The sequence below is a fragment of the Dromiciops gliroides genome, chromosome 1 (assembly GCF_019393635.1).
Source record: "Dromiciops gliroides isolate mDroGli1 chromosome 1, mDroGli1.pri, whole genome shotgun sequence".
Classification (NCBI taxonomy): domain Eukaryota; kingdom Metazoa; phylum Chordata; class Mammalia; order Microbiotheria; family Microbiotheriidae; genus Dromiciops; species Dromiciops gliroides.
In genome coordinates, this window is record NC_057861.1 from 688,251,571 (window position 1) to 688,795,732 (window position 544,162).

General features: G+C 38.7%; 1 protein-coding gene across 1 annotated transcript; it reads right to left on the reverse strand.

Moving 5' to 3' along the window:
- Nucleotides 1-76,330: 76,330 nt before the first annotated feature.
- On the reverse strand, nt 76,331-442,908 carry COBL (cordon-bleu WH2 repeat protein). Its single transcript, XM_043972590.1, has 18 exons — nt 442,693-442,908; nt 441,940-441,989; nt 441,664-441,839; nt 327,269-327,475; nt 306,560-306,770; nt 305,021-305,249; nt 299,757-299,801; nt 294,444-294,535; nt 291,579-291,653; nt 234,246-234,479; nt 189,794-189,935; nt 184,902-185,072; nt 139,345-139,660; nt 117,215-117,309; nt 111,378-113,290; nt 109,920-110,039; nt 98,677-98,940; nt 76,331-77,778 (listed from the first exon to the last, which is right to left on the reverse strand). Exons 2-18 carry the CDS (start codon nt 441,946-441,948, stop codon nt 77,761-77,763), a joined length of 4,317 nt encoding a protein of 1,438 aa, XP_043828525.1. The 5' UTR covers nt 441,949-441,989; nt 442,693-442,908; the 3' UTR covers nt 76,331-77,760.
- Between the last annotated feature and the right edge of the window lie 101,254 nt (nt 442,909-544,162).

Below are 544,162 nucleotides of genomic sequence, written 5' to 3' on the forward strand. Positions count from 1 at the left end.
GCATCATGACAATCCTCCAGTATTGATCATTAAGAAAGCTTTGACTCAATTTTGCACTCATGATTTATTCATGTACTAAAACTCAAGTAGAGTAAGAATGCTGGAGTATTTGATGTCCACATGGAAAACTGTTCCCTATTTAAAACACACCAACTTAACAACAACAAACCAACACAATAACATTAAGAATAATATAAAATGTGGATTTTTTCAGGGAGATAGTTTAAACCTATTATTATTCTGACCAGCATGAAATCCATTTTCACTTTTCTTAAATAGAACTGTGTGGCTTCCAAATAAAAGGAAGGATTTGAGCCAAAACATTTTATTGGCATGTACATGACTGACATCAAGATATGTGGCTTAACAGGAAAATACAACAAGCAGCTTCTTCATTTTGTGGAATTTTTTCCAATAATGTCAAAATATCATTTAAACTTGAGAAAATATGCCAAGGAAAGATAGAGCCTGAGGGCTTCTGAGTATGAATCTGGAGGTCAAATGGAAACAATGGACAAAGGCAATACTTATAAATACCTTGGTCTCTTCTTCAAGATACAAAGAACATAGAGTTATCAAGGAAAAACCTGTGTGGCTAAATAGATTTACTGGCCTCACAGAACCAAAGCTGAAAGGGAATGCAACATTTAACACAATGAAAACCTGCGAAACACTAGATGGGAATTTCAAAAAGCCCTTCTTGTATGTGCATGAATTCAACTGGACAACCAATTAATACCAAAACAGAGCCATTTTTAGACCTATGCAATACTAGTTTTAACATATGTTTTTATAAAAAGTAAAATAGATGTCAGCATCTCTAGAACATATCCAACTCCACCCCCTCATAAGATATTAATGAAATGTAGGGCCTATCACACCAAGGTTACTATAGAAAGATTAACCCTTCCTCATCAAAAATGGAGAGAAAATCATTGGATAATAATAACAACAATAATAGCATTTATGTAGTGCTTTAGGGTTTGCAAAGCACTTTACAAATATTAATTTTACCCTCACAATAACCTTGGGTATCTCCATTTTGCAAATGAGGAAAGTAAGACAAAGTTTAAATGACTTGCCCAGAGTCATACAACTAGTAAATATCTGAGGCCAGCTTTGAACTCAGTTCTTCCTTACTTCAGATCCAATGCTCTATCAACAACACCATCTTGCTGTCTCTGAAACATTTTTAGAACACATGATAAAAAGTTACAAACCTACAGAAATACTTCTGAAACAAAGGGACCCCACCATCCAGAGCAACAATAAAGTTTGACAATAGGTAGGGGAGACTGGGTTCACTGGATATAACTGAAAGTACCTTTGGACGGAGCCTATAAAATGACTAAGATCCAAGAATGGAATTAAAAGGCCTTCCATGGGCAACAGCCCCCCAAAATGTTGAACTAACAAAATATTGGGGGAAAGTGTTGAATAATTGGGTTGTTTTGATTTATTTACAGATAGAGAATAATTTATGATAGCAACTCAGAACCCAGTCTTTGTACCCAGAAATTACAGAAAGGCTATCCTGAAGGAGGCTAGACTTAGTGAGTAATGCACTTTATACAAAGAAGCAGTAGAATTTGGGCAACAAATCATCACTGCAGTTTGGGAAAATTTAGCATTTAGTACCAAGAAAAACATGATCAAGTGGCCAAGATTATACAGCAGAAAGTAATAGCTAACAAATCTCCATATTACAAATGTTGATTACAAAATAGCCTTTAGAATTCAATAGATAGGGATAGAGAGAAAAAAATTTGGAACTCAAAATGTTACAAAAATGAATGTTGAAAACTATCTTTATGTGTAAATAAAGGTCTGGTAATATGGGGGAGGGGAAAGAATGTTGAAAACCATCTTCACATTTAATTGGAAAAAATAAAATAAAATACTATTAAAAAAAAGAATTAGATAAATTGTACTGTATCCAGATCCCATTATCACAGACAAAACTGTTGCATATAATCACTTAGATACAACAGAAAAATATCAAAAGGCTTTAATCAATGCCATCATAGAAATATTTAGAATTTCTAAATTATATGTAATGTAAAGCTTTCATAATATAGGGACCTACTAGAAGAAATAAAAACCATATGAGAATAAGATGAAGTATCATCTCCATTGTGCTGTCTGCTACTGGAGATAGACTAGAGATATTTTCATTGAATCTCCAGAAAAAAATACCTTCTATTCAAATACAAAAAGCAGCCATTTTATTCTCATGCAATATAGTTCACAGAACATTAAACATGAAAGAATGATAGTAATATAATTGTCTCAATGCTATTTCTATCTGATTTTCATCAGAAGAGATGAGAAAATTGAGATAATCTTTATCATCATCAAAATAATTACAAAAAGCAGCCATTCCATTCACCGGCACAATAATCTGCTATACATTAAACATAAATGAACAGTGATAGCTAGAGACCTGTCCTGGGAGCATTTTTACCTGAACATCATTGAATATAAATCGAGAACTAAAGCAACAACAACAATAATAGCGATCACAACTATTCCTATTTATATTATGCTTTAAGGTTTGCAAAGCACTTTACATAAATTATTTCATGTGATCCTCACAACAACCCTGAGAGTAAACGCTATTATCATCGCCATTTTATAGATGAGGACACTGAGGCTGAGCAAGGTTAAGTGCTTTGCCCAGGGATCTGTAGGTAGTAAGTACCTGAGGCAGAATTTGAACTCGGATCTTCTTGCTTCCAAGTCCAGCACTTTATTCAGTAAGGATATTTGGAACAGCTAGGTGGCACTGTAGATAGAGGGCCAGACCTGGAGTTAGGAAGACTTAAATTCAAATCCAGTCTCAGAAACTTATTAGCTGTGTGACCTTAATTTTCTTTGCTTCAGTTTCTCATCTGTAAAATGAACTGGAGAAGAAGATAGCAAAACACTTTAACATCTTTGCTGGAAAACCCAGATAAGATCACAAAGAGTTTGATACAAATGAAACAACTGAACAACAATAACAATAAATATAGACTTTTTGGAAGAATTGATTGGGACAATAGACAAAATATTACTCTAGGAGGGATAAAAAATAATCCTTATCTCATACAAATGGATTGTTTGCTACCCTAGTTCTTCTCTTGGGAATTTTATTTTAAAAGTTATTAACTTAAAATAGAAATCAATAGTAGCCTGATGAGCTAGACCCTACATTATTTAACAGAATAAGTCCTGCTGACATATGTAGATGTATATGCATGCATGTGTGATACATATACAGATATAGACACATGCATGTGTGTATGTACACATATGTGTATATACACACTCACACACGAACATAATATAAATTAAAAAGCAGGCTATACTAGTGGAATGTAAGTTTTGGTACTTTTATCATGCTAACAACAGAACAGTCTGCTTTCTGAGCACCAGCTTAGCTAAGTAGGGAATGAGTCATGGCTGGTAAACTAGGCACTTGGTGATGAATTCCTTGACCATGTAAATCCATGAAGTAGAAAGAAACTCCACAAAGTCCATTCCCTGTGGAGTTGTGCCTGTAAGTGACCACAAATTTAGCAGAACAATGTCCAGCAGTGATCACAAGACCAGTTAGGTACTGCCTGCAGAGATCAGTGGGGAGTAGTCCCAGCCAGAGCAGTGCAATGGATGGAATTATTAGATGATATCAGCAGCAATGTGGTAGCAGAGACATGAGTTGCCCTTCCATAGCTAGGCACTAGCCATGTGTTTTCTATATGCATGCTTCTCTACTCCTGTGTCCTGGCTATAATATGAGTTCTTCACATGTGCCCCCTATTTATGTTCTCTAGCTATATTTGTTATTCCTACAGATGATGTTCCCATCTGTGGGAAAATTTATTGGGGGAATGCCCTCAGATTTATGGGGCAAATGTTTTATGGCTACTTTTCATTCTATACTATTTTATTAAATACCTTTGCATTGATCTAATTGTGCCGTTTGGCTGCCAAGTAAAAGCAAACACATTGGAGTGTGTGTGTGATATACATATAGATATATGTACCCATATATTTGAATATAAAATATATGTACATGTGTATATTCTTATATGTATACATAATTATCATAATTTAAGATCAAATAGTTCATTTATAAGGCACTAAGAAGCTATGAAAGAGAATGATAGTGTTTGTAGGTAGACTAGAAAGCTTTCATTCAGATGGCTTCAGTGGTTCCTTACAGTTGATTCAAATTTACTTAGTTTTGGCAGAGCCAAAGTAGTGTGAACTAAGAAGTCTGTACTTCCCAGATTGTTAACATGGAGTCTAAAGCATGCCTTGCTCATTTAAAGTATGGAACTTGCTCATTTGTCACATTCAAATAGCTACAAATGCATTCCTGAGCCATTTCTTAGGCTGATGGAAAACATTTGGATGGAACATTTATCTCTGAGCTGTTAAGAAAGTCAAAACAGCTGAAACAAATTTTTCATTGATCATTCTTAAGAAAGAAACAGTATTACATAATTAAAGACCATCTTGGGTCATCTTAAAATGTTCAAAATATAGAGTTGGACACTCTTAAAAGGAAAAGGGGATTTGGAAGTTAACTTCAACGAATGAGAAGAGATGAGAAACTAAATTCTGATAAAATGAATGAATATAAGGTCTGAGAAAAGAACACTGGGCTATTTGGGTCAGGTAAACATTTTTGTAACTTCTGACTTTTTTTTTTTTTACCTCTTCTGGTTGGGACTTATTGTTTTCCATTCTGGGCTTCAATTTCACCCTAATCCTTATGAGTCTATAATGTTATTCTTAATCATTATATAGAATTCACTCTAAGGTGATCCAAAGTGGTATTCGCTATTATGGAAAGAATAGTGGACTGTGAGACACATGCCCTGGGTTTGAACTGGGCTCTGCCACTTACTTTACTGTGTCACCTGCAAGTCACTTCACTTTCCTTAGCCTCAGTATCCCCACTTGTAAAATGTGAATAAAAATATTTCCATCACCTTTCTCTTAGGCATATCACGAGGATCAACTGAGAAAATGGATATTTTTGTTGTAGTAAAGAGCTTTGTTAACCTTTAAAGGCTATATCAACACCAGTTATTTTGGAAACATTCTTAGAATATCTTTTGGAAGAACATTATATTTTACACACAGACAATATATTTTCCATTGATGCCACAGATTTTGTGCTGACTCATCTATATCTTTGCATGTTTCTTATTAAATTTCATGGACATAAGTTAAAACAATAGAAAGACCAAATGCTAATTCATTATATTTAACACACTTGCCCATTCATAAGATTTTTCAGCCCATGGCTTTAGGCAAATGCATTTTAGCTAAACTAGCTGCATAGTTTTTGTTTGTTTGCTTTGTTTTGTTTTGCAGGGAAATGAGGGTTAAGTGACTTGCCCAGGGTCACACAACAAGCTGCATATGTGTATTTAAATTCCAGGCCAGTGGATGACTGATGACATCCAGACAAGATCTCTAAAGTTCTGTCTTTTTTGGGAAGGATTCTAATAGCTGGAGAACATTTAAAGGAGGGCAAGCAGAATGGCAAAAAGACCCAATTTTATACCATATGAGGATCAGTTGAGAAAATTAAAGATGTTTAACTTGGAGAAGAGAAGACTTAGGGAGAGGGGTATGATATCCATCTTCAAGTTTTTGAAAGACTGACACCAGAAGAGGCATTAGATTGTTGTGCTTGGTTCCAGAAAGACAAAACAAAACAAACAAACCAACAAAAAGAAATGGGAACAGCAGTAGATAGATGGATGTTGCAGAGAGGAAGATTTCAATTTTTTTAATATCAGAAAAAAATTCTTGATCCTTAAGATCTGGAGAAGAGATGACTCAGAGAGAACATGATAGCTATCTTCAAATATTTCTATGTTTGTGGTATAGAGTTCTGCTTAGCCCCAGAGGGAAGAATTAGAAATGATAGGTACAAGTTCAAAGAAGCAGATTTTAGCTGGTTGTAAGAACAAGCTTTCTAACACATTTAAACCTATTCAAAAGTGGAATGGGTATCCTTGGCATGTAGTGGTTTCCCCATCAACAGAAATCTTTTTTTTTCTTTTTTTTTTTCTTTTTTTTTTTTTTAGGCAGGGCAATGAGGGTTAAGTGACTTGCCCAGGGTCACACAGCTAGTAAGTGTGAAGTGTCTGAATTCAGATTTGAACTCAGGTCCTCCTGAATCCAGGGCTGGTGATTTATCCACTGCACCAACTAGCTGTTCCCAGTCAACAGAAATCTTAAAGCAAAGACCAAATGACTGAAGATTGGGTATATTCTAGAGGAAATCATGTATAAGTTATGGATTGAACTAGATGGCCACTGACATCCTCTCCAAACTCAGAAGTTTGGGGACTCCCCTCGAAAATTTTATACTGCCATAAAAAGAATATGATTTAAATTAATTTAATTAATAATATTTAAAATTTTAAAATATTATTTCACTTGTAACATTGCCATTCCAGTAACTCTCCAAGGTATTTCCCATATAGGACATATCCCTTCCTTGTTTATCCCTTTTGCCCTAGGCTTACCTAGTAACAGCCTAGGTTGATTTACATAATCCTACTCAGTTGCTCCAGATAGCTTCTTTGGGATTTAAGAGAGAAATCTGGGCAAATCTGAAGAGCTTTCTTACCTCCTGTGGGGACCAATTTTTAATTGGGGAGTGCTAGCTAAGCGGCTCGCTGCAATATTGGGGCAAGGAAGGAGACCAGCAGCCTCCTTCAAAACAGAACAAGATTTATTTTAACAAGAATGAACTTAAAAAACAAACAAACAAAAAAACACAAACAGGATCAGTAGGATCAAGGGAAAGGAAATAAAATGGGGAAAGAGAAATTATAATACCTGAAAAAATACCACCGCCTAGGAATCAGCTGAAAATGCGCAGCAGAACTCCTGTCCAGCTTCCACCCAGAATGCCCAGTTCTCCTCACCCAAACCTAGAAACACCCCACACAGCCCCAGCCAATGGGATGGCCGCTTTGATAGTCACATGACTGCCCTCACTAGGCTTCCAATCATTATAATTTTGCCAGGCCCATGTAGGCGTCAGCGAGTGGTGATGACGTGAGGTGCCAGAGCCCTGGCAACGGCTACAACCAGTGGGTGGAGCTTCGTGCGGTTTGCGAAGCCCCAGGCCAGTGCGTGCAGAGGTGTAAAAACCTCAAATAACAATTAATTCTTTACACTCCTAAACTAATAAGCATTGCTCACTTAATTGGGGAATTCTTTTTCTGGGTATCTAAGGGAGAAATTCAGTCAGTCAACAAGCATGTAATAATAATAGTAATAATAATAATAAACAGCAGCGACGGTGGTGGCGGCGACGACAACGACGATGATGATGATGATGATGGTAAGGTGCATCCTACATGCAGTCAGCTTATTTTAACACCTGTGATACAAATAAAGGCAAAATGGTCCCTGCCCTCAAGGACCTGACAATCTACTTGGGAAGATAACATGCAAACAACTATATATACATGAGGTAAGGTAAATTGTAGGTAATCTCAGAGGAAAGGCACTGGAGGTGGGAGTGGGGAGGTGGGAAGCCTCTTGCAGAACTTAGGAGTTAGGCTGAGTCTTGAAGAAGGTCAGGGAAGCCAGAAGGCTGAGATGAATCAGGAGAGTATTCCAGGCATGGGAGACAATCAGTGAAAAGGCATAGAGAAGGAGACGGAGTGTCATCTATGAGGATTAGCAGGAAGGCCATGCGTGTCCCCATATAGCAGAGCATGAGGAAGGGGGCAAAGTCGAGAAACACAACAAATTTTGTAATCGCCATATTTGAATCTGTTGTTATTGACCAGGACCTCTCTTGGGAACAAGAAGTCTCAAGATTCCTGCTCCCTGGACAAGAGTTTATAAGGCCAAGACTGTCAAGGATAGGTCTCAGGTAGAGAAGATTAACCTCATATAGAGGAAGTACTTAGTCTGGAGGTGCCAACTACGATGAAGGAAGAACTACTCTTGCTATTAGACAGGGAACACTTGGGAAACATCTATATCTGCAGTTGGTAGGGACAGTACTCTGATGACAAGCAAAAGCCTGGAGAATGATGGCCATTATTATACTTGAAAGAAGAAGATTCTGGGAGGTAAACATAGGGAAAGTCTGTTTGGGGCATGGAAAATGACCTGTGAGAAGGCACAGAGAGGGGTGTATTTGGAATGAGACTGGGAAATGAACTAATGTTCTAGATTGGCTGGAATACAGAGTATGTGATGGAAAGCGGAGTGACATCTACAGCTAGATTGATGGGTTAGAGCCAGACTGTTGAGAATATTCTTAAGTGTCAGGCTATTTTCTCTTATAATATCTTATAATGTAATAATCCCAAGGGAGCTGAAGAAGCTCTCTGAGCAACAGAGTGCATTAAGAGGCAAACCTGTGCATTAGGAACATCATTTTGGCAGTTCTGTGAAGGAAAAAAAAGTGGAGAGACTAGAGACAGGGAGACCAGTTAATATCAGAGATGATTAAGCAAAAAAAAAAAGAAAGAAAGAAAGAAAGAAGGAAAGAAAGAAAGGAAGAAAGAAAGAAAGAAAGAAAGAGAAAGAAAGGAAGGAAGAAAAAAGCCAACTTCCTTGTATTAAACTCTTTAGCACTTAAAGAAAGAAAATGAATAGTTCCTTGGCTGGAATACAGCTCTGTCCCAGTAATCATTCCCTTTTGCCCCTCAACTACAAGAGTTCAAAACACAAACTCTCCTTGCCAGCCCTCGCCCACAGTCCACAAGATTCAACTTATTCCTGAACTGTACTTTTAGTGAGAAAAATCTCACTTCATGGGAATTCAAAACACTTTTAACCTTATTTGAATTTTCTAGCCAAAGTGTGATTTTATCCCCAAAATAACCCCAATTATCCACCCATCCTTCTACCACTCTAGCTGTCTGTTCAATGGCAGTTCACTGGACTAAGGTCAAGGACATTTTGCTACTTTCCTTGAAAAGGGGATGAAAAAGATGTGACCAACTTGTATCTGTCCAGTCTAGTTTACAAGGTCATGGCATTGTTCATTTTCCTTTTTCCTTTTTTTAATTTTTTTTTTTTTTTGGTGAGGCAATGAGGGTTAAGTGACTTGCCCAGGGTCACACAGCTAGTAAGTGTCAAGTATCTGAGGCCGGATTTGAACTCAGGTCCTCCTGAATCCAGGGCCGGTGCTCTATCCACTGTGCCACCTAGCTGCCCCCGTGTCATTGCTACAATTCTCTCCCTCCTGGCACATATCTGTGAAGCTTATCTGTGTCAATTCACTTCACTTCACTTTGATTCAATATAATTCAATTCCATTCAATTCAAGGAGTGCTTATTAAGTTCCTATTCTGTGAATAACACTGTGCTAGGAGTTAAGGCTCTTTCCCTCCTCACTCCCCACCCCCCCACCCCCATTATATAAGCTGTTAAAAGACAGGCACTGTATTTCAGTGTGTCCTTGTGTCCCAACATCCATCACAGTGTATCACACATAGTAGGCTCTTTTTTTTTGTTTTTGTTTTTGTTTTTTTTTGTGGGGCAATGGGGGTTAAGTGACTTGCCCAGGGTCACACAGCTAGTAAGTGTCAAGTGTCTGAGGCCGGATTTGAACTCAGGTACTCCTGAATCCAGGGCCGGTGGTTTATCCACTGAGCCACCTAGCCGCCCCCTACATAGTAGGCTCTTAATAAGTGGGTTTTTGGGGGGGATAAAAATGGCCTGATTTTCATCATAACCCCATGAGGTAGATAATATTGGTTTATCTCCAGTTTATAAATGAGAAAACTAAGGCCCAGGAATTAATAAAGAAGATCCATGCATTATTATTATTATTATTATTATTATTATTATTATTATTATTATTATTATTATTTTAAATAGCTTTGAAATCCTGGCTGTTGAAAGACTTACAAGGAAAAAACTAAGCAGTATCCTGGCTTTGAACCTGGCCTGAATTAAAAATTTTGTCTGCCTCCTGTGGCCATATAAAACAGATTTAAAATCAAAGCTAAAATATATTTTCAGAGGATAGCAATTTATTCTTAAAATTAGAAGGGTTAGCCATAAATACTAAACATGTCAATAGGATAGCTTAGCTCAATAGCTCATGGTCAAATGGCACTTTATAGTTTACTTGTATGGGAGTTAGCTTTGCCTCTTCCACTCAGGAAGCCTTAGAATTTGATTTTGAAATCAGGTTTTGCTCTCATGCCAAGGAATTTAGCAACAAAGTGTGTATTATTGAATTCCTCACAGCTCTGTGAAGTTCAGAGAGCAAGCATGATCTTGTACATTTTATATGTAGCGCCTCCTTGGGCCTCACTCCTTGGTACATGCTCAGTTGCCAATCCAGGAAATCACATGGAAGCTTGAAGAAGACTTGCTTCTAGATACGCATAATGAAAGTCCCTCCCTCCACTGCAGAGCAGACACAGATATCCTTTGCTTCCCATCAACCACAATGACTCAGTGGTTTGTACCTCGTGGTGAAGAGTCTTCATTGGTCAAGGATTCAGAACTGTGTTTGCATACAGAAGTATCTATGTGCCCCAATTCTGAGGGTGAGGAGGTGCAAAATACTCTTGGCCCCACACATTCCTTACATTTGTGGCTTAGGATCTTGGCCCTTCACATGTGAGCCCACTCTCCCCAGGGAACAATGGGAGAATGTTGCCATCCATCAATCTGGTTTTGGGGGATGTTTTGTAACTATTGTTCTGGTTATAGCTTCTTAGTATGATACCCCTTTGTAAAAAAAAAAAGAGTAATTAATGCCAACTGGTTGATTGAAAATGGGGGGAAACACATGGAGTGGGAGCTTGTGAGTGATTATATTAGAAACCACAACCCCTGAGGGTTATTTTTTAAATTCTGAGGATGAGAGTAGTAAGCCACTCTTTGGAGACCCAATCTGCCATTCTGAACAGGGTTGAAGAGTGAACCTAGGGCACCAAGAGCCAGTGTGTTATTAGAGTCATTCTTCCGCATTCTGTGACCAGGTCTCTATCTTTTATCCCATGTAACCTCATAGAGATAATAGGGAAATTAATATGCTAATGAGAGCAAAACTCAAACTCACTGAATTTTAGTTCTTGTCTAACTGTGCTGTTAACTGTTTGATATCACAGAGGAAGGAGGAGGATATTGTCAGTCAATAAACATTTATTAAACACTTGTGTCAGACACTGTGCTAAGTTCTAGGGATACTAATATGCAAAAGCTCATCCCTGCCCTCAAAGAGCTTACAGTCTTATGGAGGGGGACAGCACACAAAAGGAAGATGAAAAGGGATGGGGGGGAAAGTACTGTGAGATTTAAAATTGGATATTAGATCATAAATCTCCCCTCTTTAACCTTTCCCTTAATTTATCTCCCAGACTAGTAAATGGAAGAAGCTTCTGGTTTTCTAGTTAGAGCTTTTATTGTGTGGTAGTTACCAGGTGATGTTGATTAGAGGGATAGGAAAGTAGAAATACAAAACAAATAGTCTTAAGTCTAAGCTTAGTCTATATTCCGTATAAAACTCACCAAAAGCCCAAGGCCACCTTTGGGAGAGAGAGAGAGAGAGAGAGAGAGAGAGAGAGAGAGAGACCGAGTCAAGCGCGTGCTGCTGCTCACCGAGAGCCGGGCCGAGTCGAACTCCAGTCAGCGTCTGTCTGTGCAGCTCTGCCAGGGGACCAGCAGAGCAGGAAAAAGATCCCACTTCCGTTTTCTCCTTGCCTTTTAATCTCCCACCCCGGAAGTCGAGTGCTCAGCAGGCAGTCTGGCGTGCATAGCAGGCGGACTGTCGTGTGTAGCTCATGCCGTTGGTCTCCTCCCTGAAAGGGTGGTCCTTAAAAAAACTGACGTCTCTCCATTATCGATAACTGACTGTTAAAACTTTTTACCACAGTACCCAGTGCTAGGGGTGAGGCATAATGGAGAAATCCAAAATAGCACAGCCCAGCAGGAAATGCCCAAGAGATAGTTGTCTTGGGTACCCTCCTTAAGTGCAGGTTCTGGGAGAAGTTCTCTGTTTGGCCCTCTAACCAGAAAGGCTCAAGGCAAGGGGCACTGATGATGTGTGAATACTGAGGCTGATGTACTTGCAGGATGATGAGATTTCTGGGAACATGATGGAGAAATCCAAGAGTACAGCTGGGTAGGAAGTGAAGAAAATTGTAAAGATTAAGCATTAGACTTTTAAAAATTTTTATTTTTAATTTGTTGAATAAAACAAGCACTCCCATAACATAGTGCAATAAAAAGATGATTGTACATGAAACTGCAAATACACTATGCACACCTTGCTGTTCCTTTCAAATATAGAACAAAATTATCATGTAAATTTCTTTTTTTCCCTTCCCCACCCCCACCCTAGAGATGGCTACCATGACATCTACAAATTTGGAGGAAGAGTTGTCCCTTAGAAAAAAGATTGAACTTTTTCTGTTTGTCCCAGGTGGGCTAAAAGATACCCAAAGAAGTATGGTCCTATAAGCCCCCGGTGTGTTCAGGGCTACAAAAAGGGAGTACGTCTAGAGAATTGGAGTCTCTAGGTCAGTAGGCAAAGCTCCTATGGAAGTGCAGCCCATAAGGATCTCACAGTAAGACAGGTAGTCCTGGGCTGCTTAAAATGAAAAAGGAAAAAGAAATGGTTATTAAGAAAGAACAGGGGATCATGGTCAGTCTTTGTGTCAGATTCTCCTGTTCTTAAGAACCCTCTTGATCTTGCTTCAACAGCAAGATCTTCCTGGGACAAGTGGCCCACAGGTAGAATTCTTTGCCAGGACAATTTTAGATAGTATTAGTAAACAGAATGACAGCTAACTTCTTGGCTGGCTGGGCAAAGGGGTGGTTAATACATGTCTGTTGAATTTTTTTTTAAAGTGACAGTCCTGCTTTGAAAAGGTTGATTCCAAAGCCACTGTGATTCTGTGGAGGAGACTAGCTAGAGAGCTGTTCTAGAGATGTTCTATATGGAGGCAGTGTAGTGTAGTAGAAAGAACACCATACTTGGTGTCAGAGGACCTGGGGTATAATGTTGGCTCTGTTCCCTACCACCTGTGTGACTTTCAGCAAGTCACTTGACCTCACTGGTCCTTGGCTTTCTCATTTATAAAGTGACAGGACTGGGCTAAGTTCCCTTCCAACTTGAAACCTCTCATGCTGCATTCCCCCTTCCTTGCCCTGGAAGGCCTGATTAACACACACATCATTCAGGGTGTAGTGGGGTCCCTCAGCAGCTGCAGTTGCTCTCTCCCTAGAAGTGAGGAGCCAATGCCTATAGACAGACACATCCTCTGGAATGGAGCCAGGCATAGATCCCAGGGCATACATGAAAACAAAGTCATCCTGCCTCCCAACACACCCTCCCCCTTGGCTCAAAGGAAAAATAGCTCCTAGCATCTGGCTTTTTTTCCTGGGCTTTCTGACAGGAAAGAAAAGCCAGAGGCGATTTGATTTGTTTTTGGAAGAAAGCATATTTGTGTAGTTCTTATTACCTTAGCCCTGAGCACCAAGCAGCATCCAGCTGACAACGTGCCTGTGAGAGCCTTTCTTCTTGGATTTTACTTTGCTGGGGGCAGGTGCCCTACATTTTACCAACAGGGATTGTTAGGCAGAGGGAAGTCAAAGATCACCCTCAGTACAATCTTACTTCTTTCCACAGGTGGAGTGCTCCAGAGCTCACTTACTTTGCACCAAAAGGGCTTTTCTTGCACTTATATTGGAAAATAGTTGCTTACCGTGATGGCTTACTTTGTACTCTTGAGGGAAATGATGCTACAGAAAGGCCCAGCATGGGACTCTTTCACCTTTCCTGGTGTCATTGACTGGGCCAGGAGAATCAGATCTAGTATAGAAAGTTTTTTATTTGGAGAGAGAGGACCTGGGTTCAAATGCCGATGCAACTGTATGATGGTGAGCAAGTTCTTAAATCTCTCTGGGCTTCAGTTTCCTTACCTGTAAAATGAGGGATTTGAACTAGAACATCTATAAGATATTTTTTAGAGCCAAATCCTATGATTTTTTTTTATTGAATTTTTTTTGATTGCAACCACCATCCAGGCTGCTTATTTTCCCAGTCACAACATGATATCTCTGCCACTCTTCTAGTCCAGAGGGGTAGATGATGATGGATCTAGAACTGAAAGGGACCTCAGAGGACAGTCCCCTCATTTTCTACATAAGGAAACCTAAGCCCCCAAGAGTCAAAGGATTTGTCCAAGGTCATGTAGGTAGTTAATAGTGGAGTCAGGACTTGAACCCAAGTTCCCTGATGCCAAGTATAGTACTCTTTCTGCTATACCAAGGGTCACTCTCTGTATCTCATGGTTTTAGAATGGGAGATCAGTTTGAATCCCACTTCTGCCACTAATAGCTGCATGATAAGATCTGGAAAAGACCTAGAAGAAAATCATTTAGTCCTAGAGCCATAACTAGGGCGGGGCAACTGAGGCTTTTTACCAGTGTGCTAAATTTGATGCCAAATTTGGAGGGTGCAGATGGCACTTATAGTCAGTCATCCAGCAATGTAGAAGCTAGAGTTTAGCACCTAGTTAACAAGAATAATTACTTAAAATAGCAATATTCAAATGGTGGGCGGGGAATAGCTGTTTTCACCCTGTACTCCTTTGATCTTCATGCAAAATGATCTCATGTTTGTGTCCCAGGGTCTTTTCCTCTCTCTATATTTATCAACTGGGGCAAACTTCCTGTCATATGCTCAGGGTATAAAAATTCCTGGGTTTGACTTTGTCTAGGCCAACCTGACCCTCCTTTTATAGGTGAGGAAACCAAGTTTCCAAGAGTAAAAATGACTTGCTTAGTCATTCCCCAATTGAGAAATGGTACACAGATATGAACAGGCAGTTTCCAGATGAAGACATTAAAGCTATTTATAGTCATATGAAAAAAAGTTCTAAATCACTGTTAATCAGAGAAATGCAAATTAAAACAACCCTGAGGTACCACTTCATATCTATCAGATTGGCTAATATAATAAAAAAGGAATATGACAAATGTTGGAGAAGATGTAAGAAAATTGGAACACTAATAGATTGTTGGTAGAGTTGTGAACTGATCCAATCATTCTAGAGAACAATTTGGAACTATGCCCAAAGGGCTATAAAACTGTGCATTACCCTTTGATCTAGCAATACCACTACTAGATCAATACCCCAAAGAGATCATAAAAAGGGAAGAGGATGCACATGTACAACAATATTTATAGTACTTTTTTGTGGTGGCAAAGAATTGGAAATTGAGGGAATGTCCATCAATTGGGGAATGGCTGAACAAGTTGTGGTATATGAATGTAGTGGAATACTATTGTGCTATAAGAAATAGTGAGCAGGCAGATTTCAGAAAAACCTGGAAAGACTTACATGATCTGATGCTAAGTGAAGTGAGCAGAACCAGGAGAACATTGTATACAGTAACTGTATGATGACCACCTGTGATAGATTTAGCTTATCTCAGCAATACAATGATTCCAGGTCAATTCCAAGAGACTCATGATGGAAAATGCTCTCCACATCCAGAAAAAGAATTATGAAGATTGAATACAGATTGAAGCATGCTGTTTTAATTTTATTTGTTGTTGTTTTTTCTTTCTTGTGGTTTTTCCCTTTTGTTCTGATTCTTCTTTTACAACATCTAATATGGAAATATGTATAGCATGATTGTACGTATATAACCTATATCAGATTGTTTGACATTTTGGGGAGGGGGAAGGAAGGAAGGGAGGGAGAAGAATTTGGAACTCAAAATCATATCAAAATGAATGTTGAAAACAATCTTTACATGTAATTGAAAAAAAATACTATCAAAATGGGGGGAGGGGAATGACTGGCTTAAGGACATACAGCTAATAAGTATCAAATCAGGAATTCAAACCCAGTGCTCTTACTAGTATAGCACCAACAATTGACATATGAATAATATTTTATGGTTTGCAGGATACTTTATGTGTATCTCATTTGAGCTTCATAATAACCCTGTGAGGTTGACAGATTCTCCTTCCCCATTTCTGCTTACCCTGCCCCTCCCCTTTAATAGACCTGTAATTTATCCATAATGGGAATTCCCAGGCAAAAAAACAAACAAACAAAAAAAACTTTTTACCAAAGCAGATCAGCAACTGTTATGAAAGTTAGAGTTGTAGAAAATTGACTTCCACATTGAAAAGTAGTGACTTGCCCAGGGTCACATAGCCAGGGCTGGAACCCAAGTCTTCCTGACTTCAAAATTGACTCCTCAGTCACTTGGATATACTGCCTTTCAAGTTAAGCACCACAGATATTATTTCATGCTTTGGCCAGATGAAGCTCAGAGAGGTCCCCACAGACGAACAGTAAGTGTCAGAGGTGGGTTTTGGGCTCCGCTCTTCCTGATTTGCAAGTCCAGTGTTTTATCCACTACTCCAGGTTGCCCTTTTCCCTTTGGACAAGTCACTTAATTATTCTGATATTCCTTATCTATAGAAATGGGGATAAAAAACACTTAAAATTCCCACCTTATGGCATTGCTGTGAAGAAACAGCTTTGGAAACTCTTAAATAGTTATTCCATCCCCTTATTCCAAGGGCCTACCTCCAATCACGGACCTTTTATACTTCCAGCACTAGCAAAGGGTTGGTAATATCTGAAGCAGCAAGGGGGGAGAGGACAAGGTTGCTGTGTATCTTCTTTCAATCTTCAATTCATGTTTGCTCATGACCTCATAGCTAGCAAGTTTTGGGGGTTGGAGACAAACAGAGATCTCGCCTAATTCCAAGTCTAATGCTCTTTCTACTTGGCCACCCTGCTTATCTCTCTGGGGTTTGGTATGTATAGAGAACAGTAGAAAGGCACTGTGGGCAGATGGAAGTACCCAGCTCTGGGATGGAGGTGCTGAAAGAGGAGGGGGAGGGAGCCAAGGCCCTGCTCCAGAATGTTGTCCAGAACTGGACCTGCTTGGATAGGCAGATCATGTCTATGAAAGCAGGGAAACAACGCTTTTCTGCCCTTTCCCTCAGTGAGCGCACTGAGAGGCAGCTCTAGGGAATGGTCTGCCTGTCTTCACTTCAGAGACAGCCAGCGGTGGCCTGGCTGATTGCTAGTGTCACAGACTCAGAGCTGTCACGGAGCTGCAGTCCTTTGCTCAAAGCTTGGTCATCATTTTTGGAATTCCTATGAGCCAAGAAGCATTTGGACTGAGGAAAACAAAAACAAAAATAATGTTGGTAAAAACTGTGACCCATTGGGCCAAATGCTTTCCTAGCAGGTTTATGGAGAAGTGAAATAATAAACTAAGCCTGACAGGAGAGGGAGGTCATCAATTGAAAGAAAACCATAGCCACTTTTATGTTCCTTTGATAGTGATATATCCGGAACAATGAGCAAGGCAAGAAATGTATTACTTAATTCTATACTCTGAAAGTATACAATCCAGGTCAAGCAGTGGGAAGATCTTTGGCACTGGAGTTAGTGGGCCTGGGTTTAAATGTGGCCTCTAATGTTTATATTTGTGTGATTCTGGGCAAATCACTTGTTGTTTCCCCCAGCTGAGGTTTCTTTGTTTGATGAGGGGGTTGGACTAGATAACCCCTGAGGTCTGTTTCAATTCTAGCTCAATTTAGATTAGGGCTTCTTAATCTTTTTGTGTATATCATGGACCCTTTTGCCAGACTGATGAAGCCTATAGGCCTCTTTTTTGAGCATTTTAAATGCATAAGATAAAGTACAAAGGATTACAAAGGAAACCAATTATATTGAAATTAGAATTATAATTCAATTATATTGAAATATATTTATATATGTAACTATACACACACAGGTTAAGAACCTATCTGAACCAAATTTATTATCATAGATGAAGTGTTACCATTGGTAACCTCATCTCTCCCATGCCTCCACTGCCCAATCCTGAAAGATTTAACCACCTTCAGCAGTTGGTCCCTCAGGATCTGAGTCCTGCCTCTGAGGCACTCACAGAGTTACTCTATCAATTGAAGGCTGTGGTGAATTGATATAAGGACAAGGGGCAGGAATTATGAGTAAGGGCCCAAGGGGCAACAGCACTTTGCTATACCAACAACAGAAAAAAAATGAACCAAATGGTGTTGGCTGCCAGGAATCAGAATCCCACTGTGGGCACAAGTCCTTCAGGGCTGAACTGGAAATGGCTTAACTGATGGTCCAACTGACTGGGGGACAGAAGCCTAGAAATGCTTAGAATCACTAATCATGCCTCTGTGCCCCACAGCTTTTAGCAGCTTATAATTGGGAGGCAGAAGCACTCTTCAAAATTATTAAATGAAAATGAATTGTCTCAGGTACTGAAATTTGCCAGCCAGGATAATTCAAAAACTCTTTCAGGGTCTCTAGTGTATAAAATGGGAGGCGAGGTGGGGGAGGGGGCAGAGGAGGAAATAGGGCCTAATGGAAAGCTTTTCTATTTAGTCAGGGACTTTGCTTTAATGCTGTAATTGGAGGACAGTCATGAGTCTTGTCCCAAAAGAAACAGATGATAGGATCATAGATTTAGAACCGAAAGGGACCTAAGAGGCCAACACGTCCACCCTCTTCATTTTACAGATGAAGACACTGAGGCTCCATGAGGTTAACTCATTTTTTTTTTTACTATATTTTTACATTTTACAGTTCACTCATCTTTTTTTTTTTTTTTTTTTTTAGTGAGGCAATTGGGGTTAAGTGACTTGCCCAGGGTCATATAGCTAGTAAGTGTTAAGTGTCTGAGGTCAGATTTGAACTCAGGTCCTCCTGACTCCAGGGCTGGTGCTCTATCCACTGGACCACCTGGCTGCCCCCAGTTCACTCATCTTTAAAATGAGAGTATTTGGCTTAGCGAGGGTCACACTGCTAACAGAAGTGGCAGGGGTGGGGGGAATATTCCCTCTTTCCATCTGAACACAGACCTCTGTTATGAAAACAGCTGGATGCCTGCACTTGGTTTCTCAGCTTAATGAATATATCAACCACTCCACTCAAAAGCTATTTTAGAGGCTTTTGATATTTGAAGCTGAAGAATCAGGACTTACTTCATAGAAACAATTTGCACTGTGGGGTCACTTTGTCCTTTTGTCCCAAGAGCTTGACAAGCAATGGTCCAGGGGTGGATAAATGTGATTGCACTCCCTCCTTTTTGTTTGTTTGTTTATTTGGGAAGCACTCAAAATGGTTCTTGGGCTGATTAGCATCTTATTTATCCTCAAAGGGATTAAATTGAAAATGTTTTTCAATTCTATGGGTCAAAGAATTAGACTATCAGTTCTGTAAAACTATTAAAAAAACCTTTGCAAAGAAATAACACAGCCATTGGCTGATGGGAGCCAGACATGACTATGCACATATGCATATCAGAATTAAAATGGTTTGATAAGGCTGTCTGTGTTTCTAAAAGATAACCTCTACATTCATCTGTTTGTTGGTGTTTTTTTTTCATTTTCCTTCAGTCTCTCTTCCAAATTTGGTTTTAGATTATCCTGAATATACCCACAGGATTTTAATGAGTTCATTCTCCATTTTTATTCCCTTTATGTGCTCTTTTTTTTGATTTATTTTTATTGATAGGAAGACAGCCTGGTATAGTTGAAATAACATGGGAGTCAGACTCAAGACTGCTTTTAAGTCCCAGCTCTGATGTGTACTATCTGTACGACCTTGGATAAGCTACTCAATTCAATTCCATAGGTTTTTTTTTAAGTGCCTACTATGTGTCAATATCCTATCAATAGGAGTTGTAGATATAAAAATCAATCAGGAGCTTATATTCTATTTCTCTAAATTTCAGTTTCCTCATCTGTAAAAAGAGGATAGTGACAATTGCATTATCTATCCCATAGGACTTTTGTGAAGGTCAAATATAAGAATGTATGTGCAGTACTTTATAACCATAAAGTACCATTTTTTAAAAAACCAAGTCTCCTTATCTCACTGAGCTTGGAAGAGCAGCAGCCTCCCACAGGCCTAATCAGTAGCCAAGGGCCTTATCCTTTGACTCAGTTTCCAACTTGGCCAGTTCTCCCCTCCTTTGTTAGTATGGTGGTCCCTTGCTCCCAGAGCTCACTAATTTGGTCTATGACTTAAGTACAAACATTTGATTGGCTTAGTCCTTTCTAGCTCAGAACTCCCAAGCTCAAGCAATCCACAGCTTTTGTGTCTCTGGGAGTAGGGATTGTATGTGAACATGATCGCACATTGTAAAAAATAGTATTATAAATTATGATAATTGCATTTGTTCATCGATTATGAATATTCGTAACAGATGTGCAAGAAATCATTTGTGCTTCCTTCACTGTCATTCTAAGATCATCCACCAATGCAACCTTGTAGATGTAGAATTCAGAGGATGTAGATTCAAATCCCAGATTTGCCTCTGCCTTTGTATAAGAACTTGGGCAAATTGTTTCATTTTTCTGGGCCTCAGTTTGCTCATCTTTCTTTTTTTTTTTTGTTTGTTTTTTTTTGTTTGTTTGTTTGTTTTTTCAGTAAGGCAATTGGGGTTAAGTGACTTGCCCAGGGTCACACAGCTAGTAAGTGTTAAGTGTCTGAGGCCGGATTTGAACTCAGGTACTCCTGAATCCAGGGCCGGCACTTTATCCACTGCGCCACCTAGCTGCCCCTTGCTCATCTTTCAAATGAGGTTGTAGGACTCTCATGTCCTTTCCAACTCTAAATCTTTGAAACATGAAATATTCATATGCTGCACTAAATATAGTACGTATCTGCTGATCAGGGTATAATAAAAATATTGTTAGCAATAATAATAGTAATTAGTAATAGCAATAGTCATAACAGCAATAGAGAAGGTGGTCAATGGGTACAAGCCAGCAAATTTATTGAATGTGACTAAAACTGGTGCTCCTCAGGATATAGCTTATGAAATGGTCAATATCCAAGAGTGGACTTGAGAGGTCCTTCCTGGCCAAGCTCCACATGACCTCATCCAATAAAATGTTGACCAAGAAGTGTCAAACACATTGCTGAGTCATACAGATTTGTTTACACAGAGGGCTTTTTGGTGCTTGTTTAAGACCAGGTCATTACTATTAGTAATAATAGAAAAGTGATCTTTACAAAGTCCAGACATTGATCAATGCAGTTTTGCAAGGAAATAATGGAAATCTTGAAGCATAACAGTTAAGGGGGGAAGTATGTGGAATTCACTTGGTCAAAGACCACCTCCCCCACCCTCCCCATACTTCTATTTATTTTAGCTATGTTTATTTCTATACTTGTTTTCTCCTGTGATAGAGTATAAGCTTGTTGAAGGCATTACCTACTCCTGGGGGGGGGGGATTGGGGGGGTAGGGTAGGGGGTTTAAGTGATACAAGTGTCACTGGTTTTGTCTTGGTATCCCAGTTTCTAACACTGTGCCTGCTATTGCTTGACTGAATATCATCTTAGAGTCTGGAGCCATGAGGAGTTAAGTGGTTTTCCCAGAATCACACAAGTATCAGAGGCAGGACCTGAGCCCCAGACTTCCTGACACCAAGGCTGGCTCTTTATCCATCCTACCATGTTCTTGTTATTATTTATTATTATGTGATTTCTGTCTGTTACCGTGGCTAGTGATTTTACCTCCTCGGGTCTCAGAGGCCTTTGTAAATTGGGAATGATCCTTTTGCTTTAGCTACACCACCTTTTTATTCCTGCATACTCATCCTGAGGGTTCCCCAGGGCCCCGGTTATGGTCCACGGTAGTTGACCATTGAACCTGCAATGGCTTCTCTCTCCAGGCAAAGGAAGAATCTTAAGCAGATGGTTTATCTTAGCCTCCCCCAGCTACAGGTTGAGGTCATATTTATATTCCCTTGTCCACACTCCAAATCTGTCTAGTATCTTACTCAGTTGAGTTATACCACTATTACTGTACAGCTATATCATCTTGAGAAACCATTGCATTTCTAAATGTTGTATTATAAACAATCTTTATCTTTAGCCTCTTTCACAGTATGACTTTAAGAGACGGCCAATAGTTCTCACTGTTCTACAGATTTGGGGGTGGGTGGGGGGAATAAATCATAAATTATCCCACTCTCAGAACTTACATCATTCCCTTTTATCCCTGGCATCTGAGTGATTGCAGACATCTCTGTTGGATTCATCTTTAGGGTTTTTTTTAAAAATAATCCAGGTCCCTCCAGCACATGTGACCCTCTGCTGGCTTCTTTGAATCCTACTCTGAGAACAAATCATTCTCTGACAGGCTCTGTGGCCCTCCCTTGTGGCCTGTGCTAGGCAGCTCATACAGTTCATTTTCCCACCCTTTACTGCTTCTTACACCTTGGAGAATTTGCTAGAAACTAGGACTAGTACCAACATTAACGCTTCTCTCTCTCTCTCTCTCTCTCTCTTTTTTTTTTTGTGGGGCAATGAGGGTTAAGTGACCAGGGTCACACAGCTAATAAGTGTCAAGTGTCTGAGGCCGGATTTGAACTGAGATCCTCCTGAATTCAGAGCCAGTGCTATATCCACTGTACCACCTAGCTTCCCTGACATTGACACTTCTTGAGGGATATAGGAAACAGCATTTAGAATTAGAGGAACTGGATTTGAATTTTGCCTCTGTTTCTTATGAACCATATGACTTTGAGCAAGTTATTTTAGTTCTCTGGACCTCAGTTTCCTCATTTGTTGACATAATATCAAAAGTCCCCTCCAACTCTAAATAGCATAACCTTGAATCAGAGAGTTCCCTACTAGGGGTATACCCAGGAGAATGATGGTAAATGTTTAACAATTGGCTCTCTGGGGGAAAAAAGTAAGCATGACACACTTTAAGTTTAATCTGTATTATTAACATGTCTTCCATTACTTTCTTAAGTCTAGACAATGGACAAAACAATAAATCAAGCCCTTATTTGTTGCAGATTTCCAAGGTATAAATGCTTACACTAAAAATTTAACAATCTGCTCTCTTGAGCACTAGTGCTCTGTAGCATATACCTCAAGGAGGTGACTGACAAAAGGAAAAACTTCATACACACATGAGGCAGCATTGCTTAAGGTAACAAGTCCCTCCATTGATTGAGGAAGGGCTAAATAAATTGTGACACATAAATGCATTACAATACAGTGGTACCTCAGCTTCAAAACTCATCTAATTTGGTATTCCACGTATTTCAATAAGGAAAAAAAATGTTTCAGCACTCAAAGCTTGCTTGGTAAAACCTGTATGAGCCAAGATGCTGCCCCACATCCCATTGGACAAAACAAAGGCTGACCCTTTAGTCTCATAGCAGCTTGAGCTCAGTGCAGAACCCCATATATTTAGCCGTTTACTTTCTCGTACTTTTGTTCCTTTTCCCAGGAGAAATTCATGATCACAACACCAAATCCCAGGAATATACTCATGCCCTCTTTTCCCTCTTGGGCTTGGATTTGCTTGAACAGACTCTTTTAACTTTAGATGTTCATTGAATCACCATGGGAAAATTGAGTTTACTCTGTGCTGTTGGAGACAAGGGCTTTCTGAGTCATCAAATGCCATGGGTAAACCTCTCATCCATTCCTTGAGTACACTGATGCAGCCCCTCTGTTGCCTGAGGAGTGTGGAATTTCTTGGATTTGTGTTAGCATCTTTTAGTGTGCAAGACATAACAAAAAAATTTGAACCCAAAGAATTGGAAATCAAACCATTGCCCATCAATTGGGGAATGGTTAAACAAGCTGCAGTATGTGATTGTGATGGAATATTATTGTGCTATAAGAAATGACAAGCAGGATGATTTTAGAAAGGCCTGGAAAGACTTATAAGAACGGATGCATAGTGAAGTAAGCAGAATCAGGAGAACACTGTACACAGTGACAGCAATATTGTTTGATGGAGAACTCTCAATGATTTACCTCTATGCAGCAATACAATGATCCAAGACAATCCCAAAGGACTAATAATGAAGCTTACTATCCACCTCCAGAGAAAGAACTGATATTGATTGAACACAGACTGAAGCATGCTATTTTAATTTTCTTTCTTTTTTCCTTTTATTCAAGCCTTCTTATACAAAATGATTAATATGGAAATGTTTTATATAATTGGACATGTATAACCTATATCTGATTGCTTACTGCTTTAGGAAGGGGAAGGAGGGAAGGAGGGATAGAATTTGGAATTCAAAACTTTAAATTAAAATGTTTATTTAAAAAAGAGAATATTTACTGTGTTGGAAGAAATAATGACTAGAGAGAAACATGGGAAAACTTCTATGAACTGATAAAAAGTGAAGTAGGAAGAGGCAGGAAAACAATATACATAATGGCTATGATAAGGTAAATGGGGAAAAAAATCCAATCACAAAAATTTAAAATTGAACATTGCAAAATTATGAAGCTTAAACTTAGTCACAAAGAAGTGATATGAGAAGACATCTCCTTCCCGCTCCTTTGCTGAAGTGGGAGTCTATGGATGCGGGATACTTCATATGCCATCAGATTTTTTTGATGTGAAGAGATTAGTTTCACTGATTTTTTTTTCTTTCTACCCTAAAGGCCAGAGGGAATACTGTTTGGCTACCCATTCCCCATACTATGGTTCATTTGATTGCCGTCCCCAACTGGGCTCTTTTAGAAAGAGTAGAGATCCTCAGCCTACAAATGGTAGAATTCTGTCCAATTTCCCAGGGATTTGGCTCTTAGACTTACCGCCCCTTAGGTAGGAAGTGGGAAAGCAGGATCATCCAGGTATTAACCTTTCCTTTCAACTACTTTTTCTGGTTCAGGGTGGAGTCCCTTCTGTGACAGACTTCATGCTTGGTGAACATTCAATAGGTTTCCCAAATTTTCATTTCTGCAAACAAGGTCACAACCAGGCAATGGTTATTTGCCCAATAATCACCACATAGCTCTGAGGTTCAGAATTCCCCTGGTTTTTGGTTTGTTTGATTTTCCCCCCAAATCTAAGGTTCTGGTTGGTCTGGGAATGTGTGGTAGGAAGGTAGGGTAGGGAGTGGATGGCAATCAGTGCTCTGGGAGCAAGTTTATTATTTTTGCTGAACTTTTCAGATTAGCTACTCAAGGTCTCTCATCCTACAAAGTTTACAATGATCTTCTCATACCTGAAAGGGGCTCACACTATAGTAGGTACTGTGAGATTTAAAATTGGGTATAAGAGCATTAAACTCCCCTTTAACCTTTCCCTTATATATCTCCCAGATCAGTAAGAGAAAGAAGCCTCTGAGCTTTAATTAGAGAGGGATTAATTAGCTTTTATTGTTTGGGAATTAATTAGCCAACAAACAGGTGATACTGATTAGGGAAATAGGAAAGTAGAAATACAAATGAATAGTCTTAGATCTAAGCTTATTCTATATTCTTTTATAAAACTCACTGAATCCCAAAGCTACCTCTCAGGCTGAGAACCAGAGTCAAGCACGTGCTGCCACCGAGGACCAGAGCTGATCATCCAAACGCGCAGTCAAACCCGAGCCAGAGTGTGTGAGCCGAGAGAGAGAGAGAGAGAGAGAGAGAGAGAGAGAGAGAGAGAGAGAGAGAGAGAGAGAGCACTTCCGTTCTCTACCCAGTTTTTAAGCTGGCGCCCCTGGAAGTCTCGCGTGTTTGGCCACGCTCTCCTGGGCAGCAGCAGGTGCATGGCTATTCATCACCGTCTCCTCCCCGAAAGGGCAGTCCTTCAAAAACTGGCAGTCCTTCAAAAACCATTTCAGTAGTATGCGTTCAACTCTTAAATTTTAGTTAAAAACTTTCATTTTTTACCACATTCCCCACTTTGCTTTCATTTGAAAAATGAATAAGTTTGCTCAATGAAACAGCCAAAAATAATATCCTATGCTATCTAATAATATGATAATATCAATATAGAAAAGGAGAGAGAAAAGTTTTGTCCAGAGGGGCAGTCCCTCATGAATGCAACACTTTGACATTGGTCTTGCAGAGGGAGGGCCTCTGCAGAGAGTACATGTTACAGATTGTATATAATAACAGAAGGAGATAGTAAAAATTAATGAAGCAAAACTGTTCATATAAAGTCTCTGAGTTCTCTTGTCTTCTTGAAGTGGTAAGATGTCATCAGGAGGAAGCTGGATTCTGGTCTGGAAAACTGGATTCTGGACTCTGGTCTGGAAAGCTGGATTCTGGACTCTGGTCTGGAAAGCTGGACTCTCTTCTTTAACTCTTTGAATTGCTGGATTTTTACTAAACCTTAGCATAGCATTGTCAATGATCAAATTAATATATTCTATTACACTACAAATGCATTGAATGAGACACATCCTTCCAACTGACTGTCTCCATAATTTATCCCTTAATAACTGTAAATTCTCTGAAGTCTGAAAGGGCCACATTCTTATGTATTATTATTCTCACGTTAAAAAACAAATGAAGAATATGCAGCTGAGAAAGATTAAGTGACTTGTCCAGGATCATACAACTAGTAAGTATCTAAGGCAGGATTCAAATACAGGTCCCTGCATCGAAGTTCAGCTCTTTCTACTTCATCCTATTTCCAGGCATTCTTAATCCTAGGGCCATTTCCATTACTGCATTCTTCTTTTATTAATACCTTTATATTCCAACCCCCTCTCCCTTCTGGACTTATCATGCCTCAGTTGTAATTTTACCCTAGAAAACTCCCTTAGTGTTTAGGGCTTCCTCACCTTGGACATCTATCCTGCTCTGCAGCCATCTCATGGGGCCTACCATGATGGGGCTACATTTCTCCTATTGGTAAGGTTCTCTTAGAGCCTCTATTTTGGGGAAGGGCCTGGGTCGGTCAATCATCATCCACCTCCTGGCTATATTTCTTACTTTCATGACTTCAAAACTCTGTCCCTGCTTGGGTACCTCCACATCCCCGTCCTTTTGTTTGTTGTCTTCTCACCTTAGAATGTCAGCAGGGACTATCTTTATTTCTGTTTGTTTTTATATCTTCTGGCTTAGCACAGTGCTTGACACATAGTAAACACTTAATAAATGTTTCTTGTCTTGTATTCAAGCAACAGAAGAAAGTGACTGCAGGTTATTGAAACATGGGCATAGGAAAGACCTTGATTATTTATTCCAACCTTTTCATTTTAACAGATGAAAACGAGGCCCAAAGAACTTGACAATCCCCAGTAGCTAGAAGCAGAGTCAGGTACTCATCCCAGGTTTCCAAGGCTCTTTTCCTAGACTCCTTCCAAATGCTGTACAGTTTGATTTTTGCTCTTTTCCATTCGTGGGGTCATAATAATGGTCAAAATTCACATTTATGGATCATGTTAAGATTTGTTTCCAAAGTGTTCTGTAGTCATGATCTCATTCTATCCTTGTAATATCCCTGTGAGATAGGTATGATTAGCCCTAGCTCAGGAATTAGATGATCAGAGGAAGTAAATGACTTGTCCAGGATCACATTGCTAGTGTCTGAGGTGGGATTCAAATCCAGGGCTTCTGCATTCCAACCCTGTTCTATCCTTGAAGTTGTGCTGCCTCTCATGATTTAAAGCAAAGGGGTTGGATTAGACATCTCTAAGTTCTACATGCTCTGACTCTGAAACTCTATGACCTCCCACTCCTCTTGTCCATCATGACTTCCCTCTATATCTTCAGTCTCCACTTCTTGAAATTGACTCCTTCAGAATTTGCCATAATTTACCTTTTAAACTTTAACACTTTATAAAGGATCTTTAACACTTCAATGGCTGGTATTAGGGTTGATTTTCGGGGGGAGTGCAGTTTAGTGGCTAGAGTTAGACATTATCTTTTTGAAATTATTATACTGTGTTATGGAAACGTTTGTTCCCTGAATTGAAATAAAATAAAATTTAAAAAATAATTAATCCTTGATTCAATGTAAAAATAATTGTTTGAAAAGTCACTTTGGTGTGTGACCTATCAGCTACCCTGGTCAGAGCATTGTGTTGTGACATTGGACTCTGAGTTAGAGAAAATGAAATTCATATACCGGCTATGTGATTGATCCACAAGAGAATTAAGCTCTTGGTGCCCTAGTCAACTCCCTAAGATAATAAGTTGCAGGGGCATCACGCTGCATTGGTAGAGGGAGTTTCTGGAACTGGGTGTTACCTAGACCAATGAAATATGCATCCAGACTCTGTAACTTACAGATGGTAAAACTTAAACACAGACAAAGTGATCGGTAATTTGGCCAAAGCCTCATGGTTTGTCCAGGTCAAGATTAAGCCAACATCCACAGTAACCAGACTCCCACATTAGCACTATTTCTACTAACTCTGTAATCTCTCCACTAAAGACTTTGTTTAGTTTATGATATCACAGGCATTGTTTAATCCTGAAATAAGGAGAAAAATGATCATCACTCTTCTCTCCATTTCAGTCACATTGAAGCAGAGACATGATGAAGAAACTTGTCCAAAACCATCTCATATAAATAGGCGCTTTAGCTGGAGTGGCCAGAATTCTTAACACAGTGGGCCACTCAGTGCCTTGGCTTCCCCACTCTAAGTGACCATTATGTTTATAGAAAGACTTCTATGGATTTGGGGTTGCAGTGGGGAGGAAGGAATTCCAGCAGTCTCCTGTCTATTGTCAATCAATCTCAAGGATAATTAAGTTCCTGAAGGCTCTTAATTACAGTGCTTGGCAAGGCTCCCTTCACTACAAAGCAGGGTCTATACTAGGAAAACAGTGCTGGTGTTGCTCCAAATAGAATGAAATTGACTGCAACAATTGAGGTTGGCTTGCCACTTTGTTGGCGTTATTGAGATGTTTCCCACGAATCTGATGAGCCCGCGTGCTAATAACTCCCTTTGGATTTATGGATGTAAGAGCTAAGCCAGTGACTTCAGGGGGTCAGAAGTAAATCCTCGGCCCAATATAACTCCACCCCGAGACGTGCATGTTGTAATGCGCCCTGGGATGGAGTGCCACAGTTTGAGGCATGTAGACTGGAGGGAGGCCAGCACTTTGCTCCATGGCCCAAAGTTAAATGCTGTGGAATGAATTAATGATGGCCCCTGACGCAATGGCTACGATGGTTTTTGACACTGGCTGTAAAAATAGCAGTCACGAGGTGGCGTCGCTTGAGGTGACAAGATGTACTGTGACTGCAGAGAGGCCCTACTGATTTTTTTTAGCATTGCCCATTAATTACAGGTTCCTTTGGGAAGGACTTGTGATCTTCTTAGCATGGGGAGCTTCCAGCGTGGGAACTCTTTCCACCTCCATATGGGATGCGATAGCTAAATTATGTAGGCCGCTGAGAGATTAAGTTATTTACTCAGTGTCATTCAGCTTGTAAATGTCAGAAGCAGGATCTGAAATCAGGTTTTCTGGTCTTTAAACCTGCTGCTTTGTCCACTCTGCCAGGCTTCCAACCACTTTTTAATTGTCAAGTGAATTATTTACAAAACAAAGGCATGGGAATCATAGGAAATAAGAGCCGGAAGAGATCTTAGAGACTTTCTAGTCCTTTGTTTTGCAAAAGTGGAACCAGAGGCCAGACAGGGTATATAACTTGGCCAATGTCACACAGTTGTAAATAGTCAAACTTAGATTTGAATGGAGGTCCTGACTCCCAGTCTAGTGTTCTCTCCCATGATACCACAGGGCCACTCCACAGTACAGCAAATATCTTCAACTCTTTGACTGTTACTAGAAAAGCCAGTTATTCATTTCTATACTTGGAGAGCCCTTGCATTCCCCCACCAACTCCACCTCCATATCCACTGGTTAAAATGCCAACTGTCCTTCAAGACCTAGTTCAAAAGCCTCTTCCTTCATGAAACCTCTGATCTTCCAGGGGGAGCTATCTCTCCTTTATCTGACTTATAGTACTCTGTGTTCCTTTTATATATTTAACACATTCTAATTTGTATTTTATTTACAGATATACGTGCCTAATTTCTCCTATCAGACTTTCATAGATTCTACTGTTCCAAAAAGGCGGGGACTAGATCTTATTTACTATTGTGTGTCCCAACACCTACTCTAATTCATTATACAAACTTAGATCCTTATATGGATCCATTATCTCATCAATTTTGAAGTTCCTTACAGCAATGCAGAGGGGATCCCATCAATGCCTGCCCATCCTATAGGGTCCAACATTCTCTCATAATTTCACTACAGGGTTCGCCCAACATGCTGGAAGACATTCCTACTTACTCATGACATTATTAGAGTACCAATAGAACACTGTGCCTGTCCACCTCGCCCTCTTTTCATGACTAACCCATCTTTATCTTTCATACAATCCCTTGATGACGTATTTTGTTCCTGTTCCTTATTCAGAGTTGGTTATATGTTGCAGCCTGCCCACATCTACCATATGCTTCTATTGTCTTTTATGTGACATTCATTTTAAAATCTTCAGAATGTTTTATCCCATGCTTTACTGTCATATAGCAACACCAGTAAAATGTCTATTTAAAAAAGAAGGGCCTTTGCTTTCATGGGAAACAAGATGCCATTAAAGGAGCTTTGCAATTTCTTACTCCTCCTGTTCAAATTTGAATCTAACTCATTGCCTATCTGGATTGTTTATCCTGGATATGATGGACAAACGCTGTAGTTGTGCATCTAAATTAATTCTGCAATCTGGGCAATGGACATTTTTCATTCCCTTGCTCCTTCACGTGTAGATGGTCAGGCCAAATCCCTTTAAGCATTTTTGGTTTTGCATTGTTCTGTACGTTGATGCAATCGGCATAGCACTATTCACAAATAGGAGCATTGAATGGAGTAGGTAAGTAATGAAATCAATATTTCATTTTGTGGAGCACCGCTACTTTCTAAGTTCATTCTCTTCCTGGAAAATTCATCCTTTCATTAACAGCCATTAAGCATCTAGTATGATTTATGCAAAGTACATGTGAAGCACAACAATCTCTGAAGAATAAAAGTCTGGAGTGACCCAAATGACAATGGAGAGGTGCATGATGGGTGTAAGCAAGCTGCTACATATTTCCAACGATGACCTACAGTCAAGAAGTGACATAAGGGACGTCCAGGATAATGTAAGATTGAAAAAAAGAGGTGGTTTAGACATTTAGGAGCATCAAGGGATAACAAATGGAAAGAAAAGATACTCTGGTGTTAAAGAAACACAAAAAGACAGACTCTAGGACTTTTAAGTGGAAGGTCTGTGGGAGAACAAAGACAGGACTTATTCTACACAAAAAGACATGGTTGGATTATTATTATTATTTTTTTTTGGTGGGGCAATGAGGGTTAAGTGACTTGCCCAGGGTCACACAGCTAGTAAGTTTCAAGTGTCTGAGGCCGGATTTGAACTCAGGTCCTCCTGAATCCAGGGTCTGTGCTCTGTCCACTGTGCCACCTAGCTGCCCCCATGGTTGGATTATATTAAATGAGATAACTACATACGTTGAAGATATACACCATACTAGATTTTTCTGTTGGATGAAAGGTAATGGCAATTCAAATATAATCCAGAGAAAAATAATTTAAACCTTGAATTAAAAAAAAAGTATTCAGTGGTTTCATCTTTGGAGGCACCCTTGTTCCGATAAGTGTCTATACATATAGATGACTGGATTTTTCCTATCAGGAAAAAAAGCCATGTTGGAAAGCAAAACGCATAGATTGAGAAGGCTCCTAATTTCTGCCTTAACCAATTTCTTCACCATTATCCCCTCAAGCTTGGCATATGCATGTCTTTTATTCAGCTGTCACAGTTGGGCCGGAAGGTGGGGGTTGGACACAGGGAGCCTAGGTTCCATTATCCTCTAACATTCGTCTCTAGCAAAAAGTTTGAACCACTGGTACTGGCCTTATGGATAAATAAGGAAATTCCTTTTTTTTTGTTCTGCTTTGAAAGACACCAAAAGCCCTACCTGTCTAAAAAATATCTCCTCTACTGCTCTGTCTGCAATTCTTTAATCTGCCCTTTGTGTTAAGGCATTGGCATTCTAGAAGATTTTTGTTTAAATATGAATGTGTTACCTAAAAGGCATAACAGAGCTATAACTTTAGTATTTTGCTGTACCTGTCATCTCATCAGTACAAGAACTTTCTTCACCTTTGCAGATCACACCCCATCCATATCTTCTCAATCTGTACAGTTTTTGTCCATGTCCTTCTATAGATCTTCCATAGTGAATCTATCTGACATTCTAATTGTCTTCTTCTAGATCTTTTGATATTTTGTGGAGCCCTAATGCTACACTCTGTCCATCTGTTATCTCTTGATCTCTTGACATGAACAACTCTATTTTTTTCTGGTATCTTTCATCTGTGATGAATTCTTTTTTTAAAAAATCATGCTTTTCATTCAGGTCATCATTAGTCATAGCCATTAGAATTAATACCAAGGTTGAGTGACTTGCCAGGTTCACACTGATTGCTAGTAAATATTTGAGGTAAGATTCAAATCTGGGGCTTACTGATTCCAAACCATTCTATCCTATATTTTCCCTGTTATAATTTAAAATGAAAGGGTTGGATTAAATCATCTCTAAAATTCCTTCTGGTTCTTCCATATATTACTCTATGACCCACCAGTCTTCTTATACATTACAATCTCTTCTCAAAGTCAGATGTGAATTTCTAAATTTACCTCTCTTCTAATAGCAACATTGGCTTTAATTTTTGCTTAGGTAGCTTCACAACATCAGTGGCAGGTGTTCAGTCTGCTTTACAGCTACCCAGTGAGGTTCTAAGGAAATGGGCCAGAGGAGAAATAAATTCTTGGGGGGGGGGTAGATAAGGAAGATAAAAGATAAGTACATGGAGCATAGGAGTGTTCTCTGGAGTAGCAGGTCCTGACATGGAGTAAGCATGGGATCACTTGAAGGAGAAGTGGGGGGGAAGGGTTGAGGAGATCTGAAAGGGCACTAAAGGCTATAAAAGATGAGAGCTTGATTTATTGGAGACATATAGGGTGCCCCCAAAGTCTTAATGCAGTTTTAAGCTTTAATGGCTTAAAGCTGCATTTTGTTTATTTTACTCTGCTCCCTCTGCCTCTAGCTCCTTCTCTGTATCCCTCAGGATGGAAAGGGCTGCCTAGATTTAGCTGTCTTTGAGCCCCACATTCACTCCCTGAGGTATCATTTTACACCATCTTTTCTTTCCATTCATTCTCCCCCACCCTGCCTCAGTTTCAAGACTTCCTTCTTTCTCACACTGCTGCATTGTACATATTCAATTCTATTCTGTGTTCAAAGAATTTCACAAGATTATCTCTGGTTAGAATCCAACAAAACTAATAAATAGGCAAAAGTCCAGAAGGAAAAAAGATGCCATATATCAAGGGAGCTCAGCTCAGCAATACTGTGTAAATCTCACTGGAGAGGTGGAGGCTTTGACCCTCAAATGCTGAGCACCTTCTGAGTTTTCTAGTAATGCTAGGTGGGTACACTTTCCCCCCCTCAAGTAAAGTCTTATCCCAATGTCTCATTGGGGCACAGAGGTGGTCTTAAGTTGCGAAGGCAATGTCAGCAGATTGCAAGTTCTGGCAGGTCCTACCACGCTGGAAATGCTTCAAGTATGGGCTGGAGGAGTATGGTGTGTATTTCAACCATCATCCAGCCTAAGTACCTAGAAGTTCATTACCAGAAGCCTGGCCACCAAATGATATAATTCAGCCCAACAATCATTTAGAAAGCCCTCTTTCAGACTTTTTAATGGGGAGTTCAAGTGGGATCAAGAATTCATGAAGACTCTCCATTAAAGTCAAGAAGGATTTCAACCAATATCCGTGGAGGCAGAACTCATAACTGTGAAATCACTAACTTTCAGAAATGTTCATGTATTCTTCTAGTCGAGCAAAAGAAATTCCCACCTTGGCCACACTGGAAAATGTGTTTCATTCTGTATCTTAATGCATTACCTCTTGGTCAGGAGGTAGGTAACATTCTTCATCACTGGTTTCCTGGAATTGTGGTTCATCGTTGCATTCATCAGAGTTCTTAAATCTTTCAAAGTTGTTTGGTATTACAGCGTTGTTGTTACTATATAAATAGTTTTCTTGGGACTAGGCATATTGGTTACAATTTTTTTTCTTTTTTTTTTTCCAATAAGAGAGGGAGAGAAAAGAAATGCTTGTTAATGAAAAATAGACAACTTCATTGAAAAGAGATGTCTTCTTCTAAGCCAGAACTTGAATAGTACAGGAGAGCGCTTTCTTTCTTTCTTTCTTTCTTTCTTTCTTTCTTTCTTTCTTTCTTTCTTTCTTTCTTTCTTTCTTTCTTTCTTTCTTTCTTTCTTTCTTTTCTTTCTTTCTTTTTTGTGTGTGAGGCAATTGGGGCTAAGTGACTTGCCCAGGGCCACACAGCTAGTAAGTGTTAAGTGTCTGAGGCCGGATTTGAATTCAGGTCCTCCTGAATCCAGGACTGGTGCTCTATCCACTGCACCATCTAGCTGCTCCCAAATATAGTAGCTAAATTCAAGTCAATCATTTATCAAGTGACTACTGTCTCTGCCCTTACAGAGCTTATAACTTGCTATATTTGTTAGTGGTGTCATAGGATTTAGAATTGTTAAGATCTTTTTTTTTTCCCCATGGGACACACTCCAGTTCCCTCATTTTACATATGAGGAAATTGAGACCCAGAGAAGATCAGCATAATTTAGGTTCCAGCCTGGAGCAATTTGCCTAAGATTCTTTACTGGTAGAGGGAATGAGGACTCAATGACATTTGATGGAGTAAGGGGAAGAGATGGTAGAGAACAGAAGACATTCTTCCTTCCTGCTGTCTACAAGAGAATTCTTCTTTCTCTTTACTGGAGTTGGTCTGACATTTTTCATTCTTGTTACCAGAAAGTGACACAAGGGGTTCCCAGACTCTCTTCGGGGCAGACTTCATGAAAGAGAAAGACTCTCCTTGTGACATTGGGCAGAGAATCATCTTTCTCTCCACCAATTAGAAGAGTCTTATGCAAAATGTTCCATGCCTGAAAGCAGGAGTACATAACTGATGGGCTTAAAAAGTAATACAGGGAATAACTAGTATGGCTAAAAAGCAAACAGGTCTTTCTCTTCACAGACCCAGTGTGACCTTTCCACTGAAGTGTAGTGCTGCTGTAGACTACTGGCATTCTCTAGGGATTGCTTAACTTTCAGTCCAGATGATCTATATAGCTGCTTTTCCCCCTAGCCTCTTTTACTCAGAACTCTGGGTTATCTATAATTTTCCTTCTGTATAGAAAAGTAGCACCCTCCCCCCACCTCTTTTCTTCACTTTCTCCCAAAGCCCAGCTCCCAACTTTCTGTGAAGACTTTTGTCTCCTCACCACCATTATTTAACACCCTTCTATTCTTCAATGCCCAACTGAAGTCAGTCACCTGGGTGTAAAAGACTATAGAAGGGGAAAGTGATCAAAAAGAGAAAAGGCAAGAAAGAGAGAATTAACTCCATTCTTCTATCTGATTTGCTTTAGGGCTTCACTGGCAATTTGCAAGTGGCATAAGAGCACAGAACTTTTAGTGCTATTTGCTCTGGGAAGATAGGGGGAGCTTCTGCAGTCCAAGGGAGCTCTCCTCTGCCAAAAATATTTTTGGCTTGCTTGTCTTTGTCTTTTCATAATTTCAAGAACTGAAGTGGGGCATTTAGAGGGCACAGTCCATCCCTTGTTCCCGGATCCTGCTTTACTATAGTCCCTGCCTCTCTTAGACCCTCAGCTCTCAGGCTTTTTGGTTTACAACACTATCGTTCTTTGCCTTGAGGAACTGAGGCATGCTACACAAGTGTCAGGCAAGACATCACAGGAGAGACAGGAGCTTGGAGTGTGTCCAGGACATTCAATTTTGGCAAATATAGTTTTGTTTTGCTTTTGCTTTTTTTGGGGGTGGGTGGGCAATGAAGGTTAAGTGACTTGCCCAAGGTCACACAGCTAGTAAGTGTCAAGTGTCTGAGGCTGGATTTGAACTCAGCTCCTCCTGAATTCAGGGCCAGTGCTCTATCCACTGCACCACCTAGCTGCCCCCTAATTCTGGCAAACTTAGTGAGAACTCAAGGCACGTGGGCCCCAGCACACCCTTGGAGAACCACTGTCTTATAGTTGTTTTCAGTTTTTCTGAAATTCAGCTGCTATGATGGCAGGGAGGAAAATCTTTGTGTAGATTTTCTGCTGTTTTACATGATATTCCCAAATATACTCTCCATTAGCATGGAGAACTAAAATAAATTTTGTTTTGTTTTGTTTTGTGGGGCAATGAGGGCTAAGTGACTTGTCCAGGGTCACACAGCTAGTAAGTTTCAAGTGTCTGAGGTCAGATTTGAACTCAGGTCCTCCTGAATCCAGGGTCAGTGCTTTATCCACTGCGCCACCTAGCTGCCCCCTAAGATAAAATTTTAAAAATGTAATTCGGCCAACATTTAATAAGTAAATAGTAGGTTCAGGGGATCAAAAGACAAATAAAAACACTGATGTTGTCCTTGGAGGGGCATATAGCCTAATGAAGAAAGCTACATGGTTAATTATGATGCAAGGTAGAATGTAGTAAGTTCAAGGAAAGGGTCTGTACAAAGTATTATGAGACATTTGAGGAGGGAAAGATTATTTTCTTCTGGAGGAAGGGGCTAGGCATTAGTAATAATCATCATGATGACGAAGATGAAAATATCTGACAGTTATCTCAGTGCATCCTCACAACTCTGTCAGGTAGGAGCTCTCATTACCCCCAATTTTACAGATGAGGAAACTGAGACTGACAGGAGCTACGTGACTTGGATTTGAACTGGAATCTTCTTGATTCTACACCCAACAACCAATTCACTATGCAATTTAGTCACTTAGGCATTAGTAAAGAGTTGAATATTATACTTTACTTAGCTGATTAGTAAAGACATTCCCCAATAATTAGCTTTTTAACATATTTTCTCAACCAAATACATTTTTTGATTTGTACAACAGTCTAAGAATAACAAGTGAAGAGCCATATCACCACTGTCTCCAGACTACATTCTGTCTAGAGCAAAGCAGCATTTCAGATCCTAAACGGAAGGGCGATAATTGTGTTGATATTTATACCATGTCTGTTACATCACTTTAGCCTTATCCTAATCTAAGGCAAATAGTTTAAAAGTTAATAGTTAATAAATATATTATTTATATATTTAGTTAATATTGTTAACAAACATATTATTAATGACATTTTACCACATATCATTAATCTAGTTAATTAATAATTTATCATAGTTATATTAAAATAATTATAATGTATTGTTATAATTATGATACTATAATTGTGATATCATGTTATATTACTCTTATTAACAGATAATTAATATATTATTAGATAATACATTCCTATGTATAATTAGATAATATATTTTAATATATTATCAATATAGTTATGTTATTAATAATAGGTGCTACTATGAATAGAGTGCCAGGCCTGGAGTCAGAAAGACTCATCTTCCTGAATTCAAATCTGCCTCAGACACTTATTAGCTGTGTGACTCTGGGCAAGTCACTTAACACTGTTTGCTTCGGCTCTTCATCTATAAAATGAGCTGGAAAAGGAAGTGGCAAACCATTCCAATATCTTTGCCAAGAAAACTCCAAATGGACTCAACAGTAATAAAAAAAATGTGAGGAAAAAGTATTTTTGCTTTGATTTCATTTATACTAAATGGATCAAAAGAAATTGTAAGAAAATACTCCAATTACTTCATCTTATTACAAAGAAATCATGAAGAACACCAGTTTCAATTGTCAGACTTTTGACTTTCCATTTTTACAAACCCTACCTGTACTCTTCCTTTTGTTGATATAGCATCCATATTCAATCAGGGAGTTCTTGGAGGTTCAGAATCACACCTGTACCTAGTCTGCCACTGACAAACCAATCAGTGTGTTCTTGGTTGGTAGCTGAATGCCATGCTATTTATTACATTGGCACTCCTTAAGTGCCTAACATTTTCTGCTGCTTATATTCATAATAGCATTTTCAAAAGTTAACTTTGTTAATCTTCCACAATTTTCATCTCCTTCCAAACATAGCAAAGCACATTCTCCACATTAAGAACTAATTACTGGCCAAGTTTGAGGTCTTCAAGTTCAGCTGTTTTGTTTTGTTTTGTTTTTTTCTAGCTGAGTCAAAGAAAATTTCATCTCGAACTGAGAGAAATGTATTTTTCCCACGTTCCTGAACTCAGAAACCAAAGAAGGGATTTTCTACAGTCTTGGAATCAAACATGCTGTACAGCATAATCATTGTTGGCCCAAGTACAAAAGGGAAAGTTTCAGGATAAAATTAAATTTTTGTGAGTCTTGTGAGTAGCAGGGGGAAAATGGCCATTTTGGTTGGGAATGTGATACTAAATTCGACTTTTTGGTAATCTCACTTGCTTACTGGAACTTTTGATTCTCCTTTAGCCATTGTATAGAGTTTGGCAATCCAAAAGATGAAGACTGCACAGCCTGTGTTATGTATGCCCTGTATGCAGTGGTTACATAATATATGTGCAGTTATAATTCTTATTCAACAATCAATTCAATTCATTCAGTCTAAAAAAGCATTTTTGTGCTTTCTTCATCCTTAAATTTTTCTTGAGCACCTGGTTAAATGTTTCCTTTTGTCCCTTCTTTTATACTTATATATAGATATATAACAAACACAGTACATTATCACATATTAATATGTGCATGTAACAAAAAACATGTTATATATCTATGCACACATATAGAACAAGTATGCTGCATTATACAAATATATTAATGCTATGTTATATTAAAATTATATTATATTAAATTACAGTAATTTAAATAATTTATTATTATATTAAATTTATTATATGTAACATACTAGATTTTATTAAAATATATCCACAAATATATTATAACACATGTTTATAGTATAATATGTAACTTATATTATTATATAATATATAATGTATATCATACATAGGCTTATTTATTACACAATATGATATAAAATTATATTGATTTAAAGCCTTTATCATTATTAAATTTATTATTATATTAAATTATTATTTAAATTGAATCATTATAAAATTATATTGTGTTATATACATGTTTGATAGCTACAGATATAGATATATAGTATCCTACCAGCAGAGTAAAAATACCTTGAGGGTAAAGACTATTTTGTTTTTATCTTTATATCACCCCCTTTTCTATCACAATGACTTAATAGATATTTGGAATGAATTCCTATTCCCCCAATTTATTAGTAGGCATTTCATTCAAGAACATGGAAACTTGGAGAAGGCCTATGCTAAACATGAATGATAGAATGCCTCCCCCTCCCCCCCTTTCCCCACCACTTCAGAGTAGTACATATAGCCTCTGTCTACCATGATGGCCAAGGGGTTCATAGTGTTTGATGAGGAAATTTTGATTGGCTTCTTAGCTGGCACTCCACTGATTTAGTAAGGCATCCTGCTTCCTCAGGTCTCTTTTTCCTTGCCACCATGAGATAGAGGATGACTTTTTGGTCTGTATAGGGTTGGATGAAGCACTCCACCCCCAGCAAGATGGAGAGCTCATGGCCACACAGCAACCCTGTGTCTAGGATTGGGCTGCCTTCCATGTCTGTGTCTTCTTTAGTTTATTATAAGATCCCCAAAGGCAGCGGACCCCTTCTTCTTCCCTGGCACCCCCAAAGCAGCAAGGTATTGACTACTGTAGTGGTTGCAGTAGTAATTCAAGAAGGGTTGAAAAGAGAAAACTTTCTAAGAGAAAGCAAGACCCTCAGGGGAAAAAAAGAGCCCACTTGACATTTATTATGCTTCCTGTTCCATACTGGATTCATGTGGGCATTTTAGGTAGCTTTTTTTTTAAACTCCTCTCCTATGCTGGAGGCCGGGAGTAAAGCCCCAAATAGAAATGTTCCTCAGTGATCTGAGACAGGGGTAGAATCTAAGTAGTGGCAACCCCAGAGCAATGAACCTAGGACAAACTGTGGGGGCAGGCAAAAGATGGGATCAACAGCTTCTGTGACCTCTGCCAAGTGGTGTCTAGCTAGTCCCTGTTTCATAGAATCATAAATATAGAGTGGGAATGGACCTAAGTGGTCATCCAGTCCTTTTTACAAATATGGAAACTAAGGTTCAGAGAAATTAAGTGACTTGTTCAAGGCTACTCAGTAGATTGGAAGAGTTGGAATTTGAACCCAGGCCCTCTGAGTCAAAATCAAATGTTCTTTCCATTGCTCTTGAATCAACATAATTATTGAGTACCTACTTACTCTTTAGCCATCATTATGAAAGAAAGGGAAAGAGGGAGAGAAGAGAGAATAAAGATGGTCTCTGCTATCAAGGAGTTTACTTCCCAGTTGGAGCTGGTGGAATTGATGAGAACAATAAAGGACAGAATAAAATTAGGTATTAAAGTAAAATATGGGCAACTAAGTGACACAGTGGATTGAGTCAGGAAGACTCATTTTTATGAGTTTAAATCCAGCCTCAGACACTAGCTGGGTGACTCTAGGCAAGTCATTTCACCCTGTTTGCCTCAGTTTCCTCATGTGAAAGATAAACTGAAGAAGGAAACCAAACCACTCCAGTATCTTTGCAAAGAAAAACCCCAAATGGGGTCACAAAGAGTTGGACACAACTGAAACAATTCAACAAAAAAGGTAAAATACCCCATTTTAACCACTTTAGTTTAGTTCCTAACCCTAAGCAAATTTAGAAAGTGTTTTTAGAAGGGTGAGAGGGGACTTCTAAGGGCAGACACACTTCAGCAATGACAGGTAACAAACAGATGACACAGTAACAACAAAGTAGGTCACAGAAAAATTACACAAAACAGACATTAAAAATTCAATAATGCACAATAATCTGGGGTCATTCAGTGAAGGAGCAAGCAGCTCACTACCCCTCCACAGTCCTTGAAGATATCAATAGATATAGTGTTGTGTAGGTGAAAGAACTCTAGATTAGGATCAGAGGATGTGAGTTCCAAGCTTGGCTCTGTTACTTATTAGCTCTATGACATAGTCACATAACTTTCCTGAGCCATAGTTTCATCTCTGAAATGAAAAATTTGGCCAAGATGTTCTCTAAGGTCGCTTCCAGCTTTAAATCCTATGATCCTACTCTGTAAAGACAAAATATTGTCAGAGATCAGGTTAAGCTGGAGTTTTAGGGAAAACTTCATGGTCAGGAGCAATTTGAGACAGGCCTTGAAGAATGAGTAGGATTTGCATAGCTGTAATTGAAGGACAATAAGGTTCCTCCAGGGTGCAGAGCAAAAAAAAATGTCCTTCTACCAGTCTTAACAATAAGGGGTAGATGAAAGCTTCTGTCCTTGGGTAACCTCCTACCTTTCCAAACCCGCCCTTGGGCCTGCTTCCACAGGTTTTTGACAGCCTGATTTCTGTCTCAGGGTTCAGAAAATTCAATAAGATTTTCCACATTTTAAAAAATTATTTTAAAAGTCAGTAAACCTTTTAAAATTTATGTTACTTTTCTCACCCTGTTTGTTATAGCACAAGGAATATAAGCACTTAATTATGTGCCCTGAACTAAATTAAAGGCTAGGGAATACAAAGAAAGGCAAAAACTGCTCACGCCCTGAAGAAGCATACACTCTGATGGAATAATTTCAAACTCTTTTAAAGAGAAATGTTATAAAGTGTAGTCTGAAATATTTTGGAAGGCCCTTTTGTCACTTTCATTTGAGAAAAATGATAGTAATAGAACTAACATTTCTATAGAGGTCTAACGTTTATAATGTGCTTTCCTGACCTCCACAGCAAGGTATTGCAAGTATTACTATTTATGTTTTATAGATGAGGAATGAGAGAATGAATCAAAAGCATTTTTAAGCACTTGCTAAGCTCCAAGCCTTCTGTTAAGCCCTGGGAAATACAAATACAAAGAACAAGAGTATCCCTGACCAAGGAATTTACAGTCTAAAATGGTAGGGATTAGGCCTGGTGGATTCATTGGTATGGAGAACTTTTAGGTGAAGTCATTCCCTCTACAAATGCAGATTATCAACTATTTTGCAGTTTATGGTTTGAGAGAGTTGCACTCATTGGAGAATAATGGAACAAACTGTAGCACAAAACATTATGGATTCATAAAGAATGAAAAATAAGGGGAGTTCAGAGAAACATAGAAAGACATGAGCTGATGCAGAGCAAAGTAAGCAAAATTAGGAGAACAATGAATGCCTGGTTACAACTGCAATATTAATGAAAATAACATTAAAAAGGAGTTGAACTCTGATTAATTGCAAAAACCAATCATAGTCCTAGAGAAATGATGATGGAATGTTGTTCCCACTTGTTAGTAGAGAGATTGGGGGTTGAGGGTGGTCTATGGATATGAAATGTATTATAGATTGTCAGATGGGATTATTTGATCAGTTGGCTTTGCTTAACAAATATCTTTCTGTTTTAAGGGACAGTTTGATGGAATGGAGGGGTAAGGGGAAAGACAAGAGTAAAAACAAAAGGCATAAATAAAACTTAAACAACAAACAAAAGTTGATTTACTAGATATTTCATTATGCTATGCCAAGGAATACTGCTAACCCTGTTTTATTTTTTTAATTTCCACAGGTATCCAGCCCTGTGGTTAACATTATGTCATTATTAACTATTCGACAAAACTCATCCCTCCTATGGGAGTACTACTTGTCTGGGTCATTCTCTCTAGTGGTTGATCTAACTGTAGTTTAAATTCTAAAATGATAAACTCATGTTTATTGACCCTCTTCTTTGTTCAGTGAGGTGCCACCATTTCATTATGTCTCATAAAAAATCAAATGCAAGAGTTTTACTTTAAGGAAGGCATTTATACAATGTACAACTTCTAAAACAAACCAACTTTACCTGTTATCTTGACCTTGGCACTCCTGAAACTGCCTGTAAAATAGTTACTAGGTTTACATATCATACTCCTGTAATATGTAGGACCATTTTACAGATTTTTTTGAAAGTTTAAGTTCAAACTGCCTGGCAGAAAGGAGGAAGGGGAACTGGATGCTTTTTGCCAAGAAAAGGCTACATATGAGGTGCCAAAGCAATTGTGAGGTAGGCCTTGAAAATGGTAATGGAAAAAGGAGATGAGGTCTCATGAGGAACAAAGAGAAGTGAGGTCATATTATGAAGAAAAGAAAGGAAAGATGCTTGCTTGACATTAGAAGGAAACTCTGAAAACATCACAGAGAAAACTGTGAGGTAGAAACATTCATTTTTCTTGAAACACAGTCAGAGTATAGAACCATCCCTATCCATCTGATATGAAAACAGAAAGCAAGTGTGTAATCTTAATCTATTCCAAGCAATTCTTCTATTTATTCTTAGCTCACGGTGACTGATATTCACAAATATGAAACAATTCTTTTTTGAACATTCTAGGAGAGCCAGCTATGCCTACTGCTTCACATTCAGAGCTGGCTGATAGCCAGTGTTAGAATCTAAGTTCCTTGAGGGCAGGAACAGTTTCATTTTGGTCTTTTTTTATCCCATTTAGCATTTAATAAATTCTGGTTGATGAATTGACTTCTAACCAGTGTCTTTTTATTGCCTTGATTTGGGTGAGGAGGCCTCATAGCCTGCCTAACTTGAATCTTTTTGTGAGATAATGATATTTATAGAGGGTCAAAAATTGGAATATCTTCCCCTTTTCTGATTTTTTTTTAAAGCAAGATTTTTAAAAAGTGCCTCAGACTAAATATTGTGAGTAAACCAAAGTTTGCCACTAGGGAGAAGGTCTGGAATATTGCCAGAAAGAGAGAATAGGATGGCATAGACATGGGATAAAGAATTTAAGGCAAATAAATTATTTATTAGGTGCTCTCTCTCCCTTCTTCCTCCCCTTTCCCCCAAAAAGAAAAGAAAAAGGGAAGCTTACACAAGAACTGGCTTATACCAGAATGATCTAACCACATAGTCCCCAAATGAACTGTGCTTATTTTAGAGTATGAACGCAGGAGAAAGGGCTAATGTAACAGCAGCCTGGGATGATGTGGGCTGGGGAGTTGAGAGCCCCAAGCATCTCAGGATCTACATGTCAATGTGGACAATCCCAGACCATGTCAGTCCTGTCTCTGACCCTAAGCTGTGGTAATCGACCCTGTCAACCGGATAAAGGAGAGCTGTCAGGCTTCATCTACTCCCACTCACCCCTCAGGCTCCGGTGCTGCCAGGCTTTGGAAGCCAAGGAGTTAGGATGAAGGAGAATTGTATGATGTGGTTGGGGGTGGGGAGTGGGAGAGGCACGTAAAGGACTAGCCAGCTTCTGCTTGTGCAGAAAGAAGTCTGCCCTATGGATTACAGAAATATGACCAGATATCAGCTCCAGCCTGGCCTTGCACTGCGGCTTTCTGGTCTAGGAAGCTCAGACTGGCCCTTTGGGCATCAGGGAGAGTTAAGACTCTCTGAGAGTTAGAGGCTCAGGACCACCCCGGGCATCTTGGAGTTGAGATCATTATAAAGCTACCTTAATCTCAGAACAGTTGAAGGAACCATGGATTTGGAAGCAGTAAACTCCACCTGTGCCACCTACTTCCTGTATGACTATGGGTGAGTCACTTAACCTCTCTAGGCCTCAGTTTCTTCACCTGTCAAATTAGGAGGTTGAACTAGATGGTCTCTGAGGTCTCTTCTGGCTTTAAATTTATGATTCCATGATAGAGGGGGAACCAAACTGAGCCAGTATCTCTGGGATTTCAGGAACAAGGATGACTTGGGAGTCTTGCCAATAGAAATACATACTCTAGACAGTTAAGGCCTGAATGGATACATAAGTGTTACTCCATGAGTCACGGAAACTGGACAAAACTTGAACATACAACTATTCAAATAATCTTTCAAGCCACCTCACACCATACTTTATTAGGCAATGGCCAGCAAGGGTGTGCAGAAGTGATGGGGTAGATGCAGTGTCCTTTGACACTTTGCTGGCCATTTTCCCATTTCTCTTCCCTTTTAATTGATCCAAACTTTCCCATGGTGCAAGTCATGATTTTCTTCATTGCCTTGAATATTTCTGTGGTTTTGATCCCATTGGAGTGGGCATTCCATTTTTTGTTTTTGTTTTTGAGCAGGTCACAGCCCATCTACTAACTAGAGAATTAAGTAGTGTATTCTTCAAGAAACAAATGTTCTAAGAGTGCTGCCTTGGCCAATGAATTCATCAGCTAGTGGCCAACCTACTGCTGATGAATGTCTCTGGGCTTGGCTAGGCAAGCCCTCGGAAAGCATACATATCCTCCTGCCAGGATCTTACTGGAAGCTACTCTAGCATGGTGAAACCTGCTGGAGCTTGTGGTCTGTTGGCATAGTCTTCAAGAACCAAGGGTCACCTTCCTGCCATACTGAGGCATGGGAGCAGAGAATGGCAGATAGGTGACATGGTAGAAGCCAGGAAGATCAGCGTTCAAATCCTGCCACAGACACTTTCTGGTATATCATTGAACCTCTTCCCCCCTCAGTTTCTTCATCTGTAAAATGAGGATAATATTAGCACAGACCTCCCAGGATTGTTGTGAGGATCAAATGGGGCCTTGAAAACTTCCAAGTTATGTAAATGTTAGCTAATATCATTATTACTAATGTGGCATTAGCCTGGAGACCAATCATAGTTTACCATGTCATATTTCAAGTCAACAAACGTTTATAAAGTGCCCACTTTGTGCTAGGAGCTATGAGATTTCACTTGAATTTGCAGGACAGGCCTGCTCTATCCACTCTAATTCTAATTTTCTTTTTTTGTTAGGTTGGAGTAATTGTCCCCTCCATCACTGGAGGTATTCACATGGAGGCTGGAGGATTACTCATCTGGAACATAAGAAGGGATTTTCAGTCAGATACAGTTTGGATTTGAATGACTATAGATGTGATTCTTCCAACCAAAGCATCTATTTTAGTTGAGACATACTGTATGATATAAAATCTATCTATCTAAATAAGACCCTAATTCCTTCTCACTAGAGAAAAGACTCTAAGACTCCAGATTAATAAAAGAACATGTTTATATCAATAGTGTAGTAGAAAGAGCTGGGCCTGGAGTTAAGAAGACATGAGTTCAGATTCAGACTCAGACACTAGCTTTATGACCATGGGCAAGTCACTTAATCTCTATCTCAGTTTCCTCAACTTTAAAATGGGGATGAAAACAGCACCTGCCTTGAAGGATTGTTGTGAGGATCAAATGAAATATTCATAAAGCACTTAACATACTGCCTGGAACATAGTAGGCACTTTTGTTTGTTTTAATTTATGGAATAAAACAAGCTTTTCCATAACAGTATAATAAAAGGAATCACTCATGGTGTCTGCCTGCATCCCAAGTTGAAAGTGGATAAGGGCAAGAGAATGAAATGTTTGAAGCTCATATCTAAGTTCCATTTGAGCTAGACTAGATGTCACTGTTTAGAAGAAAATAAAGAAACAGACTTTTTAAACACCTATAATTTATTTAAAGAATAATGATTACAGGGGGCAGTTATGTGGTATAGTAGATAAAGCACCGGCCCTGGATTCAGGAGGACCTGAGTTCGAATCCAGCCTCAGACACTTGACCTTCCTTCCTTTATTTCTTCTTTCTTTCTTTTTTGAGGGGGCAATGAGGGTTAAGTGACTTTCCCAGGGTCACACAGCTAGTAAGTGTCAAGTGTCTGAGGCTGGATTTGAACTCAGGTCCTCCTGAATTCAGGGCCGGTGCTTTATCCACTGCACCACTTAGCTGCCCCTACACTTGACATTTATTAGCTGTGTGACTCTGAGAAAGTCACTTAACCCTCATTGCCCTGCCCCTCAAAAAAAGATAAAGCATAAAAAAGAGTAATTATTACAGACTTATAGTTAGGATGAACCCTTTAGCTTCCTAATCCCCAGATCTCAGAGAGGGAGCATGCCATGGTGTAGAACTGAGAAGTTCTCAAACTTTTTAATCTCGGAACCTTTTTATGCTCTTAAAAATAGTTTATAATAGCTTTCATTTATGTGAGATTTCAATATCTGCCATGTTAGAAATTAAAACATCTTAGTATTATTATGAAAATATAGTTTTGACTTCATTCCAAACCTGAATGGAAAAATATAGTTTCACTGACTAATTGATATTTAATATTTTCTGCAATTACTTAAAAATCTTAGCCTGAGAAAGGGTCCCTAGGTTCCCCAGACTGGGAAGGGGCTCAGTAACACCCCAAAGTTTGTGAACCCTTGGTTTAGTAGCTCTTTAGCTTAACATTCTTGCTATTTGTAGTGCTGGGAATTTGGGGTCCTAGTTCCCCAATAACTTCCCTCCCCTTGGACACTGGGTCTCTGCCATCCCATTTTCTCCCCTATAACAGAACTTTGGAGAGGCGAGAAGATATCTTCCTCCCCCAGACGAGAAGATAAATGCCACACAAAGGCTTTTCTCAGTTCACAATTTTGCCCTAAGTTCATCCTGCTCTGCCAAAAACATTTTTATAAAAAAACATTTAGAGAAAACAAAAAAAGGGGAAAAGAAATGTGTTCAAATTTGCACGTATCTAGCGGTCTTTTAACCTCTGGCAGTGTGAAATCCATGACAACAATGCTGATGGAGTTCTCAAAGCGGTTATGATGTCTAAGATAAGTACACTGTGGATTCAGATTTGATTTTTTTTATAACCTCCTTGTGTCCTAGCTCTTTTTCTCCCTTGTAGATAGGAAGCCAAGTGCATAGTGTTCTCATATTTTAAAACTGCTCTCTTCTCATTTGGTGTTACAGTGAGAAATAGCTGGCTCACAGACTACCTACCATATGGGCTCTGCATGAGTAAGAAAGGACAGGATCTTTCTCGGGGTGTTCAGTATCTCATGGAAGAACACAAGCCCCAAGTATGTAAAGGGATCTCCAGTGACATAATGAGAGAGAGAGAGAGAGAGAGAGAGAGAGAGAGAGAGAGAGAGAGAGAGAGACTGTGTGTGTGTGTGTGTGTGTGTGTGTGTGTGTGTGTGTGTGTGTGTGTGTGTGTGTATTGGCTGCTTGCTAAGTATGCATTTAACATCATCAAAGGTCCTACAGCTCCAGAGCCAGCACTAGAAATAGTTACCCAGCCAGTGTCCTGCCAAATCGGTGTAATCTGAGAAATAAAAATAAGACAGAGCTGTCAGGCTGATTGGATGGAGGCATCTGGGCCCTATATTTTCAAAATCTGACTTAAGCCTTGTGTTCTAGGTTGGAATAGAGTACAAAGTCACAAGATCAACTCCATTCATGGGGCTTTATGGGAATGGGGTGGGAAGAAGGCATGAACACTTGGCTACTTCACTTTTGCCCCCCGCCAAGTCTGTTAATGGAACTCCCAGAGTTAGTCTCCCCAATCCTCTCCCCATTCCCACCTCCAATAATAATAGAAAGTACACTGCACCTGGAGTCAGCCTAATAGGATTCAAAACCCAGCTCTGATATTTAGTAGCTGTGAGACTCTGGAAGAGTCATTTAAACTCCAAATTTCATCATCTCTAAAATGAGTATAACATTTACACCTTACAGAGTCAATGTGGGCAAGGCACTCTGGGGACTTGGAAGTGCCAAATTCAGGAATAATAATAATAATATAATCATCACCACTATCTTTCCTCCCTACATCCATAAGCTATACTTTCCCTGGATGTATTCTAATGTATGTAAGGGTTAAATATTGAGTTCAGGCTAACTAAAACAGAGAACAGTCAGAAAACTGATGAATTGGGATTCTGCTTATGCTTGTCATAGTTTTTAAGTGGGATGTTTTGCTTAAAACAAGGTCATTAGTTACCTTTTAAATGACTAAAAAATGTTTTGATTTTCATAAATATGCTTGAATTCCAATTGCTTTGCTTTTCTTAGCAAGATTCAGGCTCAATCAACTTCTTTATGTAATCAAGGTATGAGTTTTTCTTTAAATTGAGGACTGTTCTTCAGAATAGAAGTTCAGACAGAACCCTATTTAATAAACTGCCTAATGGGTTTGCCTCCCGCAGACTTTTGTTGTGACACACATCTACATCATGCATACTGCAGCCATGTTTTTCTTGTACTCCTTTATTCACAAACACCTGTGTCTGTGTCACCTTACAAGTCCAAGTGCAATTTTATACTTAATGAACTCTTGTTAATAATAATGACCTGCTCTTTGAGGTTCTCCTCCAGTCTTGGTGTGGAGGTAACATACTTTGTTCTCAAAGGTTTTTCCAGGGGTAACAAATTTCAACTGGATCCTACCAAACTGAAACAGACTCTGAGACAGAATCAGAGGAACAGGGTTCAAATCTTGCTTCTGATACTTACTACCTATATGGCCTTGGGCAAGTCACTTAATCTCTGTGACTTGTTAGCCAGCACTCAATTGGGAAGTCACCAGTAAAATTCTTCCCAGTTCTAACTGTATGATCCTGTGATCCCACGAGCCTACTGGCCCAGTAATAGATTCTGTGTTATCAGAGAGCTAGGTTAGCTGAGTATGGAGAGGTTCATCATCAAAAAGTTGGTCATAGAAATACAATAATAATAATGAAGATAATCTTTTTTGTTTTGTTTCATTTTGCAGGGCAATGAGGTGACTTGCCCAGGGCATCTGAGGTCACATTTGAACTCAGGTCCTCCTGAAACCAGGGCCAGTGCTTTATCCATTGCGTCACCAAGCTGTCCCCACTTTTAAATAAATTCTTTTTTTGAAGATAATCTTAATGATGATGATGATTGTGCCAATGATAATGGTTATCTGACCTTAATTAGCATCAATCAATTAATTAAAGAGTATTTGGTAAGTACCCACTTGGGTTCTGGCATTTTAAGGTTTACAAAATATTTATGATTAGGTGTCATCTTTATCACTGGATGGAGTAGGAAATGTAATTGTATCAAGAAGTCAGATTGATGTCAGTGATAGAGGGGGTGGTGTGGGGAAGTGGCACATTGCATTGCCCCAAATCTTATGATCATACAATCCTGGAACATGGGAGCTTCATGCTTTGTTACAAAATAACCTAGTCCAATTTGCTTGTCTCCTCCCACTTACCTAGTTAATTGCCCTCTAATTTCCCAAACTCCCTAAGAAACATGATCCCACCTACTGTTTCTCCTAATGCCCATCCTACCTCTCCTCCTTCTAGCATGTGATTTTTAAAAAATTAATTAATTAATTAATCTATTTTTTCCGTTACATGTAAAGATAGTTCTCAATTTTTGTTTATACAAACTTTCCAATTTCAGATTTTTCTCCCTCCCTCCCTCCCCTCCCTCCCCCCTCCCCTAGACAGCAGGTAATCTGATATAGGCTATATATATCTATATATATATATATATCTATATATATATATATCTATATCTATATATATATATATATATATATATACACACATATATATACATATATATACACACATAATAACATTAATCCTATTTCTGCATTAGTCATGTTATAAGAGAAAAATCAGAGCAATGATGAAAAACCTCAAAATAGAAAAAACAACAGCACCAAAAACAAAAGAAAATGGTTCATTCCGCATCTATACTCCACAGTTCTTTTTTTTTTTTCTTGGATTTGGAGATCCTCTTCTATCATGAGTTCCCTGGAACTCTTCTGTACCATTTCACTGGTGAGAAGAATATAGTCCGTCACATTAGATCAACACTCAATGTTGATGATACTGTGTACAATGTTATTCTGGTTCTGCCCATCTCACTCATCATCAGCCCATGCAAGACCCTCCAGGTTTGTCTGAACTCCTCCTGCTCATCGTTTCCTACATCTAGCATGTGATTTTAATAATTGTCCAACTTTTTCTCCATTTCTGGGACAAACCCTTCACTCATATCCTTTCCATTATTGCCATTACATACATTGAATTTGCCCATAATCCATACTCTATTCCACTTGCGGTCTCTCCAGCACTTTCTTTCTTGACCCTGTTTGAAATAATTTTCTCTTCTTTTTTTCTTTTTTTTTTCTTTGCAGGCAATGGGGGTTAAGTGACTTGCCCAGGGTCACACAGCTAGTAAGTGTCAAGTGTCTGAGGCCGGATTTGAACTCAGGTACTCCTGTATCCAGGGCCAGTGCTTTAACCACTGCGACATCTAGCTGCCCTGAAATAATTTTCTCTTTCAGGCTAATCCAGTTTCTTACCTCCTGCCTCCATTTTCTCATTTTAATAGAAACTTAATACCTCCCCCATGATACCCAAAGCTTCCTCTCCTGGAAGCTTATTTTTTCTTTCACTCTCCTGATCCATCCAGAGAAGAAGGAAAGTTGGCATTTTCTTTGCTTCCCAGTGCCCTACCCATCTTCTCTCCCCTGCTCTTCATTTAATGTTTATAACTTCTCCTGATACCATCCATCATGCCCTCTCTACTAGCAGGCAGACCCTAATAGCAGGTGGAGTCTTAGATGTTTCACTGCTCATTTCTGATGAATGTAGAGGCCCAGGATCATCACTGACTATTTTGCACTTGTTTGAGCTGTACTGGTCTCCAAGAGGATCATGTCAACTCCACTACAAACAAATGACACACCCTAAGGGAGAATACAAACACACACACACACACACACACACACACACACACACACACGATTGCTATCCCAGAATGCCCCTGAGTAGCAGAGGACCTTGGAGGCCATATAGATATCTGAATGGAAACGATCTCTATGAAAAATCTATTTTATCCTGTAAACAGCTCATGGACACAGTCATTTGCATGCTTTCTTCCCCATTAGAGTAGAAACTTCACAAGGGCAGGTAATGTCTTTTGCCTTTTTTTTTTTTTTTTGTATCTGAAGAGCTAAGGACAGTGTCTGACACATACTAGGTGCTGAATAATTAATGGTTCCCTGACCTGACCCAAGATTATACAACCTTTGCTTAAAGACCTTTAGGGCAGAAGAGCCCACTGCCACCCAAGGTAGTCCATGCTATTTTTTGTTTTGTTTTTAATTTTTTTCCTTTAAATTTTTACAATTTTATTTTCAACTTAAGAAATAAAACAAGAATTTCTATAAGAATAGAAAAGAAAAAAGATGGTTATACATGAAATTGAAAATCTATTATGTATAATTTGCTATTCCTTTTAAATATATAATGTAGTTATCATGTAACTTTTTTTTCCTTTTTTTCTTCCCTCCCTGCCCTACATGTTGAAATGGCTACCATATATGTGAATATATATGTGAATATATATATGTATATATATGTACATATGTAAAACCATTCTATACATACTTGTATTTGTCAGTTCTTTCTCTGGATAAAGACAGTGTCTTCCTTCATATGTCCTCTATGGGTATTTGTAATAATCAAATTACTTAGTCACTCAAAGATATTCTTTTTTTTTTTTTTGTATGGTAATGAGGGCTAAGTGACTTGCCCAGGGTCACATAGCTAGTAAGTGTCAAGTGTCTGAGACCGAAATTGAACTCAGGTCTTCCTGAATCCAGGGCTGGTGCTTTATCTACTGCGCCACCTAGCTGCCCTCGAAAGATATTCTTAAGACAATATTGTTGCTATATTCTGTTTTAGCTAAGTGGTACAGTAGATAGAGTACTGGGTCTAGAATCAGGAAGACCCGAGTTCAAATCCAGCCTCAGATACTTACTGTGTGACCCTGGGCAAGTCACTTAACTGTTTGCCTCAGTTTCCTCATCTGTAAAATGAGCTGGAGAAGAAAATGGCAATCCACTCCAGTGTCTCTTCCAAGAAAACTCCAAATGGGGTCATGAAGAATCACACATGACTAAAATTGACTCAATGACAGTAATCGTTAGGAAATTTTTCTTTACAGCAAACCTCACTTTGCCATCTGTTGCTTCTAGGTGTACTTCTGGGATCAAGGAGAACATGCAAAATCTCTCTTCCATGTGTCAGCCCTTCTGATACTTGAAGACAGTTCTCATGTGGGATCCCTTAGTCCCTACACGATCACAGGTTGCAATATGAGTGGTCTAGTGTCCAGTACTTGGGAGATGTGAGTCCTGACATCTATACCCTGGTGAGATCACCTCTGAAGTGGAGGGTTCAGTTTTAAGAAACACTGATTAGGGGGCGGCTAGGTGGCGCAGTGGATAAAGCACCGGCCCTGGATTCAGGAGTACCTGAGTTCAAATCCGACCTCAGACACTTGACACTTACCAGCTGTGTGACCCTGGGCAAGTCACTTAACCCCCATTGCCCCGCAACAAAAAAAAAAAAAAAAAAGGAAAAAAAAAAGAAACACTGATTATCTGGAGAGCATCTAGAAGAACATGACCCAGATTGAGATAATGACATATGAGGATCAGCTGAAAGACTTATAGATGTTTAGCTTGGAGGAAGTGGAAACTTAGAGAAGGGGATGTAATCAGCACTCCAGAAGAGCACAATGACAGACGCAGAGAAGAACAGACATCTGGACACCCAAGACCACCGTAGCTATGCTATTTCACTGTAACTAGAGTCCTTCCTGCCTCCTTCCTCTTTTCTCATTGCCTGCGATATGCCAGGTGAGCTGCATTGTAAGGGGCCAGTCTTATCTTCCACTCAAAATGGCTTCACAGTTGCTCTTGCTTAATTACACTGGTTGTACGTGGCCTCAGTGTGGGTAGAAGCGTCCTTATATTCCGCTAGAAAAATTGCCAAATCTGCTTCCTTCTCATCCCTGCAGCTTAGCTGTGTGGTCTCCCCAGTGGTGCCAACACCACACCCTCTAAGTTATTGCCACTGTTATCTACCTCTGGCACCTTCCTATATAATTCAGATCATATTCACATTCTTCCTCTCCATGAACTCCCAGTGATTATCTGCAGTGATTTTAGCATCCTTTCTGATGGTTCATCAGACAAGCAACTTTTCAGCTTTTGATACTCTTGGACTTACTCCACTGACCTCCATCACTATTCCATACTTGCAACTAGAATGTCCACACATTGCACCTCTGAGATCACTCTTCATATATCTTTTATGCCCCGGTATTCTCATGTTGTCTTCCCCATTAGAATTTGCAATCCTTGAAAGTAGGGGCTATTTTGGTTTTGTCTTTCTATCCCCAGTGCTTAGCATGGTGGTTGGCACATGGGAAGCACTTAATCAAGACATACCGATTGACTTGATCGCATGGCCAAGCTCTCAAGCTTGTTCTCTCCTTCCGTTTGAAACCTCCACAAAATCCAATTCAACCCAAGAGATGTATATTAAGCAAATACTATGTACAAGAAAGTGTGCTAGATGGTGTGGAGAGAAAGATAAATTAAGACATAGTTCCTGCTATCAAGGAGGATATGAAGGAGAGAATCAGGCATGTACTGAAATTGCAAAAGAAGTCAGAACATGATAAGCATATCAGAGAAATGTCGAGAGCCATGAGACATTTGAGAAGGAAGAAATCCTGTACATCTTAAATGAGGGGACAAGGTGCTCCCTGAGCTGAGGGGATGAAAAAGATTTCTAGGCAGAGGATATGCCCAGTGTGCCAAGGGCTTTCCTCTAGGTCTTTTGAATGTTTCATGGGTGCCAGTGGAACACTTCACCTGTCCATTCATTACCTTTTTTTCTCATCACATAACTGGCCCACTTTTCCCAATCAAGCAATAAACATTTATTAGATACCAACTATGTGCCAGGAACTGTGCTAAGCCCTAGAAATACAAAAAGAAGCAAAGGTTTGTCAGAACAATTTTTGAACATTGTGCAAAGGGATACAATATAGCTTGATCTCTTTTTTTATCAGCTGGGCTCAGCTCATTGTCTATTGGCAGTTCATGTTCCAGCAACATTATGGCTCACTGAAATGTCTGAACAATAGGTATTTTTCATCCACTTAGTTTTTACTGTATGGATTTTTTAGGTTGGTCTCCTTTAAATAATCATGTTCTCATTGGGGAAGGCCTGCAATGTTCTAGGGCTTGTTGCACAAGATCATCTGAAAACAGAAACATCAAAGGGACTATATTAGCATGTAGATCAACTTGACCATGACAGGAAGACTGTGTAAGTTAGAATACTATAAAATAAGACTGGAAAGGTAAATGGGAGCCTTATTGTGGTAGACTTTACACTGCTGGCTGAAGAGCTTGTGTTTTAACCCAAGGGCAATAAGGAGTCAGTGAATATTAATATTGCCTGGTATTTTTAACAGAACTTCAAAGTTTGCAAAGTGCTTTATACATATTATTTCATTTGATCGACCAAAAAATTAACCAATGACAATTTTTAAGCACCTACTGCCAGGAATTCTTCTAGGTAATTAGGAAATGAAATAATCACTACTAGTAATGAGCTCATGTCTAATGAAGGAGATGAAATACATCAAAAACACGTGCAGTTGATTCAACCATTCTGGAGAGCAATTTGGAACTATGCCCAAAGGGCTATGGGACTGTGCATACCCTTTGACCCAGTAATGCCACTACTAGGTCTGTATCCCAAAGAGATCATAGAAAAGGGAAAAGGACCCACATGTACAAAAATGTTTATAGCAGCTCTCTTTGTGGTGGCAAAGAATTGGAAATTGAGGGAATGCCCATCAATTGGGGAATGGCTGAACAAGCTGTGATATATTAATGTAATGGAATACTATTGTGCTGTAAGAAATGCTGAACAAATTTTAGAAAAACCTGGAAAGACTTAAGTGGACTGATGCTGAGTGAAGTTAGCAGAACCAAGAGAACATTGTACACAGTAACAGCAACATTGTGTGATGATCAGCTGTGATAGACTTGGCTCTGCTCAGCAGTACAATGATCCAAGACAATTCCAAAGAAGTCATCATAAAAAATGTTCTCCACATACAGAAAAAAGAACTGTGGATTCTGAATGAAGATTGAACCATACTGTTTCTACTTTTTTGTTTTTAGTTTTTTCTTTTCTGAGGTTTTTCCTTTGTGTTCTGATTCTTCTTTCACCACATGACTAATGCAGTAATATGTTTAATGTGATTGTATGTATATAACATATCAGATTGCTTGCTGTCTTGGGGAAGGAAGGGAGGGTAGGAGAAAAAATTTGAACTAAAAATCTTATGAAAACAAATGTTGAAAACTATCTTTACATGTAACTGGAAAGTAATAAAATATTTTATGATAAAAATATGTGCAGCACAAATAAAAATGATCAAATATATAAATATAAGTAAAACATAATTATCCATTAATAACACTATAATAAAATAATATATATATAACTATATATATGCACAAGGCAGATTGGGAGGGGCTATCTCACAAAATGTATATATATGTACACATGTACTATGCATGTGTGTATGTATGTATACACTCAGTAGTCTGGAAGAAGGGCTCTAGCATTTGGTGGGGGGATCAGGAAAATCTTCATGTAGAAGATGATGCCTAAAAATTGCATTTTAAATGTAAGAGAGGTGTTCAAATGAGGTAAGGAGGCAGTGCATTCCAGGTATTTGCCAGTGGGAAGATCTAGATGCTGTTGTGATTCCAATTTTATTGATAAAGAAGCTAAGGCTCAGAGTAAGTGCAGGAATGGGATGACATGATCAGATCTCTCTTAGAAATAATAACTTGGCAGGTCTGTGAGTATGGACTGATGGAAGGCAGTAGTCTAACAGTCAAGGAGAATGTAATAGAACCATAGTCCAGGTGAGGAGTGAAGGTCTGAACTAGGGATTAGTGTCTTTGTCAGTTGAGAAAAGGGGACATCTACAAGAGATGTTGTGGAGGTAGGATCAATAAGAACTGGCAACTTACTGGATATGGGAAGTGAGGGAGAGTCATGAATGACTCCAAGCTTGCAGATTTGAGGGACAGGATGTTAGAGTAGACAACAGACATAGTCATTGGACCTACCTTTAAAGCCTTGCTAGCTTGTGCTCTGGGGTCACAGATTTGTAGAAGTCACCTACACACCATGATAAGGCATTAAAAGAGTATGTTAGTGTAGTCTTATAGACTATTCCAGGCCTACTTGGGCAATATAACTTTAATTTGTTTAATTAATTTCATTGGTGTGGCAATTCCTTTCATTTATCTTTTTTTTTTTTTTTTGCATGGCAATGGGGGTTAAGTGACTTGCCCAGGGTCACACAGCTAGTAAGTGTCAAATGTCTGAAGCTGGATTTGAACTCAGGTACTCCTGAATCCAGGGCCAGTGCTTTATCCACTGAGCCATCTAGCTGCCCCTCCTTTCCTTTATCTTGATCACAACCCCACTGGAATTCAGTAAATGCTCTTCAAGGGTTGTTTCTGTTAGTAAATTCATCCACCTGCCGCCAACTTGGAGATGAGCCTCTCTGAATGTAGCAGTAGCTGGGCTGGTCCTTGGAAAAGGCCAGGCCTATCCGTAAAACCTTTCCACTTAGGTCTGATCAGCCAGGGCTTGTGCCCCACTGAAGGCACAGCCTCCAAGAATTCAGGGTCACCTCCACATCTTGAAGAAGAATCAGAGCAGAATTTGTGTGTATGTATAATTGTGCATGCAAGTATATAGTCAGCAGTAAGGTCAGAGATGGAGATGCTTCTGCATTTCTTAAATGGGGGTTTAACTGTTAGAAACCTGCAGATGGTACCTTTCAGTATATTCCCAAGGGCTCAGGATTTCTTTGTCTGCTGTAATTCCCTGCATTCTTTTAAGGGAATGTGCTACCCATCTCCCAACATCTGATTTCTTAAACATTATTTTTCTTTGAGTTTGGTCAATCCAGACCCTCAAGAAATAGGGATGAAATGACTAACTGAAACATAATGATTAAAATATGAGAGTCTCCCTTTTCATCTTCAAATTCAGATGACCTTATTAAGTGGCAAGGCAAAGTAGATGAAGTCTCTATATTTCATTGCGGTATGCATTATTTATGATGTAAAATGAACGAGGGATTGGTCTGACTTTCAAGAGAAACGGAGAAAGAGTTCCCTTTTTACAGTCACCTTACGGGAAGAGTGGACCTGGCAACTTGCTATTGGGACAGAGAAAGATGATGTGGCATTTCTCATGGAAGAATTACCAATGTAAATCCCATGCTAATGTACATTGATATGGTGAATTTCACATTGTCATTTAGACTTCCAAATACCAGTCTCATGGATGACAATGTATTTCTTTTTTCTCATCATTGTTTGTTTTTCTTCCTCATGGGTGACCTTACCCCCAACTCTGCATGAGGTGTCAAAGATCATCATACCCAAAGAATAAAATTCCTGCCCATCAAAGGCTTGAGTCGTCGTGATTAGCCGTCTTTGATGTCAAGTCTGCTGTATCACTAACAGAGTGGCCTTCAAGTGAACAGGTGGCCAAATCTGAAATCAGAGTGACATCTAGGGCATTAGAGTGAAAGGCACAAAGATGCAGCTGCAGAGGGCAAAGGGAGTTGTGGGGTCACAGCTGGAGCTCTATTCAATTCAACTAATATCTTCAGAGTGCTTTTTTTGGGTGGATTAGGTGGCAGCCTGGGGAAGAAGTTCTTCTAAAGCATGATTCAGTTGTGTCTGACAATTCATGACCCTATTTTTTTCTTTCTTGGCAAAGATACTAGAGAGGCTTGCCATTTCCTTCTCAAGTTCTTTTTATAGATGAGGAAACTGAGGCAAACAGGGTTAAGTGACTTACCCAGGCTCACACAGTTAATAAGTATCTGAGGCCAGATTTGAACTCAGGTCTTCCTGACTCCTGGACTGGCACACTATCTACTGTGCCACCTAGCCACCCCTCTTCTATGGTGTCCTGGGCTACAAAATGGCCTGCATCATCTATGCGAAAAATACCTTAATATTTTTTACCTGTAATTTATTTCACTGGCATTGGGGATTCTCATTGAGGAATCCCCCTTTTTACCAATGTAATTTAGCATCTTTTCATTTGAGTGAGGCATTTGGTTGCCCAGGGTCACACAATCAGTATGTGAGTATATTACAGGCAAGACTTGAACCCAGATCTTTCTGATCGTGAGACTAGGGCTCTAGTTGCTATAGCTGGCTGCCTCTCATGGAAAGATACCACATAAATGAAGAGCCAATGAACAGTGTGGGTGGGTGGGGCTTTGTTGTTAAAATACTTACATTTTCAATTCAAAATAGAGAGGGTAGTTCTGTCTTCAGTATAAGCAAAGGTCAGGAAACATTATCCTTCCTTCTCTTGAAAGTTCCCACAATATTTGTGCGATACCTTCCTTTTTTTTTTAGTGAGGTAATTGGGGTTGTGACTTGCCCAGGGTCACACAGCTAGTAAGTGTTAAGTGTCTGAGGTCGGATTTGAACTCAGATACTCCTGACTCATGCTCTATCCACTGTGCCACGTAGTTGCGGCAACACCTTCTTTATTAAGGTACTCAATGTAGTCTGTTTTCCTATTGCTTCTGTGAACCTTAGAGCTCTTTTACTCAGAATCTTCTTGGGATCTTATGATATTTATATTTCATTTTTAAAACATCCAGTCCACAACAGGCAGTCACATTAGTCTATCCTGCCACAGGGAAGGGATGTGCCTTACAGGAGAAAGCACTGCTAACTGTGATATAGAAGACAGTAAAACTAGAAGGAAGCCATCAGTGACCCAGGTACTTCCTAATAGAGAAGAAGGAGAACAGAATTTGGTGTTGAGATACTTGGGTTCTAAATTGAGCATTGGCATGTGCTCTCTGGGACTCAGTTTCCTCTCTAGAAAATGTGGGTAATAACACTTGAACTACCTGTCTCAGAGGATTGCTTTAATGAAAACACTTTGTACGCTTTAATGGGTTATAAGACATGACCTTGGGCAATTCACTTAACATCTCTAAGTCTTAGGTTCTTCATCTGTAAGATGAAGGGAATTGGACTCTGGGGGAGATCTGGATTCACTTTTAATTCTAAATATTCTTTTCCTATGACCTACTCCCTAGTAAGTTTGCATGCTAGTCAGAACTGGAGAACACACACTCATGAGCAATGGGAGAGCCCACCCACAGAGGGAAAGAAGTAGATATTGGGATAGTTGGATTTATCTCCAACTCCTCACAAAATACTTCAGTGAACCAGATTGTGACAAAGGAGTATTAAGTCTAAAGAAAGGCTGTAATGGATGATTTTCAGCCTACAAGCATTTAAAAAACTTGGTAAACTCCCATTGACTTTGCATGCCCTAGGTCAGTGTGCTCCCTAGGCTAAGGCACATACGAGTCACGGAACTACAGTTTTAAAAATCTTGGGGGAAAATAGTGGGAAGAGAGTGATTCTGGACTTGGGATGCACTATCTCATCACTATTTTGACTTTTACAAACCTCTTCTTACTTTTTTCCTATAATTACTGACTTTATCCCCTTCCCCCCAAATGTTTTTAATGACATATTTCTATTGTTTGAAGATTTTTCTAATTATCTTACAGTACCTCTTGGAATTGGTGTTGTCAATCTAGGATTGGGAATTATGTTGCAGGCCCCTGAGCCAAGCTTGCTATGCCTCATATCTGACTGACTACAAAACGGTCCATTCATACACATGCCTCAGTCAGATAAACTAGATGTATTTTGTTTTTTGTATAAGGATATAGAAGAAGTTGAAAGGAGTACACGGTGTGGGGATTGGACAGGGGCAGCAGGACGTTTACTTTAATGCCATTTCCCAGAGTTACCCACGTTAATTGTGTTGCCATTAGGGATCAATGTGTGAAACATTTGTTGAGATCTAAAATATATGGGAACTATGGTTTCTTTTTTTTAGAAGGAACTCCTAGCCAGGGAATCCCCAAACAAACGCAGGTAGGTTTCTGCTTTGTGGCTTATCGTCCCTTCACCATCTATTTGGAAACATGACAACAAATTCTTAGTGATGAATTATAAGCACATGGACGATATAACCCATTCTACTTTTGGGGCAGGGGTCTTAACCTTGTGCATGTCTTGGATCTCTTTGGTAGTCTGGTGGAGCGCACCCCTTCTCAGAATAATGTTTTTAAATTCATAAAATAAAATATATAGGATTATAGAGGGAATTGATTATATTGGAATAAAGATGAAAATTGGTTCTCATCAAATTTTATATACTTCCTCAAATCTATTCATGGATTCCTTGGGGGTGTATGTACCCCAGGTTAAGAACCCTTGTACTTGAGAATTATGTAAGGAACTGAGAGATTAAATGACAAATAGAATTGACTTAGAAAAACACAATTTAACATTGTCTGTGTTATATTTTTTGGTGGGGCAATGAGGGTTAAGTGACTTGCCCAAGGTCACACAGCTAGTAAGTGTCAAGTGTCTGAGGCTGAATTTGAACTCAGGTCCTCCTGAATCCAGGGCCGGGGCTTTATCTGCTGTGTTAGCCAGCTACACCCCTGTATTTTTATTTTTAACATTTTACATATTTTAAATTGATCTTTGTTAAACACTTCCCAATTATATTTAAATCCGGTTTGGGCAGCATTGGGGAAATCACCTGAAAGCCTTGAATTTAAAATCTTTGCACTGCCCTATGCTGGCTCTCATTAAAACTGAAGCTCTAACCTTTTCTTTTTTTTCCTTTTTAGTGAGGCTATTGGGGTTAAGTGACTTGCCCAGGGTCACACAACTAGTAAGTGTTAAGTGTCTGAGGCCGGATTTGAACTCAGGTCCTCCTGAATCCAGGGCGGGTGCTCTATCCACTGCACCATCTAGCTGCCTGAGCTCTAACCTTTTCAAAAAGGGGATGTGGGGGAGAGGGGCACAGGACTGTTTTAACTTTTTTATCCAATCACTCTCAGGCTTCCTCAGTTATAGGCTGTAGTGAAGGGAGAGACACTCTCATCTCTTCTGAGCCCAGAAATCCATCCACAGGCTATTTGGAAGTATGACTACTAATTCTCAGTGATACATTACAGGACCATAGACAATACTACTTGTTCATTTGGACAGTTCTAATGATCAGGATGATTTCTTTCTTTTTTCTTTCTTTTTTTTTTTTTTTTGGTGAGGCAATTGGGTTTAAGTGACTTGCCCAGTGTCACACAGCTAGTACGTGTTAAGTGTCTATTTGAACTCAGGTCCTCCTGATTCCAGGGCTGGTGCTCTATCCACTGTGCCACCTAGCTTCCCCTAGGGTGACTTCTTTTAAAGAGTTGCTAGCCTTAAAAACAAAAGTTAGTGTTGGGGCAGCTAGATGGCACAGTGGATCAAGCACCGGCCCTGGAGTCAGGAGTAGCTGGGTTCAAATCTGCCCTCAGACACTTAACACTTACTAGCTGTGTGACCCTGGACAAGTCACTTAATCCTAATTGCCTCACTAAAAAAAAAAAAAAGTTAGTGTTAAGGGAAAATGGTTGATTTAGAAAGAGTTGGGCAATAAGTACCTTTTGTTCTGTCCTATAAAATAAGGGGTTAATCCCTAAGTCCAATATAGTTCTAAATAGTTACTTTTGTATGTTACTGATATATGTACTCCCATGAAAGATGAGATTGGAGAAAGGTAGATTACCAGAGCCCTGGGAGAATAGATTTAGCTACCACATTTATTAGCAAAGATGCAAAGACTTCCTGGAGACTATACAGAAGGCAGGTGTGATAGAATGGGGAGAAACATTCCATAGTCACTGAATACAAATTAGGGGAAATAGCCAATTTTATGATGCTATTTGATTCCAATAAGCGTCATTTTTGCCTTAGACCCCCAGGGTCTGGGCCCACAGAGAAAGCAAAGGCCTATTAGCAGGGCTTTAGTGTACTACTTTTAATTAGGCTTTAAGGAATTGGGTTTGTTTTGTTTTTAAATATTTTATGGATGCTTCCCCCCTTATTTTTATATATTTTATTATTTTTAATTATTTACTTGAAACTTTATTTTTAAATTCTAAACTTAATAAACTCCCCAAATTGAACATATATCATGATGAATATAAGATGAGAATTGTATATGAAGTGTGAATCTCTCTCCCATACCACTTGCTTTTAAAAATATACATAAATTCAACCCATTATTTGTAAATATGGATGCTTTAAAAAAAAAAAAAGAACATTAGAGGGCAGCTTGGTGGTGCAGTGGATAGAGCACTGGCCCTAAATTTAGGAGGACCTGAGTTCAAATCTGGCCTCAGACACTTGACACTTATTAGCTGTGTGACCCTGGGCAAGTCACTTAACCCTCATTGCCCTGCAGAAAAAAAAAAAAAAGAAAGAACATTAATGTCACTTCCCAAAAACTTTGTCCCCCATCTCAAAACCCCATAGAATCTGCCTTGTGACAAGAAAATGGAATTTAACAAAATAAACCAAGACATTAGCCTTGCCGGACACCAGATACCTCATTCTGTACCTCCAAAAGATGGCTTCTCTGCTGAGAGAAAAGATTTCTGTTTCACCAACAGTCCTCTGTAGTCAAGATTCATCACATTTCTTTTCCATCATTGTGGCCATCATGTACAATATTTTCTTGACCCTGCTTACTTTATGCTATGATTTCATATGAGTATTTTTGAGCATCTCTTAATTCTTTATATTCACTATTTCTTATGAGGAAATGACATTCCATTACACTGGTATACCGAACTTTGTCCAGCCATTTCTTAGTTGGGAGGGCACCATCTTTGTTCCAGTTTTCTTGCTGAGTCAGTTTGCTTTCTCCCTGGAAGCCCTTCTTGCTAACCAGTCACAGTGAACTGAGATATGAGGAGGTGGGTTTTTTTCTGTTTGATTCTTAACTTGTTCTTTAATCCCTTGTTGTAACTGGGGCTGAGAGAACCAGGAGGATCTTGGGTACTGCTGGGAATATCATAGCACTGTAATGATAATAAATAAAGATTTTTTAAAAAATCAATAATACTTTTTCATTGTACTCTTTCCTACACCATTTAAAAATCCGGGTTCATGATTTTGAGTGAAAACAATCCCACCCCAAAAGACAAGTCCTTCTTCACTCCAGTACCCAGTGAAGAATTGGCTTAATTACCCAGCAGGACCCATTCACCAGCTCCTAAGCTGTATAAAATGAGATCAGCAACCCAAGGAAAAAAAAAAAGAAAGAAAAACCCCCTCATCTTTTGTTCCCATCTTGAGAATGTACATCACGTTGCCAGCCTGGCTTGCGTTCTGGGAAATGTGTTTCCGCTGGTGAGATGCTCCAGGATGTGGTGTCTTGCTGGGGACCCACCCCCTTGCCCCTTCTGGGCATTGAACCTAAGCCTTACTCTGAATCAATGTGAGAGGACAGGCTGTCCCCCACCAGTGGCTTCCTGTGCATTGGCTCTTCGCTCACCGAGTTTTGCCTTGCTATAGAATTGGGATTAACATCCACTGCTATTCAGCCATGCAGAGAATTGTGGAATTGTCCATCTGAGCTGATGACTTTTTCATTGAGAACAAGGCTCAGAAAAGGCTTTAACAGTCAGCCAGGCCTATCAAGGGACTCCCTCTTCCTGACAAATATTCAAGAGGAAGGATTGTAAATCAGCTATGTTCTCCTGGGGGGAGCTGGAGTGAGGCAACCCCACTCAATGATTCAATGATTCAAACTCACAAGCAAGTTCCAGAGATGGCAGATTAGGGGACTCCATAGCTAAGAAGCCCCTGGATTTGAGCCACCACTACAATGACACTTCAGGGGCACCACGTACGCCACAATTTTATCGTGGTTTTCAGTCTTTCTGCCTATTTTCATGTGCTTGCCCTGAAGCCAATAATAAAAAAAAAGGATGACATGGCTCTCAGAAAGAATTCAGATAAAAGTATGTAAACACTCATCTGTAGATCGTGTGTATCTTCCCCTCCCCCACTCCTCCACTTCATTGCTTAGAAGTGAGGTATTTAGAACTGTGCTCTTAGTGAAGAATAGGGTAGTTCACTTAGAACCAGAGCTATGACCCACCAGCTCTTGGAAAGTTAGGGTGAGAAGGCTGAATGTATCCTAAAAGGCTAAGCAGATATTTGCAATTTGGGGATTTCTGCAGCAGTTCTCTACCTATCCTGAAATAAGAAGTTCCATTATAATAAAACAATGCAACGAGCACCTCCCGTGTGTAAGGTAGGGAGCTGGGTCTGGGTTCTTCTGAGTCAGTGTAAAAGTGTTATTAGAGCCCTCTGGTTCCATCAGATATTGCTTTGATACACAATCTTACTGGAATTAAATCCTGCGAATTCATAGGAGTAGCACCACTTGCTCAGTTAACTTGGTTCAGTAATGCTGAATTACTCATGTATTAGAATTAAATCTAGATGTATTCATAACTTTTACTGGGACATAGGCTTAGTGTTTCCAGACTGGCCAGAGGAAAGTCCTCAAAGACCTCCGCCTGTAGAATTTTACCTAGAAAATTTGTAGTATAGACAAAGCTTGATGGATAAGGAAAAGCTAATTCCAAATAACAACATCATCAGGCAGGAGAAAAGCAAACCTTCTGTGCTGTCACCAGAGAGGCTGGGGATAAGAGGAGGGAAATCACCAATCTAGATGAGTAGTGATAGAAAGGTTTTGGTTCCCATTTTCCTCCTAGGCATGGCCCCAGGAAACCAAAGTAACTTGGACTCAAAGGATGAAAAGCCGCAGCAGAGAGGTTTATTCCTGTTTGATACTGGTAGAGTCAAAGGGCACATCCATGCAGCTGCCATGGGAATGTCTTAAACTCCCTCCCAAAATGGTTTAATAAAATCCCATTTGACCCCTCCCCTGACTCCACCCCCACTCTGGAATGTTCTGGAATGTTCCTCCCACTGTTGTTGTTGCTCGATATAGCATAATTTAATATTCCCCTAAGGCTTGAGTTACATTCTAACAAAGGGTGCCAATGGAGTGGGGGACATGTTAATCCTTAAATACTAGAGAATATCAGAGTCGGAAATGACTTCATAAATTGTCTAGTCCAATCTATGTCAAAAAAGGAACCTCTTCCACAACATTTGTGACAAATATTTATCTAGCCTCTGTTGCGACACTTCTAGTGATGAGGAACTTACTACCTTGTGAGACAGGCCATTCTATTTTGGGATTGCTTGGATTGTTTTGTTTTGTTCTTATAGTAGATTGAAATATTCCCCCACACATTCCTACCTATTGCACCTAATTCTATCCTCTGGGGTGAAGCAGAGTCTAATTTCTACATCATAGCCCTTCATATAATTGAGGATATACTTCATACCCTTCCTCCTTCAACCAATTCTCACAATTTCCAATCTTCACACTATCTTGGTCATTCTACTTTAGATGTACTGGTATGAAGCTTTGGCCCAGGCCTGTGCTGTTGTTGGAATTACCAGTGAGAGGACTCTCTAACAACGTAGATCAACAATTGCTCTGCATTTTATAGTATTAGAGGTGACAGTATTGAAATACTAAGAGGCTGACCTAAGAAGACACTGGAAATATGGGTCAGATACCAGATTTGAATGCAGGTCTTCCTGGTTCAAAGGCCAGTTCTCCAGTGATCTTTCTCAGTGGTGTCCAGAGTGAAGGCCAAGGTGCATGGACTGATCACAAGGGATATATGATTTAGCAATTAGAGAGTGGGAAGATAGGTTGAATACCCTCTCTCCTTGTAAATTTTGGCTTGTTTCCAGTGGAAGCACATAACCCCTTTCACCTGTAATATCTCACAATACTTTCCCTCCTCACCCACTCCCACCATTTTCCTCTCATGGCATATGGGCCCCTCAGAACAGTTATAACCGAATTATGCAGGACCCGGGTACCACTCAGTCAATGTAGTAAATTTCCTTAAAGTAAGATTCAAACACACACACACACACACACACACAGAGTCTTTTTTTGTTGGTTTTCTTTTGGCAGGACAATGAGGGTTATATGACTTGCCCAAGGTCATATAGATAGTAAGTGTCAAGTGTCTTTGGCTGGATTTGAACTCAGGTCCTCCTGAATCCAGGGCTGGTACTTTATCCACTGTGCCACTTAGCTGCCCTGAGTCTTTTTTAAAGATAGGAATGAATAAATATAACAAAATAAGCAGACATAGATGGGTTATGCTGTTTTTCACAAATCTCATTACATTACCTTCCCCAAAACCACCCCTCTTCCAAAATTCCCTTTTGCTGTTGAGGTCACCAACACCCTTTCAATCTCTCAGATTCTGAACTTTATTTATCCTCGAGCCTTCACTCAAGTGAAATTGCTCTCTTCAAAGTTATGGGTGACCTCTTAATTGCCAAACATGATGACCTTTTCTTAGCTCTCCTCCCTCTTGACTTTTCTGCAGCACTTGACCCTGTTAAACACTCTTGTCTTCTGGATACTTGCTCTCTCCTTTCCGGGTTGCAGAAAATTATGCCTTACCTATAAAAATGTTCATTTCTATGCTTAAACTTGGAAAACAATTTTTTAAACTTGTTTAAAGTGTGCCAAATGAAGTACTTTAGAGGTTTTTGAGCCTATTTATTAAAAATATAAAAAATGCCACACTTTCTTGTTTTTCCTGATAAAAGTATTTTATTATTTTCCAGTCACATGCAGAGATAGTTTTCAACATTTGTTTATATAAGATTTCCAATTTCAAATTTTTCTCCCTCCCTCCCCTCCCTCTCCCCTCCCCTAGACAGCAGATAATCTGATACAGATTATATATATACATATATATAATAACATTAAACATATTTCTGCATTAGTCATGCTATAAGAGAAGAATCAGAGCAAAAAAGGAAAAACCCCAAACAAGAAAAACAACAGCACCAAAAACAAACGAAATAGTATAGTTCAATCAGCATCTATATTCCACAGTTCTTTTTTTTCCTGGATTTGGAGAGCCTCCTCCATCATGAGTCCCTTGGAACTTTCCTATATTGTTGTATTGGTGAGAAGAATCTAATCTATCACAGTTGATCAACACACAATGTTGATGATACTGTGTATCATATTCTTCTGGCTCTGCTCATCTCACTCATCATCAGTTCATGCAAGTCCTTCCAGATTTTTCAGAACTCCTGCTCATTGTTTATTACAACACAATAGAATTCCATTACATTCATATACCACAACTAGTTCAGACATTCCCTTTGATGGGCATTCCCTCAATTTCCAATTCCTTGCCACCACAAAAAGAGCAGCTATAAATATTTTTGCACCTGTGGGTCCTTTTCTCTTTTTTTATGATCTCTTTGGGAAAAAGAACCAAAAGTGGTATTGCTGGGTCATGGGGTATGCACAGCTTTATAGCCCTTTGGGCATAATTTCAAATTGCTCTTGTAATGATTAGAATGACGCCACCTGCTGAAGACTTACTGTAGAAATGAGGTGAACATCTCTGAGGGCAAGACCATGCGTCTTTTCTTTGGCGTCAGGAAGTGACGTTTGCTGGTGGAAGGAGGAAGGAGGAACAGGGTGCTCTGTCTCTTTCTCTTTCCTTTGGACTCTGGTGGAGAGCAGAGCTAGAAAAGTGGTCTCCCTTTAATAGATAGATGAATGTAGGCCTTTCTCTCTTTCTTTACTAAATTCTTATTCTCCTTAATAAATGCTTAAAAGCCTAACTCTTGCTAAAGCTTACAATTTATTGGCGACCACTCATTAGATATTTTAGACAGACTAGCTAGAATCTTAGCCCTTAACACTCTCCAGAATGGTTGGATCAGTTCACAGCTCCACCAACAATGAATATGCCACACTTTCTAATTAGTTTACAACACTTCTTCCATTTGGTTCTACAAAGCTTTTAAAGTATCTTTTTCAGCCATGGCAGCCATAAACCCAAGAACTGAAATAAACTGAATTTGGGAGCAGACCTTTTAATTTCTCTATTCCCAAACTGTAAAACGAAGATTTAAAAAAATAATTAAGCAGGTTCAGTCACACTGCTCTCACTAAAAATAGGATAGGGACAGGACACTAATATTTCACTGATACAGGGAACTCTCCAGGTGAGGAAACTCCAAACACCAATTCAGTTTGGTATCTTGTTGGTAACTTATAGTCTTAAAGTCTTAAAGCAATGAAAGGTTAAATTACTTGCCCAGGGTCACAAGTACAGGTAAGAGTTAGAACTTGAACCGAGAATACTCTATCATACCACATTGCCCTGCTGAGCAAAAAATATTAATAATATTTTTAGTGAGAACAAAAAGTTTTATACCATTTATAACTGAAATATTTTATATTTCATCTTTATCTTATCATTTAAAATTTCTATTTTATTTGCATAGGTATAACCCATATCTGATTGATAGCTGCCTCAGGGATAGGGAAGTGGAGGGAGAGAAGGAGAGATAAAAATTGGAACTCAAAACTATAAATAAAAATGTTTATTATCAATTTAAAAAATTATTTTATGCAAGCTTTTTAATTTTTATAAAGTACATGATTTTGTATAGTAGTAGATCTATATAATTTATATAAGTATATATGTGTTTATTAATATATGTTTATACACACACACACACACATATATATATGTGTGTGTATATATTGTTGTTTGTTGTTGTTTAGTCGTTTTTTAGTTGTATCTGACTCTTTGTGACCCCATTTGGGGTTTTCTTGGCAGAGATATTGAAGTGGTTTTCCCTTTCTTTCTCCAGCTCATTTTACAGATGAGGAAACGGGCAAACAGGGTGAAGTGACATTCTCAAGGATCACACAGGTAGTAGTAAATGTCTGAGGCTGGATTTGAACTCCTGACTCCAGACCTGGCACTTTAGGTTGTATTTGCTTTGTACTTACTTCATACAACTTCCATTTCACAGATCTAAGAACTGGAATGAGGAAACTGAGCTTGAGGGAGGTGGCCAGTCGTTTTGACTAGCTCAGAGTTACAAGGGCAAGAAGTGGTGGCGCTCACATTCAAACTCAGGTCCTGTGACTAACTCCAAGTTCATCACTCTTCCCATGTTGTCTCCTTGTGTGTTTGTTTCTTCAAGGCCCAATTTCCAATTATACAGGAATCCTAATGAAGTAGAAGCCTTTGCCTCTACCCTGCCCACCCCCTAATACTCTTCACTGAGCAACAGAAGAGATGAAGGTAGAACAGTATTGAAATTGAACTCTTGTCAGTTGCATTCTTTGGCTACCTCCTTGGATGTGTAAATATCAACCAGCATTCTCCCCCTCCCCCCACCACCCCAGGAGGTACCTCTCTATTCACTTATTTAACAAGGGTAACTGGTTCTGAATTTTTTTTCTTTGAAGGCCCAACATTTCTAGTTACCTGCCTCATTGCTTATCAGACCAGAGAGGACAGACAGGGAGAAAAAAAGAATGGGAACATGTAGTTCTCCAACTCCTGGTTCAGTTGGACTTTGGCCTAGAACAAGTGACTTCCCCTTCACTACCTTTCTAAAACAGAGATAATACCTCCTTAAGGCAGGCAGGTTAAGAGCAGGTTATGTAACTTGTGCTTGGTGAGAGGCTTTTAAGATGAATCCCTGGTAAGTGCTTTTTCTCAGGAGTTTGTATACAGACTGCAGTTATGGAATAGGAATACCGCATAACAATTAGCCTGAAGATTGTGGCTTGTTGGGGCTGTTGGGAAATGGATTTTTGTGCACTGAAATAAGGGGAAAACTAATTAACACAATTGTGGAATAATACAGAATGGGCTGAGAGAGGGCTTTTAGAAAGTCAAAGTCCAAACTTCTGAACAAAATTGTTAGGAGAAGATCTCAGGAGTACATTTTAGGGACAGGGGCAGGGCAAAACTGTGAAGCAAGCCAAGGCCCATCTTGAGTACCTTTCTTCTCCCCTCTAAAATCCTGGCATTCTCTGCTCTCCACCACCCCAGGAAAGGGGCCATGTAGGCCCATTCTCACCCCCAACATCAGATACAGCCTACATGTGTAAGAGGTAGGGCTTGAACTCTGATGGCACATTGTCCTGCTCACTAAAAATATTAATATTTTTAGCAAGAACATAAAGTCTTACACAATTAGTAAATGAAGTATTTTCATAATACTTTATCTCATCTTTTAAAATGTCTATTTTATGTAAGTTTCATAGTTTTCATATATTTTACATGCCCTTTTACTGATCTTTGGCTCTCTGGGGTCCTCTCTATGTGGGTCAGACTCTTTAGACAATGTCCCATGCTCTGACTTCTTTCCCTCTTACCCTTATCAGAACTTGACCTCAGTCAACAGTATGATCTTGGATCTGTTAAACTCATTTCCACCAAGGCCTTAATAGTTGATAGCAGGTTAATGTATTACCCCTATTTGAACATAGGACATGCCCTTAATCCAAAGGAATAAAAAGCTAATGGTGGAATTTCAGGCATCTACAGCAGGTGTGTGTTGGACAGAGAGTGACCTTGAAATCATATGGGGTAGATGACCAAGTACTTGGCCCAAGAACAAATCTGATGCCAGTTGTCCTTGATCTGTGGACATTTTAAAGTCATTTTTACAACTATCCACTCAGTCTTCCCTCCTACGTTTAAGAAGAAGGACATCCCTCTGAAGAGCAGGGAAAAGGCCTCTTCTCCATCTCCATCCTTCCCACTTTCTCCTTCTAATCCAGGCTTATGGAGAGCATTGAAGAATTCCTCTCCTCACATTATTTCTCTGTAGGATTTTCAAAGTAGGGCTGAAAGTGCCTGAGATGTGGCATATTGCAGGTGGGAGTGGTTACTCAAAGCAGGGAAAATGTCTTGTTTGGGTACAAGGCCAGTCTTGATCCAGTTGGGGCTCAGGAAGAAAAAAAGCATTCTATCCCCTGACAGACTAAGTTCAGATGATCCCTGGGCTCAGATCATTGGAGCCAACAGACACACACACCAAGAGAGTTTAAAAATTTTGTGTATTAGGAGAGGCAGTGTAATATAGGAGAAATGGAATCCTCCAGAATCCAAGGCCAGCGAGCTTTCCAGTATAAACCATGCTACTTTAATAATTTGTTTTCTGTGTATTGAAGCCCTTTCCTGAATTTGCATAGGAAGCAGAGACCCACCTTAGTCTTATGAAGTCTCAGGGCTTCCTACTTTACTAAAACATATTGGCTTTGGAAATCGGGCCAAATGGACTTGTCAGCAGTTTCTCATTTAATTGGTCTTTGATCCTTCGGCTTTGAACATATTTGCATTTTCAGTTTCACATCTCCTGGCAACATAAACACAGTAGCAACTGAGAGCAAGAGACTAAAACCCCGGACTTGCTCAGCTGCTAAAAAAAAGTCCTAGTGTAGAATCCCCAACCAGTTTTGAAGGTCCTTTTCATTAGGAAAGGCCTCTATTTCTGTAGAGGGGGGGGGAAATTAACAAAATATTTTTGCTTTAATTTTCTAATTATTTAATCTAGAAGCATTGATCCCAGCAGGTAAATGGAGTCTCTGAGGGATGCTGTTTTACTTGATATTTTAAAAAAATATATTTTATTTTCAATTCATGGAACAAAACCATCATTTCCATAACAGAGGATGATTTAAAAAAAGACGATTGCAGATGAAACAGAAAATCTACCATGTACAACTGGCTATTCCCTCTACATATACAACAGTTATCCTGTAAATTTCTTTTTTTTCCTTCCCCCCCCCACCATGAGGTTTTACTTGTGCTAAATAGAGGTCCTCATCAGAGACACACACACACACACACAAATATACATATATTTCTATATATAAACACATAGACATCTATGTATATAACGTGTGTATGTATATTTCTAGCAGTCATTGTGAATTTTTTACATGGAAAGATAATTAGGTGTTCTGTTTATTGGCCTCTTCTGTTTGACTACGTTTTTCATTTTTATCTTTCTATTCTAGTTTGCTTAATTTTTTCATTTCCCTTGGTTTTCTCTTGATCCCTCTTGAAATTCATCTTCATTTGGGGCCTATCTTCAGAAAGTAGGATATTTCCTATCATCAGTATCATTTTCACCTGGGCTTGAACGAAGCCCTGGCCACACTCACCTGTTATTGTAATTGTGGGAGTGGTGAATGAAGAAAAGCCTCACTGACAAGTAAGTGCTTATAGTAGAGCCATGTTCCACGGCCCTCCCTGATTTCTCCTACAATTGGTATACTTTGGGGCAGTAGTGTGAATGGTGGATAGGTTAGATCAGGCAGCTCTTGGCTTATTGTGGGGCTTATTGCCTAGCAACCACCAGCCTGGCTCCCATGTCGGCAGCACTTCGTTGAAATGTTAGCTGGCTCATGGCCTGGGGACTAGTGTCCAGTAGCAGAGCATGCCTATTCCAACTCCAGAATGGCTTTAGGGTCCCCAGATTTCTGGGGGTCTTGTTTTAGCCCAGACTTAGGCTGGGTCAGAAAATGTGCATGACCTCTATGGCGGGGAAGTGGGTCAGTTGTCCTGATCCACTCTAAGGGCAGTGGGTTCTATCCTAGGGAAATAAGCTGTTCTGGGAGGATAGTGACTAAGCAGGATCCCTCACATCCTCTCACAGAGGTTCTCCTGAGCGCAGAACTGTGAATCCAGTTCTGATCTCCTCCAAAATCCCTTGACTTATATTCACATCATGGATTTGGGTTGGATGTCATCAAATGGGAAGAGCTAACAGAGCCCTGTGGTAAAGCTGTGACAGTGGGGGCAAAAAGCTCCCAGTGTATACTTGTGCCATATATGTGGCGGTTCTATTACCCATCAGGTGTTCAATTGATTAATTTTGGTTCTCACCCTTGGGCTACAGCCCTATCTACAGGAGGAAGACATGGGTAGTTTACTGCAGTTGTCCCTATGAAAATATTTGATTTTTAGAGGAACAAGGTTCTTAGAGTAGGCTCTAGAGTACTAGTCATATAGTATTATCGCTTTAGAATAGCAAGGACCTTAGTGGTTTCCAAATTCTACCTACTTTATTTTACAGATGAAGAAACTAAGGGACAGAGAAGTTAAATTCCTTGCCTAAAGTTACATAGATAGTCTTTTTGAATTCAGGCCTCCAAACCCTAATTTTATGGATGAAGAAACTGAGGTCAAGTGACTTGACCAAGGCCACACTGAGAAAGCATCAGAGTTGAGCTTTGGACATGGATCCTCTGATTTCAAGGCCAGTGTTCTTAAAACTAGCAGGAACTGTTTGCAGCTTCTCAGACAGAAAAAAAAGGTAGAAGTTGGTAGAGATGGTCTTGGGTGATAAGAGAACTGGCATCTGATTTAGAGTGACCAGGTGCTTCTGCTTTTTAAACAGTTCCTGGACACTTTACAGGGCTCCTTGTCATGTCAAAGGCTGCTGTCAGTTAGTGGTATTTTGAGAAGTTTGTGTTTTAGGGATCCCACACAGCTATGCCATGGGTGGAGACACTGACTGCTAAACACACCACCACATGGTGAAAGGCTGTGTGCCACAGTACTGTCAGCCTCCACTGCCAGGGTCATTTTCTGTGCTCAGACACTGGCATAATAAAACTCTAGTCTATTTACCCTGGAGTCCTGGGAGTGAGGATCTAGTGGGGTGGAGGGTGGGACACATTGTGAAATGAGACAAGCAACAACACGGTGGTGTTATAAGTCCCTACAGGTTGGAAACCTGCTTCAGAGTTCTCCTCTCATAACCTGAACACAGAACATAACCTTTGCTGTCCTTTCCTCCTTGGTAGTTCATTCGACAAAAGCAGCAGCTTCCCGGGGCGGTAGATATTTCAGAAGCATTAACTTACATGGTAAGATTCCTAGCATCACTCAATAATTTTCTAGGGCCATCTTGAACTGAGGTATGCTGGAATAATGGATAGAGTGCAGGCCTCACAAGCAGCAAGACCTGGGTTCAAGTCTTTTCATTGACACATGCTGACTGGACATTCTTGAGCAAGTCATTTAATCTCTCAGTCTCCCCCCCCCCCAAAAAAAAGGGACAGGCACTGTGGAAAAATCAAACAGTCCCTCACCTCAAGGGCCTTAGCTTCTAATAGGGGCGAATGACATATACACATAGAAATAAGTTAATACAAAATAGTTATTTATATTTTCGGTGGGAAGGGGAGCACTAACATCTGGGGAAGTCAAAGAAGGCCTCTTGTGGCATTTGACATAAGCCTTGAAGGGAACTAGGACATCCATGAATCGAAATTGAGGAGACTGCTCTGGAGGACAACCTGGGCAAAGGCTGAATGTTATGTAGGTGGAACATCATGGAGGGTAATTTGCCTGGAACACAAAGTGCATAAAGTAGAATAATGTCTAATCAACCCAGAAGGACAAGTTGGAGTCAGACTGTGAAGGGCTTTCAAATGTCTAAAAGAGGACTTTATAAATCACTAATCTCTGAGCCCGTCTATGAGAATCATAGGTTTCAATCCACGTTGGTGGAGAGAGTTCCACACTGATGAAATCATGCATCCTGGACATATTGATCAATAATAAACTGGCCCATTTGGGAGAATGACACATCCTAAGCTCTTGGTCTTAAGGAACAAATTGAGAGAGCTGAATGCTAAGACCAGTAGATACCCCCCTTTTCAGTGTTCTGAGTCTAAGGGAGCACCCAATTGGCACCACCTTTGGAATCCCAATCCTTCCTAACATAATACAGGTAGTGGAAAGTTTGTCATCCTAGACACCATGAGAGCTGAGCTCCAGAGCCATGAATAAACCTACTGCTTGGGATACTTGGACAAATCATTTAACATTCTTGGACCTTAGTTTGCTCGTTTTGGAAACAGGGCTAATGTTACTTGTTTTTCCAAACAATGAGATAAAACTTATGAAAGCAACTTGAAAAAAGGTTGATTTGACAATAAAAGTTCGCATTTATGTAATGCTTTATGTGTTCTATAAAGTTCTATAATTCACCTCACGTTCTATCCTGGGTTTTTTGAAACTAAGTTTTGTTCAAAAAAGAGATTTTGAATTTTTTTTTTAAACCAAGAAAAACCTTTTTCAGGTGTTTTATTTATAATGTTATGTCCTCTTTTCTTCCTGAGGAAACTGAAATACCAGGTGGCCATTCAACAGGAAAATCTGACCTCTCCTCTCTGTGTTGCCTATACCTGCTTGTGTATGGACAACACCAAGCAGTGTTGATAGTGTAACAGACACTGGTGATTCCTGGCTTAATCTTTATTGGAATGAAATCTCTAGTTGTGAGCTGGGTCAACCGAACTGTAGGTTTCTCTCCTTCCTAGACTTGTACTCAATAGCCTACATGGTAACTCGAAGAACTCAAGGCACTTAAAGGTCATCCAGCCCAACAACCCCTTCTTATAGAAGTGGAAACTGAGGCCTGGAGAGATGTAGAAGGGGAAACAAGGAATACATGAAGCAGTGAAGGGAGTGCACCATTCTAAATTTGGCCCTGGGCTTTCAAATGTCTCTAAATTTATCAAGCATTTATTAAGCACCTACTATGTGTCAAGTGTTGTGCTTAGAGCTAACAACTGGGGAGACCAGGGTAGGTCAAATGTTAAAAGTGGCACCAGAATTGAACCTCAGAGGGAACTAGGGATGCCAAGAATTGTGTATATTTCAGGCACAGAAGTAGAAGATATCATACTGTTGTGTATGGGAAATGGCAAGTAAGTGACTTTTCCTGAAGTGTTTTAGGGGAAGTGCTCAAGGGGGAGTGATGTGAAATATGTCTGGAAAGCTAGTTTAGGCCAGACTGTAAAGGGCTTTAAATGTCACATGGCAGAATCAGTTATCTGATCTTTGAAGCAACAGGAAGCTCTTTGAGCTGCAGAGTGATATGGCCACACCTGTGCTCTAGGGATATCTGCACCTGCCCCCTCCCCTCCCCCCCAAAAGAGAGAGAGAGAGAAATGGAGTCATGGAAATTCACACAATTATAGCAACTTAATTGGTTTTATTTGTGGCACTAACAGTCAGATAATACAGAGAGTTGCAGATAAAAGCAATTGGCTGGATGCTCTCCTCATTTTGGAAAGTTAGTGACATGTGTAGCTCTGGTTTAAGTTTAAGCAATGAAAAACAAGGTTTCCATTTTTGGATGATGCCCAGAGCTGAAGTGATCATTAAAAAAAAATTAAAATACAGATTTTTCTATTTCCTTTTTTCCCCCAACATGATACAGATATTAGGAAAAGAACTCCTCATGATCGCTATTTATCTTTTTTAAGGTTATTTCAATTTAACAAAATACTTTAAGGATATATACAGAGTACTATGAGAGTAGTTAAACTGTGTTATAAATACTGGTGACACCAAACAGGATGCTATGAGATTTATAGTACAAGGAGGGGGAAGGCAGGGATTCTGGAGTGCAGGCTTAAAGGGACAAGCCTGAGTCCCCAATCATGAACCATTAAGCAAAATTATCGAGAGTCATTTCCCAAACCGATTCAATCTCCGTGGCATGTAAACACACAACATCCCTCTTCTTAGAGCTCTCAGAGACGAGAGGGTCTGTGGACGTTCCTTGGGGTCAGTAGGCAGCACTGCAGTTGTAGCTTATACTTCATATCCCCACATGTGACAAGCTTCAGAGACAACCTCACCTACAGTTATTAGATTCTATTTGCTCCCCGGTCATTCCGAGGATCTGAAACTACCTTTCCAGTGTCTCACAGCACGGATCCTTATGCAAATGAAAGAATTTGATAAATATCATGGGATTGGGAGAAATTTGTTTAAAGAAAAACAGTGGGTCAGGTACCAATCTATGAAACACGCTGGAATTATGCTTCCCAGTCTATGTGGAGGCAAGAATCAGACAATTTCAGAAAAGTCACGACGTTCCTTTAAAAAATCCTTCCAAGACATATAGGCCCTGTATTACTTTCCAACTGCATTTAACTGGTCACTGACCCTTTTATCTCCTCCTTGCAGATTTCAAATGAGTAGATGTTTTTCCAACAGCTGTATACGGTAAAAAGGCTTGGCGGCAGTCTGTAATCAGTGGAGGACAAAGACCTCCTTTCCATTTTGCCCAAATGGATAATTAAGTGTTAGTGCTGTAGTTCTGGGCTACACAATATTTATATTTTTATTAACCTGCCAACAAGAATAGTTTATTGGCAACCTTAAATATTCAGAGGCAGAACACATTTCCTTGGCACACAGGCTGGGCAGCAGAAAGTATTTTTTCCCTTTGAACCATTATACAGGAACATGCTGAAAATTAACTACATATATTTTGGCCTATAGACAAGAAAGTAATACCGACTTATGATGTTCCTCGCCGCTCCAAGTGCTTGAATGATGATTATGGGTGTGTTACGGGGTTAGCTTTTGCAATTATCTGTTCTTTATACACTATTCAAACAAGCAATGGGACCTGCAATGAAGAAAAATATATATTGCCATTAAAATATTTCAAACCAAAATATAGATCCTATTTTATTAAAGGGCTAGATGCTTTAAGGTAAAATTAAAATCTCCCTGGACACAGTATGATCTGTTTTGGAAAACAAGGAGGGGAGGCAGTTTAGGTTAGTAGAGAGAGCACTAGAGGTTTGGGAGTCAGGAATTCTGGGTCTGAGTGTTGACTGTGTGATCTTGGATTAGTCAACCTCTCTGGACCCCGGTTTCCTAAATTGCAAAATAAGGACTAATTGATACATAAAGGGAAAAGAAGTGTGATATAGTGGAAATGACACTAGATCTGGAGTCAGGGCACCTGAGATGGAATCCAGGCTCTGTCACCTCTGTGGCCTCAGACAAATTGCTTACTCTATCAATTAATAAGCATTTATTAAGTACCATCCTGGGCTTAGTGCAAGGGATACAAAACTGAAACAGTCACTGCCCTCAAGGGGCTTACATTTTGAGGATGAGACAACATGCATATCTATCATTTATCATCTATCCATCCATCCATCTGCTCACTCACCCACCTACCTATCTATATCTGTATACTCAAAACATGTACCAAGCAGGTATGGTACTAGCAGCCGGGGAGATCAGGAAGGCCTCATGCTTTTCCTAAGTGGTGTTTGGGCTGAGACATGAAGAAAACTCAGGATGTTACATGGCAAAGGTGAGGAGGGTGTGCATTTTAGGCATGTACAATGGTGTTGAGATGGGAAGCAGAGTGCTGAGTGTGAGGAACAGCAAGGTGACCAGTGTGACCATATATTATGGGACAGAGAAAAGGTAGTAATGCATAGCAAAGGTAGAAGATTCAGGATGGGGCCAGGTTGTGAAAGCTTCAGCCCTCTGGGCCTTAATTTCATCATCTATATAATGAAGAAGTTGGACTAGAAAACTCCTAAGTCTCTTTCGGCTCTAAATTCTATGGTTTAATCCACCTTCATTTGTTTTCAAGGATCCATTGTTAAAAGGCTTCATAAAAGGGCTATACAAATATACAGAATTTAAAAAGCCAGAACAAGGCACTGCCCAGAGTAAGCATTAATAAATACTTATGAACCAAACTGCCTTTTCATAGGTATTAATATATGTTCACTGACTTTTCAACCCCTGGGTTTTCATTCAATTTGAAGCATCATTCTAGACTTGGGGAAATCATAACTTTCAAATCAGATAGCCATTGGCTGGGCCCTGGACACTCTTCTTAGACTGATACACTGAGTAGAATTTGGTTTGTGGAAGAATTCAGATGACAGACTCCAGAGTTCTTAGTTGCTTTAGCAAGGTTAGAAGTTTTCTTCCCAAACCTGCCCACCTCTGCTCCATCAGGGTCATGTTCCCCCAAATCTAAGAAAATTAAATTGGAAAAGAGTTTGGCTCATTTGCTATGAAAACTGCCAACCAGTCTAGACCTGGTTTTGAATAGGAAATAAGATGGATCAGGGGCTGGAAGGAAGTCCCATACCACTAAGGCAGACTTTACTCTCACAAATACCACTGCTTATTCTGGCTAGAATGCCTATAGTAGGCAGGGCTTACATTGGGTAGGACTTCTGTTTGCTGGGATCATGATGACTAGGTTCTTGGTAGGTGGGGGACATTCTCTGTAACCCCCAAGTCTGGACTGCATTAAATTCCTTACGGTTAGACCAAGGCAGACTGGCACCTATTGAAAGTACTTTTGTATTGACCCATAAAGATGATAAAATACTGGAGCCAGAGAGAACATCACAGATCATCCTAGTCTAAGCTAGAAACAGCATTGGGTGGGGAAGAGCATGCTGATTTTAGAGGAAGGCAATCTGAGTTCATCTCCTCTTACTGTCTGGGTGACTTTGGGCAAGTTACCTCACTTGACTGTGCCTCAGTTTACTCTTCTGTATAAGGGAGGTGAGAGGGGCTCTAAGGTCTTTTCCAGCCCTTTATCTGTGATCCTATGTCTCTCCTAGCTCTAAATCCTATAATCTAAACTTCCCTCATTGGCTTCTGTTTATTTGTTAGTAAAGATCCAATGTATAAAATGTAAAAATGCAAAGCCCTATACACATACAAGAGGTTTTTGCATTTGGTTTCTATGATCCTGTAGTCCTTTATTTTATTTTATTTTATTTTTAAGTGAGGCAATTGGGGTTAAGTGACTTGCCCAGGGTCACACAACTAGTAAGTGTCAAGTGTCTGAGACTGGATTTGAACTCAGGTCCTCCTGACTCCAGGACCGGTGCTTTATCCACTGTGCCACCTAGCTGCCCCTGCAGTCCTTTATTTTAAAGATGAGAAAACTGAGACTCAGATGTGAATTAATTTGTCCAAGGGCCCATGAGTCTTTGTTACCAATAGTATTTATGTAAGTGTAAGGAACCATTTTTGCCAATCTAAGTTTCTCGGAGCAAATTCCTAGAATAGAGGCATTAGGGAGACTTTTTGGAAAGTGAGACTTATGTGCATGGGATTGTAGCCCTAGAGTTCAAAGGGATCTCATAGGTGATCTAGTCCCATCCCTTTATTTTACAAGTGAGGAGCCTGGGGCCCAGGGAGCTTGAGTCATTTACCCTAGGTCACAGAATTGTAAATGTCAGAGGTAGGGTTTAAACCTAAGTCTTAGGACTCCAGAGTCTCAGGACTCCAAAATCATGCTCTTTTCCACCATCCCACAGTGCCATGTTTCAGACAGCACCACATGTGGGCAGGCGTTTAACAGGGATGAGCTGAGAGATAGTGCTGGTCTTGGAATCTGGAAGACCTGAATTCAAATCTCGCTTCCTTCATTTACTAGCTGTGTGACTGTAGGCAAGCAACTACCACAGCCTTAGTTTCCTTACCTGTCAAATGGGAATAATAATACAACTACAGTATTGTTGTGAGGTATAAGTATAAATGTGTGTGTGTTATCTGTAAGATATAATGGGCTTTTTGTCAATGCCCAAAGGCCCCAACCAGAGGAGATTAATATAGACTGATTGAATTAAGTGAGATTGACTGAGAGTGATTGACTTTGCTGATTAAGCTACTTAGAATTAATTAAATTGAAACCACACCTAACCAGCCCTCTATAGGGTATTGTTCTCAGAAGCTAAGGACTTTGAATTCAACAATGAAATCACTCTTAAGTCCAGTGAACCAATCTAATCAATCAGCTTGAAAAACAGCCTCTTCTGGGGGAGGGAGGCAGGCAGGCAGGCAGGCAGTAGAAAGTGTGGCTGGCTCCCTGGCGCGCACGCGCGCGCTTTCTCTCTCTCTCTCTCTCTCTCTCTGAACCTCATGGTGGCAGAAAGGAAAGAGAAGAAGGTCAGGCTGAACCCTTATATCTCCTCTAGGGTAGATAGGCTTCTTAACTTTCTAAACTCTCTGTGTTCTCGCTTTACTATGCTTTAATAAATGCTTAATGGGGGCAGCTAGGTGGCGCAGTGGATAGAGCACTGGTCCTGGAGTCAGGAGTACCTGAGTTCAGATCCAGCCTCAGACACTTAACACTTACTAGCTGTGTGACCCTGGGCAAGTCACTTAACCCCAATTGCCTCACTTAAAAAAAAAATAAATGCTTAATGTCCAATGACTGCTGCTAAAAGCTTCTAATTTAAGGTGACCACACATTTAGTTTTACTTGTCACATATCTAAATGACTATTATTATCATTACCCACCACGACCAACACCACCACCACCACTATCATTACTATTATCTGCCATTTCTCTATTGTCAGTATGGTATACAAAGGAATTTTCAAAATATTCTTCTACCCACCTTGGAGGTATTATGGTGCCATACTTTTATCAGAGACAATGGCTTGACCACACATACTTAAATATTTATTACCTTGTTCTATGACCAGAAAGCATATATCCAAAATGAAGACAGAGCATGGGTGGACCTCTGAGGGCAACAGGGAAATGTTACGCTAAATGGCACCCGCAGGAGTATCACAAAATTTCTTGTAAGAAATATGTAAAAAAATAAATGAACATTTTAACCTGAATTAAATGCTTTTTACCTAAAGCCAAGCTTTAATATGACTACCTACACATTTCTGTTTCATAACAGTGAATTAGCCTTAGCAAGGAGGCACGTTGACCTAAAGGAAGGAGGTTGTGTACACACTTGTACACCTGGGCACCTCTCCAATATGCAAACCTATTATACGCAAACACATATATACAAAAGGAACTGGATCTTCATTCTTATCATGACCTCTTGTTCCTTGACCCCCTGCTTATTCTCCATTTGTCATCTCATTCTCACTTCCCTTGCCTCCTTCCTAGCTAGGGTCATGTGTGCTAAGCCACTGATTTCAATAGTAATACTGTTCTAGCATTTTCATTCATCACAATCTTAGCCTCTACATCCACTTTTTCTCTTCCTCCATTCAAGTCTTAGTATTGCCAAAGAAAACCATAAAACTGTGCTGACTGTTGCCACTACAACTAACTTCAATTGGGCCCTTAATACTATCTTAGAATAATTTTTATTCAATTCTTGTTCGTGTCCTATCATTGTTATCACAGGACTCATGTAGGAGATTGTGTTTGAGCTGAGCTTTTGAAGTTAACTTAGAGATTCGAAAAGGCAGAGGTGAGGAGGGAGTGTATTTCAGCCACGGGAGGGACAATCTTCAACTTATTTTCTTCTTTTTCATTTAAAACATTTTTCCATATCTCTCTCCACCCTTTCCTTTCTTAGGTCAGAGTACCACCTTTCCAGGACTAATTCCTCCACATGTACTCCTGAGCCCAGTTGTTCTTATGTCTTCTGGCCTTGCCTCCTTCAATTTTTCTCTTTATCTCTTGTAATTTCAAATTTCCTTCCCTTTGCCTAAAAAACACATTCAGTTCTCTTCTATGCTTAAACACACACACACACACACACACACACACACACACACACACACACCATTTCTTTCATACTTGATGTTTTGTTTTTCTTCTGTCTTTAACTGCCATCCTTCTTCAACAGTAGGCTCCACTTGCTGATCCTTCAGTGTATCGATCCCCACTCAATCCTTTAACCCTTTATAGCCTGAATCACTCCACTAACCCTACACAGAAACTACACTTTTAAAAGTCACTGCTGACCAATGGATTATCCATCTAAAGGGGAAAGGCGAGGGGGAGAGAACATTTATTTATACAACACCTACTATGTGGCAGGTACTGTGCTAAGTGGTTTTTTTTACCAGTATTTTTCTTCTTCTTTTTTCTCTTGGAAGGAAACTTTCTTCTGTAACAGCTGGCACTGATGAACAGATACTCTGTCTCCTAATACATGTAGTGGTTCTCCTCCCTCTTGGCAGTTGCTTTTTACTTTCCTTCCTGCCTTCTAGCCTGCTGCTTAGTCTCCCTGCTTCAAGTCTCTTCCCACTCTCCATTCAGCTGTCCCTAAAATGCAAATCTGATCATATCATCCTACTACTTAATAAACTCCAGAGGTTTCCTATTATTTTACCTCCATGTTCAATATAAAATCTTTTGTTTGGCTTTCACAGCCCTTCATTTTCTTTCTACCTTTCCAATATTCTCTTTCTACCTTTCTAGCATTCCTACACCTTGTTCCCTTCCATGTACTCTCTCATTTGGTGTCAGAAGCCTTGTTCCTTGTACAAGTCACTCAATCTCCCGAACCTTGAGCATTTTCACTGGCTGTGTCTCATGACTAGAACACTCTTCCTCCTTATTTCTGTCTCCTAGATTTCCATGGCTTCCTTAAGTCTCAGCTAAAGTCCCAGCTTGTAGGTTCATGACAATGTAAGTGATGGCAACTGGTCAGCTAGGTGGCATGGTAAATAGAGTGCTGGGCCTTGTGTCAAGAAGACTCATCTTACTCAGTTCAAATCTAGCTTCAGACACTTACTAGCTCTGTGACCCTGGGCAAGTAACTTAACCCAGTTTGCCTCAATTTCCTCATCTGTAAAATGAGCTGGAGAAGGAAATGGCAAACCACTCCAATATTTTTGTCAAGAAAACCTCAAATGGGGTCACAAAGAGTTGAACATGGCTTAAAAGACTGAACAACAAAATTGGTGGCAAGTGAAACTTGACAACTTTGTGCGATGGCCAGAAGTGATGTTTTGTAATTACCAAAGGGCTGATCTACTAATGGAGAAAACAAACGCTAGTACTGACATTTTCAGAAGATAAGAAGAAATTGCATTTGAAAGGAGGGAAGGCTCATAGATTTTTTCCAGAAAGGTAATGAGACTGGAATGACTGATTTTCTTATAGTGCTAGAGTAGAAAGAGAATTGAATTTAGAATCAGAGGAACTGGATTCAAATCTTCTGCAACTTCCTATCTCTGTGACCTTTGGCAAGTTACCTAACCTTTCTCAGTCTCAGGTTCCTCATCTTTAAAAGGAAGGGATTGGACTATGGGGGTGTGGTCTCTAAAGTCCTGTTCAGCTCTAAATCTATGATCACTATGCTCAGGTGCCCACAAGAAACATTTCTTGGGATGCTTGGTCATTATGTTTTGAAGTACCCGTGAGGAGCATGAGAAAAAAAAATAAAGTCCAAACAGACTGAATATAATTTCCATTTATGCTCCAATATCTATCATAGAGGATGAAGTAGAGAAATTCTAGGGGCATAAAAGGAACTGTGGGAACTTACAAAATCTTATTCCTTATATAATATAATACTGGATGGCCTCTAAATTGCATTCCATCTCTGACATTCAATTCTAAGAAGAAACTGACAAGAACCTTCAAAGCTTGTCAAGATATGCTTTGATCATCAGTGGTGTCAATGTGAAAATGAGCATCTAGGAAGGTGGTAAAATACATAGTGGAAAAATACGGTTTGAGACAAAGAAATGAAAAAGACCAAAGCCTTGAATCTTACTCAGAAACCTTAAGCCTATTTATAATGAATAGTCTTTCTTTTAGAAGAGAGTTGGAAGGGATTGGCCATGGCAAGTACCCAATATCATCAGAAAAAATGAAACTATCTTAAAAGACACAAAACAAATGGCTACTGTCAGATTTGTAAACAAGTTGGAAAATTCTGTTCCAAGATTTTAAGTGAAGATATCAGAGGGTTTTTAAAAAAAAATGATTATAGGTGACATACATTGTTTTCAGCAAACCAAAGATAATTTAATATTCAGAAGGTGGAGGTGGTCAAATGTCAAATGCTAAGAGAAGTCAAGAAGTATAAGGATTTTGAGAAAAGGCCCTGAGATTTGGCAGTTAGGAGATCTCTAGTAACTTTGAAGAGAGCCATTTCAGTTAAGTGGATTCATTCCTCTCTGGGGTGTGCTCTTGATTCTCTTAATTGTCTTTCCCATGTCACCAAAACCCTTTGACCTTGGAAGTTCACTCCACTCCTGGATTTTTCATTATAGAAATGCCCTCTATCTCTTCAACCCCTTCCTCTGATCTGTTGGTTCCTCTCAGAATCTCCATTTTGACGGAAATGCCAAGGCATTGTCTTCAGTCATCACCAGGTTCCATTCCTGTCTCTTGGGACTTTTTCTACTATTCCCCAGAATGGGTACTACACCCCTGCATTTTCAGCATCCTTTTCTGTGTTGTTTTCCATGCTAGAATATAAGCTCCTAAGGGCATGGGCTATCTTTCTTTCTGCTTATATTTATATTCCCAGTGCTTAGCATGGTGTGTGTCACATAATAAGCCCTTAATAAATGCTTGTTAACTTGACTTGAGTGAGGAGTTAAGAATTACAAGGAAGCTGAGAGCCTGGGAGAGAAGGGTCGTTTTTCCCTTCACAAAAACAGGGAAGTTTGGAAGAAGAGTAGGTTTAGAGAGAGAGGAGGATAATGTAATGATGCTGCTGGGTGGCTCTGTGGATTGCGTGCTGGGCCTGGAGTCAGGAAGACCAAAGTTCAAATCCAGCCTCAGATACTTACTAATGGTGTGACCTTGAGCAAGTCACTTAACCTCCACTTACCTCAGTCTCATCTATAAAATAGGGATGATAATTGCATTTACTTCCCAGAGTTGTTGTGAGTATCAAATGAGATAATTGCAAAGTGTTTAGTGCCTAGCACATAGTCAGTGCTATATCAACAGTTTCTATTATGATGATGATGATGATGTAACGAGAACTCTGAAGCACATTATAACTTCTCTGTGTCTTTTCATCCTACAGAGCTCACTGTGTTTCACCCAAAATATAAAAGTTTACCAGTCACTGGCAGGGACTGAAGAACCCATCCTGCTATGGGGTACCTACTATACTCATAAAGTATGGGGTACCCTTAAGTATCTGAGTTGTGGTCAGATAAAGGGCAGGGGCCCAGCATAGAAGGGAAGATGTTGAGAGATTACACAACCATGGGAGGCCTGATGTGGGGATGTTGTCTAATAACAGGGGAAGGGTGGAGTCAGAGATAAGCCCCACAATTAGCTATCTTGGGTAGGATGAGATATATGCCATCTTTCTCCTCCCTGGCTGCTTATGACTTGGGGTCATTCCATGGTCCTTTCTTTGAAGATCAGTAGCATAAATTGTACCATGCATCTGGATGGCAGCCGTCTGAGTGAGTCCTCATCACCTCTATCACAGAATGATACAGCCGGAACCAGAAATGACAAAGAAAACAGGCTGGCCTCCACTGGGGAAATTGTACAGGACTTCCAATGATCCCAATTTACTCTCTGATACAAAATTTCAATTCTGCTCACCAAAACTGACTATATGGGGAAGACCACAATCTCTGAAGCAACTCAGCAGACAATAGAAAGACACATGGTGGGTTTAAGGAAGCCACAGTCCATCCTCATGACACCCTGTGCTTGAGAAATGGCATAAAAGGTACAAAGGGGCTCTATGATAGGAAAGCGAGGAAAGTAAGTTGTGTAACAAGAGCAGAAGATAGCAGATGGTCTGCCATCGTGCTGTGCTGGCACCCATGCAACCTGAAAGAACCAAGAAGGTGGCTAGTATGTTGAATAGTTTCTTTGAAGGACTTATGTAGCTTGGTGGTACAGTGGATAGAGGAATGAAAATGGAGGCAGGAAGACGATTTCAAATCCAGCCTCAGATACAAGTCAGCTATGTGACCCTGAGGCAAGTCACTTAACTGCTTTCTGCCTCAGTTTCCTTATCTATAAAAAGGTAATAATAATAGTATTTACATCCTAGGGTTACTATAAGGATAAAATGAGAAAATATTTGCAAAACATTTTGAAAACCATGAAGCACTATATAAATATTATTATTATTAATCATTGTTGTTGTTGTTATACAACATGGACAAGATTCATAGAAGATGAGAAGCCATGGACAAACTGGTGCCTCCATTGTTGGAGGGAAGAAACACATTGATGAGATCATAAATCTATCAAAATGTTGAAGAAATATTTTTATTCTAATAATTTTCTTAAAGTATAAATATCAGATTTGAAACACACTCCCCTATTTAGGTGAGGGGGCAGGTAAACACTGAAATGGGCTTTGATGTTAAGAAATTGCAGGAAGGGTGAGTGTGAGAGGTGTCTGGTGTACTGCTTTTTGCCCTTGAGGGTTCTGTGATCCATCTAGGAACCCCCTGCAAACTTCCTGTCAAAAGAAAAAATTAACTTGAACTTAATTAAAAACAAAAGTACTCTCTAATTCACCAAAAACTCTTTGACCCTGCCCAAGAACTGCTGACTTGTATTCCTTTCCTGGCAACCTGGGACAAATTTCTCTTAGGATGTTAAGATACAATGTTAATGCAAAACTCAGGTGGCTAGTGAAGTGAAGAAAAAACGCAAGAAAGAAGGCAAATGAGTCTTATTTTAGCTTGCAGAAAATGGTTTGAAAGAAGGGAAGTCTCTGGCCCTGCCCTATTCAACATTTGTGTTCAAGGATTTGGATGAAGGCACTGCATAAGGCATGCTTTATCTAATTTAAGGATGACACAAAGATGGGAGGGAGGGGCTAATGTGGAGTGTGAACTCAAAACTCAAAAGTATCTTGTCAGACTTGGAGCATCTGCCCAACTAAGATTAGGAAATTTAACAGTAAGACATACAAAACTGTGAAAATGGATAGTAACTGTACCAATACAGAATGCACGAAACTTGGGCTGACTGCAGTTCATGTGAAAAAAAGACCATTGTCCAAATCAAGGGAAGTAATAGGTTCACTATGAGCTGTGCTGATTAGACCACATCTAGAACACTGTATTCAATGCTGGGCACTGCTCATTAATAGGGACATGCACAAACTGAAGAAAGACCAGGAAATGGTGATCAGGATGACGAAACCATGTTTTATGAAAAACTGTGAAAGAACTAGGGACAGTTAGTATGGGGGAAAGAAGGCTTGAGACTGGGAGAGGATAAAGTAATTATCTTCAAATATTTGAAGAACTATTCTGTAGAATAGCATTAGACATGCAGAGGACCAAATCACAACAAATGGGTAAAAATTATAAGGAAGTCAATTTCCTCTTTTTAATAAGATGATAAATTTTTTGAGGTCAGGGACTGTTTCATTTTTGTCCACGTATCCCTAATGTGTTTTATTGGGCCTTGAATGAGTGCTTGATAATAAATGTCTGTTGAATTATTTAATAAATGTGGATAAAAGAAAAATCTTTCTATGATGGGAGCTATCTACAATGGAATTTTATTGTTTTTCGGTCATTTTAAGTCACAATACCATTTGGGGTTTCCTTGGCAAAAGATACTGGAGTGGTTTGCTATTTCTTTCTCTCGTTAATTTGAGACCAAAAGTGTTAAGTGACTTGCCCAGAGTGACACAGCTAGAAGTGTCTGAGACCAGATTTGAACTCAGGAAGATGAGTCATCATGACTCTAGGCCTGGCACTCTATCCACTGTGCCACCTAGCTGCCCCTACCAATAGAACAGGTAGACTTATAAAGTGGTGATCTTCACATCAAAGAGACATTAAAATAGCCTCAGTCATAGATGCTATGGTATTAATTCCTTCATTATGTGGGAAGCTGGAGAAGACATCTTTCTAAGGTCTTTTTCTTTTCTGACACCCAGATTTGGATTCTATGGTAATCTGCCCAAATCCAGTTGAATAATTTTGTATTTGTCTTAAGAAATCTATCTAGTTTCTTTAGTCTTATGATTTCCCAAGTAAAGTCTTAACCTTCCAATTTGCTCTTTTACCAAGAGGCACATCCAGACTTGTCCTAATTTCTAGGTTTAAAAAAAAAAGCAATTTTCACATGTACATCATTGTGTAACAATTTAGATTATACTTTCAAAGATAATTCTGTTCTCAATTTAATCATCATCAGCTTATGGCATTGTAGAACTAAAGCGGACTTCTCAGAGGCCCTGTGATAGAATCTCTTTTACTTCTTGTATATGGTACCTGAGAAGGGATTGTGTGACTTACCAAAGGTAAATCACAGAGCTAGCTAGCACCATTGGTTGTTGAATTTATATCTACCAACTTCATTAGGGGTATAATGGTATATCAAAATGGTCTATGGAGCCTTTTCTAGGTCCAAGAGCACCCACTGACCAAACCATTTAGCTGAGAACATTGTGTAAACAAAGGCCCTATCTGGGACCTTGTAAATAACTAATGGAGATTAGCAGTTCTTGTAAGCCTTGGTGTAGATGTGTATTAAGAAGATGCTCTATATGTCCTATAATTGTATTTGGTTTAATTTTCAGAGATGGCAACAGATCAATATTTTCAAATGACCACTTCACTCTCACTCAATCACATTCCAGGAAGGACATCTCAATTTCCATGGACAGAATGTCTTCTTGTTTTAGTGCCTCCTGAGCCCTGAGATCTTTTATAGCTCCTGGATTATTTGTTCAATAATTACTCAAGGGGCAGAGAGCAGACAAGGCCAACTCATATTTGCTTGTTTATGCTTTACATCAGCAAGCTCCTAGTGTGGGAAGAGAGTCATCTGTGTTTGCAAAGAGTTAAAGGCTTGTAAAGTGGCCAAGAATTGTGGAAGTCTGGCCCAGATAAGGTGTCTGACTACTGTATGTGACACTTGTCTGTTAGTAAGACCCTGGGCAAGTCATCTATGTTTTCTCTGCCCTACTTTCCTCTTCTGCAAAGTAGAAGTTCAAGTTCTTATTTCCTATATGTTTCCAAGGGCTGCCAATAAGAATTTTGGCAATGTTTACTAAGTTCTTTGAAGGAAAGATGCTTGGATTTTTTTTTAAGCCCCATCCACAATTAACCTTTAAGTGCAAAGGACTAACAAAAAATTCATACCTGTTATAATTTACTTAATGGTCATTGTATTTCATTTGGGTGTTAAGTTCCACTACTTAACACAGAGGTGGTGATATAAAACTTACTGTTCAGGGATTTTCAGTTGTATAGGGCTCTTCAAAAGCCCATTTGGGGTTTTCTTTACAAAGATATAGGACTTGTTTTCATTTCCTTCTCCAGTCCATTTGACAGATAAGAAAACCAAGGTAAATAGGGTTAAGTGACTTTTGCCCAGGGTCACACAGCTACTAAATGTCTGAGACCAGATTGGAATTCAGGAACATAACTCTTCCAGACTCCAGGTCCAGCAGTCTAACCACTGAGCCACCTAGTTGCCCCAATATGAAGCAATAAGGAACAAGATTCCAGGTTCAATGAAATGACTCATTTTCAGGGATAGCAATAAAAGCAATTGGTACCAGAGTTCGCTTTATATTTTGAACACTGGCACTACATCAGATCGTATAGCTGACAGTTAAGTGTGTACTGGGGAAGGGATACTTTTTTGTCCTTGATGAAACAGCAAAAGGGATAGCCATTGGCAAGAATGCTTTATTGGCACATGCATGGCCTCACTGAGCTGAAGAAAAACCAAGGGAAAAAGGGCATCAGTGGAGCCACATTAAACTGCAACAACCCACGCTATGACAGAAAATTAGATGAAGTTTGAAAGGCCAATGGATTTATGCCCAGGTTTTAAAGAGAGTTAAGTATCTTTTTTAAGGTTAGGACCTGGCATATCCCATAGCTCAGACCAGTACTTGTGGTTTCATCCTGGCTATGACTACCTTCCTGCTCTGTCAGACTGGGGAAAGAGGAAAAAGAGGCAGTTGTGGGCTGGTCAGGAGATTCCATAGGCCTCTGAGATATCAGGGAACCGAGAATGGTGCTCTGTAGCTACCATCAAGACACATGCAATGCTTCTTTTGTCCTGGGATGTTCCCATGGAAACACTGCCTTTCTGTACTAAGTAGATCATCCACGAACGTCTACTTTTCTCTGTGTCCCTTTGTGGGTGGGGTCTGGATCTGAAGTTAGGTCACACATTCTCCATTTATTCCTGAAATACTTATTGACAATTGTGCTATCATACATGAAAATCATATCATCACTTCATCTCCATTAGGATACATGGCTTGAATACTCTCTAGAGTAAATGATGTATTTGTACTGAGTCATAAAAGTACTCACATCTGTCTTGCACATGACCAAGTTTGCATTCACATGCATGGGTCAGGTTAGGAGTTCTGTGTTACCTATCACCATGGAATAGCTATTCTTTAAGAGAAGCTAATTGGCTCTAAGCAGGGTTGAACCCAGAACCCTATGTTCATTAAAGACCAAACTCCAACCAAAAGAGCTATCCTCCCAACTCTATCTATCCAACCCAACAAGCATTTATTCTCCTTAGTATATTTTGAGCTAATTCTTTTATTGTCCCAGTGAAGAAACCATTTTAAATTTGTTTTAAAAGCTTTTCAAGATTTAACTGTGTTTTAAATGCTCTGCTTTGGGGAGTTGATAAGCTAGATAGGTAAATATGTTTGATAAGCTATAGATGGTAAAGCAAAGCAGGCTGATTCAAAAATATGGTTTTAAGTTTCCTGCAAGTCTACAAGGGCCATTCTAATGGAACAGTAGAGAACTATTAACAGAGTGTATCTCATGGTGGTTTTAAAATCAGTAATAGCACATGCTCCAGCTTAAAAAGACAGAGGAACCAGCTGGCCAGAAAACCAATGATCAGGAGAAATACTATTAGGAGAGGGGCATACATAGGAGCAATGTTCTATATATTAGGAGGCTGTTTCTTTGTCTTTCTGATTTTGTCACAAGGTGAGGAAAGATGTTCCTCCCCAGAAGAATGGATGTATATGAACCATTTGAGGCTGCTTACATTTCTTTTTATCTCCAGAATATAGAAAGTTGGGCAGATCACTGCATATTCATTTCTCAATAAAGCCTGGATAGCCAAGACTTGACTATTACATGAAATCAAATGCACTGAATCTTAGGCTCAGAAGGAACAGAATTTTAGAGTTAAGAAGGCCCTCAGTGAAGATCTACTAAAATTCTCTTATTTTACTCAGAAAACTGAGGCCTCCCCAGAAATGAATCCATGAGAATTTTGTGATTTTTCATAACTTGCTTTTTTCGGGGTGATAAAGAGCTAAATGAAGATGATGAGGTAGAACCTTAGTAAACTGTGTAGTATTGGTGATGGGAATAATCTGGATAAAAGGCAAAGACCACAAAGGAAATAGTCAAAGGCCCAAACTTGTTTTAACTGAGTATCATGTTTATATACATAAATATACATGTCGTTTATGTGAATACTCAGTTGTACATGTGTGCATATGTCTATATGTGTATATATTATATATAATATCTATTTTTATTTATATATTATATGTTCATTATTTATATATTATGTTCTTTAATGTTTATGTACATTTATATATAATATATACATGTGCACATATGTATGCACGCACACATATATACACATGCACAGCTGAGTATTTACATATTTATGCATATAAACATGATACTCAGTTAAAACAAGTTTGGGCCTTTGACTATTTTTTTTCTTTGGCGGGGCAATGGGGGTTAAGTGACTTGCCCAGGGTCACACAGCTAGTAAGTGTCAAGTGTCTGAGGCTGGATTTGAACTCGGGTCCTCCTGAATCCAGGGCTGGTGCTTTATCCACTGTGCCACCTAGCTGCCCCCTGACTATTATTTTTGTGGTCTTTGCCTTTTATCCAAATTATTCCTATCACCAATACCACACAATTTACTAAGATTCTACTGTGGTGTGGTAGATGGAGAACTCCAGAGTCAGAGAAAACTAGCTTTCAAATCCTATCTCTGATGCATACATGTTGCGTGTCCCTGGGCAAATGACAACCTCTCAAGGCTCTGGGCAATTTTCTAAGAATTTAAGTTAAAGAGGAATTGCTCATTTGCTGTGGCAGAAGGAGTTTTTTCTCAGAAGGTTTGCTGCTGAGCAAATCACAGATCTGTATAAAAATCATAAATTTCAAGAATCTGATTTAATCAGTGTGGTACTCCCTCGACCAAGTCAGGTCACAATGTCTCTAGGGTTAAATAGAGAGTCTTCAAGAATTTCAGTGATTAAAAAATTCATCATTCTACTGCCAGGCTGGTTCTTGTTTAACAGAAATACATTCCCTCACTAGACCTATACTGAAAGTCTTTCTAGCTTGGTAGGACTGTCCAAAGCTTGCATTTCTCTGACAAAATCTTTGAGAATCAAGGATCACTACCATACCAAGCCAAAACATCAGTGAGGACTTGAGTGACACAGACATACATGAAATATTTTAGACCTCATATGGGGAATTAAAAAAAAATCAACACTAAAGATGTCTCTTCCTCCCCAATATTTCTGTCAATATTTTTCTACCATGGAGAGTTTTATAGTGATAGAGATTTTTTCCCCCAAAAGCATATTTCCTTTAATAAAAAAATCGAGAGGTTGTATTTTATCTACAAAAAAGAACTTGGGGTGCAACTCATGTTAAAACTTTCTTTGTGTGAAAGAGTATATATGAGAAAAGCTAGTGGTGGATGGCATTGGGCTAAACTAATAAACAAGCAGATTCCACTGGAGCTAAGTAGGAAAGACTAATTTGAACTTGGCAAGTCAGGAGCTTGGGTACCAGAAGACAAGAGAGGAAGACATGAGAGGCAGGAACAAATCCATAAGATGTTCCCAAAGTCAAACTGAAGGGCCTGGTTATCCTTCAGGTGAGCTGGATGAACTTGAGTGACCCAAAGAAAAGACAAATCTAGAATGTATTGAGGTTTCATGGTTGATAAGATGGTTGGTGCAGAGGATACTTCAAAGATCTTAGGACCCAGGAAAGCAAAGGAGAGGAGAGGAGAGGAGAAGAGGAAGGAAGGAAGAAAAGAAGAAAAGGAAGGAGGAAACAAACACTTATTAAGCACTTACTATGTGCCATACTGAGTGCTAAGTGCTGGGGATTGCAACATGTTGTTTGTCCTTTGTTCTCTAAGATGACTAATGATATCAAGGGGTGATGTCTTGACTTGCAAGTGAATTGGATTTCAGTGAGGCAGAGCTGTGCAAAATCATCAGACCCACTTTGTCTTCCAGAGTCATCTTAGTCCAGTGGTAAGACAAAGGTTAGGATGACTGGCAATGGCCCAAGATGCAGCTGGAGGCCTTAGTCCTTTAAAGCTAAAGTCTTTCCCAGGTGTTAGTTTGTTTAAGGCAACACCCATTCAGTGATTTAAGGCTAGGTAAGAAATGAGACAAAAGATGACATAGTTTGCCTACTCAAAAAAGAAAATCAAACTGGGAGAGGAAGACCTTCAGGGTTTCTGGCCAGAACAGAAACAATTGCTATTTATACTCACTCTGAGCCATTAAACAATGACCAAGTGAGGCTTATTGGACAATCAATGAGAGCCAAAGTGATTTGGATTGAAGGCATGGTCAAGTAGCTCCATTTGGGTCCCACTGGGCTTACCAAAGCTTGGTTTTCCAGAGCTTTATTTCAAGAAATCATAAATGAAAACTATATGAGATAAAAGAGTTAATTGGTCCAGTTTTTCCAAAACAAAAACAAAACCAATAATAGAATGAATAAATAGAGAAATAAGTGAAAAGACAGTCTTTGCCCTCGAGGCACTCATATTCTAATGGGGGAAGAAGACACCAAAAAAGGAGTTGGAAGGGCAGGGAGGAATAGGGATGAAGGTACCTGATACAGGGGTATGTTTCTGAAGGCATGAACAGAACCAGGAGGGGAATGAAGGCCCCTCTACAAATGGAGGCTTCAGGAGGAGTACACCAGTGGGAGTAAGGGGTAGGCCTTACACAGAGCTGTACCATTCTAAGAAGGATGCTGGGACGGTTGGATGTCACAGGGTGAGGAGGCTCCAGGCCTTAATATTTAATAAAAATATGACAATTTGAAAAGAAGCAAAAGCACATGTCTATGGTCTCACCTTGCTGAGTTCCATCATAATGTTTCCTTTTCTAACTGGAAGTCCTGCACTCTAAGCTGTGATGTGAGCAAAGGATCTGTGATTTTGCCAGTCCAAGGAACTCCCTCCATCAATGGGAAAAAAATAACCTTCTAGGACTTGGAAGATAAGTCTGAGAGAGTTGTTTGGGGCACAGAGCTTAAGTAATTTGTACAGGGTCATATGGTTAGTGAGCATCAGGAGTGGGATTTGAACTAAAACTCTAAGCCTAGCACCCTATCCATTAGGTTGACCATGCTTCTTAGAGCCCATGCAAATGGCACTCTAAATAGGATTCCTTACAGGGAAAATAAGAGATTCTGCTATGATTGGCCTTCACTAATGGTCTTCTACTTGTGGCTACTCATGAACTTTTTTTTTTTTTAAACATGGTGACCAAATTAATGGAGAATGGAAGGAAAAGAATGGCTTCTCATCATCAAACAAGGTTTCCTCTGCATTTAATATCTTTCTCCTGAGACTAGATAATGCTAAAATAAAATCAAATTTAAAAAAAGAAGGGATCTAAATGAGTAATCACGGGCAAAAGTATGAAGTTCAGTTTAGATAAAATACTCAACAGTTCATTGGCCTCAGTAATTCTTATCTGAGACTCTATGATCTGTCAGCCTGGTTGGGGAAAAAAAAAAAACCACCACCAGATAAAAGGCATGCTGGACAGATTTTCCAGCCTTCCCTACTTTTGGCATGGGCTCCAAATGCCACATGAATAATCTTTCCCATAATGCTTCAGGATTTCTGGTGTCCAGAACAAATGAGGAACTAACTGGGGGTGGAGGATGTTATAAAATGAACTCAGATAAATTCCTTCAAATCCTATAAAAACTTTGCTTCAAGTGATGGGTCAAAGTTTGGGTCATTTTGCATGCACATTTCCCCCATCTAAGCTGGAGAGTAAGACATTCCCTGCTGAGAGAGCAACTGATCTGTTTATGGGACGGTTGGGGCATATTTTCTCCAGTTAAGTTCTTATTTTGTTCCAGGGAGATCTGTCTGGATGAGAAAGAGTAGGGTCATTTAGGTGCAATGTCAGCAAATACAAAGACATTAAGCAATGTCCAGAATGGCAGGCTCATCACGTGCCTCAAAGCCAGACTTTTCAGAGAATTGCAGAATTGGAGATCTGGAAGGGACGTCAGCAGCCATCTGGTCCAAAGCATACATGAAAGGGATCTCTGGTATATGACCTACCCACCAAGTGCTTGTCCAGCCTCCACTTAAAGTTAGACTCCAAGGATAGGGAAGCCACCATCTCTTGAATCAGTCTGTTCCACTTTTGGACATCTTGAATTGATAAGGAAGGGTTTCCTGATCTTAAGTCTAAACTGACCTTTTTGCAAGTTTGTTCTACCCTCGGGGGCTAAAGTGAGTAAGGCTTAACCCACCCTCCACATGTCAGGCCTTTAAAGGCTTGAAGAGGGCTATCACATTCCTCCTGAATCCTCAGAACTGAACATGCTAGTTCCTTCAACAGATAGTCATTTGACATAGACTCAAGGCCCTTCACCACTTTCTGAACATTCTAGTTTATTCATGTCCTTCTTATACTTTTTGTATGAAGAATTCAACATAATGCCCTGGATAAGGCAGAGGACAGTGAGACTTTTAGCTGGGGCAAACTAGTAAACTGCTTTGGTTGTCAGAAACAAATCACTCTGAGGGCATTCAGAGTAAAAGAGGCAGAACTACCAAATTTTTTTTAAAAATCAGACTATTCTAAGAAACCATTTGATCCTGGATTTTCTGATGTAATTTCAAGTTGTTGAGAACACTATTTTAAAAGACACATAACAAAAACACATTGCCTCCCTACCTAACCTCTCCCCTTTCTAATCAGTTCCATGTGCTACACTCAAAATCATCTTTCTCCTTTGCTATTAAAAGCTTGTGATTTTCCTCCTGAAACCCTGTGCTTCTGATTATTCACCATCACCCTTATGCCACCTTTCCACCCAAATCTTCTAACGTCCCATTAAAAGCTTCCTTCACCCTGGTCTCTTCTCTCAGCCTTTCTCTCCTTAGAGTCTCCCTATGCTTTTCAGTTAGTGTTTTCCTTCCTCACAAGCATTCCCTAAAGTTTAAGAACTTTCTTATCCTGCGTCTTTTCAGAAAACAATCTCTCTAAAAACATAATGGGAAAACCATCCCACCCACACCTTCATGATTTTAAGGTACGGCTATCCATGCAGCTCTTTCTTGGTTACTAAGTTATACATTCCTTGAACTAAGGCAAGCCTACTTACTTTACGCTTACCATGTCCAATACTTAGTACAACTGTTATTTAACATTAAGATTGCTCTTTACACCTACATGTTAAATACCAGTATCAATTACCAAGAGAAACTTCCCAAGAACTTTTCTGTAGAGAAAGAATGTGGCTGATAGGTCTGAGAGTCTGGACTCACAGGCAGCACTATAGAGAGACAAGAGCATCAGATTTGGAAGTGATTTCAAATCTCTGCTCTGCCACTTCCCATGTGTGTGACCTTGGGTAAGTCATTTAACTTTTCTTGGGCATCCCTTTTCTCACTTGTCAAATGAGTCTTAGACTAGATGATTTCAAAGATCCCTTCTGAGACTAAATGATGATTTTGATCCAGCCATGTAGAGTGAGTACTGACTGACTGACTGACTGATCAGTCATCTTGGGAAATGTGCTCTGCTCCTGTTAGGGTTAGAGTTTCAGCTGGGAATCCCTGGCTCTCTGGAGGTGCAGGAATTGCTTTTATATCTTTCTTCTCTCCTCATGATAGAAGGAAAGCAGTCCAAATTCTTCTAGCAGGTTCATCATGGTATGCTTTCCCCTCATGATTCCCCTTCATTCCATCTTGCTATTCTTGTTCCTGATTCTCCTAGGAGTGGGGTGGACAGAACTAAGGGGCCCATTCACTCCTGAGACCATTGGTTCTTAGGGTTTATGGACAACTTCCCAAAGCAATGATTCCCTCCACAAATGTCCCTGACTTGCAGCTTCTGCTTGGTGACCATTCCATTGTTAGTTTATTGCTATGGGTGTGGGGTACCTCAGAAGTTTTCTGGGGGAAATCAAGGAACCTTCTTATTGAGAAGCTAAACCAAAGGACAGACACACCTAAAGAGACAGGCCCATTGGGTGTGACTGCTGCCTTTGTGGCTTGAGGGGGACAGAGATGGCTTGAGAGATCAGAACTGCCTCTTGCCCAACTTCCTCCAGCCACCAACAGTGGAGGATGGTCCTCCCCCAATAAGGGAACTGTCCACAGTCATATGATCACCTCATGGAACCACCATTGGTCCTCTATAAAACTATCTGCCTGTCTGGAGCTTGAGGAGATAGGTATCTCAGGGAGCCTTGCCTCTGTGTCATGCCTTCTCCCCATGAGAAGTCCAAGGACTTCTCTTTTGTTTTCCTTTCCCTAGCGTCTAAATAGAATATTATTTTATGTGTGCAAGAGGGTGTAATTCTTTAAAGAGGAATTCCTAAGAACCCCTATCCCAACCCCTTCCACCCATTTCCCCCACCACATTATCATACCTCTCCGAGTAGCTTTGTGGAGTCAGACATGGAGTTCTGGACACAGATCTTGCAGAGTCTTACCCATGATGTCTGATCACAGGATACTTAATGTTTACTTTAAAATGTACTTTCTTGCTTACAAATTATTACAAAATTGATCATCTGTACCTTTTTCAATCTTGCAGCCCCCGTGCCAGAACGGATCTCATCCAACAGAGCCTGCCTTGCATCCACAGGATTGCTCGTGGAGTCTGCAGGGAATTTGGATGTTGTCTTTGACACGATGGATACCCTGGAAACAAGAGTGGGCAGTGGTGGCGCTCCAGGTGGGGGTGGAACGTGAAGCTCTTCTTCCCCAGAGGCTGCTGCAGTTTCTTTGGAGAGTGCCACTTCTCGGAAGCTTTGAAGTTCTCCTGAGGCTGAGGATGAGACCTATACAGGAAACAGTTAAGGGAAAAGTGACCAAGTCATTTCTGGACAGTCCAAGTACCCCCTGAAGTTCAAATGGTTCACTGGCACTCAGGCTGAGGAGCCTTGTTTATCCACTGGCTGAAACATCTGGTACTGCACTTTGACATCATTCAACAAGACTGATTATCACATCAAGGATTTGGCAACGACTTCATCTGAGAAAGGCAATCTACTTTTTTTCTGAGAACTCCTCCATCTTGTAACTTTCCTTGGCATGCAAGGACAGCAACTGAGGCTGGCCAGAAGATATTACTCTTGGAAAAAGCCCGTTAGGATTAAAATCCCACTGATCTAACTGGCTGCTTTGCCCTTGGCAATGACTGACATCACTGTGCAGGCAAATTTATTGGATTCCTCAGTCCTTTAAGGAAAAACGACTGGCATTTATGTTGCACCTTTATAAGTCTCTATTTCTCTCATGTTCTTACAGGACCAGGTTGAGTAGTTGAGCTTTGGAAACTGTGTTACCTTGTTCAGGTCACCAGGAGGGACACTACAGAGTAATTAATAATTGTTCATATTTACTGGCGTTTTACAGTTTACAAACTGCTTGGCTCACATCAGTGTGAAGTTGTGGGGAAAAGCCTTGGGCTTGGAGTTGTAACGATTGGAATGATGCCACCTGCTGGAGACTTACTATAGAAAAGCCCCGCCATGAAAGGAAGGTCTTTGAGGGCAAGGCCATGCGGCTTTTCTTTGGCGTCAGGAAGTGACATTGGTTAGTGGGAGGAAGAAGGAAGAGCCGGGTGCTCTGCCTCGCTCTCTTTCCTTTGGACTCTGGTGGAGAGCGGAGCTAGAAATGTGCTCTCCCTTTAATAGATACATGAATGTAGGCCTTTCTCTCTCTCTTTACCAAATTCTTATTCTCCTTAATAAATGCTTAAAAGCCTAACTTTTGCTAAAGCTTACAATTTATTGGCGACCACTCATTAGATATTTTAGACAGTTTAGCTAGAATTTTAGCCCTTAACAGAGTCAAGAGAAACCTGGGTTCAAAACCCACCTCTGACCCTTAGGAGTTGTGTGATCATCAGTGACAAATTGTTAAAGCTTTCTGAACCTCAGTTTCCTCATCTTGGAAATGAATATAATATAACACTTATCTTTCAGCATTGTTTTGAGGTCTAAAGGTAGGAAAACCTTATATCTCTAAGAGCCTGCTATTATTATGATTAATCTTGTGATGTAAGTAGTAGTTCTGTGGTTCAATGGAAAGAATGAAGGATTTGGTGTGTAAAGGTCTGCAATTGAATGACGGCTCTGCTATATCCTATCACTGTGACCTTGGGCAAGCATTCATGCTTTTGGGCCTCGGTTTGCTTATCTGTAAAATAAGAGGTGTTTAGGGCTGGCACTTAGCATAGTTCCTGGTGCACAGTTAATAAATGTTCACTGACTGACTAGATTAGATGATCTCTAAAGTACGTTCTAGCTCTAAATTCTCTAAATCCTTTGCTAATACTTGTCATCTGCATTACAATACTTGGGGAATTGAAGTTCAGAGATGTTATGTGACTTGGCTAGTTACCCAGGTAGCAAGTGAATGAATCAGGCTCTAATCAGATAACATACATACAATGCTTTGCAAACCTTAAACCCTATGTAAATGCGGACTGCTGCTGCTACCACTACCACAATCACTACTGCCACCACTACTAGGTTATTACACCTACACCACCACCACACCTATGGCTTCAGCATCTTCAATGAAGGAGACATTTTCAGGGATAGATAATTGTGTCCTGATGATTATAAGTCCCTTGAAGGCAGAGATAGTGTCTTATTTTTATTTCTATGTCTCCCTCTCCTCACTAGTGTCCAACAGTACAGTGCTCTGCACATACTAAACACTTAATAAACATTGGGTGGAATGAATACATGAATGAGGTCAGTGGCCATTGCTTCTAACCTTCATAAACCTCTACCAGCTGCTCCACTTTAGGTGGGTGATCCTTTAAGTGCCCGTGATATCAATCAGTGGAAATACCCTTGAGGCTCATTGGTGTCAGGGTACTGTAACAAAATTCTCTCTAGTAGAGTACTCTCCAATAAACTGTAATTAAGTAGCATCTGGCTAACAATCCAGGGGTAATTGGGCTCATTAACTCATTGGGAAAATTAGACTCACTGACTTATTTATTCTCACATATCTAGTACCTTAAATGAGAGAAAACAAAAAGGCACAAGATAGTCTGTGTACCATTTAAGCTATAACTGTAAGGAAAGACAATGGTATAACCATAGGCCCATATTTAACAAAGTTACTGAAAGGTGGAGGAGTGATTTCAGTACTTCCTGAAAAGAAGTGGAATGAAAAATAATATCTTTTGCCTCTTTTTGAGGTAATATGCACTTAACAAATGTTCAAATCTGGACTAATCCATCACTCACTGGGTGTTGTGTGTGAAGCCTTTCTGAGCCTCTGTTTCCTCATTTATAGAACAGGAATAAACAGATATGTACTATCTGCCTCACAGGGCTGTTGTGAGGATGAAATGATGTAAGATTTTTGAAGTTCTTCATAAATTAAAATTTCCTAGGGACACAGAATTAAAGGTGGAAGATTTTACCTCACCCAAATTCCTCAATTTACAAAGGAGGAATAGGAGGCTAATCTCCCAAGGCTGAACAAGAGATCAGTTGAATAAGTATTTATTATTCACCTGCCATGAATCAGACACTGTGTTAGGCACTGGGAATACAAAAATGAAATAGAAATAGTTCTTGCCCTTGACGACATATACAGAGACTAAATAGGCAGGTAGATGGTGTACTGTGGAGTCATGAAGACCTATATTCAAATTCTGCCCCAGACATTTACTCGTTGTGTGACCCTACATAAGTCACTTATGTGTTCAGTGCCTCAGTTTCCTCATGTGTGAAATGGGAATAATAATAGCACTAACTTCACAGGGTTTACATATGTAAAGTGCTTTGTAAAGCTTAAAAAGTGTCATATAAATACCACTACTACTATTATTACTATTATAATCGTTATTGTTACTAAATAAAAAAACATATACAAGGTAGAGGGAAGACACTTGCAGGTGGAGCTGGAAAACAGGAAATACTTAATATAGAAGGTATCTCTCTCTCTCTTTTTTGAAATGTTGTTATTAACTTCTTAAAAACATCATCATAGTTTCCCCCAGTATTTCTTCCTTTTCCCTTTCCCTTAGAGCCATCCTATATAACAAATAGTATTTTTTAAAGACAAAAATAAAAGGGAAAAAACATCAATCAGTATAACCAATCAACACACTGAAAAGTGTGGACCTCCTGCCTCTTTGAAGGGGTGGAAAGGGGTGGTTGAGAATATTCTCTTATAGCACTTCTTTCCAGCCATTATAATTTTGCAACATGCACTTCTGATAGTTTTGTTTGTGGCTATTCTCTCCCTTTACATTGCTGTACTTATTGTGTATATTGTTTTCTTGACTGTGTTATTGTGGCCTGTTTTTCATTCTCCAAAAGGACCAATGACATCAAAGGAGTGATGTCTTGACTTGCAAGTGAATTGGATTTCAGTGAGGCAGAGCTGTGCAAAGTCATCAGCCTCACTCTCTCCTCTAGAGTCAAAGGAATCCAGTGGCAAGACATAGGTCAAGATGACTGGCAGTGACCCAATATGGGGAGACCTTGGCCTTTTTAAGCTAACATCTTTCCCAGGTCCTAGTTTGTCTGAAGCAACACCCATTCGGCAGTAAAAAGCTAGGTAAGAATGTAGCCAAGGGAGGAAGTGCTTTTGAACTCTTCTTCCTCCCTGAGAGAACAGTTCTCTGACCTTCCTCTTGGTCACTTTCCTAGAACCAAATAAAAGACTACTTTAATTCTTAAAAAAAAAATGTAGCCAAAAGATGGCCTAGTTTGCCTACACAAAAGAATCAATCTTGGAGGGGAAGACCCTCAGTGTTTCTGGCCTGAACAGAAAACAATTGCTATTTACACTCATTCTGAGCCATTAAAATTCAAACAATGAACAAGTGATGCTATGGCTGGGACCTATTATTGGTCAATCAGTGAGAGCCAGAGTGATTTGGGTTTAAAGGCACAGTCAAGTTGCTCCATTTGAATCCCAATGGACTTTATCAAAGCCTGGTTTTCTAGGACTATATTTCAAGAGATCATAAATGAAAACTGGGGGCCATCTCCAGTTGTCCTGATGTATATCTTGCTACTGGACCCAGATGGTTCCAGAGTAGAGAGAGTGAGACTGGTGACTTTGCACAGCCCTCCCTTACTTAAATCCAATTCACCGTAAGTTATGACATCACCGTGATGTCATGGTCCTCTTCGAGAATGAAGGACAAAGCAACAAATGAAAACTACATGACACAAAAGAGTTAATTGTCTCAGACTTTAAGAAAAAAAATGAAAGAATAAATAATTAGGGAAGAAAAAAAATCTAGCCCCTAAACCCAAGATATCTTGCTAAGTATAAGCGACCACAATTTATATTCCTTTGGACAGAGCACCCACATGTGAGGATACCATTCCCCACAATGACAGAGGGAGAAGCAGGCTCTTGAAAGAAGGGAGAGATTCTAAGAGGGGAAGATAAAGATGGAATAAATTCCAAGCATAGGGGACTACTAGTGCAAAGACATGGACATGGGAGATAGAGTGTTGTATGTGAGGAACAGCAAGAAGACCGGTTTGGCTGGGCCATGAAGTGTGGGAAGGAGTGTGATGCGGCTGGGAAGATAGGTTGGGAGTCAGGTTGTGAATACTGTGAAATCAAGAAGAACAACAACATGTAATAAAGGATAAAGCCATATTCAAACTCAGGTCCTTTGAGAGGTAGTGTGGGCAGGGAACAGCACTAGGAATCAGAAAGACCAGAGTTTGAATTCTGCCTCAGACACTAGCTGTATGACTTTAGGCAAGTCACTTAACTTGCTTGGGCCTCTGTTTCATTATCTATAAAGATGAGGAGGTTGAACTGGATGGCCTCTAAAGTCCCTTCAAGCTCTAGATCTATGAGCCAAGGAACCCAGATCCATCTCTTTCCAAGTATCATGTTAAATGGAAGGGGTCATCTCATCCTCTTCATCATTACATTCTAAACTCATTCTCCCCTACATCTTTGTAAGGCAAGATGGAGGAAAAGAATATTATTTTGGCTTTAGAGATTTGGAAGTATCAGCACCATTGGGGTGGAGTGGCTATTGTAGGAAACTTTGGGGGTGGAGGGAGGAAGTGTCACCAGATGAAAAACTGTGAGAACCACTATTCAAATGAACTATTGGTCTTTGCAGCCTAGAAAGCCCATAAATTTGACTTTCACTCTGGGCCACACCTAATCCAAAGGGCAATTAGAATTCAAAGACTTCTTTCAACCAACAAATGAATTGTTTCAAACTGAAACTTAACCCCTAATAGACCAAATACAGTTAGACCAAAATCAGTCACCTCACACTCCATAAGAGTCTGACATGAGTTCCTCAGATCTGCACCCACAATTCCACTGTCTTCCTTGTGCCTTACTGCTTAAAGAAGGCAGTGGGACACAGCTTTGTTCAACTACATTCCTCAGTGCTCTTGTTTTCAATTCATTATTTATTATGTTCTATCATCAGACATGCTACTCTAAGTGTACTTAAGCTTTTTTTGGATTCTCTGTGATCTCTCCCAATTTAATTAGAAAGCTCAGGAGTAGGGAATCACATCTTCACATTCTCTCTTATCCCTCATGGTCTCTCATAGTCTTGAATGATTCTGCATGTATAACTCCATTTCTTTCTGTATAATGATGTTCTTTGGAGAGTTTAAGAAAGTTGTTAGCTTGGTATAGTTTTATGTACCCAGTAGGTATTCTGTAAATGCTTGTTAATTAACATTGTTAGTTGAGTCCTGCCTTGCTGTGATCCCATATGGGATTTTCTTGGTAAAGATACTGGAGTGGTTTACCATGGTCACACAGCTAGTGAGCATCTTAGGCAGAATTTGAACTCGGGTCTTCCTGACTCCAGGCCCAGCACTTTAGTTACCTAGCTGCCTCAGTAATGAATACTACTGGATAACTATTAGGGGAAAGTTCCTTTAATCTTCTTAATTCATTTCAAAAGACAATGTGCAAGGCAGGGGGACATATAGCCTGAGGGAGAGTATTGCAAAGAGTCAACTTCCCCCAGGCCTTCACATTCTCTTTTCTGGGCCAATCAACAAACATTTATGAAGCCCTTATCAAGTGTCCAGCACTGTGCTAAGTAAGCACTGCACACACAAAGAAAGACACACAGTGTCTCTGTTCTCAAAAAGCTCACATCCTAATAGGGGAGGTGGGGAGGGGGGAGGCTAACATGAAAAGAACTATGTACAGGAGAGATATACACGAGTATATCTGTAGATGTAAATGAAAGTCGATGGGATGCATGGAAGATCATCTCAGACAAGATGGCACTAGCAGGGGCAGCTAGATGGCGCAGTGGATAGAAGCACTGGCCCTGGAGTCAGGAGTACCTGAGTTCAGATCCGGCCTCAGACACTTAACACTTACTAGCTGTGTGACCCTGGGCAAGTCACTTAACCCCAATTGCCTCACTAAAAAAAAAGAAAGAAAAAAGATGGCACTAGCAGCATAAAAGCCTTCTGATGAAGAAGGTAAGATTTGAGCTGAGGCTTGAAAGAAGTCAGGAAAAACAGCAGAAAAAAAGGAGGGAGAACACTGAGTTTTGGAGTGGGCTTGGGAGGGGCAGCCAATGAAAAGGCTCAGGGTTGGGACGTAGAGTGACCCAGCAAGGAGGCCAGTTAATATCATAGACTGCTTGGAGAGGAGTAAAATATAAGACTGGAAAACTAAGAAGGGATCACTTGTGAAGGAGCTAAATGACCAATAGAATGACATAGTCAGAATTGAGCTTTAGGAAAATCACCTCAGCAGCTGATTGGAGGAAAGACCAGCATAGGGACAGACTTGAAGTTGGGAGAGCAATTAGGTTACTGAAACAGTTCAAGAGAGCTGTGTGGAGAAAAGGTGGCAACCAATCAGCTATGTGGGGTGAGAAGTAGGAGTCCAGCGGGCATTTCTCATTTACCTGAATACAAAGAAGGACAAAGCTTCCAGGGCTCAGTGATTCTTCTTCAAAGGACCTCCCTCAAAGGGGCAGCTAGATGGCACAGTGGATAAAGCACTGGCCTTGGATTCAGGAGGACCCGAGTTCAAATCTGACCTCAGACACTTGACACTTACTAGCTGTGTGACCTTTCACTGCCCTGAAAACAAACAAACAAAACAACAAAGGATCTCCCTCCTCCCTCTATCAGAATGAATGTATTGAATTTCTGGAAAAGTGGGAAGTAAAAGTAATTCCACAATTAACAGACATCAAACAATAAGCATTTATGAATCCTCTACTCTGTGCCAACCGCTGTGATAGGTGCTGGAGAATTAGAGGACTAAAAGAGAACAGTCTTTGCCCAAGGGGAGATGTGTGTCTGAAGATAAACACTAACACAGAAAAGTGTTATTCAAGCCTGGAAGTCATGAGGGGAAATGGGAGGTCCAGAGTTCTCTAGGAATATCTGATACTCTGTGTCCTGATGTCATGCGCTAGCCATCTTCGATCATAATTGGAACAAACTCCCTTCCCAACTCCTGCTCAGAGTTTCCTTTACTTTATTCCAGATCGGTCTGTCTGGGTCCCTTCAGCTGCTGGTCCCCTCCCAAAGTACCTTGTATTTATTCTGTATCTACTTCTTGGAAAGAAGGTCATCCCAAGGGTATGCTAGGAGTTGTCCTTTTGGTTGACTATGTGTGCAGGTCTGGTCTCTTCTCTCAGCCTTTATCTCCTTAGAGTCTCCCTATGCTTTTCAGTTAGTGTTTTCCTTCTTCACAACCATTATCTAAAGTTTAAGAACTTTCTTATCCTGAGTCTTTTCAGAAAACAATCTCTCTAAAAACATAATGGGAAAACCACCCAACCGACACCTTCATGATTTTAAGGTACAGCTATCCATGCAGCTCTTTCTTTCTTCTTCTTCTTCTTTCTTTCTTTATTTTTGTGGGGCAATGAGGGTTAAGCGACTTGCCCAGGGTCACACAGCTACTAAGTGTCAAGTGTCTGAGCCCGGATTTGAACTCAGGTCCTCCTGAATCCAGGACCCATGCTTTATCCATTGCGCCACCTAGTCCCCCTCCCCCAACCCCCTATGCAGCTCTTTCTTGGCAACTGTTATATATTCCTTGAACTAAGGCAAGCCTGCTTACCTTATGCTTACAATGTCCAATACTTAGTACAACTAGTAATTAACATTAAGACTGCTCTTTACACCTACATGTTAAATACTAGTATCAATTACCAAGAGAAACTTCCCAAGAACTTTTCTGTAGAGAAAGAATGTGGCTGATAGGTCTGTGAGTCTGGACTCACAGGCAGCACTATAGAGAGACAGGAGCATAAGATTTAGAAGTGATTTCAAATCTCTGCTCTGCCACTTCCCATGTGTGTGACCTTGGGTAAGTCATTTAACTTTTCTTGGGTATCCCTTTTCTCACTTGTCAAATGAGTCTTAGACTAGATGATTTCAAAGATCCCTTCTGAGACTAAATGATGATTTTGATCCAGCCATGTAGAGTGAGTACTGACTGACTGACTGACTGACTGATCAGTCATCTTGGGAAATGTGCTCTGCTCCTGTTAGGGTTAGAGTTTCAGCTGGGAATCCCTGGCTCTCTGGAGGTGCAGGAATTGCCTTTATATCTTTCTTCTCTCCTCATGATAGAAGGAAAGCAGTCCAAATTCTTCTAGCAGGTTCATCATGGTATGTTTTTCCCCTCATGATTCCCCTTCATTCCATCTTGCTATTCTTGTTCCTGATTCTCCTAGGAGTGGGGTGGACAGAACTAAGGGTCCATTCACTCCTGAGATCATTGGTTCTTAGGGCTTATGGACAACTTCCCAAAGCAATGATTCCCTCCACAAATGTCCCTGACTTGTAGCTTCTGCTTGGTGACCATTCCATTGTTAGTTTATTGCTATGGGTGTGGGGTACCTCAGAAGTTTTCTGGGGGAAATCAAGGAACCTTCTTATTGAGAAGCTAAACCAAAGGACAGACACACCTAAAGAGACAGGCCCATTGGGTGTGACTGCTGCCTTTGTGGCTTGAGGGGGACAGAGATGGCTTGAGAGATCAGAACTGCCTCTTGCCCAACTTCCCCCAGCCACCAACAGTGGAGGATGGTCCTCCCCCAATAAGGGAACTGTCCACAGTCAGATGATCACCCCATCAGACCACCGTGGTTCTCTATAAAATATCTGCCTGTTGGGGCAGCTAGGTGGCACAGTGGATAGAGCACTGGCCCTGGAGTCAGGAGGACCTGAGTTCAAATCTGGCCTCAGACACTTGACACTTACTAGCTGTGTGACCCTGGGCAAGTCACTTAACCCCAACTGCCTCACTAAAATATATGTGTGTGTGTGTGTGTGTGTGTGTGTGTGTATGTGTATATATATCTATATGTATATCTGCCTGTCTCGAGCTTGAGGACATAGGTATCTCAGGGAGACTTCCCTCTGTGCCATGCCTTCTCCCCATGAGAAGAAGTCCAAGGACTTCTCTCTTGGTTTCCTTTCACTAGCGCCTAAATAAAATATTATTTTATTCTAATTGGATTTGTGTGCAAGAGGGTGTAATTCTTTAAAGAGGAATTCCTAGGAACCCAGAGTTCTCTAGGAATATCTGATACTCTGTGTCCTGATGTCATGCGCTAGCCATCTTCAATCATAATTGGAACAAACTCCCTTCCCAACTCCTGCTCAGAGTTTCCTTTACTTTATTCCAGATCGGTCTGTCTGGGTCCCTTCAGCTGCTGGTCCCCTCCCAAAGTACCTTTTATTTATTCTGTATCTACTTCTTGGAAAGAAGGTCATCCCAAGGGTATGCTAAGAATTGTCCTTTTGGTTGACTATGTGTGCAGGCTCAGCATGCAAGTGCTTTGGGGATAGACAACATGCTCCTTTTTCCTGACGTGTGGTGACTTGGCACCACGAAGAAATGTCACTTTGGAATGATGAAGAAAATGGTCTTTCTGTTAACATACAGTCTGTCTTGCTTTTTCCCTATCCCAATCAACCATTACACTGAGGCAGCAGTTTTTGCTCCCCAAGTCTCTCCTAGAATTTACCTCAACCCATGGTATCCTTCTATACATTCCTTGAGAACCTCTCTGTCTCTCCCAGGATGGGGAGGAAAACAAGACATCTTTTTGGTTTTTTTTTTGTTTGTTGGTGAGGCAATTGGGGTTAAGTGACTTGCCCAGAGTCACACAGCTAGTAAGTGTTAAGTGTCTGAAGCCATATTTGAACTCAGGTCCTCCTGACTCCATGGCCCGTGCTCTATCCACTATGCCACCTAGCTGCCCCAAGACATCTTTTCAAAGCTACAATTCTCAGAATCCACTCAGGGAGTACATTCAATTGCAGGGAGGTTGGATCTGAATAACCTATTCTACTAATACACAGACATGTCTCTTTTGATAAAATGTAAGTTTCTTGAGAGTAGGAACTGTTATGTCTTTGTTTTTGTATCCCTAACACCTAGCACAGTGCCTCGTACTAGTTGCTAAATAAACTTGTCAATTGATGCTTATTGATTGGTAGAACAATCCTTCCCCCCCCCCACCCCAGACTGAGCTCATTAGTCTAGGTACTGGGAGGAAGGAAGTCCTTGAAGCTCTGAAGGGCTGTATCATGAAAGGCTACATAGTCCATTGTTTATCTTTGGGCAGGGGAGGGATGCATTCAGCCTGCATAGACCCAAGAAGAGAGAATGCTGTAGCCAGAGTGACCTTCATTATGTGTCCAGATTCTCTTCCCTCCATTCCTCTCGGTTGTTCTGTAGCATCTACCTTAGAATATGCCCAAGATAATCCACAAAATATCATTTTATTCAGACACACTGTTATTTTATAATACATGAAGAGTTGCTCTTTCCTTACCTTCTTCAGGCTGCTGGCACCACTGTGACCTCTGATTGCTGCTAATAGGGCTGACCTTTCACTCTCAGGCTCCACGTATGAGGGTTTCTTTAGACTTCCCTCTGGGCTATGTTCTGCAGTCTAGAATATTAATATGTTTCAATAGATTTTATTCAATGGTTAGAAAATGTTTACAAGGGCTCAAAAGAAAATCAATCACCAAATCCTTGTTGGGGCTGATGTAATTGGTTTTTCCTCCCCCCTCTAATTATTACCTGTTGGATTATATTAAACCATTTCTCCAAGTTGCACCACTAAAATCCTGTTTTTCTAATGACCTTTAACTACTGACAGTCACATGCTTAAAGGTGAGGTATTCAGCATTAATTTCAATTACTTTCTTCTTAACATGTTCCTATTTCTCTTACTTCCCTTCCTGGTATAGAAAGATGCCACTGTATAACATATAGCATTTACAGAATTATAAGGAGCTCTTGAATAATACAACAGAGCTAGATGGTTAACAGAAATTCTTTCATTCTCACATCCCCAGGTTTGAAAAACTTCTGTCATTTAGTCAAGCTCAGGACTGCACCCTAAAAGGCTTGGAAGCCTGGTGATCCTGCCTCGGTATCACGAAGAAGCAGCTTTGTAAAGTGTCCTACTGACCTTCCCCTCTGCTTCCAGTGCCAGAGAGAAGGAAATTATATTTCACTCAGCCTCCTCTCTTGGCAGTTTAGAGGTATGTAGAAGAGAGTCCTGGGCAAGGGGCAGGGAGCCATGAATTAAAAACTAGCCTTAGACACTTACTAGTGGTGTGGCCCTGGGCAAGTCACTTAACTCCTGCTCATCTCAGTTTCCTTATCTTTAAAATGAAGATATAATAACACCTCCCTCCCAAGGTTATGAGAATACAATTAGGAAATATTTGTAAAGCCCTCTGCTAGCCTTAAGAATGCTATATAAATGTTAGCTATTATTATTATAAATACTATTGTTATCAATGTCTTTAGTCACCTACTTAGTGGGGGAATCTGGTTCAAATTAGGAGGAAAATAATAGCAATTATACATAGATGTTGCCTGTCTATACTATCTATACCTCTACCTCTTTTCTAGGCTCAGAGAAGTTAAGCATAGCATGGCTATAATGCTAACTTTGTTTAGCAGATAGAGAACTGGTCTGGAAGCTAAGAAAACCTGGGTACAAGCCCTGTCCCTTATGCACACTGGCTACATGACCACAAGTCACTCAACTTTTCAGTGCTCTAAGAAACTCTCAGACCATGAGCTGAGTCATCAAGAAGGTGTCAACCTGCTCTGGTGGAAGGAGTTACCTCATCCAGGAGTTCCCTGTTTCAATGAAATCACAGGTAGACCCCCTTTCCCTGACAGGAGCAGCAGGCACAAAATTTAATGTTGGTATGTAGAGCTGATAATACCCCACATCTTGTATCCCCAAACCAACCCTTTCCTTTACCTTTCGAAGTTTTTCCTTTCCTCCTGCTGTCTGAATGGCTTCCATCAAAGCACTGTGAAGGGAAGTGTCTTTGGGTGCTGGTTTTTGGACAATGGGTTTGAATTTCTTCTTGGGCCCGAATACAGTGGCTTGTAGAGGACTCTCAAGTTCATTGTCATGAGCAGAGAAGGCATCTGATCTATCTTCCCTTTTCAAAACATCCTGGCTGCTTTCACCTGCAGCATTCCAATCATCGTTCTTGACACAAGGCCATTTAGTGGTGCCTGAAGTAGTGCCATTGGAGGTTTGGAATCCTGGTGACCTTGCTGGGAGAGAAGAATTTGTATTGTCTGTCTTGCATTTTGGGTCACAGACAGGACTGGTCTTTTGGTGACTGTAGATGTGTTTTCCATTGTAACCACAAACTTGTTCTACAGAATAATCAGTATTGGGGGAAGATTTACTTAATGATTCACTAATGCTTTGTTTGTAGTTGTCTGCAGAACCATCTTGAGCAGGGGGCTTGATATTTGCTCCTCTATTTTCCATCTCAGAAGGGGCTCCAATGGTAGTTTTATTTGATTCCTTTCCATGGCCAACCCAACAATCAGAGTATGACCTTTTGGGATCATTTTTAAATGTTTTTGTTATGGGATGTGTGCTATTTATTAGATTCTCCTTCTCAGGAGGAGGTGCTAAGTCTTGTCCGAGCTTCTGGCCTTCCCATCTACTTTGATTTCTTTCATTCTTGCTAAGGGAACTAGTTTTGACTGGAGGAGTTTCCATACGTTTTGCAATTGCAGAGGCAACATATTGGCTTGATGTTCTCCTCTGAGGCTTAAGAAAAGAGAGCACTTCTCCAGTAGGGTTAGCTGGTGGTGCTTTTGCCTGAGCTGTGGTGGTAACTGATGTAGTAGGTAGCTTGCTTTTGTCCAGCTCTGAATTATTTTCACCTACTTTGTGGGCATCTTGCTGTGATGGTTTTAGCTTTGGGTCCAAGAATTCTGGTTCTGCTTTGAGTTTAGTTTCTTTATGGGGTTGTTTTAATGGCAGAGTAGCTGTGGATCTTTTAGCATAGTCTATGGGCCCATCAGGATGTCTCTCTATGGAGTTTGACCTCCAGAATTCCTTTACTTTCCCAATGGGAAGTGTCTCCATTTCACTAACAGAAGGTATCAAGGTGCTCTTCTTCCCATCAACATGTGGGCTAACTAGATTGCCTAATTCATCAATCTTAATGGCACCAGTTGAGAGGGATACTCCCCTGTCATAGCATTTCATCTCTGATTTTGGTGGAACAATTTTATAGGTTGTGAGGCCAGCTTTGGGTCCTACTGGGTTTTGGTAATACCTTGAAGATGACACTATGAGATCATTTTTATGATTGGTTTGCTTTTCCATCATCAGTTCTGAAATCATATTCTTAGTCACGTGGGATCTTTGAATGCCATTTAATTCATGACCCTGATTGTTGTTCTCCTTCAAATACAACTCACCTCTTTGAGGCTTAGGGGTAGAAGAAGCCACTCTGGGCTTTAGTTCACTTGGACAAATATTTTTGCAGTTGTTGGGTGGTGCCAAGTCCTTTTCTTTGTTTATCTCACGCGAAGAAATATAGGATTCAAACACATTCTCCCTCTTTTTCACATGTAGATGGCTGGCTTTTGCCTTGTAGGACTGGTCATACATTGGGCCCTCAGTTACATAGGCTGCTTTGCTAGCCACATGTTCCATATCAAAAGAACCTGCATTATTGTTTTTATTGATCAAAGTCCCCACATCAACGGGATCATCTAAGACTTCTCCTATAAATGTCACTGGAATTGTGTAAGCATCATCTTTAGGGACTCTGACCTCTCGTCCATGGGAGTTGGGCACACCATTTGTGGAGTCTGTTAAAGAGTTGGTATCTGTTTCATAACTGTCTTCCATTTCTGAAAAAAAAAACATACAAAGGAAAATTCTCTCAAATTGGCCCCAGTGGTAGAGTTCCTATGCCAATTCTTTAGTGTAATCATAACCATGAGCTTGGTTCCCTTTGGTAACGTTTGTGGAAGATATTTACATACATTTACAAGTCATTCCAGTTTACAATCTACATATAACCTGGGCCAGATTCTCATCTTACATAATATGATGAGAAAGCCGTTGGCACTTTACGATGTTTCCAGGTGAGGTGCTTAGTTAAAACAACATTCTGCCATTGTTTTTACAGTCAAAAAATAGTTTTCTAAATCTGAACCCCTTGTTTAAACAGCTTTAGAGCATCAACATTCAAAGTTCATTTTAGGTTTCTACCTCCTGGTTCCTCATACAATATCAAAAACAAAGCAAGATAAGACACCAGAGGAGCTTGCTCCAGCTATCATGCCTCAATACGGCAACAGCTTGAATATTAAAGAACAAAATCATTATAAGCCCTTCCCAAAGCCCCAAATTATGAAATAGGCTTTTAAAACACCGGGGCTGTGGCAAGGCTGATTTAGAATTTTCAGACACATAGAAAAATCATGTGTCAAATAAGTTTATCAACTGTGTAACCATCTGAATTGTCCAGGAATACAGTCTAAAGTAGCTTATTGAAGATATTTCAATAAAGCATGGTAGAGTCTGTTTTTCCCCCTCAGTTGTGCTGCATTTGACTTCTAGTTTTTCAACTCAGTTTTGAGCTCTGACTGGGAGAATCTAAGTTCTTAAAATGTTATATACATACATACACATGCATATATGCATATACATATACTCATATATACGTACATATACCTATATACACATATGTGTAATGTGTGTCTAAAATTTTATATCTATATGTAAATCAACTTATTCTTAGAATAAGTTCCTTAGTCCCATAGTAGAGCAAAGTATAAACACAGCTTTAACATACTGCAATCCCTGACCCCTCTCCCTCTCTTCCCCCATTATAATATTAGCTCCTGGAGGGCACAGTTACCTATTTTGTACTTATTGTCTTTATAGTTAATCTGCACAAACTTATTTATATACTCACTATCTCTCTTCATAATAACAGGTCCTTTTGGGTAGGGATTGTTTAGTTCTGAGCACAGCACCCAGTATACAGTAGGTACTCAATAAATGCTCAATGAATATTGTTTTTATATCCCCAGCACCATTCACGGAACACTGTGTATACCAGGTGCTTAATAAGTGCTCACTGATTTAAATTGAATTTACATGTACTTTAAAAAAATATAGGAGAAGCAAATAGCAGAAATGCATTTCTATAGTATTAGTTTTTTATGGTAGAAAGAAAGTCAGTCTGCTACTAGTGTGAAGTAGTAGTTCCCCCTCATTAGAGATCTTTAAACAAAACTGGATGTTGTCTAAGGGATTCCTATTTGGACAGATGGTCCTTGAGAACTCTTCCAGCTCCTAGTATACTAATGTTTATCATGAATGATGCCACCATTACTTAAATACCCTTCTAACCCTTTATCCTTATTCAGGCCTTCTCTCCAGCAAGATTCCATTAAGATGACACTTTCTAGGATGCTTTCCTGATTAGTCCCCATCTTACTCAGTATTGAATTTCACTCATTTAACCATTTAGAAAAAATTTCTTGAGTTTCCATTATGTGTTCAAGCTACTATACTGGCCATTGACTGGCAGGAATAAAAAAGATAAAGAAGACAAAGCCTGCCATCAAGAATCACATAATCTACCAGGGAGTGGGGTGTGGGTAAAGGGAAATGTACACAATTAACTACAATAGAAAACAGAATATAATTTGGGGAAAAAAGGATACTTAAAAGTACCATGGTATTTCCATTTGTCAACCAAATCTGGGAGAGAAGAAGGGAAATAAAGCAATGCTTAAGGAAGAGACAAGATCTGAACTCCATCTTTAAAGATGAGTGAGTTTGCAAAAGGGAGAGTTAGAGTCAACAGAGGGAAGGCTTTCTAAACATAAGTATGGAGATAGGATGAATAAATATGGGAGGAGAAAAGTGAGAGCTAGTCTGTGGATGCCAGAAGCAATACAGTTAGTTAATAGAGTGTTAGATTTGGAGTCCAGAAGACTTAGATTCAAGTCTCATTTCAGACAGCTATATGACATGGCACTCAATTTCACTGGGCCTCAGTTTATTCATCTGTAAAATGTAGATACTGGATAAGATGATTTCTGAGGTAATTTCTAAATCAGTGATTCTGTGACCCCAAGTCATATAGCCTCTGTGACCCTCAGAATTTCGGTCAACACTCTAAGACATTCTAAGTTATCATGAACTGTGGTGCGTGCTGCTGGACACAATTCCACATTCATTAAATCAGAGGTCCTTGACATTGAGATAGGCGTTTGGGGGAGGGGTGCTAAGTACTCCAGTTTGTACTACATTACTTTGTACTTATTTATATGTTATGTGATATGTATGTACTTTGTTCTCCAGTTGGAGTGTAAGCGCCATGAAAATACTTGGCACTCCCTGGCTGTGTCCACACACAAAATGGCAAAATGATTACATAACTGTTCCCAATTGTACTTTTCAGTTAAATCAATCAGTCATGGTCAGTCTACATGGCACATGATTGGCAAAGACTCCAAGGCCTCAATTGCTCTGAATGGACTGCTGAGGAGACAGACCATGGCTGATTGGTTTCACTCAAAGTTACGGTTGGAAAACTCCTGCAGCTGTTAAGTCGCCATGAATATGGATATAGGTTGGGTTTCCTACCCCTTAACAGCATCTTATATGGTGTCCTACACACATTGGCTGCTCTGTGAATTTTACTGACTGATAAACAAGTAGAAGTCATACGTACAGTGCTGTTAAATCCAATTATTCTGAACATACATAAGCAAAGCTCCCCATTGATTCATTCTGCACATTTCTCAGTCACTTTTTAAATAAGCTTCAATGATCCTTTTGCTTCAAAGCTATTTTCATTATTCACTAAATTGAATTAAATTCTGTCCCCCTCCCCCCCAAAATATCTCCCCTTAAGGTGGGAGGATATCCTTTCTCACCTCCATTACCCTTAGAGGCCAGGTTTGGAACATCTATAGAAGGACTGAGGGAAATTCTCTCTCTAATCCCCAAGAAGCTAACACTCAATGTAATGATTTCACTTGTCTTTGTTTTTAAAAACCACTATATAAGTAATATAGATTTTTTTTTGAGGTTGTGTGTCAATCTTACCTTGGAAATCATAAAAAACAGACTTCAGTTTCCTTCTTATACACTATGATTCTTAACAAGTAGAAAAGATGGCTAATTTATCATAGTCATTTTATGAAGGAATTATTTTAAGGAACACATATTGAATTATCAGTCCAAACGAGAAGAGATCAACAAATACACACACGAGGTATTTATTTTCAAATTTCTTGGTCTCCCTCTAAAATATATTGTGGAGCCATGAATAAAGAAGAATATACATATATTATGTACATATGTACTTACACATATCTATATCCACTATGGTATGGTGGATAGATAGCTGGCCTTGGAGCTAGAAGGTCTGGGTTCAAATCACAACTCTGTGCCTCTAAACAAGTGACTCATCTGCTCTGGTCTAGGCACTCTAACTCTCTAACTTGAAGGAGAGTTGCTATCTGGAACTGATTGGGGGAGTAGACTCACCAGACAGCTCCTTACAGTGATGAAATCACAGGTCTGGACTTATTTTACACACACACACACACACACACACTTTTGTGTGTGTATCTCTAAAAACCGTATCTATATCTATACACATATATCCTTATATATAATACATATACATATCAATATACACATAAATATTTATACATGTATTTATTCATGTACATATGTATATATAAGCTATAGGAATTTAGTTATATAATACTATTATCATTGGGGGTTGGGAGTAGAGTTACCTTCTAGATCATCATCAAATTCTGCTAAGGTTTTCTGAAGCTGTCCATTAATAAAAATGTCAGCATTATCCTTTGCTGTAACTGCTTCTTCATTTCTGGAAAAGAAGAGAAATAAATAGATTTAGTCTCTTTTAAAAGTGTATCTAAAATCCATTCTGAGAGATAGGAGGGCCAACAATGGAGTGAGAAAGACATCGGTTGAAGCCCTCCCTCTGTCACATATTGGCTGTGTGATCCTGGGCAAGTCACTTTACCTCTTGGTACTTCCGGCAAATGTCTTATGATCTACTAATATTAGTAGAAATGGGTTTTATACTTAAGAGTTCCCTATACTGAAAAAAAAAAAAACAACAGGTCTGGACCGAATTTTTTTTTTTAATCCATTCACTTTGGCAAACACCCTTATCTGTGGGTTCACCAGTTGACTAAATACATTGATCCAATATATGTACATAAAGGGTTAATAAAACCGATGTCACAAAGAAACAGCTCCCATTTGCTCTGGAGTCAGTGAGTCTGAGTTTTAATTCTGATGTACAAAGAAAACTTAATGTTCAAATAGGATTTGTTTGCACATCCGTGTCATTCTAAAGCAGTCACCGACAAATGGTGTACACATACATAAATCTGAGTTACAATAAAACATTCAGGCATATGGAATGCAAGACTATTGGATGGGCAAGGATACTGCAGTATAGGATACTCCAAGGAAACTTCAGACTGACTTTGTTTTCAAAGTTCGTGGTTGAATTTTGCAGTGTTTCCTCATATGACTATATTTGTCATCCTGGGATGCACACCTTCCTTCCTAAAGCACAGAGAGGTTATCCAAGTGGGCTCTGCACTATTGAATTTAAACATGTGGCCAGACTGAAGAGTGGGGCTGGGGGAATAGAATGGGATCTCTGGGTCTTCGTTTGGAAGGCCCTGTTGGGCTGATTCAGTGAGCAGGGCAGGTAAAGCTCATTGTGACAACTCAGGGGTTGTAATTTTCAGGCTGAGTATCCCTTCACATTGCAGCCTAGATCATCACAGGACCCTAACTGGAGGAAACTGCAGGCCCTATTAAGAACAAGGATGTTTCTTATTCTCATTTATCTGTTCAACAAGTGTTTATTAACTGCCTTATCTGTTTTAGACACCATGCAAAGCGTTGGAGATAAAAGGCCAGTTAGTCAGCCAACAAATATTTATTAAGTCTTTACTATAGGCCAGGCATTCTATTAAGTGCTACAGCTACAAAGAAAAGGGAAAAAAGACACACACAACAACGCAGTTCTTACCCTCAAAGAACTCATATTCTAATGGTCAAGATAACATGTAAATAATTAGGTAGTATTCAGTGGACTAGAAGTTTTTTATTTTTACAGAAGGTGAGATTTGAACTTAGTCTGGAAGGAAATTGGGGAGGCCAGTTGGCAGAGGTAAGAAGGGGCAGAATCACAGGCATGGGGTCCAGTCAGGAAAAAGGCACTGAGTAGGGAGATAGAGATGGAGCTTCCTGTGTGAGGGATAGCAAAAAGATTGGTGTAGTTTGATGGTAAAGTCCATGAGGGAGAGTCAAGAAAGATACGAAGGTTATGGAAAGCTTTTAGTGATAAACAGATGGATTTATATTTGATTTTGGAGGTACTTGTGAAGCCACTACAGCTTTTGAACGGTAGGATGGCACGGTTATACCAATCAATGCTTTAGGAAAATTACTTTGGCAGCTGAGTAAAGGGTGGATTAAAGTGGGGAAGAGACTCAAGAGATGGAGACAAAGACAAAAACTCAACAATCTCTTCTTTCAAGAAACTTAGATTAGACTGGGGCAACTCTTCACTAGAGGGCCCACTTTGACCTTCTTTATATACCTTCATTTCAGCCCCCCCCCCCCCGCCCAATCCTGGGCAGATGGCTCATGGTGCCATGTCCCATAATTTTCTGAAGTGAGCTTCAGTGGCCTTGCATCTAATAATGGAACAATACATATCACAGAATGTTTCACTGTAATTAAGATTTATGCAAGTCATTAAAGCTCACCTTCCAAACCGGGAGCTCAGTCTTGGGAGGCTTGTTACTGGGAGCTGTGCCCAGCACAATTTTACCCAGATTTGAGGAAAGAATTAGTATCATTAATTTTTCCTCTCTCAAGACTCCTAATAAGGTGGTTTTGGACACAAGAAGCAGAATGAGACACATGCCTTTGGATACTGCTAAGGTGAGAATTTGCTTTGCTTGACGTTGCATATTTGTTACAAGGGTTTTTTCCTTTTTCCTTTTCTATTCAGTTGCAGAGGTAAGAGGAAGGTGGGAGGAGAGAAAACAAATGCTACTTAATTGATAAAAATAAAATAAATAAAAAAAAAACCCTCCTGAGGCAGGTAGGTGGCGCAGTGGATGAAGCACTGGCCCTGAATTCAGGAGGACCTGAGTTCAAATCTTGCCTCAGACACTCGACACTTACTAGCTGTGTGACCCTGGGCAAGTCACTTAACCCTGATTGCCCTGGGGAAAAAAACAAAAACAAACAACAACCAAAAAAACCCCAAACAAACAAACCCTCCTAATAAGGGCACAGGTAGTCTATAAAAAGATAGCTCTTCTCTGGATATGGGATCACATGATTTGTTTCATATAGGCAGTAGAAAGATTAGTGAGACAAACACTTACAGATTTTTGGTTGTGAAATCTTTTGTAAGAAGTATTTTATGGGCTATGTTGCTTTCACACTGTGCCACCAATTTGAAGATATTTCGAAAGGGATTAATTGTCAATATCTAGTGAAATCTTGGACAGTATTTGCTGCTGGCAAAAGTGAGCACCAATCTTCACTGATGTGAATCCACCCCAGATCAGGATGTGTCTGATATACTTTATACGACCTTTACTTAAATCTCATAGTTTTCTTTACTAAGAGCACAGTTTTTGGGGCCCTCTAGCAATTTTCCAATTTGCCAAAGCTTTGAGTTCTTTCTATTCAGCACTTCTGTGAATTCAGGGTGTGACCAAGAGCAGGTCAGTGAACCTCTTTAAGGCTTTCTCTGTCTCATCTATCAAATGAGAGGGTTGCTCACCTGTCAAGTAAATCTCTAAGGATCATTCTACCAAAACCATTCTCTAAATCTAAGAAGTCTTGAAGACTGTGTAAATTTGCATATTTATATTATAAACTATATGCCGTATAAAGAAGTGATGGAAAAATTATTTTTTTAAAGCATCAAGTTTTTGTTTTCAGTCTTTGATCAAATGTATTTCTTGGGATGACTTCCTTGTTCCCCTTACTCTATTTTCTCCCATGAGAAATTACACATCATCATTTTAAGTGAATTTGAATTTATATGTTTAATTTTAAAATGTGAAGAAAGTAATGGAAAATGAAAATAGCATTCTGAATGCCCCCAACTAGTTATATAGTCTTTGGCAGGTTATTTCATTTCTCTGAGGCTTCAGTTTCCTCATTTGGAAAAGGAATAAGGTGACTTAGATCTGGAAAATTTATTGCAGCTCTAGCATTCTACAAAAACTAGTGGCCAAAGACTTATGAAATATCTGGGGAGTAATTTAAGACAAACAATGATTATGGGGAGATAGAGCTATATTTTCTTCTCAGATGTAAGCTCCTCGAGGGTGGGGGTGATTTTTGCTTTTTGTTTCCCCAGTGCTTAGCGTAGTGCCTGGCAAACAGTAAGTATTAAATGAATGTTTGTAGACGTATTTGTTTTGGAATTGAGCTTTGATATCATTGGTGTAGGTAGCTCCCAGGAAGGAATTCCTTTGGTTAATATAGTGAGAGGAATGTGTCCTCCTCAGTAGGCAGGACACATTATTCAAGTCACAGGGCTTCTTCTTCCCATCTCTCCCGTTCCTTCTTTTTCCTGCTCAGTTAACCACTTGAGGATACTCCTCTCAGATAAGAACAGACTACGTTATTCAAGCACTAGAGGCTTTTCCCCCCTCCCCAAAATTTTCCTTCCTTTCCCTGCTGAGTTAGCAGAGATTTTCTGAAGTTATATAACAAAGGATCAGAAAATCTCAGGTCTGGTTGTCCCAGGGGGTGGGGGCAGCAGGGGCGCCATATCTGGGGGGGGGGTCCTACAAGTTTAGAAGGGTCAGGAAGAATGTGAACCTGGATGGGGAAGGGCTTTTGCGTTAGATCTAGGATAAAAAGGGGAGTTTGCTGTGGCAAGGTGTGGCACTCTTCTAGAGAGTGTGTGCCCTTTCTTACAAGATCGTAATAAAATGGCCTTTCTTCTTTGGACCAGACTGGGAATTGTGCCTCAGTTTATCTGTTTCTAACATATAGGTTAGCATTTACTCTAGAAATTCTAGTCTTAAGAGAGTTACTCAGAGTTTTTTTCCCCATAAATTCTAGAAACTTTTTGACTTGTTCTTGAATATGGCCAATGTATAGTAGATAAATACAAAATTGGAGCAATGTTCTTTTTTTTTTTTTTTTTTTTTTTTGCGGGGCAATGGGGGTTAAGTGACTTGCCCAGGGTCACACAGCTAATAAGTGTCAAGTGTCTGAGGCCGGATTTGAACTCAGGTACTCCTGAATCCAGGGCCGGTGCTTTATCCACTGTGCCACCTAGCCGTCCCCACAATGTTCTTTTCAAAAAGATTTCTGGCTCTGTACTCGACACTAAAAAAGTTACATGACTTGCTCAAGGTAATATGTCCAATATGTATCAGTGGCTGGACTTGATCTCAGAGCTTCCTGGTGAGCTCCTCAGGAAAATATATATGGTATGATGGGTACCCCTTGAGGTTATTCCTTCATTTCATATTAAAGACTTGATGTAGGGGGCAGCTAGGTGGCACAGTGGAGAAAGCACTGGTCCTGGATTCAGGAGGACCTTGGTTCAAATCCAGCCTCAGACACAACACTAGCTGTGTGACCTTGGGCAAGTCACTTAACCCTCATTACCTGGCCAAAAAAAAAAAAAGACTTGATGTAGTGAGATACAATCAGTTTCTCAGCATTGACATAAAATTTATTGATCACTGATCTGGGAAAAGACCAAGTTGGATGAGAACAGACAATGGATTTTTAGTTTAGACATCCTTGGTCCCATTTCTAATAATGGTGTTTACATTAAAGGTTTCTTTTCTCAGCTACTTTTCTGCACCAGAATATGATGCATTATTTTGGGGCTGAGAATATAAGGCTCCGAACATTTTTCTATCAATCCTGTGGATAGAAAAGGTTGAAGTTGTTGTTAAACAGGGAATGCAAATTGGAGGAGTGAGCTATAACCAGACTAAGCCTGTCTTAGAACCAGTGGTCTACCACATCCCAGTCCACTCAATGGTACTTTGAATAGAAAACTAGGGCCATCAAACAAGGCCAAGGAGATTATTGGCTAGGTCTTTTTTGCTTTCTCTTGCTCAGCTGGAAAAGTGGTTCTTCCTTTAAGACCCTGGTGCAAATAACTGAATGATCTCTGAGGCTGGCCAATCTTAAATATGACTCATTTTGCTCTTGAAGTTAACAAACTGGGAAGTAATGAAAGATCTACACCTACTTCTGTCTTTCCTCTCCTAAACTCATTCTTTATCCTTATCATGACCTTCCTTCACACTCTTTACCTGATGGTTGATCTGTTCAACTAGGAGTTACTGCTGAATCCCTTGCTCCCTTGTCTTCCTGACAACCTGGGGCTACTCTCACCATCTACTTTCTCCATTCCTGCCCAAGTACTTGCATAAAGCTCCTAAATTGGAATCCCACTTCAGATACTTATTAGCTATGTGACCCTAGACAAATAAACAACCTCTTTTTGCTTCAGTTTTCTCAACCATAAAATGGGGATAATAGTTCTTACCTCCCAGGTATTATGAAGATAAAATGAACTGATTTATATAAAGTGCTTTGGGAAGCTTAAGATGCTATACAAATATGAGCTATTATGATCACAACCATTCATTATTATTATTATTAGACTGAAGACAAAAAAGGCTTGTCTTCAGCTTAACAACAGAATTGTTAAGGATAGGAATGTGAAGATTTAGTCACTAGCTTGAAGCATTAGTCAATTTTAGGTTGGGCCAGACCACAGTCTTATAAGCTCAAGTACATAGGAGCTTAATATTCTCCCTCAAAAATTCTTCCACCCCAAACCTAGAGACATGTTTCTTGTTGATGATTTTATTTTGGCTCAAGCCCAAGAACAATATGAGATAATTCTGAGATCAGGTTGTATGTGTTGGATAAACATTACCAATGACATTTTCTCACACAGAGTTTGTGATTCTGTAAAGAGCATGATAACCTTCGGGCCACTTCTGTCATAAAACCCGAGGTGCTCAAATGACAAGAGCTGGTAAATCTGAAGCCAAAGCCTAAGGAAAAAAATCAACACAGGTCCTAGGTCTCCCTTGTCCTCTGTGGGATTTGTCCATCAGAGAATAACAGAGGTCCAAGGAGAGCTGAGCAGTAGGGTTTTGGGTTCCACTGGGCTAAGGCCACAATGCCTAAGGAAGCCTCAGCAATCACTTACCCAGCTTGAGACAAAATTAAAGTTAGGACAGCAGTTATGTCAAATTAGCACCATGGGAGATGGGTCTTTATGGCAGCTTATTAAGTGAAAGAGATTGCTGTTACTGGTCCATTTTGAATTATTTTTTAAACAAAGTCATGATACTCTAGCACTGTTTCTCTCATAAAAGGTGAACAGAGATTCTTCAGGGATTTGAACAAAGGATTAGTCAATAAAACTAGGGTGGGGAGGTAGGAGTTATATTCTAAGTATTATTAAAAGAACCAAAGGAAAGTTCTTACTTTTGGAAGAAACAGAAAAAAACATTTTCAAAACAAAAGCTTTATAGGCTTAAAGGGGAAAAAAAAGGAAAAAGCCTATACCATTTAGTTAATGGTAATTATCATTATTTGATTTTAGAATTGTTTCCTTAATTTAAAAAGGTTGGGGTTCTAATATATGACCAAGCATAAGTATAATTACTTTCTTTAAACTAGAACTGGGGCCTATCCTTGCGCATTAGGGGGAAAGCTAGTATATTTATCCAGGCTTTGATTTTTTTGTCTCATCTTTCCTATTGCTTCACTTCTTCTTTAAGGTGCTCAGGAAAAGAGGGAAGTATGGAACACTGATAAAAGATTTGATAAGAGAAGAGCCTGTAAGTTTTATCTCTTGGCCTCTTTTCAGAGTACTTTGTCTGGACCTCTCCTTTGCTCCCACTGCACTGCAACTGGTTGTATACTTAATTGGGTATGTGTCATAAAGAAGCAAGTTTACTCATAATTATCCCAAGTAGGTGAGAACACCCTCTAGAGAAATAAAGTAGTATTTTAGAGACAGCTAGGGGTGTAGTGGATAGCACTTGGCCTGGAGTCAGGAAGATTCAAGTTCAAATCAGGCGTCATGCACTTACTAGCTGTGTGAACCTTCCATTACATGAATTTTTATGTCATATATAATACACACACATACAAAGAAATGAGTTATTTTATTATGTGATGTCACTGTAACTTTGAAATTCAGGGTTTCAGAAGATTTTGCCAACCATATCCCTCAACTAATTATATAAAGAACAGCAGAGAGTTTGGGTTTGAATCTTATTTCAATAACATGTGCATACACACACATGTATACACACACACACGCATGCACATACATACTCTTCCAAAAGTCTTACTGCAGTTTTAAGCTCTAATAGTTTATCTTAATAAAATATAAACATTTTTATGATACTAAAAGAGGCTAGGCTGATTTCTAGAGTTCTAGAGTTATCGATTTAGAGTCTGAAGCAATATTACAGACCAGCTAGTCTAAATTCCCTCACTTTACAAAATCAGAAACTGAAGCCCAGAAGGGTTGAAAAAACTCACTCAGGATCACGCAAAGAAGGAGAACCAGTTTTCAAACTCAGGCCCCCTTGCCTTCAAATCTAGATTTCTTGTCAGTACTTCATCCTGCTAGATTTTCCTATGAAAATGGTAGAGCTCAGGGCATAGAAAATCCTCAACTTTTCTTCCCTTGAAAGGAAATCCTTAATGCAAATACCAAATATTCCCTTGAGAACCAGTAGAAAGTGATGGAAAGAATCCTGGATTTTGATGCTCAGGATCTGAGCTCAAGACCCAACTCTGCCCTTACTTAGCTGTGACCTAGGGCAAGTCACAATCTCTATCTCAGTTCAGTGGCCCTGCCTATCTCACAGTGTCCTTGAGAGGATTACAGAGTGTGTACTACACACTCTTAAAACTCTATATTAATTTATTTTTTCCTCTTCTTATCAATACCACAGTGACTAGTACTTAACCATTCACCTAAACTAAGTAGGTGTCCTTTGGGTGGTGCAGAGCAAGCTGGACTTGGTGTCAGGAAGATATGGGGCAGAATTCTGTCTCTGACACTGGGACTGTGTGACCATAGACAAGTCACTTAAACCTTTCTAATGCTTGTTACTTCATCTTTCAAATGGAAATGACACTTCACAAGAATATGGTGAAAATCAAATGAGATAATGCATATATAATCATCTGGAAATTTAAAAATGCAATATATAAATATGAGCCATAATTATTATTACCCCTTTTTAAAACTTTAGACCTTAATCCTATTTAATCTCTCAATACTCCCCCTACCTACTGATTTGTGGTATGGGTCTCTCTGTGACAACATTTTTTTTTTATAACAAACATTTTTATTTAAAGTTTTGAGTTCCAAATTCTATCCCTCCTTCCTTCTTTTCCCCCTCCCTGAGGCAGTAAGCAATCAGATATAAGTTACACATGTACAATTATGTAAAACATTACTATATTAGTCATTTTGTATAAGAAAACTTGAATAAAAGAAACAAATGAAAGAAATAAAGTGAAAAATAGCATGCTTCAGTCTGTGTTCAACCAATATCAATTCCTTTTTTGGAGGTAGATAACATGCTTCATCATTAGTCCATCAGGATTTTCTTAGATCATTGTATTGCTGAGTATAGTTAAGTCATTGAAAGCTCTTCATCAAACAATATTCCTGACACTATGCACAACATTCTCCTGGTTCTGCTTACTTCACTATGCATCACTTCATATAAATCTTTCCAAGCCTTTCTGAAATCATCCTGGTTTCCATTTCTTATAGCACAATAATGTTCCATTACAATCATATACCATAGCTTGTTTAGCCATTCCCCAATTGATGGGCATTCCTTTGAATTCCAGTTCTTAGGCACCACAAAAAAGAACTGCTATAAATATTTTTGTACAAATAGGTTTTTTTCTCCTTTTGGGTATGTCTTTGGGATATAAACCTAGTAGTGGTATTGATGGATCAAAGGGTACTTACTCATATTTATAGCCCTTTGGGCATAGTTCCAACTTGTTCTCCAGAATGGTTGGATCAGTTCACAACTCCACTAATAGTGGATTAGTGTCCTGGTTTTCCCATATCCCCTCCAATATCCAATATTTTCCTTTTTTGTTATATTAGCTACTCTGCTAGGTGTGAGGTTGTATCTCGGGGTTGTTTTAATCTGCACTTCTCTGATCAAAAGTGATTTAGAGCATTTTTTCATATGACTTTCATATAGCTTTGATTTCTTTGTCTGAAAACTGCCTGTTCATATCCTTTGACCATTTATCAATCGGGGAATGACTTGTATTTTTTTTTTTATAAATTTGACTCAGTTCTCTATATATTTGAGAAAGGGGCCCTTCATCAGAGATACTTGTTATAAAAATTCTTTCCCAGTTTTCTGCTTTTTCTAGGCTCAGCAATGTCTTCTTATTTACACATCATATTCTAGCAATTTTCACATCTATTAACTGAGCTAGGATCTTTGAACTTTCAAGCTCATTAAAGAAAATCACATTCCTCCCTTTGGCAGATGTACTTCAAGGGTTAGCTTCTAAGGATATCTGTGGTCCATGATACCAAAGAGCTAATGGTCTAGAGTGTGAGTTCTTAACCTGGGGTTTAAGCATAGATTTTTTTTTCTTTTTTCCTACTTGGGTAGGAAAATTTATACCTTTATTTTTATTCATCTCTAACTGACATATAGCATTTCCTTCAATTACAAATTTTAAAAAATCATTGGGAGAAGGGGTCCATAGGCTACATCATACTGCCAAAGGGATCCATGACATAAAAAAGGTCAAGAGCCACTGGTCTACCAGGAGAGGGGCCACATGGTTAGTTACAGATTTGGTTGGTATTAGATCCTAGAAGGAAAGACAATTTTAACAAAGTAAATAATTCAAGTACCAAGAGACGAAGACCGTCCCTGCTGAGTCAAAGTTTAGATATAACTTAAAAATTACCCTCCCTGAAATGTTAATATTCTTAATGCCTCAAAGAGTTTGTATTACAGGTTTCATGGTTCATTACATGGAACAAAAGATGATATAGATTTGATTTATTAGTTCCAGTTTTTCGTTGGGTCCCTCCCAAAGATGCTCATAGTCCTACTGTGCTCAGTCACAGATTTTGGATGAAGTCATGGGATTATATATACTTTAGAGGTAGACTTTAGCAATCTCTGGGATTTGGGTCCCATGACTAGAGGGTAATTCAGTAAGTACAACTTATTTTTCTATGAGTAAATACTTGGATTCTAACAGACACCTCAGTGACCGAAAAAACTTTTCTAGTTTATGGAGCTGCTAAATATAGCCCGCACCTTGAAACTTTGCTAAAAGCACTCATCCTTAGTCATATAGGATGATTAGTGGTTCTTTATACTTTTAAAAACGGCAACCTTGGTCTGAATAGCCTTAGGCAAAGTGTGGTGTTATTAATGAAAAAATCAGAGCTGTAGTAATGAATAAAACATCTAAAGTAAACAGCACAAAAACAGTAGCTTAGTTTTGCCACTTTCCATAGTTAAGTTGAAAAAGGCAGGCTTTTTGTTAGGGTCAATGAACTGGTGCTCCCTTGGGTATAGGAGGTGGAGATTTCTGAAGACTAAGGTCTTTCCAGGAAAAGACACTGGCTTTGTGAAACATGTAAATCTGAGGGCCATCTTGATGAAATATATATTTTTTGACCATGGTATTTATGATAAGAGGAGAACCCCAGATCATCTTCCAAGACACCAGACCCTCAACTAAACACACTTCATAGATTAGGACTGATGTAGAGGAATATCAGTTTCATGAATTAGATTTAGGAAGTCAGGTATGTCTTAAAGGTGCTGTTTGTCCTTTGTTCTCAAAGAGGACCACGACCTTGGAATGATGTCATGACTTGCAGTGAATTGGATTTAAGCCAGGGAGGGCTATGCAAGGTCATCAACCTCACTTTTTCCTCCAGAGCCATCTGGATCCTGTGGCAAGATATATATCAGGACAACTGCAGCTAGCCCTGAATGATTTAAGGCAATTGGGGTTAAGTGACTTGCCAAGGTCACACAGCTAGTAAGTATTTGAGGTAAGATTTGAATTCAGGTCCTCCCAACTTCAGGGCCAGTGCTCTATCCATTGATTCACCTAACAAAAGGAGAATTATACCAAAATTGGGAATTTAGTGAAGGCAGTTATTCATAAGGGTCTGCCTGGTTACTGTCCTAGGTTTCTTCTCCTATTCTCTTAACCTAAACCAGGTAAATAGGCACTTACAGTTCTGGCCTCCACAGTGAAGTTTGTCAATCAGCACTTAATAAGCACCTATTATGTGCTAGGCACTGTGCTAAGCACTGCAGATACAAAGAAAGGCAAAAAATTGTCCCTACTCTTAGTCTAGTGGGAGAGAAAATATGCCAACAACTAGTGTGTGTGTATTTCTATACAACCATACATATATACATACATACATATATTCACACATAATAAGTTGGGGATTATCTTGGAAGGTTGGGAAAGGATTCTTGAAAGAACAAATCTTTGTTAAAGTTAGTTGATTAAGTTGGCAATACCTGGTGATTTTTGGTGCAACTCTAATCATCAGGCAGAGGGGTCATGCTGCCAATATCTTGCCCCTGTTTTTATAAGAGCCAGTGTGGAAAAGCAGATAGAATACTGGACTTGGAATTTAGGAAGTCCTGAATTTGAATCCTGACTTTGGCATTTACTAGCTGTGTGAGCTTGTCATTTAACTGTTCTTTCCCTCATTTTCCCCATTTATAAGCCCAAAATAACAATACCTGTAGCATCTATCTCTCAAAGGAGTAATGAGGTTCAAATGAGATAATATATATAAAGGATCTAGCACATTTTAAAGTATTACGCATAGGAAGTTTTAAAATCATTTTATTGCATTGCAGATAACATTATTGACCTTCCCATATGATTTTTAAGTGCTCCTTCTTGGGCTACCAATGGCGTGTGTGTGTGTGTGTGTGTGTGTGTGTGTGTGTGTGTGTGTGTGTGTGTGTGTGGTCAATCTAACACTTTAGGAGGGCTCAAATACCAGGAACTTTAATTCTTCCTGGCAGGCTTCACTGTGACATATAAAAAAGTTCAAGAGACATAGTTTCTGGGTAATTAATCATTTTGTTAATGATAGCTAGTGGATAACTAATAAAAGGGTCATTTGGCTGTCCCTCCTAAAACAAAGACCCCTCCTAGAACCCACTTAATGCTTATATGCCCTTGGAAGTGTGGAAATCAACTCTGATTGGTTGACAAATAATGAAAGAATGAATATTATAATGAGAGGCAGGCTTATTCTAATGAGGGTCTGGGGGATATGACTGATCACTCAGTCTTGGACAAAGAGACTTATCTATACCAGACTACCACCTGTCCAGGGCAATCTAAACAAAAGGGTGAATCCACTTCTACCCACCCAGACCTGACTAAAACACAATGGGCTGGAATCCATCAATTCACCTAAGCCAGAATTTCTTTATCTTTTGATCATATCTAAACTCTTCCAGTTGGGTGGGGTCTGAATAAGATTGAAGAAAATGTTAGTGAATGAGGAAATAGGAAGGGAAAAAATTCTAGATTTCCCCAGTAGTAAATGGTTATTAATATAAGAGAGAAATAATAATTTCTCATCATCATTAGTGAAATCTAGGACTTATAGACCAGGCAGGATCACATTGACTACTGGGTGTCAGCTACACTTGGTTCACTGCTTTTTAAAAGAATAGGCAGATATTGAAAACTTGATTAAAAAAAGCAAAACAACTCTTGTGGGCTGGAATACGTAGACAAAAACAGTGCAGGAAGCAGGATGTATTGAAGAGTGCAGGAGTACACTGCCACCTGGGCCTGGCTAGGAAACAGTCTCTGTGACAAGAGCAAGAAACAATAGATAAGCACTAATTTGTTAAAAGACAAAGTCTACCAGGAAGACCTGTGACCTCAGGAATTTCCTGCCCCTGACATTAACCATCTAGGTGACCTTGGGCAATTTATTTCCTCTCTTTAGGTTACATTTTCTTCATCTGTGGAAAAAAAAAAAGGGCAAGGGAAGGACACTTACAATAGATGATCTTTCTGATCTTGACCTGCTGTAACAAACTGTAGGCATTTCTTCTTCTTCTTTTTTTTTATTCCACTTAGAGTTGAGCTCCTAAAAATCAATCTTATTCTCCAAATTACTGGCTTCAAAAATAATCTACTATACCTTGGAAAATTTGGGTAGTTTTTGAGGTCCGAAAAGAAATTAAAAACAAAAAAACACCGAAAACCCCCAAATTTGCTTCAATCAGCACATAAGGTAAATAGTCTTTGGGACTCTGATATGGTAACTTTCAAGTTTTTGATGTTTAGAATATAAACTCCTCAGATAAAAGTTAAGCACCTTGAGGGCAAGACCTGTTATATTTTTGTCTCTGTAGTCCTCCTAGAGCATAAAAGGCACATTTAAGAAATAAATCATTGCTGGTTGACTAGGAAAGAGGGAATTTCTCAAAACAAGAACCAAATAGAGTCCCCCTAATTTATACCTAAAGATTATAATAATTTAATTGTTCAAGAAAATTTATTTTAAAAACTCATAGATTGAATTCAGATTGTATTTGCTTAAGGTACAGAATCAGAAACTTCTTGTGGCAAAGAGACTTTCCTTGTGACAGTGAGTCACAAAATATACACAATAACTAAAACAGTGTAAATGGAATGAACAACCACATATCAAAGAATCAAAAATGACTGTAACAAAATTATACAGATCAAGCTGAAACAGAATGAAGTGATAAGAGAGGACACCCCCCAATCTACCCTTTAGTGGATGTGAGAGTTCCACAAGTGTTACAAGTTGCATATACTTTTGGAGTTTTTCAATGTATAGATTAGTTTTGCTGATTTTTTTTCCTCTTAAAATACTAATTATTATATGGGATGTCTCTCTGGGAGGGAAAAAGGGAGAGATACTTGGGATAATATGATGATATAAGAAAGAAAAGATATTAATTAAAAAAAAAAGGAAATGGGTCATAAATCCCAAGAATTGGCAAGACTGTAGTGTTGAATAAAATAAGTGAGAAAATAATGGGGTTTGGGATCCCTCAGAGGCCCCAGCTTCAGGGCCTAACCCAGAGAGCCTTGCCTGATCTTTCTTAAGGCCAGCCAAGAGTCAGAGAAGTGTAGTTGGACCTTGGACTGTGAATACAGACAATAGAGGTTAAAACCACACCTACCTGAAAGCTTTTCCCCTCAGAGGGCCTGCCCTCCATACCCTGACATCAGCACATACTGGACCAGACCACCCTCAAGTCCTGTAAACCAACAGATTTGAACGATGCTAGCCAATTAGCTTTATGCAGTATAAAGGCCACCTCTCCTCCCGTCCTCAGTAAGCCTACACTAGCTGATTGGTCTCTTGGCCCTGGGACACGGAAGTAGCAGCCACACAGCCCATTTCTCTTTCTTTTCTATCCTAGATAGGCCTTCTTAACTTTCTGAGCCATGTGCTCTATATTTACTAATATTTAATATGCTTTAATAAATGCTTACTGCCCCAAACTGGTGTGTTAGCCTCTAATTTCTAAGTAGCACTATATCAGAAATCCCAGCTAAGTTCCCTACACTTGGGACATAGATAGGGCACCCCATAAACTTTTAATTGCCACAAATGCTGGTAACTAATAGAAATTCTAAGAAGTCCAGGCAGGGGCTTCTGACTAACATGAGAATGGAAAAATGGGAAAGAATCCATTTTCTGACTGATCCCTTTAGTTAACATACAATGACAGAGTTCATAGATGGTCACTCGTCTATGATGTCTTCTAATCATGGGTAAAGCTCATCTCAAGTATCAGGTCAACAGAGTTTAGGACTAGTTAGCATGTCTTTAATTTTCTTACAAAGGCACTGACTGTATGGAGCCCTTACTTCCATTTGGCACTCTCTCTCTCCCCATTGGCAGAATACCATGCCTGGATCACTTCTCCTACATGCTTTTCTGCATACATATGCAGCTATTTGCTCACTGAAACCAGTCCCCATAGCTTTGACATCATAGAACTGGCCTTTTCTCTTTGACCAACATGCAATCAAAAAGCCACATGCATAAATGTTTACTTAAGAAAGGCCCTCAGATATATCCTAATGATGGCTCTTGATGCTTCTGTAATGGAGCCAATGCTTGAAATTAATTCACTTCCTCTTCATCTCCATATTTCAGAATCTTTGTCTTCCTTTTGCTTTCAAATGAGGGATTCTCTTCTCCTTGTCTCCTTCCCTGTTCCCAATTGAAAGACTTCCTTTTGTCCTCAGAGAACTATGTCTGGATGGTTCCTTTGTAGCCATCGATCTCTATATCATATATCATATATCATATATCATATATCTATATCTATATACTTTTTCTATTTCGCTCCACAGGAGGTAAGCTCCTTGAAGGGATATGCTACTATATTTTTTGGTTTATTATCTGTATATACCTCATGAGAGGCACCATGGTGAAGTGGGTTAAAGTTTGGCCTCAGAGTAAGACGTGGGGACTTAAGTCCTATCTCTGACACATTCAGAATATGTGGTCTTGGGCAAGTCACTTAACTTTTCAGTGTCCCAGGCAACTCTAAGTGACAAGAAATTACAGAAGAGGAGCTGATCTGCATTGGTAGAGGGAATTTCCTCGCTGAAAATATCTTCACTGAAGAAATCACAGACCTACCTCTAAATCCCAGCATCTTGTGCCAGTAGATAGACAATGAATGTGGACTGAGCTGAATGAGCACCTTTGCCAGTTTTCAAGGTTTGGCTGATGAATAGCAACAGCAGCTCAGGACTGTAGAGCACTCTAAAGTTAACAAAATCCTTGCTTTACAACACTTTTATAAGTACAATAGTGCAAAATATGATTAATCTCATCTTACAAATGAAGAAACTTATGCTCATAGAGATTATGCTTATTTACTTACTTGCCTAAGGTCACACAACTAGCAAGGAACAAGGCTGAGACTCACACCTGCATCTTATGTCTCCAAGTCCATTCCTCTTTCTACTATAACCACTGCCTTCTTCACCTTTAGTATACCCTCCTCCCTGCATGTCATTTTCTTGAATTTGTTTGAGGAGATAAAATGCCTGGAATCTCTTCTTCCAGTCGATAACGAGGAGATGATAGAGCTCTTCCAAATTCGAACACAGTCTGACATTCAGAGTTCATTAGTTTTTCTACATCATCTAGGAATCAGAAAAATGGTGACCTCTGGTCTCTTTAGCCAGCTGCCTGGGGTCCAGACTCTTTCTGTGGCCATATTTTAGAAGGCTATATAAGGATTGCTTGGTCCACATATTCCAATTGCTGGCTCTCATTTCTCAGCTTCAAACTATATGGAAAATTTCCAATTATATTGAGCTTTTGCACAATCTGAAAAAAATAAAACCCTGACATATAAATACTGTCTTACTCTGATGGACTTGTTCTCTAGAACCACGTATGAGCTTGTAGTCCCCATCTCTTTCTAGTTAATAATAACACCTAGCATTTATAGGGCACTTTAAGCACTTTAAAAATATTTCATTTTTATCTTGACAAAAACCCAGGGAGGTAGATGTTATTATCAGATGAGGAAACCCTGGCAGACAGGGGTTGTGACTTGCCCAGGGTCACAGAGATATTAAATGTGTGAAGTTGGATTTGAACTTGGGTCTTCCTGACTCCAAATTGGGAACTCTATTCACTGCACCAACAGCTCCTGGTGAGGAGTAGCCTGCTAAGTGACAAAGTTTCTGGTCACAACCACCCACAAAGTCTTTTTTCGAAGGCAATGTGAATTGCAATCTGCAGCGGTGAAAGGAATATCCACCCCAATGAAACTGTGGGTCCCTGAAGGACTGAACTATTGATGTACTGAATCTTTTATGGAAATGTGATCTATCAGAAGAGCTGAAATACTTTCCACAGAATACTTAGAAATTCCTAATATTTAACTAACCATGAAGTGGAGGGAAATGTAGAATGGAAAAAACAAAAGGAAAGAATCAAAAGGGGAGCCAAAGGGGAAGAGATTGAGTGGGGTGGGTGAAAGGAAGAAAGAGTATGAGAAGACTAAAAGGGGAATAGACTAAAACATTCAAAGTATAAGGGAAAGTGAGGGAAAGGAGAAAATAATTTGTCAACTCTGGACATAGGCCCTTAGCCCTTAACTAAAAGTAGGAATTTGTGAGTTCTAGGGGAACTAGAGTCACTCTGAAGCTTTCTTTTATTAAAAAGAAAATTACTTTATTGTGTTAATTACGAAAATATATGCAAAACAGCCATGGGTCTGGGATAGCATCACCTGGAAGCAAAGGGGCTCTTCTGATTATGGCCCTATAATTCTATCACAGGAACAGCTTTATGGAAGTCAGGAAGCATAAATGTTTTTCATAATTAAATCTTTGTCCAACATATATTAGTCCACAACTTGAACATTCCAGATGACAACTAGAACACTACCTATCCAGTGACACGTTGATTAGGAGGAAAGAAGTACCTTTAATCACAAAGTTGCATCCTATTTAAAAACAAACAAAAACCATCACTCTCTTTGTGATATTGTATGAAGACACACTGGGTACACAATATGATTTAATGGCAGATAGATGGCTGTTTGCTGCTTTCTTTCAATATGTAAGTTGGAAAATGACTGGAGCACGTTAGGATAGTAAATTACTTAAAGTAATTAGATGCAAATTAATTTTTACATCTGCTAGCTTTAAAGTCCAAAGAGCAGAGGTGTAGCAGAGTCAAATGAAGGAAAAACTGAATTAGACTATTAGAACAGGAAGGTACTGTTAAGGGTTAAAATTCTAGCTAAACTGTCTAAAATATCTAATGAGTGGTCGCCAATAAATTATAAGCTTTAGCAAGAGTTAGACTTTTAAGCATTTATTAAGGAGAATAAGAATTTGGTAAAGAGAGAGAGAAAGGCCTAGATTCCTATCTATTAAAGGGAGAGCACATTTCTAGCTCCCTTCTCCGCCAGCGTCCTCAGGAAAGAGCCCCAGAGTCAGCGCCAGTCTCTTCCTTCCTCCTCCCACTAGTCCGCGTCACTTCCTCCCGCCAAAGAAAAGACTCCTGGTCTTGCCCTCAAAGACCTTCGCTTCATGGGCAGAACTCTTCTACAGTAAGTATCCAGCAGGTGGCGTCATTCCAATCGTTACAGTACCCTCAGAGCCCTTCCCCCCGCCCCACAGCAAATTGAAATGACTCACCAAGACTGCCTAGTGAGTGAGGAACAGACCAATTTCTGGTCGCTGCACAAGTCTCCTAACTCTTGAGTGGTCCTTGATTCTTTCAATTCAACTTAATCAATAATATTTATTAAGTGTTAGCTGTATATAAGGTTCCGTGCTATGGGTCGGGGATGAAAGAAGATGAAAACAAGACCATTTCTACCATTAAGGGGCTGACTGCTACTGGAGAGAGACCACACACACACATACACAGTGACAAAATAAAGGAAAATGGAGGGAGAAAGGACAGCCCTCAGATCAGAGAATGTGGCACATGGCTTGAACCTGGAATTCCAAAAAGGGTAATTCTAAAAGGCATAGTGTGAGGTAGGGAGATGCATTCCAAACATGGGGATAAGGAGATGATTTGAATAAATGCATGGAGGTAGGAGATACAAGTATTAAGTTTGAAGAATTGTTAGTTTTCCAGTTTTGCTGGAAAGTGGATTTTGTGAAGGAAGTAGTAAGAAATAAGACAGGGAATGTAGCTGGAAGTCATTCCCAGGAGGGGTTGATTGAAAAATGTTCATTTTTATACTGCAGACACTGGGGAACCACTGAATATTTTTGAGGATTATAGAAGGAAGAGACTAGAATGAGGGAGACTAATTAGAAGACTGTAATAGAAGTTCAGGTATTTTATTAGAAGATAGGAGCGGATATACTTTCAACAGAATACTCAGAAATTTCACGGCCTGAAGTAGGATGGTGTATGTGCGAGTGGTAAGAAGTGGACAGATATGAGAGACATTGTGGGAGGAGTGCAATCAACAAACTCTTATGAAGTGACCACTCTGTTGCTCAGATAGTCTTCCTGGCTCCCACTCTTTTGTTTCCCAGCTACTGATCTTTGTCTAAACTGATTTTTCTAATTTAATCTCTGGCTCTCTATGCTGATGCTAATTCCATGTTCCTCCTGAGTTGACCTCCACAGACTATACTGCTGGCTCACTACACCTTCAATACCTACCACCCTCGACCCCTATCTAGCAATATGCCTAGTTCTGGCTTTCCAGGCTAGCCCGATTTTATTGTGGCCAAAGTTTCAAAGTGACAATCCCTGTGCTATACTTCCTAGAATTAGGGTATTTCTACTTCTGTTACCAAAGTTGCTGACATCAAAGCCTGTCCATGTGACATTTTCTTTTCATTGACAGAGGTCTCTCCAGATATGTATATAACCATGCTATGCGTGCTGTAAGTGTGAAACAAAAATATAAGTGGGCTGGTGTATGATGTAGGAAGCCAGGAAAAATAGAAATGGGATAGTTTGTGATATTCCTAAAGAGCAAGGGATAGCATCTCATTTCATTCTCCAAGTGTGATGCCTACCACTTTTCAAGCAATGAATTCTTTATAACTTAAGACTTACTGTTTAGTAATCTGCAGCTTTCTTGAAAGAAGTATCGATGAGGTGAATACAATATCCCGTTGTACTGCCTTTCCTGCTCATGAATATTCCCTCTCTGATGGCATACTTTCTGTAAGTGATCACCTTTCACAAAATTTTGGCAGAGCCTGAAAAATCGTGGTTGGGGAATTCTAATCCCAGTTCTGTCACTCTCCTGCTGGTAAGTCACTTAGAATGACTAATAGAAATCTATAGCTAACTGGCTCGAATACCGCAGAATCTCAATGAATTTCATGGCTGAGAACCTTAGATAATATGTCTTCCTTGCTCGTGTGACAATCTACCTGATCTGATACCAACCATACAATCTGCAGGACTTGCTCTGGACTCAGATAGATCTGGGTTCAAATCTTACCTTTGATGTGTACTACCTGTGTGACATTGGGTCACTCAAGTTCCCTGTGCCTCAGTTTCATCACCTATAAAATGAGTGGGTTGGGCTAGATGACTTTTGAGGTTTGTGCCAGCTCTAGATCTATGTCCTGATGATCTTAAAAACATCAGAACATTTACCTTCCGGTACCTTCTGGTAAGGTACCTTCAGTGTGTATGATTTGTTTCAGATGTATAATTATTTATTTGCATGAGCCCAACATAAAGAAACCATATCTGGGGATCACTGTGGAAATTACTGTGCATGACTAAGGAAAGCTCTTTTGTTTTCTAGTTAAAAATGGGATGAGATAACATTTTTGTAGAAAGTTATATGTATATATGTCATCTCTCCCTTTAGTGTGTCAGCTCCCTGAAAGTCAAGTCTGTTTCATTTTTGTCTTTCAGGTACTGATGCTTAGCATAAAGACTGGCACCAAAGAAGTGTTTATGAACACTTGTAATCGACTAGATAATTTTACTCTGTTTTTGTGGATACAGCCTGTGGATGAGGCCAATCTCATCTCACGTCACCTTAGTGAATATCCATCTCTCTCTCTCTCTCTCTCTCTCTCACTCCCTTCCACACCTGTCTCTCTCGACATAAATATATGCACACATGTACATGTGTGTCCATACTATACTTGGTATGTATACACAAACACCATATATAGTATGTGTCTATACAAATATACATGTATGTATATATACTATGGAAATATTTACATACTAGTGTCTATATAAATATACATGTATGTATATATACTACAGAAATATATATATGTGTGTGTGAACATCACACACGTATATATAATGTATATGAATGTATCAGGAAGGCAGGAAGACATGAGTTCAAATCTGGCCTCAGATACTTGCTAGCTGTATGACTCTGGGCAAGTCACTTAACCCTATTTGCCTCAGTTTCCTCATCTGTAAATGAGCTGGAAAAGAAAATGACAAACCACTACAGTATCTCTGCCAAGAAAACCCCAAATGGGGTCACAGAGAATCATACATGTCTGAAATGACTGAACAACAATAATCTAATTATTTATCTCCAAGTTCTAAGCACTAATCGTTTCTCTCTCTATCAAAGTAGACTGATAATTATTCTGTAACTTTTAGTTTTAGAGTGAGTTGTCTGGGCATTGTGAGATTAAATGATTTGCCCAGAGTCACACAGCCATGATAGATGAGAATAATCCTAACTGTAAGGACAATTTTTCTTTTTTTTTTCCCCCCACCAAGTTATGTTGCATCTGCAGAGTTTCTTCCCAGGAAGCTCATGAAGCTGGGCCAAAAACTACTTATCCTTGGGGCAGGTAGGTGGTACAGTGGATAGAGCACTGGCCCTGGATTCAGGAGGACCTGAGTTTAAGTCCAGCCTCAGACACCTGACACTTACTAGCTGTGTGACCCTGGGCAAGTCACTTAACCCTCATTGCCTTGCCCCACCAAAAAACAAACTACTTATCCTCTCTCAGGAAGCACAAAGTTGTACCCAGGAACCTCCCTAAACTCTAAGAGCCAAAGATACCTAAGGTAAGTAGGGATGAAAAGATTCCTAGATATTCTTTCGTGTTCCATCTGAAAAGTGTTCAGGAATTAATGGCATATTAATGACATGAGTATGTAATATAGGAAAGTGGCTTTCCTCATCACTTTCTTTGAATACAACATGACATTTTTAGTTCCTGATGCCATTAATAAGACATTACTGCCTGGAGAACATGATCTCAGATGTTCAGGTGACATGGGTTTTTCAGCTTCCATGGAAGTATGACTCACCTCAGATGAGTAATCCCAGAGTCATCATCGCTTTCACGTGAAGCACTCCTCAGGGGATGGAGTCTGGCAGCACAGGTCACATCTGTGTCAGTAGCATCTTCCTGATCTAAGGCCCACTTATCTTTTGATTTCACACTATCATTTTGGGAATCCAGAGAAATGATGTCTGATGGTGAGCTCATGACTCCTGAGTCTTCAGTAGTTGTATCTTCAGATGCAAAACAGCTGCTTACAGATGCTGTCTCTTCTACCTCAGACAGCTCGGTGATCACACCATCCATAGTACAATTACTACTGTGGATAAGTGGCAGGCTTACTGAATAAAACATATTAGAGATAGTTAAATTTAAACCATTTCCATTTTTCATTTCCTAATAAATATCACACTCATATGCCTTATTAATCTTATATGAAGTTTGGAATTCAAGCTGCTCTGTCTAAAATAAGACAATTGCCGGAGCTAAATTTTAGTTTGGAATAAAGCTCAATAGAAATTGCCTTTGGGTGATAGGAGAATTTGTAGCAATATATGTATGGATTAAGCTTTAAAAAGATATTTTTGAGAGATGTTATTCATGAGCTCTTTTGACTTCTATTTATTTAGATCTGAACTCTCACTATTTAAAAATTACCACATTAATGAAAATCTTTTTGATATATCCAATTAAATGAGTCAATTGGAAAACCTTTTCAACAACTATGGTTTGTATAAATTTCAAATTTCCTTATTTCCCTTCTTGGGCCTCATTTCGTTTAGTAAAAGAATTAGTTTATAGGCTAATGAAAATTAAGGTACTTAGAAATGTAAGTGAACTTAGAACTTAAATAAACCAAGGCAGACTTGTGAAGAATATTTCATATGTAAATGTGACATTTTGACCTTAAATATTAGCCGCATATTCAGCTTTCTTTTCATTTTTATTTCTGAGACAGTTCCCACTTTGTCTAAAAAGGAACAATCTTGTGAGAGAAACTTTAAGTGAAATTAAATAAAATAAAAACTAAAAAAAAAAGTCTCCTTGGCTGAGGTTACATTGCCATTAAGCACTGAAATTGATTCCTGACAGCAGAAGCAATAAAATTCATAGAGTTACAAATCACTCTTAAAGCTCTAAGCTCTGGCAAACATTAATATTAATGATTGGGAACACTATGGCAATTCTGTCCATCTATCTAGCTATTTGGAGATGTTATTACGTTATCCTGACCTGATTTTTATTACTGGGGCTCTACGGGCTTAAAGATCATGGAAAGTCTTATGCAAAGTGGAATCCGTTAATAATTTTAGTAATAGAGGATAGAACTAACATCCAGGTCATATTATAGGAGAGCCATTATATCAGTCTTTATTGTACACAGATGTTAGGTTTCAGGGTACTTGATTTAATCAGCACTGTATCAGAAATCATGCAATAAGAGCTGTTATAATGCATTATTTTTTTTAAGCATCCCAGGAACAAATATTTAATGAGCAAACAATATGTACAAGACACATTAGCATCTTTTAAGGCATGATCTCTTTAATCATATACTTTAACAGTAAAGAAAATGGGTAATCATCATTTATGTGATCAAGAACATTTCAACTAGAATAACATGACTAAGGATATACTACTAAATATAATCAATCTTTAAAAAGAGGGAAATCCACTGATATGTTGTTTTTGAAACTCCCAGATAAATATAGGAAATAAAAGTAGAAGCACAGTATCTTAAAAAGTAGTCATTTCATAACAGATTTGAAAAAGTGAAGAGCAAAAGACACAATGGACAGACAGATTTTTAAAAGGAAATGTACAATGCAATATATATGAAAGTAACAAATAATGTTACCATAGCATTTAAAAAACTTTTTGGTACATGGCTCCTAACTGGAGTGCATTATGGAAATGAAATATGGCTACCAGCTTATACATCCCTAAATATTTTCTTCTAGTGATTTAATGACAAACTCTCCCTCATTGGCTGGCTGCCTGAATTTCTATATGTATAGTCTATAAATCAGTATTAAAATGTCATTCTGTGTTAAATCTAATCCCTAACTATAGTTAGAAAATGTTCCTCAATGTGTTAGGGACTCTCTCAAATCCAGGACAGAGATGGTGACAGGTTGGCTAAAATTGTCTTGTAATCTTTATCCCTTCCTCCTGTGTAATTTAAGATTCTAAATGTGGATTCTAATGTGTTCCCCCAGTTTGGGGGAAACTGACTAAAAATCACTGATAAAACGAGTTTAGGTTTTTAAGGGTTTATTGGAAAATAGAAAGAAAAAGATTGAGAACAGAATTCTAACAGCCTGGCATTCCTATCTTTCCTCAAATTTCCTGTGAAGTCCTCTGCCGCCACCACCATCAAGTCCGGAAACCAAAAAGCCAGCGCTCTCTGCGCAGGCTCCCTTTCCTCCTTCCTGTCTCCTCCCAGACCATAGGAGGCTCCTCCAGTTGATTGGCTGGTAGACTTGATAGACAGCACCCATGAGCAAGCGTCATTTCCTGACGCCAAGGAAAAGCCACAATGCCTCTGAGGCATTTTCCTCATGGTGGAGCTCTCCACAGCAAGTCTCCAGTAGGTGGCGTCATTCCAATCATTACACTCCTACACCCTTTCTTTCTCCTGTTCTGTTCACTTGCTTTTCATGCTACTGAACAATTTGGTCAATTATAACTTACAAATTTCTTTTCCTGCCTTTCCAGTTTTTAGGCCTTTTATTTTTGTCCTTGAGCATGAAGGGGCAATAAGAACACTAACTCATCTAGGAAGAATGTGACCTTCTTGTTAAAGACAAAAGGAAACTTTTCCCTGTCAAGGTAGTCAGCTGAACTGTGAAAAATCACAACTACAGTAGGCAAAAATACCCAGCATCCATAGGTGTACGTACATAATTTTGGAAGTGTATATAAAGCATTTCCAAAACTCTTGATATAGAGTTTCACCAGCTTCAGGGTGACATAAGGGAAAAAAGAGAAAAGTCTCTTTTAGAAAAATTTTATATGATCCAGATTCCCCACCCACCCCCATTTTCCTAACCTTGTGCTATTGGCACAAGTGATTTTTGCTTTTATCCATTAGCATGGATTTAAAATAGAACAAAGATACGACGTAAAATAAAATGAAACTTAAAAAAAAAACATTGAATGATAGATTTGCCTGCTAATTAGAAATTTAAATAGCTTGGCAAGATTCTCCTTAGTTATTTTCTATTTTCTCTCTATACTTTTAACATTAAGTCATGACTTCTGGTTGGTGTCCTGCTATGTCAGATTTGGTTTTTTGGTACTACTATGTCTTACTGCTGCACTTTTTTTGTTTGTTTGTTTTGTTTTTTTGCAGGGCAATGGGGGTTAAGTGACTTGCCTAGGGTCACATAGCTAGTGTCAAGTGTCTGAGACCGGATTTGAACTCAGGTCTTCCTGAATCCAGAGCCAGTGCTTTATCCACTGCACCACCTAGCTGCCCCACTGCTGCACTTTTAAAATTAATATAGATCCTTATCTATTTGCTACTCCTTTACTCGAGATAAGACTATTCTTCACCTTCTTTGTGTTTTCTTGTTCCTTGAGTTCTCCATCTTCTCTCATGACCAATCTCCCTGTGTGTTTATTTTACTTGCTGCTCCGACTTTATGACTTCTACCTTTGTAGCTTCTCACTAGCTACTTACTACCCTAGAAGTTCTTGCCACCCTGAACACCCCCCCCCACTCCCATTCCTAAACAATTAATATCTTACCCATCTAGTTTTTAACCTATTCTTTTTGCTAGGACGAGGAGTCTTCCAGGTGAAAGTTCTGAACCTGAATTAATTTCACTCACTACAGATTTAGGATGCATAATCTCAGCTGGTACCATCCTTGCTCAGCTACTCTAGTCTACACTCAGTAACTCCACACTGATTATCTCAACCCCTTTTGCCTTGTATGCCGTCTCCTTCTATATGCTCCAGCAACATCAGATTCAACATGTGTAAAACAGAACTTATTATCTTTCTCCCTCAACTTGTTCCTCCTTCTAATGTTGCCATCATTGCCAGTGGACCTCGAAATCCATTCCCTGCCGCCCCCCACCCCCCACTTCCCATGCTTCCATCGTTGTGTTAGTTTTGATTCTTCCCTCTGCTTCTCTACGCAATTATCTGTCAGGTACTGGTGTTTATGAGCTTTTGCTATCCTGTCCCCTCCTTTTGGTTTCCTTTGTCATTACCCTCATTCGGATCATTACCATTGCTGAACCTACAGGTTGTCTTATCCTTATTTTTGCCCATCTCTAATCCTTCTTCCAGACTAGTCTTCCTTATACATTTGTCTGGGCATGTCTTAATTCTGTCCATAACGTTTTAGTGGTTCCTAATTGCTTACTGAATAAAGTTCAAATTCTCTGGCCTGACATTTAAGGCCTCTACAATCTGTTGCTAATTAGCTTATTCTCCCCGCCCCCAGCCTTCTCTTAATCAATCAATCTAATCCTCAACCAAACAAACCAAGATTTACTTCTTGTTCAGTGTACAGGTCCAGTGCGACCTGGATCTGCCACTAACTAACCTTAGACAAGTCACTTTTTCTCTATGCCTCAGTTTCTTCATTGAAGGAGTAGGGGCCTAAATGATCTCACAGGTCCTTTTCCAGCTCTGAATGTATTATCCTTCAAACAATGATTTGATGCACTCCTGTGCATTAGCTTATGCTGTCCCTAGGCCCATGATACCTCTCCATAGTCTACAACCTTTTTCCTATTAGTTAAATTCTTACCCATCTTTTAAAGTTACCTTCCTGATAAAATATTCTATGCTTTGAATAATTAGCAATGCATTCTCCCTCAGACACTAACAATTAATTCATCTGTACCTCTCATCACTTATGAATTATTTTGAATTTATAAGGATTTGTGAGTCATTCCCCATTAGCCATGAAGGTCCACTGTGGTAGAAATAATGCCTTATGTGCATTTTTATCTTTTCCAGCACCTAGTAGGCACTTTAATAGATGTTTGATGAATGCAAGAAAGCAACTATCTTTGATACAGTACAATTTATAACTGAATATTCTCCAAATCTCTAGTAAGGCATTTTCTGTTCTCTCATTTCTATGCAGTATAATCGTATAACTATATATTTAAATTGGACACAATCATTAAAAGACAACTTTTGTAAATTTTCTGTTTTTTCCCCAAGAAAAATGTACACTGTGGAAAAAAAAACATTAAAAAATGTACCACTCAGTACTTTTTTTCTGAATGAAAACCCAGCAATACAACACTTGTAATTTACAATAGCTAGCATTTATGTGGGCTTTAATGTTTACCAAGTGCTTTACATATGTTATCTCATTTTATCCTCCATGTATTTGCTTAAAAATAGGTCTACCGGGGCAGCTAGGTGGTGCAGTGAATAGAGCACTGGCCCTGGAGTCAGGAGTACTTGAGTTCAAATCCGGCCTGAGACACTTAACACTTACTAGCTGTGTGACCCTGGGCAAGTCACTTAACCCCAATTGCCTCACTAAAAAAAAAAAAAAAAAAAAGGTCTACTTATTTAAATGGCCAGTCTATGCAGGCCAATGGTGAAGATTCATTTAAGGCCATTAAAAACTAGTAGGACTATTAGCAACAATGTGAAAACCAAGCACAATAAATGTCTCTCTGGTGTGGTGGTCACTGCTTTTGGTTGCCTTTTTCTGCTTTTTAAGATCTTAAGCAAACTAATAGAGGTGATATTTTAAATGGCCAAATTTCTTCCAAGTACTTTTTAATGGATTCACTGTTTTGAACTTAAGGAGAATAAACAAGTCAGAGATCTTTTTCAAAAGGATATTGAATGACCTTTTGTCTGTCCAATGAGAAAGAAGAGTATGTAAGAGCCAATTTTAACAAATTAACAAGGTTATTTTTAACACCCGTTTTTGCTCCCCCAACTCTTAGTTGGTAATATGCCACAACCTATTTACCTCTATCACAAGTGTTTCCATTGCTTTTTGAGTAACCTGAAGCTCTTCTTTGGAGATTCCACAATTTATAGCCATTTAGCATATTGCTACAATACTGGTGTTTAAAAGAAGGACCTTTGTTTCATAGGGTAGCTTAGGGTCAATAAAGGTACTGTGCAATTTCCCAAATGTAATCCAACCTTCTCTTTTTATCCTATTTAATCCTAATTAAATAGGATTTAAATATCTTATTTCAATCTTTATCCTAATAATACTGTCCACATGCAATCCTTGTTCCAGACTCTATACACTAAAGGGTCAGGATTGTGGGCTGCCCATCTGACTTTATACAGGTATCTTTCAACTATGTAGTTTTTTCTTGGAGATCATTAGACCAAACTTTTGAGTTACCATGAATTTTAATTTAGGAGGCTCTGTAACATATCATGATTTCATGCAATCAACACTGTCATCCATAAATGGGACCATCTAGAGCAGTAATATCAAACTAACAGCTACGGAGGAGACTCCTACTGAAGGGGGACATAGACAAGTTTCACACAGTATAAACAAGGGACAAATAAATTGTATTCTAGGTCACCTGAGGGAGGACTCACACCAATGGAATCAATGATTCATTGAAGTTTTGAAGTGGGGCAGCTAGGTGGCTCAGTGGATAGAGCACTGGCCCTGGAGTCAGGAGAACCTGAGTTCAAATCTGGCCTCAGAGACTTAACACTTACTAGCTGTGTGACCCTGGGCAAGTCACTTAACCCCAATTGCCTCACTGAAAAAAAAAATAAAGAAAAAATTTGAAGTAATGTTGTCATGCTAGTGAGAATTCCAGAGCAGTTCAAAGTCCAGCAAGTTCCAAGCTGGAAAGACTTTAAGCATCAGGCTAGTGCTTGAGTTTGCTGTATGAAGGTTAGCCTATCAAAATTTGGAAGTAGGGTAGAAAGAGAATGAGTCAGTAGGTCGAAGAGAAAAATGAGTGAGAGAATAAGAAGAATGAGAAATACTAGGGGGCTAGTCAGGTTTCTCAAAATAATTCTTCCAAAGTTTATTGGGGAAAAAATAAACATTTACCAACACATTGATGACTATCCAACATCTTTCATAAGAAGAACAATGGGGATATAAGAATAAGGAAGTCAGAGGACTTATGAGGGGAGGATCAATGACCTTTAACCTTCCACAAAGCCTCATGACTGCAGGCTGAGTCCATGTGCCCAAATGACCGATTTACAGCAATCCATTCATTTTAGCCATTTTAATGACAGATAACAATTACTATGGCAACTGGTCCATATCAGCAGATAGCAGATTGTGACTATGGCTGATCAACTAACTCAAGTTGCAGGCCAGGTCTGAAGCCTCATATAAAGACAGGTTTTACTCTTTAAAAAAATGGAAATAATTTTCTTTTTTCAGGATCATTCCTTTCTATAATTTCATAATTACAGAAAACAACAGCCTTGGTTGTAAGTCATAGGGAAAATACTAATAGTAAAAGGCTCAAGAAAGGAAAAAATAAGAAAAGAACCAAACCAAAAAAATAGCTGCTAGGCTAATTAAAAGTAAATTCAAATATATTGTGAGGTACTTGATTGTAGGTTTCTTGAATATATATCTTTGTATCTCTGTCAGCACCTATCACAGTACCTATACATGGAAGGTATTCCATTAGTGACAAACTGTTGTTGAAGAGTACATTTCTGGAACATTTGACCTAATGAGAATGATAAGTAATTCTTTTTTCCATAGTGTACTTATTGCTGAAGTCTAACTGGTCAAATTAATGCACACCTCTGTTTGCTAAGTATAAGGAGCAGTCTTGTAGCTCATCATTTTATGAAACTTGTATAGAATTGTTTCTAACCTCATCCAAAGTCAACAGACAGCACAGTCAGTAAATTAAATGTTTCGCACACAAACCACCTGTCTAACTTACAATTATGGCCACCCAAAATAACTTGACTGTATTGGCTAAGAAAACACACACCTCAGCAAAACCCACCAATAGCTGAAATAACCTCACAAAAGATCTTGAACTACTCAATTCCAGATTTAGATTTTCTGTCCTTTTTCAAACAACTCAGTTCCAAGAATTCAGTTATATTTTGCTTCTTTCAGTGTATGTGAAATAATCTTTTCTTCCATTTTTTGAAATTTTTAACTAAATAGCATCTTTTTCAGTATCCTCTACTTGAAATTTAGTGTTTCCTTCAATCATAAGTGTATGTAATAGACATTACTTTGAAAAGAGGTCTTTTCCATAGGCTTCACCAGGCTGCCAAAGGGGTCCCTAACATAGAAAAATGTTAAGAGCTTTCTACTGTAGACAAATATGGACTGGAACAAATTTTACTTTTTGGAATGTATTTTCTTTGAAAATCCTTTGAATAATTATCATGAATACTCAAGGAAAACCCTATATCTTAATAATACCGTTGAATGAATTTTGCAAGTTTAAATACACACAAATACTCAAGTTTATATAGGATAAAGGGTCACAATTTTTTCCTATACATTTCCCCTATATTGAATTCAATCAGTTTATGCTGCCATACTAATGAAATTTAGCTACTATTTAGTCTATTTTAAATAATATCTATCATAAGATTCAAAGTATGACAGCAAAGTTAAGTGATCTTTAAATCTTAGGGAATCCCCAGAAAAATCAATGAAAAAAATCCTACAAGTTTTTAGTTTTTTTAGTTTTAAGGAACAAATATTATTTTAATGATCTCAGAGTACTTTTATTGATTGCCAAGTCTCAAAGAGCACAGAGTGAATTACAAAATCTTAAAGAGTTGGAAATAGACCTTAGTGTTAATGTAGTACAATTTCCTACTCACTGTAGAAATCCCTTCCATAATGTACCTGACAGATGAGTCATCATGCCTCTGTGATGGGGAACTTATTATCACTCCAAACAGACCATTCTCTTTTTAAAATCTCCTTCCTTGAGAAACTTGGTAGTTGTGATCACACCATTTAAAAAAAATGTAATCCAATGAATATATGTATTTATCTCTCTGTATGTATATATATTATGTATTTATGTATATACATGTATACACACTTCTATATATAAATAGGTATAAGTCAAAGGGTTTTAAAATAGGGTCATCTGATCACTATTACAACTGCCATTTTTTTTATCAGGAATTGAAAGATTTAGAAGTAAAAATACTTCCTTATTATTTCTTTTCTTCATCAGTGTGGCTCCCCAAGAAGAAATAGACCTTTTTTTCCATCTCCCATTATTTAGTTTGGAGAGAACAATAAGAGGAGAAGCCAATTGTATGGGTAAGTAAAGAGAAAAGAAAAGTGTGACAACCTCATGTCCAGTGATTTTTAAATAGTCTGCTATGCAGGGGCATTTGGCAGACTAATTCATCCTGAACTATTTCAGCCTCTTGGGAAGTGATGTAGATCTAATCAGGGGTTCTTAAGCTGGGCTCTATGAATTTTAAAAATATCTTGGTAACCCTATTTCGATATAATTGATTCCCTTTGTAATTCCATGTATTTTACTTTATACACTTATACTCTTCTGAGAGGGGATCCATAGACTTTACCAGATTGCCAAGGGATCCATGACATAAAAAAGTTTAAAGAACTCTAATCTCAATAGAGATATAATGACTATGATGTATCCCATCCCACACTTGATCACTAAATCCTGTTATTTTTTCTTGAAATATCATGAATGCTATCACTGGAAAAAAGGAGACTGAAAAAATATTGTTAACTGCCAATTTCCCCATCACTACAAAATTATTAGGATAATAATCTACATAGGAATTGAGGGAATTCTAAATGACAGTATGAAATGGGAACAAATAGGTTTTCAGAAATGATATTCTTAATATAGTAGATCGCATCTTTAGAATTACACAATTTACCAAAAGGTATACTATGGTTATTGTCTATTGATTATAAAAGCATTTGACTTCAGTAGAGAAAAAATTATTTCCAAGTTTCTTCTCCAACAAGAGCCACTATCTTCCATGTATAAGTTAAAGTAATGCAGTATCCAAAGCAGTAATAGAAATAATTTGTTTGCTAACCTGCCTGTTATCATTTTCAAAAGAGGCATCAATTTGTCACTGTGATAGAGGATGCTGACCAGAGTCTAAATGGAATAGCAATTACATGGACATGCTCAGATTTTCCAATTTGCAGATGGCATTGTGTGAACTGCATGAAACTGTGGCTCATTGTAGACCATCCTAAATGAAGTCCAACATCACTCAAAAGGATTCGACCTAATTATCTACACAAGAAAAACCAAGTGGATGAAGAACGCCTGTTCATTATGATATATAGCTAGATGAATAGCCCTTAATATTCCTTGGCTGACAGTGCAAATGGATAATACTCTAGGCCCAGAATTGAACAGGAGGAAGTCCGTAGGGGCAGGATGCCTTTGGGAAACAACAAAGTAATTTTAATGACCTCCTCAGCTTCTCAGTGAAACAAAAGCCCATTTTTAGAATCAATGTTCTTTGAGTGATGCTATAGAGCTTTAAATAACTGAATGCCACAGTATCCAAAGGCTTAAATCTGCAGATAAGAGGGCAATGGAGAAATGTATGGTGGGCTACTGAGCATAAATAGGCTATAGTACATTGTTAATGAAAAACTGCACAGGATAAGTAACATAAATGGTATTATCTGACACATATGACGAGAAATGGAGAATAGCTACTCATGTAGTAAGAATGTGGTAGTAAGAGAGGCACATGCTATTAGAAGATACCTTTCTAATGTCAGGAGATCTAGAAGAAGGCCCCAGCACATGGCATGAATTCCTTGTGGGAGATTTATGGGAGGACACAGATAAGTCTCATATGAGATGAGAAAGCATGGATGATATACAATTTATACTGTTAGGAGAAGTACTTGCATCATTAAAGATGTATCCAAATATTGAGGTATTCTACTCTTAATAATTCATATTTCTTAGTCTTGTAGGTAGAAGGGGGAGAGGCTGTATCTTCATATTAATTTATCTCTATGGTGCGTAACCCAAGTAAACAATCAACAAATATTTTCTGAATGTATGCCTAGTGTGCCTGCACAAGGGTAGTGTGGTAGAAAGAGTAAAGTACTGAGCTGGGAGTTAGACAATCTGGGTTATAATCCCACTCTGGCACTAAGTGGCTGTGACATTGAGAACTCAACTCCTCTGGGTTTCAGTGTTCTTATCTGTAAAGTGAGGGAGTTACATTACATATAGGGCAGGGGCCACATCTCTCTTGACCTCTATTTTCCACATAGATAGCATACTTGGGAAGTTCATGGTATATGCTTCATTACCATGTGATGGATTAGAAACCTAACTGAGAGTTGGTCCACATAGTCCACTCTAATTTGGGCCAGTCCCATGAGACCAGCTCCTGAATAAGACTGAACCTTAAAATGCATAGGATTACTACCAAGATGAATCAGTTCAGAATGCTATGAGGTGGTTCCAACCCATCTATTCCCCAAGTTTCAACAATAATCTACTTGACTGCTATCTGTACACAAAAATTAAGGGGATTTCTTCAGATGGATAATCAAATAGAACAAGCAATACAAAAAGAAACTAGAAGAGACTTAATGCTCCATTCATTGCTCTCACAAACTATTCAGTCAATTCCATGCCAAGTTTGACTCCAGTTCTGCTCATCCCTATTATGCTGTCTCTCTTCACATAGCCTCAACTCATGGGAGCAGCTTGTTCCCTCAAATAAAGTTGTGTCTGAAACTTTTCTCCCCTGGACTTTTTCAGTATAGGGAAATCCAAGCATGGAAACTTCTTCCACTGATGCAGACTGGCAACTCATTTTCAATTTATTGTCTTAGAGATCACAGATCTAGAGTTGTAAGGGACCTTAGAGCTCATTTGTTCTGATCCAGTGAAGAACTGAACCAGGGATGTGTCAGGCAGTGGTGGGGGAAAGGGTAGGAAGTGTAATGATTTGCCCAAGTCACTCAATGTCAGACTCAGGGTTTGAGTTCAGGTTTTGGGATTCTAAATCTAATCCTCCTTTCAGTCTATCACATGTCCAGTGCCTGGGGCCCTTACAGGTTAAGTGATTTATTAATTTTCACATAGCCAGTGTGTGTCACAGGCAGGACCTGAACCAGGTCTCCTTGACTTCAGAAATTTCCTTTTATTACTGTGTCATATGGACTGTAATCCATAATCTTCCATTAGCTTTAATCCTTATTGTTAGTTTTAGCTCTAGTCAAAGTCTCATGACTATCTCTCATCCCGTATGGCAGTGTTCTGGGTAAAACTTTTCTATTTTACAAAGTTGAGATCCCATGCTCAGACAATGAGCTAAAGTGGGAGTCGTTCAGAGAGCATCATGCTTCAACAGGCCACTGGGATCCAATATATGAGTCATGTCTTTTCTATTCAGCCATTGGAGTGGTCTTTGTGGGGAAATAGAAGCTATGAACTACAGTCAGAACATTAAAATTACTAGAGTCATTTCATTCTGTAGTTTCCTTTTGCATCAACCCCATTTTAAGAAAAATGTTTGCCTTTCATTATTTCCCTCCCCCTGTCCCTATTCCTCCCCCTCCCCTTTCTGGAAAGAGCAGTTGGGTTGTCAATATCTTTAAATGCAGCACTCTGCCCTTGCCCAGGCAGAAAAAGGTTCAAATGAAAGGGCTGGGGTAGCTGTTTTCTATTTCCTGGGAGCAGAGAAGAAGGGGAAGGGAGGTTGGTCAAGTTAGCATTCACCTCTATTTCTGTAGTATCTCACTTAGGTAGCGGGTTGAGCTCTCTGTCCTCAAGCACTACAATACTGGGGAGAAATAGGAGGGAGTCCCGGCTGGGCTGTTTTCTGACCATTCAGAGAACCATAGAATTTGAGAGTAAGAAGTGATGGACCTCAGTGGTCATCTAATCAAACCTATCTATGAAGGAGACCTACATGACAAGTAGTATTTGTGATCTAGCCTCTGATGGAAGACTTCCTAGAAGGGCGAATCCACCCCAAAAGCCCTTTTTGCTTTCAGGTGGATCTAAATGTTAAAGAGTTTTTGTGTGGTTTTTTTGTTTTTGTTTTTTTTTTACATCGAGCCTAAATCTGCCTTTCTATAACTTTCTCCCATCACTGCTAGTTCTATCTGCTGGGAGCAAACAAGTATAATTGCTCTATTATATGACAACCTTTTAAATATTTTAAAACACTTATCATGTTACACGCTTCCCTCTCTCCTCTGAGTATTCTCTTTTCCAGGCTAATCATGACTCTCAGTCCTTCTACCAATCCTATGTCATGGACTCAAGGCCATTCACCATATTAGCTGCCCTCCTCTGAACATCATCCAGCTTATTCATCTTCCCCTTCACAAAAGATGCTTAAATCTCAAATGTGAGAGGAAATCCCACAAGTAAATACAATCCTTGAATCATCTGCAAATTATTTCCCTCTCCCTCTTTCACATACCAACTCTCACTTAAAACCAGCTTTCATTCTAATCAAGGAATTACTTAAGGAAGGAAGAAATGTTAGATTTGGATACCAATTAACATTTCCACTGATTGCTGTGTTGAAGGAGAGTCATTTTCTTTTGTAAATGGGAGTGAGAATCTCAAATATTAATTAAAGTTGCTATGGACTTGGACCTAAATGCTCACATTATCTCTACTACCCCATTTTAGAATGACAGTTATCAGAGCAAAAGGGAGAAATTATGTAAATAGATATAGTGCTATTAATTCACTTTCAAGTAGCTTTGGTAATGAATCAATCTCTTACACATATATTAATATATTTTTGTCCTTATTCACTTTTTTCACCTAGAATTAGTTACATGAAGTTTGACTACATTTGATTCAACTGTAAAATGAGACAAAAAAGGATCAGTCTAGATGGCTGCCAAGGTTGCTTCTTATTCAAATCTATGATCTTATTATCTGACAGTAATATGACTGACCTTTAAATAAACATCAATATCCTAAGGCCCAGCCCTAGGGAGGTTAGACTGATGTTTCCTTAAGGACCAGAATTTAAGAATACCCAGAATGACCAAGTTATGTCAGCTGATGCAACACATTTAAAAAAAAAATCCATGAGGCAAATAAAATAGGGGTATTAGGATGAACATTTTTATTTCAAAGTAGAATTATATCTACTTGCAATTATTTATATTTAAAGGACATTTATTTGCATAGGGAAATTATAATAAATTATAATAAAATTATTATATATGTTTATATGTGTACACACACATATAAATGTATTTATCTGTGTGTGTGTGTGTGTGTGTGTGTGTGTGTGTGTATGTATACACAAATACACAGCCATATTGAAGTGCCTGGTCCTTTTGGTGTTAAAAGGCATTGGGACTGTCCTCAAGATTTAACTCATTCAGGGGACTAAGACTGGTCACTGCAATTAGCATACAACACAGGCAGAGCACAAGGGGCATCAAGCTTCTGACCACAGACTAGTAGCATGGTTAACACGAGCACAGGAAATCTATGCTCAGCTGAATCAAGGGTCTATCATCTTCAATGAACATTCATTCCTTCTGCTGAAGCTAAGTGAACCTCCTTTTGTTAATAATTATATGAATTAGGGGCAGCTAGGTGGCACAATGGATAGAGCACCAGCTCTGGATTCAGGAGGACCTGAGTTCAAATCCGGCCTCAGACACTTAACACTTACTAGCTGTGTGACCCTGGGCAAATCACTTAACCCCAATTGCCTCACCAAAATAAATAATAATTATATGAATTATTTCAAGGATGTAAATATGGACACCGATGCCATCTAACCTAATTTAAGAGCAGAGAAGATTCAAACCTTCACTGCTGAGGGTTGTATGCTACTGCATTTAAATCAATACATTGGCTATATGATTAACAGCCATCTTCATAGGCAGCCTTTATAATATTGTCAGCCCTTTGAGAGCGAGTCTGAATGGACCCATGTGTAATCTGCTATGAACAACCATTTGTATAGTGTGTTTAATTTTTTCAATGCATGAAAATAAAATAATTATATGAATTGAGAGTACATAACTTCATTCTAGTTTTGAACCTAAGGTACTAGGCCAGTCCATGTCAGGTCTGGCCTATGACAACTGTCACTGGCTCAAAATACTTTTGGAATTCCTCTTCTTAAAATGCTTTTCTGTCTATATCACCATTTTTGATGATATTTCCCAGTGATAAATCTTCACCCTGCCTGTGTGTTAAGAGGAATAAAGCTGGGGCAGCTAGATGGTGCAGTGGATAGAGCACCGGCCCTGGAGTCAGGAGTACCTGAGTTCAAATCCGGCCTCAGACACTTAACACTTACTAGCTGTGTGACTCTGGGCAAGTCACTTAAACCCAGTTGCCTCACCAAAAAAAAAAAAAAAAAAAGGAATAAAGCCACTGGATCTTGGATTTTAGGCTCTGATATTTACTCATGGGTGACTCTAGGCAAGACACTCAACATCTGGGCTTTGCTTTCCTCACTTGTGAAATGTGGGTAACACTTGTTCTATCCAACTCAAAGCATTGTTGAGAGGAAAGTGCTGTGTAAATTGTAAGTCATTTTATAATTATGAGCTTACTTGAGACATCATGGTACGGTGGAAATACCACTGAATTTGGAGTCAGAGCTGGGAAATCCTGTCATTTATTCTCCGTGGCACCTTTCTGAGGCTTAGTTTCCTCACTTGTAACACTAGGGCTTTGGGCTAAATGATGTTTTGGGTCCCTTCCAGGTCTAAATTTACAATCCTTTGAGGAAATATTTCAAAGTTATAAACAGTTAAGAGTTTGGCAACTGAGGTGGGTAACAAACTGGATAATACTCTTTGGGGATAAAGACTAGATGTGACTATAAAAGTCAAGAGAGTAATTTTCTTATGTGTCTCTTAAACTGGCTTTAATGATCATTCTGAATGTGAAGTTTGTATAATTTTATTAAAATTAAAAAATGAAAACATGAAAAAATTAAAAACTCTATCTGATTGATTACTGTCTCAGGGAGGGGAGAGAGGAGGGGACAGGGATAGAATTAGGTAGGTACACAATACTTTAAGTAATAATATTCATTCAAATTTAAATTTTTTTTAAAAGTTTGTATGTTTTTAGTCAAGGCATCCATGGTAGAGTAAATATGCCTAGGAGATTGATTTGCAGGTCAAAATTCAGTTAGCAATAGTTCTCTTCAGTCTATATTTTAAAAAATAATAAAGAAAAGGCATATGTATCTGGAGTCACATGGTTGATATGCTGTCAATATCTGTCCATTTTGTCCCCTTGCCCAGGCAAGGTGTGACTGAAGCACACGCCCAGAAGTTGAGCCAACACTGTGCAGTGCTTGTGCCTTCTCTTAACCTCACTCATTCCTGTAGCAGCTACATATTGTAGCTAACACTAACCAGGCTTCTTTGATGTAATTAGTACCAGCAATATGTGTTAGTTTCCTAAGAGTGGATGTTCAAGCTGTGGAAGATGTACAAATAAACTGACTGGTCTGGAAACATTTTGGCCCTTTTGGGGAGCACTGGGAAGAGGTAGGGAGAAAGTAGAGTACTCTTTTAGTATCAATATATTTTTTAAACTACACTAGTAAATTAGACAGGCAGCTAGAGTTCAGAAAAGTCTATTTTCAGATTCAAGTTTCAATTCCTTAATTAGAGTTGACCTAAGCATGTATTTGGGGGCACATAGCTCTTTATCTAATGGATACATGGGTCTCTTTCCCTCTAGAAAAATAAAACCCTGCAGTCACTACTGTATAAACACTGTATAAGAACAATTCATCTTGGTGAAATGTGAGCCTTGCCACACGTCTGTCTCTTCCACAGCTGTCAGAGTTAGCAAGACCCAGGGCCATCTGCTGATTAAGCAATGGCTCTGCTCACTGGAGATGCTTTACCCTCAAGTACCCAAGTTTCCCAAGTGAAAACATTTGGTAGAAAAGAATCCCTATAATTTGCTTGTTTGAGCCTTACCCATTTTTGCCTTTTCCACACCCTTTTGGACATGCACAGTTTCCCCTGAACCTGGCAAGTTTCCTGCAATGTATATTCATCTCTAGAGGTAACATAACTTTTAGGCAGTTTGAAAATGAGCTCTAGAAATACTTTTGTAAGGCAAACATAATAAAATAACCTGTGATACTCTAATAGGTGCTTGATTTATAAAAGAGGTAAGTCATCTGAATCTAAATTCCAAAGCCATTTTTTGGGGCATTTTAAACTGCAATATCCGCATGATATTATCCTATTGTTTTAGGGACATCATTTCACAGAATCCCAGAGTTTGAGAAGTGGAAGGTGCTTTAGCAACCATCTAGTGCAGCCTATTCACAAAAGGTATCCTTGCTATAACATATGCGACAAGTGTTAGTCTGGCCTCTGCTTAAAGACCTCCAAGGAGGTACCAGATCTGAAAAGGTGCTTTACAAAAGGAATCATGAAAACAGTTAGGTCCTGGTTTAAAAAAAAAAAGAGAGGCTGATCAATGGAACAGATTAAGGCTACAACATATAGTATAAAACAGACAGTAGTATCATGTTTGAGAAACTCAAAAACCTCAGTTACTATGGGAAGGATTCACTACTTGACAAAAATGTTGGTAAATGTGGACAGAAGTCTGGCAGCAATTAGGTTTACACCAACTTCTCACACCACACACCAAAATAAGCTCCAAATGGATTCATGACCTAGTTGTGGAAGATGATATAGCAAATAAATTAAGGGAACAAAGATGAAATGACCTTTCAGATCTATGGATAAGGAAAGATTCATGACTAAACAACAAAAAAGCTCACACAACATAAAATGGGATATTTTGATTATATTCAATTTAAAAGGTTTTTGCACAAACCCTGATGTGGTAAAAATGAGAAGGAAAAGGAGCAACTAGGAAAATATCTTTGTAACAAGTTTTTCAGATAAAAGGCTTGTATTCCACCAACTCATTCTCTGTGTCTATTTTTTTTTTTCAGAGCAATGGGGGTTAAGTGACTTGCTCAGGGTCACACAGCTAGTAAGTGTCAAATGTCTGAGGCCGGATTGGAACTCAGGTACTTCTGAATCCAGGGCTGGTACTTTATCCACTGCACCACCTAGCTGTCCCCCCCACCAACTCATTCTCAAAGCAGTTCATTCAACATTTGGATAGTCCTATTAGGAAGTTTTTCCTGACGCCAAGCCTAAATTGGTCTTTTTACAACTTTTGCCCATTGCTTCTGGTTCTGAACAGTAGAGACAAAAAGAACAGGTCTAATTTCTTCTCCACATGACTGGTCTTCAAGTCCTTGTACCTCTCTGAGTCTCTCATGTGATTTTGTTGTTAAAATCTTGTGAGAAAGCCTGGGCAGGGATGATTATTAACCTCATTCTGTCCATGGCAAAACACAAACTCAAAGAAATGAAATCACCTGCCCAAGGTTATATAGTTGTGTAGAACCCAACTATTACAAATTGTAAATATAAATAAAATTATATTTTATCATATGTTATAAATATAAATTATATATCTGAACACAGACCTTCAGAAAGTGAGTCCAAGCTTTTCATAGGTTTCTACTGGTATAGGTTTGTGGATATTTCTATCTACCTCTTTGTTAGACTATGTACTTATGCCCATTTAAACACTGGCTCCTTTAGGTTTTCAGAAGTCATAATTCTATAAAAAATTTAGAATGTTTTTCTGGTAGCTTTCACAGTTATCCTGCTCTTTTAATGTGTCTCAGATTACCTCATGAAAAGTGGCTGAAGAGTATCTAGGCCCTTATCAATATTCCATTTCAAGATATGCCAAAAGCTGAAGTGGGCTGTAGTTGGTAAAGTGTTGATCCTGGATGCCCCATCTTCTCCAACTGTCTATCCCTTTCCTGCTATTATCTTAGGCTTTGCTGAAATACCCAGAGGTTATGAAAGGAGAAACACATCCAACTCCAATCTGATTCAATCAAAGCTAATCAACATGATTAAAATAATCCTAAAATGAAAAAGAAAACATCTCATTACCTTTTTCATGCTTTGAAAAAGGTTGTGGAAAAGAGGCATATTTAGTAATGGTCTCATTTTTCCTCATTTTTGGTCTCAATAGTATAAAATTAGCCTTCACAGCCTACAGTCTTGATCGAGTGATATAACTGGAACAGAGTCAGTGTGAACGCTTAGGGATACACAACAACACAGGCTGATTCAGTGCCTGCAAGAGGTGACAGGCAGAGACAGCCAAATAAATTAGTTCAAAGGTACAGCTGTTCTACAAACTTCCTTCATATTACCCAGATGTGACATCAAAACCCTGAGTCACAGCACTTACTGTAGAGAAAGGGCGTAACTTACAGTCTTTGTGCCCACTGGATATTTGGCCTTACTGCTGAGACTTGGAAAAAAGGGTTCCAATTCGTGTTGGTGGTTTCTCTGATGTGGGCAACTGGCCATCGGTTAAAGCCCACCAGCTGACCTGGGCCAGTTTCAAACCAATGACATAGGAATGAAAAGTTCCATGTGCCATTACCAAATCCCCAAGCAATACGATCTCTTGTTTAGAGAAAGGCATAGATTATATTTATGTAAAGCTTTATGGTTACAAGGTACTTTTGTGTATATTAACTCAACTGGAACTCACAATACTTCAAGAGGTAAGGAGAGCAAATATTACCTGCATTTTATAGAGGAGGGAACTGGGGGTCAGGGAGAGAATTTAAGTGATTTGCCCCTGGGTCATAAAGGGTAGTATGTGATAGAGTTAGGGCTTGAACCCAAGACTTCTGAACACCAAGTCGTTTATCTCCACTCATTGCACCATTTTTCCTGTGCTTGTTGCATTTTTAAGACTCCTACGTTGTCAGCCTAGTCTTCTGTAGTCTACGTGTGCCCTTGGGGTTTTATAGGACTAGGGGACTGAAATGCTCCCAATTATACAAGTAATAGGCACAGGTAAATTTTATTACTGGGGGGAAAAAGTGTCACATGAGGCAGATCCAGGAACACACATTATAAAAGGAATTATACCTGCCAGATATTTGATGACAAACAGAGACACAGTTTGGAAAAGGGGAGAGAAGAGTGTTTTAAGGACGTGTCCATAGGCCAAACAGAAAACCAGACCAAAAAAATTCAGTCCTGCTGTTTTCTCCTGGCTCATTCACCCAGTAGAAACACACATCCAGAGCCTGGGCAGCCATTGGGCACTTGAGAACTCTGATTTACCAGTCAGGCAGCAATGGCCTCAGTTTGAATTGGGCTCCATTCAGTGTTAGAACGAATGAAGTTCTGTTACTAGTTGTCAGCCACTCTCATTTGTCACAGCAGATAACAGGGTTTGCACAACGAAAGAGTTGAACAAGAAATCATGAAAATTGTATTCCCTTGACTAAGCAAATTCTATCCCCAAATTATGACTAAGGGAATCTCTATTCCCAAATTATGGTCAAGAGAACTATGCACTCTACATTAAGTAAGGATAAAGGGAGGGAGCAGGTAGGGAGCAGCAGTGCAGAAAGTACAACTGGGACGAGCAACTGGCTGCTGCCTGCAGCTGTATTTATCAGTGCTGGCGATTTGACAAGACACTTTCATAAGTAGAGGGGAACTTGGTAACGTTCTATAGGGTCAGGTACTCCTTCAGGGACAAGGCATCTCCCTACAATCCATCCTTTGTGTAAATCTATTTCTTCTACACTAGGTCAGAACTTTAGGACCAACACAAGGGAGATATAACTTATCTTAGGGGAATAGGGACTTTTAGGAGAGGAAAAGGTAGTTTTTGTTTTTGTTTTTGTTTTTCCTTTCTAGGCCAGCTATAAGGAACCAGCTTAGGTTGCCATGGTTTCTGCAAGGGGTGGCTGCTAAAACCTGACCACTGATTTATACTAATTAGGTTGTTCTTGGAGGTAATGATTCCAAGGCCCCCCTTACTTATCTCTGCTAGCAAGAGACAACAACTGAGAGATAAGGCATTTGGGCAAGATGAGCATATCCTCCTAATACTAGCTGTATAAAGTGTAAAACTGTATTAAATTGTATGGGATTTATATTTATGTTTTTGGCTCTGAAAACAGAAAGCGTTCTGAAACACATAAAGCATGAAACAAAGATAAGTTACCTTTCTTTTTCTTCTTTTTTTCCCAGGGTAATGAGGGTTAAGTGACTTGCCCAGGGTCACACAGCTATTAAATGTCAAGTGTTTGAGGTCGAATTTGAACTTAGGTCCTTCTGAATCCAGGACCAGTGCTTTATCCACTGCACCACCTAGCTGCCCCTGATAAGTTACTTTTTATTACAAAATGTTTAAGGAAAAGTTCTTAAGCCTCAAATAATTAACATTCAACTTAAATGAACATGCATTAAATGCTTACTATGAAATACCACCCCCCCCCCACATACACACACTAAGCTAGACACTGCTAATTCTAGGCCAAAATAATCAAACACATTTATTAAGTATCTGGTATGAGAAAAATACTATGCAAGGGGATAGAAATACTTAAATGAAATAGTTTTTGCCCTGAAGGAGCTTGCATTCTAATACACACAAATAAGCACACAAGTAAAAAGAAAAAGGGAGAAATGAGGAGGTGGAGCACTAAACTAAAAGGGGTTAATGAAGGACTCACAGAGGAGACAGCACCTGAAGTTGAGCTTTGAGGATAAGTATTCTGAGAGAGACAGATGAAGGGGGAACTTACAACTGAGGAATAAGGGAGGCAAAAGATGGAGCCTCAATTCTAGGCAGTCTAATTTGACTGGAAGGGATAGAGTATGAAATAAGGCTGAAAAAGCAGGTGAGAAGCAAATGGGAGGAGGGACTTCAAAGCCAGGCTGAAGAGTATACATTTGATCCTATGGGCAATGGGGAGCCACTGAAGATTTCAGATTTTTGGCAGTCAAACATGTGAACTGGGATGATTATTTTGGTAGCTGTGTGGAAGATCTGGTACAGAGAAGAGAGTCTGAAGGTAGGAAAATGAACGAGTAGTTTGTTGCCAAAGTTCAGGTGAGTGGCAATGAGGGCTTGGACAAGCAGGATGTCTGCTTGAGTGAAGAGAAGATGAGTGTCAGAGATGTTATGGAAATGTAATTGGTAATACTTGGCAAATGATTGGTATGGGGGCGGGGTTGGAGAAGTAAGATCAAGAAATGAACCAAAGATGACTCTGAAATTATGAAACTGGATGAATGGAAAAATGGTCATATTTTCAATGAATATAGGAAAGTTTGGAGGGAAGGGCAAATTTTTTTTTGGGGGGGATAACCAGTTCTGCTTTTAATATGTTGAGTCTGAGATGTTTGTCCAGGAGATTTTTGGCAGGCAGTTGATGATACCTAAATGGAATTCAAAAGAGATGCTAAAGCTGAATATGTGGTTGAAATGATACGTGCACAAATAACTTGGAGTTAGGAAATGAATAAATATGTAGGAAGAGGTCAAAGAGCAAGAATAGCCTGATTGATTGAAGGAGATAGGAATCATTTTCATTTAAGGAAATCAGGGAAGGCCAAGTTTCTACCTCTTATACAGACACACCCAAGAAAATAAATCGCTCAAAAGGTGTTGCCCAGTCTAGCTATCACTATCTCAGGGACATAAAGTGGTCTTCATCTAGTCTTTCAATATTTTTTGTGCCTAGGACCTTGGGTAGCTTGTAGGAAATAGCCCAATATACAGAATCTCCCCTGAGACACACACACAGAGGCACAAAAACTCAGGTTACAACCCAAGAGCCACATGTTCTATCCCCCATTCCCCTCGCCCTCTAAAACATGCAACAAGGGACCCACATCAAAATGGGTTAGACTAAACATCAGTCTAGAAGTACTGGTTGTCCATGTTTTTATATGTTCCTTAGAGGCAGCCTTAGGGTTAGGGAGAGTTGCACCCATCATGGCTTCTAGCAGTGGGTGCTGCCTCCTTGTTTCCACAGTTCAATTGTTTTCCCTTTCTGAATTTGTTGACATGACAGAAGAGAGGGGTCAATAATGATGGTTGTGGGCCAAGGAGAAGAGTGGTACCATCAATAAAAACAGGTAAGTCAGTCAGAAGGGCAAATTAATGAGTTCAGCTTTGGATAGGTTGAGTTTGAAGTGTCAATCAGATGTCCAGGGGGAAATGTTAAGTGGGCTTCAGGGCAGGACGCTGAACTAGAACCAGAGTTTAAATGTCGTTTGCAAAGAGGTAGTAACTGAAGTTGTAGGGTTAGATGAGATCTCCAAAGGAGAGAGAGAGTAAAGAAAAAGAAGATGGCTGTAGAAGGGACAAGCAGAGAGGCCAGAGAGAACTGTAACATAATTGATGGGGAGGGGGAGTATAAGGAAGTACAGATTGGCCAGTGGTGTCAAATATAGTAGAAAGGTTCAAAAGAATGAGAACTTGGCCACTGGAATAGGTGATGGACTGAATTTGGAATTTGGCCCTTGGTGACCTAGGAGAATGCTATTTCAGTAGAGAGATGGGGTCACAGCCAGAAGTGGAAATGAGTGGTTGTGGAAGTGAAAATGAATGTAGATTTAGAAGTTCTACAGCAATGGAGGAGAGATAATAAACATGTTAGCTTGAGGTGGTGGCATGGTAAATGTAAGGTTTTTTAGGCTTGGGGAGAACTAAGAAAATGTATAAACAGAGGAGATTATAATAATAAAAGAAGCTAAGAGAGAAAGAGAATTTGATGGAGCAAGGTCAGGAAGAGATGTCTGTGAATGGGATCACATGAATGACATCACTGAAGACTTCGTAGCAATAGAAAGGGCAGAAGTTAACCAAATTCTCGAAGTCCAAACTGAGCGAGGAACCAAAAGTAACTCCAGGTACCTGATCTTTTGTGGGAGGCCCCCTGGTATTTAAATTATGCATGTTTCCTATTATCCTGAACACATTATCAATAGAACATAAGGGCTCCCTCTGGTGGCTGAAATTACAACTAGAAAATCAGGCATCATACCAGAATATGACATATTAGCTGGGATTGGGAGAAGTAAGGGGAATTCTTTTGTCGTTTCATATAATTTTTTTTTGTTTTGTTAGTGAAAAGGTTCAGAGCAAGAACCATAGAATAGGGTTATGCTAGCAAACTGCTAATAACAATTAGTCCTGAAGTGGACGACACTGGTAAGTGCTATGATTTTTATCTCTGGCAATAAGTCACAAAAGCCTTTCCCTTCCAAGATTACTAAAGGTAGGGAAAAGTAACCCAAAGAATTGTGATTAGCATTCTTTTGCTTTTAAGAAATAGGATTAAACAAACATTTCCACATCTTCAGCCTGAAACACAAAGGGAGGAAATTATAGTGTGGGAAAAAAATCATATATTTCATCACTGAAGTTGGAGTCACCAAACCCGAGTTTAAATCAAGGTTCTGCCACTATTTTATAACCTTGAGCAAGTCCATTATACTTTTGGGACTCAGTTTCCCCCGCTATAATATGAGAAGGCTGGAACTCTAAGGTCTCTTCCAGCTTTCATGAAAAGATTCTTTTCAAAACTGTAAGCTGAGGAAGGAAGAATTACTTAAGGATCTACAGTTACCTGCCTTTCCTTTAAAGATACTGAGTTCAAATTACTGACCTCCTTGATTATTAAAATATTGTTAATAATAACCCTTTCCAAACATATAACTAAATTATCAAGTTCATCATATTTGGCACTGCAAAAAATTCTACTTTTAACAAAAGGCTTTATCCAGATTTTATTAAAGCTTTGCAGCTCTTCAGTTGAAGATTTATTATTAGATTTTACTTACATTTCCCAGTAGGTTACAGTGCTTCCATGGAGGAACATAAAAGGAAAAAGATAATCACTATAAATCTCCACAAATACTAATCCTGGACTGCAACTTGGCTGATTAAACAATTTATGTTTCTAAGATGGAGGAGAAAATTCTCATTTTGGAAACATTTAATATTATTTTATAGTCAGAAAACATTACACCAACTTAATATTCATTAGGTTATCTTGCTTTTCTGCTATCAAGTCTAACGCTATCAATGTAAGATGTGTGCTTCTTCACAGGTAGGTAAAGTTCATTTTTTCTGTACAATAATACTTGTGACAACCTGAATATGAAGGGAGTATTCTCACGGTGTGTGAGTGTGTGTGTAGCAAAAACTGGTTTCCAGATTTAGCTATTTCTTGTGTTGTGAATGTTTAATGTGGGTGCCAACCAATGTGATTATTGGTATGCTTATAACTTATAAAATTATGTTGTATATAAGCTTGATGTTCTTTATGGTAGTGGCTCCATATACCTGATCACTTCTTAATTACTGATATGACAGAGAACACAGAGAAGACTCAATTACTTTTCATGTCATTCATTCATTTACTCATCATTTTTAAGTGCCTAAAATATTGCGTAAAATGCATTGTTTTGGGTGGGTGGAGGAAACAAACACCATCAAGGATAAGTAAGATACTCTTCCTTGAGGAGTTGAAAATTATTTAGTAAAGTCAGTCAATAAATATTTATTAGGTGCCTACTGTGCTCCAGGTATTGTGCTAAGCAGGAGGGATACAGAATGAAGCAAAAGACAGACACTGCCTTAAGATAGCTCAGAATTTAATGGGGGAGTCAACAAGTCAACAGAAGATAAGATATATACAGAAAACAATGGCAGCATGCTATGTGGAAAGAATAACGACTTTAGTTAGAACACTTGGATAAAAAAATCTCAGCTCTGCTTCTTATGACCTGTGTGACTTTGGACAAATCATTTGACTCTTCTGGGCTTCAGTTTCTTCATCTGAAAAATGAAGATACTGGACCAGATGACCTCACCATTCTTTTCCAGATCTAAAGCTTTGACTGTAAGATCCTAATACATACTAGTATGTGGTAAATGTATTAGAGAAATACTATCATTCCAAAGGAAGGAGTGGTATTCCTTCCAACAATGGAGATCCAGAAAGGCTTTGTGGAAGAGATAACATTTCACTTGGACCTTGAAGATGGGGCATTCCAGGTATAAGGATAAGTAGGGGGGTAAAGGGACAGAAAGAAAAACACAGGATGTTTTCAGGGTATGGCTGGGTTCATTTCACTTCTATTGTGGTGTAAATGAGAAATGGGGTAAATGCTGTGTGAAAAATGAAGATGCAGGTTGGAAGTAGACAGTAGGGAAGCTTTGAATACCAGGCTAAGGAGTTTGCATGAAACTTTTACAATATCTATTCATTCACTCCTTCCCTCATTCATCAAACAGAAGTCAACACCTATGATGTGCAAAGCTTTGTCCTTTAAAATGTAGGTTCTGCAGTCTTCCTTTTTTTTTTCGGTTTTTTTTTTTTTTTGCTGTTTCAATTTCTCCATCCCCCCCACAAAAACCCCATCAAGCAGAAACACCATCATTAGAAACAGAGCAGCAGATTCTATCTTTTTGCTGCCTTCCTTAAAAAGTAGAAACAGTGTACTTACTTTTACCTACCACCATCTATCATTTACAATAATAATCACAGTTTATTATCTTGAAAGAAATGTCATGTAAAGGATTTTATAAGTAAGAGAAATCAAAATAAGAAAGTTCAACTACATGACCTCTAAATCAGTAGAGTTATCGATACCTATAAGGATTATCCAGTGTTCTGTTGCCCTGGGTGGCAAAGACAGAATGGATACCCCAAATCCCCAAACCTCAACTTATTTTGTTCTTCCAACCTATTTCCCCACCAAGACTTTTTATGTGGCTCCTAACATGTAATAAAAGTGACCAATTTGAGTTTCCTGTCTTTTTCCTTCACTGGAGTTTTTAAAAAAATAAATATTTAGCCCCAACAAGGCAATAGGAAGGAAAATCAGGAAGAGAAAAATGGGTAAAGGTCATGTGAATCATTAATTCAGTTATTGATGCTCATGGTATTTTGGGTACTAGTTTTGAGAGGCGGAGAAGGATGCTTCTCCTATCTGAGATTCACAAATCCCTTCTACCCAAATGTATTTAAATAATGGAAATGTTTGCTCTGTAGTCGAGCTTATTTTGTATATGAAGAATTTGGATCAGATTAAAGTATTCATAAAATATGTGAAAAGCAGTATCACATTATACAACTGAGTTAAAATATGTCTTCATAAAAAGTGAAAAGTGTGAAAATTAGCGCTTGATAAACATCACATACACTTGCAGAGATAATGTGATAATGATTCTAACAGGTGTTAAAATTGAATGTTAATGAATAAATAATTAACGGTGTCTCCTTTCCTGGATATATGAAGTACTTAATCAGTAAAATAAAGAAAATTTGTAGTTTTGATGTTACTGTCACAGCTGGGTAATTTTCAATTCCTGGGTAAAATAACTTCCAACTTATATTTTAATTGCTTCACAAGCATTCGCTCCAGCAATTCTGGTGAAACACCATGAGAAACGTATTCTATGAACTGGAGTTGGCTTAAAGTAAGAAAAGGTTATAATGTTTAATATATACCTTGTTCTTAAGATTTAACATATTTAAATTTAATCCATTTTAAATATGTGTGGAGTCTTCTAAGACTATGAGTGATCCATTGGTGAGCTGGCTACAAAAGTGTTATTCCCTGGGAAACTCTATAGTGTGGTGAACTGGCCCAGTTTCAAGATAGTAACTGGTTCTATTTGATCTTGCTCTCTTCAGATGTGAAGTGAGAAGGTAAAACTCAGTCATGAATTACATTCTTTTTCAATATAGATCTATTAGTAATATAGGTGTGGCCCATAACAGATCAAAGAGTTCAATGAGTATTTGTTAAGCATCAACTGTGCTAGGGGCTGTAGGTACAAGTTGAAAATCAACTAGTCCCTGCCTTCAAGGAGTTTGTGTTCTTCTAGTATCAGACAAAGCTTTGCCTGCAGGCTCATACATGTTAGTGGATCCATGACCTTAGCAATGTAGGTATTCCTCATCTCCATCAGTATAGATCAAAACCCTTCCATGCCTCCTTATCCTGTGATTCTTGTCCATGTCTTGCTAGCAATCCTCTACAGAGGTTCTACCCAATACATTCAAAGATTCCCTCTAGGTTTTTGAAGTTCCCCTGGATCCAAATGCAAAATCTGTGCTATCTTTCTGCCATCATGTGTTGCTATCTTTGACACCAGTTTTTGAATATTAGTCACTGTGTAGGAAATATACTGTGACCTCCTTAAGCCCATCATGCATTTGCCTGTTGCCTTTTGGGCCCCATGCAATTTCAATTCTTAAAAGTTTCAGATTTTTCTATGGTTTGTAGACAAATCCACTACTGGAAGGAGATTTGCGTTAGAAAACTGGATTTTTCTATCCAAGTAGGCTATGGAATAACTGAAAGACCTGTGAAACTTCCTGGGGCCATCCCATCTATTTTCTTCCTTTTGTTTGGTTCTGAGCCCAGTTCATTGTCTAGCTGCAAGACATATGCACTAACTCACTGGGCTTCCTCATCACACATCACAATCTGGACAAAAGGCATTGCTATCTGATTAGTTTTTTTAGTATGGATTGTGGGGACCAATTTTTAATTGGGGAGTGTTAGCTAAGCGGCTCACCGCAATATTGGGGCAAGGAAGGAGACCGGCAGCCTCCCTCAAAACAGAACAGGATTTATTTTAACAAGAACGACCTTAAAAAAAAAACAAAACAAAACACAAACTGGATCAGTAGGATCAAGGGAAAGGAAATAAAATGGGGAAAGGGAAATTATACAACCTGAAAAGATACCACCACCCAGGAATCAGCTGAGAATATGCAGCAGAACTCCTTTTGCCTTCCATCATCCAGCTAGAATGCCCAATTCTCCTCCCCCAATCCCAGAAAAACCCCACACAGCCCCAGCCAATGGGATGGCCGCTCTGACAGTCACATGACTGCCCTCACTTGGCTTCCAATCATTATAATTTTGGCAGGCCCATGTAGGCTTCGGCAAGTGGTGATGACGTGAGGTGCCAGTGCCATGACAACAGCTACAACCAGTGCATGGATCACCATGCGGTTTGAGGATCCCCAGGCCAGTGCGTGCTGAGGCATAAACCCTTAAATAATAATTAATTCTTTGGGGGATTGTTATGGTGATTTCTCATGAGCAGTCATTTAAGTAAGGACTCTGTAGTATTTTGGGATATGATATAATTAGCACATTACCACTGGTAAAGAGAAGCATCTGAGAACCTTACCATCCCTCCATCCTTTGGATTTCATGCCGAAAAGCTTCCATGACAGAGGCAAACACTTTTGGCAACTCTATATCCACCAATACCATCTCTCTATTGCTTGTTGATAATTATTGGAGGCCACTGAACAAATTTATCTGTGGTTGTATCAACTAAAGAATATTGTATGTTCTAAATATATTCATGTTAGACCCCTTCTTGGGGAAGCAACCTCAAGACTTTTGTTTTAAAATGTCATTTAAAAAAATCATTGAACTTAATAAACCCAGGAAGATTCTGTCTTTTCTAAACTGGTTCATTGTGTGTCTCTGAAGAAGTAATCCATGTGAGAAAATAATTTTCAAAAACCTACTTATTCTTTTTTCATATTTTCATCAAAGTTACCTTCAATACATATGTAGGTTATTTTCATATAAATATTATTAAACTGAGACGCTAGGTACACCAATCATAATTATTGTCTTCTTTATAGACTCTTTGGAAAAAAATTTTTGAAGAGAACCTGATCTGTGAATTTATTGGTACTAACAATTTCCTAGTGAGGAAATTTCCTTCACCAATGGAGAAGAGAGGGTTCATGGAAATTGATAGAAATCTTGCCTCACGATTAGGAAGCGAGGTTTCACAGTAGTCTATTAAGTCTTCGGCATTTCTCATTCCTTAATTAGAAGAATGTGGCATAGTAAATAGGGTTCTGAAGCTAGAGACAGGAGACTTTTTTTTTCCAGGGATGGATTGGACTAGATAAATGTTAAGGAAAATTTATAATTGACAATCTGTGATTCTTTTGGTGACATGGGTTCAAATTTTGCTTCAGACATTTAGCTTTGTGATCATGAGCAAGTCACTTAATTCTCTCAGAGTTTCAGCATGCTCCTTTGCAAAATAGGGATAATACCTGTTCTACATACTTCATAAGGGTTGTTGTGAGGCAAGTTTTCTGCAAACCTTAAAGCACTACACAAATGTGAATTATTACTTAATCCCAACTCATCATCATTGTCATTGTTTTCTTCATTACCTTCCCCCTCCATCATTTTCTGAGCCACATTTTAAAAATTAAAGTTGTATTAAAGTCTAAGGAGATCTGGTTTGGATCACAGCAAGTTATTCATAGGCTTTCTTTTGGTTTTGTTTTTTGGGTTTTTTTTGGTTTTGTTTTTTGGTTTTTTGGTTAGGCAATTGGGGTTAAGTGACTTGCCCAGGGTCACACAGCCAGTAAGTGTTAAGTGTCTGAGGCCAGATTTGAACTCAGGTACTCCTGACTCCAGGGCCGGTGCTCTATCCACTGCGCCATCTAGCTGCCCCCTCGTAGGCTTTCTTTATATCTTTATTCTTTGGGATAGATATTGGGCATAAGTTGCTATTACCTTTATGGGTGATGGTCTTTTTGCTTATGTTCGGCATGAACGATCTAAAAAGAAATTACCAGAATTTGGGAGACAATATGGTGTAGTGGGGAAAATGACCTTAGAATCATGGAACCTGAGTTCAAATGTTGGCTTTCTGTGAGTCACCAACTCCCAAGACATCAGTTTCCTCATCTCTAAAACAAGGGGGTTGGGGTAGATGACTTCTAAGATCCCTTCTAGCACTAGAGTTTTGAGCCAGTGATTCCATGACATCTTTCTCACTGTCTGTAGGGAACAACAAAGCAGAGGTTGTCAAATTCCTTTATTTGACATTCCAAAGAGTACCAGTGAGCTATCTTCTCATTTAATTATATCTTCTTTATGTCTTCCGTTTTCATTTATTGCAGGTACATCTACAATGATATGGTTTAGTTTCTCCAGGAGCACATTAATCAACAAGTATCTCATTAGTTGTTGAACGAGAATCTCACCCCAACAGTTCATATAGTTGGCCTGAAAGCTATATGGTTATTGATGCCCCTGCCCTTCCTCTCACTGCAGAAGTAGAAGGAAACTGGACAAGCCCAACAGCCATCTTCTCTGTTTCTTTGTTTAAGAGGATTTCCATGGCTAGTGAATTTAACACCTAGGGTTCAACCTTATTTGTAATGAGCCTCTTCATATTTAACTGGACTGATTTTCTCAACTGGGACAATACTGAGATGGTACAAGTCATGCTGGGGCATGATGACAATGCACCTGATGACATGGTACAAGTAATATAATTCTTATTGAACTTGTCTTATTTGCAGTAGAGAGAATTCAAATCCTTTTTCAGAGAAATGACAACTACTTTTTATGGGTTAATACAATTTGTCTAAGCTTGAATTCTATTGATGTAGCCTTTGGGCTAAATCTGGTCATCTCCATATTATTGTGGGGCATCAAAATGGGTTTTTGGATGGTGCTGTTAGCCATCCTTCTCAGTATGAGAATCACAGGTTCAAATGTTTGATGAGGGAATAGAAGATGGAACTTGACTACTATGAAACTGATTGGTTTTCCTCTACTAATATTGGAGCAAAATTAAAATAAAAAGATTAGAAAGGGCCTAGCCATGAAACATACTCAATCAGGCAGAACCAAAAGTAAAATCGTCTTGAAAAGCCGAGTATGTTTGAAAAGATACTACACCTAGTGAATTCTCCTCACTATAATTCTCTAAGTCTAGAATACTTCACTCAGTAGAGGGCCAAGAAATCTTTATGTTTACAAAAAAAGTTTACTGAGTTAGAATGAATTTTTATTTAGTATTGGATAAGGCCACTATTCTCTATCACAGGAGTTCACTGAGGTAGTATTCAAAATAAACCATGAATATATTTGCTTATCTTTATATTGACTGTGGTAATTAACCAAATCAATGATGGCATGATCTTGTAGTTATTTTAGTCACACAGACTGGGACAGGGGCTAATAAGAGTTGATATAACAGGGTAGAAACCACCCATTTGACTTCAATTTTAGGCATGCATCTATTAATCTCACTTCTCTATATGGTTTGACTTTAATTCCTGAATTCTAGATTTTATATTTGCTGAACTTATAACATGGAGTCATGAGAGGCAACATGATATAGTACATAAAGGGCTAGCCTCATTGTTGGGATGATCTGGGTTCAAGTCCTGACTCTGTTATGTACTGTCTAGGTGACAGAAAAGTCACTTCTCAGTCCCCCAGGCAACTTTCTAAGCCTATAAAATGAAGAAAACTTGTTCATCTGAAATGATCAAAGAAGGTTCCTTACTGTGAGTGATTCCTCTAACCAATGAAATCACATATCTGAATCAAAAAAAAGGGAATTGTAATCAATAAACACCATGACATTCTCCAGTCTGTCTATGAACATTCTGGATGCCTATTTGCCACCATTTAAATTTTAAATAACAGATACTTCTCAGTTTCTGCATAAGAGTTTGTTGCTAGAATTCTCGTTAATTTTCTACAACATAAGAGAGCTGAGTTATAAATCATTACAAATCCTGATGCTTTCACAACATTTAGACAGACATTATCTTTCCCTTATTTGTATTTCCCTTTTAATGAACTGAGGTAAATACCACAACTTTTATGTGTCAAAAGTCCTTTATTCCAAAGAAAAATGAAAGCACTTCTTAACTGTTTTTTAAAAAAATTCTTGTTCATTTGTTTCTCACTTGATGTCTGACATTAAGGTTGGGTCAAAGCAAACCTTATTTCTATCCTATGGAGGAGGTAAAGGGTTAACAAATGCAATGAAATCCTACTCAAATAAATACCTCATTGGGCCAAGGGAGTAACCCTGCCTTTTCCAAGGTTATACCAGTAGAGACCGAGTTCTGTCAGGGTATAACATATTAGAAATGCTTCTAGAATGGGCTCATACTGATAAATTAACAGATGTGTGATGCTTTGAAATGAACATTATACCCTCATCCACCAAATAATAACACCTCGCCTTCAGTTAATAAGAAACGTCAACCATGCTGACAACGCACCAGATGACATGGTACAAGTAATATAATTCTTATTGAACTTGTCTAATTTGCAGTAGGGAGAATTCAAATCCCTTTTCAGAGAAATGACAACTACTTTAAGTTTAATAATATATTTTATATTAAACAACTCCCCGAATTACATAAAAGACAGCATTAGATGGTAATTTTATTTTCCAAATTTTGAACTTGGAATTATTATTACTAGCATTCTCTTGAACTCTTCTCTAAGTCTGATGGGCTTTGAGATTGTTCTCAGCAGGCTGATCTGTAGCCAAAGATATGAAAAGAATTCTGTACTTCCCCAAAGTCTTAGATATGTTCATGTGGTTTTTTTTTGGGGGGGGGCTATAAAAATAGCACGGCACACTGTTATGAGAACCTGTGGGATGCTTAGGGCTAAGGCTTCATTTACTTATAGAGCACCAATAAACTGGATATACAGCATGTGGTCTGATTCTCTTGGGGCTCTTCATCATTTTCTGCATGAAGTCTTTCCTGATTCTCCCCAATTAGGACTGCACTCTCTCCCCAAATACCTGGGTTTTTTGCATATATTTTGCACATATTATTTTCATTTGTTTTATATTTTTGCTCATATATGTTTTTGCATATATTTGTTTTCCCCCCTCATAAGAATATAAGCTCCGAGGGCAGCTAGGTGGCATAGTGGATAAAGCACAGACCCTGGATTCAGGAGGACCTGAGTTCAAATCCGGCCTCAGACACTTGACACTTACTAGCTGTGTGACCCTGGGCAAGTCACTTAACCCTCATTACCCCACCAAAAAAAAAAGAACATAAACTCCTTGTAGGCAAGAATTGTTTCATTATTTGTACTTATACCAGTAGTGCCTGGCACATAGTAAGTGCCTAATACATGCTTACTGATTGATTTTTACTATTTTCAGGTAACAGTAATGATAATAGTTGCTTTTAAGGTTTGCAAAAGATTTTATATGCATTATGTCATTTGACTCTCAGAACAACCCTGTGAGGTAGCTGCTATTATTATTGTTGTTATTCCCATTTTACAGAATGGAAAACTGAGGCTGTGAGAAGTTCAGTAATTTACTCAGTCACACAATTTAGTATATATCTGAGGAAGGATTTAAATCTAGGTCTTCCCAACTCTAAGTCAAGCACTCTGTCCATTGTCAGACTGTCTCTCCAATGGATTTGAGTTGGATCACCCTGAGAACTGGAATGGACCTTAGAAAGAAATGAACCGGACTTTCCCATTTTACAATTTGTTTACAAATGAGGAAAACAAGGTACAGAGGGGCTAAGTGAGTTATCTGAGGGCACCAAGTTAGCACATAGCTGAGCTAAGATTTGGGTGTAGACTCTTTGACTCCAAATCCAGGCCTCTTTCTACCATATCATGTTGCCCACCTCATTTCTATCCAGACTGAATGTACTTTTATAAAAGGGATAGTCTTCATCTAGCTTAAGAGAAAACAAGAAATAATACTGTAATGTGTCTATATAAATTCTTGAAGGGAGAGTAGCACCTAAGAAAAATATGATCAAGTCTATAATGAAATGAACAATGAACCAAACCAATCACACATTTTCACAGGAACACATCCATGGGCCAATAAATGGAGAATTTCAAAGAGAGGTCAGTCTATAATAATAGAGAATTCACATAAAAAATAAGTTTACTTCCTAATAAAGGCACCAACAACCTTAGCAAAATCAATCCATAAGACAGTAGGTAATATACATATTCAGAGATTAGGAAGTCAAAATGTCAGTCCTACAAGTGGAGAGGTACAGCAGGAGAGCTGGAGGGTAGGAGAGGCACCAGGAAATACCAGAGGTATGAAGGTCTAAGGAAGAGGCAAAGTCTGTCAGAAGCGCTTGCCGTGTGTAGGGAATGATGCACAACAATAAACTGTAGGGGGAAAATAAATGGGAAAAGATGTAAAGCTGACACTATGACTAAATTAAAGGTCTCCCATCAAGATGGATTTTGGAGCTTTGAGGATTTGAGCACTGCACATGGTATCCTATTTTAGTCAAGCCAAATCGCTCACTTACCAAATATTATAATGCTCATGAAAGCTGACACTATACAGTTACTCAGAGAGGGGGAAACTACCTTTTGTCTAATGGAAATACTGAGTAGAAAGTCAGGAGCAGTTTCTGCCATAATTCTTGCTAATGGGTTTCAAATATTGTATGGATGGACTGCCCCTTCCAGGGTAGAATGGGTAGACTGTTTTCATAGTCTTGATATGTCTGCTAAAATGGTCAAGAACAGTGGCTAAGGCAGGGGTTGAACATTTTTGATCATGGTAGCACTGGGTGAGCACAAAGTATGCCATATGTATATAGTGGACAAAAGATCCATTTAATATACTTCAAGTGCAAATGAAATTTTAGAGCCACAATTTAAAAAGTAAGGCAGTATGGTTATCTAATAATAGACGGCTGTCCTTGGAGTCAGGAAGATCTGAGTTCAAGTCCTGCTTCTGACACAAAAATTCATGTTACCACTGGCAACTCCTTAAGCTATTTACCACCCCCCGCCCCAGGTCCCCCCTCCCCAGTTCACTCCCCCTTTCCCCCTCGCCATGCTCTACATAAGCTATAGAAAAGTTGTAAATTTGCTTCAGTGGAGGGAGTTTCTACACTTGGAATTCCAACACTGGCAAAATCACAGATCCATACCAAAAGGGTGGGACTTAGAGAACAAATGAAAATTATATTTATTAGGATGCCTGATTTACCTATCAAAAAGTGGTAACTAATAGAATATACAAGTCTGAATAGACAAGAACAGGGGTTAGGAGATTAAGAGAACGTGGAATCATCCAGTCATTAGTTCATAAAAATCTCTATACAAATGAATATGAAAGACTCATGTGGATGAGAGACAATCGCTTCAAAAGCATGACCTCTTCTCTGTAAGCATTTAAAATATAACTTTTTTTTATCACGGTTTTAGCGTTTATAAGCCAAATCATCATAAATTAATTAGCAGGCTTGAACAGTTTTCAAGACATGACCTTGGAGAAGTTGCAGCCTCTTTGGAACTAAGTTTCCTCATTTGTAAAAAGAAAGGCATGGTGGTCTCCTTGGCTTTGAAAATTCTAAGATTCTCAGTCACCTAATTCATCCCTCTAACTTCAGGCTAAAACTTCCCCATAGACTTATGCTACCCTAAGCAGATGAATGTCTTAAAAGCTTCAATGTCAAGACATTTTTTCTCACCTAATTCTAATTTCTTTTGTGTTTCAGTCAAAGTCCATTTCCTCTCGTTCTGTGTTCAGTGAAGATGACAAGTCATAATTCTTTCTATGATAACCCACAAGATAATTATTAATTTACCCTTTGGCTAAATAATTTCACTTCCTTTCTCCTTTACTATTAATTTTTGTGACTCTCCTCTGAGCTGCTTCTCCAAGTTCTCCACATGCATTAAGACTATACACAGCAGAGAGTTTGGATTAGGCTTAGGAAATAGAGAAGACGAATGCTTTACTTTCTTAACTTATAATTTAAGCATACTGATAACTAGGATATATTTGTGGTTTCTCTTTTTAGGAGGGCTCTGGACCTATGATTTAACCTGGGTAGGAAACTCTCAGTGTGGAAACCCAAGCCACCAATGCAGACGGACAAGAAGATTCTAACTTTTATAGTCTTAGGGAGTTGCTGATGGATCCCATGAAGTTAAATGACTTGTTGCTAGTCAGACAGAACTTGAACCTTAGTCTTCCTGACTCCAAGGATGCAATTCAGTCTGCTACATCTATACTACTTTTATCCCTAATCCTAATGTGAACTGCCCCCCCTTTAGTCCCTACTTTCCACTTAACACTGAAAGGTAACTTCATCTTTCTGTGTGATACCCACTGACCAAAAAAAAGAGGTTACCTTTTTTTCTGATGTTTCTAAATAGGAACAGGACTCCTATCAGGCTGCTCCCACAGCCAACAATTTCCTCTAATTTTCTGTGAAAGGGCAGTTTGTTCATTATCCTTTTCCTGTTTTCATGGATTCAATGTCGATTCCCATAGCAGAGAGAGCAGCTGTGTGGCTTGCATTTTTGCCAGTGGGAATTTCAGAGGCAAACACAGACTTGGTAGGGAAGAGTGCTTACCTGAGCTGGCCTCTAAGATTCCCTAAATCCTGAGTAGATGAAGAGTTCTTCCCTTTTAAAAATCTCTTTAAAATATATATATTTCCACCTACTTTTTGATTTAGCTATTTTGTTGTAATAAAGTAAAGGCGGCTGGTTCTCTGCCCCCTCCTTGCTGGCAACTTTTAAAGACATGTTAAATACCCATTCCCAAGATAGGTATGGTATCAAAAGAACAATGGTATTGTCTTTCTTATATAAGCTTATGTGATGTCATCATAGATTATAGAATTACAAAACTGAAAGAGATTTTAGTATAACCTAGTTTAACTTGGGGCCCAGAGAGCAGAACAGACTTCTTGGAGGTTACATAACACATTAGGGATAGAGACAGGAGAACTCCAGGTGTGTTGACAACCAAGTGCAGCGGTCTTCCGCCATAGTCCATTGCCTCTACTTTGGCTGAGGCTCTGAAAACTTAGATTCTTTCTAATAATAATAATAACAAAACAACATCATATTCTTTAAAATATATATTGCTATATGGTAATATAATAATAATAAGTTAATAATTTTATATCCTTATCTTCTGGAATTCAAGCTTCCTTTCTTTCATTCCAATCTTTCACAAAGCTCTTTAGAAGGAAACTTGGACCCGTGAATTAAAATACAAGGAAAGAAATAGCATGGTGATGATCACAGAGGGGGATTTTATCTAGTTGTATCATTTAGAAATGGAAGTGAATCAATGTCCTCCCCTCCATACCCCATAAGGAAGATAGGTGGTACAGTAGAGGGGTCCGGATTTGGAGTTAAAAGACTAGGATTAAAATCCATATTCTGCTAATTTGCTACCTGGATGACCTTAAGTAATTAACCTCATCTCTCTGGGCTCCAATTTCCTCATTTATAAAAAGAAGTGCGGGTTAGACTAGGTTTTAGCCCTAAATCTATGATCTAGTGATGTCTAAAAGACATCATGGATAAATCTAATAGGACAGAATACACAAGGAAAAGGCAGCAACTAAAAGTTTAATTTGTTCTACTTCAAACCATTTTAAGGGACTGTAATTTAAACTCCATGTGCAGTGACCCTAAAATCCCCAAACTCTTTTAATTGGGATAAGTAATAGATCGCTTGTTAATAGTCCTTTCATTAGCAGCACTGCAAACCAAGTGACTCAAACAGGCCCAATGCAAATAGGGTGACCGAGAGTAGGGTGGGTGAAGCATGTTAAAAGTTCAGCGCAGACCAAATCATTGGCCATTGATTAGAAAGTTAAGAAAGAAAAAAACCCACAAGCACAAATGTATTGTATTAGACATGCACACAAAACACAGAGCTATGTGATGAGATGTCTAAAGGTTAACAGGAAAGCTCATTTAATGAGAATAAAAAGATTCAAGAGCAAATAATAGTCAGAACAATTGTTCCGTTGTCCCAAGAAAACGGACTCTTACCATCTACTCTAGGAGAGCTCAAATCCATCCCTAAAAGCCCTATTCACAAAGCTTTCTGCTCCACATAAGTTTGGGAAATGATGCAGCACAATTATTTCTCTCAAATTGTGTGCAATAAAGTATTCTTTGACTCAAGCTTGGGGCCGCCTAATAAGACAGCTGTCTTTTGGGATTGGAGCTGCCGGGAAGAAGGTGATGTCATGGATCATGGAGGAAGGAAGGAATCTTAATGGACACAAAGCAACAGCTGAAAACAGACCTTTGTTCTTGGAGTGCACACCTCTCCCAGCTTTCCCTCGAGTTGCTTTAACAAGAAAACTTTCTGCAGTATGAACTCAATTTTGAGGAGGCATAATCATGCTTTCCATCATCATGCACCAAAGAGGTAACAATCAGCCAAACTAAGGGCCTAGATGGCAGCTTTTGTCCCTCTGACTTCTACCCAGGGCCCAAAATAGGATCTCTCTCATGGATATTCATTTTTTCTACAATTAAGAAGCAACTAGTTCCTACTACTTCTGAAGAGTGACTAGGCTAATTACTACAAAGACCTTCTCTGGACAAAATAGGGAAGGGTCAAGGGATCTAGAAGAAAGAGAAGCTGTGGTTGGAACCCAATTAGTTTGGTCACTCTCTGTCGACCTGACTACCTTCTAGATGTTAGGAATGGGAAGGTATAATAATGGTCACCCTCCCTTCCCACCCCACCCCCATCAACGTCCCTTTATATAATAGCTTTTAGAAAAGGAGTAACAATTAGTTATGTGATTGGACTGGGGAGGTGACTTTCTGTTGCTGATAGGATAAGGCCTCCTTGATTCAAAATTGACCTATCCTTTAAAAAAAGACAGTACTCTAAGGGAACATAAAATCTGGCCCAGGGTTTATAATGCAAACAGCATAGTTTTTGCCTTTGTCTCTTTGGTGAAGGTGAAGAAAAGGCTATAAAGAAAAATAGTAGTTATATGTGACTCGACTAGATAAGAAATAGATGGCTGTAGGGAAAAAAAAAACCATGTAAGATTTCTCTCTTTTTTGGTGGGCAGATACAAATCTAGATGGAAGCTCTTTATCTATTGCCTGATGGATTTAGGGTGAGGATGCTGAATGATCTCGTCTACAAGTATGTTCAATTATGCCCAAGAGAAGTATCATTTGTAATTTAATTCTGTTTTATTTCATTGAATCCTTATATGCCGTTTTAAAGGTTTTTGTTAAATAGTATATTTTCAACTTACAGAAGATATGATTGACAGATTTATGTTTTTATTTATTTCCAAATTCTCCTACAAGTCCATGTGTTTGGTGGTATTAATAAGACATCTCTTTCTAGGAGGATATAAGATTCTCAAAAGCAGGGACTGTTGTTTTTTGTCTTGGTATCCTTAGTGTCTAAGCACACAACTGGTCCTTAACATACTTTCTGAATAGCATTTACTCTCTCTTGAACAAAAGCTCAATATAACATTCCATCTCAGTAGCCAATTGCTTGAAAGATCCACAGTGCTGCTGAATGGAAATGTTAGTCAGTATCTTCATATTCCCTCCTGGAACAGTGTTCTTAACAATTTACTGGACCATACGAGAACAGAGTTTTGAAGTGGTAGTGTGTTGTGAATATCTGGCATTCCCTTATATTTCTATACTTGGATTCATATTGGACTGTGTCAGATATTTGAGCTTAGCTAAATAACTGTCAATGTGTCCCACTTTTCTCTATTTGTACTTGATCTGAACATGTCCTGTAGTCTCCAAACTAAAAGATAGCAATAGTAGATGAGAAGTAACTACAGAGTAAAGGTTGGGTCTAATTCTTGGCAGTAGAGCATTTTAAAAAATGAAAATGAGATCTCAACATCTAAATCTATAATATGCACACATATGTATGTTTGTATATCTATATATATCTGCATATATCTCTCTTTATGTATATATACATATACAATGTGTGTGTTTCTATCTATATCTCCATCTATAAAACTACAGTTTTTCCCTTTATCCAATAGTACCAAAGTGAATTTTTAATGTCCAATGTGATGGCACAAAGAAAATGTTTCATAATCTTAGTATTTATGAGTGAAGCATGTAACAAACTGAAGGGTACATGGTATAGGGTGCAAACACTTAATAATATTAATAACCAGAACAAGAACAATACATATCTATCACACTTTTAAGGTTTTGAAACTGCTGTTTACACATGGACTTTTTGAGTCTGGCAACACAAATATCAGCATCCCCTTTTTATAGATGGGGATCCTGAAGGACAGTAGACCAAAGCTAGTCTCAGTCTAGGGTGTGGCATAAGGGGTTTGAAAATGTAGGCCTCCTTCTACTCAACACTCCCCTTTAAAAATTTAGACAAGGGGGCAGCTAGGTGGCGCAGTGGATAGAGCACCAGCCCTGGATTCAGGAGTACCTGAGTTCAAATCTGGCCTCAGATGCTTGACACTTACTAGCTGTGTGACCCTGGGCAAGTCACTTAACCCCAATTGCCTCGCCAAAAAAAAAAAAAAAAATTTAGACAAGGAAGTCACTCTACGTAATAACCTAGTACTTCTGACTACAGAGAATGTTCCTTTTTAAAATAAAACTATGCTGTCCACTGCTAACCAGTACCACTACCAACTTTCCCATTTCTTTTTGATTTGGGGTAAATCTACTTATGGTAGCTTTGTGGAAAACTTCAACCACAGCTTAAAGCTTTAACATGGGTATCAAGAAGCTACATTTACATGGAAAGTTGTAATTATGGTTGGGACAAGAACCTTGGGCCTAGTAACAATCCAGCCTGATGGAAATGAGTCAGAGTAAGGACTGGTAAGAAGGACGTTAACAATTGGGAGTTACTCCAGAAAAGAGCATGTAAGACAAGGAGGGAACTAGAGATCGATCATGTTACACAAGAATCTAGGAACTTCAGATATCAATGTTTAACTTGGATAAGAGAAGACTTAAGGGAGACATGATAGTGGGCATCAAGTCTCTGAAGGGAGGTCATCTGAGAGAAGAATGAGACTTCTTGGTTCCAGAAGGTAAAAAGTAGGATCTATTGGTATAAGATACAGGGGCAAATTCTCTTGTGATGGAAGGAAAATGAAAACCACCCAAAGGAAAATGGACTAACTTAGGAGATGGTGCATTCTCAGGAAGAAGCTGAATGATCAAAGTTCAGGGTTGGTGTAGAGGAGGTTCCTGCTCAAGTATGGGACTAAAGGGTTTTCTTTGATTCCTTCTGAATATGTTTTTGTGAAAAAGTATGAGAGGAAGACCAGTTGGAGAGTTTTAGAGAAGAGTAGTAGAAAGATGAAAAAGGGCAGCTAGATGGCGCAGTGGATAGAGCAACGGCCCTGGAGTCAGGAGTACCTGAGTTCAAATCTGGCCTCAGACACTTAACACTTACTAGCTATGTGATCCTGGGCAAGTCACTTAACCCCAATTGCCTCACTAAAAAAAAAAACAACAAAAAACAAAAAACAAAAAAAGATGAAAAAGGTTGAATAGATAAAGAAGGAAGGCTCAGAGTCGGAGGGATTCAAAGGTTGACTGAGGAGTGATGGAAAATGCATGAAGGTGGGTGAATAAGCTACAATTCTATCAAGCTTACTTTCTTCTTAAGTCTTATTTTTAAGATGTCAAGACGGGGCACAAGAGGGAAGTATGGTGTCTTTAGGGTTGTCTAGTTGTGTTCATTTTCAGCAATCTTTGCAAATCATTGTTGTCGTTAACCAAATTCTACAGTATATGTGAAAGAAAAAGTTACCTTTTAAAACATTTGCTATGAATACCTATTCATGTCACAAAGAAGAAAGGATTCAAGTGAGCTCAACAGAAGTTGACAGGTAGAGATGCTGGAAACTGGTCCAAGAATAACTGTAGTCAGGGAGCCAGGAATATGTAGCCACCAAAAGAACCAGGGGACACCAAAGAGTCTGCCCACGAAATACTAGGAAAGAAATATAAACTACCTACTCTGAAGTTTTCTGTGGCATCAGTGGATTGTAAGATCCCTTGAAATGGGTGAGGGTAGGCCCACCTTTCAGTTAAATATTAGAGAAAAAATAAAACCAAATTTCCACCCCCAGCCCTGCATCACTAAGGCATTTAGTTGAGTCAAGGACACAGAATCACTGTTTTTAATGGTCTGTACATTGCATGGCAACACTGTGTGCTAGTTATAGAAAAGAAAGATTCAGATTTTAACCCACTAAGTTTTATGGTTTCTAGGTAGGTAGGGGAGTGGCAGGTGAGAGGAAAAGAAGGAAAAGGGACATTTTTTCTATAATTCTCTCAATGATTCATTCAAATAGATATTGAGCACTCAAGAACAAAGCACTGTGCTAGGCATTAAGGGATTCAAGATGAAATAAGATGCAGTCCGGGACCTTAAAGAGATCTTAATATCTTTGAATCTTAGGTCTTTCCTCACTATTATTCCTGTGTGAGGATGTTGGTGTTGGTGTGTGTGTGTGTGTGTGTGTGTGTGTGTGTGTGTGTGTGTGTGTGTGTGTACATGGAGGTGATTCTGTATATTTGCCTTAGTTTAATTTGGGTGATAGAGGTGGGGGTTCATTGTCAAAGGTACACAAATGAAATGAAGCACAAAGAAAGGGCCCAAAGGAGGGATCATGGAAGGGGAAATTAAACCATTAGACACTAAGAAACCCAGACTGCTTCTTTCTTTCTTTTGTTCTGCAGCTTTGGCTGCGACTCAGAAATTAACCTTCTTTATATTCTAATCAAGCTAGAGAGGAAGGTGTTCTCTCTCCCTGACATTGGAGAGGCCCAAGAGGTTACAGAATCTTTCTGAGAACATCTCTTACACTTTCCCTAAAGAATGGAGGGCTCTTTCAGGTTACCCTTCTCAAACCCTGGTAACCTATACTGCCATACCTGACATCCCAACACATCAGAATTTCAGCAGGGACACTTTTCTTCTCAGAAATAAAAGAAACAAAAATCTTTTAAGGATTGAAAATAATAATTTATGAATAATAATGAAGGGAACTTCACTCTATCATATAATCTGGGTAAATCCTAACTATCTCATTCCCTGAGTCCCATTCATGGATCTGTCTCTTTAATAGCTATGTGACTTTGGGAACATCATAGAACCAAAACATCTAGAGCTAGAAGGAACCTTAGAGATCATTTAATCTAATCCTTTCATTTTTTTTTTCAGATGGAAACTAAAACCTAGAGAGATTAAGGACTTTGCAGAGGCCAAGTATAATAGCAGAGAGGGGATATGAATCCCATTTTCTTACTTCAAGGGCAGCCAGGTTGCACAGTGGATAGAGTGCCAAGCCTGTAGTTCGGTGGTCCTGAGTTCAAATCTAGCCTCAAACACTTAGCACCTGTGTGACCCTGGGCAAGTCACTTAACCCTGTTTGCCTCAGTTTTCTAATCTGTAAAACAAAATGGAGAAGGAAATGGCAAACCACCCCTGTATATTTGCCAAGAAAACCCCAAGTAGGGTCATGGAAAGTAGGACACAACTGAAATGACTTAACAACAACAAGAAAATTCTTACTCTAAATTTGATGCCCTTTCCATTGTTAGCTCTTTGGTCTTTCTGGAATCTGAGTTTTCTCATCTCTTAAATGGGACTCACAGGTTGTTGTGAGGACCAAATGTGATTCCAAGCCTTAAAAAACTAGAAAGCTAAATAACCATGAGCTATCTATCAACTATAAAGAAGTCGGAAACAACTTTTGAAATGGGCTTAATTGTGAAGGCTTTTAATGCTCCGGATGTAAAACTTGCGAATCTTTTTACAGAGAATTCTATAAACAATGGCAGAGAGCTGGGCTTGGAATCTGTGTGACACTGGGTAAGTTGCTTAACTGTGTTTGCCTCAGTTTCTTCATCTGTAAAATGAGCTGGAGAAGGAAATGGCAAACCACTCTAGTATCTTTCCCAAGAAAAACCCAAACGGGGTCATGAAGAGTCAGGCATGACTGACATAACTGAACAACAATATAAACATTTCTGGGTTAGCTATAGTCCAAGTGCAGTCAACTGGACTATATTTTTTTCACTATAGAGTTAATGAAGGTTGAGTCACAGTGAGAGGGGGACATGCTATAAAGACCTCTTCTTATTTACATATCCCAAGATAGTTTAGCTTTACAACATAATACCACCACATGTTGATTCACACTTGAAAGAGACAAAGGCAAGCAGGTTCTTGACCTGGGCAATGATGTGATTTTTCCATATAACCATCCCTTGACTTCAGGCTAGACTACCTTATAGTACTTATTATGCCCGCGATATATTAGTGATGATAGTCAGAAAGCCCAATTTCAATGTATTAGGCATGGAAGGATGACGAAGACAAAGAAAAGAACCAAATGTTTCACTCTGACAATAAGTACCATGGGCTAACTGGTACGCCTCAGTTTCCTCCTTCACTAGGAATGCTATTGACACTAGAAGAACTGGGAATTTAAGAATACCTTGAAATTGCAAGCTGTCAATCAACAGTATATTTTTTAAATCTATAAGTATTTAAAGTATTTTTGCATCAAAGGATGTAAGTTCCCTTTAGTGTTGTTATATCATACATGGGTCTTTCATTCAAAGTTTGGCAGCCAGCTATTCAAAAACTTTAAAAAGGTCATCAATAGCCATTAACTGTGGTGCTGTTAACACTCTGAATTTGTAAAAACCCTACAAGCTATCTAGTTGCCATGTTTAGCCTCCAAATACAACAAAACAACATTTTCATTTAATGGGTTGTGCTATCAGTAAGGATGTTTTAAAGACATCTCTAATGAGAGAAACATGATATCCTTACTGACTGTCCTTGGCCACAAACGTATCCCTCTGGCTTTAATTCTAACCACACAGAAATTAAATATGTCTCTGCATGCTCCAGTATATCATCCATAGCACATTCCATGTTAAACAAACAAACAAGCAAACAAACAAAAACCCAACAAAACCCCAAACTCAACATATTGCATTGTTCATTTAAGGAGAGAGGCTAGAAAGGAAAAACATATATGTCCGAAGAGCAGAATGGGAAGTCTGGAAACTCATCCATTAGAAGTTCATCAGAGAAATGAACAGTAAAGACAGAGTTTAAATAAAACACCTACGTTTGGATCCCAGTTCTGAGGATTCTGTCCCATCTGCTTCACTGTGAAACCCTGGAGAATCCACAATTTCTGTGTCTGGAGGAGGGTAGGGTGGGGGTGGGGGAAGCACTAACTGGGGTGGGCCTCGAGGAGAGCCTCTAGGAGGCTTCTGTGGCACCTGCCGTCCAACACCTATATGGAATCAATTGGCTAGTTACTTCCAAAACTTCAGCTGAGAGACAGCTTTCTTTTAAAAAAGAAATCTAAGACATACAATCAACTCTCCTCTCTTTCCCCTCTCTCTTTCCCCTCTCTCTCTCTTTCCCCTCTCTTTCTCTTTCCCCCCTCTCTCTCTTTCCCCTCTCTCTCTCTTTCCCCTCTCTCTCTCTTTCCCCTCTCTCTCTCTTTCCCCTCTCTCTCTCTTTCCCCCCTCTCTCTCTTTCCCTCTCTCTCTCTTTCCCTCTCTCTCTCTTTCCCTCTCTCTCTCTCTCTTTCCCTCTCTCTCTCTCTCTCTCTCTTTCCTCTCTCTCTCTCTCTCTCACACACACACACACACACAGATACACACACACACACACCAAAAGAATATGCACTTTATACATTTATATAAGGATGGATATGTTATGGCTCAAATGAAAAAAATGTCCATCCAACTATAATCTGTAGTTTGGCACAAGTGGTTTGTGGATGTGCAGATGAAAATCTAAATTCTGGACTTAAAAATGAAAATGACTAAAAGTCAGTGTGATGATGATGATTAATAATGATAATAATAAATAGTAACTGACATTTGTAGAGCACTTTAAAACTTGTAAAATGCTTTGCACTGATTATTCCATTTCCTGACCTAAAAGGAATTGTTCATTTCAGTTGAATAATAAATGTCTCAGTACACAATAGTGACTTTATGAATGAATTTGATTATTATACTTTTTAAAAAAATCTACCCATAAGCTATTGTAATTTTTAAAAAAATTTACCCATAAATTGTTATGGATTAATCATCTGTGTGCTTATTCAAACCTTCTCATACCTAGAGCTTCTTGGGGAAATGAGTTTTACTTTTACTACTATTATACTGACAGGCATGGGAACCTGTGATTTCATTGGTATAAGGAACTCCCAGGGCAAATTTTACCCACATGGGTTGGTATCTCCTCTGCAACTCAGAAATCTTAAGAGCTGTTTAGAGCACTGAGTTTAAGTGTCTTCTCCAGGATCAATATGCAGTAAAGATGTCAGGTGGAACCTGGGCTCAGCCTCCATGGCTAGCTCTACCCACTATAACACACTGCTTCTCATAGAGTGCTTCCTATTATTTGTTCTCATTATTTGCCTCATTCCAAGGCTCAAGTTTAGTAGAGAATCTGCATAGTGTAGTAGGAAGATCAATACACAGAATCAGGACACCTGGGTTCTGACTTACTAATGCCTCTGAAGAGATTCTGCTATAAGCTATGTGTATAACCCAAAGAAAGCCACTTAGTCTCACTTGGCCTCAGTTTACTGATTTAGAAAACAAAGGTTCTGGAAATGAAATATTCTAGTGTCACCTGCTAACTGGCTGATTTTATTGGGTATGAAAAAATATTAAATAATATCCTGTCACTAATATCACTGGGAACCATTCTGTATCTGAAGAAGGGACTATCGATCTTTACTTTTGAGTTTCTTTCTTTAAGAAAATTCTCAAATTGTGTCAGAATACTTTATATATAGACTAGAATGAATTGTCAAATTAGAGGTTGGCTTTTTTTTCTTCCTGCAGGGCAATGAGGGTTAAGTGACTTGCTCAAGGTCACACAGCTAGTAAGTGTCAAGTGTCTGAGGCCGGATTTGAATTCAGGTCGACCTGAATCCAGGGCTGGTGCCTTGCCAACTGTGTCCCCTAGCTGCCCCTAGAGGTTGGCTTTTTAAAAAAAATCTAAATAAATAATGTGCTTTGGTCTCACCTCACTCACACCTTTTCTTCCTTAAAGTAGAGTAAAATTCATTTCAGCAAATATCATTTTCTGGGCCATAACATATACATATTAATAAGATTAAACATGCTTACAGTATGATGATAAAGGAATGATAATTCTTTCCAAAGTCAAACATTAAAACCTACCCTCATTACTTTATAGTCCATGAAATTAAAATGATACACAGGAAAGAAGCCAAGCACAGGTTGGCAAAATACTAACATTTTTTGGTTTATGTTATGAAGTTAATTATTTTTACATAGAGAACGGGAGGGCAGTTCAAGCCTAATTAGTTAGCTGATTTATTTTGCCTATAAAATCATCATGGTAAAAAAAAAAAAAAAACAACCCTAAATTGCTTTTTTTAAAAGTAGAAATGGCTTTTTTCTCCTAAATGGCCACACATCTAAAATGTGTTCTCAAAAACTACAGATTTTCCTTATCTCTCTAATATAATCCCTCCATATTTATGGTATTAGTCTAGCTTGTTCAGTTACACTCACATATTGTATCTGAACTTAAAGGATAACTTGTTGATTGGTTGTATGTATATGTGTGTGTGTGTGTGTGTGTGTTTGTGTGTGTGTGTGTGTGTTTGTGTGTGTGTGTGTGTGTTTGTGTGTGTGTGTGTGTGTTTGTGTGTGTGTGTGTGTTTGTGTGTGTGTGTGTGTGTGTGTGTGTGTGTTTGTGTGTGTGTGTGTGTTTGTGTGTGTGTGTGTTTGTGTGTGTGTTTGTGTGTGTGTGTTTGTGTGTGTGTGTGTGTTTGTGTGTGTGTGTGTGTTTGTGTGTGTGTGTGTTTGTGTGTGTGTGTGTTTGTGTGTGTGTGTGTTTGTGTGTGTGTGTTTGTGTGTGTGTGTGTGTGTGTTTGTGTGTGTGTGTGTGTGTGTTTGCATGAATGTATGTAAAGGAATCATGTATAAAGTGTAATTCCAATGCCTGATTGTGGCTTGGAAGTAAGCCTCCCAAAAAAGAAAAAAATGAAAAAAAAGGGATCATGACAGAGTAGGGAAAGCTACTGAGCTGGGAGAGGTCAACAGAGCAGTTCAGAGATGTATACACAGGTTTGTCTTCTGAAGAAAGGAGGAGGTATGATGTGCTCAGTGGAAGGAATACTTGCATTGATGAAATGTAAATGTATATGTCTGCTTGAGGGGGGTGGGGGAAGAGGTAGAGAGGCTGAGATGGAGGGAGGAAGGGAGAGTGAGAGGGAAAAGGGAAGGAGAGGCAGGGAGATGGAAAGAGAGCAAGAAAGAGGGAGAGAAGGGAAAAAAGAGAAAGAAGAGGGAGGGGGAAGGGAAGGAGAAGAGGAAGAGAGAAGGAAAGGGGAAAGAGAAGGAGGAGAGGGAGAGGAAGGAGAAGAAGAAGAGAGAGGAAGAGGGGGAAGGGAAGGAGAGGAAGAGACAGAGAAGAGAGAAGAAGAAGGGCAAGGGAAGGAGAAGACAGGAGAGGGGAAAGAGGAGGAGAGAGGAAGGGGAAGAGAGAGAGAGGAAGGGGAAGAGAGAGAGAGAGAGAGAGAGAGAGAGAGAGAGAGAGAGAGAGAGAGAGAGAGAGAGAGAGAGAGAGAGAGAGAGAGAGAGAGAGAGAGAGAGAGAGAGAGAGAGAGAGAGAGAGAGAGAGAGAGAGAGGAGAGAGAGAGAGAGAGAGAGGCGCAAGCAGACACTAGACTGAAACCTCTTTTTGGACTAGCAGGTGCCTCCCCTCTCCTGAAATAGGATAGTTCTAGTCCAGATTTAGGTCTGACTAGATCAAACCCATGTTGTTGTCACTTGTGTTTCTAACAAGGAGTATTAGATGTAGTGGTAAAATTCTTAGACTGACACATGTAAGGTCTTTCTTCCATTTTTAGACAGAGAGTTTGAAAAGAGGATAGGTATTTAGTCCTTAAGAATAAGCCTCTGGGGAAAAAAAGAATAAGCCTCTGGTAGGCCATTTGTGATTTGCTAGAAGCCCAAGAGATAATTTTTGTTTGGCAGAAATAATAGCTGAGAGTAGGGGCTGTCTCATCATGGGATTGGGGGAGAAAAGGTTTATTTTAGTGATATGAAGATAAGATTTTTCAAAGAAAGGAAAAAAAGGTGGCTTTATATGAAATATGGGCTCGATTATTTTTCAGCATAATGAACTCCCCAGATGGTGAACTAAGCCAAGTGATTCTTATTAAAGTTTCCAATTCCCATGAGGAAACATGGTGGGGAACTCCCTCCTAGGAGCATATACTGTCTTATATGTTCCTTGAAACTCGTGGTCAAAGGTACATTATCATTTGGGATAATGAGCTCCAATGGACTAGGGTATTTACTCATTACTGATTTTTTATGCTCTTCAGCAGCAAGTTTGTTTTCTTATATGATTCATTTCTGAAATCCCCTCCCTGAATAATTTAAAAATATCTGTGTTCTTGAATCAGTGAAATTTTTGTTACTTTTTCCCCCCTTGAAGCATTTCAGATCCTCTACGTGTAGAGAGCTCAAAAATGGAGATTAGTTTCAAGGAGGACTTGATATGGCAAAAGCAAATGGTTCTTGAACACAGTCAAATGATGTACAAATATCATGGGCCTAAAAAATAATCATTTTTAGCAGATGTCCTTTAAAAATGTTTCCACGGGTACCAAAGGCATGGATTTACAATCTCTCTCACACAACACAACCTCATCCTCATCCTCTTCCTTTCTGACCTCCTTTCATTTTTGCCTTATGTCCTTCTATCTTACCGAGAACGTTCATACAAAGTTTTCACATGCTCCCAAACCTGCCATTAAGCATGGATGACATAAACAAGCAAATGCTTTTATTTCCAGACTTTCTTTCTTCAGCATAAATATTTTTCCACATTACATTGCAACCTTGCAACAAGTCTATTTTCATTGTTAATGGCAAGCCTAGAAACTAGAGCAACGTCAATAAACAAGGCACATGCATAAACCAAGAGAAGAAAGATGCCTCTCACCCATTGTGCTCTTCCTATTCTCTTCCTTATTATCATCTATCCTGTTTGGGATGAGGGGAGTTGATGGTGGTGGTGGCGGCGGTGGTGGTGCTGGGGCACGTCTCTTTTTCTTCTGTAATTCGTTTTGTGATGCTTGTAATACCTAGAAAAAACAGAAGGAAAAAGTCAAGTTGGGATTACATTGGACAGGTGACAGTCTACATGGGTTTGTTAGAAATTGACTCTGTATACTACTGGTTTGTTCTTTGTTTCCTGGGAGAGGGGTTCTGGACCTGTAATTTCACTGGTACAGGCAGCTTCTGCCAAGGAACTTTTCTATGACTTGGTCCTAGAGAGATATCTAGGGCCTTGACAAGTTAAATGACTTTGCCCAAGGATCACTGAGCTAGTAGGTGTCTTGAGGCCTGCTGTGAACTAATGTCTTCCTGAATTCCGGGGCAGCATACAATGTGCCACCTAGCTACAAAGCAGAAAGAATAACAACAGAAGGGTTAGTGCTGCTACAGCTAATTTTCATTTATATAGTGCTATGTGCCAAGCACTGTGCTAAACACTTTATAAATATTATCTCATTTAGGGGGAAGCTAGGTGGCACAGTGGATAAAGCACTGGTCCTGGAGTCAGGAGTACCTGAGTTCAAATCGAGCCTCAGACACTTGACACTTACCAGCTGTGTGACCCCGGTCAAGTCACTTAACCCTCATTGCCCCCCCCCCAAAACAAAAACAAAAATATTATCTCATTTGATACTCACAATTCTGTGATGTAGATGCTATCATTACCTGCATTTTACAGATGAAGAAACTGAGGCAAACAGAAGTTTTATGACTTGCCAAAGGATAGACTGAAAATAAGTGTCTGAGACCAGATTTAAACTCAGGTCTTCCTGACTCCAGGTCCAGCATTCTATCCACTATGTCAAATACCTGCCTAATCATTCATAGGAGAAACCATCCCAAAAGGAAACCTAAAATAAAATCCATTCTTATGTACCTGGATATAAACACACAACCTCTAAGTAATAAGCATGGTGAAATATAGACCATAACACAAGGAGACCAATTTGCTCTCATACACATATACTAATGAGACTTCTTGTGGCATCCACAACTAGCATATGGATGACTAAAGTAAGGCTTGTGGAAGGGCATAAGAAAGGAACAAAAGAGAAAAGGAAAAGAACGGGTGGCCCAACATTGTATAGGAGATCTACTTATGTGAGGAAATCCTGGAATCAAGGCAGGAAAGTGCAATGGGATGCATTTGGTTGATGATCACTGAAAAGAGATACTCCTTGAGGGAGTACCTTAGACAGGAGGAGGAAACAGTCCATAAAAGGAGAAGCAGGTCATGAAACATCCTAAAAAAGATACAGACATGACACAACACTGATGGAGGGATTTCAATTATCTAGGCATCTGCTGTTGGTGTTTCTGCCAAAGGCAGAGCAGCAATAAATCTTTGGCTTGCCTTAATAATGTCATCCATCAAAAAAAGGAGAGTAAGCAATGACGCAAATTATTATTCTGTATTTGAATCTTATCAACGAGAAACTGGTTGTTGAAGTGGAAATAATGAGAACCTTGGGGAGAAGTGACCACTCTATTTTAGAATATGTGAAAGAGGTGGGTGTTGTCCTGACCTCGGAAGAGCTAATGGCAAAGGAGTCAAAAAGATATAAGCAGGATCTCATGGTCAACAATTCTATAGGGTAAAGTCAGCTCAAGAGAAATAGAAAGTTCTTAAGAATGAAATCCAGAAGATACCGAGACACTGTTTCAAAAAGGATAAAAAGAGAAGTTGTTTAAAAAGAAAGGGTGAGGGATACCCAACCAATTAAATAAAATAAGCTTTTGAAAAGACAGCAAAAAGGAGGAAAAGAGGATGAATACAAAAGCAATTACATAGTTACTTGTTTCTGAAAATCTGGGATCCAGCTCGAGTCTGGTGGCTTCAACTCATTCTATTAGTCAGTCAACAAGGATTTATTAAGCTCTTACTATGTGCTAGGCACTGTACTAAGTGCTGGAATTACAAAAAAAATGGCAAAAATAGTCCCTCAAGTAGCTCACATTCTAATAGGAAAAGCAACATGCAAATAACTTGGTACATACAAGATACACACAGAGCAGATAAAGGTAATCTGAAAGGAGTATTGCTTTGTATATACTTCACATTTATTTGAGTACATGTTGACACTTCCTCTTATTTTCCCCCAATAGACCTAAATTGTTATTATTACTTCATTCATTTATTTATTTAAACATTAAGCAACTGTGAGTGCATAGCACTGGGGAATGTACAATGACAAGTTTATTAGATAAGACATTATTTCTGCTCATATGGAACTTATGGTCTAGAGATTTAGACATTATGATTTAGTCTCTTGAGTTCACATCTGATCATCTATTCCCTCAGGGTTCTGCTACTTATTTATCCAAAAAAAAAAAAAAGGCAGCATGTCTATATGTTAACATGATATGGGTAGCCCCTTCCACCTTTCCAGCCCCATTTTCCTTGCCAGGTAATAAGTCTGCATTTTAAAAAGGGTCTTCTGAAGACAATGTGTCTTCAGGTCTAATTCAAATGAATGATTAAAATGGCTGGAATTTTCAAACAAGATAAGAGGGGTTGTCCTTATAACAAGGGATGGGTTGACCAAACCTTGGGAAGAGTTGTCTTAATTAGCACTTTACAAATAAGGTCATCTCTTGTAGAAGCAGTCTGTAACATATAATAATAAAAACTAGTATTTATATATAGCTTATACATATTTACATATAATTGATATATATTTATACATTTACATATTATTTCGATTAAAATAATAGCTAGCACTTAAATAAAGCTCCACGGTTTGCAAAGTGCTTTGCAAATATTGTCTCATTTGATTCTCACTACTTCCCTAGGAGGTAGGTGTTATTATGATCACCATTTACAATTAAGGAAACTGAGACAAACAGGTTTAAGTGACTAGCCAGGGTCACATAGCCAGTAAGTATTTGAGGTAGAATTTGAATTCAGATCTTTATAACTTCAGGTCCAGGGCTCTAGGCTCTATGCACTGTCACCTAACCACCTTAATATTATTAAGTGTTCTCAATTCTACAAAAACAAACATTCATTTGCTGATAGCATCACTAAGTTGCCATCACTGAGGTAGAATCATAGACTCTTGAAGCTGGAAGAAGTCTAAGAGTCTATGTAGCCCGAACCATCCCTAAAGAAGAATTGGCATTACAATATTCCTCATGATTGGTCATACAGCCTTTGTTTGAAGACTTCCAAGAGAGGAAATCAGTATCTCTATTCTTGGGCACTTTTAATTGCTAGCAAGTTATTCCTTTTGAGTAGAACTGTTGTTCTGGCAAAACAATAGTCAATTTGGTCCTCATTTTGCTGTCAGATACCAAGCAGAACAAGGGTCATTAGTCTCCCACATGGCAGCCCAACCAACACTTGAAGACCTTGAGTCTTCTCTTCTCTAGGCTACACACCCCTTAAATATTGTTGAAATATTTAACTACACCTATACGAACTTGAATCCTGAATTCAGATGACTCAGTCTTCAAAATGAGTGTACAGAGTAATACAGGGGTATTTTGGGATGTAGGCATCCTACCTTATCATTTGTGCTCTTTGGGAACAGTCCAGAAATAAGAGAAATAGAATCTCATTACTTTGAAAGAGATAGGATCACCCAGTGTCTATAGTAGGGAAAGTCTTTGTTCACTGAGTATTTTTTGTCCTATGTTTTATTTTATTTTACAATTCCCAGGAAGGGCTTAGAGGAGTCCACCCAAATTTTGACTAATCCCTGGGGTCAACTAAGTCACTGCGTTTGGTTGTTTATATTACATTTCATTTGCTAAAAGCCTAAGGCCTCCTCCTTCCAGGTGTGCCAGTGAAAACAAATCCTATCATTGCCATCTTTGGTGATTTCAGAAAGAATAACACTGGGCACGCTTCATGGAAAGTTATGAGAAGAAACAAAAGTTGCTGTCCAAGCAATTTCTTTCTACCTGATTTCAGAACAAAATGCTCTAACAAGGAACATTCATCATGTGCTATGCCTTTTTAAATGGAGGAATTTAAAAAAAAAACACAGTTTTTCCTCTTATAACAGATGAGCTAGAAACATTTGTATAAGCAACTGCCATGGGCATTTCATAATTCACAATTTTATGGAAAAAAATCTGCTCTTTAAAATTCTTATGTGGAAATACACACACAGCCAAAGTCCCTAAGTATTTGACATATGTGTGTTAAGAGCCAAGAGGAAAAGAAAAAAAAAAACAGTAACAACAACAACAACAACAACAGTCAAACTGTAGCAGTCAACATTTACTGGGCATTTTCAGGACGCAGAAATAAATGCGAGTATTTCTAAGGATAGATTCAATGGCAGTATTCCCTGCCTTCTAAATGAAGGTAAGGAAAAAAGCTTTTTGGCTTAAAGAAAGGATCTCAGCCAATAACACAGCATGAAGAAACATCAGAATTGAGTCGCCTTGATCTGCAAAAGTAGTGATCCTTTAACGAGGCTAAGAAAATATCTTCTGTTAGCTCCCTCCCCTGCCTCATTGCAGGAAATAATCCCTTTGGTCAAAGGAGGACCTTCTGGGACGCTGATGGGGTGTGCAGGGAGGTGCATTTTCCCCCCTGCCCTAGCTTTCATGGTGTGTGTATATCTTTGAATGGATTAATAGAGGAGCCAGAGAGCCTGAGGAAGAAAAAAAATTCTTTGTGTAATAATGAGGTTTGGGATTATGTTCAGGGGCATTCTTAGTGCAAGTGACAGTAAATCAATCCCATAATCTAAAGTTGCTGAGTTTCAACCTCAGGGAGGGCCTCATTCTATTTGGGAAAGGCAAGGCATAGTTTCAAAAAGCACTGGTTGTGAGGTTGAAAGATCTGAGTTCAAAGCCTGCCTCTTCCTACTTACTACCTGAGTGACTATGGGTTCTACATCTCTGTTTCCTTATTTAATACATAAGGGACTAAATGACCTCTAAGGAACCTTCTAATTATAAATATAGGATCCTCAACTTGATTTTACATCAACCTAATTTATATTAATTCCATGGTGCCTACAGGAAAAAAAATGTAAATTTATAATCTTGCTATTTAAGCTCTGCCCCATTCTCAGTATCCCTTCTGCTCCCCACATCTAATCCAATTCATGAAGCATTTATTAAGTGCCTATTGGTGTTCGAGGCATCATGCTAGGTGATGGGATACAAGGAAAACAAAAGCAAACCAAATTTAGAAAAAAACCAAAACAGTACTTAGTCTCATGGAATTAATATTCTACCAAGAGTGGAAGGGTACAACATATGAACCAGGAAATGTACAAATGATAATTCAAAGAAGGAGAGAAAATTAATGTTAACAATCAAAGGGATCTAGAAGGGTGACCTGAAGAAAGACAATACCAGCTGACTCTCGAAGGGAGCTACAGGGATTCTTCAAGGCAGAGGTAAGGTAACCTAACTTCATGTTCTCTAACAAACCTTATCCCAGATGCTCTGATCCAGGCACACCTCAGATACTCTCCGCCTAGTGTTCTCACCCTCTTCTCCCCTGTTTCTGTGACTTTTGCTCATGTTCTCACCACAGTGCCTCCCCACTTAGTCTTCTCTTATTATTCAAGGTTTCCCTTCCTTCAAGGCCCAAGTCATGTCCTCCATGAAGCTTCCTCTGGTCATTCTATCTTCCCTCAGGGGAAGATAATATTTTTCACAGATGTCTTCTTTGTACTTATTTAACTGTCCCTTGTATCATAACTATTCATGTAAATGCCTTTCCTTGCCCAGTTTAATGGCAAACTCCTTGAGAATAGGATTGGTTTTATATTGACATTATGTTACCTTGCATAGAATAAGTGTTTAATAATTGTTTTTGGGGGGAAGGGGTCCTTGGCTATTGACATGGGTGATCTATATAGCTGTAGGATTGTAGATTTGGAGTTAAAAGGGGACTAAGAAGTCACAGGATCATAGCTCAGAGTTGAATGGGGTCTTATTTTACATATGGGGCCTGGAAAGTTTAAAGAATTTATCCAAGGTCCCACAGGGAGCAGTCAATTGAACTGGCCCTTAAATGTCAAATCTAGCTTAATTTTCACTACTCGGATTGCTGCTGCTGTTTGTTGTTGTTCGTCCTTAGTTCTTGAAGAGGACCAAAGACATCAGGAAGGTGATGTACTGACTTGCAAGCGGATTGAATTTAAATGAGGCCGAGCTTTGTAAAGTCATCTGCTTCACTCTGAGGGTCTTCCCCATCCAGAAATTCTTTTATGAACGCAAACTAGGCCATCTCTTGCCTTGATTCTTACTTTTCACTAAAGAAATGAAAAAAATACTTGTACCATTTCTAATAAGAATCCTAAAAAGAACTAATATTTATATATCATGTTAAGGTTTTTAAAGTCTTTACATATATCACCTCATTTATTCATCAAAATAACCCAGTGGAGTAGGTCTATTATTAGATGAAGAAACTGAGAGTGTGGAGATGAAGTGATATGCCCAGGTCCACAGACATATTAAGTATCTGAGGTAGGTTTCAAACTCAGGTCTTCTTGACTCGAAGCTCACTATTCTAATTCCTGCACCAAGCTGCTTCTACTACTAAGGAAAACACAAGTTATCCAGTTCCTGTCCACAAAACAAATAGTTCAGGCATAGAGGAGAGGCCTGTGACATAATTGTTTCTTCCTCTAAAATAGCATTTGATCATTTAATTGTGTTTGTGCATTTCTTGGCAGTTTAACTGAGCAAAAAGGTAAGAGGTTGGGAGTTAGGACTGGGGAGGAATTTTTTTTGAAAGAAAAATCTGAAATACATAAAATCGGCTCCAAGACGGTATCAGGGTCATTCATTTTTGGACATATGGTGTTTTATATGTAATGGATGCTCTGTGCCTGTATTCATTGGATGGATGCATTTCCTTCATAAATCAAGAATTATTTTTATGAAGCTTTATTATTGGTTATTAATATTCAAGTAGAAAATGCCTTTCAAATCAACACCAATTATAATCAAAATGGCTACTTGGTCAACAAGCACCTTTTTTTTTTTTTAACCCAGACTAGGCTTTTACAATTCCCTAAAGAAAATCTAATAATTTCGAGTATTAACTTCAGGCGAAAATGTTCAGGAAGTGCCTAAATTCCCTGTTTATCACAGCAAAACTAAACTTTACTATTTCATCTTCTAACTAGGTTTTCTGTGAATCTTTTTTAATTGCACTATGGTAAATGTTGTGGAGACAAAGGAAGTAAAACACAGATACATAACAAAAACAACAACAAAAAAAAATCAAAGAAAAACAAAAGCAATCCCTGTCCTCAAGAGGCATACATTCCAACAGGCACATAGAGGATAAAGAGTATATAAAGGAAACAGAAGGTAACCAAGAAGCACCATTTTATTTTATTTTATTTTTTTATAACTGATAAAGGTCCCTTGGCACTTCCTGGAGACTAGAGAGTATGTAAAATGCATTAGCCCAGAACAGTTAAATTCCTCAGAGATGTATCACTTCCTTCTTTACCCATGGAATGGATTTTCTTTGTAGATGACAGCCTACGCTGAAAGTCTATGCTGCCTTACAAGTGCTGTTGGCTTTAGAAGTGGAACTCTGTTGGAATCCTTAAGAGATCAAGTAGAAGTGTCAAGTACAAACTAATCTCGAAAAGAGATGAAGGAAATAAGATATGAGCCATTTTAATAATGAAGGTTAATCAACCTCATAAAAAATCAGTACTCTTATTCAGCCAACCCTAAGTTAGAAGCTAAAAGAGGAAAATTTTATATGAAGTATATGTTATCCAGGATAAGAAAAATCTATATAGCAAAATCCCCTTTGAAAGAACCTGCACTTTATAAAGCTTTCTTGTGTTATTAAATTCTTCAGTTTTTGCAGTAAAGAGGTCCTCTATAATATTCCCTCCCCCTCTCTGTTAGGCAGTTATTAGTTACTGGTTTTTAACAAGACTTCAGAGGGTTTTACTCTAATTCAATTCCAGGGCACAGCATAAAAATTATTCAATTGGGTCTTTAATGTCAACCTTGGTCAATCTGGGAAGTAAACCTGGAAAAAAAAGACAAAGAGCTACACAAAGGACATTGTTTCTTTTTTTGGAATTCAGTATAGCCAAACAATAGAACTTGAAACTCATTTGTCATGGCTGACTGATTCCTTTATAAAGGAACCAGGCCCTAACAATATGATCTGCAGTAATTCGCTATCCATATTCTGCTTTCAGCCCTCTTCCCTCCCTGAGATTTGCTGTTCCCAGTCCTTGGATTTTTTAGGTTAGGAAAAATAAGAAGCCAGACTTGATGAGATTATTCTAAGGTTTCTTCTGCTGTAACCTAGCAGCTGCGAGCAAACTTGTCTTCAAGACTGCCTGTTTTCTGACTACAATGACCATCTTATAATTAAGATAAAATGTTCTTATTTGACCTAAATCTGACAAGTACAATTCACCCTTAGCCCCTCAGCCTTTTTTCTTTGGGAGACCACACAGGATGCAGGAGGAGATTTCCAATCAAATTCATTTCTGGACACAATGTTATTTTGAGAGATCTTTACAGTATTACTGAAGGAATATTTTAAGAATGTGGAAAGCCCGATGTACTGTTGTGAAAGATCAAAACTTTAATTAGATTCTGAGCTTATAGAGGATGTTTGAGTCTGCCCAACGACAGTGAGCTTATTATGAAGAAACCAGCAGTTTTAAGCTCCCATTTGCAGATGTGTATTCAATGGAGTACAGATTAGGCAGGCTAAAATGAGGCAAAGCCAGAGCAAGTATGAAAAAAGAGTACACCCAACACTAGCGTCCAGGAAACTGCATTCCTGTCAGCTTTTTAATTCAGAAGGAAGTTGGGATGGTTAGATCTCCATTCCCTTTCTTTTGCGGGGGTCTTGTCTACTTGACTGCAGACTGGGGGAGAGGCAGGGAAGTGGAAGGCTACTTGTTTTTGTGGGAAAGGATGTAAGGTCTTGGTTCTGCTTTTTATTACTTTCATGATCTTGAGAAAGCCCCTTGTCCTCTTTGGATCCCAGTTTCCTTGTCTGTAAAATTAGAGGACTGGATCAGGTGATGTCTAGGATGCTTCCAACTCTTAATCCTAAAATCCTATGTCTCAGTCAGAAGTTCCTTCATGGACATGTTGGGGTGGGAGTGTGTGTGTGTGTGTGTGTGGGGGGGTGTCTGGTGAAGCCTATGGACTCATTCTCAGAACAATGTTTTTAAATGCATAAAATAAAATATACAGTATTATAGAGGGAATCAATTATGCCAAAGCATAGTTATCAACTTTTTTTTTAACAAAAATTCATGGACTCTAGGTTAAGAACTCACTAGGTGACAAAGTTCTTTGAGTATAGAAGACTAAAATAATGATTTCTATATGAATTTAATTCATGATCAATCAATTTTACTGAGCCCTTAATATGTGTCCTAATATCTACCATTTTAGGGGTTGGGGATACAAATTTAAAAAACAATCAAATGGAACCTTAATCAAAGAGCTTGGATTCCAACACTCTGCTCCTAGCAGCTAACATTTTCACAGAGCTTTCTCTCCCTTGCCAGAGAAATCTCTTTACCCTGGAAGCTTACCTTACCCTTGGGCTACTTTCCAAATTGGAAGTACTCTCAAACCCTTGGGCCTCTCTCTCTTTGATTGGCTGGTTTCTTCCAGAACCTCCACTTTGATGAGTAAGTCCAGCCCATATCTTCATTTCTACCCAGGCAACATTGCTGACTCATCTAAATAGGACTTTATCTACCAAACCTTTGTCCACCTTCAACCCAATTCCCCCATTTTAGCTCCCTTTACATGTTCTATTCCTGCATTAGATTGTAAGATCCTTGAGGACAGGACTGTCTTTTTTTCTGTTTGTATTTGTATTCCCAGGCTTAGCATATGGATTGTTGACCTTATTAATAGGGATCCCTGCCTCCTACTTTAGTAGGGAAAATGGAAACTTTCTCTACGGAGCTCTCTCTTTTCCTTCATTGTACACCTTAAAAAAATCTACATGTTCTTCAGTCTCTGACAAAAAGGGAACCTTTCTCCTTGTCAAGTCCAACTTCTTTACTTTTTCCTTTGATACCAACATCTCTTTTAGTGCCTTCTGGGAGCTTGCCCCTTCTATTATTTACTTTCTCTCATCTAGGTAAGTGGCACAGTGGGTGTCTTGATTCAGTGAGATCTGAACTCAAATCTGACCTAAGATACTTATTAGCTGTATGACCCTGGACAAGTCACTTAATCTCTGCCTCAGTTTCCTCGTCTGAAAAATGAGGTAGAACTCACTTTCCACAGTTATTGTAAAGATAGAATGAGATAACTGTAAAGTACTTAGTACAGTGCCTGGCATATTGTAGGCACTATATAAATATTGGTTATTATCTTTCTTCTCTTCTTGTCTACTGGTCCTTTTTTGGAGGGGCCAGAGACAACTCTTAATTGTTCATTAAACACATAGCATAGTGCTTTAAGGTTTGCAAAAGCCTGATCCTCACAACAGGCCTAAGGATGGGCTCTAATTACTTAAATAAAGAAGTCATAAGAATGACTAAACCACAGCTATTTCACACCCAGGCATGTGCAATGGGTGTCAGCCACCTGGAATGGACTCTAGGGACACTTGTCTTAATCCTTTTCACTGCTCCAAATCCTGAGTGGGAGGTCTTTGCTTATTTGCATCTGTCCTCTCTCTGTTAAGCATTCAGTTTCTCAAGAGTGGAAGTTCACTCTCCTCCATGCATTCCCCCTATTTACCTGAAGAACCACACTACTCTGTACTACACTCATATATCCTGTATGCACAATAAATGCTGGAGCAGAGGACACTTGTGTGCAGTGATTCCAGAGACTTAGCTTAGGGGCTACTCCAGCTGCTGGGTCCAAAAAGACACGGTCAGAAGCCAAAGGGCTGCAGTGACTTACCCTGAAAAGCAGCTTGGTACAGTAGAAAGAAGGGGGAACCCCTCAATTTAATAATTTGCTTTTTCTACAGAACTCAGACATGCTCCTTGACCTGAAAGAGCACATATCCCTTTTATGCTGTGTAGATTTGGCTTTAATTTGCCATCAAAATGCTACAGAAACACAAAAAGGAAATATTTGGAGTTCAGGGTCTCAACAAGCATTCTCTCTGCTAAGCACCTTGCTTAAAGTAGAAATAACACTGGATTTGGAGTTAAAAAAATCTGGGTTCCAGTCCTGGCTCTCTCAGTTCCAACCAGTTTGACCTTGGACTAGTTGCTTAATCTCTCTGGGTCTCATTTTCCTCATCTGTAAAATGAGAGGGTTGGACTCTATGACCTCTAATATCTCTTCTAGCTCTAACTCTCTCCTACTAAACATACATCTTTCTGTGGAGTCCATAAAGAGAAAGATAGTACACCTAACCTGGGGACTCTTCAAAAAAAAATGAACAGCCTGGATCCAGATTAGCCAACCATGAAGACATACTGTTATTCTCTCTTGAGCAGGTCCAAACTTTTATAAAGTTTTCATCTAGTGGGCTGACAAAAGATTGCTTTAAGACAAATATATAAAGTCAGATAAAAATGTTATTTAGTAATTTCTGATTGCTAGTGAGAGAAGAGAAAGTGCAGTGTGTAACTCAGAAGAACTAAAAAGGGGGAGGGGGAATTTGGGTGTACCTGGTATAGGAGAGTCAGAAAAGAAAGGTATGACTGAAGAAAAAGTCAAGAAGCCTTTTACATTTCTAACTTGAATCTAAGAAAGAGGATTTGTACTGTTGTTATTGGTCATGTATAACGTTAAGGCAAGAGAAAATAAAACCCAGGTTTTTTTTACATCTATCAAATGAAGCATATCTAATAATTGATGGGAAAAAACAAAAAATTCTATGATTCTTAAACCGGCTGGGAGGAGCAGTGTGGTATAGTGGACAAAGTTCTGGCTTTGAACCAACTTCTCTTATGCCTCCAAACCCTACCTTTGACATATACCATGGGCCAGTAACTTAACCTTTCAGTGCCCCAGAAACTCTTTAAGACTATAAATTACAGACAAATTGCTGATCCACATCCCCTTACCAAAACAAAACAACAAAAAAGGGCAGACAAAAAAAAATTGGCTCAGGTCTAAAGAAGGCAACTTTAGATAACATATTCACTACAGCTATAAGGATTAGCTGTTTTCTATAGAATTTGAGGAAAGGGTAGATTCTATAGCTCTCTCCCACTCTTCTTTTTCACCCTTCCCGGGGAGGGGGGTGGAGAAGGAAAAACAACAAACCATAGATGATGTGATACTGCATGGAAATAAGTCAGAGATTGCAAGATTTGAGGATTACTAGTTACAGCTGCAATTGAGAAGGCAGATAAGGTCACTTAGGGAGTACAAGGAAAAGGAAGCCTGCCTGATGACTCTGGTAGACAAAAGGATTAGGGTTAGAAAAGTATTAAGAAAAATCATAGCCTGAAAACAATCTTCAGACTTTTTCTTAAAGCAAATCAAAGGCATAATCTTTAAAATATGGGGAAAGATGTGCATGGTAAGAAGAAACAGTTCCAAAGTATTTGGATACCACTTTCTCACTGAGGGTAAGAAACGTTTCACTGTCCATGTGTGTATAGGTAAATTAGGACAATAAAAACGATATGGCTTGCTGACCATTTTTATGTCTACCTGTGCCTAAAATTCAAACAAAGCCTGAATCCTTGGAGCATGAAACCATAAAACAAAGAAACAAACCAACAAACCACAAAACAACTCGTCCTCCCAAAAAACCCCACAAAAACAATTAATTTGGGGTTCTTTTGTCTTTTTCTTGCCTCCATGTCAAGACAAAGTCACTTTGTGGAGAAGGAGTGAATTCACTTTTCAGTTTGTTTTTATTAAAAACACCCTTTGTGAAATGTCACAAACGAAAGCCAGTTAAAAATGAATAATCTCCTTCAAACACTAACTTGTTCAACTGAATGTGTCAGACAGGAAACGATCCATAAACAAATTTGAGATGTTAAATGACTAAAATAGCTGCAATTTCCTTTCTCTGCAAAAATTTCATTATTAGTTACCATATGATTTCCACTCAAGGAAGTCACTTTGTAACACCAAATAATTCCACATGCGTTGAGATGTGTAGACTCTACAGGTTTCTCGGGATGTTTGCTTTGGCAAGAGAACTCTACTTCCTCTGAATACAATGCAATCCTCTTCTCTCCATAGTCAGTTAAAAAGGAAGCAACCTCGAACACCCAGAGACAACATCCTCAAACCATTCCATTTTTCCTTGACCTTTTTGTAAAAGAGGTATTCCTTTTTCCTATCTCAAATGTTTACTTTTTTCCTTTCCTTTCTAGTGGCTGAACTGTTTTTTTTTTTTTAAACCTACAAAATTTAGTAACTTGTTTATTACAGAAAAATTATGCAGAGCAGTTAACAAGATTTTATGCTGCTTTTTGTTGTATGTAGGTAATGATTATTTTTTTTAAAAAGGCAGGTTTATTTGAGAACAACAGAACAACCTTTAAACCTTCAAAGCTAAAGGCTGTGTGATCCCAGGGAAGACATTTAACCTTTCAGTGAAAAACTGTAAGTAAAACATGGAATCCAAAGATGGCCCTCACTTCCTGTGTAAGTATTACATAGCTCTACTCAATTAGCAATAGTCTTACTCCTACTCATTGACATGTTTTAAAGAAGCTATTATGCAACATTTCAGAAACACCAACGTGGTTCTCAGAATTTAAGTTAGGGAAAGGGGGTCCACCTATATATTTGAATAAAGACAAGCCTATCTGCAAAATGGCAGATTTTTGCATTTAAGCTGCAGCATTCACATGGGCACAAATGCAGGTAAATCCAGTAGGTTATGGTCACCGATCTGAGTAATGTCTGGGTATACAATTTCTTTTACTATGTGGAGTTCAGACCTGACAGCTCTGTTGGTCTCTGGGACCAGTAAACCAGATGAAGTTAATTTAATTCATGTTTCCACATAGGAGAGGTTAGGGTTATACTGAACAATGTGTGAAGATGCTTGCTAACTATCTTTCCAGTTTTAGTTGATCTACTTGACAGAGACCACATGTGGAGGTCAAGTGATTCCATCCTGATCTCACCAGATGTTTAGCTGTGGTATTATTCCCAAGACAGGCTGTATCGTCTGCTAAGAAATAGTTGGCAATTCTTCCCTCAACTTACAGCCAGAAGGAACTGCATGATTGCAAAAGACTGAGGATATTGCTAGCAATTGGAGAAAAGTTTTCTTCCAGAAGATGAGTGGTTAAAAAATTAAATGACTGAATTCGAAAATAGAAGATGCTTGATTTTCCAGGAATATGTGAATAAATGCGGTTTTCCTCCATTTTGCTCTTTCAAAATGACCATCCCTATATTAAAAAAAGAGGCATGGGGCAGCTAGGTGGTGCAGTGGATAGAGCACTGGCCCTGGATTCAGGAGTACCTGAGTTCAAATCCAGCCTCAGACACTTGACACTTACTAGCTGTGTGACCTTGGGCAAGTCGCTTAACCCCCATTGCCCCACCAAAAAAAAAAAAAAAGAGGCAGCATGGTGTAGGGCTTTTTTGTTGTTGTCATTTCATTAGTGTCTGATTCTTCATGATTCCATTTGGGGTTTGGTTTATCATTTCCTTCTCCAGCTCATTTTACACATGAGGAAACTGAGGAAAAAAGAGTTAAGTGACTTGTCATGGGTTACACAGCTAATAAGTATCTGAGGCCAAATGTGAACTCAGGAAGATGAGTCTTCCTGACTCCAGGCCCAGTACTCTGTGCAACCTGGCTGCTTTTGGTGTAAAGCAGGAGTTATCAAAGTGTAGTCAAGGGACCCTTTGGGGTCCCTGACACCCTTTTAGGGGATCTACAAGATCAATACTATCTTCAAAATAATACTAAGGTCTCTTAATTTCAAATAAAGTAAATATTTGTAGATATAGTCCACATAACGAAAAGCTCTTTGAGGTCCTCAGTCATTTTTAAGACTATAAAGGAATCTTCAAACCAAAAACGTTGAGAACTTCTATATAGTGGCAAGTGGCTTTGAAGACCTGACTTCAGATCCTATGTTTGACACATAAAACAAAATTATGATTGCATGAAAATGTCACAAATGAAAAAGTATCCTCGTACTTTATTTAGCAAGGCCATTTAAAAAAATAATATAGTCACTCTGCTAGTCAGGGAGATGTGTTGATCTTTCAGGTGACCCTCTGAAAATGAGATACTCAATACCGTGGGACCAAGGAAACTGGGATTTATTTGAACTATCTAGATAGCCCTGGTCTTTTCCCCCTGAAAAGACCCCCAAAACTCAAGGACAAAGTATTATACAAAAAAATCTCCCCAAAGTAAAATGAACATTTTTAGTTTTAAGGAGTCATTTTATAGAACACTGGTGTTTTGATGGGCTTATTTCATAAAATATATTTCAAAAATATATTCATAATGGTAAAAAGTAGTAAATTTCAAACCAGAAAGAGAAATCAAATATAGTCCACATGCACGAAGTGCTTCGCCAGTTTTGACTGAATTGCTTATTCCTGGGGCGGGGGGGGGGGGAGGGGGGCTCTGATTGAAATGTTATACATTTTATATTCCTCAAAGTTCCTTTAGCATGTAGCAGCTGCTCAGTAAATTACAGGATGACAGAAGGTGACCTGGAAGGAACCTTTTGTGGTTATCTAGTTTAGCCTCCTTATTTACAGATGAGAAAATCAAGGCCTAGAGACATTAAGCAATTTGTCTAAGACTAGGCAGGTGGCCCCAGGATCTCATGTTCTTTATTGTACGATGCTGCCTATTTAACTCTTTGATATTTCTTGTTTGGATTGACATCACTGGTCCAAACCAGTTAAAGTAATCAAATCTGTTTGTGCATTTAATTCACAATGACATTTAATAAATGCTTACTATTGTCAAGGCACTCAGTTATATGCTGGGAATATAAATATGAAATAAGACACAAAATTTTCCCTCAAAGAGCTTACTATCTTGGAAAAAGGAGAGAAGATACCAAAAATAATTGTTATATATTAGAGTTTCTTAACAGTACAAACACAATGATCAATTTGCTTGTAGATGGAGATGGAATGTGCTTTGTTTCCTTCTAAGGATCTGTGAGGACAAAAAAATTATGGTAGACATAGTAATCTGTCCTTTTCTAAGTAAACAGGTATTTTAACTGATTTAATATCATTCATATATGGACTTGGAGTGGTTTTTTTAATAGTAGTAGATGCTAAATTTTATTCTCAGTTATATTTTCCCCCAGATCCAATTATGGAAAAATAGGGTACATGGTTTATCTGCTGGTGAGAAAAAGAATACTGCTCTACTGACTGAGAACTGTAGATGTATACCTCCATCTATTGGTTAACTTTGATGTGATGCCCATTTGCTTATGATACACCTGAAAGTGGCTTACTTGGGTTAGTATGTCATAGAAGACAAAGTTAAACCAACTGGACCTTACTGGAAGTGAAACGGTAATCTTGATCCTGAGAGGGACATATGGATATGACCCTCCACTGAGATGGAAAGTGCCGCCCCCCTTCGGCCTAGTGATCTGATCTCAAAGTCTTAAAGCCCCTTAAAGCCCCCTATTTCTCTCTCTCTCTGTTTTTTCTCTAGAGAGAGGCAATAATGGGAAGCTACTATCCCCCTTTCTAAATATAGGCATATCAACTTAAAAATTGCTTCATAGGGTCTGCACCGAGACATTATGTAGATATGATAAGTTGTTGCTGAAACATGAAATTTTGCAAAATAACCTATGGCTGAACCCCTGAGGTTGGGGCACTCTGACCCAGGAGAGAGACTTATCGCTGAACATCCCAGGAGAAAGATGTATTGCTGAACATATAGTATTAACCCAATTACCGCATTTTGCTCAAATTAGATGTCTATAAAAAGTATAAAAACTGATTGATTTTTAATCCCGGTGTGTCACACCTCCTGGTTTTCCCAGTGAGTGTGGTACATCTTTCTTTCGAAAGAAATAAAATCAATGCTTCGGCCTCCTTTCTCCTCGAGTCTCTATTACAGGGGTCAGTGGGTGTACTTCCCATCCCATTCAATCCCAAGAACAGTTTGCTCTAATGTTGAGCCAACTGAACACAAACGATAGATTCTAGACACTATAGATTAAAACATATAATTCCTCTGAATTTTCATTGTTTTATAAATAAGTGATTTTCTCCAAAGGGACAATATTTGTAAAGTACCCAGCTCACAGCAGGCGCTTAAATCTTATCTCTCTCTTACCTTCCTCCTCTTGCTACACTTTCCCCATCTCTTTCTCCATTTTTAGCTTCAACATGGAAGAGAGTGACAGGCTAAAAAAGGTGGCGAGCATCCTGACTGGTAGCCTGTCAGCCCTATACTAGTTACTACGGAAACCTACTGTCCTGGGGCTTCCTCCACCTGCCCAACCATGCCCCCTCCCTAAGATGACAGTCCTTTGCATCTAAGAGCACTAGGGGTCTTGAATGCATGCCAAACTGAAGGTGTTGGAAGGACCAAATCTATGTCTTGAAAACATTGTCCATGAATTCAGCCACATTTTTCCTAGACAATCATCACTCCAACATTTTTAAGGCTGACTGAAAATCGAGGTTGCTGGGGAATAACATAAGAAGCAGAGCTTATTGTCTATCTAAGCAAGAGCAATCTAGCTTCAAACTGGTTTGCTACTAGACACTTCTCCTTCAGCTCTACCTGGATGCTGCTTCCTATTTCTGTATGTTAAACACTAATGGAAGACCAGGAACTCTGCAGGGCCAGAGGATGTCTCTCTCACCTAAAGAACCCTATGGGAGCATGGATGGTATTCACATTCTCTAGCCTACCCAAGATCTAGCCAGCTGTAATATAATACTGCTATAATATCCATGAGTTGGGTACTGGATTTTGCCTTCCTTGTTTAATGGTGTAATGCTTATCACTTGAGTATTTAGAGAATACTTGCTTCCAATGTTGGGAGATGATCATGAAGAAGATCATGATAGCTAACATTTCTATACTGTTACTATGTGGCAGACACTGCTAAAAGCTTAACAATTATTATCTCCATTGATACACATAACACCCCCGGAAAGCAGGTGCTATTATTGTCTTCATTTCACAGATGAAGGAACTGAGGCAAACAGGGGTTAGGTGACTTACCCAAGGTCACACAGCTTGTAAGTGTCTGAGGCTAGATTTGTACTCAGATTGTCTTGACTCTCGACATGGCACTCTATCTACTATACCACTTGGACAGAAGAGCTAGGTAACCTCTCCAACCCTTGGAATAAACTCTATAAGTCTAGAGCATTTGGTAGATAATAAGGCCTTTTCATCCTTCCCCTCCCCACAACATTAATTTGTTAGAATCCTACTGAAATGACTCATGGTGAGAAGGTGGTTCCTTGTTCTCAAAAACCAAGCCAATCACATTACACAAGCTCGGGCTTGTGCTACCAAGACAGAAAGGCCTAGCAATGGGGTCCGTATCTGGCTGGTAACTGAAGAAACACATTACTAGAAGCTTGGCCACAAAGTGATGCTTTTTTTTCAACCACACATTGGCCATAGTTCAAGATTACTATCTATGACTTTATCATGAATTACTAAAATGTGGAAGTAAAAACAATGACAACTCCCATTATACAGGTTTGAAAAGGATTTCCTAGCAATAATCCTGTGAGGTAGGTAATGAAATATTATTATCCTCATGTCATAGTGAAGAAACTGAAGCACACAGAAGTTAAGTGACTTACCCAGAATGAAAGAGCTGGTAAATATTAGGTGCAGGATTTGAATCTAGGACTGACTTGAGACATACTACTCATGCTCAAAACAACCCCCTTAGAATGTTCAAATATGAGCTACTCACTCTCCACCCAGACTACCTTCTTGATGGAAAGGACTTCCGTTTGGAGACGGTCAATAGAGACAGTCTTTAAGTATGAGGTGAGGATACGAAGAAGCCTCTTCCACAAGAAAAAAAAAGTTTTGGGACAGCCCAGTTCCCAGAAGTGGTAAAGGATAGCTGCTATTAACTGTATTGCTTTCCACACTATGCCTAGAATTATAGTATTCATGTGAGTTAGAAATCTCCAAAGAGATCAGAGGCTCATACAATTATTATAGATAGAAGGGATCTTAACAGTTATCTATTCTGACTCTCATTTTACAAGAGTTAATGGAAGCTCCTAAATGCCCATGGTCACATGGCCTGAAGGCAGGATTACCCATGCTAAAAACAAAAAACAAACAACAACAACAAAAACAGACTTAGAGATCTTTAAAACTGAAAGGCAAATTTGAAAACTGCTTTTAAAACTGTGTCATCTCCAGCAATACTGTTTTCCTATGGTGCAATTTAGAGTATCTTAGAAAGAATATCAGGTTTAGAGTCAGAAGACCCGGGTTTACAATGTCTACTTACTAGTTGTAAGGTCAAGTACGTTGAGCTCTCTGAGCTATAGTTTCTCCCCCAGTAAAATGAAGGGATTGCGCTTAAATGAGTTCTATGCTTCATTCTAGATATAAATCTATGATGTCACTTGGGCTGGTCCCCCTGCTCTTCTTTTTTTTTTTTTTTTAAGTGAGGCAATTGGGGTTAAGTGACTTGCCCAGGGTCACACAGCTAGTAAGTGTGTATTGTCTGAGGCCGGATTTGAACTCAGGTACTCCTGACTCCAGGGCTGGTGCTCCATCCACTGTGCCACCTAGCTGCCCCATTCCCCCCTGCTCTTCTTAACTTCATCTTATTTACTTCCACTTTCATGTTTTATTATAGAAAATGAAAACTGGGGTGTCGGAGTTCAAATGTCGTGGCCCCACTATAAACAGTGATGATAATAGGCTATGGAAATGCTGACAAATCAATACCATTTGCATTTATTTGCTGTCCTATCTAAAGGGTCATATTATATAATCTGGCTTAACTGGAGCTCCTATCAAGCTTTCTATAGACTTATTTCCCTTATTCATTTTCACTGATTTCTGAAAGGGATAACTAGTAGAGAATCTGTGTGTCCCAGTGAAATCTGATGATTGTCAAGAGATCTAGAAGAGGGTCCCAAGATGTTGGCTGGATGGTGGATGGTGAGCAAAAGTAATACGGAAATAGGCAAGTGTGGAAAGAATGTGTTCTGTGCTATTATAAAGACTACCCTTAGCTCTCAGCTTAGAGAACCCCTGAGGAATAGAAGAAGTGAAGTGACCCTACTCAGGCCTCTCACATCTTCTTACAATGTTTTACTATTGGGCTGATATGCTTATCCAGTTTTACCCTTGGCTTCCATGCTTCTGTGCTTGGAAAGGAGATCATATGTTTGTTGCCTGGGATTGATGCTGACTGATAAATCAATCAACATTTATTAAGCATCTACTTTGTGCCAGGCACTGTGCTAAGCATTAGGGATACAAAAAAGAGACAAAAGACAGTCTCTGCATTCAAGGAGCTTACAATCTAACTGGGCTAGGCTACTCTGGCCTTTTCACTTCAATAAAGTTGTACATCTTATATAGTTCTACAGATATGAGGATGAAAGAAATCTCTTTCCCTTTTTCCTTCTACTCCCCCCCCCTCCCCCGCCTATTTTTCGTTTTTTGGTATCAATAGCTTGTTTGAATAGGCCAGGTTGAAGTAATTGTAAATTTATGCAGTTTCTTATCATCTTTAATCTTTCTTCTAATTTGGTATATGTTTTCACCTTTTGTTCTAGCTAGCTGATGTTCTGACTGTGAATAGACTACTGATTTGGAAATGACTCCTACATCAGTGACCATTTTTTTTCTTCTTTTTCTTTAAAAAAGAACATTAAACATCTACATGGCAGCCATGGTGCTGGTCATCTTTGTCCTTCTTTCTTTAAGATTTCTTCTTTTCAGGATCTAGTACTGACCAAGCTTAAGAAGGAACCCTTATTTTCTGTTTGAGACTTTTTGTGAAGCTTCCAATGGTGTCTTTGGCAATCTTTCCTCCTGGTATACAGAAAAAGGATCAATTCCCTCTTTGTGATATAAAGCTCAAGACAGAAACATTAAAACAATTAGTTTCCCCTATGTCTATGAGGAAAATAAATAAAAAGAATTGCAGCGCTCCGGATTCTGTCTTTTATATACTTAATTAAATATGTTCATTCATTTCCTTTTTACTGCCACACCCTGGTTCAGGTACTTATTTCTCTCAATTTTGGAATCTAGACTAGCTTCCAGATTGCTCTCCCTGCCTCCACTTTCCTCTTTCCAATCCATCATATAGGAGCCAGTTGGATGAAATTTTCTAATACATCAATTTCATCATATTATCTCTCCAATCAGGAAAAGTAGACTAACTGGCCCAGAGGGAATAAATGGGTAAATTTGTAGATAACTTGTGTTGTCAGTGAGGGGATATGGGTTCAGGATCTAAGAGCTCTAATTGGTTTTAAGAGGCAACAGAAAGTCAAACAAAGCATCAGAGAAGAGAATTGTTTCAAATGGTGCTCCAAATGAAGATGTTACACTAGGTAACTTATATGTCTTTCCCAGTTTTAAATCCACAATTCAGTAATCTGACCATTCTTCAGTGTTTAGATGATTTATCATCTTTATACCACTTACCCTTCCCCCTTACTGACTGTGGGGCATATCCCAAGATTCTGTCTTGAATACTTTTCTCTTTTCTCTACACTCTCTCTCCTAGTGATCTCATCAGCTCCCATGGGGTTAATTATCTCCTCTGTGCAGAACATTCATAGGTCTATACATCAAGTCCTACTCTCCTTAGCTCTAGTCTGGATCACCAACTACCCATAACACACTCCAAACTGAATGTCCTTTGGGCATTTCAAACTCCACATGTCAAAAGCAGAATCATTATCCTTCTCCCCTAAAGTATTCCTCTTCCAAGCTTTTCTATTTCTTTGAGAGTACCATCATTCTTCCAGTTTCCCAGGTTCACATTTCAGAGTTATCCTTAAGCCACATAATTAATGTTTCCAGATTTTTCCATCTCTACCATCACAACATCTTTTCACAGCCATGTGGCATTGTAGAAAGAGTTTGACTTGGAGGGTTGCACTTTGCTCTGAATCCCATCTTCAAGCTTTGCCATTTATTCCCTGTGCCACCTCAGGCAAATAACTTAATTTCTCTGGGCCTCAGTTTCCTCCTCTCTCAAATGAGATAGTTGAGTTAGATGGCCTCTAAAGTTTCATGAATCTCTAGGTCTACAATCCTATAATCTTTGTCCAGGCCTGCATGACTGCTCAGTCTTTGCCTCACGTCTTTCCCCTCCTCAATACACCTTCTATCCAGTTATGAAGAGGATTTTCCTTAAGCAGAATTTTGACCATGTTACTTTCTTACTCAACATACTCTAATGGCTTCATATTGCCCCAAAGATCAAATATAAACTCCTGTTTAGCCTTTAAATCCCTTTACCATTTGGATGTGTCCTTTTTTTCCAGCCTCATTATGTATTACTCCCCTTCATGAATGTTATGGTTTAGCAAAACTGCCCTTTCTGCTGTTCCTCCCACATGACATTCCATCTCTAGTCTCCACACTGTTGCTCTGGCTGTGCCCCATGCCTGGCATGCACTCCCTCCTCACTTTGCCTCTCAGAATCTCTTGATTTCTTCAAGACAAAGCTCAAGCATCATATTTTGCATGAAATTATTCTTGATTCCCCAAGCAGCTCATGCCCTCTCTTTCCCAAACTATGTTTTGTATATATTCAGTAAATACTCATATATGTACACAGAATGCAAGCCTGGAGAAGGCAGGGGCTATTTTATTTCTTGTCTTTATATCTACTGGCATTAGCAGAGCGCCTGGTATGTAAAAGACATTTATATGCTTGCATAACTGACTGATCCTCTGACGGGCAAGAAATCCCCAGCAGGGAAATCACTTTGCAACATCAACCTACTGGCATCTTAAAAAAAACAAAACCCTCTATAAATATGGACCAGGCTCAAAAAGATATTATTTTTGGAACTATGAAGCATGTACAAATCTTCACAAAATCCCTCTCCTTGGATGCCCCAGCTAAGGTGTCATCTTCCTCTATCAGCTCAGCTAGCAGCCATCCCTTTCCTTCCTTGAAATTCTCATACTACTGTTTGGCCTTGACTATGCTTTTCATCATTTTCTAATTTAGTTATTGCATGGGCCTCAACCCCTCCCTGCTAGATTGTAACCTTCTGGAAGGGTAGTCCTATCATTTTCATTTCTGCATCCTTTGTACCTAGAAGAATCTTTTGCAAAAAGCACGGAACTGCATTTTAAAAGCGGAGGGAGAGAGAGAAATATATAGCTTCTGCTTGCAGTGAAAACTGCACTTTTCCAAAGATAATGGGGAGTAAATTCACTCACCGAGGCAGAGAAAAGAAGTTTCTTGAGCATTCTCTTCTCTTGTCGCTTTGTCTACAAAGGGGGAGCTTAGCTAGCTAGCTAAAAATAAACATGAGAGCTAAGCTGATTAGTCCCCTAACACCATGGCAAAGGTCATTCCTATTGCCCTTTTCCTTCTCTTTCGCAGACATCAATTTCCCACCTCCTGACCTGCAAAGGTCTCCAGAGAAATCCAGAATAACTCCAGACCTGACAAAGTGATGTGGGGGACAGAGGTGCACTGATCAGTAGGGACTTCTGCTTTCAAAAAAGTCTCTTCTGGCTACAGAGAATCTTGTCAGATCTTCACTGCTGGGGTCTTAAGTGAATTGGTGTTTAAAAAGCCCTAAGGACATAGATCCATTCTCACTTTCTCCCTCCCCTCCATGATAAACACAGATTCACTCTCTCTTCCCCTCTCCCTTCTATTTGTATGCCTCCCCTGCAAATAATTTAAGTCAAACTATTTGTATCCTCAAGCATTTATTATTATTAATAATAATAATAATTTTGACTATAGTACTGTGAAGGTAAGTTTCAAATAGTATTGAGTCCCAGACAACTGATGTATAAAATTTTGGAGTGCTGTGGCAACACGGACATAAAAATCAGTGGTTCAAATATCTTAAATGGTGGATTGTGACCCCATATGGGGTCAAGTAACGAATGTGGGGGTTGTGAAAAATTTGGCAACAGTAAAAGGTTATGTATGTCTATTTTATATACCTATATACCTGGGGTCACATAAAAATCTCTTAGGCAAGAAAGAGTGACTGGAAAAAGTTAAAAAAGCCTTGGTCTAAGGCACCTTAAGGTTTTCACTTTCCTTAGAGCAATCTTGTGAGGAAAGTTGTGAAAGGATAAATATTCCCATTTTACAGTTTTGGAAGGTGAGGTTCAGAGAGGTTCATGGACTTGCCCAGACCTGTCAGTCTGGTCTCACAGATAATTATGTAGCAGGGCCCAGATTCAAATGCCCAAGATCCCTAACTACAAATCAAGTGTTCTTTCCAAAACATCATGTTACTGACAACACTCAGCATTCAATGTTTGCTGAATGAATAAACTTGAAAGGCTCCTGTATAAAAATGTATGCACTATAAATAAGCTATCAGGGTAATCCTTAGGATTGGAGAAAACTTAACTGATAGTATAATTCATTAGCAATTGTTAACATATCCCACTCCTTTCATCTGATTAATCTGATAAAATGGAGAGAGAGGCCAAATATTTAAATTACCTCTTTTTAATTATAGTTGGACACCTTGAACTAAAGGCAAATAATTTAAGTTTAAGATTTTTATTTATAAAACAAACAAAAAACCCCAAACTGGTCACTTTCTGACCCTTCCCTCTCTCCTTCCCGCCAGTTTCTGTGAATAGTTAATGAATAATTTGCTGTGAAAATAAAGAACTAAATAATAAGAAGATATTGTGAAATCCATTGCTGGCATCAAATACCTCAAATATCTCAGCACACCAATGAAGTAACTAAAACCGAAATGTGATCGCAACAATCATGAAGAAATTTTCTCACAATGCTTTCAAAATGCTTGTTAAACATTTTTTTTCTTTCATCGCTGTTAGGACTGGCCACTGCTAACAAAAAAGCAGAAGGAGTAATTTTTGGTTCCTTGGGAACTAATCTTTTTTCTTGTCCTCAGGGAACTTGAAAACCTTGGACAAAAGGTGAAAAGGCATTGCTGTCCTCCATGAAAGGGAAATGCAAAATTGTGAAAAATTGCTTTAGCTACTAGAGGAAATAAGCTTTGTTGCATCCTGCTCTGGAAAACTAGGGAAAGGAAAAAGGAAGGGAGATGGGAGAAACCCACTATCATACGGCATTTAATGTTCTCAACTGAGACTTTTGACAATTTCAGGCGTGGGAGGGTATGTGAGGAGCATCTCTATTACAAGCTAAAAGAGAATTGAAACCTGTATTACAAGAGAAAGACTGAGAGAACTGATAGGTCAAGAACCATAATGGAGAATCCGCCCTTCCTGCCTTACGGGAATAGGAAAACAAATCAAAACAAAACCCTACTTAGGCCTTAGGTCTGAGGTGAGGGTTTGACTTCAATGAAACCCTGTAGGAGGAAGATAAGTAATCTGAGTCAATTGGTCTCTGGGGAAAATATTTTGTTAAGGTAACCACCTACGGCAAAACATGGGATGCTAACATTCTGGATTTTTCTTCTTGACCTTTGCATAAGGCACAGGAATAGTGTAATAAAAGGAAACCCAACAAGCCCATCCTAACACAAACCATTTCATGTAGTGTCAACTCAAGTTATCACTTATAAAGTGGAAAGAAGTCTGCTACACCCCAAAGGGCCTTCTGGAAATTCATTCAAGCTGAGAAAGTTTCTATGCTTTGTTTAAACTGAAGTTTATTCAAGCTGCTCAGGCAAGCTGCCCTTGATATGAAGGAAACCACACCTCAACCTTGTCACCCTCCTTCCTCCTAAATTTTGTTGTAAACTCATAAAGACATAGGAAAGAGCCAATACTATAAGGGGAATTCTTTTCCATACACATTTTTTTTGTTTGTTTTAAGGTTGTAGGTAAGAATTAATATTTTCTACTTGGTTACACTTACAGTGAGAGAAGAGAAAGGTGCTGGCTATATCTGACTAAATGGCCTGTGGTTTGCAATCTGCCCATTCATGTACAATGTAATAAATGCTCTCAAGGGGGAAAAATATTCAGACGCCTTCTTCTAAGCATATATCATCATCTCTGACTAACAAGAGGGGCAGAGATTGATCGTGTGTGTGTGTGTGTGTGTGTGTGTGTGTGTGTGTGTGTGAGTGAGAGAGAGAGAGAGAGAGAGAGAGAGAATGAATACATATGCTTTTTCTTTCATAGACATTTAAAATCACCCAAGAAATACCAATTTGTGACCTTGGATAAGTCATAATCTCTGTAGATCTCAGTTTTCTTATGTGTAAAATAAGAGATTTAGATTAGATACTTTTAAAAGTCCCTCCTGGGGCAGCTAGGTGGTGCAGTGGATAGAGCACGGGCCCTCGAGTCAGGAGGACCTCAGTTCAAAGCTGCCCTCAGACACTTAACACCTACCAGCTGTGTGACCCTGGGCAAGTCACTTAACCTCAATTGCCACACCAAAAAAAAAAAAAGTTAATTTCATTTTAAAAAAAAGTCCCTCCTAGCACTAGCAATCCATGTCCCTAAATGTTTGCTCTAAGTTTATTAGATATTAGGGGTGGTGACTAGATATATATGGAAAACACACATTATTCAGAGGAAAAAGTAGCCTGAAATTAGAAAAGTACTGAAAAACTGTAAGCTCTCTTCTTAGATAAATAGTTTTTCCATTCTTCTTTTTCAGGGGATAAAACTCCTAGTTGGGCACAGTGTGTTTTTGGCAACTCTGTCTTTATCTCTGGTTCCTGTGTTATGAAGATGAAATTGGGAACTTTAAAAGGCTAATGGGGCTGTTAACAGGAGAGAAGCAAAACATCGATCACATCTACCCCTATGGGTGCTATTCTTCAGGTGGTACCCTCATCACCAAAAGCATTCCTTGGCTTACATCTAGTGTACTGACTGATGTACATTCAAAAAAGACACAGTCCTTCCTGTACTCAGGAAAGTCACCTTCTAAACCTCACAAGGTGGGTGAAGACAAGCCAGGGTTGTGGTCAGTATAAGTTGGCTGGTAGATATGATTGGTTCACATTCACAGTACAGGAAAAGGAAGCTGGATTTCAGTTTTGAGTTTTGAACCTGTCATATGCTGATACTTTCTAGTCCTGGCAAGCACTGACTTTTTCTAAAGCCCACATGTTAATACCAGAGCTGGGAGGACTTGGAAAAGGGAGGCAAGCTTTGGCAACCCATGAATAGACCCTCTCTCTTTCAGGATGGAAGCTGTTTTAAGTGTGGGGGAAGAAGGGAAAAAATGAGACCGTGAAGTAATGGTCAGGAGTCATACATTTTAATTGAAGAATACCTTCTCACTCTTTCCTTAGTCACTAATAAAGTCTAATTACAAACATTTCAATGTAATATCAGAGACAGGAAGTGGCCTGGTCATTTAGTGAGATATAAGGGATGACAAATAACACAAAGATACACAGATGTCCAGTATAATATTAAAAGTCCTAGATAAGTCTTTCAGGGTAAAAGACTTATTTATAGAAATATTCTAGATGATGGGTACTGCTATCTTTGCTTCTTAAAGAATGTTCATATCCTGGCATTTATGAATTTCAGAGCTGAAAAAGATAATTTTGTCCATTCACATTATTTTGATGAAGAAACAAAGGCCCCAGAAAGGTTAGGGTAGTTAGGTGGCACAGTGGAAAACAACACCATGCCTGAAGTCAGGAAGACTCCTCTTCCTCAGTTAAAATCCAGCCTCAAACACTTAACTTAGCCTTGTGACCTTGGGCAAGTCACTTAACCCTGCTTGTCTCAGTTTCCTCATCTGTAAAATGATCCAGAGAAGGAAATCGTAAACCACTTCAGTATCTTTGCCAAGAAAATCCCAAATGGGGTCATGACGAGTTGGACATAACTGAAAAAATGACCCAACAATAAACAACAATAACACAAAAGGTTAAGTGATTTGCCCATGGTCATGCACCACTTTCTGGAGTCACAAAGTATTCACCAGTGCTTCCAAGTGTTATACCCAGACAACTGGAGTATTTGACATAAATGATGCCAGAGGCCTGATGATGAAACATACTATCCATTATGGAGAGGTAGAATAATGGACTTAAGAGGGAGATGGAGACATGAATGAGAGTGTATTTCTGTATATAGCCACTGAGAGAATTTGTTTTGCTTGATTATTTGTTATGAGAATTACATGGTTGTTATAATTGTAAATTTGTTATAAGAAATTAGTTTTTCTTTTTTTCCCCTTCTCAGTGGGATGGGAGAGGATGGGAAGGAGAGAAAATAGATTTTTCTTGAAATTTTTTTTTAAATAAAGAGGTCTGTATGAGTGTGTGTGGAGTCTTTGTTAAATTATTTTCAGTTGTGTTCGACTCTGTGACCCTTTTTGTGGTTTTCTTGGCAGAGATACTGGAGTAGTTTGTCATTTCCTTCTCTAGCTCATTTTACAGATGAGGAAATAAAGGCAAGCAGGGTTAAGTGACTTGCCGAGGGTCACATGGCTAGTAAGTGTCTAAAGCCGGATTTGAACCCAGGAAGATGAGTGTTCCTGACTCCAAGCCCAGCACAATATCCACTGCACCACTTCGCTGCCTACTGTATTATTAGTTTTACTTAACTTACTCTATTACAACAGACCTCTCAAAGAAGTAGGAGTTATCTATAAATGTTTTTAATTTGAAAACAAAACACATAAAATCCCCGCCCCCCCCCCAAACTTAAGAACTCTGTCTGATCAATTCAATGTCCAACCACGATTCTAAAAGCCTGATGAAGCAGGCTACCTACCTCCTGATAGAGAGGTGATCAACTCAAGATACAGAATAAGAATGACATTTTTGGACAGGGACAAAGGAAGAATTTGTTTTGCTTGGCTATACATATTTGTTATGAGAGTTCCCTTCTTCCCCTCATCGTGAAAGAGGCTGGAAGGAGAAAAAATAAACTTTTGTTAAGTTGAAAAAAAAGGAAAAAAAGAAAATGTTTTCAAAAGGTAATTAAGTCATTGCTATCAACTGATCATCAATGGGGGAAACATACTCAAAAGGAGTTCACGAATAATTTGCCCATTAGAGAAAACAGGGTTACTCCCTTGAATGCTGAAGTGAGAAGTAGCAGTCACAATCTGTGCACCTGACCTTCTGCTGGGAATTTGAGTTGGAACAGCGAGCCCCTGACCTTGTGTGCTGTACTTGTTTATACAAGGTGTCCCATTGGAGCAGCTTTAAGTTATCATAGGGCGAGCTCGCTCTCGCGCTCTCTCTCTCTCTCTCTCTCTCTCTCTCTCTCTCTCTCTCTCTCTCTCTTTCATTGTCTGTCTCTCTGGCAATCTCACTCTCTTTCTCTCCTATACATATCTATGTATATGTACGAATGTGTGTGCTGTCTCCCATGATGCAGTCATGCTCCATAAAGACAGCTGCATTTTGTCTGTGGCACCGGGCACCTGGCACAATGTCTTGTATACGTAACATGATTAATAAATGTTTGCTTACTGGCTAGCCTTTTTTTTTTTTTGCTCCCTATCTTGCATTTCCACTTGAAGATGTATATATGTATCCCATAGATTCCAAAGAATTTAAGATCCTAGAGGGCAGGGAAATCTTGCCCTTTCTTCTTTGCATCCACGGTGCTTATCATATAGCAGGAGCTGAATGTGTATTGAATTGCAATCAGGGTGAATGTAGAATGCAGTTTTGGATTAGGATTTAAATGATTCACAGTAAAGACCCATAAAAAAGACAGAAGCCAAGTAAACTATATTAACTCTAGGATGCTAAGCAGTGAAAAACAAAACAAAACAAAACAAAATGGCCTGAGAAATATTTTTGCTTCTGCTCTATTGAGAAAAACTTAACAAAAGGGCAGTGCCTGGATCCCAGGATTATCGGGCCAGCTAGCTTTCAACAAATCACTTACCCAAGTTGCACCAGTAGTGTTTTTTCAGGAAATTTAAACAATCTCCAGATGTCTGGTTTCATATCTGTACCTTTCCTGATAGGGGCTTTTCCTATACCTCCTAACAACTGATTTTTAGCAAGACTAGCCTTTTCAAACAAAATGCAAATGAAGCCTTAGGCAAAACTGCATTTCCCATGGCTCATCAACTGCCAATTTTTTTCTTGGATCTGAGGACAAAGGAATGTTCTAAGTTTAGGCGATAGTTACCACTTAGTGCCCAGATTTCATAATAAGAAATATTATGTTAGCTTTTCTGTTTATTGTTATGAGTTCGTCAGTGCAAGAAACTTCTTTAGGTGGACAGGCCTTCCCCCAATGTGTGGATTAACAAAATATAGAGGTAATGTTATGTAGGGGACCTGGGAGTGTAGGGGTAATGTTGAGGAGGGACCTGGGAGCCAGAAAATGCCACCATAGGCACTAATTAGCCCTGTGACCCTGGACAGATTATTTATCTTTTCAGTCTTTCAGTTATTTCATCTATAAAATGAGGGAGTTGGGCTCAATAGTTTCTAAGATCAATTCTAAATCTATCAGCAGTTTAAAACCTTAGAGAGTTGCCTATGGACTGAAAGGATAAGTGATTTGCTCAGGGTCAGAGAGCTAGTAAAATAGATTATGATATAACATATATGTAAGACCTTTTACTCATCTCTCACCTGTGGCTCCAAGACGCTGTAGCATGTGCCTCAGCCACACCCTAGTAAAATCATCTCAGCAGACAACCTAGACCAAGTTGAGGGTAATCGATAGACCCCGAACCTGTGACTTAGTTAGGGGAATGTCTAACCCAAGCATGTGAAATTTTACCTGGCAGAATGGGCGGATGAAGACAATTTATTCCAACAGCTATGAAGGTGGCTGAATCAGGTGCCATGGAGTTCTTAAGAGCCTGGTCAGACATTGAAGACCAGGATTATCCAGTACATTCCAGGCCATCAGCAGTAGTCTTGACTTTTGTCTTACCACTGGACTTCAATGACTCAGGAAGTGAGTGAGGCACAAGACTTTGTACAATTCTGCCTCACTTAAATCCAGTGATGACCTGCAAGTCATCACCCTGTGAAATCTTGGTCATCTTTGAAAATTAAGGGCAAACAATAAGAGTCTGAAGGGGGATTTCCTGAGGCCCAAGGCCACCCTGTACCCTAGATGCCATGCTAAGTAGCTTTGAATATAAGTCCAGACTATCATAAGACCTGGTTCTGGGTCTAAGTGATAAAGATGAAGCCTGACATTTAGATAGCACTTTATGGTTAATGAAGTACTTTCCATACATCATCCATTTGATGATCATAACAGCCCTGGGAAAGGATAACTGAATATTAATATCCCTACTGTTCAGATGAGGACATCAAGATTCTGAAAAGCAAAGAGATTTAACCAAGGTTACAGAGCTATCCTGAACAGGGCCAGGACTTGGACTGAAATTTTCTGACTCCAAATTCAGTGCTCTTTCCACTATTCCACAGAAGACCAAAAGAAAAAAACAAAACAAAACAAAACAAAAAAACCCCAAAGAACCTAAGAAGCACAGGGCAAAAGAGAACTTTGGCAACATTCATCAACTAGTGCTTAGATATAAATGTAGTTTACCATTAGAAAACTATCATAAGCATAATCCTGTCTGCTTGGACCAGAAGTAGAATTTATTTCAATTTCCTGGTTAGGGAAAACAAAAAGTTGTTTTATATGACTATTTTAGCTTCCATGTGGGTTGGGGCTTTGTCTATCTAAACTGTTTTATTTCCCCTAGGACCTAACACAGTGCTCCACACACTACTAGCATTTAATAAATGTTTGTTGAATGAATGAATGGTTGACCAAAAATATTAACCAATGAGGGAGGAAGTTTTAGTGTGGGGCCAGAGTGCCTAACTGGAATTTACATAGTCCTGCTCCAGTTAAGCATACAGTCAACTGGGGAATTATTAGCACAACAGTATTTTTAATTACAGGTAGTCCAAGCTTTCTAGCCTGGCTCATTCCCCAGAGATATGGCTGAAGGTAAAAGAGATGAAGCAATATTATCTGCTTCTAATAAAGGGGGAGGGGAGGACAGGGAGGAAAGAACCTCTTAAATATTATTAAAATGTTAGAAATTAATTTAAAAAATAAGGTCTTCAGCTGTTGGGAACATTTTGCAAATGGTAGTAGACCTTATAAAGCCCCTTCAGAGTATAAAAGTTCAGTTTCATTAAGTTAATATAATTTGAAACCAAGTTTATGCTTGTGTCAGGAAGAATGAAAAAATACTTCAAGCCTGGGGTCCATTAATACACACACAACACACACAGACACACACATACACACAGAGGAAAGTATGTTAGTAAAGGGGGGGTGGGGGTGGGGGGTGGTGAGGTCTGTTACCACTCTCATGTAAATCTCTTATCTTAATTACCTCCTCTGCAGATAACTAAGTAGGACAAGAACCAAAAACAGTAATCAGCAATTCCTTCTGTATATATTTAGAATAAAAGCTAGATAACCTTAAGTGCTTACAAGAATCAAGACAAATCATGCAAGATATAGTTATAAGAATGAAGCATAGGCAAGGTAAGAATACATAGTATGTGTCAGGCACAATGCTAAGAAGTACTTCATTTCATTCATGTATTCATGCACCCACTAGGATGCTTGACTGACTGGGTCCACTGCAAATGGATTTTAATCAGCCTCAAATGGGTCCTCCTGGTTGCAAAGCAACAATTTCATTCATCTCTTACTTTTGAACACTGCGTACAGCTGGAAACCTTGAAATGATTCCTAGCTCACGAAGAACATCCCAAATGTTTATAATTCAGATATTTAAGAAAGCCATTCTAGAATTTATCCAAAGACCAAAAGTTTGCAGAACCTTTTTCTCTCACTTTTGCAAATCATTTTGACCCATCTCTAGTCTTTCAATGTATCTGAAATAATTCCTCAAAGTTCATCACATCCTCAAGTTCTTTCATTACCATGAGATGCAATTCAGCTGGGATAGGAACCACTCATTTAGAGCATCTTGGGGAACTTTTGGTGTGAGTAAGGAACTTTAGTGTCAGGATGACCTGAGTCAGAAGCCTACCTCAAACCCTTACTAGCTGTGTGTCCCTGGGAAAATCACTTAATCCCTCTGAGCAAGAGTGTCCTCATCTGTAAAATGGAGATGATAATAGCACTTATTGTGCAAGGCTGTGAGGCTCAAATGAGATAATGAATGTAGAGTCCTCCACAAGCCTCCATTTATTTTATTTTTTGCTAAGTTATTCACTTATTTAATCATTCATCTATCTATCTATCTAATCTATCTCTCTATTCTCACTTAATAGCTCCATTTATTTGAGCTCCTCTTCCTTTTGGTTATGTTTATCATCTCCTTTTCAATCTAAAAAGCACTCTGCTTGACAAAAAAGTACAAAAACAAAATAGGAATTGAACAGCTTTGGTTTTTGTTTTGTTTTGTTTTTTTTTCTGTCATCTTTTAGCAATGACAAATTTTGCTTTAAGGAGAGCCATACCTAGTTTTTCCTCTTGATCAGAACATGTCTTTAAAAAGTCCCTGTCTTTGTACATTTGGGTTTAGCATCCTTGACACCATTTGTTAACATTCTTTTATTTATCTTTGGTTATCATTCTTGTCTTCTTAAAGCTCACTGAATACTCCCTGAATAATTACATTATTTTTGTTCTTCCTCCTCTTTCTTCTTCTCTTTTTTTATTTTAAAATCTAGATGAGACTGCTTGTTTTTATTATTTTCATAATTTACTTTTTTTTCTTTTTATTGGAGAAATTTTTCTTTTACATAATAACCACTTTTCAAAAACCTTATCCCTCAAAGTCTTTAACACAAAGAAGTAGTAAACTTCTGTTTCCTTGATAATCACCTAGAAATGCTTTCTTTTCTCAATGGCTTTAAAACAAGATGCAAATTCTAAAAGAATAATTTCTTGGTCTTTTCATGAGATATGAAATTGTTTACATTTATTAAGTTTCTATTATTTAATGGATTTGCATATCAATTGTTTTGCTTATTTCTGTCTTTTTCAGTAAAAATGATTCAGATGCCTTCCTTTTTAAAAAAAAGATCAATTTTTTAATTGGTGGTGAAGCTTGCCTTTGCAGAATGTTATTCTATACACATGGCTTTCTTTTGCTACTCTAAATATCAGATTTAGCCCCTTCTTTTGTTTCTTAAGAAAAAAAAAACAACTAGTCTTGCATGATTCATATTATTCCTGGGTGTTAGAAAATTTAGTATTTTGTGTAAAGTCCTAGAACTTGATCACAACATTTCTGGTTAGATTAAAGTTAGGGTTTTCCTTGGTCATTAATTTGTGGATCCTATTGATTTATACCAGGGGTTCTTAATTAACAGTCCATAGAATCCAGGGGTCCATGATGGATGGCAAAAAAAAGTGCATCCTTATTTCAATATAATTTATTTTCTTTAGAATTCTACAAGGTTTATTTTATTTTTAAATTTTTTTCTTTTAGAGGGAAATAGTTATGATGATTGACTATAATACAAATGAAAGAACATTTATTTATTTATTTGCTTGTTTATTTATTTTCAGGGCAATGGGGGTTAAGTTACTTGCCCAGGGTCACACAGCTAGTGTCAAGTGTCTGAGGCCAAATTTGAACTCAGGTACTCCTGAATCCAGGGCCAGTACTTTATCCACTGCGCCACCTAGCTGCCCCTACATGCTTTATATTAAGCATTTTAAAACATTCTGTGAAGGGTACCATAGGCTTCCCCAGGCAACCAAAAAGGTCCAAGACACACACAAAAATAAGAATACAAGATATATTCTTCACTCTCAATTTCCAATACTTCTAGCTAAGTCTCTGGCATGATTTCTTTAATATGATAAGCAAGCTTTTAATTTTATCATATTCTCTCCAAAGCCTGATAATACCATTTGTCTTTCCATATTCTGTCTTCAAGTACAGTTGCTTTGATATGTGAAAACCCAAAAGTATTCTTGTATTCTGTCCTCTTTTGATTTTGTTCTGATACTCTTTGTTCTCAAAGACAATGAGTTGATCTCCTGTGGCAAGCTCATGGGAGGCTTAGGAGAGCAGTCATAGAAGATGGGAAAGTTGTAATTTGCATCATTCAAGGAAATATTCAAATTGAAGGCATCAGAGATCCATTTGTGTATACTTTATTCCATGTTTGCTTTTCTGAGTTACCGATCTACGACTTTTTTTTTTTCACAGAATCCACTGCCATAGAGTCTCCATTATTTGTTCTAAACTATCCTTGTGTTCGTCTTTTTATTCTTTAAGAGCTTATTTTTCCAATCCTAAAATCTATATTTGTATCTTCCTTTAATTCTTATATTAATCTTAAAAACTCTTCTGGAGATTTTCATGGGAAAGCTAGGTAGCTCAATGGATAAAATACAGGACTTTGGAGTCAAGAAGACCTGAGTTTAATACTGCTCTAGTCACTTAATAAGCTATGTGACCCTGAGAAAGACACAATCTCTTTGTGCCTTTATTTTCTCATCTGCAAAATGGAGATAATAGAACCCACCTCACAGGGTTGTACTCAGGATCACGAGAGTTAACATATGTAGAATACTGTGCAAACCTTAAAGTTCTATATAAGTCCTAGTTCATCCTCCTACTCCACCTTCATCTATTTAAAATTATCCTTCTTGTTCCATCATATCTGTAGGATCTTGTTGCATTATTATTTTGTAGTCCTTATTTAATCTATTAGGAACTTTTTTGGGTCATTTACTCATTTTTTCAGTTTGTTGATTTTTCTGTGAGGTTTTCCTTGTGATTAAATTTTTTCATCCCCTTTTAGCTTTTTTAAAGTTTATTTTTACTTTATTTGGCACATTATTTGCTCTTTTGAGGTCACTGAGGGGCCCAAGGCTTAGATATAACTGCTCTATAAGCAGTCTTTCCCAAGTGTTAGATTGATCTTCTGAGATCTCTATCCCCTTGTCTTACTCATCTGTTTTATTTATAGTTACATTTTTGGAAATAAATTATTGAAAATCTCTAAGAGCTCATCTTAACACCCTTGATCTCTTTTTCTCTTCAGTGTGGCTAACTGTACATTTTTTTCTGGAAGTTTGATATGTGTTCTTCTAAGGCGTAGATCTGTCTCTGCCTAGCATGTAACTACTAGGTATCATGAATTCTAAGATGAAATGATTCACATTATTTATCAAAGGATTGTAGATTTAACATTGGAAAGGATCTTAGAGATCACTGAGCCCAAATTCTTCATTTAAGGAAATGGAGTCACAAGTAGGTTAAATTACTTTCCAGGGGTCCCATATCTAATAAGTGTCTGAGGCAGAATTTGAACTCAAGTCTTCCTAACTCCAAGTCCAGAGCCCTGTCCAGTGTAGTATCATAAGAAATGGTATTGCCCATCTCTGTGCCCCAGAAAACTCTCTAAGTTGCAGAGCAGGTGCCAATCTACATTGGTTGAAATTTCTTAATTGGGAATTCCCCATACTAATAAAATAAGAGGTCTGGTCTGGTCCAAACATATGTAGATGTGATCTCTAGACAGACATATAGACATAAATACACACACATACATACATACATACACACACAAACACATACGAGAATCAGTTTGAGAGTTTTGATGACTTTTTTTCAAGTTTGGCTTTTGACACATCCTAGCTGTGTAACTCCGGATAAATCATTTAACCTCATAGGACCTGAGAATGTAAGACTATAAGTTGGAGAATGGTTTTAAACTTGCCTCAATAAATGGAGTTTTCTGAAGTAATTAAAAAAAAAAAACATCAAACAGGTACAGATCAACCAACATATATACAAATGAAAGAGGGAATTTATTAATAGGATAATTTTCTACAAACACAATAATGGGCTAACATGTCTTCTCCAGAGAGCATAATACCTTGATGGCAATACTTCTATGCATAAACCCATCTGTTCTAATCAAACTGGCTTACTACTCCCTCAAGCACACTTAGTTTTAACATCAGAATTTTTTTTTAATTGTGCCTCCCAACCTACTCTATAAAATGCCCCTTTCCTCTCTTCTACCTAACTGAATTCTATTTAATTCCTTAAATCCTGGATCAAGATCAACTTCTGCCTAAAACCCACCAGAATTGATCCCTTCCTCTTCTGAAGTCCAAATGTCTTTATGGTCTGTATTCTCCATCTAGTATTTACCATTTGCTACCTTGTGAAAGTAGCCTCAACAATATTATAAATCAGGGGTTGGTTCTTAACATTTTTTGTGTCAAGGACCTCCTTTGGCACAACCAAATGATATATACAAATCTTAAATACATCAATATTTATATTTCAATGGAGCTATAATCTCATTGATGTGGATCTTTCCATCCACAGGTGCAGATTACAGTACATCCACACCTTCTCATATGTGATTATTTTACATGTGGCAGCTACGTGGTTTAGTGGAAAGATATCAGGCCTAGTATAGCATCTGGAAGAATTTACTTCAAATCTGACCTTGGATGTGTAATTCTGGGCAAGTCACAATCTCTGTCTCAGTTTCCTCAACTGTAAAATGAAGATGACAGCATCTTCCTCCCAGAATTGTTGTATTGTTGTGAGGATCAAAGAGATAATTTTGTGAAATGCTTAGCACAGTGCCTGGCCTATGGCACTATTTAAGTGTCAGCTACTTCTTCTACTACTACTACTACTACTACTACTACTACTACTACCACTACTACCACTACTACTACTACTACCACTACTACTACTACTACCACTACCACTACGACCACTACGACCACCACCACCACCACCACCACCACCACAATGTGGTTGGGCTCCTGTGAATGCTCCACAAAGACCTATGCAATATGCTTCATACTTTCTTGAAGGTATTTTACATTCTGTGGAGATCTTCATGGTGAATGAGTGGTCTATCTGTTAACCTTGCTCTGGCAATAAGATCAGCCTGAATCTTTGATATAATGAAGTATAAAAAGCAAAAGAGGAAGCTAGGTGGCACAGTGGATAGAGTGCTGGGCCTGGAGTCATGAAGACCTGAGTTCAAATCCAGTCACAGACACTCACTCGTCATGTGACCCTTGGCAAGTCACTCAACTTCTGTTTGCCTTAACCCACTGGAGAAGGAAATGACAAATTATTCTAGTATCTTCACCAAGAAAACAAAGTGTTGGACATAACTGAACAACAACCACCAAAAGTCAATGGGAAAGGAGAGGAGACGATCCTTGCTAACTATCTGCTTTTTCCCACTACGTAGACACGAATTCCTTCTCTTTATGCATAGATATAATGACTACCAATAGTCTGAATTTTAGAGGGCACTATGAAAGAATGAACCCTTTCTTACTATAGATGTACTGTTTTGCTGGTTAGTGATTCTAAGGAGGTTCTTTCATTTGTTCCTAAGGACTTTCAAATTTTTCTGAAATCTGCTGAAATATCAAAGTTTCCTAATGACCTGAATGTTGGGTTTTTTTCCCCCTAGAGATGACACAGAGTGTTATCTCTGTGTCACCTTGTGGCTTTGCTTGGCAAATATATGCCCCCTAGAACTGCTGGAAAATGGACATGCTCTGATTTTACCATTTCTCCAATTTCTATCACCATTTCCATGAACACCATTATTATGAGAAAAGCTTGGTACAGTAACTGGCCAGGAGTTAAGAAGTGGGTTCAAATCCTATTTTATGATAACAGCTGTGTGACCTTAGGCAAGTCATTTAATCTCAATATGCTTCAGGAAAAGTAAAAGATTGACATTCCAGTGGAAATCTGTGTCAAGTGGAGAGAATGATTAACAATTCTCTAAGTGGAAAATTTCACAGACTCTTCACATATTTCAGTATCTCATTTCTTAAGCATAGGTTCCCACCTTGGTGCTTAAAAGATGCACTTTGGCAGGAAAAGCTTGACAATATTGAAATTAACTGAGTAACTTCAAAAAATCAAATTCAGACCACTCTCTTTCTTCTATGAAATTCTAGACCCCACTCACTGTTCATCTGCAATGCTCGTCCCAGTCATATGGACAGATGTACCAGCAGAATGGACCAGAACATGCCCATTGTCTAGGCCAAGCCCACCTTAAAGTGAAACTAAAGGTGGTTATAAATTCAAACTGTAGAGCTGAAAACTAACCTATCTCTTCTTGGTAAATGCCTCTGTCAGCAGGATTAGATAAGACTACATTAAATCAATTTGGAAAAATCCCAAATACAAAAGGAAAAATTTTAGGGTCTGTTAGTGTCTAAATGATAACACAAGAATGAAAGAAGAGTTCAGATAGACAAGGAAATGGTTGAAATTGGTGCCTCTTCAAGTCCTATATTTCTAGATAAAATTTTCAGAAAAAATTCATTATTAAGGTATTTATTTTAAAAGTCAAAACCCAAGAACTTCAGTTTTCTCATCAATTAGTCACATCACTGAAAATAAACTTCTTCAGGATATTCCTGTTAGCAACAGAAGCACATAAATAAGGTTTTCTAAACAAACATCTTATCTTTTTATGGAAGGAAGTCTATTAAGAAAGAACTGACGTTCTTCCCCAACACTACCAACAAAAATACATTTCTGGGTTCTTTTCCCAGAAATCTGTAAATGATATTTTTAAGGATATTATTTTTTTCAGCAATGTTGAAAAACCAAACAGACTTAAGTAAGTTCATCTGTACCGCAATAAGGATAAATTTGGCCCACTTTATTCATTAATAAAAATAAAAATAACAATAAGAGTAATAGTAATACTAAGTGGCTTCGTCATGAAAGAGATTTTCATGAAGTCAACCAACAGGATACTGACAAAGAAGCACTGAACAAATAACTGTTTTATGGATCTTTACAGAAAATAAATATGGAGGGTTTTATGATGACAGTTCAAGATCACGTTATTGCCAGAAGAAATGACAGAAGGATTATCTGGAGATTATGCAAAGAAATGATAGAAATAGTATCATTACAGATACCTTAAGAACAAGTCTGACCATGTGATTGCCCTTATTAACCAACAGCAGGGGCTTTCTATGTTTTTAGGACAGCCCTACATAACTCGTTTCCATCTATCTTCCCAGGTCCACTGGATATTACACCTCCACCTGCATTCTGTAAAATAAGGGGATGGAATTCAATGCGTCTGTAGACTCTTGTAGCTATGGATCTATGGTTCTATGAGATGAGGAAACAGACTAAATGCTTGTGTGCCCAGGCTACACATCCACTGAGTATTTCAGGCAGGATTGGAATTAAGGTTCTTCTGATTCCAAATACATAATTGTATCCATTATTCCACTACTTATCTCATGGAAAACATAAAGTACTAATTTAAAGCAATTATATATATATAATTATTATTATTATTTTTTTGGTGAGGCAATTGGGGTTAAGTGACTTGTACAGGGGTCACACAGCTAGTAAGTGTCAAGTGTCTGAGGCTGGACTCAAACTCAGGTCCTCCTGAATCCAGGGCCACTACTCTATCCATTGCACCACCTAGCTGCCCCTAAAGCAGTAATTTTTAAAAATTTTCTCTTCATTTTATACTTCCAACACTCGTCTATATGCTGTCCATTCTATGTTAGGAAGTAGGATGGAAACAAGTGACTTCAGTGGACCATTTATTCAACAAACATTTATTAGTGAATAGGTATTGGGGCAGACACAGAAATCAATAAGACATGTTTCTCTAAGGAGCTTACATTCTAGTAGGGACAATAAGTTACATAAAAATAGCCATAATGCAACTTATATGTTCTTAATAAAATTACAAAATGACATGTATTCAGGTAAAAGAGAAATAATTCCTGGTTGGGAAAATATATTAGGGAGGGTTACATGAAGGAGGTGGCATCAATATAAAAATCTTTCCTTGCAAAACTCTTATTCTCTACAAGGAGAATGTGTTTCTAAGGATGTATTTTATAGGATACATAGCAACAGGGAAAATGAGTCTAGCATGGGCTTTTTTTTTTTTTAATTTTTTTTTTGGCTGGGCAATGGGGGTTAAGTGACTTGCCCAGGGTCACACAGCTAGTAAGTCAAGTGTCTGAGGCCGGATTTGAACTCAGGTACTCCTGAATCCAAGGCCGGTTCTTTATCCACTGAGCCACCTAGCCGCCCGGGCTTTTTTTTTCTTAAAGAGACTTTCTTCTCTATTCAGAATTCCCAACTAATTCTACTTATTGTACATTATAGATAATTTCTCAGTGTAGATGATTCTGCTCACTTACATGGATAACAATTGAAAAACTGTAGAAAATGAAACTATAATGATGTATAAGCTCCCCATTCTGGAAATACTTTTCTTATACAAAGAAAAAACACCTTGACGTAAAACTGTTCTTTGTTGTTTTAAAAAAGGAAACATCATTCCCCAAATAAAAACAAATACTTATTTGCAACTGAGAGGGTAGTAAGTCAGAACAAGTGTCATTACTGCTGCTTCTGCGGCTACCTCTCTAGCATTTGTATCATACTTTAAGGTTTGCTTTAACATGTGTTCCCTCATTTGATTCTTACAACAATTCTTGGAGGTAGGTCCTATTATTACACCCATTTTACAGATGAGGAAACTGAGGCACAGAGAAGTTAAATGACTTGCTTGTGGGGAGTGAGGGGGTGAGGGGGTAAAGTCACACAGCTAGTAAGAGTCTGAAGCAGAATTTGAACTCAGGTTTTCCTGACTCTAAGTGCCATGCCCTATCTGTTACATCATCTAGCTCCCTCTGTTTTGTAGGTAGGTAATACACACTTGATAAATTGCATAGAGGCAACAAGGTGTATGTAGTGCAAGGGTTCTTAACCTGGGATCTGTAAAGAGAGATCAGGTCTGTGAACCTGGATGGGAAAAAATGACATTTTCATTTTAATAGAAATGGCTTCCTTCATAAGCTTACGTATTTATTTTCTGCACTGAAAACACTATTCCGGGAAGGGAGGTTTCAAAGAGTATGTGTGTGTGATATGAAGATACAGCCTACCCAAGGCATCCATGATACAAAAAAAGTAAAGATCCCCTGGCATAATAAAGAGTTTAGGGTTTGAATCCTACCTCTTGATACCTCTCATGGGAAGTCACTTAACATCTTTGAAGTCTGATGTTACTAGGCAGCCAAAGTGAACGAAAATGATACACTACAGGTTTATTTTAGAAATGGGCTTCTTTGTTCTCTTTTTATTATTTAATTAATCAGAATTACTGATAAAGTGTTATATATAAGTTTCTTCATATGTCAAAAGACAGCTAGCTGAAGCATCATGGGGAAAGCAAAATAAAGGAACATTAGGAATTGTATTTTAACAGGAAGAAGACATTTTCCTTAAAAAGATAAAGTACTAGAGATATAACAAACAGTCTTGGGCTGTGAATGTCAAGGAGTTCCTTCAGATTTCAGGGTCAGAGTTCTATGGGTGAGGTTAAGAAGCTCTCTGAGTCACAGAGTTAAACTCCATTGAGTGTCAAGCATCCAAGCAATGGAAAAGATAGAATGGGAGCTTTTTGTAGGGGTATCTAAAAGGCTAATGAGGAAACTACATGAAAAGTGACCTGAGGGCAAAAGAGGCATACCAAGATTATAAGACAGCCAGAAGTTATCTGCTTAAGGAAATAACTGCTAACAGAAGAAAGGGTCCTGCCCCTAAAAGTAGAAGAACTGAGTTCAAATCCTGGTTCTAACTGTGTGGTCAAGTCACTTAACCTCCCTGGGCCTCATTTTCCTCATCTGTAACACAAAGTTTAGACGAGATGGGCTCTTCCAATTCTAGATCTTTGAACTTTTGAAGATAGTCAGACATCATACAGCCTAAAACCCAAGGTCAGTCTCTAAAGTCAATACTGTGGGGGTAGTGACCAAGAGGAGTCTTGAGCTCACTCAAAGGCCAATTTGGGAATGATAACACAAAATATGTAAAGAGAAGTCTGGAGAATACCAAAGGAACTGATACAAAGAATAATGAAGACAGACCAACCAAGGAGGTAGAAATCAATGAGTGTGAGGATTTAAGTGTGTTTTTCATGTTCTTTTTGAGATATCACTCTGGAGAGCTGAGCTACAAGTAGTTAGGGGTATCATGGTTTGATGGAGAACTAAAGCATATATCACACCAAGCAGTGAGCCTATCATTTTTCAAAATAAATACTAAAGTAGGTCTTTTGCCCCTGGGTGACTTATATATTGTCTTGGGTATCAGAGAGTCCCACCTGCCAGACCCCCACCTTCCCCAAGTATTAGGAAATCCTGTAGACCAATGTGTATGGCACAATACAAGGCAGACTTAGAAAAAAACTCAAAACATTTATTTGAAAATTTTTTTCCCCTATGGAATATTTTTTAAGCCTTGAAAAGCACCATTGGAGAACAGTAGGAAAGACTTCCCTATCCACTGGGAGCTCAGGATTTAGGAGGTTTCAAAGAGTACGTGTGTGTGATATGAAGATACAGGGAGAAGAGAAAGCCAAAGAAAGGGGGTAGGAGAAGGAATCAAAGTGATAAATTTGTCTCTGATGGCAGACATCTATCCCACTGGCTTACAGGTGTTTCCTTCAACACATCATGTTTTAATCACCCACAAAGATGATTTTATGCTCCTTTGAAGAGCATTATAAAGGAGGCCTTAAAACACACACACACAACAAAACACTGGGCAGCACAAAAGGTCATTATGTAAACTCAATTCCCAAGGATAGTCTCAGATGTCTTGAGACTCTGAATCAGCTTTTTTTTTTTAAGCCCTTGCTTTTCTTTGTCATTCATTTTGAGCATCTGCAATATGGTTCCTTTCCATATCAGCCCTGGGTTGTGAGAACTGTTCACTATCAGGAGAGATCAAATTTATACCAAATACTCCAATGAAACAGTACTAGGACTCTAAGTTTTCACAAGCAAAGCAGATCAAGAACAGGTGGGTATAAGGAAGCAGGATGGTTTCAGCTCCAACATCTTGAATGGTAAAGGGATGAATTCCTTCCACCACAACAGTTAGACATTATTGCATAAATGCAACACAGGTATTCAAGCTATTTTGATGTATGTGTTCTCTTCCTGCTGTGTCTACACATGATATTTGACTTGACCTCATACAAGTAAAATCACTGTGGTATGAGGGTTTAGTATTAATCCCTGAGATAGATCCCATTAAAAGGAAAAAAAAAGGATGGAGTCATGGAATGGCTGATGGAAACAAGCAAATTCAAAGGGGTGTGGTGGTAAAGATTGGCCAGGCACCATTACCAACAACCCAAACATTCTGTCGTCAACTACAGGAAATTAAACTACTTAAATTAAAGATCCAGATCAATTTTGATTTAGGGTGAGTCAGCATTCTTGTCCTGTCTGACAACATGACAAAAGCACTGATGGAGCCAATAGAATGAATGAGGGATTACATTTACCCTATATCACACAGAGATTTTCTTACATTCCAAAACCAGCAGTTCTAGTTTCAAACAATGTATCTTCCCCTTACCTTTTCTGACATCTTATCCTGACCCATTGCATCAGTGCTTGGCAATGATGGCGTTGCTGATGGCGTTGCTGATGGCGTTGCTGATGGCGTTGCTGATGGCGGAGGAGGCGCTCTCCGCTTCTTCATGTCTGACTTTACTGAAGACACTCCTGAGATGTTGCTAAGGGAGAGGGATGGACCCAATGTAAGGGAACGAGAATTCACAGATGGGGAGTTGGGTGTTGTTAAGCAGCCCTGAAAAAAGAACAACAAGCAAGCAAACAAAACCAAAAATGAGTTAAAAATAATTTCTAGGAAGCTCCTTTCTAAAAACCCAGACTATTTGTTTCTATTTAACATTTACTTTGATCAGACTAAAAGTTCACATTGCGGCTTCTCTGGTAACATTAGAGTAGTGCTCACATATGACAAGGAACTTTTGCTCATTTTCTTTTTGATATTTCTGTATAGTCATTCTAGTCATATGAAACTCTTCTTGGCCCCACTTGGAGTTTTCTTGGCAAAGATACTAGAGTGGTTTGTCATTTCCTTCCCAACTCATTTTACAGATGAAGAACTGAGGCAAACAGGGTAAAGTGAGTTGTACAGGGTCACACAACTGGTAAGTGTCTGGGGCTGGATTTTAGCTGAGGAAGGTGATTCTTCTTGACTACAGGCCTCAGGCTCTATTGACCATGCCACCAAGCTGGGGCTGGGGGTGGCCACATGGCTAGTATCATAGGTCCAGAACTGTCACTTTAGATGTCATCTAATCCAACCCTTTCAATTTCTTAATGTGGAAACTGAGGTTCAAGGAGGTCAAGTAGTGTTAGAAGTAGCATTTAAACCCAGAACCTGCAACTTCAGAGTCAGTGTTTTTCCCACTGTACCAAAATAACCTCTTAATATATGGTGGCCAGTCAGTCATTCGACAAGCATTAAGTACATACTATATGCCAGGAACAGTGCATACTAAGGATACAGAGAAAGGCAAAAGATAGTCCCTGCCTTCAAGGAGCTTACAGTCTAATGAAGGAGACATGTATAAGTAGTCATAATGAATAATAAACTCAGCAATTTAAAATGTTTCAGAGTATATTTTTTGGTGAGATGATTTACACAGGATTTACTTGAGATCTCTTATAAGTAAACTAGGAAAAAGGTATCATCACCATCTTCCAAAAGTACATAAACTGCATCCTAGTGAACTTTAGCAACATTCCCTCTGACTTTTCAAAGTTGTGAACAGACAACTATATCACATGAGTATTGAGCTACAAAGAATATGTATGTGCTAGACTTAAGGCTGTCATCAAATAAAACTTGTTACAAAATTAATCTGACATATTTAATACTATGAATAATCATTTTTTGTCCTACATGATAATTAGGCATAAATAATTGTCCCCTGGGCTCTTCAAAGATCAAAGCCAGCTGTCATCTCATCTTCATGAAATTCCAGCTCTTTCCCTTTTAAGAAGGTAGAAGTGTGGCAGAGTCTACTGGGGATATAGACTGAGAGGCAGGAAGACCTGGGTTAGAAGTCCCCCCAAACCAAAAGATTACTAGTTCTGTAGCCCCAGGCAAATCGCTGAACCTTTCTCGGCCTCAGTTTCCTCCTCTAGAAAATGGGGGCAATAACACCTGTAACATTTATCTTATGGGGTCCTTTTTATGAGGATCAAGTGAAAAAGTGCATGTAAGGTGACTTGCAAATCTTAAAACACTATTTAAAATAAGATAACAGTACCACTGCCTCCTACTGTCATGACGCTGAACCTAAAGTGAGGCAGGGATCTCTTAGAACATCTAATAAGAGATGGCCTAAGAACAGCTGAGTACAATGAAAGCCAGGTATAGGGTTATTTTATGTTCTGTTGAGCTGAGCAAATTTCATGGAAATTATGGATACAAGCCCAGTTTAGAAAATGAAAAAAAGTTTTTGGCAAAATCATCTACCATAAAATAGTATCATAAACCATTCCCTGAATGTTCTTTCATCCCATTCCTTTTGATAAACTGAAAGAAAAAGGAATTAAATGACATGTTTAAGATGACTTACTGAGGTAGTATACAGGAAATGAATCTTTAACTTTTAAAAATTGGCTACTACCTACATTAGACATCTTGGAAAGAATTTCACAAATCTTTCAAACATCGAAGTTCTTCAAATATAAATTTCATTTCAAAATATTTTAATAAATATAAAATCATATCATTTTCCATGTTTTTCTTACATTTACTTCTGATATTTACACAGTCATTGTGGAGACCCCAAAAGGCATATGTATAAAGTAAAAGTACATACAGAGAAGTTTATTTTAGGGTATAATTACATTGTGATTGTAAAATGAGGTCATTTAAAATAACTAGAGGTGATATAGGATCATATCTCTAGAGCTAGAAGGAACCTAGCAGGCCAGTTTGTTCAATCCTTTCTCATTTTGCAGTTGAGGAAACTGAGGCTCAGGGAGATTAAGCTCCTTACTTGAGAAATGAGTAGTACGTGTCAGAGGTGGGAATTAAATCTGGGTCCTCTCCAGTGCTTTCTATCTCATCCTGGGCCTCTGTGTTGTTATGCTGCTAGATTATATTACTATATGTTATGTAATTATACACCCTATTGATTGATTCAGTTTGAATGTTTACATGGGCCTGCTGTCACATAGATCACCTCCTATGAATTTGTCTTACAAGAATGACCCTAAATTTAGATACCCTGAATGACTCAGTTTCGTTGTCCTTAAATCACATCAGGTAATAGTCTTTTAGCATTGGCATTTCAATAGTTGTAATCATATACTTAGACTCCATTAAGCCTTTGTACAGCTACAGACATCAAACTTGATGGGGATTCTACCAATCTTAAGTCCACTGGACAAGAGTACATCATTTATCAAAATGCTACAGTCCTTTAGCCTTTTATGACTTCACTAAAAGACCAAACAATAAGAGTCTGATGCTTTATAAAGCAAAAACAAAACCTAACTCTGGTCCTGATTTTTCATAGATTATACAGATTCTAATATATGGCTGAATAGGCCATTGAGTTATTTTTCAGGTGTGTGTGTGTGTGTGTGTGTGTGTGTGTTCAGCTAGAATTAGACAATGAACTGGACCCAATATTGAACAGAAAGATAGGTTAAATAACATTTAAGTAACTAAACAATATTTTGAAGCATCTCAAGTTGCTTTTGTTGTTTACTTGTTTTTTCAGTCATGTCTGACGCTTTGTGACCCCATTTTGGGTATTTTCTTGGCAAAGATACTAACCTATAAAGATAGTGGGATGGTTTGCCATTTCCTTCTCTAGATCATTTTACAGATGAAGAAACTCAGGGAAACAGGGTTAAGTGACTTGCCCAGGCTCACACAGCTAATAAGTGTCTGAGGCCGGATTTGAATTCACAGAGAAGAGTCTTTATAACTCCAGATCTGGTGCTCTATTCACAGTGTCACATAATAATTATAATGATAGATGAAGCAAACTAAAGTAGAAAAAACATGTAGTGGGTATAAAGAAGTTACAGAATATTACCAGCCACGAATGATTTGTGTGTTTTAAAAATGTATCATAAAAGAGAGTGAGGAGTTGTTTTAACATAAAAAAGGTGGGCCAGTCATCTATAGTGATGTGCCCAGCCAGAATATTTCAGTGGTAACCACAAAATATTAAAGGAACCCAACTAATAGTCTCTAGGATACTTGGTACATTCATTATGAAAGATTAATGGAAAGGAAGAGATCAAAATTGCACAAGATAGAAGAGAATGAACAGGCTGTGATCAGCAAAAGATCACAGATCTGTTGAAGCACTATTTCTTGAATAACAAGATGAAAACAGTACACCAATATATCGCTAACTTAATGAGTGAATTATTTATAAGAAATGTGCTATACATAATTTTTGCATTCGTTTAAGAGGGATGGCACGAAACTCATTTTCCCTCCTTCAATTTGAATTCACATTGGATGGACTCATTAGGAAGGACTGATGGAAAAACTTATACAGATAAGAACAGATGAACAGAAGACTCATTTTCCCGAGTTCAAATTCATCCTCAAACACTAGCTGTGACACCCTGGACAAGTCACTCAACCCTGTTTATCTCAGTTTACTCCTCTGTAAAAATGAGCTGGAGAAGGAAATGTCAAATCACTCCAGTATCTTTACCAAGAAAACTTCAAACAGGGTCATGAAGAGTCAGCCACAACTGAAAGAGCTGAATGACAAAAACAAAATAATTAGAAACTACCCAAGATGGGAGGGGGTGAATTGGCTCTGATTGGTATTGAGGAAGACTTATACAGATGCTAATGAACTCACTAATCCACTGAAGCACTAAAGACCTTATTATACATTTCTGTAGTAGGTTGGTATTTTTATACTGTCTCCTCTATATTATGTGTATGCTTGTGTTTTATATGCTCACTGAGGAGGTCTATATATAGTCGTTCTGTTCGTACTTTCTATTAGAAAACTGTACCCAATTAGACACTCAATACAGGCTTTTTTTTTTTTTTTTTTTTGCTGCTGCTGCTGCTGCTGCTGCTGCTGCTGCTATTGGTTAGTTTCAGACTGAGATGAACTAGCAACCAAACAATAAGCGATTCATTAACCAAAGGGTTAAAGGCCTGGTGTGTCCATTATTAGCTACCTAGTACTGAAGTGGCCTCTTGAGCCTTAGTGGACTCCGACCAAAGGTTGTTTCATACAAGATGAAAATTGATCTCTCACAGGTTTACTCACAGCTCAGAAAAGTGACGATGCATTCAGAACACTAGACATTTATCATGTACTTGTTCATTTATTCCATAAACCGTTATTAATATTTCAACAAGAGTTTAAATGCTTAATATGCACCACATATTATACTAGATGCTAGAAGTGCCCCACACCAGATTCTGGTAGAGATATCAAGTTCAGATAGGATATTAGATGCTCTCTTTAAATATTCTCTGATATTGCTTAGGCCTTTGAAAAGTTGACTCAGTTGTTTCAATATCTAGTCAATAGGAAAGGCAGGGTGTAGGCAATATGGTTCAGTTAGTCAAACACATCTGTTTTGAAAATTGCTTCCCCAGTTCTCCATTATTAGTTTCCTTGGTTTTCTCATGACACAAAATGGCATTTAAAGGTCAGCAAAGAACAGAATGCTGTTTGCCTGCAAGAGTGATTTGGTTTCCTGTTCCCTGTCCACATTGGTCAATAAAAGTTTTTTTCAAAATGTCAAGTTCTTTTCTTGTATGGGTGTTGGAGCTAGGCCTCTCTTCCATAACATGGTGCCCAAATCCACAGATTTCAACTCTATCTTCTTATGTGATTTCCCCATAGCTAATTTTTAAATGGAAATTCATCAATGTGCTAGCTTTCAAAGCCAGAGCTACTGGATGTACACACAGTAAAAGTAATGAGCAGCAGAAAAAGGAAGACAAACTATAAAACCCTTTATACTCAGGATGTCTAAGAGCTGGTACACATCTAAGTAAACTGCTAGCATAGTAGCTACCACTATCAATCAATAGATCCACGTTCTTGGTAGTATGTATACTCACAGCCCCTTTACCCCTTTCCATTTTGTACAATGCCTATCAATGCCTCTGCTTAAGAACTATAGTGGGTCCACCCACTTTGCTGTGAGAAGGAAGAAAAAATAAGGCTTAATTCCACCCTTCCTTAAACAATACAAAAATGCTTCATAGCAGACACATTTCTGATCTGTATTAAACTCACTTATTAAGTTAGGGAAAATAGGTAATTCCTTAGTCCTCTGACATCTCATATGAGGAGACCATAAAAATGGTGCTCCTCAGTTGATTGTTTCATTCTTTTATTCCATTTTTTTCTTTTATTTTGACCACTGGCTATGGTTAGAATCCTCCTTAAGAACCATCAAAATAAAACTGCGATCACAGGGATGTATCTATTATTAGTTTTAAAATTCTCCCTTTTGGAAATTGTAGGCTGCCAAGAATTTTCAGGGTGATTCCTTGTCTAGCAATTCTCTATTCACTGTGGTCTAATAAAGAACTGAAGCCAGCTGACATTTAGAGGTAGAGACAAAGTCCCATTGAGAAGGATGGACATGCATGTATGTATATGTGTATATGCGTGTATATGCATGTGTACAAACATGTATATTGCTACATGTAGTCATTTGCATTTTTAATCGTCCCAGGAGGTAAGGTGATTACTGTGGTTTTTTGCTTTCAAGAATGGACCTGTAGTTTCACTGGTATGGCAAACTTCGTGATGAAACTCATCTATCAATGCAGAATTGCTCCTTTTCAAAAACTTATAAAGTCTTAATGAGCTGCTTACAATACCGAGAGGCTAATGTGATTTGCTGAGCGTCACAAAGAGGCAAAACTTGAATTTGGGTCCCCTTGACCTGATCTCTTTGTGCTACACTGCTTCTCATACAGAGCTATATAACAAAATCTGAATTTAGATGAAAGTACATATCTTGCCAGGTCTATATATCTCAGGTCCATTAATTAATTTTCTTTTCCCTGGTACTTTGCTATGACCTTAATAATTATGTTCCAGAATAAGAAACCAGAATAAGACCAAAAAAATGTTCCTGAAGGGAAATACACACACACACACACACACACACACACACACAGTGCCAAGCTAATCTTCTCATTGATTTCCACATCTTTTTTGTTGTTGTTGCTTTTAACTACTTTTAATTCACATTGAGATAATCTGGGAATATTTCATTTAAAACTTGAGTGTCAGATGAAAAGTCACTACACCAAGCCTACCTACAATGGAGATAGTACCTACCAATGGCTTCTCTCTGAGGGTAGTGCATTTGGACAAACAGGTATCTTCTTGGACCACTAGCAGCCCATAAGTTAGCGATCCACAGTAAAGCTGCAACAGTTACTTCTGGTATTCATTTAGGTGCCATCAGAATGACCCGTACTAAACAAGAGTCTATAACCTGGAAACATCCTTCCTGTTTCCCCAGGAATTAAACTGAGACGGGAGTCACCTATTGTTATGTCTAGCATGCTGAGAGAGAGAAGGAAAAGGCTATGTTGGAGGCTATCAGAATATTAGATATAGATTTTAGGAACTCTAATTTGTTTTGGTTTCTCCCACAAGGCCTTGCTCATAGTGGATGCCCAACAAATACTTGCTGAAATGAAGAAAGGGTCTAGATTCATAGGCTTCCAGTAGTTATGCATAATGTGGAATATCAGTGACATTCTGGTTCAAATCCTAAGGTTATCTAACTCAACAGTATAGGAAACCTTTGTCTACCAGGAACCTGAAGACTATACATAAACACACACACACACACACATGTATATATGTATATATACATATGTATATATGTGTGTACACACATGTATATATGTATATATGTATATATACATATATATACATGATGTATATATATACATGTGTGTGTATATATATACATACATACATACATACACACACATATATATATTTATATATATATACACACACACACACATACTATGTTTCTGTAAACATGCTTTTTTTTTTGGTGGGGGAATGAGGGTTAAGTGAATTCCCCAGGGTCACACAGCTAGTAAGTGTCTGAGGCTGGATTTGAACTCAGGTTCTCCTGAAACCAGGGCTGGTGCTTTATCTACTATACCACCTAGCTGTCCCCTACATGCATTTTTTTTTTGAGAACAATACTTAAGGCACCATGTTTTTACTCTGTTGCATTTAGCATATGAAATGAATTTTTTGGCTACGGTACCCTAAATCAATATAGACTGTTTTGTATCCATACATAGAAATGCAGTCCTATGAAGGTGCAATAAGCAAGGAAACAGTCAAGTGTTCACATTATCAATTGTTAGGTTCTTTAAACAGTTATATCTTGCATCATAAGAAAATTGACACAGACACACACATACACACACAAAAGGACTTGAAATTCAAAATATGTAGACTCTATTGTTGTTTGGTCATTTCAATCATGTCTTACTTTTCGTGGTCCCGTTTGGAGTTTTCTGGCAAAGATACTGGAATGGTTTGCCACTTTCTTCTCCAGTTCATTTTTACAGATGAGGAACTGAGGCAAACAGGGTAAGTGACTTGCCCAGGGTCACAGAGTTAAATAAATGTGTAAGGCTGGATTTGAACCCAGGAAGATGAGTCTTCCTGATACCAAGCCCAGTGCTCTACCCATTGTACCACCTAGCTGCCCTTGTAGCATTTATGTGTACAGCTTATCAACATAAAAAATAAATACATTTTAAATGTTATTCAATAAAATTATATTTTATCAAGTATTTTTTTAAAATCTGAATGATTAAAGATGATAGATATCTTAAATGGTGTTTTCCCCTCACTTCCAGATCATCCACAACTAGAATATACTACAGATTATTTAAATACACATCACATAATTTAAAAGTTGGCCTTGTAGTCCAATCTTAATATGATGGGTGAGAAACTGAGGCCCAGAGAGATGTTATCCCTTGCCCAAGGCCATATAGTTATTAACAGAGTCAAGACAGGAATCCAGATCTTCTCATTCCTGGTCCAAAGTTCTATTCACTCAATCAAATTACTTCCCTTCCTGGGTTTAAAAATAATCAGAAAACAACACAAAACCCCTAAAAGCTCCAGCATTTTCAGGAAGCAGGTGTTGTGAAGGGTAGAGAGGAGGGAAGGTGATGCTGGTAGTGGTGGTAGTGGTGGTCAGAATCTCTTGCTTAACTGAATAGCCCTTTCTTCCAAACACATGGTTTGGCTACCTTCCAAGATACGACTGTGTGATGTAAACCAGATCAGACAGACTGACAACATTCTTCTTGCACCATTCAACAGGATCAGCTGAGCACGGCAGCATGGGGCTGTCAACGAGTCTGACAGCTCCATCTCCATTTCTGGTGGGAAATGAAAGAACAGGGTTTTCCATTGCATGGCTGCCAGCAAAGCACTAGGGGTCCAGGGCAGTCAAAGTTCCTTTCGCAGAAGGCTGCTTATTAATGGCATTTTCTCCCTGCTTATTCTCACAGTACAGCCTTTCCTGAGATGGGCATTCCTTTAGCTGAATACCCTCAGCCAATGTTCATGTTGTATTCCTGGCATCCTGGGGATTTGCGTCAGTTCAGTTTAAATGGTGGACCTAGGACATAAACACCATGCCAGCTTATTTCAGCTCAAAGTTGCTGATAGGCAGAGAAAATTAATTTATTAATTCAGTTTTCATCGGGAGGTTGATGGGAAACAACAACTCTCTTGGCCAAGTTCCTTGGTGGGAGTGTCTAAGCGATGACAGTTAAATTCTCAATGGAGAAAAAATATATATATATACACACACACACACACACACACACACACACACACACACACACACACACACACACACTCTGAAGCTTCTTGGTTTGGGAGAAAGATCTCAACCAGGACAATGTTGAATTGCTGCAAACAGTTCCACGCTGTCTCTGATGTTTCTAACAATTGTATCAGGTAGACTTTGGATAGATACTCTTTTGGTCATAGCTGAGAGTTTAAATATTAGCAAACAAACTCTAACTTGGGGTGAATTCATTTTTAAATAATCTTGCAATGCAAAATTTGATGAAATGACTGGACCTAAGTTAGAACACTATCTTTAGAGTCCACATTGCTGGGTCGCCTTATAAAGGTGAAACTTGTTAACACAGACTATATTTTTTAGAATAGTTAACAACAACGCTTTTAGGAAATAATTAGTTTCTGGAAATATGCGGCAGCTAAGTGACAAAATGGAGAGTGATTGGTCTGGAGTCAAGAAGACTCATCTTCCTAAATTCAAATCTGGCCTCAACACTTACTAGCTGTGTGACTCATACTTAATCCTGTTTGCCTCAGTTTCTTCATTTGTAAAATGAGCTGGAGAAGGAAATAGTATCTTTGTCAAGAAAACCTCAAATGGGGTCATGAGGAGTCAGAAACGACCAAACAACAATATCCAACAATGCATTTTGAGGCAGCTGGGTAGGAGAGTGGATAGAATTCTGGGCAGGAAGTCAGGAAGACTGATCTGCCCCAAGTTCAAATCCGGCCTCAGAACTTACTAGCTGTGTGACACTGGACAAGTCACAACCCTGTTTGCCTCAGTTTCTCATCTGTAAAATGAGCTGGAGAAGGAAATGGCAAACCACTCCAGTATCTTTCTCCTCTGAATAGGATTATTAGAATCACTAACTTTTGAGACTGGAAGGAATCTTGAAGATCATCTAAGACTGTTCTTTCCCCTTTCTCCCTGCTCCATTTAATCATTGAGAATAAATTAATAGTTGGAGTAGGAAGAGTCCTATTATTTGTTATGGAAGAAGTGTGCCTTATTGCCAAGTTGATCTATGCACCCTAAATTGCTGGTTTAGCACTGTACATTTGTTTTCTTAATTGCTTATTGTATAGATCAGAAACCCCCAAACATGTAAGGCTCAGTAGTAAATCATTCTCACAGGACTGTGTAAACAGAGTTTTGTAGACAAAAGCACTATAAAATATTAGTGTTTAGTAATATTATTCTAGGTTGGTTGCTGAGACTACAAGCCCTTCTTTCAGGGTTTGCCAAGATTTCCAGAAGAGAATGTATAACAAATACAGAAGATTCTATCCAAGAAAGGAGTATTAGCCTGGAATGATAACCAACCACCAATATCTGAACAACCACCTCTCCCAGCCCAATCCCATGGCCACGCTTATTCTGGTGGTGACTAACCTATTCTCAAACACACACCATTTTATCATAACCCAAAGTCTCTCACATCATTTGCCACACACAATGCATATCTTTGGTTGGAACTCATTTTCTGTTTGCTTAGCTTCTAGTTTTTGGAGGGGCTTCTTAGATCTCTTATTAATCTACTTCTAGCTATCACAAGAGGCTGTTTGTGGCTTCCAGTAAACAGGACAAACAGACAGGGTGAGCCAGATATTCAAGTGACACCTAAGGAATGGAAGTGATTTAATACACCTTCCAACTTCAGTTAAGAGGCAATCTGGTGCAGCTGAATGAGGATGGAACTTGGAGTCACAGGCCCAGACGAGTGCTGACATTTACTATCTATGTGAACTTCATCAAATTACTTGTTGGACTAGATTACCTCTGAGATTCCTACAGTAGACAATTATACAGCTAATATATCAATTCTATGATAAAACTAGGTTCCTCATTGGGAGCCCCCTATACTTTTGGGGGGGGCAGGGCAATGATGGTTAAGTGACTTGCTCAGGGTCACACAGCTAGTAAGTGCCAAGCATCTGGTGTCAGATTTGAACTCAAGTCCTCCTGAACCTAGGGCCAGTGCTTTTTCCACTGTGCCACCAAGCTGCCCCCCAAGGGAACCCCTTATACTAATGAAATTACAGCCTAGGCCCATCCCACCCTAATAAATCCTTCCTTCACTCTATCCCATCCATCCATCCATCCATCCATCCCTCCATCCCATGTTAACTTTTATGATACTAGGAATCCACTGAATTTCTGATTGAAGGAAGGCACCTTGTTCAAATTGGAAAGGTTACAGATCAATTTTGGAAACCTAAGTAGAAAACCTATAATACTGTACCTAGAAGAGTTTATTCCAACAAGCCACAGTCTCAAAAGAAGTGGAGATCACAGTGAGATAGGCTCTGTAGGCTCAATCCCTTATTCTTCCAGAATTTAGGATTTATTAACTAAAACCTGTAGAGCTTTTCCTTTTACTGACTCAAAACATAAATATATATATATATATATGTATATATATATATCCCATCCTCACAGCAGAGGGGAAAAAGCCTGGGAACAGTACAATTAATCTCTTGTCTAGGATCAAAAGTCACAACACAGGTAAGCTGTTAGAACTGGGTTGCCTCGGTCATTCTTCAGAGCAGCTAGCGGACTCAGTGAATACAGTGCTGGGCCTGGAGTCGGGAAGACCTGAGTTCTTGGCTTCAAACCCATACTGGCTATGTGTCCCTGGGCAAGTCATTTTAACCTCTATTTGCCTTAGTCTATTGTAGAAGGAAATGGTAAACCACTTCAGTATCTTTGCCAAGAAAACCCCATTGACAGTAGGGTTCATGGTGTCATGAAGAGTCAAACATGACTGAAAAACAACCACCCATTTTTTCTTTACCTTTTTCTCCTTTCTTTGTTACCCTTGTGGACTTTTTACACTCTACTATCCTTGCCTACTTGGGCTCATGATATTCTTCTTTTTGCTGTTCCTAACCATTCAGTTTAGGAATTGTTTCTTGGGATGCTACAAATACTTAAGTCTATTTATGTGATTTTAGCAGTTACTACTGACACTGAACCTGTGTCAAAGCTAATAAATTCTCAGGTAAAAAATACCATTAATGAATGACCAAGAGTGGAGGGAAACTTCTGTCAAATAAAATCATCTCAGTTTCAAAGGAACATTAAGAAACAACAACAAACAACCTTAAAAAACCCAGAGAAATAAATACAAAGGAATCTAAATACCCATTCTCAGCCATCCTCATTCACCTCATTTTCTACAATGAGTGTAAATTCCCGTTATTTAAGGAATAGCATGATCCCAACAGACTTTCGAAGTACTAATTTAATACCTCCATGAGCAGCTAGAATTCAAAAGTCCCTGACAGAAGGGCAGATTTAAGACACCTGGATTTCTAGAAGCTAAATTTGGTATGTCACATCATGTTAAATAGCCCATGATGATCTTTTAATGCCATGTGGGTTAGACAGGAGGCTGTAGATATATGGCAAAAAGCTTGAAGGCAAATCTTTATTCCCTGGGGCCTTAGCCTGGACCCAAAGGGAATCTTTCCTTTACTTAAAAAATGCAAAACCATCCTAAATACAAATCACTGTCAGGCATAATCTGAGGGATTCTGTCTCCCAGCAGCCAGTAGAGGGGGAAAGGAATGGCTTTGCTTCAGTGGCAGGTGGCTTAATGCATCATCAGGAGAAGGGGGAAGGCTGAAGAGGTTTCCTCCCCAACACAACGGATTCTCCCCCTCATATCTCCCTGTCCCTCTCATCCGACTGAAAGAGAGAGGTTTTCCAAGAAGTAGGCAGGAATTCTTATCGTGTTAGGCCATAACCAGGCAAAGCAAATCAGCATTCTTGACATTCAATACAGTTTATCTGCTGTGCCTGATTAACTCAAATCCAAGGAATAAAGGATCATATAAGAAAGTAGGAACTATGAAAGCCATTACTTGTTTTGAAGGATACATCCGTTTTTTCTTATCCCTATCTGCTATATTATAAGTAGGCAGTCACGTATTTGCTCAGTCTTGGATGAGATTCCACAGCCAAGTGTAATCTGACATGCCTAGATGCAAAGGGATTGAGGACCAGCAGGTGTGAGCGTTTGTTGGGCTGTGAGGTGGGTGTTTCGGAGGGGAGACAATGTAATTTTGAGATTGATGGGGCGAGATATGAATGGATATGTGGTCACCAAAATGTTTCTTTGTAGAGATCTTTGTATTTTCCAAAAAAAAGTTCTATTTCTTTTCCTTATATTGCTTTTATTATATGAGTTGGTTTTTAAAATCATTTTACTTCATTAACATTATGGCATGGAAGTAACCTTGATTCTCTGAGGACTAAACCAGTGAAATTCAAGGCCTGGCAGGTCCTGCCATGGAAAAAGCTTCAAATATTGACCTTTTGATGGACTGTGGATGTCTGTCCTTATCCCAAGGGAAGTTAAAAGAGATTTATCACCAGAAGGTTGGCTACTGGGTGATAAATTTGTTTTATCACAGTCACTCCTAAAGACCTGCCATCTTCACTGGGGGGTCAAAGTACCAAAAATACCTTTTGCCTTTTTTTAAACTATCTGCATTAATGCTTTTCCATCTGAAGCTTTGGGTTGATGCTTCTGCATTTCTTTGAATAACTCTTTGTTGCTTCCTACAGCTCTGCCCAGGGTATGTAAAGACAATGTAAATTCTGGTCTTGGGAAGGGCTGGTTCTGAATGGTGGAGGGAGCGGCCAAACAAGTGTCATGATAGGGAAAAAGAGAGGGACAGAGAAAGATAGGGCCAGAAGAAACACAGTTAGTCCAGCCATGTGGACAAAGATACCATATGCCAAGAAGACTATGGGAAGCTTCTGAGAACTACTGAGCCATATATGGTGTATTTAAGGCTAACAATCCCATATCATTTAGCTGTCCCTATGGTTGTAAGTAGTTCTTGATAGACAACAGAAAGTTAAAAAAAGAATGCAATGAAAGTCAAGCTAATATTCCCCAGTTTCTTGGGTCATAATATAGATATAAAAATCGCCTATAATCATTATGAAAATAGAGTGTTAGTACTCCAGTTGTTTGTAAAATGGTGCTAGTTGACTTCCATGGCAGCAATAAGACCAAAGACTTTTGTTTCAATACATTGAACTACTGTTATTGTACCAATTCAGACTTTCAGAGTTGGAAATGAACTCAGAACTCTCTACTACAACTTTTGCCAGAAAAAGAATTCTTTCTAGATCATACCTAGGAAATAGTCAAATAATCTCTGCCCAAAGTCCTCCATGATGTACAACTTAGGAAGCTATGCATTCTACCTCTGAAGAGTTATTATTGTTTTAGGAAAAAAATAACTTTTTCCTTCACCAAGTCTAAATCTATCTCTTTAAAACTTCTACCCCAAACTCCTAGTTCTGCCCTCTGGGACAAAGAAGAACAAAGTTTTTCCCTCTTCTGTACTCTAGCCCTTCAAACATTTGACTCATAATAAACCAATAAGTATTTGTTTATCATCTATCACACATCAAGCACTGGATCAGATGCTATCAAGCAGTAAAGGAGTACAAAGGAGATCGTGCCTGCCAAAAACATTTAAAAAAATAAATGGGAAAAAAACCACACATAAAATTAAAGCACAAAAGAGCACAACATGTATATAGACACATACTTGAGGCAGTGAGGTGGCACAGTGGATAAAGAGCTGGCTTTTGAGTTGGGAAGAACTGAGGCAAGTAACTTAATCCCTGTTTGCTTCACTTTCTACATCTGTAAAATGGGGATATATCACATGCCTTCCAGTGTTGTGAGGATAAAATGAGACAACTTGTAAAGCACTTTGCAAATCTTAAAAGTACACTAAGGGGCAGCTTGGTGGCACAGTGGATAAAGCACCTGCCCTGGATTCAGGAGGACATGAGTTTAAATCTGGCCTCAGACACTTGACACTTACTAGCTGTGTGACCCTGGGCAAGTCACTTAACCCCCATTGTCCCACCCCCCCAAATTACAATAAAATGCTAGTCATATTATGCATATCTACTTATATGCACGCACATTTTGTATGCATATACAAATATGTTACTATATACTAATCTAATATAGTATATACTATATACCAATCTAATATAGTATATAATTTTAGTATAGAAACAGAGCAAAAGATATGTCATAAGGTATTAATTTTAATAGTACAAATGATGGGTGCCAAAGAACTTAAGAGAATTAAGACTTAAAGACGAATAGGGTTTTCATGGAGTAGGCAGAACTTAACTAGCTCGTATAACTTATAGTTATTCAATGTTTTACATGGGTTATTAAGAGCTTTCCTCACAATTACCCTGTTCAGTAGGTGGTATGAGTAATATTATATCCATTTTATAGCTGGGGAGACTGAAGCTCAAAGAAGCTAAATGACTTCTTCCCTATAGTTAAGCAGCTTATAAACTTAAGTGCTAGTACCTTAAATTGAGGTTACAGAATGTGCTTTCCAACTCTCATACATGTATGTATGCACATGTATACATATAAGTGTATATATACACACATATTTCTTTACCTATGTGTGTCATGTATACATATCAGTAAATACAACATATCAGTAAATACAACACACACATAAACGTCAAAGAATATGAACAAACATTTGTCAGAAGAATTGCAATTACTGATAATGTTATTGCTAAAGATGATATTTCCATTTTGGAAAACAATTTGGAATTATCCAAAGGAAGAGACTAAAATGTGTATACCCTATGGCTCAGAGATTTTCTGTTAGGCATATACCTAATTCCAGATGAGTTTCCAGAATGGCTATACTAAATCATGGCTTTAGCAATAGTGCATTTGTTTGCTTATCTTTCCATAGCGTCTCTAAAATTAATTATTCCCATCTTTGTCATCTTCGGCAATTTGTTGGTTGTGAGAAGGAACCTCAAGATGTTTATTTCTCTTATTATTAGTTATTTTGAGCACATTTCATATGGTTATTAAGAATTTGTAATTCTTCTGAGAAATATTTGTTCAAATTATTTGATCATTATTGTTTGCTAATGACCTTAGTCTTTTATATTTGTTAGCCTTCTTTATGTCTTGGATATTAGGTCCTTATCAGAGACATGTGACCTAAACATCCCCCACCACACACACCAACTGCTCCCCTTTTTGAGTTCCATTTTGTTTACATAAAATATTTTTATATTTCAGGTCATCTCAAAATATATATTTTATCTTTAAAATTTTTATTTTATTTGTGATATGTAATTATATTTTATACATATATAAAATTGATATAATATACACAAAGACACATATATGATATATAATATAAATTTTCTACATTTTACATTTATTTATACCTAGATATATTCTAATACATGCAATTTAGTATTTTAATTCCTTAAATAACTGTTTTATAAACATACATATCAATTTATAGAAATATTTATGACAAATTTGTTTAAATATAATAATAAATATAATAACTATATAAATACCTAAATAACTCATAAATGCATAAGATATATGTGCATATAAATACATATATACCTCCTGTACCCTTCCTAGTACACCCCTCCTCTACCTTTCCAGATTAAACATTTTTATTTATATTTTTCTATTCCATTCTCTATCCCCCCCTTGCCCCTTCCCCTCCCCCCTCTCGAAGGTGGTAAACAATCCGATATGGGTTTTAAGTATAGTATCATGGAAAACATCACCATGTTTGTCACTTAATGAAAGAATGTAAAAAATAGCATGCCCCAATCCGTTCCATCAATATCTGTTCTTTCCCTGGAGGTGGATAATATGTTTCATCAATATTTCTTTGGGATTGACTTTAGAATTGTCTCTTTCCCTTGTGTTGTTGTTGTTTGTTTGTTTGTTTTTTTAATGAATTCACTATCTATAGTTGTGAAAGATATATGATCAGTTTATCTTCTAATTATCCATGCCATGATCTTCACAAATATTTAGTTCACATGTCCATTTTTAATTTGATTTGATCATCGAATTGGTATGAGATGTTGGTCTAAAGACATATATACATGCATGCATGCATACATACATACATACATACATATTTGCCAGACTGAAGTTTTTATCAAATAAGGCAATAATTTTTGTTCTCAGGCTTACTGAACTTTGGGTTGAGTTCAATTATTTCTGATTCTTGTCCAGTTTGTTGCATTAATCTTTTTTTTTAAACTATTACCAAATGGTTTTGATGAAGGCTACTTTACATTATAGTATGAGGGCTGAAAGTTCTATTTGCCCTTACATTCCCCCCTATATATAATACTATTCTAGTCCACTTGTTGCTACAAATGAATTTTGTTTTGTTTTTGTTTTTGTTTAGCTTGGTAAAGTATCCTTTTGGGTAGGATGTTGTGATTTGTATAATACTGTCATTTATATTATACTAGCATAGCCTTTAGCACTGAACAATCTTACAGCTATTTAAGTCTTCTTTCTTTCAGAAGCAACAGGTACCGAGTACGCTTTGATAGACTGATTTCCAAAAAACACAACATATTATAAACTTCTTTAATAAGGTGCTGTGTAAATATTATCTATACTATTATTATTATCCCACAACTTTACTAAAGCTATTCTTTTGATTAGTTTCTTTGATTAGTCCCTAGGATTTTTAAAGTAATCATCATTCCATCAGCAAATAGGGATAGTTTGTCTCCTCTTTACCTATCTTTAACTTCTTAACACTCGTCTTGTTGCTCTAGCTAGTATTTTTAGAACCATATCAAATAATATTGAGTAAAGGAGGCATCCTTACTTTACTCCGATGTTCATTGGGAGGGCTTCTAGTATTTTCCTCATTATATTTAATGATAGCTTTTGGTTTTAAATAGATATTTTAATCAAATTTTTAAAATCCTTTTAAATTAATGCTTTGTAGAATTTTAGCATAAATTGAGTGTTGTATTTTGCTAAAGGCTTTTCCTGTACTTATTGAGGGAATTATGAAGTTTGGATGATTTATTTCGAGTATCATTAATTATGCTAATGGTATAGATCCAACCTGATTAGAGTGAATGCTATTTACAAAATAAATTGATATTATCTTTCTTTTTAAATAAGATTTTTATTTAATTAATTTTCTGCACAGTTTTTAGTCTGGTTGACTTTAATTTGATCAATTTTGGTAGTTTTTCAAAAAAACCCAACTTTTAGTTTGTTTTTTTTAATTTCTGTTGTCTTCTTTGCCTTTTAATTTATCTATCTCTCCTCTGATTTTTAAGATGTCCTTCTTTGTGCATATTTTGGGTTTATTTGTTGACTTTCTCATATTTTAAAATGCATCTTTAGTTCATTAATCTGCTCTTTTTTAAATTTGTTAAGGGACATATTGAGAGATGATCCTGAACACTGCTTTAGGTACATTCTAAAATTTTTGTTATGTTGTCTCATCATTATCATTGTCTTATACATAGTTTTTCATCACCTCTATGACTCAGTCTATAACTGCTTTATCTCCACTTAAGTTTGTTTCTTTTGCTTGTGTTCCCTGAATTACTATTTTTATTGCATTATGGTTTGTAAAGGAAATGTTTAGTATCTCAGCTTTTTTTATGTTTAGTTAGAATCTCCATGTGATATATAGTCAACATTTGTAAACAAACACCATACAGTAAGGAGAGGTATGTATGTTCTTTGGTAGTCCCATTCAGAAGATGCAATGAATCTTTTAACTCTTCAGCAGTTTGTTCAGTCCTATATATTCCCTTTTGTTTCTGTTACATTAGTCTAGCTCTTAGAGAAGAACACTAAAGGTTATTATTATTGTTGTTTACTATCTATATGGAAGCAGACATCAGAATGGATTGGAAATCAGAATCCAATAATGTTGTTTAGAAGAAACACACTTGGAAAAGTGAGATATACAAAAAGTTAAAATAAAGGGTTGGAGTAGAATCTATTATGCTTCAGCTGAAGTAAAAAGCAGGAGTAGCAATCATGATCTCAAACAAAGCAAAAGCAAAAATAGATATAATTAAAAGGGATAAGCAGCAAAACTACATCTTGTATTACACATTACACAGTAGTAAATGACCACAGTAATTTAGTTTTTGATGAATCCAAAGATTCCAGCTTTTGAGGTAAGAAGTCAACATTTGACAAAAATTTCTGGGAAAACTTGAAAGCAGTTTGGCAGAAACTAGGCATAGACCAACATCTTGTACCAAGATATACCAAGATAAGGTCAAAATGGATAAATTAGGGAGCATAAAAAATGTTCTTGTCAGACCTATAGAAAAGGGAAGAGTTTATGACCAAACAAGGAAGTAAAATGGGTAATTTGATTACGTGAAATTAAAAGGCTTTTGCACAAATAAAACTAATGCAGGAACAATTAGGAGGAAAACACGAAACTGGGGAAAAATGTATAGCAAGTTTCTCAACTCTATAGGAAACTGAGCCAAATTTTTAAAACTAAGAGCTATTCCTCAGTTAATTAATGGCCAAAGGATAGGAACCGGCAGAGAAGAAATCAAAGCTATCAACAATCACATGAAAAAAGATTCTAAATGACTACTGATTAAAGAAATACAAATGAAAACAACTCTGAGATACTACCTCACACCTATTGGTTGGCAGATGCTGGAGGATATGTGGAAAAATCAGACACTAAAGCACTGTTGGTGAAGTTGTGAACTAGTCTAACCATTCTGGAGAACAATTTGGAACTATGACCAAAGAGCTGGAAAACTGTGCATACCCTTTGACCCAGTAATACCACTACTAGGTTGTATCCCAAAGAGATCAAAGAAAATGGGAAAGGATGTATTTACACAAAAACACTTACAGCAGCTCTTTTTGTGGTGGCAAAGAATTGGAATTGAGGATGTGTCCATCAATTAGAGAACGGCTGAACAAACTGTGGTATATAATTGTGATGGAATACTGTTGTGCTACAAGAAATGCTAAGCAGTATGCTTTTAGAAAAACCTGGGAAGACTTCTGTGACTCATGCAAAGTAGACTGAGCAGAATGAGGAGAACATTGTACAGAGTAAATGCAATATCATAAGGGTGATCGACAGTGAAAGACTTAGCTACTCTGATCAAGATGATGATCCAAAACAATTCCAAAGGAGGCATGACAAAAAATCCTCTCTACCTTCAGAGTGAGAATTATAAATTCTGAATGCATATTGAAGCATACTTTATAAAAACTTAATTTTTCTTGTGTTTTTTTGGTCCATTTTATTTTGTAGCATGGCTAATATGAAAGTATGTTTTGATGACTTCACATGTATAATCAATATTAAGTTGCTTGCCTTCTCAAGGTGGGGGTGGGGGGAAGGGAGGGAAAGAATCTAGACTTCAAAAATTTTAAAAAATGATCGTTGAAATTTAAAAAATATATATTTCTGATTCACTACATATTTCCAAATTACTTATATAATACTTTTCCCCTTTCTCATTGATATTCAAAACTATATCCCTATGGGTAGGTTTTTGTTGTCGTCTGTTGTTGTTGTTGTGTTTTGTGTGTGTGTGTGTGTTTTGTTTTTGTTTTTTTTGTTGTTGTTGTTATTTTTGCTCAGCAATGAAGGTTAAGTAACTTGCCCAGGGTCATATAGCTAGTAAGTGTCAAATGTCTGAGGCTGAATCTGAACTCAGGTCTTCCTGAATCCAGGGCCAGTGCTTTATCTACTGTACCACCTAGCTTCCCCTCTATGGGTAGTTTTGCTAAGTTAGGTTCTCTTTTCTACTCCCCCTTTAGCTGGTATGCTAACCCTTTCCTTTAGTGGTTTTATGGTGTTGATCATATTTCTTTTTTCTTTCACTTATTTAGGTTTAATGCTTCTGATATACCAGGTTTGAGCTCCCTCTTCTCCTCAGTTTCTCTGTTTACATTCATAGATTTTACTCTATTCTCCATTTTTTTCAGGTGTCTTACTCTTAGAAGTATCAATTCATGAGAGAAGTAACATAGGTAGAAATAATGTCCTATGGTTGAGATTACCCTATTTAATTCCACATGGTGCTACTCCTTTCTCTCCCCATAATCAATCTCCTTACCACTGGCCATGACATCTCAACTCAGAATCTAGCTGGCCCATAGAGTCAGTACTTCCCTTCTCCTGAGGCATGTCCATAGATAGAGACATAATACGTTCTCAGAGAAGGGGATCTCCTAGTAAACCAAGTTCCCCCCAATTAAACTTAGAAGATCCTTCTCTTGTATTGTCCCCATATAGCTCTTCCCCCATGAAAGTTTATTTTAATGGGTCCTCCCCTTACTAGGTTATGACCTCCTTTTGTTCCCTCCATCTCAATTCCTCTGTTCTGCTCCCTTTCCCATTCTCTTGGGAAGGTGTCTTCTTGCTGAAAGGTTATAACAATGATGATCCCATTGTCTTTTAGCCTTGGTGACATGGAGACATCACACACTCCCCTCTATCCTTTATCTCCTCTTCACATTTTACGCACTAACCCGTTCTATGACTTTGTTACACAAAATACATAGATTCATGGAGAATTATGAAATTTAAACCATTGTGCTTTAGTTCAGTTCCTCTACCTTCACTTCTCTCATTTCTTTAAATTCTAATTACAGAAATAACTTTCAGTCCTTTTTTCAGCTCTTAATGATTCCATTTTTTTTAACCCATTGGTGAGTTTCTTTCTCTTAATAAAATGCTATAGGGGCAGTTAGGTGACGCAGTGGAGTCAGGAAGATCTGAGTTCAAATTCATCCTTAGACACTTCACACTTACTAGCTGTGTGGTCCTGGGAAAGTCACTTAAACTTGATTGCCTTACCAAAAAACAAAAACAAAAAACAAAAAACAAAAACAAAAACAAAAAACCCAAATACAAAACCCATATTTTAGACATGGGATGACTTGTTTCATTGATACTCGTTCTTTAATAATTGTACTCATTTATCTTTCTTGTGCTTCTATTTGGGGAGTTTGAAGTCATTGCATTATGTTCACCTCTATGTTGTGTTGTGTTTTTTTGAGGGAAGGGACACCTCAAAAATCTCTTTTTTTGGCACTCCATGTTGTTTCATTGGTGACTGGGTTCAAGTTTGTGGTGTATATCATTTTGGGATATATCTTGAACTCTTTTGCTTTTCAGTATATAGTATTTCATTCCTTTTTGTGGTTTCTTATTGATAGAAAAGTCTTACCTTATTTGAAGTTTCATCCCTTTTTATTTGAAGGACTTTCTTCTGGGCAACTTGTTATGTGTTATTAATTATTAAATTTAACCACTAGTGCCTTAGAGTTTAAAGCTTACTGTTTTTTTATGTAGATTCTTCTGATTGGCACTTTGTTTCCAAAGTTCTGAGCAATTTTCTTGTGCTTCTTCCTAGGTTATGGTTTGATCTGTCACATCTTTCTGGTAGACCTGTGATCCTTAAGTTGTATCTGTGCATCTTGTGTTGAGGTCAATGGCTTTAGCTTGTAGGGCTCGCTGGTACTCTTTCATCCTAATTGCCTTTTGCTTCTCCTACCAGGTTTCCTTCCCAATGAATATTTCTGTGTTTCATGAAGAATTGGTTCGCTTTCTGTTGTCTTGTAATATTTATTAGCAGAGTTGTGTACTCTCTTTGAAGATTCATGCACATGCTTCTCTTTTTGGTCTTTAATTGGATTTTCTTCCTCCTTAAATCTTTGGTACTCCAGTCTTTTTTTTTTCCTTAATATTCTCCTGTCACTCACTTTTTAAAAAATCCCTCTACTCCTTTGATGACACCCTTGAGGTTGAACTGCAAAGCTGTTTCAGCCTCCTGCCAGGTTGTGAGATTTGCATTTTATTGGCCTTCATCTCTGCCCTTAGTAGCTTCTGGGGGAACAGTACTGGCCCCATGTGAGTTCCAATTTCTTTTCCTTCAGGTTAGGTACAGTCCTTAATGTGGGCCCCCTGCCGGCGTCCTTCCCCTGGCTCTCATTCTTTAATTTTCTGTCTGGGTTAAATCATTGTCTGCTGCTTTTTGCAGGATTGTAGAAGGATGTTATCGACAGTCTCTATAGCCTTGGGAAGCCCTAACCTAGGAGCTGCCCCAAATAGAAGGCACAACACTTTCCCTTCTCTTTCTCCTCCTATGGCTAGACATAATCAGTGCCTACCTTGCTGGTGCAAACTGGGCAGAGGGTAAGGACTAGAAGTTTGTGCATTTCTGCTGGAAGTGTGGAAGCTGCTTTGTGGAGTTACTAAAGTCAGACCTTTAAGGATTATGTTGTTTAGTGTTCATTCATTAGGCTTTTACTTTAAAGGGCATCTTACATTCTTGTTCTGAGGAATCAACTGTAACTGTCCTATAGCAGGCATTTAATTTCTCTTTTGGAGTTGTTGATTTTTGAGAGTTAGTAAGGCTCAGAGAAAATGGTGGGCCTGCTATCTCAATCATCACATGACCTGGGAACAACTTCATTATTATTTAAAAAAGCATCAACCCACTTAATATCCTTAAAAAGAAATCCATACACCATATTAGCAGATCCTTGGCCATCTTTCCTCACAACACAAACTTATTACCTCCAAGATGAAGTAACTGTGTTTTTCTGGTTCATGCCCATACATTCACAACTCCATCAGAATCAAAATACACACTATTAAAGGCTCTGGGTGAGAGTATTCTATATCCCTGATCAAAATCTGAGAATATGAGGTAAACGGCTTTCCATGTGGTACTTCGCCATGCATTTTGGGTGCACATGTGTTTAATGTGTAATTTTATACATGGCAAGTGGTGTGAGTTAGGACATTAATAAAAATGGTAATTCATATTCAAATTTCCCCATCAGGAACACACACTATGACTAAAGATGGTCAGAGTTGGAAGGACACTTAAAGTCACCTAATCCATTCCATTCAATTGACATAGGAGAAAAAATGAGGTCCAGAAAATCAAAGTGACTTGCCCAAGACCACTGAATTCAATGGAATAGCTGGGATTTGAACCCAGGAGTTTGTCTTTAGCATACATGACTATATTAAGTCTTCAAGACATATATCATGGGAGGAATACTTTCTCCTTCTCTTCTCTGAAAAAAATGAGGAGGTTGAACATAATGACTTCTAATGGCCTTTCATTTTATTACTGGTAGAAAACAGCAGCAATAATAGTCACAAGCCTGATTTTTACCTTTCTGAAATAAAGGTTCCAAACATAACAACTTATACGGCTTTAAGGTTTACAAAGCACTCACAATGGCCCTTGATTTAGGTTGTGTGGCTGTCCTTATGTCATTTTGACAAATGAGGATATTGAACTTAGTGATGTTAAGTAGTTAAGCTTTGGAGCAAAGATTCAAAGCTAGAAGTCCAGATGTCATGTCTAGGGTGCATTCTACTGTAGTGTTAGAGCATGCCTCTGTTCAAAAACCTTCACTGGCTCCCCATTGCCTATGTTAGGAACTCCAAGCTCCTTATCCATTCAGTAGGGTCCCAGGCTTTCTTTGCAGTATGGTCTTTCAGTGCTACCATAAACATACTATAGTCTCTAGGCAACACAACTACTCATTGTTCCTCAAGCATAGCACAACTGATAAGAAATCGCATCTAATTTTTCTTTTTGCAGTTAACTATATCCCTCCAAATCTCTACTTGCTTAATAAATTCTTATTAGGCACCTACTATGTGACAGGAAGAGGGAGCTATATGGCTCAGCAGATAGAGCATTAGGCCTGGAGTCAGGAAGACCTGAGTTCAAATTCAGCCTCGGAAATTTACTAGCTGTGTAACCCTAAATCATTTAATCTATTTGCCTTAATCCATTGGAGAAAGAAATGGCAAATCACTCCTTTATCTTTGGCAAGAAAACCCCATGGCCAGTGTTGGCATGCTATGGCCCACAGGGTCATGAAGAACTGGACATAACTGAACAACAACAATGTGCCAGGAAGTGTATTAGAACATAGGAACAGAAGCACAAAAATAAAATATCCTCTGTACTCATAGAACTTACATTCAAACATCTATTGAAATTCCATTCCTGCCTAAGATTGGTTTTCTTTATTTTTATCTTTCTTCCCCACCCCTCTCTCTTTTTTTCTTAGTTTCTTTCTTTCTTAATCTCTCTCTCTCTTCTTCTCTTCTTCCTTCCTTCCCATATGACAAGCAATTTCATTGGTTTAAGGCTCTCTCACTGAGGAACCTTCTCTATCAAATGATATATTCACTTTGTCTTCCATTTTATTGTCTTATGAAGGCACTAAAGAGTTTAAATGGGGGGCAGCTAGGTGGCACAGTGGATAAAGCACCGGCCCTCGATTCAGGAGGACCTGAGTTCAATTTCAGCCTCAGACACTTGACACTTACTAGCTGTGTGACCCTGGGCAAGTCACTTAACCCTCATTGCCCAGCAAAAAAAAAAAAAAAAAAAAGAGGTTTAAATGAATTGCCCCAGTTCACACAGCCACTATTTGTCATAGGAGGGACAGGAAGCCAGATCGTCATGACTTGTGGAGTAGCTCCCTAGTCATGACACCACTCTGCACCTACCTAGAAAGTGACAGTGAAATATTCTTCTTCCAACTCATCTGAGGCACTCAGTGACTTAGAAGCATATTTACTAACTCAATCATCCTAATATTCCCCTGAAGTAGGTGCGTGAGCATCAGTATTGCAGATATGCAAAGCTACAAAAACAAAATTTTTTGATTCTTATTTTTCAAACAGCCACCAAGTCATCTATTCTGGAATTCTGATGGTTTCCTACAGCTGTCACCTTAATTTTCTTCATCTTCTGACTCCCAGATGAATTTTTCCCATGGACTATTTTTCCTCTCTCCAGCCTCAGACAATACCCAAGCTTTTTGGTCTCCTGAAAAATCAGGTTCTTTCCCGTCTGTGCCCTGTTGGCTCTTGGTGAAAAGTGTGCTATTACTGTGGACACTCTTCCTCACTGACTCTATTACCTCTTCCTGGACTCTGGCACAGCATTTTTTTTTTTTAAAGTTGAGCTGTTAGTGTATGACCAAGAAAATCTGGACAGGCTATCTTTGTTTCCGGTCTTCCTCTGTGAGTGCCATTTAGGTCTGTAGTTTACCTTCTGTCTGTTACATGAAGCCTCACCTGCTTCCCCACCTCCACCCCCAAGCTACTTGTGCCTTCTTCCTCAAATTACCTTTTATGTATATTTCTGTATGTACATGTCTCCCTTGACAGAATGTAAGCTCCCTGAAGGTAGGGACTATTCCATTTCTATCTTTGCATCCACTCTTGGCACATAGTAAGCACGTAATAAAAGCTTGTTGGTGGACTGATTTCTAAAATACGCCCAACACTTTCATGTGTGAGGCAACTTCTTATTTTGCCCTAGGAGGTTCCCATTAGGAAGAGAAGTTGCCTGAGGATTCCACAATGACATTTTTTACACAGAATCCTCATCTCCTGATTGATTGGCAATTCCTTTCTACTCCTCGAATTCATAGTCACTTTATGCATAATGAAGGAGACTGATTGCATTATAAACACTGAACTGAGAACCGGATCTCTTCTACATCTTGTTTCCTTAAAAATCATTTTTATTATGATCAACAAATATGAACATTTTAATATACAAAAAAGGAAAGAGGATGGTAAATGAAACTATGTGAATATCAATTACAAACATCTTGGTTTTGTATGTGTATATTAAATTTAAAACAATGGTGCTAACACTGCCCTGCTTTGTCTCTGTTCCCTCCTGAATTAACTTCTAGTTTCCTCTCTATATTTCCTAAATGATCACTGAAACTCTTGCTTTTCCATTTTTTGTATTACTATCACTGCCCAACTTTCCTTCCTTCATTACCCTCCCACCCAAGAGCTTCCTTGTAACAAATGAGTATAGTCAAACACAGCAAATTTATGTCAGGTTGTGAGCTCCTTGAGGGCAGGCACTGTCTTTTGCCTTTGTTTGTTTCCCCAGGGCTTAGCACAATGCCTGTCACATAGTGGGTATTAAATAAATATTTACTGATTAAGCAACAGTGATCCTGTCTAAAAATGAATGTTTTTTTCAGAGTCTCTCTACCAAGGGACAAGAGGCATGCTCACATCCTGTTTCTTAGCCACTTGCCATGCTGTGGTCCCTTGACTGTGGGTTTTTCCCCTTTTCCTAATTAGCCAGAAGGGAATATCAGCACCCAGCAAACCTTGTGTAAATAGTTGTTCAACAGTCAAGCCTTAGCTATCAACCTGCATTTCTGATAGAGGAAAAAAGGACAAGCATAGATAGATAGATAGATAGATACATACATACATACATACATACATAGATGATATAGATATACATATATACACATATATAATTCAAAAATCTCCATTAGAAAGGCACAAGTTAAACTCACTAAGTTTATTTTAAAACATTTATATCATGTTGAACTGTTAGAAATCAACAATATGTACTACTGGAGGAGAATAATCAAAACTGACATATTCTTCCTCTTATGGTCACAAAGAGCCAGCATGGCTTCATCAAGAACAGGTCATGCCGGACTAACCTCATTTACTTTGTTGACAGGATTACTAAACTGGTGGATCAGGGGATTGCCAGAGATATAGTTAGCCTACATTTTAGTAAAGTATTCAAAGTGTCTTATGATCTTGTGGAAAGATGAAGAGATGCGGGCAAGACAATAGTATAATCTGATTAATTTAGAGTTATTTTAATGACTAAACTCATTAATTGCTCAATGTTAACTGGAAAGTCAGACTCCAGAAGAGTGCATCATGGACCCCTGCTGGGCTCTGTGCTACTTAATGTTTTTAACAATAACTTCAAAAAAAGAATAGAGAAAGGCTTATCTCATTTGCGGATGACCCAAAGCCAAGATGGATAGCTAACACACTCTGTAAAAGACTCAGGATTCATAAAGAACTTCCAAGTGTAGACAGAATATTGGGGGCAGATCTTAAAAAAAAAAACATGAAACTCAATAAGACTAAACATAAAAACTTAAATGCAAGTTCAAAAATCAACCTCAAGAATAGGAGATGTGGAGCCCTGTCTGTTAGCAGCTTGCTTCAAACTGTGAATTCAATGAGTTAATAGTGTGATATAATAGACAAAAAAGTTTAATTCAACATTAGGTTGCATTAAGGAAAACATGTGTTTCTAGAACTAGAAAAGTAAGAACTCTGCTGCAGTCTGCCCTGGTCCTTGCCTGGATACTGGTTAGGCTTCTGAAATTCCCTTCCAGAGTGGTGATGCCACAATACAGTTATCACTGGCCACTGAGGTAGATTTGAATTTGGATTATCAGAAAATCCTCCTCAACTCTATGCCACGTGTAAATGTGAGAAAACTTTCTTTCTATATCTTTATCCAAGTCTTTGATTACAACCTTGAACAGTACAAAAGCCAAGGATATAGCCCTGGGTCCAGCAGTAGAGATTTCCCTTTTCATTTGCCACTAATCAATTAATCAATATTCAATGGATAGTATTGATCAACTGGCTACTTATCTACCTACTGAAGATGGCCATCCAAGACTCATTTTCCCAACTTATAAACACAGGTATCATGAGAGATTTTGATTTGGCCAAAGACGGAAAAAGTCAGTGATGTCAGTTTTAACAACCAAGCTAGCTTTCACTACAACTCCTGAAGGCCACTCCAAAAAGAATTTGCTTTTTAGAAAGAGTATTCAAACTTTACTGATCTGGGTATTCCCTCCAACAATCCAGGATACAACTCATCCACTTCTCCCAACAAAAGAGAAAAACATTTAACCAAACCTTAGGAGAGGCTAAAAAATGTATTTTAGTTATCACCAAGAAACACACAAATTTTAAAAAGTGCACAAGTGCAGAAAGCGAAGAAAACTTGGTCCTTAAAACTCCTTATATCTCCCCCTAAATGATGATCGAACCATCTAACAACTGTCCCAGGAAGAAGACAAGCTCATTTTACAAGTTGCATCAAAATTATTATCCAAAATGTTTTTCCTTCCCATATAAGGAGATTGTTCTAAGATCTCCCCAAAGTAAAGTGCTGTTGCATAGTGGAAACAACATCACATCTAGAGTCAGAAGACTGGATTCAAATTCATGCTCTGCCACTTCACTGGCTATGTGATCTTAGACAACTCCTTTAATTTCTTTAATGCCTTAGTTTCCTTAGGGAATTAGACAAGACTAGGGATTCTTAAGCATTTAATGTCATGGATTCCTCTGTCATGAGGCCTCATAGTAATATGCATAGAGTTACAAAGGATGAATTAGACTGAAATATGGTTATCAAAATACTTTTAAAAAACAAGTTCATGAAAAAAATTTTTTTAATTAATTAAACAACAACAACAACAACAAAACCAAGTTCATGGACCCCTATGTTAAGAATTCCTCAACTTGATGATCTCTAAGAATTGTCCCTGCAGGCTCTTAATCCTATGCTAACAACAACAATAATTAATAATAGACATCATTTATATGTGCCAACTATGTACCAGGTACTTTATTTTACAAATGTTATCTCATATGAGCCTCAAAATAAGTCTGAGAGGTAGGTGCTATTATTATTATTATTCCCATTTTACAAATAAGGAAATTGAGAAGAAACAGAAGTTAAATGACTTGCCCAGAGTCACAGTAATATGTATCTGAGGCTGGTCTTCTAGAACAAAGCTTCTTAAACTGTGGGTTTCAGCCCCATATGGGGTCACATAACTGAATGTGGGGGTCATGAAAAATTTTACAATAGTAAAAGATTAGGTACACATATTTTATATATCTACACAACCGCGGTCCTGGAAAAATTTCTCAGGAGAAAAGGGGTTGTGAGTGGAAAAAGTTTAGAAGCCCTGCTCTAGATTATAGATTTAGTGTTCAATCCACTAAGCCACCTAGCTGCTTATGACCCTACAAGAACTTGTTCTTTAAGCTGTTTTTCTAGTGGGGAAAAAAATGGGATTTTACTGATTCACCATTCCTCCTTCACAAACTGATAACCCATGGCATGCAGGCACAAGAACCTTACAAGATTTCTGCCATCTAAGCCACTCAATAAGCGTTTAAGCACTTGTTATGTGCTGGGCTCTGTGGCAAGTACTGGAGATAAAAAGAAAGGCAAAAGACAGTCCATCCCTGCCCTCGACAAGCTCACAATCTAATGTAACCTAACTCTGAAAAGCATAGGTCTGCCTTGCTGCTCCACAGAGTCATTAATGGCACTCTGATGTCACATGAATTTCCAATAAAGTTTGACTACATCCCTTTATTTTCTCTGCAAGTCTGCATTGCTTTCCCCCTAAAAGATACAACCTGCATCATGCAATGGAAAAGTCCACTGAAAATAGTGTAGCGGGCAACCATTGTTGTCATAAAATACCTGAGGAGACTGGAAGTAAGTGGAACATCTTATCAAAATATTTGTAACACAAGCCAACCATTCAAAGTGTGTTCCCAGACAGACATTACAGGTGCCAATATTCTACCTGGGTACCCAAACTAGACTTCTTAATTTTTCTCATTTAGGAGAGAAGAGATTTTAAACAGGGAATACTGTTTTACTTGCTTGTCAGTTAAAAGTCGAATGAATTACTTTTTACTTAAGCGAGCAATTGTTATTATTTTTAGCTTGGTCAATACAGTCTTTCTGACCCTGTACCCCTGATATTAGAACAAGGTACTTACTTAGCATTAGTTAAATTTAGTTGGCGCCAATATCCACTTTTGCTCCCCTCCCACCACGACTTCACTAATCTCCTATGCCAGCTGCTCAAATGTTTACATTTGAAGGGCCTTCTCTGTTTGCACAGAAACGGTCTCTGCACAGTATCTCTCATCTGTACGTTTGCCAGACCAAAAAGAAAGAGAGGCTTGGCTGCTGCAATGGTTAATTAATAGTTTTAAAAGTTCCCCTTGTATGTTCTTCGCCCCTTATACTCTTGTCAAATCCACTGCTCTAAGACTTTTACAAGGCTAACTTGCACATTGCTCTCAATTAATAAATATTTTCTACTGCTAAGGGCTAGACAGGACATAGGGACATGAAGGGAAGAATGATTTCCAAGATTCCATACTGGTCTATGGACTTTGATGCATTTGACAAGGACTCAAGGGATCGTTTCGTCTCATTTCCTTAATTTACAGATTAAGAAACTGAAAGCCACTGTCACAGTCCACTGTCACATAGCTAATTAATGGCAGAGTATGAGCTAGAACTACTATAAAAGAATTAAGGAAGCATGTCTCTAAAATGAGAATAATTCAGTTCTCCAACCCTCAAGTCATAAACTGGATTTAGGCAACCTGGAGGAGGAAAATTCTCTAAGGTTAAATTAGAGATTAGATAGTGGTGGTTGAGGAGGTGGGTTACAAGGATGCAGTAACTCCAAATCCACTTTCTCCAGTAACTAAGTCTCTTGTTTTCTGAATTGGGCTAACCCAGTATTCTTGGTTCCTACCTATTGTTCATTACATTCATTCTGTGCTCATCTAAAATACTTACACGGTATGTTTCAGCCAACACCTGTTGATGGGCAGGTTTGGCTAGTAGTACCTAAGAGAACCCGAGGATGGGTTTTTCCCTCTGCTCTATGACTTGGCATGTTTTGCTGTCCGTCTTATAGATGCCAGATGGGGGGAAAGGAGTAGCAGGGTATTTATCTGTGTGAAAAGGGCTTTTAAATCCTTAGATGAAAGGTACTGTATACACTGTGCTATTATTATTGGCCCCAGTGGAGGCATCCTAGGATGGAAAGCAAGAACAAGGGTGTAATTTAATTTAAAGGCCAAGAATAAATTTCATCTGACTCAATGAGGTCATAAAGGGCTGACCCAAGAAGATTGTACTATCTTCCTTGGCTCTAAAGCCTTGCTATGTGACCTTGGGCAAAACATTTAACTCCACTGTGTCCCCATTTCATCATCTCTAAAATGGAGATAATAATATCTCTCTACCACATAGGGATATTGAGAAGCTTAATTATATCTTGAAATCATAAGATGTAATATATAGCATACCTATCCAGGGCTAAAATGATCACTGTGCATGAATCAATATTTCAAGGACCGAAAGTGGCATTAGCAATTAATTCACGCAATGCCACAAGAGGAAAATGCAAAGATCCATGTATAATATGTATAGTGGAAGGATAATGGATTTTAAGTTAGAAGACCTAGGTCTGAATTCCAGATCTGCTATTTGACTTATATAACCTTGAATAAGTCGTTTAACCCGTATGCCTCAGTTTCTCCATTAATATAATAAGAGTTTGGGACAAAAAAGCTCTTAATCCTATGATCTTCATATACATTTCTTGCCTCCTATTATATAATCACTATATTCAAACATTTAAAATGTTAGGCAAATTATATGCTTAATCCTTTGAAATGCAATAATAACATATGGTCTTCTTAGAACATTGTTTTCAAGACAAAAATTCTCCCATCTCTTTCCCACTACCATGGAAATATTATTTATAAGACATGTCTAAATTAAACCAATCTATTAATTTCCTAGCCTGTAACCTCCTTGAGGCTAGGGAATAAGCTGCATTTAACCTCTGTATCGCCCTTAACAACTAGTACAGCATAATGCATGTAGTAGGTACACAACAAAATGTATTATGGATGAATTAATGAATGAATAGCTTAACTATAAGCTTCCAATAAAAGCCAGATGTCCTGTCTCTCTTTCCCACTGTTCTGCTTAAGTTACTTTACTTGTTTGCACCTCTCCAGAAGACTAAAACCTGGAGTCTCAACTGGAAGGTACACTTCCTTTGACAGTAAAATATACAGTGCTCAACAAATGTATTTTCAGATACCTTGGTCAACCTGCTAAGTTATTCAAAGTTCAAATCCTTGGATTTGTTATTCCATTTTTCAGTGTCACAATGGAGCCAAGCTACATCTGATGAAGAGTCACTGAAATAAGGTTCAACTCAATTCAATTCAACAAGCATTTATTAAACACCTATCATTTGCTAAGCACTTTGTTAGGCAATGTGGAAACAAGAAAAAAAAATCAAAACAGTACTTGCTTTAAAGGAGCTTACATTTGTAAAAGAAATGGTAACAACTCTTTTTGCCTATTAAAACCTCAACTTCTTTAAACAAAAAGAAGATAGAAACGACCCCTTCCCAATGTCATTTATTGTTTATGATGCAATAATAATAATAGCTAGCATTTATATAGTATTTTAAGTTTTGCAAATATTATCTCATTTCATTCTCACAAGAGGTATATGCTATTATTATTTCCATTTTATAGATGGGGAAACTGGGGCTGACAGAAGTTAAATGATTTATCCAGGGTCACACAGGTAATAAGTGTTTGAGTCTGGATTTGAACTCTGGTTTTCCTGACTTCAAGTCCAAGACTCTATCTGTTGTACCACCTAAATGCAACTGGAATATGGGAACTGGTAGTTTCATTTCTAAAAATTACTCAGACCACAATTTATATATTAATTATTTTGCCACTTTTGCAGAGAGTGTGGATGGGAGGAGGGTAGCAGATAATATATGCTTGAGGGATGTCCATATTTTTGTTAAACTTGACCTGTTAGAGTTGTAATTCAGATTACTACTGTATATTTTATGACAATCTTTATTACTCATAGAGCTATCTAGAATATACACAAAAGTTGTCAAAACCCCAAGTTTTCTCATAATTCATTCCATGAAGCAGAACTCACACATCACTAAAAAGATACAATAATTTATTTGATTTTTTTTAATCAAGCATTAGCATCCTGAAGGGGATACTTGCATTATGTCTGTGGAATGAAATTAGGGAAATTCAGGCATCAACAAAACTGCTTTTTAATGTTTAAAGGTTGATTTTACTTCAATGTAAATTAGCCCACCATCACCCCCCCTTTTTTTTTTTACTGCAATCTGCATTTCTAAACTTCTCTCAGTCAGAGTAAAATCTTAATCCTAGTTAGTTTAATTGAGAATAAATAGCTAAAGATGATCCACTGGCAACTTTTAAGGTATTATATTACTAATCTCTCTGTTCTTGCCAATATCACCATCCCACCCCACTCCCGAAACAAAACAAAACCCTACAAGTAAATATCAATCAACAGACTATAATGCCATTATGAGATTCAAGGCCCTACTTTAAGTTCTAAAGACAAAACAATCCTCTCACCTTTCTTTCCATGCTACGTCCAGTTTATTCCCCCTCCAAAATTCCTTTGGAATAGAGAATGTTCCAAATCCACTGTTCAAATCTTAATCCCAGCAGAAGTACTTCAAAACATTTTCTGTTTCAAGTCAGCTTCAGTATCTCTTTCAAAAAGGAACAAGCTAAAAACCTGAGACAACCATCACCACATCCTACCAGTCAAGTAGCATAATGTAATCAAATTGTGAGGCTTCATTGCATACCACAGTTCATTCTCTTTGTCTAATTACAGGTATGTGTTACAGCATCTGAAGTAACTATGGTAAGGGTTACAAAATAGTTCCATTATCAATCCTATTTTAAATTGTGTGGGTAGGTGAAGAGTAGGAAGGTGGTTGTTGCTTTTTGTTTTTGTCTACAAACTTTTTGTGCTTCATCTCAACTCAGTTTGGAGGGATAGAAAGTTAGAAAGATGTGACTGACTAGTTCAATCACTTTTAAGATATTGGCTCATCTTCAATATCAATAACCAAAAAATTTATTTATTACCTTCAATGTTCCAGGCACTGTGCTAAGCACTGGATATTTACTACATTTATATGTATATATAATATACATATCTGTGTATATACATATACATGTGTTTATGTATATATAATATATGTGCATATATCTATATATTTAAAAGATCATCATCATTTGCATGTCAAGGGGACATAACTAGTACAGTCTTGGGAGATAGACATTCTATTTATTAAGGAGAACGCTAAGAATACATACTTTGTGAGTACTTTCCAAGTACGTCACTTTGGGTCAAGGGGTATGTTCAGATCTTCGTCCCAACCTCTGATCCCAATCATCACCTCTCAGTCAGCTATAGGAAAGGTTTATTAAGAGTTAGCAAAGTCTGTAGACTTGCATTTTCAGATTTTATAAACTGAGCCATCTGGATCAATGGGATGATGGATGTGTCAGCAGAATGGCTGGGAACTCTTGGCACTTTGGGAAGATGCTAGTAGATCTTAGATTTGATAAGAGTAGAGACATTAATTTGCCAGGCATTCCCACTCCAACCTACACATTCTTATTGTCTTTAGTCTTTGCCCACCTTCTATATTAATGTCCTACTTTAACTTTTAAAAAATTTAACCAATTCATCCAAACACACAAAAAATGTTTCTGCTCCTATACCTGGTCTCAAAGACAATCTTAAATGCCTTCTGTACAGATATGTAGATATACTAATTTTGGAAGATCCAGGGTGTCCCAAAGGATTTAGCTTTTTAAAAGCTTTAAACTGTACTAAGACTTTTGGGACATGCTGCATTTATGACATATACATATATACACATATATATGTGTATATATATATGTGTGTGTGTGTGTGTGTGTATATACATACACACACATACATACATAAATCTATATATGTGGGTGTGTATTTTAATTGTATTTTTCAAATACCTGAAAAAGGAACTAGGCATAGTATGGCACAAGATAAGTAAAATATAATAATAGGCTTATATGACTTATAATTTGAAGGAAGTTCTAACCCAACCCTCTTATTCTACAGAAGGGAAACTGAGGTCTAGAAAGTTAAATAACTTGTCTATGGTCACATAGTAATAAGTGGCAGAGCCAGGATTTGGAATATGGAGTCTTTTGATTCCAGATGTATTATTCTATTCACCACACTTTACATAGGATTAAAAAATGTGGTCTAGTGGGCCAGCTAAGTGGCACAGTGGAAAGAGCACCAGCCTTGGAGTCAGGACGATGTGAATTCAAATCCAGCCTCAGACACTTGACACTTACTAGCTGTGTGACCCTGGGCAAGTCACTTAACCCCAATTGCCTCAACCCCCCAAAATGTGGTCTATTAATATTCAAATATCAAGGTAAATAAGAAAATACAGCTAACTTTTACAATCTTCTCTGATGATCTCTGATAACCAAATTCCCAATCTCACTACACTACATTTTTCTATGGAAGAGAGGACATGGAGTCAAGGTTACTGAACCACTGGAGTCCCCATGTCACCTGAAGTAAAAAGGATCAGAAACTTCAAAGTTTAGAGTAAAAAGCTACCTTTCCCGCTTTCCAGGCAAAAGGGCTAACTGGGTAACTGAGTAAAGCTCTAACCTTGAAAACTCACCTCTGAAACCAAAAGGCTTTGGTTCTTGAATCTATAAATACCACCAGGCAACTAAGACTCTAAGAAGTAGGAAAGGTCCTCACCTACATTGGTAGAAGTTTCCTCATTTGGAATTTTTCTAAACTAATAAAATCACAGGACTCGATCCCTAAATAATGCAGCTTTCCTCTAGAGTCCTGAACAGGTTCTGAGGGACTCAGACACAACTTCAGGTGTAGCTGCACACAACAAACTGTTCAGAAAGGACTTGGAGCAGTAGAATCTGAGTTCAAGGCTCACTCAGTTCTGCTATTTATTGACTGGGTAATGTTGAACAAATGATATTTTCTTTAAAACTTTCCTTCGCAATTTGTTAATGAAGATAATTATGGTTGCACTACCTAATGAGCTCTTATCATCTCAGGAATGGAAGTTTTACCTTGAGACAAATGTGGGAGTCTGGCACATTTTCTAAGAGGCACATAGAGTCCAGGTGCCCTCAGGGTTCAGAACAAGTTAAGTGAAGTCCTACTTTATTGAGGACACACGGAAAATTGGTTCTGAGTTACTGTGGGGCTGTGAAAGTTTGTTTTAGTCTTCTAACAAATCTTAGGTTTGGAATCAATCCACTTTCCTAGGGGCACTACAAACCATTGTGCACCAAAGACTGGCCAGGTTGATCTCATGTGGGCCAATCCTAATTTTAAAATGTCAACATACTTCTTTTGACAATATTTATAATGGTTTCTTATAGAGTGAGAGATTTCATTTCTCTCTCTTTAAAAAAAAATTCTTCTCTTCTTACATCTTTTGTTTCATTTTAGGTGACCAGTAAAGCAGTATAGTACCCTCTCTGGGATTATTTCCCAATTTTCTCTTAAAATAGTGGGTTGGGTTCCAAAAGAACTCAAGTTTTTCTCCTCCTTCAGGGTCCTGGGAGAGACCTAAAGAGATGGGACTGTTAAGCATGTTAACCAGGAGCCCCCACTGATGTATTCCCATTGATTATCTAGTTGATATCAATTAGCTAGCCAGAGTTAATTAGCTTTTAGCTAGGGGTATTTAATAAGGTGCTACGGTAAAAGGAATTGTTATAAAACTCCTCCCTCCCACCCCCCTGCACCACCCCCAAATGTTTGGGGACACACTCTTCCATAAATATCAACATAAACACATACATACATGTATATATAGATATTATATTTATGTACATATATATCTGTAGAATAAATATATATATTCCAAGGGAAAGTAGGTTCAAGCTTGAAGAACATTTATGACAAAGGGATAACTCACAGCTTCTGGTTGCAGAAGTCCTTTCTACCTTTTTTGAAAGCCCTCATGAAAGGACACACATTTGACTGATTCTGTACCTCAAACAGGCTTTCTCACTTTATAAAGTATCAGAGCACGAACATCAAAATAGGTATATTAATTAGGGTTATGGGTTCTGAAGTACTCCACTTACATAGCTATACCTATTATCAGTGTTGTGTTCTTTCATCTTTGCTCATTTACATTCACACAGTTTTGAATTCCTAAAACAAACAAATACCAAACAAGCAAAGACATGGCCTCCTCTGTCTTAACTGTCTCTTCCATCTTTCCTCGCTCTCTGTTACATAAAATTGCACTTTTCTAACTATGCATTACATTACACCAAACTTCAAAGATACGTTTTTAAAAAAAATTATGGCTACTACTGCGTTTTATAAATTAATTGCTTTGCACCCGTTTTGGCAGTAAGCATTTATTTTGTTTGCTTGTCTGTTGTTTTTTTGGTGGGGCAATGAGGGTTAAGTGACTTGCACAGGGTCACATAGCTAGTAAGTGTCAAGTGCCTGAGGTCAAATTTGAACTCAGGTCCTCCTGAATCCAGGGCCAGTTTTTTTTTTAATTAATATAATATATCCGGTTAAGAATTGACCACATGGCAATTAGCATTAGCAGGGGAGAAGCCCCCAAACCAAGCTGTCTCTAAGAGAGACAATATATGGTTTCAAGGAGAGTTCAGAAAGCCTACAAAACCTACACTGTCCTAAGAGTGCATCCAGAGAGAGAGAGAGAACCAAGGGCCAGCCAAGAGAGCCAAGGGAGAGAGAGCCAAGAGCAAGACCCTGGAATGGCCAAGGGTTCTATCCTCTTTTTTTTTTTGGTTTTTGTTTTTTTTGTTGTTGTTTTTGCAGGGCAATGGGAGTTAAGTGACTTGCCCAGGGTCACACAGCTAGTAAGTATCAAGTGTCTGAGGCCGGATTTGAACTCAGGTACTCCTGAATCCAGGGCCAGTGCTTTATCCACTGTGCCACCTAGCTGCCCCGGTTCTATCCTCTTTTGATAGAGGCTGGTCATTCAACACTGATCAAAGCTAATTGATTAGCATCATTCAATTCCATTGGGTGATGTGATTTGAGGATGGTCTAAATTAAAATGAACTCTACAGATGACCCTCACTCAAGCTGCCTAAGGCAAAGTCCATTATCAAGGTGTGATCCTTTCCTGAGCTAGACAAAAGAGTCTATCTCCATTTCTTTTGTTCCTTTGGGTTCATCCCAGCCTGGCAAGATCTGAACTTGGGGGGGGGGGAGAAAGAACTGAAACTGATCTCAGGGTCCCCCCAAGAAATTTATTATTAATAATCATTTTCTCACATATAAACATTCAGATTTGCCTCACCAAAATAAAGACACAGATACACTGACCATTATCAACACTCCTGAATTCAGTATATTTCTATATGGAGAAGTGGTGCAATGGAAAGGGAATTGAAGTCCTGGGTCTGCCACTTAATACCTGTGTGACCTTGTATAAATCACTTACCTCTAAAAGCTTCAGTTTCTTCTTTAGGAGCTGGACTATATAACCTCTGAGGTCCCTTCTGGCTCTGGATCTATGATTTCATGTTCCTATGTCCATAAAGTCGTAAGACTGGTATACCTCTCCTCCCAAGTTTGTGACTCTCTGCTCCATCCATTTGTTAACTGTGTCATTTAAAAATTTATGGAAGCAGGGCAGCTAAGTGGCACAGTAGATAGAGCACTGGCCCTGGAGTCAGGAGGACCTGAGTTCAAATCTGGCCTCAGACACTTGACACTTACTAGCTGTGTGACCCTGGGCAAGTCACTTAACCCCATTTGCCACAAAAAACCCAAAAAACAATGAAAAAATTTATGGGAGTACCTATCTCTGTCCCAAGTTTTAGGGAATTTAGCTGGGGTTTCTAATATGTTGTGTAAGGGGCTAAAATTCTAGCTATACTGTCTAAAATATCTAATGAGTGGTTGCCAATAAATTATAAGCTTTAGCAAGAGTTAGACTTTTAAGCATTTATTAAGGAGAATAAGAATTTGGTGGAGAGAGAGAGAAAGAGGCCTAGATTCAGCTATCTCAGGAAGCCCACATTTCTGCTCCACTCTCCATGAGAGTCCTGACTAAAGAGAATGAGAGAACCAGTCTCACCCCTTCTTCTTCCCACAAGCCTCCTGTGAAACTGGGAACATCCCGTACACACACACGCACACGCACACACACACACACACACACACGCGTGCGCGCGTGCGCGCACATACACAGCTCCAAGCTAATTGGCTGGTAGCTTGATAGACAGTACCCATGAGCAAACATCACTTCCTGACACCAAAGAAAAGCCACATGGCTTGCCCTCAGATGCCTTCTCCTCATGGTGGAACTTTTCTACAGTAACTCTCCAGCAGGTGGAGTCACTCCAATCATTACAGTTGTTACTTAGAAACTAAAGGCTACTGCACCAGTTTTGGGCATTAAGCATTTAATTAAAGCATACTAAATATTAGAGGCAGTGAGAGCACATGGTTAGAAGCCCTACATACCTAAGATAGAGAGCAAGACCAAGAGGGCACCGTGGGAGAGGCAAGAGCATTCAAAAAGAGAGTCAGAGACCCCTCTGGAGGGTTTTTAACTTGTCTCAGGTAGAGGTGGGTCACTCCACCTTGATCCAAGCTAATTAGCCAGTAACATTCAAGTCCACTGATTGACATGACTTGAGGGTGGTCTTAAGGTGAGTTAATTTCCTTTGAAATTATACTGACTCTGGGCTGGCCTTAAGAAAGATCAGGCAAGGCTCTCTGTGTCTCATAGAACCCCATTATTTTCTCACATATCTAAGGAGATACTTTCTGTAAGTCGGACAATCCTGCTATGGGGTGAAGAGATGTGTTTTTTCTAATGAAACTTAAGAGGAGAAATTGTCATAGGAAGAAATCTATGCCTCCGGCACTTACTAGATCTATGATTCTGGCAAGACCCCTAACAGCTCTGATCCTCTGTTTCCTCAGAAACAGGTGTGTGTGTGTGTGTGTGTGTGTGTGTGTGTGTGTGTGTGTGTGTGTGTGTGTGTGTGTGTGCGCGCGCGCGCATGCGTTGATAGGTCATATCTTACAGGACAGGTGTGAGAATCAAAAGAAATAATTTACATAAAGCACTCTGCAAATCTTAATGCATTATATAAATGTGAGCTGTTTTTACTATTACCAATTCAGAGTAAGCTATATTCATTTCCCACCACTATGTACTTGATCATAACACCAGAAACCTTTTCATCCTAGAAGATCGCTTCAACCTTGGATTATGTGTTGTCTTTCCCATAGAATATAAGCTCCTTCAAAGTAGGGACTATCTTTTTACTTGTGTTTTTATTCCCTGCTTAGAACAATGCCTGAAACACTGTAAGCTCTTAACATATGCTTACTCACTAGAAGGGAAGGCCCATTGTGAAATTCCTTCAAGATATTTAGCCAGGAATGTGAGCTCTGGAAATCATGTCATATGAAAAATGGATGAATGATTATACTGTATAATTTTGCCAGGAATCAAAGCTTGCCAGCTTCTAGCTTACAATCTCCTTTCTCCTTACTATTTAAAAAATTCAGAACATCCCCCTTCTCCAATTCTACAGAACATCTTTCAGATCATCTTTCTTTTTTTTCTTTTTCTTTTTTTAGTGAGGCAATTGGGGTTAAGTGACTTGCCCAGGGTCACACAGCTAGTGAGTGTTAAGTGTCTGAGGCCGAATTTGAACTCAGGTCCTCCTGACTCCAGGGCCGGTGCTCTATCCACTGCGCCATCTAGCTGCCCCTCAGATCATCTTTCCAACATCACATATGCAAGTTCTTCAGTACCTGAGGATGTTGTCCACCTAAACTTAGTGACCTAAACTCAACAAAAGTAGTGAGGAGCTCTCTTAGGACATGGAAGACAGAGAATAAGCAATCTTCATCTTTAACCAAGAGTCTAACTATTTAATTTAGAGTTAGTTGTGAGCCATTGATTCCTAAGTTTGTAACTTCAGTCCACCCTCTGTCCAAAGCATGAATTCCATATAGAACATCTCTGAGTCAATGGCAAGGTCATAAATAGAAATCCAAGGACCTGACTCATCCACATGCTTTATAACCACTAGGAAATAGCTAATTATCATTTGTCATTCCTATGATCCTAAGAGAATTAGAATAATGGGAAACTGCATTAAGGAAGCTGTGATATTTATTCAAAAATTATTAAATGGTTTGGACACTATTCCACAAAGAGCAAAGGAGACAGGAGGCGATGGAATATGACTGTGCCTACAAAAGAAGTGACTACATTAAACTTGCTTTATAAAATGGAATATACATATGTATAGATAGATAGATATATACACACACACGTAAACATCAAATGGAATATACATTTAAATAAAATAATAAGATTTGGAGTTGGAAGAAACCACAGAAATTTAGTCTAATTCTCATATCACAGATGAGGAAATTGAAGGTCAGAGAGTGGAAATGACTTGTTTACTAAGAAGCAATAGTCAGGATTTAAATCCAGGATCTCTAACTCTAAATTCAAAGCTCTTTCCACTACATCACAATATCTCTCCTGCAGCTTAAAGAAAAGAAGCTAAGTCAAGCCTCTACATGACTTTGCCTCCTAGTTCTTTAATTAATTTCAGACCTACAGAGTTCACTGAAACATATCAACAATTGGGATACTAATTTAAATCCCTTATAGCTGGCTGAACAAATGCAGCTTCTAATAGAACAAGGTACGGGTCGCGGAAAGGGACTGTTTTCCCATGAGTATAGTCTACTGGGTTGGTTTCCTAGATCTCAACTGCTAACTTCCCTGGGGAAAAGATCCTTAGTTTCAAAAACAAAAAACAAAAAACCCTCCTTAAATTTTCTGAGTTGTTTTCCAAGATCTTTTGCTTTATGATTTCTAAGCACCAAGCTAAGTCTAGCTTTAAGAACTGATAAAGAGAAATGGTGCAAAAAGATGCACCATTTTCTAACACAAAGAATACAAAAATTAAACAAGACTAAGCTTAATGGAAATGCTCTCTCTGTCCCTGTCACAACCACACCCAACACACAGCTAAGTAGCTTTCCAGAGATCACAATCCATCCCTGAGTACATGTTGTTGGATATCACTGAAGGGTTAAGATGGTGCAACCTGTTACGATAAGATACATACATTAGTAACAGCTATATTTGTAATAAAAGTGATATCAGGATTTTAGAGTTAATATATCACTTAAGGAAACCATCCTTCTCTCCATTTTTCCATTATCTCCTGTCCACGGTAACACAGGACAGGCAAACGTTAATGCATATGAGTTACTTAACTTCCTTTTCTTCCTACTCATGATAAATAAGTATCCGGATAACATCTGGCTCATACTTATCTTGGAATCTCACTCCCATCTCCCCTGCTGTTGTAGCTCAGTCATATGTTCCCTTTTTGAACCTTAAAATCAACACACAATGCCTGAACATGATTCTTAGGTTTGGATTTTCTACTTGAAAAAAAAAATCTGCATCTCAGTTAGTGCAATTACATGATATGTAATTAGTGCTGATGAGTAATTTCATACATAAGAGCATAAATTACCACATTTCTAGTCCAATTTGAAAGGTAGAGTGGCAGTTTAGAATAGTACATAGAATGCTGCTGGGCTTAGAGGTGGGAAAATTTGGTTCAAATCCTGACTCTGGCTTCTACTTATTTGGTGGCCTGGGGGAAGTTAATCAATCAATGGAGAAGGGGGGATTAGAGAAGGAGAAGACCTAATTATTAAGCACTTACTATATGCCAGGCACTGTGCTAAGCACTTTACAAACATCTCACTTAATCTTCATCACAACTATGTGAGTTAGGTTCTATTACTATCATCATCCCCATTTCACAGATGAGGAGACTGAGGCTATCAGAGGCTAAGTGACTTACGTAGTCATAACTAGTAACTACATAACTAGTAAGTTTTTGAGGCTGGATTTGAACTCAGGTCTTCCCAAATCCAAGCCCAGGGCTCTAATCTATGAATCACCTAGCTGCTTCAATCAACCAACAGCCATGTGTTAAGTGCCTACAATGTGTCTGGTCCTTGGGATACAAAGACAAAATTAAATATTCCTTGATTTTAAGAAACATTTTAATGGGGGAGCCCATGGTTACATGTAAGTATATGCCCAACACCCACAAAATGAATACACAGTAATTTGGGGGTGAATGACTACAGCTGAGGGCACTGGTAAACAGGTCTTATGTGATCAAAAGATGTTACTTGAGCTGAGCTTTGGTGGATATCAGAGATCCTAAGAGGTGGAAAGGAAGAGAGTGTGAATCCTGGGCATAAGGGTGATGGGGGTGGAGGGGAAACAACAAATGAATGGAGTCAATAGAGCAGGGGTATCATGAGTGATTGTCAAGTCCAGCAAGAAGGCCTGTAATGCAAGGCTGGAAAGGTAGTTTAGAGACAGATTGTGAAAGAATTGAAATGTTACTTAGCTCCTAAAAAGCCTCAGGCAACTTCCTAGATCTTAATGGCTGAGTCACAGATGAGTTTCATTGAGATCTGCATTGAGACAGATCCACTTGGCAAGGGAGCCATTCACCCTCATGGAATCACAGGCTCTTATTGTATTTGTGTTGAAAGGAAGCAGGTGGGGGTGGGGAGAGGGTGGAAGGGGCCAAAATTGGGAATTGAGATGTTTTGGGCCAAAATACCAGTGCAACCGAGGAGGTTGCCACATTGCCATGGTACCTCCCCATGAGCACCCTTGTGAGCAAGGAAGTTGTGGTGCAGACCTGGGGCCGTTTAGGATAACCTTACCCCAAGATGCATTGGTCTGGGACCCTGTTGGCGGCTCTTTTAGGCAAGAAAAGCATAAAAGCAATATTTAAGTTTTTCTTTTTTTGTTGTAGTTATTTAGTCAGGGAACCTACCTTTCTATCTCCTTACCTAAGGCTTTTACCTACTTTTATATTTCATAATTACTTTCAACCACCTGGACAGGGGTTTTTGCCTGAGGGCACTGGAATAGGTCTTGTTTGTTTTGCCTTTTTAAGTAAGTGGGCTGTTTGCTTGAACCCCCTGGCTCTAAGCTATCCATTCCACCAGCATTTTTTTTTTAGTGAGGCAATTGGGGTTGAGTGACTTGCCCAGGGTCACACAGCTAGTAAGTGTTAAGTGTCTGAGGCCAGATTTGAACTCAGGTACTCCTGACTCCAGGGCCTGTGCTCTATCTACTGCGCCACTTAGCTGCCCCAAAAGGGAGGAAACTCTATCTTTTTTTTTTTTTTTTGGTGGGACAATGGGGGTTAAGTGAATTGCCCCGGGTCACACAGCCAGTAAGTTTCAAGTGTCTGAGGCCAGATTTTGAACTCAGGAACTCGTGAATCCAGGGCCGGTGCTTTATCTACTGAGCCACCTAGCCGCCCCCATACACCAGGATTTTTTAAGTGAGGAAGGGAGGGCTCACCAACCTCACTATCTCCTCCAGACCTATGTGAGTACAGTGGCAAGATATACATCAAGACAACTGTAGATGGCTCTGGATTTTTAAGGCAATTGAGGTTATGACTTGCCCGGGGTCACACAGCTAGTAAGTGTCTGAGGTGAGATCTGAACTCAGGTCCTTCCAACTTCAGAGCCAGTGCTCTATCCATTGTACCACCTAGCTGCTCCTAGCATATGTGCCATAGCAACCTGGACATAAGAGAAAATGGGCTAAAGCCTTGGCTTCACCACTAAGAGGATCTATGACCCTGGACAAGTCATTTCCCTTTTTTTTTTTTTTTTGGTGAGGCAATTGGGGTTAAGTGACTTGCCTAGGATCACATAGCTAGTAAGTGTTAAATGTCTGAGGCAGCATTTGAACTCAGGTACTCCTGACTCTAGGGCCAGTGCTCTATCCACTGCACCACCTAGCTGCCCCAGTCATTTCACTTTCTGACCTCCAGTCCCCAGTCAATAAAATGAGGGGCTTTAACTCCATAAATGTCCAAGTTCTTTTTAGTTCTAACTTTCCATAATACAACTTTACCATATCTGTTGGTCAAACCAGAAGATGGTGTTTTGTTGTTGTTGTATTTTTTTTTAATAAAAAGAGAGATTAAAGAAAAATTTCTGTGTGTCTCATATGTCTGCAGAGCAAAAGAAATGGAGGGAAATGAATATTTTGATCTAGGAGTATCTGCCCTATCCATTTCAGAATGTATGATTAAAAGTTTACATTTGTTTTTCTTTTCACCAAACAAAGTGTAGCCTTTGTTCAGAAGGTACTCACAGGCCAAAGTGTTGGCATTATGAAAAACTCCACAAATATCTACAGCATGAAGCATCTACTATGTGCTGCACACTGGGGACCCAAACATAACATTCTACACCATCAGTCATGCCTGCAGCCATGTGATTTTCCCACTATAAGCCACGGCTCCTGTGAATAATCCAGGCATCATTTTTATACCCTACTTGCTGATGGTCTCCAGACTCGCAATCAGAAAAGCAGACAACATGAAAAACTACTTTAATGACTCAACGCAGGTGTGAAAAGCAACACAGGACATTTTTTCCTCCCATTAGATTTCTCCCCACACCCCGCCAGCTTGATAGGAGCCTTGTATATGATAAGACTTTTGACTGGAGTTAGAAAAATCTAAGTTCGAAATGTGTGTGTACTTTTAAAATATCTTTCCCCAAAACTGATTTATGACATAAACAAACCCCACATTAGAGACGCATGTGGTTCAGCACTTGGGATATGTTTTCTTGACCTTGATTTATGAAAACATCAGGACCCCCAAAATAAACAGAGCTAATTTTAGCTCTTCCTGGGTATGACTATCAGGTTTCAGATGGATTAGCTGTGCTTGTGTAGACACTGACACCCTGTGGCAGGAGCAGTCCACAGATCCAGCTCTGCCTTGATAATCCTTTTAAGGCACAAACAGCTAGTTTTTGCAAAGGATGAAATGTATATAGGTTCTGGGATGGGTCTGGCATTCAAGTCAGCAGGGAAATATTCCAAGTGGTACTTTCTTTGCAGCTTATTTTTCTATAACTTTGCTCAAGATTCTTAAAACATCAGTATTCTATTTCTGAAGGATTTCCCTGGAGCACTCAGTTCCTCACATACGTCCCTCAGAAATCAATCGACACACTAAAGTTAAGCCAGCCTCACTTAGAATAAGCAGTGCTCTCCAGCACTTACAAAGCTGCTACGGTGGGATATGTCTCAAAAAGGGATAAAAATACCTTCTTTTAGGGATATTAACAATGGAAACCAAGTCCCAAACATTAAGAATACTTTCACCCACAAAAAATATGAGACTTCTTGTTTACAAGATGCCTTTCTATAAGTGTTATGATTTTCATATGATTTTTCCCCCAACAGCCCGGAGAAATAGGGTCTTAAGAGTTGGGAGGGAGCCAATTTCATATACAAATGACAAAACAGAGGCTCAAATTTGTTAAGCAACTTGCCTAAGGTAGTGAAGTGGCAGAGCCAGAATTCGAAATCAGGTCTATTGGCTCCAAATCCAACCATCTTTCAAATGTAATATAAATGAGAAAGAAAGGTCTCAAGGGCAAAACAAAAAATTGGTTCAAATCTTCCTAGATAGTTTTTTTGTTCTGTGTGTGTGTGTGTGTGTGTGTGTGTGTGTGGTTTGTTGGGGGGGACAATAGGGGTTAAGTGACTTGCCCAGGGTCACACAGCTAATAAGTGTCATGTCTGAGGTCAGATTTAAATTCAGGTCCTCCTGAATCCAGGGCCTGTGCTTTATCCATTGCACCACCTAGCTGCCCCATATTTTTTGTTTGGTTTTGGTTTTGGTTTTTTAAAGAGGCAAAGGCTATCTAAATTCCCAAGAGACCTACTCATTTTTAAGAGGGAATATAAAATTGTCATGAATTAAACTGTTAGATAACATTTATGGTACTTTTATGAGAGATAACTAAGTAAGTTGAAAAGCAGTTGCTGATGTACATCTATAGAAGTTTTTTCATCGGGGGTTTTTAAATCAATGAAGTCATGGGTCTTGCTATGTCCAGCTCTTCTCTACCCACAAACAAACAAACTAACAAATGAAATACTAGTATGAGAAACATTATGGCATAGTGGATAAAAGTTTAGTCAAGTTGTCAGCACTGAGTTCAGATACTTCCATGTATCTACAGCTTATGTGAATCTAGACCATTAACCATCTCTAGTCTCAGTTTCTCAAGTTGACTATGAGATTCAATTGCCAAAGTACAGATCTGCACAGGTAGGAGGCAGTTCTCACCATAAGAGAAGGCTTCTCTGAAAAAATCACCGGTGCAGCCTTAAAGAAAATTATATTAATTTAGGTCAAATGTATGGTTATGTTGAGTTGCTTTTTTACGGGAGGGAACAAAGATTTATTAAGCACCTATTATGTGCCAGGCACTGTGCTAAGCACTACACAAATATTATCTCATTTGGTCCTCACAACAATCCTGAGAGATAGGTCCTATTATTAACCTCATTTTTACGATGGAGGAAACGGAGGTAAACGGTGGCTGAGTGACAGGCCCAGGGGGACACAGATCACATTTGAATTTGGGGCTTTCCTGACTCTAATGCCCAGTACTCTGGGCACTCTGGCACCACCTAGTTGTCTCACACATGCCACATGTACAATTTGTACAAACCCATTTTACAAAGGCAATCTGTGCTGGAGGTGACATCATTTTGAGGGCATTAAAGGTACAGCTCTCAAGATAAGGAAAAGATGAAAAATCATAAACATCTGGAAAAAAATCACAAATTCTGATACTACCAAAAAAGGCAATCTGAGTTCAATCTATCGACTCATACACCTACTTTCTTAACTCTAAAAATCTTACTGGAATAATGTACACACATTCAAGGACATTTTTGATGAAAATATGAGAAACAGGCTTTTAAAATTATGTTTTAGACATCCGGTCATACAACAAGCCAAAATAAAATCAATTAGCATTTTAAAAATTATTTTGTTCTTTTTTGTGAGGCAATTGGGTGTTATAAGTGACTTGCCCAGGGTCACACAGCTAATAAGTGTCAAGTGTCTGAGGCTGGATTTGAACTCAGGTCCTCCTGAATCCAGGGCCAGTGCTTTATCCACTGTACCACCTAGCTGCCCCTCAATTAGCATTTTTTAAGACTTACTATGTTTTAGGCACTGTACTAAGTGTTGAAGATACAAAGAAAAAAATATAGTCATTGCCCTCAAGGAGCTTACATTCTAAGGGGGGGGGGACAACAGTATATAAATATATACAATATCCATACAAGGAAGATAGGAGGTAATTTTAAAAGGGAAGGCTCAATGGACCAAGAGAAGGAAAGGAAGGGAATAAGCATTTATATCATACCTCTTATGTGCCAGGGACTGTGCTAAGCACTTGATAAATAGTTTTTAGAATGCTGTCTCTAGAAGGTAGCCAGGCAAACTAAGAGGCAGCAGTGAGGAGGGCAGGTATTCTGGTTATGGGAGACAGCTAGCGTAAAGACAATGAGAAAAGAGATGGAGCAAAAAGTTTGAGGGACATCAAATAAGTCAATCTGTCATCCATAAAGTGGTGAAAGAGATGAACATATAATATGACTGGAAAGATAGGAAGGGGCCAAGATATAAAAATTAAAAATACCTAACAGAGGAGTTTATATTTGATCCTGGAGGTAATAGGGCAACAGTAGAGTTGACCAAGTTGGGATGTGATACAGTCAGACCCATGCTTTTGGCAGCAATATGGAAGACAATCTGAGTTGGGGGAGAGTCAAAGAAGGGAGTCCAATTAGGAAGCTATTACAGTGATCTGGGCCACTGGAAGATAACGTGATAAAGGTCTAAATTTAGGATGATAGCTATGTGAGTACAGAGAAGACACCATATACAGGAGAAGTTGTGGAGGTAGAAAACAAGATCTGGAAACTGATTATATACATGGGGTGAGTGAGAGTGAAGAGTGAAGAGTGAGGATAACACTGAAGTAAAGTTGGCACCTTGGGGATAAGGACATAGAGAATACAAGATTGCGAAGCATTTATTTGCTCATTATAAAATAAGTATTTGATTCATTAAACAAAATGCACCTTTAAGATAATGAAAAATTATTTGTTAATAAAGAAAACAAATAACTTTGCTCATACTCATCCATTTCAAATAAGGCATAAAATAGGGAGGTATACTATGTACTCAAAAAAGGATTTGTTTTTATTATGGAGGATGTTTAATACAGTCCAAATGGAAGAAGGATTTCCTATGGATAGGGAAGTCTTCCAGATAATATATTGATTATAACTAGTCCTGGAATACCCTAGGACATCTAGATGAGATCCATAATAATCCAAAGGAGACTGGTTGAACTAATCCATCAGGAAAAACTAAGCAGATGAAGAGTGTTTAATGTCCAGACATGAAGTTGTACCTACAGCTTACTGAGTAGGTCCAATCTCTTATCGTAAGTATACCATAACAGGGTCCAACCAACCTATTTGAAGCTTTCCTCCAGGTCTTTTAACATTATATGGGGGGGGGGGGCGGGCAGCTAGGTGGCACAGTGGACAAAGCACCAGCTCTGGATTCAGGAGGACCCGAGTTCAAATCTGGCCTCAGATACTTGACACTTACTAGCTGTGTGACCTTAGGAAAGTCATTTAACACAATTGCCCTGCAAAAAAACAAAAAACAAAAAACAAAACAAAAAAATTTATGGGCACCAGGACATAACTTGAGCAGTCCATCTATTACTTATTTTTCCATTCATGAATCTCCTGCATGATATCTTTTTTTTAATGTGTGGATGCATCTCTTTATTTATTTATTTATTTATATTAATTTGGGGGGGGGGCAATGAGGGTTAAGTGACTTGCCCAAGGTCACACAGCTAGTAAGTGTCAAGTATCTGAGGCTGGATTTGAACTCAGGTCCTTCTGAATCCAGGGCCAGTGCTTTATTCACTACACCACCTAGCTGCCCCCCTGCATGATATCTTTTAAGGAACTTCTCACACAGAAGACATTATTGATAATGTGCTTACCATTTCCAGTTTGCTGACTAGCACTCTGTACTCTAAGATCCTGAGTCCACAGAATTACTCGATATTTTCATGTCCATTTCAAAAACCTTTCTAAGGTATCAAAAGCAACTTACTGGAGAGGGCATTGGACTAGGAGTCAACAGATCTCTTGATTTAAGACTCAGGGAGACAGGGTATAGCACAATGAAAATGGCATCAGCTCTCGAGTCAAGAGGACCACTTCAGACACTTAGTATATATTCTGATGCAGGAAACGTCATACCCTCTGATTAGACAGATGTTTCTAGGGCCTCTTCTAGTTCTAAATCAATGATCCTGTGATCTGTCATAATGGGGAGAACTTAGGGGAAGTGACCGCACTTTTCAGGATCTCATTTTTTTTTTAAGTAAAATAAAGAAGGTTGGAAGAGATAATCCTTAAGGTTGGCTCCAATTTGAATACTCTGTTATTTGCTTTAGCTATGTTGCCCTGAAGCCACTTAACCTGTTTTCTTGAGCTGCCATATTTCCCAGAAGAAGGCTAAGTATACTATTTAAAGTCAATCAGATAATTCACTCTAGTATTAAAAACAATCCAATTTTATAGATACCAGGCCATCCGGTTAATTTTTTCCCTATTAGGCAGAGAAAGGAATGATTCCTGGACCATGCAAGGACAATCTATAATCTGAATAAATTGCATAAAATTATATTGGAAAGGATATTTCAAGTGCTCATTTAGTTATAAAAACACCACTCCAGGGCAGCTAGGTGGTGAAGTGGATAAAGCACTGGCCCTAGATTCAGGAGGACCTGAGTTCAAATCTGACCTCAGACCCTTGACACTTACTAGCTGTGTGACCCTGGGCAAGTCACTTAACCCCAATTGCCTCACCAAAAAAACCAAACCCAAAAACCAAAACCCAAAAAAACAAAACAAAACAACCCACCACCCCAATATGTGTTAACACTTAGGTCATTTGGAATTTAATGGAGCACATTCAATTTTTTTTCACACAGATTAAGCTCCTACTATGTGCAAGGTAGTTTGAAGGCCACTAAAGATTCTCTTGTGTTCAAATGAACAAGCATTTATCAAACTACTCTCATATTCCAGGGACTATGTCAGATGTTTGAGATATGAAGACAAAAACTGAAGCCCCAGTCCCAAAGAAATTTATATCACTCATAATCAGATCAATTTGACGACATGGGAAGTTTAAAAATAAAAAAGAAATATGTAAGTATATTTTTGAACTAGTCCAGATTGCAAGCTTTAAAATTACTTGAAATTTCAAATGTAACAAGATGTATTTGAGCATATGCTATTTATGAAATTCAATATGAAACTTATGCTACTGATTATTATAATAAAGATTTCTACCTATAATTATCACCATACATAATTAGTTGTAATTATCACCACACATAAAATCAGGTTGTCACTTTGGGACGAGAGCAAATGGAGCCAGAAACACAGTGATGAAGTTAGATTGAACATGCCTATAGAGAAGAGCTAGCAAATGCTGGGGTTGTACATCTTGGTAATAAAATAGAAAGATAAAATTAAATAGGTCTGACATAATCCTTTATTATACTCTCATAAATGGTATATAGAATAAAAGCTCTTAACCTGGGAGGGAACAGATCGTTGAGGAATCTGTGGATGGATTTCAGAAGATCTATGAACTTGGAAGGGAAACAAATTACATATTCACTTTCACTGAACTCTGACTGAAATCTAGCAATTCTTTCAATTATTTAAAAGCAAGAGAAATTGTGAGAAAGGCTCCATAAGTTTCACCAGATTGCTGAAGGGGTCTATTACAAAAACAAAATTAAGTTTCTGCTACAGAGGAAGTAAATTGGCAAGATGGTTCCCCTGTACCTGATACTGTTAATAAGGTCCTGGGACCTCCCTAGCTAAGGTCCCACTTATTCACAATGATGGGGTAAGCTTTTAGCACTTTTTTCCTCTTTAGGGATATCAAAGACAAATAATAATTGATTGTCAGGTTTCAAATACATTTAGCCATTCTGCAATTGATTTTCTATCTTCTGTCTTTAGCAAGGCTGGCTACCTATTACTACGTACAGAAAATATTGCTACAGCTACAATAGTAACAAGAAGAATATGGTGGGGGGTGGCTAGGTGGCACAGTGGATAAAGCACTGGCCCTGGAGTCAGGAGTACCTGAGTTCAAATCCAGCCTCAGACACTTGACACTTACTAGCTGTGTGACCCTGGGCAAGTCACTTAACCCCCATTGCCCTGCAAAAAAAACAAAAACAAAAATAAAAAAACAATACGGTGGCCCCCATTTAGTTGTCACTTGAATAGTATATTTCAAGAACTGTCTTAAATCTGGACTTACTTCCTTTTTTTTTCTTTTTTTTTTTGAGGGGCAATGAGGGTTAAGTGACTTGCCCAGGGTCACACAGCTAGTAAGTGTCTGTATCTGAGGTCAAATTTGTACTCAGGTCCTCCTGAATCCAGGGCCAGTGCTTTATCCACGGTGCCACCTAGCTGCCCTGGACTTACTTTCAAATGAAACAAATCAAGCTAAGAAACCTAGCTCTAGGATGAGCCAATGATAATATTGGCTCCTAAATTTCCAGGCTTGAGTCTTAAATTTAGAATTCCGATCAAACAGAAAGCTAAGACAGCTAACTAAAACAGGGCAGTGTCAAAATGGGTCAAAAAGTTCGGTCTTTGCTGTGGTTTTCATGAAAGAACCTTAAATAACGTGGCCCATGTAGATTAGTGTATAAATTCATGGGGCAGTAGATAAATCAGTCTTGTATGTCATAATTTTGCACTTTTCCTAGTAGTACCCTAAGACTGAGCTTCTCCAAGGGAAAAAGTGAGGGAGAATTCAAAGGCTCTCATAAACAGTAACCTGAAAAAGAATTTCTGGAGGAGATGAGGGCCTCCCCAAAGGACTTTGCTAAGGTCCTCCAAACTGAGGCTGCTACAAATTGTAGGACAATAATGATAAAGAATGAAAAATTCATCCCTCATTTGGTTATTCTGTCTATAGTTAGCCAGACATATTGGGTCCCCTTTATGTTTTGGGTATCATGATGAAACAGGGCCTTCTGTGTTCTAACCTTGCTCACTTACTTTTTGGTGAAAGCCCTCTGTGCTTCTTTAAAATGGCACTATGGAAATATAATATTTATTTTCACCTCACAGATTAATTTCAACACTACTTTTTACAACAGTGTAGCTTAAAATGAAAATACATTATGATCACTTTCTGTTAAGAAATAACTTCCCTTTAAATGCTTGTTACTAACAAGTATCTTACTGGCATGACTGATAGCATATAATGAATCACCAATTCCTTAAGATGTTTTAAAATAAGGAACCATTCAAGTCAGACAACTGACAATTTTAATTAGAACTCCATTTGGAACAAATTGCATCTAAATGCTAATGGTTATGTGAGAACCGAGAAAGTATAAGGTGACTTTTCTGATGTTTCTGAGGTCAGATTGACGCCTGGAAGTTGCCTCTATTCATAGACCACCTTTAAGTCATGTCAATCAATGGACTTGAATGCGACCAGCCAATTAGCTTGGAGCTGTGTATGGGGACTGCACCTCTTCCTGTTCAACAGGGGGCTTCTGGGGGAACGGAGTGGGACTCTTTCCCTTTGATAGCGTGACTGGCCAGGTGAAGACAGCTCTCTCTCTCTCTCTTTGCTAACCCCTAATATACTTTAAAAATGCTTAAATGCTCTTAAAAAAAAAAAAAACCAAACAAAGTGAATTCCCTTAAAAACAAAGTGAATTCCCTTAAAAAAAAAAAAAACCCAAAGTGAATTCCCTTTAAAAAACAAAGTGAATTCCCTTTAAAAAATGTTTAAATGCCTAAACTGTTACTGAAGTTTCTAATTTATAAGTAAACCCTAGGTAATTTCCCCCCCCACGGGGGGGGGGGGCAGGTAAGGACACACACATTTGATTTTTCTTTTTTTGGCTGCGGGGCAGTGGGGGTTAAGTGACTTACCCAGGGTCACACAGCTAGTAAGTGTCAAGTGTCTGAGGCCGAATTTGAACTCAGGTCCTCCTGAATCCAGGGCCGATGCTTTATCCACTGTGCCACCTAGCTGCACCCCCCACACACATTAGATTTTAATCATCACAGCTATGACTGGAGACCTCAAGAACCCCATTTTGAGGTTTTCCCAATATATTTATAGCCCCAGTCTCTCTCCTGAGCTACAATTCTGCATCACTAATGGACCTTTAAAAACTGGACTTCCTTACAGGTGCTCAGACTCAATACATTCAAAGCAGATTTCATTCTTTCCACCATAACATTACCTCTGCCAAACTTGCTTACTACTATGGAAAAGACCACTGGAATCCCTCCAATTACCCAAGTTTACACCTCAGAGTGATATTTGTTTTTTCCTCATCTTTCATCCTCATCTAATCAGTTGTCACGTCTTGTCCATTCCATCTCTTCATCTGTCACACATCCATCCCCTTCTTGCCATTCATAATCATCAAGCCCAGTTCAGGCTCTCAGGATTTCCTACCTAGATTACTGAAGTAGCCTCCTACAATGTCATCTCCCTGCCTAAGGTCTTTCCCATTTTCAATTCATCCTCCACACAGCTGCCAGAATGGTATTCCTGAAATATAGGTCTGACCACATCACTTTCCTTGCTCAGAAAGCTCTAGTGTGTGTAATAACTTGAGGATCAAATATAAATCCCTTTGTTTGCCATTTAAAGCAATTTCACAATCTGCCCCCAGCCTACCTCTCCAGATTTATCGCAGATAGCATAGACTCCGTCTGTCTGGCTCTCTCTTTCCTCTCTTCCTCCCCAACTCATTCAATCAAACTATCCTTCTTGCTGTTTCTTACCCACAAAGTTTCATCTGTCTTTCCTGCTTTTACACATGGAATGCAGTCCTTTCCCAACCCCACTTCTCAGAATCCCTATTTTCTTCCAAAGCTTAGTTCAAGTGCCACCTCCTATGAGGCCTTTTCCTGATCCCTCCCCTTCCTTGTGCCTTCCACATTAGAAATTACATTGTATTCATTTGTATGTATTTTGTATTTATTTATATGTATATATAGTATCTTCCCAAAATAGAATGTAAGCTCATTGAGGGCAGGAATTCTTTTATTTTTGTGTTTGTAGTCCCAGCATCTAGCACACAGTGCCTGGTATATAGAAGCTATTTAAGAAATGTTTATTTAATGACTGATTTGTTAAAGGTAAGTGATAATTCAATGGTAATTTTTTGCTTCAATGGGTAAATAATCCCATTGATGTAGGCATTCTTTCTCTCTGTGTGTGTGCATGCATGTCTGTATTTTCTGGTAAAATGCTAACTCCTTGAAAGCAAGGATTGTTTTGCTTTGTTTGTTTTTTCTTCATATGTCCATATTATGGGAAGTACTTGAAAATGCTTGTTTATTGATGGATTGACTGATTGTATCTTGTGTTGTTTTTGTTCTTGCTTTTCCATAAAACCCCCAAGAGTCATACCCGACATTCAGAATGATCCTCCTCTTAATCTTCAAACATTTCAACATTTCAGCACTCTCTCTTGCTCTCACTACATGATTGGCATACTACCTTTTCTGATCATACATTTCCCAGGTATTCTCCTTTATGGCATGAAACTCAATACAGCTAGGTTTTGATTGGTCCAAATAATAAGTACCATCTAATAGTCACATGTATTCAAATTCATGCCATTTAAAGTTATAATTATTGTTGTTTAGTCATTTTCAGTCATGTCCAAGTCTTTATAACCCCTTTGGGGGTTTTCTTGGCAAAGCTACTGAAGTGATTTGCCATTTCCTTCTCTAGTTAATTTTATAGATGAAGAAACCAAGGAGAACAGGGCTCAGCAACTTGCCATGAGTTATACAGCTAACAAGTATCTATCCACTTTATTCACTGTGCTACATAGCTGCCCCAAACAACAACTTCGAAAATATGTCTAAGTACATAAAATTTGGTAACAGCTTCTAGCCCAGTGGAAATATATAACACAAATTTGAATAATGAGCTTACTTTCTGGATTTCCTTATTTGCTCTCATCGGGATCTAATTGTAAATACTCATTTACAATAAGGAAAGTTAGGCTTCCTAAATGAGCAGTTCTGAACTGACCAATTAATGAGGGAGGGATAGGGAGGAAGAACCCCATCAGTTGAAACTCACATACCCAGAGACTTCCATAGTTACTGTAGGCTTTCATTTCCATTAAACATAATGAAGAGAGCCTGCTCATTCCAAAAATACCTCTGAATCTTCCTGACTCTAATATCTGGTTTGGACAGGTCAATAATAGTAAGTACTTAAGCTTTTTTGGTAAGGAGTTACACAGCTGGAGTAATTATTGTTGACTGCTAAAAAGCTAATGATATGGGGCAGTGTGTGTGTGTGTGTGTGTGTGTGTGTGTGTGTGTGTCTATGTTTGTGCACATGCTGCTCATACCTGTGTACACTAGGTACCAAAATGGGTATTTTACATTAAGAACCTGTAGCATGGATTATGAAGTGATCTATAATTTTAGTTTCCTTTTTCTTAGTCATGACAGCCAGTGGTTAGTGATAAGCACCTATCAGCAGGGTTAGTACTCACATTAAAATTCTTTTCAGTGGTTGACTTTAAAATGTCCTCATCACTGTCCACTCTTAGCATCCCATGCTGCTCAGCCTGGAACACAAGTAAGTTACCCATAGAATCATGTGAAAAAAAATTAAAGACTTCAAATAAACAATCAGCAAAACAATTAGTAAAAGTGCTAAGAAAGTCTAAGAATATCAAAATCAATTAAAAGTCAGATTCTCTTCTGGATTCACTGGGGACTAGTTATGAAGAAAGGGTGATGTTAGAGATAACAATATCCCCCAAAGTTAGGGCATGATTGCTACTTACTTGTCTAACATATTAAAATTCTAAGACTAGAGTCACTGCCCCTTTAGCATGTTGCTATACTATTTTATCTAGCTGTATTTAGTTTTCTATTTTTTTCTTTGCACATAAAGGAGCATCTTACTTGGTTATGTGAATTAATTTAAACTCTCAGGACCTCTGATTTGATTCTTCACCTGGAAAATGAGGATAATACCTAAATTTACCACCTCATCATGTGAGCAAGTTGTGTGGAATTCTGAAAGCACTCTAGAAATGTGTGTAGGTAACCAAACTGAGATGTTGGATTTAAAGTACTTTTAAATTTTCCAAGTATCATGTGACTGAGCTATTATGATTATTATTTTAACCTTCTTTACAGAGTGCAAAACATTTTTTGCTCATCCAATAGCCAGTTGACATGCAGACACAAAAAGGCATTGACACAAAAGAAGAGGAAAAACAGTAAGAAATTAGTGGCGTAAAGGGAGGGGACCAAGCAATCCAAACAGTAGAAAAAAGATGAAACAAATAAATAAACAAAACGAAAATGGCTAGCATTTATATAGTGTGAACTGTAAGCAGAGATGTGCTGGAGCTGGCACGAACCAGCTCACAAGAGTTAAATTTTCAGTGTGAGTATTTGTACCTTGGCAAAGCTACAAAGCTGGGCTTGATTTAAGTTTAGACTTCAGAAAATGATAGAAACAATGTTAATAGTGAAGATTAAACATGGAAGTGTGTTGTCTTTACATTTTTTTCTCCTGAAAGCCCAGCACACCTTTGGTTATAAGGTTTGCAAAGCACTTCACACATATCATCTTATTTGATCCTCACAATAACCCTGGGAAGTACATGTTTTTTAAAACATGACCTTAACCCATTTTACAGCTGAGGAAAACTGTGACTAAGATGGGTTAAGTGACTTGACCAGGGTCACACAGCTAGTAAGCGTCTAAGGCCAGGTGTGAACTCAAGAGTATGAGTCATCATGTCTCTGGGCCCAGTATTATGTCCACTGCTCCATCTAACTGCCCCATAGCTAATTAGTAAGAGATCAGAAATATTACAAGTAGAGAAATCAAAAGAGAACATGAAATATATAAAAATTAAATAAATATCAGCTTTCATAAAACTGTCTTTGCTCACTCTCAATTCTCTTTACGCCATGGTTAAAAAGATCTCCCAAAACAAAAAGGAGGAGAATCAGAAATGTTCTAATTCTCTCATCCCTTAGTCAGCACATGTCAATGAATTTGAGGGCTCAGTGAAATAAACCATGACTTATTTTAGTTCTTCCTAGTATTTTAGTGCCTTGTTATTCCAAACCTCAACTGCTATTCATTGGAAAAGGTTTAACAGCAAAACTGAGACACTAAATAAAGCATATAACTGACCAAAAATGTGTTTTGTTTTTTGTCTACTGTCCTTTGGTCTTTTTTATTGAAAAAAAAAATGGGATAAATGAAAGCATAAATGTCAAAAGAAAACGATACAAGTTATACTGACTATAGGTCATGTAAATTTACCAAATATTTTCTTTTCTTAGTCAAGAAAGCATTAATAGCTTTTGGACAATCCCAAAGACGATACCACAAAACAAATGTGTTTCTTCTATAATGATCAGATCAACTCTTTTCTATTGTGACAATTGCAGTGACGCCCCCTGCTGGAGAGATACTGTAGTAAAGCTCCGCAGTGAGGAGAAGGCGTCTGAGGGCAAGCCATGTGGCTTGGAAGGTCAGTTCCTTGACATCAGGAAGTGATGTTTAATGTTTCTGGTTTAGACAGGAGGCTTGTGGGACGAGGAAGGGCCAATGCTCGCTCTTTCGTCGGGACCTTGTGGGGAGTGGAGTTAGAAATGCTGGCTCCCTGAGGTAGATTGATGTAGGCATCTAGGTCTCTCTCTCTCTCTTCACCAAATTCTTATGATCCTTAATAAATGTTTAAAAATCTAAACTCTTACTAAAGCTTCTAATTTATTGGCAACCACTCATTAGATTTTTTAGACAGACTAGCTAGAATGTACAGACAGCAACCATTCACTATCAGATATCTAGTATATGAGCATATTAATTCTGAAAAGCTTTCCAAATGATATTCCCCAAATAAAAAAATTAAAATTATTTAATATTATAAAGATAAAGAAATGATATGGGCTATATTCCACATAACAATGGAAGAGCTTACTGGGCAAATAAACTTCATTAATCAAATTTGTAAGGCCAAGAACATCCAGTTTCAAAGATTAAGCTGGTTAAATTCTCATTAGACCTTGGTGGCTGGAGTCAACAATCAAGGTTTTCTGGGGTTCTGTGGTCATGTTCTCTAGTTTCACAGCATAAAGAGAGGGGATGAATTTTATACAAGCTCAATTCTAACACATAGGTGAAAAACAAGATTTTTCACACCTGGGGTTATTTCTGAAATAAAAAATGCACGGATCTGTAAGTCACACTTTACAAATTAGTGATAAGTTAATGTACACATCAAGGAATTACTTTTCTGAAAAATAAATACACTTTTTGAAAATAAAAGAGTATTTGACACACAATGTTATTTCTGTCCAAGGAAAAATATCTGAGTTATTACCTTACTGCTTCTTTTACTGACTTTGAAAAACCCCAGAAATTTCTTCTTCTCTTTGTCCATGACGTCACTGCCCAGTGATTTTCTATAGGTTTCTGAAAATAATTGAATTGGCAACAGTTATTTCTCACTGGTAAATCTTGAAGACTTAAGACTTCAAAAAAAATTCCAAGTTTTAAAAGCACAAGTTGAAGAGAAAAAGATGAAACAATGTGGTATTAAATGAGAGTAGCTTCCATTAGTACTTTAGTGATAGCTGTCTAACCCCTTCAAAACCTATTTAGGAATGAAAATAAACCTAAGAGGGATTTTTTTCCTGCCAGTTAGACATCTTGAACAAATTTTTAAAGAAAGGCATTTTGGGGGATAGGTGGATGGGGGTGAACAGTGCTCTGCATAGAAATTTCCCAGGCCCTAGGGACTATAGGAACAGTGTAATAGGTGCCATGCTTCAGGAATTAAATATGGGATCAAAGAGTCTTAATTATATGAGGTATAACAACACTTTTTATTTGAAAAAAATCTGCTCTTCAGTTCAGAGAACAACATGGATGGTATCAGAAACTCTGAAATTAGAAACTTTCATGACCTACATTACCAGATCCATTACCAAATCTCTTCCCTGATCTCCTTCAGTCTACAAAGTTTTTCTTCCATGATTATATTCTCTGGTGGGCTCTATCTCTCTTGGGGAAACAGGGGAAAGAGTTGCTTTAAATACCTTCTAATACTTTTGTGCATCATAATTGGATAATCCTTGTCAAAAGCAAACACATTGAACTCCAACTGCCTTTGATGGAAGATTGTGGCTATGCACCCCCCACTCCCACCCCAGTCACACTCCCCAATAATGACAAAGGCATTTATAAGTCTCACCATTAAAATTACTGTTAGAGGTGCACAACAGAGATACCAGTATCTTGAATTGTAAGGCAAAGAACCTTTAGCTATTCCAGCAGCTAAGCTGCTTAAATTCTCCTTGGACCTTGGTGGCTGGAGCCTAAATCAAGCACTTTGGAGTGATGAAGACAGGTTCTCCATTTTCATGGTTTTATGCCATACCATAAAAATCTCCTAATAACAGTTTATATAATATTTCACCCCCCTAATCAAACCTTTACATTGTTATAGATCACACTCTGAATGTGCTTTTTCAGTAATCATCTACCTGAGTTTCACAATTATCCTAGGAGGTGAGAAGAGCAGTTATTATTATTGTCATTTTACTGATGGGTAGACTAAGGCAGGCAGGAAGAAGGAAAAGGAATTAGCTTTCCTTGCAGGAGCATTGTCTCTCTGCAAGTTAACAGCAACCAGAGCTAGAGTTCACTAGCTGGAGATTATTATTTTATAAACTAGGATGATCAAGATGCTACCTCCCCAAACAAGGTTAAGGGTTATTTTATTCCTGCTTCTACTCACTCCAGAACTCATGCCAAAAGTTAGAAGTGTTATGGCCACACAGGAAAAAGCCTGTTAGCAAAGTCAAAGTTCATGAACACCCCAGAGGAAACATAGGCTAAGGAAAATGTGTACCTTCCTAAAACCATTATCTGAATTAATATTTTCATTGAAAGTTCCTAATCTCAGACATTTATGTACAACTCTTCAAGGAAGTCAGTGTTCTTTATGTAAATTCACCTAAAGGAAAAAAGTTAACTTAAATTACAATATCTGTTTTAAGTTCTTTGGTTACAACCCTCTTCAAATTCTCCAGGATACACAAAAACAAAAGAGCTGTATCACACACAAGTTTAATGAAATATAAATTATGCTAACACCATATTAGAACAGTGTAGTTTTAATTCTGGTTTTAAAAAATCTTTAATTATTGTATTGGACCAATAAGTAAAAGGAACTCTCAATGAAGAAACTCCTTCCACCATTGCTTACCTACATCTCCCCAAGAACTTTTATGCTTAAAGAACTGTTTAGGCCACTGAGAAGTTGTATCTTGTCCACTGGATGTCAGAAGTGGGGTCTGAAATCCAGTTCTACCTGATGCTCAAGCCTGCTTTCTATACCTATATCATCCTTCCTCTCAAATACAAAATAGCTGTGTTATTCCACAAGGCAGGTGTAGTAGAGATAAAGAGAGGGGGCCTCAAGATCAGGAAGATCTGAGTTTTAAGTCCTACTTCTGAAATATACTAGTTGCCTGGCCACAAGTGACTTACCCTTTTATTGCTCTAGGTACCTCTCCAAGACTAAGTGATAGAGGGGATGCCAACCTACATTGATTCCTCAAGCATGTGTTTCCTATGCCAATGAAATCACAAGTTTAGTCCTCATCTCCATTTTTATTTAAATACAGGATCAGAGTTTAAAGAGGGAAATGAGTCCTGGAGGCCATTCTAGTCTAGCCCCCTCATTTATTTATTTTTTTTTGGTGAGGCAATTGGGGTTAAGTGACTTGCCCAGGGTCACACAGCTAGTAAGTGTTAAGTGTCTTGAGGTTGCATTTGAACTCAGGTCCTCCTGAATCCAGGGCCAGTGCTCTATCTACTGTGCCACCTAGTTGCCCCAAACCCCCTCATTTTAACAATGAGGAAAACTGAGGTCTGGACAACCTACATGACTTACCTAATATCACACAGTTTGTTAGGTTTATCAGTGACTAGAACATAGTAGACTCTTAATAAATGTTTATTTATAGATAAAAATAAACCTGTGGATTTATTAAAATTGGATAATATATCGTTCAGATCTATCTGCATGCACGCGCGCGCGCGCGCACACACACACACACACTCCATCTTCTAACTCCTGATGTTTTCTCTAGTCTGAAATCCTCTCCTTCCTCATTTCTTCCTCCTGGCTTCCCCCCACCCCTTTCCTTTGAGTTCCAGCTAAAATCCCACTTTCTATAGGAAGCCTTTCCTGATCCTTCTTAATTCTAGTACCTTCCCTTTGTGGACTATTTCTAATTTATCTGGCATATAGATAGCTTGTTTGCACATAGTTGTTTACAAACTGTCTTTTCCTTTAGATTATGAGCTTCCAAAGGACAAGGACTGCTATTTGTCTCCCTTTGTAAACCTGTCAATTGGCACAGTGGAAGGCACACAGCAGGTGCTCAATAAATGCTTAATGTCACAAGAGCATATATCTCTGCTCAGTCACCTACTTCCACAGAAGGGCACCTATTTATCCATCTAAAGAAATTGTCAATTGGAAGGGATGGAATGATTAAGGAAAGTGAGATGACACCAAAAGGTGAAGGAGTAAGAAGGCCTTTTGGGTCTGGGTTAGGCCCAGTAGGAAAAGCTCAGGCCCTTCCTAGCATCAGAAAGAGTATATGCTTCCTGGGTACTTTGTTTCATTCCCATAATTACCCTCTGCTTGATCCCCTTCCTGAAACTACCAATTGTCTAAAACTCCATGAGGATCTGGCCTCAACTAAGCTCAGGTGATAAAATAGACTGCCTATTTTTATTTAGGTTAACAATTTTGGCTCCTGAAGGAGAGGTTGGACATGGGAACAGGTGACTTTCAGGCTGGGCAGTTGGTAGAGAGGAATCAGTCTCAGGAAGCAGAGAAAGTATCTTCAGAATTTCCTAATGGAGTTTAAGATGGACATAACAAACCCAGATTTCATGGGACATTATGTGTCTAAGAAACTGCATAAGTAATTAGTGGTATGGAGTGGAAAGTATTTGAATATTATTCATTCAAAATTAATGGTAAATTGAGAAGGAATGGTCAGAAGGGTAAACTTTTGCTCCTGTACATGATAAAATCGAATCCAGGCCAACTGCAACAAGCATTTATACATACAGCTTTAGTCACTTTCCCGAGTTTCAGTCCTTCATCAACAACTGCCTTCCAGACATCTCATTGGATGCACCGTAGGCAGCCCCTGCTCCCCTTTTTCCAAACTTCCTGATCTCTGTTGAGGGGACCTCCATCTTTCTAGTCATCTTTGACTGGGTGCTCCCAGCTGTGACACCCTCAAAAGGACCTTATATTTACTTTTAACAAATTCTGATTGTTTATACCTGTCTCTCCAAATACAACAAGATCTCTTTGAAGGCAGGGCTGATTTCAATTTTGGTTTTGTATCTCCTTTACCTAGCAGAGACCTGACAAGTAGAATGCACTTGATTGTGGCCTGCAGATTAGTTGTATGCATGTAGAAGTAATAAAAATACTGTCTAATCAAGAGCTCTATAACTAATTCAGAATGCCTACTTTCCCAGTTAATTGATTTGATTTTGTGAAGTGTTAATTTATGATACATTTTTATATCTGTAAATTCATGTGTCTACCCTTGGGTTACATTTTAATTGTTTTGTTTCATGGATACAAAGCAATTCTCTGTGTGTGTATACACATGCATGTGCATGAGTATGTACATATATACATTTGGTTAACTATGTTCCATGTCTAAAATTGGTCAAAATGTGTGAAAGTAGGGTGTTGTTGCTGAAACCAAAACCATAGTTTTCTTTTGGGATCAAAGAGTTTTAGAGTTGGAAGAAATCTTACCCCCTCCCCCTTTGATAGATGAGGACACCAACATTTTGAGGGGCAAATGACTTACTTGACTTACACAAGGGATATAAATGGCAGACCCAAGTTTCAAACCCAGGTCCTCTGGTTCTACAATTAGTTCCCTTTCCATTGTCCCAAGAGCCCTTTTCTCCTTTCATAAGGATATTTTGGAAAGGAAGTCTTGAGCCATCCCATGGGGCAGTACAGGATTTCTCTGTGACTTCAGCACTCGTTTGGAGCTGCACATTTTTCCAAATCATTTAACAACAACAAAACTAACAAAGGGGTAAGTGCAAAATATGGATTAAAAACTCATACTAAAACAATGAAGTTTCAGGCCAATAAACTGAGCTTGGAAGGTTAATATGTGTATCCTCAGTAGCACAGGGTTCCATCTACAGTGACAGTAGGCAAGAATGTGGAAAACTGATCTCTTACTGGGCATGTGTGACCTGGGCCCTGACCTGATAGTTTACAGCTACTTGGTGGGGGTGGGGTGTCAATGATTCATGAAGTGTTCATTTTCTAAGGCAGCCTCATTCATGAGCCGATGAGGTCAACCTAGCAGATTTTCAGACAAGACATTCCTTCCCTTTATCCTCCCCCCCAAAAAAGGAAATTAGGAAAGGATGTAATCAATCAGGATGCAGTTACAACACGCAACCCTCCTCCCACGCCCAAATCCACAGGTACTACAAACTGTCATTTCATTCTGTACCATATTACACAGCCACCACCCAAATACTGCATTCTAAGACAGAGCCATGCAAAGCAGATCCTAGAGAGGGCTCAGCTGTCATCTAAAGTCTTCCTTTACTGTACCTCGATAGACCAGAGACGGTTCGGATTGAGTTTTGGTCAGAAGAACTGGAAAAAGTAGCCAATGAGAGAACAATCAGGGGAAAGCATTTAAAAAAGAATCATTGATGGCAAAACCAAAGACACGACAATAATGAAAGCAGTTTACAAAGTGCTTTCTGTACATTTATTTCATTTGCTATTATAGGAAGGTATTCCCCATATTATCAACCTTATTTTACAAAATAGGAAACTGAGATTCTAGGGGCCAACTGATTTGCCTATGTTTCCAGATACAGTAATTGTTGGGGACAAGATTGGAATCCAGGTCTTTGTGGGCTTCAAGTCTAATCTCTTCTCATTCCACCATTTTGCCTCTCTAGGGATGTACTATCTCAAATTATTTGCCCCTATGATAACTATCTGAACAAGTCTGTTGGGTTTTTTTAGGTTGAATTCTCAGCTGCTAAGAGCTTTTGAACCAGCAGAGGGCAGGAGAGCTTCTTTTTTGGGGTGAGGTGTTTCAAAGAACTCAAAAACTTAAGTCCCAAAGCCTCAGGAAACCATAGAAGGAAGATCAATTAATGCAGCAGTAAAATGATCATCCTAGAGGAACTTTCCTGAATATTCCCCCCAGGCAGCTGCAGGCCTGGGGTGGGGGGGAGGGCAGTGAGCTCCCAAAAATGTGAATCATGAGGGGAATGGGCCACTCAGCTGGATCCAAATGCAGTTCAACCAAAGTCTGAAAGGAGGGAGGAGTTGGGAGGTGGGGAGAGGAGAAAAGTTCTAAAAGAAAAGAGCAAGGAAAAGGAATCCATTCTCCCTTTTTGTGTTTAGTTCTATTTGCTTTGGCTGTCAAGATGTGGTAGAAAGCTTTGTTAACCAAAAGAGCAGAGAATCCCTTGGCAGTAGGTGTGTAATGGTACCTTGGTTGTTTTGTCTGCCCGATGGCAGGGCTTTGTTACAGGAAATCATGAGCTTAGAGATTAATTTAGTGCCAGAAAACTAGGTTTCATCTGACCTTTTCCTGGTAAGGTGCTCTGAATTTATCTTTCAAACAACATCTGGAATTGCATCATCTCATGAATAACTGGGCAAACTCATATTACCTTTCACCTCTCTGGGTCCCACTTACTCATCTGGACCATGATGGGGCTAGACTAGATGGCCTACAAGGTCCTTTCCATGTCATGGATTGGAGTATTAGAAAGATCCCGAGGGTTTTCTCATAGAAGTTTGATGAGTATGTTGAAAAAAAATCCCAAAATATGATTTTTTAAAAAAATGTCATCTTAAGGAAGTAAAGCCTGTGCTTCTTGTTTGAGACATTTATTTTTTTCCTTGGGAGAGGGGGAAATGGGAGGGGAAAGGAGGCAGGAATCAAGGCCTGTGATTAAGAACTTTGTCAACCTTTTTTCTGTCCTCATTATCCCTGATGTCTCTGTGACATGGAACATATTTTCCCTTGGTTTCTGAGACATCTCTCTCTTAGGGAAGTCTACCTCTCCTGTCTGTCTTTCACTGGCTTTTCCTTCTGTACCCTAATATGCTGGCCTTGACCCTCTTTCTCTTTTTATATTCTTCCATTTAGAAATCTCATTTATTCTGCTAGCTTCAATTATCCTCTCTATGAAGATGACTAATTCTGAATCTCCACCTCCAACCTTACTTCAGAGTTCCTGCTATATTTACAAATGTCTTCTACCTTGGCTATATTAGCAATTTCTCAAACTCAGTACAAACAAAAACTGACCTTATTATCTTTTCAGTGAGGTGTTGCAATGAATACAGTCGGGCCCAAAAAACCTGATTTCAAACCTTGACCCAGATACTTCCTAATTATGTGACCCTTCAGCAAGTCACAACCTCTCTCAGCCTCAGTTTTATCATCTGTAAAATGAGAGCACTGGACTCAGCCTATAAAGTCCTTTCCAACTCTATATCTATGACCACATGATTTTCTCCATCCAGTCTTACCATCCCACCAAACTCTTCATTTCTGTTTATGGTGCCACCATCTCCCTAATCTCCCAGGTTCATAACTGTGTGCTCATCTTTCACTCTTTCCATTTCCTTATCTCTATACATCTTATGAACTAACTCCTATCCAAACTACCCTTACAATCTCACCCACACCTAGTCCCTCCTCTCTATTTCCATTATAGCTACTCTGATTCAAGTCTAGATTCTTGGTATAGACAAGATAATAAGTGATTCTTCCTGTCTCCACAATATTCCCTATTCATCTTGTCATTCACATCATTTTTGGAATAAACTCACTGTGAATAGGGATTATTTAATTCTGTGTACTTGTATCCCTAGAACCTTGCACAGCAACTGACATAATAACTTTTTGACTTATTTCTAGTATATTACTGGTGTAATAAGGGGTTTGACCCCATGCTTAGACTACCAAGGATGGAGTTATCCCCATGGAAGAAGCTAGAGACCTGCTTCTGGGAGAAGAAAGCATGCATGGATTCTCTGTGTTGGCATACTACATGACTGAGTAACTTTTTCCACTGGGTACATGGGTAAAAAGATGCACAGCATCTCTAAAATGGTTCTGGGCCACTCATTTCTTCATTCACAGCTGGTAAAACCGTGCCTTAAGGGAGGAGGAGCCTAGGATCTCTTTTTCCTTTCTTCCTCTTAGGCTATATGGCCCCAAGAAATGTAGGCCTATGGTTTTGGACGTCTTTCTTTTTTTCTGTTTTAGGTGCAAGGAGTAGAGTCTCTAATTAATCCTGGGAAGTCATGGCATTGGGATCTAGATCTGTAGGAATCCAGGGCAGGCCGGATATAGGAAAAGGCCCACAGATGATGACTTAAGATGTTTTAAAGACTCCAATCTTTCTGGCTACATGGCCAATGGAACGGGTTGCACCCAACCTACCAATGCAAAATATCCATGAATGCTCCAGTTCACCAGGCTCTGAGAAGTAGATCCCACAGCATCTTCCACATGGATGACATCATCTGAGGTGGTCCACACATGTTTCAATTCCCCCAGTATACCCTGATCATGCCATTCCCCCACTCAAAAGTTCAATAAGTCTTCAACAGCATTCAAGGTCCTATATACAAGTTAACTAACTCTTAGTTACCTGTCCTGGCATACCTCATACTATTCTACATTCCAGCCAAGCTGGACTTCTTTGTCCTTGACTCTTGCCCTGCTTATACTCCTCTCTATATGTTAGTTCAAATTTTCCTTTGTACCTATTAAGGACATTACAGCTAGGTCTAATTAAGGCAAATAATGAATCCCTTAAAGTGGTTGCACTATACAAATTTGTGTAGCATATTTCTGTTGGGCTGGAAGCAATCACCTCATTTTACATAATTGTTACTGAGTAGGAAGAATTTGAACACATGCAGCCACTTCAAAGAATTCATTATTTATTTTAATTATTTACTAGCTATATCTGTATTGTGGCCAGTTGAAATTTAAGGACCTACTCAAAAGTCAATCACTGAAAGAAGCCTTCATTCTGGTTGAAGTGTTCTTTCTTTCTCCTCAAATTATTCCTATTTCTTTACATGGCTTTCCCTTGGAACACCTTAATCTCCCTTACAGTAAGTAGGATTGTTTATTCCTTGTTCCTTCTCCTTATTAAGACCATAAAGTTCTTGAGAGAAGTCTCTATGTGGAAGTTACTTCTGGATCCTCAATATCTGGCAAAAAATATCTTTACATGATAGGTTGTTTAATAACTGTTCATTGTGTTGAACTGAAATAACTACAAATTAGAGTATGGATGTGTGGAAACCCAAATATAAACTACTAAACAAATATCCTCAGACAAACAAAAAGTGTGAGGAGAGAGAAAAGGTAACTTTTCAAATCATTATTCTGTGTAGTCTAGAGATTTTAAAAAATACATTTTTATCCACTAAGTTTCTCTCCTTAGTTCTAAAGCTAGAAACTATTTCAAAATCCTCCCCTTTCTCATACCAATTTTTTTTTTTAATCCCATGATGGAAACTTAATGCAAAATACTCAACTGAATCAACTACAATGATTTACTCATTCAATAATAATTTAATTTTTCCAATACTTATACATTCATTATTTTTACTTGCTTTAATAATGATATACCTAGAATGTACTCCCTTCCTCAACTCTGCCTATTGACTTCTCTGGCTGCTTTTAAGTCCCAACTTTTACAGGAAGCCTTCTCCAATCCCACCTAATTCTAGTGCTTTCCCTCTGTCAATAATTTCCTACTTATCATCTCTCTCTCTCTCTCTCTCTGTATATGTATATGTATATATATATATATATATATATAATATTGTTTATAAATATTTATATGTTGACTTCCCCATTAAATTTTAAGTTTCTTGAGGGAAGGGACTGTCTTTTCCTTTTTTGGTTTGTATCTCCAGTGATTAGCATAGAGCCAGGCACATAGTAGGTACTTATAAATGTTTACTGATTGTCTTACATTTTATTTAATGTTTTTAAAGTGTGCAAAGCACTTTAAAATCAAATATCACGTGATTTTCACAACATCCCCAGAGACAAATAACTACAATACAAGGAAGAATTTATAGTTAGAGAAATACATAAAGTTGCCTATCCCTGAACTCCCTAGGAAGTGGAGGACAGTAATCTTTCCCTCTTTCTGAATGTTCTGTTCATTCCTCCCTTACCAACACATTCTTCCAGGTAATGCAGTTGTTCATATGTTATTTTTTCCCATGATCCATACCCCACATAGAGTACAACTTTAAAGCTGCTCTGGCACCCATGAAATGTTAGGTGACCAGGAGGAAGTTCTCTGGTTCATTGGTCAGATCTCTCAATGGAGGATAAGAGTCACACAGGAACTGGAAGAGACAGATGAGTTTCAACCCATACCACTGGAGGGAGTTGAGTACCCACATAGTGAAATCACAGACCCAGGGAACACTGAGCACAGATAAAAGTATTATATGAGACTTCAGAAAACAGAGAAATGATTTCCCAAGGAGAGGAACAGAAGAGGTCTCATAGCCCTGAAGTACAATAGATAGAGAAGAAAACGTCTATGGCCGAGACTGGAAGATGTGGTCTGAGTTGGAAGGGTACAGCCAGTACTGAAAGAAAGCAAATAAGTAAAAATCCTCCCCTCCTCCCCCCATTTAGGACAAAATTTCAGTCTTTGTAACAACCAAAGTGAGCATCATTGCCTTAGAAAACGAAAATAGCACTACAAATAGAATAGTAGGTCATTAAGGACCAGGGATATGGCATTATCCAGAGATGGAGCATACAGTACCTGATACAACTTTGGTCTCACCTCTTTTGTTGTCCCATGCATAGAGTTCCTTTATCCCCAACTCATTCAGGGATTTAGAAAGCTCCAGCTCCTCCCCAGCAATATTATCCCTTAAGAGAATGACGTGCTCAGGGCTGACTTCACATTTTGCACAAATAACTGGGAGAATGTTCTGCAATGGGACATCAGGGCTCACTCGTACCACGGTCTTCTGCGTTCGCAGGTAGTTCACTACCAGCCGCACAGACTTCTAAAATAGAAATGTCAGAGAAAAAGAAGATATAAACATTTCCCCACCTCCAAAAGGACATGAACAAAGGTAGACATGTCTATTTAGCCATAATACGTCTGCTACAAACCCAACAGGCTGGTAATAGCACTGCAAAAGGGAGGTGTTGAAAAATAAGCACTTCTTAGAAGTCTTTCCATTATATAACAAGGCCCAGTGACAGGATGGTAAAGAAAGACAATCAGCAGCTGAGAAAGAACTAAGAATTCAACACCAAATATGCAAGCATTACTGTGGTTCATTTATTCTGATCTATTGTACAGAATAGGTTCATGTGGACTTATTAAATCAACATGCCTTTAGAGAGGTGAAAATAATTCAACTTTAAAAGATCCCTCAAATAAAAGAGGCCATCAAGAATTCTATTTAAGAAGTCAACTATCATATATATTATGTATGTATGTATGTATGTATGTATATATATTCATTTATCTAGGTATGTCTGTACATATATATGTACACAGATGTGCAGGTGAAAAATTTTTTTGAAAAATAGTAATTAACATTACAAAAAGGACTAGATTTACTTTCTTTCTTTTTTTTTTTTTTGCAGGGCAATGGGGGTTAAGTGACTTGCCCAGGGTCACACAGCTAGTAAGTGTGAAGTGTCTGAGGCCGGATTTGAACTCAGGTACTCCTGAATCCAGGGCCGGTGCTTTATCCACTGCGCCACCTAGCCGCCCCCTAGATTTACTTTCAATTAGCAACAGAAACCTATATTAAGTTTCCTCCCGTTAAGATGTAGTCCTCCCTCCGTCCCCACCCCCCTCTCACTTTTCTCAATACCCAGACATTAATTTTCTACAAATGTACCAACCACAAGTGATGCTCAAACTTTATGGAAAAGAAACCTTTTTTTAATCTAAAAGTCTCTTTCTGATGAGTCAATACTCCACTATATGTTTATTTAGCTAGGGAACACACTCCTAATAAATATGAAAAACTAGAAGGAGAAAAAGTTAGAAGGGAAGTCAGAGGGAGAGGGAGAGGGAGACAGGGAAAGAAGTTTAGGGATCTTGATGTGTTTAACTGTTTCCCCTTTACTTTTTTTTTTTTTTTTGAGCAGTAAGGCTTCTGCCTTAATCATGTCCTCTTACCAACATGATCTCAATGTATCATTGTGGTCAGGGTTGGCTTCTGCCCTTTGATGGCAATACCGTCTACAATCCATGCCCCATTTTCGGGAGCTAAAGTGTGACACTGAAAAAGCAATAGCTTTGGCCACAAGAAGCAACCTTAGGGACAGGATTCAAACCTTTAGCTCCACTTACCTCAGGCACCTTCTGGAGAACTGGTTTGCTCTTCTCTTCCGGGACTTTTTCCTTAAGGAATATGGTGTCTACATCAAGGGTCCCTATCAAAGTATTTGGCTTAAAACTCAAAGGTTGTTGGGTCTCCAAGGACCTGAGCTCCAAGGTATAGTGGGCTGGATTTAGGTGATTCTGGAGGCACAGCTCGACCAGCAGGTCCATCATGGCATGACTGCAAGATTAAATAATATCTGTGGTTATTAGGAGGAGCTACAAGTTCCCTAGACTTAAGTACAGAAGAAGAAAGATGACTTTTCTAGTCTTACTTATGGTCTGCTATTGCTTGAGAAAGACTGAAACAATAACTTTTAGGATTACTAAAAATTAGTTTTCAGTTTAGCAGTGACAATGCCAATAAATAATTAAGACAAGCTTTTTTTCCTGGGTAAGTCTCAATTTAGACCATCTTGGCATGAATAAGTCAATCACAGCATAATTTATTATCTTCTAGTTGAATTGTTTTAGTAGTGTCCAACCCTCAACGACTCCACTTTGGGTTTTCCTGGCAAAGATATTGAAATGTTTTGCCATTTCTGAGACAAACTGGGTTAAGGGACTTGCCCACACAGCTACTAAGTGTCTGAGGCCGAATTCGAACTCTCGAACATGAATGAATCTTCCTGTCTCCAGGCCTGGCACTCTATCCACTTCACTACCTAGCTGCCCAATTAATTATCTACTATATGCTTAGTACTGTGTCAGACATAGTAGGTAGCCAGGGCAAAAGAGTTTTGTGTCTGAGGAAGAGCAAGAAAGCCTGCCTTTCTGGACTGTGGTAGGGGAGGGAAAAGAAGTAAGTAAAATCTAAAAAGGTAGGTTAAGGCCAGGTTGTGAAAGTTTTAAATGCTGGAGTTTGCTGGGGAAAGAGTGACACGGTTAGACCTATGACTGAGGTGAATCAGTTTAGTATGAAGGATATATTTCAGGAAAGGAGACTAATTCTTAAATTCTTGCAATACTAAAGGCAAGAGGTAGCTCTATAAGTACAGAGAAGGGGATAGAAGCAAGAAAAGTTATGAAGGTAGAAATAAAAAGAACTAGGGAGTGACCGTTCCATGGTTTGGAAAGGGAGAATGAGGAGTGAGGGAGAAAAAAAAGTCTATGAACCAGGGTGACCGATACAAACTTCACTTGGCAAGGGATTTGGTTACTGTCCTGTCATCTTGGATCACACCTCTTAAAGCTTATTGTAAGTTTCTGAGTCACCTGACTGGAAGTGGGTAAAAGAAGTGACAAGTTAAGGAAGGATGGGTGGATACTTATTATAGGGACAGACATTTAGTCAATACACAATAATAAAGGAATGGGTCTCAGTACTCTAACCAGGAATGTGAAGCAATTTCTGTACATAACCTTTTATACCTTGGACCTTAACACAACATCTTGCTTGACCCTCCCTAATGCACGTAACACCATATTATCTTGTATTACTGTGACCTCTATGTGTCATATCTCCTTATTTGGTTAAGTTCCCTGAGAATTGGGAACTTGCCTGAAGTGCAATTTCTTATCTCAACTAATAATTAGAAGAGAGCACTAGCCTGTTCTAAACAGAACAGGCATATTTTACATAGACACCTCCCCAACTACCCCCCCCCTCCACTCTGGACTACTGCAATGCAATTAGAGTTTTGTTGCAAGTATTTTCATCCATCTGTTCAAGATGGCATAACACAGTGATTAAAAAAAAAGTCAATCCAAACACTTTATTAACAACCTACCAATATCAGTATCTGCACTATTTAGAGTTTAGATAAGGCTTCAGTCCCATTGTCAAGGAGATCATCTAGTAAAATAATTTTATTTTACAGAGGAGGAAACTGAGGCCCCCAAATGTCTAGTGACTTGTCTAAGGTCATACATCTGATAAGTAGTGTTGCCACGATTCAATTTTACAACTTGTTTTTTATTTGGACTCCAGAATTACATTCAAGGCTCAACCAGGCACCACCTCCAGATGTAAAGGCTTTTCTGACCTGATACAGTTAAGCTATCTCCCTCTTTGAATCATCATGTGGTCTAATTTTAACGGGGCAATGGGGTTAAGTGACTTGCCCAGGGTCACACAGCTAGTAAGTGTCAAGTGTCTGAGGCCAGATTTGAACTCAGGAACTCCTGAATCCAGGGCCGGTGCTCTATCCACTGCGCCACCCAGCCACCCCTAAAACATAAACTCTTTAAGAATGGTTTCATTTTAGCCTTTGTAGGCCCAAAAGCTAGCAAAGAATTCATGTTTAATCAATGTCAGAGAAGAGGATGAATTGAGGTTTAGGGAGCAGCCTTGGAACAAGGATGACCTGGGCTCAAGTCCAGCTTCTGACACATGATGGGTTTGTGACCCTGGGCAATCACAATCTCTCGGAGCAACAATCTAAGACTGTTACTTGTAGAAAAGGTGCCAACCTACATTAGCAAGAAAGATTTTCCCCATCCAGAAATTCCCCAGACCAATGAAAAAATTAGGTCCAGTCCCTATCCTTAATAATTGTTTCTTTAATCAAACTACATTCATTTTGTGGGTTAATGTTTTTATACATATGGCAATAGCAAGTAGGAGTAGATAAAATATTAGGCTTGCAGTCAGGAAGACCTGAGTTCAAATCCCATCTCTGGTTATTCTGTGATGTTGAACAAGTCATACAACTCCTCCATACTTCTGGAAACTCCCAAGGGCTTAGTGGGTTGGAATGTGTGTGTGTGTGTGTGTGTGTGTGTGTGTGTGTGTGTGTGTGTGTAAGGAGGCCTACACCTATAGTTTTTCTTTCTTTCTTTTTTTTTTTTTTTTTAGTGAGGCAATTGGGGTTAAGTGACTTGCCCAAGGTCACACAGCTAGTAAGTGTTAAGTGTCTGAGGCCGGATTTGAACTCAGGTACTCCTGAATCCAGGGCCGGTGCTCTATCCACTGCGCCACCTAGCTGCCCCTACACCTATAGTTTTTCACACTGATCACATTACAGAGCTTTCGGGCATTTGTGAATTTAATAATATACTAATGAGAAATTTAATATACACTATGTATTAGATATCTTATCTCTATATATTCTTGACATCCATTTTTGTATACTTTCTTGACACTTAAACAAACAATCATTTAATCAACTATCAGTATTTGTTAAATGTTTACTATGTCAAGGATATAGTGAAAGGCAAAAATAGGGTTCCTTCCCTCGAGGATAAAGGTAATAGGGAAAGGAGCAAAATATTGGTATCATATGCACTTATTAATGTTGTTGTTGTTGTCTGTCCTTTGTTCTCGAAGAGGACCATGACATTGGGGAGATGATGTCACAGCTTGCATCTAAGTGAGGCAGGGCTGAGTTATGAATGTACTAAAGAAAACAAGGGGGAGTGCTGAAGCACACAGGTTGTGAGTAAGATAAGGAACTCAAGATTCTAATCCCAGACTGTCACAGAAAGTGGAAAATGGTTCAGTAGTGTCTCATTCCTATAACTACGCATATATTATTCAAGTCAAACTCATGAGGAAGTCTGCATGAGAATCTCAGGAGAAAATCTATCTAAATACCTAAGCATAAGGAGAATGATATGAAATAGCAGAATCAGATGTTTGCTCACTCAGAAGGCAGGGGCCCAAATTCTCATTTTCATAGCACTTTACAAATCATTTTCCTCACAATTTTATGAAGTTAGCAGCATACCAGTTTTACAGTTAAGGAAACCATCTGAGGGATTAAGTGACTTTGCCATGGTGACACAGGCAGGAAGTGTCTAAAGTAGGGTAGGAACATAAGTTTTCCTAAGAGCAGACTCCTGCAAAGCCAGGCTGCCTTCTTGCTGTAACAGAATACACTGTTCTACTTCACTGCCAGGGTCATAGCGAGGCAAATCCTTTGTGAACCTCAAGGTGTTATAGAAGTGTGGGCTACAATTACTGTTGTGTTTACATTGGTCAGCTGGAGCATAGAACAAATGATAGTAGCAAAGGCATGGGTGTGAACCTACATGGGCCAATGATCATCATTCTGTCCCATGGCTATAAAGTATACCTTTAATCTTGGCAAAACTGTACTCTACTTTTCACAAATGAGTCCAGATCAGAATCAATCCACAAACTTTTACTGAGGGGGGGGGGAGGGGGGGCAGAGAGTAAGAATTTGAAGCAGTAGAGAGGCAGTAATTAAGAAAGAATTCTGGAGTCAAAAATAGGATACTTGGGGTCAAATACTAGGTCTGTCACTTACTAGTTGTGTGACCTTGACTAATGACTTTTCTAGTCCTCAGCTGTCTCACCTGTGAAAATGAGGGAGATGTTATAAATGATCTCTAAGGGTCCTTCTAGGGGTAGCTAGATGGCTTATTGGGTAGACTGCTGAACCTGGAGTCAGGAAGGCCTGAGTTCAAATTTGAACTCAGATACTTATTAGCTGTGTGACCCTGGGTAAATCATTTAACCTCTGAATGCTTTAATCCACTGGTAAAAGAAATGGCAAACTGCTCCACTATTTTTACCCAGAAAACCCCATGGATAGTATGGTCCACTGGGTGATGAAAAGTTGGACTTGATTGAATATATATATTTCACAGGGCACATGGATGGACTTTGCAGGGCATTCCCAGAGTTCATTTAGGAGAGTGAACCAACACATCCTGCAGTGCCAAGGGATGAATTCTTCTAGAATCAAGGGGAGAAGACCCAATAGAGAGCATCCCAGATATATCTATCTTGGATGGACACTCCACCCCTCTATAGCTGTTATCTCATTTGTTACTGGCTGTGAGAGCTGTCAAATGACATGCTAAGTAAAATTAATGTTATTAAAGTGTTTTAATCTCCTATACTTTAAGTTTATTAGAACCTTGTTTTCCTCGGGAGCCAGAAATAATTTTCATTTTCTTTTTTTTTTTTTTTGGTCTGATTGATTCAAATGACCAATTTCTATCAAAAGACACAAAAAATCATAGTTGATGGCTAGTAACATTATGTTGCCAATGAAGTAATAATAATGATGATGATAGAATCAAAGATTTAGAGGTAGAAAGGAATTTGTTAGCCCTTGAGTCCAAATTCCTTATTTTATGGCTGAGGAAATTGAGGCCAGGAAGTTAAGTGATTGGCCCGAGGTCACACAGGTAGCAAGTACCAGAAACAGAATTTGAAGCAAAGTCCCTATAAAATGTCTTTTCCATGGTACCAGGTTGCCACTCTTTTTATATATTTATTAATTCCACAAGCATTAATTGAGCACCTACTGAGTACACCCTTATGATTTAAGGTCAATAAAGCACTTTTATCATAACCACTCGAGAAGCCAAATAGTATTAAGTACTGTTGTCCTAATTTTACAAATAATGAAGGCGAGGTTCAGAGAGGTCGTGACCTGTCCAAAGTCATTCAAGTACTAAAAATAGTGAGGTTATATCGTGATCGTATTTCTTCTAACATCAAATTCAGCTCTCTTTCCAACATACTATGCTATGAAAACAGTGCTATCTAGCTATTTACAAGTCTGCTGTCTGAACAAACAAAATTCTTCAAAGCAAAGGCATAAGACAAGTATTGTATAATTAGAGGATCATAGGTTTTAGATCTGGAATTGAACTCAGAGTAACTGACTTGGGGGAGTCAAGTGGTACAGTGGGTAGAGTGCTGGACTTGGAGGTAGGAAGACTCAGATCCTGCCTCGGATACTTACTAGTTAGTTCTATGACCTTGGCAAATCACTTAACTCCACTTAGCCTCAGATTCTTCATCTGAAAAATGGGATAAGGAAAACACTCACCTCACAGGATTACTTTAAAGATCAAATGAGATAACATGGAGAAAGCTTTGTATGCCTAAAAGCAACATATGAATACTAGCTGAATGTTAGCTAGCTATCAGACTTCATTCAATCAAATCTCACTTCAAAGATGCGGAAACAGGACTGCCCTGAGGGGTTAATTGACTTGTCCAAAGAGCAAACAGAGGGACTAGGATTCAAACTCAGGTCCTCTAACTCCAAATCCTGGGCTCTTTCCAGGGTACTACCCTTAGGTGTTTGGTGTTTTTTTTTTTCCATTATACTAAGTATAATTTAATGCACTGTCATGTCCCTTCATGTATAAAAACATCAGAAAGATTTTTTAAAAACTATTTTTAGCTAACCAATCTAAACCATGAATATGCCATTTTCAATTTTTCAATATAAGAATGAATGAACAGGGGGCAGCTAGGTGGCACAGTGGATAAAGCACTGGCCCTGAATTCAGGAGTACCTGAGTTCAAATCCAGCCTCAGACACTTGACACTTAACTAGCTGTGTGACCCTAGGCAAGTCACTTAACCCTCATTGCCCTGCAAAAACAAAAACAACAACAACAAACAAACAAAAAGAATGAATGAACAGTGAAAGGTCAAAACAAAATCAATAGAGTGGCATGTGTGTTCACTTAAGTTTGGTGAATGACACCAACTACACTAACAAATAAAAGTCTTATTTGGACTTTTCATCATGATGTGCACATGAGTAGATTTTGCAAGGTTATGATGGCAAATCACAGGCTGACACATCTTTCTGAGTTGGAAAGGTTTCAAGAATGGTCTGGCAATGAACTCTATGTCTATTATTCAAGGACCATCCTAGAGAAGTTGCATGAGCATGAGACTGATCCTTCCCCCACCAAGTGGGTGAGTTTTTCAGCCAGACTGCGATGAAAACTGTTAAATACAAGGAAGAATGGGTTTATATCTGTGCTGAAAGAGGAAATTCCCATCCTGATAAAGCCCTAAGTCTATAAAGTACTAGATAGAATGCCCAGAAAATGGATTACTAAACTATTACTGGATTAATGCGGTATTTTCTCAGAGCCACAACATTGTTAGAGAAAAATATGACCTAGAATAAAAAACTGAGATCGTAATGCAAAGTCTTAGAATTAAGTAATATAATGGGAAATATAATGCCTTTTGAAATCTGCTTTTATGACAAGGAAATCTAGGTCAGTGAACTAGTAGCTTTTAAATATTCTTCAAGTTTCGTTTATTTTACATTGGGTTATCTGCAAGAGAAAGTGGTGCTTTCAGTAAACAAAAAAAGAAGTCTATAAAATTTATCCAGAAAAAAAAGCCTACAGTCTTTTCTGCTACAATATGTACATACATGAAAATGAATTTACATAATTCAAAGACAAATAAAAATAAGGCAAATGTAAAAGAAAAGCTGAGTTGAGCAATTGGCAAGTCAATAAGCATTTATCACATGCCTACTGTGTTCCAGGCACTGTGTTAAATGCTATCCCTCACTTCAATACAAAATCAATGATTCTGCCTGCACATTTCTCAGATGCCTGACCTTTTCTCCGCCTCATACGGCCCATATCACTTATCACAGAAACTACTGCAAAAGCCTCTAAATTGGTCCCTCTACATCCAGTCTCCTCTATCTCCAATTTATCCTCCAAACAAATGTCAAAATAGTCTTGATTAAGCACGGGTCTGGTCATGTTAGTTTCCAGCCCTAGAGTCTTCAATGGATCCTTTTTGCATGTAGGATAAAATACAAACTGCTCAATTGGACATGAACAGCCCCTCACAATCTGGATCTAGTCTACCTTCCCATACTTATGTCATATTTCTCCCCTTGATGAATTCTAGTCAAATTGGCTTGCTTACTCTCCTAAAACTTCATTACTCTACCCTCTTTATAAAGGTCATTCCATTTGGTGTGCATTCCCTTATCATCTCCATTTCTTTGTCTTCATTCAAATAGCAACTCAGGTGTCATCTCCTACAGGAAGCCAATGCTAGGATTGTTAATTGTCTATCCTTACTCAAATTATCTTATATTTGTTTTTGCATAAAAGTTGTATTCCTCAGTAGACTGTTGGCTACTTGGGGACAGGAATTGTGTTTAGTTTTGTTTTGTTTAAATTGTGTTTTTTATATGTAGGACTTTGCAAAGTGTCTTGTATAAATAACTAGGTGCTAAATAAATATTGACTGAATTGAATTCAAGTACAGTACAAAGTGGGGAAAAGGGGGAAGTTAAATTGAATTTTGCCTGCACTTTAATACATTTGTCATCATTTATAATTTATAGGAATGAAAAAAATGTCCTTGTTCCCATATACTAGCTGCGTCTCTACTCCTCTCCCATGCTCAAATTTTGCTACTCTAATAAAAGTAAATGAATAAATTAAAGGACTTGTCCCACAAATATTTGGATTAATTTGCAAACAACATACAGGACATATAAAAGCTACTAATGCTATAATCTCTGTTCTGTCATTCCAGGGATTAGCAGCAAGTTTGAAACATCTAATTAGAGGGAGGTGTGTCTGAAAGGGGAGACTCTGGGATAGCTGGAGGGCTTGCCACACCTTTTCCCATTGCAGAGAATAAACCTGTCCAGTCCCAGAACAGGTCATCACAGAGGGGTTTTCCTGTGTTGACAGAGCCACAATTTATGATGTCTGTTCTGCATTGGATTAAATATACCACTATCTATGCCGTGTGTGTCTGTTAAACTCCATCCCAAACTGGCTGGAAATCAACAGCACACCACAAATTATGGCTGCTATTTTCAGAATGCCATATGAATTATGCCTAGCACTGTTGCATCTTTGAGGATATAACCCAGACTAAGATCCAATTCTAGACCTCTCAGTGGAGGATGGGGCTGAGAAAAGTATTCATGTATCAGTAATATACCTCCTCTAGCTTCAAACACATTTTAAATCCATGATAGCAAAATTAGACTATTAAAGATAGGTAGATTGTTGAACCAACTGTTAGGTCCTGGGGGAGATTCAACGTTTAGATAAAATAGAATCCTTGCTCTCATGAAACCTATAATTCAGTAATACACTAACACAGACAGATAAGTATGGCATAACATTACAAGATTAACAAAATAAAGAAGTACAAAACAAGATTCTGTGAGGTCTAAGTAAGAAGGTTGTTAACAATGAGAAGAAAACAATACTGTAGTCACTTTAGTAATTTATATAATTTATAATATATAATATATATAATAACTGGTCTCAAAGTTAGAAAAGTCTGAGTTCAATTCTACCAGTAATGAACCATGGCAGTACATTAAGGCAAACAAATTGGTACCAAAATTCCCACATCGGTCATATCCAAGAATGTATGTCTGACTTTGCAGACTGAGCCCACTCCTTCTCTGTCGAGAGATGTATTACATGCATCATCACTGTTGACTTGGAATTGTGGTTGGTTAATTCACTGATCAAAATTGTTTATCTTCACAAAGTTGTGAATTGATAAATTCTTTTCCTGGCTCTGCTCACTTCACTCTGCATCAGATCATCATACACATCTTCATAAGTTTCTCTGAAACCATCGCTTTTATTATTTCCTACATCAAAATAGTATTCAATTACATTCATATATCAACATTTCTTCAGCAGTCAGGGCCACAGATATAGAGCAGGAAAAGACCTTGGACACCCCTCAAGTGCAATCTCATGTTACAGATGAAGAAACTGAGGCTCAGAGAAGTCAAGTGACTATCCCAGCATCACATAGCTAGGAAATATCTGAGGCAGGATTTAACTTAACTAGGTATGTTAATGAGACACAATATAAACCACAGGACCCATCCATACTCTCAAAGTCTTTCCAATTATGAGAAAATAATGGGTTTTGGGTGTCCCAGAGGCCCCCATCTGAGGGAGCCTTGCCAGCCCAGAGTCAGGAGAATTGCATAGGAAATGTAGATTGACTTTCCTGAGTACTAAAAGGAAGGTAACTCACCTAGTCTCCCCCCACCCCCCAAGTCATGTCGTCAGTCAATGGACTTGAATGTTACTGGCCAACTAGCTTGAATCAATGTGCAGTGACCCACCTCTACCTGAGAGAAGATAAAAACCCTTGGAGCAAGGCTGGGGTGGGGGGGTTGGATCTCTCTTCTCTCTACCATGCTGCCCTCTGGCTCTTGGTCTCTATACTAGGTATGTAGGGCTTCTGAACTTTTGGAGCCATGTGCTCTCTCTTTACTAACATTTAATATGCTTTAATAAATGCTTAATGCCAAAGACTAGTGCTAGGGGCAGCTAGATGGCACAGTGGTTAAAGCGCTGGCCCTGGATTCAGGAGTACCTGAGTTCAAATCCAGCCTCAGACACTTAACACCTACTAGCTGTGTGACCCTGGGCAAGTCACTTAACCCCCATTGCCCCGCAAAAAAAAAAAAAAAAAAGACTAGTGCTATAGCCTGTAATTTATAAGTAGCAGTCTATTAGCAACCACAGCTAAGTTCCCTAAAACTTAGGACAGAAATAGGCATCCCCATATATTTAAAAAAACAACGCAATTTGATGACAGCTGACCTAAGGGCGTTTGTGAAAAGATGATCTTTAAGGCCCATGGCATGGCCTTCAGGAAACCATTCCGTAATGATCATGCTAGGAGCACTACAGTGGATAAAACAGTTTAATTAAATTCATTCATTTATATTTTTACTATCAGGCACAAATTTAATTGCATTTAAGAAAATGAGTCTGCAACAATCCCGACTTAGAACAAAGATAGGAATAATTCCCCTATAATCAACCAAATGGCATTTATATGTTAAGTGCCTATTATGTGCCGGGATGGATGGATGGATGTTAGGTATAGAGGACAAAAGTGAAACAGTTCCTTCCCTTAGGCAGCTTACATTCTAGTGAGAAGAGACAACTTTTACAAATAGAGTTATATAGAGAAAGTCAAACATTAGGTGGGGAGGAAGGCACTAGCAATTGGTGGGTTCAGGAAAGGATACCGGTTTCCTTCAGGCAGCAATTGTCTAAGTGTTATTAAAATACATTTTCATACATGGAGTTTCATTTTGCAAACAATTTTATAGTAGTGGTACCTGACAAAGTAAGCAGCGCCTGTTCAGTAATCATTCATCGCTGTCTCTATCAGGCTTGTTTTCAAAATGAGGCATTTCACATGGTGTAAAGTGAGCAAATGAAAATGCCATCCTCCTAACTATAAACTATTTCTTTCAGGGACTATAGTGTAAATGGAGAAACCACTCAGAAAGCGGAAGCAAAGAAAAATGCTCAAATAGAATGACCAGATTCCCCCCAAGAGAAAAAGAGGCACCTATCAGCCACTCAGTCCTTTCGTGGATTTCTTCACAGCCAAGTACTGGTCAGCATTCATGGTGTCTGGTGATTCCAAAGTCAAATATATTAGTGACTTTTTAAGGAGTATTCGTTTCCTTCAATGGGGTCTTACAATTCAATTTGACCAATATTTATTAAGCAATCACTCTATTCAGTAGACAGTGATAAATGCTGAGGATGAGATGTTTTTAAAGGTTATATAGTCCTCATACTCAAGAGCTTATGATCTTATAGAAGAAGATGTATCCACAAATAACTGGTACAAATTGGCATATTAAATACATTGGGAATTTTTAAAAAGAGGATGAGTAGAGCCTTCACCTAGAAAATGGTATCTCAGCCAGATATTGCATACAAATAAATACTTCAACTGGTGAACATGTGGAAGAACACCATTTCAGGCAAGGGGGATACATACATAAATTGGGGAGGGAATAGGCCATGATCTGCTAGTCCAGGTTAAGTGGAAAGTATAGTTTGTGGAAGGGAGTAATATGTATAATGTAGAAAAGGCAGGTTACAGCTAAACTGTACCTTAAGTAAGCGGTTCTGCAGGCAATGGGGAACTACTGAATGTCTTTCAGTAAAGGAATGAGGTGGTCAGATTTACATTCTAGGTTACTTTGGCAGCTATTTTATAGATGCATTGGTAGGGGCAGCTAGGTGGTGCAGTGGAAAATGCACCGGCCCTGGATTCAGGAGTACGTGAGTACAAATCCGGCCTCAGATGCTTGACACTTACTAGCTGTGTGACCCTGGGCAAGTCACTTAACCCTCATTGCCCCACTAAAAAAAAAATTTAAAAAAAAAAGATGCATTGGAGAGGAGGGACATAAAGTAGGGAGATTAAGCAGAGGCTACTATAGTAGAACAATCAAGGAAAGAAGGAGGAAAGGCCTAGGTTAAGGTGCTAGATGTGGGAGTTGAAGTCACATGTCCAAAGTATTCTGGAAGTAAAACAGACAGGATCTAGCAAATGGCTGGAGAGAAGGTGAGAGATGACAGATTTGGGTGAATAGGAGAATGGTGAGTCTATCAGTAGACACAGAGAAGGGTAGGAAGAGAAGTTTTTGGAAAAGATCACAAGTTATAGAAACACTGAATTTCAGGTAATGGTAGGCCATTCATGTGGAGATAGCTGAGTCAGCTAGAAATGAGGGAAAAGAGCTTTGAGGAGACGCTGGGGGGTGAATTGCAGACCTTCACAAAGGTAATAAATGAAGCCAAGAAAGGGTATACAATGACTGCAAGAAAGAGTAGGTGGAAGACAGCCAAGAAGAAAGCCATGGAGAATTCCCAAACTAAGGGAATCAGCAAAGAAGGAACAAAGAAGTAGAACTAGGATACAGACAAGTCAGAGAAGCCTAGGGAGGAGAGATTACCAAGGAAGAGGTAGGTCAACAGTCAAATGGGGTGAAGAGGTAACTTTCTTGTTACAGTCTCCTAATTGGTCTCCTTGCCTTAATTCTCTCCTACTCCACTACATCCTTGGATCATAGCTTCCCCAAGTCATCATAAAGCACAGGTCTGACCATGCTCTCTACTTCTCCACATGTATTTCCCTCCTCAAACTCCAGTGAGTCCCTTTTACTTCTAGGATCACATATGATCTCTGATAACCTGTCCCTTTCTATATTTCTATTCTTTTCACAAATTATTCCCCTCCACAGGCTAGAGTCCAGCCATATTAGCCAACTTAAGAGTTCTTCACACCACTCTATCTCCTTTGCCATTGCTTTTCCCATTCCTGTATGCTATTCCCTATGCTTGAACTACTCTCTCCTAAACTCTGCCTCCCCTTGTATGTGGGGGCGGGAGGGGGGGGGCGCTTTTCCCTATAATCTACAATTTGTATTATACAAGATACATGTGTGTTGACTATGTGTGCATGTGCACATTGTCTCTTCTGTTAGAATATAAATTCTTTGATAGCAGGGCCTGGTTTTTATTTTAATTTGTATCCCCAGCACTTAGCACAATGCCTGACACACAGTACTTGCTGACAGTTCAACAAATGCTGCCTCAAAAAAATGCCACTAGATTTGGCAATTAAGTTATTAGCGACCTTGGAAAGGATGACTTTAGTGGAGTATAAAGAAAGTAGGTATAATATCAAACAGCTGAGGAGAACTAATAACTAAGGGGATTAAGAAAACTACCTAAATCATGCCATAAAGGAATAAAAGTGAATAAATGATTCACCTTGTAAAATGTTTATAACAATTTTCATTTCCCTTTATTAGGGCTTTTTCCTGGGGAATATTTTTCATCACCAGTTTTGTTTTCATACTGAATTTTTGTTTTTAAATCTTACGTTTTATTTGCAAATATCTTTGCACTTTTTTCCAGAACCAATTATTTTTTTAACGGTAATACAATACTGTACATTAAGATCACTAGAAGTAAATCCAAATTATAGATAGCTGTCATTATATTTGCATTTTCCCCGTATAATTTTTATTTGATATTCCAACTAAATTTGGGGTTCTGTGGGATACGGTTTAAGAAGGGATAGGCCAGGTAATCTCTAAGGTCCCTTCCAACTTTAAAACTATAGGGTCCTAGCTACTGAAAGTTAACAATCCTTGCAAAATGCTCTTTAGACTTAAGTCATTGAGCTCTCATTTCAGAATAATTTTATTTCTCACTTCAGAGTCATTTTGAAATGACTAGAAAATTTCCCTTCTATAGTGAGTGCAACCAAAGAACTTCAGATTCCCACAGCAGCTCCTCCCTAAACATTTCACCTCAAAGTATATGCTAATCGTTTGCCTCAGCCTTCAATATGTACCTTTATTAATAATTTAGTGTTTAGTTACATATCACAATTGAAAGCAAAAAATCAAAATGCATGTGCAATGTTAACTCTCCACATTGGGGCTATATCTTTGTGAATCATGGGAGATCTCTGGCTTGCATCTGGGTTAACCTTCAAGTAATTACTAAGAAAGGATAGTATTCTTAAGTATAACCTTCAACATCTCCATGTTCTCCAAGAACAATATAAGACACTGAGATGGCTTTTAAAGGTTAAATAGGTATTCAGGAATATTGAATAAATTGGCTGACAGGCTCTAAGACTCCCTTCACCTTCCCCCCACCCCAAAAAAAGTCTTCCCTCTACTAGTACAAAATATTTCAAGTTCCATGGAAAAATAGGTCTTTATTTGAGGAAAAAACCTGAAGTAAAAAAATATGTTTAGGTGAGAATTAAACTGTTTGTTAGAATAAGGCAATGATAGCAGGTGATAATTTATTTTAAGTATCCAGGTGAATATGTATAACAAGAACTATTTTCTCTTAGATTTTCCCTAACAGATGCCTCGTTTCCATCTCTTTGGCTCTTCTCTCCCTTTCTGCTTTGGTATTCTTTGCTCCTCTCTTTTCCCTTTGTCTCTCTCCACTTTCCCACTCCTGTCCCTCTCTTGCCATAAAATGTAACAGAAACCCTCTCATTATTCGATACACTATCTAAGGTTTCATCTCTACTGATCTTATTTTTTCACATCAGTTAAGTGGAAGAACTAGTCTGTTTCTAAAACCTAAACTTTTGCTTTTCACTGAAAGTTAACAATCCTTGAAGCAGTGTGTAAGGACCGCCTTTCCTCCAGACCGCAGAGAAAACTTCCACTCTCAGTTTGGCTCTCGAATAGGCTTGTGGTGAGGGACTTGGAGGAAGAAGCAGGCCAGGCTGGAGCTCTAGACTAGATAGGCCTTTTCTTAACTTTCTGACCCTGGTGTTCTCTTTTTACTAATACTTGGTATCCTTTAATAAATGCTTAATGCCCCCAAACTGGTGCTAAAGCTTCTAATTTATAAGTAACAAATATGTTAGAAACCCCAGCTAATTTTCCCCAAACTTGGGACAGAAATAAGGTGACCACATTTAATTTTACACATCACACTGCCAACCAAGGCCTCCTCCTACAAGTCTTCATGACATGGAAATGACTTCCATCTCAAAGGGGATGTTAAAGGAATATAAGTTCTGGGAGGTCCTTCAAAGATATAAAGGTTTTGAATAGAGTCTATGATAAAGGCCTGTTGAGAATCAGTGTGGTATAGTGGATAGTGTAAGAGTCAGGAAGACCTTGGTTCAAACATCAACCCCTGACATTTTCTAGCCGTGTGACCATAGGCAGGTCACTTCATCTCTTTAAGACTCAGTTCCCTTCTCTGCAAAATGAAATGATAATAATAATACCTGTAATATCTACTTCACAGTAATGTTGCAAGGCTCAAGTGAGATTAATAAGTACAAAGTACTAAGCAAACTTTATAATGTTATAGAAAAGGAAGCCACTGCAATTACTGTCATTGTTGTCCTTGTCATGACTGTCATCATCATCATTACTGTTTACAAGCCTAACAAACCTGGCCACACAATGACAAATTTTTCAGCCACAGCAACTCTTTATATCATCTTAGTTCTAGAGAGATATCATTCTGCCTCAATGAAGGGAATATACCCACAAACAAAATCACAGGTACTTAAAATATTATAATATTTACTTGTGCCTGACCCTCAATTTATTTTTATTCTTATCAGCCAGTGGCCCTTAAGAGAAATAAAAAGCTTCTCAACCCTTCGGCTAATGTAATTCCCTTCAAGAATTCTAACATGGGAATATATAAAATAATGTACTAAATAATTTGAGTTTTTAATGATAACTGAAAATTATTACATATCTATTGTATATATAACTTCTACATGCATCCATATCCATGTACATATATACACATATGTGCATATATGTTTGTATACACACAATCATATTATCTCCCTTGCTAGAATGGAAATAAGCTCACACAGTAGGCACTTACTGAACACTTTTGACCAAATGGATGGATTACTAAGACAGATTTTAGCCAATCACTCGAGATGAGTTATACAAGCCACTTCCCAAAGCATGGGAGGGAATAAGCATTTAGCAAGCGTCTACTATGTGCCAAGCACTGTGCTAAACGCTTTACAAATATCTCATTTGATTCTCACAACAACCCTGTGAGGGAGCTGCTACTATAATCTTTGTTTTATAGTTGAGGAAACTGAGGCAGCCCAGGGTTAAGTGACTTGCCCAGGGTCACATAGCTAATAACCATCTGGAGTGGAATAATAATAATAATAATATAATGATAACTAATATTTCTATAGCACTTACTATGTGCCATGAGATGTACTAAGAGCTTTACATGTATTATATTTCACAACAACCCTGGGAGGTTGGTGCTAGTATTACTTCCATTTTACAGTTGAAGAAACTGAGGTAGGCAGAGGCTATGTGACTTGCCCAGAGCATACAGCTAGTGTTTGAGTCTGAATTTGAATTCAATTTTTCCTGACTACAGACCCAGAGCTCTAACCACTACACCACCTAGTTATCCCCCAAATACATTAATTCCTACTTCCTCCCCACAAAAGCCACTTTTCAGATAGGCTTTTCATAAGAAGTTGAGGTAGTGGGGCAGCTAGGTGGCACAGTGGATAGAGCAACCGGCCCTGGAGTCAGGAGTACCTGAGTTCAAATTCGGCCTCAGACACTTTACACACACTTACTAGCTGTGTGACCCTGGGCAAGTCACTTAACCCCAATTGCCTCACTAAAAAAAAAAAAAAAAAAAGAAGTTGAAGTAGTTTCCCTAATTGTTAACTATCTCTTGAAAGTCCATCTTTTTTTTGAGACATAGGGCTGAGAAAGCTATTTTTTATGTTATTCTATCTGTCAAGTACTATAAAGTACATACCAATGTACAGTGAGATCAGCTACCACCACCATCACAGCAGTGAGGCCTTCCATCCAGAGTGAGCTCAATACTTCAGATTTTTGCAGGAGTTACAACAAAGTATGGAACCTATGCGCGGCACCAGGTTCTGGCCTGAAGGAGCAGGTGGGATCCTCAAGCCTGGTCCCTACTTTTACCCATACCACAATGAAAGAGACACAAGGATCAATGACACATGAACAACAGGTTTCTGGTTCCCTTGTAGATTTCACTGAGAAAGGAGATTCTCTCACCAGTTGTAAACCAGTCTATTATTTCCTATAGAGGCTGGGATACCCAATGATCTCATACAGTCCAAGGACACCTGAGTCCCAGAGAAGAACCCTTTGAGTTATATGAGAACTAGGACATAAAATCTCTATACTGCTATAAGGTGTCACAGTCAGCGATTTGGACACACAAGAAAGATCCACCCCATTGCAAAGGAGCTAACCTCTCCTTCCATCTTCTCTTTCTAAATGTATTCCAGATATACATGTAGCTATCAAAATGATATTACTCCCCAAAGTTGAAAGACTTGCCATTCTTCCCCTAAGGTTTTCTTTTGGTATAAGCAGTTGTCTCTCCAAAGATATTCTCTTCACATTTGTGCACCTCTTAAGAACACTGTTAGATGGATTCAACAAGTATTCACCTCAATTCCACCAGCATTAACCGAATAGCTCTTATGTGCAAACATAAGCTAAGCTCTGGGTGGTTAGTTCCCACAGTCAAGTCATCTTGTGAAGTCAATAACATCAATTCTGCAAACATTCCAAAGCAAAATTCTTAAGAATAGCTAGATATAGGTTATATCTATATATCTCTATACATATACAGATATAACCTATATCTAGCTATTCTTAAGAATTTTGCTTTGGGCTGTCTAGGGGAGGGGGGAGGGAGGGGAGGGAGGGAGAAAAATCTGAAATTGTAAAGCTTGTATAAACAAAAGTTGAGAACTATCTTTACATGTAACGGAAAAAATAAAATACCTTATACATTAAATAAATAAATTAATTAAAAAAAGAAGAATAGCTAGAAAAGGGGGGTGGCTAGGTGGCACAGTGGATAAAACACCGGCCCTGGACTCAGGAGTTCCTGAGTTCAAATCCAGCCTCAGACACTTGACACTTACTAGCTGTGTGACCTTGGGCAAGTCACTTAACCCCAATTGCCCTGCAAAAAAAAAAAAAAAAAGAATAGCTAGAAAAACAGCACTTCCTGTCTAATTGTCCTGTCCCAGATGACTATACAGAACTGTATAAAAGCCTATGTCTGGACAAAGGAATTATTCCAAACCTCTTATTGAGGTACTGCATATGTGTTTAATATTGTAGGAACACCAGTGTTGAATTACTATATGTTTCTTTATGAGCTAGCAATGATGAGTGAAAAGAATATGTCTAAGAGGCAGGGAATTAAGTTTGATTCACTGCTGTTACCAATAGATAAAGTGAATGGATACAGTACGAATCTCAAAGTCAGAAAAACCCAAGTAGACCCCAGGCACTCACTTAACTTCTCTCATTTTCAATTTCCTCCTCTGGAAAGTGGGGATGATAATGGCATCTAGCTCACAAGGTTATTTTGAGAGTCAAATGAGGTAATATAGGGAAAGAGCTTTGTGAATATTAAAACACTATATAAATGTTAGCCAATATTGTTACGGTTATTATTATTTTGTCCAGAACGGTTATGTGTTTCTACAAATTCCACTGATTAAAAAACAGAAAAGAAAGACAAGATGCTTCATGCTCAGAAAAAAAAATAAAAATTGCTTTTTTAAACACGGCACATGATTCTGGCTCCAGGCTACTCTTGTGGTATTAAGCAATATGACATGTAAAACTAAAGCCTGAAGCAAAAACCAAGTTGACATGTCAGCAGAATCCATCATCTCCACAACCTACATGAGGTGGGTTGTTTGTTGCCTTCTTGTGATTCACTTAATCTGACAGTAGACCTTGGGGGAAGAGGTTATCTGTTTTCTTTTTGATAACTTTGGAGAAAAAGAAATATTTTTTAAAAAGTCTTCCAACAATTTCTCTAGTATAACATTCTATTTTGGTACCAGGCCTCTGAACTCTATAGAATACCTCCTCCTACCTAACCAAAAAAATTCACAACAACAAAAGGTACATATGGGGTTTTTTTTCTTTTTCTTTTCCTTCAGGGCAATGAGGGTAAAGCAACTTGCCTAGGGTCACACAGCTAGTAAGTGTCAAGGATCTGAGGCTGAATTTGAACTCCTGAATCCAGGGCTGGTGCTTTAACCGCTGTGCCACCTAGCTGCCCCCAGGTATATATGTTTTAAGGTGATACTTTTTTGTGAGGACAATCTGCCAACTTTCCAAACTGTGAGATTTCTTTAATTTATAACGTAAAGGTCATTTTATACAAAATTTAAAATGATGTAGGCAGCACCTTTACCACTCCCTTCCTGACTTCCACAGGGCCAGTACTCTATCCATTGCATCACCTAGCTGGTCAATTCAGGGTCCTATAGTGTCAAAAGAACACGTCAGGGGGCAGCTAGGTGGCGCAGTGGATAAAGCTCCAGTCCTGGATTCAGGAGGACCTGAGTTCAAATCCAGTCCCAGACACTTGACACTTACTAGCTGTGTGACCCCGGGCAAGTCAAGTCACTTAACCCTCATTGCCCTGCAAAAACCAAACCAAAAAAAAAAAAAACCCACAAACAAACAAAAACAAAGAACACATGTCAATAATTGTTCTGAAACAACAGGATTAATGCTTTGAGTAGGGGTCTGAACAAAGAATCCTGAAGTCCTTTCTTACCTAAGATTCCAGATTCAACAGAACTTGCTCAAGTCCTTTAGCTCCAGAAATAGACTGATTAAATGGTGACACTATTCATGAATGAGATTTCTTTTGTTTTTGTTTCCCTTCCCTATTGAAGTGGGTATGTGGTGCAAAAAAAAGTTATATTTTTTTCTTGTTATATATTTCTTTTTAAAAATATATTTTTACTGATCCTTCATCTAGATTAATTATGGCTTTTAAAATTCAACAAATTAAGAGTTTAAGCCAAGAAAACTTCAAATTAGAAAAGAGTACATAAGAATAAAAATCATCACCATATAGCTATTCCAAATAAAATAAAATTTAAAAAATATTAAAGTTTGACATTTAGTGGAACAGACATTCATAGTTAAATCACTGCATCTAAGCCCCTTATCCTCAGGCAGATCAGAAGATGGTGAAATTTAGTAGTGTCAGCCTTTTACAAAGTAGATGGGACACTCTATCCCTTGTGAAACTACTCTGAAGACACTTTGTATTTCCTTATGTTATACTTATTTTATATTTATGCCTACTGTATCCCAGCAGAATATAAACTCCTTTGGGTGTGGGGATGATTTTATTTTCATCTTTGTTTCTCCATCACCTAACACAGTGTCTTACACACAGCAGGTACCTAACGAGTATTTAAATTGAGTCATCTGCAAGGGACTGTCCATCCTGACCTTGAATTTGTGCCTAGTCCAAGGGAAACATCAGAGTGGATTGGTTTTCAATTGCTGAGGATTAATGTCTGGAAACCTTGGCCCTACGCTTGTCCAACAGCAGGAACTAATCCCTATTTTAATCCAGAATCTCCTTATTTCCCAGGATTCATATGGCACATGGAAGGGACAGATAACCCAGATCTGTTCTAGCAAAGAACCAGTCACCTCAAGCCCTCCTGGATGCAGAGTTGCAGCCATTGGTTGGACCAGCCCTAGATTAGTTGGGGGTTGTTGACCTTGCTATATCCTCTTTCTTATTTCACACAAAACAATTCAAGGACCCACAGCCTCTCACCTCCCATTGATAGCACTCTTGACTTCCAATCCATTGGGCAAAACCACAGTGACATCCACCATGCTGCTCCTCAGGTTTTCTTTCATGTTGACAAGGTTCTGCTGAGGGATGATCCCCAAGTCTCTGTTTGGTTTCTGATCACTGTGGATGTTCAGGGTTGTAGATGGCTTTCCCGGAGGAGGAGGAGCGCGAGCTTTCATCTTCCTCCTTAAAAGAGGAGACGATGAAAATTGTCAGCAACGTTACTTTTTCTCCCCATCATTACCTATCTTTCTTGTGAATACTCATGAATGAACCTCAGAACCACCTTTGGAAAAGTTTGTCTCGATGATACTGTTACTGTATAAATTATTCTGGTTCTGCTCACTTTGTTTTACATTAGTTCAAATGAGTCTTCCCAGGTTTCTCTAAAACCATCCCATTAGACACTTCTCATGGCACAACAGTATTCCATCACATATTTTGTTCAGCCATTTCCAAATTGATGGGCTACCCTGTCAATGTCCAATTCTCTGCCACTATAAAAAGCTGCTATACATATTTTGGTAAACATGGGCTTTTTTCCTCTTTCTTTAAAGATCACACACAGGGTTTGGAGTTGTGACTTTTGAAGTCAATTTTTCTGACTTCCTCACTTGAAAATAAAGAAATCATAGCCTAAAGAGGTAGAGGGACTTGCCCAAGTTCACAGATGGCAAGAAAGAGACAGCAGGGTTTGAACCCAGATCCTGTGACTCTAAATTTAACATTACTTCAGTTGTACCATACTGCCTCCTAGGGGCAGCTAAGCACTGCAGTGGATAGAGCACGGGGCTTGGAATCAGGAAGAGTCCTCTTGCTGAGTTGAAATCTGACCTCAGACACTTCTTAATTGTGTGACCCTGGGCAAGTCACTTAACTTTGATTGCTTCAGTTTCCTCATCTATTAAATGAGCTGGAGAAGGAAATGACAAACTATTCCAGTATCTTTGCCAGGAAAACCCCAAATGTGGTCACAGAAAGTCAGACACAATGGAAATGACTGAACAACAACAACATACTGCCTCCTTCACTATCTGTCCTTTTTTCACTGATATATATGCTAGATCCTCCACTAATATCCTACTCCAATGCCTTATCTTGGAACAAAAGTGATCCCAAGACAGAAGAGTCCAAGTTCTATCAAATGCCAAACAAGATTACTGGTTTTAAGTTAGATGGCCCACAAAATGGGTCTGTCATCTAAAAACAAGCCATGGAACAGTGGGACTAGGAAACAGGAGAGTTGGGTTCTAATCTTTGTTTTGTTGTTACGTAACAATGAAGCCCCAGACACATCATTTCCCCCTCTGGGTCTCAATTCCAAAAATAAGGGGTTGAGATGAGATGATTTCTAAGGTCTTTTCCACTTCTATCATCCTCCTTCCTGAGGCAGCTAGTTTATGCAATAGATAGAGCACTGGATCTGGAATTAGGAAGACTTTTGTTTTTACCTGAAAAAATTACTCAAGCATGTCACTTAACCTTATTCAGTCTCAGTTTCCTCATTTGTAAAATGGAGATAATCATAGCACCAACCTCCCAGGTTTCTTCAAATAAGATAATAATGTACAGTACTTAGCACAATGCCTAGCATATAGTAAGCACCTTGTAAACATTATCCTCATGGTTATTACGAGGAAGAAATATTTGTAAAGTGCTTTGCAAACTTTAAAATACTATGTAAATGCTAACTGTAATCATTATTACCTTATAGATTTTATAAACAAAATTAGGAAGATTGTTACCAGATGGGCTAACATTTTGGCTACAAGAACAACTCACTAATCCTATCTGGAACTCACAGAATCTCAGAGATGTACTTTCATAAATCTAATTCAACCTGTACTTGAATTATGAATCACCCCCCTCCCCCAGCAAAATGCCAAACAAATGTTCACTCAGGCCCTGAATAAAAAGCTTAGAGTTCAGCTAGCTTAAACCTCTCTTGTTTTACAGATGAAGAAACCGAGGTCCACAGTGAAGGAAAGTTACTGTCCTTAGGTTATGCTGAAAAATATTGGAGAAACCAAGACCAGAATCCAAATCTCCTGAATCCCAATTGAGCATTTTTTTTCTATTATGCTATAAAAAAAATATATTTCATTAATTCTCAAAGAATCATGAAAATATTTTTTAAGTTCTTACAAATCATTTCAAAAGTGTTCTCTTATTTATTATTTTATTCTCTGGTGACAACTTCCAGGTCTGCTAAAGAGAAGAGCCATCCCATTTTACAGGTAAGAAAAGAGAGGCATAAATCAAAAAAAAACAAAAACAAAAACAACCCCTAGATTTGGATGGAGTCAGAGGAACTGACCAGTGGTACTTAGTGCCTGTATGACTCTGGGCAAATCACTTAAACCCCTATCTCTATGTCTTAGTTTCTTCATATGTAAAATGGGGGTGGGGGTGTTGGAGATTCAACTAGATGACTCCTAAAGTATCTTCCAGCTTAAGCTATGAGTCTATGAATGAATCAACCCAGTCATAAAATTAATTAGTAACAATCACGACTAAGACTAGAGGCTAATGTTCTTTTTCTTAATCTATTGAAAGGAAGAGTAAAAAATAAACAAAAGAAACAACTCCAAAATAATTCTTATTTGACATTAAAATATTTTTTGGCAGCTGATGTACCAGTGTGATTATACATCCTATAAGTTATTATAAAGTCAACTTTCATTCTCTGAATACATGAACAACAGCTAGGGGTGGGGACTTGCAGCCCCAAAAATGTGTACTATTATTCTCATAACCAGATTAGAAGAATGAAGGTTGGAGAGTTTAATTTACTTGCTTAAAGTCACACAACTAGTAAGTGGTCCTCTTCATCCCCCACCTGAAGCCTTTGGAACCCAAATTCATTGTTTTTTTCAATTCACCAAATTCCCAGGGACTGGGCAAGGGTTGGGGAAAATAGTAGGTGTTCAATAAACAACACTGATTAATCCATTAACTACTTATGGAAGGAATTTTTCAGAATCTCATTGTTCTCTCTATTCTTCCAACATATTTGGTTTACATTCAAGGGGGTAAGCTTGTTTTCTGACACAATGCATTAAGGATATTAAAAAACAATTATGGAATGGATTGAGTCATTGGTAACAAGATTCAGAGGGCAAAAGAGAAGATATTCAAAATGGCATGTTGGATTCTTGCTAATTAAGGTGATACATTTGTTAAATAAAATGGCTTTGCACCGAGGGAGATTAATTTGATGTCAGTCTAACTGATTTTTTATTGTTGAGTTAGGATTAAGAAGTTTGGGAGCAAAGATAGCAAAGGGATGCTATTAATGCCCATTTTATGAGATGCAATATGTAGAAAAATCATCAGGGCCCAAGCTGGATTCTTTCTGAGAGATGCCTATGAGCCTATCTGGATCTTGCTGGTGAGACAGAAAAAGAGCTAATAAGAAAGTCCTATGCTGCCTATACACACCCAAAAAAGGACACAAAAAGTTGCTGAATCCCGTTTAGGATGCTATGACAGGTCATGAATCATTGGAGAGTCAAATGATACACTATTCCCAACAGGTTTAAAAAAATCTGGGTATGCCACTCCCAAAAGTTATTTATAAAATAAAATATTTTTGCTATTTCATATCACTAATGTAGCAAGATTGCCGGGAATGTTATTTAAATCAGACCGGGAGGGTCTGATCTATATTTTAATCATATATTTATGTATGAGTTTGTAAATTAATAATAGCCACCATTGATACAGCTCTTAGTTTCCAAAGTACTTTATAACATTTGTCACCTTTTGATTCAAAAGACTTTGTGAGATAAGTGCTGCAGATAGAAGTCTACCCATTTGACAGATCAGGAAACAGGCTGACATAATTTAAGTGGCTTGCCCAAATGTAGTAATAACTGTATGGTGAAAGATTCAAATTCAAGTCTTCCCAAATCCATCATTATAGTCACTATTCCACAACCCTACACAATGGCCAAAAGAGCCTTGACATTTCCGAATTGGGTTTTCTACCAAGGCCTAGGTTTTTTTTAAGCTCACTGGGATGTTTGGGCACCATTAAATACACTAGGAAAAACACAAAATGGGATATTCGTAGTATGTGTGTGTATGTGTGTATTAATACACACATATAAATACAGAGTACACTATACCCAATAGCTAGCTGAAAATCAAGGCAACTCATGTTCCACAATTCCAAATATCAAAAAGTTTGATACTGTCTACATGTAGCCATAATCCAAGTATAAGTCAGTCAATAAACACTAAGTACCCAAGGAAATGGCAAACCACCTCATTATCTTTGCCAAGAAAACCCCCAAATGGGATCACAAAGAGTTGGGCATGACTGAAAAATGACTTCTCTGAAAAATGACAGCTCTGTCCTACAAGTGCCTATGGCAAAGCTGAGTAACCATTGATTTGCTTCCGGGCCCCAAATCATAGGTCAGATCAATAATGTGTCCTGAAGTACTATCATCTGTTGGAACTTTAGATCATGTGTTATTTTCTTATAAGGAGAGGAATACCCTGAAAACCATGGACACAATCAACACAAACCCACTTTAGGACATATAAATCAATAGAATCATCAGAGGACCTATGTGAGACTCAGGATTCCTACCTGTCTACAGATGTTTTCATCCCCATCTTCCCCTGCCACAAAGGATCAGACACAACAGTTACTTAAGCAAAAATGAACACCCTGCCTCCATTACGTTGCCAACCTAGAAACAAAACTCATCCTGGCTACTCAGAGAGTGCCTGCAGCTCCCTCACTAGAAGCCTACATTGTCACAAATCCTCAGAACAGCACATGGGAATAATAATCATCAGAATAAAACGCTTCCAGTTGCAAGGGTCATCAACTTTTTATTATGATCATCATTACTGCAGCCATCAGTTTTGTTCGGCTTACTTATCCACTCAACGATAGCGCTATATTAAGCCCTTATAGGAGGAGTTTCAAGAAAAGACTGAGAAAGGGTTTCTCAAAATCATTAAATAAAAGAAGACTAGGCCCCTGACTGGGGATAGGGAGCAACCTGGCTTGAGAGTGAAGTCTCCTATGCCTGGGATTACTGGGTTCCTTTTAAATTAAGCTGGGCTGCAGAGAGGGATCTAGCGATGGATTTCAGATGATCTTGGGAACTTGGATGGGGAAAAATTACATTTTTATTTTCACAAATATTTTTTGAGGGGGGCAGGGCAATGAGGGTTAAGTGATTTGCCCAGGGTCACACAGCTAGTGTCAAGTGTCTGAGGCCAGATTTGAACTCAGGTTCTCCTGAAAAGAACCAGGGCTGGTTCTTTGTCCACTGCACCACTAGCTGTCCCTATTTTCACTAATATCTAACTGAAATTTAGCATTCCCTTTAATTATGAATTAGAAAGCAAACATTTTTCTGAGAAGGAATCAAGAGGTTTCAGCAGAATTCCAAAGGGGTCCCTGACACAAAAAAGGTCAAGGACTTCTGCTTTAAGATGAAGCCATGGCAACAGGAATGGTTCTAGTCACCAGCACAGGTGGCTTTCCATGGCTTCTTTCATCCCACACCCTACCTTTAGTATCTAAGAAAGTTCTCTTGAGAGCTAGAGAGTGGGCAGTAAGGCAGGGGCATGAGAAAAGCAAGTCCACCTCTGAACTCCATAATTTGCCTTTGTTTCTGAGCTGCATTTGGGAGAGTAGATGGTCTGACGACATCTTAAGTCCCATACCTTATATCCTCCACACCAAGAAGCGGAACTAGAAAGAATTCATCCTGAAAATTCTGACCAGATAGCTAATAAATAATAAAGACATTAGGAGAAGGATAAACTATGGAAATACACTGCTATATTTCCTCATAGCTGCCTATGCCAAAAGATTAGATCTGTCTACCTTTAAAAAGACACCTAAGAGGAATGTCAGGGTAATTAAAAAACAGTGCAAGTGGAGAGTGATTTTGTTCAATTCTCAATAGAAAGTTGTATCTTTTGAGCCAGTACCTTTAATGGACTCCCGAAATGGAGAATTAATCATTACTTAAAAGCAGGCTATGAGCCAGACCTGTGATTTCACTGACATAAGAAATACACTGAAATAATGATGATAGCAATAATAGCTAGCATTTATATAGTGTGAAGGTTTGTAAAGCACCTTATATATGTTTTCTCATTTGATCCTTGTGACAGCTCTGGGAAGTAGGAGCTATTATTTTTATTTTACAAATGAGGAAACTGAGGCTGTGACTGGCCCAGGGTCACACAGATATTACGTGTCAGAGGCAGGATTTGAACTCAGGTCTTCTTGACTCCTATATACAAACTCTATTCACCATACTACCACAGATCCCTCCCAACTCTGCAACTTCCAATCTTACAGATCTGCCAAAAGACTGAGAAGTTAGGTGACTAGCCAGCAATAGGTGTCAGAGGTAGGGCTTCCTGAGATCAAGTCTTTAGCATTCCCCTAGGATACCCTTCATGTTGTGCTTACAATTGCTTATTCTATACCTCTTTCAAGGTTCAGAGTAATGATGTTAAGAGAGAGGCTGGGTGGCTAAGCAGAAAGAGCAAGGGAGGGAGGTGTCAAGACAAAATCCAGGGCTCTTTCTATTGTGTTATGACTAATTTATCCAGTGGCTCCAAATCACAGTAGGGCATCCATGTTTGTTTTAACCCCACCCCACCCCCACATTGGAAACAAACCTCCATCCCAATAATGTTTTTTATTATTATTATAATATACATATGTAATCTAGTCACATAGTCTAAGCTACCCAACCACCCTCTCTTTCTCCTTGGCTGCTCTACAAAAGCTGGGCACCTGCCTCTCTGTTCATTGCCTACTTTCATGAAATCCCCTCTCCCAGGAGAAGACTCAAAAACTAGAGAAGAAGCTCCCTGACGACAAAGAACCACCTCTTCATGCTTCTTTCTATTCTGCACAGTACCTATTACAATGCCAGTGAATATTTGATGGTTTGACTCCATTTGGGAATTGCATAATGGGAAGCAAAATGAAAATAAGGCCCCCTTCATGTAAATACATTTTGCTGATAAAATTGTGAGAGTAATATCCAGGTTGGTGGCAGGCATATGGGAAGATTTAATCCATGCTTTAGAATACTGCAGAGCTGACACCAAAAATAGAGGAGAGAATCAATACCAAGGACTTTAGAGCAGAAAACTTGGTAACTAAGAATGGAAAAAAATCATTATGAGTTGGGAAATAGGTCTTATGAAGAAATGATAAAATAACAGGCCTGGAAACAATGAAGGAAGGGTGGGGATGACCTGAATAAGTAAGTACTAAAAATGAAATCAGTCTACAGATGCAACTTGTTTTTTCATTAACGCTGACTATAGAAAGAATAAGAATAGAGTTAAACTAAGGTAAAGAAGCATAGGGTTAGAGCCTAGAAAATGTCTTCTTTTATTAAATATATCAAACTAAAACAGAGGTGGAAGAATACTCTTCTTTGGAGATTTGTAATAAGAAAATTCTCCCCCTCCCCCTCTCTGTAATTAAGACCTTCCCTGTCTGGATATTCAGGGGAAGAACCAGCCAGTTGGAAGAAAAGTTCTGTACCCATTTTTTCACACCTCCTTTCTGCCTTGAGTGAGCCTCAGCCAAGGTACTGTCATGTATGTGCCCAATCTGAACACACAAAGAGCATTACTGTGACCAGAAATATAGCCTAAATGCCAAGGAGACAGTAAAGCCTGGGAAAGCCCCACCATGCCTGGTTTTCAGAGTAGCACATAAAGCAAACCCCACAAATAGGGGTTGGGGGGAGAAGGGAGAACAACTTGGCGAAAGGAGAAAAGGAGAGGTAGAGAGGGAAAGAGAGGGGAGTGACATAGACAGAGAGACAGAGAGGCAGAGAGAACCCTCTCTTAAGGAGCAATTCCCTGTTTCTATGTGTAGAGACAGTTTAATAAATCCAGAGGGGCTTTACTTTAGGCACAAAAGCTCACGTTATTTTTCACCCAGTAGGAGAATACACTGCAGCTCCCCATAACTAAGTTTTCCTAAGGAGATGTTCAAATAGAAGACTTAAGGCAATAAATTAATCTGAGTTCTTATTTTGTTGCTCAAAATAATCAGTGAAGAGGATCTCAAAGAATTTCAAGACAGCAAGCATTTATTAAACACCTACTATGTGCCTGTCCCTAATAAGAGCTAATATTTGTATAGCTCTTCAATGTGTGCAAAATGCTTTACAAATATCTCATTTGATTCTCACCACAACCCTAGGAGGTAGGTACTATTATCCCCATTTTACAAGTGAGAAAACTGAGGCTGAAAGAGGTTAAAAGACCTACCCAGAGTCACACAGTGAGGAAGTATTTGAGATATGAGTCTATCTCAGGTAATCAATTAGCTGTGCCACCTAGTTGGCTCCAAGGTCACTATGAAAGATGCAAGGATTATAAAGAGAAAAAAAGTAAAGCAATCCTTGCCTTCAAGGGGTATAAATTCTACTGGGGGGAACAGCAAAACATGCATCCAAGTCAGTAAATACAAAGTAATCTGCAGAAGGAGGAAGCACTAAAAAGTGGAGGAGTCAGGAAAAGACTCTTGCAAAAGTTGGCGTTTGAGTTTAGTACTGAATAGAACATGGGATGCCAAAAGGCAGAGGGGAAAGACATCCCAGGCAAAGGCAAAGATGAGAGAAATCGTGTGCTGTGTTTGAAGAAACAGCAAGCAGGCAACTGGGCTGGAATAAAGAATGTGAGGCTGAGGAGCAAGTAATTAATCTGGAAAGACGGGCTATGAAAGGATCTAAATGTCAGTCTCTAGTTGATTCCTGGAGACAACAGGAGTCATAGGACCTTCTTGAGTGAGGGAGGAAAATGGTCAGAACTGCACTTGAGGAATATCAACTGTCAGGTTTGGAAGCAGCATATCAGAAACAGAATAAATCTTGGATTTGGTGTCAGAGGACCTGCCTTCAAACTTCAAAGTTGGGTATGATGTGCAGGATGTCAGCACCTTGCTTCTCCTCTCTGGGCCTCACTGTCCTCATTTATAAACGGAAGGGGCAAGACCAGATGATTGCCAAGTCCCCACCCAATTACGAATCCTATGACCTTCTAAACTTGGGGCCCTGAAGGCACCACCTTAAGGCTCTTGCTTTTAAGGTAGGAGCAGAGTTTCAACACAAAAGAGGTATAAGTAACTATTCTTACAGCCACTCCCAGTTTTGACAGCTGATCATAAACTCATGGTTATCAACTCCTGACATCAGGACCATTTCCATTCCAAACCAAGGTACAAGCCTTTCAATAGCTGGACCGTGTCCAGCTCGTCCCTTTCCTGGGAGTCAGCAGAATGTTTACTGTTTGGGCTTTTAAAACCTTTTGTGACTCTCACTGGACAAATAACAAAGAGGGAGTGGCAGGACATTCAATGAACCAGAAGGCCAGGCAGAGGCTCAACTAAGATACAGATTTGGTCAAAACAACCTAAGAAATACTTCCCAAACTAGAGTTTCACTGTTAAAATGTGGTCTTTTAAAATCAAATTAAAAACAAAACAAAAAAGACTTTCTTGAGATATTTCCCAAAGACATAACAATCATGTAACGATAGACTTTTAACAATCAGCAAAATTCTAAACCAAGTACTGGGAATGGCTCATTATCCAACCATGCATCAGATCTGCATTCACACAAGAAACACCTGAATAGACAGAAAGTTGAATCCCACAGCTATTACCCAACTACTGATAAAATTAGCCAAGAACTCCGAAGGTGTGGATAATTTACCTATCTACACCTATACTGTCCCCAAGCACAAGTGCATTCATGCACTACTATCAGATACAAACAAGAGCTACTACATTGTTGGGCATTAGCTAAAAGGAGATCTCTTTCCTGAAACAAGTGCTAATATACTGAAGTTTGAACAGTCTTATCAAATGGAACGAAATGGAGATGATGAGAAAACTTACTGGTTCAGAAATCACCTGGCAATGTTTTCCTATGTCCCAGAGCTGCCCCCTATTTCCCGAGCATGCTTTCCCGCAGCCCTGAGATTCAGCTCCTACAGGAAGAAAAACAAGCTGTTTCCCTATAGTGTTGCAAGTGGAAGCCAAGGAGCTGAAGTAAAGAATAAATAGTTCCTTGTCCTCCACCAGATTAAGAACTCAAGGATGAAGCAGGGCAGTGAGAACAAGCCAAAGCCCTTTGGCCGGATCAAGCTTAGTTATTTATTAATAAAGGTGCAATCTGATGCAACTCAACCAGTCCTAATCTCATGACAGAAACTATGCTATGCAACTGAAATAACTTAAATGTTTTCTTAAGTGGCCATATACTTTATGTAAACTTCACCCTGAGTGAGAGGCAGTGAGAGAGAGAGAGAGAGAGAGAGAGAGAGAGAGAGAGAGAGAGAGAGAGAGAGAGAGAGAGAGAGATTAGATAGGAATGCTAAACCTGGAGGCAGGAAGACCTGGGTTCAAATTTTGTCTCTGACACTTCCTAGTTGTGGGACTGGCCGCAGATCACTTGACAAGCATCTGTTTCCCCATCAATAAAAGAGAAATACTAACTCCTGCAATAACTATATCCCAACTTTGTTAGGCTCAAATGGGATTATGTATTATAAAATACTCTGCAAACTTCGCTGTCAATTACTATTTCTGTTATTAAGAAATTTTAGTGAAAGTCATTCTTCTCCAGGAGAAGGAATAGAACAAGGAAGGTCACGTCGAATTCATTTTGGAAAGTCTTTGGACTGTTGGCAATGAAACTTATTTCAATTGTGGCTTACTGCTTATATCCATCTTGGCTGGAGTGGGGGACAAAGGTGGAAATGGAAAAAAAGGAAAGGAGGAAGGAAGGGAGGGAGGGAGGAGGAAGGGAGGACAGGTTATGAGGCTCTGGTACTGTACTTGTTTCAGAATAGTTTGACCATCCTAAAGATAGTCTGTTTATCCTTCTCTTCCAATAAGATTTTTTAAGAAGGTTTCACCAAACACTGAAATCATAATGCTTCCAACATGTTTGTTAGCATCGACATTTTTGCCTCATAATAATGATAAGGAATGAAAATCAGAGATAATCCTACTTTGGGAGAGTTACATGGATTATGCAAAGGAAAAAAAAACCAGACATTATTAGTTCATTTGGAATGCTATCCCTTTGTTGGAATGCACAGGCCAAAGAGTGATAAGAATCATCAGCGGGCTATCTAGGATATAATCAATTTTCTTGTTGAAGAAACAAGTATATTTGGTCAAAACAAAAAGTTTGATTTAAGCAGTCAGTTTTCTTTTTTCCATTTATTCAATATTCCAGACTTTTTAAACCTAAGTAAAAATTCTCAGAGGGTCAGAGACCAGAGCTTTGCCCCTAATTGATAACCTGGGGTTTCAGGATCCTTTTCTATAAAAAGAGAAGGGATGGATTAAGGCACAAGTTCTTCACCTGAGGTCTAGGAACTTGTATTTTTACTAAAATATTGTGCTAATTTTAATGTGATTGGCTTCTTTTGTAAATCTATGTGTTTATTTTAAGCATTTAAAAACAATTTTCTCAGATGGGGCATATAGGTTTCCCTAGACCACCAAAGGAGTCCATGACACAAAATATGGGAAGAATCAATGGAGTAGATGTTCTCTAAGTTACCTTCTAGCTCTTATCACTGTTGACTCTGAAAAAAGAAAAAAATCCACGTAAGTTTTATCTGTCAAGTCCTTTTAAATAGCTCTGTGAAGGCAGTTTTACTTTTGTCTTTATATCTCCAGTAACTACAATGCTTCACATACAGTAGACACTTAATAAACGCTAATTGCATTTGAGTTTGTCAAATGTTAGCCTTGTATTGTTCCTATAGGGAAATAATTCTATCCAAGACTATGAGACTGCAATTTTTTGCAAGGTAGGAGATGCTCTTCCTTCAGAAGGCCTGGCTAATGATTTTGTAGTTTGGGTTTTTTGTTTGTTTGTTTGTTTTTGTATTCCTAGGACTTAGCACAGTACCTAGAACATATTAGGCACTTAATAAAAGTTGAATGTTTGATTGACTTTGTCAATATGGAGCACTCATGGTACGGTTCATAAACTCTCACTATCAATGCAAATCTGCAACTTGCCTATAACTTACATAGTCTTGAAGAGCTGTTCATTGCATTGAGTTAAGACCTGATCAATGTCCCACACCTAATATGTGTCAGAGGCAGACATTATGTCCAAATCTTCCTGATTCCAAGACCAGACAACCATTGTGACACACTGCACCTCTCTCATTTTAAGATAAATAAATGATGTCTTTTAGAGTAACTGCTATCTACAATGTGCCTTCCTATTATTTTATGTTCTTGCCATCTCTGATGTGATTTAGTACTTCTCTCTTGACAAAATGTTTCTTCCCAAGAAAATCAGAGTACACAAAAAAGATGAAGGTCTCTCACTGTCAGTATCCATTTAGCAATGTGTTTTTTTTTTCAACTTGTGAGGACATGTGCACTTTCAACTCAATGTAGCTCTATTAACTCTACTAAACAATGCCATCAAACAGATAACTATTTTTAACAATCATGTATAAATGGTCCTGGTAGAGTTGATAAACCCCAAAGGTTTCAAGCCGCCCCTATACTCCACGTAAGGAGATCCTACAAAAACAAAAGCAGCCTTCCAGCTAACTCAGTACCAAGCAATGATGTCTAGTGGACTTCCCTATCCTCCAGACAAGGTGAAGTTGAGTAGACTGGTCCTTTGCCTCTCAAGTCCTGTGGTCTGCCCTACTCTGGCAGAGTTATAAAAACCATCTTATCTACACAAAATTATAGTGGCCACAATTGTTCTATTACAATTAGTACAATATATTAAAACACTGTCAGTTATCTGTGCATATATCTTTTCCTCTATTTGACTGTAAGATCATAAACAGTGGTGTCTATCATGGTCTTTCCAGAACATTAGAGATAGCTAGTTGATGCAGAGGATAGAGTGCTGGGACAGAAGTCAGGAAGAACTGAATTCACTTCACACTTGCTAGCTGTGTGAAACTGGGCAAGTCATTTAACTTCTGTTTGCCTCAGTTTCTCCATCTGTAAAATGGAGATGATGATTGCACCTCTTTTTCAGGACTGTTGCAAAGATCAAGTGAGACAATATGTTTTTAAGCACCTAGAACATAATTATATATTATTATTATCATTATTATTACATTAGGTACTTAATAAATACTTTGGAACTGAATTAAATTTGTGATTTTTCTAACAAAATAAGCATCAGAGAGCTGCTTGGCTCAGAGTTTAGCTTAAAAAGCATGAGGTGATCCTACTGTTAGGAATTACATCCTTATGCCTTAACCAAAAGACAAAGATCCTGTGTGTGTGTGTGTATGTGTGTGTACACAGTCATAACAACATTGTCAAAGCAAAGAACTGGAAAGCAAAATGTTTTTTAAAAGTCTATGGTATATTAACTGACAGAATCTTATTTTGCAGAAAGAAACCCATTGTACAATTAAAAAAATATGAAATAAGGTATTCAGAGAAACAGGAAAAAATTTAATGAACTGATGCAGAGTGGCAAACAGAATCAAATATGTGTATAAGTACACAGAAACAAAATGACAACAGCAATATAAAAAAACCACTAACAGGAAGCTGACCGGGAAGTAACTAAAAAGACAATGAAGGTGCTGGGAAAGAGATGATAAAACATACCTTCCTTAGACTCTAAGGTCCCATCTAGCACTAGATTCCTGATATGCCTGGCAGGGGCAAAGGACTTCATAGGCTAGAACATGGCAGACATTGTCAAGTCCTATCAATGTCTCAAATGTTTGTGACTGTTCTTCATCACAAGGGAGGGGAGGGTTCAACCGAAAGGGAGGAATGTTTTGACTCCACCCAAATGACTGTGACATAAAGATAAAAAGTATCAATAAAATGTATATTTTAAAAAGAAAGCGGTGAAGGGCATGACTTTCACTCATGATTGTCAGTGGCAGATGAAGAAGCAGGAAAGGTTTGTGGTTACCTTCAGCAGGGAAACTAAGACCTTACCCTTAGGTAGGCAGAGGGAAAAAATGGTAAGCAGGATGAGTGAGTATTCTCCAACAAGTTACACAGCAAGGGCATCTTATTGAGGGTGGGAATGGCTGGGGAAAACGAATGATGTCTCATATTTCTTCTAATAAAGTATGAAAGGGGAGGATGCCAAAAGCTAACAGAGATTCCAAAATTAAACCCACAGAACAATAGCTAAGCTAAAAGTGTTCAGCTCTGAAATGCATTACTGCTCCTAACTGATTAAAAAAAAAAAACAACACAATTCCATTTGAGGTTTTATTACTATTGTAAATAACTGAAAGGCAATGAAATCTGATGAGCCAGTTTCTACTATAATCAGTAACTGATTGAACTGAACACAGCCTTGAAAAAGTTTCTCAGGAAAGTTAATCCAGTTTCTTTCCCTCCTCCTCTTCCAGCAAATCCCTGGCTGCCAACCCCCTACCCACCTTCAATTCATTTCTAAGATCCTGGTTTCTAAGGAATGAGGATCAATACATTGAAACAACTGATGTCTTACATTAGAAAAAGATTCATTTTAGAAACTGTCCTTTGGCTGAACAATAGCTCTTTACAACATGTAAATGATTCATAAACTGCTTGCTTTAAGAAAAAAATCCTATATCCAAATTTTTCACTTGCAAGTAAAGAGGGAAGAAATGTCCATTTTTAATAATTTTGAGTTTTATTTCTGTCATACTTAAAAGAGGAAACAACTATATATGATATTACAATAATAAGAAAAACATTTCATTCCCCCCCCCCCCCCCCCCCGCCCCTTCAATAGTATTTCTCCCCCTACTCGAGGCTGGCACAGCAGTGATGTAGCCAAGCTTCTAGCACACTGAGGTAGATGAAAAAGCCAACAGAGAAATCTAGTTGACAAAATTGGTTGATTTCAAAATAGGTGGGATTACTTGAACACTGACCAGGAAGTGAGGGGAACCTTTAACTACTCTGCTGAAAATATGACACTCAGCCTTTTAATCTGGTGTTTCTCAAAATAGGGATTGGGATTCCCAAAGGAATCATGGAAACCTGAGCCTAGGCATCCCAAATAGCCTAAGGTTATAGCTCTAGGGTTGTGGCGCTGAATTGTAGATTGACTATTTATCATAGTGAAGCCATCTCCTTCCTCCATTGTTTGGACCTTTCCATCCAGTTCCTTTTTCTTAAGTATAACAAAGACTATGAGCAGCAGGGCTATAGGACAGGCTTTGTTGTGGCTGCTAGAAAAAGGCTGGTTTGTAAGAAAGGTCAGTGGGATTAAAAAGTGGACAAATCGGGGCAGCTAGGTGGCGCGGTGGATAGAGCACCAGCCCTGGATTCAGGACGACCTGAGTTCAAATCCAACCTCAGACACTTGACACTTACTAGCTGTGTGACCCTGGGCAAGTCACTTAACCCCAATTGCCTCACTTAAAAAAAAAAGTGGACAAAACACAAGAACTAACTTTGTACATGATTCCCAATTACTAGTGATCTACCCTGACTTTGCAGAGAAAAATACATTGATCACAAAGATAACAAGGTAGATAAAGTCCTGGGTATGAATTCAGAAAGACCTGAATTCAAATCCAATTTCAGATCCTAGTTGTATATTTTCAGACAACTCACTTAACCACTGTTTGCCTTAGTTTTCTCAACTGTAAAATAGGAATAATCGTAACACCTACCTCACAGGCTTGTTGTAAGGATCAAATGAGATAATATTTGTAAAGAACTTAGCATAATGCCTGGCCCATTAGAAGATGCTATATAAATGCTGGCTATTAATAGCATAACAAAGTGAACTTGGCAGGAGAAGACTGTCTTCATATTATGACAAAAACCTAACATTTGCATTGCATTTCACTATATACAAAATGTTTTCACATATAGTATTTTATTTGATCTCTGAAGCATATTTGTTCTTATTCAGCAGATAAGGAAACTGAGATAATGTAAAAGGTAAAGTGACATTAAGGCATCATTTTTTCCAGGCTAAAAACTCTAAAAACGTCCTATTAAAGCCCCTGCATGAATTGTTGTGCCTGTGTTGGAAAGAAGGTGAAGTGTCACAGGATATGTGTGATGCCCGTACAGTTACTCTATAAGAACAGTGGAGACAGGAGTGACTGTAACAACTACAGAAGAATTTGACTTCTCAGTGTCCTTGGGAAAATGTTTGCCAAGGTCATCTTGCTAAGACTGCGTAAACTTGCCGACCATGTTTACCCTGAATCGCAATGTGGCTTTCGAGCAGGGAAGTCAACTATTGATAAGATTTTTTTGCTTCGCCAACTGCAAGAAAAGTGCAGAGAACAAAGAAAACCCCTCTTCGTTGCCTTCATAGACCTGACCAAAGCTTTTGATATGGTTAACTGAGAAGGTCTTTTCAAAATTCTCTCAAGAATTGGTTGCCCTCCTAAACTCCATAGTCTTATTCACTCCTTTCATTACAACATGCAGGGTGTTGTACAGTTCGAAGGCCACACCTCTGAAGCATTCAGCATAAACAGCGGAGTCAAGCAAGGATGTGTGCTTGCTCCCAAGCTGTTTGGAATTTTCTTCTCCATGCTGTTGCATCATGCTTTTGGTTTGTCAACTGATGGCATCTATCTGCATTCCCGGTTGGACGGAGGCCTGTTCAGCATTTCACATCTGAGATCCAAAACCAGTGTGAGAGGTAGCACCCTTAGAGACCTGCTTTTCGCCGATGATGCCGCACTTGACTGTCACTCAGAGCGTGAATTGCAGACCTTGATGGACCTCTTCTCCCAAGCTTGCACGGACTTTGGCCTAACCATTAATCTTAAAAAGATGAAAGTCGTGTCAGAGTGCTGTGTCGCCTCCATTGATACACATAGGTAGCTTACCAGTTGGATGTCGTAAGCCAATTCTTGTATCTTGGTTCTATTGTCAGTGACAATTTGTCACTTGATTCTGAGATCAATCAGAGGATTGGGAAAGCTACTTCAACCATGGCTAAGCTTGCCAAGTGTGTCTGGGCAAACAGTAAACTGACAAGACAAACCAAATTTGCTGTCTATAGAGCATGCATCCTAACTTTACTGTATGGCAGCGAAACATGGACTACGTATACAAGACAAGAGAAGAAGCTTAACAGCTTCCACATGCGCTGCCTTTGGCGCATCCTTGGCATATCTTGGTGAGATAGGATCACCAACACAGAAGTGCTCCAACGCATGAAACTTCTGAGCATCTACAAGCTACTGAAACAAAGACGGCTGCACTGGCTCAGTCATGTGCACTGCATGCAAGACGGGCTCATTCCTAAAGACCTACTCTATGGCGAGTTAGCCTCAGGCCAAAGACCTGCTGGACGCCCCCAGCTTCGCTACATAGATGTATGAAAGAGAGACCTGAGGGCTCTGGGACTAGACATCGGCAGCTGGGAGGAGATGGCCAAGGACTGCACCCAATGGAGTTCAGTACTCAGGAGCAGCTTGCGCACAGCCAAGATGGGCCTTCAAGCTTGGGAGGAAGAAAAACGAATGAGACGCAGGAACCAACAGGCAACAGAGAGCGCAGTTTTCCAATGTCTTCATTGTGGTAGGAGCTGCGGCTCCTGTATCAGACTGCACAGCCACACTGTGGCCTGTGGCTCTTCAAAGCACTGATCCATGGTCGTCCACGACTGGTACAAGCCTACTACTACTACTACTAAATAGAAATGGACTCATTCCTTTTAATTACAATCAATCCATGAGGATTTTAAAATCATCTACAGTTATCCCTTCCACATCAAGGAAGTTAGGGTTATGGTGCCCTTGTGATCTAGAAAATTTGCATACAATTTTTGGGTTGTCCCTTTATGCCATAGAAGAAGTCTGAATTTTTTTCTTTTATGGGATGTTTGCAGTAGCTTATTGTAAAATTTGGGTTAAGTATTTGGTCATAGGCTTTGTGTCATCTGCCAGCCTTTGACTGTCATCTGCAGCTTCCACAAAACTCCCCCCAATTTCCCATTTAATATCTTATGCCAACCCACCATATATCGAAACCATGATGGGGAAAGTCTAGATGTGGAAGGGATAATTGCATTATGTATTAGGCACTGTGATAGGCACTGAGGATGTAAGACAAAATGATACAACAGCCCCCGACTTCAAAAACGTTGCCTTCTATGAGAAGGATTGTATATTTCAATGGTCTTTAAAGTGGGCATGGTGCAATGGCGACCAAGGGGCTCCTGATCCACCAAAGAGTCTAAGATAGTTCTTGTTTCACCCTAACACTGACACCTATCTCCAACATAATTACCTCACCCCATTCACCCATTATAGCTCAACAGTCTACTCAACTGCCTTCCAGTGGCTGCTCCAGCATTAGTCCATCAGGGTATAACCTCACAGGGACCCAGGCACCCAAAGCAGGTGAAGAACAAAATCTCCCTATCCTGCTTAGCGCTTTCACGCCCTCCTCCCCAAATTATCTTAATAATGGATGGTATTTATATAGCATATACACATTTGTAACTATATATTATTATATACATGTGTTATATAATTTAGGTGCAGATACTGTATAACACACATTTTAATACATTTCTAAAACTTAAATGTTTGCAATATTTCACATATGCTATCTCACTTGGTCTACACCACAAATCTGAAAGATTTGGTCCTATTATGGGTTCTCTTAATTAATTAATTAATTAAGGTCTATCACCCACCTGCTGACATCTTTGTTCCTTCCTCAATGAGTTCATTGCCTGCTTCAGCTTTTCTGTCCTCACTATCTCAAGTACTTGTGTGAGGGGACTGCATGAAATGCTGTTTGTGTCATTATATCCTCTCAAATACCCTAACTTCTCACTTCTCAACTGATTCTATTCCTATGACCTATTCCTTCACTCCACTGAAGCTACCCACAGAAATAGCCATACCCTCATTCATACCATCACCCACAAATGTTGCATTTTCATGTCCATGAACTCTATAACTCCTTTACCTGATCACAACCTTCTATCATTGTCTCTTCCCTTTTGATGCCTAATACTGTTCTTAATCCTCACCATAACCTCCAGTCCCTCTACCCTGAGTCTTTCCTAGGCCTTCCCCTTTGCATGGGCTATACCAGTGGCGTCAAACTCAAGACAGAAACGGAGGCCACTGATCTGCAACTAAGCATCCCTCTGGGCTGCATAATGACATATTAAAGTAGAATATTATCTGTGTTTTATTGTATTCTTACTTATTTTGTTAAATATTTCCCAAACACATTTTAATCCAGTTTAGGAAGCACTTGAGAGTATTGTGGAAATGTGTTTGATAACTCTGGGCTACACTCTCCACCTCCCCCTTTCCTATCTCAACTCTAGAGTGAATCAGCTTAACTTTACACCTACTTCTGCCCATAATTGTATTGCCCCCTGGTCTGATCATGCCTTGCCAAGCCCCAACCTGAATTACAACACCATCTACCTTCTTTGCTTCTATTCACGTAGTACTGAATGGAGCTGGAAGAAATCATAAAATCATGCTGACTGAGCCCACTGCATATTTTTGTTATCTAATCTAAACTGGAGTAAAGCAAACATTCTGTTGTCCTCCGTGCTACTGATTGGCTGGCCTACTTCCCCCAGAGGCCATTTTTTCTATGCCTTCTTGTCTCTTCTCCAAAGTCCCTCGGCACCCTGTGGCCTCAGCTAAGGACCTCACTTCATACTTCACCAAAAACAATTCCTCTTCTGCCTAGGGGACTTTGCATTGGCTGGTGCTCTTGCCTGGATTGTTCTGTCTCATCTCCACCTTTTCACTTACCTGGTTTTCTTCAACACTGCTCTGATTACCTTCACCTATTTTGTATATGCCTTGTATATACCTAGTTATTTACATGTTATCTCCTCCATTAGATTATACGCTCCTTGAAGAGAGGGGTTATTTTTGCCTTTTTAAACATCACCAGTTTCTGCCATAATGTAAATACTTAAAAGCTTGCTGAAATGACTTGATAAGCATTTATTAAGTGCATATAATGCATATACTACATTCCAGGAACTATGTTAGAAGTGCTAGGAATACAAATAAAAATAACCAAAATGGTCCCTGACCTCCAACTTATTTTCTTTCTATCTTTCTTTTTTTGTGGGGCAATGAGGGTTAAGTGACTTGCCCAAGGTCACATAGCTAGTAAGTGTGAAGTGTCTGAGGCTGAAATTGAACTCAGGTCCTCCTGAATCCAGGACTAGTGATTTATCCACTGAGCCACCCAGCTGCCCCCAGCTTATTTTCTAATGGGGGAAGATCGCACACATAGGTAGAGATGGGTGGGAAGGAATTCTATAGAAAGGAAAGTCAGATGGAATGGTGATGGGCATTGTGGACTGACATTTCCTTTCCAAGCATGGTGGTAGGGATTTGATGACTGTCCCCATAGCTAAAGTTGGAAAGGATGAATGAAGTATGTTACACATGACCTGGAAGTAGCCTGTTTGACCTGAGACCAGGCAAACTAAAAGTGATTACTCACTAATCAGAGGCCAGGGTCAAGGAGATTGGACCTTGAGTTCCCATGGGAGGAAGGGAGCTACATGTTCTTTTTTGTGTTTTATTATGTATATATATATATATATATATATATATATATATATATATATATATATATACACACATACACATACACTTACACTCATATATACACATACATATATAATTAATACAATAGTATATGTATAATTAATTTTAAAAATAAATCTACATATAAACAGATTAAAATTAAAATTTCTTACTGATAGGGTAAGTGATCAAAAAAATTTTGGATACAATTGGCATAGTGGCCAGAATTAACAAAGGAGACCTTGACATAAATCTCACACTTGCAATCCATGTGACCATGAGCAAGTCACAACTTCTCAGATACTTAATTTCCTTATATGTGAGTTATGGTAATGATTATCATTTTGTCTACTTTCCCTGGACCTTTTTCTGGAAAAATTATGTCTATTGACTCCATATGGTTCATAAAGGATGCTAGCATGGGTTTTTTCTGCATAAAATATACTTCCAATAAAATTTTTGACAAGGAGGAATTCACTCAATCATAAAAGTAATTATTAAGAACTTGCTTTATGCAAGGAACTTTCTTAGGATACCTTCCAATACTTTCATTTATGACCCTTTATCATCTGTCTTTCACCTACCTGACCAATCTTATCTCAAACATACTCTACATTACTAGCTAACTGGGCTTCTTTCCATCACTCATTTTAACAGATCTCTCTTTTGCAGAGAGATCTTTGAACCTCTGTGGCTTGTACACAGTAGGTGCTTAATAAAGGTTGAACCAAGTATTTACGCATCTAATATGTGTTCAGTTCAGTGGTGGGCTTTTTAAAAAAGGTTTCAAACATATGTTTTATAAAATCCTTCTTAATATAAAATGCTTATAATTAATTTGTGATATATATTCCTGTATATGAGCTATAGCAACAGGACATAAATAATTTTATCATGTGAGTTATAAGGGTCAAGTACTACATTCTTATTTGTAAGAATCCTGCAGCATATTTCTAGGTAAATGAAGTTCAAAGAACTCAAAAATGGTAGCTTCCAAAGGGAAATGAACTTTTCAATGGAAAATTATAACTCCTTATTAAAATTTTATGGGCAGTTAGGTGGTGCAGTGGGTTAGAGCACTGGGCTTGGAATCAGGAAGATTTATCTTCATGAGTTCAAATCAGACAATTACTAGGTGTGTGACCCTGGGCAAGTAACTTAACCCTGTCTGTCTCAGCTTCCTTATCTGTTAAATGAGCTGGAGAAGGAAATGCCAAACCACTTCAATATCCCTGCCAAGGGAAACCCAAATGGGGTCACAGAGAGTCTGAGATGACTGAACAAGTATAACTTCATAGCCCACATAACTAATATTTTCAATTTTATTGAAAAACATACAGACGTATGGTCATAACAAGGGCCATTAACTATGTAACCTCCAGTATGTTTCCAAACTTATAATGTTATTTGGCTTTCCTTTCTTCGGGGTCAAAAACCACTGTGATGTAGGGACTCTGGGCTTATAGGGTTCAAACAACCGAAAGTTATATAACATCTACATTTTATCTCAACAGAATCTCATAATAATTCTGTCAAGTGATGACTATAAGTATTATGATATTGGTTTTACAGATGAGAAAACAGGCTCAGAAAGGGTAACTTTTCACTTTGTATAGGAAGTATCAGAGGCAGATTTCAAACCAGGTCTAGTGCTTTATCAACCCCAGCATGCTGTTTAACCAACAGCCCTTTCAGTTACTAGCAACTTTCATAAGTATAGAATTTAGTGGTAGAGGACTTAGGGCACCTAGGTGGAACAGTGGATAAAGAATCAAATTCAAATTCAGCCTCAGACGCGTACTAGCTGTATGACCCTGGACGAATCACTTGACCCCAGTGGCCTCACTTTCCTCATCTGTAAAATGGGCTGGAGAAGGAAATGGCAAACCATTTCGGTATCTTTGCTAAGAAAACCTCAAATGGGGTCACAAAGAGTTGGACATGAATGAACAATGACAAGAATTTAGTGGTGGATGGTACCTTCAAGATTATCCAGGCCAACTCATTTGACAAATGCGTATACTACAGCCCATAGAAGTTAAGCAATTCGCCCAAGATCATAAAAATAGTAGCAGAACCATTTCCAAGGCAAATGGCCTTTTATACTACATCTCTATCTTTTGTGATTTGTACATATATTTTAAAACACATTTGGAGCCCCCGTGTAATCAATGTGGGCATAAATATACTACACGTTTTTTATCAGCTACTGAACAGAATTGTATAGTTTATGTGATATATAACTGTAGCCTATACCTTTCTATTTGTAACTAGATTCTAAGGTAGTCATGGGTGAAGGCAGAAAACTTGCCTTATTTAATCATTTTGTGAAAGATGACTCTAAATTACGTACTATAAATATTTTTATACAAATCCCCCACCACCACCACTTTTTTTTTTTTTTGTCTAGGGGATATAGATCTAGCAGTATTGACCTCAACTCTTTAATGAAGTATCCACTTTAAAATTTTATCTAATTCCCTTCTTAGGGGATGTATTTTCCTTATCTAGTTGGGCCCAGGATTATCTCTTTCATTTACAATTTTTGTTTCCAATGAATCAGACCCAGCTCTGCCAGGTTGAGGGAGAAAGAGAAAGAGAGAAAGAAAGTGACAATGTGATGAATAAGTGGAGTGTTGCTAAGCAGTGGTTTCAGAAGTGACACACATAGCCAAAAGTGGGTTTTTTTTTTTGTTTTAAAAAAGACAGACAGAGAACAAATGCCTCATACCAGTGGAGATAATAGGAACAATAGCTGAGGTTTTCAGGCTAAATGGTTTACCTTGGATTCCATGTATAGGAGCTGACACTGGGCTTAGCAAATTGGGAACAAGGCAAGGGGGTCAGAAAATCTAAGAAAGTCCAAATCAATGGGTAGAAGAATATGTCACTGACAGAAACTTTGTCATGCCAGTCCCTGATTCCTTTATCCCTTTTTTGTTAAAAAATATAACAAAAAGGGCTGGAAAAAAAGCACAGTGAGTACCCTGCCTGTGTAAGCCTCGTCTACCTGCAGAGTTTGCCTTCTGTTTCTGGGTAATGCCACCTTGCTATTAGCACAATCGTTTCTAACTCTCCACTATCTTTCACAGACAATCTCTATTATATAACTTCTTTTCATCTCAAGCCTGCCAGTTGGAGCATAATCCCAGCTTGGGTTCCTTTATTAGTTGAGCAAGTTTTTTTTTTTTTAAATGGGGGGGGGTGCAGGGCACAAAACCTCCCTTTTAAACAATACAGAATTATACATCTGTGTGTACAGCACATTTTAAAACAAACATAGCAGCATTTTCTGATACTGGTAAGAATAGACCATAGCCATTATTTCATTCACTCATAATTTAGTAAGCACCTACTTATGCTAAAGGTATGGCACTAGGCAAGGTTAACTTTGCACAGGCTGTCTTCTGCCTATAACGCTTGCTCATTCTCCTTACCTCTTAGAGTCCTTAACTTCCTTCAAGGATCAGTTCAGTTGCCACCTTTTATACATGGTCTATTCTGAACCCCCAGCTACCCATGTCCTGTGCCCCAATTAAGTTTTATTTATTTGGTTAATATTTTATACTTATTTTTCTGTGTACATGATGTTTCTCCCCAATAGAAAGTGGGCATAAACATAGTCAGCAAATCAAAACAAATGAAATGCTAAGGCTCGGAAACAGTCAGACCTGATTAAAATCCTATTTCTGACATTTACTAGTTTTGTGAACATGGCTCTCTTGACTTGGGTTCAATATCTGTAAAATGAGAAGGGTTGGACAAGATGACTTCTAAGGTCCTTTCCAACTCTAAAGCTATGATGATATTACATTAGGTACTTATTAAATACTTCTCAAATGAACAAATGATACAAAAGTATAATAAGGCAGTTGCTGCCCTCAAGGAGATTAAAACCTAAAAAAGATAAGACAGAGACATTCAATTTCATTTTGCTATTGAAGAAGAAGGGCCACAGCAAATCATGAAAAATTTAAATAGCAGAAACTAATGATTCACAGGAATTTCAGTTAAATGTTTTCTTTATGCCACAGTACTACCCACATATGGTTACTGCTGCTCAAAATGCTTTATTTTAGAAAGTGAAGTGGTATAGCAGATCAATCACTAAACAAAGTCAGGATGGTTTCAGTAGTTGAAATCTGCCCTTACTTACTATGGGATGCTGGACAAGTCACTGAATTTCCTTTTGCCTGAGTTCTTTCACCTGTAAAATGCGGATAATGGGGCCTACCTCCCAGGGTTGTTATGAAGATAAAATGAGATAACATTTTTAAGATATTTTGCAAATCTTGGGGAAGCTAGATGGCGCAGTGGATAAAGCACCAGCCCTGGATTCAGGAGTACCTGAGTTCAAATCCATCCTCAGACACTTAACACTTACTAGCTGTGTGACCCTGGGCAAGTCACTTAACCCCAATTGCCTCCCCAAAAAAAAAAAAAAAAAAAGGAAAAAAAAAGATATTTTGCAAATCTGAAAGTGCTATATAAATGCTATCTATGAGTTATGAAAAGATGGAAAAATAAGCTTAGAAGGGGTAACTTTTAAAAAAGAAGAGAAGGTGGTGAAGATTTATGCAAGTTATACCACTACCAGACCTATATCCCAAAGAGATCATAAAAAAGGGAAAAGGCCCTATATGTGCAATGAATAGTTATAACAGGTCTTTTTGTGGTGTCAAAGAATTAGAAATTGAGGTGATGCCCATCAATTGGGGAATGGCTGAACAAGTGTGGCATATGAATGTAATGGAATATTATTTTGCTATAAGAAATGAGTTTCAGAGAAACCTAGAAAGACTTATATGAACTGATGCTGAGTGAAGTGAGCAGAACCAGGAGAACATTGTACACAGCAACATCAACTATGATAGGCTTAGCTCTTCTCAGCAATATAACGATCCAAAACAATTCCAAAAAACTCAAGATGGAAAACGTTATCTAAATTCAGAGAAAGAACTATGAAGTCTGAAAGCAGATTTGTGAACAAACTACTATGTAACTTACGTTCAAAAACTCTCTAATTCCAGACCAGTCTCGTCATACCTTAAGGCCTCAAGTCCTATAATAGCATCCCTAGATGGCACAGTAGATAGAGTACTAAACTTTGAGTCAGGAAGACAAAGTTCAAATCTGGCCTCAGACCCTCTACTAGCTGTGTGACACTGGACAAGTCACTAAACTCTTCTGTGCCTCAGTTTCTTCAATTGTAAAATGGGGATAATAATAGCACCTACCTCCCAGGGTTGTTGTGAGAATCAAATGAGATAGTATTTAAAAAGTCCTTGGAACAGTGCCTGGTACATAGTAAGCATTAAATAAATCTTTCCTTCCTTTCTTTCCTCCCTTCCTTCCTCCCTTTTCTCTGCCCCTCCCTCCCTCCCTCCCTCTTAGTACAAGGCCTTGCACATATTTGGTCAATGGTGAAGAATAATGATAAATGACTAGAGTTCAAACTACTGACTACAGAAACACAATCCCCATTAGTAGGCCTAACACAGGTCCTTTAGGCCATAATAGGGCTATCAGAACAAATAAAAATACTCTAACTACATCAAGGTAAGCAACCAGTTAGTACTGAACTGACTATTCCAGGTATGCACTCAAATATTTGTTGATCTGATTTTAATATAACTTGTTTAGTCACCAAGGTTTTTATAATTTAAGATAGAAGCTGTACAACTTAATTTAATAGGCAAATGTAAACATTACAGCAGAATTTTCACCTAGGGTTGTTATAAGGATAAAATGATATTTGTAAAGCACTTTGCAAACATCAAAACACTATAAAAATGCTATTATTGTTATTGTTGTTGTTGTTGCTATTACTTTTTCCCTTTTCTGGGGAAAAAAAAGAAAACTAAAATTTCCTGTTAGTTCCTTATCTACCACTGTGAAAATAATCAAGTGAAAAATGGGGCCTGGGGGGATTAGTTCTCCATGCCAGATGTCTTATCAGGGGACAGAGTTCTGGTTTTCCTCATTTTGATACATAACTTGAAGAATGTCAGCATTGTAAGAGCAATGAAGATCCATCTTGTATGATGTCACTTTTTACAGATGAAGGAATAGGGCCCGCAGAGGTAAAGTGACTGACCTAAGCTTGCATAGCTTGTTAGCGGTGGAGTCATGATTATAACCTGAGTCTCTTCTAGTAAGTGGTAGAACCAAGATTAAAACCAGTGTCTTGTTACTGGGAGCTAGGTGGAACAGTGGATAGACAGCTGGGCCTGGAATCAGGAAGACTTATCTTCCTGATTTCAAATGTTTATGTTAAAATTCTAGCTAGTCTGTCTAAAATATCTAATGAGTGGTCACCAATAAATTATAAGCTTTAGCAAGAGTCAGGCTTTTAAGCATTTATTAAGGAGAATAAGAATTTGGTAAAGAGAGAGAGAAAGGCCTACATTCATCTTTCTATTAAAGGGAGGGCACATTTCTAGCTCTGCTCTCCGCCAGAGTCCACAGGAAAAAGCCCAAGTCAGAGCACCAGGCTCCCCCTTCTCCCTCCCACAAGAAAACGTCACTTCCTGATGCCAAAGAAAAGACGCATGGTCTTGCCCTCAAAGACCTTCACCTCATGGCGGAGCTTTTCTACACTAAGTCTCCAGCAGGTGGCGTCATTCCAGTCGTTACACAAATCTGGTCTCAGACACTTACTAGTTGTGTGACCTTGGGCAAGTCACTTACTCCTATTTGTAGTTTCCTCATCTATAAAATGACCTGGCGAAGGAAATGGCAAACCACTCCATTATCTGCCAAGAAAATCCCAAATGGGGTTATAAAGAGTCAGACATGACTGGAAACGACTGAAAACAGAGTTATAGCCTGAGTCTCTTCATACCTAGTCTAGTGCTCTTTCCAATATGCCACATTACCTCCTCGTAGCCAATTTGCTCTAGTGTAACTCCCAAAGGTGGCACGTTGTAGTTATTCACAAACCTACTCATTCATTATTTAACAAACACCCACTACTTGCAAGGCACTGTTCTTTAACACTTCCACTTTAACAATATAGTGGAAGATGTCTCAGTTTTGAAGTGGGATGTATTTTTGAGTCACAAAGACCTGTACCATAGCAACTAGATTCCCAGTGCTCTGTTCTAAAACTAATCAAAGCAAATAGGTTTCATCACAGTTAAAATGCTTTGCAGTCCAAAAAAAAAAGTTCCTCTTCTGTTTTCATTTCATTGAACATGGGTGTGGGCTTATATTAAAACCTGACAAGCAAGCTGATGAACAGAATATGATTGTATTAACTCTACCAGTGATCTATATGGGACATAAGAAAAATGTTTATGTTGTTAAAGGAGATATTTTTATGTAAGAAAATGGGGGGGGCAGCGAGGTGGCGCAGTGGATAGAGCACTGGCCCTGGATTCAGGAGGACCCAAGTTCAAATCCAGCCTCAGGCACACACACTAGGTGTGTGACCCAAGGCAAGTCACCTAACCATCACTGCCCCCCCCAAAAAAGGGGGGGATTCATGTCTTTCATACTATATTTCAGTTCTATAAACTCTCAATAACAAAGGATTCTATGGGAGCTAGAAAAATAGTAGGGGGGATATGAAAATATACATATTGGTTTTGCTCTCTCCTTTATAAATTTTCAGCTCCAGAAAGGAAATTCTGTATTTATATTTAATACCTCGGGCTTGAATGCCATAGCTTATTTGAAGCTTTTATCAAAGGCCACAGTTTAATTTACTTTATATGCAGTCTCCATAACAACTGAAATAATGATGGAGTAGAGGAAGGTGAGCTTGGAAGGTGCTAATAGGAAGCCAGCATGAGACTCATACAAGATGAAGGTATTATCTTGGGTATAGCCATCTAATGATGTTATCACAGTTAGATGTTAACTTTTTTTAAAGCATATCCAAGGGCAGCTATGTAGCACAGTGGATAAAGCACCAGCCCTGGATTCAGGAGGACCTGAGTTCAAATCTGACCTCAGACACTTGATACTTACTGTGACCCTGGGCAAGTCACTGCCCTGAAAAAAAAGCATATCTATTAAGATATGATCTTAGTCTGCCAAAATAATTTTCCTAAAGCACAAGACCCACCTTTCCTTGCATTTGTATTCCCAGGACCATGTAGCCTACTACAGCCATAAATATATATCAGAACCAATCTTGTGTGCAAAAAATATACAACTGCCCACGTGATCTTTTTTTTTCTTTAATGAATTCAGAAGATATCCCTGACAGAAATGAAAACAAGAAAGCTTGGTATCTGAGAACCAGCTCTTGTCTACATCATTTTAAATCAGTCTCCTAATTGGTACTTAAAATACATTCATTTGCATTCAATCACAAATATTTTACAGGCATTATTCAGACACATAATTCTACTTTCTATGGTCTCTTAAAGATGTTAATGAACCAAACGCAAGTAAAAATGATGTAGAGACACTCCGAACAAGAATACAATAGCTGGACTATTAGAGCTTCTTAATGATGAGATGCCACAGCTGCTATTAAGAAACTATATTACTGTAGCTTCACTGTTGTCTTTTGTAATTGCTCATTTGCATCATGAAATTAACCATTCTGGCCCAAGAGTCAAAGAAATGAACTAATTTTTTAAAAAGTCAAAATGCATTCCTCAAACTGAAAGCATTAAGATAATCTAGGGACACAGTGCTAATTAAATGAATAGATTTTTATAAAAAGCAAATCAAGACAATCTAGTAACTCACCAACTAAAATTTATGAATAGACCTTTAAAATCCAAGTCAAATAAAATGTAAGCAACACTATCTTATGTAAATAAATGCCTTTTTGAACAACACACTTTTCAGGTAATTCATTTGGAGTACGCCTTATTATAAAGCCCTGTCTTGAAGTCCATTACACAGAACTATGGCATTAATAGTACTCTCTTATAATGAGGTCTTTTAGTGCTTCAATGACTAAAATATGTTTTGAAAGGGATGCAAAGTAAGTTTGCCTCATACTGGCAACATGGTACAATGTTTAGAAGCAGCGTGGGAGTCAGAGAACTTGGGTCTGAATCCTGGAGCTGCCACTTATTACCTGTGACCTTGGGCAAACTCTCAGCATCTCAATTTCCTCTTCTATAAAATGAAGAAGCTGGATGAGATGACCTCTAAAGGGCTCCTCCAGCTTTACATCTATGACCCTATGAATCTGATAAAGAGAGTCAGCATTTGGGTTATACTCCATCAGTACCAAAGTCAATTAAGTTCTGAGAAGTGTGTTAACTCTTCCAGGACACCGTTATCATCAGCAGTGAGTGAGATGCTATGGAATCATGCCCATATCTAATGATGGAAAGATTAAGGTGAGGAGAAGGCAGATGGTAGGGGGCAAAGGGTACAACAATCTAGGACCACCAGTAGGTGATTACAAGTCCAGGAGAAAAATTAGCATTTGGCTAGTGCTGGTAATTTAAAAGTGGTGGCCAAAGTGCTGCCATGATCCAACATGAAGGGTAACACTTCGGAATCATTTAGTGGTAGCAAACTAAGACTTAGTTCAGAATGTTGGTACATGAGTACAATTCATAGCAGTGTTGGGTTTCATTGTGTTTAATCCTTTCCCATGAGTTGTATAGCTGCCTTGGGCTTTAGGTACTAAGATGTGAGCCTGATGGGGGAAGTCCTATTTTTGTATGTCCCTCTGAGGACACTGTGTCTCTAGAAAGTCCCTCTCTTTAGTCTCTTCTGTCATCGGACTGTGGAAATAAGGGAGAGAGCCCACTACTATCACTTGAAAATTGTGTAAGAAAGCAAGATGACAAATATTTGTTGAAATGACCTGAATATCTGTTCCAAGCATGCTTCTCCATATGGCACATATTTCATCCCACCAAAGAAGTTCTAAAGAAACATCGAAGAATATGAATAACAGTATCCAAAAATTGGGCCTACCCTCCATCAATCCAATACTTATTGATTAGGTATTTACTATCTGCATGGGATTGTGCTAGATGATAGTTATAATAGTAACAACCTTTTAAAATAGCCACTGCTCACAAAGAGAGTACATTCCACTGGGAAATACAAGAAAACAGTTAAGTGTAGGATAATTGGAGGAGGCTAAAATACTAACACAATGAGGAGTTTAGAAAAGCTTCCTATAGAAGCATCTTGGAGAAAGCATCATTTGGGAGCAGCCTGGGCCAAAGATGAGAACAATGTCCATTCCATGATGAGAGTCATGGAATGAATTCAAAGTTGGTTGGGGGACAGGGGTGGTTAGTGTTGGGGGTGGAACAAATAAGAGTATGTTCTGGGAACTAATGTGAAATCAACCTGAGAAAGCAGGCTAGAGCCAAAGGACTAAGGATTTTAAATGCTAGAGGAGGGAACCGTATTTTATTCTGGAAACAATAGCATGCTGCTGAGGTTCTTGTCAATGAAATGATATGGCTGGACTTGTACTTTAAGCACATTATTTTGGAAGCTGTGTGGAGGACACTCTGGACAACAGAAACTGGAAAAGAGTATGTTGGGTTTTTAAAAAAATATTTACTATAACTGTTTTTTAAAAAAATATCTGTTTTGTCAGTGAACATATTCTTATTTATTAATATTATATACCAGTAAAGGATTTGACTGCACGTCTCCCTAACTTCTCATGGTCTCAGGCTTTGTAATAGAGGAAGCGCTGTCATGAGGTGGAAGTAATCTGGAAAAGTTTGTAAAATAAAAGCAAACAATTTAATAAAACTTTAAGAAGAGTAATTTTAGATGTTGCCTCACCTTATTTTTGTCCCTTCAATTAAGAAAGGAAAATGCCCCAATCATAACTAATACTGGGGGCAGCAAGGTTGGCCCAGTGAATGGGACTGAACTCAGGAAGACCTGCATTCAAATCTAGTCAGATACTTAATAGCTGTGTAACAATGGGCAAGTCACTTAGCAGTCTTCTACCTTTTCTTCAGCTATAAAATGGGATAATAATAGCTCCTACCTACCAGGATTGTGAAGATCAAATGAGCTATTTGTAAAGGACTTAGCATAGTATCTTCAGACAGTAGGTAATTAATAAATGTTTCCTTCCTAATGAAATACATGCTGTATATGGATAGTCAGACTTGGCAAAGGCACTCAGTTCATTTTGACAAATACTTATTATTATCTTACCTTGTCAGGCAGTTTCCAAGAAATAGAAATGGACTCTACAATGATAATAATGCACTCTATGGTAATTTGGAGGTTCTAGCCAGAGGCTCAGTGATTGTTGAAGTGTCCTCTAGATAGAGCTGTCCCAAGGTACCCAGTGAGGAGGTGGAGCAGCTCAGTGTAGAGGACCCTAGCAGCCTATTAATGGGCAACAAGTAATTTAAGAATCAATTTGTGGGGATGCTTTCATACTCCCACTGTTGATGGGGCTATTGCCATGGAGATACTAAGGACTGAGGGAATGGAGTGAGAAACAAGTTTCTTTTAGGCTCAGCTATTTAAAACACACCTGATTAGTCTTAGCTGAGGCATTCCTTCCCTGATAGCAATCAGTCATTGGGATTAGAGGAGAAACCCATACCTCCTAACACCATACAAGATGTACAACCTTAGTTAAGTTCCTTAGCAAGCAACAGGCTTAGAAAGTAGCTAGGCCTCAACTTTTTCAAGGATAAAAAAAGAGAGCTGAATGATCTTGATAGTAATTCCAAGATCTCAAGGTCATTAACATAAAACACACACACACACACACACACACACACACACACACCAAAAACACCAAATTTCAACTTGGGAACTGACACCTAATAGTTGACACCACCATTACCTAGCACCAACTAAAACTGCTAATTATACATAACCATCTTATACCATCAATTCAAAATCAATTTTCTGGTTTTGAATAACAAGCTTCCTTTAGCTAACTGCTAAATCAAAATCTAGTTAGTGTCCTCAGTAGTCAAACCTGTGTGTAAGGTGAGAAGCAAGCATGGGAGGAGTAAACAGCCAACTTTGTGTTATAATTTGAAGACCTTTCTAAGTACCATTTCCCCCAAAACTATCTTCCCCCACTGCTTTCCCACAGTCCCTAAAATTCTCATCATTAAACTACATCTGGTTTAAGAGACTGCATCCTTCAGAGGTTATTATTACAATGACTAAGGCATTATTACTTGATTTTGTTGTTGTTGGTATTTCATTTCAGTCATTAATACTCGCCCAGGGTTACACAGCTAGTGTCTGAGGCCAGATTTGAACTCATGCAAATCAAACTTCCTGAATCTAGGCCCAGAACTTTATTCATTATACCACCTTGCCACCCCCATTATTATTTAACAGGATAAGGAAATTATAATACTTTAGGATGGACTAATTTATTAGTAGTTATTTACCTGTCACAGAACACTAGGGGAATGGATGATAGCTCTGTCACTTGGGTAACACTAATGCCAGGCAACAAACATTTATTAAGTGCCTTCTATATGCCATATATGAATTGTTAAGGCTGACCAGTTAGAATGAGGACAGGGGCACTCTGATTTTAAAAAGATAGCATTGGGGCAGCTAGGTGGCACAGTGGATAAAGCATGGGTACTGGATTCAGGAGTACCTGAGTTCAAATCTGGCCTCAGACACTTGACACTTAGTAGCTGTGTGACCCTGGGCAAGTCACTTAATTCCCACTGCCCTGAAAACAAAAAACAAAAAAGATAGCATTGTGGACTTAGGTAGGCTTGGAAAAGAGGAGATGCACCCAAGGAGTGGAAAGGGCACCTATAGGTGAGACGAAATATATGGAAAGTAAAGGAATCTACTTAATAATTCTGCCAATGGCTGGTTCTGAATTGGTTGTTGTTCAGTTGTCTGATTCTTCATGACCCCATTTGGGGTTTTCTTGCCAAAGATAATGGATTGGTTTGCCATTTCCTTCTCCAGTTCATTTGACAAATAAGGAAACTGAGACAAACAGGGTTAATTGACTTGTCTAAGGTCACACAACTATTAAGTGTCTGAGGCCAGATATGAACTCAGGAAAATTAGTTTCCCTACTCTGGCCCAGCACTCTATCCACTACACCACCTAAGTGCCCTCTGAATTAGTTAGTTTGTTCTTATACAGGAAGATTTTGGATGAAATATAATATAAGTTGTTGTAAAACAAGAAATACAGTAATGGAAACCACAATGGAAAGGGGAGGGGAGAAGATACTTAAGGACTTGGAACACCTTTAGTAGTTTTGCTCCTTGCCCAGGAAACTGGGTGGGTGGGTAGGGGGTGGAGGGTGGGGGAACAGCGTTCTATTGTTTTATAGCCTGCCCCTCCCCTTTTCTTTCATTACCACTGAGAAATTGAATGCAGGTGGAGTATCAATTAAGGCTGAAAAATAAATCTTGGTGCCAGACCGAACGGATGGTCAACAATCTACCAGCATTACTACATCAGGGATATGGTTACCTTCCCCAAAGGGCTTGAAAAGCAGTTGGCCAAGGGGAGGGAGATGCTCCCGTAGCACTGAGCATGACATGCTCAGTGACTCTAGCTTCCTATTCATGTGCAAGGAAAGATTTCCAAGTCGGTGACGGGGCAATGTAGCTAAATAAAGACGCCAGATGGCACTTCTATACGTAAATATGATTTTAAAATTTTGATCCAAAAGTCAAATGCAGAATGTAACATTCTCTCCTCTAGTAGCAAACAGTGGATGGTTTATTTAGAAAAATTTATTACGATAATGATACCTTATAGAGACAGCTATGTCTAGTGGGTACATTCAGGAACAACTGGATTAAAATCCATGACACTTGCTGTGTAACCTTAAGCAAGTAATTTGGTAGGGGAAGTTTCCTACACCAAGAACTCCCCAAGTTCATGATGAAATCAGATCGTTCACGTGTTTACGTACTCGTTCCTTACAGGTTTTATAGTTTTCAAATTACACTTCACATACTTTTCAGTTTTTAAAGAATTTAGGAATAAAGGACTGATTATCTCTCTCAGTATGTAAAACTATCACATTTCTCTACTACCACTACCTTCACCACTCCATTAGCTAATATTTTAGCACCTAAAGAAATGCAGTTAGAAGGGAGGGATATTTATGGGAATTTCCTGAATTGCTTGCCACATTCTAGTAGCTTCTCTAGGACCAATTTTTCAATGAACACACATATGACCCTTTATTTCAGCCACAAGCCTACTAAGGGCTACAATCAACAGTTCAAAGTGGGCTGGAGGTCTCTGTGGATTTGCCAAAGTCTAAAATCCTTGTACTTCTAAGTCAGTTGACAAACTCTCTTTGGGATTATCTGACAAATCACAGTATTTGAACTTTCCCCAAGGTTTTTCAAACTCGAAATATCCCAAGCTCATATCTTTTCACCAAATCACATATTCTTCTTGACTTACTCTGTTGTACCACAATGTACCTAACCACCCTGGCTCAAAACTTAATATGTGAAGACTGAGGGAGAGAAAGGAGTTAGCTAGGAATTCTATCATTTGCTTAATTTACCATTATTACTGTTCCTTGTGGTGTTTCTTTTTGTTTTTGTTTTTGGTGAGGCAATTGGGGTTAAGTGACTTGCCCAGGGTCACACAGCTAGTAAGTGTCAAGTGTCTGAGGCTGGATTTGAACTCAGTTGCTCCTGACTCCAGGGCCAGTGCTCTATCCACCGTGCCATTTAATTGCCCCATGGTGTTTTTTAATAGTATTTTGTCCCCAACTACATGTCAAGAATTTTTAGTATTCATTTTAACAAGATTTTGAGTTCTCAATATTTTTCCCTTTCCTTCATCCCCTCCCCTCTTCCTAAAATGGTAGGCAATTTATATATATATATATATATATATGTATATGTATATGTATATATGTATGTATGTATATATAAAGAGAGAGAGTATAGAGTATATATATATATACACACACACGTATATACATGTACATATATATACATATATATACAATGTGTGTGTGTGCACTATCATGTAAAACATATTTCCATATTAGTCACAGTTATGAAAGAAGAAACAGATCAAAAGGAAAAAACCCCATAAAAAATAAAGTTTAAAAAGTATCCTTCAATCTGTATTTAGAACCCATCAGTTCTTTATCTGGATGTGGATAGCATTTTCCTTCATGGGTCCTTTGTACTTGTCTTTTTTCATTGTGTTGCTGAGAAGAGCTGTCATTCATAGCTAATATCACACAATGTTGCTGATACTGTGTACAATGTTTTCCTGGTTCTGCTTATTTCACTTTACATCAGTTCATACAAGTCTTATTGTGCAATAGCATTCCATTACATTCATATAACACAGCCTGTTCCGTCATTCACCAATTGATGGACATCGCCTCAATTTCCAATATTTTGCCACCACAAAAAGGGCTGCTATAAATATTTTTGCACATGTAGGTCCTTTCTCCTTTTTTATGATCTCTTTGGGATACAGACCTAGTATTGTTATCGCTGAATCAAAGGATGTGCACAGTATGGTTACCCTTTGGGCATAGTTCCAAATTGCTCTTCAAAATGGTTGTTGGATCACAACTGGTTCACAACTCCACCAGCAATGTATCAGTGTTCCAATTTTCCCACAACTCCAATATTTATCATTTCCCTTTGTTGTCATATTAGCCTATCAGAGATACTTGCTATAAAGATTGTTTCCCAGCTTTCTGTTTTTCTTCCAATCTTGGTTACATTTGGTTTTATTTGTGCAAAAGCCTTTTAATTTAATATAGTCTAATACAAAATTATTTATTTTACATTTTGTAATGCTCTCTACCTCTTGTTTGGTCATGAATTCTTCCCTTATCCACAGAGCTAACTTTTTATTAAATGTAGTTTTCTTCCTTAATAATTTCTTGAAAGATGATATCCATGGCCTCCTTTTGATTATGGCTTTCAGGTAGTCCAATGATTCTGACATTGACTCTCCTGGATCTGTTTTCCAGATCAGTAGTTTTTCCAATGGGGTGCTTTACATTTTCTTCTATCTTTTAATTCTTTTGAAGTTGTTTGATTGATTCTTGATGTCTCATAGAGTCACTAGATTCCATTTGCCCAATTCTAACTTTTGTTTTGTTTGTTTTTGTAGGGCAATGGGGGTTAAGTGACTTGCCCAGGGTCACACAGCTAGTAAGTGCCAAGTGTCTGAGGCCGGATTTGAACTCAGGTACTCCTGAATCCAGGACCAGTGCTTTATCTACTGTGCTATCTAGCTGCCCCCCAATTCTAACTTTTAAGGAGTTGTCTTCCTCATTTAACTTCTGTACTTCCTTTTCCATTTGGCCAATTATATTTTTTAAGGAGTTGTTTTCTTCAACGGATTTTTGAATCTCCTTTTCCATTTGGCCAATCTCTTTTAAGCAGTTGTTTGTTTTTTTCCAAGCTCTTGGCTCTTTTTTTTCATAATTCTCTTGTATCACTCTCATTTCCCTCCCCAATTTTTCTCCTACCTCTCTGTAGGGACCAATTTTTAATTGGGGAGTGTAAGCTAAGCAGCTCGCTGCAATATTGGGGCAGGGAAGGAGACTGGCAGCCTCCCTCAAAACAGAATAGGATTTATTTTAACAAGGACGAACTTAAAAAACAAACAAACCCAAAAACAGAATCAGTAGGATCAAGGGAAAAGAAATAAAATAGGGAACGGGAAATTATATAACCTGAAGAAATACCACCGCCCAGGAATCAGCTGAGAATACACAGCAGAGCTCCTGTCGCCTTCCAGCATCTAGCTAGAATGGCCAATTCTCCTCCCCCAATCCCAGAAACCCTCCAGCCCCCAGCCAATTGGATGGCTGCTCTGACAGTCACATGACTGCCCTCACTAGGCTTCCAATTGTAATGATTGGAATGACGCCACCTGCTGGAGACTTACTGTAGAAAAGCTCCACGATGAAATGAGGGTCTTTGAAGGCAAGACCAGGAGTCTTTTCTTTGGCATCAGGAAGTGATGTCTGCTTGTGGGAGGAAGAAGGGAGGAACCTGGCACTCTGACTGGCTCTCTTGCCTTTGGACTCTGGTGGAAAGCGGAGCTAGAAATGTGCTCTCCCTTTAATAGATAGATGAATGTAGGCCTTTCTCTCTCTCTTTACCAAATTCTTATTCTCCTTAATAAATGCTTAAAAGTCTAACTCTTGCTAAAGCTTATAATTTATTGGCGACCACTCATTAGATATTTTAGACAGACTAGCTAGAATTTTAGCTTTAACACAATCATTATAATTTTGCCAGGCCTATGTAAGCATCTACGGGTGGTGATGATGTGAGGTGCCAGCACCATGGCAACGGCTACAACCAGTGGGTGGAGCACCGTGCGGTTTGCAGAGCCCCGGCCAGTACGTGCTGAGGCATAAAAACCTCAAATAACAATTAATTCTTTACATCTCTCGTATGATTTTTAAGCTCCTTTTTGAGCTCTTCCATGAGTTCTTTCTGGGCTTGAGGTTACTTCATGTTTTTGTTTGGGGCTTTGCCCATAGGTGTTTTGACACTGTTGTCCTCTTCTGAGTTTGCATCTTGATCTTCTCTGTGACCATAATAACTTTCTATGGTCAGATTCTTTTTGTTGTTATTGTTTTCTGCTCATCCTTTTTGGCCTTTTTCCTTTCCTTTAAATTTGAGCTCTGCTCCCTGGGTAAAAGGGGCACTGTCTCAGGCTTCTTCTGCCAGGGGCTGCAGGGCCTGGATGTTTATCTGGTGCTGCACTGATGTTGCCCTGAGGGCCACAGAGGACCCTCACATCTGGTTCTAGTCTGAGGGGGTAGGTTGGGGTGGAGTCAGGGGTGGGTGTCTGGCACTGTTGGAGGCTAGAGAGGTCTGGCAGCTGCTGAGCCAGGGTCCTAGTGCTTGTGTCTGGCATGCACGGAGGCTGGTTGGGTGTTTCTGTATTTCCACAGGGCTATAGTGAAGCACTTGACTGTCTGGCTGCTGGTAGCTATTTTCCCAAGGCTATGCTGAAGCACATGGCAGTTCTTAGAGCCGGAGTCTGTCCATTACCTAGGCTACGCTGGAGCACATGATCAGGGTCCTGGTATTGGCATTTGCCTGCTGCACTGCACTGGGGCTCAGGATCTCCTGCTGGTTTGCAGAGGTAGGGCTTGCTACTGGCTTGCTGGGATGCTTCCTTCCCTGGACTTCTCCTCTGCCCTTTTACCCAAGTGAGACAGACCTTTTCTGCCAATCTTCCAAGTTTATTGGGCTAAAGGATTGTTTCATCCCATCTTATTGTTGGTTCTGCTGTTCTAGGATTTGTTCAGTGGCAATATTTTATAATTGCTTGGAGGTGAATATGAAAGAGCTATGACAATTTACTGCTTAATCTGTCATCTTGGCTCACAGAACCTTTGCATTTTTTTTCTGATACCACTTCCTTAACTCATACCCTCATTATATCTTGCCTAGACTACTGGAAGAGTCTCCTAACTGATAATTTCTTCTCATTTCTCCCTAATCCAATTCATCTGCTACACTGTTAACTGATTTATCCTCCAAAACAAAAGTTCCAACCAACCAAAAGAATCACAAATTTGAGAGCTGGAAGGGGACATCCAGTCCAACCCATATACAAAGGAATCTCCACCATAACATGACAAGTAGCCATCCAAACAATGGCACACAAATCCAGAACAAAAAATTCAATTAAGTTCTTCCTCCTTTTTGTTGTACACAAATAAATCATTCTATTCCAGTACTCAAAATCTGGCAATGGTAATTTGCCTAGAGTATGAAGCTCGAACTCCTCAGGCCAACAGTTAAGGCCTTCTACAATATGATCACAATTTAATATTCTAGGTTTCCCCTAAACATACTTTCAACCCTAAGCAGGACAAACTATTTACTGTTCTTCAGACACATTCAATTCTTTCTTACCTCTTGAACATACTCTTCCCTTGGCCTATAATGTCCTTTTGCCATCTAAATCCTATCCATCCTTCAAAGTCCCACTAAAATGATTCCTCTTTCATGAAGACTTAACTGACACAACTGGAGCCAAATGGTTCATTTCTCTAAAGTCCCACTGTGTTTTCAAAATCTCTTATTGAATTTATCCTGTGCTGTGGTTATATGTGTATATTATCTTATTTTCCCTCCTATATCATAAATTTCTTGAGCATGAAAAATGCATTTTATTCATTATTTCATGTATGTTAATGTTGGGATAGTCCACAGAATGCTGCACTTTGGAGTTCAAATCCCAGTTCTGAAATTTACTTATCACAACCATGGATAAATCACTTAATCTTTATCAGCCTCTGTTTCCTTGTAGGTATCAGGCAAACAACAAATATTTCTTAAGTGAGCGGTACATAGCAAAATGTAAGACTAAAATTAGTCAGAAAAATATATTAGCCAGATTACATATATACATATTTATGCATACATATGCCATGTATCTGTCCATTTTAGTTTTCTATTTTGTATGCAACAAATTCACAGCCAGTCCATATAATTTGGAAGGCTCACATTTTTATGGTTTTCAAAGCTCTTTCACTATATCTACACTGTCTCCTCTGATCTTCAAATAGTAAAAGTGAATATCATATGGGTATCCCCAAAATTACATGTAGGGAGAGCCTTCAGGCCAACCATTTCTTCATTTCTTACCTGGCTACATTACTTTGGATTTTTCCATCATGTCCCTCCACCACCCCCCTGGCTTGTTAACTTCTTTTTATATGGTGTCTTACCCAATTTAACTGTAAGCTCCTCGGGGGCAGGGATTGTCTTTCCTTTTGCTTAGCACAGTGTCTGGCACATGCTAAGCACTTAATAAATGTTTATGGAGTGACTGACATCTACAAAAACATGAAAACTTTCATCTCAAACTCAACATTACAGTTATTTTCTACAAATGAAAAAAAAATATATATATATACCCATAGATTAAGAAAATAAGCATGTCTAGATATTTTTAAATGGAATGACGAAAAATATTTGGGATAGGTTTAGAAAATATTTTATACATCTTTGTATCACATAAAATACCATTGAAATAGAAAAACCCTATACACACAATGTTCCAGTTGTAGGAATACATTAAGAATTTGGCTTTAACTACTGCTATAAATCTGGATAACTAGGATAATTTAATCAAATCTTAGTCTTCTACTCATTTCTCCCTATGGAAATTCCATTGTTGGCATTCCACCTATTCATCAGAATATCTTGCTGTGTGAATTTCAGTACATGCAGCAATAGAAGCAGACAGGTAACGAATGTTTCTCTTCCTACCAAATGACTAGCCTTAAGACAGGATGGCATGAACCTGGATCTCTGCCTTTATCCTGAGACAAATTCTACCCATGTGCCCTATAGACAAAATAGAAAGATGACACAATAAATATTTATTCAAACAGCATTCCTTCCTACTAATTTTCCCTCTCATACTTGGGCTTCCTCCCAAAACCTCTACCTGAAGAACCTGTTATACTTACATCCTCCTTATGCCATGTCAATCTAATTTTACCTCTTTAATCCAACCATGTGACTTCTGCCCTATCTATATACTTAGTTCATACCTGTCTAGTCCAGGTAAGGAGTGAATGAGGAAGATGATCTAAACATCACAGCCGAGCCTAGAGGTTCTGTTTTGTGTCAAATCACAGAATGGCTTAATATCTATGAAACATATTTAGTGCTAAGAAAAAAAGATATTTAAATAAAAAAGAAAATAAGAATTTGCTTTTCGTATAATAGAGCTGGTTCAGTCACTTATAGGTAACCCTGCTTGCACAACTACTTGGAAGCAAAAACAGCTGAAGAGTTGTTGACTATACTTAGTCTCGGTATATCTTGTAAATAGCTTCAGTTGTCCCCAGCATAGGAACTTCATACTCTTCTGATTGGAATTAATTCATAGTAATAACCTATCCATTTATTATGGATAGCTGGCACATTATAGTTTACAAGCTGTCTTCAGGTATATTATCTCATCTGATGTTCGAAGAAGTCCTACTGAGGTAGAGGAAGGGTGGGTGAGATTATCCCCATTTTAGAGATGAGGATAGGAGCTCTGTTTTATGCAGTTGGTTGTCTTTTAAAAATTAATACACTTGGCTTCCAAATATATTTGCCAGTGAGGGTCATAGGAATTATTACTTTCTAACTAGATAAATTTGTCCTGAATAGGCTCAGAGGAGCATTCTGGGGGATGTTTAGATGAGATGTTTGAGGGAGATCATTTTAAGACGCCCCTAGAATCTTCTTTATCCTTGCAGTTATTTGGGAGCCAGAAACTAGTCATTCTACCAGACAAGGAAATTTTCTCCTCAACATTTGTTCTTCTTGCTGCCCTGGTTGCCTCCCACTTTATTACATTTAGGTTTTATTCGCTTACTTGTAAGATCTTAGTAACTAACAACCCTGTCTTGGAGGCTTAGAGGAAGTAATAACCCTATTCATCAATGGAACCAGTTTCTTGGTTGAAACCAGATTTTCAAATGATATGGTAATCATTTTATTAATATTAGGTGACAAGACAAATACTCCTATAATAGACTACTTGAGGAAAAGTGATTTTAATAGTCACTGAGAGGAGGGGAAAGCGTATTTAGGTCATGAAATATTTAATAGTAATATTATAATAAATAATTTAATAATATTACTTAATAATAAAATGAGCTATATTTCAATGACCTTTCCATATCCCCTGGCATGCCAACTGTTTTACACTGGTTGTCTAAGTCTCATCTCTTAATTCTTGTGCAGAATTAATAGGGAGACTTAATGATTTTATTTTGGCCACGGGAGTATATAAATTGCATTATTGGAGTCTCTGCCTCCATTGTCCACTCTTTCCTTTCCAAACCACCAAATTAGAGGTTTGCTGAAGGAAAATGTCTAGAAACAAAGGGATAAGAGAAATTGGAGTGGTAATCCTTGGGCCACTATGTTTGAACTACAGGAGACTGGCATGCTGGTTTGGTTCACGTGCCAGGATTCATGGAATAGTCTTCTCTTAATACTCTATCAGACTATAATAATATAGAAAGAATAGCAGGATTATAATACATAAACACAATCTAGGATACAATACAATAATACATAAAGAATAGTAAAGGATTCCATCTTCATTCCCCTGTCTTCCTACCACTACCACTGAAAAACAAGAGAATGAGGCCACTTTGGTTTCACATGAGCAAATTTGCTTTAGTATTTCAATTAACCATGTCCACAATATCCCCATAACTGAGGATAACAACACCTGCCCTTACTATACCTCAACTGATCAGAGTATGGAGCCCCCATCGCATCCTGAAGACAAAGACACTATAGGATGATCAGTAATGTCGACATACAAGTGAAAGGTTTAAACAAAGATATGCTGTTTAGCCATCACTTTACAAACAACTTGCCAATGTCATGCAAGTTTTGAAGATGTCCCAGAATCTCATAGCTGGAATAAAATTTCAGAAGCCACCCACTCCAAACTACATACGAATAAGTCTGTCCTCTACAACAAGCAGTCATCTAGCCTTTGCTTGAAGACCTTGAGTAAAAAGGAACCTATTGCCTCCCACAATAGTCCGTTCCATTTCTGGGCAGAGCTTCCTCTTGTTATTGTCAATAACACACATTTATGTAGCACTTTAAAGCTGACAGTGTACTTTAAAGATGCTGGCTCATTGGATCTACACATTGCTCTGTAAGTTTGGGGTTTTTTTGTTTGTTTGGGTTTTGTTTTGAAGTGGACCTGTGATTTCAACAACATAGTAAACTCCAGTGAGAAAATTCCTCCTAACAGTGAAGACACATTCTTTACAACTTAGCTTAAGTGGCTTTGCTCAGGGTTACAGAGCTAGTACAAGTTGGGTCAGTTAGCTGAGTACAGGTCTTTCTGGGTTTCACTGTTTTTTCTCACATTATGTCTAAATATACTAACTTGAAATTACCACATATTGTCCATAGCTCCCTTTCCCAAGTGACAACTCTTTAAATATACTTGAAGACAGCTAGCATATCCCTTTAAATATACTCCAGGCCCTCCTATGGCATGAACTCAGGACTCTCCATTCAACAATCCAGAAATGGTCTGACCAGAGCACAGTTCAACATTGCTATCATCTCTCTATGTCTCTCCTAACATAGGCCAAGATTGCATTAGCTCTCTTACCTGTTATTCATCACAGAGAAGAAAGTAAGCAACAACCTTAATGGCTAAAATGTGTTTGTGTTACTTTACTTCAAAAGATTAACCCTGGGAATAACAACAAAGCTAGCAAGGAAGGAAGGGAGAGGGGAAGGGAGGGAGGAAATGACAGAGGGAGAAAGGGGAGGAGGGAGGAAATGAAGGAGGTAGAGAGGAAAGGAGGGAGAGAGGAAAGAAGGGTGGTAGGGAGGAAAGGAGGCAGGGAAAAACTAACTTAACTCTACTAGTTTTACCCATTCTCACAATGATGGTCTAAGTGCCTTGAGCAAGGTACAAGATGAGACTACAGGAACCTTAACATTTGTATACTTGGAGTGAAAATTTATTAGTTCCTTACTTTTAAAATTTCACATTGATTTTTGACAAGTTGACCATAAAAATACCCTATGTTTTCATTCTGTGTTTTAACAGGATGAAGAACATGAGCTACTATAATCATTAAGATATGACTTTTGGGGGGCAGCTAGATGTCGCAGTGGATAGAGCACCGGCCCTGGATTCAGGAGTACCTGAGTTCAGGTCCGGCCTCAGACACTTAACACTTACTAGCTGTGTGACCCTGGGCAAGTCACTTAACCCCAATTGCCTTACTAAAAAAAAAAAAAAAAAAAAAAAATATGACTTTTTACAAAATATTTTGCTATTAGGAAAAAAAAAAAAAAACCTTGCACATCCTTTTAATATCCATAGACACAGAAAGTCTAATTACAACTGGCCAATAAAAAGGATTCCAAACTCTATCCAACTAGATTCATGTAATGGCATGTGTATAGACAGAGGGCCAAGAGCACAAAACCAAGTCAAGTGTCCCAAAAGTGTACAAGAGATCTGTCAATCTGTCTCCTAGTGGTTACAAAACCAGGAAGATGTTTCAAAGAGGTCATGGCTCTGTTCCCTACGGGCCAGGAGGCCAGTAAGTTGACAGAGTTCTAGGGTTCTGTCCTTAAGTGGGCAAGAGGTCAGGAATACTATGATGAAATGAGGTAGAGGATGACCTGATATAGGGGCCAGTGGGTTCCAATTATCAACCTGTAGGTAAATACTAGTCAGGGAATACTATATTGGATATGTATCTCTTCCAAAAAATTTGGTAAGAGACTGGATCCAACAAATTATACCGAACACAGAAAAAGGCAAAACTGGTTTTGATTTTTCCCCTTTTTCCTCTACTACTACACAACTATCTAACTTCATACAATAGACATATCTATCACTAAAAAAATTGAGAGTAAATCACGATCTGTATTAATCAAATAATATTTGTGAATGTGCCGTAAGTTTACTCTTTTTGAGGAATCAGGAAGAAAATTATTCCATAAAATATTAACAATTAATTTACGTGGTAAATTCTTGAAATATGGATAAGTTGCTCATGACTGTTTTACTGAATGAAATATTTGTATAATGTGTCTTTTCAAAAATGATGCATTTCTTTCTATTTGCACCTTTTTTCTTCCTTTCTTTTATTGTGCATGCTTTTTCATCAGGATCTGAGCTCCCATTGAGGAACTACTTCTTTGCACCTTAAGAATTGGGGTAGCTAGGTGATTCAGTGGATAGAGAACTGACTCTGAAGTTGGGGGGACCTGAATTAAAATCTCACTTCAGACTAGCTGTGTGACCCTGAGCAAGTCACTTAACTCCAATTGCCTTTAAAATCAAAACCAACCAACCAAACAAAAAACATCTGGGGCCATCTTCAAGTTGTCCTGATCTATATCTTGCGACTGGACCTAGATGGCTCTGGAGGAGAGAGTGAGGTTGGTGACCTTGCATAGCCCTACCTCACTTAAATCCAATTCAGTGCAAGTCATGACATCACCTTGATGTCATGGTCCTCTTTGAGAATAAAGTACAAAACAACAACAACCTTAAGACTTAGAGAGTTGTATAAGGGCACCAAAAAGTTAAGTGACTTGCTAAGTTCACCTAGACAGTATATTTCAGAGACAGAATTTGATTCCAGGTCTCCTAGGCTTTGAGATCAGTTCTCCATCCACTACCCCAAGCTGTCTATGTCTTTACCCATCTCTGACCCTCAGCACACACTTCTATGCCCATCTCTGTCCCTCTGTTCCTTGTATCCTTTTGTCTCTCCCTCTGTGTTTTTTCCTGAGCTGAAATCGCTCTCCATTTTCTTGCCTTGAAGTTTCTTTTCCCAGAACCAAATGTTAAGTTACTAGGAACTCACGTGACTAAAAGTATTTGTGAAGAGAGAACTATGTTCTTTGAACCCTCTAATCTGTGACCTCCTGGCAACCGTGTTGTTGTTACATGAACTCTGGGTCCATAAAAATCCAATTTATTACAAACGCTTATTTTACAGTGATCGGTCAGCTAAAAATAGAATACTTTTTAACCTTTCAAAATCATTTACTCTCTCTAAAAACATCCAGGACAGGGAATGTTTGCTATTTCATAGGAGTCAGGGGCCAGAATGACCCAGATAGGGGCCAAGAGAGCATAACTGAGGGGGTGAAAGTGGGGAGGGCGAGCATAGACCATGATTGAATGGATTGCCTCATAGCATGCTTCCTCTACCTAAAACACTGTGCTCTAGGAATTTGAAGAATTAGATCTATTCCTTATCTTAATGGTCATAAAACTCCCACATTTGGTGACAAACGTTATTATTTTCCTCTTATTACATGTAAGGAAACTACTGGTAGTTTGACAATTATTAATGAAAGTGTTTTAAAGGCACTGATGACATTGTTTGGCTAGGAACTGGTGGGGAGTTTAGCCTGTTATATGTGTGTGTTGGGATGGTGGTGGCAGGAATTAAAGGAGAAGAATAGAGAGAATGGTGATAACTACCTTCAGGTATCTGAAAAAGTGTCATTTTGGAAAGGGATGGAACTAAATCCCTCTCTCCAAGAAGCAAAAATAACTTAAGATGAAGTAAATTTGGGTTCAAAACAAGGGGGAAAAATCTGCTAATTAGTGATCTTAAAATCCTTGACTTCCTTGAAATCCCAACTAAAATCCCACCTTGTACAGGAAGCCTTCCCCAACTCCTCTTAATCCCAGTGTCTTCCCTCTATTCATTATTCCTCTTTATCTTATTTATAGCTTGCTTTGTATATATATATTTTTATTTTTGTGGGGCAACGAGGGTTAAGTGACTTGCCCAGGGTCACACAGATAGTAACTGTCAAGTGTCTGAGGCCGGATCTGAACTCAGGTCCTCCTGACTCCAGGGCCAGTGCTTTATCCACTGCGCCACCTAGCTGCCCCCTTTGTATATGTTTTTATGTTGTTTCCTCTATTAGATCGTAAGCTCTTTGAAGGTAGGGACTAGCTTCTGTCTTATTTTGAATTCTCAACACTTAGTACAGTGCCTCCTAAAACTCCCTGTGTAGGAGGTGCTTAATAAATCTTTATTGATTGATTGCCTTAAGAAATAGTCTGCCATCTTTGGCACTATTCAAGTTGAGATTGGAAAGTCAGCTGCCAGCAATGCTTACAGATGAGAAGCTGACTGGGATGACTTTTAGTATCCTTTCCAAACAAAATCCTATCATTCAGGTGTGTTGTGTTGTTTTGGGGCTAGGTGGCACAGTGGTGAAGTCAGAGTCCAAAAGACTTGTCTTTCAATCCAGCCTCAGCTAATTAGCTGTTAGCCCCTGGGCAAGTCATTTAACCTTGATCTGTCACAGATGCTTCATCTGGAAAATGACCATAATAATAGCACCTTCCTTTTAGGACTAAGGTGAAGGTAAAATGAGAATATTTGTAAAGCATTTTGCTCAGTGTGCTACAGAAATACTAGTTATTTTTTATGAGGTTTCTTTGTTGGTGCTGTTCTGGCCATTGGTTCCATTGATGTGGGGAAATTTTCCATAAATATAGATTCTCAGTCCCTTTGTAACTTGTAGCAGTGGTATCCCTAGTGGGGCTTGAAGTACCCCCCAAGAAGGCAATACCTGACCCCAAGGGGCATATGATCAACAAATAGAAGGGTGAAAGACAAGCCAAATAGCTATACATACACATAACTATACAACCACACCTATCCTTATCCTTTCAATACTCCACTCCCTACCTCTTCAGTGATTATTGTTGTTATTGTTACTATTGTTTTTTTGAGGGGAGGGGTGAGTTCTTTCAGCAATGTCCAGTTCTTTGTGACCCCATTTGGGGTTTTTTTGGCAAAGATACTTGAGTGGTTTGCTATTTCCTTCTCCTACTCATTTTACAAATAAGGAAACTGAGGCAAACAGGGTTAAGTGACTTGTCCAGGGTCGCACAGCTAGTACACGTCTGAGCCCAGATTTTAACTCAGAAAGGCGAGTCTTTCTGACTTCAGGCCCAGCACTTTATCCACTGCACCACCTACCTGCCCTTCTCCCCCTTCACTACATATTCCCAACCTTCTCACTTCTGGATGGGTGTTGGCTCAAGGCAGTTATAACCTACATTAGCCAGGACTCAGGACAGCTGCCTAGATATCATTGGACAAATTCTTCCTCCGCTGCCCCACCCCATACCACTTCAATGGCTGTTTGCTGCAGGTGCCGCTTAGGGTAGGGCTCTATGCTTGAAGGCAGTGAATGTGATGAGAGCCCTGATACCTCCCTTTCTGGGTGGGACAGAGTGAGTCATGCAGGACAAGCACAGCATGTATAAATGGGGTTTGGATCTGGATTGTAGATATAATCACATTATCTTTCTTCCCAAACCCACCCATCTTCCAATCTTTCTGATTACTGCCTGGCACTACCTCTTATAGCCACCCATGATGTCATTACTCAGTATCCCCTCCAACTCATAGTATTACAGATGTAGAGTTAGGACCTCCAAAGTCAGCATATGAGATCCTGTGATTTTACAGAATAGGAAACTAAGTCCCAGGAAGTTAGATGACTTGCCCAAAGTCACATAGCTGGTACACACAAATGGAATTTGACTCTTCATTTATCCTCACCCTAGATTCATATCAATTACCAGATCTTTTGACTTCTACATCAAGTCAGTCAGTCAGTCAGTCAATGAACACTTATCAAGTGCCTAATATGTGCCAGGGACTATGCTAAGTGCTGGGGATTAAAAAAAAAAAAGACAAAAGATAGTCCTTTCTACCAAGGAGCTTATAGTCCAGTGTGGAAGCAGGGGAGACTATACATAATCAACAATGTACAAATAAGATAACTATCTATAGATAGATATAATATGTCTATATATATATGCCTATATATATAGACATGCACACACATATAGATATATGGACAGCTAGACTGAGCAGTGGATAGTGCACTGGACTTGCAAACAGGAAGACTGATCTTATGGAGTTCAGATCCAGCCTCAGGAAACTTACAGCTATTGTGTTACCCTGGGCAAGTCACTTAACCCTGTTTGCCTCAGTTCCTTATCTATCAAATGAGCTGTAGAAGGAAATGGCAAAGCACTCCAGGGATCTTTGCCAAGAAAACTCCAAACGGGGTCATGAAGAGTCAGACACAACTGAAATGAATGAACTTTTTATACATATATACACATACAGGACAAATTAATCAATAGGGGTAGCTAGGTGGTGCAGTGGACAGAGCACTGGCCCTGGAGTTAGGAGGAGCCGAGTCCAAATCCTGCCTCAGACACTTAACACTTACTAGCTAGCTGTGTGACCCTAAGCAAGTCACTTAACCCCAATTGCCTCACCAAAAAAATCAATCAATTAATCGATAATTAACAGAGGGGATGCACATTTATTACATATCTTCCCTTTCCTCTACTTAGACCACTGCCCTCCTAGTTCAGGTCTTTATCTCAATGGTACAAAACAGTCTCCTAATTGGTCTTCCTGGTTCAAATCTCTTTCTATTCCTCTCCATCCTCCAACCTACTGACAAAATGAATTTCCTAGAGTGAATATCGGACCATGTCATTCCCTACTTAATACTCAATAAATTCCAGTGACTGACTATTATTAATCTTGGATCAAATATTCTTTCTTCTTTATATGATTTCTTTTGTTAATTTCTATTATTGACTAAATTTTCTAAATGTGCATAATGAATGGTTCAGTAGAAGGTATAAATGATTTATAAATAAATATTCACCTTTTGGGGGGAGGTACACACTCAAAAACTTTTGGCTGATGGAGTGAGCCCTGAAAGAGTTTAGAGGCCACTAACTTTTGAGAACTGCCTGGGGCCCACAAAGTTCAGTGACCTGCCTGTGGTCATAGAGCTGACAGGATTTGAACCTGGGACTTTGTGACATCAATGCCTACTCTTACATGTGTTCTGTCTGACATGCTGCCTCTCCTAATTTTGTTTAGCATGAAAAATAAAACGTGTGTGAACTACTGAGAGAGGAATACTACTAGTTAGTTAGGTTTGGCCTTTTTACTTCTCTACTCAATTTGCTTCTTCCTCATTCCTCACAGGAGAGGATTTACCTAGGGTGTGCCCTGTTAAGTCACAAATATTGAAAATCAAGCTCTTCATTACAAAAAGGTTACACTGACTTAAGGCAAGGTCTTTGAAAATTAATTTAAATAATAACCAAAATGACAACAATAACAATATCTAGCATTTACATAGCACTTTGTGTTTTGCAAAGCACATTGCAAATATTATCGCACTGGATCCTCACAACAACCCTGAGAGACAAGTGAGGAAACTGAGGAAATCAGAAGTGACTTTCCCAGGTCCCACAGCTAGTAAGTTCTAAGGCTGGATATGAACTCAGATCTTTCTGACTCCAGGTCCCAAACTGAAGAACATTGCGGGGTGGGCGGGGTGGAGGGGGAGGATAAGGGGATCTACAAATTGGTATTTGTAGTTTTTTGTTTGTTTGTTTGTTTTTCCCCAGTCTCTTTAAGACTGCTTTTAGGGTTTTCTTGGCAGAGATATTGTAGTGGTTTGCCATTTCCTTCTCCAGCTCATTTTACAAGTAAGGAAACTGAGGCAAACAGGGTTCAGTAACTCGCTCAGGGTCACACAACTTGAAAGTATCTTGAGTTGGGATTTGAATTTGTGTCTTCCTGACTCAGGGCCTGGCACTCAATCCACTGCACCCCCTAGCTGCTCTTTTGTAGTTTTAATGATAGCAATTTCCTTATTGAGTCAGAATGATACCAAGACCAATGGACTAATGTCAGGGAAAAATCAGGAGGTGCAGACAAAGTTTTATGTTGTGTACCTTTCTGCTGTAGAAAGAAATAAGCTAAAGAAATGTATATATGTTTCTGACACTGCCTGACTCTTAGTCAAAAATATTGGGGGGCAGCTAGGTGGCGCAGTGGATAAAGCACCAGCCCTGGATTCAAGAGTACCTGAGTTCAAATCCAACCTCAGACACTTGACACTTACTAGCTGTGTGACCCTGGGCAAGTCACTTAACCCCCATTGTCCCGCAAAAAAAAAAAAATACTGGCAGAGTTGAGACAGAAAATCAGGCAAAGAGCTTTTTGTCAAAGCACTCAGAAAAGAAGGGTTAATACTGGTGTCAATATTGGTGTTTTGGGGGGCAGCTAGGTGGCACAGTGGATAAAGCACTGGCCCTGAATTCAGGAGGACCTGAGTTCAAATCCAACCTCAGACACTTTACTTACTAGTTGTGTGACTCTGGGCAAGTCACTTAGCCCTCATTGCCCTGCAAAAAACAACAAAAAACAACAAAGACACAAAATAACAACAAAAACAAAAATATTGGTGTTTTGGTAATGAATTTAGGAGATCGATTCAACTCCAGTGGTCACCATTATACATCCACTTCCTAAACAGATCGATTCCTACTTTTAAACTTTATTTAAACATTCTCTTCCTTAAAAGGACTTCTGAAACATGCTTTGGGAAAATGGACACCATAGCAGAGTATATCAGTTTTAATATAGCACTGCTGGTTTGGTGGCAGCCATCCAAAATGAGTAACAATACCGCCCCACCGCCCCCCCCCCCCAAAAAAAAAGTCTGAGTGCTCTCAAGATAAGTCTAGCTAGAATTTGGGAGCATTAAATGTGTCCTATTTCATTTAGTCCTGGTCATCCTATTAAACTATGAAAAAAACTTCTGAATCTACATATACTGGAGTGAGTTTAAGGGGCTTTAAAGTGAAACTTATTAGCCATGAACTTCAGAAGAGTCTCAGTGTATCCGTTCTTTTCTGAGTCATCTTTTGAAAGCTAACCTCTAGTATCACAAGCAAGCCATTGTGCGTGAGAAAAGCCCACTGTTCATATCACTTCAGCACACATAGTAACTCTTCAGCAGGGTCCAATTTTAGAATGAGACAGACGCAGTAACATGAATTTACAACCGTGCTAACAGGGTGATGCTTTCTGACTTAGAATCGTGCAGAACAAGAGAACAAAACATCAAGGGGGAAAAAGTCTACTTTACCAACATCCTCCTGAGGTTAAGGATTCACATTTAATCACGACAATGCAATAAACCACTAATGGCCCCTCTATGTTTATCTTGTTCTGCATTTAGGCACGATCTGGAATTAAATCATAGTTTGCCATGTATAATTTTAGTGCTTCATGGCTATTAAATTATGCTACATTCCCACAGCAGAGGATGTCCTTAAACTGAAACATTACAAGATGTAACCAGACTTCTGCAATATACATGGTATTGAATTTCACAATTTCGTACATAGACTACTGCTCTGCTCAACAAAATAGAAGCATACCTCACTTTGTAGAACTGAAGTTGCTAAAAGTCTATCCATATGACTTGATGTTCAATTGTAGTGCTTACCTGATTTCTATCACAAAGTGAGAGAGATGTTTGGGTTCTAAGAATAACACTTCACAATGTGTAAATCCTTTAAAAATGAGACTAATACAATAGTAGTATAAATATAAAAGGTCTAGGGGTATGGTTCTCTGTTTGAGTCTGATTCAAATCCTGAATGAGCTTTATTTTGTGGCAGCTAAGTAGCACAGTGTATAGAGTGCAGGGCCTGGAGTCAGGAAGGCTCCTCTTCCTAAATTCAAATTTGGCCTCAGACACTTACTAGCTGTGTCCCCCGGGCAAGTCACTTAATCTTGGTTGCCTCACTTTCCTCATCTGTAAAATGTGCTGAATAAGGAACCGGCAAACCATTTCAGTATCTTTACCAAGAAAACCCCAATGGGGTAATGAAGAGTCAAACACAACTGAAAAATGACTGAACAGCAACAAAATACAAAAGAAAAACTCAAAGTAGCTGCAGCTTTTTTTTTTAAACTTTTATCCCAATAAGAAAATAACAAAATTCGGCATTAAAAAAGGTATTCGGATACCATTTAACTTTTTTCCCCTCTAATTTGTTTTGCACTAAATACACTTCCAATTTAATCATATAAAATATCATATACAAAAGAATGGATATAGGAATTTTGCTTTACATTCAATTTTTAAGAATTATTCAATATATTAAAAGACACCTACTCTTTATTTTTTTCCACTAATGCAATTTATGTTCATTTGTTTTGCTCCCCAATGAAATGTATTTTCAATGCAGTCGAAATCTACAGATGATTTTAATCAGGTAAGAAAGTATCAAAGGTAGTTAGTTAGGCAGTGTAGTGAATAGATCTCTAGATTTCAAGTAAGGAACACCTTCGTTCAAATCTTTACTGGCTGTGCAACCCTGGGCAGGCATTTAACCTCTCAGCCTCAGTTTCCTTATTAGTAAAATGAGGATAATACCAGCACCTACTTTATTGGGTTGTTGTGAGGATCTAATATATGCGGTTAGCCAGATAGCATGCAGTATATAGAGTTACTTAGAGTTAGAAAGACCTGAATTCAAATCTGACTCTAGACAAGACATTTGACCTATTTGCCTCAGTTTTCTCACCTCTAAAATGGAGATAATAATAGTACCTAATTCCCTGAGTTGTGAGGATAAAATGAGACAATGTTTGTAAAGCATACTACAAATCTTTAAGTGCTATATATAAATACTAGCTTATTGTTATGTTATCATTATGTAAAACATACTCATGCTTTAAAGCCTTATATAAATATTAGCTATGATGCTGATGGGCCTCTTTACCTCCAATAAGTGAAATCAGCAAAGCTATAAACCAAGGAAAAATGAAAGGGATTCTAAGCCCTGGATATCAACACCACTAATTAACACATTTTGATAGAAAGTGTTTAGGGTATACCTTACCACATTTTTGTGGATTGGAATGGCTTAGGTTGCTAAAAAACACAGCAGTGGTCAATGGTTCTGCCTTCCCAGGCCTTTAGTAAATTGCAGAACCCCAGTAAGCAATCTAAAATGTCTTCAATTCCCTCTGAAGAGTTTCCCAGGTGGTGTTTATACTATTTACCATCCAGTTCCGTTCATTATCCAATCAGATAGCAAATATGGCAACCTATACCCAAGGAGGTAAAAACTGGCCAAACCAGTCTTACTGTGCCTTCCTGTGACTTCTATTACTCTTATCAGGATGAGTCTCCAATTGTTAGTGGAAAAGAAACATCTGGGACATCTCAAAAACCAAGGAATTCACTGCTTCTAACTCACTTTCAAAATTTGTAGGAATTGTTCAAACATCTATACTGATAGAATTCAAATTGTTCCTCTTTATGGGTCCTTAAGACTGTTTGAAAAGGGCATATGTGGTTTTTAAAAAATGACAGACTTAAACTCTCTAATGAACCCAATGATCATTCATAATTCCAGTGGACTAATAATGAAGACTGCTATCCAATCAATCAGCAATTTTTTTTTTTTTTTGGTGAGGCAATTGGGGTTAAGTGACTTGCCCAGGGTCACACAGCTAGTAAGTGTTAAGGGTCTGAGGCGAATTTGAACTCAGGTCCTCCTGAATCCAGGGCCGGTGCTCTATCCACTGCGCAACCTAGCTGCCCCAAGCAAATAATTTTTAAGTGTCTACCATATGGCAGGCACTCTGCTAAGTGCTGGTGTTACAAAAGGAAACAAAAGAGAGCTCTTACCCTCAAAGGAGCTCACAATCTAATGGAGGAGACAATGTGCAAACAAACTCCTGACAGAGAGGCAGATATAAATGTGCATAATGGTACATACATTTTTGGATATGGCCAGTGTGGAATTTGTTTTCCTTGACTATGCAAATTCATTACAAGGGTTTTGTTTTTCTGTCTTGTTGCTTTGGGGATAGGTTGCAAAGAGAGATGATAAATGCTTATTAATTTTTAAAAAAAGGCATATGGATGAAAATTCACAATCCCTGCCACCTGTGACTCTTTTGAGCTGGATGAGTGTGTGGGCCAATGGCTTATATTCATTCACATCCTTATTTGAGTAAACCCAAATTGGTGGTTTTTAAGTTGAGCAGATTTTTATTTACTAAAAAGCCTGCATTAGCCTTTCCCTTCTTTAACTCCTTTTGTAATTGCTCATGGGGAGAAAACTATCTATTCCTTGCAATCACATAACTTGAGACAGAAGCACAGGAATTCTAGAGCTATGAGGGACTATAGAAGTTATTTACTCCAAAAAGAAACAGAGAGCTTAAATGACTTGTCCATGGTTACAAAACTACTATAATAAACAGCAGAACTCTCACTGGAATCCAGGTCTCCTATTCAAGGCTCTTTCCACTAACTATTGCTGTACTATTCTGACTATTCAATATAGATCTTTTTATATTTTTTAAGTAGGTGCTAATACAGTAATCCTTTATTCTGTGATTGGGAAGCAAGTCCATTTCAAACAAGTCCATGTAAACAAGTAAGTCATGAAACCCAAACAATCACAGAAGTCGCCATCAACACTTACTGTCACTGAGAGATAAGTGAAGTCCATCAACCCTGGGCACAGCTGTACATCCAAGACCACAAGCTCTGCTTTCAGCTAATTCACAGAAATTATCTAGGGAAGCAAAACTTGGCCACCTCCACAATCACCCCCAACTACCAACTGCTACCAATAAGCAGAGAAGCCTAAGAGCCCTGAGAATAGCAACTGCCCCGTGACCACCAACCCTACTTTCATTCCACGTCCCAAAAGCCATTGTCCAGAGAAGCAACTGCCTCTTCTTTCTCAGCCTCTACAGTTGCTGACAACCTAGGAAAAGAAAGTTCTGACTATTCAAGTCCTTAGCACCATCCAAATGGCTGAATATAAGAATGAGATATGGTTTTTTCTCAATGAAAATGACACCAAAGGGGATGTATTACCATCTGCTTGGCCACTGCACCCTAAGGAGGATCGGGCTTTTCCATCTGCCCTGCAGTTGAACCTCCTATGATATATCAATTAGAATGGAAGCTCCTTGAGAGCAGGGACTGTCTTGCATCCCTAGTGCTTAGCACAAAGCTGCACATACAGTAAGTAATTAATAAATCATTAGACTGTAATTTGGACAATTTTATTTCTACCTTTGTATTCCCAGAACCTTGCAACATTCCTTATATGTACAGTAGGCAAATAAGGAAATATTTGCTGAGTTTAACTGAAGGTAAAAATTATACCCTAGGATACCTTACCATTTCTTCCACTTACATCCAAACACTTCTTTCAGTAGCTTATTCTCAAGAGGGCTTCTTCCACTTTACTCAGCTCAACTGACAATGGCTGAGTACCCATTGAAATCATATTTATTTTTAAACTGCCTTAGGGAATATAGTGAAACTAACTTCTTTAATGACCCCTCTGAGAAGAGCTTTTGGTTAATCTTTCCACTTAGCTACAACTTCTTTATGTCTTCTGCTTTCATTTATAGTGAGAAAGTTAATACAAATGTGGTTCACTTCCTCAAGTATTCTATCCATTCACTGGTGGATGTAGTAAAAGGAGAGCTCAAATGGACAGTACTCAACATTTAAAATGATCTTCATAAGCAGTATCAAAACAGATTCACAGCACCTTCTATGCTTGTTTCTGACACTATAGCTCCAAAATTGCCATATGGGACTGAGGTCTATTTTATATTTTTAATCTATATTTTAGCAAAATAAATTATCTCATGCTATTTTCATGGAGAATATGGAGAGTTTGGGACTAAACAATAATGCAAAATTAAATAGATTCATGACTACCTGAATGACTAAAATGAAGGAATATTTGTTAATGGTTCAATATCAAAACTGAAGGTCTCCAGAGTACCCTAGGGATCTCTGCTTGGCCCTGTGTTGTTTAACACTTTTATCAATGATTTGGATAAAGACAGAGGCCATACTCATCAAATCTACAACCAACATAAGGCTGAGGGGGTAGCTAACCATAGAAGACAGAGTCTGCATCTCTAGACTAAACCTAGTAAAAAGGTAATTAAATAGAGATAAATATAGAATTTTACACTTGGGTACCAAAAAAAATCAACTTCATAAGTATGAGATGGGAAAGCAGAAGTGATCAAAGATGGTAAAGGAGAAGTGGTTCTGAAAGAGACCTGAGGCTTTTAGTGGACTGCTACTGGGAGCAAAAGGCCATTAGGCTACCTGAGGAGGTCAAACCAGCCTGGGTCAGAAAAAGATCAAGTGAAAGCTTCCATGCTCATTGGTACTGGGATCAGGCCCCTAAGTGGCAGCTGTACTTCCAGCCTAGGAAAGATAGGGAGGCCTAGTCTCAGTAAACAAACAGATAGACAGACAGACAGACACCGACAGAGGGACCAACAAATGAATGAACAAATAGATGAACCTTTGTTCCAGTTAGAAGTTTGAGGTTATGGAAAGAACTATGTAATTTCCTAAAGGGAATCCAGGCTACTCTCCTCTTGTTTAATTCTAGGCCCTGCTCAGTGTCCATTTGTCATTCTAGGAATAAAAAGACAAAACAAAGAAGAAACCCTGGCTTCACAAGCTTACATTCTCCTGGAAACTAAGGGTGGGTTTTTTGTTGTTTTACATCAGCATAGGGGTTTTATGTTGAGTAAGGCATGCTTATCATATCTATTTGTATTTATTTGAGTTCAGAAAGTACCAAAAGCTTTAAAAGGTTGCACTGACACATAAAGCTTTTACATTCCAGTTTATTACTGTTTTTATCCTGGGATTCCTAACCTTTTTTTGTGTCACAGACCCCTTTGGCAGTCGGGTGAAAAGGATAGACACCCCTTCTAAGAATCAGGTTTTTAAATAACTGGAGGAAATCCTCAATTTCAGTCAGAGGTTAGGGGCTTGTGAAAAATTTAGCAACAGTAAAAGGTTATGTATCCCTATTTTATATACCTATATACCTCGGGGTCATGTTAAAATTTCTTAGGCAAAAATGGGTCTTGAGTGGGAAAAGTTCTGGGATTAGCTTTATGTCCTCAGCAGCAAAAAACCAAACATGGTCAGTTCCTATGACCTGGGGCTGGGGCTCTCTACTGCTCCGGATTCAGTTGTGTAAAATCAGGATGTTCATTTCACATTCCCAAGCCCTGACCCATATTCTCAAAGATTTTGACAGGAGGGCAGGGCCCCTGCTCTTGACTTTAAGCAAAGCTGCTTGAGCATAAAACAAAACAAAAAACGAAGCTGGAACTGGACCCTGCAATCAGCTCATAAACACACCTCCTTTCACCTGAACAAAAGATAATTAGCTTTATTCCATTCCCCAGGCAACTTTCAGGTTACTCTCTTGGCATTTCATTTTTCCTTTATGGTTGTTACCCTTAATGGATTTGTGAAAAGGGAAAGCAAATAAGTAAAGATGACCATGGTCGGGTTCAAGACATTTCTGTTCTTCAATGAAAATCCTAAAATCAAAGATTGAGCAATGGAAGGGACCTTAGAGAGCATCTAATTCAGCTCTTCATTTTATTATTATAATTATTAAATAACTAGCCTTCACACAACTTTAAGGCTGGCAAAGCACTTATGTTATCTCATTTGATTTGCCTAATAACTTTATGAGGTAGGTACCATTATTAGACCCATTTTACAGAAAAAGAAACTGAGGTAGAGAGTAGCTAAGTGAGTTGCCCAAGGTGACACAGAGCTAGGTAGTGTCTAAGAAGACTTCCTCACTCTAAATATAACACTGTATCCACTGCATCAGCTAGTAGCACTTTATAGAAAAAGGAACTGAGGCCTGGAGAAATATCTTGTGACAAAGATAGGCAGTGTCAGAGATGCAATTCAAACCCAGATTCTGACTCAAAATCCACTGTTCTTTCTATATCATACCTCCTAGAGAAGATGTGTCTTTATACATAAGTGTGTTTTTATTTCTTTTAAAAAACAAAGCAAAACATAACCCTCAAATTAAACAATCAAGAATAACTGAATTTCTCTTCAGGCTACTCTGATATTTATTAGAAGGAAAACATCATCCTTTCGTAAGGACCTGTAAGGGAATAAAAATTAGTTTTTGAACCATTTAACTAAAGTTAATGGAAGTTGTAGGTCAAATTTATTGTAAAGCAGAACTGTATACACACTTTGTAATACACTGGGGTCCCTTGTATAATCACTGTGGGCATAAATACAATGTATCTGCAGGATTTGTAGTAGAATTTTAAAATTTTTAAATGATTACAAAAATATAAACCTCTGTTTTTGAGACCATGAAAGCTTCAGAAGAGATCTCTACTGGCTCCTAGCACAATCTTCCACATGAAGTGCTCAGTAAATATTCTTTGAAGGGGGCAGCTAGGTGGCACAATGGATAAAGCATGGGCCCTGGAGTCAAGAGGACCTGAGTTCTAATCTGGACTCAGACACTTGACACTTACTAGTTGGGTGACCCTGAGAAAGTCACTTAACCCTCATTTCCCTGCAAAAAAGCCAAAATAACAAAACAGAATAATATTCTTTGAATGAGGGTCATATCTACAATTTTTTTTCTGATGTCACATGCCAGTTTTTTCCTCTGGCTCTGTTCATGCTCTATACCCCGTCTCTCATCTTGGATATCTTTGCATTGGCTGCCCTCCATGTCCAAGATGAGCTCCTTCTTTACCTATGCCTTATACAGTCACTTTCTTTGTTTATGATAAAAGTTGATTTGTTTATTCACTTTATGTTGTATAGATTTGTTAGAATGGAAGTTCATTCCCTGTACTTGTATCCCCAGTACTTAGCACAATTCCTAGCATACACTATGTGTTTAATAAATATATACTATATCCATACACACAGAGCTTTAATAACTTAAAATGCCACTAAGACTTATGGGACACTATTATTTTATCCTCTTTGTGTATGTATGTGTATTAGACACATATACAGACATGTATATATGTGCATGGTGTATTGTTTACCTCATTAGGCTATAAGTTCCTTGTATATAGGGATTTTCACCATTTATATCTGTATCCCCAGCTTAGCATATAATAAAGTGCCTGTTGACTGGCCAAAATCACAATTCCAATTATAATATAATTTCTGTGAAAAATTTAACATTGTGACTTCATTTCCTAAAATTCAGTGGTGGGAAGAGTAAGGAATTCCTGCAAATCCTAAATAACACATCATTTAAATTTACAAAATCTTTCCAAAAGTCCTGCTTCCTGTATCAAGACATTTTTTAAGTATAAGCTTTAGTTACAAACTAAATCACTTAACCTTACTATTAAATTACCAAAAAATATCTTACTCCACTGTCTCCAAACACCAGAAGCTGCAACTGCTTCCTGCCCTAATACTCTCTTATTTTGTAAAGGCTGGGGCAATGAAAGAGAAATCATTTCCTTAGGAAATGTTGCTTAGTTTTTCTTGATAGTAAATTGATGTTCACAGCTGAAACGATCTTTCTCATCAAAGGATCTTTGGTCAACAAGCAACAAGGGGCCTTCTGTCACCACTTGCTAAGGATGTGGCCAGAGGAAAAAGGCGGGGTAGAGGCAAAGAAAATCTCATATTGGTTTAAAGTCAGACTCCCACAGGATGTAACTAACATTCTCTGTGGGTTGCCTTATGCTCCCTGGAGCCAGGCTTAATGGGGTCAGAGGAATGCCTAGGAGCCAAAATAATCTTGCACATACTCTGACTTGCGCCCCTTCTGAAGCTGATTTGTCTTCTGAAGCACCTGTGTTGTCTTAAAGACACTTTTGCCAAGAATAACTCTGGGCACCTGCCTCTGGAACATGCAACTGAGGCATGCAGAACATTAGATTGCTTTGCAAGTATGGCCAAAACTACCTTTTAAAGGAGAGAGAGAAAATATTCACTTTTTAAATATATTTTATTTTTTTAATTAACAAAAAAATCTATCTTGTCTTCCTCCCATTCCCATTTGAATCTCTGTCTCTTCCTGTCTCTGTCTCTGCGTCTGTGTCCATGTCCGTCTGTGTCCGTGTCCGTCTTTGTGTGTCTGTGTCCGTGTCCGTCTGTGTGTGTCTGTGTCCGTGTCCGTCTGTGTGTGTCTGTGTCCGTGTCCGTCTGTGTGTGTCTGTGTCCGTGTCCGTCTGTGTGTGTCTGTGTCCGTGTCCGTCTGTGTGTGTCTGTGTCCGTGTCCGTCTGTGTGTGTCTGTGTCCGTGTCCGTCTGTGTGTGTCCGTGTGTGTCCATGTGTGTCCGTGTGTGTCCATGTGTGTCCGTGTGTGTCCGTGTGTGTCCGTGTGTGTCCGTGTGTGTCCATGTGTGTCCGTGTCTGTGTCTGTGTCCATCTGACTCTGTCTCTGTCCCTCTCTCCAAAACCTCTGTAACAAATATGCATAGTCAAGCAAAACAAATCCCCACATTGGCTCTGTCCAAAATATATATACAATCTGTAGCCTCTCAGAAGGTGGGAAGCAAGAAAACATTCACTTTTCTCTAGCATTCAGTTATAGCAACATTCACGCAAAGCCTGAAGCTAGAAGGCAAGGAGTAGCAAAGGTCTGGCTACCACAAATGTCCAGAGATCCAAACTCATGGAAAACCTTCTTTTTTTTTTCCTTGCAGTTCTTGGAACCATCATTGGGAAGTAGGAGCCACAGATTATGAATAGGTAGGGCTTTGCAGGTAAGTGAAGGCTGCCTCCAAAAATATTGTCCTTAGCTGTGTTTGATGCTTGAAATGCTTCTGTCACTAAGGCCCATGCTTCTGAATGGAGGCATAACTATGATTGAAATTCATACTAGGATGATAATAGCATCTTTCCTATAAACAGGTTTTCAAAGAAGGTTGTAGAAAGAAAGTAGGAGGGCCCCGGGAAACTCCAGATGGGGTTGGTAGGAAAGGGGAAAGAGATGCAGAAAAGGGGAACTCCTAGTCTCCTAGAACTAGAATAGGCCTCAAGAGTCAGCAAGTCACCTAAAGGATGAAGGTTCTCTGAAACATAATCCTCACCTGCACTTCTATGACTGTTTTAAAGTTGACAGGGTGGGGCAGCTAGGTGGCGCAGTGGATAAAGCACTGGCCTTGGATTCAGGAGCACCTGAGTTCAAATCCAGCCTCAGACACTTGACACTAGTTGTGTGACCCTGGGCAAGTCACTTAACCCTCACTGCCCTGCAAAAAAAAAAAGAATAAAGTTGACAGGGTGCTTCTTTCTAAGTGTTATTTCATTCAGACTTCACAACCCATCTTGTGAGGTAGATACTAGAAGCATTATTGCCTCCCAATTAATGAAGGAGAAAATTGACATTTGGAGATGGTTAAGTGATTTACATAGACTATTATAGTTTGAGGAAGGATATGAACTCAGGTCTCTCCAGATTCCAATATTTTCCAATATTCCATGCTGCTTCAGAACATATCTAAAATGGGCTTATTCAGCCAGTGCTTGACAACCTCTAGAATGGCAAATATAACAAGAAAGGAAAATATTGGATGTTGGAGGGTGTTATGGGCCCAGAGTACCCCAGAAGTTCTCTGGGACACATCAAAGAATCTTCTCCTTGAGAAACTAAACCAGAGGACAGACTCCTCTAGAGAGATAAGTGGAACCAGATCAGACTGAGCTAGCTCCATGACCCCCACCCTTCATTCTAGTCTCCCTCAACCCTGGGGCCATAAAATTAGGTGTGGCTGCTTCCTTTGTGTCCTGAGGAGATGGCTTGAGAGATCTGCAGCCACCCCTCACCCAATTCCTCCAGCTACCACCAGTGGGGGATAGTCCTCCTTCACTAAAGGAACTTTCCACAGACAGATGGTCACCCCCATTAGTCCTCTATAAAAGTACCTGCCAGTCTCCTGCTGGAGGAGATTGGTATCTCAGAGCCACATGCTTTGTGCCATGCCTCTCTCCCCATGAGAAGTCCAAGGATTTCTTTCATGGTTTCCCTTCCCTTCCCTTCCCCTTCCTCTAAATAAACTAGCATCTTATTCTAACTACTTTTGTGTGCAAGAGGGTGTAATTCTTTAAAGAGGAATTCCTAAGGACCCCAAACCCCTATCCCCTACCCTGTACCCCATTTCCCCCATGGCAGAGGGGATGTGGGAAAACTGGGAAGCTAATCCACTGCTGGTGGAGTTGTGAATGGATCCAACCATTCTGGAGAGCAATTTGGAATTATGCCCAAAGGGCTATAAAACTGCAAATCCTTTGATCCAGCAATACCATGGCTAAGTTTATATTCCAAAGACATCCCCCAAAAGAGAAAAAAAAAGACATTTGTACAAAAATATTTATAGCAAATTTTTGTGGTGGCTAAGAACTGGAAATCAAAGGAATGCCCATCAACTGGGGAATGGCTAAACAAGCTGTGGTATGTAATTGTGATAGAATATTATTGTGCTATAAAAAAAAAATGACAAACAGGACAATCTCAGAAGGGCCTCAAAAGACTTCTATGAATTGATGTATAGTGAAGTGAGCAGAACCAGGAGAACGTTGTGCACAGAAAGCAATATTGTTGGATGAAGAACTGTGAATGATTCATTTAACTATTCTCAGAAATACAATGATCCAAGACAATCTGAAAGGACTAATGATGAAGCATACTATCCACCTCCAAAGACAGAACTGATATTGATGGAACACAGACTAAAGCATGCTATTTTTCATTTTCATTTTTTCTTTTATTCAAGTTTTCTTATACAAAATAACTGACATGGTAATGTTTTACATAATTGCACATGTGTAACCTATATCTGCTTGCTGCCTCAAGGGAGGGGAGAAGGGAGGGAGGGGTGGAGAAATAGAACTTGGAACTCAAAACTTTAAATTAAAAATGTTTATTATTACTTTAAAAATAAAGACATATCCAATGGAAAAAAATAAAATCATGCACCACCAAAAAAAAAAAAGAAAAGAAAAGAAAAGAAAGAAAGGAAGGAAGAACGATCTCTAGAGATTTAGAACTTACTAAAGGTTGAACAGATCCCTTCTCCTTTCTTTAATGCTGAACAGGAACTATCAACTATCTACTAGCCTTAGTTCTACTCTGAGGCCAAGACAAACAAACTGAATCCCTCTTCCAAAAGAATATACAATGTTCATGAGTATTTCTTTCAGTGGCATAAATAGCAACCCACACTTACCTTCCCACCTGTCAAACTCTTGTCAATGACCTGATTTGGCCTTCTTTATGTTGCAAAGATACCAAAGGAGCACAAAGACTGATCCATTGGTTAGCCCTTGGATGGCCCACCTCCTTTTCTAGTCACACATGTTACTGATAATACCATTTATCCTTCTTCTAGAACACCTCACTGTTCTCCAAGTGTGATCCAAGAACCCTTAAGATACTTCCCAAGACATTTTCATGAGATCTGTATATTATTTTTATAATATATAGTATTATAAAAACCCCACTATTGTTATAATACAGAGAGGTTATTTGATTATTCAAATACCTCCATTTCCAACTACATATCTATATGAGGCCAGATTTTCTCCACATACTTCAACTAAAACAAGATATTGCAAAAGATTAAATACAAAAGCAGATACAAGAATCCAGCTGTCTTCTATTAAGCAAGACATTAAAAAGATTTGCAAAAATATGTAAAACAATACCACTCTTATTACTAAAATTTATTTTGGAAAATTTTCATATAAATATTATCTATGTTAACATGTAATGTTTTATTATTTAAGTGGATTAATAGATTTTAAAATTTAAATATCAAAATTTTAATTTTTAAAATATATTTAAAATATTTATCTTAAATATTACAATAGTTTAAAATTTATTTAATTTTTAAAACAGTAAATATCAATAGATACACCATAATTTTCAAGAGCGTAGAGGGATCTTGAGACCAAAAAGTTTGACAACCACTATTGTACACAATTTTTTGTTGGTAATATGTTACAACCTACTCATCATATCCATCATGCATCTATTGCCCCTGAGGGACAAGCCTATGTATTTGTGTGTATACATGTATATAAGTTAAACATGTATATGACTAGTAATAATCATTAGAATTTATGTAGCACTTTAAGGTTTGCAATACATTTCATGCGAGTTCTCATTTGAGCCTCACAAAACCCCTGGGAGTTAGGTGTTATTATAATCACCATTTTAAGGCTGAGGAAACTGAGGTCAAGAAAGATTAAGCAACTTGCCCAAAGGTTAAAAAGCTAGTAAGTATTTGAGACAGGATTTGAATTTAGGTCTTCCTAACTTCAAGTCTAGCCCTCTAAGTACTGTACTATCTCACTGCCTAACTAACATATAACTGAGCAAACTCATACTTTATTTGAAAGGTACTTTTTTGTTGGTTTGTTTCCCCTATCCAAAAGCAGGGCCATTGACAAATCTGGAGAGGCTTGTCTAAAAGCCATCATAGAAATCCTGACTTCTTACACTGTAGACACTCATATACACTAAGCCCAGTTGGGAGCTGTTGTTGTTGTTGTTGTTGTTAAAAGAGCAGTTGTGCTTCCTGGTTTATTTATGACCAGCTTCATGCATTCAGAAGGTCACAATGAATAAACACATTAAAGCACATCATTCCTCAGAAACTGCTGCTGTCTGTTTCAAAGGGACAATTGTGGTCTTGTGGAAAGGGTACTGGATGTGGAATTAAGAGTTAAGTCTAAATTTAAGGTGTGCCACTTATTAGCTTTGCTTTCTTGATTAACCAGTAATTCTCTCCAACATATACATTGGCACTTGATTATATTCTATTCAGCAATTTGTCTCATGTCTTGTGGAAGTTATTTTTTAAACACCCAAATATTACCAACTCCTCAATGGCAGGGACCATGTCCTCTTTCTTTTCAAATACTTGCTAAATCAAAGTTGTAGGTAAAGGGGGGGGGAGAACCAGCTGAGGCATGAGAATTGCAAAAGTAGAGAAGCAGGAATAAACATAATGGGCCTGTGGCCTCTAAAGGTGCAGTTTAAACAAATATCCCAACTTATCTTTGTCAACAGTCCTATAACCTGAGAACTGATGCTCATGATGGTAATGGTCCTTAAATATTACTGACCACAATATTAAATGGATAAAAGATTTAATAATGTTTGTTATCAAAAGTGGGAAAATAGGGGCAGCTAGGTGGCACAGTGGATAGAGTACTGGCCCTGGATTCAGGAGGACCTGAGTTTGAATCCAGCCTTGACACTTACTAGCTGTGTGACCCTGGGCAAGTCACTTGATCCCCACTGTCCTGCGGGGGGGGAAAAAGTGGGAAAGCAAAGTAATACAATTTTAATGGAGGAGTCAATTCTACAGTACACTGCAAGGGTAAATAGGAAAGACAACCACATTTGTGTGTGTGATCTCTAGACATGCATAGGCATGTAAGGAAGTTTGTAAGTAAAAGCAAATACACACTGCACAGTAAAGCATATAGGGTATCCTGAGAGCTTAAAACTGCAGCAATACTTTTGGGATACTGTATATATGTATATGTGTATATATCTATCCAGCTTGAGATCTGTAATTGTATTTTAAGATGCCATTCAGGTAGACATGTCCACCAGACATCTAGACATACAGGACCGGATCTTTTGAAAGAAAAGAGGGCTAGAGAGGCAATGTGGTACATTGGAAAGTTCACTAATTCTCTAGTGGGAAGACTTGAATTCCAATCCTGCTTGTTTTCTGTGACCTTGCGCAAGTCACTTATCATCAATGGACTTCAGTTCCTGTGTGTAAGATAAAGGGAATGAACCAGAAGGTCTCCATGGTACCTTCTAACTCTAGCTCAATGATTCCAGAATGTACATTTATGATTCATCTGAATAGAGTTCACTGAACCCTTGGGAGCTGATGTGTGTGTGTTCTTAAAGTGTACATGATGTTGCCACAGGTTACTGAAGAGACCACTGCAATTTTTAAAAATTACCTCCAAACATGCATGAGCCTCAAACATGCAACATGAATAAAGTTACTAATGCACAATATACTCACTTACCTGCCTCATAGGTTTATCAAATCTCAAGTGAAACACTAAGCAAAGGTAAGACCATAGGAAGAGACACTATGGATATATGGGTAATGTAAGAATGTAAAATCCAGAAACATAAATTAGAATCTTGAATTCTAGGTAGTATTTGATCCTATCTCAGTAGACAGTCCCAATGAATAAGATTAGGCCTAGTTCCCAGTTTGGGCTGCCAAAGGAAATGTAGTCACAGATAATCCCAAGGAAGACATCTAGGATATCCCACACTTGTCTTACCCTATGCCCATGCATTCCTCAAGGATTCCTTCCGGTATTTAACAACCATCAGAATCTGGAAATTTTTCCAAAGAGTAATTGAGTAATTCCTGAGATACCTCAGAAGGTGGTGGTTGTTGTTGTTTTGTTTGGTTTTTTTTTGCGGGGCAATGAGGGTTAAGTGACTTGCCCAGGGTCACACAGCTAGTAAGTGTCAAGTGTCTGAGGCTGGATTTGAACTCAGGTCCTCCTGAATCCAGGGACAGTGCTTTATCCACTGTGCCACCTAGCTGCCCCTACAGCAGGTGGTTTTGTTGTTGTTGTTATTGTTGTTGTTGTTTTTGCAGGGCAGTGAGGGTTAAGTGACTTGCCCAGGGTCACACAGCTAGTGCCAAGTGTCTGAGGCTGGATTTAAACTCAGGTACTCCTGAATCCAAGGCCATTGCTTTATCCACTGTGCCATCTAGCTGCCCCCTACACCAGAAGTTTTAAGCAAACTCTTGATTATGCCTTTTTTTTTTAAAGAAAAACTACACTCTCCTCAACCTCATATCTTCAACTTAGCCACTAAACCATAGTCTGTAGTTTCAACTTACTCTGAAAGAGAAATTAAAAAAAATTCAAAATAGACTTTGGTTGGTCAATGCATCAAATACAAACATTTCTTAAAATTTGAAAGTTGTCATTTTTTTCCCCTTGACAATGTTGCTACTACATAAAGTATTCTCCTGGTTCTGCTTGCTTCATTTTGCAACTATTCATACAAATCTTCACAGATTTCTCACAAACTATCTCTTCTGTCATTTCTAATGCAAGATAATACTCTGTTACATTAGTATATCTCTTCTTTAGTTATTCCTCAGTTCATGGGCATTCCCTTAGTTTCTAGTTCTTTGCTATAACGTAGAGAAATGCTTTAAACATTCCCCAAACTGCCTACTATTATGAGGATTAGCTGCAGGCTAATAAAGCAGGTTTTCTAATGTGGCTTACTGACAAATCTATCTAGACACATCTATCTGCTTTTAGACTGAAGAGGAAAAAAACCCAACCAAATATCTACCTTCCAAATTAAGTATGAGCCTGTCTGATTAAGCCATTTATGTATGTGCTTTTGTGCATGTGTGTAAAGACATACATACAAAAAAGATGCATACACATTTAGTGTTTATAGTGATTCTAATTGGTTAATATACCCAATAGCAAAAGAAAAATTATCACAATCATATTTGTGAATTAATTTCATCAATGTGAAAAAATTTCAGTATAACTAAATCCAAATCCTAAAATATTTCTGACCTAGTATCTCTGGAACTTAAGAACCCTGTAAAATCTATTTCAGAAACTTATTTTTACAAGTGGCATTAAACTGTCTGAGTTCATGTTTAAGTTTATGGAAACACAGAATAGCCCGTTGTGAAGAAATTTAACACAGCTAGAAACCTGGCTCAAGTGCCATCACCTATAGAATCTGGAGAACTAATACTCAGAGAAACTCTAATTGGAGTATTGTTGCCCAGTTACGAGATTCCTAGAGGGAATAATGAAGGGTACTGCAAGCGAATCTTTGAACTGATACATGTCTCCTAAACCAGGCCTGGAAAAGATTGTATCTTATGGCATCAAAGCACAACTGAAGTTATTCTAGGTAGTGGAAGTAACACTGTGCCAATACTAGAGAGATGTGTATTTGGACCTTGGTTCTGTCCTTAACTAGCTGTGTGACCTTGGGTGAGTCATAAAACATCAATGAGCTTCAAGTTCCTTTTATGTAAAATAAGAATACTAAACCAAACTATCCTCAGACTATTCTTGACTCAGGTCTCACCAAAAAAAAAAAAACAACAACAACAAAATAAAAAATAGACAGTTTGCCAATCCCTGCTGAAGTACTACATGAACTACTATCCAATAATCATGGGTGCTAAGGTTGGTCTATTAATTCAGTTTAGCAACTAAATGGGGGCAGTGGATATATCAATTAGCTTAGAAGCACCGAGTTGAAATCCAGCCTCTGACACTCACTCACTATGGAACCCTGGGCAAGTCAGTTAACTTTTGTCTGCCTCAGTTTCTTCAACTGCAAAATGGGAGTAAATAAATAACTTCTATCTCCCAGAATGGTTGTAAGGATCAAATGAGATAATTGTAAAGTGCTTACTTAGCACAGTGTCTGGTACATAGTAGGCACTTAAATCCTTTCTCCCTTCCTCCTCTGCTTTTCCAATTTGCCAGTGAGTAAGCAGCTAGAGTGTGAACACAAGTAGGAAAGAAGTTCATGACCAGAGAACAAATTTCATCTGGAAGGATACACCACACTCTGAGTAATGTAGGTATCCATTTCACATATGCAACCCTGCTTGGTCTCAACTCCACAAGATGCTTCTCTTGGACAAGCCCATCATCAGAAAAATCACTATGCTGGATATACCTTCCCACTTCCCACAGTCTCCTCTTCAGATTGGAGGGCTAGAGATTCGAATAGTCAACTCCACCCAGTGGAGTTCTCTTTCATTAAAGAGGGTAGAATGTGGATTTCAATTTACTCTTTTGCATCTACAATCCTGTTTAGTCGCAACTCCAGCTAACAAGATGCCCCCAACACAGGGCATATCCTGGTGTATATCTCCCCCCTCCCCTTCCTCGTTTCTCTCTCTCTCTCTCTCTCTCTCTCTCTCTCTCTCTCTCTCTCTCTCTCTCTCTCTCTCTCTCTCTTTCATAACTGAATCCAAACCCAGTTACAAAGGACAATTTAATTACAAACAGTCAAATCAACAAGGAAGGATTTAAGGAACAGAAATGTATAAATAAAAACAAAGATGACTAGCTAGTTTGGAGAGAAAGTAGCTTCAACAAGCTAGTGACCTGAAGAGACTGTGCAGCTTAAAGAATCCAACATCTTCATCATACAAATGAGGTAACTGAGGTTCTTTAAGGTTGGGTGCTTTGCCCAAGGTCTCAGAGGTACTTGTTTCCTTTCATTCCATTCCCTTATGTAATGAGTGAAGAGGGAAGTGCTAAAGCTTAATATCCTGAGGTTGAGAAGCAATAGGCAGCCAATGAAATCCAAAGCAAGGGAAACAGCACAGAATCTATCTCAAGGGCATAGCCAGGTATTACCCTAGGCAGGAGGGAACTAAGCAGAATAGGCCAAGGGACCTGGAGTTGGGGCTAAAATGGAGGATCATAAGGACCTTTACTACTCTGTGAACCTGTTACCCTTTTCCTCTGTTAGAGTACCACCTTTGTCTCCACTCCCCACCTGGTAATTTTCTCAGGTAATCCTTTGTGGTAGAGTCAAAAGGAAGACACAGGTGATGGAGGTTTGCCCCCAAGCAACAGAATTTAGGGGGCCCTGAGAACACTCACACTCCTTCAGCAGTGTAGAAACAACTGAGCTTATGGCATCTAGTTATTAAAAATAATTATTTAGAAATGGAAGTAACCAGATGCTTCCTCCCTATTCTTGCTGCAACCTGGGTGAGCTACCTAACTATTACACCCAAAATAGAGCACTAATTTTGAATCAGTCTCTCCACTCAAGGGGGGCAGTATCCTGAGGTCTCAGTCTACTTTCTACCCCCAAATTAATTTGTATTCAAAAGCTGATTTGAAGGTATATATTTTTGAGTTATTGGTGCATTTTATGAAGCTTTCCCCATGTGCAAAAAATGCTAGCTACAGCTCTATTACCTAATCACAAACTACCTAAGAGATTTGCTTGCTGTTCAGTTGTGCCCCATATGGGTTTTTCTTGGCGAAGATACTGAAGTGGTTTGCCATTTCCTTCTCCAGTGGATTACAGCAATGGAGGTTAAGTGACTTGCCCAGGGACACACAGTTAGTGAGTGTCTGAGGATGGATTTGAACTTAGGTCTTCCTGACTCCAAGCCCAGAACTATGACCACTGATCCACCTAGCAGTTTCCTAAACTGCATACCTAAGAGATTAGGGGTCTGGTACTGTGGAACAGGGGAAGGAAAAGAGAAAGAAAGGATGAAAACCCAGGAGCCTTTTCAACTCAGGCCCTCATTCCTTAACTATTGCAGCCAACTCCAGTTGTCCTGATGTATATCTTGCCACTGGACCCAGATGGCTCAGGAGAAGAGAGTGAGGTTGGTGACCTTGCACAGCCCTCCAATCACCTAAATCCAATTCACTGCAAGTGATGACATCATCTCCCAAAGGTCCTCTTTAAGAAGGAAAGACAAACAACAGACTCCTAATTTTTCTTCCTGCACCAAGTTGTCTCATCCTCCCCCCTCCACACTAATTCTTCCTCCAAAAAGCTGCCCAATCGATATTCCTAAAACATGAGTTTGAGCATATTATTCCCATTCTCAAGAAGCTTCAGTGTCTACTACACTTCCTCTAGGATAAAACATAAACTCCTCTGTTTCACATTTAAAGCCTTCTCTGTCTGGCTCCAACCTGTCTTTCCAGACTCATTTCCCATTACTCCCCCTCACACATTCTGCATCCCAGTTAAATGAGTCTATTTGCTCTTCCCTGTATATAATATTCCATTTCCTTGCCTTGTCACTGGCTGTTCCCCATGGCCAGAAAGTTCTTTCCTCTTTACATCCACCTCAGAGAATCCCTGGCTACATTCTCAAAGTCCAGTTCAAAGGGCACCTCCTCCAGAAGGTCATCTCTCATGTCCCCAGCTGTTAAGTTCTTCTTTCCTTTTCCCCACCTTTGGATTACTTCAGAGAGATTTTTGTCTTTCCCTGGGTATGGCTTGCTTCTTGCTCAATGAACATAAGCATTTGTGGAGGCCAGGCACTACCTAATTTTTGCCTCTGTATTCCCAGCTCCCAGAAGAGAGCCTTGCACATCATTAGTGCTTAATAAACACATGTTAAAACGTTGAACTGAATTCAGATGTGCCTTCCCTTACAGAACTGAAGTTGCTGAAAAACTGAATACAGAACATTGTTAGATTAAGTATTTTAAATATACCACAGGAGATCACTATTTGGTAGAGACAAATCCAGTTTAAAACAAGGAATTCTGTGAAATTGGATGGGTAACCAGGAACCCAAGTCTGAGATTCCATGATTCTGAGGGACCAGTCCTTACTCTCTAATTTGTTCTAAAAATCCACATTTTCACATTTTTTTAAAGGTGTAGAAAAGCAGAGTAGAAAAACTGGAAGTAAAGGGACCTGGGTTCTATCTCTACCCTTATCATTAGGCAGGTAAGTGGCATAGTAGATAGCACACTGGCTTTGGAGTCCAGAAGACTTGAGTTCAAATCCTCCTTCAGATATTTACTAGCTATGTGGCTCTAAAGCATATATTTGACCTTTTAGACTCAGTTTCCTAATCTGTAAAAGGGGGGTAGTAATAGCATCAACTTCACAAAAAAGGGCTGTTGTGAGGATCAAAGGAGATAATATATATAAAGCACTTTGTAAATCAAAGTGCTATATAAATGCTAGTAATATTTATTATTATTATTATTACCATTTTAAGTTTATATAGCACTTGATATATTCCAGGAACTGTGCTAAGCTCGTTATAAATATCATTTCATTTGATCCTCACAACAATCTTGGGAGATAGGTTCTATTCTTAACCTCATTTTACAGAAGAAAAAACTGAAGCAAAAAGAGGTTAAGTGACTTGCCCAGGGCCACACAGCTAGTAAATTTCTGTGGCTGGATTTAAATTCAGATCTTCCTCTCACCAGGTCCAGCACTTTATCCACTGAGCCAAATATATCCCAAGTAGCTAGCTGTGTGATCTTGAGCCACTTGCTCTTTTAGGCCTCAGTTTCCTCATCTGTAAAAATGAGGGGGTTGAATTTGACCTGAATTAGGTATCATTTACATTCAAGATCCCGTGTATATTATGGTATTGCCCTGTACTAATAAGGAACAACAGCTAGGTAAGTTGTTGTTGTTTTAAGTTTCTACCTTAATATCCAGCTTCTAACAAGAACAACTAAGTTTAGAAGACTGGGAGCCTGGAGTTCAAGAACTGGCTTTTATCTCTGCCAAAGGCAAGGGTCCTGCAAGTGACTCCTTCCCTAGAAAGGTGTAAGCCACCAGGACAGAGGGGAAGAGAGAGACAGACAGACAGAGAGACAGCGAGACAGAGAGACAGCGAGAGAGACAGAGACAGCGAGAGAGACAGAGACAGCGAGAGAGACAGAGACAACGAGAGAGACAGAGACAGCGAGAGAGACAGAGACAGCGAGAGAGACAGAGACAGCGAGAGAGACAGAGACAGCGAGAGAGACAGAGACAGCGAGAGAGAGAAGAGCCTGGCATGACTATAGCCAGCTCATGCCTGCAGGTCTGTACTTATTTTCATGTCTTTCATTACCTATATACAGAAACTAGGCTAAGGTTCTCTCTCCAAGGCTGAAGTTCTTTTTAATCCATTAGAATACAAAAAAGGGAATCAATTTTACCTTCCCTACAAGAACTGCTTTTGTTGTTGTTGTTATATTTTGTTTGTGGGAAGGCCCAATTCATTATTTTCATCTCTCTCGGTAATTTTCTATGACTTTGTGATAGTCTGGAAATTTTCCTCCCCAGGCTCAGCCTCCCCTTTAGTCAAAATAAAGGGATTTTTTTTAAAAAACCCACAAAGTTGGGGAAACAATTAACATGAGCTGGTCATTCTCATATGTTGATATGAGATAGAGAGGGCAGCTCTCAGAAAAAGAGGGAGGAAAGACTGCAGAAGGGGACTGGACTCCAGCTTCGGCTGCTTTCTTACCTGGGTTCCCCATAGCAGGTGACTCCACCTCTAAGACTTTCAGTTTCCTCCAATTAAACTAGAAAATATCTAGAGTATCTTAACGTAAGGCAAGGGTAATGTTCCAGGTGGTGAAAGATGAAAATGATGCTATCAGGAGATGAGGGTGTCATCACTTCCTAGTACCCTCCCTCTTATCATCATCTACATGGGCAGAGGCCAAATAAATGAAGTTTTAGCTTATCTTTTATTTCATGGGTCTTCAATTTATCTGGACACAATCAATACCAAACTTTCACCAAGCACAGATTGTCATGACCTGCCCCCCAACATGTTAGTTCCTCCCACCCCAAATAGTTTATATTTAACTACTTTTCATTTATTCTCTAATTTTATTCTATATTTGATCATATATGATGTTTTTCCCACTAGAATGTAAACTCCTTGCAAGTAGCCACTATTTCATTCTTCGTTATTAGCCACAGAAGGTGTTTAATCAACAAGTTGGTTGATGTATTGTTATTCCAAAGGTCTTTTCCTAGCCCTCTGACCTCCTTGACCTCTCTTTGGAGCATCCTTATGGTAGTACCAAAAAAAACTTGTTCAAGAGACCAAGTTGAGGAAAAAGGCCAGTCTAATATCTTAACAATAAACTAAACAAATGCTATTTATGCAATACATCTGATAGCCTAGAGAGGAAACTGAGGAGGTTTTCAACACTACACTAAAGGGCTTCCTTATCAATTATGTACAGTCTAGTCCTAGAGCTGGGGCACCTTCTGCCTTTGGCTTTGTTTCTTACAACCTTGGAGCAAGTACTGAGTGGTAAAGGCCACAAGTGTAACCTTCCAGCTGTGTGGAATGAGGCAAGCTGCCCTGATCTCACAAAGAACAAAGATAAAACAGTCAGCTGCCTAGTGCTGAGCAGACTCTGAGACTGAAAGTTAAAGGAACTGACTGACACCTCAAAGGATCCATACCAACTAGCGAACTAGGTTATTTTTGCATAGCAACAGAGATACAGAGCCTGGGCCTGGGATTTCCATTAATACAGGAAACTCCCAGGTGGGGAAACTCCCTTTATCAGTGCAGGTCAGCACATCCTCAACAATCTATAGTTTTTAAAGAGAGTTGCCTAGGACACCTAGCTGGCCCAGTGAATAGAGCACTAGCCCTGGAGTCAGGAGGACCCGAGTTCAAATCAGTTCTTAGATACTTTACTAGCTGTGTAACTGTGGGCAAGTTGAGAGGAAAAAGAGTTAAGAGTTGCCTAGAACAAAGCTTCTTAAAATGTGAGTCCCAATCCCATATGGGGTCATGTAACTGAATGTGAGGGTGGCAGAAAATTTTTAAATACCTATATACCTGGGGAATGTAAAAAATGTCTTGGGTGAAAAGGGGCCTCGTGTTGAAAAAATTTAAGAAGCCTGGGACTAGAAAAGTTAGTTAAGTGACTTGCCTACGGTCACAGAGTCTGTACATGACTTTAAGGCTGACTTCATTCACTAAACCACAAATGCAGAGAAGAAACCTTTATTTCCAAAATACATTTTGCTGTCTGGGGTGAGGTGTGAGGAGGTGAAGATCAGGAAGTGGAGAAGCTATTTATTAATGCACAACAGTGATAGTAGGAGATGATTTACTCTGACAATTACTTATGTGAATTGCAGGGTCTGACAGAGAAATTCACCGGGCACACTTGCCTTAGAACCTAAACTCTTCTTCTGTCTTCCTTCCTCTCCCTGCTCTTCCCTCCCAGTCTCATCACCTTCTTTTTCAACTCTTTGCCCACCTGCTGTGTAGTGTATAGCTCCATCCCTACTCTCTTCACCTTTCTATATTTCTATTCCTGTTTCTTTTTTCCCATTTCCCCCCTCTTGTTTCCCCCTTCCTCTCTCTTTCAATCGTTCATAAGTAGGCATATTATAAAATTTAAGTGTCATATGGAGCTAACCTCTATAGCTGCATTTACTAGTATTTTAGACTTTTCAGGCTTGATTTTTAAGAAAAAAATTCAAAACTGCATTTTACTCATATGTGTCTCTTGTTTCTTTGGAATGGTTACCTTCAATAGAAAAAAAAAAGGTTGCCCCTTCTTGCTCTATGATTCTGTTATCATTCTCCTGTAGTAGAACACACCCAAGTTTATACTGGGTATTCAAGTACTTAACAACAAATGATCCGTTGCATTCCATCTCTAGACTCCAGGCATTTTCATTGACTGTCCCCCTACTGCCAATCCTGTTCCTCCTCCTCTCTGCCTCCTGGCTTCTTTCAAGTCCTGGCTAAAACTCTACCTTCTATGAAAAGCCTTTCTGGATCCCTCTTGAAGTTGGTGCTTTACCTTTGTTGACTATCTTCCCTTATCCTGTGTACATCTTGTTCCTACATAGTTGTTTGCATACAGTCTCCACTATTAAGCTGTGGATTCCTTGAAAACAGGCACTGTTTTGTTTTCCTGGCACATAACAGGAGCTTAATCAATGCTTATTAACTGTCTGCATTACACTTTTAAACTGGGCTCTGAATGCATTTTGAGAACATATTCTGAGAACCTTAAATCTACAACTGACGAAATTGGAGCTTGAGCATGTGTATCTTCTCCAGTATGACAGGGGAGATCAGAAACAGATTGTTTATCAGTCTCTTTAGTGCTTAAATGGAATGCAAATTATATACCCTCACAAAAGAAAACACCAGAACAAAATTTGGTCTATGGGGATGATGGAGTCAACAAACACGTCTCTGTGCTGAAGTACATGCTCTGAATCTAAATTCTCCCAGTGATTCATAAATAAAGTTGAATTGAACACCTTTGAGCCAGTCAGATCACCCATACACACACACCAGACAAGTAAACTTGATCCCAAGGCCAACTTCAATGGAAAGGAGCCACATGTAAGGGCTTGCAGATCAGTGCCCTAATGAGCAACCCCATTTAAGGTAATTCATATGCCCTCCTCTACCACCCACAGACCTATATTTAGGCACAAAGATGTTGGAGCCACTGAGTCCTGTATATAATCATTTCCACAAGCTTTCCTTCCAACCATGACTTTCTAAAGAACTTGCAAAGTTAAAAGTGGTAAACATTAGAACTGGAGGAAAATGAAATCTTTAGTGTTTTTCTTTTTCTTTTCTTTTCTTTTTTTTTTACATATGCTGACAATTGAGAGGTAATTGGCAATTACAAGAAGAGTCAAACCTATCCACAACATCCTGGGCTTTACTTTATGTAATACATGTAGGCTACTTACATGCTAGACATTCTGACTAAACTACACACCCACACAACATGAGACCTAAGGAAGCACATTTCTCGGCAGTCATTTGTGGTCCTGTTACTAATGATACAGCTGCTGCTACTCTCAAATTACCACCAGATCCTGCCCTGTGTCCTAACCCAGCAATGGGAGGATGACAATCATGCAGGGCTTGGGTTTTTTTAAAGCAATGATATATTTAGAGGCTGTAAGACACTTTATGTAAAAGAGAGTAAACACATTGCAAACCTATCAGAAGGTTTCAGCTCCTTAAACATCCATTAAAACAGACATGCTTCTGACAAGTGTGCTAATTCCTGGAAGTTTTATGGAAGAAGCTAATTTCACTGATAAATCCTGTAAGACTTAAGGAAGAAATGAATTATGGGGCACTATTTGATAACCTATCCAATATATTACATTTTTCCTTGCAAGACCTAATTTTTAAAATTACACATGGAGATTTTATTTTGTTCATTTTTTTCTCACCACATTGCATTAACATATGGAGATAATCTACTAAACCTGCCAAAATTATTTAAAACTAGTCTTTTTATATATCAATTCACAGAATTTTTTTAAGTTGGAAGGGCCCTCAGAAACAATCTAATCAAATGCTACATAGTCTCTTTCACACACCTTTTTGTTGTTTTAGTCATGTCCAATGACATGGTGACCCCATGTGAAGTTTTCTTGGCGAAAATATTGGAATGGTTTACCATCTCTTCCTCCAGCTCATTTTATAGATTAGGACACAGAGGCCAACGGGGTTAACTGACTTGCCCAGGGTCACACAGCTAGTAACTGGGGTTGGATTTAAACTCATAAAAATAAGCCTTCCTGACTACAGCCCTGGCACTATATCTATTGTTCCATGTAGCTGTCCCAGTACGAGAATACCTACAAGTTCAGATGCATATGAGGCAAGGAAGTAAAAGTAAGCAAGAAAGACAGTCTCCAACAGATAAATGGTCAAAGGATACAAAAGAGGCAGTTTTCAAAGGAAGAAATCCAAGCTATCAACAACTGTATGAAAGAATGCTCAAAATCACTAATAGAGTAAGTCAAATTAAAGCAAACCTTGGGTTCCACTTCTTACCTATCAGATCAGGAAAGCTTATAGAAGAAAATGATATACGTGGGGGGGGGGGAGGGAAGGATTGGTGTGGGAAAATTGGCACATTATCAGACCATTTGTCCATTCTTTCTGGAGAACAATTTGGAATTACATCTCCAAAGTACTAAACTGTGAATACCTCTTGACTCAGTGATACCAATATTAGGCTTATACACCAAAGAGATCACAGTAAGAAGAAAAGGATCCATATGTACAAAAATATTTATAGCAACTCTTTTTATGGTGATAAAGATGGAAACTAAGACTGTACTCTTCTTGGGGGATGGTTAAATGAACTGCAGTATATGAATGTAATGGAATATTATGTGAATGATTCTGGAATAAGAAATGAAGAATGAAATCTGAACAGACTTACATGAACTAATTCAGAGTGCAATTTAAATAGTAAACAATGTAAATGATAACAACACTTCAAAAAACAAACAAAAACTTTGAAAGACTTAAGAACTTCAATCAGTTGCAATGAATAACCTTGATTCTGGGAATCAATGGGAAAGCATGCCACCACACATACCTCATGACTGAGAAGTAATGGATTTAAGGAGAATGACACATACATTTTTGTATATGGCCTTTATAGGAATTTGTTTTGATTGTATACATTTTTTAAATAAGGTTTTGTTTTCTTCTATCCCTGTTCCCCGCCCCCTTCTCCTTTTCTCCCCTACTCCCCCATGGGAAGTAGAAAGACAAATACTTCATTGAAATAAACAAATAAATATAGGCATTCAAAGATTTACAGTTACAGGGCAGACTAGTTAGTATAGTGTATAGAGTGCCAGGCCTGGTGTCAAAAAGATTCATCTTCCTGAGTTCAAATCTGGCCTCAGACACTTAATAGCTGTGTGAGCCTGGGAAAGTCACTTAACCCTGTTTGCCTCAACTTCCTTATCTGTTAAATGAGCCACAGAAAGAAATGGCAAACCACTACCACCAAGAAAACCCCAAATGTGGGGCCACAAAGAGTCACAGGAGAGTGAAAACATAAGATTGTCTGGGAATAAAATTTTCATTTAGAACCCGAATTAGGTAGATCAAACTTTTGTGTGAGATTGATTATTTTATTTAGATAAATTCTCTAACAAAATAAACACAAAGGCACATTTTTGTTTATATACAAGTCCATATATTTTCTACTTCTATACTACTCCAGAACATGGCTTCTTAAACTTTTTCTACTCGTGACCCCATTTTACTAGAGAAATTTTTACACAACCCCAGGTATATAAGCATACATAATATACATAGATATACATAATACTTTTCTGTGGCCAATTTTTTTTTTGCGCTTCCCCCACATTCAGTTACACAACTGCATATTGGGTCAAAACCCATAGTTTAAGAAGTTAGGATCTAGGAGACTGGTAGCGTGTGGAAGTGCTCTTGTGTTCTGGAAAGTTATACCATAAGGCCCCAAATCTAGCAAGTCCTACCAAAGTGTAAAGGCAACAAATGTGGCCCTGGCAACAGATTCTGTGTCTGTCATCTCTGGACCAGAATCAATAAGTTTCAGAGACTCATTCACCAGAAAGCTGGACATCAGGCAAAAAGTGTTTCTGGCTATAGGAACTCATGGAACGGTTCACATCCAACAAAGAAGGGTCAAGATGTGTGTGGATGAAAACCACATACCCACACCCATGGATCCTTGAAATACTGAAGGAGAATGGTATCTAAGTGGAAAAGCTAAGGAAAATTTACAAACATGAAATATGTGTATATGTATATATGTCTATGTATCGAATAAGTAAACATGATGGGGAAGCATAATTCAAAAGGAAAACAAAGATACAGAAAAGTTCAAAGTTTTATGTTCTTTAATTAATTAACTGATTGATTTGTTGTTGTTTTTTTGTGGAACAATGAGGGTTAAGTGACTTGCCCATAGTCACACAGCTTGTGTGTGTGTGTGGGTGTGGGTGAAGTGTCTGAGGCTGGATTTGAACTCAGGTCCTCCTGAATCCAGAGCCAGTGCTTTATCCACTGCGCCACCTAGCCGCCCCCCCCATTGATTTTTAAAGTGATAAGCATTTTTATTTATAGTTTTGGGTTCCAATTTTTATCCTTTATTCCTTCCATCCCCTTCACTGAGGCAGAAAGCAATCAGATATAGGTTATACATGTACAATTATGTAAAACAGTAGCATATTAGTCATTTTGTATAAGAAAACCTGAATAAAAGAACAAATAAAAAAGTGAAAAATTGCATGCTTCAGTCTGTGTTCAATCAATATCAGTTCTTTCTTTGGGAGGGGATAGTATGCTTCATCATTATTCTTTTGGGATTGTCTTGATCTCTGTATTGTTGAGAATAGTTAAGTCTTTCGCAGTCCTTCAAAAATACTGCTTTCCCTGTGCACATTGTTCTCTTCGTTCTGCTCACTTCACTATACTTCACATACAGAAAGGTCTTTCCAGGACTTTCTGAAATCATGCTGCTTGTCATTTCTTATAGCATAATAATATTCTATCACCATCATATGCCACAGCTTGTTTAGTGTGAGATTTAAAATTGGAAACTTTCATATTTTACCACATTAGCCATTCGCAAATTGATGTTCTTTAATTTAAAACCAGCTCAAAATTTAAAAAAAAAACAAGAAAAATATCTATTGATCAAGAGTTCCTCATACAGCTTTCAAATCACGTCAAAGTCCTAGATATTATTAGGAGTTATATAAACCCTAAACTTGGATGCTGACCATCTTGAATGAGAGTATTCATGTATACTGAAAAGAAAACACAAAAAGGAGAGTGTTGCATAAAAGTCTCATAGATTGAGGCTTGAGTATATATAAGTTTAAAAGGTATATTAATAGGGGCGGAGCCAAGATGGTGGAGAGGAAGCAGCAAGCTGCCTGAGCTCTCCTTCTGTTCCCTCAAAACAAACATTAAATCAAGCCTCTGGACGGATTCTGAAACTACAGAACCTGCAAAGAGACAGAGAGACACAGTCCTCCAACCAGAGATAATTTAGAAGACTTCAGGAAAAGGTCGGTCTGACTCGGGCAAAAGGGAGGCCCAGCGCAGGGCAGCAACCCAGCGCCGAGGGAGTTGGGGCAAGTCAGCAGGAGCTGCAGGCCACAGTCGAACAACTGAGGCCCCTGGAACCTGGTTCAAAAATTTGGTGACCAAGAAGGACGGTGGAAAAACCTACCTGCACCGGCCGAGAGGGCCACGAACGGGTCAGGCGGGATCAGACGCCGGGGTCCAGTGCCTGGCTGGCCGAGCACAATCAGACAGGAAGTGCAGGGCAGGGGATCTCCACACACCATAAAGGCCTCAGAGTAAAAGCCCGGTCACACAGCACCTATACCTCTGCACAACAAGCCCAAAACAGGGACCCTGGTGCCCCCAGAGCAGACCTCAACTTAAAAAATAAATAAATAAGCTGCAATAATGAGTAAGAAGCAAAAAAGAGCCCTCTCCATTGAGAGCTTCTGTATCAATAGGGAAGAAGCCAACACAAACTCAGATGAGGACAATAGTCTCAAATTGCCTACATCTGAAGCCTCACGAGGGAAGGTGAATTGGTCTCAAGAACAAAAAGCCTTCCTGGAAGAGCTCAAAAAAGATTTTAAAAATCAATTGCAAGAGATAGAAGAAAAAATGGGGAGAGAAATGAAAGCAAAACAAGAAAACTATGAAAAAAGAACCAGCAGCTTGGAAAAGGAAGCACATAATTTCACTGAAGAAAACAAAGCCTTAAAAAATTCATTTGGCCAAATGGAAAAAAAGGTGCATAATCTCACTGAAGAAAACAATACCTTAAAAAATTCACTTGGCCAAATGGAAAAAAAGGTGCATAATCTCACTGAAGAAAACAATGCCTTAAAAATTAAAGTGGGACAGCTGGAAGACAAGGAATCCATGAGACACCAGGAATCAGTCAAGCAGAATCAAAAAAATGAAAAAATAGAAGAAAATGTGAAATACCTCATTGGAAAGACAACTGATCTGGAAAACAGATCGAGGAGAGACAATTTGAGAATCATTGGACTGCCTGAAAGCCATGACCAGAAAAAGAATCTAGACACCATATTCCAGGAAATTATTAAGGAGAACTGCCCTGATATCATAGAATCAGAGGATAATATCATCATTGAAAGAATCCACCAATCACCTCCTGAAAAAGACCCCAAAAGGAAAACTCCAAGGAATATTGTAGCCAAATTCCAGAATTATCAGGTGAAGGAGAAAATACTCCAAGCAGCCAGAAAGAAGCAATTTAAATATCATGGAGCCACAGTCAGGACTGCTCAGGATCTGGCAGCTTCAACATTAAAGACCGAAAGGCTTGGAATATGATATTCCGGAAGGCAAAGGAGCTTGGATTGCAGCTGAGAATCTATTACCCAGCAAAAATGTGCATTTTCTTTCAGTGGAAAAGATGGACATTTAATGACATTGGGGACTTTCAATCTTTCCTGGTGAAAAGACCAGAACTGAATAGAAAATTTGATCTCAACATACAAGACTCAAGAGAAGTTTAAAAAGGTAAACAGAGGGGGGGAAAAAAAGGTTACCCTATTAGGTTAAACTGTTTATATCCCTACACAGGAAAATAATACTCATAACTCTTAAGAACTGTAAATGTATTTGGGCAGAGAGAAGGACTTTACATAGAGGGTATAAATATAAATTGTCTTTGATGTGATGATACAAAAGAATTAAGGGGTTAAAAAGGGAGTCTATGGGGAGGAGAGGAAAGGGGAGGTGGAATGGGATGAATTATATCATATGAAGAGGTGGAAAAAAAAAACCTATTACAATAGAGGGAAAGAAAGGAGGGGGGAACATTGTTTCAACGCTATTCTCATTAGATTTGGCTCAAAGAGGGAATAACATATACGTTCATTGGGATAAAGAAACAACTCATTCTTTAGGGAAGCAAAATGGGAAGGGAAAGGGGGGACTGGTAGAAGGGAAAACAAAAGCAAGGGAGAAAAGGGTAAAGAAAAGAGAGGGGGGTGATAAAAAGGGAGGGCAGATGGGGGAGGCAGGGGTAAGAAGTAAAACGTCGGTGAGGAGGAATAGGGTGAAAGAAGGGGGGAAAAGTACAAAGGGGGTAAATAGAATGGAGGGGAATAGACAGTCAGTAATAATAACTGTGAATGTGAATGGGATGAACTCTGCTATAAAACAGAAGCGAATTACAGAGTGGATTAAAAAACAGAATCCTACAATATGCTGTTTACAAGAAACATATTTGAAGCAGAGAGATACACACAGAGTAAAGGTAAAAGGCTGGAGCAGAATATATTATGCCTCAGCTAAAGTAAAAAAGGCAGGGGTAGCAATCCTTATCTCAGACAAAGTGCAGGCAAAAATAGATCTCATTAAAAGAGATAAGGAAGGAAATTACATCTTACTTAAAGGTACTATAGATAATGAAGTAATATCAATATTAAATATGTATGCGCCACGTGGTATAGCATCCAAGTTCTTAGAGGAGAAGTTAAATGAGTTACAGGAGGAATTAGACAGTAATACTATACTAGTGGGGGATCTGAATCTCCCCCTCTCAGAATTAGATAAATCTAGCCAAAAAATAAATAAGAAAGAAGTGAAAGAGGTGAATAGATTACTAGAAAAGTTAGACATGATAGATGTCTGGAGAAAATTGAATGGGGATAGAAAGGAATATACCTTTTTCTCAGCAGTACATGGCACATTTTCAAAAATTGACCATGTATTAGGGAACAAAAACATCATAGTCAAATGTAGAAAGGCAGAAATAGTAAATGCATCTTTCTCAGATCATGATGCAATAAAAATTACATGTAAGAAAGAGCCAGGGAAAAGTAGAATGAAAATCAATTGGAAACTAAATAATTTCATTCTAAAGAATGAATGGACCAAACAAGAAATCATAGAAACAATCAATAACTTTATCCAAGAGAATGACAATAATGAGACAACATACCAAAATCTATGGGATGCAGGCAAAGCAGTGCTTAGGGGAAAATTTATAGCTCTAAATGCTTACATGAATAAAAAAGAGAAAGAGGAGATTAATGAATTGGGAATGCAACTTAAAAAGCTAGAAAAAGAACAAATTAGAAATCCTCAATTAGACACTAAATTAGAGATCCTGAAAATTAAAGGAGAAATTAATAAGATTGAAAGCAAAAAAACTACAGAATTAATCAATAAAACTAAGAGCTGGTTTTATGAAAAAACCAATAAAATAGATAAAATATTGGTTAATTTGATTTAAAAAAAGAAAGAAGAAAACCAAATTACCAGTATCAAAAATGAAAAGGGTGATGTTACCACCAATGAAGTGGAAATTAAATCAATAATTAGGAATTATTTTGCTCAACTGTATGCCAATAAATTTGACAATCTAAATGAAATGGATGAATATTTACAAAAATACAAACTGCCCAGGTTAACTGAAGAAGAAATAAAATCCTTAAATAAACCCATATTAGAAAAAGAAATTGAACAAGCCATTAATGAACTGCCTAAGAAAAAATCCCCAGGGCCAGATGGGTTTACGGGTGAATTTTACCAAACATTTAAAGAACAATTAATTCCAATATTATACAAATTATTTCGAAAAATAGGTGAAGAAGGAGTTCTACCAAATTCGTTTTATGACACAAATGTGGTGATACCAAAACCAGGCAAAGCGAAAACAGAGAAAGAAAATTACAGACCAATTTCCCTAATGAATATTGATGCTAAAATCTTAAATAAGATATTAGCAAGGAGATAACAGCAAGTGATCACCAGGATAATACACTATGACCAGGTGGGATTTATACCAGGAATGCAAGGCTGGTTCAACATTAGAAAAACTATTAACATAATCAACCGCATCAATAAGAAAACCAACCAAAATCATATGATTATCTCAATAGATGCAGAGAAAGCTTTTGACAAAGTACAACACCCATTCCTAATAAATACACTAGAGAGTTTAGAAATAGGTGGAGCTTTCCTTAGAATAATAAACAGTATCTACCTAAAGCCATCAGCAAGTATTATATGCAATGGAGATAAATTAGAGGCCTTCCCAATAAGATCAGGGGTGAAACAGGGATGTCCATTATCACCCCTATTATTTAATATTGTCCTAGAAATGTTAGCTTTAGCAATCAGAGAAGAGAAAGGAATTAAAGGAATTAGAGTAGGCAAGGAGGAAACAAAACTATCACTCTTTGCAGATGATATGATGGTATACTTAAAGAATCCTAGAAAATCAACTCAAAAATTACTTGAAACAATTAACAACTTTAGCAAAGTAGCAGGATATAAAATAAATCCACATAAATCATCAGCATTTCTATACATGACCAACAAAGTCCAGCAGCAAGAGATAGAAAGAGAAATTCCATTTAAAGTAACGGTAGATAATATAAAATACTTGGGAGTCTACTTGCCAAGACAAACCCAGGAACTCTATGAACACAACTACCAAACACTCTTCACACAAATCAAATCAGATCTAAATAACTGGAAAGATATCAATTGCTCATGGATAGGCAGAGCTAATATAGTAAAAATGACAATACTGCCTAAATTAATTTACTTATTCAGTGCCATACCAATCAGACTACCTAAAAATTATTTTATAGAGCTAGAAAAAATAATAACAAAATTCATCTGGAAAAACAAAAAACCAAGAATATCCAGGGAAATAATGAAAAAAAATTCACAGGAAGGTGGGTTAGCGGTACCAAACCTGGAGCTTTACTATAAAGCAGCAGTCATCAAAACTATCTGGTACTGGCTAAAAAATAGAGTGGTAGATCAATGGAATAGGCTAGGCTCAGGAAATGCAGTAGTAAATGACACTAGTAATGTAGTGTTTGATAAACCCAAAGACTCCAGCTTCTGGGATAGGAACTCAGTATTTGACAAAAACTGCTGGGAAAACTGGAAGATAGTATGGCAGAAACTAGGCATAGACCAACATCTTACACCTTATACTAAAATAAGGTCAAAATGGATACACGATTTAGACATAAGAGGTGATACCATAGGTAAATTAGGAGAGAAAGGAATAGTCTACCTATCAGATCTTTGGAAAGGAAAACAGTTTATGACCAAACAAGAGAGAGAGTATATTATAAAATGCAAAATGGATGATTTTGATTACATTAAATTAAAAAAAATTTGTACAAACAGAAGCAATGCATCCAAAATTAGAAGGGAGGCAGAAAGCTGGGAAATAATTTTTGAGGCCAGTACTTCTGATAAAGGCCTCATCTCTAAAATATATAGGGAATTAAATCAAATTTATAAGAATCCAAGTCATTCCCCAATTGAGAAATGGTCAAAGGATATGAACAGGCAGTTTTCTGATGAAGAAACCAAAGCTATCTATTCCCATATGAAAAAATGCTCTAAATCTCTAATGATTAGAGAGATGCAAATTAAAACAACTCTGACGTACCACCTGACACCTATCAGATTGGCTAAAATGACAAAAAATGAAGATAATAAATGTTGGAGAAGCTGTGGGAAAATTGGAACACTAATGCATTGTTGGTGGAGCTGTGAACTGATCCAACCATTCTGGAGAGCAATTTGGAATTATGCCCAAAGGGCGATAAAGCTGTGCATACCCTTTGACCCAGAAATTCCACTTTTAGGTCTTTTTCCCAAAGAAATCATGGAAGGGGGAAAGGGACCCACATGTACAAAAATATTTATAGCTGCTCTTTACATGGTAGCAAGGAATTGGAAGTTGAGGGCGTGCCCATCAATTGGGGAATGGCTGGACAAGTTGTGGTATATGAATACAATGGAATACTATTGTGCTGTAAGAAATGATGAGCAGGAGGAGTTCAGAGAAACTTGGAGGGTCTTACGTGAGCTGATGATGAGTGAGATGAGCAGAACCAGAAGAACATTGTACACAGTATCATCAGCATTGAGTGTTGACCTACTGTGATGGACTATATTCTTCTCACCAATGCAATGGTACAGAAGAGTTCCAGGGAACTCATGATAGAAGAGGATCTCTAAATCCAAGAAAAAAAAAAAAAGAACTGTGGAGTGTAGATGCTGATTGAACCATACTATTTCTTTTGTTTTGGGTGCTGTTGTTTTTTTTTTTTCTATTTTGATGTTTTGCATCACTGCTCTGATTTTTTCTCTTGTAAGAGGATTAATGCAGAAATAGGATTAATGTTATTATGTGTATATATATGTGTGTGTGTGTATATATATATCTATATGTATATGTATATAGATATATAGATATAACCTATATCAGATTACCTGCTGTCTAGGGGAGGGGGGAGGGAGGGGAGGGAGGGAGAAAAATCTGAAATTGTAAAGCCTGTATAAACAAAAGTTGAGAACTATCTTTATATGTAACAGAAAAAATAAAATACCTTATATGTAGGGAAAAAAAAGGTATATTAATAGAGAGAGTAGCTGTGTAACCCTGGACAAGTAACTTATAACTTCTCTCAATCTCTGTCTTCTCATCTCTAAAATGGGAATGTAAAAATAGCCGCTTCTCCTGACAGGGTGGTTGTAAAAATCAAATGAGCTTATTGACTTCTCTTTACAGAGTTATTATACTATAGCCCGGAAGATCTAGAACTGAGGTAGGAGGGTAAGAAGGAGAAATGGAACATGGATCTACACTACACTGAATCTGTAGTTGGAAGACCTAGGTTTGAAGTGTATGACCTTGGAAATGTCATTCAACCTCTCTTGGGCTAAGTTTCAACATCCACAAAAAAAAAAATCAAGGTCATTATTACATTGTACTAAGGTTTATCTCTTTTATTAATGTTCCACAAAGACTCAAAATGTGACATATCACTCTCATTTTAATACATGTTTTCTTTCTCCACATATTTTGATGCTCTGGACACTACAACTTGCAGCAATGCTACAACAGAGTCAACACATCCTCCATCTCCTAGGTGGCGTGGAGCATAAGAACACTACACTTAAAGTCCGGAGGACCTGGGTTTGAATCCTGATAATGACACTTATAGCTGGATGATCCTGGGCAAACCACTTAACCTCTTTCAGCCTTAGTTTTTTTTTGTTTTGTTTTGTTTCCTTGGTTTTTTTTGTTTGTTTTTTTGTGGGGCAGTGGGGGTTAAGTGACTTGCCCAGGGTCACACAGCTAGTAAGTGTCAAGTGTCTGAAGCTGGATTTGAACTCGGGTACTCCTGAATCCAGGGCCAGTGCTTATCTACTGTGCCACCTAGCCGCTCACAGCCTTAGTTTTCTTATCTGTAAAATGGGAATGATAATAATAGCACCAAACTTCCAGGGTTGTTGTAAGAATCAAATGGGATAACATGTACGATGTTTTGAAACCTTAAAGTGATACATAAATGTGATTGTTATTATTAATTATTATTTAATTATTCCATCTCCCAATTTCCAGTTTCAAAAAATGTCCAAGTGTTAACACATCATGGAATCTATCAAGAGTCGGTAATTTCATCACTGTAGCAGTTCCTTCCACCTAGGCACATCATGATCCTTCTATAATTTAGCAGTCTGTCATAGATAGTAATGTGAGGCTCAAAGAATTTAAGTAACTTTCTCAGTGTCACAGGACTAGTAAATGTGAGGGAGAAGATCAGAACCAAAGTCTTCCTAACTCCAAATCTAATTCACTAGACATCATGTCTTGCTGCGTCTGCCCAAATATTAATGTTCATATAGATGAGCGGGGGTTGTGGGGAGGGGTCCAAACCTTTTTTGTGTGTGTCATGGATCTGTTAAACAGTCTAGGTAAAACTGTGGATCCCTTCTCTGACTAATGTGCATGAAATAAAATAAAAATAATTACAAAGAAAGTACATTGAAAGAGTTACAAACATTTTTAGTAAATTTTTTTTTAAAGTTCTTGGATTCCATCCAGGTCCTTGATACAGATAGATATTGGTAAAAAATATCTATCCTGGGGGCAGCTAGGTGGCACAGTGGATAGAGCACAGGCCCTGGAGTCAGGAGTACCTGAGTTCAAATCAGGCCTCAGACACTTAACACTTACTAGCTATGTGACCATGGGCAAGTCACTTAACCCCAACTGCCTCACTAAAAAAAAAAAAGAAAATCTAAAAATATCTATCCTACTTCTCCCCTTTTTCCCCACAGGCTTTTATGCCATGATAGGCAAAACCACTGCATTTTATGAAAGTGTAAATATATGTGTGTCTTCTTTCATATATGTGTATATATACACACTCATACATATACACACATATATGTATGTAAACAATGCAGGGTAATGTACCTGTTTAGACTTCAGGAATGCTGTAGAGAATTTGATCCACAAAAAATATCCTTCTTGTGAATGTTTACCCTGACATTTTTTGTTTGTTTGTTTCACTGTGAATAATGCTTTTATAAGAAAAACTAATCTCTTCAGATTAGTTTTAGCCATGTGCTAAAGACAACATGCAATCTTGAGCTTTCAAGTTTTCCTTTTTCAAAGCAACTCTTTCTGTCCTCAGGAAAACCCATCTGGCTGACAGGCGGGCAAAATTCCTTCTCCATGGGAAAACACACCCTCTCCCAGACGGGAAGAGGAGCCATCCAAGTACAATCCAGGAATGACAGGGGAGAAGCCTGGCAGATGAAGGATTACTCTAAACTCTTGAGAGCTTCATTCACTAACCACAGTAAGGGACAGGAAGACTGTATTTTGCCACAATCTGACATAATGACTTTATAACTGAAGGCCTGTTTAAGAAGCTTTCACTTTTCTTTGAAGATTCTCAAAGTAAACTTCCAGAGAAAATTAGGATTATGGGATTTAGTGCTATAAGGGACCTCAACAGCCAGCTTGTCCAATCCACTCATTTTACATATAAGAAAATGAAGCCAGAGAGAGAGCTGCCCAAATGACACAAGTGTTCAAGTTCAGGAAGGCAAACAGGGAAGGAAAGAAGAATTTATATAGCACCTGCCATGTCTAAGGAGCCATGCAAAGAAGCACTTTTTTTTTTTTTACAATATTATCTTATTTGATCCTCACAAAAATCTTGGAAGGTAGGTGTTATTATCATCCCCATTTTGTAGTGAGAAAACTGAGGCAGAGGTGAAGTAGCCTAAATTTACACAGCCAATAAGTGGGCTTTTTTGTTGTTTGTTTTGTTTTAGGTGCAATGATGGTTAAGTGAATTGCCCAGGGTCACACAGCTACAAAGTGTCAAGTGTCTGAGGCTGGATTTGAACTCAGGTCCTCCTGAATCTAGGGGCGGTGCTTTATCCACAGCATCACCTAGCTGACCCCCTATAAGTGTTTTAATCTGGATTTGAATTCAGGTCTTCCTGCCTACAAGACCAGTACTCTTTCCACCACATTAGCAGTAGACCTAGGATTCAAACCCAGGATCTAAGAATCATACATCTAGAACTGGAAGGGACCTCAGCCATCTAGTCCAATTTCACTCTACAGATGAGGAAAGTGAAACCCAGAAACTAATTTCAACAAGTCAAACAAGTAGTAAAGCATATGGCAGATATGGGATTCAAATCTAAGTCACGGAATCATCGATCTCAAGCTACAAGGCTGCTCAAATACCATCTAGAGTAATCCCTTCACTTTAAAGATGAGGGAACTGAAGGCCAGAACAGTGAAGTGACTTGCCCAATGTCACACAGGTAGTAAAATAATCTAAGCAGGATTTGAACTCTGGTCCTCTGACTCCCAAGCCAGGATGCTCTTTCCATTTCCCTGTAGAGTGATGTGCTATATACAAACAGCTAACCATCAGAAGTCAAGCTTTGTTCTCTCCGGTAGCTTTCATGGATTGTGCTGAAACAGCAACATTCTGCTTCCACACTGGTGTCCAATTCTTCATTACCCCATTTAGGGTTTTCTTGGCAAAGATAACTGGAGTGGTTTGCCATTTCCTTTTCCAGCTCATTTCACAGATGAAGAACTGAGGCAAACATGGTTAAGTGACTTGCCTAGGGTCACACAGCTAGTAAGTGTCTGAGGTCAGATTTGAACTCATGAAGATGAATCTGCCCAACTCCAAGCTCAGCACTCAGATCTACAGTGCCACCTAGTGGCCCAAATACTAGGTACTGACTAAGTACACAGTGCTGTTCTGTTTTCTGCCCAACATTAAAGGTACAGCGTGTGGTCTACAATGCAAGCATTTTAATTTAATGAAGAGGGGAGGAAGATAGATTGTGCAAATATAGTAGAATATAGTAGAATAACTAGTGGTTTTAGTTGACTGAAAGTTCAACAGGTCAACAAATGAATGTGGTTACTCCTCCCGTCTCTCCTCAACCCCCCCCCCCAAAAAAAAAACCTGAGTGCAATTTAGGAAGGATTAATAGAAGTATAGCTGCCAGAAGAAAGAGGACAATAGTCTTGTTGTATTATTCATTGGTCATATGGCATCTGAAGTATTATGCTCATTTCTTGGGGCTATGTTTTAGAAGGGACCATTCACAAATTAAAGGGTTTTCAGAGGAAGACAACAAAAATAGTGAAGGGGACTCAAAAATTCTATCATGGAAGAAAACAATGAAAGCAACTAGTAATGTTTAATCTGGAAAACAGAAAATCTAAAGGGGATGTAATAGCTGTTCCCACATCTCTGGAAGGTTTTCACATGGGAAAGTGGCTAGACATTTTATGAAATTTCCAAGAACTGAACAGAAAGGCAGATTTTATCTCAACTGAAGGAAGAACCACTATTAGAGATGTCCAACAATGCATGCCATGTAAGAAGTGGGTTCTCTGAGACTGGTTAGCCCTCTAGCAGGGAAAGGTTGTGGTAAAGTAGATTCTTAAAACTGGGTGGAAGACTGGACTGGATCATCTTCCAACTCTTAAGAGTCTGTAATTGACTGTGTGTGAATACAAAAGTACTTGTCATTTCTTTGGCATGAAGAACTTCCTTCAACTGTTACCACCCTTCTATGACTTACTTGTGGAATCACTCCGTTTAAGTGACTTGCCCATAGTCACACAGCTAGTTAGTGTCAGAGGTGAGATATCAATGCTGAACTTCCTGACTCTAGGCCCAGAATGCTATCCACAATGCCAACTGCTTCATATATTGTATCTGGAGAAGAGGTTCTTAATCTGGAGTCTACAGATCCCAGCCAGCCACCCAAAGGTCTGATAACTTACATGTGAAAATATTTTGATAACTATATTTTGACATAATGGTTTTATTTTATGCATTTAAAACATTATTCTATAAATGGGTCCATAGACTTCAGCAGATTGCCAAAGGAGTCCATGACATACACACAAAGTTTAAGGACCCCTGACTTATAGCCTAATTCTCCCCTTAGAACTCCAGCAAGATATTTTTTTTCAGATATGCAGTATTCAATATCTCTCCTTCAAGTGTTCTCATTAAGATATTCTACTTACAAAGAAACTCCCAGCCATGGGTTATTACCCATGCCACAGGTGTTAACTGACCAAGCAGCTGCCAGTAAGTACAAAAGGTACGTTCAAAGGAAGCCTTGCATAAGGGCTAGAATTACAGGTCAAGGAACACTGGGGAAAAATCCTGAGCCTCTTCAGCCCCTCTTAAGCTCTGTGCTTTCCCACAAACAGCACTTTTGTGGTAGGGAGAGTTTGCTAGGACATCTCTTCCCCATTCTGTCCTTTGCTCACTCCCTAATAAACTAGGCATACCAAAAACATTTAGAAATATAGTGAAGCAGTGTACAAATGTCATGTGGAACTATGTTCCAATGAAGAAGTATCAAAACAAAATTTAACAGCTGCCCAAATACAGTGGTTAAGATGGTACCATAATCCAAATTTATGCATGGAATATGTGTATACATACATTTATGTGTATATATTTATGTGTGTGTGTTTATGTGTGTGTATAAAATTGTGAGGCCCTTGCCTCAAAAGTCTTGTTTTGAAATAACTTAGAAAATGGAAGAAAAATCCAAAACTATTACCAATCAAGCTTCCCCTCCTTCTTCCGTCGTTGTCGTCATCGACGTCGTTGTCGTCGTCGTCACAACAACAATGCTAACACACTATCCCTTGAAGACATATTTTTAAAAAAAACTCATGGTAGCCAAAATTCTTCAATTTCCAAAGGCCAGGATCCCAATACAAGCTAGGTGGCATAATGGGTAGAGCTCTATGCCTGAAGTCAGGCAAACAGGTTCAAATCCATCCTCAGATACTTCTTAGATTTGTGACCCTGGGCAAATCATGTAACTTCCATCTGCCTCAGTTTCCTCAACTGTAAAATGGGGATAACAGCAGCACCCACTTCCCAGGGTTGTTGTAAGGATCAAATGAGATAATAACTTAAAGTGCTCAGCACAGTGCCTTGCACATAATTGTTTAATAAATGCTTATTCACCTTGTTTATCCCACTGTCCATCACATTTCAAGTTCTTAGATCAAAATCTTTTTTCACTGGGATAGAAGAGAAATAGATATGGTAAGAAGGTGGTACAATTTGAAAGGAGGAAGATCTAGATTTAGTTCTGATTGCCATGACTAAATTACTGTGTATGCCTGTATGACTGTCCACATGGACGTAGCAACAGCAGTGGCAGGTGACTTTTATGAGTACAGAAGTGCTTTACAAGCAACTCATTTAATCCTCACAAACACTGCTAATGTAATCCTAATTTTTCAGAAGAGGAAATGAAGGCTTTGAGATTAAGTTGTTTCATTTATGTTCACAACAATTAAAATACTTTTAGGAGGGAGGATTTGAACCCTAGTACCTCCTGACTCCAAGTTCCAGAAATCTTTCCACTTGGCCATATAACTAACCTCTCTGGGCCTCAGTTTCCTTATCTATAAAATATGTTTGGACTAGATAATTGCTATAATTTATGACCTATGAATGAGAGGAAAGAGAAACACAAAGGAAATACAACATATTCGGAAAGACACTCTCTCAAATTTGGTCAGGTACTGGAAAATATACCCTACCATTACATTTTTTTAAATATTTATTTTTCCTTAGAAAGAACTCAATAGTACATACAAATTTAAGAATTTAAGAAATAGCACACTGGATCAGACCAGTGGTTCCTTCAGTCCTGCAATGTATTTCTGGCAATAATCCTCAGAATATCATCTTGAAGACTTTTTATCTTAGGTTGAATCACACTCGTCATGGAATCTGCAAAACGGGCCAACCATATAGTATTGGAAACAGTAGCACACAGGGAATGTCTTTTGAGTTTGAACCAATTTTCCTTGGCTTCTTTCCCTGCTCCCAAGTTCCCCCAAATGAATCACAGCTCTCATCTCTCTTCCTGTTATCTCAATTTTATATTTACTAATTTCTCAATAAGACATCTTCAGACTTACTACATGATACATGACAACATTATGCAGCTGGGTGGCAGAGTGGATAGAGTGCCAGATCTGGAGATAGGAAGACTCTTCCTGAATTTAAATCTGGTCTCAGACACTACCTGTGTGACCCTGGGCAAGTCACTTAACCCTTTTTGCTTCAGTTTCCTCATCTGTAAAATGAGCTGGAGAAGTAAATGGCAAACCACTCCAGTAACTTTACCATGAAAACTTTAAAAGGGGTTACAAAGAGTCAGATGTGACCGAAAAATGACTAAACAATAACAACAACACAGGATAACATTATTGTGCCAAAATTTGGAGGAAAATAATGCAAAAATCCTTAAGCTTTCAAAATGGCTCCCCAAGCCATCCTTTAGTTTCTGGTCTTGCTGCTATAACCCTCAGTTAGGCCCTCATCACCTCATACTTGGGTTGTTACAACAGCCTCCTCGTTCTACTGGTTTCTCTGCCTACCTTATTCCCCTCTTTCAAACTACCTCTTATATTGCTCCCTATACCAATTTTCTTAAAACACTCCTTTGATCATGTTACCCAGCTGCTCAAAAGCCTTCAAAGGCAGCAAGGTGACATAATAGATATAATGCTAAACCTGGAGTCAGGAGCACCAGAGTTCAAATCCAACCTCAGACAATTACAAGCTATGTGACCCTGGGCAAGTCAGTTAATCTGTCTTCCTCCCTTTCCTCAGCTGTAAAATGGGAATAATAACAGTGCCTACCTTCCAGGGTTGTGAGGATCAAAAGAGATATTGATAAAGATCTTGTTCAACACAGAGTGGCACACAGTAGGTGCTTAATAAATGTTGATTCCCTTCCCCTTCCCTCTTCAATGCTCTCATCTTTGGAAGGACATTCAAGCTCCTTAGACCATCCACAATTGGTTCTTGTCTACCTTTTTGCCCTATATCCCTCTGCTCATCATATTCTTGAACCTTCCACTCCACCCCAACAAATCTAAACTCTCCAACATACTACCCAGACAAGATGCCTTACACTTCCCCATTTCAATGCTTTCATCCATACCAAGTTATTCCTCTGCCTTAAGTGCCCTGTCCCTCTTTTCTGCCTATTCATTGATTCATTCACCATTTACTAAGCTCTCTTTCTTTTTCTATTGGTCCAGACCTGAGATTTTATTGGTGTAGGGATCTCTGTCTGTAAGGAAACTCCCTCTACTAATGCTGCCTGCCAGCTGCTCTTGCAACAGAGCCTTGGGGAGTTTTCTTTAGGCAGTGAAAGGTTAAGTTACTCCCTTGTGTTTCAAAGCCAGTATGTTTCAGAAGCAGGACTTAACCCAGGTCATTCTGTCTCAAAGGCTAGTTCTCTATCCAAGGGGTTATACTGCCTCTCATCAAACACTAACTCTATATAAAATACCATGTGGTAGATAAGGGTAATAAAACAACTACAATGTCAAATAGGATATTTAAAAAATAAAAATCACAATGTCAGAAAGAGAAAAGTTTCTCTGGCTGAGTACAGCTAGACAAAATCAGAGAAGGCACCTATTGAGTAGGGTTTTGAAGACTTGTATTTAAAATACAATGATGGGGGCAGCTAGGTGGCGCACTGGCCCTGGAGTCAGGAGTACCCTAGTTCAAATCCAGCCTCAGACACTTAACACTTACTAGCTGTGTGACCCTGGGCAAGTCACTTAACCCCAATTGCCTCACTAAAAAACAAACAAACAAAAAAATACAATGATGGAAAAGGGTATACCTGTCATTTTCTCGTCAGGTCGTTTATCTCTCTCATTTCTCTTTTAGGGATATTCTTAAATGTTGCAAGTAGTTTCTGCTACTAAGTTTTTCACACTTTTGTCTCATTTCCAGAACTAGATTATCAACTACGTGGCCATACCTGTATCTCCTTCATTATTTAATACTCACAGCATTTCTCACAATGCCTTGTTTCCATATGATAACGACTCAATATAATTTTGCTAACTGGCATGGACCAATATTCAGAATTAGCTAGATCACAACCAATTTAGTAATACCATATAGATCAAGTAAAATGGTGGCACAATACAGCAGGCAGGATAATGGATTTGGAATCTAACAGACCTAGAATCAGAACCCAGCTGGGACATTTACTAGCTGTGTGTCCCTGGGCCACCTAACTTCTTTCAATTTCAGTCTTCTAGTCTGTAAAATTGGGAAAATGATAACCTGAAGCATGTAGCCCACAGGGCTGTTGTGAGGATCAAATGAGGTAATGTATGTCAAATGCTTTGTAAACCTCAAAGCACTATACAGATGGTTATTAGTAGTAGTTGTAACAGTGATACCTAGTGTCTGCAGCACATTTTCTCATCCCCTTTCTCTCTGTGTGTTCAATTTATCTTCCTTTCATTTTATTTGTTATGATGTCTCTGTAAATATTTTCATTTTCTGCAGTCTATTAGAGATTCATTACTTAAAAAAAAAAGACCGACTTGCATCTTGCCTGATTTCAAAGTGACAACTGAGTATCAGTGTTTAAAACACAAGTTTTGATTTGAATCATGTGACCAGCTTCTAATGATGTCTTAAATTCAACTTCATAAAAAGTAATAATTTCTAATTTATCTACTATATATTTATGATAATTATTATAATGAATATATTATTATTATTATAAATCCATGGCTTGTGAACTTTTAAATCTAGAACTAAATCTTGGAATCAAAACTAACAGGGCAATCTATTAAGCTTTTTGTGAAGCTACATTTCTGATCACTATATCCTGACCATTCATGGCATCTTATGAATACAGGAATAAGAACCACTGAGTTTCATTTAAAACAATTTGACGATGAAATGCAATGGCTATTTTAAAACAAAAGGACATTTTATATGGCACCAAGTGTGGATATAGGATACTGTGCGTCAGAGATAGTGAGACATTCCCCTCCCACATCCCGACAGGCAATGGATGTGACTCATTTTTTTGTTGGCATGTGCTAAATCTTTGGCTGAGTGATCCTAATGTAATGCTGAAACTATGACAACAATACACTACTCAGAGGATTGCTTTCTTAGAGATAAGATGTTTGGCACAGGCCCTGAAGTTCAATCACTGTGATAGAAACCTGCACTTTTGCAAATTAGAATTGAGTTGTATGCGTCCCCCACCCCAAGACTATACAACACCAAATTCCATAATGATCACAAGGTCACTATAGAATTAAAATGGAGTAAAAGTGACACAAACAACAAATAACCCAGGAAAATGGATGCTCCCTTCCCTTGATGCACCTTTTGGTACTAGGTACAGTCAGTTCTACCTGGATCCTCAGTCCCTAGACACCTCCCCCCTTTTTGGAGATCTTTCAAAAGGATCATTTGGAAAACCTCATCAGACTTCCCTGGAATAAAAGAGGAAGCATAAAGACATAGTATCCTAAGATCATAGGCCTAGAACTGGAAGAGACACAAAGAATATCTAGTTAAACCTTCTCATTTTACAGTTTGGGAAAATAAGATCCAGAGAGTTTAAGTGACTTGAGCAAAATCATGCAGGCAGTTAAGTGTCAGAGACAGGATTTGAACCAAGTAGAAGTGGTCTTTCCACTGCACCATGCCAAGTATCAGTGGTCTTTCCATTGTATCATACCACTCCACTCATTTTACACAAGTAAATTGAGCTCCAGAGTGGTTCAGACATTTGCCCAAGTTGAGATCTGGAATATTCCCCAAGCCCTAAAACTCAGTGGGAAATGCTGATTCCAGAGGGAGTCCAAGAAAAGGTTGACAAGACTGTCTTACATGAGCTAACAAGGGGATAGAAAAGTAAATTGTTTGAACAGTCCAAGGAAGGAGCATTCTAAAAGCCAGCAGAAGAGATAGTCTCTATGGAGGGTGGGACCCCAAAAATATATATATATATATTTGTTTATTTATGAAATGAATGAATGAATGAATAAATGAATAAATAAATAAATGGTTTCAAAGGGACAGAATCTAGTTGAATCTCCAGAAGTAGGGATTCTTAACCTTTTTATGTGTCACAGACCCCTTTTGGCAGTCTGGAGAAGCTAATGATTTTTTTCAGAATGTTTTTAATGCATAAAATGAAATACATAGAATTATAAAGGAATTCAATTATATTACAATTATCAAAATGTGTATATATGTTTATGTGTATGTATGTCTATATACACAATATACATATAGACATATATGTGTATTGTGTGGATAGACAGTTTCTGAACTTTAAGTTAAGCATCTTTGTTCTAGAGTAATTCTTCTATGATTCAACTGCTACTGAATGATCTCCTAGAGAGGAGTTAAGCAGATGAACTGAATGGCACCACTAGGGAGACAACCAGCAGATGAGGAGGAGAAAGGACATCAAGAATAAGGGCACCCAGGACACATAACAGGGACAGCAAAGAGCTAATGGCAAGAATGAGAGTGGCTAGCATATGGGGCTAGCAAAGGATCCTTGGAGGGAACACCAATGTGAAATGGCAAAAGCTAGCCTCCTCATTCTGGGAAAGGGTGATATTTGAAGTCAAAGAGACTGAGGAATGGTGGCCTCCTTTGAGGGGGCAGGTCTTCTAACAGCCTTATGGCCTTGTATGTGAGCTAGGAAGAGGAAGGGCTCTGGGGCTGGCTCTGCCACTCACTCACTAATCATATGACTAACCTCAAACAAAGCATTTAATCTAAGCCTCCATTTTTTCACTTATAAAATTGGGATAATGTCTTTATTGCGTACACCTCAGTACTGCTGAAAGGAACAAAGAAGATAATGCATGGAAAAGCATTTTGAAATGAAAGCAGCACATAAATGATGTTACTGAGTTAATCGCAATTTATCCTCTTATATAAGCCTACCATAACTTCCCCTATGCACCACTTCGCATCCTTTTTGGGAGGCAGGGTGATAGAGCTAATAGCATGCTGGTTTTAAGTCAGGAAGTCCTGGGTTCAAATTCCCTTCATACACTGTGTGCTACAAACACTGTAGCAATAGGGACAAGTCACTTAATATGACCTTCAGTTACCTGATCTAAAAAATGGAGATATTCCTCATAATACCTACTTTGCAAGGTTGTCATGAGGCAAAGTTTGCAAAACCATCTAAAGTAAAGGTTATATAAATTTCAGTAATTATTATCATCTTTCATCAATGTCAACAACTTGAGATATGGTTGGTATGGGAAATAAATATAATTCCTATGTGACTGAGTTGTTCTAGGGAGTGTATGAGGCACAGGGTAGTTGGGTGACTTATCCAGGATCCCTCTGTAAGAAAGTGTCAGAGGCAGGATTTGAAACTTGGTCCAAGTGCTACATTCTTTCTACTCTGCCACCAAGCCACTATTTCTTCCATTGTCTTAATCTCTGATGATTCTCAAACCCAGGGAAACAAAGGCTGTATCTGTGATGAGAGTTTGTGGGTCATACACATCTCAAAACATTTATCTTTTAAATTAAAGGGGGCTTTGGGAAAATCCTTTAAACTCATATTACATCTAATACTATATGCTTCTGGAATAATTGATGTTTCAGTGGTAATGAAATGGATTCTGTACCTATCAAAGGGGTCAAAGGGTAGTAAAATTTTGACCCTTAAAGTCCCCTTTTCCCCAAGATAAAGGGGAAGAAGAGGATGAGGAAGAAGAAGAGAAAGAAGAAGAGGAGGAAAAATATGGGAAAAAAGAAAAGAATGAGAAGGAAGAGGAAGGGAAGGAGAAAAAAGATGATGACTAAAGGAGTTAAAACTGTTATAGGTTTGTTCACTGAATTTAGTATATGCAAACATTTTGCTGTCACATTTTCATGAAGATAGTTGTGACAAATAACTCTTCCCTGCATATATTAGTCTATGATTAAAATTGTAAGCAAGTAATCCATTGCTTTCAAGTAATCTAAAGGCTAAACTCTGGGGAAAAAAAGAAACAAACACAAAAAGACACTGTACAATTTGTATCTAACGGTTCAGAAAATGAGAAGAAATATCTAAAAAACACATTTTATTAGATCATCTTCCTCTGGAATTGCTATGTAGGATGCCATGTTTGAATACCCATCCTTTCTCTTGGCCAACAGCTGGATAATGAAATGGAGGGAAAGCATTTTTCCCCTCTCAAAGAAAGTCTGTGTTGTCAGTAAAAATAATAAACTGCTCAGATAAAGGAGAAAGATTTCTGTAGGAATAGATAAAAAAACCAGAAAAAGTTTAACTTTGAGGGGCAGTTATCAATGCAGAAGGAAAAAAAATTAAGTGATATTCCAGTTTCACAGTCCCCAGATGAGTCATTGACAACATTCTGGAAGCCTAGCTTCTGCAATATTCATGAGTTTAACAAGCCAACTGAATCATGGCCAGGTGGGTGCTTAATAAATACGATTTGATGACAATGATTGCAGCATAAGACTCACAAATGTATCTTAATGTGAGCAATAATATACACTAATGGGCCCAAATCAACACCAGTATACCACTTCTAAAAGGACTTCTAAAATGACCTAAAGACAATGAGCTCCATTCTCCTCAGTGCTCATCATTGTCTGCTAAGTAAATGGATAAGTACTTAAGTCAAATCAATCTTTCAGGTCATAATAATATCAAAACTTCATGAAAGTGTCCCTCTGTAAATGTCTAATTTATCACTAGGGATTAGGCCCCAGTGACAGCCAAGCCCACTAGTGAGATGATTTCAACTATACTTGTATATAACAAACACTGACTGGTTAATGTCCAAAAAAGAGACTAAGGATAAGAGAGAATAATCAGCAAATTGATGGATTCCATCTCTATCTATACTTCTGTAAAAGAATGATCATTTGTCTGTTAAAGATTTTATGACTTCATTAGATTTCTGAAACCTGTGAAAAATATCAGGTAAACTTCAGTTCAGGCTACAAAACCCAGAAGATGGAATTAAAATATATCTTCATTTGCCAATAGGCCTTAATTGAAGAGGAATACATCCTGCTTAAAGCAATTGATTACCCTTGATTATAAAGAAGGATAAATAGAATTCTAACTTACAAATTATACTAAAATGTTCTAGCTTACAGGTTTGGGGTCTTAAGCCATCACACATTTTAATTAAATTATTTTTAAAAAACGAACATACCTCAACCATTTTCTTTGTTGGTTTGTTTGGGGGGGGGGGGGGAGACAAAAAGGGTTAAGTGACTTGTCCAGAGCCACACAGCTAGTAAGTATCAAGTGTCTGAGGCCACATTTGAACTCAGGTCCTCCTGAATTCAGGGCTAGTGCTCCATCCACTGCTCCACCTAACTGCCCCCACAACCATTTTCTGAAGTGAAACATTCATTCTTGTTACAACCAAACTGGCAAAGTCATAATTCATTCTCTAGGCAACTGTCGCTGTATTGACAGTAACCACTTCTCTGTTAGCAAGTTAACTCTATCTTTGGGAAAATGATGTTGTGAAAACAAAGTAAATTCATTATTGATACAACAATTCCACTTCATCCTGTAATCCATACCATAGTTTAGGCATTTTGCCATGCCATAAAGCCCACTAAAAAAGGCCAATGTCAAAATAATCCACAATTAGGACAAACAACTAAAGTAACAAATCTAATGCAATTTATAATAAAATTGAAAATTAATGGTCCAAAAAGTGTAACATTTTGCAAGCAATGAATACAAGCAAATTGCAATTTTATGTCATTTAAATTATTCTTCACTCCAAAGCAACATTTTTTATAATTTTAAACAATCTTTCCTTACTTGGTCTTCTACTTCGTTCACTCACATCAAAAGCTCCAGGCTAACTTGGATTATACTCTATACCCATTCTAAACCCTGCACTCTTCTACCTCCAACAAGCTGTGAGCTATTCCCTCTTTGACTGTGGAATTTTGAGCCATCTTTTAAAATCCATCTCAAGTACCACGGCAGAATCAGAATCACAGAATATTGGAGGTGGAAAGGACCTCATTAGTCAACTAGTCCAACACATACTTGAAATAGAATCCTCTCCACAAGTGACCTGTGAAATGGTCTGTCATCTAGCCTATCCTGGAAGATATTCGATGTGGGGGAACCCACCACCTCCTGAGTCAGCCCATTCCACTTTAGGATAGGAATGACTGTTAGGAAGTTCCTCCTGGCATCAAGCTGAAATTTCACTCTGTATAATTTCTACCCACTGCTCCTTGTTATACCCTCTGGGGCTAAGCAAAAGTCAAAACCTTCTTCCATAAACAGTCTTTCAAATACTTTAGGAGAGCACTCATGCCTAACCTTCCCAATACCCATCCCTCTTCTCTTCAGCTGAAATATTAACTCATCTTCATACTGTGTAATTTAAGATTCTAAATGTAGATTCTAATCTGTTCCCCCAGTTTTGGGGAAAACTGACTAAAATCACTGATAAAACGAGTTTAGGTTTTTAAGGGTTTATTAGAAAATAGAAAGAAAAAGATTGAGAAACAGAATTCCAACAGCCCGGCATTCCTATCTTTCCTCAAATTTCCTGTGAAGTCCTCTGCCACCGCCGCCGCCACCACCACCAAGTCAGGAACCCAAAAGCGCCAGAGCTCTCCGTGCAGGCTCCCTTTCCTCCTTCCTGTCTCCTCCCAGACAATAGGAGGCTCCTCAAGTTGATTGGCTGGTAGCCTTGATAGACAGCACCCATGAGTAAACGTCATTTCCTGACGCCAAGGAAAAGCCACAATGTCTCTGAGGCATTTTCCTCATGGTGGAGCTTTCCCACAGCAAGTCTCCAGTAGGTGGCATCATTCCAATCATTACAATACCATGATTAAGGAATGAACTGGAGTCCCTTCACCATCTTGACTCCCCTTCTTTGGATAGTTCTCAACATCTTTCTTAAATTATGGTGCCTGTGTGCTCTTACCAGGATAGAGTAGAACAAGTCAATCACTTCCTTACTCCCAGACTAATGTAACCCAGGTTTGATTTCACTTTTTTGGCTCCCTTATCACTGTTGAGCTTGTAGTCTCCACTGAAGTACCCAGATTTTTTTTTTCATTAGAACTATGGTCTAATCATGTCTCCCTTATCTTATACTTGGCAAAGTCAAGGAAAGACTTTTCATGTGTCCTTATTAAATTCCATCTTATTAGATTCTGCCCAGTGTTCTAGCCTGCCCAGTTCTTTTCAGTTCCTAATCAACATCTGACTAAATAATTATAATTCCCAGCTTCATGTCATTTACAAGCTTAATGAGGAAACCATGTTGTCTAAGACATTCTCCTCCATGAAGTTTTCCTTGGTCTTTCCCTTGAATGTCATACAAAATTGTTTTCAATCTCTCTACTGCACTCATAAAATAATCTGTGCACGTGTGGCTTTATCATCTAGATAGACTGCCTTCATGTGACTAGGTATTTAAGTCTAAATCTTATCTAAAGGACCTCTCTCCCCCTACATACAAACAGTGCTCTGTACACAGAAAAAAGTTTGTTGAACTGAATTAAACTTAACTCAGAAACTTCTTCCTCCAAGAAGTTTCCTAGGGTATACAATAGTCACAAAGTGCTATACACCAGAAGATGCTTGGGTATACATTCATTGGATATAGATGCATTCACTAAGACATCCAAACCACACATAACTACACCAGCCAACTATTTTGTTTGTTTTACTAAAATGGATGTTTGTCCTTTTGAGTCACTTTTTAAAAAATGGATTTTAACTGAGCTAGGCCATTTTTTATTAAAATAATTTAATGATGGCATTATGCAAACATAACCCAAGGAAGACCATTTGAAACTGAAACCAAAAACTGACACAAAGCAAATCTGTAAATGTTGCTTTCATGGGCCAACACATTTCTAAAACTAACGATTGTTTACCAAATAGCTTGAGACTGTTAGTCTTAATTATCAGGGCACTAGCTCTTCAACAGTGTTTTTAAGCCCATCAATTAACCACAGGAACAAAGAGTAAATACAAACATTAATTATTACTCCTTTGATATGCTAACACCTCAGTGAAGACTAATGGTTCCTAATACTTATTCAATAAACAAATTATTAGGTAACAGGGAAAGGAGTCAAGATTGCCAAATCTCATTTGTGAATACATTCTGTCACTTGACATTAGCTATGCTCTAATTTAGCTTCTGTACACACAGATTAGAGTTTTTCTCCTCATCACATTTTCCAGAAACTTCATTGAATGTGCTGTATGCTTTCCTATATTATTCAATCTAAATTATAAATTAGCAAGCCAAGAAAGGTCAGCACCTGATAGCCAAGCTTCTGCAAGAGACCCTCTCTGGGCTTAGGAAGGCAGAGCAAACTCCAAAAGCTCTTCCTCCTTGGTAAAGCCCTGTCCAAGGTCAACCTTAGAGAACCTGGTTTTATCTTTGTGTCATGTTGCAGCATCAGGATAAAGCTTCTGTGGGTTCAATTATCAACTCCTTAAAACTTGGGGTTTCCCTTTGATTTGCACCTTACTCCCTTAGCAGCTGACTGTTATACAACTTACACATATTATAACAGAAATTCTTAACTACATGAGCTGTTTCAGAGTTTGAAGGTAGATATCCCTCCCATTCCCACCCTCACCCCAAACTTGAACTGATTTTTAGAAACTACTTGAGCATCATTTGGTTAAGGGAAAACATGATAGTCCTCTCTTTCAAATTCCATGTTATTAGTCATGGAAACAATATTCACTCTTAAACTGCACTTCTAGTTTGGATGACCATTCACTTGTTAAATACATCTTCCTAAAGTGCAGATCTGACCATGTCACCCTTCCCACACCAACCCCCACCCCAATTCACTAAACTCCAGTGGCTCCCTATTGCTTCCAGGATCAAATAGAAAACCCCCTGTTTAGTATTCAAAGCCCTTTATAACCTAGCCCCTTTACCTCTCTTGTCTTCTTACACCTTACTCCCCCTCTCCTCCCCTCCAACCTAAGTACTCTGCAATCCTGTGACTTGGGCTTCCTTTGGGTTCCTTCCACAAGACACTCCATGTCGAGACTCAGGGCTGAAATGTTCTTCCTCCTCAACTCCACCTTCTGGCTTCCCTTGCTTCCTCCAAGTCTCAGCTAAAGTTCTACCTTTTGGAAGAAACATTTCCCAACCCTCCTTAATCTTAGTGCCTTTCCTCTGAGATTATCTCCGATTTCAGTATGTATCTTGTTTGTACAGAATTGTTATCTCCCCGGTTAGATGGTGAGCTCTTGGGGAGTAGGGTTGGTCTTTGCCTTTCTTTGTATCTCCAGCACTTAGCATGGCACGTTGACTGACACCTGGCTGTTGTCCTTCATTCTCAAAGAGGAACAAAATGACATCATTATGTTGGAGGTCAAGGTACAATGTGGCTGATCAGACCAATATGACCTTGGAAGACTCAACAACAGGTTGGGCACAAATAGTCCATATGAGCATTTGGGCATAATAGACACTTAATAAATGCTTGTTGACTTCATGACACCAAATTTGTGGAAGTGATCTAAGGTAACAATTGTCCTGCATCTCAGATGATCCTGACTTGCAGCTGCACTTGAATACAGAATCCACCCCACCCTAGATATCATATTCACTGTGTACATATCTTGTTTTTATTTAAACATATATGTGCTGTTTCCACAGATAGAATGTAAATTCCTTGTGAGGAAGACCTATTTCATTTTGTCTTTACATCCTTCAGTACTTAGCACACAGTAGGTGCTTGATTATACACAGCGATTTTTTTTCCCTGCTAGAATAACAATTGCTAAGCATTAGATACCCAGATCAGGTAAGGCTCTCTCAGGTTTCCCCTCAATGTATTTTATTCTAAGAAACATTAAGCTGCTAGAGGTGCTTTGTAAATTACCATATCTGAGATAAACTTGCTAATGTGGTGAATCACAAAGATGTTCATACTGCTTAGGTGTGTGCCAAAAGATTTGACCTCAGATCCATTTTCTTGTACCAAGAACTGACCATAGGCAAATGAGTTCTAAGCCACTTGGCACCTGCAGAATTACTGACATGGGGAACCCTCAAGGACTAGTAATTTCTAGCAATCCTGTCTCTGAGACACTTGGGAATAAGTATAGGAACTATGGAAAAGTCAGTAAAAACAATGCATCTCTCCCTTTCCCCCAACATACAAACAGTCTGACAATCTGCTTTGGTTTCACTCCAGCAATCAGAAAAGTTGCCACTTTAAATAAAACCCTATTTCTTTCCAAGTAATATGACTACTAGTCTCAAAAGTCTCCAAGAATTAGCCTATACATAGCTAGCATCACCGGCTGTGGGATACCAGAAAAACTAAATGTCTCAGTCCCATAGGATTTGATTATTTTTCATAATCAAGGCCACATTCAAGAAGGGTCACTTTAAGAGGAACTAAATGAAGAAGAGGACTAAATATGTTTATTAGTTCATTAATCATTTTATCATTACTAAACAAAGCTGTTCTGAAAAGAATTACTCAAGTAATTTTTATAGTTGGAAGTGACCTTGGAGTTAAATTATTCTAATGCCCTTATTTTACTTAGGAGGAAACTAAAGTTCAGAGAGTTGGAACTAAAACCCCTTTCCCCAAAATGCCACAGTTCATTCAACACTTCTGTTTGATGAGGAATTCAATTCCTACAAGCAGGCAGTTTTCTCCACTTTGTCTTTTTTTGTTGAAAATGTTACTGCTTTGCTGTGATTATATCAAATAAAATTGGCTTTCCATTAGCTTTGACTTATTGATCTTTGTTTCACTTTCTGAAGCAACAGAGAATAAGCATATCCTTTTCCCCAAGAGGTTCTTTCACATATTGGAAGACAATGAATTAAGGAGGAAGGGAGGGAGGGAGGAAAGAAGGGAGGGAACTTAAGTGATTTTTGATTGATTAATTGAAGGAAGGAGAAAGCATTTATTAGGTATTTACTATGTTCTGGTCACCATTCTAAGCATTGAGGACATAAATATAAGCACACAAAAGTCCCTACCCTCAAGATGCTTACAGTCCAGTGAGGGAACAGAACACATAAAGGTAAAATGAGGGGTGGGGAGAAGAGTTCATGTGGCATCATAGTTTGAAAATGGCTAAGAAGTGACCTGGAAGCCTGGTTCTGTGCAAGATAAAAAAAATTCACCTAGCAGAGTCCAAGACAGAATCCAAATTCTGGGCAGAGTGAGATAAGAAAGATGGCATGAGTTAAAGTGGAATGGTTTGGAAATAATCCATTATCATCACCCAAGTCTTCTCTTCTTTACATTTCAAAACATCCCCTATTTCTTAAATCACTATCTAGTCAGGAAGACTAAATGTTAACTGGTCAAACAACCATAGATGTTACAAAGCATCCCAGGAAGAAATATTCATTATAATGTCGACAAAGTACATGGGTACTGGTGAGCTAAAGGAATAGATGAAGTTAGGAGAGATTAATAATAAGAAAAAAAGGATTCTTTTCTTGCAAAAGTTAACATCTACTCTCCTTTGTGTAATTTAAAATTCTAAATGTGGGTTCTAATCTGTCCCCCCCAGTTTTAGGGGGAAACTGACTAAAATCACTGATAAATGAGTAGAATTTTTAAGGGTTGATTGAAAGATAGTAAAAGAAAGAGAAAGATTGAGAAGAGATTTCTTATAACCTGGCAATCCTAGCCTTCCTAATCTCCCACTTCTGAAGTTCCCTGCCACCATGCCTATGTCTCCCAGCCAAAGAGGAAGCACAGTCCCCCCAGCCTCCACTGCCTCCTTCATGTTCCCCTCCCAGAAATGGGAGGCTCCTCAAGTTGACTGGCTGGTAGCCTTGATAGACAGAACCCATGAGCAAACGTCACTTCCTGACGCCAAGGACCTTGACCACATGGCTTGCCCTTAGATGCCTTCTCCTCATGGTGGAGCTTTTCTACTGTAAGTCTCCAGCAGGTGGCATCATTCCAATCGTTACACCTTTAAGGTTAGAGGCAGATATGACACCAACAATTCGCTGTTGTTGGGGAATTTCACAGCACTTTTATATACCATTTTATAGGATCCAGTAATTCTGAGGTATTCACTAAATGGTACAGAATAAATCTTGAAAACAGTGATTACCAACATAAACAGCCTGCAACAAGATCTCACTAAAATGGCAAACTACATGTGAAAGAAAAGGTTTAGATAATGACAGAAGAAGCAATTGAAAACAAAGCACTGGGAAGACTAAGGAAAAGTAATCCTGAAGAAAATATTGTACATTATTCAAAGTGATGTAAGCCAGAAAAAATGGAACATGATGGATGAAATATTGTAGGAAAAATAAAAAGACAAAAGAAGGAAGAGAATGGGAGGTTGCAAATTGAAACTGACCAAAATGAGAGAAAATGAACAGGACATGAACTAAACATATCCAAAAGAATACATTTAAAAATTAGTAACAAGATCATTATCACCCTACAAACAAAATAAGAAAACTAAATAGAATATGGAACATACAATTTTATTATATATTAAGTGCCTATGAGTAAAGTTCGGTGGTATTGTGGTAGGTGCTGGAAGCACAAAGACAAAAGTAAAAAGAAATCCCTGCCTTCAAAAGGCTTAAAATCTAGGGTGGGGGAGTGGGGGAGGGGGAAGTACAGAATGATGGCAGGGATGGAGTATGTATATAAAGAAAAATATATACCAAGTAACATAGTAATTTCAAAAGGAGAGGAACAAAACTCCTGCAGGACAGATTAGGAAAGGAGGCAGCTGAGGTTTGCTTTGAAGGAAGCTAGGTGCTTTATGTTTGTTTGGTTGGTTGGGGTTTTTTTTTTGGGGGGGGGGGTTGAGGCAAAGAAGAGGAGGAAGGAGTACATTCCAGACTTTGAGAAGTAACTCTGTCTATGCCAGAGGCAGGAGATGAAATACCAAGGACAGGCAGCAAGCAAAAGTCCAGTTTGACAAGAGTGTCCGTGAGGGAAAACAATACTGACATAAGACTGGATAGACAGGTTGGAGTCAGATTGTGGAGAGTCCCAATACTAGAGATTTCTGATCAACTGATGGCACATTCATAAGGTTACTTTATACAAATCAATAAATGTTTCTTAATCACCTACTAGAGGTCAGGTATTGTGCTAAGTGCTTGATAGGCACAGCTTATGATGTATTTTATCTTCTTCAGAATTGTTCTAAATAACAGTTATTAAGCACTGACTATATACAAAGGTCAGTTGCTGGGGATAAAATGAAAAAACAAATCAAATTCCTTATGGGACTTAAATTCTACAGTTCATGAAGGAAGGCGTTATCAAGTTTGCTAATTATAATAATTGTTTTCTTAAGAAAATCTTCAATAAAATTTTATTTTTTTTTACTTTTCACTAAATTTATTGTTTCCAAACTGAAGAAAAGAGCCTTTGTTAAGCACCTACTATGTTCCAGGCACTGTTCTTGGTGTTATAGGATAAAAAGGGGGAAGGAGAGGAGAATGGTTGTTGACTTGATTTGAAACAGTTTGTCTTCAGAGAGTTTACATTCTAGGGAAATAACATATACATAAAAAAGTATATATGGAATGTATCCGAAATAAATCCAAGGTATTGGGCAGAGGGGTGTTCAGAGCTGACAGAATCAGGAAAAGTTTCTAATAGAAGGTGAGGCATGAGGAAAATGTGGGATTCTAAAGATCCTAAAGCACAATAATAAATACTTGCTGATTGATTATCTTGGGATAAGGCCTGCTTATGATCTGGAACCTTGGTCGAATACTTTTGTTTCTCGGATTGTCAATTTGCTCAACAGTAAAATGAGACTTGGATTAGCAGATCTGAGGTCCCTTCCAGCTCCAAATTTGTGATTGTTTGTTTGAAATTGTACTATGAAGAATAAACCTGCTCTAAACATGAAGGAAGAGTCACAGGAAACTTCTGAATGCCAGAACTGCCAGGGGCAGGGGATGGTCAACATTTTCTCCAAATCTCCATATGTGTTTCTCATTGCATTCTAGTCTGTTCACCCTTGCACAATCATAGGAAAACCCAGAATGTTCTCAAAGAGAAGCTTATGTAATATCAGTGAAGGGCCCAACTTCTCAAGTCACATTTTTTTTTTTTAACATGGAGAGAAGATTCATGGGCCTCTAATATTCTTCACATTTAGCAACACCTGAATTTAGTATTCACAAAGGTACTGGAGTAAAGGAAATGTCTTCAAAATAGCATCTTCCTTTAACCAGCAACACTTACGTAACCAAATTTCAGAAAAAGGGGGGGGGGGAAACCAACACAAAAATAGCACAGCTAATTCAATCAATAAACATTAGAGCTTTTGAAAGAATGGAAGCATATCATCCAACATCCTGACCCTGTAACCACAAAGCAAACAAGCTCGTCTTTAAGACACTGAATTGGTTATTATTATTACTGTAGTTATATGTAATTATGATTGTTACCAGAATCATTCGTGTTACTACAGCTTTCACTTACCCCTTTTTAAGGAAAAGCTAAACTTTTCTAGGCCTATTTTTTCACTCTAAATAATCACAGGCATTTTTACGTATACCCATGTACCCTAATGTTAAAAACGTCTCTATAATCTTTCATTTTTGTCAACCTGAAAACAGCGTAATTTAAGTTCCAAAAAAATCACACTTGAGCAAAAAATAAATTCATACTGAGAATTCACTTACAGTCTTTCAACAGTGTAGATTAAAATAGTCAATCCCTTCAAGCATCCGGTCTGATCTCACCTCTCTGAACCTGTTTACTACTGGAAAAATTAGTTTACAGAGGGTGATTTCCCAGGTTCCATCTGGCTGACATCCCATATGTTCCTGTCTTGTTCATTACTTCACTAAACTGACCAGTTGTTTTATTCCACCAAATTCGCCAGCTGTTTTAGCACTTACATAGTCACAACCTGTTCTACTGCACAGAAACCCACTTTTGTGGTATAGAAAAAAATTATAAATAACTATTCTGCCAAAGTATGAGCTTCCAGAAGCAGCTTATGCATGTGGTATCCTGGAATAGCATTCTTAAATTTTTTGCAATCAAGATCTCTTTACATTTAAAAAAAAATTATTGAGGAGTGCCCCCCCTCAAGCTTTCCATCTATTAATAGCTAATGTATTGAAAATCAAAATGTCTTAGTGTTGTTATGAAAATAGGTTTGATCTCGTGATCCACCCAGAAAGGGTCTCAGATATTCCTGGGGGTCACCAGACTATATTTTAAGGATTGCTACCCCAGAAAGTAGAAACTGTACTAAATGGCCATTCGAGAAAATACTCCTGATCCCAATACAAAGAGGTAATCTAAAAGTAATATCCAAATGTTTCCTGAGGATCTCAAAAATACATTTTATTAGTTTTCTTTGCTGCTAGTTCTACAAAAGCAGAATACAGAAATTAAACTATACAGCTCCATAAAGATGACCTTGAACCTTATAGGTTGTTTTTCTTTTCTTCTCTTTTTTTAAATTAGTAGTCCATCTTGTTCCTAAACAAGAATCGTTCAAGGTATTTCTACTAAAGAAGTCATGTCATTCACCTTAATGAAATGTTTTATAAACTGCCCAATTTCAAAATAATTGAAAACTAGATAACATTTGTAAAGCAAAAAATAAAAAACCCACTAAAATAATTTTCTTAATATTAACACAGCAATACAAGTCAAGCTTATGTCCCATTCCACCCTTTAATCATGATGTAGACCCATGTTTCTTTTTTTCAGTCTTGTTATAAATTTCCTAAATTTAATAATATTTTTGCCTGATTTATGCTGACTTCACAAAGCAATGTCTACCAGCAGTCTCCCCTCATATAGATTTGGAGGGGTTGGGAAAAATCAAGTAAATTAGTTCTCCATAACCTGCAGAAAAACAAGAGTTAGCTGATTTTCTTTTTAAACTTTCCAATCCACAGTTGAAATACCAAGTATAAAGAATTCTTCCCAAACCTATCGCTGTTACCATCTTCTTGCCTTAATTAGCAGATCAAGTAGTGAAAAAAATGAATAAATAAAAGGACCCTATCTTCATTTTCACCATCAGTCAGAGTTCAATACCTTTCTATCTTTATAAAGCTCTGTTAATTTCAGCAAGTAATGGATTCTCTCTACCTACATTAAAGGATTCCTTTCAGCAATTTTATTTGCTTAAACTGACCTTTAATACCTAAGAATTGAGGTAATCCCAACATAACCACTAGTCAAATAATTAGCCCCCTGTTTAAAATATAAACAATCCCATGTTTTCTTGACCTCTATTTATTGAGTGTTTTAAAACAAATAGGCTCACACCCTAAAAAGGGGGAGGAGGAAAAAGAGTGAATAAGGATTAAGAACAACTCTTATTTTCCTATGAAACTAACTCTAATATACAAACCAGACATTTGCAGTTGGGGATTTGATCAGGGGTGGGCAGGCCAGAATCTAGGAACACTGGTAATTAGTAACATTAAAAAAAAAATCCAAATGACTGTCATATTACATCTTGTATTTGTTTCTATTTAAATATCAAAAACATTATATTTTTGCTTGACTCATGGGGCCTCTCCCACCATAGACCAGTCTCCAGAGGAGATACGGTCATTTCTTCACACAACTTTAATATACATGAATGTATACTTAAAAACCTTATTACATCTAGGTCTGCACTGAACTTTTAAAAAGTTCTCAAAATATGTATTTTAGAAAATGTTTCTTCTTTTTCTTCCTCACCCTTTCATATTTATCTAAAGGTTAAAATGATTATTCCAACTTATTGCTATTTCATCAAGGCATATTAAAACATTTAAAGGTATTTCTGTTTTGTGTTTGCCTATTTAATTTTAGTGTACTCATTAAAAGGGATTTCCCACTTTTTTTCTTTATTTGGATTTGTCCAATCAAAGGGAATTATCTAAACACCACATAAGAGCACTGGAAAAAAAATTCTTCTTAACATTCCTGAGCTCCAAAATTATTTGATTTGCTTCGCTGTTTCACTTTTTCCTGGCAAAAAGGAAAAGGAAAACTTCTGTGTCTGAAAACCCTTTTGAAAGACTGGGACAACAGCAGCAGCATATGGACTCTGGTGAGTCAGTGGGGGCTGTTGCAAGGAGAAAGAGATCTGCTGTCCCCCATTCCTCCATGTTCTAGTCCAGTTGCTAGTGTGCAAAATGGGCTGAAAGCATGGGCCCATTCCATAAGCAGGTGCACTCCCAATCCCCACCCACTCATTCCATTTCCAATACTCATAGCACATTTGCCCCCATCCAAGTGATTTCAGAAGTTCAAGAAGCACTGTGGTGAGGCTCTGGTCCAATAGGACATCTTACGAGGAACAGTGATTGAAACTGCTACTATTAGTAATCAGAATCACTATTAATTAGATTTGTGGAGGGAGAGCAGGTATATGACAGGTGAAAGTAGAAAACTAAGCTAGGAAGTAGTCAAGGATGCATGTTCCACATAGAGCTAGCAAGCCACAGCAGTGAGCTGAGAATTTTGAAGTTAGAGGAAAAGGAATTACTTCGCTGGCATCCATAAATCATGGTACCACTGATTCTGGGTTTTCCCTCAAGTGCCCAAAGCCTCTTTCCACAGCCAAGAAATAGGGAGGGAGGGAAGGGAAGGGAAGGGAAGGGAATGCAGGAGGAACGGTTGTTAGGCAAGGAGAATAAAAGCACCCAGAACACTCTTATGAGTGCAATTAGTGTTTGCTACAGACTATGACGATGATAATTAGGTTGGGGCTGGGCTGTCTAAATCTCATTTAAAAAGAAAGCAACCCAGCAACAAACTGCACTTAGACTCAGGCCTGACACTGTTACCTGGGAAACTACCCTAGCACCGAAAGTACACAAATACACACCAAAGTCGTCGTGTTCCCCCCCCCCCCCGTTGGCCCCTGGGCTCAGCTTGGGGCTAAATTAGGATGGGAGGGGCAAACTGAATCCCCCTCCCCCCCCCCCCGCAATAACACACACTCCGGCCAAACCTCTGTCAGAGCTAGGAGGGCACCCTCTATGTATGTGTGCTTGCGCGCCGCGGGTGGGTAGGGGGCAATCAAAACTCAAAGGAAGGGATTGAAGAATAAATTGAGCTGCGAGCTGGTTGCTCCAGCTGCCTTGGCTTACCCGCTCGGGGGTTTGGCCCCGGAGGCCGGCAGGCTGTCCATGGGTCCGTTGGGAGGAGGAGGCGCTGCTCTGCTTGCCGCTGCGGCAGCCGCCGAGCGCCCAGACCCCGACGTGCAGCCCGCCCGCTGCGGCCCGGACAGAGTCAGGCGCGCTCCCTCCTCCTCCTCCTCCTCCTCCTCCTTCTCCTCCTCCTCCTCCTCCTCCTCCTCGGGCTGCAGCCGAGCCAAAGCCAAAGTCAACGCCAACGCCGCCTCCCTCCGCCTCCTCTTCCTCCACCTCCTTCATTCACTTTTTCCTAGCTGACCCATCATCTTGCCACGCGGGGACTAGAAAAGGACGTGGGCGAAGAGGACCAAAAAAAAAAAAAAGAGAGAGAGAGAGAAGCCAAGGCTAGAGTCCAGCCTGCCGGGGAGGGGTCGCTCCTTCAGCGCAGGGGTGGGGGGAGGGGCTCTGCAGCGCAGGGGGCCGGGCTGGAGGCGTGCAAGGTGCTTTCAATTGTGGGAACCCTTCATAAGCGCCTGTAGGGGCGCCTGGGGCTGGGTTAGGGACGAAGTCCCAGACTACCCCCAGTCACACACCCCTTCACTCTGTCCCCGTGCCTATTACTGCTGCCCCGCATCCCACTCCCCAGGAAATTACTGCTCTTCCCCCAAGCCAATTACTGCTCTCCCCCTAAAGACAGTTATTGCTTTGCGCGCCCCCATGGTAATTATTGCTCTCCCCCCATGACAATTACTGCTTTAGCGTTCCCTCTTCCACAATTACTGCTCTCTCCCCGCCCACTCCAATTATTGCTTTGCCCATCCCCCCAACACCCTCCACCCAGTTATTTACTGCTTTCCGTTCTTCCCCCTTACCCCCTTCACACACCTTCAGGGGCAGCCCTAGAGGGTAAGTGCTGAGGTCCCAAACCTACCCCCCACCCCCACACATTCCATCACCACCAATCTGCACAGTTTTAGCTCCACTCCTCCCCTACCCAATCCCAGGAGCCCACCTACACCACCCCCGCTCTCATACGATAGGCACCTGAGTTTGCCCCAGGAGGAGCAGGGCAGATCTCTGCTCCCCGAGATTCTCCACCTGTTCGTTTCCTGCTCTTCTTTCTCACTCCCACCCCCACCGGCTTTGCTTCTCCTCTCCCGCAAAACTTAGGCGGCGGCGAGTGGAGCTGGGAAATCGAAGGGGCCCTGGTAAAGCAGTTCGGCCATTTGATCCATGTGACTGCCCCCAAGCAGATCTACATAAACAGACCGGCTCCGACTCTCCTTGTGGCGGGGAGGGACAGAGGATAACCTGCCGTGGCACCTTTAAATCATTAACCCGTAGGCAACTCACTCATGCATGGACTGGAAGAGAGGAAACCAAGCTTCAGATACAGGGTATTTGAGAGCCCAGATGCATGGGGTTACAGCCAGGAACATCAGAATTCTAGATTCCCGAAAGAGCGAACAGTCTCCCAAAGGTAGAGACAAGAGCAGATAGAGAGCCTGGAGAGAAGGTGGGTGGGACGTATAAGGGACTGCTTAAACTTTGGCCGTGGGTAGGAGCTGGACTTTAACAAGCCTCTGCATCTGCCACATTCCTCAGACTTTGTCACCCTGACTTTGAATCTCCCAGCCTGGGGAAGATCCTTTGGGGATGGGGAGAGGAAGAGTTTTTACCGGAGACCACTGGAAAATCCTATTTCTGTGCTTACCTGAGCCTTAAGGTAACTATCTCACACAGAGGGATTCAGGGCTGTCTCAGCACCTGACACATCAGGTCCAATCGTCCAATAACTATCATGACAGCACTAAGGGAGGAGATGGTGGAGTAAAGGGGCGAAGCCAAGCAAACAAATGCTTAGTACAACATACAAACTTATGCAGCACGTGGGATATTGATGTGTAAGAAGTAGTCAGGTTGAGAAATTGAAATGTTTCAACACTCCACGCTCACAAAATTCTCTTTTCCCCTGCCTGGCCTCTGGCCAGGGGAGTTTTGCAGAAAGCTTGAAAAAAATGTTTTTAATCTTTTACAACCCAGATATTGCTCTGCTGTGCCTCCCTAATATGCAGACCCTCACATAGAGGAATATTCCAAAAAGGAGAAGAATGGCACGGGCAAGGTGGGTGCTCAGCCTTAGACAGAAACCCTGGAACCAAGAGTGCTGCCAAATGTTTAACAATCCATAGTCAAAGGGAAAAAAATGTACTGGTAACACACTTTTAATTCTAATTGATATTATTAACATTTTCTCTGTCACTTTATTAAGTCTAGAAAATGAACAAATCAAGGAATCAAGCCCCTATTTGTAGTATTTGTCAACACTGAAAGTTTTACAGTCTGCTCACACAAACTATGAACTGACTCCAGAACACAATGGCCTAGAAGCCAACACAGATATAAAAATGCATGAGTCACAGAACACAGTGGAAAGACAGGAAGGTGAAGAAAACATGGAGGGAAATGCAATATGAAAAGTATCACCTACATTATTCAGACCTTACTCAAATAACTGGATAAAAATCATTTCCATTGTGAAGCTATTTGAAATTTCTTTAAGCACATAGGGGGAAATAAAACAAAAAATGAAGGCTTCTTTCGTTCTAGGTTCTTAACCTGATGTCTATGAACTTTTAAAACATAGATAGATAGATGATAGTTAACTTTTGATATAATTGCTTTCCATTGTACTCCTATGTATTTTATTCATTTTACAGTATTATTCTGATGAGGAACACATCAACTTCACTAGATTGTACATGGCACCAAAAAAAAAAAAAAAAGATTCACAACTACTGATTTGAAATTTATCATTTCCTATAAATTTAATGGTTTTCCCACAATTCAAAGCAGTCTGCCTTTTAAACTCAGGAAAGGTATTCTTTTAGAGATAAATGATGACATTTGACATTTATGTAACTTTAAGATTTTCAAAATGCTTATCTCATTTGATCTTCACAACAGCAATACAGATAAAGACACTGTTATACCCATTACAGAGATGAGGAAATTGGGGCTGAGAAAAAATAAGTGGGAACTATGTTCCCATTATAAAGTGTTAGAAGCAGACTTCAATCCAGTTTTTTTTTTTTTACTCTAAGGTCAGTGATCTTTCCATTATACCATGACAAAAAATATCCTTTCCAGATACAGGGCTCTTTTCTGTCTTCCCCACTTTCAATAATAGACCTTGGAGAAATAGAGAACTAACTTCTTGGTGGCCTTAGTGAAATTTCACATAGTGAATAAATGGAGAAAGTTTTATAGACAGGCTTATCAGTTAAGTTGGTTAAAAATTCAGCTTACCCTCTATTTTTCCAGCTGGAGGGGAGGTGTAGGAAGAAGGGAAAAAAAATGTCCCTGTTTGGTAGAAATATATAAACCTGCTTTGTTTTCTTCCTCAGGAGACTCATTTATTCCCATGGTAAGTAGATATATCTATTCAAAGTATGTCCAAATCTATATCTCTAGTCATAACATCCCTCCTGAACTATGTCCAACTATCTACTGGACATTTCCAGCTGGGTGCCCTGTTGGCAACATATACTCAATGTTTTAAGTAAAAAGAGTCCCAAACAAAAATCATCTTCCTCTTAAAAATCTATTTCCCCTTCTGACTTTTTGTTCATAGCACCACCACTCCAGTAGGATGGAAACAGTTGTCTCTGTCTCTTTCATGTCTACTACTTCTTGTTCTCCCTCCCCATCTGACTCATCAAGTCCTGCAGTCTTACTCCACAAAATTTCCTCCTACTCACATTGCCACCATGCTAGATTGGCCTTTCCCCTTTCCCCATTGCCATAGCCTCCGAATTTTAAAGAACCTTCAACCTCTCTAGCTCATATTGAATCCATGCTTCCCCACTGCTAGATTGATCTTAATTCATCTATTTTTTTCCATGTTACTCCCCAGCTCAAAAACTTCTGTTGGCTTAACTTTGTCTACCAAATAAAGTTGAAATATATTGGCCTGGTATTTGAGGTCATCCACCATCTTGTCCCAGTCTACCTTTCCAGCTTTCATACTATCTTCTCTCATCTACTGAACAGCACCATCAAACTGAACTGTTAGTTTCCTCATAATCCCATATTATCTTGCCTCCTTACCTTTGCTTACACCACTCCCGGTGTCTAGAATGCATGAAGATGGTTGTAGTATTGCAGCAATAGCACTGGATATGGAATCACACGGAGGACAGAGTTTGGATCCAGGTTCTGCTACTTACTACCTGTGTGATGATGGAGAAGTCATTTCACTTCTTTAAGGTCTCCATCTCTTCATCTATAAAATGAGGGGGTTGGACTAGACAATCTCTAATAGTCTTTCCAACTCTAAAACAACGATCTTAAGATCTTTTTTTGCCCCGCCCCCCAACTCTACCTGTTGAAATCCTACCTATCATCTACCCATCTTTCAAGACCCAGCTCAAATGCCACCTCCTTCATTTACCATTTCCTCGAAATGCATTCTCTCTCTCCTCCTTCTCCCTCTTCCTCTTGTCTCCCTCTCTCTTCCTTCTCCCTCATTTTCAGTAAGTTGCTTTTATCATACTTTGCATTGTTTGTGCATATTTCTCATATTTTATTATAGATAATGAGTTTCCTGAAAGCAGAGAGGGTATCTTATTCATCATTGTATCTCCCTCAGCATCTAGCCTAATCCCTTACACATAGTAAATAGCTGAAAAATATTTGCTGAATAGTGACCCTGCTTTTTGTTTTTTTTTTTTTTTACTACTAGAGCCTTATGCAATAGAAATGTTGACATTATACATACCTTACACATAGACTGTGCATTAAAACAAATATGATAATATAGAATAATTTATGTCAAGATATTTAGGATATGGAGAGAGCTCTTGTGGATGAAGAGCTTTAGAAATCCTGTCTAGGACAGATGCAGGCTGTTTAGCCCTGTGTCTCAATGTCCTCAGGCAATTCTTTAAAGCTGTAAAATGCAGAGAAGGTGCTGACCTGTACTGCTGAGGAACCATTGCATTAGTTTGCCATACCAATAAAATGACAGTTTCCATTAAAAACAAAAATGGGTGCATATATTAGAACAAGTCCCTCCTCAAAGATGTGGCTTTGTTTCCATAAGTCTATAATATCATCACATAGCTACATACCATTTACTTTTCCTGGTGCCCACTAGCATGACTTCTTAGACAACCCTGTGATAGGGCTCTGGAAGGAAGTGGTTAATTGCTAGGAATACATTCTTCCTTTTAAATCTACTAGGACTAAGTATCTGAAGGAATAGGAGCTGTCGTTGGTGCTGAGAGTGGGAGGGGAAGCAACTTTGGGAAAATTCCTTTGCTCAGTCCCATCCTTCTCCTTCTTGTTCCCCTTTATCAGTTCTCTGAATCAACCTGGCTCACTTTCCTCCCTTGGCAGCAGGAACTGTCTGTACTACAGCTCTCTGTTGTTGTTCCATTCCAGCTGCCCTGCCCCCTTTCCTTCCATGCACCCATCGGGCCCTCCCCAGAAAGGGCATGCAAAAGGGCAAGATCTCAGGGAGGTGCTATTCATGGAGTAGTACAGAGTGGGGAGGATTACAGGTAGCCATAACAGCCTGAGTCCAATGGGAGAGACAAAGCAATCTGGAATGACATAGGGGGGGTTTTCTCTTCTCTTAGTTTCCTGGGCTGCTGTTGCCTATTTCTCTGGCAATGAAGGAGTCAGGATTAGTGCCTCCCCAAATAGCTATTAAGTCTAGAAACAAAGTGAATCTCATTTTTAACTAGGTCAATATTTATCAGAAAGAATGAGACAGAGGAGTATATAACAATCACAATGCAAAAACGTGCTAGTGTTACTGTGATGTATGAACAGGAATGTACTGGTCTGATGTAAGAGGCTGTGAAAGGGTACAAAATCTCTCTCTTTTTTTTTCCTTTGTTTTTTTTTTTTTGTTGTTGTTGTTGGGCAATGTGGGTTAAGTGACTTGCCCAGGGTCACACAGCTAGTGTCAAATGTCTGAGGCTGGATTTGAGGTCAGGTCCTCCTGAATCCAGGGCCGGTGCTTTATCCACTGCACCACCTAGCTGCCCCCCAAAACATCTCTCTTGCTAGGGATCCACAATGTCTGAACCAAAGTCCTACTGTTCTCATTTCCTTTAAGCTAAGACTACAGATTTGTTTTGTTTAGTCTTTTTTCAATCAAGTCCCACCCTTTGTGACCCCTTTTGTGAGTTTTCTTGGCAAAGATACTGGAGTGCCTTGCCATTCCCTTCTCCAGCTCATTTTACATAGGAGGAAACTAAGATAAAAAGGGTTAAGTGACTTGGCCAAGATCACACAGTTTGTAAGTGTCTGAGGCCAAATTGGAATTCAGGTCTTCTTGACTCCAGGCCCTACACTGTGCCACCTAGTTGTCCAAGTCTATAGAAGCCCCAGTTAAAGTGAAAGCCGTTGTTATTTGTCCTTCCTTTTGGAAGAGGACCATCAGGAGGTGATGTCATGACTTGCAGTGAATTGAATTTTAGTGAGGCAGGGCTGTGCAAATTCACCAGTCTCATTCTCTCCTCCAGAGCCATCTGGGTCCAGTGGCAGGATATAGATCAGGACCAGTGGAGATGTCCCTGGATGTTTTAAGGTGATAGGGGTTGTGACTTGAGCAGGGTCACATGGCTAGTAAATATATGAGGTGAGATTTGAACTCAGGTCCTCTTGACTACAGGGCGAGTGCTCTATCCACTGTGACACCTAGCTACCCTAAAATGAAAGTATATTACAGAGGAGAAGAACACATTAACCTCTCAAGCCCATTTATACCTTAGACACAGAGCATCAAAAGATTGATTCATCTGAGAGTGGCACTTCAGAACTCTGGTTCTGGGAGAACTTGGGAGTGCTTAGAAGGAGGAAAGTAAAGGAGATGTGGGGAGGGGAGGGGGCAGAGGAAGGGGAGTGAGGGGTTGCTGATATCATTATAACAAACCTCACCTGCCTCCACATTTTGTATATCGTGAGCCCTGAAAGTATAAAGTCTCGAGAGCATGCCACAAGCTTTCCATTACACCCATCATCGGTCAGACTTCTTTACTATTCATTCATCACTCACCTTGTAGCTAGCACCATGTCAGGCATGGAGGAGGATACAACAAAGAATGCAAGAAGTATCACAGAAACACTTGTCTTTAAGAAGTTTACAGCCTAATTAGGGAGGCAAGACAGACAGATATGAAACTCCTAGAGAGTAATTACCAGGATATAAATACCTACGTGGTGAAACCGTTATGTTCATAGGCAGGTTACCCAAGTGCTGAATGAATGCAAAACCTTTTGAAAGGAGGAATGCTGGGGGGTACCAGGAAAGAGAAAAACTCCCACCCTGCCCTTAAGGTCTCACCTTTTTAATGGAGCAAGAGCAAGATGGGATGACAGGAAGTGGTAGCAGTAACAAAGAGACTAGCCTGTTCTGAGAGGAGTGTTTATTTACTTAAGTCCCCTAGCATCCCATTTTAACTAGAGTGTGTTCTTCTATCACCTCCTACACATGCCATCCCTATCCTTTTCCTTTTCTCGGGCCATTCTGGATTTGACACTGACAGACTGAAGAAGAAAACTTGAAGTCCCAAAGATAGTCGAAGGGTTTGGGGGAAAAATAGAATGAAAGGAAGTTGGATTTTACAACTTAGAGAAAGCTGAAGAATAATTTAATAGAAATTTTGTAATCTGTAAAGTATGCTCCCACAGTTGTCAGTGGCCCAGTTGTTTGTTTTTTTTTAATGCCCCCTCAGGATGAATACAAGTAAGTAAATTTGAACTATAACGAGGAGAGTTTGGGTTTGATATAATGATTTCCTGATAATGAAGCTGAATTTCTGGAGCATGGGTAAAGCAAAAGAGGCAGGGCATAGAGAGTGAAGTTACCTTTTCTGGGATGCTCAGCCCCTCCTAGTGCCACAATTCACAGATAGTGGCTACCTATTCATGTTTCTTAAGTGAGTAATTGAAGGAATGCCTTTGTTGTGGTCTTGCCTAAAGGCAAATGAAAGAAACTAAGTGATTGAGCCAGGTTGTTTCTAGCCCATTGATTCAATAATTTCATGTGAGTGGAGTGGTTTGGTTGGTTTGTTTGTTTTTGGTAGAAACAAATCTCAGGACATTTTTCTTCCAAAAGGGAAAAAAAAAAAACAACCCTGACAATTATATAGCACTTTGAAGCTTTACTGTATCATCTCATTTAAGCCTCACAACAGCCCAGGGAAGTAGATTTTATTATCTCTAATTTATAGATAAGTAAACAGAGGCTGTGAGTTGCCCATAGTTACACAGTTAAGTTTAAAGGCAGGCAGGATTTGAACCCAGATTGTCCTTAACTGAAACTCTAGCACTCGACTATACCATACTTTCTCATCCCTAGAATATTTTAAGCTGAGATAACACTCAACTCTATGTACAGAAATTATGTAAAATAATACAACCCATTATTTTCAAAATAGTTTTCTTATACTTTCTATGAAGGCCTGACCGTAGGTGAAATTATGAAGTAAACAAAGTTTGTCTTCAGTGCTTCTCATTTCCCATCCTCTTCAAGGCTCAGCCACATCCCTTTGCCTCCAGGTGTTCAGTAACCTTGGGCAAGTCATTTAACTTTTCTCGGTCTAAATTTCTTCATCCTTAAAAAGAGGAAGTTGGGGGGTGGGGCAACTAGGTGGCACAGTGGATAGAGCACTGGCCCTGAATTCAGGAGCGCCTGAGTTCAAATCCAGCCTCAGACACTTGACACTTACTAGCCATTTGACTCTCCCTCATTGCCCTGCCAAAAAAACCCAAAAAACACAAACACAAACAAACAAAACCCCAAAACCAAAAAAGTAGATGCAACATTTATGAAGAGTAAATTCGAGGTCATGACCAGGGAAGCTACTAGCATGTAGGGGGATCAGGAAAAACCTTATGTAAGAGGTGACATTTGAGTTGAACTTTGTAGGAAGCTAGGGATTCTGAGAAGCAGGAGTGAAAAAGAGCACTATTGCAGGCAGAGGACACAGCCTTTTTCTTTTCTTTTCTTTTCTTTTCTTTTCTTTTCTTTTCTTTTCTTTTCTTTTCTTTTCTTTTCTTTTCTTTTCTTTTCTTTTCTTTTCTTTTCTTTTCTTTTCTTTTCTTTTCTTTTCTTTTCTTTTCTTTTTTATGAGGCAATTGGGGTTAAGTGACTTGCCCAGGGTCACACAGCTAGTAAGTGTCAAGTATCTGAGGCTGGATTTGAATTCAGGTGCTCCTGAATCCAGGGCCAGTGCTCTATCTACTGCGCCACCTAGCTGCCCCACCTTTCCATTCTTCTTACACTTAACACTCCCTACACTCACCCCCATGCACGGAAATCCAGTGGCACTGGCCCCCTTGCTCTTCCTAAAAGAACACACTCCCTCTCCAGACTTGGCATTTTCTCTGGCTCTTCTCCATACCTGGAATGTAACTCCTTCCTCATCTCTACCTCCTTCCTGGCTTCGCTGCTCCCTTCAGGTTCCAGCTAAAATCCTATCTTCTATAGGAAGCCTTTTCCAATTCTTCTTAATTCAAGTGCCTTCCCTCTCTTGGTTATTTCTAATCTATCCTGTATAGAGAGCTTGTTTGCACATAGTTGATTGCATGTTACCTCCCTGATTTGACTGTGAACTTCTTGAGAACAGGAACTTTTACCTTTCTTTATATCCTCAGCACTTAGGAAAGTTTGTAGGGCACACAGTTGGTGCTTAATAAATACTTATTAACTGAATAACTGACTACAACTATAGAGTTTCCAAGAAAATTTAGAAACACCTAACTGATATAATACATGCCTAACATTCCTCAAGGAACTAACTTAAGGACCTAGTAAATTGCCTTGTATTTACTTTGCACACACTATCCCCACCAATAGAAGATATATTCCTTGGGGTGGGCTGGGTGTTGTTTGTCAGTTGTTTTTTTTTTTGTTGTTGTTGTATCTCCAGTACCAAACACAGTATCTTGTACATTTTTTGTTTTGTTTTCTTTTTTTTGTTCTGGACCTATGATTATATTGGTACCAGGAGTTCCCAGTAGGGAAACTCCTTCTACTAGTCAGATCTGCTTCTGTTCTACAATTTATAGGGTTGGGCCAGGAACATTGAGGGGTATCTAGCATCACAGAGTCCATCTGTGTCAGAGGTGGAAGTGATCATCCTGCATGCTACTGGCTTCCCAGGTCATGATCTTGTATTTATTCTGTATGAATGGTGTATCCCAATACTTCCTCCATAGAATTAATTCATTGTGGGTAGGAACTGCTTCATTTTTTTTTGTCTCCCCATATCCAGATCATTGCTTGCTCATTGATATACTAAATTGGGGGTTTTGTGGTATTATTTCAGGAATAGCTCTATATTCCACATCTCCCCAATAAAATGCTTTATTTCATTGGTTGCCAAAAAACCCCCAGTTGGCATGGTGCCATCCCTATAGTTTGACTGTGATTGCTGTTAAAGTGAAAATACCTGTAAGAGAATTAACACTTCGATGGTAACCTGATTCAGAGGCTGGATGTCTACTGACTACTCTATGAACATGGAAGACAATGCATATTTGTTGAATTGAATTGTACAAGAAAGTTGCTATTATATCCACCAGCTACCCAGATTCTTCTCTTCCTCTCTTCTTCTACCCATTATTGGAAGTACTTATTCATGTCTTACAGAGATGTCCAATTCATGAATTTAGGATGACACTGCACCTACTCTTTCCACCCACAGAAGGATTGTGTGATTCTGCTATGTGTTTTCTTTTAGCATTCTCAGGAAATCTGAGCACCTTCAGAACATTCATCCAAAGTCTTGAGCCCAAAGGCCATTGGAAACTTTGTCAGTACATATGCATTGTTCTTCTAATAATAGTCTTGGGCTTAGAGCACTTACCTGACTTGAAGACAGAACTAATGTTATAAGAAAATGTTGCAATGTCCACTTTCATTCGAACCATTTTCATTCTTCATATACCAGGATTATGTTTGCTTGCCAAATACAGTAAACTTCCTGTTATCTGGCATGGTAGGAAGGTCATGTTCTCTTTAATCAAATACAGGAGGCCCTGCCAGCTTGTACACAGACATTGATGGTGGACATTGAGGCTTTGCGGTGCCAACCTAGACTCTCTTCCTAGGATCACGTCATTATTAGTGTATTTAATAACCTTCCTTTGCAAAGAAAGGAAGTGGTAGAAGGGTGTGGGCAGTAGACAGTGTACATCATCAATGCTGGATATATATATATATATACACTTCCCAGGACAATAAGAAGGTATTGGAAGACAGAAAGACTACCCCTCCTCCTATACCTGTCCCCCAAATCTCATCAATTCCAACAATTATCATTGGTTTTTTGCTTGTTTTGCTTTTTTAAAAGGAAAACCTTTAATTCTCTTGCAGAGTTTTAGGTTTCATTCATAGCCCACAGAAAATTGTTTTAATCATCTTCTCAGATTATTTCAGACCAGTCATATCTATGGAATGGGTGATTTTGACTTACCTTGTGGGAATACCTTTCATCAAAACAGATGCCCTATAGTTTGCAACTTAAAGTCAAAGAAAGTTGCCTGGGGGTCTCTGAGAAGATAAATGACTTACCCAGGGCTACATGGCTAGTATAGTATGTGAGTATATGTCAGAGTCAGGACTTGTGACTTTAAGGCTGGCTTTCCAGGGCTTTAGCTTTGTTTTGAGATTGGGTTGCCTTATTTTGCCCAGGTTGGAAGTGTAGTGGTTATTTGTGTCCAATCCCCTGTTAATGAGCATGGAAACTTTGACCTGCTCTGTTTTTGACCTGGATCAGTTTGCCCTGCCTTAACTCTTATGGTGGGCTCTTCTCCCAAGGCCTCTCCATCTTGGTTCTGGAATCAGTTCACACACCCAAGCTTAAGCACCAATCTCAGCCTCCTCCAGGAGCAGAGATTGTAGGCATGTACCATCACACCTGGCTGAATTTTCAGCTTACAAAGCATGAGATTACAAAAGAAAATACACAACAATAAAATGACATATGATGTCATTTGTCTTTTTTATAATTCAAGATACTTCTTTTCCTCCAGGTCATCATTATGAAAAATATTTGGCATTCCAAATAGGTATAAAAGTATACATTGACAGGGATTCCCTTACCTGTAGTTGGACACCTTTGTGCTGTGGTTTGAAGGGGTACAGAAAGCCTTCTCCAGGAATACACACACACACACACACACACACACACACACACACACACACACACTCACACACACACTCACACACACTCACACACACACCCTTTCAATCCTGCTGCTCATGCCTAGAATTACACAATTAGAGCTTCATTTCTTTGAATTCAGCCCTCTGGACATTGTTAAAATATAAATATCCCTGGGAAGCATAACATATTAAGGTTTATGAGTTATTAGGCCTTAACATGAATTAGAATAATAGGATCATAGGATTTAGAGCTAGAAGGGACCTTAGAGGTCATCTAAGCCAACCCTCTTATTCTATAGCTGAGAAAACTAATAATTTACTTAAAACTTGACAAGTGGGGCAGCTAGGTGATGCAGTGATAGAGCACCAGCCCTGGATTCAGGAGGACCTGAGTTCAAATCTGGCCTCAGACACTTGACACTTACTAGCTGTGTGACCCTGGACAAGTCACTTATCCACAAATGCCTCACCAAAAACAAAACAAAACAAAAAACAACAACAACAACAAAAAAACTTGACAAGTGACAGCTACCTGAAAACCCAACTAAATGTTTCTCTATCTTATATCAACCAATTAATCAATAAACATTGATTAAGCACTTACTATGTGCCAGAAGCAAAAGACAGTCCATGTCCTCAAGGATCTAAAAGATCGTAAATGATCAATAAATATTTGGTTTTTTAATCAATGAATACATAGAGAAAATGAAAATAGATGCCGAGCTGGAGGCCTTAGATGAGGAAGTTACTCTAGGTTAAGATACCATGGAGGTGGGGGGAAGGGAAGAGCATCAGGCAGTCAGATTCAATCAACCAATCAACAAGCCCTGACTATCTTCTGTGTACTCAGGATCAGGCTAGGCGCCATGAGTGATGATAACTCACAAGGACAACTCACTTTTATAGCCATGTACTTTCAGGTTTACAAAACACATTCCTCACATGCACCCTTTGAGGGTAGGTAACACAACTATAATTACCCCCATCTTATACATGAGAAAACTGAGACTCAGAGAAATGAAATGTCTTTAGCCTTCAGCTGATTTGTTGGAGCAGGGATTTAGATCTGGATCTTCAACACTCTCTCTTTGCCCAGTCTTACCTCTCTGAGTAACGTGCTTTAGGAGAGTAAATGCCTTGGGCTTAGATGCTCATAAAACCTGGCATGGGTATCATAGTTGTATCTAGTGTAAGGTGAAGGGGGTATTGCCTCAGTACATTTACATCGAGAGAGAGATAGGGCTTCTTGATTACCTTTTCTTTCTCCTCATGCTCTTATGCTTCCTCATTCTCCCTTTTTCCCTATCCTGTTGCTGGTGGCCTGGGACCACCACCACCTCCAGGATCCCTTCCTGCTCTTGATGATGGTACCATGTTCCCATAGTACCATGCATTCCTCTACAATGCCTCTGGGGGATAATTGCCACCTCTCTCCTAAGTCTACTTACGGTCAGACTGCCCTTTGTTCTGTGTCAGTAGAATTCAGAGGAGACAGCATGGAGGGCACAAGGAACAGCAAGGGCAAAAGAGCCACCAAGTGAAGATAGTTTTCCCCAGTTCTTCCTACTTTTGCTTCTTGGCAATCAATCAGTCTTGATTAGCTCATTAAGATTCCTAGTGGAAAGACATCTGAGACTTTATGGAATTACAATGAAATTAGTTACTGAATACATTCAAGAAATAAAATGACTGTTGCGTTTATTTTATAATTTCATCTTATGTGGGACAATATATTTCATGGATAAGACTATGTGTCTTCATCCTAACTTTGAATGAGAATATTAATTAGATTATTTCGATGTGTCTCAGGACAGTGCAGTATTCATTCCCTTTATCAATATTTACAACTTTACATGCTTTTTAGTCCATAATCCTGCTTTCCCTGAAGAGTTTATGTATTTATTTGTTTTGGGGTTTTTTCTTATTTATTTATTGGATATGGTGGACATAGAGCTGACCCCACAGCCCAGAAATCCAGGGTTCAAGACTTGGTTCTGACATCTATCCTTGTTGTGTGACTCTGAGCAAGTCAATTAACTTCTCTCAATGCTCTAGGACTAGACAAACCTCTACAGTACACGTCATAGAGGAGGTGCCTACCTATATTACTTTTTTTGGTTTGTTTTTGTGGGGCAATGAGGGTTAAGTGACTTGCCTAGGGTCACACAGCTAGTAAGTGTCAAGTGCCTGAGGCCGGATTTGAACTCAGGTCCTCCTGAATCGAGGGCCAGTGCTCTATCCACTGCACCCCCTAGCTGCCCCCACCTACCTCTATTATTAAAGGGAATTTTCCCATCTACAAGTTTCATCTGTCAGTGAAATTACAGGTCTAGTCCCTATCCCTATTTATTTATTGTACCAGATTAGTTTTAAGAGTCTTTTCTGTTTGATTTGTAATTGGACAAACACAAAGTCCTAAGTAACCCAGTGTTTGCCTAGAACATGGCAACGATTTACTATTATCCAGCCAACTATAAATGTGATTTGAAAAGATTTAAGGTTTGAAAAGAACTATAATAAAAAAAAAAGTTGCTGGATTCCCTAGAGCAAAAAAGAAAGGGATCTGCCACCATCATCATCCACCACAATCTATTCTAAGTCTTAATAGAGAAGTCCTCCAGTGTTATCTGAGGCGTAGTGATTTGTCCACTGTTACAAACCTAATAATAAATGTGACAGACAGAATTTAATAAATTTGACAGGTCCAGAACTCTACCCTTTACAAAAGACTGTATCTCCAAGGCACTTTCTTTAACATTCCCCTCCCGAAAAGGATTCGCTTCAGTTCTACCACAACCTATAACCTAAGATTTACTTCGTACAGCTCCAGTGCTCAGCACAATTCCTGGCAGATAGTAAGTCCTTACTAAATGTATGTTGACTTTCCTCATGTTTATAAGTCTCAAATGAGATCTTTATATTTAATTAAAGGCTCCAAGTTTAATCAATCAATAACCATTTTATTAAGATCCATCTGACACCTGCTTCCCCTAACCATCCATCTATGTTTGTATAGTGTTATTTCTTATTAGTCTCACTCAGTCATTGGTTTCTGCTTGGTACAGTCTAATTTGGGGGCAATATTTTATAATTCCTTTACTACATTATCTATTTTCTTTCCAATTCTTTCCTCTAGAACTTTCATTTCATTTACAATATTCTTTTTTAGTTCTTGTTTCATCTCTCCATGGAATTCTTGCTAACAGCCCAGATCTTTATCTGAGCTGCTTTCTGCAGTGGCTGTAGGGTTATTCTCTTTAGTTTATGTCCTGGCTTAGCTCTGGAACCATAAAATTTCTTTGTCATTAGCATCTTATAGTTATTCACATTTCCAGCTTTATTTGCTATCTGACTGCTCTTTTACACTTGCATTGGCACAGTGAGCCTTTGTTTCCCAGTTGGATTGTATGTGGTCCTGCTGCTGATACTCCCTTCTCCTGGTCTTGGGTGCACAAAGTTTTGGCAGGTCCCAGGCTGGTCTAGAGCTTCTCAGTACAGTGTTGAGCTCTTTAAGGCTTTCAAAGGCAGTTTACTTCATATTGTTGCAAATATTCAGAAACCCTAGGGCAAATGGACTTATCATTCCCTTTCCTGTGGGAAGTTTTGCCAGTGCCTATTTGCTAATTAACATACCTGTGACCCATCAAGGACCAGAGCTCCATGGGTTCTTGACTGCCTTGGGCCTTTCTAATTTTAGCCCTCCAAAATTTTTGAGGCTAGAAGGTCTCACAGCTCCCTGATGTCCTTGCCTACTTGTTGAGCCCCCTTCTCATTCACTTTCAGGCTTTGAGGTGGCCCCTTATGCCAACCTAGGCTGGAGAAAGAATAATGTAATTAGTCCTTTCCTTTCTTAATTGATATTTGTCCTAAAATTGTGTTTTGTATTTTGTTAAAGGAGTAAATGTGTGTGATTGGGCTCTTCTACACTTATTCACTCATATTTCTTGATTGGAATTCTTTTGGTTCCTTTCGACTGATGAAATTGATCCATCAAAACTGTCAACCTTACTACTAGTCAAATATGTGAAGGATCTCTGATTGCCTCAGTGCCCATAACCTATCTACAACTTAGTTGATAGACCTTAGAGAATTTCTTGAGGGTCATATATGTAAAGTGACTTTGTCCATGGTCGTGGAATTGGAAAGTGTCAGAGGCTCTGTTTTTACTGACTCCAAATTCATCATTCCCTCCATAGTGTAATAATGGCTTACAGATATTATGTAAGTCAGAACCATCCTCTTTATCTCCTATCATTTACCTATAAGTCCTTTTAACTCTGAAATACTATGAGTCTACATGTCCCTGAGAATTATGTTTTAACTGGAAGTAAAATACACTGGTAGTCAACCAGTCAGTCAATAAATATTGCCTACTCTATGCCAGCCACTATGCTAAATGCTAGAGATACAAAGAAAGGCAAGGCAAAAGCTACTCTTTGCTTTCAAGGAGCTCACAGTCTAATGGGGGAGACAATATGCAAACCACTATGTACAGAGAAGCTATATATACAGGAGAAATTGGAAATAATTGAGGTACTGCTATTAAGAGAGATCAGGAAAGGTGTCTTGTAGAACTTTGGATTTTAGCTGGCATTTGAAGGAAGTTGGAAGTGAAGATGAGGAGGGAGTTCTAGTTATTGAAAATTGAAAATTGAAAATTGAAAATGCTGAGAGTTGGGAAATAGAGTGTCTTGTGTGAGAACAGCAAGGATGCTGCTATTGCTGGAACCTAGAATAAAAGGGAGTAAGGTATAAGAAGGTTGGAAAGGGGTTAAAAAGGTTTGGTTGTGAATGCCAAATCAAGGATTGTATACTTGATCCTGGAGGTGATAGAAAGTCCCTGGAGTTTATTGAGTAGGGTAGTGACATGGTCAGGCCTGTGCTTTAGGAACATCAATTTGAATGCTGAGTGGAGAATAGGCTGTGGTGGGAAAGGACATTTGGCAGGGAGAGCAACCAGCAAGCTCTTGCAATAGTCTAGGCAAGAGGTGATGAGGGCCTGAACCAGGGTGGTAGCAATTTCAGAGGAGAGAAGGGAGCATATGTAAGATATATTACAAAGGTCGAAATTGACAAGATTTGGCAACAGATTGGGTAGGAGGGATTAGAGTGAGGAGTTGAGGATGACACCTAGATTATGAGCCTGGGGGATTGGGAAAATGGTGATACTTAAAACAGTAATAGCATACTTAGGAAGAGGGGAGGGTTTGGGATAATTAATTTGCTAAAATTTTCCAGGGAACAGAAATCAGAATCAACATAAAAAGGAGTAAGAAGTGAGGGCCTTAGTTGCTCGAAGTTGATTGTCTAGATGGATTCATATCTCTGGGCTTAAAAGCATTTCCAAAGATCTACAATCCCAATTTTGGATTCTTGGATGGGATCCAACTACATAGCCCTTACAAGTAATGCTTGTTTACTTTTTGTCATTGAGGTGGCTTGGTTTTTATCTAGTACTTTATGTATGAAATATAAGCACCCATAGGACAAAAACTATTATCTTTGGAATATCCAAACCAATGAAATCATTGATCTCTGTGGTATTGAAAAATAATTGTGTTATTGTGTTTACATTGTTATATAATTCAAAAAGCATGTGGCTTTTTTGATATGGGTGCAAACTTGTTGGACAGCTAGGTGGCACAGCAGTTAGAGCACTGATCCTGAAGTTGGGAGGGCCTGAGTTCAAATCTCACTTCAGACACTTGCTGGCTGTGTGACTATGGGCAAGTCACTTAACCCTGATTGCCTTAAACATCCAGGGCCATCTCCAGTTGTCCTGTTGTATATCTTGTCACTGGACCCAGATGGCTCTGGAGGAGAGAGTGAAGTTGGTGACCTTTCATAGCTCTCCCTCACTTGAATCCAGTTCACTGCAAGTCATGACATCACCCTGATGTCATGGTCCTCTTCAACAACAAAGGACAAACAACAAAACAAAACAACCTTGCTACACCTTAGGAAACAGTGTTCATGAGCTGATGTGCCCCCCAAAAATCCATCACCTGGTGGCTAGCCTTATAGTGCTATGCGTCTCCAAAATGTACTGGGTTCGGCCACAGAAAAAGGACACAAAGTCAATAATGAGGCATATGTTTATTTAAAGCTTCTCCTACTAGGAGGACTTTCAAGAGCTTGTGCTCTGTTGGAATGACCTTTGAGAACCCCTCTACATTATGGTATAAGTAGCTAGAATTTGGGGTTGGCAATAAATTGAAATCTGTCTGCAGATAGTACTGTGCAACCCTAGGCAATTTATCTAAACTATTTGTGCCTTAGTTTCCTCATCTGTAAAAATTGGATAATAATACCATTTACCTCAGTTTTCATGAAGACCAAATGAGCTAAAATAAGTAAAAATGCTTTAAAATATTCTATAAATGCTAGTTGTTATTGTTATTATTAATTTTTTTTGGTGGGGCAATGGGGGTTAAGTGACTTGCCCAAGGTCACACAGCTAGTAAGTGTCAAGTGTCTGAGGCCATATTTGAACTCAGGTACTCCTGAATCTAGGGCCGGTGCTTTATCCACTGCGTCACCTAGCTGCCCCTATTATTATTATTAAAGATACTTATTATTCACTAGAGGCACCAGAGTAGGATCTTAGTGAATTATAAGAATGAGAAACACCAATGAAGAGCACAAATATAGTCATCCACTGTTAGCCCTGAAATACTAAAAGAATGAAACTAAGTCCTCCAGCACAGTGAGCAGATTCTGTGTGTAGTACTTAGAGAAACAAATCATTGACAAAAATCAGATGGGATGAGAAGACGTGAAAGGGTTGCTGTTAACAATTTAGATGAAATGACTATACCACTCCCCCAAAATAAATCGTGTAATAAATGTACCATTTCCCCATAACCACTTCCAGGTCTTTTTACAATTCTGACAAATTTTAAAGACTTGCTCTCAGTCTTGCTTCTACTACTCATTCACATTCAATTCTGATTTGATCTCAAGCTACTGCTCCCTCTACTGTTGGACCCAGACATACCTTTGTGAAGTTCATAGGGACAAAGAAGCCATATGTTAATATGACATTAATGTTTGCTGCTTCCATTTATTCATATATCACAGCTAAGATATTTTGGTAAATTTTTGCTTGTGCTTATATGTCATTTTGCATCTGAGCCTAAGGACAATGGGAAGACTCATGGTAGGCTCAAGTGGTCTACAATATTGCCAGTGGTGACTCAGATGAGTCAAAGAAAGTGAAGGACTCTTTCAAGGCTGTGAATGACAGGAAGAGGTGAAGGACTGATTATGTAGCAAGAATGAAAGATATCAAGTGAACAGTTTGAGTACAACACTGTTAGCAACCAAATATTAAAGAGGCTGGCTTCTAGTACTTTGGGTAGAGGGATTATATAAAGACCTAGGTAGTGAATGGATGAATAAAAATGGTTTATTAAGTGATTACCACATATATTTCATTGAGTGCTGAAGATATAAATACAAAAGCAAAATAGTCTCTGCCTTCAAGGAATTTATATTCTAATGGAGTAAACCACATATAATGGGGAATGGTGGTTGGGGAACTCACTTTGATTAGGGAAGTCACAGGGATAGAGCCATTGTGCAATTAATGTTTCCAGCAACAGTCTGGTTGATTTGATTGCTACTCCTAGAGCTCGAGGTGGAAAGGGATGGAAGAAAGTAGAGAAAAATGATGTAGTACGTAAAAGTAGCATGGCATGAAAATGATTAGGAAAAAGCATGATGGGTCTTTGTACATTAGACACACAACCATTTGGCTTGCTTAGGTAGTTACTATCAGAAAATAGGAAACTCTGAGCCTGACCTTGCTAGTTGTATGATCATAGGGTAATCACTTAACCCCTCTGAGGCTTAGTTTCCTCATCTTCAAAGAGAGGAAGAGTGGTCATCCCTTCCACATTGAGAGATTTGGAATTAGGAAAATCTACATAAAATTATTTGGCCCAACCTTCATATGAGATTCTGAATTATTATGGTATTAAAAGAAAAAATATGTTGATGTTACATAATATTATACACATATTTTATGCATTTATGAGTTTCTAAACTTTTTGTGTTGTCTGCTGGCCTTTGAATGTCATCTATGGCTTCTGCAAAACTCCCCCAAAATGCTAATCCACTGTTGGTGGAGTTATGAAAAGATGAGCAATTTGGAACTATGCCCAAAGGGCTATAGAATTGTATTGCTCCAGCAATACCACTACTAGGTTTATATCCCAAAGACATCTCCAAAAAGAGAAAAAGACCTATTTGTACAAAAATATTTATAGCAGCTCTTTTTGTGGTGGCTAAGAATTGGAAATCAAAGGAATGCCCATCAACTGGGAAATGGCTAAACAAACTGTGGTATATTATGATGACGGAATATTATTGTGCTATAAGAAATGACAAGTAGGATGACTTCAGAAAGGCCTGGAAAGAATGTATGAAATGATGTATTGTTAAGTGATCAGAACCAAGAGAGCATTGTACACAGAGACAACAATATTGTTTGAGGAAGAACTATGAATGACTTGACTCTGCTCAACAATGCAACGATCTAAGACAATCCCAAAGGATTATTGATGAAATATACTATCTGCTCCAAAAAAAGAACTGATGTTGATGGAACAGACTGAAGCATGCTATTTTTTACTTTCTTTCATTTTTTTTCTTTTAATAAAATTTTATTGTACAAAATGACAAATATGGTAATTTTTACATAATCATACGTGTATAACACATATCTGATTGTCTCCTGCTTCAGGGAGGGAGGAGAGGGGAGGGGAGGGAGGGAAAGAGGGATGTGAGAATTGAAATACTGCCCCTGCTGAAGAGATACTATGGGGAAGTCCCGCCATGACAAGAAGCCTAGTGAGGACAAGTCAGGTGGTCTTTGGCATCCAGGAACTCGTCTCTGTAGAGCTACTTGTTAGTTCTGTCAATCAGGGCTGCCAGCCAATTAGCTTAAGGCTGTGTGTGTGGAGGGCCCTGTTTCCTGTGGGAGAGAGGGCTTTTGGGAGAAAGCCAGAGAGGAGAGGTTTCACTTTGGCGCGTGCATGAGAGGGAGAGGGACACTGTGCAGCTGGTTCTCTTAGAAACTGCTGATTCTGGGTGGTGGTGAATTTGTGGGTCGTATATTCTTTTCCTTCCCCTATTCCTTTCTTCATTGTCTCTAGCTTTATTAACCTTACTTGTGTTTTAAATTTGTTCCCATTAATAAACCCTGTTTGTTTATTGAAAAGAGGCTGTTAATCTCCTTTCTTACCCTAATATTATGGTGAACTGCCCAATTAACTCTCCCCATTACTAAATTTGGTCCTTACAGGGATAAAAATTGGAACCCAAAACTATAAATAAAAATGTTTATTATTAAAAAACCCCACAAAAGACAAACAAAAAAAAACTCCCCCAAAATTCCCATGTAATTTCTTATACTGACATGTGATATATCAAAACCATGATGGGAAAAGGCACAATTTGGAAGAGATAAATGTACTTGCAGAACTTTCTTCATAGACTTGTTGTGAGGCTCAAATGACCTAATGTTTATACGATCTTTTGGAAAACTTAAAGTACTATTGCTTACTCAAGTTATTAGGCAGCCATTAAAAATATGCCATTATAGTATACTGTAAGAATTTCAAAGGTGATTAGGACCCATTTCCTGCTCTCAAATTTCTCACAATTTAACAAAAAAAGCAATAATTCACAATTAATTATAATACAAGAAAAAATATGAGAAGTGCTAAAAGTGAGATATAAAGTGTGTGTGTGTGTGTGTGTGTGTGTGTGTGTGTGTGTGTGTGTGTGTGTGTGTGTGTGTGGTGTCTCCATAGAATGGAGAGATTACACATTTTGGGTTAGGGAAGGTTTTATGAAGGAGGTTGTGTATGAGTTGTGGGTAGCATTTCAGTTATCAGAGAAGGTGAGGGAAGAACGTTGTTGGTAGAGAAAGCATCAGGCAACAAGGCATGGGGAATGTTCGGGGAACAAGGAGTGATCTGCTTTGACCAGAGCATAGGATATACTTAGGGGAACAGTGGGAGATAGAGCTTGAAATGTGGATTGGCCTCAGGTCCACATTTTATTCATTATTATATTACTATATTATTATATAAGGCAACTAAGAGCCATTGAAGACTTTTAAGTAAAGGAGCTCCATGATTAGAGCTAGGCTGTTGTCATTTCCGTCATATCTGTCTCTTCGTGACCTCATTTGGGGTTTTCTCAGTAAAGCTACTAGAGTGGTTCACCATTTCCTTTTCCAGCTCATTTTACAGATGAGAAAACTTAGGGAAACAGGGTTAAGTGACTCACCCAGGGTCACACAGCTAATAAATGTCTGAGGACAGATTTGAATTCAGATCTTCCTGACTCCAGGCCTGGTGCTCTATCCACTGTCCCACCTGGCCGCCCTGCTGTATTTTCCGAAGTTTAATTTTATAGCCAGTATGTGACATGGATTAGATGGAGATAGGCTATAAAGAAAGTGACAGGAAATCACATATGTCATTTTTTGAGGGGTAAAAGGTTATGATCTCATGAGAAACTCCACAGATGCAAATCAGCAGCTTATTTATGACTTGAAGTATTAGAGAGTTGCTGGAGACCTGAAAAGGTTAAAAATGAATTCCCCATAATCATGCAGCTGGTATATGTCAGAAGCTGGCATTGAAATCAGATCTTCCTCATTCCAAGGACAATGTTTCATCTACTTTGTCATGTCATCTCTTTAGTCATATTTATATTCATTCATAAATATTTTAGCTATCACTTCCACATTGTTATATGTAGAACTGATGGTTTGCTCTTAGAGAGATGGGGTGCAATCTCAGAACAATCACAGGAGATGGAGCCTAGTCTGTATTTGAAAAGGCCCTTCATCATAGACTCAGCCTTTATTAGAAAAACTTACGGTGTCCTGTACCCAGAGGAAGTAACAAACACACTGCCACAGGACAAAAGATGCCCAGGAAGGGACACACAGACACATCCCACTTTTCCTGGCTGCCTTCCTAATGGCCCTTTCTAGTGCTCTAAGCAAGAGGCTTTTTAAGACCACTGAATAATATAGTTCATCATATTCTTCCTGAGCCCTAGACTGTCAGTCTGCAAACCACACAGACCTCCTAAAGGGATCATAGATATAGGCAATATAGTCATTCATTGGCAACTCATAAGCACATCCTTCCTATTTTATAAAAAGCCTAGCTGATACCACCTCCAGAGTATTCCTGCAGAGAGGTGCATACCACCTAACTGCTAACATGCAGGCAAAATAATTTCCTGAGATCAATGTGAACTTCTGTTTTTCTGTTCCTAAATGACTCCTAGTCATAGGCAAACATTGCTTCAGGAACCCCAGGTGAGAAGCCTGTGATACATCACTAAGGATTCTTGCTATGCCAGTGGCCAGCCTCCTCTCCACGAGAGGTTGCAAGAGGTGACTAGGGCCCCTGAACTAGAAGGGTTGGCCCTGCTCAACAATCATTTGGGAAACTGAGGTCTTTGGCTAGCCTCCACTTCTAAGGATATAGAGTCTCCTGACTTCTTTTTTTTTTTGCAGGGCAATGGGGGTTCAGTGACTTGCCCAGGGTCACACAGCTAGTAAGTGTCAGGTGTCTGAGGCCAGATTTGAACTCAGGTCCTCCTGTATCCACTGTGCCACCTAGCTGCCCAGCTCCTGACTTCTTAAGGGTTTCCTTTTATAGTCCTTGGCCTAGACCACTGGTGGTACTTCACTGATTAATAGAGGATGCCACATTGGAAGCAATGTAGGTCATGGTGGGTCTGGTACTGCCACCCCTTAGGCATCTTCAACCTTTGAATTCACTTCTGATGTGTGTGCTTTGGCCTCACCTACTGCTTTGATAATTAAATACTTTTTTTTTTACCTAGTCATGAACCTTCCCCCTTCTCCCTGACTTTCAGAGTTATTCAGGTACATGGCCATGTCAATGAAGACTGCTAAATCTCCCAAGACAGGTTGCCATGTTATGTTGCTCTTTCAAACTGAAGATGATTGAGAAAGACTTGTACGATGATCTTCATCATCCAGGGCCTTTATGCTCTAATATCACAGTCCCAGATGTGTTTCCTGTGGAAGTATAAATGGCACTAAAGCAAAACAATATAGGAAAAAAACCAGATGGACTACACCAAAAGCATAAAATAAGAAGTGAAATAATACTGGGGAAAAAAAGAAACTGACAATAGAGACTGACATAGTACTGAGTTGAGACCAAAAACCTGCAGAGAAGGTGATGCAACTTTGGGGACATTAGGAAGTCAATTCTCAGAATAAACAAAAGAGATAAGGGTATCAAAAGCACAAAAATTACATTAGACCTTATTGTCGGGTTTTTTTGTTGTTTGTTTTTTGGGGTGAGGAAATTGGGGTTAAGTGACTTGCCCAGGGTCACATAGCTAGTAAATGTTAAGTGTCTGAGGCTGGATTTGAACTCAGGTCCTCCTAAATCCAGGGCCGGTGCTCTATCCACTGCACCACCTAGCTACCCCTATTGTCATTATTTTTGTTGTTCATCTTTTGTTCACAAGGATGACTGATGACATCAGCAGAGTGATGTCTTGACTTGCATGTGAATTGGATTTAAGTGAGGCAGGGCTGTACAAAGTCATCAGCCTCACTCTCTCCTCCAGAGTTATTAGAGTCCAGTGGCAAGACATAGGTCAAGACAACTGGTGATGGCCCTGGATTTAGTAGGAGACCTTGGACTTTTTAAGCTAAGGTCTTTCCCAGGTCTCAGCATGTCATTTAATAGTTAAAGGCTAAATAAGAATTGAGGCAAAAGATGGCCTAGTTTCCCTTCACAAAAGAATCAGTCCGGGAGGGGAGGGCCCTCAGAGTTTCTGGTCAGAACAAAAACACTTGCTATTGGAGGGAGCATGATTAAGTGTCCCCTTAAATTATGTTTCTTATTGCCTTTGGGCATACACCAAAATCAATTCCATCAACTCTTTTGTTTGGTTCTCTAAAGAAAACCTGTAACTCATCCTTCCTTGAACTGAAACTTCTTTTGTCTTCTTGTTTCATTCATTATCAGAATATCAGGGTGAATGTGGTGTAGTTTTTCCAATAGTATCCAATCCAAGCCAAAGTAACAAACATTTATAAAGTGCCTACTGTGTACAAAGCACTATGCTAGGTGCTGGGGCAAAGACAAAAAGAAAAAATACTCCCTTCCTTCAAGGTGCTAACATTCAACTATGGGGATACTGAATGTAAACAGTGAAGTATATACATGATAATTGAAGGAGGAACTGATTCCCAGGAGAATCAGGAAATGCTTCCTATATGAGGTAGCCTTGGAGCAGATCCTTGAATGGACCTGGGATTCTAAGAGGGGAGGAGGGGAGGAGGGGAGGAGGGAGAGCATGATGGATGAGAGGCAGCCTGTGCTAAGGTAGAAAGACAGAAGACAGAATGATAAGTGTGGGTAAGAGCAAGTGTCCCAGTTGGGCCTTATAATTACCAAAAATGAAGATGACTGATAGTATATCAGTATCCATTGATCCTTTTTCTTACTATACATATGGACATGCATATATACATATATGTATTTATATATACATGTATTTTGTATGTGCGTGTATATATGTATATGCAAAACAGTCATGGGGTAATTTGGGGGGAGAGCATTCATTATACCATCTGAAATTAGGAAAAACTTCATGTAGAAGGTAGCACATGAGGTGAGACTCAGAGTAAATCAGGGAATCTCTAAGGCAGAAGCAGAGATGGAGTGAATTCCAGGTACCAGCTAATCTGAAGGTAAAGCATCTAGAAATAGATTTTTGGGATAGAAATAGTGAGATCAGTTGGCTTGGAACATAGAGTACCTGGAGGAGAGTAACATGTAATAAATAATTCTGGAAAATTCTGTTTAAAGGCTCTTTTCCAATAAAATGTCTTCCAGGCACGTGTCAAAATTATACAAGATTCCTTGAAAGTGACAACAACAGAGATAATTTTGTTGGGTGAACTTCTGATTAGTATCAAGCAAGGTTTAAAATAGGAAGATGTGCAGTATATAAAGGTGGTCATCACTGTCATAGAGAAGGTGCAGTGAAGAGTTGAAGTTGAGGAGACATTCCTCCATATATGAAGTTTCTAGTTTCTATTGTTTGAGGATGAGGTTGCACTGACAGAGTCAAGCCCTGGAACATTGCAAGGTCTCCCAAGTAAGATCTATTGGCCTAACTCTTCACATGGGGGAACAGCCCCCTCCCCCCAAACTACAACAACAGCAGCAAATGAGTGAAAAATTCCTGTTGTTTAGATTATGAAATGCTATTTTATAGACAACTTGGGCAAATAACTCAAATAGACAATAAGGTTGATTAAGAATTGAAGAGGGAAAGAACAAGCTGGACTGTCTTTGGTAAATTGACATAATTTTAATGATACCAAACCTCTCTTTGGAACAGAGACATCTGTTTAACACCAGTTTTAATTACAGTGATTTTGTACAAGTTGCAAGTCATGACATACCAGAGTCTCCAAATAATTGAAGTTAAAGAGCACAAAAAAGACAACAGAAAGGTGTACAGTGGATCTGAGGATGATGCAACTCATTACAAAGGAAGAATTATGTAGAAAACATGGTATAAGGAATACCATCAAAGAAATGTATAACTGAGGGACAAAAAGATAGGGGGCTATGTCCCAAGAGTGGGAGATAACCAATGGATAGATCACCTACTCCACTGGTATCTATCTACACAATGTGAAGAAGACATAAAAAAGGTCCGAACACATTGAATGGATATCCTATGGTGCATTTGTGGGAAGACATGGAGAACAATAACACCAAATGGACATATATGGGTGGGCAGCCATCTGTATTACTAGAGAGAATAGACCACATCAATGGGAGTGTAGATCCAGTGGAATATCTGGAGTATAGGATTAAGTTGAATGTTTTGGTTGCTCCGTCACATTGCTTTACACTGAGTGTGCAGTCTGCTAAAGCTCACAGGTCTTCACCACCATCACTACAACACACATGTATAGTTTTTTCTTAATTGACAAGGCTAGCCATGCCTCCTAAGTGGAGCTTATGCATTTTATTTTTGTGAAAACAAGAATTTATATTTATTCCCATTAAGTTAGATCTAAATAGATTTAGCCTGATCCTGAGTTTATGCTCCATGTTAACTCTCTCTCCTAGCTTTGCATCATCCAAAAATGTAATTAACACACCATCTATACTTAATCCAAGCTAATGATAAGAATGAAGGATGGATTCCAAGGGTACTTTACTAGATAAAAATCCATTTATCACTACTCTTTAGGTTCAGCCATTCAATCAGCTCCAACTCTATCTTCTAGACCATATTTCATAACTAGATCACAGACTTAGATTTGGAAGAGATGTTAAGGATCATATTATCCAACATATTCATTTTACAGCTGAAGATACTGAGGTTTAGAGAGGGTAAGTGACTTATAAGTAGCAGAGTCAAGTTTTAAATCCAGGTCCCCTATGTCCAAGTTGAGCGTTATTTTCCCTGTACCAATGCCTCTGGATAGCTCACTCTGTACTCTAGAGACTGTTCTGGGAATTGCCCAGAACCCTAGACCCTATCTTCAGAGTCATTCCAGGACATATCCTAAGACTTGTGCCTCCTGTACCTGTGACTAAATGATATTAATTATAGCTCATGTATATATTAAGATCAAAATTTTAGAACTGGAAGGGACCTTAGAGTCCACTGAGTTCACACTTTTTGTTTTACAGAAGATGAAAGTGAGACTGAGGGATGTAAGTGACTTGCACAGATTCACAAAGCTAGTGTGTCTGAAACAGGACTCCTTTCTCCAAGTCCACTCTACTTTATCCATTAGGCAACATCATTATTCCTCTAGAGTGCTTGAAAGTATACATACATAATGCTTTATTCATAATGACTTTGTGATGTCAGTAGTGATACATTATTATTTCCATTTCTCAGGTGAGGAAAATGAGGTATAGAGATGCTTTATAGTTTTCCCACTATCATTTAGTGTGTAAATGTCAAAGTCAGAATCAGACCAAAGTCTCTTGGCCTTGTACTGAGTCCAATACTTTCTTCACTATACCACACAATAAGAGAACTCATTAATACCCATGAGTGATATTAAGAACAGGGTGAATCCTGGGGCAATATGGTGACAAGGGTCACCTCCAATATTTTAATATATTAAAATATAAAATAATAACCTATTGTGTAGTGATTATATTCAAATTAAGAATAAGGTATTTCTTTTTTGCATGAAAAGTACTTAAAGAATACATAATAGACCATTGAGGGCTCTCAAAGACTTAAAACACTGACCCTCTTTAGCATTATTTTAATCCACCTTTGCAGTTTTCACCACTTGTCCTCACTTTCCCAACTTTTGAGTCCTATTCTAATATCATTCTTCACCATCTATGAAAATCTTCTCTCCCCTTTGCCACCCCATATTGGGCTCTAGTCCTAATCCCTGGTGGAGTGCCTACTTCCTATGCTAGGACTGCTGTGGGTGAAGATATATTCTTGGCATTCCAGGTTGGAATGCTGAACACATTTTATCACAAATACATTCTTATTTGTGGAATATAGATTCCGTGGTGCAATTTTTTTATATAATTCACTGTAATCATTCTAGTTTTCAGAAAGATATACTAACAACTGGATTTCTCCTAACTTATCATTAGAGTTATAAGTAGGACAGGGACCCTGGTGCTTTTTCTGGGGGGCACTGACACATGGAGTTATGGGGTTCCTCACCACCATGATCTTTAACTATATTCATGAATGCAATAATCTTTCCCCATTGTCTAGTCCTAGACTGCCAGTATTACCCCTCTCCCCAAGTATTCCCCCTCTCAGCTGTCATGGCCCCTTCCTCAGGTATGCCTCTCCCCACCCCTATGCACCAGAATAGACTAGCTATATTGTAGCACTTGATCTGGGGAACTGTCCATGTCATCCTATTAGAACTGGAGATCTATGCTGTAACAGAGTCCCTAGAACCAGAAGTGATAAGCCCCTTGCAATAGCATTGGGATAACCCTCTCTCCTCCCCTGATTTTGATTCTGATTCACAGCCTTCTCTGCCCTTTCAACCAACTCATTAGAGAGAGAATGAAATAAGGAAGAATGTGATGGTAAGTCCATTGCCAAGTTACTCCCTTGGTTATCTCTTAAAAGAATAGATAGTTTGCCCTCTCTTAATATATTAAACAAATCTGACCAATTTTGCCTTAGAATTCTTCTATTATTACATCTTCTTTGAACCCAGTACCTATTCTATTCCATTTTACAGCTCTTCCTATCTTCAGTGTTATGGTGTGAATTTGAAGTACACCGTTCAGAGTCATAAACATCTGCAGAAATAGTTGGAACAAAGCCAAAGATACAAAGCTAAAGATGGCACTGATTGGGCCTTATTTCTTCTGAAAACTGGACTAAGCTTTCATCTTTCTATCCAATTTAAATCTGCATCCCATTGACAGATAGACTTGTTTTATAGCAGGAATTGTTAGCCAGGAAAAAATGTTGCCACAAGTCTTGATTTACTGAATAATAAGGAACTCTGGATACTGCCACGAGAAGAAAAATGGCTACTTAGGAAAATACAAAGGCACTGGTAATGAAAACTAAAAGTTGCTATTAGGTTTAGATCATTCTTGGAATTTAATCATAATATTTATGCTGCAAATATTGTATTAATAAGCTCTTGAACACGTGGCAGAATGAATGGGTAATTCAATATTGCTCCATCATTCACTAAATAAATTGCCCCTTCTCTCTTGCAAGCAAGATGCCATTAGTGACCCATTAAGCTACTTTCATTAGAAATATATACCAAATGATTTAGGGCTTTTATAACACTGATGTCTAAGTGGTTTTTATAAGCACCCCCATTATGAAGGACTTTTCAACAAGTAATTCTTTTCAGGCAGATAGCTGGCCTTGAGAAAAATACTTCATTAACCTTGTAACTGTTCAACTAGCTCAAAGCTTGTACCCACTGGTTATCAAGGGATCAGTGTTACCTATAGTAACATAACAGGTGTTCTGCAGGGGCTGATCCTGGGCCCAGTATTGTTTAACATCTTTATCAATGGCCTGGGTGATGGAATAGTGAGCATGCTTAATAAGTCTGCAGCTGATACAGAGCTGAGTGGGGGCTGGGGATGGGCAAAACCTTGGCAGAGCAGCTCATAATTTAAAGGTACCTTGGTAAATGACAGATAAGTCAGTCACTAATTTTTATTGAACAACCACTACTGTGTATGTGGAACCCTCCTAGGGCCTGGAGAGTCAGCATGGTAGAATGACTAGGGTATGGGGACTGGGAGGGAAGAGACCACCATTCCAATCTTAGCTCTCACTCTTACTAGTTGAGTAGCCCTGGGCAAATTAAGTTAGCTCACATCTATAATTCTCCCTTTCTTCATCTGTAAAATGAAGACAGTGATATTTGCACTTCCTGTCTTCTAAGGTCTGCTTGTTGTTCTTGTTGTTGTTGTTGAATGGAGAAAAAACTTAAAATTGTTTAAGTGATCTAGAAATGTATATAACTATCACAAAGGTAGTAAAAAGAATCCTCAACTCAGCCACCTTACACTCCGATTGGGGACAAAGGGAACAAGCAAATAAAACTATGGCAAGAAAAGTGACCAAGCTACCCACATATACACAAAGAACAGCCTCATAGGACATATAATGTGATTTGTGCACATGAAGGAAGATTGGAACCCATTTTGTATCTTAGTCTTTGAGACTTGGGGAGATCAAGTTACTTGTCCATGGTCACCCAGCTAGTGTGTCATAGGTGGGATTTAAATTCAGGTTTTCCTGATTCGAGGTTGAGTACACCATCCACTACAGAAACATTTAGAGAGTGTCTGTGTACAGTAGGTGCATAATAAATGTCTGTGGGATTCAATTGAAAATTTAACACAATATTTCAGAGTTGATGGAAGTAATTGAAATAGATGAAGTTATATAAGGTACTTCAGTAAGACTTAGTAAAGATGAACCTGAAACTTAAAGCTTTAATAACTTCAAACTGTTCTAAGACTTTAGGACACACTGTATAAAGTACAAAAGGTCATAGTTTAACAAGGGGAGAGAAGAGAGTGTGGTAAGAGTAAGGGAGTGGTAGGATCAAACAGAATGACATACATTGAGGACAAGGGTAGAGAAGGACATCTGAGGAGAGATAAACTAGAGACATACAAACAGTGGCAAAATAATGTATACACAGAATAGAAAAATGTAGGATTTGTGGTGCATAATAAGGTGACCATGATGATGTGGTTAAATCCAAAAGCATGCTACTGGGATTTTAAAAAATGGATTTTTAGACATTGGGAAATCTTTTGTTCACTGATTACTTTGAACTCAGAAAGGAAATGGGTAGATTAGAAAGGAACCTTTTATGTTTTCTATCCTATAGACTAATAAGGGGTGTGAAGGACTTGAAAATGGTGTAGTAGAAAGCCACAGGAACAAAAACGAGGATTATTTTACATTAGTCAGCAACATGACATGGTAACCAAGATGTGTTCTTAGATTGAGCCCTTTGGATCTGTCTTGGATCATTGTATTGATCAGAGTAGCCAAGTCTTTAATAGTTGATTATTGTTACAATACTGCTGTTTCTGTGTGTAATGTTCTCTTGGTTCTGCTCACTTAAATTTGAATCAGTTCATATACCTCTTCCCAGTTTTTTCTGAAACCACAATGGAGCAAGAAGCAAATGTCTTTTAATTTTACTGTTGGAGTCCCTATATTCAGTGATTTTTTTTGGGGGGGACAGGGCAATGAGGGTTAAGTGACTTGCCCAGCGTCACACAGCTAGTAAGTGTCAAGTGTCTGAGGCCGGATTTGAACTCAGGTACTATTCAGTGATTTTTGATCCCAAGAATATAAAATCTTACACTCCTTCCATTTCTTCTCCCTCTATTTGCCAGGAAATGTTGGGACCAGTTGCTAAGATCTTAGGTTTTTTTTATGTTAAGCTTCAAGCCAGCTTTTAAACTCTCCTCTTTCACTTTCGTCAAGAGGTTTCTTGATTCCTCTTCTCTTTCTGCTATCAAAGTGATATTGTCTGCATATCTGAGATTGTTGATATTTCTCCCAGCAACCTTGATTCCAGCTTTTGATTCATCCAGCCTGGCATTTCACATAACATACTATACATATAAATTAAATAAGTAAGATGACAGTATACAGTCTTATTATACCCCATTTCCAATCTTAAACCAATAACTTATTCCATGTTTGGTTCTAACTGTTGCTTCTTGGCCTGCATATAGGTCCCTCAGGAGATAAATAAGATGATCTGGTACCGCCATTTCTTTGAGGACTTGTGACATTTTGTTGTCATCCACACAGTCAAAGGCCTTGGTGTAGTCAATGACCATCCCATTTTACAGATGAAGGAACTGAGGCAGATGGAGGTTAAATTACTTGTCCAGGGTCACATAGCTACTAATCATCTGAGTCTGAATTTGAATTAAGATGTTTCTGACTCCAGGCCCAGGACTTAATCTACTACACCTTCTAGCTGCTAATAAAATATAAGCTCCTTGAGGTCAAGGACTGATCCATTTTTGTCTTTGTATCTTAGCACCTAGCTCAGTATTTGGCTCATGATAAGTAGATAATAAATGCTAGCTGATTGACTAAGTTAATTGTTCTTTCAGGTCACTCTGATTTAAAGAGCACAAGGAAATTTGGTATACCATGAATATTTTGTGTAACGATTATGTGTACACACACACACACACACACACACACACACACACACACACACACTGCATCCTTTGGCTAAGATTATAAGATTCTTGAGGTCAGAGATTGTATAATTTTGTCTGTGTATCAATCATACCTAATATAGTGCCTGACACACACTAGGTGCTTAAAAAGAACATCTTGAATTTATTTGAATTAAATTGAATTGGATTGCTTCCTTGTGCAGCCATGCTTGTTATAGTAGGAGACAAGAAAGCCATCCCACAGAATGTCAAGTACTTCTATGCCTCCCCTTCACTTAGCCTTGCAACATTTCAAACTCCTAGCACCCTAACACTGAAAGAAAAATAAACAAACACAAAAACGAATGAATGAATCAAAATGAACAAATAAAGTAATATTTTAATAGAGCTTTAAGGTTTACAATATGCAAGGAAGGTGTTATTATTACCTTCATTTTACAGACAAGAAAACTGAGTCAGGTAAAACTAAGTGACTTATCCAAGGTCACACAGTGAGCAAGTGTCTGAGACAGGATTTAAAGGTGTGTCTTTCTGATGCCAAGTTCAACTCCATTCACTATGCCACCCAACTGCCTAAATAGCTACATTTATCATTGATATGGGTCAGGATAAAATGTAAATTATTGGTTTTGTGTGTGTGTGTGTGTGTGTGTGTGTGTGTGTGTGTGTGTGAGTAGCCAAATCAGGTTTTTCTTCTTTGCTTCTGCTACTGATCATGATACTGATTCATGAATACTGATTCATGGCTGCATTTTGTTCAGCTCTCATCCAAAACCAGATGGTCCAATGTGATGCTTTGCTAAATACATGTATTTTCCTGCCAAATGAGTGAGAAGTGAGATGCATTCAAATAGTAACAAACTAGAGTAGGGGGCAAAAGGAGCATTTGGCTTGCTCTCTTTAGTCATCCCAGTATTGACGGCTGGCATACTGTTTCTGATTAGTAAGACTTTTTTCTGCACACCTAGAAAAAAAAAAAGAAAGCAATTTGCTTAGAATTATCTGCGGCTGAGTGCCCCCATCTCTTTCTCTCTCTATGGAGAACTGAAGGCAAAAGGGAGAAAGGAAAGTCGGATGCCGGGTACAGCTGCTGACAGTGCCTTGCAGATGGTGCCAGCCAATTTACAAAAGACTTTTGTTTTCCGGCACTGTCTATACATGACAGATGCTTCTGCATATAGTCTAATGGGCTAATGGAATAAACGCTGTTTATGATTCATGGGGAGATTATAGCTTCTCACCCTTCAAAGGAGTGAAATGAGTGTTGATTGTGGGTGTGGTGGGGCACTCAGTTGAAGATCAAATAACCACCCCTGGTTTGGCTGCATAGAGGAATAAGTGGAATTCTTGGAATGACTATTATGGCGTATGGACCCACCTGTGAGATCTTTCCACACTTACTATTATATTAAACCAGCCTAGCAAACAAAGAGTTTTCTAAAGTCACTAGGCTGACTAATTCAGTTTATTGCACTTGTATTTCTGGGCCCAAATTTGCAAATGTCAACCTGCCCTTCCTCCTTTCTATCATTTTGGATTAAAAAAAGTCTATATGAAATTAACATAAACAAACCAAGCCTCTCCCTGTAAGAGAGAATATATGCATAGAGTCTCCTTTGATAACAACACCATACTAATGGACTAGAATGGAGAGGGCAAGTGTTTTTGATCCAATTTCCTTTGTGGTTTTCATTAGTTTTTTTTTTTATCAAGTCTTATTTCCTTAATGATTCTTGAGTTTCTTTTGCTTTTAAACATAAGACAGTGGGCTCATTTACAAAACACTGTTCTATCTGGAGAGAATATTCAATCATCCCTTTCTCATTCCATGTATGCACCTTGACTCATCTTTAATATTCATTCATTTGGGGCAGTTGGGTGACACAGTGGATAAAGCACAAGCCCTGGATTCAGGGGGGCCTGAGTTCAAATCTGACCTCAGACACCTGACACGTGCTGGCTGTGTGACCCTGGGCAAGTCACTTGGCCTTCATTGCCCCACAAAAATATTTTTAAAAAATAATATTCATTCATCAGGTATTTATTAAACATCTACTTTGTGACTATTGCTGTGTTTGATACCAGGGATAGAAAAGCAACAGTGGACTCTCCCTATTCTCAAGGTACTTACATTCTACTGAGGAGATACAACAAATGCACAGATAGTTAAACACAAGGTCAATGCAAATATCCTTGTTGACTAAAAAAACCTCACTTATTGGTGTTTGAAATGACTACTTTTATCAGTATGACTGAAGAGGTCCTTAGAGGGAAAGACTGTATAGTATTTTAGATCAGGGATGAAATGACCCAGACAGCATGGTTGGGTGGATAGTGTTGGGCTTTGTCTCAGAAAGATCTCAGGGTTCAAATTTGACTCTGATGCTTACTAGCTGTGTGAAACTGGACAGATTTGTTAGTGATTTGGGCTATCAACTTGTATTAGTGGAGTAAATTCTCATAGTAGTAGTTCCTAGGCAGCTAGGTGGTGATTCAGTAGATAAGAATGGCCCTGGAGTTTGGAAGACCTGAGTTAAAATTGTGCCTGCTACTTATTAGCTGTGTGACCCTGGGCAAGTCACTTAACCCCTGTTTGCTTTGGTTTCCTTACCACTAAAATGGGAGTAACAATGCACCTACCTTGCAGGGTTGTTGTGAAGATAAATTGAGATATTTGTAAATCTTAAAGCACTCTGTAAATACCATTATTATTAATTTTTGTGCTGATGAAATCCTATATCCTTCATATTACAAGAGGAAAGAAGTTGTTATTAGATCACCTGATTAAGTGCTAGAAGTCCATTCCCCTCATTTAACTGATAAGGAAAATAAGACTTAATAAGGAAGAGTGATTTGTACCAGGTCATACAGCTGGCAGAAACTAGAAGAACCAGCATCCAATCCAAGGTTCATTTCTGTGAGCCTTCCCCACACACCATACTGAATTTGTATAGACATCTGGAAGATGTCTTCTCATCCAGAATTCTCCCATGGAATTGCTGTTAGATAACTTTGGGCCTATGAAAAGAACCTTAACATTACTTATATATCAACATGTATACTGATGAGACACAATATAAGGTGTAGACTTTTTGTTTTTCAAATAAAAACTAAAGCCATTTTTATACAAAACCAACAGCCTGCCCAGGCTGAGAAAACAACATGAAAGCATCTATGCGCTTATTAAACCAACAGAGCAAATCACTAAGGCATGTCAAAGTAGGCATCCCTCCCAAAAGAATGGAATAGATTCCACTTAGGAAAACTCAGTAGGTAATTAACCTTGGGTTTGACAGGATGGGAAGGAGAGAAAGGATGATTCTTTGAAATGCTTCTTGAATGTCCTATAAATTGCTGCCTGACTCATTTCCTGTTCTAGTTTTTTTTTCTTTTTTTTTTTCCACTAAAGTTGGTCCACCCTTTGAAAAATCACTACATTGTGGCCTATATACCAGAAAGGTGCCCTTAAAAAGAAATGAACGTAAAAAAAAAAACAAAAAAAAAAACGAAGCAAATGTGTGAGTCCTCAAAACATCTCTGAATCTGATGTTCCCCTGACACATAAGACTGACTGAACAGAAGCAAGGCAGCTCCAATTGCTTACCAAGTTGTGATAGCGTCTTCCAAACAAGGAAAAGGATCCGAGCAGGGAGGACAGTAAAGATGAGCATTGAGTTTCAGCCACTGAGGGAGAACCTATAGGATCCTTGGTTTCAAGTTTATTTTGGCATCTTTCCCTCTCCCTCAGCTTAAGATGGTTAGGAAGGTACATTAATTCTTTAGCCCATTAGGATATTGTTTCCGGAAATATTACAGTCTCACTGCTACATGGCACAATAGACATATATAGGTACGTTTCACAACTCCTCACAGGAGATATTTGGCTTCTTTGGATGAAGCAAGTATGTATGTGTATTGGGATAGATGTGCTTCTACATTCCCACTTAAGACTTGGGAAGACAAGGAAAATGTTACATTGCATATGTCTCTGCAACAAAACCAACCAAATGATTTCTTGGAAAAGTGTGTGGAGAAAAAGGTGTAGTTTTAGCTCAGGACCCAAGGACAACAAAATTAGAATCCAAATGTCTGGGCCTCTGTTGTGTAACATAACTCTTTGCAGGTCCTCATCTCTTTTACTACATTGTAATTGTTTTGATGTCAGACATTGTGTGTTATTCAAAGAATCTGGCACAGTTTTTTGTACATTTTATGTATTTAATTTATATTTCCAGAAGGGTGGAAGAAAGAAAGGAAGGAAGGAAGGAAAAGAGGTAGGGAGGGATGAAGGACAGAAGGGAGAAAGCAAAAGAGGAAGAAAGGGAGAAAAGGAGGGAGGAGGGAGAAATGAATAAGGAGAAGGAAGGGAGGGGGTTAGGGAGGAAGAGAGGGACAGGAGAGAAGGAAGGGGGAGAGAGATGGAGGAGGGAGGAAGGAAGGTAGAGAAGGAGAAAAGAAGAAAGGAAAGGTGAGAGGGAAGGGAGGAAGGGAGGCAAGCAGAGGGGAGAGAGGGAGGAAGAAAGGAAGGAAGGAGGGAGCTAGGGAGGAAGGAAGGGTTAAAGCAAGGGATGGGGAAAGAAAGGGAGAAAAGGAGGGAGGAGGGGGATAGGAAGAGAGAGAAGAAAGGGAGGTAAAGGACAGAAGAAATGATCAGAAGGAGAAAAGGAAGGGAGAGAAAGGAGGGGGGAAGGGAGGGGGAGCAAGAAAGGAAGGAGGGAGGGAAGGAAGGAAGGGTAGGTCAAACCTGGCTCCATTGTTGTGCCATGACCAATATATTAGAGATGTGTGGACTGCTGGCTTCAGAAACAACAGAGCTGGGTTTGAAACCATGCCTTGCCCCTTGCTATCTGTGCAACCTCAGGCAAGCCTCTTAACCTCTCTAGGCCTCATCTCTAAAATAAAGGAGTTGGTCTGTATGACCGCCAAGCTCCCTTCTAGCTCTGAATCTATGATCCTGTTATCTTAAGCAAGTCACTAAATGTCTCTTTTTCCAGAGATGTAGAAACAATATCTCCCCAGCTATGAAAGACTTAATTTCTCTCAGTGAAAAGGAAACAAAGGGGCAATATAATCTCACTCTCTCAATAGAACCAAAGGGTAATTTAACTAATGAAATAAAGGAAAAGCAAAGTATTAACACTGATTTTAAGTAATATCTTCACTGTCTAAGAACAGAAGGCCTTTTATATCTAGTCCTGTCATGACAGGGAGCAGTAGGTAGCCCTGGCCCCATGAAACTGAAACCCACAGTCTACATGGCTAGGTGACAATCACAATTACAAGTCCCTAGTGAATGAATGCCATGACTTCAGATATGAAGTCCATTTATTTATCAACTCTTCTTTCGCAGCTTAGTCTAAAATATGTCGTTAAAAGTTGTAAGTTGTTTCTACACAAACCAGCATCTGAGGAATTTGGGTTTGGATTTCATTCAGCTTAGTTAGATGGACAAATGTGCATTTTCTACAGCTGACAGAAACTGGCAGCTCCGAAGGGTTTCCTTTCCAAGTTTCCACACTTAACCTGTTAAACAGGTTTTAGTAAGTTAGAAAGATTTGACAAAGACAGCTTTTGTCTGTCACCTACAATAGCATTATTTTAGTTCATTTTGGGATCACCAATCTTTGGCAAGAGTCCACATTTACAAAAACGGAATTGAAATATGGCTTACTAATTTTAATTTTTTTCACCTGCACATCAAATCTATTAAGATTCAAATAATTTCTTTTTATTTGAAGACTACTTCAAATGAAAGTAGTAATCATTCTTTTAATGAAGTATGGTGGGCAGCTAGGTGGCACAGTGGATAAAGCACTGGCCTTGGATTCAGGAGTACCTGAGTTCAAATCCGGCCTCAGACACTTACTAGCTGTGTGACCCTGGGCAAGTCACTTAACCCTCATTGCCCCACAAAAACAAAAAACAAAAAAACCAAAAAAAATGAAGTATGGTAAAAATTATTTGTAGTAAAGATTAATATTACCATTTTTTGCTAACTCATTTGGGAGGAGCCACACCTGGCCCACCCCGAGGTTACGGATGCTACTGAGCTCAGAAAGGCAGCTTTTGAAGGACCTCCCCTTTTGGGGGAGGAGAGATTGAACGCTCCCTGAAGGGAGGCAGGCTGCTTCCCAAATGCTAGGCATCTTCCAGAACTCGGTCTTTTTCCTTCTGGGCCCTTGTGCTGGCGGCACATGGTTGTGCTCTGTCTTGGTGTGGCAACTGTTGTCCTGGTAGTGTGCGAGCAGCCTTAGACTGGCGGGCTGTTCAGCTGTTTGGTGGGTTTAATTATGAAAACCCTAAATTCCTTTGAACTAGATAAATTAGAAATGATCTGGGTTTTGAATAGGTTAAGTTCAGAGTTAAGAGTATTTATCTGTATTTCTATTTTCCTATTTCGTTATCTTTGATTTTTTATTAGTTTCACCTTTGTTGTTTAATTAATTCCCAAGTAATAAAATCTGAACCTTTTGTGAACTAAAGATTAGAGGCTCCTTTCTTATTGGCCTGGGAGAAATATCTAAAAGGGTCCCTCATATTTCCGGGACCCTGATATTAAGGCGAGTCACCCAAATAATGCTACATATATCAAATTTTGGCCCTCACAGAAGGAATTGGCCATTTATAAGAAAACCTTCCTAATGAAAAAATGCAAAAAACAATGGAAAAATATTGCAAACATTTATTTTGCTGTTGCTTCTAATAATAGCCTTTCCGATTTCTGTGGAACTTTTTAAGCCTTATAAGAACACTTTCTTCACAACCCTGTGAGGTAGAAAGTGAGAACATTATCCTCCCCATTTCATAAATGTTGAAACTGAGGCTCAGGCAGGCTGAGTGACTTGCCTATTCCAGTCAAACACTTTGGAGGGGGCTAAGCTGGCATTCAAATTCAGTTCCTTCAATTTTAATTCCAGTGATGGCTTTTGCTTTTCATGGTAGCATAAATAATATCCTTATCTCTGGAGACCAGACTATGGTTTTAGTGTCTCTCATCTAGTTCTACAATCATATCCTTCCTTCTGAATATCTTCAACCTGCCCCTTCTGCTGGCTCTTATAATTCTACTTTCAAACCTCAATAGGTTTCTCATATCTTTAAAAAAAAACAAACTTCTCTATGAAATACTATCAAAGAGAACAGGATTTGGAATCGGAGAAGTTGGGTCTCCAAGCCCCAGCTCTGCCACTTATTAACTGCTAATCTCAACTGAATTGTTTAACTTCTCTGTCTCAATTACCTCATTCTTCAGAATGGGGTTAACAAAATTTATACCTGCCCCATAGGAAGGCATTTTGTAAATATCAAAGGTTCTTTGAATGAATTATTTTGATAGCTATCATCCAAGCTTTCCTTCCTTTCACTATCAAATTCCATGTGGAATATGTAGTCTATACCTACATTCTCAACTTCAGATCTACCTGTTCTCCTCTTTACCTACTTTGGTCTGGATTATGCCCCCACCACTCTACTAAAACTCTTTTCTGTAAGACACCAGTGACTCCCTTCTTAGTCTAATCCAGTTGTCTTTTTTTGTTGTTGTTGTTGCGGGGCAATGGGGGTTAAGTGACTTGCCCAGGGTCACACAGCTACTAAGTGTTAAGTGTCTGAGGCCAGATTTGAACTCAGGTACTCCTGAATCCAGGGCCAGTGCTCTAACCACTATGCCACCTAGCTGCCCCTAATCCACTTGTCTTTTAAAAAATTTCTAACCACCCTCAAGTGCCTTGTGATTTGGCACTATTAACCATCCATTCTTGATTCCTCCTTTGACTTTTGAGAAAATCCAACATCATTCTTGCTTCTCCTCCTATTCTCCTGCTTTTTTGTTATTCCTCTATTTACTTTGCTGGCATTTCATCCTTTTCCTGATGTCTACCTCTCAGTGTTCTCTCTCTGTGTTTTTTTTTAATCTCTGCTTTTCCCCATCCTCTGTATTGTCATTCTTTTACCTATTATCACAGCCTCTGTGCTGACAGCTTCCAACTTCCAACACACAATGCTTGATTCAGTCACTGATTTGTGGATAAGAAATGCTGTTTGTCTTCAGAAGCAGAAGGAAAACATTCAATTTTCTGCTTTGCTTTAACCACTGAAGACATAACTGCAGAAAACTTTTCTGCTGTGAATGATACCAATAAGAATAATAATATATGTCTAAGGTTATAGATCAACAGTTTGCCCTGAAATGTGTTTTGGTAAGGGATTAAGCCCAGCATGATAAGTACAAACCTAAGCCAAACCAAAATCAAACTTACCTGCTCTCTGAAGCATACCCTAATTACCATCACCTGCACATTCCCTTGCTTTTTATTTTCATGACTGATCTGTTGTAGTTACTCCCAAGCTGAAAGTCAGGTTCTTGTGGGCAGAAACCTTGTTCTCTTTAGCTTTGTAACCTCAACCATGGTGCTTGGTGCTTAATAAGTGTTTGCTGAATTGAGTTGAATCAGTACATTATCTTGTACATGCCTATATTTTCTGCTTGCTTAGCACTTGCATGTTCTATCTACCCAGTTAGATTACCAGACTGCACACATATTTGAGGGTAGGGATACTTTGGTATCTCCATATTGGCTCTGTGTACAAGAAGATGCTGGGCCTGGAGTCAGGAAGACCTGAATTCAAACTTGTCTCTGATACTTACTAGCTGTGTGACCCTGGGCAAGTCACTTAACCCTGTTTGTCTCAGTTCCTCATCTGTCAAATGGGTTGGAGAAGGAAATGGTAAATCACTCCGGTATCTTTGCCAAGAGGACCCCATTGGGGTCTCAGAGGGTCAGACGCCACTGAAGCACTGATCATCGACAAATATGGCCTCAGGCAAGTCACTTAACTTCTCTAGATCTTAGTGTCCTCATTTGTAAAATGAGGGTATTATAGTAAATGGCTTCTGACTAAAAGGCTTCTGAAGTTTGTTCCAGTAGCTGATATATGAAGGGAAATATACACTAACTACAAGAATATAAATAAAAGGTCACTAAAAAGGTGGGAATCTCATGGTGGAATTCTGTTAAAAAATCACTAATGGTTCCAGAGAACAAAGAATGAAACAAACATTTCTCTTCTAGTCAGAGCAATGGATATCTACTACAACAGAAAGTTGTGTGTGTTTTCAGTTGTTCACTGTATGGTGCTTTTATTTATTCCAATGGCACAGCTAAGAGAGGTGGGTATTTTCAGAAATGAGTCCAAATTCTGCCTCAGATACTTCCAAGCTAAGTGATCTTGGGCAAGTCACTTAACCTGTTGCCTGCTTCTTTCCTCAACTGTAAAATGGGGCTAATATTAGCACCTACCTTTCAGGTTTGTTGTGAGGACTAAGTGAAAAAAATATTTGTAAATGGCTTTTCAAAACTTGAAGCCCTCTATAACAATGTTTTATTATTACTGTTGTTATTAAACGACTGGTTTAAAAACATGACTTTGAATAGGCAAATAAAATGAAAGACATGGGCTAAAGCATCTCTAAGATCACCTCCGTCTCTAATAATCTATGATTCTATTTAACTCCTTAATCAGAACTAGTCTGATTCTAGAACAGGGGTTCTTTTTCTTGGGGGAGGGGCTGGGCAATGAGGGTTAAGTGACTTGCCCAAGGTCACACAGCTAGTAAGTGTCAAGTGTCTGAGGCTGAAATTTGAACTCAGATCCTCCTGACTCCAGGGCCGGTGCTTTAACCACTGCACCACCTAGCTGCCCCTAGAACAGGGGTTTTTAAGTGTGCGTGCATGTGTATGTGTGTGTGTGTGTGTGTGTGTGTGTTCACGATGGAGACTTTTGATATTCTGATGAGACTTATGGATACCTCAGAATAATATTTTTAAATGCAAAAAAAGATTAAAATGGATACCAATTATATTGTGGTGTAGTTATCACACATATATACATATATATGTATATAAGCTATATGTAACACCTACTTTACAGACCCCAAGTTAAGAGCCCCTGGTCTAGAGACTTGTGGGCTTAGGTTTTCTTTTATGCCAAGACAAGGAGGGCCTCTGAAGTTCAGCCTTTTCTACTGACCTATAGAATTCTTTCAGAGATTGTGATGGATAATGATGGTGCAGTGAGTCCCCTTTGCTAACAGCTCTGCTATGCTATTGCCTCGTTGTGGAGGAATGCTGCTCAATTCTTCAGTGGAGTGTTTGAAAGAATTTCTCTTCTAGAAGGACAGAATGAAATCTCTATTAGAAATTTGAGATGATATGCTCAGCGCAATGTCTTGCCCCAAGTTGGCACTCAATAGATAGTTGTTGAATGAACAAATAAAATGAATGAATAGATGAATGGATTGATGGAAATTTTTTTTAAATGACTATCAGAGGATTTTGCTCTTTCTTGACATGTTCATGGAACATTTGAGCAGATTTATGAATAGAGGCTTGGCGGAGATCCCAGGTACTCTTTTGTCAAATCAAAATGAGCTGTTGGCATAGTGAATAAAGAGTTGGCCTGGGAGACCTGGGTTCAAGTTCAGCCTCTGGCACATGCTAGCTGTGTGACCCCAGACAGATCATTAACCTCTCAGGTTTTTATGTAACTTTCTAAAACATTAAGTTATATTAAAGGCCCCAACTTAAATTGGTGGAGGGATTTTATTCTCCTGGAATTTCCCTATACCAAATGAAAACACAGGTCCAGCCTCTGTTCCAAAGTCAAAATCAAATCAAATGCACAAATATTTATTGATCACCAGAGCCATGACAAGGCAGTTAATGTGTCTTGGAGCAGGTTGAAAAATTGTGCCTCTTGTATATGATCTAGCATAGTTTTCAACTTGACTCACAAATCAAATCTCTAGGTATCACTGAGAGTGGACCTTTTTGGCATTAAAATATGTGCACGTATAAGAAGTCATGTTAAAAAAAGCCCTTTGTTACATCTACCTGGGTGTTATACCCTAGATATCAACCTTCGTCACCTGTTTTTAGTGGAGTTCCTGAGACCAGAATGAGAGAGAACATAGACAAAGTGATGCTCTTGGAATAGTTAATATCCTGCATACCCATCTCCCTTGCCTAACTCTAGGGTTTTCACACATTGAACGTTCCTCAACTGCCAGCAACCTGACTTCTGCCAATGAGTGCAATGTGGTGCGCTCTCTCCAAAGCTGTGTTAAATATCAAAGAGAACAAAAATAAATATAAGCAAGCTATACTCCCACCTGTGGGCCCAAGAAGCTGTAGCATGTGCAGTGGACAAACTCCAGTAAAACCATCTTAACAGAAGGGCTAAACCAGGTTGAGCATAAACTACAGGCCTCAAATCTGTTGGTGAGTTAGGGGGATATCTAGCCCAAACTATCCCCAGTGGAATGGGGGTATGAGAACAATTTGTTCCAATGGCCATGCAGGCAGCTGAAGAAGGTGCTGTGGGGCTCTTAGAACTTGGTCAGACAATGAATATGCCAAGTTTATCCATTACATTCCAGGCCATTGCCAGTCCTCCTGACTTTTGTCTTGCCACTGAACTTTGATGACTCTGGAAGAGAGAGTGAGGCTGACAACTTTGTGCAACTCTGCCTCATTTAAATCCAGCTTGAATACAAGTCAAAACATCATCCTACAAAGTCATTGATCCTCTTCAAAAAACAAAGGATGAATAGCACAAATTGTCCTCAAAGAGTTTCTAATTGACCTGGAAGGGTAATATTATAACTCAGCAAAGTAAATCAAATAACGTTTCACATAACAGAAGTTCCAGTGGTATTTAGTTCAAATAAGAAGTGAAATAGGGTGGAGTAGAGGTGGAGGGGAGCCTGGAAAAGAACCTGAGGTGGTCAGGAGTTGATGGGAACATTGGAAACTGGTGGACCAGGGAATGTGATAGGAGTTCCCAAGTGGAAAAGATGAAAACAAAGAAAAGTTTGGGCATGGGACAGGTGGATCTGTAGAGAATATATGAGTCTTATTTTCTCTTTTAAAGATCAATCCAGGCAATATCTTAGGCAGAGAATATATATTTCAACAAGTTATTTGACAAGGCCTCATATTCTTCTTGTGGATAAGATGTGGATATGTGATAAAAAAATTTTAGATAAATTCAGAACTGTCTAAAATAAAAGATTGGGCTGAGAGTGGCGAATCAAGTGAATCTAGAGTAAAAACCTATAATGAAGGATTGCAGGTCTCTGTGCCTAGCCATGTTCTCTTCAACATTATCGGTGACATTATTTACTTATCAGATTCATAGATTATACCACCTAATACATTGGATAATAGAACTGGGATCCAAAAAATTGCCCACCAGTTTTGTACAATTGGATAAGCCAAAGAAGATGAGATTTTGTGCATGTTCTGTATTTTCCTTACATGTAAGAATGTTGTATTTACCCAGTAGAATGTTAGCTCCTTGAGGTCAAAGGCTTTTGGATTTCTATACCCAGCAACTAGGACAATGCCTAGACCATAGGAGATGCTTCAACAATTCTAATTGATAGATTGGTAAAATATAAAGTCTTACTTATTGGTTCACAAAATCAACTGTTTGATTTTACTTTGTTACAAGAGACCGACCATTTGCAGGGGCAGCTAGGTGGCACAGTGGATAAAGCACAAGCCCTGGATTCAGGAGGACCTGAGTTCAAATTTGGCCTTAGACACTTGACACTTACTAGCTGTGTGACCCTGGGCAAGTCACTTAACCTCCATTGCCCTGAAACAAAACAAAACAAAACCAAAAGAGACCATTTGCGAAGTGAGAATAATCTGTAAATGTTTGTAATCTAAAACAAAACATTAATAAAACTTTTTAAAAAATAATTGTGTAACTATAGAAAAAGATCCTTGGTATTACCAAGTACCACATGTACATATAGTAAGGAAGATGAGATCACTAAAAAGTTAATATGATCTTAAATACTCAAATGGATCAGTGACCTCATCACATCAAATTAGAATTTCCCTCCAATGATGCAGGTTGCCACCCATCTAGCACATACTGAGCAACTTTCATCTATTTCCTACCAAAAGTCCATTGCTAGGAAAAGGCTTTCTTCACTTTCTTGCAAGGATAAGAACACTCTGATTATCTCCTTGTCATCTCTCACTTTCACTATGGGACCAGCTCATCTTTTCTTCCTGTCATTCAGTTCCTCGATGATCCTTTATTCCTATTATTCTTTAGGAGAAAGAGATACAGACAGAGACCCCTGAGAGTTGCAGAGACAGAGAGACCTGAGAGAGACAGAGAAAGAAAATCAACATAGATAGTTGATTATTGATTTTATATATAGTTGATTAAATCTGACTGCTTTCCTATCCCATATATACTTCCTCTGTAAGAACTCAAAGTTTGTGATGTTATGGCTTAAGTATGATGGTTCCACTGTCCTTTATAGTGAAAATAGTTTGTTATAATAGTTTTTGCAAATCTTTTCCATTTTTCTTAAGTTAACAGTCTTCTTTTCATTTTCATCCTTCTTGGGATGACATTGCTCAGTTAGATGTCTTGCCAATCTTTCTTTTGACTGACTTTATTATCTACTGCTTTTTCTCCTTTATAAGAAGATATTGGTCATAATTTTCTTTTTTCATAAAATTTTATAGACAAATTTATATTTTAATCCAGTGCTCTCTTACGAAGCTCTCTGGTTTAACTTCCAGATAAAATTATTATAGTTGGTATTTATATAGTTTCTGTTGTCCATTTACCATTATTGATTGCCAATAACTTGTTTAAATAATTCAGGGTTAAATCTTAATTGTTTATGCTATATATTATTCTCATTGCCATTTTTCTTTTTATGACAAATTTTGATCTTATCTCTCATAAGTCAGTGATATGGCTGTGTACAGACAGCTGATTGAGGGATAACTCCCATTTCTACGTCTTTTTCTTTTTGTTAAAATGAAGTCAGTTTCATTCTTCACAGTATTATTTTGTGCTCCCAATGTCAATTGCCTGCTAGTTGTTTTTTAATGAAAGTGTTGATGATATAGAGATGTGAGGTGTCAATATAATCTATATCTTTTGACCTCTTTCAGTTCTTTCTCTCTAGCCACACTTACCCATATAGTTCTCCCTGTCCTCATGTTTCCCACCTTTGTATTAAATTCACCAAGTATCAGAGTGTTTGATGATTTGATTAGGAAGGTTTTGTTGAGTTCTTTAGAGAATTTCTCTACCACTTTATCTTCATCAAACAATGTTAATACGTAAGCTACAATCATTTCTATATCAGTCTTTTTTGTAAATACTTATGATAAATTAGAAACTATACACAATGACCAAATATACTGTGAAATAATATTTCTTGAAGTTTTAAGCAATACAATACAACCAGTTCTAACAACCCCTTTCATTACCTCTCCTAAGAGTACCTATGTACTACCCATCTGTTTAACCACTACTTCCTTCTTCTGGTTTCATTTATAGCAAGAATCTCAAGATTGAAATGAGTCAGTTCCTCTAACAATATGTCCACTCATCAATCATTTGACAAAGATCTCAGAACCTAGCACCCTCAGGGCACTGTTATTGTCATCACAGAAGAAGAAGGAATTTATATGGGAATAAAGAGTATTTTAAGCCTCTGAGAATGGCCAGAAGCAGATTAAGATGTTTTTGGGAAAATGTTAAAAACATTAAAAAAATTTTTTTTAATTAAAAAAGTTAAAAACATTTTAAAAACAATGTTAATTTGTGCTTTTCTAAGTCAATATGCAGCTTGCAGGGATTTGTTTCTACTTGATTTTGCTACCACCATGTAGTGGATAGAGAGTTAGGGTGATAGAGATGGGTTCAAGCCTATCTGTGAACATATCCTGGCTACATGAACCTGGGCATGCCACGGCTTTTCAGTATTCCAGGTTGTAGGGCAATACTGAACTTCATTAGTAGATGGCATTTCTTTATGGAGAGTTCTCCATATTAATGAAATTCCAAGTCCAATCTAAAAAAAATAATTCTACTGAACTGTGTCCCACTAAGATCCATCTAGAATACTGTGCTCAAATCTAGGGTCAGATTTTAGGAAAGACATTGGCAAGATGATATGTTTCTAGACCAGAGAGAGAGGGAAGGGAATTAGCATTTATACTATGTGCCAGACACTATGCTAAGTGGTTTTTTTGCGGTGGTTGTTTTTATAAATATTATCTCAACTGATCCCCACAACAGCACTAGGAGGTAAATTCTATCATCATCAATTGAGGAAACTGAGGCAAACAGAGGTTAAATGAGTTGCCTATGATCACATGGTTAGGAGGTGTCTGAGGCTGAATTTGAACTCATAATTTCCTGACTCTATGCCCAGTGCTCTATGTATTATGCCACCAGTGGTGGTATCACAGGTAACCAGGATGGTGAAGAGATGCTAAATCATGCCAATGGGGGCCAAGGAACTAAGATGACCAGGTTGTAAAAGAGAATTCTTAGGGAGAGATGATAACCTTCTTCAAATCTTTTAAGGACTGCTACTTGGAAGAAAGATTAAACTTTTTCTTTGTTCCTACTGGCGCATGTAGAACCAATGAATGGACACCATAGGTAGGCATATTCAGGTTTAATTTTTTTTAAATCCATGAAAATTAGAACCATCTAAAAGGAAAATGGGTTTTATGTATAAAAAGTGATTTTTCCAATGTTGTAGGATTTCAGGCTGACTAGATAAACTTCCTCCCCCCGCCCCACATCTGAGATCCTATAAGGGTCTCCTGTATTTATTAGGAAAAACAATGGACTTAAATTTGGAGAACCTTTGCCCAAATCACTTTTCTTGTATGTGACCTTGGGCAAATTACTTCTCTGGGCCTCACTTCCTTTATCTGGAAAATGAAAGGGTTTGGGCAGCTAGGTGGCTCAGTGGATAAAGCATCGACCTTGGATTCAGGAGGACCTGAGTTCAAATCCAGCTTCAGACACTTGAAACTAGCTGTGTGACCCTGGGCAAGTCACTTAACCCTTATTGCCTCATAAGAAAAGGAAAAAAAAAGATTGACTGGATCATGTCTGAGGTCACTATCACTCTGAGATTCTACACTGGTTTCTTGTTGTTAAGGTGGAGACCCCATGATACTGCTTTCATTTACAGGTGAGAATCTGGACACTTGCCCTTATAGAGGGAGATCTTGGTGGGCCACTGTTTGGAGGGACTGCCACACTGGGGAGGCAGGGTCAGCCCCAGCTAGGGAGGAACTCAGTAGGAACTGTTTAGGAGGCTGGGAAGTCAGTGTGCCCTTTTATAATTTCCTGTGCTCTCTTCGGGAGCACATATATACTTTTATAGTTTTCTACTTGATATAATAGTTCTTATTAATATTAGAAACTAAGCTTAATTGTATCTATGCTATTGAGGGAATAAAAGTGCTGTCAGATTGTAAATGTAACCAATTTTAAAGTTGCATAGTTTTTAAAAGGGGTCATGAAGAGTTGACTGAAATGACTGAACAAGTCTTTTAAAAAATCATTTTTTAAAAATTTGTGTGCCTTTTAAATTTCAGTGCCCTGGGGCAAAACCACTTTTCTCCTTTCACCTAGTTCTATCTGTTTTTGGCTTTAATGGGAGTCTTTCCCATTGTAGCTAAAGTCACTTGAACAGGGCATTCATTCTTTTGTAGACTCCAGCAACTTCACAGATGCTCAAATTACTCTTCAGGGTTTAGGGATGGAGATTCAGGAGAAAAGTGTTTTTTTGCCTTATGGTCCTTCCTAAGTCAGGGTTTTAATACCACCTGAAGGTCAATAGAAGTTCTTTGAAAGGAGAATGGGTTCTCTCATAAACTAATGGTATGTCAGGATATTGAGAATGGGATTTCTGCCTGGGTTCCAGAAGGATGAACTTGGATATAAATTGGAATGATTGTGGATAACTTTGCTCACCACAGAAAGAGTTTGATTTTTATTGCATAGGTAGTGGGGAGCCGTTAAAGCAGAGATTATTTTTTCTTTCTTTTGGTGGGTGATGTACCCCTTTATCAATCTGGTTAGACTTGTGAACCCCCTGTCAGAATGTTTATAAATGCATAAAATGAAATACGTGGGATTACAAAAGAATCTAGTTATATTGAAATCCATTTATGCAAGTAATTTTAAAATGTTCATGGATCCCAAGCTAAGAATTTCTGCATCAATAAACCCACATAAATCATCAGCATTTCTATATATGACCAACAAAGCTCAGCAGCAAGAGATAGAAAGAGAAATTCCATTTAAAGTAATGGTAGACAACATAAAATACTTGGGAATCTACCTGCCAAGACAAACCCAGGAACTCTATGAACATAATTACAAAACACTTTTTACACAAATAAAATCAGATCAATGTAATTGGAAAATATATTAATTGCTCATGGATAGGCCAAGCTAATATAATAAAATGACAATTCTTCCTAAATTAATTTATCTATTCAGTGACATACCAATCAGACCACCAAAAAATTATAGAGTTAGAAAAAATAATAACAAAATTCATCTGGAAAAACAAAAAGTCAAGCGTATCAAGGGAACTAATGAAAAAAAATGCACAGGAAGGTGGGGTGGCTGTACCAAGTTTGAAGCTAAACTATAAAGTGGCAGTCATCAAAACTATTTGGTACAGGCTAAGAAATAGAGTGGATCAATGGAATAGGTTAGGCACAGGAGACAGTTGTAAATGCCCAAAGACTTCAACTTCTGGCATAGGAACTCAGTATTTGACAAAAACTGCTGGGAAAACTGGAAGACAGTATGGCAGAAACTAGGAATAGACCAACATCTTACACCTTATACAAAAATAAGGTCAAAATGGGTTCGAGATTTAGACATAAAGAGTGATACCATAGATAAATTAGGAGAGGAAGGAATAATTTACCTCTCAGACCTACGGAGAAAAAAAAAAGCAATTTATGTCCAAACATGAGATAGAGAATATTATGAAATGTGAGATGGAAGACTTTGATTATATTAAATTAAAAAGTTTTTGTACAAACAGAAGCAATGCAGCCAAAATTAGAAGGGAAGCAGAAAATTGGGAAATAATTTTTATAGCCAGTATTTCTGATAAAGGCCTCATTTCTAAAATATATTGGGTACTAAATCAAATTTATAAGAATCCAAGTCATTCCCCAATTGAGAAATGGGCAAAGGATATGAACAGGCAGTTTTCTGATGAAGAAGTCAAAACTATCTATTGCCATATGAAAAAAAATGCTCTAAATCACTATTGATCAGAGAAATGCAACTTAAAACAACTCTGAGGTCCCACCTGACACCTATCAGAATGGATAATATGACAAAAAAAGGAAAATAATAAATATTGGAGAAGCTGTGGAAAAATTGGAACACATGCATTCTTGGTGGAGCTGTGAACTGATCCAACCATTCTCGAGAGCAATTTGGAACTATGCCCAAAGGGCTACGGGACTGTTCATACCCTTTGACCCAGTGGTACCACTGCTAGATCTGTATCCCAAAGAGACCATAGAAAAGGGAAAAGGACCCATATGTATAAAAATATTTATAGCAGCTCTCTTTGTGATGGCAAAGAATTGGAAATCTAGGGAATGCCTATCAATAGGGGAATTGATAAACTACTTGTGTTATATAAAGGTAATGGAATATTAATGTACTGTAAGAAACAATGAGCAGGCAGATTTCAGAAAAACCTGGAAGGACTTACATGAACTGATGCTAACTGAGAGGAGCAGAACCAGGAGAACATTGTGAACAGTAACAGCAACATTCTTTGATGAACAATGGGGATAGATTTGGCTCTTCTCAGCAGTGCAATGATCCAAAACAGTTTCAAAGAACTCATGATAGAAAATGTTCTCAACACTCAAAAAAAGAACTATTAATTATGAATGCAGATTGAACCATACTGTTTCTACTTTTGGACTGTTTTTTCCCCTTCTTTTTTGAGGTTTTTTCCTTTGTGCTCTGATTCTTCTTTCACATGATGACTAATGTAGAAATATGTTTAAAGTGATTGTACATATACAACCTATATCAGACTGCTTTCCATCTTGGGGAGGAGGGAGGGAAGAGGGGGGTAGAAAAAATTTTGGAACTAAAAATCCAGTGAAAACAAATGTTGAAAACTATCCTTATATGTAATATGTAACTGGAAAATAATAAAATAATAATAAAAAACAAACAAACAAAAAAAAGAATTTCTGCATCGAAAGTTTGAACAGATGCTTTGAGACAAGAAGAGTGGGGCAGACCTGGAAATTCAATTAAATTCAACAAGCATTTACTAAATTCCTCATTGGTCCTGGCATAGCATTAGGCACTGGGGATTCCAGTCCAGGACATCAACCTCCTTGTTGTTCCTCTCATACAATGCTCCACTTCCAGATTCTGCATTTTCATTAGCTGTTCCTCATTTCTGGGGTGGGGACCTGCTAGGTGGTACAGTGAGTAGAGCACTGGTCCTGGGGTCAGGAGGACATGAGTTCAAATCTCACCTCAGACACTTGTTGGCTGTGTGACCCTGTGCAAATCATTTAACCCTGATTGCTTCAAACATCCAGGGCCATCTTCAGTCATCTTGATGTATATCTTGCCACTGGACCCAGATGGGCTCCGGAGGAAAGAGTGAGGCTGGTGACTTTGCACAGCCCTCCCTCACTTAAATCCAATTTACTGCAAGTCATGATATTACCTCCCAATGATATGGTCCTCTTTGAGAATGGACAAATGACAACAACCCCACCCATCCCTGGGATGCTCTTCCTCTTTACCTTTTCCTTTCAGCTTTCTTAAGGCTTAGCTAAAAGGTCTTCTGCAGGGACATTTTCCTGGTCCCCAAAATGCAGATTCTTTTCCTCTGAAACTACTTCTAATTACTCTGTGTTGAATGTATATAGTTGTAGACCATAATTTCCTTAGGGGCAAAGACTACTTTTCTTTTTGTCCCCAGTACATCTATGACATGAAGTGAGCACTTAATAAATGCTTGTAGACTGACTGACTGACTTCCCTGAAGGAGTTTATATTATATTGAATACAGAGAAGTAAGTATAAATAATATAAAAATAAATAGAAAACAATTTTCAGGGCTTTTTTTTTTTACAACAGGTTAATCAGGAGAGACCTCTTAAAATATGTAGTACTTGAGGTAAACCTTGAAGAGATCTGGGACAGGTGAGAGGCATTCTGGGAGAAGACAAGGTTTTAGGGTACCCAGTCAATGTGGTGAGCTGAACGATCAGGCTCAGCCAAGTCAGAGAAGTGGAAGCAGAAAAGGACCTGTGTGACAGTTAGTCAGCTGGGTCAAGATCAGATAAGTGGGAAAAGTGACAAGACAGGGATCAGATAAGGGCATGGTCACAAGCTGGATCAGAATTAGATAAGTCAGAAACCTGATAAGGCAATGCCATATCAGAGCTGGAAGCAAGGCTCTGTGAAGTGGTCAAGCTGAATTGATAACATCCCTCAGGAAAGTGTGACTAACATTGAGCATCTGGGGGCTGGCTCACAAAGTCCCTGGCATGGGCAATCTGCCCTGGCCTCAGAAGGATCCTACTTGCTTAAGAGACACAGGCTTTACTAGGGCAATATTTTAGGATTAAGAGCTGGAATGCAACTCTGAGATTACCTTGTACCACCCCCATCATTTAACAGATTAGGGAACTGAAGTCCAGAGAGGTCAAGGTCACATCTTAATTTAGTGACAGAACCATGATTTAAACTCAGGTATTTTGACTTCATATACAGGGAACTGTGCCTTAGATGCCTTGTTTTTAAGTATCCTTTGGTTGTAGAGGCAGATCGTCTTTAAAAACAATGCACGATTTTCAGGCCTCAAGGTTTGGGGCCACTCTAGGAGCACTCATTTTATTATTTGCCCCTGATAAGGAAGAGGATGTAGAAGAGAAGGAAGTGGCAAGGAACACCTGGCAGGAAATGATTTGTTGAAAGCAGTGTTCTAAGAAATAAAACCAGAAACAGCGTTTGTAAAAGCTAAGTGGGGTGAGAGGCCAAAAGAAAGGAGAACAGACTGTGATGGTAGGAAAATGCAAAAGGAATCATAGATGTGGGAGATGTGAGGAAGTGAGGATTGACGGAAGTAGGATATGGGGGAAGGAAAGAATGAAGTAAAAAATGATTCTTAAATTTAGAGACTGGTACCTGGGAAAATGACAGAATTAAAAGCAATACTTTGATACTTTTAGGAATCTATGACTCAGTATAAGCACTCCCTCCACAGGTGAAAATTATAATCGCCTCTCCTGTTTCCTTTGGTATGATTCTTGTCCATATTTGTCCCTAAATGTTCCTTAGAGGATCAACTGCATGTCCTGGAGGACTTCTCTTATCAAGTAATTAATTAGTTGATTGATTGATTTTTATTTCCTCTGGAGATACCAATGGATCACTTGCACTGCTTGGTCCCCAGGCATCATCTCTTATCCTTGTTAAATGACCAAGTCAACTATTTTTCCAGATATGCCCATGGTTTTCAATGTCCTTTTAACCAGGTGCTCATTCTTTTAATGCAGAGAAATTTTTTTAGTTGAAACAGAATTAATCAAATTTGACAACAAAAGTATAAAAGGCCTTTTTCCTAATGAATCCTCTGATATTTTTCTCTCTTGCTCAATTATTAGTATAGTATTCTGGCTTTGAGCCAAATGCATGTATGTTGGAAATCAGGCCAGCTTATTACCTCTATGTTAAAACTAAACTTTGGATTAGGTCTGGGAAGCACTATTCTTCCATTTCATTACAAGAACATTCATTACATTTCTACAAGGTTTTCTATTTTTCAAAAGAGGACCTCCACATAGTCAGTAAGCATCTCCAGTGATGATTAATAGACCAAGCACAGATTTAGCAAGCAGTCAGGAACTCCTAAGTTTTATTCTGGCTTCGTTACTTATCCCTTTGGGTCTTTGTCTCCTTGTCTATGACTTTCCTGCCTCTGTGGATTGAACCACAGGACTCAGAATCATGAAGACCTGGGTTTAAATCCTACTTCTGACATTAACCTTTCTGAAGTTCAGATTTCTTTTGTGCAAAATGAGAATAATGATGTCTATAGAACTTCCCTCACAGAGCTGTTATGTGGTTTACATGACACTGCTTAGCAAACCTTAACAGACAATGCAGGATATTATAATTAATTAAAGCTTAAATTGCACCAAGACTTTGGGTCATCCTGTATAAAATGTCAATTATTATTATTGGTAGTAGTATTAGTACATAGGGAAGTGGCTACTCCTTCCAGAGGTGAAGAATGTAATCCATTCTATGCCTTCCCATCTTGTTTACCTTTATCATTGCCTTGGACTATCCTCCACAGGTCATTCACTCAATTAACTGGGAGACTTCCTCTGGATCTCTTAAAATTGTGTCCATCCAGCATCCTTTTGCTTCACTACAAGCTCATCTCCATTCCAGGAACATTAAGATATTGAAAGAAAATAAAAGAAATTACATAAATGGATTTCTTATTCTTCAGAAATTCTTAGGAAGAAAGCAAATTATCCCATACCTGAGAATGAAAGGAACTTATTTTCTAATGTCTAGACTGATAGATTCGGTTTGGCAATTATTTCTACTTTATGGAAAGCTTTCATGATTTCCTTCAAATTAGATAAGTGAGTTTTGACTTACAAGACTTTCCCCACATTCCTTTTCCTCTTTACATTTCATATTTAGATAGAGATGGATAGATGTGGTTTCTAAAACTGATAGGCACAAAAGAAATAGATGAGTAGGGTTTGCTCTGCTTGGTAAAAACAAAAACAAAAACAAAAACAAACAAACAAAACAACCAACTTGTTGACTAGGGATTATAGTAGAAGTGCTGATCTGTCAGGAATTTTCCTGTCATAAAGCTATTATGGCCAGTACTAGATCTTATACAAATTAACCCTATTTTCTCATGAGCAAAATAAAACAAGAAATAATTGCTATTCTCCTCACTCTACCTCCCAAAAGTTTTGTTTCCTTTATTGAGCTTCACTTAACTTTTCATGTGGTCCACCTGGCTGTTTGTTTCCTTTCTGGGAACTGGGAGGAAATATGCTGTCACATATCCACATTCTGTCCTGTCCAGCATTTTGGTGACTGGATAAGTGTCACTACTCAGATAAATGATGGACCTCAGATCAAGTCTTGCTATTTCACAAGGATGAAGCCCCGTGGGAGACTTTATTTTTTGGTGGGGCAATGAGGGTTAAATGACTTGCCCAGGGTCACACAACTAGTAAGCGTCAAGTGTCTGAGACTGGTTTTGAACTCAGGTCCTTCTGAATCCAGGGCTGGTGCTTTATCCACTGAGCCATCTAGCTGCCCCCAGGCTTTGCTTATAAGGATAATTTCTACTATATTAGTATATTTACCTACAAGAGATATGGAAATTATATATAATATTTGATAAATGCAATCAAATTCAGGTTCTTTTCTAGAATGCAAATCATACAAAATAATTTGAAGTTTTACAAATTCTTCATGTTTCTTTTTAAAAAATTTCTTGTGTTCAAATGTGTTCAAATGAAGTAGGAAGTAGTTCTTAGTAGAGGTGATAAAATGATGTAAAGGTCTGAACGATGTACTTGGGAGGAGAGGTACTAGTGCCTCCCCATTGCTTCTCTATTTGTATATGTAGATTTATGGACTTTGAGAACTTGAAGTCACTTCCATATCATGACAATGCACTAAATTAGGACTTTGGTGAACAATAAGTGTAAATATTTAACATTCTAAAGTATATGGGGCACATAATTTGAAAAGCCCTGGTGTTATCAATATGAAAAAAAAATTGAGTAACAAAAATTAGTCTATAGCACCCTCTAGTGAGTCTACCATGAAATTAAACTATTAATGAATCTACAGTGGAAATACTGGAAATTTATTATATCAGCCTGAAATATATATATTCAATATATACATATATTCAACATATATATTCAATTCAATAACTTTCTCCATTTCCTTCCCCTCCCCTCTGTTCCTCCTCCTCCTCCTCCTCCTCCTGTTATTGCTGTTGTTTTCCTTTTCTTCCTTCTCTCTTCTTTCTCTCTCTCTTCCTCTAGATTTTAACTAACTGGTTTTAATTAATTTATTTTTTAAAATTTCTTAGTTACATACTAGGTAAGAGAGCCATTGAAGGATACTTAAAAGAGAACTGTCCTAGGAACCAGGAAGTTCTGCATTCAAGACTTACCTCTGATACATATCAATCATATGTTTCTGGGCAAATCATTCCCCCTCTCAGTGTACCAGATAACTCCCAAAGACTATTAGGTGTAGAACAGGTGACAATCTACATTGTAGAGGTAATTAATTCTTTATCAGGAGTTCCATTTACAACTGAAATCACAAGAACTCCAACCCTCACCCCTAAAAGCTGGGAAAAAATTAGTATGATCAGTTTCTTTAGTCTAAAGCCTAGCTTCTTCAAGTGTGGTTTGTGACCCTATATGGGATCACATAACTGAATGTGGGGGTCATGAAATTTTGACAACAGTAAAAGGTTATATATGCCTATTTTATATACCTATATACCCAGGGTCACATAAAAATTTCTCAGGCAAAAAGGGTTAGTGAGTGATAAAAGTTTAAGAAGCCCTGGTCTAAAGTACATCCATATCATTCAACAAGCATTTATTAAGCTTCAATTATGTGCAAGGTGCTATGGTAGGTGCCAAGGAGACAGAGACAAAAACAAAAAGAAAGGCATTTCTTGACTTCAAGTAGATTGCATTCTGCTGGGGGAATATAGAAGGTAAAGCAGTAACTACATATGAAATAATTGTAGGGAGGAAAGTTAGCTGGAATAACTATTTTGAGAATGAATATGAAAGCTTTTTAGAAGGTATAAAGCTCTAGTTGTTATAACAAAAATAAGCTTAGAGATATCCTACTAATTACTTTCACCAATTTTTGTCCCCACCTAATCTTTCTGATGGGAATACCATAATATAGCTAACTCTAGTACTATTAGATAGTACGTCCAGGGTTGCTTCTTCCCATAATGGCCCTGTCTCTTCCAAGCCCTTGCTTTGACTCCTGAATTTGTTGAGGAACTCAAAGCAGTCTAGGAACTCCTCCTCTTTTCTCTAGGAAGTTTGGTCCAGAAATTCCTTCACTGGGTGTTCCCCTTCCAGGAATTCCTTCATAGCTCTGTCACAACCACTCCAGAACTTCTATCTCCAGGGGTGAGTGCTATGTGGATAAGCAGCATTCCCCTGGCCTTCCTAACCCTCTGGGCCCCTCAGTCCACTCCCTGTGTATAGATGCATTTATCCACATCTCTCAACTGTAGACCAGTGCCTGCTCTTCCTTTTAAATACCAAAACTATGGGTGAGGCTCACATATACACTAACTATGACTCAGTTGGTTAGCCTTGATATGATATCAATGGGCCCAGGGTAAGGGGATTGTGCTTTAATCATAGTTTTTAGATACTGCCCAAATCAACAGACTTTGTGAAGGCACAGACCTCCCATAATGGATAGCCCTTGTGTTTACACTCATTCTCAATCCATATTATTTCTCTATGTCAACATCTGCTCACAATGGTTTGTCTATTCTCCAAAAAAAACACTCCCAAAACAATTACTAGTAAAACACCAACATGTAACTTAGATTTTAAAAAAATGAGTAAATCAGACAATCAACAAGTGTTTATTAAGTATGTGTGATGTTCCAGGCACTATGAAGTTACCAGGGATAGGGACAAAACTGAAATAGTCTATGTCCTCCATACATATGTCCATCATCTAGGTGGTTTGGGGAGGAAAGCATGACCACCCTGGGGGGAATCGGGAAAGGCTTAACACAGAAGGTGCCATTTAGGCTGTGTATTGAAGGAAACTAGTGGTTCTAAGAGGCAGAGGTGAGGAGGGAGTCCATTCTAGGCATAGGAAGGTAGCCAGCTGAGGGTTTGACATGCAAGTATGAGGAACAGTTAAAAAGCCAGGTTGGATAGAGAGTAACATATAGGGAACAATAATGCTGGAAAGGTGGATTGGGGTCATGTGTTGGAAAAGGGAAAGGGGACATATGCTAGGCATTTTGCTAAGGTAAAAGAGAGTCCCTGCTCTCAGGGAGTTCACACTACAGTGGGGGAAAAACATCCTGAAAACAACTATGTAAAAACAATCTATAGAGAGTATAATAAACTGGAAATAATCAACAGATGGAAAGCCCTAGAATGAAGGGGGATATGAGAATGTTTTTGGTAGAAGATGGAGTTTTCACTGGAACTTGAAGGAAACCAGGAAATCAAGGAGGTGAAGATGAGGAAAGAGAACATTCCAGGCATGAAGGGCAGTTGGTGAAAATTCCATTAGTTAGGAGATGAATGTCTCATGGAAGGAACCAAAAGGAAGCCAATGTCTTTGGATCTTAGAGTATGTGTGGAGAGGGGACATAAGATGTAAGAAGATTGTAGAGGGAGTAAAGAGGGGCTTGGTTATGAAGGGCTTTGAATGACAAGCCAAAGATTTTGTATTTGATGTTGGAGGCAATAGGGAATCATTGGAGTTTAATGAGTAAGGGAGTAACATGGTCAGATCTGTGCTTTAGGAAAAAACACTTTGCCAGCTGAATGGAGGATGGAATCACATGGAGAGAAACTTGAGGTAGGGACATCGATTAGCAGGTTACTGCAATAGTTCAGGCATGAGATGATAAGGCCTGTACCAGCATCAGAGCAGAGGAGGTAGCCTATGTGAGATATATTATTATTTTTCTTAGTGAGGCAATTGGGGTTAAGTGACCTGCCCAGGGTCACACAGCTAGTAAGTGTTAAGTGTCTGAGGCCAGATTTGAACTCAGGTACTTCTGACTCCAGGGCCAGTGCTCTATCCACTCCACCACCTAGCTGCCTCTATGTGAGATACATTATGAAAGTAAAATTGACAGGCCTTGGAAACAGATTGGATATTGGGGGGGGGGGCTGGTAAGAGAGAGTGAGGAGTTGAGATGTGTGTGTGTGTGTGTGTGTGTGTGTGTATGTTGGGAGGGGAGGTGATGAGGCACTGGACAAGGAATTGAAGTATGGAGTATTATTCTATAACCAAAAAGATACTTTGAGCCTCATTCAAATATTGTAAACAATCTCAGTTAGTTGACTGAGGGGAGGTTGTGAAAGAAAGAATAAAATTAAAAAAAAATACTTGAACTGAATATGAAGGAGAAATGACTTATGAAGATGATTTGGAGGGATTTGGACTTATGAAGGAAGCCAGAGGTGAATTTGAGGAGGAGAAATATGGGAGAATTTAAGGCTCAAATGAAAGAACAGGTGGAGATGTGCAAAATCTGAAGATGGAAACTTCCCCTCTGAAGGGAAACTCAATCTAAAAGAAGACAAGGACTGAAGAGTAAGCACTGGTAGAGAAGGCCTCAAGGAGAAGCAAAGGATAAAGGTGGTTGGCAAGTCAAGGTAAATAAGAGAAGGTCAGGAAAACCAATGGGTTGAGGAAATTGGCAAGTGAAACAAGTTGGTAAAACAAATTGAGAGAAGGAAAAAGAGATTAGGGGGTAGTTTTCAAGTTGTTGAGAGAAGGGAAAAGAAGTCGTGGTTGATAGGTTGTGAAGATTTGATAAAAGGATGTAAAGGTCTGAACAAGGCACTTGGGAGGAGAGGTACTGGTGTCTCCCCTTTGTTCCTTCATTTGTTATAATGTGTTTCTGATGTTACTTTTATTATAATGTGTTACTGATGTTATTTTTGAAAACAACAACAATGACAACAAAAAACAAAATTTAAGGTAACCCTTTTTTTTGGAGTATACCTTTATTTCTGATAACTTATTCCCTTTTCTACCTTTTGACAAGTAAATCTACTCCTATTTTCAACTCAAATATGCATGCAAATTTGTTTATGTGTGTTTATATACAATATCCCTCAGTTCTCAATACTTTGTTCCTAAATTGACCTAGACAATGAAAATTTAGTCATGTAGAATTAAAAAAAACCCCAAACCAAACCCTTCCATTAAAAAAAGACCTGTTAGCAACAGGTGCACAGGGACCATAGCTGTGGCTATTTATCAGAAATTAATTTCTGGGTCCAAGTCAAACCAAGGTCAATACTAGCATTATTTCTGATGCATAGATGTTATACTGCTCCATACTTTGTGACATTTATGTTGCCATCTTTGGGAAGATGGCATGAGAGTGAATGACCAGGTAAGGTTTCAGGGAGCTTTATGAGGCTTGGCTCTATCTTTCAAATCCCTTCTATGTTTTTTCTGAGTGGCTCTGGCTTCTGACTCTCATAGAGAGTTGTTCTGGAGGTGAGGTCGTGTGTTCATGTTCTCTTTGGTGTCTGTATGTGGGTCTGTGGTTCTACCAGTGCTACCCTCTGAGTCCAGAAAGAGAACACATCAAAGCGGGGGGTGGGGGGGAGGGGTGTGAGATAAAACATTTTTTTTTACAGGCTTGACATGGAGCCATGTCTCTAACCCCTTATGACTAAATGCAGTCATCTATCGCTTGAAGAAAAGTGTCCCGTGGTGGGCAACAGGAAGTGATGAAGTTGCTGAAGATTAGATTATTTGGCATCATATTCTGTCTCTGGTGATATTGCTAAGGGGTATTTGGTCAGAGGCCATGACCATCTTCTATTATTTCAAATTCATGAAATTGGGGATTTATCTCCAAATATCTGTTTTCTTTTTAATAACCTGTTATGGAGAGATTATCCATGAATGTATCTCAACTATTTTAAAACCTATTTTATACTTTTAGTTAATATTACTTCGGGTAATGAATTCCATAAAAAGATGGATAAGTTTCTCTTTGTCGTCTTGAATTGTTGCAGCCTGGGACCAATTGGGAGTTATCTAGAATCACCAATTAATTGACAAGCATTTAAAAACATCTACTATGGGCCAGACACTGTGCTAATTACATAAATAGGCAGAAAGGTGATGCATACCCAATGGAAGATGTAACCAACTAAACCAGGAGACTATGGGAAGTGGTGTGGTTACAAGAGGAGATCTGAGGAGGGTTAAGGTAGAGCAAGTAGTTCAAACCCGCACTATCTGCTCAACGCTTTTACAGTCAGAATTTGTCCTTGTCCTAATGGGTGCTGGGACTAATAAGAACAGATGAATGGAACTTGACAAGTTTGGGGAGGAGGGAGTTGCATCTGGTAAGTTTCTGTTCAGATATGAGTCAGAATTATACTGCTAACCAGCCAAAATCAAGATGTGGGCAGACAAGTCATGGATTGAAAAGGGTCTGGGGTGGTTGTGGGGAGTGTCTGAAAAAGAAGCAGGGTCACGACTATGAACTGAAACAAAATCTACGAGGTGGCTAGAGGGTGTTACTGTGGAGGACTTGGGCAAGCAATGGGGCATTGTACTAAACAAAGACCAACCTCACTTTGCCACATTTAGTTGGTCTGTGTTCTTATGTGTGTTTTTGGGTCCAGTCATGTGTAGTCAGTCTCATCAGTCCTAATCACCAGTTTCTGCTGAAGTTCCTTCAAGAGAGAGGGTACCCACCACTGCATCCCTCCATGTCCTCCACAGAAATATCCATATGCACCTTGCCATTGTTCTTAGTAGAGGGGGTGCTGGAAGGCTTGGGTTTGAGTTTCATCTCAGATTAGATGTGTAACCGTAGGCAAGTCACTTATTCTCTTAGCCTACTTTTTCTAATCTGTAAAATAGAGAAAATAAAAACTATAGTATTTTAATCATAGCATTCTTCTTAGGATCAAATGAGATAAGGCATAAAGCGCCAGTTATTATTACTGTTATGGTCAGCAGCTTGGGATATGCCCTTTGCCTGCATAGCCTTTGGGTTAGTACAAGAATCTTCCTGGTATAGCAGCGATTTAACACTGAGACAAAAAATATATGGTGTAACTGTTCAAAAAGGTGGTGGACTTTATCTGACAGCAGAGGTCAGCATTTAACTTCTTCCATTGTGTGGAAAAAGCAATCCTAGAGGTAGAAGGGGGAGAGGAGACAGTGAATTGAGACAGAATGAATTGTGTATAATACTGTTCAGGTAATTGGTTTCTATTCAAATTCCTGTTTGTTGGGAAAGAAAGTAAAGGGATGAAAGAAGTGACTTTTAGTTTCTGTGGTTTAGTTTCAGTTAAAAGATATCAACTATATCTGCAAAGACAGAAGCAGATTGTAGTGTGAATATCCTCTCTAAAATGATTGGAGAACCACTCACTTAGGTAACTCAAGTACCTAATTAGCTACTTGAAACAAGGCTGCCATTCTTGACATAGGTGTTGTCAAGGAAAGCCATGATGCTCTGAAGTTTTGGCAGGAATAGGACAGCTTTCTCAGGCAGAGAAAAAACTCAGAGCTTCTTTAATGAGGAGCAGCCGGAGGAGTATAAGTTGCCATAGTAAGTTAGAGAACTTCTTTGCAGTGTTAGAAAGCTACCAATAGCTCTGGGTAGTTAGGTGGCACAGTGGATAGAATGCTGGTCCTGGATTCTGGAATACTCATCTTCCTGATTTCAAATCCAGCCTTACACACTAGTTGTGTGACCCTGAGAAAGTCATTTAACACTGTTTGCCTCAGTTTCCTCATCTGTAAAAAGAGCTGGAGAAGGAAATGACAAAACACTCCAGTATCCTTGACAAGAAAACCCCAAATGGGGTCACAAAGAGTCAAACACAATGAATAATAGAAACGATTATGTATAGTGGTTAGAAGGTCTCTTTTGGAGGCAGAAACACATGGGTTCAAATGCAACCTGTAATTCACACTGGCTGTATGGCCTTGGACAAGTAACTCAACCTCTCATACCCCCAGTCAATTCTGTAAGAAACTGCAAATAGGCTTTGGTATTAGAAGACATGTGTTTAGATCCCAGTTCTGCCACTTACTATCCATGTCACCTTGGCAAGTCACTTAAAACTCTGGGCATCTATGATTCTAAGTCACAGGTGTGTTGCAGTCAATATAAATTGAAGGAATTTCCACATTGGTGGTTGCCCATTTGGTCAAAGCATGGGTCTGGACAAAAAAGAAAGAAGAGGAAAAGTAAGAAGAAGGAGAAGGAGGAGGAGAAGAAGAAGAAGTGATATCTCTTTAAACTATTCATCTGAAGATGGGCTACTGATTTAAGCTTTCAAAGAGTTATGGGTTTATGGGTTTCTATTTCAAATTAAAAGTTTTTGTAAATGAATGCTTATGAGTCTTTTGTGTTTGAATTGTTTCTTTCTTGTGAAATAAATAACTGTGACATACCTGATCTATGTTGTATATCCAGTACCTTTCTAATCCCTTTTGGGGATTAGAAAGTCAAACCTAAGCTTTGTTTGAAAAAATTGTCCTCAAAGTTCTATTCTGGGTTAGAAACAAATGCGCCAGAGGCAAAGATTGTCTTCCAGTGGGAATTTAAGCAAAATGTAATTACATGGCCCTTAAAATTCATAGAATAAAAACATGGAGTACTTATTGATACTATAATTCATATTCAGTACAAGCATATCCCAAAGGTTAATGGTTCTGTCATAAGTAATTTTCTCCAGGGCAGCCTAGAACCAAGGCACTCAGCAGTGGCTAACTCTTCAGCAACAATGACTCCAAACATCCCAAATGGAAGAAGCTAGTATACCAGGGATGTGATGACAGGAAGTAATAATGGATACTTCTACAAAAGATAAACCATGCATCAAGGTTCAGTGACTAATGGTTCTATTATTCTTCAAGGATGCATGATTTCATCCATGTGGGTGCTCTGTTCACCAATAAAGGTTGTGATCTCCTCCATACTTGAGTAGTTTCATGAGTCATTGCAGTCCAAGATATCTATCACTTAATGGCAGTCCTATGATAATGAGCCTCTCTAAACTTGGCTAGCCATGTCCTTGTTCAGCAGACACAGCCCCTTGTTGGGCCAGTATTTAGAGCTTTACTCTTGGAAGAATGTTACAGGGTTTGTGTTTTGTGAGCATAGCCTTTGAGAACTCAGGGTCACCACCATGTTATGCCTTGGAGAAGGATATTAGTGAGAGAATGTCCAAAATACCTGAAATCTACATTTCTAATTTTCCTAGGAGCCCTAATGCCTAGGTAATTCCATTGAGGCATGCATATTGAACCTATGGTGGGTGGGAAAGAGATTTCAACCCCTCAATAAAGGTCATGTGTAACGCTGTGTGCCTACTCCCATGATGAGGTATTATGTCAGTGAGGACTGGCCAATGAACCAGGAAAAGTGGCCCATTCAGACCTTAAAAGGAGTGACTTTTTATAGCCAGTGTTTCTGATAAAAGCCTCATTTTTAAAATTTATAGAGAACTGAATTAAATTTATAAGAATACAAGTCATTCCCCAACTGAGAATGGTCAATGGGTATGAACAGGCAGTTTTCAGATGAAGAAATTAAAGCTATCTACAATTATATAGAAATGCTCTAAATCACTATTAATTAGAGAAATGTAAATTAAAACAACTCTGAGGTACCACCTCATACCGTTCACATTGGCTAATATGACAAAAAAGGAAAATGATGAATGTTGGAGAAGATGTGGGAAAATTGGAACACTAATTCATTATTGGTGGAGTTGTGAACTGATCTAACCATTCTGGAGAGCAATTTGGAACTATGCCCAAAGGGCTACAAAACTGTGCATTCCCTTTGACCCAGCAATGCCACTATCAGGTCTGTATGCCAAAGAGATAATAAAAAAGGGAAAAGGACCCACATGTACAAAAATATTTATAGCTAATCTTTTTGTGGTGGGAAAGAATTGGAAATTGAGGGCACACTCATCAGTTGGGGAATGACTGAACAAATTGTTGTCTATAAATGCAACGGAATGCTATTGTGCTATAAGAAATGATGAGCAAATTTCAGAAAAACCTGGAAAGATTTACATGAACTGAGTGAAATGAATAGAACTAAGAGAACACTGCACACAGTATCAACAACATTATGTGAAGATCAACTGTGAAAGACTTAGCTCTTCTCATCAATACAATGACCCAAGGCAATTCCAAAAGACGCATGATGGGAAATGTTCTCCACATCCATAAAAATAACTATGCAGTCTGAATGCAGATCAAAGTATACTATTTTTGATTTATTTTGTTGTTGTTATTTTTTCTTTCTAGTGGTTTTTCCTTTTGTTCTGATTCTTCTTTTACAACATAATTAATATGGAAATATGTATAATATGATAATAAACACACACAGACACATAAATACACCTATATCTGATTGCTTGCTGTCTTAGGGAAGGGGAAGGGAAATTTGGAACTCAAAATCTCACAAAAGTGAATGTTGAAAACAATCTTTACATGCAATTGGAAAATAAAATACTACCAAGAAAACAAAACCACAAGAAGAAAAGGAGTGACTGTCTTATTAGCTACTTTTGGACATTTATGAGGGGCCTCCTCCTCTTTCCTCTCCTGTAAAAGGTTGTGTTATTTAAAATATTGGGGACTAGACTGGGTTTTCTAAATTATTCCTTATTTATGTATTTATGACTGTTTATATAATAATGGCTATTGCACCAGTATAGGCAGTATTTGTTACTAAAGTATATTAAATATTGGAAGAGTATTGACTGTGTGGCAGTTAACACAAGCCAAGAAACCCCACTGTGTCATATTTCTAAGAGAGAGAGAGAGAGAGAGAGAGAGAGAGAGAGAGAGAGAGAGAGAGAGAGAGAGCATATGTCCTAATAGCCTACCCTGTCCTAAGAGGGGAGCACTCACTGACAGCAGGTCCAGGTCAAGAATGTGTTCCAAGATGGCACCAGCCAGGAGCCTTGTGTGTTCTTTCCTTTTATCCTCTTTTGATAGAGGCATGTCACTACACACTGATCAAAGCTAATTGGCTAGTATCATTCAATTCCATTGGTTGGCATGACTTGAGGGTGGTCCATATTAAAATGAGCTCTATCATGACCTCCTGGTCTAATGGAAGAGACTGTCTGAGGGGCAAAGTCAAAGTCCAGAAAAGTGCAGTTTAAAGCCATCAGTTCATTGAGCTCAACACAAAGAGTCTATCTCCATTATTATTGTACACCCTGAAACTCCCTACTAAAAATTGACCTCTAAAGTATGTGTGTGGGGGGAGGGAGAAGACTAAAACTGGGACCATGACTCCCCAAGAAATTCACCCTTAATAATTATTTTCTCACAGGTATGGTGGTTATTTTTATGTAGCAGTGATAGCACATATGCTGAAATAGAAGAGGCTTATCCTGAGCTCAACTGCCTCTTCTGCTTTCTATTTCTTTCCCTGAAAATAGGTAACTAAACTGCAATCATGCAAAATGGACTTTTCTGGAGTAGCTAATTTGGGAGTGCCTGGGTTTCTAAGTTAGAGCTTACTGGAAGCAGGTTACAGGAAGATGAGCTTAAGTCATGCCCTGGCTTGCTAGGAGATATGGATCTTAAGGGAATTGTTCAGAGTGCAGAGCCAAGGTGAGGTTGAAATGGTTGTTCAGCAGTCCCACAAAAATAGTTCATGTTTCAATATTAAGTATCATCCTCTTAGGAGAATATAAAAGGAGTTATGGGTTTCTATCTCAGGTTTAAAGTTCTTCTAAATGCATGCTTTTATATTTGAACTATTTCTTTCGAGTGAACTAAATAACTGTCCCATACCTGATCTATGTTGTATATCAAGTATTTGTCTAAACCCTTTTGAGGAGACCCTGGTCATGAGCCAAACCTAAAATTTACTTGAGAAACTGTCCTCAGAGTTCTATTTTGGGGTAGAGACAAAAGGAGCCAGATACAAAGATAATCTCTTTCTTTGGAGGCCAGGACACTCCAGGATTTAACTTCATCTGCATGAACCTAGAACTGGGGCCCCTAAATGGGAAAGGACACCCAAGCCCCCTTGGACTCCAAGAGAGACCAGTGTCTCTCTTGTTATAGCTTTATTTTCCCATCAGTTGATAAATGCCTGATTTAAAGTAATAAAGAACTAGATAACTGAAGAATACTGAATGCAGTATATGCTCCACCTTAGCCTGATTCTCCTCCAGTTCTTGTGAAGTAGTTCAACTCAAGTCCCTTCTGGTTTGGAAATATGAGTGTCTTCCTCCTAACTTCCAGGCTGCATTTCACCTGATCCCTTGTCTGTCTGGCCTGATTTAAGAACGGGAGCTTTTTATTCCCCACCCCCTCTTCACCAGGCCCCTAAGCCTCTAATTAAGTCCTTCTTTAATCCCCAGGATGGGAAAAACAACTTCATGCACAAGGCTTCTTGACAGTGGGTCGATAACGTCATCTTCTTTACCCAGTAATGAAACCTGCTGAATGCTGACACCTGTTTTCATCTTCTTTAGCTTTTCCTTAAAGAAGCCTTGCTCTCCTGAGAAGTGACTCCTCCCTCCCTGCCTTAACCACAAGACAATTTTAAGCAAGTACTTAGGAAGCAAAGATTTGGAGGTTTACATTGTGGATAATTTTAATACTACTGTATCAGAATAAATTTGGGGACGAAGATATAAACTTGCTCCCATGATTCTGCATTATTAGAGAATGCAGACATGTGATTTGAGAGCTGAACCAAAAACACAAATGAAAATAATAGTTATGACTACACCTTAGCACAGAAGATTTGGGCTTTATTTTTAGCCAGTAACTGATTGAAACTGACTCTGAAGTTATACTTATTATTTCTTGTATTGGTTTTACATATCTATCTACAGTTAACATACCTATATTCTTCCCAGGGATGTTTTATGGACTAAATTTTAAAACATACAATAAGCACTTAGAATTTGTAGGAAAGATATTACATTGTTATAAGTTAGTGTCATAATAGTTACAATTGCAATTTGGATTTAATTAAATGCCCACACACAGAATTTGAAATTGTAAAGGTTCTTGCTCAAGCAACAAGCACCTACTTTGTACTAAGCACTAGGGATATAAAGACAAAAATAAAAGAATCATTGGATCATATATTCTGAGCCACAAGGGACTTAAAGATATCAGAATCAAAACTCCTGATTTTATAGATGAGGAAACTGAGGCACAGAGAGGTTCAATGACTGGTCTGGGGTCAGACAATAAGGGTCTGAGGTGGAATTTGAACCAGGACCCTTATTGTCTGACCCTGGACCAGTCAAACATATGGAATCATCTCCGGTTGTCCTGATGTATATCTTGCCACTGGACCCAGATGACTCTGGAGGAGAGAGTGAGGCTGGTGACTTTGCACAGCCCTTCCTCACTTAAATCCAATTCAGTGCAATTCATGACATCACCTCCCAATATCATGGACCTATTTGAGAATAAAGGACAAACAACAACAACCACATTTCTGTGGAGGACAGCAGCATCCTTCCCATCATCAGTTTCAAAACCTCAGTTTCACCCTTATCTCCTCACTCAAATTCATCCAACATATCCGATCAGTTGCCTAATGTTATTTTTTCTACCGCAATTAGATCTCTCACAAATTATCAGTAAAGATAGAAATAGAAAATATGAGATGACAAATTTGCAACAGTTAACGCTCATTCTAAGTATCAAGAAATGAAACAAGATGGAAAAAAATACCACACCTATAAGTACCAAACATATCAATCTCAAATTTTAAAAACTTCATTGAGCCACAAAACATAAGAAGTTAGAGGGTTTTTGTTTGCTTTTTTCCCTCTTTGCTTTCAGTCTTCTGAGTGTGTGCTCTTTTGCTTTCCTTCCTGTTGCCTTTTCTATCTCCTGTGGATTTGAGAGCTTCACAGATAAACTATTGTTTCTCTAACAGACCATAAGTAATCTCTGCTGCTTGGGCCAGTTATAAGATTCATTTTTCTGACTTGAATTCCCTGAGAATATTTTGATAAAGTTGATTCAGCCCAATTAAGTCCAGAACTTTTATCTGCTTCAGCATCTACCAATTTAAACATTTCATATTTTTTTCCTTTATTATGCTATTTGTACTTGAAGTCGAAAGTTCTAAATTCTTTCAAAAACCAACCCATCTAAAATTTGAAGATCACCATTTTAAATGCATGAATGGACAAATAAATGTACACAAATCAGCCTATATAAATACCTAACAGTTACATTTAAAAGTATCTCTGAAGTTCCTGATACTGTTCTAAGTCCTAAGGTTACAAAGTAAAAAAAAAGAAAAAAAGGAACAATCCACGGCCTTAGAGAGCTTACATTCTATCCAGTGCATACACTATGTAAATAGAGGAATAAAGTTAATTTAAAGAAAGAGAGAAAACACAAATGACTAAAATATATCATCACATTTGCACACATATCTGTCTATCTGAGTGTATATACATATACATCATATATGCTTACATGTATGTACATATATGAAAGAAATATAGAGTATGTATATCTATGTATATAGACACATATCCTATATTTCCAAAGTTTAAAAGGTTTATTTTTTCAATCCCCAACCCAATATTCCTCTAAAAAAAGGCATATCTTTATTTCCAAAGTCTGAGTTTTAACAATTTCATTGGATTGCTTCCCACACAGTACAAAGCTACTACCAGGTGACTTGAACTTGCAAAGTTCAATGTCCTGTGTTCAATAACATCTTTTCAACTAAATCTTTACTTTTTCAATTAATGAACATTGTTTTCTCTCCATCCTATCTTCCCCACTACTGGGAAAAGAAAAAGAAAGTTTTTATAGCAAATATATTCCAATCCAATCCAATAAACATTTATTAAGCTCCTACTATGTGTTAGGCATTGTGCTAAGGGCTGGGGACACAATTTATTAGAAAGACAGTCCTTGACCTCAAGAAAATTACAATTTAAATGGGAGACAACACATGAAAGGAGACAAAAGAGCAAAGAGGGGTGGCAGTGGTTGGTGGGGTTGGGGGAAAGGAGGAAGGACACCAGAGGGTATCCTGTTCCATGGAGTTGAAACCAGGCAGGACATCAAATGCAAAGTGAAGTGATCTGAGAGTCCAATTTTTACCCTCTATAAAGAAAGGCATGGGGAGGAGTTTGGCACATATATACAAACACATATATGCATACATACATAAACATATTCAAGCAAAACAAATTCCCACCTGGGCCATATACAAGAAGTGCATGTCTCATTTTGTGTATGTTCAATAACTTTCACTGCAGTTTCAATACAATGTCATCAAGTAACACAGTTGTGAGATATGTGTGCAGTGCTTACTTTTCTTGAGATTTAGGATGGTGACCCGTTTGAGCTCCCTGTTTCCCCCACCATTGATTTCCTTGAATTTCATTCTTTTTTATATACAAAATCTCTATCAGAAGAACTAAACTTGGGGGCAACTAGGTGGCACAGTGGATAAAGTGCTGGCCCTGGATTCAGGAGGACCTGAGTTCAAATCTGGCCTCAGACACTTGATACATCCTAGCTGTGTGACCCTGGGCAAGTCACTTAACCCTCATTGCCCCCACCAAAAAAAAAAAAAGAAGAAGAAGAGATAAACTTAAACTGGAAACAAATATGAAAATTACAATCTCTGGCAGGTCCTACCAAGCAGAAAAGGATTTGAATACAGTTCTATACTGTGTCTTCTGCCTGGGGACCAGTCTGACTAAATTAAAAAAAAAATTGTGAGCAGTAGGTCAGTCATCAGGAGATGAATTTCTTTGTGACCACAGCAACCTAAGAAATGGATATAAATGCCAAATGGCCCTCAGTCCTACACAGACTCCTTTTGTATAGATATGGCAGCAGGAAAAGGGGCAGAAGGTTAGAAGAACGTTACTGATACAGGGTTTTTTTTTTATTTCGAAGAGATAACCCTAATCCTTTCCATCTTCTTTTTAGTTGGATATTTCTTTTTAGACAAAATGTTTTTTTCCTTTTTCATTTATCAATAAGTTAGGTTATCTGTTTGCCTTTAGAAATCTCAGTAACTGGTTGCTTTTAGATAATGCCTCTGATTGCAAGTTAAAAGTACCAATATTCCATACAATGGTAGACCAGAATGAACAGAACTGACAATCAATTTAAATCTACTTAATAAAAATTTCATTTTTTAAAAAAATGTGTAACTAAAAGGATGAAAATGCATGATAACTGGCTTTGGGATTAGAGGTTCTGGATCTATATCTCACCTCTATCACTTGATAATGTTATGGATTTTAAATTAGAAGGAACCTCTGAAGGTATGGAATACAACCCACTCATTTTATAGGTAAGGAATTGAGAGGTGACATGACTTGCCTAAGGTCAGTTAGGTTACAGTAGGAGGAAGAGTTAAGCATTGGGCCCAGATCAACTGATTCCAAATCCATCACTTTTTCCACTTTGATATGCCTTTGGGATTAGGGAAAGACCACTTTCACTTACTGGGAGGATTTGACTTGATTAACTATAGCCTCTTCCAATTCTAAATCTGTAGTCTTTTTTTTTTTTTTTTTTTTGGTGAGGCAATTGGGGTTAAGTGACTTGCCCAGGGTCACACAGCTAGTAAGTGTTAAGTATCTGAGGCTGGCTTTGAACTCAGGTCCTCCTGACTCCAGGGCCAGTGCTCTATCCACTGCACCACCTAGCTGCCCCTAAATCTGCAGTCTTATAGGATAGGGACTAGATCTGTGATTTCACTGAGACATGGAACTGCTACCATCAACTTAGGTCAGATATTTCTCAGTAATTTGTACTTTTAGAGAGCACCTAGATCTCTGAGAGGTTAAGTGATTTTTCCCAGGGTCACAGAGCTAGGATTTTAGTTAGAAACAAAATTTGAACTCGGATCTTCCTGACCAGCTCTCTAATCAATATACCATACTGCCTTCAGATCTTATATGAGTACTTAAAACTGCTAGAGTAGTACGCCTTGGCAGATAGAGGTCTGGATAGGTAGAGAATTAATAAACTGGTCTTAGAGTGAGGAAGAACTGAATTCAGATCTTTCCTGGGTATGACCCAAGGCAAGTTGTTTAACATATAGGAAGCTCCCTAGGTCTATAAATGGATGAGTTATGGTGAAATGTCAGATGCTTCACATATTGATATATTTTAAAATGTGAGCTGACTACTGGATATGAGAGGGAAATAGAATATATTTGGCAACCTAAAGTCCCATGTTCTATTCTAATGGGCAGATCATAATTCCTTCTAGCAAAGTCATTCCTTCTATAGATTAACTTTTTTTTTTTGGTGAGGCAATTGGGGTTAGGTGACTTGCCCAGGGTCACACAGCTAGTAAGTGTCAAGTGTCTGAGGTCAGATTTGAACTCAGATCCTGAATCCTCCTGAATCCAGGGCCAGTGTTCTATCCATCGCACCACCTAGCTGACCCTATAGATTAACTTTTGGCACTATAATAAGTTCTTAGAATTTGATGAAGTGGAAAGGTACTGGATTTCAAATCAAAAGACCCATGTTCTAATTTCACCTCTGTCCCTACCTAGTTACCTGAATACAGGCAGATCAGATACTCCTTTGGGCCTTGGTTCTTTATCTGTAAAATAAGGGAGTTAGACAAGATGGTTTTTAATGTCTTTTAAAACTCTAGCTCTGGGGCGGAGCCAAGATGGCGGAGAGGAAGCAGCAAGCTGCCTGAGCTCTCCTTCTGTTCCCTCAAAACGAACATTAAATCAAGCCTCTGGACGGATTCTGAAACTACAGAACCTGCAAAGAGACAGAGAGACACAGTCCTCCAACCAGAGATAATTTAGAAGACTTCAGGAAAAGGTCGGTCTGACTCGGGCAAAAGGGAGGCCCAGCGCAGGGCAGCAACCCAGCGCCGAGGGGGTCGGGGCAAGTCAGCAGGAGCTGCGGGCCACAGCCGAACAACTGAGGCTCCCGGAACCTGGTTCAAAAATCTGGTGGCCAAGAAGGACAGTGGAAAAACTTACCTGCACCGGCCGAGAGGGCCACGAACGGCGGGATCAGACGCCGGGGTCTGGCGCCTGGCTGGCCGAGCACAATCATACAGGAAGTGCAGGGCGGGGCATCTCCACACACCATAAAGGCCTCAGAGTAAAAGCCCGGTCACACAGCACCTATACACCTGCACAAGAAGCCCAAAACAGGGACCCTGGTGCCCCCAGAGCAGACCTCAACTTAAAGAATAAATAAATAAGCTGCAATAATGAGTAAGAAGCAAAAAAGAGCCCTCTCCATTGAGAGCTTCTGTATCAATAGGGAAGAAGCCAACACAAACTCAGATGAGGACAATAGCCTCAAATTGTCTACATCTGAAGCCTCACAAGGGAAGGTGGATTGGTCGCAAGAACAAAAAGCCTTCCTGGAAGAGCTCAAAAAGGATTTTAAAAATCAATTGCAAGAGGTAGAAGAAAAAATGGGGAGAGAAATGAAAGCAAAACAAAAAAACTATGAAAAAAGAATCAGCAGCTTAGAAAAGGAAGCTGAAGAAAACAAAGCCTTAAAAAATTCATTTGGCCAAATGGAAAAAAAGTTGCATAATCTCACTGAAGAAAACAATACCTTAAAAAATTCACTTAGCCAAATGGAAAAAAAGGTGCATAATCTCACTGAAGAAAACAGTACCTTAAAAAATTCACTTAGCCAAATGGAAAAAAAGGTGCATAATCTCACTGAAGAAAACAGTACCTTAAAAAATTCACTTAGCCAAATGGAAAAAAAGGTGCATAATCTCACTGAAGAAAACAATGCCTTAAAAATTAAAGTGGGACAGTTGGAAGATAAGGAATCCATGAGACACCAAGAATCAGTCAAGCAGAATAAAAAAAATGAAAAAATAGAAGAAAATGTGAAATACCTCATTGGAAAGACAACTGATCTGGAAAACAGATCAAGGAGAGACAATCTGAGAATCATTGGACTGCCTGAAAGCCATGACCAGAAAAAGAATCTAGATACCATATTCCAGGAAATTATTAAGGAGAACTGCCCTGATATCATAGAATCAGAGGATAAAATCATCATTGAAAGAATCCATCGATCACCTCCTGAAAGAGACCCCAAAAGGAAAACTCCAAGGAATATTGTAGCCAAATTCCAGAATTATCAGGTGAAGGAGAAAATACTCCAAGCAGCCAGAAAGAAGCAATTTAAATATCATGGAGCCACAGTCAGGATTGCTCAGGACCTGGCAGCTTCAACATTAAAGGACCGCAAGGCTTGGAATATGATATTCCGGAAGGCAAAGGAGATTGGATTGCAGCCGAGAATCTATTACCCAGCAAAAATGTGCATTTTCTTTCAGGGGAAAAGATGGACATTTAATGACATTGGCGACTTTCAATCTTTCCTGGTGAAAAGACCAGAACTGAATAGAAAATTTGATCTCAACATACAAGACTCAAGAGAAGTTTAAAAAGGTAAACAGAGGGGAAAAAAAAAAAAGTTACCCTATTAGGTTAAACTGTTTATATCCCTACACAGGAAGATAATACTCATAACTCTTAAGAACTTTAAATGTATTTGGGCAGAGAGAAGGACTTTATATAGAGGGTATAAATATAAATTGTCTTTGATGTGATGATACAAAAGAATTAAGGGGATAAAAAGGGAGTCTATGGGGAGGAGAGGAAAGGGGAGGTGGAATGGGATGAATTATATCATATGAAGAGGTGGAAAAAAACCTATTATAATAGAGGGAAAGAAAGGAGGGGGGAACATGGTTTCAACCCTATTCTCATTAGATTTGACTCAAAGAGGGAATAACATATACGTTCATTGGGATAAAGAAACTTAACTCATTCTTTAGGGAAACAAAAGGGGAAGGGAAAGGGGGGGGCTGATAGAAGGGAGGACAAAAGCAAGGGAGAAAAGGGTAAAGAAAAGGGAGGGGGGTGATAAAAAGGGAGGGCAGATTGGGGGAGGCAGGGGTAAGAAGTAAAACGTCGGTGAGGAGGAATAGGGTGAAAGAAGGGGGGAAAAGTACAAAGGGGGTAAATAGAATGGAGGGGAATAGACAGTCAGTAATAATAACTGTGAATGTGAATGGGATGAACTCTGCTATAAAACGGAAGCGAATTGCAGAGTGGATTAAAAACCAGAACCCTACAATATGCTGTTTACAAGAAACACATTTGAAGCAGAGAGATACACACAGAGTAAAGGTAAAAGGCTGGAGCAGAATATATTATGCCTCAGCTAAAGTAAAAAAGGCAGGGGTAGCAATCCTTATCTCAGACAAAGTGCAGGCAAAATAGATCTCATTAAAAGAGATAAGGAAGGAAATTACATCTTACTTAAAGGTACTATAGATAATGAAGTAATATCAATATTGAATATGTATGCACCAAGTGGTATAGCATCCAAGTTCTTAGAGGAGAAGTTAAATGAGTTACAAGAGGAATTAGATAGTAATACTATACTAGTGGGGGATCTGAATCTCCCCCTCTCAGAATTAGATAAATCTAGCCAAAAAATAAATAAGAAAGAAGTGAAAGAGGTGAATAGATTACTAGAAAAGTTAGACATGATAGATGTCTGGAGAAAATTGAATGGGGATAGAAAGGAATATACCTTTTTCTCAGCAGTACATGGCACATTTTCAAAAATTGACCATGTATTAGGGCACAAAAACATCATAGTCAAATGTAGAAAGGCAGAAATAGTAAATGCATCCTTCTCAGATCATGATGCAATAAAAATTACATGTAAGAAAGAGCCAGGGAAAAGTAGAATGAAAATCAATTGGAAACTAAATAATTTCATTCTAAAGAATGAATGGGCCAAACAAGAAATCATAGAAACAATCAATAACTTTATCCAAGAGAATGACAATAATGAGACAACATACCAAAATCTATGGGATGCAGCCAAAGCAGTGCTTAGGGGAAAATTTATAGCTCTAAATGCTTACATGAAAAAGAAAGAGAAAGAGGAGATTAATGAATTGGGCATGCAACTTAAAAAGCTAGAAAAAGAACAAATTAGAAATCCCCAATTAGACACTAAATTAGAGATCCTGAAAATTAAAGGAGAAATCAATAAGATTGAAAGCAAAAAAACTATAGAATTAATCAATAAAACTAAGAGCTGGTTTTATGAAAAAACCAATAAAATAGATAAAATATTGGTTAATTTGATTAAAAAAAAGAAAGAAGAAAACCAAATTACCAGTATCAAAAATGAAAAGGGTGATGTTACCACCAATGAAGTGGAAATTAAAGCAATAATTAGGAAATATTTTGCCCAACTGTATGCCAATAAATTAGACAATCTAAATGAAATGGATGAATATTTACAAAAATACAAACTGCCCAGGTTAACTGAAGAGGAAATAAAATCCTTAAATAAACCCATATTAGAAAAAGAAATTGAACAAGCTATTAATGAACTCCCTAAGAAAAAATCCCCAGGGCCAGATGGGTTTACGGGTGAATTTTACCAAACATTTAAAGAACAATTAATTCCAATATTATACAAATTATTTGGAAAAATAGGTGAAGAAGGAGTTCTACCAAATTCGTTTTATGACACAAATATGGTGGTGATACCAAAACCAGGCAAAGCAAAAACAGAGAAAGAAAATTATAGACCAATTTCACTAATGAATATTGATGCTAAAATCTTAAATAAGATATTAGCAAGGAGATTACAGCAAGTGATCACCAGGATAATACACTATGACCAGGTGGGATTTATACCAGGAATGCAGGGCTGGTTCAACATTAGGAAAACTATTAACATAATCAACCACATCAATAAGAATACCAACCAAAATCATATGATTATCTCAATAGATGCAGAGAAAGCTTTTGACAAAGTACAGCACCCATTCCTAATAAAAACACTAGAGAGTTTAGGAATAGGGGGAGCTTTCCTTAGAATAATAAACAGTATCTACCTAAAGCCATCAGCAAGTATTATATGCAATGGAGATAAATTAGAGGCCTTCCCAATAAGATCAGGGGTGAAACAGGGATGTCCATTATCACCCCTATTATTTAATATTGTTCTAGAAATGTTAGCTTTAGCAATCAGAGAAGAGAAAGGAATTAAAGGAATTAGAATAGGCAAGGAGGAAACAAAACTATCACTCTTTGCAGATGATATGATGGTATACTTAAGGAATCCTCGAGAATCAAGTCAAAAATTACTTGAAACAATTAGCAACTTTAGCAAAGTAGCAGGATATAAAATAAATCCACATAAATCATCAGCATTTCTATACATGACCAACAAAGTCCAGCAGCAAGAGATAGAAAGAGAAATTCCATTTAAAGTAACAGTAGGTAATATAAAATACTTGGGAGTCTACTTGCCAAGACAAACCCAGGAACTCTATGAACACAACTACCAAACACTCTTCACACAAATCAAATCAGATCTAAATAATTGGAAAGATATCAATTGCTCATGGATAGGCAGAGCTAATATAGTAAAAATGACAATACTGCCTAAATTAATTTACTTATTCAGTGCCATACCAATCAGGCTACCTAAAAATTATTTTATACAGCTAGAAAAAATAATAACAAAATTCATCTGGAAAAACAAAAAATCAAGAATATCCAGGGAAATAATGAAAAAAAATTCACAGGAAGGTGGGTTAGCGGTACCAAACCTGGAGCTTTACTATAAAGCGGCAGTCATCAAAACTATCTGGTACTGGCTAAAAAATAGAGTGGTAGATCAATGGAATAGGCTAGGCTCAGGAAATGCAGTAGTAAATGACACTAGTAATGTAGTGTTTGATAAACCCAAAGACTCCAGCTTCTGGGATAGGAACTCAGTATTTGACAAAAACTGCTGGGAAAACTGGAAGATAGTATGGCAGAAATTAGGCTTAGACCAACATCTTACACCTTATACTAAAATAAGGTCAAAATGGATACATGATTTAGACATAAGAGGTGATACCATAGGTAAATTAGGAGAGAAAGGAATAGTGTACCTATCAGATCTTTGGAAAGGAGAACAGTTTTTGACCAAACATGAGATAGAGTATATTATAAAATGCAAAGTGGATGATTTTGATTATATTAAATTAAAAAATTTTTGTACAAACAGAAGCAATGCATCCAAAATTGGAAGGGAGGCAGAAAGCTGGGAAACAATTTTTGAGGCCAGTGCTTCTGATAAAGGCCTCATCTCTAAAATATATAGGGAATTAAATCAAATTTATAAGAATCCAAGTCATTCCCCAATTGAGAAATGGTCAAAGGATATGAACAGGCAGTTTTCTGATGAAGAAACCAAAGCTATCTATTCCCATATGAAAAAATGCTCTAAATCTCTAATGATTAGAGAGATGCAAATTAAAACAACTCTGAGGTACCACCTGACACCTATCAGATTGGCTAAAATGACAAAAAAGGAAGATAATAAATGTTGGAGAGGCTGTGGGAAAATTGGAACACTAATGCATTGTTGGTGGAGCTGTGAGCTGATCCAACCATTCTGGAGAGCAATTTGGAATTATGCCCAAAGGGTGATAAAGCTGTGCATACCCTTTGACCCAGCAATCCCACTTTTAGGTCTTTTGCCCAAAGAAATCATGGAAGGGGGAAAGGGACCCACATGTACAAAAATATTTATAGCTGCTCTTTACGTGGTAGCAAGGAATTGGAAGTTGAGGGGGTGCCCATCAATTGGGGAATGGCTGGACAAGTTGTGGTATATGAATACAATGGAATACTATTGTGCTGTAAGAAATAATGAGCAGGAAGAGTTCAGAGAAACCTGGAGGGTCTTGCGTGAGCTGATGATGAGTGAGATGAGCAGATCCAGAAGAACATTGTACACAGTATCATCAACATTGAGTGTTGACCTACTGTGATGGACTATATTCTTCTCACCAATGCAATGGTACAGAAGAGTTCCAGGGAACTCATGATAGAAGAGGATCTCCAAATCCAAGAAAAAAAAAAAGAAAGAAAGAACTGTGGAGTATAGATGCTGATTGAACCATATTATTTCTTTTGTTTTGGGTGCTGTTGTGTTTTTTTTTCTATTTTGAGGTTTTGCATCACTGCTCTGATTTTTTCTCTTGTAACAGGATTAATGCAGAAATAGGATTAATGTTATTATGTGTATATATATGTGTGTGTGTATATATATATCTATATGTATATGTATAGAGATATATAGATATAACCTATATCAGATTACCTGCTGTCTAGGGGAGGGGGGAGGGAGGGGAGGGAGGGAGAAAAATCTGAAATTGTAAAGCATGTATAAACAAAAGTTGAGAACTATCTTTACATGTAACGGAAAAAATAAAATATCTCATAAGAAAAAAAAAAAAAAAAACAAAACAAAAAAAAAAAAAAACTCTAGCTCTTATGAGTCTATGAGCTTGGATTTATTTCCAGCTCCCTCTAGTGTCTGTTTTTTAGAACTAGCATTTGAAATGCACTATTAATTTTCATTGTCATTTGGAATGATCACATCCTGGAATATTAGATTTGGAAGGGACCTCAGTACTAATTAAATTCAGCAAATGCATGTTTGTTTGGCTTGCTATGTGCAAAACAATCTACTATGGATACAAAGATGATCAAAACAACAAAATCCCTACCTGCAAGTAACGAACAGTTTACCCATGGGATAGGGTGTATATGCAGATAAGCATAATGCAAGGTAGAATGAGCTATAGTAAAGCAGAGATGCCAACATTCAATGGAGATTTGAAGAGGGAAGGAACACTCAAGAAGGAGAAGACTTCTTGGAGAAGGTAGCACTTGAAAGTTTGGAGGAAGGGAAGGATTTCACTAGGGATAGGTGAAAGTAATTTTTCTAGATCATAGTTGTAATCATGTCATGCCCCTCTGCTCAATGAACTCCCCATCACTGAGGCCTGCAACCTAGGTGTCATCCTGGACTTCTCACTTTCTCAGCTCCATATCCAAGAAGTTGTCAAACCCTGTCATTTTTACCTTTGAAACGTCTCTCATAACTGCCCCTTTCTCCTGATACTGCCACCACCCTGATGCTGACCTTTGTCACCTCTTGATTATTATAATAGTCTACTGGTTGGCCTCCCTGCCTCAACCTTCTCCCCACTCAAGTTTCTTCTATTCAACCATCAAATGGATATTCCTAAAAGACAAGTCTGACCACATCACCTAATCTAATTCCAATGGCCTCTGTCACTTCCAGGATCAAATATAAAGCCAAATCTTTCATTGTCATTTAAAGTTCATTAAAATCTGATGCCTTCTTGCCTTTCTAGTCTTCTTACATTGTGTTCTCTTTGACACAGTCTGTGGAATAGCTACACTGATGTATTTGTAGTTGCTCAGACATGTCACTCCATCCCCTATATCCATACTTTTTCACTGGAAGCTTGCCCCTCCCCCCTCTCCCTTGGATGTTGCAGGCACTCAAAAATATTTGTTTAATTGAATTGCAAAGAAAAAGAAACCACGTGAACATTCTGACAAAACTAGACAAAATTGCATTATTATCTTTACTTTTTTGTTGTTAAGTTGTTTCATTTGTGTCCAACTCTTCATGACCCCATTTGGAGTTTTCTTACCAAAGATATTGGAGTGATTTGTCATTTCCTTTCTCAGCTCATTTTACAGGTGAGAAATTGAGGAAAACAGGATTAAGTAATTTGCCTAGGGTCATATAGGTAGTAAGTATCTGAGGTCAGATTTGAACTCAGGGCAGCTAGGTGGCGCAGTGGATAGAGCATTGGCCCGGAAGCTGGGAAAACCTGAATTCAAATGTCACCTCTGACACTTACTAGCTGTGTGACCCTGGGAAAGTCACTTAACCCTAAACATCTAGGGCCATCTCCAGTCATCCTGATATATATCTTGCCACTGGACCCAGAAGGCTCTGGAGGAGAGAGTGAGGTTGGTGACCTTGCACAGCCCTCCCTCACTTAAATCTAATTCACTGCAAGTCATAACACAACCTCAATGTCATGGTCCTCTGAGAATGAAGGACAAACAACAACAACAAAAATCATGAACTCAAGAAGAGTCTTTCTGGCACTCTATCCACTTTACCACCTAGCTGCTCTATTACCTTTACTATGTTACTGTAAAAATGATACTCATTAAAAATACATAGATGAATACTCCTGGGTAAAAATCAGGCTCTTGCACATATACCAGAGTATTCTTCTAATTTGAAAAATCCAATAGAACTCTCCTCTTTAACTTTTTGTTCCTATGGATTTCATAACTTCCTGGTGAACATTCGAATCTAAATTTATGGAGATTACCTGGGATGTATGCATTGTCAAAAGTGGTTCATGTTTATAGAAAAACATGGTAGGAATTTGGCAAAAGAGTAACTTTCTCATATGGTCCTCTTTTTTGCTGAACTTCACTATCTCTAGCCACGATTAATCATGCCAGAAGCTTGGCATTATCCAAGATTCAGAATTTCACAAACATACCCTTGACAGCCCTGATGTGAATCTATTTTTTACTGCAATCCAGCTCCCTCCTCATTTTCTACATGTATGCCCAAACTCCCCTGTATGGAGAGAACAAATTGTGAATCTCAAATTGAGGCTGGCAAGGTCATGAATAACTGAGGCAACCCTGAAGCAATACAAGTAAATTGTTAGGACATTCTCACACTTTTCTTGCCATGTCCCTTGTTATTTTTTTCAAACTCTGAAATTAACAAACTACAAATAAATTGAGAATTTCTTTATATGTTTTAGAACAGAAGAGGATTGATTGTACATGAAACTGAATATCTATTAGATTGCTTTTCTTTTAGTCAGAATAAGTTCAACATGTTCTGCTTGTCTTTGATTTCATTCTCTCTCTCTCTCTCTCTCTCTCTCTCTCTCTCTCTCTCTCTCTCTCTCTCTCTCTCTCTCTCCCTCCCTCCCTCCCTCCCTCTTCTGTCTCTGTCTCTGTCTCTAAAACCGTTCTTACCATCTGCCCACATACTGAACAATTTTACTATTTGATTCCCAGCAGTTCTGAGGTCAGTACTAGCTTTTGTTCCTATATCCACCAGGCTTTTAGGGTGAAATATAAAGATAAGCGGCTAAAGTTTTTTTTTTAATTCTCCTTATCTCATGAATAAATGAAAAAAAGATTTACTATTTATTATTTGCCAAGCACTGTGCTAAATCCTTGAGACACGGATATAAAAGATAGTCCCTGCCCTCCAGCAGTTCATATTCTAAGAGGCAGAGACAACACATAAAAGGAAGTGCTGACTCTAAAGGGATATTTTGATCTGGGAAGTCACAGGCATGGTGCTGATTGGATTGTGGTTCTCAGAGCCCAAGGTGAAAACTGTGGCTACGGTGAAGATGAGGATGCATGAGTCAGAATTCAGAACTGAGTAACATACCTCTTCACACTTGACTTTTACTGTGGACGGTGCCATTGTGTCCCAATCATTCAGGCTTGCAACCTAGATGTCATCCTGAAGACTTGAATTCAAATCCTTTCTCAGACACTTAATAGCTATTTGAATTTAGGTATTACAACTTTTGTCTGCTTCAGTTTCCTCATCCATAAAATGGGGATAATAATAGCACCTGCCTCCCAAGGTTGTTTTGAGAGTAAAATGTGATCACATTTGTAAAACACTTTGTAAATCGTAACTGTACATTGTAAATTGTAAATTTATAAAATAAAAGTAAATTATAAAAGCTGTCATCATCAGTCAGGACCAAATATAAAATCCTGTTTGGCTTCTTAAGTGCTTCATAACCTGGCTCTACTCTGAGGAGCCAAAAGACAAGACTGGTCTTTCTGGTCTTCTTACACCTTACTTCCTGGCTCACCCCCACCACATACTCTGAAATCCAGTTAGACTGGTCTCCTGGGGGCTAGGTTAGGGACAGGTAGGAGACTCCATTGGAAAAACCAATGGATCTGGAATCAGGAAGACCTGAGTTCAAACCCAGCATTGGACACTTCTGGGGTCTGTGATACTGGGGAAATCACTTAACCTCTGATTGCCTCAGTTCCTCAACTGCAAAATGAGGATATTAAATAGCACCTACCTCCCTTGTTTGTTGTAAGTATCAAATGAGATAAGGTTTGGAAAATGTACTTAGTATGATGCCTGGCACAAAGTAGATATTTAATAAATACTGACTTCCTTCCCTTCCCTCCTTGCTGTTCACACTCCATTTCCTGACACTAAGCATTCCTGTTCCTTGTACCTAGAATTCCCTCCTTCCTCATCTCTGACTTCTGTTTTCTTTCAAGTTCCAGAAATATCCCACCTACTCCAGTAGGAAGCCTTTTCCTCTCCACCTTAATGCTAGTGCCTTCTATCTTTGATTATTTACAGCTGGTACTGTGAGCTCTGAAGGGTAGCTTCCCTTTATGGTTCAAGTTACTGGTCTTGGTAAATGGTGTGTGCACTTTCAGATGATGTCACTGTATTGCTAGTTTTCCTTAATTATTTTACTTTTTTACAAGAGATCTCTCAGAGATGGAGTGATCTGCAAAAGTAACATAAAAACAAAACACGGGGCAGCTAGATGGCACAGTGGATAGAGCACCGGCCCTGGAGTCAGGAGTACCTGAGTTCAAATCCGGCCTCAGACACTTAACACTTACTAGCTGTGTGACCCTAGGCAAGTCACTTAACCCCAATTGCCTCACTAAAAAAAAACAAAAACAAAAACAAAAACAAAAAAAAAACCAAAAAAAAAACCAAAACACATTAATGATACTTAAAATCATCTCAATACAATGTGATGTCATAGGTATCACTAGAACTTTGTGGGATGGGACCCATGAATGTTTCTAAAAGTAGATAAAAGCAGCAGAATCGTTTTGTGTGCTAAGATGATTTGTTCATGTAGGAACCAGAAAAGGGAAAAATGATGGAGGGCATCTAGATGAAAATGGATACAGGGAGAAAGAGGAAGTGATACAGTGATGAGAGTTTAGTGCAGTACAATATACTATAGACCATGAGGACAGAAGTGGGAAATAGATGAGAATTTTGGAAACAAAGAGAAACCTGGTGGCAGAGTGGCAATGGGAGACTTTAATTATCCAGACAACTTGCTAGGGATCTTTCTTTGATCAAAGCACAGTAGCAAACTCATGTCTTAAAAGTAACACCTCTCAAAAGGTGGAGATGAGGGAATTGTTATTTTTTGACCTGATCTTGATCAAAAAGGGGGAACTGGATTGCTGAGTTAAAAATGATTAGCTCCTTGGGGGAAATGACAACTATGTCTTTGAATGTATCATAAAGAAAGGATAAAACACACACACACACACACACACACACACACACCATCTCTCACACATATCCTAGGGTTTGGAAAAGTAAATTTCAAAAGGTTTGGGAAAAGAATAGTCACCCATGGCTTAAAATTCTATCAGGTTAGTCCTTGCCAGTTTGGGAAGGTTAGAAATATCTTAAGAATGAAGTTCTGAAGACAAAAATGGAAATAATTCTGATAAGAATGAAAGGGAAGTTGTTTCAAGGGATCAATATGGCTGCACAAGAAACTCAGCAACCAAATTAGATTTTTAAAAATATATGCACAGGGATTTCTTCTTGGAGCAGTGTACCTAACACTTTTATTAATGACTTAGATAAAGGGGTAGATAACATGCCTATCACATGTGTAAATGTCATAAATCTGAAAGGGACTTCTGACACAGAATGTCAGAGTCAGGTATGAAAAACAAAAACAAAAACAAACCAAACCCAAAACTTAACAGGCCAAAACACTGGGCTAAAAATCAAATAAACTAAAACTTAATAGGGCTATTGTTTCTCATAGGATAGTGTGACAAAATCATTTCTGACATTGAGTTTATCAAGGGCTCTTGTAGAACACAGTCACTAATGCCTCCCCTCTGTCAATTATCTCCTATTTATCCCATATATAACTTGTTTATGTACATTTGTTTGCTTATTGCTTCCCCCATTAGATTGTAAACTCCTTGGAGGCAAGGACTAATTTTTGCCTCTTTTTGTATCCTTGACACTTAGCACAGTGCCTGGCACATTGTAGTTGCTTAATATCTTTTTATTGATTAATTAGTATAGGTTTTTTAAAGTTATTGATTTTTTCTCTTTTTGAGAATGGTGATTTTTAAAAATATTTATTCAACAAATAATACATGGAGTAAGATCTTGAATTCTTTATACCTGTTAGTTGCATTCTATGAAGGTTTGCTAGACTGTAGACAATCCTTTGTGCAAGCCTGCCTATTTCCTTCTCATATTTTCATCATACCATTGATACCTGTGTAGATTTTGCACAGGGCTGCTGCTTACTAAATGTTTGTAAAAAAGGAATTGAATTGAATTTTCTATTTCAAAAAGGAAGCAGGGGCAGCTAGGTGGTGCAGTGGATGGAGCACCGGCCCTGGAGTCAGGAGTACCTGAGTTCAATTCTGGCCTCAGACACTCAACACTTATTAGCTGTGTGACCCTGGGAAAGTCACTTAAAACCAATTGCCTCACTAAAAAAAAAAAAAAAAAGGAATCAAATCTGTAATAATTTTATAAAGGGGAAGAAAAAGAGTTTTATCCACTAGAAATATGACTCACATGACCTTGTGGAGAAAATAAAAATGCATGCAGAACCTGGAGATGTGGGCTTCAGCATGGGCTCTGATGCTTGCTTAGTTGTGTGACCACAACTGAATCTCTGAGCTGCAATTTCTGCATCTTTAAAATGGAAAGCATAATACTTTCTCTGTTTACTTTATTTGCATGGAAAGTACTGTACATTATTTGAATATCTTTTGACTGGATCTGTTATATCTCTAGCACTAGAAAATCACAATGATGAAACTCCCTGCTACTACTGTAGGGCAACATTTGTAAGTTCATTTTTTTTTACTTTTTACATATTTGTATTTATTAGTTTTATATTCATGCTTTCTAAATGTTTAAAATATTTATTTTGTTAGATATTTTCCAATTACATGTAAAATTTTTAACAATCATTTTTAGATAATATTTTTATTTATAGTTTTGAATTCCAAATTTTATCTCTCTTCCCTCCCTCCCTTCACCCTTCCTTTAGGTGGTAAGCAATCAGATGTGGGTTATACATGTACAATTATGTAGCACAGTACCTCTCTAAGTTCTTAGAGAACTGCTTGGGGCACTGAGAGGTGTGTGATTTGCCCAACATCACACAGCCAGTATATATCAGAGCTGGGACTTGAACTCTGGTCTTCTTGATCTCTGATGATGGTGATCTATCTATTACATCATGCCTGGCAAAGAGTAGGCACTTAATAATGCTTTGACTTAAACATGCTACGGTAGGGACACTCTAAAGAGGAAATCTCCTGAAATGCCCTAGAAATATACCCCATGAAGGAAAAAAGCAAGTGATATATTAAGGTCAGGAGAATGGAATAGAGCACTATGTATGAATTTGGGTTTCTATACTTCATAGAATTCAATCCAAAGCTGGTCACATCAATGCAGAAGGAGAAACTTATGCTAGAAATAAGAACAATCTCTCCAGGAAGTCCAGGGTCTCTCAGTACTGACAATAGAATGGGATTTTCTTTGAGATTTCCTCCCTCCCTCACCCCCCCCCATTTAACAAAGAAACTTGAGGATAGACATTTCACAAAGGATTTAAACTTGAAAGGGTGAATTAGTTCAAACTTATTTGACTACCTCAAAAAAGAATTATATAGTGAAGAATGAAAAGTGCAACATTTTATAAAATAATATCTACTCAAGGAATCACAAGCTGATTAGTCTAGAGCTAGAGGGGATCACAGAGAACATCTCATCCAACTCCCTCATTTTACAGATAAAGAAACTAAGTCAAGTGACTTAGCCAAGATTACACATTAATAAACAGGAACAGAGTTTGAACTTAGGTTCTTTAACTTCAAAGTTCCTTCTGTTCTACTATATAGTACTGCCTCCCTTGTACATTTTATTCCCCTCCCCTCCCTTCCCCTCCTCTCTTCTTATCTCTTCCATTTGTATTTATTATGTGTCTACTATGTGCCAGGCACTGTGCTAAGCTCTGGAAATACTAAGAAAGGCAAAAGACAGCTCCTGCTCTCAAGGAGCTCACAAGATAATGGGGGAGACTACAAGAAAACAACTATGTACAAACAAGAATATGGATGGATTGGAAATAATCAGCTGAGTGAAGGCACTAGCTTTAAGGGGGTTAGGGAAAGGTTCCTTGCAGAAAGTGAGATTTTAGCTGGGACTTGGAGGAATCCAGGGAGGCTAAGAGATAGAGATGAGGACAGAGGGAATTCCAGGCATGAGGGAGAGCCAGTGAAAATGCCATGAGCTGAGAATTGTACTGTCTTGTGGGAGGAAAGGCAAGGCGGCCAATGTCACTGGATCCCAGAGTATATGGAGGGCAGTTAGGTATAAGAAGATTGTAAAGGTAGTAAGTAGGGGCAGCTAGGTGGCGCAGTGGCTAGAGCACTGGCCCTGGAGTCAGGAAGACCTGAGTTCAAATCTGGCCTCAGACACTTGATGCTTACTAGCTTTGTGACCCTGGGCAAGTCACTTAACCCCAAATGCCTCACCAAAAAAAAAAAAGGATCAGAATGCTACCCAGATAATTTTCTATTTCATCCTGGAGATGAAGTGAAAATAGCATTCTGCTAGGGGTCAGGAGATCTGGGTTACAGAGTCATAGGAACTCTGAGCTTAGAGAGTCTTCAGAGGCCATTCTGTTTGACTAAGAATGCTTTCCACCAAATCCTGGACAAGTGACCATGTAGTCTTTACTCCACAGGGTTGTTGTGAGTATCACATGAGACAATATTTGGAAAGCACTTAGTACAGTGCCTGGCATGCAGAAGGTACTTAATAAATGCTTGTTCCCTTCTCCCTTCCCTCACATACCTAACCCCTGGGTGAAAATCTCTAGTGAGAGGGGAGGGAACTTACTACCTCCTAAGGCAATCCATTATACTCTTTAACATCTCTAGTTGTTAGGATGTTTTCCTTAGTATTGAATCTACCTCTCTTCAACTTTTATCCATTGCTTCTAGTTCTGGTCTCTGGGTCAAGGCAGCTGGGTGGCACAGTGGATAGAGCACTGGCCCTGAAATCAGGAGGACCTGAGTTCAAACCTCACCTCAGACACTTATTAGCTGTGTGACCCTGGGCAAGTCACTTAACCCCAAATTGTTTTAAACATCCCAGACCATCTCCAGTCATCCTGATATATATCTTACCACTGAACCCAGATGACTCTAGAGGAGAGAGTGAGGTTGGTGACCTTGAACAGACCTCCCTCACTTAAATCCAATTCACTGCAAGTCATGACATCACCCAGAAATCATGGTCCTCTTTGAAAAATGAAGGACGAACAAAAAAACTATAAGGTCTCTGGCCAAGTAGAACAAATCTAATCCTTTCTCTGAATGATAGCCCTTCAAATACCTGAAGATAGTAGCTATTATGTCACCTTTATACCTTTCCTTCTACAGGCCAAATCTCCTCTGTTTCTTTATCTGATCTCTGCATGGCATGATCTTGGCGCGATCATGTGTGTCTACTTCCCATTGTCAAGAGTCTGGTCTCTGCCACTAACTTGTAATGGCCACACTGGCTAGGCTAGCCATCAACATGACTCTGAACAATAGCTGAATATTTCTTCACTCTCTTTATAACTGGCAGAGAAACTTAAAGATAGTGGATTCTGAAAAAAATTGTATTGAACTCAAGAATATGAGTACTTGAAAACAGCTTCTTTGTCTCATGATGCTATCACATGTTGAAGAAAGAAGACAAATTGCAAGGTTCTGTCCTGCAAAGAATATAGAACTCTTGGTAGTTAAAATTGCTGTCTCTACCTCTTGTATATTTCTGGGAAATTTATCAGCAGACTCACCAAGCCAGTGGAAGAAGACCCTTTAGCAGAGAGGACACACTGCTTGTTATAACCTGTCCTAAGCATACTACTGCCTGGATTTACTCTTTATTTATTTATTTATTTATTTTGGATTTACTCTTGAAAAACAATTGAATGCTTTTTTTTTTTTTTTTTTGATGAGGCAGTTGGGGTTAAATGATTTGCCTAGGGTCACACAGCTAGTAAGTGTCAAGTGTCTGAGGCCAGATTTGAACTCAGGTCCTTCTGACTCCAGGGCCAGTGCTGTATCCACTGTGCCACCTAGCTGCCCCCAATTGAATGCTTTTTAAAAAAATCTTATTCTATGTTTACAAAGAAACTTGGATCCAGAATATTCTCAAAGATTTGTATTTGGATCATCCCTGATTCAAAACCTGGTCACCTATAGAGGAGGGAATATTACTACATCAGGAGAATGACTACTGGCTTAATGTTATTCTAATTGGAAAAATATGCTTTTTTTTTTTTTTTTTTAGTGAGGCAATTGGAGTTAAGTGACTTGCCCAGGGTTACACAGCTAGTAAATGTTAAGTGTCTGAGGCCGGATTTGAACTCAGGTACTCCTGACTTCAGGGTGGGTGCCCTATCCACTGCGCCACCTAGCTGCCCTGAAAATATGCTTTTTTAAAACCTAGAGCAGAATGCCATAAGTTCTTGGCATTAATTGATTCAATGAAGACACAAATTCCACAAACATTTATTAAGTACCTACTGCATGCAAAAAATCCCAAACCTTACCTGGATGTTGTTGGAAATATATATGGATAAGATTTAGTTATTGGACTTATAACTTAAAGTCTACTGAGGGGAAAAGACACTAAAACAGATATCTAGACTATATTGCAAGAGCAGTATGTTAAAAAAATGCAAATCAAAGTACATTTTAGTTCTGAGTGGGGAGGCTGTTACTAATAGGAGATCTGGGAATGCTCTGTAGAAGAGGTGGTATTTGAGGTGAGCATTAAAGGATTTCTCAAATTCAACATTGAAGAGGGGGAGAGAGAGCAGTCCAAATAAAAGAAAACATTGATAATGCAGAAGAACAAGGGGTTGACTGCTGGAGATAAGAACTGGAGGAGTGGGGAGGAGAGTGGGAAGGGGAGCAAATGTTCACATAGTTGCATTTCTTTCTTGGATATGTTCCCAACTTTCTGGACTTTTTCACCTTTCTGCCAAAAGCCTTGTCACTCTGAGAGGTTCAGCCCTTGTTGCCCCATGCCAGATTGGTGAGTTCCTATTCATGACCACTATCTCATGGAGAACGCAGGCCATTTGTGCTCGCTCCTCTCCTGGCTCTGCTCTGGACTTTTCTACTTCCCCTTCCCCAACCCCCACATGGTTATTACCCTCTCACAAAGTGCCTGGCCCATCTTAGCGCCCCTTTTATATGTTTTCTTCCCATTAGAATGTAATCTCATTAAAGGTAGGGCTGTCTTATGTTTGTATTCACATAGCACAGTGCCTCACCTACCTTTTCTCTTTAAGTTGATTTTCTTCCTTCTTTTTCTCCTTCTTTCCCCCTCTCTTCTTCATCTCCCCTCCTTTTCCTTTAAAGACAATTGGGGATACTTTTTCTATGTCCAGAAGGGAGGAGAGCTGCTGCAAAGTTTTGAAGACTGAAAGAAAAGAGCTGATGGAGCTCATGTCCAATAGCCCCAACCTTTTCAGTGAAGTAAGGGGCTGGGTCTAAATATTTAAGTGGTGTGATGTAAGAAGTGATGAAAGAGAGTAGAGGGTTTTCCATGTTCATAAGCTGGGCATTATTATGCTCAACTCCTCAGGATCCCTCAACCCACATATCCAAATCCATTGTCAAATCTTTCTGTTTTTACTTTCACAAGATCTCTGTGACTTCTCTCTATTCACAGAGCCAGTACTTTAGTTCAGATCCTCATCACTTCTCACTTAGACTAATTTAAGGTTCTCCTAAACTGATCTGCTTCTCCACACAACCATCAAGGTGATTTTCCTTAATTGCATATTTGATCATTCCACCTCCACTCCCAAACACACTCTCAATCCTTACTAATTAAATGTCAGTGACCACCCATTTTCTTAGAATAAAAAAATTATTAGGTTAAATATTTCCCAATTACATGTAAAATGATTTTTTTCAGGTTTATTTTTATTTTTATTTTTTTAGTGAGGCAATTGCGGTTAAGTGACTTGTCCAGGGTCACACAACTAGTAAGTGTTAAGTGTCTGAGGCCAGATTTGAACTCAGGTACTCCTGACACCAGGGTCGGTGCTCTATACACTGTGCTACCTAGCTTCCCCAAAATGATTTTTTTTTAACATTCAATTAAAAAATTTTGAGTTCTAAATTCTTTCCCTCCTTTCCGCCCCCCCCCCAGGACAAGTTAAGCAAATTGATATCAATTATATATGTGAAGTCATACAAAACATTTCCATATTAGTCATGTTGCAAAAGAAAACACAAAGAAAACAAAACAATAAAAATAAAGGAAGATTTTTTTGTTTTTAAAAGTATGCATCCATCTGCATTCAGAATTCATTAGTTCTCTCTGTGGAGGTGGCCTTTTTCATCATGGGTCCTTTGGAATTATCTTGGATCATTGTCTTGATTAGAGTTTTTCACAGTTGAACATGCTTATAATATTACTGTTGCTATGTACAATGTTTTTCTGATTCTGCTATTTTGCTTTGCATAAGTTTGTATATGATTTTCCAGGTTTTTTTTCTGAAACCATCCTGCTCATCATTTCTTATAGCACAGTAATTTTATATACCTTAACTTGTTCAGCCATTCCCTAACTGATGAGCAACCCTTCAATTTCTATTTCTTTGCCACGACAAAAAAGTTATTATACGTATTTTGAACAAATAAGACTACCGAGCTTTTCTTTGATCTCTTTGGGATACAGACTTGGTAGTGGTATTGCTGGGTTAAAGTGTCACACAGTTTTATAGCCCTTTTGGAATTGTTCCAAATTGTCTTTAGAATGATTGGCCCAATCCAGAATTCTACCAATAATGCATTAGTATCCTGATTTTTCCACATCCTACCCAGCATTTGTCATTTTCCTTTTCTGTTATATTATGTGAGTGAAAATTTCCCCCAGTTCTAAGTTTTTTTTTTAGTGATTCTAGACTTTAATAGCTAATAATGTGATAAACTGTTGGAAAAGATATAATGGTAGATTTTTGTCTACTTCTGTTCTATGTATGTATCATTTTTATAGCTTCATTATATTATATAGTATGCTTTAGAAGCTTCATTAGATGATGATGAATTAAGTGTAAGTTTAGTTTGCTTTAATTAGTGACAAGATGCTTTATGTTAGAAACATACTTATACAAGTTATATCTTGTTGATTAAAATGTGTAATCAAATTAAAAGTCAAGTTACTAAAAATAGATGGAATTAACCAATCAGAACTGTTGAAGGTAATACAAATGTATATACAAAGTAGTTATTACAAATGATGGTGCCATATATGCCATTAAGGGATGAAATTCATGCTATTAAGAGAGGAGTTATTTGAGGCATACTTTGAGGCACAAATAATGCAACTGTTTAGCCCTTATGCCTTAAAAAATATGATGCTATAAGAATATATATTATATATGCAGACAAATACCATTATAGCAAACATTGTACTTCTTGTATCTATTTTTAGATGTCTATAAAAGACTTAGGGTATAAATATTCAGGGATCCTGAAGTTTGGGGCCTTTGGGGGTCCTAGACCTGAGACTGGCTTTATTGTGAGACAGGATCCCTCTCTCAATAAACCCATTTTCTTTCAGCTTGGAGACTTTTTTTTTCTTTGTCTAACATTGGGACTTAGAAATTTTCACAACATTTAGCCAATCTGATGGATATGAGGTGGTATCTTGGAGTTGTTTTAATTTTTTTTTAAAATGTATGAGGTATTTTATTTTTTCCGTTACATGTAAAGATAGTTCTCAACTTTTGTTTATACATGCTTTACAATTTCAGATTTTTCTCCCTCCCTCCCCTCCCTCCCCCCTCCCCTAGACAGCAGGTAATCTGATATAGGTTATATCTATATCTGATATAGGTTATATCTATACATATAGATATAGATATATACATACACATATATATACACATAAATATACACATAATAACATTAATCCTATTTCTGCATTAATCCTGTTACAAGAGAAAGAATCAGAGCAGTGATGCAAAACCTCAAAATAGAAAAAAAACACAACAGCACCCAAAGCAAAAGAAATAATATGGTTCAATCAGCATCTATACTCCACAGTTCTTTCTTTCTTTTTTTTTCTTGGATTTGGAGATCCTCTTCTATCATGAGTTACCTGGAAGAGTTGTTTTAATTTACGTTACTCTAATCAGTAGTTATTTAGAGCGTTTTTTGGTGACTATTGATAGCTTTGCTTTCTTCTTCTGAAAACTACCTGTTAATATCTTTTGACTATCATTTGGGGAATGGCTTTTATTTTTTTTATAAATTTGGCTTAATTCCCTTTATATTTGAGAAATGAGGCCTTTATCAGATGAAATTGCTATAAATTTCTCCCCCCCTCCAGTTTCCCATTTTCCTTCTAATTTTGGCTGCATTAATTTTGTTTGTATAAAACCTTTTAATAGTATTTTATTTTATGTTTTCCAATTATATGTAAAGATAGTTTTCAACATTCATTTTTGTAAGATTTTGAGTTCCAAATTTTTCTCCTTCCTTGCCTGCCCTCCACCCTCCCAAAGTCATCAAGCAATCTGATATAGGTTATATGTTACAATTATGTTAAACATATTTCCACATTAGTCATGTTGTAAAAGAAGAATCAGAACCAAAGGAAAAAAACACAAGAAAGAAGAACAAACAAAACTCAATAACAGAAGTGAAAATAGTATGTGTCAATCTGAATTCATATTCCATGGTTATTTTCCTTGATGTGGAGAACATTTTCCATCATCATGAGTCTTTTGACATGGTCTTGTATTTCTGAGAAGAGCTAAGTCTGTCACGCTTGATCATCACACAATGTTGCTGTTACTGTATACATTGTTCTCTTGGTTCTGATCATTTCACTCAGCATCATTTCATGTATGTGTTTCTAGGTTTTTCTGAAATCTGCCAGCTCATGATTTCTTATAGCACAATAGTATTTCATCACATTCATATACCATAACTTGTTTAGCCATTCCACAATTGATGGGCATCCTCAATTTCCAATTCTTTGCCACCACAAAAATAGCAGATATAAATATTTTTGTATATGTGGGTCCTTTTCCCTTTTTAAAAAAAATCTCTTTGGGATATAGACCTAGTAGTAGTATTGCTAGGTCAAAGGGTATGGACAGTTTTATGGCCTTTTGGGCATGGTTCCAAATTGCTGTCTTGAATGGTTGGATAAGTTCACAACTCCATCAACACTGCATTAGTGTTCCAAATTTCCCGCATCTTCTCCAACATTTATCATTTTCCTTTTTTCTTATATTAGCCAATTGGATAGGTGTAAGGTGGTACCACAGAGTAGTTTTAATTTGTGCAAAAACTTTACAATTTAATGTAAACAAAATTACCCATTTTACTTCCCATGACACTCTCTTTTTCTTGTTTGGTCATAAACTCTTTCATTATCTATAGATCTGACGGAAATGTTTTTCCATGCCCCCTGGATTTACCCCTTGATCTTCAAATTTTTATATCTGTCTTTACTTTTGTGAAAAGTGTTATATCGTTGTGTTCATATAGTCCCTTGGTTTTTCTTGGCAGGTAAATTGCCAAGTATTTTAAATTGTCTGCTGTGATTTAAAATAGAATCTATCTTTTGATGTGGAGTTTTGTTGGTAGTTTATTGCAATGCTGAGGATGTATATGGACTTATTTTTTATCCTGCAAACTTTGCTAAAGTTGCTTATTGTTTCAAATGGTTTTTATTTAATTCTCAAGGGTTTTCTAAGTATGCCTTCCTATCATCTGCAAAGTGATAATTTTATTTCCTCATTGCCTATTTTAATTCCTTTAACTTCATTTTCTTGTCTTATTGCTATAGTTAGTATTTCTAATACAATATTGAATAAAGGTAGTGAAAATGGATATCTTTGCTTCACCACTAATCTTATTGGGAAGGCTACAAATTTATTCCTATCATTTGCTCTTGGTTTTAAATGAATATTATTTAGCATTTTAAGAAAGCCTCCCTATATTCCTGTGCTTTTTAGTGGTTTTAATAATAATGGATGTTATGTTTTTCCCAAAGTTTTTTCTACATCTTTTGAAATGATCATATGATTTTTGTTGTTGTTGTTATCATTTGATCACTTATGCTTATAGTTTTCCCAATATTGAACTACCCTTTGTGATATATTGCTGTAATCTCCTTGCTAGTATTATATTTAATTTTTTTTGCATTGATATTCATTAAGGAAATTGGTCTATAGTTTTCTTTCTGTTTTTATTCTCCCTGGTTTAGGTATTACCAAAACCACATTTGTGCTATAAAAAGAACTTGTTAGGACTCCTTTACCTGTTTCTTCAAATAGTTTATGTAATATTATCACTAATTTTTCATTAAATATTTGGTAGAATTTACTCATAAATCCTTCTGGTCTCCTGGGAATTTTTTTAGGGAGCTCATTGATGACTTGTTCAATTTCTTTTTTTCTAAGATAGGACTATTTAAGTATTCTACTTCTTCTGTTAATTGGAGCAGTTTATGTTTTTCTAAATATTCATCCATTTTACTCATGTTGACAGTTTTACTGGCATATAGTTAGGTAAAATGATGCCCAATACTTGCTTTAATTTCACCTCCATCAGTGGTGTATTCATTCTTTTCATTTTTGATACTGGTAATTTGATTTCCTTCTTTTTAAAGAAAATAAATCAATCAATGACTTATCTATTTTATTTTTTTCCATAAAACTAGCTCCTAGGAGCAGCTAGGTGGTGCAGTGGATAAGGCACTGGCCCTGGATTCAGGAGGACCTGAGTTCAAATCTGGATTCAGATCCTTGACACTAGCTGTGTGACCCTGGGCAAGTCACTTAACTCTAATTGCCTCACCAAAAAAACCCCAAACCAAACCAAAACAAACAAACAAACAAAAAAAACCCCTAGCTCCTAGATTTATTTATTCAATGCTTTTTTACTTTCAATTTTATTAATTTCTCCTCTGATTTTCAGGATTTCCATTTTGGTGTTTAATTGGAGATTATTAGTTTGCTCTTTTCCAATTTTTTTTTTTTAAAGTTGCATGCCCATTTTACTTATTTACTTTATTGTGAGGCAGTTGGGGTTAAGTGGCTTGCCCAGGGTCACACATGCTAGTAACTGTTGTGGCTGAGGCCAGATTTGAACTCAGATCCTCTTGACTCCAGGGTTGATGATGATCCACTGTGACACCTAGCTGCCCCTGCATGGTCAGTTTATTATTCTGTTCTTTTTCGCTTTCATTGATGTATGCATTTGGACATATAATTTTTCTCATAAGTACTGCTTTGTCTGTATCCCATAAAATTTATTATGTTGACTCATTGTTGTCATTTTCTTTAATGAAATTATTGATTGTTTCTGTAATTTGCTCTTTGAATCATTCATAATTTAGGATTAGATTAATTAGTTTCCAATTACTTTTTAATCTATGCTTTCATGGTCTTTTATTGAATATAATTTTTATGAATTATGGTCTGAAAAGAGTGAATTTAATATTTCTGCATGTGATTGGGTCTTAATCTTCCCTGTCACCATGATATCTTTCTTTGGTTCTTTTTTTGTTTTTTTTTCTTATTTTCCCAAATGATTTCTTAACTTTGAACTTTATGTTAAAGTTGGACTCTGTTCCCAGCATTGGGGAAGGGCAAGGGGAGGGAGTTGGGAAGGGGGGAAGACACTATCCCAAACTTCAAGCTTTTTCAAACTGCTATTTTAGATCTGGTTCTGGGTGGAGGTGGGGTTCAAAGTTTTTAATGCTTTCAAGGTAGTATTATTTGGAGAGAGGTGTGATCGCTGCTTTCCTGGTATGTATTCTGGTCCTTAACTAGGGAGGGCCCTTTATCTCTTGGGAATGCAATTGATACTCTCAGGGTCCAGAAATGATACTGTTCCTCAGTCCCTCTGCTCCCTTGAGACCAGAAATAATACTGCTCCTCAGAGTCCCTCCTCCTTTGGGACTAGAAGCAATACTTCTCCTCAGGGCCTCTACTTCTTTGTGACCAAAAGTGCTCCTCTTTGTCCTTGAATTGTGATGTGGAAGTGGGTATAGACAATGGAGGTGACAAACAAGATTTGACTCTATATCCAGTGTTAACATCAGTGGTTCCCTGTAATCTTTTTCTGACATGTTGCCAAGTCCCTTTACTGCTTTTGGCTTGAGAGCTCCTGCAGCAGCTGCTGCTGCTGTTACCATTACCTAGTCCCACCATTAGTGTTGAATCCATGTGGGCTCCAGACTATCCTGTGTCTCCACCCCTGTGTCACAGATCTCTCCTTCCAACCTTTTACATTGTCTTGGACTGGAAGACTGTCTCACCCTGACCTTTTCTTGACTACTCCAGAATTTGTTCTGAGACACTATTTTAAAGTTGTTTGGAGGGGAATATCGGGAGAGCTTGGCTGAGTACTTTCTCTATTCTTCCATACCTATTTTCTTGAGGGTAAAATATTATAAATTGAAGCAAATAATCTCTTGAGGGAATTTAGACCTCTTTTTCCCCAAAGGGGAAGACCAGATAATGCAAAGGCCAGTTCTTGAGATCTAAATTCCTTTTCCAAGAGGGAAGGAAACCAGAGGAAGACTGAAATTAAAGAAAGGTCTTATTAAGCAGCAAAGAAAAGAAACAAATTAACATGTGTGTGGGTACAGTCAACCTATGCTGAATAACACAACAGATAATAGATTGTGAGGGTTTATATACTGTTTAAACAAATGTGGCTTAGAAAGGCTCACTCCCAAGGAGAAGGTATATGTGAGGAATTCCAGGGGTCAAGGGATGTGGTCTTTGGTACACAAATCAGAAGGCATCCTTGGTGAAAAGCAGTTCAGTTCAAGGCTTGATTAGGAGATGTCTTGATAAGGATGTACCACCAAAAAAAAAAGAAAAAAGATTATTCTAAGGTTAAGGGAATCACTGAAGATAAGATTGTCTCCAAAAAGACCATAAACAGGCTATATCCATAGTTGCATATCCTGAAGTCAGATAAGTCTTTGAAGATAGGGATAACTTCTTCCAAGATAGGGATCCTAGGAAGATTCATAAACCATTAAATGGATTAGGATCTGTTTCAAAGCTGATATGAGCTTAATTAGCAGCATGCCTGTCCAGCTAGGTTTGCTCTCAGTCATGCAAAGGATTGTTGGTATATTAAATAGTTATGCTCCTTAGTCAATACAACCAGTCCTCCTATACCTCTTCTCAGATACCTGAATAATTAAGGAGCTCAAGCATGTCAAGGAAGTTATTTTATTTATTTACAAAAGTACTCATACAGTATCAAATTCTCTCTTTGGCTTTTACAATTCTTCATAATTTGGCCTCACCCTATTTTTTTTCAGTCTCGTTAAATATGTATCACATCCCTTCTCATATATTTTGTAGTTTGACAAAGCTGGCCTTCTGTTATTCAACCAGGAGACTCTGTCTTTCATCTCTGTACTTTCATAGACAATATACCTCATTCTTAAAATGTGTTCCCTTTTCAATTCCATCCTAATTGTATCCCTCACTTCCTTCAAGTTCATGCACCATCTTTTGAGGTCTTTCCTAATCTCCTCTTCCCTGCCCAACTGCTATTGTCCTCCCTCCCTAACTACATGATATTTATTCTTTGTATACTGTTTATGTACATGTTTTCTCTCCTGAGAGCCTGTAAAATCCTTGAAAGTAGGTATGGTTTTATTTTCTCTCTTTATGTTGCCACCATCTAACAGTGCCTGCCATATGGTAGGTATTTAATAAGTGTCTCTTGATTAACCATGACCACTCAACTAACCTGAGGCTGTTTAATAACCCCAACCTATAGTACCTGAGGTCAACTTGATTTCTTGTTTTCTTTGTTGTTGTTTTCTCCAGATTTTTTAGCAATCCTGGGGAAGATACAGAGAAATCAGATGTTGGAGGTCACTCAGGAGTTAGAATTAAAACAAAATGATAGAAAGACAGGGGGTTCAAGGGCTTCTTAGGTTGTAGTTCCACATTTAAAGCGGATGGGGTAACTGAAGCGATACTGGAGGAAATGGACTAGGAGAATAAGAGTGAGTTAGGAGGGATTCTTAATCTGGAGTCTTTGATTTTTTTTTTTTTTTTTTTAGTGAGGCAATTGGGGTTAAGTGACTTGCCCAGGGTCACACAGCTAGTAAGTGTTAAGTGTCTGAGGCCGGATTTGAACTCAGGTACTCCTGACTCCAGGGCCGGTGCTTTACCACTGCGCCATCTAGCTGCCCCGAGTCTTTGATTTAAAAAAAAAATATTGTGATGATTATATTTTATATAATTGGCTTCCTTTGTAATCCCCGGTATGCGTTTATGAATTTTATTCTGAGAAGAGGTCCATAGGTTTCACAGGACTACCAAGGGAGTCCATGACAAACAGAATTAAAAACTCTTGAGTTGACATCCTGTTTGTAGATTCAGCACAGAGACAGTGGCTGGGTGTTTCTTGTAACCTCTCTAGCCATCATTTCTCAGTATTACATCTAGTTGAAACTGGAAACATTTTGCATCCAACTATATTTAGGAAAGAAATTTGAAAACAGAAATCTCTGAAGGTTTCGAACCAAAGAATAGGGCTTCTCTACCTCAGAGATGAAACTTACTTAGAAGAAAGGGACAAATGCAATGTTGTTTTTTTTGTTTTGTTTTTTTTGTTTGTTTTTAATAAAGGCAATTCTCTAGGAATGTCTTCAAAAAAGTAACCTGTGCTTCCTCTCCCTGCCGCTCCCTTCACCCCTCTTCTTTTTGGCCTGATATGAAGTGGAAAATCTTTCTAAACTTGAGTCAATTTAAACCAAAGCTCACAAAGTCCAAACAGGCAGATAAACCCTCAGGCACAGATTATTACATATTTTGAACTTGCTTTGCTTGCATTCTATATCGCTCAAAACAATGGGGAAAAACCTCTGCATGTCTTTTTACAGTCTTATTTGACATTTGGAAAGGAAACAAGAAGATTAGTTTTTCAAAAGTTTTGAACTTAAATGTCTATAGCTTCATGTTGGGTTCTGTGCCTCATAATTTAACCCGGTGTGAGAAGAGGGAAGAAAAATAAAAGCTTTATAAGGTGAATGAGTTTTAGAGAAATAACTTTGTACTTAATATAGTGAAGTATGATTCATTTTTTTCCCTTTTTTTGGGGGGGGGGAGCAGATAGATGGCACAGTGGATAGAGCACTGAACTGTGAATCAGGAAGACTTGTTCATGAGTTCAAATCCTGTCCTTTTTTAAAAAACTTTTTCAATCATAATCAAAACACCAAATTATTATTACAGTATTGATAGCATAGGAATAATCAAGATTAGAGGATTGTCAGGCCTTTCTCCTTCCCCTTCTTTCCTCCATCACTTGATGAGCTGATGATCTTATAAGGTGGTCAACCCTCGTTCAGGTTTTTGTATCACCACATGAAGAGGTTGCATATGTTCATTTAGCCCATTTGTGACTCAGTGTGGAACTGCTGAGGATGATTTAGTTGGCTCAGTCTGTTGTGGAGGAAGAAACCAACTACCATTGCTGTTAGCTAGAAAAAAGATTCCTTATTGTAGACTTGTCCCCACACCCCACCTTCAATCCCCCCCTTTTTTTTCTTTTGCTTCTCTGTGGGCAGACTTGGGCCCTGGTGCAGGGTTTTTCTCCCATCATGCTCCATAATTACATGTGTTCTCACTCACTTGGCTCAAGAGAAGAGATCCTAACTGCAGCACTGGAGAAGCAGTGACAGAAGCACAAAATCTTCCAAGCACAGGGTCCCAGGAGAGGGGAACAACACAACAGAGGATCAGGGATACCATGTTGTCTCCTAGAGAGACAAAAGACATTCCTGGGCAGTGCCTGCTTTGGGCACTTGAAAACCTAAATATCAGGGTTCCAGAAACCTACCTACTGAGCATGACTTAGGATAGAATATTCCCTGTGTACTGCCAGGATTTTGGAAAGAGAAGAGAATCCTGAAATACAGCTTTCTAGTGGTAGTAGGGAGTTCTTGGGGACATGAGGATTTCTCACGTGGCAATTGGAACTTAAAGAGCAGTAAGGGACAAAAGTCATGATGCGGAGTAGCAGAACACCTGGGCTCTAATTGCCACCATTTCCATGAGTTATTTGGATAGTTCAGGTCTGATGGGAAAAAAGAGTTGCTTCTCCAGTGCAGTCAGATTCCTTTTCCTTCTTGGGGAGTTGAAACTCTCAGGATAATATCATAAAGCTAGATGCCTGTTTGCATTTCTAGAATCAAATGGAGGTTCACTGGATTATCTGGGGAGAATTTTCTGTTAGTAATCCCAAATTAATTTCCAATATGATATGAGTTCAAACCCTTAGGACAGGACCTTAGCATGGTATGACAAAACTTCATATCTATGTACATTTGTGGGGTAAAAGTGAAACTCACTAGAATTTTCTTTTCCCTTTAAGGTGAGGGCAAACCACAAGGTAGTGCTATGAGACTAGTTGTTGCCATTATATGAGTCTAGGATCTAGGTCAGTGCTGCTAACCCTTGTTAGTGCATAATTCCCTCCCTCCCTCCCTTCCTTGCCCCCCTTCTCTCTCTCTCATCTATCTATCTATCTATCTATCTATCTATCTATCTATCTATCTATCTATCTATCTATCTATCTATCTATAAGTCTCTTGGGAGACTCCATGTGCCCACAGTAGCACCATAAATTTGGATGTGTGTGTGTGTGTGTGTGTGTGTGTGTGTATTCAGGTGTGGATGAAAGTGGAATTTACTCAGATGTTGTTTCCCTTTAAGGGGGAGTCAAAACCAAAGGGTAGTGCTATGAGACTAGTTCAAGTATTTAGAGTAGTACCATAATGGACTCTATAACTTCCCTGGTTGAAA

Excerpts from the sequence above, each read along its gene's own strand:
- COBL (XM_043972590.1), bottom strand. Across the intron at positions 327,476-441,663 it reads GGGGCCAAACCCCCGAGCGG|GAGGAAGATGAAAGCTCGCG; the intron begins GTAAGCCAAGGC and ends TCCTCTTTTAAG. Across the intron at positions 110,040-111,377 it reads GAAAGGAAAAACTTCGAAAG|ACTGCAGAACATAGCCCAGA; the intron begins GTAAAGGAAAGG and ends TTAATATTCTAG.